The sequence below is a fragment of the Wyeomyia smithii genome, chromosome 3 (genome assembly GCF_029784165.1).
Source record: "Wyeomyia smithii strain HCP4-BCI-WySm-NY-G18 chromosome 3, ASM2978416v1, whole genome shotgun sequence".
In the NCBI taxonomy this organism is placed as follows: domain Eukaryota; kingdom Metazoa; phylum Arthropoda; class Insecta; order Diptera; family Culicidae; genus Wyeomyia; species Wyeomyia smithii.
This window is the reverse complement of record NC_073696.1, coordinates 234,712,871-235,194,724: the sequence shown is the minus strand read 5'-3', so window position 1 is coordinate 235,194,724 and position 481,854 is coordinate 234,712,871. Positions and strand designations below refer to the sequence as shown.

The 481,854-nt window shown below is 37.0% G+C and overlaps 2 protein-coding genes across 4 annotated transcripts; both read left to right on the top strand.

The window, feature by feature from the left end:
* Window positions 1-9,335: 9,335 nt before the first annotated feature.
* Window positions 9,336-266,538, top strand: LOC129731322 (uncharacterized). Of its 3 annotated transcripts, none has more exons than XM_055691201.1 (10): window positions 9,336-9,946; window positions 68,084-68,178; window positions 152,784-152,806; window positions 224,927-225,764; window positions 238,020-238,179; window positions 252,474-252,535; window positions 261,733-262,664; window positions 262,722-263,103; window positions 263,166-263,320; window positions 263,537-266,538. In XM_055691201.1, the coding sequence occupies exons 4-10, from the start codon at window positions 225,720-225,722 to the stop codon at window positions 265,248-265,250; spliced, it is 3,450 nt and encodes a 1,149-aa protein (XP_055547176.1). In that variant the 5' UTR covers window positions 9,336-9,946; window positions 68,084-68,178; window positions 152,784-152,806; window positions 224,927-225,719; the 3' UTR covers window positions 265,251-266,538. The 3 variants fall into 3 exon arrangements, with proteins under 3 accessions (XP_055547176.1, XP_055547177.1, XP_055547178.1); XM_055691202.1 differs by having other exon boundaries at window positions 9,336-9,997; XM_055691203.1 differs by lacking the exons at window positions 9,336-9,946; window positions 68,084-68,178; window positions 152,784-152,806 and adding an exon at window positions 115,739-115,755 and having other exon boundaries at window positions 225,664-225,764.
* Window positions 266,539-297,969: 31,431 nt separating this feature from the next.
* LOC129730103 (nuclear pore complex protein DDB_G0274915-like) lies at window positions 297,970-472,952 on the top strand. The gene is made up of 4 exons (XM_055689155.1): window positions 297,970-299,323; window positions 445,638-445,890; window positions 453,695-454,085; window positions 469,294-472,952. The coding sequence occupies exons 1-4, from the start codon at window positions 298,999-299,001 to the stop codon at window positions 469,378-469,380; spliced, it is 1,056 nt and encodes a 351-aa protein (XP_055545130.1). The 5' UTR covers window positions 297,970-298,998; the 3' UTR covers window positions 469,381-472,952.
* Window positions 472,953-481,854: the final 8,902 nt, after the last annotated feature.

The window sequence follows — 481,854 nt, the reverse complement described above, 5'->3', positions numbered from 1 at the left end:
CCATGTAAAATAAGTTGAAGTTTTCTGGTGCTCGCTTAATAGGTTACCACTCTGGCGCGAAAAGCTAGGAAAAGACGAAAATCCCAGTGAAAAAAGACCAGAAATTAGGTTTCACACCAGGCAACTCATAGCTATCAAGATTATTCAGTCATACCTTTCAACAAATTCTTATCGTATTGCCGTCGTTCTAAAACACTTCAACAAGCTTCCAGAGAAGGCTCAAGAATATGTGGATTGATTCTGCATTTCTACTATTATCAACTCTGCAAAGAAGATGGAGTATCTGATCAGCTTTATCAAGAAAATTCTTATTCAATCGTATAGAAACGCAACTTCGGAACGCGATTTTCCGTGAACAAAAATCGTCCAGTTAATAGCAAAATGGAGGAACTATGTCTCAACGCATAGTATTTTACGCTATGACTTGGTAAAGCACGCACCGCACTAGGAGCGGAACGCAAATTGAGCTCTTGCTTGCTAGGTAACACGCACTCGAGCTAGCTGCTTCGGTCGCCGACTCGGCTTGTGAAGAAAAAGAGAATAGCACCAAACAGGTGATACCGTGGTGGACCGAAACCCGTACAGTATCGAAATCCGTACACCTTGATGTTTTTCTTCAGTTTTAAGCATTATAAAAATGAAAATTCATATGATAGTTACATGCACATATTTGTTGAGCTGTTGGCCTTCTGTTAAATCAAACTATGCGCCAGTAGGCCATGAAATAAAAATATTAAAAATGAAAAATCAATCGTGTATCGGTTTCAGTTGTCATTTCGTTGTATCGTTAGAGAATTCACTAAGGAAACGTTCTTCAGATAAAAACGATTTTCAAGTGAATATAAGTGTTTTACTTTGTGAATCTTTTTGAAATTGATGGAAAAGGTAAGTCTTTGTCATTTTCGAGCTGTATATTGTCTGGTAAATAGTGTAAATAGTATTTATTCAACAAAAACTGTGCCGTACGGATTTTGATTCTTGTTAATTGCTTGAATCGAAATCCGTACAGCGTGTGTATCATGCATATATTGTTGAACTTTCTTCTTCTTTGCTGCATATTTTGGAAGAAAACAAGTATAAATATACGGCAATCAATTTCGAAGAAGCTGTGACTGAAATGCGCAAGAGAAAGTCGTACCGGGAAGCTTAGAGAGGTTCCGGCGTTCCTGCTACTACGATAAGGGGTGCCACAACGAAACGCTACAAAAATTGCACCATTTCAGCTGATATAAAAAATTAAAAAACCGTGTGAAACTTTAGGAACCAATTGATCCTCAAAACATATTTATTCGTAAATTTAAAGATAAATTATGATTAAGAGATGTTCATTTTTGTACTCCTATATCTATACGGATTTCGATTTATTGTTGTATGGACTTTGATCCAGTTCATATCGCGTGTGTGCGGATTCCGATTCAAATGTGTACGGGTTTTGATTCAGAATAAAAACTGTGTACGGATTTCGATTCAAAACATGTTCTGTTTAAACATGATTCTTCCGAGTTTCGGACTGATTTTGATCATTTTGCTTGAAAATAGTGATAAAATATAAGTAGACCTCTAATTAAACATGTCAGTTTGAAGCAATATGTGATTTATTGATTTTATATTGACCGTCGAAGATTATCATGTGCTTAGGTGTACGGATTTCGATCCAGCACGGTATCTCTTCGTTGGTGTTTTTATAAAGTTACATGGAGCGCGCGGTGTAGCCCCGATCCATTTTTGCTTGCTTTTTTGCTTTGTGGCATCTTCGCCTCCTTGTACTCTGATTCTCCTTGCTATGTATATTACACGTTGAGCTAGCGCACAGTGAGCGCTAACGACGTTTGCGGGTGAATGGGTGACTATATATTTGTGTTGTTTTTAAAATTAAATGTCTTGAATTTAACGAAATGAAATTTAACGAAATTCAATGAAATGAAGCAGCAAAATAATGCTCTGTTTAACAACACCGGTGTAGCCAAGGATACAAAAAGGGTTCAAGTGATAACTGATCAGTAGTCTAAACTGATTTTCTATTTCTTTTTATAGTTTTAAAAGAACATGCGGTGAAATTTTTTTATTGCAACAGTTGAAATTACTTGGCTTTGTTTGTTTCGTTCTCACATTTGATATTTTTTCACACGTGTACTGTCCACACGCGCAAACCAGGAGACTAACTTACTTCTTTTGGAAAAATGAAGCAAGAATAAAAGTAAAGTGTTCTACGAGGTGTTGCTCTTTAAATATAGAAATCTTGATTAAGAACCAAAGCGCATTACACAGTTTTAAAGAAACCATACGTTTCGGTGAATATTTCCTCTAATATGAAGTTTAAATTGTTTTATATTTCTAAGCCTTCAGCCAAAGAATACAGTAGAGAATGATCAAGACACTATTTTGATACTTTCCGTCGTTTCAGGAAGCATAATCATCAATTATCAATTCACAACACTAGTTCATATTTCAAAAAATATTACAAAATTCCTATTCGAACTTGGTAAAGCCCGCACAGCATCTCGAGCAAAGCTTGATTGTAGCTCTGCTTCATAACTCACACGCACTCGGTCTAGGTGCTTTAATTTTCACCTGTTAGTTATTAAATTATTGAATGAACCTTCTACATATCAGGTTCATATCGATTTCCAACTATTTTTAGTACTTAAATCAAAATGTTCGAATGTACAACAATCGCAAATAAAAACAAAATAATAAGGAGCGCATTTTATTACTTTTTATTTCATTTACAAGTTGAATATGCTGCTTATGTTGAACAGAAGGATGGTTTACGTAAAACAAATGCAAATATGTCCTGTATTTTCGAAGAAATAAAGTTATTTAAATACATTTGAGGGACATAACAAATTCGTTAGTTATTTTGCCACCCACGGATTTTTCGAAAAACCTTATAAGAAATTTTAAACCCAAGGTACATACGCATATTGCAATACAGATCGGACTCGATTATCTGGAGGCACAGTCATCCGGAGGCTCGATTATCCGGGAGTCGATTATGCGGAGAGAATGGCTTGATTATCTCGAGTTGTTATTTTTCTCCGATTTCGGATTTGTTGACTATTCTACCTAGAAATACCAACTTTGATTCAGTATTTTGCGTTATATGCTGCGTAGTCAATTTAATGATGCAAAAAGGGGAGGAGCAAGATTGATTTTGGTTAAACTTATTATTATTGTATTTCCACTATTTTGACGGTCACAGTACCCGTCGAATGGATGGGTTACTTCTGAATAAATCTTAGTCGCTTTCTCTGATCCGCAGCCTATCTAGTCGCAACGCTTATATATTTACCAATAAGAGACATATAAAAAGGGTATCAAGGTGTTTTAGCGGCTTCATGTTTCCTTCATAATTATTCTGGAACTTATTTCGGAATCTGGTGACCGATTACGATAAAGTTTATTAGAATATGAAGGCAGCTATACCTTCAAAACTAAATATGTTGCGTATAAATCCGTTCAGACATCTCCGAGATAAATGAACTTAAATAAACTGAAAGTGGTTTATATGATAAACATCGACATCGACCATTAGACCATTTCTAAATATTTATGTCGGCACATTTACACTTATTTTTATTAGCAATCTAGCTGTTCTTGACGAGCGAAAATAGAAAAAAAATCAAAATAAATAAACGGTTCTATTATCCGGAGAATTCGGTTATCCGGAGTGAAACATTATTCAATGTTCCGGGTAATTGAGTCCGACCAGTACATATTCAGAGTTGCGATTTATCATCAATCCAGCTACTCATATGTTAATTCTGATTGAAAAAGCGAGACATAATAAGATATATTTTATTTGAATTAATCTCCATTAATGAATATTCTTTGATATGATAAAATTTTTTCATACTAATCAAATTATAATAATATTCACCCTGGGCTCGGTAACGAAAATTAATTGAAGGCTTAAACGGAAGAGAAAAGTGCTTCCAAACTTGCAGTTGCACTACTTGCACATAAGCTAATAGCCGAATTGAAAATCACATGTTTGCCATCACAATGTTACCGGCTCAGTCAATGTAAAGCAAATAAAAAAAAACAACGCTAATCTACTTATATCGCTAAAACGATTAATTTATCAAATCTCAAATATCATCAAATTGACTAACGTTTATAACAACAGCTTTTTGATTTATGGAAGCATAATCTTGATTACAAATAGCATAGACGAAATGCAGTAAGCTCACGATCCGTAACGAAGGTAAACGATATCACTCATATCGCATTCATTGTTATAAATCATTAGATTTATTTTTTCATGCGAGTAAATATCACGCTGTTGAAATGATAATATTATTTTGGATAAATCAGTGTCGGTACTGTAAGCAGTCGTATACTTGTTTACTAAAAAGTACAAACCACGCATCATCCAAGTTGGCGGACTGCAAGAGCAAACCATGTTGACTTATTAGAAGCCACATCAAATTAGAATTACATCAAAACGAATAACGGCAATGCAAAATCATGTTCAACTACGCAAGCAAACACTCAGCCATCATCCCTCCCTTCTCATCAATCCATAGCAGCACTGCAGCAGAGTAAACATCGAATACCGTGCGCGAGCGGCCTCAGTCCAGCCAACCTGACGCACTGGCGGTTCAAAACAGAACGAAAAAGATGAACGTTCAATGTGTATGTGCCTCCCGGTGACAAACGAAAGGTTACGGTACTGCATTCGTAGCTCATTAGCTCTTGCGCCGAGCTGGGGCTTGCTGCGAATGTCGCATGAAAAGATAATACGCTCGTGGTGATGGGTGCCTAGAATTTGGCGATGTCACCGAGCGGCTCGGAGCGGTGCTTTAACCAAGTCTGTATCAGCGTCGCGGGACGCATATTGAAGGTACATGTGAATAAAAATGTGCTGCAGTATACTTGATTCATGCTAGATATACAGCATTGAAACGGCAGATTGACAGCGAGGAAGGGCAGAAAAGAGCAAGGAAGCTTAAGAAGGCGGAAATTGTCAACGGTTTGGAGATAAAAACGGCAAAAATTGTGCAGGAATCGATAAAGGAACCTGCTGAAGTCGATGAACAGCCATTTTCATTAAACTTTTGCATGAATGCGATGTTGATGTTGGAACCGTTTCATCTACATTGTCTGTGTTTGGGAAATGATTAAATCATAATAAAAATGTAACAGTATAATCGTCTTTCTAAATAAACAAATTCTGCATTGAAACCTGGTCAAAATCAATTTTGTTTTTAATGTGAACGCCGCGCAATGGAACCAAACTGAAAAAAGATGAATTAAAGTCTTTTTCGACGTTTTAGCATATATGATCGTTGTATACACTAGAAGTGTGAAAAAAACATGGCCGGGTATGATCGGGGATAATGGTTTTCTCAGCATTCTTTTTAATCACACCAATCACATTTCTTATGACATCATGTTGATTTAACGCGCCTCATAATAGGTTGATAGGATACCAAACAGCCGTGCTTGCTGTATAGTGAGTATAAATTATCTGACAGGTTATGTTACCTAAAAATAAATGCTAGGAAAAGATTCATTCGACGCCCGGCTATAAGAATCTGGTACTTCAAGTGTAACGAGGATGCATCATATTCGCGATTATATTTTGAAACAGGAAGAAAGTTTTGCAAATAATGAAACCATATAGTTTAGAAACGATATGTCAAGGTTGTGTTCAGAGTTCAATAGTCGGTGGAACAGACCAAGTCGAATCTTAAAACGATCGCTGGCTGAATTGTTATCTTGATGCATTTTCTTGTAATAGTGTGCAACTTGAAAGTTCTTTAAAACCATTCTCGACACTTAGTCAATATCATAAAAAGCATAGGACCAATGCGTTGAGGCAGCAGCAATGAATGCTCAAAGTATGGGATGCAATGACGCTGCGAAACCTATTCAAGAGTTACAGGTGAGAGCAGTTTATTTAAATTAGCTCACAATTTTGGTCCTGAACAACAATAACTACCTAAAAAATAACTCATTTTGTTATAATGTAACATGTTTTTGAACAGCGTCTTGGTTCTTTAAAAATTCTATTTAATAATTGCAAACTAAGTGTTTAGTGCTAAATAATTGTGGCATTTATTTAATATGTTTTTACCAAGTGACACGTACTTCCGCAGGAAAATTCGCCAGGCATGGAAAACCGAAAGCATTCTACAAAAATATCGTGTGTTGATTAGTGATGAGGACTTGGAATTTTCATTGATGGCGATTTTAGTTATAAAGATCAATGGATATTGCTTCGAAAGACGTCGATGAATTCCAACGTATTGCGAAGAGATTGTAGAAGTAAGACGCAGACGCCTGTCCGATAGTAGTCATATAAACAGTTCAGCGCGTACTGGTTCTAAAGATGGATAGTACAAAAGATTTGGCAGTAATATAATCTTGAGATATTACTGAAATAGGTATTCGATGGCTCATCGGATCAATCGAACTATAAACCAAAGTTTGAAGATGACCAGGAGGATAAAAGCTCAATTGTTATAACTTCAATGGCTTTACTGATGCGTCTTCGAGATATTCCAGTCAGTTATGTGGAAGAATCGAATGCCTTCCTCTACCAAATTATGTCGCACGATACCAGTGCAGCTCAATAATAAAACTTCCAGATTATCGCCTAAGGAAAAAATACATAGGTTTACAAATTGAAAACTTGATTCCCAATATGGTTTCGAATTATAGAATACATCACACGAAGATTTTCAGTATGATTGACGAAAAATTTTGCAGTGCTTTAACCAGAATATCTTCTCTAAACTGTTGCGTGTGTGAAGTCTCGCAAGTAAAGCAATTTAATAACATTGAAGCTATGCTTTCAAGGCCAGTCAACAAATCAACTTGAGTTAGGCTTGTCTCCACTACATAAGGTCAAAAAATTCATGGAAAATTTACAACATGGAAAAAAGATATTCGGAACGAACTTGATTTTTAAATGTTCCTAAACAATTTCCAGGCACTAGTAATGACGGGAACACCCATATCTCGAGTTCCCTAAAGAAACTGATATTACAGTTTGGATTCAGAAATAAAAAAAAAATGCTGTGATAATAAGTGTATTAGCATGTGAAAAAATAGCGTTGCGGGTTTCAGAGCACACTGCCCTGGAGAATGTTCGGCTGCATGGTTCTAGTTCATGGTGCAGACATAATGAACGCTACAAATCTGCCGATCGATTACCTTTCTCACATACCTCAAGAGTGCCGAAATAAGGACATGAATACTGTTGTGGCATTACTGCCTATCGTACTGGAGAAAGTACCAGTTTACATTATTTTCCGAAGAAACTGACAATTTGAAACAATAGATGAAATTTTGTTGAAATAGATACGAAGGACCTTATTGCATGCTAACATTTCCAGCTGTATGATTTTGAAAATATATATCGGGATGATGCTCGACGAAAATTACTAAAAACTGGTACGTATCAGCAAAATGTGGAAGAGTACCGCCTGTTAAAAAATTCTAGCCGTCCCATCTATTCGGATATCGCCGCGCGAAAAACTATCTGTACGAGAAATTCGCTACAAGCAAAAGATTAAAAAACAGCTTGTGAGGGAACTACTAAAAATGCACGAACAAGAAATGCCAAGTAAAATAATCGGTTGGCAATGTCCAAAAGGTTACGTGTAGAGACCAAAAGAATGAAAATATAAGTACTGAGCTTCGTGCAACTATCGCTAATCTTCAAGGTAATATTCGTGAATTGAGTGCAAAGGTAAGTACAAAAAAATGCTAAAATTTTTTCTTCAGTTAACACTTATTCAGCTTTTTACGCACCATAATGGCGGCTGCTATAATGCACGTTCGTAATTTGTAAACTTCTCTGCTTACGTCAGCTTCATGATTTCTGCAGTTTTGGCAACATTATGTTGCCAGATTAATTGTTTTTCTTGCGAGACACATGAAGAGTCAAACTGACGTAAGCAGAGTTGTCAAAAGAGTATGTAACATATTACGAATTTTTCATAGTAGCGTCCGCCATTATGGCGCGTAGAAAGCTGGATAGCTCTGCAGCTTTGTGAAAATGATGCTTACATCTATTCGATAACATTGGACTATCACAACTGTGAACTTCAGAAAAACAAACAAATCAACGACCTGAATCAAGCTTTAGATGATCCTCGAAAAGCCTATGAAAAATAATTACATTACCGGAAGATCGAATCATATGGCATTTGCGTTAAAAATTACACTGAAAATTGAACCAAATTGATTTCAGGTGAACAGAAATAGGTTGTCTGAATTTTGAGTTGCGATGGAATTTTCACTTAGGTAAATTTTTGATTTGAAATTGGCAAGTTGTCATTTTTACTCTGACATGATGCAAAACATTGATCTGGATTTGTTTTTGGTTCATGTCAAAAATAGTTCACCAACTTTGGAGATTTTTGATTTTCTTAAGATCGTTGGAAAGCAAACAGGCGCACGGGAGCCAATAGTTGTATTAGGATACGATGGAATGTCTGTTGTCCGGTAGCGGTACTGCGGAATATGGTAAAAGAAACAACTCAGTCGTCGGGCCTTATAAGGAACTTAAGGTTGTTGTAGCACGTGGACGATTTTCGCCATGGAACCAAGCGGTGTATGCAGATTTCGACTGTAATATTATAAAATCCATTTTTGAAGACATCATCATGCGATTTTACGATATAAATTTCACGGTTGTGGCTAACGTTCACGACTGCGGTGAAGGCAACATAAACGCATGGAAAGAAGTGTTTGTAATTGAAACGAAGCAATATTGAAAATTTCAATATCACCCAAAAAACAAGATATTTTTGCATAAAAACCAAAGCTTCAACGTTTATTTCACCACTATGAATAAAGCTCACTTTCCAGTAAAAGGCTTTCGTGGTGAACAACTTGTCGAAGCTTTACATATAATCCCAACCAAGCTTGTGTCTTTACTCCGAATGAACGCCTGCCACGTGAATGGGTTAAGCAGCAGAGAGCACAAAAACACACACACACACAATCAGCTGGCAGGCACTCTGTGTAACACGTGTGCATCCACCGGTTTATCCCACAAACCGTGGACTGGATTCGCCGATCTGGCATCGTCAATAGTCTATGTTTACAAAACATTAAGCAATTCTCTCGCGCTTCACGGATGAAGCTGAATTCATTCGGAAGAAAAATTGCGCGCTGCTGCCATTCGGCCGATTGCGTTCATCTTCGGTGGATGCTGGCATTGCATCAAGTTTCTGCTGATTTGTATCTCACCTTATGCCTCATGGTGGTGAATGGCGTGAACCTGTCCGGGTGGGTGGGTTGTCATTCATGACAACTTTGCGGTGGCTGGCTCACCCCGCGGGGAGCAGCCTAGGCAGTGTGTCCAGGGAACGCGAAGGCAGACCAGCGAAACTGCTGGATGTGTGGATGGAATGTTAGTTGACTTGCAGCATTCATGTGTAACGGTTGTGCGGCGTGAAGTTGTGGTGAGCAAAACAGTTTGTGGAGTCGTTTTGAGAGTTTTCATCTGCCGATGCGGATGTGTTTTTTCGCTGATTCTTTGGTGCAACTCTTTCGCTACCTCGGGAACGGGATGTTGATGTTGATGTGAAGCTGGACTCCGTTTGCGAAGAGGGAAGTGTGGCCGGAGTTCGGTATTATTTGGTTGCAGTTGTTGTAGCAAGAGCGGGTTCGCCTCGTGGTGCCGCACGAAGGTTCGCTGACGTACGGAGGGTGTAAATTATATACGATCGTTCGCTAAAATATCAAAGGCCGAAGTGAAAGAAACGGTTTTCGTTGTGACCAAGTGTAGTCGAGTGCGGTGATCGCGACTCCCGGGACTCGAGCCGGGCCGAAGAGGGAAGAGACGACAGAGAAGAGAGTGGAGTGTGTGTGTTTGTGCGCCTGGAGTCAGAAAGTTTCACCTTATTCTGATAACTGGATGTCCTAAAAAGAGTTCAACAGGTTATATCGGATTAAAGCGAAGATCGCTGGGCACTCGAAAGAAGTAAGTGGAAGCGATAAGATTTAGCGTCGTGGCAGTCAATGCGAAAAAAAGGTAAACAGAAACCAGTTTGCCTTCGTGCTTGTCGAAGATTTGGAAGCTGGCTTCAGTTTGGGAAGAGAATGTAAATTGGCAATCAAAGAGGTTTTAAATGTTGAAAAAATGAGCGATACGGTGTAGTACTAAACCGGGGAAGAATGTATTTTTTCTTCATTCGTGGCACTTGCAACAAAAACAAGTATCGCAATACAACATGAAAACATTGGGATGTGATGTGTTTTGACGTGCAATCGTGACTGAAGGAAGACTGTTTCTTGATGCCAGCGTGGTCTGGAAATAACAGTTTTATTTTCCAATGTGGTGCTTTAGGGCCGTCGTGTTACTGTGCACTTGAACAAATCTTACATTAAAGCAATAAAAAAACCTTCAGCTAAATCATGTACAAACGGCCTAAATTTTCGATCAACTGAAGTTTCGATTGCATCGTTTTCGCTGTCTGGCGATAGAACCAGGTGTGAATTAAAATTGCGCCGGCGACTGGCAAAAATGTTCGGACTAGCGTTTGATCGCAAAGACTGCGGTCACGGTGCGGATTTGTAACACCCCGAAAAAGCAGCGTTCTGATTTTTTCCCAATTTTAGACCTCGGTTGCGAAACGTGAGCTCAAAGCAGACCGCCCTTGAAATCGTGATCTGTTAAGTAAAGTAGCGTCTTCAGTGGTGGAACATTTGTCCATGAAAGATTAGCAGCTGTGTGCTAGTAGCAATGTGATTTGAAATCACCTACTGACTTAGAGTTTTGAAAAAGTATAACAGGTCTCAAATTATTCCCAAATCCTTTGTTGATCTTTACATATTATTATGAATATAAATCCAGTTCTAATTTCTAATTTCAAGGTTTTTTTATGTAAGATTGTGAGTAATTGAGTTCTCGTTGGATCGTTCATTAATCATTGCAATTTACTGGCAAAAGTGTTCCCAAACTTCCTACTGTGTACGAGGAAAGTAAACTTTTAAAGATAGGCTAACCAACCGAATTTGTAATGAGTTTAACTAATTATCTGCAAAGTACATTGATTGGCCAAAATGCTCATACGGGATTGCAATTACTGCATTTTTTATTTAGATTGAAAACTCAGGTAAATTTTTTTATGTTTTTGTGAAACTTGATGAAAGATATCGAAAAACTGTCAGATCTGTTTTAAAATAGTCTAATTCGTAATTATGGTATTATTTTCTTCGCAGGAAGTTTGTCCGAAATTAGACCAACATTTGTGCGAATCAGAAGAGGACGATAATTAAGGCTCGAACTTTCTCATACAGCTGAAGACAAATTTTAACACAGCTCACACCTTCGAAGATGTTCTGCGAATAAAATTGATTATTTTTTTTTGCTAGTTTGTCTGACATAAAAACACAAGTGGTAAGCAAATTGTCAGAGTGGATTCGATATATTTGTTTACCCTTCCTACCGAAGCAAAATTATCATATGACAATTTCAGTGCGTCTTGAGCTGCCCGACAGGTCAGACCTATTTTCGGTTGCTTGTGGACTGGTCTTTGACTGCCTATAGCTTCAAAGTTTGTGTTTTGTCAGTGTGTCTTTTAAAGATTACCTGGAAGTTAACTTACATCAGTCTTTCTCAAGACTACCTATTTCTTTCTTTCTCAATACTTGCAATTTGATATTATTTTTGAACTTTTTTCGTATCACCTGAAATGGCAGGACGAAAAAAGAAACCACGCATCGCTACGGGGAGGAAAAGAGAGGCATCTCTTTCTGAAACTAGCTTATGCAGTGAAAATTTATATGATATTCTGCCTGAGCAAGAAGCCGGCGAAATTGAAATGTTCGAAAGTAAAACTATTCAAAGTGAAATTTCTGTAAAAAAGGAGAAAGTTCCACCTATTGTGGTAACTATTGCTTCTGAATTTAATATTTTTAAAAGAGAACTTTCTACGTTTCTCTCCGACGTCAAAGTTACTTATCAAATTGGCCGAAGAGGCGAATGCCGTTTACTGGCCCAAACATTGAAAGATTGGAATCGTCTTATTCAGTATTTAACTGAAAAGATGTATAAATTTTTTACATATGATACGAAGAGCGCCAAGCCGTTCAAGGTCGTACTGAAAGGTCTCACCAAGATCAAACCGTTGATGAGATCAAAATTACTTTGACAGAATTACTTGGTATAGCCCCTACCCAAGTAATTCTGATGAAACAAAAATCACGAGGCGAAAACAGTCAGCGAACTGGAATTTCCCTTGTAAATTATTTAATTCATTTTAACCGCAGTGAGGTTAATAACTTAAAATTTTTTGAAAAAGCACATGCTTTATATAACGTGCGTGTAAAATGGAAGTTATATCGAAAGTTTGGCGGAGGTGAAAAGCATATCACCCAATGCCGTGTTTGCCAACGTTATGGTTCAAAGTTTTGTAACATGGACCAAAAATGCCTCATTTGTGGAGACTCTTCTCACCAAAAGGACACATGTCCTGTGAAAGAGAGTAAAAATTTTCGCTGTGCGAATTGTAACGGCAACCATATGTCGAATTTTTATCAATGCCCAGCCCGTTTAGCAATTGTTAAGGCAAGGCAAGGTAAACAAAATTCAAAACAAAATTTTCCAAGCGTACCAGTGACGCATAGTTTACCTACTCCTTTGCATACCCGTTTAACTTATGCACAGGTTACAGGTAGTTCGAACATTATACCGCCTAGTGTTGGTAGTTCGAAAATGACCGTTAATATGGGTAAGCAAAACACGCTAGAAAATAATTGTACACCTATTACTCCAGCTAATATTGCTGCCGAAAATATTTTTTCTAATGTCAACTGCCTGGGGCCTATTACGGCAGGTAAACTTTCTTTTTTGCAACAGGCAATGTTCGATCTTATGAACGCCATGTTGCAGGCAAAATCAATGTATGAAGCCATTCAAATAGGCACAAATTTTACTATTAAAATTGTTTCTAATTTAAAATTTAGCAATGATTTTAAATAAAACAATTAAAATATTAAATTGGAATGCTCGTTCATTGAAGGCCAATGAGAATGAGTTTTTTAATTTTTTAACAGTTAATAATGTGCATATTGCAATTATTACTGAAACATTTTTGAAACCTAACATAAAATTAAAATATGATCCCAATTACGTGGTTCATAGATATGATAGGATTCAGGGTTCCGGAGGTGGAGTTGCAATTGTTATCCAACGCCGAATCAAACATCGTGCTCTTCCCCATCTTGAGACGAAAGTTATTGAAACTTTGGGAATTGAAGTTCAAACTAAACTTGGGATTTTATTTATTGCCGCAGCATATTTACCATTTCAATGCACACGCGAGCACAAAAATGATTTTAAAGGTGATTTACAAAAACTCACCAGAAATCGTTCGAAATTTTTTATAATTGGCGATTTTAACGCTAAACATCGTTCATGGAATAATTCTCAAAGTAATTCCAATGGCAAAATTTTATTCAATGATTGTTCTTCAGGATACTATTCTATTTTATCTCCGAATAGTCCTACATGCTTTTCTTCTGTAAGAAACCCTTCAACAATTGATTTGGTGCTTACAGATCAAAGTCATGTATGTAGTGATTTGATCACACATGCTGACTTTGATTCTGACCATCTTCCAATAACTTTTTCTTTATCACATGAATCAGTTTTAAACCCTATGAGCTCTGTTTTTAATTATAACAAGGCTAATTGGGAAAGATACAAAACTCATACTGAGAGAAATTTCAATAATGAGCTTGATTTGCAAAACGAAGTGAATATTGATTTCGCTTTGGAAGCATTATAATGTGCAATTGTTGATGCCAGGAATTATTCTGTTCCAAAGGCTCAAGTGAAATTTGATTCACCAATAATTGACGAAAATCTTCAACTTCTAATTCGTTTGAAAAATGTTCTCGTGACCCTGTTTTTAAAACTATTTATAAAATTTACAGGAAGAGATTAAACATAGATTTTCTCTTCTGAGAAATCAAAATTTTGAAACTAAAGTTGAAAAATTGAAACCATATTCAAAACCCTTTTGGAAGTTGTCGAAGATTCTTAAGAAACCTTCAAAGCCTATTCCAGTTTTAAAAGATGGTGATCGTTTTCTTGTATCCAATGAACAAAAGGCTCAAAGACTTGCTCAGCAGTTTGAGAGTGCTCATAACTCAAATTTGAATTTTGTGAGTCCAATTGAAAATGAAGTCACACGTCAATTTGATTTAATTTCTTCCCGGAATTTTTTACCTGCAGAAATAATTGAAACTAACTTGAATGAGATTAAATCAATTATTAAAAATTCCAAAAATATGAAAGCACCTGGTGACGATGGAATCTTTAATATACTAATCAAACATCTCCCTGAGAGCACAATGAAATTTTTAGTGAAAATTTTCAATTGCTGCTTCAAAATTGCATATTTTCCCAAATTATGGAAAAGTGCAAAAATTACTCCCATTTTAAAACCGGATAAGAACCCAGCAGAAGTTTCAAGTTATCGACCAATCAGTTTGTTTTCTTCAATAAGTAAACTGTCTGAGAGAATTATTCTTAACAGAATGATGTCACACATCAACGAAAATTCAATTTTTGCAAATGAACAGTTTGGATTTCGCCATGGGCATTCTACAACTCATCAATTGCTCAGAGTTACTAATATGTTACGAGCTAACAAATCTGAATGTTATTCCACTGGAGCTGCTCTTTTAGACATAGAAAAAGCATTCGACAGTGTTTGGCATAAAGGTTTGATTGCGAAATTGCAAACTTTTAATTTTCCAATTTTCCTAATCAAAATTTTAAAAAATTATCTCACTGATCGAACTCTGCAGGTTGTCTATCAGAATTCAAAATCTGATAGATTTCCTGTCAGAGCAGGTGTACCTCAAGGTTCAGTCTTGGGTCCAGTCCTGTACAACACATTCACTTCAGATCTTCCTGATTTGCCTCCAGGATGCACAAAGTCATTGTTCTGCGATTACACAAGCATTTCCGTAAAAGGAAAAAGTCTTCGTGTCATATGCAGTCGATTGCAGAAAAGTTTAGGTATTTTTTCTTCCTACTTGCAAAAGTGGAAAATCTCTCCCCATGCTTCTAAAACTCAAATGATAATTTTTCCGCATAAGCCTAGGGCTTCTTTCCTCTAAGCCAAACAATAACCACGTTGTCAAGACGAATGGAGTTATTTTAAGTTGGTCCGACAAGGTTAAGTACTTGAGACTAATTTATGATAAAAAACTTATTTTCAAAGAGCACATTGAGAGTATACAAGCCAAGTGCATCAAATATACGAGATGTTTATATCCTCTCATTAACAGGAATTCTAAACTTTGTTTCAAGAACAAACTTTTGATTTACAAACAAATTTTTAGACCAGCAATGCTTTATGCTGTACCGATCTGGTCCAGTTGCTGTTCAACAAGGAAGAAAACGCTCCAAACGATTCCGAATAAAATTCTGAAAATGATTTTGAAGCGTCCTCCTTGGTTTGGTACACTCGAATTACATAGACTTACTGGTGTTGAACCATTAGAAGCTATGTCAAATAAAATTATTAACAATTTTCGACAAAAATCGTTGCAATCCTCATTTGCTACGATAAGCTCTCTTTATAGCCAATAAGTTAGCAATTAAGTTAGTTGTAAGTTTACTTCCCCTTTTCTGACAAGTAGGTTTAAATCCCTACGAATGATAAGTCCTAATTGCGAAAGCAAACAAATCCTAACAATTAAAATTACAAATTTCTAACAGTGTTGAGAAGTCACCATTTGTGATTGGACACACATACTCATTATTTACTAATATTTATCATAAATTCTTGAGCTACTAACAAATCCCCCTTTAAAAAAAAAATCATATGACAATTTTTTTTATTTCATATTCAAGTAAAATGCGGTTTTGGTAAAATGCAAACTATGAGAACATCGGCAGCCGCCAGAGTGGCTGCACAAACAGAGATGAAATGATTAATATTTATGAACTTGCAGCGAAAGTTTTTTCTCCATACTTATTTTGGCTCTGGCATTATGACAAGGAAGACTAAAATTAGTGGGATTGTTTCGTAAACATTACGTACTGCCTTCAAATAATGAAACAATCACTAAAGAAGCAACCGTCAAGCAATTGCTGTACAACAATGTATAAACTTATTTACCTACTTTTTCCTCCCAAAAGGTCATTTTGTTTCAGCTCATTCTGTTTCCTCTGCTTCGTCTAACGAAGCTCGTTGCACCAGCAACACCATCCTCGCCTTTAATCCATTATGCAGTGGATCAATATTATTTTTATTATCAACATCGCATTCGAAAATTGAAAACCACTCACTGCTGCTGTCAGTTCCGCCGGTCGGAAGTTTCAGCATCGTTTTTTTTTCTTTACTTTTCTTCCTTTGTGCAGACAGCATTGAACATCGACGCTTCTGTTGTTCTAGTAAATATTGTTCTCTTTTAAGTTGCCCGCCTTTAAGTGGTCACATTTTGGGTGCACCTGTGCAAAATGGACCAATTTTCACCTTCAGCGAATTCGCGGATGCTATACATTGCTAGGATAATTCCACCTAATTGCTTACCTAAATGTTTTTAAATGTCCGATACAATCGAAGATCAGTCAGTTCCGAAATATTGACACATTGTTTCTGACCAAATTATTGCACCTTCAACGCCTTGGACCGAACAGGAAGTAGTATTTGGGTATGAATATGACCGCCAGCTGTACTCGTGTTGAGCTACGGGAAGTTCATCGGAAGGTTAAAAGAATTATTTTAACACTCTGTCAGTCCAGGTTTAACCAGAATAATTGAAGAATAAGAACTGTAGTTGTGTCTAGATTATGTTTTAAATGCATTTTCGGGATAAGGATAAGGAGAGAAAACAGATATATAAGTGATGATAAATTAATATTTCTAATGCATCTAAAATTACAAACACACTCGAAAACGGTTGCATTTAAAGAATTTATGAACAGTTAAGTTAGTTCAAGAAGGGTGAAAAATATTATTTTAAAAATTCTTTATATGCTAGTTGACTCAATTTTTTTTAAATAAGTTTTAATAATTTTTAGTATTAATTAAAAACATTGAAGAAATTGAATTTAAGATCCTGCATTAAAAAAATATAATTTTAAAACCAAAAAGTGATTTTCAAAATATCGGTTAACTCAGATTTTTTCAAACGAAGTTTATTAGATAGACAATTTAGCTGCCCACTCTTTAGAAAAAAGTTCAGTGAGCATTTTAAAGAGGAAAAGTTTTTCTAACGAAAAGTTTTTCGTGTACTATGCACCCAGCAACAACAGCAATGCCTTGGTGCTACATTCCGATTCGGAACTCGACCTTCTGTTTTATTTACACAGACTTCGCAGCCATTTGTTTTAGTGTACAGGACAATTGCGGGACTAGCGCTACGGTCCTACTGACACTAACAGTCTCCCCCGATCCGGGACTCAAACCTACGACGACTGGCTTGCGTACCTCAAAACCAGCTGGAAGACACCCAACATCAAAAGATATAAAAAACATACTCAAATAATTCATATCTCGACGGTGCTCTGACGGATTTTCGATCTCTGGGTACCAATGAACTTGGAATGAATTCTAGTTTATTGGCAACTTATGAACCCAAAAGAAACAAAATGTCAGAAAAAGTTTTACGCAGTGCAAAACTGAACATTTTGACACACACTCCTAAAATCCGAAACATTTTCGGTGTAGGTCATCATTTCAAGTAATACTAGGAAATTTGGATAGTTTACCAGTAAAATGAAACCAGTTTCATCAAAATTGATTCATTTTTCGTGAAGTTCTGCTTGATGAAAAACTTTTTCTTTTATTTTTTTCTGACGTAGGACTACGTCTTCTGAGGGAGGGGGGTATAGGTTTGAATCTCTCCAGAACCTTTGATGATTTTTTTTTCAAGATCAGAGTTCTGCATTCCCCGGCTCAACGATAAAATGAATAAAATAAAAGTTCTTCGAATTTCGTTTAGCGTAGCGTAGGACTCAAATGTCTATTCTTCTTGAAAAAGTCTCCATGCAAAATTTCAGCTCAATCAGACTTCGGGATGTGGAGCCCCAAAGCGGTCAACGCTTCAATTTTATATTGATAAAAAAATAAACCGAAAATAATTTGATTTCGGAAATTCGATCCTTTTACTATTTTCATTTGTCAAAACACGTGGAAAATTGGCCGCTTTAGGCACGGCTCCCGGAAGTCCAATGGCAAAAGCCAAGTTAATCTTTGAAGCCATTACCAGGAACTTGTAATACATATGTCCCCGTACGTGAGGTGAAAAAAGCGACCGCCCGGAACCGGAATACTTGATTCCTAGATTGATTTTGTTAAACAAATTTCAATCTGATTGCAACCTCGGAGAGAAACAATTTTTTTCGATTTCTTCTTTGTCCTTTTCTAGTTTTTTGATTCTTGATTTTGTCACTGTAACCTATAGTTAATTTGAAAGGAAAACTTTATTACAACTCTTTTTTATTGCTTGGGAAAAAACGGTGTCTAGTAGCAGAAGTTGATTCCGGCGGGACAATATCGGGAAAATATACTATTTAAGACTATGCAACGGAAGGATGCATCGAATGTCGGAAAAAGAGGCCGCTGCACGATTGCACTGGAATTTTTTGGATTTATATTGGCGCCCCATTGTTTATGCCATGCGCTAAATAACAATTCGAATCTTGTTCTCGAGTTAACAACTGAACGAACTACGCAACTGTTTTTTTTCACAGCATGTGCGTTGAACGGTAAACGGTATCTCTTAGGATGGCAGGAAAACACTTATTCTCTCTTCTTCAATAACCAGAACTATTCTCTTACTCCAATAACCAGAACCAAAACTAGGATTTCACAATGATGCTTCTGGGAAATTTACAAATGAACCGTATTTATCAAGACGATTGAATACTAAATGTTTTTTTTTTTAAACAAATTTTGTATTCTCGGTAGTATACGCCAATCTCGATTAAAGTTAGATTTAAATTTCATGTATAACACTACTCATACTGTACCCACGTAAATCATCATTTTCGCGCATGTAGTGGATGATTCAAACGACAATTTCAGTTTGGTAAAAAATCGAATTATTCAACATCTTCTTAATATATGCATGACACTTGATATGAAGCTCTTGAAAAAGGCCGTTTAACGCAATCATCAATATAGTTTCAGTTGACGCATAAATCTGCCATGGTCAGAAGGTGTGAGGCATTCGAATTATTTTATGCACATATTGTATAGGTTTCCACCGTTTTTGAAATTACGACGATACAAATTTTGAGTTCTACAAAAATTAGAATGTCACGGTGTTCGTGGCATGGCAAAAAACATCACAAACTATTTAACAAACAGGCAATAATTCGTAGCTTTTGAGGAGTCTTGAAGTTCATTGAGTTCGGTTGATATTGGTGTTCCCCAAGGTAGTAATATTGGCCCACTTTTAATTTTTATTCACATCAACGATCTAGGAAGCCTGCCTCTTATGGAGATACCTGCTGATGCTGCGGCAATTGTCTACCCAAACAAAGATGTTTCAGGTGTTATCTCAAGTAAAAATCATGATTTAACAGCACTTAGGAACCATCCATTATTGATGTCACGAGCACCTAGGGGGGAGGGAGTTTAGATTACTGTAACATTTTGTGACATATGGGGGAGGGGGGTTTAGCTTGAGTGTGACATCACATTTCAACTCAAAAAAAAAAAAATAAATAAATAAATAAGACACAGCTACACCACAATACAATATCGAAAACGAATTCTCTCAACTTATCTAGTTCATCGAGACCGCTATTAGCCCTCCAGCCTAGCGCTGAAAATAAAATACGTTCAAAAAGTATAATATTCGTTAGTTCTTTCACAGACTAACAGACGTGCCTCTTCGAAGAAAAATCCTGAAAAATTTTCATTCTTTTTCGAAACGTTACACTCGTGCGCCACCATGTGAGCTTATTGCCTACTAACTAATTTTTGTAAAACGGTTTTTGTCTTTGATAATGAATGTGCACGCTTGCTTATAGCGACACTAGCAGCATTGTTGCCCAGGGAGCAAAATTTCGATAAAATCGTCATCGAGTGGCACGTCTGTGGTTCTATTTTGCCGTGCATGTTTGTTTATAAATTTCATACATTTTTAGTCTCTTTTAATCCTACAAAGATTGTGACAAAACGTGAATAAGGATGCTTGACCATTGTAACATGAGAAAAAGATTTGGATTGCGAATTTATTGGAGAAGAGGAACTAAATATGGATGGTCTTTCAGAAATCAGCAATGATGCTGCGGTTACTGCCTCGGCTTTCTACGTCGTCGAGTTGCGACTCCATCAACAAAATCCTTGGACTGAGGATAATTGAATGCTTTTTCTAGTTATCTTCTATAAACTTCCTTTCCTCTCATTTTCAGTTTTCACGGTGCTCCCACAGACCGTTAGTATAAAAAAAATGCACCAAACAATCCGAGTACACCATTCGATTCGTAATGAAGTCCAGAATGTCTGGTCAAAATTTCAAAATCATCGTACGGTACATTTTTGAGTTATGCCCTTTCAAAGGTCGTAAAGTACAAGAAAGTTATATAAAAACGACGATATACTTATTGTAAAGCACGTTTTTCAACCACCATTTTGTGAAATAGCTTCCAAAATAGTTTCTATACATTCCAAGGGTTATATTTCCAGACATTAACAATTGGTGGAAAGATTTATTTGAAAATTCCACAGTGCACAGTGGTCTAAACTCGAAAAATCGTGATCGTCCTAGATTTGACTATGAAAAATTGATTTTATGTACTCAATGTCTTCAGCAAAATTGTTCCATAGAATAAGGCCTTACTTTTGGCGTTTTTAGTTTTTCGATCAATCCACCTAACAGTTAGATAAAATAAATATTTCTTTCTAATTTTCAATACACCAGATTGCTTTCTTCAGCAAAGTTGTGGAAAATTTTAAAAGAAAAACAATTGCTGAACACTGCGATGTCCTATCTGTACGTTGGACACGACAAAATAGAGTTTTTTTTTGTGGAACACCCCTCCTTAAAATCAGTTTTTTGTCTATAACTTTTTCTATGATTATCAGAACAATAAATTTAGTAGAGTATAACGGAAACCGATAACTATTTCTTTGATTGAATAAATTTTATAAGGTCTTGAGAGAATCTTAGTTGAATGAATAAAATCTTAGAACATTTTGCATTGTTTTGACCATTACAGACAAAATCATAGACAAAAAACTGACTGTATGCATTTTTTACAAATTTCTCAATTTTTAGTCAATTATAACTAAAGAAGAGGGAGGGAGGTATAAAAAGGTAACTCAATGGGACACCGCCGCTAAGTTTTGCTAATAAATCACACCAGTGAGCGCAACTTTTTGTGTATTGCCATCTATTAAAAATTACTGAAACTATCGGTTTTATCATTCACACCAGAACTAGATGTTGCTTGGCTAAGAGTATTAAAGCGGTTCATCATCAGATGGAAATGTTAAAACTTGATAGCAAAGATCCAGAACAAAATTTTATTGCTTCCATTTGAGCCCTCAAAAATCCTAAACTTATCGGAAGTCAATTACTGGTGACTCCGCTTATCGTATTGCGTTTTAAATTTGTATGATGATTTCTAAGAGATAACTTGCTTTTTGCAACCTTGAACCACTCTAATAAGTATTGTGCGCATCCGCTTTCAACCACACGGCTCTCGCCCTAATTTTGATCTGTTGTCAAAATCAACACAACGGGCTCATGGACGAATTGTAGTAAGACTCAATGGAGTTAAATAGGAAAAACATGTGTTTTGATAAAAATAGATTGCGTTTAGTGAAAGTAAGTACCAGAAACATAGAGTAAAATGTATAGAAGACATTTGATAGCTGTATTCTCGGTCAATGAGCAAAATACTCGGAGAAATTTCGATTTTACTACCACTGAAAAAGCGCCATCTCTTGCCATTGGACATGTTTTCAGGTGTCCTATTAAGGGGGTGGGGTCAAGGCAGTTGTGACAGTTTGTGACAAGGGGGAGGGGAAGAGTTAGTTTTTTCCAAATTTTGCGTGACATCATTAATGGATGGTCCCTTATGAGATATTCCGATTTCAATCATCTATCTCTGAATTTGCAGAAAAACTTTATATGTATATGTTACTTCATTCCTCAAGAAAAATAATCATACAACAGGCAAATTTGTTTGCAGGGCTGACGAGTATTGAAAAAGTTTCAAAGTACAGGTACTCGGGTTTAATATAAGCCTTCACATTGCTTGGAATGATCACATGCAAAGTTTCTCGTCAAAATATAAATAACACCAAGGGAAAAAATCCTATTAAAAACAAATTTATTTGTCTGCTACGTTGTATGTATTTTATTACAAATGAATGTTGGAAAACAACACATTATTATATGATAAATAAACCGTTTTTATCAAGACGAAATAAATGTTGGACGAAGTTAAATATACGCCAGGTTGGATACAAATTTCACGTATAATACTGCCGTTGTTATTCGCAGTACCTATCGACTTTTCATGAAATCATAATTTCAATTTGCGTAGCCCTAAAACAATAATACGGTCGTGTCTCAGTTACAACCGCTTACTATTTAATTAGTTTGAGAAATAACAAAATTACCATTAGTAATTAAAAAACTATATTCTCTATTCTAGCATTAAGACCAACAATGTGTCAGGTGCTGTAAAAAGAGAAAAAAATACTTTTTCTGGGGCTGGTAACAAGTCATTTCCTAGTCACTGGAAAGGTGCTATATTCAAGGCAATTTGACTAACGTAATTTTTTCTTTCGTTTAATCACTACTTTCAACTATTTTAATGATAAATGAAAACGAGGAACGAAATGTCTCCGAACTGAAACTTATTTCTAATGTTGTTACTTTCATAGAAACTGATTTTATCCTGAAAAAATTCCATCTACATATCGTTGTGGCAATGTGAGTTCAATATGCATTGTACAAGATGCAAAGACGAAGAGATATGCGGAGAGAATGTTGTGAGCCAAACGAACAAAAAAGTTACAATAAAGGATATGTTTATTTTCACACGTTTTTCATGTTCTATTGCAAAACAATGAGTTAAGAATGCTCCAAAAAAATTTTTATCACAGTGATTTTCAGGTGGGTTTCCATTATCACCACCGGTTATACAAGTTGAATGAGAAATTTGTCAACATTACGCTTTGAGAAGAGATCTGGCACCTCTGACATGTGAAACCTAGTGTCGGTTTTTTCATCGCTTATCTCTCTCTGAGTATCTCTATTTTCGATATCGTTGACTGCAACCAGCACTACTTTATTGACATTGAATCCGACAAAAATTTGGACGCCCTGCTAATTTAAAACCAGAGAAGGCACATAAACCCAGGGGGCTCTTGTGGCTGTCAAACTCCATACATTTTCCATCTACCACTCATTGACTCTGGTACCAGCGTTTCTGGTACCCACTTTTTGGTTGGTTTGCCCTAAAACAAGTGAAATAGAGTAAACGTCCCATTTTTTCGGTAGACTTATTCTCGAGTAAATGTCGTTTTAGATGGAAAAAAATAAGAGCTCAACATTTATTTTTAGTACAATGTGCACTTTCAACGAATAAGATAAGTTTTGTAGGTATTTGAAATGAAATTTACCGCCATAATGAATTTATAATTGGTAGGCAAAATGTTGACGCTCATAGGCCCCTGCATAAACCCTACTAACAGTGCAGCACACTTGAGTTGGATTTGAGTGTGTATCTTCAAATACATCGTGCACTACATGCATTAGAAACAGCTGCAGAATTTAAACTCAATCGATCAGAGTGTGCCGTGCAACTAAAACTCCAGTTCAAGCTGTTTCTTCACAAGCAGATTCAAGTTAAACTCAAGCCTAAAAATGGTTACTCAGTTCAACTTTGCATGAGTTTTTGCCAACACTGTTTAAAGCCAATCTTCGAGCTTCTCAATTTTTGTCAATACCTACACCTTTTAGATGAGTTTTGTTGACATTACTTTTCAGCAGTGAAGAAATATAATTCTTGACTTACTGGAATGATACTTAATGACATTAAGAAAACGTTGATATAAAAAAACGAAATCTTCACAATGTCCTTGGGCTTTGACAAAACCCCTCCATCTGTTCCCCTCTAAAGACTAACCCTCCAACAACAGCACGTTTACCGTGAAACCTGAGAACCATCGCAACACTTATCCCCTCCTCTTGAACTAAGTCAATCCAGAAAGTTTATACTTTGCTGGACGTCCTCCTAGAGTCCGAGATAGGATTCCAACGGAGCAGCGCGGTCACAGCTAAAAAAAGACTTCAATCGTGAATATTTTCGTTTTTGGTCTTCTTGTTGCTCATGGTAAAGGTGGCAGGCAGGTGACTTGCCATCGGAAAGAATTGACAGCCAAAGCCGTACAGTGGGTTTTTCGGTGGGTACAATTATGAGTATTAAGATGTACCTAGTCTTAATAATTTGCAAAGAAGTATTTCGAAAATTGAACATTCGGAGGATAGGATATTTAGGGCAAAGAGCACCGATAGGCCCACCGTGCAGCGTCGTCAACCGCAAGTGTCAAGTGTGAGAATGCTCAAAGAGTCGGAATGAAATATCAAAATTCGGAACCGGTTTCGCTATCATCGTCTGGCGTCGTACGATCGAGCAGCAGCGAAGGAATGTTTGAATACGTATGTAAATTAGTTGTTGGATATATATTTTTTGGGGATATCATTCGGATCCCCAGGTATGGCGTTAAGTAGGACTCGAGGTGTGCCTCGAACCAATATAAATTCTTCGGCCAGATCTGTGATGATTTTTTTTCTTCCGTCTTTTACCTCTACCTTATCCACGCTGTTGTCGGTTTTGTGTTGGTTTCAAGTGCGTACTGGTGCTAGCTGAGGCAAGAGAGGGTACTAAACCTTACTGCCGTGTTTGCAATGGCTGGTTAAAATGATGTCACTCTGAGGAATTTTGCGATTCGCATCGCAATCGGACGGAGAAGTTATGGACCAAACAAATTATCATTCCTTTGAACTTTTTCTAGACAATTATGCTGAGTTTATTGGACTTTCTGCACGAGCAAGCACTATTTAAAAACATTAAAAATAAAGTGCCATTACAAATTTAGATTCCAATTCTCTAAACGCAAAACGTAAACGTTTGAAATACAGAACAAATTGTATAACAAATATCTTCATTGCCGGTTCTTCACGTTGCAATTGCAAAACCACGAAGAACAAATCCGGTTTCTTTTCGTCCACATAGCATTTATCAGATAAATGTCAAACACGTAGATAAATAAATTACGATGAAACTCAACCAGTAAACAAATCGGTAACCTGTCAGTTCGCTTCTTCACTGAAGTCCGAGATAGGATTCTGAGACGGAGAGACGGAGAGACAGAAATAAAAAGAAAATCGAGCTGCGATCGCATGCAGATACCACCTACCAACGCCCTTACGACTAACCCGTTTGCGGTTTGATTTGATGATAACACCGCTGCTGCACCGTGATTGGAACCAATCAGTAAGGGAATATTAATGAATTTTTAACCTCCGCTGCATCCGGGTTTCGGTTAGGCCGGAGCAGCGTTTGCCTTCCGTAGAATGCCCCTTTCGGTTAGTTGGCCCTTTCCGCCCCATTTGCGGTTGATGTTGTTTGTCTGTTGTGGCAGGGCTCGTTAATATGACATTCATATTATTTAATTAATGTGTTGCAACCTTTTTGGAAATGTAAAATCGAAGATAACCAACGGCTGTCATGCAACAATCTAATTATGTAGGGTGGACAAAATAATGAAATCGATGAAACTCACCACTCTGAGACTTCTGCGTAACGAAATATACGGATGTTCCCTTGCATGCTTTCAGGTATACTCAGCTTCAATGACATTTTCGTTTAAGCTTTTAGTTTTGAGTTTCATTTTACCAAGAGATATTTTGGACATAATTTTCAGCAGCAAAGCTTTGTTTTTATTTTGGTTTTCGTAATGGCGTTAGAAAAAACAATCTGTAATAAGAGCCTAAGCGTTCTCATGAACCCCCCTTCGCCGCTTAGAGGAGCAGCCCCAAGGTTAAAAAATCCGGGTTTGAATCTTGGTAACTTATATTTGTATTGTAGTATTGTACTCACAGACCAACTATCAATGACAATAGGCCAGAGTTTCGTTCTGAACGTCGTACTTTTTTCGCATTACTCATCATTTTGTACAGAAAACGCTAATTAGCGAATTGACGGAACGGTGTCCACTACTGTTTCAGTATTCCCAACGAGAAATATGAGTTGTTTTTTTCGGAAACAGAGAGAAAATCCTGTTGGCATTTCCCGTGTCGTGCAGTCGCAGTGAGAGTTTCTGTTGTTTGTGAAACCTTAAAGCAAAAAAAAACTAACGTTCGTTTCATTCCTTATTCATTAACCAGTGACTCGGTATGAATGTCAGCCTAATGCACCGATCCTCGCCGGGTGCCGTTTTGCATTGAAAATAATAATAAAATCCGTTTTGCAGTCATTGCACGGACCACGACCACCACGGATGCTGTCTTATTATAATTGATTCAATTAGGGAAAAAGTGCCTTACCTTGACGTTCATATCATGTTCATTATTATCGCTCAGCTGTCAGTGCCGACAACTGTCGTCGTGCTTACCTGCAGACCTCCGGATGACAGCTTCTGTAAGTTAAAATCACGAACGACGAAAGATGGAGGCCTGAACCTTTTTTTTTGTTCGTTGTGCCTCTCTCACTTTCAGCACTTGCTAGCGCGCCTAGGCACTGTCACTTTTCGCTGGGAAAGTTTTCGCTTTTAAACTCCCCGGTAAAACTATTTATGTAGGTACAGTACACTGCACAGACGGATAGCTATTTGCAATTGACACAAGTTATTGAGACATGCAGAGACACCGTTGCGGCAAGTATCTCTTAGGCTAGACAGCGTTTTGTACAAAAGACGTTTCTCAATCGATGGTACAGCTTTTCTTTTTATAATCCCTACAACAGACACGGTGATTTCCCACCGAAGAAGCTCCATCCACAATACTCAGGGTTTGATGTGTGAAAAAAAATTATCGTAAAATAAATTTATTTTTCTTTCACTCTTCTCTACTGGCACTTCAAACTATTCTACTTCTCCAAAAGGACGACTGCTGTAGCTGTCTTTTTCCACTTATCTTTCGATTGTTTCTGCACACACCGGGCTTTGTTTAGTTTTAATTTCCTTTCTTCACTTTTTATTAGTTTTCCGTAGCAGCTTGCACTTCGCGACGGAAGACGCCTTTTCAGTTACACTTTTTTTAGTTTTCTCACTCGTCCCAATCGATCCCGTCCACCGGCGGATAGACCGGTAGTAGCACCAGACAACCGGTGTGCGGATTTATTCGATTTTGATTGTTCAGTCGGTCCGTCAGTCGGGCACGTCCCAAGTAACAGAGCACAAACGCTTCGTTAAAAACTTTGCCTTCTTACCCAAGCTACTGGCGGAGCAACAAAAAAAAAAAGAGCTCAGTCATACAGTGTAAGAATCTCCCGCCACGAGAAACCTTGGCGTGGTAAAGCTGTTCTTGTTCCGGTCAATAGCGGGAAAAAATGAAGCACAAAAAATAAATAAATATAGGACGAGATAACGTATAAAAATGGGGAAATTAAGTTTCGGCTTTTTTTTGGTGCTTCGTGGGAGGCGAAATCCTTCCTATCCTGTCAAGTGGTGAAGCAGCAAAATTAAAAGGTTTGTTGTTCCGGTGTAAACAGAGTCGCGAGTCTGGTCTACTTGCGAAGGGACAGCACGGTTCTGTTTTCCGAAGCGCCAATTCCAGAAAAGGCTGTTTCTTCTAAGAATGTGGCGCAGCACAGGATTATTAGCTTTGTCTAGCGGAGAGTTAATTTAGTCTTCAAAAAAAAATCGAGAGTCTATCTTAGACCTTTTCGTTTACTCTTAAATTTCATTTACACAAGCGATGAGCCTATTCGACTAACCTCTTGAAACGCAAAACACTTTTTGAGCGAAGCTTCGGTAAAGTCTAACAATAAATTTTGATTGTTTCGTAACAATTTTTAACATTTTTTGATAATATTTTGGCTTTATTTTATAAAAACCAAGTGTAAAAATCAGGAATTCAATGGTTCGAAATGAACCAACATTTCGTAACATATTTGTATTTACTCAGGAACAAAAAAATAGCAGCCATTTTTATAACATTGATTACTATAAGCATTTTTTTAACCTGATCTTTTTGTAGTTTTCATAAAAAATGACTTTTTTTCAAAAGTGAGACTTTTGATACTTTTATCCCATAAGAACAACTGTGCAAAGTTTCAGCCAAATTAAAATCGACAAACAAAAAATGAGACACGAACTCAAGGTAACAAAGAATTACGGTAGCCTGCCTTATGTTTATCTTGCAATAGGCTAGGGAATACATTTAATTGAGGTTAATTAATTCGATGATCTGAAGCGGTAAATTTCAGTAATAATTTTCTTTCAGGTTATTTTCCAGAAACTGGAAGTCACCATCCTGAACTTCAGAAGTCTGGAGTTGATTTCCGGTCTCATGATTCTTGAAATACCCATATGAGACGGTTCCCGACCAGTCAAAAATATCAGGATTATAACAAATCTTGATATTTTGTTTCGAACTTTTTGTATTAACTTGTGTTCTAAACTTGATCCCGTTAATAGTTAAAATATCAAAATTATGTACTGGTTATTACGAATTATAGCAATTTTTGTAAGGTTTTTGTCAGAAAAAGATTATTAGAATTAGTTAGAATGTTACATACTTAAAAAACTCTTAAACATTCAAGTGTTCGATAACAGAATTTGATATAATCCTGTACTTTTTGTTATTCTGGCGTATCAAGAATATTAGGATTATCCTGTACTTTTTGTTATTCTGACATATCAAGAATATAGGATTTTTTTTTTGACGTGGGACTACGTCTTTGTTTTCTATACTGGTATGCATTCGGTAAAATTGGAAATGAAACTGGCAAATGTTGCGTCAGATTTCAAACGATAATAACAACATAACCACATGATCGATAACAATAACCAATATTTACTCCACGAACTAATTTCATTTTTGTCCTATGACTTACATTTTATGTTTAGTAAAGCGGACAATGTATGTAGTTTGCGAGAATCCGAAAAATGAACGGGAATAGAAGGTGTGATTTTAGGCTTAGAAAAAAGTTCCCTCGTTCAGACGAAATTCGAACCCGTAAATTCCGTTGTCTCCGGCAAGGTGTTTTAGCCAATTAAACTGGGAAAGGTATAACTCACCCTAAACCAAAGTCGAATCACCCTCTACTATTGTGTTCCCGTGTCTCAGCACGCCACGATGAACTGCACACACAGCCATGTGGCTAAAAGTGGCTAAAACACCTTGCTGGAGACAACGGATATTGCGGGTTCGAGTCCCGTCTGGACGAGAGAATTTTTTTCCAAGCCCAAGGACACACCTTCTATTCCCGTTCATTTTTCGAATTCTCGCAAACTACATACATTATCCGCTTTACTAAAATTAAAATAATCAATATGTTGGTGGATAAATAAAATGTTGAACAATTTTGTAATACGCTAGTTATCATTATTGTTTCATTGCAAAGCGGTAAAAATCGATAAAAAGTGTCAATGACAAATTTACGCGAACTATGAACCAATCACATGCGAACATTCCTAGCACAGACGACATGAATAGACACCAACCATTCCCTGTGATATTCTCTGTATCAATATCCAAAAAAAAAATTAACAGAGTCTCCCCGTCCCAATAGGTCAATAGGAAGCTAACATGATTACTTTCCATGGAAAATTTATCGAACTCAATTAGCTGTCTTAGTTAGGATTTCTTTATCACCAACCGAAAAAAGTTGATTTCTTTAACGCAGAAGTTATTGTGCATAAAGTTTTGAATATTTTGAACATCATTAATCTCGTGCACGCCACCAGATAAGGGCTTCTGGTTGTTATACAGTTTAGTATGAAATTTAACCACCACGTTCCGTGCTTGTGCTTTGGCGTATTTTGAACTAAGTTTATCTCGTGAACTCAACCTCTTAGAAAGCTGCGGTATTCAGAAAACTTGTTCAGAAGGTCTATGGGAAGTTTGGTTGTAAATAAAACCGCTACGTCAAGCAGACTAAGAATTGCGGGCACTCTAGCGCCATATAACGATGGAATTCCGTACTCAACATCCCACTATCCAGAAGCCCTTGGTTTTCTGAACAACTTTGCTGAAGACCGTAACTTTTCAAGTCGTTGGGAAGACGAGATATCTGACTATTGCTGGTGATGCCAAACTTTTTGAGGGTGCTTCAGTATTCAAACTTGTTGTTGCAATACTCAATAAAGCGATTCCAAATTTATGGCGAGTAGTGTAATTCATGGTTGGAAAACTGAACTTATTCGAATAGTATTTGCTGTGTTTTGATTAAATTGACATTGCAACGCAATTGATTGGTGGCCCTGCTAAGAACCGTTTTTCACGTAGAATTTCGTCTTACGGCAACACACTGACAGAGGGTGTAAATTGGAAATCAAAACACTGAGAGCGCCACGAAAATTGTCCAATTTCAAATGCTTCAAACTCAGTCAGTTTTCAACGAATTTTCTTCATGCTGACAGCAATCAGTTGGGAAATTACCTACGCATCTACTATGATTTGAGATTGTGATTTTATCTATTGTACCATTAAAAAATGCAGAGCCTTGTTTTAGACGAAAATTTTCATCGATCAGAACAACGAGGCTAAACACCCGATCAAACGATTATGACACATGGGTAACATAAATATATCTGAACTTGATAGAAATAACAAAGCCATTGCATCATTGTATCATTGCGGACATGTGATTGGTTGAGTTTTACTCAAATTGACAATGAATTTTCAACACTTTATTTGGAAAAATGTTACAAAAAATGATTTTTTAAACTAGAGTAATTTGTTCTCTTTCCAACGAGATATCAATGACAAAAATACGTTCAGTGGTAACAAACTAAAAAGCGTTTGAAATTTTTTAATCTGTCGTTATACTCAATTCTCGATTTTTTCACATATCACCTTACTAAAGTATGATGTAATCCTACGTCAAAAATACGTAGAATGTAGGAAATGATTTCATATTTTTTACGTCTAATGACCCACTAATTGTATAGCCGCAGAGAAGTCGAGGATCCAGGTCTGTCATTCCTTGGATCCTTAAAAAGGGGGATATTTTATATGAAGAACGCGTTTTGTATCGGAAATGGCATTTTTCAAAGACTCGGTACTGCATGATTTCCGTTGAAGGGCTCCGATGAACGTTTCTGTTTAAAAAATAAGCTGATAAGGTGTTTGAAATCGTGAAAATCACAATCTGATGGAATCTAAGTGATCCATAATTGGAAAAATCTACCTTGTTCCTGTCCCTGTTATAGAAAACAATATGTTGTTTACGCTAATTGAATAAAAATGGCTGACATTTTGACAGGTTCTCGATGACAACATTGTACGCTCATAAAAATGCATCATTCTCTGGATAAAAAGGATGTGTTTTCGTGTTGACATGGCATATTTGATCACAAAAACGTTACATACCTTCAAACAGTTTGTCTGACTAAACATAGCTAGGGTAAAAGCACCGATTTTGTCCATAGTATGTTATTAATGAAAGATAATTGGCCTGCTTCCTCCGAAAAATATGTAATTGAATCAGTTCAACGTTGAAATCGGAAGAATTCACCTATATTTTCACTAACATTGAGTTTAAATAATAAAATTATGTTATTTTGTTTACATGTTTTCCAGCCAAAAAACTTTCTAGGCTCTTATTTTCGCCATAGCATTTCCTAATTGGCCACTCGGGGCTCCTATTTTGTCCAATTCGCGAAAAAGTTGAATTCAAACGAATTTATTTTATAATTTGACTTTACCATGTACATATATTTTATCAGCAGAAAATCCTCGTTATTTAACTAACTAGAAGGCCAGTATATCTATTAATCAAACTAAATAATAATATTATAGTCTAGAAGCTGGAATTTTATTTAAATTGAGTAGGATATTTAATAACACTGACACCACATCATTGATCTACGTTAATTTTTCTTCTGTCGTTTATCTTTATTAATAAGCTTCCGCTCTTTGCTTTTTCACATAGAAACATATTCGTATTATTTACCAACTATAGTTTAAAGTCCGAAGCGTTAGTTTCGGTAGATACAACCGAAGTTACAGTTTTGTACATAGTCTGAACAAATAGAGAACGGATATATTATATCAAAAAGCGGTGCTGTAGTAATTCAATCTTTCTTATCCGAAACCAGTTTTGTGTTTTCACGAATCTTATGCGATACCTTATGACAGCCCGAAAAACTTCGTACTTTTCATGTTTTGCATCAATGTTATTACGTTACCATGGGTTTGTTTACATATGGCCAATATCAGGATTATGAATTATGGAATTGCTCTGATATGTGGCCAAAAATGGATCATTGATCGTTTTTGGAAGCTTCTGTTATTTTTGATATTGCAGAGAAAAATTATACCATAATGCCTATTTTTTATCCATGTGCAGTAATATGTTGTGCCTGATGCTGGTAACAAAATTTGCTATAGAAATGTACAAACTTAAACATCTTGCTCTATCAAAAATAGTTTGCCAATTACCTAAACGTGCTATGGCCAAAACCGGTGCTTCTACCCTACTAATAGGAAAAAAAACTCTACAACGAAATGAAAAATAACATAAAGAAAATAGTGAAATGTAAAAGTGTAATGTTAAATGACAATAAAATTTAAAATACGTTGGAGAAGATACTCACTTTTGGAAAGTGTTTTTGTGAGACATCAGTATCGCAAAAGCAGTAGGTAACTATAATCATAGTTTCGCACTTGATAATGAAAGTATAAATGTTGTACTATTGAAATACTCAAACTATTTAACCAATATAATAATGTAGACTTACATCGTAAAATTTCCTGAATAAAGTGAAAATGACAATGTGAAGAGTTTACAGTTTAGAAAACCTGAACTGAACAGGTCGAGAAATAGAATAACAAAGTTTGCTTGGCTTTAATGACGAAAAAAAACACAAAGTGTAACAATAAGAGTAGAACAGTAAACCATGGAATTTGTTGGTAACTAATCATCGATTTTCCCTGTCAGTGCTAATTGAATGTCGATACAACAATAACAAGCAATCTGCACGTCACTTTTTCACGTACAAATACACCCGTATCATATTGTTATTTAGGCTCATTATCACGGTCAATCATTCTTGCTTCAGTCGCTTGCCACTTCACGCTGAGGGTTCTTAACTTCTCGTTTCGTCACCTTCCAGGACGGGTCCACCTGCAATCGCAGTCAAGTGGCTATACAACACTACCACAACCATCACCCTTTTCAATACCTTGCCTCTCTTGAGACGACGAGATCTGGCACCGGAAATAGACAGAATCCGCACACGCTCCCACTCCCGACGGTGCAGCAACGCCCTCAGGGTTGTAAACAATCTCCGCCCGCAGCCGGTAGCCGAGTTTTCCGAATATTTTCCTCTTAATTGGCCCGTATCTATGGTTTCAATCAGCTTTCACGCCAGCTGCTGTCGGGTTCGAATGAACATCGTCTAGCGCAGGCAGATTTGCCGAGCAGTACAATTTCCGGCAGAGCAGCCGCTTTCTGGGTAGAAGACAGGTAAACCAATTGCCAAATCCATCGTTGCCGAGCTCCGTATTATTAAGCAAGTTCGTTTCTAATGACGTTTTCTTTCGCACGTGCTTGCTCGACATGGTGTGGCGTTCCAGTATCGTGGGTGGAGTAATTTAATCTGGCAACATCATCGTCACGAGTCAGGATGAATCTTGCATCCTGGCTTGATAATTTCATAAAGTATGAATTGATTTATTTAAAAAAAGACTGATTTTAGAAAGTTTTTGTTTAATCACTGTCTGGGGAAAAAATCCCTGACCGCAGTTTCTTTGCACCAAAGCAAACAGGTCTGTGGTCAACACAACACGACAAAAGAACTCACAAAAGCGGAAAAACATATACAATTACAAAGGCAATAAAAAATGTACAGCCTCTGGCTGCGCCCCCCTTCTCTGTGGAAGGAAATAAAGATTCTTCTGTAATGACAATTTAGCAAGAAATTTATGGAGGGTAAATATTCCTGCAACGGCGTGCGGTTTGGTTTGTGTTGCCACCGTTGGCACCGCAAGGACAGTGCGGACTTTCTCACATTCCCATTTGCCCACGAGGGCTTATCACTATCTACGCTACGGGTCGTCGGTCCAAACTTGCTTATCGTCTTCTCTGTATGGACGTGTGGCACACTTCCGGTATCGAAATCAGTACCGTCATGTTGTCGCCTCTTGTCGGAACAGAGACAACGAGACACAACACAAAATTAGTGGCTAATAGGGGAAAAACGAAACCGTTGAAGGTACATACATTACGTACACTAAATTTCTGAAATAATTGTTTCCTCTACCCGACAGTCGTTTCATGTGGGTTCCACAGCCAGCGAACTTCTTGTGATTAAATTTCTCGAGTTGTTTCTTTTAAAAATGGTCAAGAGTCGGTATAACGTGGCCCCTCCCAGTCCCGCCATCGTTCCCGCAGCTGCCAGCGAATGCGTAGCAGTGCTCAACACAATTCAAGGTTGTTATGCTAATTAGTTATGTTTTCGGAAGAAATTTGTTCCACTTGGGGAGTGCGCCTGTGTTTCGGAGATTGTTAGCGATGATGTTAAGTTTTCTTTCCCGCTGCAGTTATTGTTATGATTGTGTACATCAAACGAAGTGCTCGTTGAACAGCACGACGGGAAAAAATAAAAATAATAAAAATGGTATTCTGGACCCGGTGAGTGGAAAATTTGCGAGTTCAAGAGGGCGACCAACGCTAGTTCGACTTCTAGTTTGGCCTGTGCTGTAACGACCTGTATAAGCAGTTTATGAGTGGGTGCTTGATGGTAATTTACCCAACTCAGTGTTTTTGAGTTAAATAGTACCACATGCTTTTTTCGGCAAGTTTGAAGAGTTCAAAAATTATCAAAATGGATTTCTTTGAGATTCGAATCTGATGTGAAATATTTTAAAACTTGATTACAACTAACAAATTAGAGCCGCTGCCTTACGCAAGATTCCCGTTTGAATGGTCAGTCTAAGTTTTTTTGTGGTAAAAAAATGGAATGGAATGAGTTGTATCAAATTATAAAAAACTCTACCATCTCAGCTTACGTTCTAACTTTATTAGGCACGAGTGCTGAAATGCATTCTATCAAACCTAATACCTACATATTAGAACTTGTGACGCCTCAATAAACTATGCATAGTTCATATTGAAGTAATCATGGCCTAAACTGCGAGATTGTTTACTATTAAAAGCATGAAAAACGGTTTATCTTTCGAAGGTAATGTTCGTACCCCTAAACCCTCCTACCTACTTTAATGAGTGCCAATATGCTTCGTAACCAGTTTGCACTCTGGTCCTGAATTCAAGATGCGACTCACTGAAAACTATAATTTAGGTCCAACCTTCTCGGCATCCGAATCGATCGTCTACCATGCGGACATTCCCTGTTGGCCCGTGGTTAAGTTCTTTCGTGCGTATGTTCGAGCGCATGCAAGAAAAAAAAAACAGAAATAAGCCGGCTCAACTTGGCTCGCAACATTTAAACCGATTCGATGACCTCGGCATTCCTGGCTGTCCGTGCGCCGGCTTCCGAACGCAGCAGCGGTTCGGTGTTGATGATCGTTTTACCACTCTATATGTACTACTGTGCAGTGCAGTCAGCGCGCTCGTTTTTGCCTTTAAACGGTGCCAATTTTCCAATTTTCCATTTCGTGCGATACGGCGCTGGTTGGACATTTTTGGACACGTAAACGTTTCTTGTGCTCGCCATCATTGCGGTTGTTGTTGTTACTGCTGCTGGTTTTCATCGAAGTAAAAGGCGAGTGCAATAGCCTTTGTCGGCGTAAGCTGACAACTGGCACAGAAATACCCTCAAATCATTGCCTAAAGAGAAAAAAAAGTTCTATTTAGGTGCACAAAAAGGCGAGGCTTTGCAATTCGTAAAAGCGCATTTCACAAAGCAGTTAAGTATTGCAACTACTTGAAGCGTCGTCGTACGGCCAGCCAGCAGCGCCATCAAGGACAGCTGATTGAATGCTGCGTTACAGGGTATAATTTCAATCGGCTGCTAAAATTAAGATATTTGCCACGACGGGCGGTCTGTCCGCTTCTTCGTTATTAAATTTAAAAACCCGCCCATGACCCACATTGTAAATATCCGACGGAAGGCATGGACTGTCAGAATAACATGGCTTTTAACGGACTGTAGATATATGATTACTATTTGTTCGAAAAATTGAAAGTGTTAACTAAGATCTCTCGTAATTATAAGCTTATGAAATTATATTGAAATCCTGTGAGCCGGGACAAAAAACAACAATAATGACGTAATTGTTGTCCCATGACCCTACATAATCAAGACATAAAGCAGGTTTCAATCTTTGCTTGAAGCCTCTCCAATATCCTATTCGACGGATGCCGATTTTGACAACTAGAAAAAAAAACCATCCACATTGCAAACGTAACACCAATCGAAATCGACCGGAGCGGCACCTGTGGAAAAAAAAGGCCTGAGGCAACCAATTTGTTTATTTTGGCTGCGGATGGGGGGTTTTTTCCGTCGCGTACAATAATGTTGTTGTGCCTTCGGGCCTCACGATTCATGTAATATTCGTGTCATAAGAAAACCACAGAAAAAATGTATTGGTACCTATAACGTAAATCAAATGAACGGTGGCTTAATGTCGTTGATACCTTGGAGATACAGGTAGTGATCTAAAAACTATGTTGTTTTTGGGGTGATTTTAATATGTCTTATCGTTGTTTTGGCAACGAGCAATTCAATTATCGGCTGCCAAAAACGACAGCGCGGTGAAAGTAAAAAGATACAAAATAAAAAAATATAGAAGTTGGCTCTTCATCTCGCTAGAAGTTTTACGGTCGAGTAGTTAACAATTTGAATTTACTACTGCGCGATGCAAAAAAAAACTTGCTTAAAATTAGGCGATCAATGTAAGCTGACGGTAAAAAAAGTGAGTATAATCATAAAAAAATATTGAAAACGTATTGTTCATCTAGCAAACTGTATGGCATTCGATAAAATACGATAACTGTAGAAGAATATATTTTAATGCTTTTAAATGAAGTCCGGAATTTCTGTGTTTTGTTAACACTGTTTTCGGGTTTTGGGAGCAGATGCAAATACCTCAACAGAACTTGAGCATTTTACGATGTATTTCGATATATATAGTAGGGTGGTGAAAAATGATCGATTTTCCAGAACCAAGCTATTTTGGTTCCTTTTGGGCCCCAAACAACCCTAAACTTACCGGAAGTCAATAGGCTTTGTCTCCGCTTGGCGCATTGCATTTCAAATTTGTATGGAAATTTATATGGGAAAACCTACTTTTTTGCATTAACCTTTCTAGAGAGCTCAATAATACTCTAATAATGCACTACCACGGTGCTCCCACAGACCGTTATTATAAAAAAAATGCAAAATAAAATCAGTTTTTTGTCTATAATTTCGTCTGTAATGGTCAAAACAATGCAAAATGTTCTAAGAATTTATGCATTCAACTAAGATTTCCTCTAGACTTTGTAAGATTTATTGTTTTGACAATCACAGAAAAAAATATAGACAAAGAACTGATTTTTAAGGAGGGGTGTTCCACAAAAAACTCTATTTTATCATGTTTAACGTACAGATAGAACATCGCAGTATTCAGCAATTGTTTTTCTTTTACAGTTTTCCACAACGTTGCTGAAGGAAGCAATCCGGTATATTGAAAATTAGAAAAAATATTTTTTCATCTAACTGTTAGGTGGATTGATCGAAAAACCAAAAATGCCAAAAGTAAGGCCTTGTTCTATAAAACAATTTTGCTGAAGGCATTGAGTACATAAAATCAATTTTTCATAGTCAAATCTAGAACTATCACGATTTTTCGCATTCAGACCACTGTGCACTATTGGATTTTCAAATAAATCTTTCCACCGATTGTAAATGTCTTGAAATATAATACTTGGAACGTGTAGAAACTATTTTGGAAGTTTTTTCATAAAATTCTGGCTGAAAAAACGTGCTTTACATTGAGTATTTCGTCGTTTTTATATCACTTTTTGTACTTTACGACCTTCAAAAGGGCATTACTCAAAAATGTACCGTACGATGATTTTGAAATTTTGACCAGAGATTCTGGACGTCATAATGAATCGAAAGGTGTACTCAGATTCTTTGGTGCATTTTTTTTATAATAACGGTCTGTGGGAGCACCGTGCTACATTATGTTGAAGTACAGTATTTTAGATGCCAAATAACTTTGCCGAAGACACTGAAGAGCTAGGATGTCTATAAGAAGAGCTATAGCTGTTCAAAGTTGAGTATGTCGATTTAAATGCAGAAAATCTTGTTTTCTGCCAACATTACCAATGTACCGGTGTCAGCAGGATTCCCATCAGAAGTAACCTGTCGTAACGACTTTATACACTCAGCTGGATCAAGCAAACAAATTTAGGTCAACATTCTAGGCGAAGGTAGAATCTACAACGTGTTTCTGAGGTCTTTTCTGATGGAAATCTGACTGACGCCGGTATACTGGCAGTGTTGGCAGAAAAAATAATTTGCAACATAAATTTCGACCTGCTCAACTTTGAACAGCCCCAGGTTTTTTTTTGGGACTCCCTAGCTCTTTAGTGTCTTCGGCCAAGTTGTTAGGCATCAAAAAACCTACCATTTTAAACCTTTGGTTTGAGTCATTTTGAGCTCTTTAGAATAGAAAATGCAAAAGAGTTGGTTTTTTCATACAAATCTCCATATAAATTTGAAATACAATGTGCAAGCGGAGACAAAACCAATCGACTTCCGATAAATTTGGGATTGTGAGGGGCCCCAAAAAGAACAAAAAAAAACTTGGTTCTGGCCTTCTGCTATCAAGTTCGGTTTTTCTATATAACGATTCCCCACACTGATATATAGACACGTATTCGCGTATTCTGTTATCGTTTATTTTTCCACCTGGAATACTGTAGATCAGTGTCCCATGGGGAAATTTTTTTTTGACTCTTCGACCTGTGAATCCCGTTCCCGAGAAATCTCGACTACTTTGTGATAAGGTCGTATGTCTTAACGTCAACAAAACGAGTGAGAGTTATATTCCTTGTACTTCACAATCACAAATCATCTCTCACTCGTTTTGTTTACATTTAGACATACGACCTTATCACAAAGTAGTCGAGAAACCGACTATTCAAAAACCGTCTGTATCAAAGCAAAGTGCACACCTTGTTTCATTTTTACCCAATCCTCGTTACATTTTATTTATTTTAAAATCTTTCAGTATTTATAGGTTCCTCTAGTCGTCTGCAAAACCAATAACTTCAAAGCCTTTTTCAATTAGGTTATGAAGAAGGTCATCTACAAGTTATGACCACAACCAGGGGTGGTAAAATCCCGCCTTAACGGAATCCTTGAGTGATTTCTTCGGGAATGTGCCACCGAGTTGAGCAGGTTTTTCGAAATCAACCAGCATGGCATGAATCGACTTTTTTGTGTTTCCATCCACGTCGTGCCTTTTCATGGCTATTTGCATTATGTTGTGAGAAGCGTTATCAAATGCTCTCTCAATTACAAGAAAAGCTACCAGTGAAGTTTCCTTGGACTGAGGAGATTTTTTAATTTTTCAAACCAAGATGTGTAATGCGTCTGTAGTTGATTTGTTGTTTTAAAACCAAATTAAAATTTACCATCAGTATCAGCGGTGGCAACACTTCCGACACTTCCTCAAAAACTGTCGTCCGTCAAATTTTCAGTGTGAAAACTGCTCTCCACTGTGTTATCAGATGAGTACCTGAAAAAGAAACACCTGTCGGGAATAGCTCAGTGATGCGATGAAACAAACAATTTATTGTCCTTCTGAGGACAAATGAAAACTTAGTTGAAAATTCAATATTTTCCCGTTAATTCATCACTCTTCATCCAAAATGTTAGAGCGTATTGGCGAAGACGGTTGTGAATCCGACCTCATCTTCATGTCCCAGTACGAACTGAGTGAGGCGTCTTCTGTTATCTGCCCCATACGACATTGAAACGCATAGTCAAGCCTTGAAAATTGTCCAGCTTCAATTATGCAAACACTGTACTTTTGAAAAGGTCAAGCTTTGTTGAAACTATCAAACTCAAAACAATCAGTTTACTAGAGGATGGCCACTAGGATGGTCCTAACTAGGTAGCAGTAGCAGCAGTACAAAGCGGCAGCTGAAAGCAGCAGCAGTATATCTGCTCATTGCGGCTGATTCACTGCGAACTGGATCGACCAGCAACAAGAGCTGCAGCACCTTCCATAGCCCTAGACTTGGATTTCCGTTCTGCATGAAAAGCACCTCAGTTTTGAGAGAACTTAAATCAACCGTTCTTTTGAGGACGAACTCATATACTTGATCGAAGTTGTAAAAATGAGCTTTCCACATCTGAGCACTACAGTGATCGTGAGTTTACTATCAAGGAACTCAATGCTATTTATTTCTGAGAACTGTAAGCGTCATAGTAAAAAAATATAGCACTCGTGATTGGTTCGCAGTGATTTATAAAAACGGATAGCCGAATAACGAATAAACTGTCACAAAATTGGCATATCGTCGTCTTCGCTCCAAATTTACACAACTCAGAATTCATAGTTTCGAGAAAAACGGGTTAGAAAGCTGGAAACTTTCATTCTCATTGCATTTTTTTGGGTCTATTAATATTTAAAATCGAGTTCTACCACTATCCGCAATGTTTTGACGAGTGTCAGAAAAATTTTACCAACTGTACTCATATTAAAATAAGTTTGGGGCGCTGAGAAACTAATTTCTCCTCAGTGCAGATTATCATTTGCATAACGTGTGAGAAGACTCCCGTTCTGTTGTTACCTCGGTAGCATTTTCTACCATTTTCAGAACTCTATCAGCTACAAAGTTGTCCACAACAGCCAGCAGATAGATAGCAGAATATAACAATAAGCGCAAATGGTAGAAAAAACTTAACTATTTCACAATCAAATGATTTCACAATATTTAAAACAATTTTTATTCGTTTTTTTTTCAACAAGGTCATTGCATTCTTGAATCTATTGCAAGGAATACATTAACATAAGACAGGCTTAATTGGTCGGCGTGCGACCAGACCGAACCAAGCACCACTTTTTTAAAAATTGAATTTTTAACGCCAGGGGATGTCAAAATTGATAATCTTCATGATAAAAATGAAATCATTTGAACAGTTTATAATGGTATTATAACATAAACTCTCTGCAGCAGCTTGCAGGAAACATACGGGGTGGTTAAATTTTGATCGCCGATTACTCGAAATAATGTTTTTGGCGCTTGGTTCGGTCTGGTCGCACGCCGACCAATTTATAGTTTATAGTGTCATTTTATTATTCTTATTGTTATTATTCTTATTCTTTTTTTTTTTTGTTATTTCTACATTTATTTATACTCGGGTAGATTTTTGTTTTAAGGAAACTCTCTACACGCAAAACTTTTCCTTATTACTTTAGAAGCAATAGCGCCAAATTACCTTTTAGGTAACAAATCCATTACTTAAAAAGCAATAAAATTCTTCCCCAGTCAAGTAACAACACATACTGTCATATATTTAGCACGTGTTATGAGAGTACGACTATCTAATAATGGTCGTTTCCACCACATGCAACGTTTTTTCTGTCGAAAAATGCTCCCTTTCCACCTCAAGTCAAAAAAAATCACACACCGTCGCATAAGTTGCACATGTTACAAGTTTTTTCAATCTCCAATTCATCCGGTGGGCGTGTATTAGTTCGCTCGTTGTATGCATACGGAGTAACGAAAAAATATGACAAGAGCTGCCAAGCAACATTTTCCCCGTCATAAAGTATGCAATCTTTGATGATTTCAATGACTTGAAATGGGCCTTAAAATGACATCACGATCTGTAAACTGCGTTAGAGAAAAATAAAAACATTCGCTTTCTTGCAAGCTATTTACAGCACATAATCATTGGTTCATGGAAACTCATTTGGACCTGTTTGAATATACAAAACTCGTGCCCATCCAGAACAATATTCGCAACTTCGGCAACTCTGGTCAGACAGTATTACATATTTCCATTTCAAGTAAACACTGGGGGACGAAACGAAAGTGTTTCTAATTCGACATTTGAGGTTGACGGTTGAGATTCTGATTGTGTGTGGATGAAGGGAGACAAAAATGAACCAGATCGTTGCATCAATACAAATGCAGCGAGTGAAGTCTTGCCAACACATGCATTTCGGTGCTTGGCTGTATGTTCTCCTGCAGAAACACATACAAGCGTGTGGCCGTCATAATTTTTATTACTTTTTGTTTGTTACTATTTGTGTATAATGCGCAGTCATAAGACAAAAAAAGTAATAAAAAATTGTCCGAAAGTAATAAAATATTCCCCGTTTGCGTTGGGTGTATATTTATATGTAAATGTTTCAATCTATTTTCGTATTTTTGGTAAAATACTTTTTTTTCGATTACTTTGATTATTTTGTATTTTTCATTTTTGCCTTTCTCCTAGAAAGGTATAGCAATCACTTGCAAAACCGAAGATATAAAAGTGCTCCAAAGGGTCGAATGGCATATATCACTCGACTCAGCTCGACGAGCTGAGCATTTTCTGTATGTGTGTGTGTGTGTGTATGTGTGTGTGTGTGTGTATGTGCAGATTTTTATTCTCACTCACTTTTCTCAGAGATGGCTGGACCGATTTTCATGAAATTAATTGCAAATGAAAGGTCTTGTTGCCCCATAACACACTATTGAATTTTATTGAAATCGGATTTTTAGTTTAGAGGTTATGTATCAAAATGTAAAAATCATGTAACATCATTATCTCTAAAACCACACAACCGATTTGAACAAAATTGGTTTCAAATGAACGGGCTACCTAAAAAACCCTTAACTTTTGAATTTTATAAAGATTGAACTTGTGGTTCAAAAGTTACGAAAAGAAACGTGTTCTGAAGACTGTTTAATCTCACTCATGTTTCTCAGAGATGGCTGAACCGATTTTCATAAAATTAGTGTCAAATGAGAGGTCTAGGTGCCCCAGAAGACTCTTTTGATTTGTTTTGCAATCGGACTATTACTTTGACTGTTATGTTTAAAAATGTGAAATCCAGCTATGAAAAGGAACATATTCCGAAGACTACTTAGACTCACTCACTTTTCTCAGAGATGGCTGACCCGATTTCCACAAAATTAGTGTCAATTGATAAGTCCAGCTGCCTCATAACACCCTATTGAATTTTACTGTAATTGAACTGTAACTTCGTCTGTAATGTACCGAAATGTGAATATCACGAAACTTCATTATCTCTGAATTTTCACAACTGAATTGATCAATATCATTATCAGATGAGCGGACTAGTTTTTTTTTTTTTTTGTAAGATTTGGACTACTGCGACTATTGTTTTGATCTTTTGTGGTAAGAGGACTAGTTAAGCGTTAACTGATGAATTATGATTGAACACGCGATTTCAAAGTTTGGCTGCCCTATACGTTTCCATTTCATTTGATTATAATCGAATTTAAGCAACCGTTATGTATCAAATTGTTAATAAAACAACGAAAGTCTATTATCTCAAGGATTACATAACTTATTTGAACATAACTAGTGTCATACGAACGAGTCATCTCTCATACTTACAAATAAAAAACTTCATAACAATTTGATATGTGGCACAAAAGTTATGGAAAGAAAAGAAATTCAAAGACTATTTGAACCTATACTCACTTTGATCAATATATGTAGCCTCAACATAATTTAAATGTGGTGTCGTACTATTTGAACGTTCCAAATTCATTGATTCCTTGCGACGTGTTTAAAGTCTGCAATTGCACGACGAATCGATCAAAGTCAAATAACAAATCGTTTGAAATGATTGGTTTTATCGAAATGACAACATCCTCGACTTTTGGCTTTTGTACATCGCCTTAATTCTGAATATATTCATATTGGGAGGTGTTCGGTCATTTTCAGCAGATTTGGCATCAAATTGGCACCGGAAATACTCATTTTGGGAGGTATTTAGTTATTTTGGTTGTTTTCCAGAAACTGAAAGTGGTCGTCTTTAAATTCAAAATGGTGTCCAGGGTCAATGTTTGGTTTCTATGCATCATCTCGATATCCATATTGAGTATTATTCGGTCATTTTCGACTGTTTCCTAGAAGTTGCCATTAAGCAATTCAAAATGGTGCCTGATTGGTTATTTTAGGCTGTTTTTCACAAACCAGAAGTCACCGTCTTGGATTTCAAAATGGTATTTAAGATAATTTCTGGCCTCTGAGCGTCATTCTGATTGAAGAAGCACCCATATAGGGTGTTATTCGATCATTTTTTGGCTGTTTCCCAGGAACCGAAAGTCGCCAACCTAGAATCCAAAATGGGGTCTGTGGTCGATTTCAGTTGCTGTGTATCATTCTAGTTCCGGATATACTCAGCTTAGGCGGAAATCGGCCATTTTTGGCTGTTCTCCAGAAACCGGATGTTGCCATCTTATAATCAAAAATGTTGCCTGATTATGGAACATATTTGTTACCACTAAAAACTTTCAACTACCAAATATGGTTCCATTTAGTTGATTAGTTCGCGAGATGTGCAGAAATTTGTACAGAAGCATGTGCTTCCAGAAGAGGGAGGGGAGTCGAACCATTATGGACATATCTGTTACCTCTAAAAACATTCTCATACCAAATTTGGTTGTATTTTCTTGATTAGTTCTTGAGCTGTGCGAAATTTGTGTTTCATTTGTATGGAACCCCTTCCTCATAGAAAAGGGAGGGGTGTCAAACCATTATGCACATATTTGTTACCTCTAAAAATATTTTCTGCCAAATTTTGTTCCATTCAGTTGGTTAGTTCTCAGAATGTGCAGAAATTTGTGTTTTATTTGTATGGCACCCCTCCCTTCCAAAAGAAGGAGGGGTGTCAAAATATTATGGACATAATTTTTACCACTAAAATCATTTACCTGCCAAATTTGATTCCATTTGGTTGATTATTTCTCGAGAGGTGCAGAAATTTGTGTTTCATTTGTATGGGACCCCTTCCTTCCAGAAGAAGGAGGGGTCTCAAACTATCATAGGAACCTTTATCGGAATCAAAAACCCCTACATACAAATTTTCACGTCGATCGGCTCGGTAGTTTTCGAGCCTATATGGATCAGACAGACAGACAGACCGGACTGCATTTTTATATGTATAGATTACAACATCAACTTTTAAGAACCTTAAGAATGAATATACATTTATTGGATTGAAGCGTTCATGTAAATCTATTTTTACAAATAATAAGTTTGAATGAGAAAGGCTGGGTCTGACCGCTAGGTGGATTAATTTAGGTTTTTATTTATACACACTGGGGTCTTTTTTTACGGGGTTGGTTGTACCGCGGTAGAGGAAATGCTTCGCCAACCCGAGCGTCTGTTCACCGAGATGGTGCGGCTCAAAACAGCGTCTGATCTCCATGTTAGGAGCGGCTGATCAAAGTCCTGGTGGCAGCGTGGGACTCTAAACAGAGCTGACACGATGGTCCCCCGGCGAGACAGGGGGTTGGGGAAGGCTCAACGAGCCGCCCCGGAAAACAACATGTTACAAACAACGTAAGAGATAATACGGATCGGAACAATCGGCATGGACCTAGGCAACGAAATAAGGACTACGATTGGAAACTTGGGACATGGAACTGCAAATCGCTCTGATTTCCAGGATGCGACAGGATAATATATGACGAGCTACATCCACGCAACTTCGAAGTCGTAGCGCTGCAGGAACAGGAAAGAAGGTATGGAAAAGCGGGCACCGGGCGGCTACTTTCTACCAGAGTTGTGGTACCACCAGCGAGCTGGGAACCGGCTTCATAGTACTGGGTAAGATGCGCCAACGCGTGATAGGGTGGCAGCCGATCAACGCAAGGATGTGCAAGTTGAGGATAAAGGGGCGGTTCTTCAACTACAGCATCATCTACGTGCACTGCCCACAAGAAGGAAGACCCGACGACGAGAAGGGAGCGTTCTACGCGCAGCTGGAGCAGGTCTACGATAGCTGCCCGCGACGGGACGTGAAGATCGTTATTGGGGATTTGAATGCTAAGGTAGGACGGGAGGCAATGTACAGACCGGTAATCGGACCAGATAGCCTGCATGCCGTGTCTAATGATAACGGCCATCGGTGCGTAAACTTTGTGGCCTCCCGTGGTATGGTATTCCGAAGTACCTTCTTCCCCCGCAAAGGTATCCACAAATGCACTTGGAGATCACCCGACCAACAGACAGAGAACCAAATCGACCACGTTTTAATCGACGGCAGGTTTTTCTCCGACATCATCAACGTTCGCACCTACCGCAGTGCGAATATAGATTCGGACCACTACGACGGTGTATAACACACGCCGAAGTCGAACGCCGCGACCAAATATTGAGCAACTGCGGGACGCTGAGGCTGCACAGGAATACGCGCAGCAGCTGGAGGCAGTGCTACCTACGGAAGAGCAGCTTGGCGCAGCTACCCTTGAAGATGGCTGGAAAAGCATCCGATCCGCCATAGGTAGCACTGCAGTAGCGCTACTAGGTACAAGGGCCCCGAATCATAGAAATGACTGGTTTGACGGCGAATGCAAACGGTTAGTCGAGAAGAAGAATGCAGCACGGGCGAGAATGCTGCAACACCGCACGAGAGCGAACGTGGAACGATACCGACAGGCACGGAACAGCCAAAACTCAGTCCTCCGAAGGAAGAAGCGCCAGTAAGAGGACCGCGATCGCGTAGCGATGGAAGAGCTGTACCAAGCTAACAACACTCGGAAGTTCTACGAGAAGCTGAACAGCTCCCGCAAAGGCTTTGTGCCGCAAGCCGATATGTGCAGGAGCTTGGACGGCAACCTCCTAACAGACAAGTGTGAGGTGATCGAAAGGTGGAGGCAGCACTTCGACGAGCATCTAAACGGCGATGCAGTAGAGCGCGAGGACGGTATGGCAAATGATCTTGGTGCACGAGCAGAAGACATCAGAATTCCAGCCCCCGATCTTCTGGAGGTGGAGGAGGAGATTGATCGGCTGAAAAACAATAAAGCTGCTGGAGTGGACCAACTTCCCAGCGAGCTATTGAAATACGGTGGAGAAACACTGGCTAGAGCCGTGCACTGGGTCATTGTCAAGGTTTGGGAGGAAGAACGAGTACCGGAGGAGTGGATGGAGGGTATTGTGTGTCCCATCTACAAAAAGGGCGACAAACTGGAGTGCTGCAATTACCGGGCAATCACCGTGTTGAACACCGCCTACAAGGTACTCTCCCGAATACTTTGCCGTTGACTATCACCATTTGCGAAGCAGTTCGTGGGGCACTACCAGGCGGGATTTATGGGTGCCCGCGCCACCACGGATCAGATATTCGCTGTTCGGCAGGTTATGCAGAAATGCCGCGAATATAACGTGCCCACACATCATTTGATCATCAATTTTAAATCGGCGTACGACACAATCGATCGGGACAAGCTACGGCAAATTATGCACGACTACGAATTTCCGGACAAACTGACGCGGTTTGTCAAAGCGACGATTTATCGAGTGATGTGTGTAGTTCGAGTTTCGGGGGCACTCTCGAGCCCCTTCGGAATCCGAAGAGGTCTAAGGCAAGGTGATGGTCTCTCGTGCCTACTGTTTAACATTGCCGTGGAAGGTGTCATTAGAAGAGCGGGGATTAACACGAGTGGCACGATATTCCAAAAGTCGGTTCAACTGTTTGGTTTCGCCGACGATATTGACATTGTGGCTCGGACCTTTGTGAAGATGACGGATACATCGGACTAAAGGCTGAAGCCAAACGGATTGGACTGGCTTAAATGCATCGAAGACGAAGTACATGAAAGGAAGGGGTTCACGAGAGGTCAGTGCTAACCTCCCACCTCGAGTTCAAATTGGTGGTGATGAAATCGAGGTGGTTGATGAGTTCGTGTATTTGGGCTCACTGGTAACTGCCGACAACGATACCAGCAGAGAAATTCAACGGCGCATTATGGCAGGATATCGTCCATACTTTGGTCTCCGGAGGACGCTCCGATCGAGTAGAATTCGTCGTCGCACCAAGTTAACCATCTACAAGACGGTGATCAGACCGGTAGTCCTCTACGGGCATGAGACATGGACTATGCTTGTGGAGGACCAACGCGCCCTTGCGGTCTTCGAGCGGAAGGTGTTGCGTACCATCTTCGGTGGACTGCAGATGGAAAACGGAGTGTGGAGAAGGCGAATGAACCACGAACCGCAGGAGCTGCTTGGGGAGCCATCTATCGTCCACACCGCTAAGATAGGCAGGTTGCGGTGGGCTGGGCATGTTGTAAAAGGATGTCAGACGACAGCCCGGTAAAGATGGTTCTTGAAACCAATCTGTCAGGGACGAGACGGAGAGGTGCACTGCGGGCAAGGTGGATCGATCAGGTGGAAGACGACCTGCGGACCCTACGCAGACTGCAGAGCTGGCGAACTGCAGTCATGGACCGAGTGGAATGGAGACGACTCTTACGTACAGCAAAGGCCACACCACGGCTTGGGATTGTTTGGTAACGTAAGTTGTACCGCGTTGAAAAAATCCACGTGTAAAAAAACCGCGTAATTTAAAAAAATCGCGTAAAAAACTTAAAAAGATCGAATTAAAAATAACAGCACGTAAATAAATAAAAACTTGAAAAATAACATAAAAATGGTAACAAAACACACAGAAAGAGTTTTTAGTGCTTCAAAATTAAAAATTTATTGAAGAACAAGACAATCCCTTTTTATAATGATTTTGCCATGTTTTTAAACTTTCGTTCCTTAATCGGAAGTTAATCTCAACGACCCTGACTCGTATCGTTATACAATTATTAATGTACTTTTGTTCCTTTTTTCCCGAATCAGCGGAAACTGCCTATTATTTGATAATAATATAATGTAACAGCAAATATATTATATTATAATATAACAGCAAATATATTATATTATGCATTATTTAGATTGATAAAACAGAATTATTATTTGTCATGAATCATACGATTGATTTTTACTTTTCTAGATTTACTTATACTAAACTTATTTCATATCGCGTAAAAAGAATCAGCGTTATTAAAAAAATCGCGTAAAATAATCCGCGTTATTGTGAAAAACCGTGTAAAAAGTCACGTATAAAAAACCGCAAAAAAATAACCCGCGTGAAAAGACCCCAGTGTAATATTATTTTTTTAACTTATCCCTGTTATTGCTGTTTTACCTGCCATTTCTGTTTTTTTCTTCGCCAGTTTGTCATTTCATTTGAATTTGAGTTGAGTTCACTCTCCTTATCTTCATTTTTATCGCCTTCGAAAACTGTAAAAATAAACATCTTATTTTATTATTTGTTTTTTTTTTTTTATATATAGTTCTCTGTGTGTTTTGTGCCTTGTTTTTTTTCGTTTTTATTTCTATACTTCATATTTTTAATTTTTTGTTTGTTCATAAACATCCGATTTTCTTGTATACTTCGTGTTGATTGAAATTGTCGAGTTTTCAGATAATTTATTTTATCTCATGTTCATTTTGCTTGCTCTTAGTCTTTGATTTCCTTTTTTTTTTGGAATTTTATCCATATGTTATGCACGACTATTCGAATCTTTTAATTCAATTTATTATATTATTATTTTCATCACAAATATTGTGTGCTTGTTCAGTGTTATTTGTTTGGCTGTTTTTGTTTTTTCTTCTATCAGATTTGTATTCTATGCTCTATGCTCTATGTCAAAGATAATATTTAAAATCTCACGGTTTCTCAATTGGTGCCAACTCAACAATCATGCATGTTGCGTAATAAAATAAAAAAATAATCGAACAAAAATAACACTCTCGATAGAAATGTGTATAACCTTTCGAATGCATCTAAGAACACTTGAATCGGTTTTGCCACACATTCCGAAATGAGTCAAATATGAGACAGTAATGTCCACCCCGGGGTCAAATTCAGAATTTCTCCAATAAAGACGACCCATAAAAATTCATATTGTATAGAAGCCATTAGCCTAATGTTCCAGTAAGATTCAGCTGTATATGTTATAGATGATTAGGTTTATCTGGATATGAAATACCGCCCAAAAGCGACCATTATAGCAGCCTAATCGCTTTTCCTATCCTTGCCGGGCTAGCTACTTAAAATACGCTTTCCTAATTGGTATATAAAGCTTTAGTTCCAATAGTTCGGAGTTTGCTACTATGAACTAACTGCTAATTTTATTTTATTTTATAGGTCTATGTAATATACCTAGTGGTCCCCGTGGTTCTGTGGTTAGCGATGTCGGTCGGCTAGCTCTCCCACACGGTTGTGATATATCGGGTTCGATTCCCGATCAGGTCGAGGATCTTTTCGAGCTGGAAATTTTCTCGACTCAGCACTGGGGCACGGTGTACCGTTGTACTTATCCTACACATGCAAAATGTGCCAAAAACAATATCGCTTACGAATTCTCTCAACTAATCTAGTTGATCGAGACCGCATAAGCCCCCCAGGCTTTCGTGCGATAAAAAAAAATGTAATATACCAAAAAAATTAATCCATTAAACCCTCAAAAGAGATTCGTGTTATTCAAACTCACACATCATCCGAATGTTTTCCAGCGGGATATTCCCCAACTCACACAATCCCGTCAATTCCATCATCCCCAAAAAAACATACCCACAGTCCCCGAAAATTCAATCACACTCAGCTCAGCCCCACTTATCTGCCAGCTGCCAGCTGGCAATCGCCAATCGGCCATGCATGTTTTCTTAATTTACAACCCCTGTAGCGGAAGTCGACAGCAGCGTCCCGGACTTCGGTTTCTGTGCCAAAAATAAATGTCTTCAAGCGTCATTTAGTTTTGTCTCCTACAGTTTATAGTTAGCTTTTGCCTAATGCCTCCTGAATGCTATCTGCGAATCTATCTCCTCTGCAGCAGCAGCAGCAGTAGTGTCCCCGTCGGCCTGCCTGCCTGCCTGCCTGCCCTACAGTTGTGTGACTGGCAGGAAAAATGATTCGAGTTTCGTACATCGCAATCCTAGGCCACTTTTGTATAGGCTTGGAGCGTTTTATCTACAGCAGCTCTGGTAGCTCGTATCTCGTCGTGAAGGACAATTTGTCGCTGCGTACAGAATATACGGTTGTAACGATGCGAGTCATGTCTCTCCGTAGTGGCCCCCAAAGTGCACATTTTTTATCAGCAACTGTTCTGTGCCGAGGGGGGACTTTGGATGTTTGTTTTTGACGTACAGCTAATCGGGAAATCGATCTGAGCCACCCTGTGATACGGCGGTCGGCCTCTGGAAGCAGTTGGAAAATGTTTCGGCAGAAGGACTCTTGAGGGAGCTACCGATGTTTACCACATGCTTGCGTTTGATTTGCCGGAATAGCAATGAAGCTCAGTGAGCAAAAAATCGCCACCGCCGGTTTGTCAGTTTACCCACCTCGGGATGTTGTGTTGCAAGTTTTTCGGTTTGCTTGTGTTGTGTGTGCTCCAAAGTCAGTGTGTAACATGTGTAACACGTATTGGACCTTAACGAGCGGAAAGGTTGCACTCTTGTGAAACCCTATCCAGGCGCCCGGTGGTCTGTTTACATTGATTGAGTCCTTTAACCGCCGGTTGATTACTGCCTATTTGAGGTTTACTGCCAGGGCGGAGTGTGTCAAACATCGAACAGGCGCAACCCTTAATCCAGACCCGACCGACCGAACGTCGGTCGGTCGGGTCTGGATGAAGGATAATTGGCCAGCAGATGAAATGTTGTTGAATAAGTTGCTACCGTCTTTCTAGGTCCGTTCGGGACTGTGCTGAAGATATTCTGGGAAAAGATGCGGTCAGATTGTTTAAGTAATTCGATTGCTAGGGAACCTTTTCCATTCACCATAACGCAAAGCTATTAGAGTTGAAGACAACAATCTCGATCCCACACTTGGCAGAAGTAACAATTTATATAAATTGTGAGCGGTTTCAGGTTTTGCCCTTCGATAAATACAAAATAGACCTGATGTTGTGTCTAAGACGGCCTAAGCTGCTGCTGGGTCGGAATATCTTACTTTCGCATAATTTAGTGGTCTCGGCATCATTCCCATAGCGGCACGCACTCTGCGCCTTCGGTGGTTCATAAATTTTCTGCCCCGAAGTAACTCCCCGATTAGATAAACTGTGAGTCGAGATGAGACGACGGAAAAAAAAGAAAGTTTTCTTTAGTGATTTGCATAAATGAACGAATTTATTTTGTCAGACAGACAGCGAACCAGTTTGATGGTAGACTTTATTGTCGTTATTCAAATGAATTTTTAGATCTTTAAAATCACCTGATAAATGCAAATGGTTTCCTTTACGGCACTGTACCGGCTGATTAGAAAAATGAATATTTTTTCGCTGTTCATCAATAATAGTGGACTTCTCATCCTGCCGGAGATGACGCAAGTAAAGGCGTCGTACACAAATTACGTAACGCTAAAAATCTAGATTTCAGACCCCCTTCCCCCTATGTAACGATAGGTAACGTTCGATATGCCCCCCCCTTAAATTACGTAACGCTGAACAGCCTGACCCCCCTCAGAAATTTTCAATTTCGAGCAAACATCACAGTTACGTAACTGTCTCTACTATCCCCCCCCCCCCTCCCCCCTACGTAATAATAAGTAACGAATACTCAACCCCCCCCCCCCCCCTTCAAGCGTTACGTAATTCTTGTACGACGCTCAATTTGTATTGCTCAGAGAATCTGGTGGACTTATTGAAATTATTTTATTTTTTGACTAAGTAACTTATTTTAGACTTGTTCTAGATTTATTTTTCTTATGGCGTGGCGGTTAGCTCCTAATACCTAATCAAGCTGTTGCTGCATTTGGCATCGATCCTCATCGAGCAAGCTTCTTCGAAGGTCGCCAACATCAAATTTACTATCTTGAAAGCGACGCACAGTGGTCCAATAAGGCAAAAAGTGGAACTTAATTCCATAGCGCCTTTTACCTTCATCCTAGTTTAAAAGTGTCTTCGGAACAATTGTTTGTATGGATGACCCGCATAATCGCAAATTGTCAAAAAGTATGAAAAGTTTACTAAACTAAAAATAAAAAAAATAACTTTTTTGTGTTAAGAGATAGAAGAATAGTTTGTTCGTCAAGAATGTAGAAGCTTCAAAAACATAGAACTTTGTTGAATAAATGAAAATCCTATTTTCTTTCGGTACAAAGTAATAAAGTATATTATATGGAACTTACTTAAAAGTTAAAAGTTTTGTGTACTCAACTTTTGTTAGTTGCATTTTACACGAAAGTATTGTTCAGAGGAATTGTTAGGGCACACAAAACACACATTTTTGCCAAAGGTCATATATCTCCAGGACTTTTCCTTACAAAGTTATATCATATTTTAGCTTATTTTTTCGATAACTTTAAGAACATATAGGTTAAAAAGAGGGAAGTGGAATCATGATGTTAATACTTTTCTTTGAAGTTAAGCTGAAGTACTATAAACTTCTTTAGGTTCCATTTGTCCCAATCCACCCATTTCAGAGTACGGCAACCATATGTCACAGTAGGTTAACTTTTGTTAGCTACATTTTACAAGAAAACGTAGTTCTAAAGAAACATTTGGGCATACAAAACACACGTTTTTGTTGAAGACCACTCATCTCCAGAACTTTTACTTACAAAGTTATAGTACATTTCAGCATATTTTTGCGATAACTTTAACAACGTATAGAATAAAGATTAGGTGGATTGGGACGGATGGAACTTATAACAGTTCTAAGCACTCGAGCTAAGCTTCGAGAAAAAGTATCAATATCATAATTCTACTTGACCTTTTTTACTTTATACGTGCCTAAAGTTATCGAAAAATTAAGCTAAAACATGCTATAACTTTGTAAGGAAAAGTCCTGGAGATGTGTGGTCTTCAACAAAAACGTGTGTTTTGCATGTCCAAATGTTTCTTTAGAACTACGTTTTCTTGTAAAATGTAGCTAACAAAAGTTAAGTGCAGAAAATTAACTTTTAAGTGACTTTTACAGAAAATACTCTGTAACTCTGTACCCAATGAATATAGGAATTTTGTTTGTTCAGCAAAGATTCATATTTTTGCAAGTTCTAAAACTTTGCCGAATTAACCATTCCTCTATCTCTTAATACAAAAAAGTTAGTATTTTGGATATATAAAAACCTACTGTAACATATGCTCGCCGTATGGGTTGATTGGGACAAATGGAACCTAAAGGAGTTTTTAGTACTTCAGCTTAGTTTTAAGGAAAAGTGTTGACATCATGATTCTACTTGCCCTTTTTCAACCTATACGTTCTTGAAGTTATCGAAAAAATAAGCTAAAATATGATATAACTTTGTAAGGAAAAGTCCTGGAGATATATGACCTTTGGCAAAAATGTGTGTTTTGTGTGCCCCAACAATTCCTCCCAACAATACTTTCGTGTTAAATGCAACTAACAAAAGTTAAGTACAAAAAACTAACTTTAAAGTAAGTTCCATGAAATATACTTTATAACTTTGTACCGAAAGAAAAAAGGATTTTTATTTATTCAACAAAGTTCCATATTTTTGAATCTTCTACAACTTTGCTAAACAAACTATTCTTCTATTTATCAACACAAAAAAGTTGATTTTTCTATTTTTAGTATGTTCAACTTCTCATATATTTTGACAATTTGCGATTATGCGGGTCAACAATTGTTCCGAAGACACTTTTGAGCTAGGATGAAGGTGAAAGGCGCTATGGAATTAAGTTCCACTTTTTGCCATATTGGACCACTGTGCGACGGAATAATCGGGGCGCGTTGTTTCATTCAAAGCATAATTTTCGTATTTTTTCAACCCTCGATACACTTCAGCCGCTGTTTTCTTCGAATTAAATGAGAAAAGTACACTACCCACATTGGCAGAAATCAGACATTTTCACACAACAAAGTCGTTTCAAGTCACAATCAACCATCACTTACTGCTGGCGCCATCTATTGACTAACAGCGAGCGATTAGATGCGCACCTAACAGAATGTTCCATATGGCTCTGTTCAGACAGCCATTTAAAATTGAAATTTTAAGATATAACATTTAAAATTGAAAATGGATTTTTAGTTTAAAACTCAGTGAGTTAAGTAAAAAAAAGTTTAAAATTGTTACTTCCGATTAATAATGTAGGGTAGAGCGGGGCTAGTTGGTTACGGGGTAAGTTTGTCAATGAGAATACCTTCGAAAATCGGGTTATAAGGGTGATACGTAGTAGATAACCAAAGAAACTAAATGACAAAATGAAGTATAGTTTTAATTAAAACGTATAATAAATACAGGTTGGTGCCAAATTGCCCATCAATTCTACTCGGTTTTCAAGTTGAAACTTTTTGTCTAAACAAAGTTAGCCAAGCTCAACGTGTTATGTAAGTTATTTCCGTTAGTTTTTAAGTTGTGTAAAGCAAACTTTCGCAAAAATTTTATTTTCATATATTTCAAGTAATTTTCATTTTTAATACGTGAGGGGCTAGTTGGTCACATACTAGCGGGGCTGGTTGGTCATATGAACATCATAAATGAATTCAAGTAACCAAGTAAATGCACTTTCAGGAACAGTGCTTTCGTGATGCAAATTTAATCCAAGCAAAAACAGCATTTTTTATTGTTTAGTAAAACCATTTATTTGAATTTATATATTTGGTAAAAGAAATCTCCATTGCATTGTTATTTTGATGAATATTTTATTGCACACTATGAATGCTGAGTCATTGATATAAAATAACTATAACGTACACTAATGCATCGACAAATGCTTTCTACCTGATGAAAATATCGGCGAAAGCAAGCTTTCAACAAAAAAAAAAAGAAAAAAAAAACTTCTGTAGCTATAGTTTTGTGCTTGAGATTGCAGATGCGAATCTAGAATTTGACTCCGGTTCTCAATTCAATCTGTATTGTCTTTGATTTAGTTTACAACCAAACTATTAGAGAGATTCAAACATATACTTCTCGTCAGGTATGAAAGAGTAACACGATTTTTCCATGCAACTATGAGTTACTTTTTTCATTGTTTGGGATTTCGGAAAGCAAATGTAAAAACAAAAAACCGGGTGCGGTTTGGCCTCCGCTGAGACCCCACAGGCTGCCGCAAATACAGCGAGGAAGGAATTGTCCTTCCGAAATATAAATGGCCAATTTACCCCACACCCTAACCAACTTACCCCAGCTGAGGGGCTAGTTGGCCAATTCGACATCCACTCAAAAACATAGAATATCCGCAGAATCATAAACTATTCTTCACAGTTTATATTTTTCCTAGATGCTATAGACTTAACACAACATCTCCATGGAATGAGTTTTTGCCATAATATTTCCCACAAAAAGTTACAGAACATTTTGCCCAAAAATGACCAACTAGCCCCGCTGTACCCTATCAATACACATACCCAATAAATTTTTTTTTAACTTTCTTAAGTTACCGCCGCAACGAGTTTATCGAAATGGATACCTCAATGTAAATTACGATACAAATATTTTTTTTCGGGTTTTTTATAAATTCATAAGGTGTTTACTTAACTCAATAAAATAGATGTTCGAGAATAAATTAGGATACTTTTATCTGTGAAACTTCTGGAAGCGTTATGAGCGCTATTGTAAACGTTCACAGTAGGTGAGGGGATTTCGATGAAAGACTTCCGATAGTTGAATGTCATCAGGATTTATGCCTGTTGTTCTCGATAAACTGCTCTCGTGTGGCTCTAGTGCATTACGACTGGATATTACGTTTTTTCATCGTTGATTTTGAAGAATGATGTTGGGTCTGCTGGTAGATACAGTTTTTTTTATTTCTTTATTCATTATATTTGTTTACATCAAATCAAATCAAATCTGTTAATCATGACCTTCGAATAGACCTTGATCTACCATCCTCTAGATCAGATAGACCGTCACAAAATCTGAGCCCCTCGCAGTCAAGTTGACTTTCATTCAAACTCAATCTTATCTCACCGTCTTCGTTATTTTTTTGTTCAATTAAGGTTCGAAACATTTTTGGGCCAATGATTACACCTTACCTGTAAACTGTCCGATCCTCCTCCTATTACATACGTCGCGTAATTACCATCGATGCGTGCCGATGAAATCATCCACAAATTTCTTCCGGCTTGCCTCACCACCGGTCCTTTCCACGCGTGTACCCCACCTTTCGAAGGCTTCTAGCTCTTCGTTCCGCGATCGTTCGTTACACCACCCGACACCTCACCAAATCTCATCTGTTATGCACACTTTAGGCACGGATGGCACGCTGCAAAAGTAGAAGTGGAAACCTCGTGCTGCCTCGGAAGGTCGAACGAAAGTCTCCGGCTACGGGCAAGGGCTCGGAAGTTTCCACTTGACAAGTTTGTGCGCGGAATGGCTTTTCAATCGCAGTGGCTTTCTAATTAGTTATGACAGTCTCGGCTCTGCGGCGGGCGAGAAAATCATAGCCTTCATTTCTGGAGGGAATAACATTCATTTTAGATGCATGCCGTTAATTGGATTCGGTCCAAATGGGCGCCGATCGTTATTCCTGTTTCCTTCGGGCAGCGGGCACTCATAAAACCGCGAAGTAGTGCATTCCACCAGCAGGAAGGGGGACATCACTAATCGCCCTAATGAAGGTCGAATAGGTTAATTGTTGGAATGCGATTATTAGCGTTGCCATTCATGTGCTGGAATGCGATAACCTGTTTAAGTTAAACTTTATGATTGCAGGTTGCCTTTGGCAATAAAAAATGAATTGGATGTGTTGCTGATTTTTACTCTGGATGCGAGCGCGAGCAGTATAATCAATCATGCGTTGACAATTCACTTTCAAAACTATAATTTCAATCTCGGATCGGAAGAGTTTAACAACACCATCATGGAATCTGTTACTAGTTCATTGTTTGAGTACCCCCAGGGAGTATGGGAGCAGATTTTTTGCACCCCGCATTGAGCCTAAGGATAGAATAGTGCGCAGAGACGGAAATCCATTAGTTTGTCAACGAAAGACAAAAAACTCCTACGTGTTGTTGTAACAACCGGAACGAGATAACATCAATCATTTCTGGCAGAGCAGGGATTTGAAGCAACAGGTTACTGTTCGAAACCCGGAAGATAAATCCGTTGAAAAAAGTTGTACTCATTGGCCTAGGGCAGAACTTCGTAGTAAATTTCAACGTGATGTTTGAAACAGCGTTCATCTAAGACACTGAGTTGTGTGATTACACAACTAGCTATAAAAATTTAATGTCAAATCAGGAACATTCGATTATGTAAATACGATTGGACATCATTGATTTGTCATCAATTTCTCTCGTCGGTTATAAAAGTCTTTTTTCGGCTTGTCACGCTGGTCTATAAAAAAATAAGTTGTTTTGATCATTTTCGTTTTTGTTTGGAGATCACAAGCAAAGTACGATTTATAGTTGGTTTCAGAGGCGTAGGGAGACACCCGGGCCGAAAAATTTGGCAGTCACTTCTTTCCCTCTGGGTATCATCCCCACCAGGTTGCAGTGAAATCAGCTTGTTATCAATAATTGTGACAGTTAGCATGATCGTTTTCTATTGCACTCTTAGAAGCAAAAGATATGATTTTCTAGGGTTTCACCTCGACCTTCACCTAATTGACAATTATTCTCACGGATGTCACTCTTTTAAAGGTGACATGAAAATTTTCCTAGTATCACTCCAAAAACAACTGCTCTCACACTGGTGGTGTCTGAAGAGAGCAGCGAATCGTGTGTATCTGAGTAGCGTGCAGAAAAACACTACGGCGAAATCTGAAATACTGTATTTATCCAGAGAGATAGTAAACTGATGTTGGCTTTCTCTCATTACTCACAATAACTACACAACAGAGCTGACTGCAGTGTTTTCAATGTGCGTCTCTTGAGCGCATATAAAACTAGTGGAGCATCTAGGTAGGAAAGTAGATTGCGTTGCTTGCTTTGCATCTCGAAACTGGAAAAAAAATCCAGCCGTTCGTTACCCATGTTTGCTCTTCGAATGGTCGAATCGAATTTATCTCAGCAGTGTGCACCGTGGCGTAAATCTGTTTATTCTCACTAGAGTGATTCACCACTCTTGTTTTGCTCAGCAGTGGTGTGAGCAGCAAGTGAATTTTTTTGCTAGCGGCAGAAACACAGCACAAAGGAGAAGAAGTTGAGCAAAAAAATGCTACACGCAACGTTCATGGAGTGAGTGGTGAATAATTACTCTGCTCTTTCCACATATAGAGGAGAATGACAAGCCTGGAAAACTTTGCTCAATAACGGTTAGATTCGGTTTCGGTTCGAAGCTTAGTTGAAAATGTATGTATTTAATATACTTTTTATCAGTAATCTCTCACAGATGTATCAGAAATTAAGTTTAAAGGTTATATACATACCAAAACTTTACAGCTATATCTCGGAAGTTGCAAGTCTGAAAGAAAAAAACTGCAATTAAAGCTGAAACTTGTTGCTTTAGATCAAGTAACATAAAAAAAGCAAAGCCTTGGTGCTACATTCCGATTCGGAACTTGATCTTCTGTTTTATTATACACAGACTTCGCAACCAACTGTGTACAGGACGATTGCGGGGCTAGCGTTACGATCCTATTGACACTAACAGTCTCTCCCAAGCCGAGACTCGAACCTATGACTACTGGCTTGTTAGACCAGCATCGTACCTCGAGACTAGCTGGGAAGGCAGATCAAGTAACATAAAAATCCCAAAATCTGTTTTCAATCCTTTTCCAATTCCGTTCAGAACTCCGGTGTGGGGTCTATTATGAAGAATGAATTAATAACAAGGCCTCAAGCGGGTCTTAGAAATGTCGGAGTGTATCAGAACCAGGGTTCTGAAAATGACTGTAAGACAATGACAGCCAGGGATGTCATGTAGAAAACCTCATGTAGTTTTCGACGAGTTTTCTACCTTGAATACCTCTGGTAGAATACCTAACCAAAAACGAATATTCTACGAGTATTCTACGAAAACTTGCAAAGAGATTTTTGTGGTGAGCTATATGAAGATAAACGAAATTTAAGTTCAAAATTATTATTTATTTATTAATTGTGATGATTATTTTGTGTGAATTGAGAACGAATTTGACATTTAAAATCATTGCATTTAATCTCCATCGATTGAATTCGTTTTTGATGTGTTTCATAAGTTTTCGGGTTAGAAATACCTCCCTATTTGCAAAATATTCTAGGACTTTCTAGCCAGTACAAACAACATACCCAGGTATGTTCCATTTTATCTTCGAAACTTTATATAAATTTGTAAATTAAATTAAGTAGCAATTCAGAACCCACAAAACAAGTAATTACTTAACTCAAAACTGAGTAATACTGTACCCAAAAAGGGAGTAACAATCACTCAGTTTTAAAACGCCTTGAATCTCAATTAAGCGTATTTACGGAGTTACTCAGTTTATGAGTTGTTCAACTTTTCAAGAAAATGCGTCAAAACTTACTCATTTTAGAGTTATTTTTCCCCAGGGTGTAAAGAATTATTCCTGCAACCGTTTAAAGTTGCATGGAATTTTTGGTGGGCTTTTTTTGTATATGCCAGGGGAACCATGAACCATTGAGATTTTGGGTACGCTCTAAATATATGAGATTTAAAAGCGATAGTTCTGTAGAAATCAAGCCTTAGATGCGCCTTTGCTGTTGCACTGATTTTGTATGTGACGTATATTATGCGATTTTGCTTTCATTAGCATTTTTGGATGACAACAAATATGTTGTTGAACCGTGAATTACGATTGAAATTATTGAGTAAAAACTTTGTTTGCTTTTTTGAGTTTCTTTATCATTGCTTGTTTCGCCATAATCACAAAGTAGTCCGGAAAAACACTTTCTTGCTTTTTCTGTTATATTGATTGTCTAGGTACCTAAATACGCCTAATCAGCGCAGCGCAGCATTTTATGACTCATACTGTTATAATTTTCGAGTGTTTGAGAATTTTCTACTTGCAAGAGGTTTTCTACCGTAGAAAACGAAGAATATGGTTTTCTTCGTAGATTACTTACGAGCCCCGACAGCAAATCTTAAACTACTTCGGCTCTCATTGCACTGCTCTTCCTGCTCCCCATATGTTCGGTAAACAGTCCTACAGCTGACGACAGCACACACATGCAATACCAAACGGGCTGTTATTTTTCATGTCCTTATGTCTGTTGGTTCTTCCAATCTGTCGCTAATGACAGCCTTTACAGTGCGAGATCCATCGGCACAAATTCGAGCGGGCTGTCAGGTGATTAAGATTCACGAGAGTAAGGCTGATGATACAATGCAATGGTAGTGAACAAAACTAAGCTGTCATGTCTGCACGAACAAAATACATGCGCAAGAATGAGCTGTCATGTGCAACACAAGACAGCTTCGTTGCCTGTGTAAGCTTTAGCTGTATGTAAGCTCTTATGCATAGCTTATTCATGAGGCTGTCAAAGTAGGAAAAGAGAACAGTCGTCAGTATAGTGTCACACCGCAGTCTTTTTCCGAAGCCTGATCAGGACAATAACACAAGGTATCATTAAAATTGAAGAAAATAATGGTGAAAATATAGTAAACAACACTAGTGGCCGTTTTTTGTTATCTTACAAAATTCATTTTTTTCTCAGCTAAAAATTTTAACAAAAAAAAAAAAATTCGGAAAACGTAATTAATTGTTTTTCAATCTTGGACAATGTTTGCTTCAGAAAATCATGACTCAAATTTAGTGTATGAACTAAAATCCATCGTGGAATGATCACAATAATTTGAAGAAAAATATATTTTCCGAAAACTCAGCACACAAACATTCATGGTATAGAAAACCTGGAATTGAACCTGTAAAAAACCGTAGAACGATGAAATGAATTGGCAATGCATTTATAGTTTTTAGTGGTATGAAATTTTTAGGATGGGGTTTTCTTGAGCAATACTTCAGTAATAATCGCGAACCTTTGTATGAAAAATGTTGTTTTGTTTCACGAAAAAATCAGTGACAATTGTAGTAAAACAATCCGAACAATTGTTTACTGTTTAACCTCCCTGAGAGTAGTTCTATGACTTTTAAATTTAAATTTTTTTCAACATGACAACATCAGAGATTCTTTCTTCGAAAAAATCCCTATGAATCTTTATAAACATTTTTTAAGGATTGATTGAAGCTTTTTAAAGGTGTGACTGAAGACCGTCTAAAGGCGGCACTGAGCACTAGAGGGTTAAGGTTATAGTTTTTCAAATTAGTGGGAATTCAAACCCTAATTATTTTGAAACGACTTATGGTTTTAAGTGAGAACTTGTTTTTAATATTCGGGTTCATTCATCCTGAAAACTTCTGGAGAATTTTATTGACGTAGGACTACGTATGGTTTTAGTAGGGTGGGATGCTGCGGAAAGTGTAACGAAAATATGCCCTTTTCAAATGCATATCATAGTTTTATGATTGTCATTAAACAGAGTTTTAACGTCATGTCTTGATCGGAATGCTGTTGCCCCAAACTTGTGGTATAATAATTGGCATAGGGATAGGGGTACCTAAATGTCCACGCTTGTCCACGGTATGGGGAGGCGGGGGATTTAATGATTGAGTTTGGTATATTTTGTGGTTTATAGTTGCTCTTTTAAGTTATTAGATATTAATTTGAGATAAATTTTTCAGTTGGTTTTCTTGTTTTGATGCGTTTCTCTGCTCATTCGAACAGTTTTCTATTTAATTTGGAATTCATTTCTATTGGGGCCGCTGTTTATGTTTTTAGGTATTTTGGCTGAATGTTGATCATGTAAATTTCTGACCACTCTGACTTCTAAAAGTTGGAGGTATGTTCGAGATGATTCTATTTCATTCCTTTTTGACCGCGTTTGGAGCCATATTTTTTTTGGTTTGTTCCCATGCGTGCGATACGCATATTTTGGAAATGACAATCGACTTTCATTTGTTATTTACATGTAAATTTTATTCTTCATTATTATTTTTGTTTTTGGTTTCAACTGTTTTTAAAGGTAATTTTTGTTTATTGGACTACATTCAGATATTTTTTTGTTTAGAAAAGATTCAAAAAATTATAATTGCTTTTGTTTTAAATATTTTCTTACCTTTACATTCATTTTTAGAATTTTTGTTTCGTTTCTCTTAGTGTATTTTTAATCACTTGAAGTTATATTCAGAGTTATTTTCTTCTAGACTTCTTCTGGATATCAGGGATGTTTTTCCAGTGTAAACTTTTGTATGCTTTCTAACTAGTTTTAGATTTTTTCAACGTTAATTTCTAGATTTTTAAATCAATTGCTTTTGTGGCGTTTAAAAATGTTTTCAATCATTCGCCTATTCTTTACGACCTTAATGGTCTAGGAGGTTTTGAGCTGATTTTGAAATTATTTTTTTTATTTTTTTGCCAACATTTAATCACATAACAACACAGAAAAAAAAAACATTTTTCGACTTTTCGTTATAAAAAAGGGGGGGAGGTGCTTTAGGAAATATCCACGCTTGTCCACGAAAGGGGAGGGGGATCTAATATGACGTTTTTTGTGTCCACGTAGAATGTGGACAGCCCTTTTATCAAAAAATGACTTTATATTATTATTATTGTTATTGTTTATTGGACATAGGTTACCACTTTAAAATCTAAATACAATACATGTTTGCGTCTTAAGTATATTCCTGATTTCTTGAATATAATTTTAGTGTCCTTCGAAACCCTTCTGAAGTCATATTTATAGAGATTGCGTCCTGCAGTTCGCTGAACTAGTTCAGAATCCGCTTGTGGGCTCATGGAACTTTTAAGCCATCCACTGAGTATATAGCAGAAAAACATCATATTTGCGATTTTATGCCTGCTACTAATTGTATTCTGTTAGTTCTCTATTCCATTCAAGGTGTCTTAAAGCGATTTTTACGAATTTACGCTGAACTGATTCCAGTTGTTGATTCAGTATTCCATACATTGGTCGCCAAACCACACTCGCGAAATCGAGTTTCGTTCTGACGAGGCTGATATAGGCTGCAAGAATTGCACGATGATCCGTAAACTACCGTCCGAATCGTCGAGTGAGAGCAGAGCTGGATCGATTCTCTAGGTCCCTATATGTAGTCAAAAAAGATCGTTCGAACTCTTCTGGTGTACGTTAAGGCAAAGCAATCCTCTGGGAGCAATTTACAACCTTCAGACAGTTGCCAATTCATTCACAACCATTACAAATACCAGTGGACCCAGGTGGCTACCCTGTGGGACACTTGACTGAACATCAAATGTGCTGGATGGTTTGTTAGCTACCTTGACATGTTCTGACCTGAAGATATGTCTCAATCCATGAGAACAACTTTTCATTAATACTAAAATCAATTGCGGCTCGCAAAATGTTGCCATGTATTCGAACTATTCATCCGAATTTCTTCTTCCCTTTAGAATGTTCACATGAAAACATGCATGTATTGTTCTTTCACTAAACAAATCTTGAAAACCAGTGTTTTAATAGATGAATTGGAAAAGCCGTAGGTAATCAATCATAAGCTCGCTCTTTGTTTGTGATGTTATTTGTAGACTCATGTTGTCAGTTGTGTGACCGTGCGTACGGGATCTTTGTGTTCTACTTTTCTCACCGGAAAATATCACAAGTTCCCGGTAGGGGATCTCGAGAGCCTCCTACAAAACTTTGTATCCTGATACAAAGCAAATTTTTATCGTGTCGGATGGAAGTGGAAAACAGCACCTAAAGCCATGCAACAGTATATTACGCTATTGCGTGTCGCATGCTACGGCTGCAGCTGATGGATGAAATAATTCTGTTCTGAATTATTTGTTCTAAATTGATGAACAATAGTCGTCTTATATAATCGTCCATTGTCCAATATGTTTGTTTCAATATGAATTTTCTGACACGACTCCAATATTTTACCAGACCACGATGACTTCTGACTAACATTAAACTAGTTTTGTGTATATCGCTTTTTATGATCAGTATTAAGAAGTTGTGAACATCACTACTGCGTATCTGTAGCGGGTTCGATCGCAGTTGTTATAACCTTGGAAAAAAATGTGATAGCGAGTAATGCAATTACCAATTTCGTATATTTATCTCATATATTCGTCATAGTTGAACCTTTCACGATATCCACACTGACATAATTTCATTCCTTGTCTTGTCTGTTTTATATTTTGAAAGGATTTTAATCATAATGTCATCTTGCTACACGATATTCATTTTGGATTTATGTTGTAAGTGGCCCCACTTTTTTTCAAGTTTTGTCATTACCTCCGTTCCGCAAGATACAAAGTTTCTTTGTTCTGTATGTAATGCGAGCTTACGAAAAACCAAATTTCATTTCATGTTGGCAAAAAGTGGAACCGAATTGATGGGCATTTAATTATTTTTGCTTTAAGGTCTATTTTATGTGGTATACATTCTTAATTTCTTCTAAACATAATGTGAAAAAAGTTAAACAGGGTTTAAAAGAACAGTTTTCCCTAGTTTAGACTTTTTTTTCCTAGTGGGATATAAACAAATAAATAAATTCATGGATGATCGTAAGATATTGTAAATAATAACACACTGTTCATTCTGGTGTTTCGTGTTTTGGTTTTCTTGGAAATTTTCTCATGGCATCATGCTCAGCTCGATAAGACTCCTTCCTCTTAACAAAATATAAGTACTTTTAATAAAACTGACCAGAGGTACAGCATTAAGAGCCTCTTCAGGGAATTGTGATTGTGACGCGGTGTTGGCAGGAGGAACGAGGCTTCGAGATAAGACTCCTCTTCTTGACATAATAGATCCCCCTTTGAATAAACCTGGCCAAAACATAACGTTAGGTAAAGTCTCACTCCAGGGAATTGTAATTTGGCAATATTGGTTGGATAGAAAGAGGCTCGGTATAGTAGAGCAGTAAGCTTGGAATGGAAGGGTAAGACCCAAACACACAAGCACGGATATAAATGATAAGTGTAACACTTACAGTCGAATCTCTTCATAGCGACATCGCAAGGGACTGTCGTTATAGCGAAATGTCGCAATAATTCGAAGAATGTTTGCATATGTAGAACAGAAGGTACCGTTGAGAATGTCGTTATAGATTCAGCAATGTCGTTATAGAGAGATTCGACGGTACTATTGTCGCAATAAAGAATGACAAGTATTAGTTTTGGTATGCCGTTATAGAGGTAGGTCGTGATAGCGAAATGTCGCAATAAAACGAAGAATTTTAGTATAAAATAGAAGGGACTGACTGTTGAGAATGTCGCTATAGCGAGATTTGTCACTATAAAAAGTGCCGTTATAGAGGGATTCGACTGTACTTCAATAGTGATACTGCCAATAATATGAAGTGCGGAGTAAAGAAAACTTCCGGGCAATATCACAATATATCAAATGTCTCTAGTCGCAGTGATGGGTCCACACAGAGGAAAAAAATGTAGTAAATATCTAGCTTTTATAAAAAGAATATTATGAAAATTGTTACCATTTCGAGGCTAATTGTTTACTAATTTTTACTAATATTAACTAATTTTTATTATCCTTAAATCGTTTATTCTGATTATTATTCTGCCTTTCATATTTCCGCCTCATGAAATACTCTGTGTACAAATATACAGAGTAAATTGCCTTTCTGGATTTCGCCTTCCATTACTCAGCCTTTTTAAATTTTACTTTCTGTGGCGAGCCCAACTCTCCTCTTCAAAACTGTACGGTAATGAACAAATGCCCCATTTGTGAGAGAGTGCTCTGTCTACAAAAGTGCTAATAGATGATTTTATGTCTGTGATTTCATCCGTTATCAGTTTTCACACTCGAAATCGAATTGGACTTTTCCCAATCCCGGAAGCTTTACCCGTTCCGTTACTCGCTCCGGTTCCGTTTCGAAATTAAATCAGACTTTTGTGATTCGGTTCCGATCGGGTTTCAATTGGATGTCGATCACTACTCATCAACACTCAATGACCATGTAAAATTTCTGTCATGTTTGGTAACAAATGTGGAGCTAAAAAATTATTCTTTAAAAAAGTTTCAAGGCTTTTCAGAACATACTCCACTGTTAACAAGTGAAATAACAGCCGCTTTATTTTTAACCAACCAAAGCAAACAATCCGATCAGCAAGTGATAAGTGATTGCGCAATCCTCCCGCGTGGGAGCGGCAGCATTCGGCTGATCATCCGTTGCAGGTTTCCATCCAGCCCAGCCCGCCAGTCAATTATAGTGCACCGATAATAAATTTCAACAATGTGCTGACATGAGTTCGGACATGCACCGGAATCGCAATTTCAAACAGCCAATAAATGCCGTTTCATATCCCGCGCCGCTTGTTCGGATTTCAGCGCGAAATGATACCGCCAATTAGAGATGCTTAGCAGCACCTGGCTGCTTGAACAGATAACCAAAAACTGGTAAAACGGAAACGAGCGAAATGTAAACGGATTCAGTGGCCATTAAGCTGGCAATCGGTAGCCGTTAATTTAAGCATTTCTCGCTTGTTTTCTCCCACCAGTGCAGCGGCTCAGCTGAGAAACGCACCTATTTCGGTAGTTTGGTACAATAAACCAGATAATCGGTTTATCAGAATGATTATAGTATGGCTCATTAACAATGCCGGAATGTTTGAGTTTCGTACAGAGAAACTTTCGGGTACATCGATCATCGACTCGATCGAAATTATGTATGCACCACCACCGCTAGCAACAGCAACAAACGCTAGATTATGTGATGTGCGTTTTGCTGCCTCATATCTGTAGGATTCTGCGGCTGTGTGTACTGTTTAATTTTTTTCATTCATTGTTGCCTTGTGGTGTAAATTTAAATCGAACACCTAACGCAATGCAGGTTAATTTCAGCTCTGCATAGTAATCTCTTCATTACGCTTTCACTTTTATGTGCTCTACCGAGTTCGAGGTCCGAGAGGGTGCGCGGTTGCAAATTCGATACCGATACTTGCTTGCCGGGTGAGTAACCTGCTACTTCTCTCGGATGGAATTACAGTAGTGCGCGCAGGGAGGTGGGGTGTTAGTTTTCCACTTGTGACATTGGGTGTCGTTTTGTTTTTCCCGTCACATTTCCGTCTTTAATCTCTTCTCATGTTCCTTTTTGCGTTTGTTTCGTTTACAGGTATGTGAGCTGGTGATAATCTGGTGAGTCTGTGCAGAAGACAACCGTCCTGTGGCCATTTGCTCGCAAGAGATTTGAGAAGCGAAAACATCCAGGTAATTATTGTATGTAGAAGTAATGATTATAAGCAAAAGTGTATTTAAAGATTCTATCAGCAGTTTCAGGCACCGTTTCGTGTAATCGCTAATCGGTAATTATCTACACGAATTTCCAATTAGCGATTTCGCTTATAACGTTAATTACGCCAGAGAAATGTTTTGGTGCAGTCTGGTAAGCCTCTTTAAACGAGCCGAAATACTCAATTCTAAATTGAAAGGTGAAATTGGAGATGAGTTTTTTCGATTTATTAACTTTTCTAGAAACAGAATTATATGTAGCTTTCAAGGTATGAACACACAAAAACGCTGTAAATTGTGAACAAAAGTGCCTGTTCAAGTTTTATCTAAAAGTATTCAGTGTAAATTTATTTTTTTTTTGTTCAGGATTTTTTGTTCGAATTGAGAATCAGAAACATATTAAATTTTTTTTTCATTTTTGAACTCACAACAATCGACACTTTTGCTGATCTACATGCCAAGAAATTTAAAGTTCATCTTCAAATCTCCTCAACGAAAGACTGTGAATGTATGTTTAAACGTAAATGACCCTTCTCAAATAATAAACCTTTTGTTACATTAAATTGAATTTGTTTATTGTTGAGGTAAAAATGTTCATAATATCCATTGTTAATTTTGTTTCGGATCGGACTTTTCAAATTCTGCCTGGTACGATGCTGGTTCGAATTATTTAAGAAAGGTAAATTTACAGTTAGTATTATACTAACTCTTATTCAACACATTCGGTGCACTATGCCCCCTTGCATCTCAGAACAGCTTCAGCATCCGAAAAATATTCGTAACGGTCCACAGTTGTTGGACAACAAATTCATTCAGTACGTTCCAACCAATCACTCTGAACCCATCGATAAATTCGGATTTGCATAAGCTATCATTATTCCCTTGTTGGACACAACGAAAGCATTTCCCAAAACCATAACCCCCGAACACTGATTGGTTTCGGTGGAACTTGCCTTCTGACGGGGTCTGTCTCACTCAAGCGAAGCATCGGGAATCACGCTTGGTGTCATAAATTCGGATGGATTAGATGAAATGTGACTGCCGGTGGTGCCTCTGGAAGCCCTCTGAAGTTGACATTTCTGTGGACCAGTTTGTGACTTCATCGTCGGTTGGTTTGTTGTGCAGCGCGTGCAGGCAAGCATCAAACACAGCTGAAACCACAAGAGAATTCGTAATTTCGGGCTGACGCATTCCGCATTTAGAGCCAGAGCCATGGCCGGAAACTTGAACCAGCGCGCCTGTCTAAACCATGGCCATTTTTCAGATTATTCCGATTCCTGGCAGCCGAAGTCGGTGCTCAGATTGGAAACTGATTTGCATAAACATTTGATGCGTACAGCACAACATTTTATTTACGGTCCATCGATTGGACGCTGGAATGCCGATGGGGACACGGCGCGCTGGCTTTGCTATGAAAGTTTATTTTCACAATATTGCCGTATCGACGTGTTCGGAAACTGGTAACGACAGCCGCGCGATGCTCAAGACAAGACGATGGCTCTTGCTTCAGATGTCAGAATTATGCAAGAGGTGATGACGATGGCATTGTTATGTTGATCCACCAGCGTCGGAGGCTGCTGGGTGGCTTTGGACAGTTTGGAACGAAACGTGCTGGGGAAAGAAATCGTGGAGTCAATAAAAAAGATGACGGGTAGGCCGCTTTTCCCTCTGGTGCCACGTTGTTTATTGCAATTGAAAAAATAAAAATCCCCTCATCTTGGGTAATGTTTCCAAGAATCGAGTGAATGCAGTTGTGCCTAAAGCAAACTGATGCATCCTAGAGCCATATGGTCACATGATTTGATAGATATGAATAATTCTCATCATTTCAATCATCCAATGCAAACTCACCATTTAGAGTTTCATTTTCATAAACCAATAAATCTTCGTCTCATCAAAGGAAACAACACCGTACTCGCGGAAGCTAAGTCGGAAACACAAACAATAAGCGCTAAACTAACGAAGCCTGGCGGGGAAATATATTCGGAAAACTCAAACACACAACTTCTCACAATGACGACAAGTAGAAGACTTTTTCTCTGCTCTGTTTTGACTTTTACTGTTGCAGTTGCTCGGTACAGAGGATCAACTTTTAGTGCCCCAATCCGTTGCACTCCGCCTACCCACCGCTGTGCTTTCCACCTAATTTCGGTTGTGGTTTTACCTACCTGTAGCAATATTTGACACGTTATCGAGTGCCCGAGAATGGATGACGGGTTGTTGAGTGAGCGTCGAAAAGTTCCACAGATGCAATTTGTTAACTTTGCATAACTTTATTTCGACGAGTTGTGAGCATCACACAGAGACGGGACCAGAATTTACCGCTCGGGGCTGTTAAAATTTTGCCCTGGATTGAATAACTTTTTTTTCTGCGTGCAGTCGTCGTCGTCGGTCATTTGCGAACGATAAACGAAAAGTGATATGGCAATTAGAGAGTTTCCCGAAGGGGTGGCGAACGTCACCGGTGAAAGTTGGGATTATGGTAAATTTCTTGCGTATTAACCTCGGGTGCTACAAAATAGTTGTTCTAAGGAGATTTTTGCTTTTTGACCATTCCCGTGAATTTTGGTGCCCCTCGTAAATGCAGAAGTGCGTCAAAAGGCCGCAGAGTGATTACTCGCCGGGTTCGTCGCTTTTACGTTTACTTACGGGAAAACTCATTAAGGTCCCTTAAAAAGTTATCTCTACTAGGGACACTAAAAACAAAAACGTAGCCCCACGTCCAAACACTGTTATCTCGGTAAAGTCATCTTTCTCCGGGTTAGAACGCGAAGTAATAATGCGCTTTAAGTTTAAAAAATAAACTAACCCTCTGCTGATACATTTGTTGTTTCGATCATGATTCACCCCGGTCTGATAAACGTTAATTTTTTATGACTACATATCACTTGTCAATAGTGTAAATGTGACATAAAAATCAATGTACCTTGAAAATAGTATACATTGATACGATCATGATAGATTATGATGTTACGGATGCTGAATTTTCGTTTAAAATCTTTTCACAAGTCACTTAACAACTTTGCACATTAGCTCCACTGAGAAGTCGTAAAAATAAAACTTTACACGTGACATCCTTTTGAGAGACCGAAAGTACACAAAAATGAATAAATTTCAAGGCTTCCGAACACCGGTAGCTAATTAAATCAAATCGCTGCGCATTGCAGCAGAAAGTAAACGGCTAGCAAATGGTGAAATTTTAAACTATTTTATTCGTGCGGTTTCTGGGTTCTATTGTCTGATTGCTGAAGCAGCAAGTTATAGGTGTATAGTAGTAAAAACGAATAAAAATAAACAGCTGGAAACGAAGCTGACAGTGGTCATTGAGTTTTTTAATTGTGCAATACCTTTTGATATTTTGCCTGAGCCAGAAGCTGGTGAAATGGAAGTTACCAATAATGAAACTATACAAAATATAAAATCATTAAAAAAGGAGAAAGTTCCACCTATTGTGGTAACTATTTCTTCTGAATTTAATATATTCAAAAAGGAACTTTCAACGTTTGTTTCTGACGTTAAAGTTACCTATCAAATTGGCCGTAGAGGTGAATGCCGCTTATTAGCCGACTCAGTAAAGGGTCGTGATCGTCTTGTTCAGTATTAAACTGACAAGATGTACAAATTTTTTACATATGACACCAAGAACGCCAAGTCGTTCAAGGTTGTCTTGAAAGGTCTCACCAACGATCAAACCGTTGATGAGATCAAACTTACTTTAACAGAATTACTTGGCATAGCCCCTACCCAAGTAATTCTAATGAAACAAAAATCACGAGGCGAAAACAGTCAGAGAACTGGAATTTCCCTTGTTAATTATTTAATTCATTTTAACCGCAATGAGGTTAACAACTTAAAATTTTTTGAAAAAGCACATGCTTTGTATAATGTGCGTGTAAAGTGGGAAACTTATAGGAAGTATGGCGGAGGTGAAAAGCATATCACCCAATGCCGTACTTGCCAACGTTATGGCCATGGTTCCAAATTCTGTAACATGGACCAAAAATGTCTTAATTGTGGAGACTCTTCTCACAAAAAGGACACATGTCCTGTGAAAGAGAGTAAAAATTTTCGCTGTGCGAATTGTAACGGCAACCATATGTCAAATTTTTATCAATGCCCAGTCCGTTTAGCAATTGTTAAGGCAAGGCAAGGTAAACAAAATTCAATTTCTCAATTAAAACCAACTTCAAAACAAAATTCTCCAAGCGTACCAGTGACGCATAGTTTACCTACTCCTTTGCATACCCGTTTAACTTATGCACAGGTTACAGGTAGTTCGAACATTATACCGCCTAGTGTTGGTAGTACGAAAATGACCGTTAATATGGGTAAGCAAAACACGCTAGAAAATAATTGTACACCTATCACTCCAGCTAATATTGCTACCGAAAATATTTTTTCTAATGTCAACCGCCTGGGGCCTATTACGGCAGGTAAACTTTCTTTTTTGCAACAGGCAATGTTCGATCTTATGAACGCCATGTTGCAGGCAAAATCAATGTTTGAAGCCATTCAAATAGGCACAAATTTTACTATTAAAATTGTTTCTAATTTAAAATTTAGCAATGATTTTAAATAAAACAATTAAAATATTAAATTGGAATGCTCGCTCATTGAAGGCCAATGAGAATGAGCTTTTTAATTTTTTAACAGTAAATAATGTGCATATTGCAATTATTACTGAAACATTTTTGAAACCTAACATAAAATTAAAATATGATCCCAATTACGTGGTTCATAGATATGATAGGATTCAGGGTTCCGGCGGTGGAGTTGCAGTTGTTATTCATCGCCGAATCAAACATCGTGCTCTTCCCCATCTTGAGACGAAAGTTATTGAAACTTTGGGAATTGAAGTTCAAACTCAACTTGGGATTTTATTTATTGCCGCAGCATATTTACCATTTCAATGCACACGCGAGCTCAAAAATTATTTTAAAGGTGATTTACAAAAACTCACCAGAAATCGTTCGAAATTTTTCATAATCGGCGATTTTAACGCTAAACATCGTTCATGGAATAATTCTCAAAGTAATTCCAATGGCAAAATTTTATTCAATGATTGTTCTTCAGGATACTATTCTATTTTGTCTCCGAATAGTCCTACATGCTTTTCTTCTGTAAGAAACCCTTCAACAATTGATTTGGTGCTGACAGATCAAAGTCATGTATGTAGTGATTTGATCACACATGCTGACTTTGATTCTGACCATCTTCCAATAACTTTTTCTTTATCACATGAATCAGTTTTAAACCCTATGAGCTCTGTTTTTAATTATAACAAAGCTAATTGGGAAAGATACAAAAATTATATTGAGAGAAATTTCAATAATGAGCTTGATTTGCAAAACGAAGTGAATATTGATTCCGCTTTGGAAGCATTAAAATGTGCAATTGTTGATGCCAGGAATTATTCTGTTCCAAAGGCTCAAGTGAAATTTGATTCACCAATAATTGACGAAAATCTTCAACTTCTAATTCGTTTGAAAAATGTCCGCAGACGTCAATATCAACGTTCTCGTGACCCTGTTTTTAAAACTATTTATAAAGATTTACAGAAAGAGATTAAACATAGATTTACTCTTCTGAGAAATCAAAATTTTGAGACTAAAGTTGAAAAATTTAAACCATATTCAAAACCATTTTGGAAGCTGTCGAAGATTCTTAAGAAACCTTCAAAGCCTATTCCAGTTTTAAAAGATGGTGAACGTTTTCTTGTATCCAATGAACAAAAGGCTCAAAGACTTGCTCAGCAGTTTGAGAGTGTTCATAACTCAAATTTGAATTTTGTGAGTCCAATTGAAAATGAAGTCACACGTCAATTTGATTTAATTTCTTCCCAGAATTTTTTACCTGCAGAAATAATTGAAACTAACTTGAATGAGATTAAATCAATTATTAAAAATTTCAAAAATATGAAAGCACCTGGTGACGATGGAATCTTTAATATACTAATCAAACATCTCCCTGAGAGCACAATGGATTTTTTAGTGAAAATTTTCAATCGCTGCTTCAAAATTGCATATTTTCCCAAATTATGGAAAAATGCAAAAATTACTCCCATTTTAAAACCGGATAAGAACCCAGCTGAAGTTTCAAGTTATCGACCAATCAGTTTGCTTTCTTCAATAAGTAAACTGTTTGAGAGAGTTATTCTTAACAGAATGATGTCACACATCAACGAAAATTCAATTTTTGCAAATGAACAGTTTGGATTTCGCCATGGGCATTCCACAACTCATCAATTGCTCAGAGTTACTAATATGATACGAGCTAACAAATCTGAAGGTTATTCCACTGGAGCTGCTCTTTTAGACATAGAAAAAGCATTCGACAGTGTTTGGCATAAAGGTTTGATTGCGAAATTGCAAACTTTTAATTTTCCAATTTTCCTAATCAAAATTTTAAAAAATTATCTTACTGATCGAACTCTGCAGGTTGTCTATCAGAATTCAAAATCTGATAGATTTCCTGTCAGAGCAGGTGTGCCTCAAGGTTCAGTCTTGGGTCCAGTCCTGTACAACATATTCACTTCAGATCTTCCTGATTTGCCTCCAGGATGCACAAAGTCATTGTTCTGCGATGACACAAGCATTTCCGTAAAAGGAAAAAGTCTTCGTGTCATATGCAGTCGATTGCAGAAAAGTTTAGATATTTTTTCTTCCTACTTGCAAAAGTGGAAAATCTCTCCCAATGCTTCTAAAACTCAAATGATAATTTTTCCGCATAAGCCTAGGGCTTCTTTCCTCAAGCCAAACAATAATCACGTTGTCAAGATGAATGGGGTTATTTTAAGTTGGTCCGACAAGGTTAAGTACTTGGGACTAATTTATGATAAAAAACTTATTTTCAAAGAGCACATTGAGAGTATACAAGCCAAGTGCATCAAATATACGAGATGTTTATATCCTCTCATTAACAGGAATTCTAAACTTTGTTTAAAGAACAAACTTTTGATTTACAAACAAATTTTTAGACCAGCAATGCTTTATGCTGTACCGATCTGGTCAAGTTGCTGTTCAACAAGGAAGAAAACGCTCCAAAGGATTCAGAATAAAATTCTGAAAATGATTTTGAAGCGTCCTCCTTGGTTTGGTACACTCGAATTACATAGACTTACTGGTGTTGAACCATTAGAAGCTATGTCAAATAAAATTATTAACAATTTTCGACAAAAATCGTTGCAATCCTCAATTGCTACGATAAGCTCTCTTTATAGCCAATAAGTTAGCAATTAAGTTAGTTGTAAGTTTACTTCCCCTTTTCTGACAAGTAGGTTTAAATCCCTACGAATGATAAGTCCTAATTGCGAAAGCAAACAAATCCTAACAATTAAAATTACAAATTTCTAACAGTGTTGAGAAGTCACCATTTGTGATTGGACACACATACTCATTATTTACTAATATTTATCATAAATACTTAAGCTACTAACAAATCCCCCCTTAAAAAAAAAAAAAAATTGTGCAATAGAAATTATTTTACGGTTTGTTCAGTCTTCCCTAAAAAAAATTAAAACTCGATTACTAAGCGCATTTATTTCTTCCATGCAATGGTTCCGTTAGGCAAATAACAATCTGATTGTTGCAACGAAAACGAAACGAACAATGTGTCTAATTATCATAACCTCGGCGAAAAAGGGAAAATTCTCGTTTTAGCACTAAGGTCGTCGACTAAGGCAAAAGTGAACACGAATCGCTCAGGCACACTACCGACTGATGAACCAATAGCTATACTAACATCAGCAACAACAACAGCAATTCGATTTAGCCCCATTTCGTTGCACCCGCCATGCTAATCCAATAGACAATTTCGTGGAGCAGACACCCAGCGGACTACGAAAGGAGAAGCCGCTTATCCCTTTATTTGCGCTCGTGGGCATCGTGGACAGTCCAGCTGCTATCCCCAATCCCGGCACGCGCTGGAACAGCAGACTATCGAACCGACCCGAGCAGCTGGATGAGAAAATTGAATAACAATGAAAGTACGTGCGGGAATCTGAATTCAATTGACCCATAAATGGTGTTTTACGTTTAATGGTCAATTCTTTCGCGCCGGGGTTTGACCGGCCGCAGTGGTCTTTAAGTGATTCCGAAGCGAATGGAAAGTTATGGTCGTCGTTCGATGATTACACAGTGTAAGCCACATAGTATAGTAGAGTAGAGTAGAGTCCCGCTCCAAATCTGTTTACGAGGTTAGACAGCAGTGGCTCATGCATCTGGCAGCAGACATCACGTTTGGAGTTATCGCTCCGAATTTATCTGAACATATGTGGCCAGGCTACGCGTTTGAATTTCGACCGTTCGTTCGCTAAAACGCGAGCAAGGTTCGTTAAGCGTTTCCTATACAACAAATAGGCTAAAAAGTTGTCAGCAGGAGCTAACAGAAAAAAAAAACTAGTACCAATTAGTGTTTCAAGGAAGTCATTTTTTCAACAAATCACTAATCAGGCTGTCAGTTTATTAATTGTATTCCACATGTGAATGTAGAAAAAATGCAACCTATCGACATAAAGCCGTCAGTAAAGCTCGACGCTCACTCTCAAGCGCACTACTAACTGGTCATAACTCACGGAAACGAACGATTATTATAGATGCGAATTTGGCTTATGTCGAGATCACGATTTAAGAGCTGACTGTGGGCTGGAGATTTGTTGATTGGCTTCGAATTCCTAGCAAGTTGTTTTATGCTACCGACTACATAATCTGCATGTTTGCGCAATTATGGCCCCTTGCAGTTGCCAGTCCTAACCGGATTCGAAAAGGGCAACAGTTTATCCTCGGGTCCATCGGATGTGTTAATTTAAAGCATGGATTTTGAGCAAACAACCCGGCTACCACAATTAGTTTCAATTTCCTGTCTCTGGTACGAATTTTTCCCATTCATCGCTTTCTGCTGCTGGTTCACGCTTCACAAAGGACCTGGTGAGAGTTGCAGTCACAAATCGTTGCACTTGATTGCACCACCAATGCTAGTGCCAGCCGCCACCAGACCGAGCGTCACTCTGGGTTTAGCGGTCGCCCGAATCGTAGCACCAACAAACTTGGGTCCAGTGCAGTGCAACCACCAGCATTCCTGTCAGTCTAGCAGTTGGAGTTATTTACATTGCCAGCGGAGGCCTCCGGTTGGCTCTGACCAAAATCGTTGTGGTTCAACATTGCTGCCTTTGTGGGTTTCCGAGCCAAGGGACTGCACCTAGCCCCGGTGGTGTTTATATAGCAAACTATTGCGCTGCAGGACCGGTTTCGGAAGGCTGCCGCCCAGGCAATGCGATCGCAATGTTTTCTCTCCCAAACCGAACCTAAGCATGAGCTTGAGGACATACCACGAATCATGTCTAAGACCTACTGAACGCAACAGTTATTTTATTGGTTGCAATTCAATAATGCAAAACAAACCGGGGTCTGATAGGCCAGAGGGTGTCTGCTGGTGGGTGCAATAAACATCGACTGCACCATGATTGCATGAGTTTGAGGTTATTGTATGATTATTATGTTGGTGGTTAACATTTTATTGATTTGGTTATAATTGTATAGCGGACCTGACACCGTAATTATCTCTTTGGTTTAATTTCCCTTTCTTTTTCTTAATGATGAAAATGACAAAGTTTGCATTCATTATGTATAATAATCGACGTGAGGAATACAATGAAAATGTTCCAATTTCAATATTTTTTAATTATCATCTTTGATCTGGCTAAACACAGATGTTCGTTTTGTGCTATTAGTTTTTTTTTTAAAAAAGGGTTTATGTTATGCGAAAAGGGTATTGATAATTACAAATAATTTTGGAATCAAAATGGTTTGTTTGGCTAGTGTTTTTGTTTTGTTAATGGCTAGGAGGTAGGAGTACCAAAATTCATTGGAATGGTTGCATAGCAATGATCATTTTTTCCGGTTGGAGCTTATTGAATGCACTTTTTTTTTTATTTTGTCGACCAGTGTTATTTACAGCTTTACCGAGAATACTACATCGATCAAACAAACCGGTTAGGCTCTAAAAATATTTTTATCATTTTAAGGCACCCGGCTTCGGAAACACTCCTAAAGTTAGATTTTCGTTAGCACAAATAATTTAATTTTGACATATGAATCAACTTTCCTGAGCCGAGTGCTAGATAGAATAAAAGATTTTTTATTCTTTTTTTTTACAAAATTTTAATTGCTTTTCTCATTTGATCAGACAACCTACAATGGTTAGTTAACGCTCCAGACAACCTACAATGGGTAGTTTACCTTTCATTGTTTCATGGAATAAAATGGGATTTTGAAAATTTGAGCTTTTTGTGTTTTTCCTAAAAAATTCTTTTTCGCTGTGTATTTTTTGTTTTGTTTTTATTTTCGTGATTTAAAAAAAAAGTAGGTGAAGAGATTATATATAATACACGACCGCAAGGTTAACGTAGAATTACGACAACCCGTCTTATATCAATGTATTTTTTGCAACAGATTTTGGGAAAACAATCGATTGCGATGAAGCGGTATATTTTAGTGATATTTCTCTTTCAACTTTCTTTTTTTATTAATTGATTGGTAACCTTGAAGAGAAGTGTTGAATTTAAATTACCATTTACCGAGGACACGGGATGATTCTAATTCTCTTGTTATTTTCCGCTTCGCACACAGTGCAAGCAAACAAACAAGACATAACAATCATACAAGCACGGTTCCACGGTGTTAGTAGTGGCCAAATGATTGAAAGCAAATGCGACGCGACAGATCCGGACAAAATAAACAACATGTCCGGACATGTTCAGCAATGTTAGGAGTGCTGCGGTCCTCCGGTTGGTCCATCTGCTATGAAACACTGCGATCGAATGAGTCGCCTGCTCAGCCTTGCTGCGCTAAAATCAGCTGCTGCTCTACAAGTTGCGAGCCGAGCCATTAAGAGTCAATGTCTTCTTGTTGCAGTAATAGGTTATACAGTGGAATTTCGATTTTATCGCGGTCAAAAAATATCCTCCCGTGAATCCCACGAAACTGTGGACTTGGTGAAATGATAAAATTTAGTATTTTTCGTTAGATTTCACTACTATGCAACAAAAAAAAATATCCAACTTCATCATTTCCTCGAGTCCAAAGTTTCGCTAGATTTACCGGAAAGTGTTTTTTGACCGTGATAAAATCGAAATTCCACTGTACAATGAATTTCTGCAAGCTAGAGCTTTCATACGTGACTGTTGAGAGTTGATCTTCCGCCAGGCGTGTCTTAGTGGAATCGAGCAAAAAACAACAACAACAAATCGGTTATAAAGTCAAATCGTTTGAGCCTTGTTTCAGCTCTGATTGGTCGAAACGTGCGTTCAACAAGGCACTAAATTTTTCAATAATACAACAGTTAGCACAATTTTCCGCATTTTTGTGGACGCATAGATAGTTTCCCAATCGATTGCTGTAAAAATGAAGGAAAAGGACTGAAAGCGGACAATGTTTTCGGCTCTTCAATTTATACCCTTATTTATTTATGTTGTCGTAAGACGTAATTCAACGTTGAAAATACTAATAGTGCAAAATCTTACATTTAGTCAATAAATATACAGTTAAAAAATATATTAAAATTTGAACATATTTCATGGAATTACTCTTATGCCAAAGTTTCGCGAAATTATGTATGATACAGCCAGAAATGTTTGGGAATAGAACAAAGCAAATAGATAGCGTGAAGAGGAGGAAAAGAACAGAAAATAAAAGGAGAGCAATAAAAACATGGAAAATAATGAAAGTTCAGAGAATACAGACGGTAAAGAACCTAAAAGAATAAAAATAATAGTTGATTTAATAAAAAATAATTTGAAAATAAGTTCGAATATGTCAAAAATGTAAAAAATCAGGATTGGTAAAAACATAAAAAAACGACAAAAATAACGGGTGTTAAATAAAAAATGAGAATTTTTCAATACCTTTCAGTAACTCAAATACAGAGCGTAAAATTTTCTTTCTCCAAGAAAATTGCTCTTTGGGCTCCCTAGAAACAGTAGGCGTGTTTGGTTTTGCTAGTTTGAATTTAGTCAAAGCAAAGTTGGCGTCGAAACAGCACGTGCTCCGCGAACGCATTGTACGGTTCTACGAAACGCATTTCCAGCAAGGAAAAAATTTCACGGTGACACATTTTAAGGAAGAAAATGTACCTGTCAGTACGGTATATCGTATCCTGGGTTCCCTAAACGTAGAGCGGAGGGTCGGAAGTGGTCGTCCGGTGACGATAATGACGAAGCAGAGGAAGACATCGTTAAAGAAGCTGTTTGACAACAAGGACGCAACCAGCCTGCGTGACGCTGGTCGGAAATATGGCTGCTCCCACGTATTGATCCATCGGACCCTCAAGATGGAAGGAATCGTCTGCAGGAAGAAGACGATGTCGCCGGAGTACACGGAGGAGCAGATTGAGACGGTTAAAACACAGTGTCGGTGGATGACCAAAAAATACCGCGGGACGTCTTTCGTTCTGGACGACGAAAGCTATTTTCCGCTGTCCAAAACGCATGTTACAGGAAACGATAATTACTACTCCAGCGACAAGTAATCCACACCGCCTGAAGTGAAATACAAGTTCAAGCACAAGTTTGAAAAAAAGGTTATGTTGTACATCGCCATTTCCGACCGGGGCATTTCAAAGCCTTGGTTTAAGCCGAGCGGTCTGGCAATCAACCAACAAATCTATCAAGAAGAGTGCCTCGATAAAATCCTGCTGCCGTTCCTGAACGAGCATCACGCGGATGGGAAGTACGTCTTCTGACCAGACAAGGCGTCTTCCCATTACACCAAGAAGACGCTGGCGTATCTTGAGGAGTAAAAGATACCGCTCGTACCGAAAGATCGTAACCCAACAAACTTGCCCCAGTGCCGCCCAATAGAGGATTTCTTTGGCTCACTCAGTGCCCTAGTATATTAAAACAATTGGAGGGCCAAGAATACGAAGCAACTGACTACAAGAATCCGGAATTGTATCTAGAAAATGGACGTAAGTGCCGTACAACGTTCTTGTGAGAGCATCGCAACAAAGTTGCGTCGAACAGCAGACCACGGCCCTTACTTAAACATTCACTGATATTTTTTTGAAGAAAATACATTATGTTATAATAAAAAATACTGAAATCGATGAAAAAATTTTTTTTTTATATGTGATTGAAAAAATTCTCATTTTTTATTTAACACCCGTTAACAAAAATGTCTGAAATTCGCTAAAAAGCGAAGTAAATTTTTGGTGCTACATTCCGATTCGGAACTTAACCTTTTGATTGTTATATACAGACGTCGCAGCCAATTGTTTAATGTACAGAACAATTGTGGGGCTAGCGCTACTGACACTAAGGGACCGTTCAATAATAACGTAAGAAAATGGGGGGGAGGGGGAGTGTGCAATATTCTTACGCTATCTTACAGGGGAGGGAGGGGGGTGAATTGATTTTCTTACGTGAGAAAAACATTGTCAATGCAGCTGTTCAAATATCCATGTTCAACAAACAGCCAACAGCGTCAAAAATTTTAAAAATATCAACAATGTCAATGTTTCCAAACATATAAAAAGCCAAAAAATGGCATGGGAAACAAAAACCTTTACAAACAAAAAGAATATTGCAAACAAACAGAACAAATATAAAACAAATAACAAAAAAAAAAACCATGAAGAACATAGAGGCAAAAAACATAAAAACGGAACGAGAAAATTAAAGACCAAAATAACAAAAAGAACACAGAAAACGAAGAAACCAAAAATATAATAGAATTACAATCAATATTGTCACAAAAAAATGTAATGGCTAAGTTTTCAAAAACTGAAAAATGTCGATAAAATAAAAAAAGAATAAAACTGTCATAAAGAACAAAAATATCGATGAACAGAGCGAATTGGGTAATCAGAAAAAAAAACCAAGAAGTCGAAAAGAATATCACTAAAAAAGATCAAAAATCACTAAAATATATAGATAAACAAGGAAACATTGTAAACACAGGAAATATAGAAATAAAAAACAAAAGTTAAAAAAATTAAAAACAAGCTATTCCAAAATGAAGTTAAAAATGCTTAAAATTTCAATAAAGCAAAAGATGTAGAATAAGAGAAAAATGTTACAAATGTCAAAAATATTAAAAATGTAAAAGTATGTGTGTATCTGAGGAGGAGGCTCCAAAGAAACACTGCGATGCAATCTGAAATATCTGTCCAGAGAGATAATGCTTTCTCACACGAACGGACATTAAGCACAACTTTCACTGTGTATCTCTTAAGCATATATCAAATAAAGGGAGTATCTAGATAGGAAAGTTGATTGCGTTGTTTGCTTTGCATCTCAAAGCTGAAAAATATCTAGCCGCTCACGATGCATGCTTGCCTTTCGAATCCATTTATCTCAATCTCTTCAGCTGTGGTGTAAGCAGTAACTATGTTAGTTTCTCTGCAAGCGGCAGAAACACCACACAAAGCAGAAGCAAGAAGTGTGTTGTAAAAATATGGTACACGCAGCGCTCTTTTTGGACAAGAAGTGAGCGGTTTTCACATAACAAGACTGATCTAGACTAACATGTGAAATAGTCCTAAACTTTGATAGCTTTTTAAATATATCTAAGACGAGCAGTGATTTTAGAAAAAAAGTCATCACCATTTCTGAACTGATGCATAAACGGACGGTAATCTGAATCTGAATTTTCATAAATTTTCATTATTGTTAAGAAATATTTTGAAAAAAGATTTTTATATATATATAGAAAAATTTAAATTTGTTACACTGTTTAACGTTGAAAACATCTCACAATAATTTTCATTCATGCCTTATAAAATGCAAGAAACATGGAGATCTGGTGTTAAATAAAAATAAATTATTAAAAAAATCGATTCTCAGTTTAAAAATTTCTAATTTAGAGAGTTTTTTACATGAAAGAGTCAATTGTTAGAAGAACTTTTGACGTTGACTAACGTCTATATCGAAGTTAGGCCCCTGAATTTGAAAATCTAGTAATTCAACTAGGGAAAACCAGAGAAAAGTGGTCAGGTTTTGAGCGCTTATTTTGCAGTCATCTATAATCAGGTTTTCGAGGTTTTGGCGTCAATCGATCAGAAATTCTTTTACGGTTAAATTTATGTAACAGAAACAAACTATTGTTTGAGATACACTATTGAAAAATTGGTAATTAATATCGATTGTCTAAATCATACCGCGCAGCCAATCACTACCTCTCTTCCCAAGCACAGTCGACACAAACGGATACAATCGATCTGACTTTGTTGTCATTGTTGTTGTCACTTTCTGTTTCCGATGTTTATGCTGCTGCTAGCGGAAAAAACCTTGCAAATATGCATCTTTTTGTTGGTGTTAATTTTACGACAGCGGCCGGCGCCCCATCATTCTGATTCCAAAACCGCACCAGTGACATGCGGACGCTAGGTGATAGCAGCTGAAAGGAGGAAATACAAAATAGTACCGGTCATCTCGTGCCGGTTTCACCCGTAGTGCTGGTGGCTTTAGTAGTAAATGGTACTGCAAAACACTTAAATGGCTGGAATTCTGGACGGACTAACCAGGAAACTATAATCGGCAACTGGCACCTTTTGGTGCCTCGAAGTTTTGGTACAGAAGCGGCTAATTGAATTTTCTGTTTTACCAAATACTGCTGCTAGCGGAAAAAACCTTGCAAAAATGCATGTTTGTGTTGGTGTTAATATTACGACAGCGGCCGGCGCAGCTTTCAAGAAACATTTGTCTCTACCATTCCATCATCTATGTAGCCCCTCCTTCTTTCTAATTATCTGACGAAGCCTTGGTATAAAACGTATCGTTCGAACCCCATCAGTTTCATTATTAAACCGTACCGGATACATACGGACGCTCGGTGTTAGCAGCTAAAAGGAGGAAAAACAAAATAGTACCGGTCATCTCGTGCCGGTTTCACCTGTTATGCTGGTGGCTGTTAGTAATAAATAGCTACTGCAAAATACTAAAATGGCTGGAATTCTGGACGGACTACCAGTAAACGAGAATAATCGGCAACTGGTACCTTTTGGTGCCTCGCAGTTTTATAATAGAAGCGGTTAGTTGAATTTTCTGTTTTACAAAATGCTGCTGCTAGCGGAAAAAACCTTGCAAAAATGCATGTTTGTGTTGATGTTAATTTCACGACAGCGCTAGGTGTTAGCAGCTGAAAGGAGGAAAGACAAAATAGTACCGGTCATCTCGTGCCGGTTTCACCCGTTATGCTGGTGGCTGTTAGTAATAAATAGCTACTGCAAAATACTAAAATGGCTGGAATTCTGGACGGACTAACCAGTAAACGAGAATAATGGGCAACTGGTACCTTTTGGTGCCTCGAAATTTTGTTACAGAAGTTTTGTAAAAGAAGCGTTGCAATTCCCTCTACTATTTGCTTCAATGGAATATTTTTTTTTATAAGAATACGGTAGTCAACGTCATGCGGTCGTGGCTTGAATACCACCCTCCTACTTTTTTCTCCTGAAAGTGTTCGTGAATGTTTAGAACAGTTTAAGGCACCTTAGCTGTCTATTCTTCTCGTCGTTTCTCTAAATCTTTTTTTCTTTTTTAAATAAATTTGTTTCAGTTCTGATAGCCATTGAACTTCTGTGTTTTAAATATTTTTAAATGACACTTCCAGACAAAAAGCCATCCCTCAACAACTTTCCTCTAAATCTCGTCATTAATTACGTACATCGTATTACGTTACGTATAAAAGCAGACGGCATTGTTGACGTAGAACTACGTGAATCTATTCATCAAAATCTTTAATTTTTTATGTGGTGTTCAGATAAGGCCAGTTTTTATTGTTGTTGTATATGAAAATGTTATTGGTTACTTCCAAAAACTCACTATAAAAAATGCTGGCTTCGTTTCAGAAAATTCGTGCAAAATTATGCGAAAATTATGCAAAATATTGAACAGTTTTAAGAAAGACGACTATACTTCGACTTTACAGCAGCATTTCGAACTCAGAACTGAATTTTGCTTTCTCTCAGCTGCAGGGAAATAAACTGCTGCGTGGCTCAGAGTGTTGAATGCTTCTTATCTGCTTCCATCCGGCACGACAAGATTTTGATTGTCTTTTTTCCAAACCGCAACAAGATACAACATGCTATTTAATTGCATATCTATGTGCTCCATCCGTCCAATTTTACTATTTGCTAATACGAAATGAGATTCAGCTTTTGGTACATTCGTACCACAAATGGAATAAAATCTTTTTGCGTCTTGTGGAACTGGGAAAATGACAAAACTTGAAAAAAGGCGGGGCCTCTTATTTTATTTGTATATAAATGAACATTGCGGACAAAAAGCAATTTCGTGTTTGGTTAGCCGCTACTTTTTCAATTAAATTTTAGTTCCTCTTTCCACTAGTTTGCAATTGAACAGATATGCTTATTATCAATCAAGTTTTTTGTCCCATTTGGAGCCCCATACAATGCTAAATTTTTCGGAAGTCCATTGGCTTTTTCTCCGATTAGCGCATTGTATTTTGAATTCATATGGAAATTTGTATTTTTGCACTTCCCTTGCTAGAGAGCCCAGAATGGCCTAAACCATACGTTTCATTACTTCAAAATGTAGGTTTTTTGATGCCTTACAGTTTTGCCACAAACACTACAGAACTAGGGATACCTAAAAAATACCAAAACTGTTTAAGGTTGAATATGACGAATCAAATGCTGAAAATCATTTTGCTGGCAACACTGTAAGCGCGCATCACGATTTTCATGAGAAGTTCAGAAGTTCATACACTCAGCTGGATTACGCAAGGAAACGTAGCTATATATTCTAGGTGTATTCAGGATCTACAATAAAAATCCTAGTGACGCCGGTACACTGGTAGTGTTGGCAAAAAAAGTCATTTTCAGCATGTAATTCGATGTACTAAACTTGGAACAGCTATAGTATTTTTGGGGACATCCAGCTTATCTGTGTCTTCGGCAAAGTTGTTAAACATCTAAAACTCTATACTTTAACGTGCTGTAGTTAATTTTGTAAGTAGTAATGATCTCTCTAGAGAAGAAATTGCAAAAAAGTGAGTTTTCTCATCAAAGTTTCATCAAACATGAATTGCAATGCGCTAGCGGACACAAAACCAATCGACATCCGGTGGGTTTAGGATTGTTTGGGGCCTCGAATGAAACAAAAGTTCTGGAGAACCGACCTTTTTTACCCATCCTAACATATAAGCGATAACTAAATGAAATTTACAACGGCATTAATCGTTCTCTTTCAAAGTTATAATACATGTTGGAAAGGGTAGCGAAAACATGCAAAGTCCTGGAAAACCAGGGAATGCTAGAGATTTTTTTTTTTTCGTTTAGAAAAATCAAAGGATATCATGTGCTGAAAGCTGAAAAATGTCAGGGGATATAAAGTTATAATCCAGGGAATATCAGGGTAAATCAGAAAAATTAATTTATACTTGTTGATAGAGTGCATAAAAAGCGGTCTATAAAAAACCAATCCGATTTTAATCAAAAGTTCGGTGTGTTCTGCTGAAAATACTAAATTCGTTTCTAAAAATTTATCAAACTATTCAAATGTTGAAACGTCTAAACTTCGAAGGCGGTTAATTGGACTTCACAGCAGCACGTTGAAATCTGTTCTTATGTTTGCCACCGGGTAACATCAGCACGAACAGAATTTTGTTATCCCTTTGCTGCAGTCACTGGATGCAACACGCAATAGCGTGATATATTGTTGCGTAGCTCAGAGTGTTGCACTCTTGCTGTCTGCTTCCATCCAACACGAGAAGACTTTGATTTTCTTCCTCCTTCTTCCTTCTTTCCAAGATGCAACATGTCACAACACGTTAATTTATTGTGTGCTCCAATGTTTACAAACATGAAATAAACCTCATTTTTCTTTGCGTTTTGCGAATCTGGAAAATGACAAAACTTGAAAAAAGGTGGAGCCACTAGCAACATTTGTCCAAAGCAAACATCGCAAACAGAAACCTCGTGATTGGATCAGTTTTTTCAATTGATTTTTAGTTTATTTCTTCACTGGTTTGCAATTGAACAGATATTCTACATATTCTGCTTGGAAGCTTGGAATTGGTAAAATAATGTGAAACTCTACCAACAATAATTGATTTCAACTCAACTATTCATTAATTTATCATTAAAATCATGCGTAAATTATTATATCACAAGTTTTGAATAACCTTCACCTTTTGACTAATACATTAGTGGTTAAAATCGTCCAGTGGTAGTAACGTTAAATGCAATTTAGAAGAACACAAGGATTAGTCAGACCTACACAACCACAAAGTTTGATTGAATTCTGAGAGGGGCCGATCGAGTTGGCGCGAAATCCGTCTATATAGAACAGAAAACATTTTGACAGTGCATGTTTATTTTATGAATGTCGACAAATTAAATCAAGTAATATTGTATTTGAATTATTTATTCTCTCTATTCTGGCTAAATACATTTATTTATGAAGTAGAGTAAAAGTACTCACACAAATTTAACAACATAAAATTTAATGGCAATCACCTTGAACGCGTAACGAATGTCGGTAAATTTTTTATTAAAGGCTGACTGTTGATTATACATTTAAAGATAAATATGAGAAATGGAATCGTAAATATATCTGAAAAAATCAATATCTCAACAAAGCGAATATTCACCTAAATTGGTGGTTAAAATATGCGAATTCCATACGTCTATCGCTCACACCGGCGGTCACATCAGCCAACAGAGTCATTAAAGACCCACCAGATTACGATAATCATCCATTAGACGTGCCGTTGGTCAATTATCTCCGACCCGGAATTCCATGGGTTAAAACATTATCGAAGCACACAACAACACAACATCTCCGATCGACAGACACTCGACCGATTTCGAAATGACCCACCCTGTCGTCGATTGGATTCACATAATCGCGTTGTTCTGCGACAGGCTAGGCCAGGCCAGCCCGGCTAGGTCCCAAGTCTTAGCGTAGAAAAATACCCACAGCCATTTTTCCACAATCTCATCAAAACGTGGTGGCAACATAGTCGGCGAAGGAAAGGGCAAACGGCGCACGAGGTGGGTTAACTCAGTGTGAGAGAAAAGTTATCCCCATTCAAATAAATTTGCATATTCAATGGCCATTTCTATAAGATTGCCACATAAACCGGAGAAGAAATGGTAGAGACATTGCTAATAATAAGCAACGACTGGATGGCAAGGCAGCAGCAGAGTACGGCCACAGGCGCAATGGAATGGCTGTTTTATACATTCGAAGAGCCACCTGCGTGTGTAGGGAAGCACGGGCATTCGAAGGGATCAGAAGAAATCGCACAATGTGCCGAACGACGTCGAAATGGGGACAAATTTGTTAGGCCGTCAGTTTTATTAATCGTGTATCCATAAAAAATGCGTTGCTTTCGACTCGAGGACAATGAGAATGGGGATCTTTCCACCCAATTAGACTTGCTAACTCTGCCCCGGAACCTTGTCTACTGTGCGACGTCCCGTACAACCGAAAAGGAAAATTTATTCAAATTGTCGATAACGTAATACAAAGCGATAGCTAATCTCAGTGGCCCTTCGACCCGGCAGTGGAGAAATTGCTTCGGCTCGAATCCACTGTCTAAGAGTGCCAAGCTACTAATCCGTTGGGAACGATTCGGTTATTTGATCCGACGAAATGGTGCGTGAGAATGTGATTTCGTGAAATAAGCTCCGTGCTCAGAAAGGGTGGAAGTGAAGATTCTTATGAAAATAAACGACGAACCTGTTCTTGAGTGAGTGACACTTCCAACGAGGAAGCTGCTCTGTGATGATGCATGTGCAAGCAAATAAGCTCATAAACAAAGCAGTTTCATGTATGGAAGCAAAACAGTGCCCGAGTTGACAGAAAGGCCGGATAACGCAGTTAAAAAGCATCCGACTTTCTCTCTTAATTACTTAGTTAGCAACTTGTAACCTTGTCCTCGCGTGACAGTGCCGTGTTCGTCTCGTATTACCACAAGGTTGTGAATCGCTACGACGCCCTGCTCGTTACGGGCCCGTTATTCTTCTTTACATTTCCGTACAAACCCGCCGCAATGCAAACTAATTAAGTACATTGGATTTGTTCGATTTCATCTTCTTCGAGCAGCGCCTGCAGCAAAGTGAATCTCAAAGTATCACCTAAAAGGTGCTCGCATGGGGGGCTCGGGAATCGAGAAATCTCAATTAGGGTGAGGTAAATTCGACTGACATGACAAATTGCTGCGGCACGATTTATTCCTACATCGCCTTCAATGTAACTCAGTATTGATTGGGATGAGATGCGCACTGCAAGTGCTGCATTCCGGTGGGCCGGAGCATACGCGGTGTGAAAATATGCAGTGACATCAGTATGGTGTGGTGTGGTTCAATAAATTTTACTCGACGTGCAATAACTCCGCGGGTTACGGGGGAATATGATCAATTTGTATTAGAAAATGCTGACTCACTCCTTCTCACTAGGTTCGTTTTTTTTTTGATTATTCAAAATGGTTTTTTTTATAAAAATTCATAACAATTTTTTTCCTTCTTTTTACAAAAACGAAATATTGATTAAAAAATTGGCTGTGTTATTAATGTTTCATTGAATTAGAGTTGATCTTATCCAACAATTTTTACAAAAATAGCAGCTTTGCTCATCTGTTAATTATCATAAACAGCGAAACCAGCTGATTCTAAATGTCACATAAAATGTTCCGCTTTCTGTTTATTTTATCGCAACATTTCGATTAACGTAAGAGAAAATACAATGTTAATGAGTTTTTGGATTAGCGGCTCAACATATCGGTTTCTGATTAAATTCAATTTATTTGCGGTAAATTTATTATACATGATCACAAATCGCAACACAAACAACCGACATCTCACTCCACTAACCTGGCTACAAAACGATTAGCGATGCATTACCTACTGCACTACCCAAACGCGCGGTCAAACGTGATATGGCACAAACAGCAAAAATATTGATTCGATTTAAATTAATAAACATGACTCGGATCGGAAATGGCCGATAAATGCAGCCGATTGAGTGACGGACGAAAAAAAAAAAAACATTCCCGCATACATTTTGACGCGCATGAAATAATCGTTGCAGAAAAGCACTCCACTGCATCGGTAATTCATAATGCAGCAGGTTGGGAAAACTCACTAAACCACCCAGCAGTTTTGTAAACCGATGTCTCTTAAATTTGTATCATTTAAAGCACCACATAAAAACAGAAAAACATAACAAATGTAAATCGATATATTTATATTTATTCATACAGTTTCATTTTTTGTGTTAGCATAACATATGAATTTCATTCGTCTCATAATAAACAGACAATTTAAAACGGTCTGCCTAATTTGCATAGTTACAACATACGTCCTTCAGCTCCCAATTGGGGGTCAATTTTTCGGGCTTTCATATCATGAGAAAAGAAAGAAAAAATCCTACCGAGCGAAAGCCCCGACAGGGTTCGAGTTTCTCGCGTGGGTGTTCAGCGACCGAGTGTTGATAAAGGTCCAACTTTCTCCCTCCCGAACGGTGTCCGGTGCGTATATTTGGTGGACCCGGCATCCGTCGTTGGTCACATTGACCATACAGTGACAGCCTCGGATACGCCTAGCGCCGCCATTTCCGTGCCGGTTGTGGTGTGGCTCGACCCGGTTTTGGTTGAATAATATTATTGCGCTTACATGGAGGCCTACTCCACTGAAAAGTCGAGTACCGCCGTTGCTGTCGTCTTTGGTGCTGCTAAGTTTTTTTCAATTTGAATTGGGTTTCACACGAAAATAAGCTCAAGCGGTGGACTTTGTGAACATTCGTCGTTGTGGTCATGGTTTCAAGTGACCAGGAGAGGTTTTCTGTTGAATGCTAAGATCCGGTGAAGACTTTTCCGTGAACAACCACTTGACGCTTTGGATGGCTAGGAGGGAGCTATTGTAACTATTAACTTTGAAACATATTGGGCGCGTCGGCAAGTGTTCGCTGCGTGTACGAGTGGATCTGGCATTAGAAGCTTTAAACATGACGTTTGAAAGTGCGATAATGATTGTCGCTGCTTGTGACAGCAATGCTTCAAACGAATACCTCATAACATTCAGTTATTTAAAAAAGCTAAGGAGTGGTTTCATTATGACGAAAATTCAATCAATAAACGCTGATCAAATTGAGACGAACAGAGGAAAGCGTAAATGCCGAAAATATCCAATTTTATGATTGATATTTTGTTTAAACGTCGCATGATCAGAGAGAAACACGAAAAAGCGCATTCAACCCACCAAAGGCGGTGTTTTAATCTTAATTTAATTACTATCCATATAAGCATTCAGCATGAATGTGCAATTTCATTTTGATTGGACACGAATTAGCTCACCATACACATTCACCATTCCGCTGAGCTCGGTCTGTCCCAACCCACTAGAAGGCAATTGATGCCAATGACTGGGAGGCTGCCCTGTCTGATTGCCTTGCCACCGCTCTCGGCTGACGGTTGTTATGACAATTGTAACAATTTCGTTCGACCCAAACGTTAATTGCATGGCAATTTCCCTCGTGTGCTTCAAAAGGATGCCATTGCATTGATGGTGTGTGGTTTTTGTTTGCGGTGTCAAAGCTCAGTTTCGCTGACACACTTGTCGGCTATCGCTGAACCACAGGAGATAAAACTGCACTGAAATGCACATTAATCGCTTTATCTGTTTGCAGTGGCGCTGGTGTGCATTGAACAAATAGCGTTTATACATCGCTAACCATTCTCAATCGTTCAGTGAATGGAAAGTACAATTGGAAATGTTAATAGTAATTCTGTTGGAATATGCACGAAACATGCCAATTGAGCAGAAATCACTCTATTCATACAAAAACCATTGAAAGGACTTGTTGAAAAACAACGTCACTAATTGAGCATTTACAGTGTTTCAAACACAAAAAAGGATTTCTTTTCTAGGAAAAAATCACACAGAAAAAGAAAACTCAATAATATTCAATCTATACTTGCTTCTGAAGATATACATTTTCAACTGTACAGTTAATCCTGATCGAACTATTGGTAAAGAAACTATGTGGAATTTTCTATTATTGGCTTTTGGTTTATTCGGTTTCGCTAATTATTTGAGATAGCGTATTTGAACGTTTATGGCACCATGCTCATTAGGAAAAAGACTAAAAAATAAATATCTACCTGCCCTACATAATATGATTTCGCAAAACTACACAAAAATGAAAGAATAGTTGAGCTTGGAATCGACAATCTCTAATTTTTTGTAAATATTAAAGTATTAAAGACAAAACAAAATAATTCGACCTCATTCTGTTTTACGAAACGTACACTAAAGGCCCCATTTAAAAGGTTTTTAAGCACGACAACGCAGCGGGCTGACATTAGAGGACAACTTCTCAAATGTCAAATAGAACTCAAAACGATGGAAAAATGTTTCGTTTACTTTTGGGAATTTTTTAGTAAAAATAAATAAAGTTAAAACTGAGCGACATGTGAGTAAACATATTAAAATGTATTTAATTCGAACATTATTGTTTATTGAAATTCGCAACTATTCTAGCACAGTTATTAAAGAAACTCGTTTTTCGAAGGTTTCAACGCTTTTGTTGCAAAAAAGTAGTGAGCATAGAACACTACTGGATAATATTAATAATAATTAATAATATAATTAATAATAAATATAATTTGTCTTATATTTATTTTTTGAACAGTTTCCGACAAAAGATTTTGATTATATGAGAAAGCCCTTTCGAAAATGAAGACCAAATAGTGCACACCGGTTAAGTTGTTCGCATTTTATGTCGAAAAATTTGCTTTTCCAAATGTCCAAAGTTACACGTAAATAACTCCTCGTAATGTCGTCACTATCTGCCATCGCAATAGGTCCACTACGAATAGATTCGACTTGCCCCAAATCTCCGCAACTAGTGTCAATGATAAACTTGCGAAATTATCCACACAAGGAACGAACAAGATATGTTTTCCCCTGAAGATGTCACTGATCAGTGACGAAACGTCGGACAGTTAAAATAAAATCGTTCCATTTTTTGAGACTACTTAGCCAGCCGAAAATACACCCAACGTACATAACAACTTAACAGTCATGTTCTAAGCATTTCTTCGTATCCCTTTTGTCACTTGGAAGAAAAAAGTTGAGGAAAACCCATTTAGAAGCCACTGATCAGGAGACTTCTTCATAGTGGCTAAAGTTGCAAAGAAAGGCTTTTATTAGAAACTAGTTTAACGTCCCCGGCGTTGCTTGGGATCAAAGGTTTTCGTATTTCATAAGCACAACTCACTTCAGAAATATCACGCCACAAACATTCATAGTGACTGGTGTTTTGTATTTTGAGATGTTTTGCAGAAACTGAAAGTTACCATAAAATATACAAAATGGCGTCTAGGGCCAGGTTGTGGTCTCTACACGCAAAATTTTACGTTATTACCTTAAAAGTAATAACGTAGAATGACCCTTTTGGTAACAAATCTGTTACTTGAAAGGAAAAAAGGTCCTCTCCAGTCAAGTAACAACACATACTGTCATATATTTTGCACATGTTACGGAAGTACGACTATCTAATAATGGTCGTCCCTTTCCATCTCTAGTCAAGAAACAGCTCATGCTGTAGCATATGTCACACATGTCACTAGTTTCTTCCAATTCATCCGGTATGCGTGCATTAGTTTGTCCGTTGTACGCCTACGGAGTAGAGAAAAAATAGAGCTGCCAAGCAGCATTTTTCCCCGTCATACAGTATGCAAACGTTGATGATTTCCAAGACTTCATATGTGTCTTGAAATCATATCAAGATCTGTAAACTGCGTTAGAGAAAAACATAAACAAGCTATCTAAAACACATACTCATCGCTTCATTGAAACTCGTTTGGACCTGCTTGAAGATACACAACTCATGCCCATCTAGAACAACATTCGCAACTCCGGCAACTCACATCACATCACATATTTCCATTGCGAGTAAACACTGGGGATCGAAACAGTGATGTTTTCAATTAGACATTTGAGGTTGTTGGGTGAGATTCTAATTATGTGTGAATAGAGGGGAAATAAACCTGATCGTTGTTTTTTGGCCATTCTACAATCGAACACACCTCAGAATCAATAGGAATTATATCAACTGTGATACGGAATATGCTTTTATATGTAGATAAGTCTAGTTAATCGTACTGGTCGTGATTATTAAAACCTAAAACTATTCTCTAATATTCAATCAGCCATCCTTGAGTGGGTTTCCAACTCTGTAAAAATCCCAGTTCTGTAAATACTCATATTGCATGGTATTTGGCCTATATCGTAGGAACCGAATGTCGTCATCTTGAATTTCGAAATTACATCTGGGGTTCCACTTTCGAATATATTGGGGGAATTAGCCAAAAACCATTTTAAGCTATTTTCCAGAAACCTGAAGTTACCACCTGAAAAAAAATGGCAGATGGGAATTTCATGCCTCTGGGTATCATCCTTTTCTGTTCGCTAGAAGTCAGAAGTTACCATCATGGAATTTAAAATGGCGGCTAGAGTTGATTTCCGGTTTTTAAGATTCATCCCGATTCCGTAAATACCCAATATGGGGTGGCCTATTAGGGTTGTTCGCCAGACATCACAAGTCGCCATCTTTTAATTCGAAATGGTGTTTGGAATCGTCTTGGTACCGTAATTACCTATAATTGAAGGAATTAGGATTATTCTACAGTCGAATACAGGGACGGACTGTGGAGGCAAGTACCTTCGGGGTAACCCTTTACAATTAACAAAATTCCAATTAGGCGTCGTACACAAATTACGCAACGCCAAAAATCACGATTTCAGACGACCCCATCACCCCCAAATGTAACAATGAGTGACGTTCTATATGACTCCCCCACATGAAATTACGTAACGCTGAACAACCCGACCCCCTCCAAATTTTTAATTTTGAGCAAGCATTACAGTTACGTAACTGTCTCAGCTACTCCCCCACCCCCCTTAACCCCTATGTAACAATATGTAACGCAGACTCAACCTCCCTCCCCCCCCTCCCCCTTCATGCATTACGTAATACGTGTACGGCGCCTTAGGTATATACCATACAAAAATAAAAGTTGATGGAAGCTTATAGAATGATGATGATTTTAATAAAATTTTAGTTATTTAAAAGTGTCAAGAATTTATTCGGAATTTTTATTTATTATGTTTAGTCATGAGTCATAACTTTTGTGGGGGCCCTCAAAGTGCAGGCACAATGGCCTCCCTGGACCCTAAATCTAGATATGATCGTGTACAGTAAAAGCTCTTTTCTGCTCACTGTTGGTAAAAAAAAGCATAGCCTTGGTGCTACATTCCGATTCGTAACTCGACCTTCTGTTTATCAGATACAGACTTTGCAGTCAACTGTTTAATGTACAGAAAAATTGCGGGGCTAGCGCTAGGATCCTACTGACACCAACAATCTCTCACGAGCCGAGATTCGAACCTACGACGACCGGCTTGTAAGGCCAGCGTCGTACCTAAAGAACAACTGGAAGATCAGCGTTTTTTTTTTTTTTTCAAAAAAGATTTATTTATTGCCTTACAACTTTTCTTTTGATGCTTTTTAACGGAGACGTTTGCGTTAAAAAAAATGGACAAAATTTTACGATTTTTCATGGGTTTACCTTTACACACACTGACAAAAATACGCAAGCAGCATCAATCATATTAACTCATGAGTCAGCAGAAAAAATTTTACAGCTCTATCAGTCGAACTCTAACCGTGATGGCGAAAACAGTGAAGCTACTTCGTTCAGAAGTGTGCGCGTTCAAAGAACGGACACCGAATATGCTCGTTTCGGCATCTAAAACATGTTGGCACTATTGGACAACAATTAGAGCATTGAAAAAAAGCCCGGTTCCGGACGGCCGAAAACCCTGAGCGACAAGAAGCTTCAAAGGATGCTGAAGAGGAAGACCGAGGGAAAAGTGGCTACATCGCTGCATGCAACCGGCCAAACAGTGAAAAAGTACCTGGCGAACATGGACACACATGTCAGAAAGCAGCAGTTACGCAACGCCAAAAATCACGATTTCAGACGACCCCATCACCCCCCAATGTAACAATAAGTGACGTTCTATATGACTCCCCCACATAAAATTACGTAACGCTGAACAACCCGACCCCCTCCAAATTTTTAATTTTGAGCAAGTATTACAGTTACGTAACTGTCTCAGCTACTCCCCCACCCCCCTTAACCACTATGTAACAATATGTCCCGTCCACTAGTCTCGGAGCTGCAGGCAATGACGCAAAGGCAGTACCTGAATAAGATGGTCAAGTCGATTTTCCCGGAAAATCATGAAGTGGCAGTAGTGATGGACGGCGAAACCTGTCTTACTCTGGATGGCAACGACTGGCAGGGCACTTCGTATTTTACCTCCCCCACGAAGAAAGTAAGCACCGAGGTGAAGTTTATTTCACATACCAAGTTCAGTACCAATCAGCGAGAAATGGATGTCACAGTTGCTCTTCTCTAGCTCCGGACTGGCCGTGAACGGGGAAATTTATAGTACGAAATGTCTACCGGAAGTTGCATCGTTCATCAAGAAATAGCTTTGGCCAGATCTGGCGTAGGCCCACTACTCGAAGCGATCGTTGGAGGAGATGAAGCGGCTGAATATCGATGTGGTACCCAAGTTGGCGAACCCGCTCAACGTCCCCAAGATGCGTCCCATCGAGGATTTCTGGCCAAGTCTGAAACGTAAGATCTACTCCAACAATTTTGTCGCGAAAACTGAGGTGGAATTGATAAATAAAACGATGAAAGAATTAGAAAACATGCCTACACGCACACTTATTTTTTTTTTTTCAAGTTGATTATATTTATTTATATCTCCATTCTTGTTATCTCTTTCCAGGTAAGATCCAGCGTATAATCATGAAAATACTGATTTCAAATATTTCAACAACACCTGGCGAGTGAGTAATTGTTTATTACACAGTGAATTATCGAGTAATTTTTCGAATTTCCTTATAGAGTAATTTTTCGAATTTCCTTATAGAGTAGTAGAGAAACCGGTCAATTCATTTTATTTGATAACAATAAGGCCACTAAGCTCTCAATCACCACCACTATAGTTATTAGTTATTTTGTTTCCAACTTAATCAGGCGTGATCAATATTCGAAATACGCATGAAATAAAATAAACGAAAAACAGCCGCAAACCAAAATCCTTCACCTGGTTCTATTTTTCGGTCGATATATTCTTCAAATAAATTTCGTTTTTTAAAATGAATTCGTTTCTTTATATGAGTTCTTGGCTATTCGAATTTCCATGAAGAAAACTCGCTTGAAGATTGTTTCGCAAAAAAATTACAATTTGACGAAAAAGAAACAAACGGCAGATTTACCATGACTAAGAACACTGTTTTTTTTTAATCTTTCTCTTTAGCCTTAAATATTTAATGTATAAGGGTCATTCCATTTCAAGTGTGCAAAAAAGTGACAAACGTGCCACCGACCTCCTCAGATTTGGCTCAAATTTTGTGGAATAGTTGATTCAAGGTCATTATGCAAAAATTCCAATTTTGGTGCCAATCGGTTCACCCTCGCACACTGTTTCCAAAGCTGCAAAAACGTGATCGAAATTCTTTTGACCCAAAAAACTAGATTTTAGAGCCATAGTGCCTCCAGGAAAGTTGATCCATTAATTATTCTCCAGTTTATAGAAGTTGCAATTTTGTGATTAATCCACTTAACAGTGAGAAGCGACTTTTACTTTTTTTCATTTTTGCATATATAAATTCACTTTGTTCGGCAAAGTTGTTGCACATTTTATAAGAAACAACTTTCTTAAAGGTACCAAACTTCTATCTGCCTTTTTAAATGGACTTTTTGGAGGTTCCTACAGATGACCACTAAAAATCATTTTTTCAATATAACATTTAGTGGTGATTTTCTACAATTTTCCAATGTTCTACATTGTTGTTTACTATCACAAAACACACAATTTCATCCCAAAAAGTTTATTTTTATCTCTTATATTTAATCGGTTATTGATGATTTTTATAGAAACAATGTACTAATTTACTCTTGCTGTCTCCTGTGCAGATATTTGTAAATAAATAAGTGCATTATTTTAATAAAAATCTTTAATAACTAAATAAACTTGAGAGATAAAAATAAACTTTTTTCGGTGAACTTGTGTGTTTTATTGTAGTTAACAACATCGTAGAACATTAAAAATGTTTAGAAAATACTGTAAAAAGTTATATTAAGAAAATGATTTTGGGAGCATTCTAGAGAAAACTTCACAATAGTTCATTTAAATGACAATATACAAGTATAGTGTCTACGACAAAGTAGTTTCTTACGAAATGTGCTAGAACTTTACTCAGCAAAGTGGATTTTTATATGGAAAAATGAGAAAAATAAAACTCATTTCTCACTTTTAGGTAGATTAATCACAAAATTCTAACTTCTACAAAATAGAGAATGATTAAAAGAACAACTTTATTGAAGACACTATTACTCCAAAATCACTATTTTTGAGTTAAGAGTAATTAGTGTAAATTAGCGCATTATTCTAGTAACAATCGTCAACAACCAAAAATATATATGAGATGAAAATAAACTTTTTTCGGAGATATTATTTGTTCTGTTGCATTTTGTAGAACATTTGAAAATTGTAGAAAATCACTATAAAAAGTTAAATAGCGACAAAAGATTTTTAATAGCAATCTATAGAAAACTCCTCAAAAGTCCATTTTAATAAATAGATAAAAGTATGATGTCCTTAACAAAGTTGTTTCTTTTAAAATTTACTACAACTTTGCTGAACAAAGTGGATTTTTATATTCCAAAATGAAAAAAGTAAAACTCGTTTCTCACTGTTGAGTGGATTATTCATGGAAGTGTAACTTCTATAACATGGAGAATAATTAATTTAACAACTTTGCTGAAGACGTTACGGTTCTAAAATCAATGTTTTTGGGCCAAAATAATTTCGATCACGTTTTTGCAGCTTTAGAAACAGTGTACCCCGCCCCGTGAGACCCACCCCTTTTTTTTTTGAAAAAAGTGCAATTTTTCGTCACAAAGTCTTGTTTTATTTTAATTATAGCTCATTTTTGAGCTGCAGTGTTGCCAGATGTACTTTTTTTGCATTTGAAAAATGAAATTGCATTTTTCGGCAAATGAGTATATTTTGATTTCAAATTAAGCAATCCCATCGTGTTTCTGAGAAAATTTTACATGTTAACATTTATCACCCGAAGGTATTATGAGCGAAACTCGAGTTATTGCATTTCTTATTTTTATTGTGCTAATAGTTTTTCTTATAACACCTCTACGTAATAGGTGTTTTTAGGGTAAAATTTTCTCAGCAATACGATGCAATTGTCGAATTTCAAATCAAAATATACTTATTGGCCGAAAAATGCAATTTCATTTTTCAAATGGAAAAACAACATATCTGGCAACACTGCAGCTCAAAATTGATATTTTTTTGACATCCTCAACTAATTTTCTTCAAAATTCCTGTATCAATTTATTTCAAACTAGACTTTTTGACCAAAAATTACACTTTTTTTCAAAAAAGGGGAGGGTCTCACGGGGCTAGGAGTGAACCAATAGCACCAAAATTGGGATTTTTGCCGCTTATGAAAGAATTTTTCTGTTACGAAATAACAAGTGTTTGCAGAATTCCGAGACCCTGCAGTAAATTGTGAGTATTAGACATTTAGCAACATGTTAAGATTTTTAGTCAAAGGTACAGGTCGGACTCGATTATCCGGAAACTCGATTATCCGGAATTCGATTATCCGGAATTTTATTTTTTTGGTGTCCGTTTTCAATTTTTATTCCGAAATTTTGTCTTTACCATCCCTTCTGGCATATTTGTTACCATTTAAGTCACTTTCAGCATGTTTGGGACAAGTTCGAATTGAGTGAAAATAATCAATGTCCAATTTATTTTTTTCGCTTCTTAAGATGTTACCCCCTTTCGCCTCAGAAGTAACTTCTGGGTACGCCACTGCATCATACAAGTAAAAAAAAGAAAATAAATATTTATTTTATGTTCGTTAGTCGCAAAATTTCAGTATTTTTTGTGTGATTCGATTATCCGGTAAACTCGATTATCCGGAATGAAAATTTTTTTGATGTTCCGGATAATCGAGTCCGACCTGTATTGCAAAAAATGTCGAAGCTTCGAAGCAATACGCTTTAAATCGTTTTGAGATAGTTAAATTGGTTGATAGAAGCAAATAAAATGTTGCTCTAAAGCTCAAAATAGTTCCCTCAAAAAGATTATAGTTTTTAACATTATTTTCATTATTAAACATCATTGGCATTTAAAAAAAATATATTTTCTTAATCATGTGTTAGAAAAGTTTCTAATTGTGACGTGTGATATAGTACAAAATGGGTAACAAATTAATAAAATAATTTATAGAAAAGTATTCGAATCCGATCAAACACCAACGCAGCATTGATTTGTTATTATTACAAGCTAAGAAATTCAGTAGGTGAAAGGGAATGTTTCCCGTCATGATTAATTGTGCCGTTGAAACATTTCAAACCACACATTCCAATAGCAGCAGCCGCATCTAAATATTCCAACAACGACACAATCTCCCGAGACCAATTCCGATTACCAAATGGGCCTGAAATTGCGAAATATGTTCCAACGCGGCTACTATCTGGTCTAACCGGCTCTGTCACAGCTGCAGACCCCAGCCAGCAGTAGCAGAGCGTCCAGCGAGTCCAATGAACTGCGCCAGTGCCGTCGAAAATGGCCAGAGCGGAAGAAATCCACACGCATGACATGGTATTCCGGCATGGCGGGGCAGACCGGCGGCGGTCACGGCCATGGTATGTGCGGCGCGCATCGGCAGGGTAAGAAGAAAAATCACTCTCTTCCGCCCGACGATGTCGACGACGACTGCAGTGACGACGATGGGTTGGTGTGAAGATTCGACGCCTCCCACTGCTGAGCTAACGGGGACTGGAGTCGGGAGACGCAAGGTAGTCTACCGACGGCTACCACTAGCTGACGGTTGCCTTAGGTAGGTCGTTATTAAGTTAACCGAAAGAGAAAGTAGTTGAATATTACCGCATAGAGACAAGCGGTTAAACCGGTCCCGATGGAACCGAAATTCCGGCTCCGCACCGCCGAAGCTGCACCGAGTTTTATCTGTTCCGAAAGGTGCAAGTTAAAATGATTTGCAGTTATTAACGAGTAAAACCCTGCTGATGTCATTTTCGGGAAGATGTTCGTTGCTTGGAGTAAAAGGGCTTCAATCGAGATGCGCTTCAGTGTTTTCACCATGCTATCGTGTTGGCTTTCGAAGAAAAGTAAAAGACAAGGAAGCTGGGTAATTGGTAATATTCTACGGTAGCTCACGATTTCCGTTTACAAGCAGTGGCAATTTGTGGCAGGGTGAAATTCGCTCGCTTAGACTAATTTGTTGCTGGTCAAATTTCGTACAGCGAAACTGTCTAAACGTTAGCTATAAACATGCACTGCTTAGCCTAGGAAACGGTTAGCCATATGGCGCTTCCTTTGAAATTCGATTATTAAACCTCCGGGCAAACCAATTCGAAGACATTCACGCATTCGTGCAGAAAAAAACGGTTCGTGTAACTGGAACCCATTAACTCAACCCCGGTTTCGGCGGGTACCCAATCAACTAAATGGTTTCTTTACTACTGTTCACAACAGCAAAGAAAATAATCCCAAGCTATGCGTGTCGGAGGGGGTTTTCTTTGATTATCCCATACAAAAGCAAACTTATGACGCGTCGAAACGAATATGTTTCCATTTTGGCCGGAAGGACAAAACTTCTCTCCATCTTTCTGCAATCGATGTGGAATTGAACGTATTTCACCGCACGAAAAGCTGCCACTACAAGATAAGCTTCTGAGGCAGAAGCCGGCTAGAGAATTAGAGGAAAAATGTGGGTAATAATCAACAATGTGCCGTTCAGTTCAGAGTGTTAACAAAGCACCTACCTTGCGTGGGTCGACGGCAAAAAGTTCGTAGTATAGCTAATCTATGAAGAGAAAAGTTTTGCGTAGTCACAAGCTGTCTGGAGAACAATGGTTTAAGTGCTTCTATTTCGGTGCTGGTATTATGTCTGTGATTTTGTTCTAAAGTTCATTTTTGTGAAACTTTATATGTAACAAACATAAATTTGTACATGAGTCATTTTTTTTAACGAAAATTGATGATTATATCACATCAAAACCTTATGAATTAAGAATGCGCTGCTTACACTATTTGAGAGAAATGTATCAATCTCGGGGTGAAAATAATTTTTTTTTTTGCGTTTGAAGCACGCTCACATATTTTGTTGCAAAAATGGTCAATGCCTAAAACCTTTGGTTGAATTGAGTTATTCAACACGAAACACCGAAGTGATCCCTTATTGTGAGGGGTATCATTGGTATGATTGAAATTTATATTATATCTATTTGAAAATCAACCAACAATCATTGAGTGTTTAGGATAAACGATCCCCTACAGCATAGTAAATAAGTTCACACAGTTCGTACATTCTTTTCAGATTGCGCCACACAGTGTCATCCAGCAAAACATCGACCCTGATGTGATGTGATGTTTGCCGTATCTGCTTTAGCTACGCTAACCGTTGTGTACGTAAACCATTATCGAAGACTTCAATCCTTGAAGCGATCAGGTCTCCACACTCACACAGACACTCGAACCTTCCTACAGTTTAAGTCCGTCAAGCAGTTGGTGGTACCTACTTGAACAAGCGCCCAATCGAACCTGGCATATTCAAGTGCATGACAGACCATTTTGAACGAAGTGAATTCTGCGCACGGCTTACCGGTAACTGCACCTCAAACGGCTAAACATGTGCGGCACCTTAATCCGTTTGTCCAGCACAGCATTCCTTCCTGATCTTTATGACCCGGCTCTATGGGTCTTAGTTGTGTTCTAAGAAAATTACTCCATACGGCCATTTGACGGTCATATGTTCATTCGAATCATAGAAGGTTTATAGAATCCTAATAAAACGACAAGTATTGTAATTTTTCATCTCAATCTTCAAAACTAACGGTTCATTCGACCAATAGAAAACATAACCGACGATCTGTAATTGCGTCTTATTTTGATCATTTAACGTAGAACTTTCAAACCGGTGTGCGAAACAAACTAAACAACTTGCGGACGCAAACAAATCCGAACGATATTTGATCGTCCCTCTGGTGGTTTGACTCGTACCCAAACGCTTAGATAGATTTATCTCGCACATATTGTCTGGGTCTGTAGCAGAGCAGCACACAACCCCGCAGGTTTGAATGTTTGAGTATAATTAGCCCCACTGAATATGCCGCCAGGCCGCCGTGTGCAGTGAGCATGTTGTTCGAGAAAAGTGAAAGGATTTTATTAAACTTCAGGAATAGCTGGCTGCCCTCGGCTGTCGTTTGTCGAGTGCCTCCCCAGCGTCGCAATTTTACGGCCCCCTTTCAGAAGACAAAGCACGTATGAGCTGTAATTTCAAGATTCCGTACGAGCGATGTCGTTCCAGGGGCAGGCGGCTGCTGGCTCCCGCAAAACTATACACAGTGTTTGCGTGATAAACAGTCGATGTCTGGCCTGGCCGTAATTACCGATGCCATAAGCTAGTACGTACCGAAGGGTTCGTTCAACGTAAAGTCTGTAACATGGCGAGGATAATTTCTTTCGTTGAAGCTTGTTACAAACAATGTTTGTGCATCTTTTAAACTACCCTGTTCATATTGCAGTGTTCCACGTATAAAATCTGCAGTCTAATGATGCGAACACCTGTAAGAGCGCTTGAAGGTAATCCTCTCCCAGTTTATGTTTATCCGATTACCGATGATACAGGTGTCGAATTGAATGCTGCATGGCAGCAAAAACCAGCTCGAGAACCCTGACATGGATAGTAAACTGGATCAGTGGAAATGTGGTGCAAACGGGGTTTCACATGATCAGCCGCGTGTTTGATGATGGGACTAATTTCAAATTAACAGTGGTGGGCACCATTCCGTTAATTCGCTAATTCGCTAATTAGCGACGCTAAAATTCAGTTAGCGATTTAGCGATTTCGCTAATTTTTGAGCTGGTTAGCGAAACTGTTAGCGTCGCTGAAATTTTGGCTTTCGAAACGCTAATCGCTAATTCGCTAAATTTTGTAGAGAAGCGACGATAGAAATATTTAGAAAAACTGTGAATTGCTGATGGCGTACGTAAATTGCTTCGAAAGATGAACATACTTTACTGCGAAAGTTACTTTTGTCCGTTTTTTTTACCTAGAATGGAGTTCCAGTTATCGTACAAGCCACAGGAGCATTTTGAAGAACAAGCACAAGGTCTCGATTGAATTTTCGGCACCCCAAGAACTTTGGTAAATTGCAATGCGCTTGAAATTATGGCAAGTTTGGTTCTACTTTTCCGATTCAGATAATAATTGAATTTTTATGAAAACATTCCTAAGAGTATCAATTTTCAATGCAAGCTAAATAACTTTTGTTATTCTTGTTTTTACAAAATCAAATATGAATACCGTTTCGTGAACCTCTTAGGGTAAAAGCACCGGTGTTGGCCATAGTATGTTATTAATGAGAGATATTTGGCCTGCTTCCTTCGAAAAATATGTCAATAAATCAGTTCAACGTGGAAATCAGATAAACTCGCCTTCATTTTTCACTAACATTGAGTTTAAATAGTAAAATTAGGTTATTTTGTTGATATATTTTTCAACTAAAAAACTTCTCTAGGCTCTTATTTTGGCCATAGCATTTCTTAGTTGGCCACTCGCGTCTCCTATTTTGGCCAATTCGCGAAATAGTTTAATTCATACGGATTTATTTTATAATTTGACTTTACCATGTAGATATATTTTATCAGCAGAAAATCCTCGTTATGTAACTAACGAAAAGGCCAGTATATCTATCAATCAAAATCAATAATAATATTATATTCACACATAGCTAGCAGTGCAAAGTACCTCGAGCTAGAATTTTATTTAAATTGAGTAGGATATTTAATAACACTAACATCACATCATTGATCTATGTCAATTTTTCTTTTGCCATTATTCTTTATTAACAAGCTTCCGCTCCTTGCTTTTTTTTCACATAGAAACTTATTCGTATCATTTACCAAATATAGTCAATAGTCCGAAGCTTTAGTTTCGGTAGATACAACCGAGGTTACAATTTTGTAAATAATCTGAACAAATAGAGAACGGATATGTTATACGGAACGGATATATTATATCAAGTAGCGGTGCTGTAGCAATACAATCTTTCTTATCCAAAACCAGTTTTGTGTTTCCACGAATCTCATGTAATATCTTATGACAGCCCGAAAAACTTCGTACTTTTCATGTTTTGCATCAATGTTTATACGTTACCATGGATTTGTTCACATATGGCCAATAACAGGATTATGAATTATGGAATTGTTTTGATATGTGGCCAAGAATGGATCATCGATCGTTTTTGGAAGCTTTTGTTATTTTTGATATTGCAGAGAAAAATCATATCATAATGCCTATTTTTTTATCCATGTGCTGTAATAAGTTGTGCCTGATGCTGGTAATAAATTTTGCTATAGAAATGTACAAACTTAAACAAGATTATGCTCTATCAAAAATAGCTTGCAAATTACCTAAACGTTAGACTGTACAGTGAACCTGGGAGAGTATAATCAGTTACTTTATTAAAAGTAAAATACGCATATTTGTTTGCTAAAGTTAGTAATGTATTTGTCGAATAACATCAGCAGTTTCAATAGAAGACTTCGAAATAGGAGTAATTCAAGATACTTCTTCACAATTATCAATTTTATTCTATCATGGCCAAAACTGGTGCTATGGCCAAAACCGGTGCTATGGCCAAAACCGGTGCTTCTACCCTACTGCAAATAGCTTCAAAAAGTAATTGTTTTCGTCTGTTTAACCAAAACAGATCAAAGTGGTCCAAATCTTACAAAACACGAGCTATAAATATACCCAAGTAACACACGTTGGTATAGAATAGTTGACGTTACCTATTCTATGACATCAATATCACCAGAAAAGCGCAAAACATGAAGACTAGTAGAACAAGTACCGATAACTGCATGAAAGCAAGCCAACTTGATATAATTAAGTGGCAAAATACATCTCGAGTACTAATACGGCAATGCGCAAATCTGTTGCTATGACAACTGTGTTGTGTCTGCGCAGTGCAACTAGATCGGCAGTTTCTTTTATCAGTGGCAGTTTTAATTGATTAGAAATGATGACAAAAAGTAATATTCAACCTTTCAAAAAGAGTTCTTTCTTTCGCTTGAGTATTGAAATTGTTTTCGCATAGTTTCAACGTTATCTGGATATAAAATCTAAAACTAGAAAACGTTGTTAGATATACAATAACAAAAATCTGAAGTGATATTGGTTACACTGCAAGCGTTGTGTTTATCTTTTGATGGCGCGTTTTGACCCGCTTCGAATAAATATAGAAATCGTTCGTATAATTTAAATAATAATTTGATCAAGTAATTTAAAGTTGGGTGTTGAATGCTACGACTATTGTACTTAGGAAAAGCATTTTACAGGTACGTAGTGTTGTTTTTAGATGGTGTAATGTCTTACGAAAAGACCAAGTGATAGTGATTGTCATTCTTGAACTCATGTTATTAAAAACATCTCCAAAACCAGAAGAAACAAGCTTGTTTTCGAAATGCGGTTGTATTGCTGATGAAAAACAACTTCAAACACAATATAATAACACAACATTTCAATTGCGCTTGTAGTACACTTATATGACTACTTTTGTTGTTACTTGATTTCTATCATGTTTTGTGTGTTACTTGGGTAGCGATATGACTATTTACATATTAAAAATTTAGTGATTAGCGATTAGCGAAAGTTCCGTTAATGTGTATTTAGCGTTCAGCGTTTAGCGATTATCGTGCTAAATTTTCCGGTTAGCGACTTAGCTAAATTTTCGATTAGCGGTGCCCACCACTGCAAATTAAGTATTCATATATTCTTGAAATGTAACACAGATTTGTTCCAGCAGTTTATTAATAGCTCAACGTTTGGGTGCCGGACACGATCTTCATATAGAAATACTTTATATTGAAATTTTAAATAGCGATCGTTGTTCGCGTAGCAAGTTTCTAAATATAGCATTCCAATACTCATGATTTTGTTTCTAGAATGTGGTTTGATGAATTAAATACGCCACTAATACTTACGATGCATTTTTTGATTTAGGAGAGGTTTGTTTGAAACTCCCCGTGGTCCCCGTGGTTTTGTGGTTAGCGATGTCGGTCGGCTAGCTCTCCCACACGGTTGTGATATCGGGTTCGATTTCCGATCAGGTCGAGGAACTTTTCGAGTTGGAAATTTTCTCGACTCAGTACAGGGGCACGGTGTATCGTTGTACTTATCCTACAACATGCAAAATGTGCCGAAAACAATATCGATAACGAATTTTCTCAACTAATCTAGTTGATCGAGACCGCATTAGCTCCCAGGCTAGCGTGCGATATTGTATTGTTGTTGTTTGAAACTTAAGGATTTTAAGGATCGCAAATGGTGATTATTCAGCACTATAAAATATGTGTAAAGGGAGTTGTCAAGTTTGTTTGCCTTCCCAATTGAAGATTATCATTCCTAGGGAATCCTACAGCTACTGCAATGTATGAGGACTATAAAAATGTTAGTTGTTGTAATTCGAAAGTACCAAAGCAAGGAGGGCGTCCTTCGTTTTCTTTCTAAAAAAATATTGCTTGTTTACAAATTTGTTTGCAATACAATCGAACAGAAAGCGTTATCAAAATGAAACGCCAAAATGGATTCAAGAGCGGAATTGCCGGGCCTGCTCTCTTTCGAAGTAGAGTTTTTCTCATTTATTACTAGTACAGTGCACACACCGAATTCATACCACTAAGAGAGTGGTATCCAAGACACGACCGTATGACTTTGGACTACGGTGCTTCCATATTCCATCAAAACAAATAGTATTAATTTGTATTGAGCCGTGTCAAATAAATGTTGTGAAAAAAAAAACAAATAGTAGACGGAATTTCATACATATTCGAATCAGGAAAGTTTTTGTTTGGAAAAATTTTCATTTCTCAGCAAACAGCAAACTAAACAAAACTATTTGAAATTGGGGACCAAAACAGTTCAAGCGAAAATTCTCAGATTGGAAACTTTTGACATTAAATGGATAAAACTTATGCTAGGTTAACACTATCCCAGTATTTAACGTCATGTATTCAAAAAAATACGATAATTTCAATAACTTCAAAAAAGAAAAGCAAGAACTGAATTATACGCTTATTGCGTAGTTGTTATTGCTATCAAGGTTTTGGTGAGTGGTATGAAATTATATTACCTTCTTCAATTATGATTCAGAGCATTACAAAATACTTTGGTATTTCTCACAGTACAAATTTGTTTTTATTTAGCATCCTTTTGGATTGCCATTTATCGATGACACGGGATGATTCCAGTTCACTTGTTGCTTTCCGCACACACAGCAAGCAAGCAAACATGACAGTAACGATCATACGCACAACTATTAGCAATGACCAAATCACTGAAAGCAAACGCGATACGACAGATCCGGACAAAATTACTAATATTACCGGACATGTTTGCCAATGCTGTGCAGTGCTACGGTCCGCCGGATGGTACATCTGCTGTAGAACGCTGCGGTCGAATGAATCGCTTGTCCAGCGGATCTGCTGGCTGCGGGTCGTGCCAGTTTCCAGTAAGAGTCAACCATTCTCTCGCTGCAGTAATCGGCTAGACAATGAAGACTATATTTTTTTTTCAATTCAAATTTTGAGCCAAAGCCTGTGCGTCAAGGCATAGCCCTTCCATACTAGCACTGCGTACTCCAACGTGGGATAAATAGTTTATTTGTAAATAGCCATCTCCTTTAGCACAATCAGGGATACAGTGCCATTTTTTGAATGTCTAATTGATATGTGCTTGAAAAACAAGATGACTCTCCAAGGTGAGTCCAAGATAAACCTCGTTGGACCACTCTATGATGGAGCCACCGAGCCATATCCTGCAATCTTCTGCAGGAACAAGTCTAGGCGATCTCGATAGTGGGAACAGAAAGACTTGGGTCTTAGCCGGATTGATCACAATTTTTCAGTTGGTTCAGAGCATCCATGTCTTCCTGCAGTCTGCGTGTCAGAGCTTGGATGGTGCGACCCTTACACATGATCGCGGTATCATCCGAGTATTGGTAGTACTACACACCACTCTGTTCGAGGTGTAGATGTTGTACAGGAGTGGACCCAAAATGCTACCTTGGGGCATTCTTGCGTTGATGTTGAGTTGCTCTGAACACACATTGTGCAAGAAAATTCGAGAAACTGTGTTTGAGAGGTAGTTCCTGATGGTTTTTGTCCTGTCGTCTTGGACACCGACTTATTCCATTGAATGATGTTGGTGACTGGTCCTACCCTTTCGGAACCCAAACTATTCCTCAAAGAGGACACCAATATCATCGGAAACTAAAAACAGACGGCTCTGGATCGACTTTGCAAACAGCTTAGAGAGGGTAAAGAGTAAGCTATTTGGGCGATAGCTCTGAGGAATAGAAGGAACTTTGACTGACTGACTTTAGCTAACTTCCACATTGAAGGGAAGTAGCCATGCTCACAGCACCGGTTGAAAATGCGTGCTACAAGAGCAAATAAAGCATGGCAAAAGTGATTGAGCTCGAGGTCCTGTATCTTATCGGAGCCGCGGGCTTTCATATTTCGCCTTTCGCTAGACCAATGAGCTCATCCGCCGTCACTCCTGCTTTGGATTCGTTTCCATAAAACCTTGGTCAGTCATTTTTTCCGTCATTTTCATCACTGCGTCCAATTTTTCGATATTTTGTGCCAGATTTAAATGTTGCTATCTCGGGATAACGTATCACTAATGGAAGTGGTCATTATAATATGACCAATAGCATTAGTCTAGTCCGATATTACACTTCGTATGAAAGCACTCTTTTCAGCTTTTAATCGTATGAATTGATGTAGTGGAAACAAAAAAGTCGAGCTTCCAATGCCTCGTTACACCCGTCATTGAGAGAGTGGCTAGCCGCCTAAGTTGTCATGAGCACCTTTCTTCCTTGTTTTAGACCACCAGACCAGTGGTGCATAGGTGATTCTGGGTCTCATAATAACCGACAAAATATAATCGATCATTTTCGGTTCAAGTCCCTACTGTTTACCAGAAGTTTTATTGCATATCCATAGAGTATTTACAGCTTTTTTATAACCTGCTCTGGATGTGTATTCAAGCTAGGTTTTTTGTCAAGAGCTACTCCAAGGTATTTGACGTGATCTCCGAGTTTTAGGAGCAGGGCCGGATTTGGGTGCCGGGGGCCACGGGGCAGATATTTTCGTGGGGCCCTCTTTTGTTTAAAAAAATTAGAGATAATCTTGAAATGACTTAAGAAAAGGTCTCCTCTCTGTCTTCACGTCTGACCCAGAAATAGGGGGGCCCCTCGTCTCGGAAGGCCCGGGTCATTTGCCCCCTTTGCCCACCCCCTAGGAGCTTACCTCTTAGCCCAACATCATTAAGCATGACTTTTTTTCTACATGTCAATGGCTACCGAGGCTTGCTGATATTCCTCTTTTTGATAATATCTCGTTAAGCCAATGAATAATGCAGTTGTCGAAACCACGTTTTTTCATTGCAGCAGTCATTGAGTCATGATATGAGTTATCAAATGCTCCTTCAATATCAAGGAACGCAGCAAGTGAAATTTCTTTTGCTGCAAACTGCAAAAAGATTCTTTATTTTTTTAACAATAGTATGAAGTGCAAATTTGTGACTATAGTATGGAATGCAAATCGATATTTGATAAGTGGAGCTTTGATAAGATATGACGACTTCATGTGCTCACCGATTATTTTTTTCATTGTTTTGAGAAAGACTGATGATTAGCTGATTGGCCTAAAGGATTTTGGCAGAGATTTGTTCCTTTCATTGGCCTGAGGGATAGAAATAACCCGTACTTGTCGCCCAGCTCCCAGAATTTAATCTAGAATTAAACTGGATTGAAAGAGTTGTGTTAGGATGGGTATTAGAACTGCATTACCCTTCTGTAGTAGTACAAGATAGATTCCGTCCCTAGCAAGTGACTCAAAGGGTTCAAAGGAGTCTATTGCCAATTGGTCGGCGTGCGACCAGTCCGAGCCAAGCGCCAAACACATTGTTTTGAGTAATTAGCATTTGAAGTTTGACCACCCATAAATTAATCGTGTTTGAACTTTAACGATAAATGTAAACATGTGATGAACAGGGCTTAATGAATGTCTTTCTATCATAAATACACGAAAAATAGCAATAATTGATAAAATATTTGGTTTTTATTCTTGACACCTATGCACTCAGTTCACTCTGGTCGAACAAAAATTTCAACAGTTGGTCTTCAGTTCGGTCTGGTTAAACGTATTTACTACAACATATCAACTTTTCTATTAAACTAGCTTATTTTTCACACTAGGCAAACGAAATACATATATATCAACGCTGCTTTATCTCTCAGTCCAATCTGTATCAGAAATTATACGGCTGATAGACAAGCAAAGCTTTATTTCTGTTGCTCTATTTCCTGGTGCCAAAGCGCACCAAGTACTAAGTGTTAAGATAGTATCAATATGAAATGCTGTGGTATTTTGAAGCGGGTATTGTCTAATTTTATTGATTTAACGTATATTGACCCAGTCCTGACGTTTGTTACAAGAAAAAATTTAATATTATTTGAAAAATATCAAATGGAAATAAAATTCACTTGGTTCGGTATGGCTCAACAAGATCTTGAAAAAAAAAGTGATGTGCCATTGCAACGAAATTCGGCTCTACGAAAACCACCTGGCTGTTTATTTATCTTATTTTGATGACAGTCGTATTAACGAGCTGTCCGAAGCGGAGAAATCAATTACTGATTAAAATAAATCGCAAAGTTAGCTTTTAAATCACAAACAATCACGTTATTTAGATACCAAGTCTGTGTTTATGGTTCACTCTGGTCGAACGCAATTTCGTTCTTTTTACAAAGTGCAAGAGAGATTTTTTACTATAACGCGCCTATGAACTGTTCAAATGATTACATTCTTTAATGGAACATAGATCATCAGTTTGCACATCCACTGGTGCTTATAACTCAATTTTTAGGAAAATGGCGCTTGGCTCGGTCTGGTCGCACGCCGACCAATTAAACTTTACTAAAAATCAGATTGGCCCCAGTATTTGCATCATCCCTAGTTCTATCTGGCCCAGTCAACGTATTCTCTGTTTCGTGAATTTCGTTCCGGGTTACAAGAATTCCAGCACTTGATGCAGATGTACTTTGGTCCTCACTTGAGTTAATCATCGACCCGGGAAATTAACTCTAATAGTTCGCTAGCAGAGTCAGTACAAGAACCATCTTCTATTCTTAGATTAATCAACTCAATTGAGTGATCTTTCTCAAGGATTTTTTGCAGCCTGGCGGTTGCAGGAGTATTTTCGATGTTTGCACATAAGCCTTGGTGCTACATTCCGATTCGGAACTCGACCTTCTGTTTATTATACGCAGACTTCGCAGCCAACTGTTAAGTGTACAGGATGATTGCGAGGCTAGCGCTACGATCCTACTGACACAAACAGTCTCTCCCGAGCCGAGACTCGAACCTACGACGACTGGTTTGTTAGGCCAGCATCGTACCTCGAGACCATCTGGGAGACGATGTTTGCACATATATGCCTCAAATGTTTCCTTTTTGATCTTCTCCTTTCTTTATTTTAGACGGTGAGAGATTATTTGTATTCGTCCCATTGTTGAGTTCGTACAAGGTATCTCTCTTCTTGTAGAGTGTATCTTTGTAAGGCAGCAATCGAAGATCAAATTCGGTAGTTGTTTTTATTCCAGCTATCTGTATGATTTGGAAAATCCTTCAAAGCTGTTCAAAGCAATTGTTAGCTTCGAATTATACTGCTCCCAATTCGTTTTCCAGGGATCTCTTATGAACTAAGTGCGTTCTTGATTAGCTTCGGAATCAAATAATATTTGCTTGTGGCCAGATAAATTCTTTATCTGATACGTGCCAATTTTTTATTCCACCAGAGATCACCGGACTACATAGGGTTGAGTCAAGAACTTTTTGTCTTTATACATTCACAAAAACTTGGTTTATCCCCCTTATTACATATTTCTATCCCTTGTGATAATATACAGCCTAAAAGGTACTCACCTCTGTTGTTGATATCTGTGCTGACCAAAACCGTGTGATGAGCGTTTACATCACATCCAATTATAAAAGCTTTGTTTTGTTCCTCACAATGGGAAACCAATCTTGCGGCCTCTGGTGGATGAGCTTCTCCTACGACTCACTGGAAAGTATGCTGATGCAATACGAATTTCAGTTTTGCGGCGAGGGCTGACAATCGTCGTAAATTTGGTTACATACATTTGAAGAAAATCGTTGTATTCTAGTTTTATATATCCATGGCCCCTGAATTAACGCAACATCCAGTTTGCTCTCCGTGAATCCCTTCAAAAGTACGGCTCAGCATCGCCAGTTTCCTTGTGGCTTTTTATGATAATGGAACCGCTCGTGAGGTCTGAGCTCCTACTAGTTGGATTGTTTTGCTCATTTGATTCAGTTGTTTCCACTTGAACTTGTTTCTCGGGCCTTCGCCTAATTTTGCAGATCCAAATTTATAATCCAGCACAAATTTGGATTTTTTGATGGAGTTCATAGAAGCCTCATCGACCGAGAGCACAAGTTCCACGTGCTGCTTGATAGCGGGTCGTTGGAGTATTCTCCACGCATTTACTACCAGGCCATCGTCTTGGCTCCTAAGTAGCACAAGAATCCTATCCGTATAGTCTGCTGCACTTAGTGGAAAGAACCCAATCAGTATTTCTGGACGAACGATGTCTTTTTCGTCGACCGCAAACAGATCTGTCCCTGGCCAGTGTTTTATGAATGACGCAACGGACTTTAACCATCCTGCTGTTTCCTGGTTTTGGGTAGCCGACTGGAAGGATACCAAGCTTAACACCAGCAGCGACATCTTTGTGGGGAGAGTGTACTCCTTGAGCCTTAATCGCCTCAATACGCAGGTAAACGGAACTAGTTACCGTGGACTGAGCATACCCCATCTGACGTGGCAGTTTTGGGGGTCACGGATTTCCACTGCTATTCGACCCATTCAGGTCCGAGTTCCTAGGCAGTTTGGAGAGGTCTAATGTACTCTGCGTAATTCAAGCCAACTAGTGTGCTTCCTGTCGGCTATACTCACTCTCTCTCTCTCAATTTTGTTGAAGCGCTCCGCTGAGCTCCCCTTGCCCTTTCGTTTTATTTCCTTTTGACGGAGTTTTGGGTTGCTCCGTACTGGTCGGTGGGAGCTGATATTATAGACCTTAATATTACGATAGACAATTTTGTATGAATATGTTTTTGACAAAACCTTTTATCTAACTCTGATAAAGTAACTCTCTAAAAAAATATGGTGGCCCCAAAAAGATTCAAAATGACATCTGGGATCAATTTTTGGCTCCTATGCATCATCTTGATTACGGGAATAGCCATTTTGGGAGATATTCAGTCATTTTAGGTTGTTTTCCAGAAACAGGTAGTCGTCATTTTGGATTTCAGAATGGCTTGGTGCAGTTGATTTCTGACCTCTGGGTATCATTGTGATTTCCAAATATCGGAAGTCGCCATCTTAGAATTCAAATTGGGGTCGATTTTTGGCTTATGTGTATCTGATCACCTCAATCATCTTAAGCTGATTTCTAAAAACTTGGTTGAAATAATTGTTTCATTTGTGTGGAACCCACCCCTGTCATCAAGAGCAAGGAGGATTGTCAAATCAGCATAGAAACATTTCTAGTAATTCAAATCCTTACATTCCAAATTTGGTTCCATTTGCTCGATTAGCTGCATACTGCCGGTACTCGCATAACTGTCCCATACTGATTTTTGTCACTTTCGAGTTATCATGGGAAATCGCCCTAATTGTTATCATATTTTCCGAAAAAAATCTAAAATTGATACTTTAGTATGGAAAAACTTTGAAAAAATACCAAGATGTGTTTGTCCCATATTGAAAGTACCCGTATTACAGTCCCACTGCATAGTGGTACAAACTGCAAACATCTAATTTTGCTTCAGATTAGTGTACATCGGATAATTTTAGGCATGAAGAAATATGTCATTCAATTGACTAAACAAATTTGTTTTTCTGTAGAACAATTTACGTAGCCGGTGATACTGCCGGTTGCTGGTTGAATTTATATGTGATGGGACAAAATATGCGAGTACTTTTGAAAATTACCCGCATATTTTGTCCCATATTGTTTTTTTTTTCAAGTCATATAACGTAAAACCAATTCCACCTATGGTTTTTTTATCGTTAAACTTGTGGTGCCATGAAACTTTTCTAGTCGTTGGTTTTGGATGTAATTGCTTAAAATAGCTGGAAATCAGAAAATTTACGGATAATATTCAATCGCCGTTTTCACAACATGCTGTTTTTCGTTATGGGACAGTTATCCAGGTACCGGCAGTATAGTTATGTAGAAATTCGTGTTTCATTTGTATTGAAGTCCTCTTCTTCAGGAAAGGAGGAGGGGAGAGTGTCGAACCATCATAAAAACATGTCTTGCCCCTATAACATTTTCATGGCAAACTTGGTTCCTTTTGAGTGACTAGTCCTCGAGTTTATAAAAATTTGTGTTTCATTTTTACGGGAGTTCACTCCTTCCAAATAAGGGAGGAGTCTCCAACCACAATAGAAACATATTTACTACTTTCAAAAACTTCCACGTGCCAAAGTTGGTTCCATTAGTTATTGAGTTATGCAGACATTTAAGCCTTATTTGTATGGGACCTCTGCTTTCCAGAGGTAGGAGGGGTGTTAAACTACCATAGAAATATTCGTTGTTACTAAACACTTTTACATTCCAAATTTAGTTTCGTTTTCTTGATTAGTTCTTGAGTTATGTAGAAATTTGTATTTACTTTGTTTGAGACCCCCCCCCCTTCCCTTCAAAGATGGAAGGGGTCTCAAACTAGCATAGAAACCTGCCTGGGCCCCAAAAACCAGTATATACACATTTTCACGATGACCCGCTGGTCCATTCTCTAGTTAAATTGTGTCATACGGACAGCGACTTATTTTTATTAATATAGAAGATAGCAGAAGATAGAAGAAGATAGAAGATAGATAAACGGCAATCATGTAACAACATCACTGAACTTATTTTTCGCATTCTGAAATTGTTTTGTGTCGTGGGAAACAAATATGCTCATCGTCATCACACGTGGCAATTTAATCAAGTTTCGTTTTACATCGGTGAGGTATAAATGTAAAATTCATCATGAGAACAAACTTTCCTCACGTTTGGATTTTAGAACCTAGTACGCGAATTAATGATCCGGCAATGCGATAGACAATTAGGCAACAGACTCCTGTTTTTTTTTTTCTACAAACCAATTTCGGGAATTATCCTAATTAAAAGCAATTCCACAATCCAATGAAACCCGCTAGCAACAGGGGGACCAAAAATAACAACCGATAATCGCCGATGAACGTTTTGCTGCGCACCGTACGGCACCAGAGCAAAAATAATTCATCCATCGCCACCGGTGCGAAGTCATTGCGGTAAATTAGAAGGTGCGGTATCGTACTTACCGAAGCGATTTATTCATTCCGATTCGATCCGATGCCAGCCAGCCAGCAGCACAAGGTGATGCGACCGTCTCAGCGGTGTGGTCTTGTCACGGTGTAGGGCTAAGCCGGTGCCGAGGTGAAACGTCCACGACCGAAGCTCTGAACTTGTTGTTCCACCTGGCGGGTATATGACGGCGTTTGTTCGGCCGCCAAGAAAGTCTCGCACCGGTTAAAGGTAGCCCACCTTCGGTCGATGTCGACGCTTGGCAGCAGGAAAATAATAATTTCTCGCCAGTGAGCGTAATTGGACACATTATTCTACGATAAATGAGCTCCGAGCTTCGAACCCGAGGTAGTTAGGAAACAGGGAGAGGATAAATTCATATCATCTTAACCTGCGGGTTCCACTTGCTTCTTCCACGTTTTATGGGTCAGAAACTTTTGGAAGATAGCAACCCGGTTCGTGATAGCGTTGGCATCTATATGGCCGCAAACTTCAGGTAGCTTTAGAACCAAAACGCTATGAATTATAAATTAAATGGTTTTAGCAACTGGCTCTGCGTCTTTCTAACTATCGCGTTGTTAAATTAAGTAATTAGCACTCACGGGGGTCTGGCGTATTTCTGCTGCGTACAAAATTTGCACTTGGCTGCAATTAGTGCTTTACTCTGGGCGTAAAATTTATTATCGAATCGCCAACTGAAGGTCGAACGCAAGCATCGGAATTCCTTTAGAAATTTGTTTGCTAGAGGTGCTAATTAGCGTACGAAATTAGCAAACCCCAAAGTGACTAGCATCATCATCATCATCTTGAACGCTCGCGTGAGCTCAATGTGTCTATTAGCATGATGACAAAAGTTTATGCAATCACGTCAACTTACTCTATAAGTAAGTAAACATCGGCGCACTTGTCAGCAGTTGAGTTGTGCGGGTGTTCGGTTTGAAGATGAAGTGCAACACCTCTCTCTCCCTCTTCGGTGAGGCATTGAGGCGAACGTCATGCAAAGTCGCTAGGTGTGGCGAAGCTAATAACTGCACCGACAGACAGCTGCGGTTTTCGCGAGGGTGTTGTACGCCTTCAACTGAGCAGCAGCAGCATCAACAACAATATCACATCATGCAAACCGTCACGGCACCTTGCGGAACCCGTGTAAACTCGTCAAACATAGTAATCAAATTAAACTACCGACGAGTCTCGGTTTTTGCCGTTTTGCCTGTCTTCGCGGTTCATGACAGCGATTCTGAAGTGCGTTCACTCTCTGCTCGCTTGATGTCAAGTGCTTTTGCTAGCTTTGCGAAAGTGGAGAAGCAGTTTACCTAAGTGAACTTTTGCAGCTGGATTTATATTTACATATGAATTTGATACGTATGTTTAATGTACGACAGATGAAATATGCTCTATGGTTTTTAATCCAGCAAAACTGGATATATGACCTTTAATTGTATAAATTAACATTGTTAATTGATTCTACCGGCCAACGCGTTTAATACGACATTTGGTCATAAATTTCCAGACAATCTTACACATTCGAAACCTTTAAACATTTTAAAGTAAATGATATGTGAGGAATTTCACGAAAAGTCATCTATAAAATTGGCTCGATATTAGAGATTTTTTTTGAGTTAATAGGTAATTTAAGCGGCCCTCAAACATAGAATTTCGAAAAAAGAAAAAAAAATACTCAAACTACCGATGTCTTTGAACTTCTAAAGTTTCACTAAAATCTGCCAACAGTGAATTGAATTCGCGTGAAATCCCTCCTCCTTTGCCATCCCAGCGATGCCCACGCACCCTTTTTGCCACCTCAACCGAGCTTCGCCCCATCCAGCATTCCATCGGCCCACCAGCTGTGAGAACAATTTAATATTCATTGCTCATTTGAATAGGTATCATTCCGAAGATAAACCAAACAAATCGTTGTAATATAGGAACAGCGCACCTGTCCTAAGGCTTACCTGCTCCCTACAACCGGCACAATGATCCGGATCAGAAAACCTTCAAATTCCTCGTGAAACACCCAGCCAGTCAGCCGGGCGTACCGGTAATTTGATCCGTACGTAATCCACGCTGGCAAAAATGTACCTCCTTCGGATCCAGGCTGCGGCAGCGGCGGGGTTTCACGGGGCTGCGCACTGATGAAGGATGTAATCCAATACAGTATGCAAATACCCTCTGAGGCAGGCCAGAGCTGTGGCCAGTTTGCCTTGAAATGCTTTGGCCTCTGCAATCGTAAATAACTGCGACGCTTTCCGTCCCGCGGCACGGTAAGATGACGGATTCTAGCTTTGCGTGTCCACACGACGCACCCAGCCCAGGGCGAGCAACGACCGATTTGCACGGGTTTATGTTAGCTCTCTATTCTTGTTTAGTTTTTTTTTCGTGTCAGTAAGTGTGTTATTTGGTAGAAAGATGCCATATAATGCGAGATGGTGGAAATTGGCTTCAGTTGTTTTTTTTGTCATACTGGCCAAAATTGGAGGGTTGTTTATAATTGATTCCATGGAAAGTGTTGGTTTGTTTGATTGCACAGTAGTACGAGAGATTAAAATCATGAACTTTTTTAATTTACTTTCCAAATACTGAAAATAAAAGAAATTTAGTTTAAAAACTCCATAAGTCTCCATACTCCATAAGTATAAGTTTTAGTTTGAAACTACGCCGCTGCAAAATCTAACTTCTCAGTCTCACACTTTAGAGAAATTCAGCAAAGTTGTAGATAATGCTGTCACAAAAGCTTTGATGAAGACAGTTTTTTTTTTATTTTTCTTGTTTCGGAGATACAACGTTTTAAATGGAACTAGTCCTTGAAATTAAATTTTTCAAATACACTTGAGTCTTTTTTTACGTGAGGGATACGTAGCGCGTGTAAAAAGCAATGGGATAAAGCGTAATTTCCGAAATCCGCGTAAAAACCTTAGTGTATTTCAAAATCTGTAGTATGTGAAAGCAACAATGTTAAGCATATATTTGTAAAACAATATCGCACGCAAGCCTGGGGGGCTTATGCGGTCTCGATCAACTAGATTAGTTGAGAGAATTCGTTATCGATATTGTTTCTTGGCACATTTGCATGTGTAGGATAAGTACAACGATACACCGTGCCCCAGAGCTGAGTCGAGAAAATTTCCAGCTCGAAAAGATTCTCGACCTGATCGGGAATCGAACCCGATGTCACAACCGTGTGGGAGAGCTAGCCGACCGACATCGCTAACCACAGAACCAATATAAATATATTGAAAAACTAGTCCCTTCCAGTATCTTCAGCGCCTGATATACAATTTAAAGAGTTATATTTTCTTATATTTTTTGGCATTAACACGGTCTGTGTAGATACTATCTTTATTGTGCCGTTTACAAAGTTGTGTGTTTAGATGATATACAAATAAATGTTGAATATTGTTGCCTTACAAATGCTACAGATTTTATGATTTTTGAAAAAATCTAATTTCAAGGATCAACCTAACATGAAACGTTATTCATCCAAAACATGAAAGGTTCGAAGAAAAGGGGCTTATTGTCAAAGTTTTTTGTACAACTTTGCTGAAGACAAAATTTCTCTGAAGTTCAAGACTAAAAAGTTATATTTTGCAGCGCCACTAGCGGTGGACTTTTGATCTAATACTTGCTCTCGTTTTTTGAGGCTTTCTGTAAACTAAATATATTTTGAAGATAGTATGTCAATTAGCCAGTATTAGGCAAAGTTGAGAATTCCAATAAAGACATACACTGAAAACAAATGGTAAGCAGGAAAGAAAAAAAAACAATATTTAATTTTGAATTGAAGAATCGTTTTTTTCTTCTATTTTTCCTGTAGGAGCCGATGACCACTGCTATCATTAGTTAGATATATTGTGGTATACTTCGTGTTAATTTTTATGCACTGTCAGTTCATTCCATCACTATGGGTATCAGTGATAGTCGCACCCAGACTTTGCATTTCACCCCAAGAAGGTATGACTTCTTTGATGGAGTTTCTTACCTTCATAAGTTCAGCAGACCATATCTCATTAGGCGTGAGGATACCTTTTCCAAGAATACGCAGTCTTTACTGAATTAATGCGCTGCATTGGCACAGTAAGTGTTCCGAGGTTTCTACTTCAGAATTACAGAAACGACATAAGTCATCTGTCAGTTTACCTAATTTTTTATGGTGATACTTACTCGGAAAGTGCCCAGTAGGTAGGCCAGTTAACGTACTCAGATCAGCTTTATTCATACTGAATAGGTTCCGTGTGATTTTTTTACATGGTGTAATGAATAGTTTAGATTGCCTTGCTTTGGAGTAAGCCTTCCAGTTGGCATCAATCATCATTGATTCCAAGCCTCTTAGCTCAGATTTCAAACAGGATGAAGATACCCCACAGAATGGCTCCGGCCCGACGAATGCAGTTGAAGAACCAATTCTTGCTAAGAGATCGGCTTTTTCATTCCCTTGAATACAATCCCAAACCAACTTCGACTGACATGTATATGCTTTTAATGCATTGAGAGCTGCTTGACTATCTGAGAAAATGCAGATATTGGCATACCTATATTTCCTAGCCAAGCAAATTCTTGTGCAAGTTAGAGTAGCATTTATTTCTGCTTGAAAAACTGTGGGCCACTGCCCCATTGGAATTGATATACTAATTCCTGGTCCAGTGACCCCAGCGCCTGTAGACTCGCCCATCTGTATAAAATATGACTGATCCAGGACGAACTTTGGGACCTCCTTCTTCCCATTCACTGCGATTGGTTTCAATCACTTTGAAAGGAACATTGAAGTTAGTTCCAGCGTCCATCCAATCCACATTCATGGTTATTAACGTGTTCAGTTGGAAATCTTTGAGGATTCGTAGATGTCGCTTTAGATCCCCGTCCTGAAAAGTTTTAACACGTTTTAGCCTAAGAGCACCTTTTTCGGCTTCAAGTTGTACATACTGATGTAAGGGTAGAAGATATAAAAGAGCTTCTAAGGCTTTGGATGGTGCACTGGCTATTGCTTCTGTTGTTGATAAGTATTCCAGACGTTGTAGTTTATCTAACTTCTTCTGAGCTGATAATTGTGAAGTTTTAGGCCACCACACTAGCGAAGCATAAGTTACTCTGGGTCTCGCTATTGCCGAGTATATCCAGTGAATCATCCTCGGTTTGAGTCCCCATTTTTTGGCTGCAAGCCCAAAGAGCGTCGTTTGCTTTTGAGATTGCATACTTTAGATGGTCGTTCCAGTTGAACTTATGGTCAAGCATAACACCTAGGTACTTAGTTCGCTTGGATAGCACCAACTGTGTGTCTCCCAACTTAAGAGTTGCATTGTTATACTTTCTATTTCTTGTAAATGGGATTATGACTGTTTAAAAGGATTGACGCTTAGTCCTTCCAGCTTGCACCATTTGAGTGTGTAGTTTAAAGCGTATTGCATTCTATTGGAAATAGTAGATCCGCATTTACCCCTAACTAAAATAGTAATGTCATCAGCGAATCCGATGATTCCGTATCCTAGGTTCGTTAAGTTGTTAAGAAGATCATCGACAACAATAGACCACAATAAGGGAGATAAAACCCCTCCTTGTGGGCATCCCCTTGTTGGTTTTGTCGTTGAAGTTGATCTTCCTAAATTGGCTGTTATCAACCGGTTTGATAACATAGCGATAGTCCAATTCAAGATGCACATGTCAAACCCGCGTTTTTTCAAAGCATTTTTTATAGATTCGTGAGAAGCATTGTCAAATGCTCCCTCAATATCAAGAAAGGCTGTCAGTTTAGCCTCAAAATAATTCTCTAGTTTTGAAACCAGCGTGTGGAGTGCTGTTTCAGTTGATTTACCAGTTTGATAGGCAAACTGAAATTTGTTTAATGGTCTACTTTTTAAGTATGATAATTTGATAGGTAGATCAATGATTTTTTCCATCATTTTCAAAATGACAGAAGTTAGACTGATTGGTCTATATGCTTTGGGACTCGTCATATCACGTTTTCCAGCCTTAGGAATAAATATGACGCGGACTATTTGCCATTCACTCGGAATGTGGCTTAGTGTCATGCTAGCCATGAACATCTCCACCAGACAGGGGACTATAATATCCTTGCTTTTTTTGTAAAAGCACTGGATAAATCCCATCTGGCCCCGGCGATTTAAAGGGCTTTCAGGAATCCACTGCCCATTCAACTCTTGACGTCGTGAATATTACAATGGCTAATTCTTGAGCTTTAACCTTGTCATGAATTGAGCTAGGTTGAGCCATATAGAAGTCCTGTGCATTTTCGGAAGTCAATTGAGTCGAGCCTGGGAAGTGTGTATCCATCATGACACTAAGTGTTTCCTGAGAGTCCGTTGTGAACTGACCGTTTTCGTTCTTTAAGCGGCCAAGCCCATTTGTGTGATCTGTAGAGAGGGCTTTATGGAGTCTAGCTATAACTGGCAAGTGAATTTCGTGTCCTCTTGTAAGAACTGTTTTTTTTTTGCTTTAGTGTGGGTTCAATTCAATTCAAAATCAACTCTTGTTAGTATTTAAATATATCGATCTAAGAAAAAATCAGTCCATTCCATATTTTAGTATAGCTAAATTAAAAAAAAAAAAGAAATATGCAATGTTGCTTAGAGTAGTAAGGCCTACACATCCACAAAGTTTTATTGAATTCTGAGAGGGTGATTCCAGTACCTCAGTCGAGTTGGCGCGGAATCCTTCAACTACGCCTTTTTAGTACGTTATTCGTGGTTCTCCTGCATCATTGAAATGTATGATCAATATCACACAATTGATCGATTTCACGCCTGTTGGTAGTAGCCTCTCATATTTCAATATAACTTTATGTGTATGTGTTTTTTTTTTTCAGAATTCTTTCTGCACCAACATTTGAAAAGAGCTTTATTTTTCCATATAAATCGATATATCTGAATATTTTCATTTTTATACTAAATAAGCTATTAAGCCAGACATTTTGTTTGTTTCGAACTCTTATAAATAAATTAAGATGGGCTCTTTTGGAGAAAAGAACTTTTTTAAAAAAATATTTCTGAATTTTTCACACTTTTGCCTTCTAACGCCGTTGCGTCACCTGGACAAACGGTATGGACAAGAGTTAGAGAAAATTTGTTGTCTTACATTTATTTGAAAATAAAAAAAATGATATCCTTCACTGAAAAACACTAATTTTAAAAAAAATGTGTTTTTCATAAAATCGGTCATCCCCGATTTTTTTAAATAAATTTTGTAGTTGCCTTAAGCTTGACTCAACAAATTAAGGTAGGCAATTCAAAGTTTTTCTGAAAAAAAAATTTTTTTGCGTCTAACACTGTCCCACGTTAAAAATATTTTTTGTTAGACAAACGTTTTGTTAGAAAAGGAGTTTCAGGCAAACACATATTACATATAAGTTACTTAAATAGAAAGAAATCTCAGATGATCGTCTTATTTTCAAATTGCTTTTGATTTTTAAATAGAATTTTTTTAATACTTTCAAATAAAAGTTCAGGCAATTCCCTAGAAGTCAGCACTAACAACTTTTCTCTATCTCTTGTCATTATTCAGACATTTTGATTCATAAGGTATAGTTGATAGGGTTACGGCCGTAAGGTTAACGTAGAATTACGGCAGGATGTATCTCAATTTATTTGAGCGGTTCCATAAAAAATGTCCAAGCTTAGTACATTTTTTAATTTCAATTTTTGATTTGGCTGAAACTTTGCAGACTTTTTGTCCTCCCAAAAACATATACCCTGTAAAAAAATTAGAAAAAAAAATTTGTTCCAAGAAGGTATAACTCTTTTTTATTTCTCCATGATCGGACAGTCATCAAAGTTCAGCTAATATTTGATTTTTTTTATTTAAAAAAGACCCATTTTAGATAATTAGATTTATATTTCTTTTTTTCTTTTAACTTTTTAAAAAGAAATGTTTTTGGAGTTAAAAAGACAAAATTATCGTTTACAACTTTACTGAAGACTTCACACCGATCAAGCAAATCGTTTTAGCTCTAAAAATTTTTAACCATGTTGAGAGCATTTGTAGTGCTTCTCGAAAACGAGTCGTAATTAAAAAAAAAATAGCACAAAATGGCATCTATTGCCCATAAACTAAAAATGCTCGATAAAATTGGTTGTGGAATAGCATTTTTCTCGCAATAACTGATAAAGTACTGATGTGATGATAGAAATTGATGTCGACATCACTTGCTAATGGAAATCTGCAATGACGACATAATCAACAAAATTGCCAATATCATTCAATTATGAATTAGTTGAAACTTTTCTGCCACTCGCTGAAACACTGCGGAAAATCAATTTTATACACATCCCTAAAAAAAGAAATTTCTTTGTATATACTGGAATTTAATCTAATTTATATCTACTTCTAACATAATTCATGGTTTACCTTTAACTTATCTTCAAAAGTTTTGATGTTCAAAAGGCCCAAATATGGGATTAAAAAGTTTTAAATTTTCGTGTAAATATAAACTGGCAATTTCCAATTTGTGCCAATTTTGTGACAGTTTGTTTATTTTGTAAAATGACCACAAACCAATCATATGTGATATATATTCCTATTCTGATGCTAACAGTCCCTAGGGAAAAATAGTAGCCCGTCGCTTTTGTTTGTTTGTTTTTTTTTTTTTTCACAAAGCTGGAGGCATATCTGTGTGACGGTGCTTTCCATACAGACGGGAGATCCAAAATTATCCAAAAGTTTCTCCCGAGCCGGGACCCAAACATACAACAACTGGCTTGTTAGGCCAACATCGTACCTCTAGACCTGCTGGGAGAACTAATCCAACATAATAACTTTAATTATTTATGTTAGCAAATAAAAAATGGTATGAAAACAACAACTAGAAATCCAATTATTTTTCATGTGATTTAATGACAATCACCCTTAACACATAAGGATTACGAAACCTGTTTCACTCACTAGCAGCAAAAGCAAAATCCTCAGATCGTAAAACTGCTATCAAGTGAATGTTGTTCCTTTCTAATCCAAACAAACAGCGCATCAATTGCTCAATTTATCACAGCACAATGACGTGATGAATGTACTGTCATCGCCTTCAATTAGCCAAACTGCGGATGACAATCATCTTCGGTTGATTGTTAAAAATTGTGTTTCCGAATCGCAAATCGATCTCAAACAGCGCAGCCGGCAAGTGAAGGGTTGCTTTCAAAAAGGTGCAAAATATAGATAGTCTATCGTAATATTCGCAATTCTTGGCTAAGCAATATTTTACCCAAACCATCCCAACTCCGTTTCTGTATAGAATGGCAACAGTCATCCGGTAGCGGACGGATTAAAAAGTAATATATACCTTTGTACCTGGACTTCGTACCACGCGAAAAAAAAGTCCGGCAGCTGCCAGGCAACTTTTCAAAAGAAACAGGAAAAGAAGGAACAAACATCTACCGGGTCGAGGGGAAAAAACCGCACGATGCGCGGAAAATTTTCACCTTTTGCGAACAAGCGCGCGAATGACGACAACGGAGGTTGGTTGGGAGTGAAATGTTTCCGTGGGACTGCCACCGAGGATGACACCAGCAAGTGGGAGCCAATCAACGCTCCGATATCTGCATACGTTGCGTTGCTCGGGTGGTCTGCTGCTGGCTTTATCTACGGTGTCAGCGTAATTTTGGAGAATTTGTTTCACTGTCTCGCGAACCGCTGACCGCGATGACAGGGTGATTGATGTCAAAATTATTGACCCGGTATGAAAGCATCCCGCTTCGCGGGATAGTTACGATGATAGTTTTTGCCAAATTTTTATTATTATTTCAGTGTCACAATTGTCACTTTTCAATGTTTTTTTTTCTGAACACCCTGTGAAACGGCACGAGGATACCTAGGTGCTCCTAGGTAACAGGTCACAGGGGGGAAAAGGGCACGATCGCCTCAACCGAACGCTTCGGTCCGGGATTGTGTAATCCAATTTATGCGCTTTTGCGGGAAATTCAATTTCATATTATCGTGTGTTATTTCGCTGAGCTTGTTTCTACTTGCAACGTGAAAACTGCCGACACAGGTGGACCTTTGCTGGGCCTGTGGAGTGCTTCACAATCATATCAATTTGCTCTAAATCGGCTTTGTGTTCATTTCAAATTGAAGTCGGATAGCGTTGGGTTCGCGGTGACTTTCATTCCATCAGAGTTCAGCTTTAATTACGCGATTTTTATCGGTAAGTATTTTTGAAATTAATTCGCAATGCAATGCGCATCGGACATAAAACTTGACTGAAATGCTTCAAGGATGCAGCATAAAGCAGCTTAGCCGTCTTACGTAACGAGCTTTCCCTGATTGAAACAGTATAATTGTTGATGTGCACATACAGGAACAGTAAGCCAATTATTTTTCTCAGCACAATTCGCGCTGAAAGCCTTGCAGTCACAGGCACGAGCTGTCATTTGGTGTCATTTGGTGTCGGCTAGGACCAACATTCCATCGAACTGTGCTTCTCATAAAGTGATGAACCACCTAACACGCTTTAATGTCCCTATTAAAAGCGAATAATAGCTGGATCACCTGAAGTGCAATTAGAGCAGAAATTGAAGTCCTGTTGGGTTAACAACATGGTACACTACACAAGTGAAATGCACCACAAACGCGGTTGTAGCATTACGTCATTATCTCGAAGTTATCACGGTACTAAAACCGGACTCAGTCAAATAGAGTTTGATGTGACTTGAAATTAAGGATTTACGGCTGAGCATCAAGATTTATTTTTTTTTTCAATTCAGTCTAGTGCGTTTCTTTTGTTATATTCGATTGATTATACTAATTTGTTTATCCAGTATGAATTGCTATTATTTTTTTCTGTTTTTCGTTACAAAAATTACCTTTCTCATTCTCTACTTTTCCACTTGCTTTTTCTTACTCTGTTCTCTTTCATTCATTCTGATCACCAAGTTCCATTTTTTGTACTATTATATGCATATATGTGCTAATCTTTTTTGCAGATTTATGTCTAACAAAATGTTTTCAGTTGTCGTTCGAGTTTTTCCATTCATCAATTATTTTTGTTACTGCATTTTTTCGTTGATTTATTGTTTGTTTTGTTTTGAACCGGAATTTTTCTCTTTATAGTGAATTATGTAAATCTAGCTACTGCCTTCAATTCCATATTTGTTTAAATTCTTGTTTTTTAGTTTAATGTTTTTCAGTTTTACATCGTTTTTTGTTTTCAAAATTTAATTTTTTTATTATATTTAATCCTATTTTTTTTTAATCACAAAATTTAGTTATTTCTTACAGCCTCTATACCGTTTTCTATTTTGTTTGTCATGTGTCATTTTCCTGATTCTTCTTTTCGTAACTGTTTAATGTTCTGTTTATTGTACAATAAATCCTTCATAACCCTATTTTCCTGTCTCTTGCTTTTTAATATCTTGGCTTCCACATTATTATTCGTAATTCATTTTGCATTATATTTTATCTGAATATATATTTCTATTCTCTTGTTCTTGTTATTCGGTTTGCTTCCTGAGATTTCTAAGCAAAAATTAATGTTTTTTTGAAGGTATGTACTTCCTTTTGACGTTGCGCTACGTCTTACAAAAATAGAGTAGGATTGGCTCAATTATATGCATATATTGTTTGTTTGTTAATGCATCCGTTCAGTTTTGAAATTGTCAATGAGATTCAAATCGAGATAAGAGAAAATCAGCAAACTGTTCGCCAAAGGATTTCGTTCACTCACATGCAAAACTGTGGGTTATCGTATCAGAACTTGGGAAATTTGAAGATCATACATCATTCAACCATCTCAGGGGTCCTTCAAAGGTTCCAGGAATGTGTTGCAGTAGACCACAAGTCAGGAGCTGGACGAAAACCAGGAAAATGCGCCAAGAATGAGAAAGCTCTAATTGTTTCTTTCAAGCGGAATCCGAGTACGTCGACGTGGGACTTGGTCAAACAATTTGATGTTTCACGAAGTTTCATCCAGAGGGTGATAAAACGATCTGAACTGAAAACGAACAAAGTGCATAATATTCCAGAACGCGACGAAAGCCAGTAAAATGTTGCTAAAATAAGTGCCTATAAACTTTTCTGAGCTTCTTCCGATCAGGCAATACACAAACTTGGAATGACCAAAAGAAGGAGAGAATGACTATAGCCGATTTACCAATCAGTCTAAAGTGTCGTAATAATTATCAACTCAACACATGACACCAAGGTCTACGTAGAACTAGGGCAGCCTGTCTTATGTCAATGTATTGCTGGCAATAAAAAAGATAAAAAGAAATTGTGAATTCGATCAGGAGAGCATAAATAAAGAATAACAAAATTCTACTAATACGAGATACGAATAACACGATTTATAAGATTCATATTTTCTCATATGATTTTTATAACAAAATTGAGTCTGAGTGTTAGTCCAGTTGGTCTCGAGATACGATGGTGGCCTAACAACCCAGTCGTCGTAGGTTCAAGTCCCGGCTCGGGAGAGACTGTTAGTGTCAGTAGGATCGCAGCGCTAGCCCTGCAATTGTCCTGTACATCAAACAGTTGGCTGCGAAGTCTTTTTAGAATAAACAGAAGGTCTAGTTCCGAATCGGAATGTAGCACCAAGGCTTTGCTTTGATATATAATTGACCAAAATCATCTCAAATGTCTTGGAAATACACTGGATTGTCTTTTTACGCGATTGATGCGAGCGCGCAAAAAAAATCGCGTTATTTTGAACAAGTCGCTTAATTTGGAGCAAATCGCGTGAAAAAATATCGCGAGGTTACAAAATCTTTCGCTATGTGATAAGTGTGTGTGTATGTGTGTATGTATGTGTATGTGTGTGTATGTTTGTGAGTGTGTTACAGCAATATTTCCCATGTCACATATCGCGTAATTTCGAGAAAATCGCGAAAAAAATCATAAAAAAAGTCGCGTAAAAACAGAATTCAGAGTACGCAAAAATTTAATCGACCACTTTTTATTTATCAGAAATCACCCCTACAATGCCGTAGGACACTTGGAAAATTGAGCATTTTTCACAGATGGAGAGATTTTGTTTTATTTAAAGCATTGTAACTCAGTAACCTTTGGTTGTATAGATAAACTATCTGAGAATGAGATGTAGAGAATAAAAAATGCATCAAATTTTTTTTTTTATTTTAAATTAATTTTTTTCAAAGAAACGAAATTATTACGCAACTTTTAAAAAAGTACAGGATGGATAAATAAGAATATTTTTTTTTATGGAATTTTGAATTTCAAAAAAAATCAAATTTTCAAAATTTTTGTTTTTAATAATTTTTAAATATTCAGACAGTAAATTAAAATCAGAAAGCTCTTGTTATTCAATATTCTTAATGTATCGGTTTTCACGTTATTTTGAATTTAAGCTCGAAACATTTTTAATATTCAGGAAAATACACGTTTTTCTTAACACGTCCAGCGGGACCTGCCAGAAATTAACCCCAGTGTCATGGAATGAAAATGATGGTAAAATTTCTGCATGCTACCTCTTATATCAAGGTTTCGTCAGAAACTTTGAATGAGGGTTCAAGTTCGAAAGACTAGTACATGGCAAGGAAAGTACATTCTCAAAAGCTGCACCGGCCGTACTCGCGAAATGAGCATAATAAAGCAAAGTAAGAATTCAATTCACTACCATTAATGTTTTGGCGAGAAGCAGAAAAAAAATCATGTTCGATTACATGATTTGAGGCACTTAAAAGAAATGGTTTATACTGCTGGACAAAACTTCGGGACTCGGTGCCTCTCGAAAAATTACTGCAAGGTTGAGCTCCTATCTAAGCGGTAGAGTACTGCGCGTAAAAATTGAAACTTGCTGTTTATCTTGAAGAATGATTCCGGTGGTGTCCCACAGGGAAGCAGTATGAGCTCTCTACTTTTTACATTTGTTTTTAAATGACGTGATCTTGCTGTTAGGAGTTGGTGTGAAACTGTTTTCTGCTGAAAACCTGAATTAACACTCGATAATGCGTACTGCTGATGACTGCCACCGTATGCAAAAACTTTTGGACATATTTGGATGCTGGTGCCGTAGAAACTGATGATCTCTGAGTGTCTCCAAATGCACCATTCTAACTTTTCGTCGTATTGTAATCCGATAGTGACTATCGTACAGATGATCAGGAACTTGTGGGAGTAGATCACATTAATGACCTTGGAGTTTTATTGGAATTGAAACTTATACACAAATACAAGTTTGATTTACTTATCGTCCGTCTGCTGTGAAAGGCTGCAATCGAATGGAATAAATACCGTGCAAATGTTTTTGTATTCGTCGCCTGCTCAGTTCTGCTGCGCTTAAAACTGCCGCTTGCTGCGGTGCGAGTCAGAAGAATTTTCAGTAAGTGTACACCATTTTCTTGCTGCAATAATCGGTTATACAATGAAGACTAAATTTCTGCATGCTAGCTTTTATACGTGACTACTGAGAGTTCCGGTGGGCATGTCGTTGTGACTCGAGCGAGCAAGGCTCTACATATTTTGATAGTACAATTTTTAGCGTGACATAAACACAATTTTCCGCATTGTGGTAGACGCATAGCTGTTTATCCAATCGATTGCTATGAGGATGAAAAAAATTTCGTTGGAAACTGACTGAGCTTCAAGCATTTGAAAGTGTCCAATTTTGTGACCCTCTGGATGTTTTTTTTTTATTTGTACCCATATGTTGCCGCAGGACGTATTTTTCGTTGAAATTGAACTAAAAATCAATTGAAAATGCCAATCACGACCCACTTTCTGCTCATGATGTTAATTTTAAACCCACGTTGTGGATGGCCCCAACTTTTTTCAAGCTATGACATTTTCCCAGTTTCGCGAGATGCAGTTATTTCGTTCCGCATATGACAGGTTCTGCCCTAGAGCTCAAACTGAAAAAAATGATAGCTTTTTAACCATTCCTGAAGTTTAAGTGCCCCTAGCAAGGATAACTTTTTCAGAGACTTCAATGAGTTTACCCGTAAGCCAACATAGAAGCGACGAACCCGACGAGCAATTATTCTGCGGCCTTTTGACGTATTTCTGCATTTACTAGGGGCACTGAGATTCACAAGAATGTATAATCTGGGAAACAGTGGAACCGGCTTCATGGAGCTCTCAGCCACGCAACAAAACAACACTTGTTTCACGTTACGGCTTAGAAGGATTACAATCAAATTTTTTTCGTTACAGATAGAAGCAGATAGCAAAAATGTACGACTTTCAGCTACGTAACAGTATATCACACTGTGGTTGCAGCTGAGAGATAACAAAATTCTGTTCTGTGACATTTTTCGAATATATATCGCGCAGTTATTTCGATTCGAACAGTTTCATTTTGCATGGAGTTTTGTAAAAAATCCCCCCGTTTCCGACGGCGCTCATAGTCATTTTCAGTTGACAATCGTCAGGTGATAGTGACGCTGTTAATCTCCGCTTTCAATTGAAAATCATTTCTTTCTTCTCCAAGTCTGTCAGCTGTCAAAATCAAAGTAAAAGTATTCGAGTAGTTTTTATTTGATGCATGAAGTGCTCGAAAATGAAACAAATGTTTTCCAATTGAAAGCGACGGCTCACAGCACAGTGTCACCATAATCTGATAATTGTCAATTTAAAATGACTTTGTCAGGTTCTGGTGCTGAAGTTAGGATTCTATTCTGAGTTCGAGATACTACAGTGAAATCGAGCTATAACCGTCTTTCTTAAGACGTTTCAATATGTTGAATGAAATGTAATGAATTTTCTATCTTATAACTGATAAAATTATTCTTATTAAGTTTACTGATAAAAACTGTAAACTGACCTGATTTTAATGCCATAAACCTAGGATTGTTCATAACGGAGGCTCTGGCAGCACGGCTGAAGTTGTGCGCCTGTGAATTGTCTGCTTAGTATTAAACTTTTACTAAGCAGTCAATTCACGGGCGCAAAACTTCAGCCGTGCTGCTAGGGCCTCCGTTATGTACAATCCTAGGTTTATTGCATTAAAATCAGGTTAGTTTACAGTTTTTATCAATAAACTAAATAAGAATAATTTCCTCATTAATTTATCTGTAGTGTTTTTTACCAGTTTTATTTGTTGAAAATAGTGCGTGTGAATAGATACTGATGGAGGTGGAGGCACTCGAATATGCAACGAATTCAATGGATTTATTAAGATAAGTGCAAGTTATTATTTCACATTGGTGGTGTGTTGTCACTCAAGCACATACCCAATAATAATATTCGACGCCTCATCTCACGTCGACAGAAGGGTAAATTTCGCACATGTGGATTGCATTATCGGGAGTTTTTCTGCCTTTTTTTTATTATGAGCTTAGTAAATTCTCGTTCTTAGTATAGAGGACTCTATTATTTCTTGTATTTTATTCATTGATTTTACTTTACGATTTTAAAGCAACAAAAAACCGGGTATCGCGTGACTGCTAGTTCAGAAAAAAACTATACGTGAGCAAAATCATTCAAATCGCCTGGAAATACGCGAAAATTTTATCGACCATTTTTGATTTGAATGAAACTTTGCACACGTATTTGGCTTAGCAAACTGAACATTTTTCACAGGGGGAGAGATTTTTACACCCGTGAGTTACATTCTAAAAGGGCGTATGCCTTTTGGCATAGGTTTTATTCGAAGCATTGTAGCCCAGAAACCGTTGGTTGTATAGAAAAACTGTCTGAGATTGAGTTGTAGTGAATCGAAAATGCATCACAAAAAAATATACACTGTACAAAAAAATTTTTTTTGACCAAAAAAAATTTAAAATAAACATTAAATTTCAATTTAAAAAAAAAGAGTTGAATTTTTTTTTAATTTTTTTTTTTTTTGAAGAAACATGACGTTAAAACGCATTTTTTAAAAAAAAGTCCAGGATGGAGAAATGAAAAATATTTTTTTTATGATAGATTAATTTTTTTATGAAAATTCTAATTCAAACATTTTTCAAAATTTATGTATTCTGATGATTTTAAAAGATACAGAAAGTCATTTTGAATCAAGAAGCTTGTGGTAGTAAACATTCTAAAGGCATGGGTTTTCGAGTTATTTCTAATTTAAGCTCAAAAAATTATAATTATTTAGGAAAATACACGTTTTTCTTAATTTGTCCATTGTTCTCCAGCAAAAACCATACGTTCATTGAAATGCTTGATCAAAAATATACAATTCATTCTTTGACAACAAAACGATTGGGCGAACGGTTCTCAAGAAAAGAGTTAAATGTTCTAAGTGATATAAATATATATAAGAATCAAATATTTATTTTCGAGTTTTATTATCTTAGGTACATATTTTTTTATGACATAGATACTTTACAGAGCTAGTTTCACCTTATATTTTATATACATCATAAGTAAATGATTCGTCATCTTTTGAAAACAGCTTCGTTTGTATCTTATTTTCTGAAATCGGAACAAAAGAGTAATACTATTGTGTGGCAGCTATTATTATAGATTTTTTTGAAAATATTGCTCCATTCTGTTACTCCTTGTTCATATTCTTCATATGATACCCAACTAAATGACAGTTTTGATGAATTTTTATTACAATAATACAATTCTTTTGCGCTTGTAATGGGATGTTCATGTTCTTTAGCTAAACTTGCATTTCCTGCCATTCGTTTTAATATGCCACCAATTGCATCGCATGGGCCTTTAACATGAAAGGTCGCAAAAAAATGCCACTCTGCATCGACGTTATATTTTGTTTTTAACTTGCAAAGACTTGCAAAGTTTTTTCTATTTTTATATTGTGAGGCAGCTCCATCAGACATTAATATCGCTTTTTTCAACTCTATTGTTATTTTCAAAAAACTCAGTAATTTGGCAATGAACACCTGAACCGCAACCGTATCATTATGGAGTACTTCCGATATTATGATGAAGCTGATATTCTTGAGTGTTCCAGATTCTGAATAGTGAACAACGAAGGGATGAATGGTGACTTGACTATCATTCCAATAACTACACGAATCACAAATTGATAAAGACGTATCAAAATGAGCTTGACTGTTCAATATTTTTAATTTTGCAATAACGTTTCCGTTTAATTTGCGTAAGCTTGATAAGCACCGAGATCAGGAAAGGGTTTACAGCATTTGGGCTTGGTGTATTCCATTTTCACTTTATTTACTCACACATCTGTAGTAGTGCAATCGTATTTATATACGAAAACAAATATTATAGGTAATCCAGTAGTTATTGGTTGCGTACTTTACAAACAGTTACTATTAGTAAACAAGTAGGTAGTCTTGCACGGCAAACATATTTTTTTATAAAACATTCGGCAATGGGGAACGTGTAGGTAGGATAAGGTACAGCGCTCAAGTTATTTATCCAATCGTTTTGTTGTCAAAGAATGAAATGTATTTTTTTGATCAAGCATTCCAAAAAACGTGTATTTTCATAAATAATTTAATAATTTTTCGAGCTTAAATTGAAAATAACTCGAAAACCGATGCCTTTAGAATGTTTACTACCAAGAGCTTCTTGATTCAAAATGACTTTCTGCATCTTTTAAAATCATCAGAATACAAATATTTTGAAAATTGCTTGAATTAGAATTTTTATAAAAAAATTAATCTACCATAAAAAAAATATATTTCATTTCTCCATCCTGGACTTTTTTCAAAAAGTTGCGTATTAACGTCAAGTTTCTTAAAAAAAATAAAAAAAAAATTAAACTCTTTTTTTTAAATTGAAATTTAATGTTTATTTGTAATTTTTTTGGTCAAAAAATTTTTTTTGTACAGTGTATATTTTTTTATGGTGCATTTTTAATTCCCTGCAACTCATTCTCAGACAGTTTTTCTATACAACCAACGGTTTCTGGGCTACAATGCTTCGAATAAAACCTGTGCCAAAAGGCATACGCCCTTTTAGAATGTAACTCATGGGTGTAAAAAATCTCTCCACCTGTGAAAAATGCTCAGTTTGCTGAGCCAAATACGTGTGCAAAGTTTCATTCAAATCAAAAATGGTCGAAATTCGACCATCGGTCATTTCGCGCGATTTGTCTCTAAACTGACCTGATTTTAATGCAATAAACCTAGGATTGTTAATAACGGAGACTCTGGCAGCATGGCTGAAGTTATGCGCCATTGAATTATCTGCTTAGTAAAAGTTTATATTTGTAGTGTTTTTTACTAGTTTTATTTGTTGAAACTAGTGCGTTTCGTGTAAATAGATACTAATGGAGGTGGGGGCACTCGAATATGCAACGAATTCAATGGATTTATTAAGATAAGTGCAGGTTATTGTTTCACATTTGTGGTGTGTTGTCACTCAAGCACATACCCAATAAAAATATTCTTTTATTGGCTAGAGAAAAATCGTTGTAATCGGTGAGCTTGGTGAATTCTCGCTCTTAGTATTAGAGGTCTTTATTAATTCTTGTATTTTATTTATTGATTCTACTTTACGATTTTGAAGCAACAAAGAAACCGAGTATCGCGTGACTGCTAGTTCAGAAAAAATACTATACGTACTTTTACTCAAAATAAGATATAATTTGACTACCACTTTAAGGTATTAGCGAATTACCATTAATGCTCAAAAATAATCGATATTATTTTGCTTTGTGAAAAATATACTGAAACTATGCCAAACCCGGTTTCGTAGAATCAGTTTTTGTCCGATTTAAGATCTGTTTTTTTCAAAAGATGGGTAAAAAGATGCTAATATGTGGACAAAATCTTAGAATTTTGATATTTGGGCTCAAAACAAAATGGCGTCGAAAAAACCACAAAAATTACCGGTTTCTCAAAAATTCGAAATGGCGCCATTGTTGCCCTTAAGTTGAAATATGTTCAAACTCGGGGAAATTCAGTTTTGCATAAAAATACACAAAAAATCATATATAGAAGCCAAGGCAGAAAAAAAGTCAATTTTTGTTGCACTGTGTAATATAATAATAAGGTATAAAGTATAAGTTAATATTAATTATTTTAATACTTTAAGTAATATATTCCAAGTAACCCACCTGCAAGTGATATATGACATTTCTTATAATAAAATTTGAACTCAGTTTTAGTTGGCTCAAAATTCATCTAAAACTTAAACTTAAGAATTTATCATGAAATGACTTTTCAGTAAACTTCTCAATCGTTTGACAATTTTTTTTAAATAACCAAGGCTACAACTATTCAAGAAGCGAAAAATAAGGATTTCATGATTATTTTCACAGAGCGTTAAAGCACGAAACCGGAAGCATCCGCAAGGTTTTTCTTCACCACTATAACCCCTGGATATTGGGAGAGACAACCTTACATGTTTAAAACTCATTTCTGTTCGATTAACCTCCTTAAAAATCTCCATCGTTGTTTTTTTTAACTCACTTGTTTATCTTCGAAACGTTATGTTTTAGCTCACGGTATCAAAGCGTCACTATCATCCAAAAAAACTTTTGAATTGCGGTCGGTTCAAACCTCTCGTTAGGACCGTAAACATAACTTTTGGATGTTGACAAGCTGTCAAAATGATACACTACAATTAAAAATTTACTTACCTTGAGTTTTTCACTTTTGTGAGGTTTGCATATTATTTACTCCTATGTGCAATGGAAGATTTTTCGAATTCAGCTTACAGCTTACATTGAGATATTATTTGTGTACTAGATTAGGACATATTCGATGGCATTGCTTATCACGATTAATCCTGATCAGACTGTTAAGCTATGTATGCATGGGTCTTTGCTAGTTTATATATTCAGTATCTCCAAATTTGGCCGAGTGTCTTAAAATATCGATAAAAATATTTCGTGCATCACTTATTGCTTGCAAGTTAGTTTGGCTCTATAGATTTTTAGACCACAGAAAAGGTTTTGTGATATTTAAATTTTACTTTCGCGCAATATATAGTATCATTTCCCATCCCCTATATCAACCATGCGGTCGTGTCTTGGACACCACCCTTCTACTTTTTCTTTAATTCACAATTAAATTGCTTTCACTATTTAACATGTTTTTTTTTTGTACATGTTTGTGTGTACATGTTTTACATTTATAAAACAATGTTTGGTTCGTTTTCTTGTATTTTCTATATACATTTTACAGCAATTATTTTCTTCCTATTAGTTATAAGTTAGTATTTTATTTATCTGTTCGAAGTATTTTTGTATCTTTTATATAATTTTATGTACCTTTGTTCTGTAAATAGCTTTCGTTAAAGGTTTTATTTTTTGTTTTCAAATAATCCAGCTTCTGCAGTTTTGGATTTTGACCTCTTAATTGGATAAGAAGCACAATATTATAACTTTTATATAAGATGGTTGGAACTAACCGTAGGTCTGTACAAAAAAGTGAATGCAAAATCATAAGTAAAAGCGCACCACGATGCTGTTATGACTTTTCAAATTTATTTTTTCAAAACGCAAAAACACCTGACTGAATAACCCTCCGAAACCATAAAGTTCGTTATAGTTCGCCAATTTTTCGAAAGTGAATTTCATGGTCATGCTTTTCGCACCGACACCCAAAAGCAATCAAACTTTAGGCAGAAAAAAGAACGATTACTAAATCCGGCTGTCGGAAACAGTGCAACATTGGGTCCGGCTTCGGCATGCAAAATAAGACCCGTCACCACGTTAATCCAATATAGCCAGCCACCCGCGTCGTGGCGGCGGCAAGAGGCCGAGCGCACCACAACCGCAACTAAAATGTCGTCAAACTAATCTAATTAAACCGAAACCGGTCACAGATAGCGATCCGATTGTCGGTATTGATTTACGGTGGATTAGATACCTTTTAAGCGGGCCTTTCTAAATTGGACAAAAGCGGCGAATCGGCCAATGTCGGAAGGTCGCTACGTGAGACAGCACGAACATTGACCCTCAGCGAAGCGATGATGAAATGGCGCCGAAGAGGAACTGTACCGGAGTTGTGCTGCCCTTCGCCATGGGAACGGTAAGCCGCTCTGGATCAGGAAAAATGAAAGTGAATATATGATGAATTTCTTTAATACTACATCTTACTCTCTAATCTTGTTGAGGATAGGGTCCAGTGGGCAGACCTTGTGGGGAAAGAAACACGTGCTGCAAGCGGCATCTGGTTCGGCCCACACGTCACGGCGCTGCAGGAATGAGCGTTGGTGATGCATGATGTGCGGTGCAGGCAGACCGTGTGGATTGCTTGCCAATAACGCTGTAAGCGTTCGGGTCAATGAATTAGAGCTTTTGCACTAGCCGTCGACAGGTGAGGTGTTGACAGCCATGACATCTAAGGAAAATAGCAGGGGATAAAAGAAGATGGTGGAGAAATTGACTGGAAGATATAATCGCTGCACAAGGTGATGGATTTGCCGGCAAAGGCCGATGGGAAAGTAATGCAACAGGCTGGCGTCTAATCTACATTGCTTTTGAATTACGAATGTGAAATTCGAAAAACTGAGCTAGAATTTTGTTTTGATTCCTATGGCGGCGTGGAATCCCTCCAGTATAGCGTTTCGTTCATATTCGTGGTTCGATCAATCAAATCACAAAACAGCAAAAAATGTGGTTAGGTAAAACAAACTTAAATTTCAAGCTCGACGGCTTTATTCGCTCGAGCTTATCTCCGATCGCAAAGAAACGAATATTACATGTTCGATAGTATCGTCAATCTAGTTTTATTAATATTGTCATGTACACTTATTGCCACTACCATGTATCGCAATAACTAATTTAGATAAACATGCACGGGTCTGAATATCTGATATCCGAACCAGCGGCAGCCTCAATTAACTAGGAAAGTCGATTAGCTACAAGGGTAGCAACTGCAGCATCGCTGTAGCTACAAGTTCGTGTATTCCGTGTTGAACCAAGTGCTTTAAACCTGTTTGGCCACACCTACGGACAGGATGCCCCTCAGGCAAGCCGCACATGACGGCGATTGGCGATTACCTGTGCTACATAAAATTGCGTAAAATCGAAAGTGCGTGTAATCCTGAACCTTTACAGACAAGCTCTCATCGCTAGTAATGATAGATGAAGGTGGTAAATTCCGCCTCGGGGATACTAAATAATGAACCGTGACGTATCAGGTGTGCAATGTAGAGGTTTTTACACTTTTCTACTTGCGTAACATCTAATTAGCATTCGTGCGGTTATGAAAGTGACAAGATAATTTTCAAGTTGCAAATCACTTGAAAATTTGAGCTGAAAACCACAGCCAAACCGCAGTCTGTTTGTAAAAACACTAATCTCTTCCCTCTGTTCAAAACAAATCATAAATCTTTGGTTCCTTGAACATAATTCAAAATCAAAACACCAAAGCAGGAAGCTATTCTTTTGCTTCGCTTCTCAACCATTCGATTTTTTTTCCAATCAGACCAAAGGAAAACCCAACCAAACCCTAATCGAAACAAACTCAACAATGGGCTTCTAAAAGGAAAACTTTCCCAACAGCTTGGCGATCCCCGCCTATTGAGTCGATTCAGTGGTGTGTGAACTTCGGTTTCGACGATTGTCCTCGCCTCCGATGTGGGTGGGCAGACCGGCAGCAGCAGCAGCACCATCATCGGTTCATTTCGAGAGGAAAACTTTTGATTGGAGTCCAGCCGGGAAAATGTGGCATTGCAAACACGATATGGTGCCGGTTTGTCTGAACTTCGTTAACCACCACAGCTGCCACCTTCGAGGAACTTCCCCGGCCTGCCACCAACTCCGATGCTGTTCGACACAAGTAAACTAAATTTGGCTTCGGTTCGGTGCGGGTGACAAACAGACGCTTGTCGCAAGCTGTCGTCTGTGGAAAATCAAAACCTTCGAGTTTATCGTCTGCGCGATACATTGAAACATCTCACACGTTGTTATTGGTTGAGGTTTTTCGGGCGAATCTTGCATGCTGGGTTCCAATCAGACACCTATTGTTTCCCACCAAGAATTTTCGACGGAAAGATGGGAGACGAATTTCTGATTCTGCTTGGGTGGCCAAAACGAATAGTGAGTGTTGTTTGTGCGGGTGGTCGTTGCCATTTTGGCCAATTCCGGAGCTAAACTTCTTCAATCAAAATGGTAGCAAAAATCAATAAGCAATTATGTCATTGTTGCAGACTGGCAGTTCTGGTCTGGCCAGTATGGAGAGGCGGGAAAAGTTTTTCCTCTTGTTCGATAACGCCGATTGTGTGCCGTCGTCTATACGAGCATGTCATTCCCTCGTTTCGATAGTGTATTAGCAGCTTAAAACCAATCCAATTAAACATTCGATCGTATAGGCGATTCGAGAATGTGTTTGCTTGGGTCATAAATTTGATAGCAGCAGGTACGTGGAAAGGAATTTTGAGTCTCGAAAATCGCTTAAAATAAAGTCAAAATAGGTCCACAAAGTCACACCTAAAATGAATAGAGAACGAAATAAAAAGTAATCAAGGTTAAAATTGAAAAAACACATAAAAATAATTAGAAAGGAGGAAACTTAATAAATGTTGAAAAAGAACACGATCTCCAATTGAGCTCAAAGTCGCCGAAAAACATTTCGAAAAGTCAGAAAAGGCGAATAAAGAATCTCAAGCTCTGAATCACTGAGAAACCGCTGAAGCAAACAAGAACTTGTATCGAAATCAACTCAGAAACGTTAAATTAAAAAAAAGTTCTTTATTAATGAAGCAAAGAACAACACCAAAATGCAGATGTTGTGTAAAATAAAATGAAAATCAGACACAAAACAAACAAAAATCGTAAAAACAAAGAGAAAACCAAAACAGCTATACTAACAAAAAACGAGAATATGAAAAAATTTAAACACATAAAATACAAAACTATAACTTAAAAAAAACGTGCAGCGAAAAATATGACCGAAAATTAACAGAAACACCACAAAAATAAAACCAAAAGTTATCGATGAAATAAAAATGAATAATATGAATAAATATGAATAAAAGTATAAAAAAAGGCTACGAGCACAAAATAATAAGAGGTAAAACAACAGAAAAACATAAAAATAAAATAAATTTAAAACGAAACGTTCTATACGATAGTAAATCTGAGAATGGAAGATCAACAAAAACACATGAAAAAATGTAAGAAATTAAAATCTGCAAACGACAAATTTAAAACAAATTAAGGATACGAGTACAAAATCAGGAAAAGATGAATAAAGAAAGAATAGATATTGTTATCCACTAATATATCAATAAAAGTTATAGGACATAAAAGTGGAATTTATATTGTTTTAATGAAAAATGAAAAAATATTGAAAAAGATAAAAAAGGAAACAAAATTTAGTACTCGAAAAAATAAAATCAGAAGTACTGCAACAAATCGAAACAAAATAAAAGAAATTGAATATACAAACAGTGAGGCAAAACAATAAAGAGAAAAAAATATAAGCAAAAAGGAACAGAAAAACTACAAATGAAACCAAAAATTATCGATAAAATAAGTAGAAATAAATATAGAAAAATGAAAATGGAGAACATATCAAACACGTGAAAAAATAATAAGAAAGACAAATTGCAAACTGCAAACGAAAGTCCATAAACGAAATCTTCACAAATGATCAAAGTTAAAATGAAGAAAAAAGAAAAGAAGAAAAAAAATAAAAGAATGGAAACAACATCAAAACAATCACATAAATGAAAGATGCAAACAGAACAGAAAAGGAAAACATGGAAAAACAAAAAATCCGAAACGAAACATATAGAAAACGAAAATAAATGTAAACACAGGTATTGAAAAAAAGTAATGGAAGCACAACAAAAATTAAATTAGAAGTCATCGATTGAATAACTGATAATAAACAAGTATAAAGAAAAGATAAACATAGCACATAACAAAATAACGAGAATAAGTATGTCAACAAAAGTAAATGGGCATAAAAGCGAAGTTTATATTATTTTAATGATGAATAAAGAAATATTGTAACAGACAAAAGAGGAAACAAAATTTGGTATTCTAGAAAAGATACCACATTCAAAAGGCAATGAAAAAAATAGATTAACAACTTTTAATAAAGCACAGTAATAAAAAATGTATAGTAAAACATAATAAAAACAACCTTGTTATATCGAATAAACCTAAATGTGGAAACGAAAAAAAAACGCAAAGTAAATTAATTTGAACAAAGAAATCAGGAAGAGAAAGAAGGGAGGATGGAACAAATCCCAAAAAAAAAACTCTAAAATGAACTATAAAAGCTACAAAAAATAAAAGCATATGAATATATGGATATAAATATACGCTTCAAGTCGATACAAAAACCAAAACTTGAGAAAATGAAACCAGAAGCTTTGAAACAAATCGAAACAAAATAATAGAAATTGAAAATATAATAACTACATCAAAACCAGGAAGATGAAAATGAAATGAACGAAAAGGAACAGAAACACAACAAAAATAAAACCAAAAGCCATCGTTAAAATAGAAAATAAATAAATATAGAGTAAACGAAATGGAGATCAACAAAACCACGTGAAGGAATAGTAAGAAAGTAAAACTACAAACGGCAAACGACAAAGATCAACAAAAAATCTTTGAAAATTATTACAGTGAAAATAAAGAAAAAGGATTTGAACACAAAATCAGGAGAAGATAAAACAAAAATGAATGAGAAAAAAATTCAAGCAATGATATAAATTAAAGAACTACTAGAGATGCAAACACAACAGAAAACAAAATAAGTCCGAAACGAAATGTATTGAAAACAAAATAAAAAATGACAACAGGTATTGTTGTTGTTAGATTTTATTTTGTTTCTATACAAAAAGAACAGAAACACAAAAATTAAACAAAATGTTATTAATTGAATAAATTGAAAAAAAAATGAACATACGGAAAACAGAAACACAGGTTAACAAAAACACATGGAAAAATGAAAAAAATCATAAACTATCAATGGAAAAGTTCATACAATAAGAAATGATAAAAGTGATCGTAAAGGAAAAGGAAACGAGCACAAAACAAGGAGAAGATAAAATAAAAATAAATGGATATTGTTATCCATACAAAAGAAGGGCATAAATAAAAGAGATACACACACAGTGAAAACATCGAAACGAAAGAGGAGAACGCAAAATAAATAAACAACAACAAAGATCGCATTTAATTGAAGGAAACGGAATAAATGCAAAAAAAAAACAAAAACTATGGGAAAAAAGTAAAACAGAATGAACATAGGTGTATTAATATTAGGAAAAAAAGGTAATCTGTAAACGAAAGCTATTAGAAAGAAAAGCGGAGTTGATATAACATTCATAATTTTTAAAAATTATTGGAAAGAATGAACGAGAAAATTCAAGAGGTAACGAGAAAATTTTTTCAAAACTTGTAGTTAATCAAAGCAATGAAATAAATTGAAAACAACTCCAGTACAGAATATCCCCTAACGAAGGAGAACACAAAACGAGAACGAGAAATGAGAAACATGAAACGAGAAACAAGAAACAAGTAACAAGAAACAAGAAACAAGAAACAAGAAACAAGAAACAAGAAACAAGAAACAAGAAACAAGAAACAAGAAACAAGAAACAAGAAACAAGAAACAAGAAACAAGAAACAAGAAACAAGAAACAAGAAACAAGAAACAAGAAACAAGAAACAAGAAACAAGAAACAAGAAACAAGAAACAAGAAACAAGAAACAAGAAACAAGAAACAAGAAACAAGAAACAAGAAACAAGAAACAAGAAACAAGAAACAAGAAACAAGAAACAAGAAACAAGAAACAAGAAACAAGAAACAAGAAACAAGAAACAAGATACAAGAAACAAGAAACAAGAAACAAGAAACAAGAAACAAGAAACAAGATACAAGAAACAAGAAAAAAGAAACAAGAAACAAGAAACAAGAAACAAGAAACAAGAAACAAGAAACAAGAAACAAGAAACAAGAAACAAGAAACAAGAAACAAGATACAGTCATACCTCGATATAAGGCAACCTCAATATAACGTAACTTTTACCTCGATGTAACGTAACTTTTTAAGATGTATTGAAATTTGAACTAAATTAATCAGCAACTGTTTTTGGGGTATTAATTGCTTCAAAACAATATTTGTAGTAAGTTTTGAAACCAACGGAACCAATGCGGAAATTGTCCTAAATGTGTATAAGAAAGGTTTTAGAAAACTAATTAGTTTTGGGAAAAAGGTTTTCACGCATCCTTCAGTAACAATTCAAGTCTTGTATTAATTAAAATTGAAAAAAATAATTTCTTGTTGAAATTTTCTCTAAATGGGCAATAGAAAGATTTAAAAATACTGATAGGTGATGGGGAATAGGCTTTCGCGCATCTTTGAGTAACCATCAACAGTCTTGCATCAGTTAAATTTTTTTGGTTGTTAAAAATTGTCCTAAATGGGCATAAGAATGGTTTCAAAATACTGATAGGTGATGGGAAACAGGTTTTCACGCATCTTTGAGTAACCATTAACATTCTTGCATAAATTAAAAAAAATTAAATTAAAGCTTTTATTACACTAGTAATTTTGCTGGAAATAGATTGAATAGAATATCATATCTCTGGCCTGTGTTATCAATGCAATAATTAAATAGCAACTTTATTTGTATGGTTGCATGCAAATTGAAATATGTACCTTAAAAACGCAAGCAACGCGTCTTCCAAAATTTCAGAAAGTGAAATTTGTTTTATGAAGACTTTTTATAAAAAAATCATGATGATGATGATGATGATGATGATGATGATGATGATGATGATGATGATGATGATGGTCCCGCCACATACCCCTACAAAGGTTTGAGCTGGACGATTTATCTATAGATAATTAATGTGATCACATTTTAATCAGTTATACAAAACTAAAAAAAAACGCACTGATTTTACCTCCAGATATAAACTTCTTCAAAAACTGTATACTTGATTCATAGAGCACACAAAACTAGTACAGGGTTTTCATGACCTTCAGCCAGACCAACCACAACTATTTCATGATTTTCTCTAAGCATTCAAATAACAATTTTAATTTGCTAAAAGAGTCATTTATATCTGAAAACCGCGCGCGAGGCTCAAGCTTTTGTAGTCTCTTTCTATTTTTTTTAAAGCTACAAACACAGTAGTTTTGTTGTTATAAACTTAGAAAAGTCCAATTTAATATAAACATACAAATAAAATTTTACAACACAATCAGATCCGTTCGTATAAAACTTCGTCATTTACAAGCTTCAATAAAACAATCAATATATGAATAGAAACCAAAACAAATAGTTCATCTAAAATAAATCCGTTTGTTAAAACTTCGTCATTTAAGATCCGTTTGTTCAAACTTCGTCAGGTAAACTCTACATCATTTTGAAAAACTTAGTATCGTTCTATACAATAGAAACTTTCAGAACTGAAATACATTGTCTCTTGAACTCCACAAGTGTTGGTCCACGTTTAACATGTCTTGGCATCGAATTGAAAAAATGTTTACCTTTATAAAACAATGAATTTTGTGAAGCTCTCGTTAGAAAGAAAGGTGTTCTTATTTCATCCGCGTTTTTGGTGTTATATCTATGAAAATCTCTTCCTCTTTCAATTCGATCACTCAAATATTGAGGTAGCGAACCATTAATTATTTTAAAAATGAACACCATAGACAAATAAACAATTCGCTGCTTCACAGATAGCCATTGCAAAGCGTCCAACATGAAAACAGAGGAAGTTAATCTATCACAATTTAAAATCAAACGCATTATTCTATTCTGCAAACGCTGTAACCTCAATAGTTGTGTGTTATTGGCTAAGTATAAAAAAGTAGGGCAAAAATCCAAATGTGGAGAGATGATTGACTTGTATAGCTGTATTTTACTACTAATCGTTAATTCGTTTTTCAGACGGCATAGAATTCCATACTTTTTGGCAATTTTCTTGATGACATTGTCAATGTGAGCGTTGAACTTAAGATTGTCATCAATAATCACGCCAAGATATTTAATCTCCCGAACACTACCAATTGCCTCATCATCAATCAAAACAGAGACATCATCATTTACAACGGTGCGCGAGAAAATCATAAATTTAGTTTTATCAATATTCAATTTCAATTGCTTATACTTCAACCATCTGCTTAGAGAACGTAAATCTTCGTTCAAGTGTGAAACGGCTTCTTCTACATTCTTAGCTGCAATGAATAATACGGTGTCATCGGCAAAAAGATTTTTATCACAAAAACGTAAAACTCGTCGCATGTCATTTATATACATAATGAACAAAAGGGGCCCTAATACACTTCCCTGTGGAACTCCAAGATCATTCTCCACGGGACTAGAAACAGAATCATTAAAAACAGTCCGTTGAGTTCTGTCAGACAAGTAGCTTTCAAACCATCTGAATGCAGTACTCAAAATTCCAAAGCGCTTGATTGTGTTCAACAATAAGGGCCTAGAAATTGTCTCAAAAGCGCGTTTCAGATCCAAAAAACAGCAAATATTGTGTCTCTATTTTCTAAGTTATCTTTCCATTTTGCTAGTACTGAGTTTAACGCGGTTTCACATGAGTGGCCTTCCCGGTAGCCTGATTGTTCCGGAATTAGCAACGAGTTACTATTTAAATATTCTAGAAGCTGGCCTTTAACAACTAGTCCTAATATCTTTTCTAATGTGTGTAACATGTTGATGGGACTCTTCGGCTTTAATCGTTCCAGCAACCTTTTGAATCGGAACAACCAACGATTCTTTCCACACCAAAGGCACGTGCCCTGTTTGCAACGATTCATTAATGAGGTCCAGCAAAGTGTGACCAATGACATTGAAGCAATCTTGAATTACTCTAGTATTCACATTATCTACTCCAGCCGTTTTACCTAATGAAAAACAAATTTTCCTCAGTTCATCTAACGTGATTGGGTGAAAACCATCAAATGTACAACTACTGTTAATCGGCTGTTTTATTTCGTCGGGTTCCTCGACCAATTCAATGGATTGATTGATCAATGAATAATTTGTTCTGAATGTTCTAATGTGCCTTCAAAAGTTATGGACCGCGGTTTACAATTACTAGGTTTCAACAAAGATTTCAAAATTTTCCATAACTCTTTGCTGTTATTTTGATGTTGAACAATCTTTCTCTGGATATATTCACAACGCTTCTTTTTAATCGCTTGTGAATATTTATTACGCGCGAACGTGTACTCAATCCAATGATTCTGATTGTTTCATCTACAAAACTTTTTGTACAGTTTATCTCTCATGCGCTTTAGGCGCAAAAGATCCAAACTATACCAGCTGTTCGAGTTTTCAGCGAAACAAATTTATGTTCAACTAATTGATTCGTACACGTCTTCAAAATGTTAGTAAGAACAGCTGCAGATTCATCTAAACTACCGGTCGCGATTGGAAAACCCAAGCTTCTCTCAACAAGGTTCGAAACAGCCTGTTTCGAATATTTTCTGCAGCATTTCAATTTTATTGAATCATTATTATTATTCAAGTTTTCTAGAACATCAATAACTAATGTCTCATGATCGGTTATTTTCATATCAGAATTCGTAACTGAACGAATCGAATCAAAATTGCAATAAACATGGTCAATCAAAGTTCTACTCCGCTGGGAAATACGCGTATATTCATCTACACTTTGCTTCAAATTGAAAGACTCAACTAAACGCTTCAAATGATTCGAATTTGCATCATCTCGCCAGTTAATATTAAAATCGCCTGTCACTATATTTATTTTACTCAAATCAAGAAATTCATCAAGCCAGTTTTCCAATATTTCAAGAAAACGGCGATCACTAGCATTAGGAGAATGATACAAAACACCATAATTGCCCACGACAAAGCTGGAATTGAACTGATTCTCTGACATAAATAGCAACACCGCCAGTTTGCCTAGAATGTGATAAACAAGCAGCAACACTGTATCCCGGAATACTATATTGTTCAAATGCTTCATCATCGACAATGTGAGTCTCTGATAAAAACACCAAAAGTGGACGTTTATCTTCAACAATCTGACGTAATGCAACGTAGTTTGTTGTCAACCCCGCAATATTAAAATACAAAAAATCAAACTTATTCACATTCTCGTTGGAACTTGTTTGCTATTTATTGAAACGCAGGCTGCTTTTCTTTTGCTCGAATAGTCTTCTATAAATTAAACACTCTGAACTAAAAGCGGCATGGTTGACGTCCAAATTAGTTTTACGATCTTTATTCGTTTTTACACAATTGACGCATTTCAATACAGTAGATGTACACTCAGATGTCTTATGGTTCTGGCTACACCTAGAGCATGCATCACAGTTTTTGCAATTCATGCTCTTGTGTCCAAATTCTCCACATTTGAAGCATCTTAGCACATTTATCGCGGACAATACTAAGCACCGATCAAACTCTACATTTACTTGCTTAGCAGATAACAAACTATTATACGTTTCTAAATCAACTTCAATTACCGCGCTATACTTGTTATAGGTGAAGCGTGGATTTTCGTACATATTAACTACCTTCACCTCATTGATTGTGATGCAATCATTTTGACTCTTTAAATAGTCAATGAAAACATCAGGAGAAAGATTCTCACTCATGCCCACTACTTTCAATCTAGGCACCGACGTGGGAACAACAGCACTGTATTTTTCACCCAGATTGCTTTGAATGCCATTTTTCACTAAATCAATATTTTCGCCAACGGCGCATTCGACAATAATGGAACCATCTTTACCATTCCTGAAATTACTAACTTTGTGTGTTTTAGGATCTAAGTTAGTTTTTAAAAACTTCCGAGTTTCCTCGCAAGGTTGTTTGGACTCTTTCGGTTCAATCACAATAACCGGACGAGTCTTAGGTTTAACCGGTTTAAATCCGATATTAGTATTACTTTTGTTACTTGAGTTAGATTTATTGTTTTTACCGCGACTTTTAACAACTTGCGCAAAAGTTGCACCGTCGTCAAAAACATCGTCATTATATTCGTATTCGATTCTACGCTTTTTGCCGATTTGGTCCGATTCAGAAGGAATCGTCCCAATCCGCGCGCGAGCATTACTAATAGCAGCTATATTCTGATTCGTATTTAATTGCAAAACCGAATGATTCAATTTTTCAAATTTCTCACATAATAATTTTTCAAGAGACTCCTTTACATTTGATCTCAACTGTTCCATACCGATATTTATCGCGCTGTTTATCTGGGTCGCAATTTGATCCCGCATTTGAATGACTGAGTCAGAGAGAGAGAAGATAATTTCTGCATCTCTTGTTAGATACGCTTCATGTCCGGAGTCAAATGTTGCCCACCACAACACTGGTTTGATAAACACTCATCACACTTGAAGCAAAGATTATCGTTGTCTGTAATCATCTTTGCCGTCGCCTTGGTGAGCCCGGTGCACTTGTAGTGAAACAAACGTGCACAGTTAAAGCCCACACATTTCAACGGCAAATCTGATAATACAATTGCCGAACTACAGCCGGAGCAAATCATGAATACAGGTTAAACGCGGGACGCTACACCAACAAGCATGCAGAGAAGAGAGACAGAGGCAAGGAAAAAAATGATCGCCACCACCGCTGCTGTGAAAGCGCCGGGGGGGATTTATTTTATCAAACTTTAACGCGAACTTGCTGTTTAATGCAACTGTTCTTGTACTAGCCTTGTGTAGATTCACTACCGAAACACGTTAGAATATATCTATCGTGAATCACTTCACTATTTCACACGCAAATTAACAATTTTATATCACCACACAATAACACAACTACTGTGTTCGCCATCAAAAGCGATGAATCATGGTTTTGCATATACTTTTATTAGAGCTTAGATAACTTATTCACAAAATTGTGTATTTTTCCAGATTTGGTGTATTAAATTTATTTCTGTAAACTAAGCAACTAAGCTCACGCTGTTTGTCAATAGACGGTGCCAGCAGTGGGTGCTGGTCGATTTAAATATATCTAAATTGTGGCGTTATTCACTTTTAGTTGTGTGAAAATGTCTGATTCGAGCCATATTATCATAATTTAGGGGAAGTTTTATTTTTCTTATTTCATTCAAAGAAAATGGTGGTTGAAGCGCATCGAGAGTTAGAGAAAAGTGTACGGAAATGCTGCTATAAGTTCAACAATGTGCCGTGTTTAGTCACTTTATGGTGAAACTAACTAAATTAACAGCGCTCAAATTGTCTAGGCATGGGCCGGCGGTGTAAGCAATCGATCAACGTTTAATGCAGGTAGTCTTTATAATTCAAGAGAAAATTTACTTGCAGAATTCGATGTGACCGCCACCACACAAGTTTCACCTAGAAGACGAAACCTGATTTGGAAAAAGTTTGCTCCTTGAGGATCCGTGCTAAGCGCAGGAACAGCTTGCTTCGATATTAGGTGTTAGTCGCCAAGCCATTTCTAAGCGATTGCATGTTTTGGGAATGATTTGAGAACAGAGAACCTGAGTTCCTGACGATTTCAAATCAGGAGATGTCGAGCATTGTTTTTCCACCTATGAATAGTTGCTTCAATGGCAAAAATAGGAGGGTTTTCCACATCGCGCCCCGAAGGGACAGAAAAATGGATTCATTACAGTATGCCAAAAACAAAATATAAGGACTGCCCGTTCAAGCTTTGACGTCCTCGCTTAGTTGCTCGGCTGCGACGGTCGTGTATTTTAAACCTAACGAAACCTTCAAAAACGGCTATAAGTAGAGACTTGAAACACGACAAAATTTATTAGCTCCAACTATAATGAAAACCAGGTCAAAATAAGGAAACCACATGATGTAAATACAAATTGTCAAAATTTTGTCAAAAAGCGAATTCAAAACTATTAAAAACTGACACAAAATGTCCAATTGTTGGTTTTTCCATATTTACGTGACTGTCAAAAAATACCAATTTGAGTCAAGCTATTATTTCAAGAGTCTGTTCGAAGATTTCATATTATTGTGTATTAGGGCGGGGAAAAGTGATCGATTTTCCAGAACCAAGTTTTTTTGGTTCCTTTTAGGGTCCCAAACAACCCCCAACTTACCTGAAGTCGATTGGTTTTGTATCCGCTTGGCGCATTGCATTTCAAATTTGTATGAAAATTGATATGGGAAAACCTACTTTTTTGTATTTACCTTTCTATAGAGCTAAATAATGCTCTAATAATATACTACATTATGTTAAAGTATAGTATTTTAAATACCCAACAACTTTGCAGAAGACACCAAAGAGCTAGAATGTTCCTAAGAAGAGCTATAGTTGTTCAAAGTTGAGTATGTCAAATTAAATGCAGAAAATCCTTTTTTTGCCAACATTAGCAATGTACCGGCGTCAGTGGGATTTCCATCAGGAGAACCCTGTCGTAACGAGTTTATACACTCAGCTGGATCAAGCAAACAAATTAAGGTCAATATTCTAGGCGTAGGTAGAATCTACAACGTGTTTCAGAGGTTATTTCTGATGGAAATCTGACTGACGCCGGTACACTGGCAGTGTTGGCAAAAAAATGATTTGCAACATAAATTTCAACATACTCAACTTTGAACAGCTCTAGCATTTTTTCGGCACACTCTAGCTCTTTAGTGTCTTCGACCAAGTTGTTAGGCATCAAAAAACCTACCATTTGAAGTTATGAAACCTATGGTTTGAGCCATTTTTAACTCTTTAGAATGGAAAATGCAAAAAAGTTGTTTTTTCCATACAAATCTCCATATAAATTTAAAATGCAATGCGCCAAGCGGAGACAAAACCAATCGACTTCCAATAAATTCAGGATTGTTTGGGGCCCCAAATGGAACAAAAAAAAATCTTGGTTCTGGCTTTCTGCTATCAAGTTTCGTTTTTTCCATATAATGATTCACCACCCTATTATGTATAGTAGTCAGTTTTAGGAAACGAATACGTAAAAGTTCTTAAACATAAGATAATTCGCCATTGGAATACCCCCTTCGCAACGCCACTGCTACATTGAACCGGGAAATAAAGGCAAAACTTTAATCGGTTTGTGGTTTTCAGCTGTATTTCTAAGCGGGACGGGAAAGCGCCAATCGATAGTTGGCAATAGTTCCTGCTGCAGCGTTATTCGAAAATTGTTAGTCGAAAGTTATGGCGGTTTGGATAATTTTCCTACCGCTTGTTAGACTGCACCGTAGCGGTGCAGCGGTGCAAATGATACTCGCTCGAATCTGTGATGAATTATTCTATAAAGTTAAAAATTTCCGCTGACTCATATCTGATTTTTATGTTTTACTTTCAGATTTCATCGCTTAACATAGAAAGGTAAGCAACAAATAAACTCACAATAGGTTTAAATCTCCGAGTCCCGACAGGGGGGATTCTGTCTCTTCGTAAAATCGAAACCACAAGCTATTATTTTTCCACCGACAGAAGCTTAGACACACGTTCACCACGTCACATGAGAATTGAGGCATACATATTTCACGAACAAGGGCACATGTTTCCACCTGATAAAATCCTTCCAGCTTCCGCTGATGCATGCAAAAGCGGCGGACGAAGCGTCTAACGCTGGCCAAGAAGCGTTTTAATGCAAGTGGTCTTTCTGCTCATGATATGATGGGGTGGAAACCCACATGCTGAGGGAGTTTAAAGTGTCCTTTGAATTGAAATACGTACCGTACCGAACGATATAAATGAGTTCGGTTCCCTATGAGATGAGGATACACGATGGACAGGAGCCGTGACACGTGCAATTAAAAGCGACAAGCTTTTCAAGTCCCAAATGTAAAATATTTAAATTGGATTTCTCTGACAAACAATTTTAGATCGCGGTATGAGTGTATGTAGATTTGTTTTTTAAATGTTTAATGAACAGTTTTAATGAGTTGTCATGTTTGTTTGTTAGCTGAATATAATTCAGAGTCGCTCATAGAGAAAAAAGAATCGGTATTTGAACAATAAGTCCCAATAGAGTGTCTGATCTTATCGTCGCGCAATTATGCTGTCGAATTTTCGGACGCGTACAAACGACTGTTTCGAAATTCAACCGACCGTACGGAATTCCTGCATATAATCTAACCCTAATTGCTGGATTCAAGAAACGTTACAGCCATCACTCAATCGTACAAGAATGCTGCCAGAAGGCCAACACACCGGTTTTCCTTCCCATTCGACCCAGTCAGTCAGTCCTTTTTTATTAACGGTGATGGATGCCGCACCTTTTTCTCGCAAGCTCATTTGTCTCAGGCAAGAACGCTGACGTTGGTCTATTTCTCTAGGTTGCTACACTGAGACCTCTGCGTCTCATTTCATTAGGCGTTATTACTAAATCGACAACTACGCGTGAGCGCGCCTGCACATTAATTTCGACATTCGCAGCTTCGCACCGGTAAACACGCGGACTGTCACACCTTTTTCGCAACATTCTTGCGCGGCAATAACTCTCGTTCACGTACACCTCGCTGGTAGGCCCTTGGCTTATTAATGGAGCGCAAATGAACGACCCCCGAGTCCCGGCCCGGCAGCTAATCATCCGCGGTTGTTTCACGTGCCAGATTCTGTTTGTCACTATCAATTTTCCAGATCAGCGTTTTCTTTCACGCCCTCGAGTGAGTGAGCGAGCTAGCAAGCTGCCAATTGAAGGGCGATTCAATCAAGTTGTTCACTCGCTGATGACCGACCGGTCGGTTGACTGGTTTTGCCTTGTCCACCGGAGAAGGATGACAGAAAACAAAAATCAAAAACCAACCGTTGCGATGATTTATGCGATTTTAAATACAATCGCATCAATTAAGATGACGTTTGTGATGGGCCGACCTTCGATGGACAGATTACACCGTCGTCGTCGTTGTCGCTTCAGTCACGCCCAACGGACACAGAATGTAATCGAATTTTTATGAGCGGCAAATAAAACGTTTAATTATCGTTACGGAGAGTGAGATTTTGTAATTCTAATTGCTAATTTACACGAGTTTTGAGCTATCTGATAAGGCTGATAATATATCCAATAAATACATTCATGAGCTAAGCGTTTACATGACAGCGACATGATAACTTTTAGTTCTTAGAAAAAGTTTATTCCACCAAATTGAAAGCTCCCTATGCGATTTAGGTTATCTGGTAATTCAGAATTGAATCAAAAATAGAGGTTCGATTTACAGAATTCAAAATAAAAAAACCATGATTATCATAATTATAGCCCAGATTAGAACTCGATTCTGATCTGAATTGGGATTGGAATTTGAAGTGGAATAAGAATTTAGGTTTGAATGGTTATTGTCTCGGAATGGGATCCTTATTGGAAATATTGCTATGATTGTAACTGGGATTGAAATATGTATATATGTGCAAAGAGGATGGAGTTGATGATTGTGTTAATATTTAATTTGTAATTGGAATTACCAACGGTAATGAAATCATAGCTAAACCAATGATTGTAGTTGTAGTTGTATTTGAGTGAGATTATTTTTGGGATTGATATTGCGATTGCAATTCAAATTAAGAATTAAGATATTGCGACTAAGGTTGGAATTGTGATTAAAATTCAAATTAAGATTGGGTTTTTGAAATTTAAGAAAAAAAAATGATTTTTTGGCTTAGATTGTAATTACCATTAAAAATGGGATAACGTCTGAAAATCTCAATAAAAGTGGAATTGAGCTTGGAATTCACAGTGGGATTATGAGTGGATTTCGAACTAGGATTAGGTTTTGGATTGGATTTGACCTATTGAAATTAAGCTTTGAATTAGGAATAATTTTTTGGGATACAATTGTAGTTGAAACTGCTATGGCATTTGATTGTCATTCTTATTGAGATTGTGAAAATCATAAGAAGTGAATTTTCGTCTATTTTTATTTCTTTTTAGGGGAACGAAAAATTCCAACCAAAATGTAAATGAGTCTAGGAAGTCTTTCACTCTCATAAATAGTTTTTTTCCCTAATATTTTTCGAAAATTACCATTTTTTCGGTTTTAATGTTAGTCTTTATAGTTTTTTTTTGTTTTTTTTCTTCATTTTCTAAAAAAAAGCTATTCTTTAGGTTAGTCTGAATTTTAAGTTTTATTTTTGCTTATCATATCTTCCTCCGTTGTTTTGGTATTCGAGCAAGATCGCGCCAAATCACCGATTGTCGAATATCGACCATTTTTGATTTGAATGAAATTTTGCACACGTATTTGGCTTAGCAAACTGAGCATTTTCCACAGATGGAGCGATTTTTCACACCCATGAGTTACATTCTAAAAAGGCGTATGCCTTTTGGCATAGGTTTTATTCGAAGCATTGTAGCCCAGAAACCGTTGGTTGTATAGAAAAACTGTCTGAGAATGAGTTGTAGGGAATTAAAAATGCACCATAAAAAAATATACACTGTACAATAAAATTTTTTTCGACCAAAATAAATTAAAAATAAACATTATATTTCAATTAAAAAAAAAGAGTTGATTTTTTTTTTAATTTTTTTTAAAGAAACTTGACGTTAATACGCAACTTTCAAAAAAAAGTCCAGGATGGAGAAATGAAATATAATTTTTTTATGGTAGATTAATTTTTTTATAAAAATTCTAATTTAAACATTTTTCAAAATATGTGTATTCTGATGAACTTAAAAGATGCAGAGAGTCATTTTGAATCAAAAAGCTTTTGGTAGTAAACATTGTAAAGGCATCGGTTTTCGAGTTATTTCTAATTTAAGCTCGAAAAATCATAATTATTTAGGAAAATACACGTTTCTCTTAATTTGTCCATGGTTCTCCAGCAAAAACCTTACGTTCATTGGAATGCTTGATCAAAAATATATAATTCTTTCTTTGACAACAAAACGATTGGGCGAACGGTTCTCAAGAAAAGAGTTAAATGTTCTAAGTGATATAAATATATATAAGAATCAAATATTTATTTTCGAGTTAATTATGTTAGGAACACCTTATATTTTATATACATCATAAGTAAATGATTCGTCATCCTTTGAAAACAGCTTAAAAAAAAATAAATAAATAAAAGCTGTTAAAAAACAGCTTAAAACAGTACTTTACAAACAGTTATTACCAATGCCTTTACAATGTTTACTACCAAAAGCTTTTTGATTCAAAATGACTCTCTGCATCTTTTAAGATCATCAGAATACACATATTTTGAAAAATGTTTAAATTAGAATTTTAATAAAAAAATTAATCTACCATAAAAAAATATTTTTCATTTCTCCATCCTGGACTTTTTTTTAAAAGTTGCGTATTAACGTCAAGTTTCTTAAAAAAAAAATTTAAAAAAATTCAACTCTTTTTTTTTTTAAATTGAAATTTAATGTTTATTTTTAAATTTTTTGTGGTCAAAAAAAATTTTTTTTGTACAGTGTATATTTTTTTTATGGTGCATTCTTAATTCCCAACAACTCATTCTCAGACAGTTTTTCTATACAACCAACGGTTTCTGGGCTACAATGCTTCGAATAAAACCTATGCCAAAAGGCATACGCCCTTTTAGAATGTAACTCATGGGTGTAAAAAATTTCTCCACCTGTGAAAAATGCTCAGTTTGCTTAGCCAAATACGTGTGCAAAGTTTCATTCAAATCAAAAATGGTCGATTAAATTTTCGGGTATTTCCAGGCGATTTGAAATGATTTTGCTCATTCGCAATTTTATATACATTCATTTTTTATTGTCTTTCATAATCATTTGATTCAGGTTTCCTGATTCTTCTTTTACGTTTTTTTTTGCTTTTTTTGCTGAAAACAACTTTGTTTAACTTCCTGTTTTCCTGACAGCTTATTGTGAATTTTATTTTGTTATTTTTATTTGTGTTTTGGCTGTTTGTTCTTATTTTGCTGATTGTCATTACGTTATTACGTTTTTTCTGTTTTTAACTTTTTTTTTTAACTTCCATGTTGTTAAATTGATTAATTTTTTTCTTACTTCCGTTCTAACTCTTTTTCTTTTGTTGTGTTTATGTTTTCCTGTAATTTTTCTCATTTTTTCCCTTCTGAAATTTTTGTTTTTTTTTAGTTTGACTGATTGATTAGTTTTGCTTTTGCTGCATCCTTTTTTCATTTATATTTTTTAATTCGTTTTGTGTTAAACGTTTTTTTATACTTTTCTATTTTCAATTATTTTGTTTCACTTAGAAAACATAAATTCCCTTTTTTTTCGTTCTCTCTCTATTTCCCTCGTATTGTTTTCATTGTCTCCAAAATTTTGAATTCCAGAATTTTATATTTTTTTTTATTTTTAAATTTATTTTACTATCATGTCTCTTCTACTAATTTATTTTATTTCCCGTTTTCATAGTATTCATAAAATTCTGTATATTTTCGTATAATTTTTTTATTTTTGTTTCGATCATAGTTTTGGATCTTGTTTAGCTTGCTTGTTTGCTTTTTCCTTTATTACTTTTCCTTTGTTTCCTTCAGTCTGAATCTTGTGTGCACTTTTTTCCAATGTTGTGTTGTTATTTTTTTAATTTGGGTTTTCCTATTTTATATAATTTTTTTTTCTTGAAATTTTCCGTTGTCCTATTCATCAGTTCCAACTTTTTGTAGAAGTTCCGTTTTTACCCTTGTTATTCAGTTTTTTATTGTAGTTTACGATATTTAACATTTATTTTGATACCTGTCGATTTGCTTAACCTTCTTGTTGGCATTACTTTTCTCACTTTCTCTGTGTTTCTTTTTGTCTCAATTTTGATTAAACCTTGCTTATAATTTTAGGTGGTTTTCTTTTGATTCTATTTTTTTTTTCATTTTTCAATTTGCATTTTTCTATTCTTTTAGACTGTTTACCTATTCATTTATTCCAACTTGTTTATTCAAGTTTCGTTTCACTCTTGTTTTCAGATTCCTTCATTCTTTTTCGCGACGGTTTATCGTGAATTTCATTTTGTTATTTTAGCTTTTTTTCTATTCGTGCTTATTGCTATTATTATTTCCGTTCTTTAGCAGTTTTTTTTATTCTGGGTTCAAAATTGGTCTAACTGATTAAATTTCATCTTACTTCCGTTTCAATTATTTTTCTTTTGTTCTATTCTAGCTTTCGTCAATTTTTTAAGTTTTTGTTGCTTTGTTTTTACTTTGATAAAGTTTTCACTCATATTTTCTTTCAATTATTTCATCGCTTTTCTTTACTTATTTCATTGTTTCTTTTGTTTCTATTATTTCCTAAATGAATAGGATTATTTCCGTAAATTTTTTCTTTATATGCCTTCTAAATATTATCTTAATATTCTTTTACCTTTCTTCTCGTTTTACTTGCTTCCGATAATTTGTTTTGAATTATTCTCCGCAAGACAGAAAACATACATATCCATTTGGTCTGTGCATGTTTTGTTCTCTCTTCATTTTTCTCGTGTTGTTTTCACCATCTTTACAAGTTCCAGTTTGTTAATTTTGCTTTCTAATCACTCTTTTATTATTTTACTTCAATTTTTCATTCACAAAATTATTTATTTTTCTGTAATCGTAGTTTTCGATTTTTGTTATACATTTTGGTATTTTTTGTATTTTTTTTTCTTCTTGGTTTTGATTATAGTTTTGGCCTTTGTTCAACTTTTTTGGTTGCATTTCTTCTCTAACTTTCCTTTTTTTCTCTTGGTATGAAATTTGTTTTAGCTTATCACATTTTTCTGCATTTTTTTCTGGCTTTCTTAATATCATGTGTTTATATATTGATGTTTCATTTCCTTTTATATATCTCTTTTTATTTTTTTTTCATAATGTTTTTGTCCTATTCATTTATTCAAACTTGTTTCTTAATTTTCGGTTTTACACATGTTTTCAGTTTTTTACCATTTTTTCTGACGGTTCAATGTGAACCGCAGCCTGCTATTTTTCTTTTTTTTCTTTTCGTTCTGTTTTAGCTAATTGTTATAGTTATTTTTTGTTCTCATGTACTCTTCTTCCTTTTTTTTCTCTGGTAGTAGTTTGTTTCCAAATTGTGCTAATTGATTCATTTTTATCTTATTTTTGTTTCAACTTTTTTCTTTCGTTTTGTTTTCGCTTCGGCCAGTTCTGGAGTCTTTTGTTGCTGTTGTATGCTTTTTCCTTACGTTCTGTTTGCTTAAAAAACATAAATTTCCGTTTTGCAAGATTCGTTTTAGCTATCTCTCTCACTTTTCTCCATCTTTCTTTATTTTTCTCTTGTTGTTTCCACTATCTTATAATTTCCACTTCTTTAATTTTGTTTTTTGCTTTTTCACTTTCATTTTTCTTATACTGATTTATTTTATTTTCAGCTATCGTAATTATAGATTTTTGTTCAACTTTCTTGTTTTCATTTTTTACTTACCTTCTCTTAGTTGCTTTAAGTTTGAATTTTGTTTTTACTTATCATATTTTTTGGCATTCCCAATTTTGTGTGTTTTTCTTTTGATTCTTTATTTTCTTTTATGTTCTTGAAATTTTTGTTTCCCTATTTCGTTTTTGTTTTTCTTAGTTTTGAATCTCTTTCGTCCTTTTAATTTATTCCACTTGTTGCTTAGTTTTCGGTCTAACATTTGTTGTCAGTTTTTGTTAACTTTCTTTTTCTGACGTTTGTTGTGAATTGAATTTTGTTAACTAAACTAAAACCAAGGTGTAACGTTGGAATGAAAGATTTCAATCGGTGATATTGATGTAACCACATGACGGATCATAATAATCAATATGCCGTTGGAATGATAAAATGATGGACAATTTTGTGATTCCTCATATATCATGGTCACTTGGTTGTTAAACAGTGAAAATTGATGAAAAGTTTCAAGGTCGTATTTTCACGAACAATGTACCAATCACATGCGAGCACGCCTGGCACAGACTTCATGAGTGGATACCAACTGCCTGCTATGACAACCTCTACATCAGTGGCAAAAAAAAATTTTGACAGAATCTCCTCGTCCCAACAGGTCAACTAATATTTGCTTCTATGAACCTAGACTACTTTGATGTCTTGAAAGTGAAGCTTTTTCGGAAAGTTCGTAACAAGCTCCTTTGTCAGACAATTAAACGATCTGCTGTGAGAATGTTATTAAAACTGATGTCTTGAAGGAAAACACGCTGGCACAGGCAACAGTACTGCACCGAGCCATGTATGAGAAGACGGTCGCTCGTCGTCAGTGCAGTATCACTCGATTGCCATTTGTGTGCAGTCAAGCCAAGTGGAAACAATGTAGCTGCTGTCGACGTACAGTGGTGCGTGTTCGTAGTGTGCGCTGTGCGGCCGGGGATAAAATAATTCTGTACGCAAGAGTATATCACGATGTTGGATGTTGCATCCAATATGTGCTTACAACTGGACGGATTTTGACCACCAATGCTCTGATCGAACGACGAAGGTCGCCAAAGCTTGTGATACAATAATTGGCATATTATTGAATAGTAGATTAGTAAAAAGTTCAGTTGAAATTCACTTTTTCTAGTTCAGTTTTGCAGATGTTTTCTCATCGTTTTAAAGTGGTTATTGTATTACTACCCCTGAACAGATATCGAACACCGATGTCCTAATCGACAAGTAGAATATTGCGAAAGATTGTAATAGTATAATAATTAAAATATCTTTTCAACAAAAGTTGGGTTAAAAATCGAGTAGATGGCATTTGAACTGCAACCGTAGTGATTTTCATGTCCATGCTTAATAACTTCTTTCAAATTCCTAAAATTTAAAGTTGCATTGGGTTGCTGTCTTTTTTGAATTTTACACTCTGGTTTTTCTCAGATAAATTCGAATGGCCAATAGGCTATTTAAAAGACAATAGAAAACCAATATGCTTCGTTAAGATTTTTAAACAGATAGTCCAGATAGCTCGTTTAAGCTGTACTGATAGTTATATTTTTCCAAATAAATAAATTTAATTAAATATGACAATCCTAGTTGCATTTCCCGGTTGTTGTATAGAGAAAAACCAAGTTATATACATCTTGACGTTAGGTTTTAAACATTCATATTCATATTTTCCAATTACAAAAGTATTACATCAGCATCTGCAAGAAACTATTTAGATACTGAAAATATAAACACAACCTTTCATTGCCGGACTTGTAATTGAACAACATTATGCAAACATCAGTTGGAGAGGTAAATGTTGTTCATCAAACCGAGCTAGGTTTATTTTTGAAGGAAACCGATGACTTTCAAATATGGCATTTTGTTGTTTGTTTTTTTTTTCTAATTGGTATCTTAAAACTGATTTTTTTTTGGTTCTGCTTAATGAATAAACGTTTCAATTGGCCTAAAATGAAAAAAAAGAATGTTAACATGTTCATAAATTTCAATGTCAATTTCAAAATTTTTGTAAATCTAGATTTTCCACTTAAAATTGCAACTCTTTATCGTTACTATTCCAACTAACTTGTAAATACAGGATTGTTTTATGTGACATCTTTGCTAAACAGTTGTAAGAAACTGACAATGATGCTGCTTTGGAATCGGTGAGTGAGCTATCTTTCACAAGCGCAATTGAAGATGAAAGGAAATTTACTTCCTACTAAATCGTTCTTAATTAAGACCTATATAGAAAATTGCCTTTTCGCGTGTTGAAGAAAATTGACTGCATTAGTATGAAAGGTATTCATTAATGTTAAAAACAGTATTTTTTTTTCTTCTCAAATAGAGGTCTGCAAATAAATAATCAGCATTTTCTCAGTTGTCAAAATCTAACCATGTTAAAAATAAACGCTTTTCTTTTTATGACTTTCTGGTGGCATACGACCTTAACAATATATGGCCACCAATGAACTAGTTTTAGAATTGTAAATCGTAAGAGGTGTCGCTTGATGGATTTAGGCTCAAAATCTGAAAGTATCCGGAACGCAAAATCTGGAAGTATGCGGGGACAGGTCCGCATGAAGCCTTTAACGACCTAGACACTTGATATGACCCTTCCGAGTAATTGGAGGTATAGCACGGTACTAAGTACTGCTTTGATCATGTCTATTATATTACCGGAACTTGTTCCGGTCATATCTCCAGAACCGTCTTACTGGTTCCGGTATTCCGTTTCGGCAACATAATGGACAAAATGCCTTTCTTTTGGTGGTTGTTGAGCTTGAATTGGTTAAAAGCAAAACAAGAAAACTATAAATTATGATTAAACATAACCGCTCGTTTTTGGCTTATGTGTGCCAAAGTCGAACCGTACCAAAATTGAACCGTGCCGAACAGAGTCTTAATTCTCAAAATGAAATATAAAACTATCGTAGTCCTACGTCAAACATGCGGTCGTGTCTTGGATACCACCCTCGTACTATCTTTTTATTTCGATTATATATTTGGTATTCGTTTAACTATATTACTTTACATGTTTTGTTTTTTATTTTTGTTATTTTCGAATCACAGTGTTTCCATATTCTCAGCGTTTTGTTTTGTTTTTAATTTGTTTCGATGTCGCTATCATCATATTTAATTTTTTTACTTTTGTTCGTTGTTAACCTGTTTTTTTGTTTGTGTTGGTTATGATTATTCTCTAATATTACTTTATTTCCTTTCTTTCTTTTTTTTAAGTTTTTTTTCTTAGGTTTCTTTTCATTCTTTCTATTACTTACTACTCATATATACATGTAATTTCAAATAAAATACACAGGCCTAACCCATTTCCGGCGGGTAAAGCCATATTGCATCACCTGACATTAAAACTTTGATTAAATTTTAACAATATGATGCTATATAATGCTTGAAACGATGAAACAATCCAATACAGTTCGAGAGAAAATTGATCAATACAGGCAATACAGTTTGTGCAAAATGGGCATGTAGTTGCTGAGCAATAAGAGATGGAAGGTCTTTTTTTAGGAACTGAATTCTCTTCGTGGGGAGAGGGCTAATAGTTTGTTTGAAATTTTGGGAATATAAGAACAAAATTAACAACGTCCAGTAATATTCTTCCAGATCTCTTTTCTTAAATTTATTTTTGATGGGACCTGTAGTGTAGCAATTCGCAAACTCAAACTTGAGAATGTTTTGAAATCTGTCAAAGTAAGTAACAGTAAGGAAAAGATTATAAACCACTGTAGTGCAAACTAGTGATGTCTCCAAAATATATATAAACTGATTAATAAAACTAGTAGATAATTAATTATTAATAATAAATAATTTTTCAAACTGTCTTGCAGAATTATCCAGTCATTATACCTGCTAAGGTCATCCATTTCCTACCTCGGCAGGCACATAACTTTTTATGCAGCTACTCTGTCGAAATCCAACCCAACCTGGACAGCTTCAGTGCCTTAGCAGGTTGTAATCAATAATATTGGTCATACATCGAAGCAAGAAAAAAAACAACAACAAGAATTCCAACCAAGAAATGGACCAAACCAGACTCCACTCAAACGGTACCCACCAGCTGACTGGCGTATATGGCCAACCTGCCGAAGGGACGGCCCAACCAGTCCAAACTTGAATATACGAAGAAATCACCCGCGTTTGCTAACCTACAAAAACTCTTTTCTCGCGCTGTTGTTTTTTTTTTGCCACCCGTTCCACCCGTTCTTCGAATCAACTTGGACGCGGAACGGAGACAGGGGGATGTATGTCGTGAACCAAATGGGGCTTGTCGTAAAAATTTCAATTTCATTAAATTTATGCTCGGCCCTTGCTTGCTGCCACAGTGCGCTGATTTTCGTTTTTCAATTTCAGCATTTCGTGGCCACGAGCATCGCGGTTCTGTTTGCGGTCCGGTCCGTTGAGCAAAAAGGTTGCAGAAGTAGAAGAGGGCAAATAATGAGACACAGCAAGACAAATTACATAACTGCACATAATTCACGCTGGCAACTGGGTGGTTATGCTAGGAATGCTGTTTTGCTTTCTATGGCATAAAGTTTGCCCCAGTTAGACAAGATCAAAAAACGAGTGTACAAATAACTTTCGCCCAAGTGAATTTTTCTTTTTCGTGTTGGAACATGAAAAAGTGTAAAAAAAGTTCACCGCCATCTATTCGGATTCGGATGATTCATCTTCCAATTGCATACAGTCCACTAGGTCCACATATGCGCCAGGTGTTCAGCTCTACTCAAAACGCCGGGCCAGGGTTCTTGAACCTTACCGAGCGGGCTTGACATTTTTCTCACGATTCATAATAAAGGCCCCTACCCGTACATAAAATTTGTTCACGACCGGACAAAATGGCACAAACCTTGCTTCCACACGCGAAGTGGAACGGAATGGTGAAAATATGACGACAATCGATCATATTTTCATCGCTGATGCTTATCATTCTTAATTGTCCAGTCGAGCATCCATCGGGTGTCCGATTCAGCACCGGGAAAAAATTGGTTATGAAAAGATATTCTTCCGTTGGTAGAAAATTACCCAACCAACGGAGAATTTCAAAGACTAATCAAAGAGATAATCATTTACAACTTGCCCATTAATCGTCAGCCAAAAAAGTCAAACACCAATTTGCAGCCGGATAGATTCTGGCCTTTCCTCTGAGCATCTAATTATGCGCCAAAGATACCTGTACCTGTTTCACACCTGTACCGGTCTAGGTCCGTGTCAGGTAGCCACGCTCGGTACATCGCCCAAAGCACCTTCAATTAAGCAGGCAACGAAACGCGAAACTGTTTTGCATAAATTTTCACGCGAACACAGCCATCCGACGTCGGGTGGCGCTATCGCCACCCATCCGCCACTAATCGGATCGGTACCCGAAAAGACGGTCACGGAATACCGGGTCGTAAAACAGAACCGTGTAACGTGCGCGGGCGCGGGTGGACCGGTTGCTGGTTTCTACAGCCAACTTAGGTAAGCAGCCAACCATGTGACAGGGTGCCGGCTCCCTCAAAAATTACACTAATTTTGTAAATTGTGGTCTTAGATCCCCTCTCTCTGCTGGTTTTGTACCAGCTTGCGATAGGCTGTTGCATGCTATCTTAATTCAAGATTTATGCAATTTGCTACCGAAATTAGAACCGACCTTTTTTCCTTCTGGTGTTTGCTTGGTCTATTTTAAATACCGGTGATAGACGAAAGCAATGGCGTTAGAGTAACAAGTGAAGGTTTTTTTTGCAAAACTTGTAACTAAGCAAATTTGTTTGTTTCCTAGCTAGGCAAAACATCTGCCTAACGATAGTAGAATGAATATCCTGATTAAATTAACATTCGGAACAAATTTTGACGAATCAGGAATTTAGTAAGAATTGCTTTTAATTATTAAAAATTGCGGGAAATGGCATCTAAAAGCCAAAAAGTGTGAACATGGAAAACCCAAATTTACCACAAATTCTTCGAAAACAGCTTATTAAAAGGAAAATGCTTTCACAAACCATTCTGAATAAGTTTTATTAAATTACTCTTAGAATCTCCAGAAAACAATGAGATGATATAGTCAAAACGACGAAAAAGTCGCTTTCCCTAAGCTTTTGATACCTACTAGCTGACTCGGAAAACTTCATCTAGCCCATTTCGATCTCCTTATCTGATTATTTTGAATATTGAAAGTATGTGAATTCATGTATATACATAGATATAGATAGACTCAAATAAAAACTTGTTTGATTTGGAATCGTTTAAAAACTAAGAGTAATTCAATATAAATGTCCCAATTTTGATACATATTTTAAACTGAGCAATTCCACAAAAAACGGGCCACCAATTCAATCGACCATTTTTGATTAGGCCTAAGCTTTGCAAAAAATATTTTATACAGTTTTTTTTTGAAGCTCGGAATTAATATCTGCAACTTTGCTGAAAAGACTTTGTTGATTAAACAAACCGTGTTGGCTCCAAAAATATTTTTATTTTTACAAGGCACTCGGCTGATAGATAGAAGAGGTACATTTACAATGGAATTCAGCGTGAGCATGGGCAAACAATGTGTGGGCCACATACACACGCCCATATTCATTGTTTTGTGCAATTCCCTTTGAACATTTTCCAGATTTTCTGGGTGAGTTTCCTACCATGAACGGCTTAGAAGAGAGCGTCTATGAATTACGTAACGTTTTTTTTTTCTTCGACCCTCTCTTCGCTATGTCACTATTTTTCGGACCTTGAAATTTTTTGTATGGGTTATCAAAGTTTTTAAAACTCTTTTTTCGGGCGTAACGTAATAATTGAACTTTTCCTTACATGTTTATTTGCAAATTTAAAAAAATCTTGCTTCGATTTTACACACATTTCAAAAACGAGAATGTGCGTAAAATCGAGGTATAGCTGTAATCATTTCAAATGCATGGCGAATCGGATATTAGGTACATTCAAACACAAAAGGTACATCGTTTAAAACAATTGGTTTTATCGAAATAAGAACATCCTCGCCATTGAATTGTCCTTTAAGTATCGTTGTTTGTAATACATTGGTTTTCAAAGACTTTGATTGCTTCCTACGCATGATTTGTTGGATAGTTAGTAGGGTGGGGAGTCGTTATATGGGAAAAACGAAACTTGATAGCAGTAAGCCAGAACCAAGCTTTTTATGTTCTATTTGTAGCCCCAAACATTCCTAAATTTATCGGAAGTCGATTGGTTTAGTCTTCGCTTGGTGCATTGCAAAGCACTGATTTATGTTGCAAATCATTTTTTCTGCCAGCACTGCCAGTGTACCGGCGTTAGTCAGATTTTCATCAGAATTTACCTCTGAAACATGTTGTAGATTCTACCTACGCCTAGAATATTGACTTGAATTTGTTTGTTTGATCCAGCTGAGTGTATAAACTCGTTATGACAGGTTATTTCTGATGGGAACCCTATTGGCGCCAGTACGTTGTTAATGTTGGCAGAAAACAAGATTTTCTGCATTTAAATCGACATACCCAACTTTGAACAGCTATAGCTCTTCTTGGGGACATCTTAGCTTCTCAGTGCCTTTTGCAAAGTTGTTAGGCATCTAAAATACTATACTTTTACATAATGTAGTCCTGGTTAAATCATTATTGAGCTCTCTAGAAAGATAAATGCAAAAAAGTAGGTTTTCCCATATAAATTTTCATACAAATTTGAAATGCAATGCGCCAAGCGAAGACAAAACCAATCGACTTCCAGTAAGTTTAGGGTTGTTTGGGGCCCCAAAAGATAACAAAAAAACTTGGTTCTGGCAAATCGACCACTTTTCCCCACCCTAATAGTTAGTAACTTCTTCGTGATTATTCATAAAATCTACGGATTTATTCAAACAATCTATTGATTTTTCAAGGATTGAGTTTTGAATGATAAAAACCGAATAGCATCTTTGTTTTTCACTGCAAAGATTGCACCTGCACTCAGTTCTGGGCACTGAACTGAATTCTGAATGATGTTCGGAAACACATTTGTAATGAGTTTCTCTTTCGTCGATAATGAGCAATCAAAAAAATTACGGGGAAGAAATTATTCAAACGACAACCTCAACTGGTACTTCTCCACTGGCAATCGTTAACTATGGTTTTAGCAAAATTATTGTATCAATTACGAATGAATAAGAAGATTGTGTGCATGTTGAGTGGGACCACGGTATGATACTGCGTCTCTGGGCTGGCACTTGCATCGAGTTTCCCTATTAAAGTCGTGTGACAGCGGCTTGAAACGGCGGGTTGGTAGCCGATGCAGAAGTCTCTTTCCCGTAAAACCTGACAGGACATCCAATACGTTCCGCGTTCATTGCCTGGGGGGAATCAAACAGGAGAATCAGATGGTGGGAATCAGTCTTAGGACCAGATTCCCTTTCCTGACTAACGCTGGTCGGGGACGTCATAGTTGCTCATAAGGCGCTTTGGGCGAATAACCCTAGTCATGGCCTTACTGCTTTACCATAGACCACCATGGGACCGCGTAGGCGACTGCTCTACCATGCACATGAAAGCGGTGGTAAGGGGAGCTATTATGAATAGGTACTGCAAAAAAACAAGTGAACAAGTGACAGGTGATGAAGGACTACCAAATCCCTTCACGCGGTCTCCGCAGAAAAAGACGGAAACGGATGCGGTGAAACCCGGTGCCGGAAAGGCTAAAACACTAGCTTCCCCACTGAACATAACGGTCAATGGTTCCTTGCTAGTCAAGGCCATCGAAAAGAGTAGGGATAAGGTGGGGGTACATAGGCAAGGTCGAGGACTGGATGCGCTCCAGGAAACTGGAGCTTGCGCATCATAAGACGGAGATCACGGTTGTGAACAACCGTAAATCGGAGCGACAGATGGTGGTCAGAGTCGGAGACTGCATCATCACCTCGCAGCGATCTTTGAAGCTCTTGGGGATTAAGCTAGACGATAAGCTCACGTTCGGGAGTCACGTCGACTATGCCTGTAAAAGGGCCTCGTCGGCTATTGCAGCACAATCTCGTGTGATGTCTAATAGCTCACCGGTATATGCCAGCAAGCGAAGACTTCTTGCCAGCGTGGTTTCGCCCATAGTATGGTGGACCAATGTAGTCCAGAGCGTTAGCTGTTAACAGTAACCGCTGTAAACTGGAAAGTACCTGCAGGCTTATGTGCCTGAGAGTTGCGAATGCGTATCGTATGGTGTCATACGGATCAATCTGTGTCTTGTCCGGTATGATGACCATCAGCATCGCCATCACGGAAGATAGAGAGTGTTTCCACCAACGTAACACAAGGGGCATACGAAGTACCAGCAGGTCATTCTCGATGCTCCGCTGGCAGCGGGAATGGTTTGACTCAACGAAGGGCAGATGGACGCACCGACTTATACCGGAGATATCCGGTTGGGTCGGAAGGCGCCATGGTGAAGTGAACTTCCACATGACACAGATCCTGTCAGGCCATGGTTGCTTCAGGCAATATCTGCACAGGTTCAGACACGCGAGGTTCCCCATGTGTCCCGAGTGCGTGGAGGAGGAGGAGACTGCTGAGCATGTCTTCTTCGTATGCCCCCGTTTCGTAAGAACGAGAAGCGACATGATGGCTGTGAGCGAACCTGGCACTACTCCGGACAATCTGGTCCGAGGGATGTGCGACAATCCGGACATCTGGAGCACCTGTGTGGCCGCCCCCCAGATTGTCCTGAAGCTGCAACCTGTGTGGCGGGTGAACCACCAACACGCCAGTGGTAGCTAACTACCAGTCTCCAGGTAGGTCGAGACAGGCGGAACTAAGTACCCTGATGTCTTGAAAAAAAAAGGAGTGAAACTCAGCTCAAGGATTTATGTGCGGACCATCTGTCGATCTCGCACCGGCGAGATGATTCTTGAGCTCCGAAAGAATGCGAAGAATAAAGACGCTACCTACAAGACAGTAGCCCATAGGACCTGTCCTAGGAAAAGAAGTGCAAGTACAGGCACTCACCCCGGAGGTAACGCTCCAGCTCAAAAATCTGGACGAAATTACCGAGAGGTGCAACGTTGCACAAGCTTCCAAGCCTCCGAAAGATCCAGTGGGGACCCAGGTGGCCACCTTCTGACTAGCGTCGGCGGATGCGAACCTGGCACCGAACTCACCCTTTGGGTATTGAGGGAGGACATAAGTCCTGGATCTTCAAGGGGCCCTATAGGAACTAGTTTTGCAGGTGTTGCGGTGGAGCAGGCCATAAAGGACCCAGGTGTCCAGCCGGCGAAACCACGAGCTTAAGGATGATGCAATAAAACCTGAACCACCACTGCTACATGGCATACCAAGAAGCCACTGAGTCGTTGTCGGACATCGTCATCGTATCGCACCCTTACCGCATCCTTCTCAACCGGTAATTGGGTTGCTGTTATCCATGGAGCTAACGGGCCCAACGCCATTGGTGGTGGCGGGCGACTTCAACGCTTATTACGAACCAAAGAAGTCAGATCTTATTGAAGGCAAAGTTCAATCTAGATCTGGCCAACGTTGAGACTGTACATACAGCAGAAATGGTGCAGAGTCGATTATCGACGTGAAGTTCTCCATCATAGGACTAATCACGAAGTGGAGGGTAGACGATGGCCACACCAACAGCGACCACCAGTCGGTTGACTATGGTGTAGACAGCAACGCGAAGCGGCAAGTGACGGGTAGAGCCGACACTTCGACCGTTCGCGGGTTAAAGACATCGCATTTCGATTTCGATGTATTCGAAGAGGCAATGAAAAGAGAGCGCGATGCGGGCAGTTGGCTCTGTTCGACTACTGACCAACTAATTGCCATACTACCGTGAGCGTGCGACGCCACCATGTCTACCCGGGCAGGAGAGCATAACAAAATCATAACTCACCAATAACATATTTAGCTATGAGGACTTATCGTGTTATTCGAATGATATTCACGTTTCAAACATGCATATGAAAACATCATAAAATTTTGATATCATATTTCGCTATGCCTTCAATGAGATATTTGAGTTGATTTTAACATATCTCATAGTCTTGGAGAAACAATATTTTGGTATTATTTTTTGTTATTTTACCAACTATGTAAACCTTATTAAGATCAAAATGAGGTGTATTTCCGTTATCTGGTTGTGATATTATAATGATATTTTCTCCTGCTCGGGTAGGACTCGCCAGCCTAGAAATGGGAAGTCACTAACTGCATTTTGTATTTTTGGCTTTCTCATTTTATATGTCTAATGAGAAGTCTGTAGATGGTCGAAACAATAAGTAAACCGAAACGTCAACAAATTGAGTGACAAAAATTGAGGGAATACTTATTAAAAGCTCACGGAAAGTCAATATGAATCCTATGAAAAAGTGCTGTACAAAAACAAGTTACAGTGCAAGGACTCTGAATGGTTCCAGAAGCCGAAACAGGCTAAAAGGGAAAATAATTATAAATTAATGCAGAAAAATCTAAAAGAGAAAATTAATGTTAATTCATTTTGAAATCGCCGAGAAAACAAAAAAATTTGACTGCTACTACACGTCACGAAAGGTAAAAAAAATATCCAGGATTAAGCAAAAAAAAAAGATTGTGTATGAGACACAACCGTAAGATTAATGTAGTATTACAACGGCTTGTACTATGTCAATGTATTCATTGTAATCAATGTGATGCATATTTCATTAATATTAGGGTTTGCAATCCCGGGAACGATTTCCAGGGAATTATCTTTTCCCGGGATTCCCGGTTCCCGAGAATAGTAATCTTGATTCCCGGAATCCCGGGATTCTCGAGCCTCTCGAAAAATTCCCCATACAAAATTGCAATGAAACTAAACATCGTATCGAAACTTATGTCGTAAAAGTATAAAGCAGCTTAAAAGTGTGCATTATACAAAGCAAATATTTGCTTGAAATGACAATCAATATTTGCTTGCCGTGTAGGATCAAATTATTTGCTTAAAATATTTGTCAAAAATATATGCTGTCTTTTTCAGTAAACGAAAAATTGAGCAAATATTTGCTTCGTCTAATGTCTTTTTTTGCTAGTTAGGTCACTTCTAAGTGGATAGTTGCTTGATTTTTTTTTATTGACGTAGGACTACGTCTAACCGCACACTACCGAGATACATTCCGCGAAAACTAAAACCAAGATGTAACGACGGAATGAAAGATTTCAAACGGTAATACTGATGTAACCACATGATGGACCACAATAATCGATATGTCGTTGGATTGATAAAATGATGGACAATTTTGTGATTCTTCAATTTTCATTATCACTTCATTGTTAAACAGTGAAAATTGAATAAAAGTTTCAAGGTCGAATGTTCACCAACAATTTACCAATCATATGCGAGCACGCCTAGCACAGACTTCATGAATAGACACCAACTGCCTGCAGTGATATCCTGTATAGCAGTGGCAAAAAAAATTTGACAGAATCTCCCCGTCCCAATAGGTCAACTAATGTTAGCTTCCATCAGCCTAGACTAAATTGATGTCTTGAAGGTAAAGCTTTTTCGGAAAGTTCGTAACCACCTCCACTACCAGACAGTTTAACGTTCTGCTGTTAACAAATATGTTAATGTTAATGAAACTGATGTCTTGAAGGATAAAATGATGGCACAGGCAACAGTACTGCACCGAGCAATGTATGAACAGAGCGCTGGTTACTCGTCGTCTATCAGTGCAGAAAAACTCGATATTAATTTGTGTGCAGTCAAGCCAAGTGAAAACTACATTGCCGCTGTTGACTCGCAGTGAGGCGTTGCCGTTTGAATTGTCTTTTTCTTCTTGTTTCGTATAGCAGCAAATATCAGAATTCAATATGATTTTTCGGATGTCGCAAAATAGGCTGCGCCGCCGGGGACAACAAAATGCGTTGTTTATTTTTGAACTCTACACTCTGCCTTTTTTTAATTTTATTTAAATAACTAAATATAAGGTATTTAAAAGACAATAGAAAACCAAAATGCTCCGTACAAATTTTTGAATATGTAGTTAAACGAGCTGTACTGATGATTATATTTTACTAGCTAAATGAATTTAGTCCAATATGACAATACTAGTTGCATCACGCGGTGGCGGTTTAGAGAAAAACCAAATTCATTTCATCTTTATATTAGAGTTCCGACGTTAGTGTTTGTATTTTTCAATTGAAATTTTTTTGAATTAGCATTTGCAAGAAAATATTACTCATAACAACGCTATGCAAACATTAATTGCTGAGGCTGATGTTGTGCATCACTCTAGCCCAGTTTATTTTCGAAGATAACGGACATATAACTTTCAAATATGCTATCTTCGTTGTTCTTTGGTATCTTGAAACCGATCAAATTTTTTTCTGATTGATCCTGTATACTGATAAAATGTTTAAGTTGACCTGAATTGAGTGTTAACATGTTCATAAAATTCTATGTCAATTTCAAATTTTCTGTGAATATACATTTTCTACTAAAACTGTAATTCGTTATCGATATTTTTTCCACGAGCTTGTAATTACAGGAAAAAAATTTATGTGTCATCTTTGCCGCTTTGTGATCGGTGAGTGAGCCAACTTCAACAAGACAAATAGATATAGAAGGAAGTTTAATTTCTACTAAATCGTACTCAATTAAATATTTTATAGAAGGTTGCCTTTTCGCGCATTAAAGAAAATTCGCTGTATTAGAATGAAAGGTATTCATCAATGGTCCAGAAACCAAATTTAGGGGAAAATCAAGTATCTAACTTTTTTACTTTTGTAGATAGAAAACCCTGTTTTACAATTTTATAGCTCCAATAATTTTAAGTAACTTTGTAAAATAAAGTTTTTTTCTAAAACATTGCTATAGAGCTCTAGACCCAAATTTTCTCCTAAATTTGGTTTCTGGACCATTGTGAATGTTAAAGAGAATATTTTTTCTTCTTAGATAGAGTGCTGCAAAGAAATAATCAAAATACAGACCCCGTTCGATTTTGGCAACACCTCAGATTTTTTTCTGTTGCCAAAATCGAACCATGCCAATAATGAACGGTTTTTTTCATGACTTTTTTGACTTTTTAAATGGCCAAAGACGACCTTAAAAGTAGAAATGGCCACCAATGAACTAGTTTAGTTTCAAGTCGTTTGAGGTGTCGCTTGATGAATTTGGGCTGACGACCTAGATACTTGATATTACCACCGGAACCAAAACACCTTCCTTTTGGAAGATGTTGAGCTTAAATTGGTTAAAACAAATCAAGCAAACTACAAAAGTAAAACGAGCTCAAATCAAACATAGCTTCTAAATAAAATTATAAAATTATTGTGGTCCTACGTCAACTATGCGGTCGTGTCTTGGTTACCACCCTTCTACTATTTTAGACAACAATTTTTGAGCGACTTGAACAACGGAAAACTAAGAAGAAATAAATGTGAATTGATTCCAAAAATTCCTGAAACATGTTGAAAAAGGACAGAAAATAATTTAAAATGATCATTGAAACCACTGAAAATGCAAAACATATCATTGGATAATGAATCTAAGAAAATCGGAAAATGCAAACAATTCCAAAAATAAACTCAAAATCAACCCAATTGCCTATAAATGAAATACAATTACCAATCCCAAATTAAGCTCAAAATCGTTAAAAAATATTTCCGTGAAAATAGACCTGAAGGCCTGAACTAAGAGCCAAATTATTCCAAATTCAGCCAATTAATCAACAATGTTTGAAAATGATACTGAATCTTAAATGTTTACTAAAATAACGGAAAGTCACTGTAAATGGCAGAGAAAAAAAATTCTTGTTGGAATTTCTGGAAACAAATCGTTTCTAAAGGCCAGAAATAGTCAAATATATTATCTAAATTATTTAGAAAGTTTGAATCGAAATTGAAACGAAATTGGTTCAGAATTTCTTTAAAAAGATGACGATTATTAATTGAGTCTTAATCTAAAAAAATTGCACGAAAGCTTAACCAAAACTCAAACAAAACTAAGACAAAGTCAAAAAACAACATTCTCAAACTTTACCTCAAAGTCCATCTCACATCTCGATTGAAACTTTCGTTATGCTTCGCTTAGCCATCTTTTCACAAATTCCTAGTCATGCAAGCTAAAAAGCTGCTTCCATTAATTACACTCATTGTCTAGGTGTCTCCCGAGCATTCGAGTACTGCAACCCGAGTATCTTTCCTTCCCGAAGGAATCAGAAAAAAATAGCTGTATCACGCCTTTCGCTAGTCACTAAATATAAAAATTATTTAACCAACACAAAAGTCCGTTAAAGGAGGGATTATCCTTCCGCTTCGTTTACAGCTTTTCCCCAGTACAATGATCTAGCGAAATGAGTTGCATAACCAGGATGTTTTGATACCGCTTTTTTTGTGCTCCTGCTTCTGTTAAAAAATCATCCACCAGGAAAACTCCGCACACTACTTTAGTACAGCCACATGAACGAGCAACCATTCTTCCATTACAAATCTTCGCGCTTCGTTAAACAGTACTCATACCGAGCAATTAGCTTCAGTCATTCAAGGCACATCAAGGTGGGGAGGATAGAATCTGACTTCCGGTGGTCGTAATTGTTTTATTTCATACTCCCACCCCTGTTTTGCTAGCTGGCCGCATTCATTAGGAGGACGGCAGACTGCCGGAAGTAACCGACATCTGTTTGTGCGTTAATCCCGATGGTTTGAGGCAAAACTTTTCCTGCTGGTTTGTTATTTTGCCAACAGCTGACGTTGACGTTGCTGGTTTGGGGAAGGAAAGAAAGCAATATCTAACACCAAGTTGAGCCATTTTCTACGCATTGATTGGTCGTTTCGAATGGTTTACGGCACCCTGCCGGTATTAGTATGCGGCATAAATGACAGCAGCAATTATCGTAACTTCCTAGAACATTGATTTCATGACTTCACAACACGCCGCTGGGTGTGTGTTTTTACGAGCTTTGCAAAACTGCACTAATTATCATTTCAAGCCAATATCCGATCCAGTTTATCACATTCTTGAAAATAATGTATATATCACTTTAAATGCAAGAACGCCTCGTATCCGTTTAAACGCTTTCCAGCATATCCTTTCCCCTAGGATTTCACTGTCTCGTGCACACCATTATCCGCGCTCCAACTTTCCCGTGGTGGCTCACAACTTGCTCCAACCGATTACACCTAGCGGAACGAGATTCTGCGTAAATACTCCTTTGAATAGCGAGCCAGAACCAGTGATGCAAATCTGGAAGTCTTTTCAACCCCTTTTTTCGATGGCACAACCTAGATATAGCAGTAAGAGACTTCACCGCCAATCGACCCACTCTGTTCTGCTTGCGAAGTGATCCCCCTCCACTAAGATGATGACTTTCGAGTGTGGGCTTTGAGCTTCCGCTTAAAAAGTGTGAATTGCTAACCTTTACTCTTTCGGGAGGTTCCATTCTGAACAGCCGACATAAATTACGGTGTAATGGTAGATGTTTTATTAGCTTTGCTTAATGGAATCTGTAGAGTGGGACGTAATTTATGCCAAACCTGGGACCTGGGAGGATTGTTGCACGGCGTAACGTAACATAAGTTGAATGGCTTATTTTTGGCGACAAAGCAATTGCCTAGCTTAGGCTGGTTTAGATGGTTTCAAGGCAAGTTTTGGCTTTTGTACATTCGACGAATTTTGATAAATTAAACAGGCGGAAAGGGGTTATCTGATCACTGCGAAGACGATGTCATAATATTCTTTTCGTGAATCATCAATAAATCTTAACTTGCCTCAAGAGATTTTCGTCAGAGACTATAAAAGCACTGTTAATTTTATGGGAAATTAACACCGTTTTTTCATGAATATTTATTTCTTTGATTTCTATAGAATTGTATGTTCCGACATTTAATAACTTTTAAATTTTTAAACTCACTGACTTTTTGCCGTTTGGTTTTTCGAAAAAAATTCTGATTTTTGAATTTCTGACTAAAAAGTTTCAAACTTCTAATTTTTTTTGCCTCTGCAAATTCAACTTTTATGTACTACTATGTACTTTATCTTTATGACTCATTGTTTTTTATGGTTATATTGTTTTTTATGGTTATGACATTTTAAATCTTTTTAACTTTTTAACTTTAAACTTTTCGACATTTAACTTTAAACTTTTCGATGTTTTGGCTTTTCTGAGTTTTGAACTTTTCGACATTTAACTTTATGTCTTTTAAACATTCCTTTATGCATGAACTTTTTGAGTTATTGACTTTTTGTCTATTTTAGCTTTGGATTTTCTGACTTTCGATTTTTAAATTTTGGAATTTCCAAGTCCTCTTTTTGACTCACTAACTCTTGGAAGTAATCATTTTTTGTTGTTTTAATGAACCAACGTTTAGAATTTTCTAATTTTTGGTTTTGTAACATCTTAATATTTTGTCTTTTTGACTTTTTCGCTTTTTGGTATTTCATTTTCTGAATATTTAACTTCCTCCTTTGAACTATTTGACTCTTGGACATCTTCACTCTCTGACTTATCGACTTGAGGGGTTTTTTGACTTTTGTACCCCCTCGATTTTGTAACTTTTGAACTTTTTATCTTTTAACTTCTATTGTCTTTTTACTTTTTATTTTAAAACTTTTTATTTCTCTAACTGAATTGACAAAATAAATATTTCTATTACTAAATGAATTTTTTTCCCTTTTCTTTTGGATTTAAAGACTTCTTAACTCTCTGACTTTGAGATTTGATGGCTTTCTAGACTTTTTAGCTTTCTTGTGTTTTTCTAGGTTTTTGATTGTTTGATTTTTGACGTGGGACTACGTCTTTGTTTTTTATACTGGTAAGCATTCTGTGGAATTGGAAATGGAACTGCCAAATTTTGCGTCAGATTTCAAACGATAATAACAGCATAACCACATAAAGGATAATAATAACCAACATGTTGTTGGATAGATAAAATGCTTAACAAATTTGTATTACTCAAATTATCATTATTTTTTCATTGCAAAGCGGTAAAAATCGATAAAAAGTATCAAGGACAAATTTATGCGAACAATGAACCAATCGCATGCGAGCATTCCTAGCACAGATGACATGAATAGACACCAACCATTCCCTGTGATATTTTCTGTATCAACATCAAAAAAAAATTTACAGAGTCTCCCCGTCCCAATAGGTCAATTAATGTTTGCTTTCATGAACCTAGACTAATTGAAGTCTCGAAGTAAAAGGTTTTTCAAAAAGTTTGAAACAACCCCTTTTCTTGAACAATATCTTAACCAGCTGTTAGAGCGTAATAGAAACTGATGTCTTGAAAGAAAACATACTGATAAAAGCAACAGTACCGTAGAGTTTATGTGGAGCAGAGCGCCGCTAGTTTCTCGTCGTCTATCATTGCAGCGGGCACGACTTCTATTCGCGTGCAATAAAAACTGCAATGCTGCTACTGATGGTTGCAACGGTTATAAGTTATTTTTATTTATTTTTCTATCTTCGATATTCACTAAATAATCGTGACTGACATAATATCGAACGAGTAAGTTCCTAAAAATATTAATTCATAGAAGAGTAAAGGCAGGCGAGTGCTTATGAATTTTTTGTCCAGTCCTAAGATCTATTTAGAATCTTTTTTTACATTTCAACAATGTTAAATATTTTTTTATTTTTTACTTTACAAATAAAATAATATACCGTTAACACCGTTTTGATCTAAGTTCTTGTCCGATTCAAGATCTGTTTTTTTAAGATATGTAAGAAAATGTTAATTTGTGGATAAACTCTTAGAATTTCAATAATTGGTTTAAAACAAAACGGCGCACACTGTTTCCAAAGCTGCAAAAACGTGATCGAAATTATTTTGACCCAAAAACATTGATTTTAGAGCTGTAACGTCTTCAGCAAAGTTGTTCCATTAATTATTCTCCATATTATAGAAGTTGCAATTCCATAATTAATCTACTCAACAGTGAGAAACGAATTTTACTTTTCTTATTTTGGAATATAAAAATCCACTTTGTTCTGCAAAATTGTAGCAAATTTTAAAAGAAACAACTTTGTGGAAGACATCATACTTCTATCTATCTATTCAAATGAATTTTTATGGTGTTTTCTATAGATTACTACTCAAAATCTTATTTTGGTATTTAACTTTTTATAGAGATTTTCTACAATTTTTGAATGTTCCATAAAATTGTTTGCTACAATGAAACAAACAATATCTCCGAAGAAAGTTTAATTCTATCTCACATATATTTTTGGTTGTTGACGATTTTCACTAGAAAAATGCGCTAATTTACACTAATTACTCTTAACTCAAAAAATAGCGATTTTGGAGTCGCAGTGTCTTCAGTAAAGTTGTTCTATTAATTATTCTTCATTTTCGAGAAGTTAGAATTTTGTGATTAATCTACCTAAAAGTAAGAAATGAGTTTTATTTTTGTCATTTTTGCATATAAAAATCCACTTTGCTGAGTAAAGTTTTAGCACATTTTGTAAGAAACAATTTTGTCGAAGACACTATACTTGTATCTGCTAGTTTAAATGAACTATTGTAAAGTTTTCTCTAGAATGCATTTTAAAATATTTTTTTTAAATAACTTTATATAGTGATTTTCTAAAATTTTTCAATGTGTTACAATGTTGTTAACACACAAGTTCACCGAAGAAAGTTTATTTTTATCTCTTAAGTTTATTTAGTTTTTGAAGATTTTTATTAAAATGATGCACTTATTTATTTACATTTACATTTACCATCTGCACAGGAGACAGCGAGAGACAAATGCCTATATCTGGATTGAATGATGTTTTAATCATACTTAAATATAGAAATGGTTTAGTCTGCAGATATTTGCAGATTTTAAAGATAACTGTTATTACCCATGAAATATGAGAGATAAAAATAAACTTTCTTCGATGAAAATGTTTATTTTGTGATAGCAAACAACAATGCAGAACATTGAAAAACTGTAGAAAATCACTTCTTAATGTTATATTAAAAAAATTGATTTTTAGTTGCAATCTGTAGAAAACTCCACAAAAGTCCATTTAAAAAGGCAGATAGATGTATAGTACCCTTGACAAAGTTGTTTCTTTCAAAATTGGGAACAATTATGCCGAACAAAGTGAATTTTTCTATGCAAAAATGAAAAAAAGTGATATTGGATTCTCACTGTTAAGCGGAATAATCACAAAATTTCAACTTCTATAAAATGGAGAATAATTAATGGATCACCTTTCCTTAAGGCACTATGGCGCTAAAATCTGTTTTTTTTTTGGGTCAAATTAATTTCGATCTCGTTTTTGCAGCTTTGGAAACAGTGTGCGGCGTCGAAGAAACATCGAAAGTTGTCGATTTCTCAAAAATTCAAAATGGTGCCTTTGTTGCCCATTAGACTGAAATGGGTCCAAACTCAGGAAAATTTGTTTTTTCATCAAAATGCATCAAAAAATCATACATGAAAGCCACGGCAAAATAATTGTTGTACTGTGTTATCAGACTTTCGATGGTTAGATTCTCTGATTCTTTGGCTCAGATTATTGAAATTTTAGATTTTGTGACTCTAGACGTTTAACCCTCTTGATCTTTTGATTCCTTAGCTTTTGGAGTTTTCATTTTGTTTACAATTTTGGCTCTGATTTTTCGATTTGTTTATTTTTGTCTCTTCAACTTTTCAGACTTTTTTTCCTTACAAAATTTTAACAGTTTTATTTTTTATCTCCCCAGGTTCAATCAGGTATGTATCGAACTTACATTTTATTCTTAATTTTTTTTGCTGTGTGTATTTTTAGGAAGACATTTTCACATGGGCCTTTCTCAAAAATTAATCGTGATAAAAAAAATACTGATAGCACAAAATGACAGCCCAGCCTATGCAATGTTTCATTCAAAAAATGGTTGATTAAACTGATTGCCCTATTTTTTATAGATGTGAACTTTGCCCCTTTGAATTTTCGACTTTTCCTTGAACTTCTAGCCTTCAAACTTTTCGAATGTCTGACTTTTTAACTTTTTATCCGCTAACTTTTGAACTCCTGATTTTTATTTTTTTTTTGCTATTTGCCTAATTAACACATTGATTTTCTGTTTTCTACGTTTATTTTAATTCTCATTTGAAGGCCTTTTAACCGTTTAACACTTTTTTTCTTTGAATTTGACTTTGACTTTTGAACCTCTTAGACTTTCATTGACTTTTCTGCTTTTCTATTATCCTGTAACTTTTTAACTTTTCGTTCCCTGGCTTTTCCACTTTTTATTTTCAATTTGTCAAATTTTTGACTCTTTGCTTTTGAACTTTCTCCCTGGTGTTTTATTTTCCTTGCTTCTAGATTTTTTATGTCTTGAATCCTAGATCTTTTGACATTTAAACGGTTTTGACATTTTGAATTTCGAACCTTCCAACTTTTGAAATTTTGACTCTTTTACTTTTTTGTTTTTAACATTTGAGTTTCTCGACTTTTAGACTTTTGATTGTTTGATTTTTTACCTCTCTGATTTTTTGACTTTCTAATTTTTCAAGTTTTTGTTTCAAATCGTACATTTTTAAACTCCATGAATTTCAGACTACTATTGGATTTAAAACTCTTTGACTTATGATTTTTTGACTTTTGGGGTTTTAGTGTTTTTGACTTCTTAACTCTTCAACCTTTTGACTTTTTGGTTGTGCGGTGCTGTTTCGATTTTGTCACGGTCAAAAAAACATTTTCCGTTGAATCTAGCGACACTGTGGATTTGGTGAAACGATGGTATTTTTTGTTGAATAACATTGAAATCTAATTAAAAATATTGATTTTAATCGTTTCTCAAAATCCAAACCTCTGCATCTCTACGACTGCGTCGGAAAGGAAGAGTTATGTCACCGTGGTAAGTGACTGATTCGGCCAGTATTGCGCGCGAAGTTGACTCATTATGACGACGAACGATTAGTATCTTTTTGCCGAGCCCCGTGGGTCTATGTGAGCGGCGCCAAATACCATTTGCCATGCACTTCAGTAGGCATGAATCTCTACAAGATTTGTATTGCGTAGTCATCATACGTAATTCGCCAAAGGGCTCACTGATCCCGTTTTCATTGAATTAGTCACGATATTTATCGACCGAAGGCAATTCTCGACTAAACGGTCACCGTGAGACATGAACTAATATTTGGGTATGTTTTGTGAAACCACCACATTCCGAAAATAATCTCATCCGGACAGGAGATGCACCAGAGCATTATGCACGACCGCTCTATTTCCTTCTACCACACCGATTCTCTAACTTGTTAACGCGAGTTTTGCCTATTAACCCTGGAAAGATAGTCTGCGTCAATTCAACTCCTCGCTTTCAACAATATTGCGCTCTTTCCTTCTAACAGTGTGTCAGTTTTTGGACGATTTTCCTTATCAATGAAGAAATGTTAAAAACTAAATTCTGGTTTCTGTTATTCATCGATGTGTTAACATCGTAATGACCAATGATCGATCATTTATAAAGAAAAAGTATTTTTATTCATTTGAAAGTCGGGAGTCAATTTGACGCATGATTATCCTTTTACGCACATTAAAATATGATTAACTTTTCAGGGTTATTCAAAAAATAATGGTAATTGCATTCAAAGCCCTAAAAATTAAAAAAAATGCAGATCTACATATTTGTCTAATATAGTCCTAAGCTTGTTGACAAAATACTGAAGACACAACACAACATTCCCAATCTACCCTCAAAATGCAAAGCAATCATTATTGGTTCTATCTTTTCGGACTGGTGCCATGGCGAATTTCCTTGAGTTCAAAGCCTAAAAATTCCAGAAAATGTCTAAACAATTACGTTTCACCGATTTTCCCCTCCACTATTCAAGAAGAACTTGAACTTTGAGATTCCACTAGATATTTCCAGGGCCTCCACCGCAAACTTTAACGGATTTTGACGATTTAATTTAAACTAATCGCATTCTTTGGCAATGGTTTTCTTCGATTTTGTGTGCTTCTAGTTTCTTATTACATTTACATTTTTCATTTTCATAGTCTTCAAAATTTCATAAAGATCCGAGCACTGAAGTCATGTTGTTGTAGAGTATTCTTGGTCTAACAAGTCCTCGATTTCTTTCCAGTTCGTTCGTCACGCAGTAAATTCACAAAAGGCGGCTACTACAAAATGTGCTAGTAAACGGGGAACATCAGCGTCGGGCCCTTCTCTTACTTACGACAATCGCTTTTGAAACGCGGTGCGTCTATAGCAGCTGGCTAATGTCAAGAGGTAAACCAGCCAAAACCGCAGATCCTTTTCCAGAAGCTTCCGCTTTCCACTTTTTTTAAAAATTTGTTCCGCGGCGAGCAGTAGATGTCATGCCCAACTCCACCTATAACCAAAACAAAAATTTTTTCATTGTCTACATAAGTGTCGCTAGTGAAGTACACATGATTATATTTTTAGAATTTTTCTTCGCAAAATGACAACGGTTTGAAAAAAAAAGTTCTGTTTCGACAAAAAAAAAATCGACTTTGATTGTTTATAACTTTAGTTGTTGTTAATCAATCGCTTAAATCGTGTGTACTTCACTAGATAATCTAATAAAGAAGCTACAGTTAAAATTTCAAGTCAATCGGATGTAAACTTTTTCAGTTCTACTGCTCGCCGATTTTGAGACCATGGTTTTGAGAAAAACGCGTTTAAAGTTTCAAAATGCTATAAATCTCAAGAATCGCAATAACAAAGCCCCTAATAATTTTTTTACCTTCAGTCAGCTATCCCTGCGCCGTAAAATTGTCCTTCCTGGGTTTTGTTTTCCACTTCTTCCGTTTTGTCATCTGATGTATGGCTGCGCCTAGCCTCTTTCGCGATGTCGGACATGCAATGCTTAGCGACTTTGGCACAGTTGGCGCCCGATCCCACGCAAAACTCAAACTTGTCACTCATATTGAGGTACTTTTGAATATAACTCACAGTTAAAAAGTATAGAAAGACTCATACAAAGAATGTACACAACGAGAACGGCTGATCGACTAAACAAAGGGAAATTGTGAGTAAACACGTTCTGTAGAGAAGCTATAACGGTCGAAATTTGATGCAAAGACCTCTATACTTCAAATTTGAAACACGATAACGATCGTAGGTAACTTCGGCTAGTTTACAAAGCCTCGAAATAAAAAGAAAAACGAGCATCGCCAAATTAAAAGAAAAATGTGATTTTGGAGTATAAACGTTGTTCGGTAAAAATGGTTTTAAACGAACTTTGAGCTTAGATCTGTACTTGGGCGATGTAGATTTTGATTCTTGGATAGTTTTAGCATGATTTAGGCCAATAAAAATAAATGGCAAAAAAAAATTTTTTTTGGTAGATATAACCCCTTCAGAATTTTATGGTTGAACCAATTTAACGAACAAACATTGCACGATCTTGAAGTTATTACGATTCAACATTTAGATGCAAAGGAATTTCTTCGTCAATCGGCGGCTCGTCCCATCCAGATAGCATAAAGTGATGCCAATTGATGGCAAATATGCATATCGAAAGACGGTTCACATAAAGTGTACCGACACGTGAGCTGACTCGCAAACAGATCAATCGTCAAAGCCATTGCAAAATCGATTTGTATTTGCGATGAAGCATGACTTGCTCATCGCTCGCTACATAATCAACATCAATATCGCAATTTACTGCTTGATTCCGATTCTTATCGGCGGGCACACATGCAGATCGATTTTATATAACCTTACATCTCCGTCCCTTTTGTACACAACGAAACAGGATTATGAATTTCTTCTTTTGAACTATGAATCCGTAGACGATTGCTCTCGCAAACCTGTATCCCGCTTCAAAGCCTTATAGACGGCCATGGCCAGACTTTCGAAGCGTTGCAATTGGGAGGCAGCCAGCCAGGGGATGTTATCAGTATGCCCGTACCGTGCTATTTACCATGACAACCATTTTGCATCAATCAATACTGCTTGCCGCTAGGTTGTCAACATTTTCGCGGAAAGTCGTAAATTTATTTATTTTACATTTTTACGACTTCCTTCTTGGCAACACAGAAGCGGATATCGCGAGTGTGTGTGCATGTGTGGGTGCTATTTATTTTAGGTTATAAACTAAATTGGCTACAAGCCAAACGTCAAGACATAAATTCAAGATGTATCGCATCTTCGCATTAGCATCGATTATTGGCTGCTTGAGCAAACAAACAAGTTTACCTACTACGCCCTGCAATCCGACATTAGTCATCATCGGTTTATTGTAGTTGAGTTGGCAGTCTCATCGAAAATGATTTTAGTTTATATATTTTAGTTTAGAAATTTCTAAGCGACAAAAGTAGAACTAGTGAAATCGATGCACGTACCTCGATTATAACAATGCAAAACATTTACTTACTTGGCCTGCTGAAATGCCGTTACCGATTCTGCCAAACACACCAATCAAAATTACCGTTCTCATCAAAGCTCTCCAGGCCAGTGAAATTGGCCTAATCTGGTTGGAGAATCAAATTCTATCTGCATCACTACAGTTTCCACCGTGAGCTGTGCATAATATGCCACCGGCTGGTATCCTGAGCATCCTAAATACAGACTTCGAACAAAGTTTGTCGCTCTGGTTGGCGCAAGGTTGAGTGCCACATAGTATATCTAACTAGCACCTAGCTTTGTGCCCTCTATTGTATCCGTGTCTCACCGATTCGACGGTGCTGGCATTCAACAATTACCCGCTAAACTCCAATCGTTTCAACATTTCCCTCTCGCCAACCGGCATCAACGAAGAAAGTAGCTCGAAAATTTCCACTGTGTCTGCTACGAACTGTTGTACGTCGGTTTCAGTTCTTGGGATAATATGAACCACGTTTGCCCGTTTTCCCACCGAAGGCTCGTTTTGATTGAGGTTACACTGTACAGCCAACTTTACCGAGGCCAATTCCACTACCTCCCCCCGCCGTCACCCGATCCTGACAGAACTATCGCAAAAGTTGATAACGACATGGCGACTCCCGGGGGGAACGGCGTTGAAAACGGGCGAACAAGAGCAGCATAGAAATTGCACCAGCCAGCGCAGCAAATGTTTTCTTAACATATCCACTTGATTCAGCCTCTCCACTAACGTCATTTCGGGGGCACGTCCTTGCGTCGGAAGTTTCAGTAGGTAGAGGCATATCTACCCAGACAGGAATTGATTGTGGCAACCGAAAGAGAACAGAGACGTGGGAGTGGGAATGCCTCTGCGATAAGAATTTTCGCAAATTCTTTCAACGCTCAGCGCGCCACGGTTATGCTTTGAAGCGAAATGCATTTCTCGCCCCGGGTTTCCAACGACGAAACAATTATTCTCCACCGGTAGGTAACCAGTCAGCCAAGCCAGCCAGTCAGTGGAAGTGAGGGTGGTTTGCCAGAGGCAGTACCGAAAAAGCTGTTCTACCATTTACGTTACCACAGAGGATGTGGCAGGGAGATTCAAATATTTGGCAGATGCTTCTTTTATTTCTCTTTTGTTGGCTGAATTTAATTTAGCGAATGTTGGTGGGTGATTATTTCTCCGGAAATAATATTTAAATAATCTACGATTTCGACCAGACAGCTCGAATGACTTCTTGAAGCGGTTATAACATGATAACCTTGAACTAAATAATAGTTCTTTTCGCACATCGCCTTCAATGAAAAGTTTAAACTCAGATACCAAGTTGGATGATAAAAGGCTCAACAAAACAAAAATCATTTAACTGTGCGTGAAACTGAGATCGGACAAAAGAGAATTGCAATTGCAAAATGAAAATGAATGATGGGTTTTCTTCGGTTTGTGAGCCGGCACCTAGTCTTGTTGGCCAACCCAATCCCTGGTACAATGTGTCAACGGCTCGACGATTTTCTATAGAACTATTTCCCGATACGTAATTTGGTTGATCTTCACTTCTTCAGGGACAAAAATCAGCGGAGTCCGGCTATCACGAGTGATTACGGGACTCAAACCATCACCAATGCTGGTTTCACATGGACGCTGGTAGACATGGATTCAGGATTTCTTTGGCAACAAAACTTTGTCGCTCTGCTTATTCAAGAACTGTTGTACGGAGAAGAGTTACTCGTCAGTAAACACGGTATTCTTCAACCTTTTTTCTGTGGGCCTCTTTTCATCTATTTTAATCTTCGCCTCAACGAAAAGTTTTGAAACTTGTAGAGTCTGTGAGGCTTGGTCTGAGATCTATTTTTCAGGATCCGACAAAGACTTCGATCAGATTCGTTGAAATCCACCGCCAATTTAGTGGCACTACTTCGAAGATTCCACTTAAGGCGCCCCTTGACGATCATCGCCATGCAGTAGCACGACGTTTCCGCCATACCGTTTTTTGGTACTTCCGGTTTCCAAGTTTTTTTTTGACTGTGTGAAACAAAACTTCTGCATACACGTGAATCGAACAATTCATGAACTATGCCCTTTTGCCGATTTCCAGCTCATAACAACCACAGCACTACGTTTCTGTTCGAGATCCATTTTTCCGGAAAACACTTATTTACACAAGTAACACACATATCCACTGACGGCTAGATTGTGTGTTAATGTAATGTGACAGTTCGATTGCCGCATTCTGTAGTATTACAAATTGCAATTATAGATCTACAGAAAAGCTTAATATGGCTTGGTTTATTTAATAATCAAATTATCAATCGAACTCAGAAGGCTCGCAAAGTACAGAGCCAACGAAATAATCTAACTTATTCGGAAATTATTTGAGTATTTGTGATTAACTAATTTCTTCTCCTGTTTCAACCACGAATTCAATAATATTTTACGTAAAATTAAATTTTATCAAAAATGTACCTCAACAATATTTTTTTTTTAAATGGGGGATTTGTTAGTAGCTTTAGTATTTATGATAAATATTAGTAAATAATGAGTATGTGTGTCCAATCACAAATGGTGACTTCTCAACACTGTTAGAAATTTGTAATTTTAATTGTTAGGACTTGTTTGCTTTCGCAATTAGGACTTATCATTCGTAGGGATTTAAACCTACTTGTCAAAAAGGAGAAGTAAACTTACAACTAACTCATTTGCTAACTTATTGGCTATAAAGAGAGCTTATCGTAGCAATTGAGGATTGCAACGATTTTTGTCGAAAATTGTTAATAATTTTATTTGACATAGCTTCTAATGGTTCAACACCAGTAAGTCTATGTAATTCGAGTGTACCAAACCAAGGAGGACGCTTCAAAATCATTTCCAGAATTTTATTCTGAATCCTTTGGAGCGTTTTCTTCCTTTTTGAACAGCAACTTGACCAGATCGGTACAGCATAAAGCATTGCTGGTCTAAAAATTTGTTTGTAAATCAGAAGTTTGTTCTTTAAACAAAGTTTAGAATTCCTGTTAATGAGAGGATATAAACATCTCGTATATTTGATGCACTTGGCTTGTATACTCTCAATGTGCTCTTTGAAAATAAGTTTTTTATCATAAATTAGTCCCAAGTACTTAACCTTGTCAGACCAACTTAAAATAACCCCATTCATCTTGACAACGTGATTATTGTTTGGCTTGAGGAAAGAAGCCCTAGGCTTATGCGGAAAAGATATCATTTGAGTTTTAGAAGCATTGGGAGAGATTTTCCACTTTTGCAAGTAGGAAGAAAAAATATCTAAACTTTTCTGCAATCGACTGCATATGACACGAAGACTTTTTCCTTTTACGGAAATGCTTGTGTCATCGCAGAACAATGACTTTGTGCATCACGGAGGCAAATCAGGAAGATCTGAAGTGAATATGTTGTACAGGACTGGACCCAAGACTGAACCTTGAGGTACACCTGCTCTGACAGGAAATCTATCAGATTTTGAATTCTGATAGACAACCTGCAGAGTTCGATCAGTAAGATAATTTTTTTAAAATTTTGATTAGGAAAATTGGAAAATTAAAAGTTTGCAATTTCGCAATCAAACCTTCATGCCAAACACTGTCGAATGCTTTTTCTATGTCTAAAAGAGCAGCTCCAGTGGAATAACCTTCAGATTTGTTAGCTCGTATCATATTAGTAACTCTGAGCAATTGATGAGTTGTGGAATGCCCATGGCGAAATCCAAACTGTTCATTTGCAAAAATTGAATTTTCGTTGATGTGTGACATCATTCTGTTAAGAATAATTCTCTCAAACAGTTTACTTATTGAAGAAAGCAAACTGATTGGTCGATAACTTGAAACTTCAGCTGGAATCTTATCCGGTTTTAAAATTGGAGTAATTTTAGCATTTTTCCATAATTTGGGAAAATATGCAATTTTGAAGCAGCAATTGAAAATTTTCACTAAAAATTCCATTGTGCTCTCAGGGAGATGTTTGATTAGTATATTAAAGATTCCATCGTCACCAGGTGCTTTCATATTTTTGAAATTTTTAGTAATTGATTTAATCTCATTCAAGTTAGTTTCAATTATTTGTGCAGGTAAAAAAATCTGGGAAGAAATTAAATCAAATTGACGTGTGACTTCATTTTCAATTGGACTCACAAAATTCAAATATGAGTTATGAACACTCTCAAACTGCTGGGCAAGTCTTTGAGCCTTTTGTTCATTGGATACAAGAAAACGTTCACCATCTTTTAAAACTGGAATAGGCTTTGAAGGTTTCTTAAGAATCTTCGACAGCTTCCAAAAAGGTTTTGAATATGGTTTCAATTTTTCAACTTTAGTCTCAAAATTTTGATTTCTCAGAAGAGTAAATCTATGTTTAATCTCTTTCTGTAAATCTTTATAAATAGTTTTAAAAACAGGGTCACGAGAACGTTGATATTGACGTCTGCGGACATTTTTCAAACGAATTAGAAGTTAAAGATTTTCGTCAATTATTGGTGAATCAAATTTCACTCGAGCCTTTGGAACAGAATAATTCCTGGCATCAACAATTGCACATTTTAATGCTTCCAAAGCGGAATCAATATTCACTTCGTTTTGCAAATCAAGCTCATTATTGAAATTTCTCTCAATATGAGTTTTGTATCTTTTCCAATTAGCCTTGTTATAATTAAAAACAGAGCTCATAGGGTTTAAAACTGATTCATGTGATAAAGAAAAAGTTATTGGAAGATGGTCAGAATCAAAGTCAGCATGTGTGATCAAATCACTACATACATGACTTTGATCTGTAAGCACCAAATCAATTGTTGAAGGGTTTCTTACAGAAGAAAAGCATGTAGGACTATTCGGAGACAAAATAGAATAGTATCCTGAAGAACAATCATTGAATAAAATTTTGCCATTGGAATTACTTTGAGAATTATTCCATGAACGATGTTTAGTGTTAAAATCGCCGATTATAAAAAATTTCGAACGATTTCTGGTGAGTTTTTGTAAATCACCTTTAAAATAATTTTTGTGCTCGCGTGTGCATTGAAATGGTAAATATGCTGCGGCAATAAATAAAATCCCAAGTTCAGTTTGAACTTCAATTCCCACAGTTTCAATAACTTTCGTCTCAAGATGGGGAAAAGCACGATGTTTGATTCGGCGATGAATAACAATTGCAACTCCACCGCCGGAACCCTGAATCCTATCATATCTATGAACCACGTAATTGGGATCATATTTTAATTTTATGTTAGGTTTTAAAAATGTTTCAGTAATAATTGCAATATGCACAATATTTACTGTTAAAAAATTAAAAAGCTCATTCTCATTGGCCTTCAATGAGCGAGCGTTCCAATTTAATATTTTAATTGTTTTATTTAAAATCATTGCTAAATTTTAATTCGGAAACAATTTTAATAGTAAAATTTGTGCCTATTTGAATGGCTTCAAACATTGATTTTGCCTGCAACATGGCGTTCATAAGATCGAATATTGCCTGTTGCAAAAAAGAAAGTTTACCTGCCGTAATAGGCCCCAGGCAGTTGACATTAGAAAAAATATTTTCGGCAGCAATATTAGCTGGAGTAATAGGTGTACAATTATTTTCTAGCGTGTTTTGCTTACCCATATTAACGGTCATTTTCGAACTCCCAACACTAGACGGTATAATGTTCGAACTACCTGAAACCTGTGCATAAGTTAAACGGGTATGCAAAGGAGTAGGTAAACTATGCGTCACTGGTACAACATTTTTTACTCTCTTTCACAGGACATGTGTCCTTTTTGGGAGAAGAGTCTCCACAAATGAGGCATTTTTGGTCCATGTTACAAAACTTTGAACCATGGCCATAACGTTGGCAAACACGGCATTGGGTGATATGCTTTTCACCTCCGCCAAACTTTCGATATAATTCCTATTTTACACGCACGTTATATATAAATAATTTACAAGGGAAATTCCAGTACGCTGACTGTTTTCGCCTCGTGATTTTTGTTTCATCAGAATTACTTGGGTAGGGGCTATACCAAGTAATTCTGTCAAAGTAATTTTGATCTCATCAACGGTTTGATCGTTGGTGAGACCTTTCAATACGACCTTGAACGGCTTGGCGCTCTTCGTATCATATGTAAAAAATTTATACATCTTTTCAGTTAAATACTGAATAAGACGATTCCAATCTTTCAATGTTTGAGCCAGTAAACGGCATTCGCCTCTTCGGCCAATTTGATAAGTAACTTTGACGTCGGAGAGAAACGTAGAAAGTTCTCTTTTAAAAATATTGAATTCAGAAGCAATAGTTACCATAATAGGTGGAACTTTCTCCTTTTTTACAGAAATTTCACTTTGAATAGTTTCACTTTCGAACATTTTAATGTCGCCGGCTTCTTGCTCAGGCAGAATATCATATAAATTTTCACTGCATAAGCTAGTTTCAGAAAGAGATGCCTCTCTTTTCCTCCCCGTAGCGTACGTGGTTTCTTTTTTCGTTCTGCCATTTCAGGTGATACGAAAAAAGTTCAAAAATAATATCAAATTGCAAGTATTGAGAAAGAAAGAAAAAGGTAGTCTTGAGAAAGACTGATGTAAGTTAACTTCCAGGTAATCTTTAAAAGACACACTGACAAAACACAAACTTTGAAGCTATAGGCAGTCGAAGACCAGTCCACAAGCAACCGAAAATACGTCTGATCTGTCGGGCAGCTCAAGACGCACTGATCATCAATAAATAAATTATTAGGCCATTTATCTCCTTTAGGTACCAATTTTAAAACAATAAGGATACTGAAAGAAACTTAAATAAATTTGATAAAAATATTTAAAAAAATATTTTTCGTTAAATGGACGTAGCAAACGAACTGACCGATTGACACCACATATTTTTTGTTCCATGGTATCATTTGGAAAAAAAAAGTATAAAGTGACAAATATTTTGCCTGTTTATTGGCATGAGTGTTTGACTAACTGAATGTGTCCCTTTCCAAGTATGAAGCTTTGGTTTTCGTGTTCGTTTTGATGCGTTTGTTTCCAAAACCATAAAAAATACATCAAAAACTCACCTCTTTTCTCTGATGTGCGTGCTTCAAAACCAGAATTAAATCGGAAAAAACCGGTTAGGTTTGTAAAAATTCATTCCATCTGCAAATTTGTATGCATTAGTGTCCAAATAATCAAAACTATTCCAAGTTATGCACGGAAACTATGAAACTTTCTTAAAAATTTGTTGAAGCTATACACGAACTCTGAAAACCTTATGAAATCTGGTTTTAATATATAAGAATAAAATTTTATCATGATTGCATTGGACTTCGTAAAAATGTTGTACAGTTTTGTTTTATTCTTCAATTTGATAACAATAACTAACTTACTACTTTTCCCAACGTATTTTGAACTCGTCACTGGAAATGCAACAAAACTGAATTCAGATATTCTCAATAGCCAAACAGCTAATAGCCATCGTTAGAAAAGAGGTGATTGAACTTTGTATGTACCTAGAACACTGGAAAATATCGCTTCACTTTAAATTAATACCTTGCCTTGAATAAGGATTTGGTACAAATGGAGTGTCAGTTTGTTTGCACCACCTCTTTTAGGTATCATTTTCTAGCATCTATGTGTCACCTTGCAAATAAAAATTCAAAATGGTGGTCCCACGAATTTGTTGGAATTTGGGCATACTTGTCCTACACAACTGGAAGTAAAATGCCAACTGGACGTGGTTTATTCGGATTTGAAAGCCACATTCGACAGAATCGATCATCGTATACTATTGCGCAAAATTAACCTTCTTGGTGCCTCTGGCAGCTTAGTTGAATGGCTTTTTTTCTGTATGGTTTTCATCACTGCGACCAGAATCGTTGATCTATTGTAAGATATGCCCGGGTGTCTGCTGTATCCCGCACTTCTATTATTAGCAATACCGCTATTGAGAAGTGGCATGCTTATTATTATTTTATCAGTGCTTGTGTGTAAGTGGTTTTCCTTTCCTTTTACACGCTTACTGATCGACTATACCGTGCCTCGTTTCTCCTGCCAAATATCACCAATTACAATTCCCTGGAGAAGTTTCGTCGTGCGTCCTTTTGGCCAGTTTTATTAATAAGAGGGATTTATTTTTAAAAAAAGAGGAAGTCATGCAAAGGTATCATAAATTTAAGCGTAAAGGAAGGGTAAGCGGACCATGTAACCTTGCGACTACGCAGCTCTCCTTCTCTCCTACTCATTGAAATTGGGAGCGTGTATTTCAACTCCTTCGTTAACTTGAGTGGTGTACCTCAAGGATACAACTTGGGGCCGTTGCTTATTACAATATTTTGCAATGACGTCGGTATTTTGTTTCATGATGAATGTAAACTTATATACGCGGATGACCTAAAACTATATTTCTTGAAGTGTATAGAAAATTGTCACCTTTTGCAGCAGTAACTAGATATATTTGTAGAATGGTGCTATTGTAATAAGCGGATTGTCAAGATTCCCCAATGCTCTGTTTTAACATTTTTTCAGAATGTTCAACTACCACATCGATGGATTCGTGCTTAACAGGGTGTAGAGAATCTTCTTCGCCAGTCATCGATTCGCCGTCATTGCTAAGGCTAATCTGCAGTTGGGTTTTATGACCGTGGCGTGACCCACATACGGCGATCGATGCAAGCTTATCAGTCTTGACACCCTTGTTCGTCGACGGAAGATTCACCAGGCAATACTTGTCGCTAAGCTTCTGAACAATGAATTTAACTGTCCCAGGCTGCTATCTTTACTAGATATTCGTTTTCCATTGCGTTCTCTGAAGACTTCTGCTTTCCACACAAACATGGTTTTATCGCGTTTGGAATTAATGAGCCGATGTTGCTATGATACGTGCATTTAGGGAACATCCATAAATGACGTAGCTTTTTTTTAGGTTTTTTGAACCCCCCTCTCCCCCACCGTAGCATTTCGTCACAAAATCAGACCCCCCTCTAGATATTTGCGTATCTTTATAACAACCCCTCCCCCTTTGACAATATTTTTTGCAAATTTCACTATCGAAAACATACCTTGTATCATAAATGAACAAAAAAAGACAAGAAAGTAATTCAAATGACCCTAAACAGACAAAACAATGATAAAAATCATAAGAAAAAATCCATTTTTTTTCTTTGTTTCATATTTCCTACGTAGCTTGGCTCGTCACATTCCGTCACAAAACTGCAAACCCCCATCCCCCGCCCTTTCCCCTTGAATGCTACGTCATTCATCATTGTTCCCTTACTTCTGCTGAAGATTTCTCAAATTTGATGAGCGTTCCAGTTGTTTCTCAAGTAGCAAGATTCATTTGTTTTAAATTATGATGAAACGATAATAATATATTCATATTCACTAATACTTAATATTCGATGGATAAAATAAACTAAATACTAATAACAAAAAGCAAAACATCTATTTGTTGTTCATTGGTGTCATGTCAGTTGCGGAAGCAATAATAGTTTTTTGCTCAATTTTACCCAGCGTTCTAAAACGGAATTCTTCATCTTGGATTTCCGTGGATTCCTTGGATTTATATCGATTGAAATTTATAGACTGATTCCGGACATAAGCAGGCTTGTCATTCTCCTCAATATGTGAAAAAAGTAGAGTGAATATTCACCGCTCACTTCTTGCTCAGCATAAGTGCTGCATATACCAATTTTTCGCACTATACTATTTGCTTCTGCTTTGTGCTGTGTTTCTGCTGTTTGTAGAAAAATTAGTACAGATGTTCACCACAGCTGACTTAAAACAAGAGTGGTGAATCACTCTAGTGAGAATACTCAAAGGTACACCACGGTGTACACTGCTGAGATAAATTCGGTAGCATTCGAGAAGCAAACATGCGTGACGAGGGGTTGGGATTATATGTTTCCCAGTTTCGAGATAAAAAGTAAACAAGGCAATCTACTTTCCTACCTGGATGCTTAGAGGCACACAGTAAAAGCACTGCAGTGAGCTCTGTTGTGTAAGTATTGAGTGTAATACCGAGAAAGCTCACACCAGTTTATTATCTTTCTAGAGAGATATTTCAGATTTCACCTTGGTGTTTCTTTGTATGCTCCTCAGATACACACATTAGCTGCTCTCTTCAAGCAAGTGCGTTGCTTTGCCCACTAGTGTGAGAGAAATTGTTTTCGCAGTGAAAGATATTCTCTTACACGCTAGTGATTTTCTGTGGAAAAACGTCAAGCCTGGACATAAGGTTGAGATGCCTTAATCATCAATCCTCACATTTCTCTACAAGTTTTAAAGAACTTCTAATGTAGAAAACCAACCACGACCTGGTTAAAGTTTTGGATACCAGTTTTTGGTATTAAGGCGTCATCCCGGTTCTGGAAATACTAATAACTAGGAGTATGTGAATATTATCTTAAGCTTTTCACAGCTTTTAAGAAACCACAAGTCCTATCGGTCTCAAAATGACTTCCCACACCGGTTTTCTGTTTCTGAACAAAATCCGGGTAGTAGAATTGTCAATATAAAGAAGTGTTCAAACCTTTTCGGTTAGTTTTACATCGAACTTTCTCAAAAAAGGACACCTATTTACGGTTTTCGGGATTGGTACTGGTTTCGGGAAGACCCCATCTTGAAATTTAAAATGTAGTCGGATACCGATTTTCAATTTGTAAGCGTCAACCTTACTCCGGAAATTCCAATATTGGAGGGTTTGCGAGCTTTTCGTACTTTCGTTTTCGTTGGATTTTGAAATGACATCGAACATCATGTTCCAATCTTTAGATCTCATCTTTCGGCGTCCAGAAATGACCGAGGAACTGATAACAATCGAATTCAATAAGTATATTCCCATAATGTACGAGATATCTTAGCTTCTTTGCCAATTAAGACAGAGGAGTTTCTAGACACGGCCGGGTACGATGCGCCATAATCACCGTGGTTTTTCTTCATGTTTCCTTATATAAATGATAGTTTTGATTTTAAAGTTGTATGCTTATGTCAACGATGTTTCGATTAGACAGCAACTACAACTTAAAAACAAACTGTTTTCAACATTTTTTGCCGTATTAGCACCCGAGGTGTATTTCGTAACTTCAGTAGTATAGTAATGCTTCTTATATACCTTCATAAAAACTTGTTATACTTTTTCTAGCAGGTATTAATTTTTGCACTTTTCTGGTGATAGTGATGTCAAGATGCAGGTAATGTACACTGTATAGATTTATCACATCGAAATAACTGAAAAAATTTAAACATAAATAAATTAAACTTAAACATGAACAAATAAATTAAGGATAACGGATAACGAAAAAAAATTCTCATAGTATTGATTGCAGGAAGATTGGAAGAACAATCTTATCAAGATATCTTTGAATTGATATGATGTATAAAAAACAGGGAATGTACATGCAAAAATTCAAGCTTACATCGTCCTCTCAAAACGCACATTGAATGCTCTGCTGGCTATGCACAAAAAATGATTACATTGACAGAGATCAAAATCAGAATATGTATAATATACACAAAATCGTGGTGTTTCGGTAGACTTCAGTCGTTTGGGGCAAACGATCAGTTTTGGGGCGTTCAAAAAACCGCTGGTTACTTTCGCGAGTCGGTGCGTATCACAGGCTCGTGCATCTCTAATCACAGTCAGCAACCGCAACAGCCAATAGCGAGCCTTGTTGCAACAAAATTTACTGACGCTGGTACCAGTAACGTGGAACCGAATGCTTATAAATAAAACCAGAGTCGTTGTTAAATGCAAAATGTTTTAAACAAATCCATTTTTTTTTAATGTTATTGATTCGATGATGTTTTTGAATGACCGGATTCATGATAGTGAATCGATCAGTTCATATTTGCATTAACCTAGTCAGTACCAAAATCATCAGTATTGATTACTGCTTGCACTGCTTTAATGATAGCAGCATCCTGAAAAATATTACCAATACCAGTACGAATCATCATGGCAATACTAGCACCGGTTAATACTTCAAAAGTGTTTTGATTTTGAGCCGTGCAATACATTGAACGTTCGCTAGAGCACCAAATGCGTTATGAATGACACACATTCGTTGTACTGGTTCCGAAACAGTACAAAAGACGCTCTAGAAAGACGCAATATTGATGTGGTACGAACAGTCCAACTTTTGCGTGTATGTTTAAAATTGCAACTAAAGTTATTTGCGAGTTTAATTGTTGTTTAACGCAAGGGGTTTAGTATTTCGGCTTGCAGTCTAATAGAACGTGTTGACTGATTTTTGTCCTTATTTAAATCCACTTGTAACATAAATATATTGTAGGCCCCAATGATCCAATAAGAAGACCGGAACATCGGTGTTGAGCGAATAGCAATCAACGCATTTCATTAGACTGCAAGTCTAGTCAAACTCCTTGTAACTATGTTGGAAGGTTTCTATTAAACCAATCGCTTTGGAGACATAACCAAGCTAATTTTTTTATTTACTGATAGTACTGATGCTTCCAATTTGAACATTTCCGGGAAGCGTACAATTCGTAAAACATGAGGGTTTTTTATAGGTCAACAACAAATCGAATTTTAATTATTCACGCGATTATAAAATACATTTCAAATAGAAACAGAATGGTGAATTTTATAAGAAGACTACAACTGAATTGTTAGATATTTTCTTTATCATAATGCCCAGATACATTCTCGAATCTGAAACTCGAAAACCTAGTTTTTATCGTCTAAAAAGAGTTCTATAAAAAGTTACGTTTGAATCTTCTTTTCAGCAGCCAACATGATGCAACCACAAAACTCACTTTCAAAAGATGCTATAAAGCTAATGAAAATATAGGCAAGCAAGACACAACAAAGCAGATGCACAAGTCCGACGAGCTGTGCGCAAAACTAAGCAGACCTTCCTGCACTGCAGTAGTAGTATATAAAACTTGCTAGAAATTGCCCTGTTTATTGGGGTATTATGAGGGCCCTTAACTCACCAAAAAAGAACCGAAAATCTTTATGAATCTTCTGTCCCATAGTCCCTCCGAATGCCCTCGATTACCAAATTGGGGTTTATGCAAGAAACATAGAAGATTAATCACTTCATTTGTGTTTCTCTCCTGCAGTAGTGGTGCAATGTTTATGTTGCTGAGAATAGTCTATAAAATTTATGTTCGACGTAATAACAGCATGAAATAATTGGTATAATAAAGCGATTTCTTCCGAATTGTTTCGAAGTAAATTAATTCAAAATAAAATTGTCGTATTATAATTGGAATTTAAAGGTAATGATTATAAATCAAACAAAAAGGTCTCACCAATTAAAGTGACCCAATTGAACTGCACGACACACTTGCAGTTCACAGCGGGTACTCCAACACAAGTAGGTTATTCGGTAATTATATGGCTAGGTTTCACACTGTCTTGCGACCGACCATACGAATGACCTTTTTTTTTTTTTTTTTTTTTTTAAAGGTGGCGGGGAAATCTGCAAACAGACACCTGAGAAGAGAACTCAGGGTGTGGGGATGAGACTAGGGGAGAGATGCTGGGGTAGTTACACTCCCCCAGACACCTACTTATCCCTGTCCCGACCCACTAAAACCCCTCCAGTCTCCAGCCCTGGTCTTCCCGGAACGACTGTTAAGTATTACGTCGGGAAGTGGCTTTTGTGCGTGATGCACCCTCTTTACTCTTATAACCTCCTAGCTAACTACCTGGAGACTGGTAATTAGCTACCACTGGCGTGTTGGTGGTTGACCCGCCACACACGTTGCAGCTCCAGAACAATCTGAGAGGCGGCCGCACAGACCGCGTTCCAGATGTCCGGGTCGTCGCACATCCTCCGGACTAGATTGTCCGGAGTAGTGCCAGGCCCGCTCACAGCCATCATGTTGCTCCGCGCTCTTACGAAACGGGGGCATACGAAGAAGACGTGCTCAGCAGTCTCCTCCTCCTCCACGCACTTGGGACACATGGGGGACACCGCGTGTCCGAACCTGTGCAGATATTGCCTGAAACAACCATGGCCTGACAGGATTTGTGTCAGGTGGAAGTTCACTTCGCCATGTCGTCTCCCGACCCAGCCGGATATCTCCGGTATGAGTCGGTGCGTCCATCTGCCCTTTGTGGAATTAGACCATTCCCTCTGCCAACGGAGCATCGAGAATGACCTTCTGGTACCTCGTATGCCCCTTGTGTCACGTTGGTCGAAACACTCTCTGTCCTCCTTGATGGCGATGCTGATAGGCATCATGCCGGACAAGACACATATTGCATCGTATGACACCGTACGATACGCACTCGCAACTCTCAGGCACATGAGCCTGTAGGTACTTTCCAGTTTGCCACGGTAACTGTTAGTACCTAGCGCTCTGGACCACACTGGCCCACCATACCTAAGTATGGACGAAACCACGCTGGCAAGAAGTCTTCGCTTGCTGCCATAAACCGCTGAGCTATTGGACATCATACGAGATAGTGCTGCAATAGCCGATGAGGCCCTCTTACAGGCATAGTCGACGTGACTCCCGAACGTGAGCTTGTCGTCCACCATAACCCCCAAGAGCTTCAGGGATCGCTTCGAGGTGATGGTGCAGTCTCCGACTCTGACCACCGCCTGTTGCTCCGATTTACGGTTGTTCACAACCATGACCTCCGTCTTATGATGCGCGAGCTCCAGTTTCCTGGAGCGCATCCAGTCCTCGACCTTGCGTATACAGTGCGCGGCCGTCAACTCGACCTCCTCGATAGACTCGCCGTAAACCTCCAGCGTTATGTCGTCTGCAAAGCCGACGATCACAACCCCTACAGGGAACTTGAGTTTTAACACTCCGTCATACATGACATTCCACAACACCGGGCCCAGGATAGAACCTTGCGGAACTCCTGCGGTAATTGGGACGCACTTCTGACCCTCCTCTGTGTCGTAAACAAGTACTCGATTCTGGAAATAATTTTCCAGAATCTTGTACAGCGACACCGGTACATGGATGCTCCTGAGCGCGAGCGCTATGGAGTCCCAACTGGCACTATTGAACGCATTCTTCACGTCGAGCGTGACGATTGCGCAGTAGCGTATTCCCCTTCTCTTGCGCTGGATTGCTACCTCCGCCGTCTTGATGACGGAAGAGATTGCGTCCAGCGTGGACCTGCCCTTCCGGAAGCCGAACTGGTTACTTGCCAGACCGTGTACACCCTCCGTGTACCTCACCAGTCTGTTGAGGATGATCCTCTCAAGCACCTTGCCCGCGGTGTCCAGCAGGCAGATAGGCCTATATGCCGATGGGTCCCCTGGCGGTTTCCCAGCCTTCGGCAATAAGACCAGTCTCTGCCGCTTCCACCTGTCCGGAAAGAGACAGTCATCCAGGCACCTCTGCATGACTGCCCTGAACAGCCCGGGGGCCGTTTTTATCGCCAGCCTGATCGCCAGGTTAGGGATACCATCCGGTCCCGGTGCGTTGCTCACCTTTAGGGATTTGGCGATCACGATGAGTTCCTCATTCGTAACCCTTGCCTCCTCCCCTGCCTCGACACGGCTGTCGTCGCTCACGGATTGGATGCTCGGCAGGTTGGCCGACCATCTCTGGTCTATGTCTGAGATACTGGAACGTCGGACGTGAGACTCGACCGCCGGAGGCCAAGGACTTGGCTCGTGGCGTGGAAAGAGTCCCTCGATGATACGCTCCAGCATCGCTGGTGATCGCTCTGCAGGCGCCAGCGCGCCTTTAGTCTTGGCCATTACGATCCTGTAGGCGTCACCCCACGGATTTGTATTGGCACTCGCACATAGCCTATCGAAGCAGGCCCTCTTGCTGGCCTTTATCGCACTCTTTAGCATCGATCTTGCCGAACTGAATGCTGCGCGGCGCTCTGTCCTCTCTTCTTCGTTTCGCGCACGCTGCATCCTCCGTCTTGCACGGAGGCACGCACTGCGAAGGTTGGCTATCGCGTCCGTCCACCAGTAAACCGGTGGCTTTCCATTCCTAGGTTGGCGAGTCCTAGGCATGGTGGCGTCGCACGCCCGCGATAGCATAGCAACTAGTTGGTCAGCAGTCGGGCGAAGCCAACTGCCCCCCTCGCGCTCCCTTCTCATTGCCTCTTCGAATACCTCGGCATCAAAGTGCGATGTCTTCCACCCGCGAACGGTCGGAGTGTTGGCTCTACCCGTCGCTTGCCCCCTCTCGTTGTTGTCTACACTAAAACAGACCGCCTGGTGGTCGCTATTAGTGTAGCCATCGTCTACCCTCCAGTTCTTGATCAGTCCTGGGCTGGAGAACGTCACGTCGATGATCGACTCCGCACCATTTCTGCTAAATGTACTTTTGTTCCCAACGTTGGCCAGATCTAGGTTGAGCTTTGCAAAAGCCTCCAACAGGATCTGGCCCCTCTGGTTCGTGAAGCAACTTCCCCACTCAACAGCCCAAGCGTTGAAGTCGCCCGCCACCACCAACGGCGTTAGGCCCGTTAGCTCCATGGATAGGAGGTCGACCATCTGGATGAACCTTTCGGTAGACCAACGTGGCGGAGCATAGCAACTGCAGTAGAACACTCCGTTCACCTTAGCAACTACGTACCCTTCTTCTGAGGTTGAGACAACCTCCTGAACCGGGAACTTGCTCGTCGTACATATGGCCGCCAATCTGGACTTATCCGCAACCCAGTTACCGTTTCCGGGAGGGATGCGGTAGGGGTCCGATATGACGGCGATGTCCGACAACGACTCAGTGGCTGCTTGGTGTAGCAGCTGCTGAGCCGCGAAGCAATGGTTCAGGTTCAGTTGCGTCACCCTTACGCCCGTGGTTTCGCAGCCGGCTTACCGGCTGGGCACCTGGGGCCTCCCATAAAGTGTTTGGCGTCCCGTTTCCCGGAACATACCATGCACTTGGGAGACTCCCCACAGTCCTTTGCTTTATGGCCTGCACCTCCACATCGCCTGCACAGCTGGCTCCTATCGGGCCCCTTGCAGGTCCAGGACTTATGTCCGCCCTCGAAGCACCGGAAGCAAATGTCTGGTTGCTGTAGTATGCCCAGAGGACATACCGACCAGCCGACCTTCAACTTGCCCTCTTTCAGGGCCAGGTTAGCGTCCGCCGACGGTAGTCGGAAGGTAGCTACCTGGGTCCCCGCCGGACCTTTGCGGAGGCGGATTGACTCCTTAGCCACCTCCACCCCGCACTTCGCTTTAAGGGCTTGTGCAATGTCGCACCCCTCAGTGATTTCGTCCAGGTTTTTAAGCTGGAGAGTCACTTCTGAGGTGAGTGCCCGCACTTGCACCTCCTTCCCTAGGACCTTTTCGGCTACCGTTTTGTAGGTAGCCCCCTTGTTCTTGGCGTCCTTCCGGAGCTCAAGTATCATCTCGCCAGTGCGAGATCGGCGGATACTCCGCACATCCGCCCCCAGATCCTTGAGCTGGGTTTCCCCCCTCATCTTCTTCAAGACTTCTGAGTACTTCGACCCATCTGTCTTGAGTATGAGGGCATCACCCCTACTCCGCGCCTTTTTGACCTTTTTTGGTCCTCTGGCTGCTCCGCCATCCTGACGCGTCGCACCTTCCCGACGCTTCCTACCCTCTACGGTAGTCCAAGGATTGCCCGTAGCCTCCACCTGTGCCTTTTCCGCGGTGGACCTTGAACCGGTTGGCGTGTGTTCCCGTGGGAGTAGCACGACCAATCGTTTCTTGGTGTTCCCGGGGGCCGTTTCCCCCGGGGACTGCCTCGTTCGCTTAGCGACCTGCCCCGTGGAGCAGACCGACGCGAACGAGGGGGCGTCTGTCTGCACCTCTTTAGATGCAGTCGCCCTCCCGGTCCTGGCCGCTTTCTCGGCCGCCTTCACCCGAGCTACGAGTTCTTCGTGCTCCTTTCTGGCTTCATCAATGGTGCTCCGAAGCAGGAGGAGGCTCTGCTTCAGGTCGCCAGCGATGTTTCGCCTGTTCGCCGAGAACTCGATTATGGCATCGAGTTGTTCAGACAGCGCCGCCACTCTTGGCCGCGTGTCCATGCACCTTTCGACGGCCTTGACTAGCAAGGGACCGTCCACCGAGATGTCTGGTGTGGACACCGACGGATTCGCCGTTTTTCCACCTCCAGACTTCGCCGCATCCGTCTCCGCCTTCTTCTGCGGAGACCGCTGGATGCCACCTCGTGCGAAGGGATTTGGTAACCCCTCCGCACCCGTCTCTTTTTGGTTCTTCGAGCTCATTTTTGTTAATTGGGTCCCCCTTCCAGCCGCTATCCTTGTCCATAGATGAGAAGTCGCTTGTATGGTCCCATGGTAATCTATGCCGAAGCAGTGAGGCCATGGGTAAGGGGGGTCGCCATAGTACCTTATGAGCACTATGACGCCCCCGCCCGCGTAAGTCAGGAAAGGGGCATCTTGTCCTAGGACTAGTTCCCCCCCATCTGATCCTTCTCTGCCTGATTCCCACCAGGCAATGGACGCGGAACGTACTGGAAGGCCTGCCAGGTTTTACGGGACGGAGACCCCTGCACCGGGTACCATCTCGCCGTTTCAAGCCGCTGTCACGCGACTTTACTAAGGGAGCTCGATGCAGGTGCCAGCCCTTGGTCGTGGTTCCTTAGCGTATCCGACTCGAATCCGTTTCGTTCGCTGCCAGTTGCCATAATTGGGACCTTACTGGTGTCGGCCCCAATGGACGGGGGAGTGCATTTGGTTGATGGGAGCGGCACTACTCGCTCCGTCAGAGATGCTTCCGGGTAATTGTGGCATTTACGAGGAGTCGACGGCCCAGTGTCCGACCCTCACCACCCCTAAGCAATCTCCCGCTGCTGGTCCAGGGCTGTTAGGTACTGTCAGCGGTCGCCCTCATATAACGTGACCTCGGCGGTCGCCACGCGCCGACCCGTGGTGGCATGCAGCTCTGCCAATACGAATGACCTAGATCTGCTCGAGTGACGTAGCTTGTTTCAGTTTTTGTCGATACTCAGAAGAAATAAAACTCACGTGGAGTTCACAATAATGCAACAGGAAATTATTCTAGCTCACGTATGCATGCGGTTTATAGTCGTTAAACGGCGTGGTTTCAATAAACATAAATAGCATATAGGAAACTATTGCGCATCCAGTACGTACACGATCACGAATTTGCTCGAGTAATTGTTCAATCAAATTTGAAACTCATTAGTCGAAAATTACAGACTAGATTGCGCTCATCGAGTATAGGCCTGGTCTGGTCTAGCATATCGCAGATGAAAGGTGAAGCGAATGTAACTGATTTTACGATTCGCTATCGGTCGTGTATCGATCTGAAGTCATTATGTGGAACAATGCGCTGCTAAACTTCTAACCATAACCATGCCTACCGGCAAGGGTAGTGTAGATAAGGCACCGGTTTAGTCGTATAAATTGGGTTAAGTGCAGACCCGAGATTACTCTCTTTTTCTATTTTCAAAATCAGTTAACAACCGAGCGGTGTTTGGCTCGGCTTAATGGTTGTGTTTTACCGACGCTGTTGAAATTGCTCACTATACAAGTGAAGGCAAGCGCGCTATGTGGAGAGCATATGAATTGAGTTTACGGTGGTAATTGAAAATTGGTAGCTTTTCGTTGAACGATAAAAAATGCGGGCTAACATTGAGTTTATTTTTAATTGAACGTGGAAAAAGTTCCGGATCTCACGCCCTTCTTCCCACAAGGATATGAAATCAAAATGTCCTTAGTTAGAAGTAGCCTAAATCGACAATCAGTATAACAATAACAGTAACTGACAGATGACTGATATGAAAGTTTTTATTTGAGTAATGTCATTTTGAACAAAAAAGTCACAAAAAAATTCGCTTCACACAAAAAAAGAGCTGTAACCTAGTTTCAGTTTGATAGATTCCAGAGCTCTATTCATTTGGTTTTTTTATTCGTCGAAAAAAGCTTTACCATGTTAGGTTCGTTGGTTACATCAAAGATTCATTCGATTCTACCTAGGAATCGTTTATCCTCATAACATTTCCCCAAAACTCTGCAGAAGAATCTCTCCCGAAATCTCCCGCCGCTACACAGAAACCGGAAATCCGGAGTATGTTAATGACCATCATCGGCAAAGTTGTCCAGTACTGAAGTGCGTACATTCATCGTAAACCTACTTTTTACCCAAAGACCACGTTGCATTCCGCTGGACCGAACGAACGAAAACGACGGGGAAAGTTCATCGCCAGAACTAATATTTGTCCTGCTGATTTGTGGCCTCTTTCGGTCCCTCATCGCAGACGGGGTCCCACTATTTGCCCATTCAATTATGCTCTTTGAATACGATGTGGCCGAGCTGTTGGATGGCAAAGCCTAAGCATACACTGTTCACTGTTTGAGTTTGTAGAGTGGTTCATGTTCCGGTAAATGACGTTAACCCGAAATGTGTTCCACCTATGAGTTTTGAATTGTCCCATTTTAATTTGTAACATTGACGAAAAATAATGAAAATGCTTCCACGATTCATGATTCTACCTATGCAATAACAAACATGTAAGACTCCATCGTTCTCTCTCGCCCATTCGAGATCGATGATGATGGACTACCTGAAACATTATTAGCTGTTCAATCAAAAATCAATTAGTATAGATTCGGTGTTGCTTCGTTGCGCATTTACTCTCATGGTAGGATATTTCGGGGCACACACGAAGCTTGTGGTGCTGCTGACGGTGGTGGACTTATGATTGAAACATGCTCCACTGCAGATGAACCCAATCAATATCGAATCTGATTACCGCATCGAGGCCTGCGGCGCTTTTGGAATGGATCTGATTGTATAATGAGAAAAGAAAGATAGAGAGAGAGATGGGCTTTGATTGGACGGCTGCTGCTGCGGATGATACTAACCGATTATGATTACATGGTTAAGTGCTTGCAATCACCGCCCTTGATAATATTTTGAAAGACGTTGAACAATTAATAGAAATTAGGCCAATAAGATGGTCAAGTTTCATAGAAAACTACAATATAATTTGCAATCTCGAGACCGCTTTTTGCTGCAAATGGTTCGAGGAAAACGTTATCGTTCTGCTGTTTTATTTTATGTTCTTTTTAACGAGGTAGATGTCTTATGCAGGTGAAAAAAAACAGATTGCTCACAAGTAAAACTTTCTACGGTGAGAAAAATTGATCAAGATAAGAAGACAACTAAATAAAGTTTTTTGATTATTTTAATTATAATTTTTTCTTAATCACTGTGAACATACTGAGAGCTTGGACATTGTAGCAACAATAACACTTAAGCAGGTTCATCGAGATTAAATTCATACCCGGAGGCATAACATAGCCGCCAGCTCTTCGCTGCCAAAATTGCTGATTTGGTAAGTGCCCAGAGTGGAGACTGTTTTTTTTCAGCCTCTTTTCATGGAATATTCCTCAAAAACAGTTCACACGAGTTTGCGAAAACAACCCACGTCTAGTGTTTACTGTATCTTATTTTACCTAATTTTGTTTCGCTGGAAAGGTGACAGGTAAACTGTTAGCTTTTACGTAACGCGGTCTTTCTATAAACGCGTGTGAATTTAAGACTGCTATACTATTTTATGTTGCAGTAACAAAAAGTTAAGTTTGCTTAACTAAGATAAATAATAAAATAAACAGTCTAGGAATATGTCAACTATTGATTTCTCTTCCTTGAATTTAAAAAATGCTGTTTTTACACTATTTTCAACCTCGTTATGGTTTTCAGTTTTCTTTGATGACTAGCTATTACTATTATGAAAATTTCACTGCAACAAGTTTTTATAGGTTAAACACGCTATTTGACAACTTTGATTTTAAAATCATGTTGAAGCATATTTTGAAGTTATTTTATTTTTATTTTCATTAAATTTTATAAGTTTTCGACAATTTCAACCATTTGAGTAGATCATGTATGTCTGGCCTTTTGCTATAAATTTAATAATTTCCGCGAATTTTGATTGCTCTACATAGTTTTTAATGATTACTAAGTAAATCAAAATGCAACTGTATTTAAAAAAAATCATTCAAAATATTACCCATCGCCAGCAAAAACTTTGTCCCTTCTTTCCAGCAAAACTCAAATACTTTTGTGCCATCAATAGAAACAGGTAATGATCAGACGGGGGTAATATGGCGGGCTGGGTAGGACTTTCCATTTGAGTGTTTCTTTGTAATCTTTAACACCATTGGCAGTTTGAGGCCGAGCGTTTCCATGCAGAAATATCACTTTTTCGTACCTCTGCTCGAATTGTGGCCGTTTTCATTCCATCAATGAATACCGTTCTCCAGTGATGGCTTCGTTCGGTTAGCCCAGCAAACCAGAAATCGTATAGGGATGTTAATTCTAATTCGCTCAACTGTCCATATCAAGTTGAAATTACGTAAGATGCAACATTGAATTTGTTTATACCGTATAAAATTTAAATTCTATAAAACGCAATATTAGGTTATATATGATGCAGTGGAACGTGTCATATAAAATTGTAAAATGCGTCATTTCTCTAAGCCGTATAGAATGCAAATTAAAATTTAAAATGAGGCCATTTAACATAGCCTGCGAAGTTATACAAAATCGTAGCCAATTTTTTTACAAAGTACGTATATGGTCTCCAAAAGGTGACCTCATAGGCACACTTCATTCATTTTATATGGTCGTTTTTCACCAAATAAGGGTTCACTAAACAGAGTTGGGCGCGAGTTATATGAACTAATTCGTTTGCTGGAAGGTTTTTTTATCACCCGTCACGATGTGATAGAGAAAATCCTCCCTTCTTTGCCTCTGGAGCAATTGTTCATGGTCGAAAAAACGACACATAACGTCCACTGACTTCAGATCATAAGGAACCCAAGGTTCTTGTTTTAAAATAATTTCTAATGCATTTACCTAATCGCTTGGAAATGGTTTGACCTGAGAGGTTTGACGGGTAACTCTTAACATCAAAGCAAGCTGTTCCTATGTTTAGCACAGAACCTCATCGAACAATTCATCAAATTCTACGTCTTTCCTCACACGGAAAATCGGCAACAACGAAATAACCGTTTCTAAAGTGACGGTACGAATTACGGCATGTTGTTTTACTTTTTCTATTTAAACTGAATTTCTATTAGTTTTTTTATCCATGAATTTGAATTTATCTGCTGATGAACTTCACCGGTCTTCATTTAATTTTATTTAGGTAGTTATTTTCATACTTTTTAAATTTCTTCCTCTTGGCTCTGTGCTTACTTTCAAATATCTGATTATTCAGATATTTTCGCGATGTGATTGAAGGTTTCTTATATTGTTTTCAAAAACTCACTAAAATGTCGGCCTTTATCTCTGCTCAGCGTTTTTGTTTTTGATTTGATTTGATAACACTGGTCGACAAAAGCAAAAAGATAAGCTGCTCTAAAGCCCCACTGGAAAACATTAAAGGTTATAGCTTTTTAACCATTCCTACGAGTTCTGGTGTTCCTAGTGTATGCAGAAGTGCCTGAAAAGGTCGCAGAGTAATTGTTTACAGGATTCGTCACTTTTACGTTTGTTTACGGAAAAACTCATTCTAGTCTCTGAGAAGCTTATCTTCACCAGGGTCAATAAAATTCACAGGAATGGTTGAAAAGTTTTAATTTTTCTTTTTTCCCCTTTGAGCTCTTGAACGAAACCTGTGTTTACGGTGTAATCTAAAGTATATAATTTAATTAAGACTGTTCATATTTTGATGTGGTGATAATACAATTTAAATACATCTAAACTAACTTTATGATGATTTTTTACAATACTTGGAGTTTTCTATGCTTCAATGATCTTTCAGTGGCATTTTAAACATATTTTATATTATTGCTATTTTAAAAAAGGCAAATTATATCGACTTTTTAAGACTAATCATAAATTTTTATTCATTGCAATGAGATTGCTTGCCATTTTCAAAACGATATCGTTATTCAAATCATTTTGTTTCAAAAACATGTTGCTGAACTTTTTCGTGCTTAAAATGGTGTTGAGTTCATTGGGTTGTGTAGCTATATCAGTTTTTTATGTCATCTGAAAGAGCTGCATTTTGTAGCAAAACGTGATTTTCAAAAAATTTCTATAGTTGTCATTCTATTTTTAAATCACGAATTAAAACTGCTCGAAATCGCTACAATGACAGTTCGCCCATATACCAACTGACATTGTAACGATTTGAAGCGATTTTCATTCTTCATTTAAAAATTGAAAATTTAAAAAAAAACACGTTTTGCTCAGAAATTTATACTCTTTTACCTGATATATGAAAATTAGAAATCCGTGAGTAACTAAACAACACAATTGCTTAAAAAACAAGGTTAACCTTCATCATCAAACTGTTTATAGCAACAGAGCGCGGGGAGAAGGTTGGTGGGTGTCGAAGGAAGGGGATTCGATTTTTTTACCCCATAACCTTTTGGCAGGGTATCCGGGTACCAACGCAAATGAAATGCTTCTAAGTTTTTCAATTCAGGACCGGTTTTGGATCCTGGCCCGTCAAAAGATTGGAAAATTTGTCTATTTTTACATGCGGGACTGACAGGAACTTGCAACAATATCTGGTTCCAGTAAATCCGAATCTTTGGGACCATGTTCCGGTGAGACAAATTGGCCCACAGCGCAACATTTTTTTTTGCCTTGGCTTTTATATATGATTTTTTGATGTATTTTGAAGCAAAAACAAATTTTCCCGAGTTTGGACCTATTTCAGAGGCAACAATGACGCCATTTTGAATTTTTCAAAAATCAAATATTTCCAATGTTTTTTTGAAGCCAGTTATCAAAATTCAATGAGTTTGTCCACAGAAGAGCATTTTCTTACCTGTCTTTAAAAAAAAAAAACAGATCAAAAATCCAAACAAAACTGACTTCAAAACGGTGATTTTACGAAAACTGTTTTGGCATGATCTTAATATATTTCACAGAACAAAATATTATCACATTTGTTGAGCGTTAATGGATCAGCTAATATCTAAAAAAATGGCATCGAAAAAATATCGAAAATTTTCGATTCCTCAGAAATAAAAAATGGCGCGTGTGAAATATGTCTAAACTTGGGGAAATTAATTTTTGCGTCAAAATAAATCAAAGATCATATATAAAACCAAGGCAGAAAAAAAGTAAATTTTTGTTGCACTGTGTTATCAATAAAACCAAACAGCACTGGTATCAGATCTCATGAAATCACTTCGGGAGTTGATTTCCATTAATTTTGAGTCCATCTGATGAGTTGTCTCCAAAATAGCCAGTCCGGAGCAGATTCCGTGGGGCCCTATATGGCCATTAACAAAATTGAGAGCACCCCTAGAAACCCTAGCAACATGTATACCACAATTCATGAAATCACTTCAGTAGTTGATTTACATCCAGTTTGAATCCTTCTGGAAAGTTGTCCCCAGAATGGCCACTCCGAAATAGACTCAAAATGGATAAAAATCAACTTCTTGCTTTCCTGAATTTTATGAATTTGATATACATATTACTAGGGTTTCTATCCAAACATGTTTATGGCCATAAAAAACTCGTCGAATAGACTCAACATAGATGTGAATAACTTCTGGATGAATTTCACGATTAATCTACATTAATATTGCCGAGGTTTTTACAAAACATGTTTGTGTTCCAGAGTAGCCATTCTGGGATCAACTCGTTAGCAGAGCTCAACATGAAAAATTCTCATAACCTGATGAATTTTGACATAAATCTTGCCGTGGTTCAAGTAAAATATTTTTGTGGCCATGAAAGGCCCAACGGTAGCCTGATTCGAAGGGGCCATTCCGAGGCCAATCGTAAGATGGGCTCAACATGGATGAAAATCAACTCTTGCAGTGATATCATGAATTTTGACATACATATTGCTGTAGATTTCATAAAACATGTTTGTGGTCACATAAGACCCCACTGTAACCTGCCACAAAGCAGCCATTCCAAAGACAACTCCGCAGATGGACTCAGAATGGATCAAAGTCAACTTCTGGAGTGATTTCATGAATTTTGATACCAGTATTGTTCGGTTTTATTGCCAAATGCTATAACTTGCTTTGGATTTTGAATATGGTCCCGGAGATCCGGTTTTACGGGACTCATATGGGAACCAACGACTCCTAAGGTCCCGTATGCTTTTTTCCTATCTTTTGACAGATCAATATACAAAATCAATAGTTTTAAAAGTTAGAAGCATTTCATTTTGATATGTACCCGGGACTACGTATGATTTTTAAAAATATGGTTGAAGTCTAATTTTTCAACGCACGAGAAAAGAAAAAAACTAAAACATTCACAATTTTTCATTCAATGAGTGAAATTTTTCTTAGCGCTAAAAAATCATGAGTTGTTTTATGTTGAAAACCAGATGAAATTTCGGTTTCCATAAGGGCCTAAAATGACCACCCAATAAGGGTAATTCAGTAATCGAGATGATGCCTAGAGGACAAAAATCAACTCCAGACGCCATTTTGAAATCTAACATGGCGACCAAGTTTGTTATCCTTTTCAATATGTGAAAAGAGCGAAGCTTAAATTCACCGTGCATTTCTTCTAAGCATGAGCGCTGCATGTAGCATTTTTTGCACCAAACGGTTTTCTTCTGCTTTGTACTGTGCTTCTGTCGCTCTTAGAAAAATTAATTCACTACTTGTGTAACCACAGCCGAGCAAATCAAGAGTGGTGAATCACTGTAGAGAGAATACAACAGAAACAACTTGAGTTTTCTCCTGCAGTATGTCATGGATTTTTTTCCAGCATCGAGATGCGAAGTAAACGCAATCTACTTTCCTACATGCTCCCCTTATTTGATATATGCTCAAGAGACTCACTGTGAAAGCACTGCAGAGCTCGGTTGTGTAGTTATTGTGCGTAGTTGCCTGGGAAATCTTCAGGCCTGCTAGGGTTAAATAGGCTCCAAGTTCCTTTCAACCTTACAAATCTCCTGAAAAGGACAAAATCTTTCCAGTATTACCTTTTTAGTTTTCTTTCGAACAATCGAGTTTTTTTGCATTATCTTAAAGCACAACATTTGAAAACATTTTTACAAATTTTCATGAAGATCTGAGCAATAGGGAGCAAGTTAGAGTGATTTGCAGCGCACCTCGTCACGGCCGCATAAGCTAAACTTTTAACTTTATACGGGTTTATCTCGGAATGGTGTTTCTCAAAAAATGACTTTACCGTGATTACGATTGCGGTTGAACTGCTGAACTGATTTAAATGTTCGTTGTTAAATTGGCCGGTCGTTGAACAATCGATTTTTGAAATACGAACTTTATCTTTACCGAAAAAAAAACAATTTTATTGCAACTATTAGCACTCAAAACTTGTTTTTCCCGTTTGCACTGAAAATGAAATACTCATTAAATGATCGCTCATATACCCGGCACACTTCTAAACTAATGAAATATGTATTTTTTGATTTCAGTTGATTTGCTATGTCGCTATCGTAAAACAAACCTCTGCTAAAAAAGCATTTCGGGGAAATGGTAATTACTCCCCAGATAACTGATATTTCTTATGAATAAACGTGTTTTGTTGTTGTCAAATAACTGAACTTTCAAAAAGTAACTACTTTTATGCAATAAAAAGGTGCTACACGCTTAAAAACAATTCAAAACTGTGCTCTTCTTCCTCGAGCGAAAAGATATACAACCCCTTAATCAGTTGACTGAGTGCTTCTGAGCCAGTGTTACCAACATACCAAAAACCTGGAGACAGGTTCGAGTTGTCTTTATTCCAAAAGAGGGCAATGACTCTCGAAACCTTTCAAGACTTTTGAAAAAGTTTTGGACGAGTTTATCAAGTCAACAAGTTTGGTGAAGTTTTCATTGAGTAAAAACCAATTTGATTACCAATCAGGTGAATCTACAATAGCGATGCTACAATCGCTAGTTAATAAAATCGAGAAATCGCTTCAAGCCAAAGTAATAACTTTGGTTGCTTTTGTTGAAATTGAAGAAGCATTCGATAATGCATCCTATAGCTCAATGCGATCCGCGATGGAAACAAGGGACCTGGATATCTGCAATATTGAATGGACAAAGGGGATGTCCTCAAGAAAGAGTGCATTTGGCCTTATTGTGGTCCTCAGTTGTAGACAAACTTATTAAAAGGTTTGCAGAAGGTATTAGAAGATTGGCTACGTAGACGATGTAGCCATAATAATTCGTTGGAAGTTTGATGACACGATTTCTAATCGGTTACGAACTTCGTTCAAGGTAACTTTGAAATAATGTAGAGAAGAGGGTTTAAAAGTAAATCCTTCTTATACTGTTCAGTACTTTATGCCATTATTATTCAAATAAAACCGGTCTAGCCAAGGTTACCACTACGTAAAATTTTAAGAATCGATTTAATAGAATAGATTTGAAACTACTAAAACTGCTAAACATATACTCTGCAATTGTGGAGCATTGTTCAACCAAAGGAAGTCAATGTACGAGTAAGGGCTACAAAAATCAAAATATTAGACTTCATAAAACGAGTCGATCCTGACTGGGATGTATGCACTATGTCTACCAATGTCAAACCCAGTGATGGAAATGAGACGCATATGATGCAATCGTCGTTTGATCTCAATCTGCACAACTCATGACGTGCAACAGACTGCGACTTAACCTGAATCATCTCAACCCATAAAAAATGATGATTTGGTGTTTAGGTTTTTGAGAGAGAACAGACACCTGATTAGACTATATCAGCCCTGAGAAGCGATTCGCTCGTTGTTTTTGTCTCTTTATCCGCCAGTCGTTAGGAGAAGGAAAAATAGGAGGACTGAGTAGCAGTAGAGGTGTGGTGCAGTGAGAGGGAAAGTGTGGAGAAAGGGACAACTTCAGCACCGGTTGAGATGAGCAAGAATAGGAGAGCATACACTGTCATTTACTTTCTCTTTTTTTTAACAAAAAATATATTCATTAGGGTGGGGAATCGTTATATGGAAAAAGAACCTTGATAACAGAAAGCCAGAACCAAGTTTTTTTTTGTTCTATTCGGGGCCCCAAACAATCCTAAATATATCGGAAGACGATTGGTTTTGTCTTCGCTTGGCGCATTGCATTTCAAATTTATATGATGATTTGTATGGAAAAACAAACTTTTTTGCATTTTCCATTTTAAAGAGCTCAAAATGGCCCAAACCATAGGTTTCATGACTTCAGATGGTAGGTTTTTTGATGCCTAACAACTTGGCCGAAGACACTAAAGAGCTAGGGTATTCCAAAAAAATACTAGAGCTGTTCAAAGTTGATTATGTCGAAATTTATGTTGCAAATCATTTTTTCTGCCAACACTGCCAGTGTACCGGCGTCAGTCAGATTTTTATCTGGAGTAACCTCTGAAACACGTTGTAGACTCTACCTACGCCTAGAATATTGACCTAAATTTGTTTGCGTGATCCAGTTGAGTGTATAAACTCGTTACGACAGGTTACTTCTGATGAGAATCTCACTGACACCGGTGCATTGGTAATGTTGGCAGAAAACAAGATTTTCTGCTTTAAATCGACATACTCAACTTTGAACAGCTATAGCTCTTGTTAGGGACATCCTAGCTCTTCAGTGTCTTCTGCAAAGTTGTTCGGCATCTAAAATACTATACTTTCACATAATGTAGTGCATTATTAGACCATTATTGAGCTTTCTAGAAAGGTAAATGCTAAGAAGTGGGTTTTCCCATATAAATTTTCATACAAATTTGAAATGCAATGCGCCAAGCGGAGACAAAACCAATCGACTCCCGGTAAGTTTAGGGTTGTGTGGGGCCCCAAAAGGAACCAAAAAAACTTTGTTCTGGAAAATCGATCATTTTTCCCCACCCTAATATTCATTATTCAAATGAGTACGAATATAACACGAGCTATTCGCTTTGTGTAACACACGTGCACATTGAGAACCACGTGTTGTGATATACACTAATGACAAGAGAAATATCGTAAAAAGGAAAGCAAAGAGAGTGCACCAACACCGGTACTTTGCTATTCGCATACTGACGACCAGAGTTGCCAATGTGCCAGTTTAAACTGAATTATTCCAGTTTTTTTGTCAAGTAGACCAGTCAAATAGTTGAATCCTGAAATCTTTCAGTTTTTTTATGTATTTGCCACTTTTGTTCAGATTCTTCATTCACTCAGTCTTCGATAGGTTTTTAGAATGTAAATTTTGAAGATTGATAAATCATTATAACAATTCATAACAGCATATTCAGAATTTTAAATTTTAAGATAAATTGATTGCGCAATTTTAAATTGTGCTGCTCCTCAGATACACATGATACGCTGCTTTCTTCAAGCACGTGCGTCAATTTACTCACCATGATTGGCCCGTTTAAATTATGGTTCTAATACATTCCAATATGTTTCTACATTAGGTCCATCCAATGCCGAAGAAATACATATAACGTCCGACCGTTAGTAAATAATTTTTGTTAACGAAAAACGGCGGGCAAGAACGTTAGTTTAGAATTTTGTGTTGTAGGCTAGTACTTGTATTAATGTTCAATTTAAATTATAGTACCCTTTGAAGAAGCCAAAAACCAAAATCGAAACGTCGTAATAAACAAAATTTAGCCGTTTAATTCCCTACATTTTTTTATGCTACACTAAAGTCAAGAAGTGATGTGAAGTAAAATGAAAAATGCGCGTAAATTCCAAAATCCACGTGAAAAAAACAATTTTAATTCGAAATGCGTGTAAAAGATATCACTTTCAAAATGTTTTTTTATGATGTGCTGAGAATAGCTTATCCCAAAATAATAATATGGAAAAAATAAAAGGCCTGGCAAAATCATGGAACGCGAGAGTTTTTTTATTTTCAAATTATCTAAGAAAAATATTGAAAACATATTATTTAATGATATAAGAAACCAACTAATATTAATTTGTGAATTATGCAGTAAGAGTTTGAAGGTAATTTTTCGAGGTAAAAACTAATTTCTTTCCGCGAAGAGAGGGTTAATCGGGGAAGACTTTTCGCACCATTTGCAATCATCTGTTAGGTTTTCTTCGAAACCATTGGTAGATAAACAGTTTTTGTGTGGTTTATTGATTATTTTTGTCCATTAGGAAAACATTTGAAATTTTTAATTCCTTTATAAGTCATATTGTTTGATGATTACTCAATTTTGTATCATCGTAAGTGTATTTTGTGTTGTAAATTCCAATTCTTCGTTGTCCTAAATCAATAATGCGGCTTTATGTGAAACACAAACTTTTTCTGCTATAAAAAATATAACGTATTGCTGCTGTTCCAAAAAAAAAAACGATGTTTCAATTTCTTACTGCAGCGCAAAGAGTATTACAAAGCCGCAAAAAGCCTGTATTACGCCGTACTTCATGTGCCAACATGGTTAATCTGATTACTCCAACCCAAAACAAACAAAAAATAATATCACACCTAACATTAAATGCCAAACAACCTGCCACCACAGCTGAAGGCGAACATAATATAAGCCCATCGTCAGTCGGCACGAATTCGCGCATCAGTACGATAACCGCAAACGCGCCCACACAAATCAATCTAATGATAGCACGTTATTTGCTCTCGCATATGTGGTACATAGTTTGTTTATTACCCCATTGTTAGAGTCGCCTCGGCAGCACGGTTGTTTGGTGAGCAGCATCACCGCGCGCGAAGTAATAACATTATCGCAGAGGCGCAGCAGCAGCAACAACAGCAGCGGCAGTGTCAAAGGTGGCGAAAATGGTGCGAAAAGCAATTTATTCGCACTGCCGGCGGCGACAACAGCAGCAGCAGCAGCATACTCTCTTCTGAATGGTATCAGTAAAGGTGTGATCACCGGGAAAAGTCACGTATAACGTGTCACTTTGTTGGATTGTCGCCGGGAAATTATCGTTTTTTTCTGAGCGCCTGTGTTGAACAAATGGAGTCGTTAATTTTTTTATGATAAAAAAAATAAAATATTATAGTAGATTATCAAAGAAAGTAACCACAGAAAAGTGTCAAGATGGTTTATCCGTTGTGTACAATAACACAATATTTGAACAAGTTGTGCTTTAATTAGGTGAATTTTATTCAGTGACCTCTTACAGCAATCATCTTCTCATTTGTGGTCTGTTGTTTGCCAGGAAATGTTAATGACCATCTCCTAACTGGGTCGAACAGCAAACTTGTAGCCCGATGTCAACCGTTTTGGTACTAAAAGACAGTACCGCAGTCACATCGAATGAACATTTACGACTTTACGATGTTGTTTCCCCGCCATCTATTCGAGAAGCCCGTTGAGTGTGTGGCCTTTAAAGGGCCGCCAATTTGCTTCATAACGCAATTGTCGGTAGGTACGTAAGGCACGTGAGCAAAAGCCGCGGCCGGCTGAAAACGTGCAGAAAATTTAATGTGCCACAGCCTCCCCACTCACAGTGGCGGGTTTCGCAGCTGCGAGGCCAGCAAAAAGCTACTCTCTGACAAGTGTTTAATTGTACACTTGGTGTACACTTAAAAAGCACTAAGCGACTGCGAGCCGTGGCATGGAATCGGATAATTTTTGATTGTGGAATTTTTATGAGCTTTGCATGGATAACATTTCTTTGTGATTTTGGCAGTAATTTCAAGGATAGAATATTGGCATTGATAGCAGTACATAGCTCATGTTGATTACCATTGAAAATTGAACACAAAAGTTATCTGAATGTATTTCTATCTGTTCCCATCGACACCAATGAAAAGACAGGTGCTTGAATCATTCCTAAACATTCTCCACCGGCATTTAAATGATATTTCAATACATTCCAAAGTGTAATTCGTCGTTCGCTCTACGATCATAATTTGATCATACGCGAGGGTGCACTCGTCGTGAAAAATAATGCTGTCGGTTCGAAACCATTCATTGGCTCCGCACAGCTCTCTGCTCCTGCTCTGTGTTCAAGGGTAAACATTGGCACTGTAAATTAACGCCTCGGGATACTTCGGCTGAAGGAATGCGCACCCAGTCGCACCGTGTTGACCATGACTGTAATTACTATAGATATGCTCAAGGATTTCATGGCTTTGAACGGTTGAATTGACTGGAAGACTGGCTGCTGCAGGGCTTTTTGAGAAATCTTTTCATTCGATTGGAAAATTTTTTTGTTGCAAGTGAATTCAACTACGAAACAGGCAGATTTCATCATTTTAACATATTTAATGATCTTGACATTTTTTACATTGTTGATATTTTGACAGATAGGATATATATGTCAGTTTTTGATATTTATTTCTTTCTTACCTTCTTCAAAATTATTGACGTTTTTTGTATCAATTTTCAGTTTATGCTGATACTGCTATCTGTACCTATTATAGATTTTTTTATTTATTTGATTCAATTTTATGGTTTGGTCTTCTGTTTTAACTTAATATCCACTAATGATTACAATTTAGGTATTCTTAATTCTTTTTTTGTGAATGTTTTTTTGGTTTACTTCTAATCCTTCATTTTTATTAATTGCTTGTGTATTCACTAATTAGTTTTGTCGCTGTATACTGCAATTTTCGCCATATCCATATAGCATTAAGCCTATATTGATTTTGGTTCGTTTTAAAACCAGTACATATCACCAAAATAAATTTCGAAAAAGATTCAACTATAAATTGTCATTCTATAATTGTAAATCAAAGCACCATTGAAAGTGAAAAACAAAATGATGAGAAACATGTTTTTCATCGACAATTTTTAAGCATTAAGCTCCATCTGATTGGTACTTGAAAACAGCCTATCGAAAATTCGATTTAATTCTCCCAACAATCATTCTCACCAGTGCAGTGGCGAAACATGGTTCCACCCGCGCCTGCCCTGACGGACATTTTTGGACTTATTTGCACTCATACCAGACCAGACCGGCAGCGCCGGAATTACAAATATTTGCGATGTGTTTAAAATTCTCATGCTACGCTTGCTGCACTCATTTCCAGTTGGAGTTTTCCAACGATTTTATTTGCTCTCGTCATTTAGCAACTCGCAAAAAAAAGCTTTGTTGAAGTAAGCACTATAAACCCGTCTGCCGGCAGACGGAACTTAGACTGCATAATGATTACAGGCTGCGGAGCGTGGCTCCGGGGGATGGACATACACCAGCACTCCAGCAACAGATCCTGGTTGGTTTAATACACGGCGTCATTTCTCTAATGGGTGAAATAGTTGCTGCACTCTGTGTGTCTGTGCGCGATTTCATCCGTAATTTAATTTAATTAAAAGCAAAAGATGAAATAGGGTTCCCGACGCTGTGCACATAATGGAAAAAAACTAACATAAGACGAATTGAAATGCATACTTTGTGCAGGTCATTTTTATGAATGAATTCTAAGAAAAGCGGTTATGAATACTGCAGTTTGAACCAAGAGAAAACCAAAACCACTGTGGCGTCCTTATTCAATTTCAGTTAATGGTATGCTACTAGAGAAGACTTTGCATCGGTGTTCGCATTTCTATTCATTCAAATTAACTCACCATCACCACTCCGGGGGAGGGTTGCATCCTCAGTTACGCATCAGCTAACCGATATTTATTCAATTAGTCCTGTCCGTGTGTTGCAGCAGTCCAGCCAGACTAGTCTAGTGCTAGACGTAGTTTTGTTAGGCTCGCAGTTTGCCGCTGACATTGACTCTAATTGAGTTGGACTTTCGATGGCGCCCATTAACCGTGCCTCGGAAATCGATGAGGAAAGATTCGAATTAGACGCATCCAACCGAAATGCACATTTTTCCACAAAAGGATACTTTGGTGAGGGAAAATTCTCTCCCACGGGACGACTAATTATGGATCGAAAGGCACAGCCCGTCTGTTTGTTTGCTCATTTGTATGTGGCATTTCACCCGACATTCCTGTCGGCTTTCGATACGCACTGCAATTCTGTGGCACATGTAGCATTGCTAAAAGTACACGCAGTTTCAATTTTTCAACTGCGTTCTGTGTTGCAGTGATAACATAGTTGAATTATTTTTTTTGTTTCTCTTTTAAAATACAGGATGCCTTTGCTTTTGGCTAATCTCTTGCCCTTGTAATTATTTTGACTGATAATTGGCATTCAAAGCTATAATTGAATAATTAAATTAAGTGGAGTGAAACTGTCCAAATTGATTGAGTTTGATTTGTTCATTTCTGTGATTGTGTTCGACAACGAAAGCATAATAGGTGAATTAAACGAGATATTGCGAACAGAGGTAACAGCGTGAACTGAGGTGAATCCATCTGACTGAAATCAGAAATGTATTTCGTTAGCATTGATGTGTAACAATTTTGGAAAAAGTATACCTGGTATTTTCTGGAATAATACAATACAATAAACTATAAACCCAGAGATGATTTTCCTCGTACATTTTTGTTTTTTTTTCGCTGCTTATGAATGTATTCTGCTTACATAAAGTTATTACATTCTTTACCTTCACAACCTAACTTTCTCCTTGATTTAATTAGTAAGATTCGATTAGGTTACACTAGTATGGATAGTATCACTATATATTTGGGATTTATTTATTTATAACCTGTCTTAAATGTTTTTTTTAACTTATTCCAATGTACACACAAGGCAGTTTATGAATGATTTCTGATTTTTTAAGTGACATTAGAGATTGAAAGAGATGCAACCTTCAAAATAAACAAAAAATATATCTCTGTCATAATATGATGTTTTTTTTGTAGAATTTCCTGTGGAATCCAAAAAATTATCAAACGATAGGGTCTTCAAAGTCTTGAACCTACCAAACGACAAAATACGGTTTGCATTATGATTTTCACATAGTTATTGCTATTTTAAGTACAGTCTATACTTCTCTTCCAAAGACTCATCACATTTCAGTTGACGCTAATAAATTCAAAATCGGTTTAACAGCTCACAAGTTACAATTTTTTTTTTCAATGTTTCAAAAAAGGCGATTTTTTTAGTCATTCTTTTTCAGAGCGTGTCTCCCTAATAAGGACCAAACGAAAACAAATCAGTTCTAAATTTTCTCGATAAAGAGCGACTATAGAGACTTCGAGCATGATCGGAGCAAAAATATTTCCCTATAGACTTAGGACGTCATTTTGTGCTTACTGACTTACTTCAGCAGCCTAAAGCCGTGGTGGCTCGCATTGTATAAAAAGATTTCCCTCACTCTCCTCGCTCCTGGCCTACTCGTCGCAATTTCCTAGGTGTCTGGACACTCGCAGATCCATTGCTACCTAGTCAAGCAGTAGGTATTTAGTTTGTTTTTCTTCACCGGTCGTAGCTGGCTATGGGACTGATTTGCTATCATTCTGACTACATACCGTAAAAGTAATCGCATGTGAGTCCCAGCTTATGATTTTCAACAAATTTTAATCAAGTTTCGGTGTTTATGCAAGTTTTATGATGCAAAAGTGTTAGATTGTCATTGCAGTACTAAATTCTGTGGATGGTCTTGATTGAAAAAGCATTTGAGTGCAAAATTTCACCTAAAGCGTTACGGTTTTTAATTGCTATTTTCTCATCAGCACCAAAACGCAAATGGGACGGACTTGCTATGAGCGGCAGAATAGGCTTTGCTGAATGCCGGTGTTTGCAACATGACCATAATTGTTTTCGGAGGTCTTTCAAAACTGACGTCCGGTAGTATGAAGACCCCTCAGAAATAATTATTAGTACTAGGAAACAGTTTGTTATTGGATGAACAGTGTCTTAAACAAAAGTAAGCGTTTAGTATCTATGCCAAATGGAAAAACTATACAAAGGCAACTACAAACTTCCAATAATTCATTTCATGATGACTCGGAAATTCGAATATATATCTGAAATTGAAACATGTACTTAACATGTATTTAAGTCCCAGCTATGATTCATTACTGAAATTTTGGGTTTATGAATAATGAAAATAACTTTATCTCGTTAACGGTCCGTCCCACAGTTGTAATATGTTCGACAACTTTATGCCAATTGATGATATAAACAACTTTCCCGAAGAAACAAAATAGCTAGCACCATTTATCCAGAAGATAGATGCCAGCGCCATATGTAGAAAAAAAATTAAAGCTGCCTGAATACATTTTTCAAAAATATGTTTTTATGGTGAACGACATTGCCGAAGACATGAACACTATGGAAACAACTGTTAAGAAGCTATGAGGTTTTGTCGCGCCAACGGACCAATTTGCCCTACTGTGCCACGGTCAAACTTTGTAAGCAGATTACAGTTTTCCGGACCACCGCTTTACCGAGGTATTTTGTTCGAAATCTGGGTTCGCCACCTTCCCCGTCTTAATCGTCGACAACCCGGCTCGTTTCTTGGCCCGCTGCACATAAGTATGGGAGACAATGAGCTTGCCAGTGACGTACCTGATGGAAAGGTTAGGATTCCGCATAGAATTGGCTGCCACCTTCTCCATCGTCGCTACCACGCCTGAATTACGATTGCCGCCGCTTCCAGGCTTCCTGGTGGTCGACGAACGCTCCCCGAAAACTTTTGAAATATATGTTACGGTCGATTTGGTCACATCCAACAATTTTGCCAATTTGATTGAGGTGCGAGAACGTCGATTCTCTTGCTGCTCGAGCAAAATTTTGACACGCTGTTCCTCTTGCAGGGACGCCATTTTGAAAACTGGAGAGTAACCGATGAAAACTCATTTTAGCAACCATTGCATATACGCTCAACTTTCAAATGCAACATTTCATGGTTTTTTAAGGCATTTTTAACAGAAATACACTGATGGCATCTCTATGGTATCCCTGACAGTGGGAACACGGTATTGTTCTGATAACTAGCAAAGCTGTTTCCACACTGAAAAATTGATGGCCCACTGATTTGGATTGCCAACTTCCCAAAACGTTTGTGTATTGTCAAAATACGGCAGAATTCCCCCTTTTGCTGGTCGGTTTCCTTGAAGCCAAAAACGACAAACCTGTTCATTTTCTTCTTCAGTAAAGCCACAAAAATGAATTGTGAATCGTCATAAAAAATCTTTGTTTTGTTTATTTCCCAACACTCGCAAAACGCTTATATGGAAATAGTTGAAAAAGAGGTATTCAATTGAAATATGACATTTTACCAACCTATTGGTAGCGTACAAAGGGTTTTAAAACGATCCATTTTTTGTTCCAAAAAGTGACAAAAATAGACCAAAACATATACCAGTTTCAATTTTTTTCAATTTAGATCTGGTATAAAACAAAATTTACACCACCGGTGCAAAAGTGAATTTGAGTTTGTTAAAAAAAAAATAGAACAAAACAACGATTTGAACCACCGCTGAAGATACCCTAAAATTAAATTCGATGCTTGCAGTCGTATATCGATAATAAGAGTTCAAAAAAAATATCGAAATGTTGAAGTAAAAATTCAAAAATTTAAAATCATGGATCCAACTCAGCAACCGGAAAGCAAATTCTAAATGCTAAAAAGAAAAAGATTGAATAAGAAACAAGAAAATAATACTTTGTGTTTAAAATACTGATAGTAAAGAAATTGGCAATCAAACGGAATCCGTAAGAATGTAAAATTTGAAAACAGCGCAATTTCGTAAAATTTTCATTCAAAATTCCAAAATTTGAACCAAGCATTCGAATATCAAGAGATGTTAAATTTTGTAATCATACAAAGTATACAATATGTCGATAGGATAATGAATGAATGATTCGGATAGTCTTGTAATTAGAGAAGAAGAAACAGTTGCAATGCAAAAAAGCGAAAATTAAATAAGTCAAAGAAGTAAAAAATTCAACAGTTTATGGCCAAAATGTTAACATGATGAATGATCAAAAAGTTAAGGGAAAAAACATTCAAATTTAATTGAAAAAAATCATATTTATTCTGGGATTCACAATTAAAATTCTAAAAACTAATGCTTTGAAAGAGGAGAGTCGTAAACCAAAAATCTGCAATCGGAAGTTGAATACGGAATGTAGACAAAAAATTATCAAATCGTATTGGAAAACCTTTTGAACAACATTTGACACAAAATTATCTTTATCCGTTTTTCTTTATTTGTTACAATTAGGTTTGTTTAAAATTATGCACTTGTCAATGTTCCACTTCTCCACTTCCACTTTTGAAAATGATCGAATGCAGCAGGCTGACAGGTCGTTATTTCCGAAATTAGTACGGTGAGGTTGTAGCAATCCAGTTGAGCCAAGAAGACGTTGTGACGCCCGGATATTCAATTTTGAAAGGAATTTCGGTTACTCGATTTCGGAGTTTAGAACTTTTGCTACGAACACCTCTTGTTGAACTTCTCTGTGCCGTTGCAATGTGACAATCCCAAGTAGACGACATCGGTCGGGATATGGATGGAGGTTAATCGGGTCACGGCACGGAAGTTTTCTTAACGCTATCCGCAAGAATCTTTTCTTCACTCGCTCAAGTTACAGATTCCAGACTAGTTGTGGGGGGCACCAAACCAAGCTAGCATTTCCGAAGAGTGGGCGAACGAGAGCACAATACAACGCCTTCAAGCAAGGGGGATCCAAAAAGTCGCGAGTAATTTCCGAAATAAAGCCAAGTTGTTTTGTGGCTATAGCGATTATGTTAGTACGATGTAGATTGAACGTATGTTTAGTATCCATCAAAACTGCAGGGTCACTAACGTCGTCAACTCTTGTTAGGTCTTGATGATCAATTCGATTGTTGAATACAATTGGATTTATTTTGCGATGAGAGGTCATCACTTGACACTGACACTAATGCTAACCGTCAACCAGTTTTTACGGCACCAATAAACAAACTTATGCAAAACCCCTTTTAGGCGCCGACAGACGTCGATAGAACGTATCATCAAATACAACTTAAGGTCGTCTGCGTATACTAGTTTACAGCCAACATCCAGCAGTAATGAAACGTCATTGAAGAACAGCGTAAACAGCAAAGGTTCTAAGTTGCTACCTCGTGGAACCCCAGGGGTGATCAGAAAACTGTGACGAACAGTAGGCATTAATGTATGATGCACCAAGCCGTGAGATTTTTTAAATAATGGTCAATCCGGTCAAACGTTGACCTAAAATCTGTATAGGTTGTGTATCATGATTACGGAAATAAGCAAATTGGATGGTTTTTGGTCATTTTCGGCAACCAGAAGTCAATATTTTCAGTTTTGAAAAATTGTCTCGTGCATATCGGGTTTCAGGTAATGCAAATTAAAGCAAACATTGTTTAACCATATAAAACAATATATCACTATTAACACAACTTTTTAGCATGCAACAGCAATTAATTTAATTTTATTATTGCATTTTTCCTCTCTCTCTCCCTTCAGGAACTTCATCCTTATCTGCAACGTCCGCAGCAATCTGTCACGGTATCCCCGGCACAACCCGGAGCATAAATCTTTAGCATGAATTCCCCCCGCCAAACGGTGCGCCAAGGGACCATAAAAGCCAATATCAGCAACACCAACGTCAGTGCCACCAGCAGTAGTAGCACCGTTGATTCAAGTGTCATAATTTACCACCAGTACAACAACACTTACATTGTTTGAAAGCGGGCAAACAAAACATAACAAAAACAAACAAACAACCCCACCTGTAAGCCCCAAGGCTGAACGAAAAAGAGAAGAGAAGAAGCTCCAACCGTAAGTGATTGTGATTTACAATTTCGAGCCAAAACGAGTGTAAATAGTGAAACAAGAAGAAAAAGCAAGGGCTGAAACGAAAAAAAAACGACGAGTTTTGTGAATGAGTGTGTTTGTTATCGTTGTTGATATTGTTGTTGTAGATCTTTTGTATTATTGTTGATCGGTAGCAACCGTAATAAATAGATCAGTTCTTCAAAAGAGTGATTTTTTTGCCGGTTTGCCTCTTTGTTCACCGGCTTGTGCGACCAGTTTGGGTAGGGAGGAAAAAAATAATCAATGAAAAGCTGCTGAACCGTGGACGGCAGACGGGGACGTGAAAGAAAACATCGAATAAACGAAACGTTGTGAGAAAAAAAAAAAGATTTTTCGTCATACTTGTGTCTGGTGAAAACGCGGGAAAAAGCGAGCGAGGAGGGTGTTGACATCAGCTGTTGTTCGTATTTACTGACACTAAACGCACTTCACCGGTAGAACGATGGAGACCGAGGAGATTATCAAGCTTGTGGATGGGATTTATAAGGTATGTATTAAAAATATAAATTTAGTAACATTTGTTAAAATTATTCAGAACATTTATCCGCCCGAACTTACAAAAATCCTATGCACGGTTATGGTTTTGCTGGATAACTTAGCTAGAACCGCCAATATATCAACACGTCTAACCCAGACGGAATTTTCCGAATGCCGCACCCATATCTGTCGGTTACGGAAAGGGAGTTTTTTCCTCCTGTAGTGATACCCACGAAGCACGCTGCGGAAATGAATGAAACATTTTGTCGTACTTACTGTCTTAGTCACGTCAGGCGTGTAAATCCCTACCACGCTTTCTGGAAGAACTATTGCGCCATGTGCCCCGGTTGTGGAGGAGAAAACTTTCTGCCCGAACGGAGCGAAGAAGACATTTGCGGGTGCAAACCTGTCGAAAGTAAGCACGTAAATTATGAGTGCAAATTTTTCCTCCCTACGGCAAGCCTGCCGTTGTCAGTGATGCCAATTCGGTTGAACTAACGAAGCAAATTGCCCTCATATAATTTTATTACTTGATTTATACAAGCAGAGCTCACTTTCTAATAGCTATGAAACTCTTGAAAAAAAAAATTCCTCTCTCACAAATGACAGCAAACAAGTGGTAGATATAAATCTATCATTAAGCTAATTACCTTTGTGGGATAGCACTCAAATCACGACCAGCGATGCTCAATTCTTCTTGTTTATTATGATTAATCAATCCGAATTCCAGCCTCAAAGTAACTCTTTGCAATTTCAAAGCTCAGAAAGGTGGAACAAAATGCCAACGCTGGCCTGGAGGTAGCGTGAATTCTTTCACCCTTCTGGATTTGACGGCAAACAGAAAACCCTATCAGCATCAGTAGCAGCAGGTGATGCCAATGTGTCAAACCCTTGCTCCACAGCCACACACCGGTGCATGCCAACCAAACTGTTTTTACATTGTTTCAACCTGCCATCCCTGGGACTTGGGCGATGGGTGGCGTTGGCATCCGTGGAGAAGATGAATTGGGTGGAACATCTCTTTACGGAGGAATTCGGTATGTTCGCAACGCACGTCTCAATGGGCTACGCTTTTCACTCAGTCAGCAGAGGCGAGGGGAGAGGAAATAAATGAAGATGCTATAATTTATGTGCCTTAGCTGTTGGGTTGGGGTTCCAGTTTGCGTTAGCGGGGGGATGTGTGTCACGTACGGAATGACAGGTGGTAACACTCGTGGAGTGAGTCGGAATTCCTTTCCAGTCTTCTATACTTTTCAGAATAATAGCACTGTTGCACGGTTCAGCGGAGCTTTCTAGCACTGAAAACTGCACCGGCAGTGGGCAGTAGACGGCAAATATCCACTCGCCGAACAAAGTCGAGCGCAATGAAGAAGGATTGCTGTCATTTGTCATCCTGATGACATTAAGTCGTTGCCGAAGATGACACGGGGCCACTGTTCAACTGGCTTAGCCGTGGAGTGTGAAGTAGTACTTCGTCTCGGTGTCTGCTCTAGTGCACCGATAAGATTTGAAACAGACTAGAGAAAAAAAAGCTTCATTGTTGTGAGTAATGTTTTCTTAGTCGGATTCGGAGCCCAATTTTCTCTGCTTTTCGGCTTAAGTGTGGGATTTGACGATTCGTAACAGAAAAAAGTGCAGAACGAAGGTTTATCCTTAGCAAAACTGTGAGAATTGCGATTGGCATTTTCATTATTTTTCTTATTCCGCTTGTCTCAGTGCATATGTCATATTTTAGAGATTTATTTCCTACATTTAGAATGGCAATGGACACCGCAGTCGGGCATGAATTATTTGGAATATGGCTATTAGTAGACATTGGGTTTCTTATGTCATCATTATCTCGCCGATAGAAATTCCGCCCCGTTTTCTACGTGCGCAACGCAACGAGATTGTTCATTAAAATATTTAAAGCCAATTATTATTTTTTTATGTTTTACTTCCATCTCTGTTCCTATTTACTATTATCTATGACCATGTTACATTCACCATTTATTGCACATTATACTGATACATTATTATCACCACTTATGCAGCTGTTTATACTTTCTAGTAGATTTCAAATTACAAAGCGTATTCGCGCTAAAACACTCAGGAGGTGAAAATCAAATGTTTAAGATAAAAGTATGAGCGATACACTTGTTTTGTGAATGAGGTAGTGATAATGAAAAATGACTTTTGCATAATAATTGTAATGATTATTGCCATTGCTCAAGCTACAACTGTTAGTCAATCATTTTCAGCACCTTTCCACATCCAATTTATATTCCCTCCCATCCTCGGTTTATTTTAATGACACTGCACATTGAGCCAGAAAAATTATCTAGCTTGGAAAAATATCAGAGCTCTTAGAGTTTCGGTTAAAGGCCTTCTAAAAAGAGTCTTGATATAGTTGGGGCTTTCATTTGGATTGGAACCTAATTCGCAATTTGGCCGCAAAGCTGCGATATCCTTTTTTTCTCTTACACACCAAAGCTTTGTGGTTTTCGTCAACGTCGTCGTAACAGTCGTTGTTGTCAGAGACCGAGTTTACCTCTGCATCTCCACGACTGCGACGGAAAGGAAGAGTTATGTCACCGTGGTCAGTGACGAAATCGAACAATATTGCACGCGGAAGAAGAACCAGGCGCGACCCGAAGCATCCCAAGTATTTTAATAGTTGTCTGTAACCAATCCCGAGTAGCATCGAGAAAGCACTTCGGCATCGCGTAGTTATTAGATTAATCACTACATTTATCGATCGAACGAAACCTACTCCGGTTTGCGACGTGCTTATATTGAAGTAGAGTGGGCAGTCTCCGGCTAAACGGCCACCGTAAGACATGAACAAATGTCTGGGTACACCCCGCAAACGCGCAGCAAAAGCGTTTTGCACCTATTCTCTCTTACCTGTCATATGAAGAAACTAGGATACCTACTGAGTATAAAAACAGGTAAAATAAAACTCTACCGTTCACTCACTTAGAAAAATGCAAATGTGCATATGTGCACGAAGTTCAAAGTTTGTTTACAACATGTCAAAAAAAATCAAAATTTAGTTGTCATGGACTATTGTCCTCCTAGACTAGACTAACATGATTTTCTAAATTATTTGAATAAAATTTGTTTAAAGGGTGTCCACAATGTAATTGCCACACACAAAATTGATTCGCAAAATTCGAGTTTTCATCCGATTGCCATCGAATTTTCAGGGATTGAAAAATAACTATTAAACTTCATTTTACCATTTTACTCGCATTTTATTTACAGTCCATACGCAAATGCCCGCACCTTGGCCCTAACCCCGGCCATAAGATTGTGCACAACCTGTGAATCAACCGTTTTTTGCATGTAAACCCATACTTTCTTCAGTTCCTCGACTGTCTTCACTACCTTAGGTTGTTTAAGAAGGTGCTGCTTCATAATCGCCCAGTACTTTTCGATGGGGCGGAGCTCCGGAGCGTTAGGAGGGTTGAACATTTTCGGCACGAAATTGACCTTATTGTCCGCATACCACTTCAGCACGTCCTTGGAGTAGTGGCATGAGGCCAAATCCGACCAGAAGATTGTTGGGACGTTGTGGGCCTTCAGGAGAGGAAGCAGCCGCTTCTGGAGGCACTCTTTCCTGTACACCTGTCCTGTGCATCGTCCAAAAGCTAGGAATATCATAAAATAAAAGCGTTACATCGAGTAAAATGTCCGATATTAATCATTTCACGTACGAATGTTAATTTCAAGCTGAGCGGAATATTAAGTTTATAGGTTTCGGCCTTTTTTGTCTTGTGAAAGTTAACGGGCTCCAAGATTTATTGTCTCCTACTTATTTGGGAAAACAGTACAGTTCTTTCAATACGATTCTTCAAAATAACGCAATATAAATCACCAGACAACCAACTACTGTAAGCTATCTGAGAAAGTAAATTACTTTGGAATGCGGTTATACGATCGGTAAAAAATGTCGGATCATGTCGCAATAAACCCATACTTTCCTACTGGCAGCGACCTACTGCACCAGATAATTCGATACCACAAAAAAAAAAAACAAACATGGAATGCACTTGACAAATCATTGCTGTACCATCAGACAAATCATATGATTGCAAAGAGAAAGTGAAACAGAAATAGAAGGTAACTCAAGCTCTCGATTATTTTCTGGCTTGTGTCCCTCAATTCTCAGCCCGCACTATACATCTGAAAGCGGATAAGCAAGAGAATTTTAAAACAGGCCTCCTAAGCTGCGGTCACAAGCAGGGATGCCCCATATGTAGACTTATCTGTAAAATATCGACTTTTGAACAAAATTGTCATACAGATATCTGTACATCCATATTACAGCTCTTTGCTCCAGAAAAAGTTTTTTTTAAATTCAAAAGACAACTTGAAATGAGGTATCCATGATTACAGGAACAAAAGAAATTGTCAAAAGGTAGAGAGAATGAAAAAGTTTTCTTTCGGCCGATTTTCAAGTCACTTCAAAACAAACAAACAATGTACAAGGTTATAGGTGACATATAACCGCATTATTGACGTATGATAACGAAGAGCTATCATTTTTTTAACACACAACACAGTGAACAGGAGGACAGAAAACATAAATTACCACGTCCTTAATTGTTACTTGCCAAAGTTATTGGTTTCAATTTCATCACCGCTCTAATATTATTTGGTCTCATTACAATGGCATATTCAGCACATAACTTCCCCCTACGTCCATGTTTCGTTATGTCATAAATTAAGTTCCATCCAGTTTTCTTGACAAGTAGGTTTACAATTTTCCTACAATTATGTTCACTTAACTGCGGAAGCAAGTACAATTTTTTAATGAAATAAAATTTTAAAAAATACATTTAATAGTGTTGCTATGTCACCATTTGTGGCAGAACACACAATATAAATTCTGAATGAATATTAGTAAATAATTAATTCATCACAAAACATCCCCCTATTAAAAAAAAAGTTCCATCCAGTATATGGAGGACATACAGTGTGCCAACACTGTAGCTATCACCATATATTAGAGCACTTTTTCTCAAGCTTGAGAGCATTTCTGCATTTTGGCTATTACGGCATAGAGAATAGAAAAAAATCAACTCTTCGATCCTATTTGTACTGTAGATGACAGTGTGCCAGTGTTCGAGCTGCTACCACTACAAAAGAAAGAATATTTCTTCAAGAAAGAATATTTCTTCGAGCAAGAGTCAAGTTGGTCTATACTAGTGGTTGGTATACACCAAAAGTGTATAACCAAAAGATATAACTCATTAACTTTTCAAATGAAGATTTGTTCGTCATGAGAAGGACAGTGTTTGTACTGAAACGATTGGCCCCAATCATTGAGCAAACCGGTTAATAATTTTTCTGCTGGTTTCACAGCAGCCCTTCATCCACTAGGTCTTTTCTACAGTCGGAGACTGTTTTCTGCCTCCAAGAATTGAACCGAAAAACAAGTCAGGCACAATTCGATCCGGTTCCCTATTGCTTCTCCCGCTATCTGCTTCCACCATTTGCACCTTGGTCCGTGTGCGAGCTGTTTTGTACCGCCCAGTTCCCCGGTCTCCTGCTTTCAACGTCCACGTTGCTGCTGCTTTATGTTACTTTCCATTCTCTGATGCTGCTGCTGCTTTTGCTAGAGAGAAAATGAACGCGCGCCGCATGTCTGAACTGCTTTTATTCATGAACAGAGTCTTCAGACTATGTTCCCCCACCAACATCAGGGCCGGCAGTTCATGTGGGTAGTGTGGGTAGTAGTACCCATTCGAAAAATATCTCTGTGGGTACTTACCCACACGTAATTATCCCCCTCCATTGCTTACTGCCCACTCGGGAAAATAATGTGACGCCGGCCCTGACCAACATTGCAATTGAAATCTGACGCTCACTTTTATTATTCACCTTCCGCTATTATTAAACATCTTCCGAGTGATGACACATATGAAGCACATAAAACTATACAGCTTTTGCAAGTTCCATCATTCTCGTTTCTACGTTCACGAAGGAGGTCGTTTTCGTTGCCTTATAGAAAAAACAACCAGCTTCGTGAACGTAGAAGCGAGAATGACGGAACTTGCAAAAGTTCTCTAGTTGTACGTGCTGCATATGCAGCATCTCTCGGGAGATATTTGAGAACTGGTGCTTTTGCTTCTGTTTCAGAAGCCAGATTGTAAATACCGATTCAAAATTATTTTGTATAAAGTCTATTTAATACATCACGTTTGATCGTCCCTGCTAAGCAATGTAAAAGTTTATACTATGGGGGAAGGGGTGGTGATAGAGGAATGGCTGATTTAACTTAGATTTTACGCAACGATTACTTATATTCTTTTCCGACCCACCAAAGCGGTTGGTCTGCCAGGACACAAACTGCATATACACTAAAGTCGCTTTTTATGCGGGGGATACGTGCCGCGTAAAAAACCGCGTAAATTCCGGAATCCGCGTATATCCCGGAATCCGCGTAAAAAAACCGCGTAAATTCCGGAATCCGCGTAAAAAAACCGCGTAAATTCCGGAATCCGCGTAAAAAAAACAGCCTTAATTCTGCATTCCGAGTGAAGGGAAACCGAAATCCGCGCAAAAGAAATACCGCATAAATTCCGGAATCCGCGTAAATAAAAACCGCGTAAATTCCGGGATCCGTGTGAAAAAAGCCGCCTTAAAAAAACCCGCGTAAAAAAACTCGCGCCAAAAAAACCGCGTAAAAAGCGACCTTAGTGTAATTTGAAACTACTGCGACCTTCCCGTCCTGCGTGATTGCTTTCGCGTCTTTTAATATGCCCCAAGTACAGAATTCTTTACATCTTTTACTTTTTTCCCGATAAGGCGGTTCATCGGCTCTTTGGTAGATTGTACTTCCGTAGATCCACAAGCGCTGTGCCATTCTTGCACGATTTGAAAAGGGCGTAACTCCTTTATTTCAATATAAATCGTATTGGTGAGAGGTCACTCACATAAACTACAAACGGTAAATAGATAGATCCTTTTCAAATCAATTTTTCGGTTGCAGGACTCGACCGCTTGTACCGAAGATAAGGTTGAAATAAAACCGTTACCCAAAAATATTACATTTAACTACGGCACTGTGATACTGCCAAATTATTTTCACGGGAATTCACCTCGAATTTGAGAATACACGTTTACCAATTGGCATAACGATCGAGTTTGATAGTTTGAAGTTTACAAAGAATAAATTCAAATGTAAAGAATTAAATAATCAAATTATTTAAAATTTAGAAAATCTATACCGAGCGTCTTAGCAGAGTGATTGAGAAATCAAAGAAATAGTTATCGGTTTCCGTTATACTCTACTAGAAAATTTTTTGGAAATAAATATTGAAATTCAGTCCGCGCAAATATATATATTTCGACTGTGACTTACAGTCTTCCTCAGTGCTTATGTGGACTGATCAAATAAAATATATATTTGCGCGGACTGAATTTCAATATTTATTTCTAAAAAATTTTCTAGTAGAGTATAACGGAAACCGATAACTATTCCTTTGATTTTTTACTCAAATTATTGATTAATAAATGATGACATTACTCATACTCCCCTCCTACTACTACTTTAGTAGGACGCCACTGAGATATAGCAAAGTTTCAGATTATAAAGTAATGTAGTGAAACCCCGCCTCATACCCAAAAACCTTTGTATGTAAAATTTGCACGGCTATCGTGGAGGACGTTTTAAAGTTTACAGAGTACAAACTTTTGACCTCTAGATTATATAAGTTTTGCTGGATTATATAACCAAAAAACAACCCCAAGCTCTTCCATACTTAGGCTTGTTTTTTGGTTATGCAACTTGCTTATAGAAGGGCATAATATGTATACCTACAAAGTACCATTGAAATCTGAGAGACTAAAACCAAGAACTGGACCAGTTTGTATGAATTTCCTAAGAATATCGGCCATTTCAACATAAAACGGAAATAACTTAAAAATGCTACCAACGATTTTTTCAAAAATTTACCCAAAGATGAAGGACATTATAACGAACAAACTGTGGGAGCACCGTGTTACTGCTAGTTCTGATTTATTCGGGTGAATGGTAAGACCCACTTCCAACTGCTTTAAAGCTGCCGTGATTTGGCTCAGCAATCCAACGTCCTTACGAATCATTAGGATATCATCTGTGTAGGCGAGGATCGTTGGGAATTTAATAGAGTGTCCGATTCCCAAGGTAATTATACTGTTATGTCTTTCAGTGTATTAAAAAAGTTGTATGTGTTTCTGCGGAGCGATATACGTCAATTGCGAGGAAATTGCGTAATTGTACAGATTTGTCGTAAACTCGAAAGCCTCAAATTCTACTTTGGCAACATTCTTCAAACTACTGCTGAGAACTTTTGCTATATTTTGCTCAATTTCTGAGTTGGTAAAGTCTCGGCAACTAGAGATAAATCGTCAAAATTGATTGCTGTTTTCCTCTACGTTTTGTACTTATGGTGGGTTGAAGGTAATTTTGTTCGCCCAGAGAAACTTTGCGTTTGTGCGTAGACCAATTTGCTCCCCATGCCCAGAGATTTCGGCAACCTCAATTATCAAACAGTATAAATGAGTCTTTTTCGCCATCCACATGATAAGTTTTAGGGCAATATAAATCTAGAGTAGGAAAAAAATTAATATGTACGGAACTTCAAATCCGTTTGGGTTTCATAAAGCGATAAGTCTGTGTTTCCAACATGGCTTGCTTTCGTTTGCAAGAAAGCAATTATTTGAGTTTTTCTCTAACGCATAGAGTATACAGATAACTGTACAGAATTTTCGATTAAAATAACCATTGCTAGTAAACACATTCGTTCAGAAAAATCATCACGCGAGGTGAGAAACGCTTGATGTCTCAGAAGCAAAATCAAAAGCAATGCAACAAACCCTAAGTTGTCAAACAATCTTCTGCAGTGCATTCCTAATCGTTTTTAAGTAAAAGTTGATGAAAGTTAGGAAAATACATTGAAACATTCATGGTATAATAAATTTCGAAGGTGCGAGCTAGTGGAACTACAGTTTTTATATTATTTACAGGTCAGTTGACCATTAAAGCTTATATAAAATTTATGAACAATTACATGTTGAATAGAGTCACAGACAATTTTACAGTTTTCCAAGTATTTTCGTCATTATGGCTCACTTTCTCATATCAGAACTGCAGAAAAGCTAAGCAGGGTTTATATGAGAAAGACGAGGAAATTGATCTTTAAAGCCACATGTGTGAGTATTTTAGGGAAATAATATCATGGAGACCATCTTACCCCGCTGATGCGTTCTGTACGGTTCTCTCTATCGTTGTTACTTGACTGGAGCTGAATGTTATTACTGTTTGAGTAACAAATTTGTTACAAAAAGGAGAATTTTTCGTTATGCTTTTAAAGTACAAATGAAAGTTTTGCGTGTTGAGTGAGTAGTTTTATTGGTAAATTTTCTAAATAAGCTCCTTTCGTATCGTCTTTTTTTCCTAAATGTACATAATGATAAAAAACCAAAAAGTTTGCTAGTTTGCAAATAAAGTAAGTTTTGTGATGTTTTGTGAAAAAAGTATCTTTAAAAAAAATTATTCATAATTTGTGAGGTTCAACTTTGCGGCTCAAATGGCGTTTCTTGTTCATCCATATACGCATGCGACTGTTCCTAATATCAATCAAAATTTGATCAAATTGAGCATTTGGAAAATAAATCAAAATTCATTGAAAAATTAGTTTCCTGGATTTTTTCTTCGTGAGCATATCGCTCACAAAACAATCCATCTTTTACAGCAGAGCTTGTATTTTGATGAAGACTTTGCTTGTATTTTGATGAAGAACATGGTTTCGAGAAAAACGCTATAATGATGGTTTATTTCGACAAATCCGAATGTCTCCGATTTGAAAAACTTTGCCCATTTCATGCATTTAGAAAGTTTATCACTGAAAGTTTTTCGATAACTAGCATCGTTTAACATCATTGGAATACAATTATTTTTGAGTAGGCCGAACTGAAAAAAACTTTGAAAACTAAACCTTCAACAAAGAATTTGTTGAACTACATATTAAAAGTTAAAAGTTTGAAAGTTTGAACTACAAATTAAAAGTGATGTCAGAACATCATGTATAGGCCAAACTAAAAAAAATTTTATGGATCTTAGTTGGTTTTGATTTTTTCCACATACAACTTCCAACACCTAGTTTTACGCTGAAACATTTACCAACTTTGCCTAAGAATTCCTAATCTGGGTTGATGTAATCCAGAATCAAAGTTTGTTCAGAATGAACATTTTGTCATCTACTGTCCTGTATCTCGTAACTGCATAGAGCCCTTAGAAGTCCCTGACAAGCGAGTGGACAAAGAAAGGAAAAAACCCGCTCGAAATCCTGTTAAAAACATAGTTGCATTACAATATTAACATTTTCTTGATACCGAGTGTGTGTATGTACGATAATGCTGGTGCTGCAATATGTAAGTAACAAGTGTACCGGCAGACAAAAATCACTTCTCCAGCGCAGCCGTTATTCGTCTCAACGTGATTCACTTCGGAAGAATGAGCCGCACTCGTGCATCACTCCTCTAGGAAACCATACGAATGCAATCAGCCGGGTTTGAGGATAGTGCATTGTAGTGGCTTCTTCCTCGCCAGTTTTTGGTTTGTTGAAGTGTGACTATGTCTATTTCCACCCAACGACGACGTCGACGGCGTCGATGTAACAGGATTATTTCAGGTGAAAATCTATTTACGTACTTTGCTCTTTTGTACCTCTGCATTTCTAGTACCACTATCGTCGTTGACATCGATGATGACACCGTTGCCGTATTGAGTTACAGAGCGAAAGATGGAAAAGTTCTTCTTCCATACACGAGGAATCAACAAGAACAGTTACCGAAGTTATGCAATCAGTTTACATTCAATAGAAGGCTGAAACTGACGTTACCGTCAAGCTTGCGTGATTGAGAAACTTGAATCCGACAACGGGTTGAATAATTGCAAAAGTTTGTTATTTTTTTCCATACATGTACGTACACATAACACAAAAGCACCGCCAGGTGTAACCGATCTTTTTTGAGCCAAGGATTAAGGTTGGATTTATACACCTCGCATGCCGGATGAAGGGATCGTCCCTTCGGCTGGCGTGATAATTTTTTTTTTGTTCATACACTATTTGGCACGTATCGCTGCACTTGGTCAGCCTGAAGCTCGGATGTGCTCACTCACTGCCCGAGGATTATTTTTATGAGCTACGATAGATTTAATGTGCATGCTATGAAGTGGTACGATAGATACATGCTAACAGGCTTTTTGCTGGTCAGATAGTGTTGGATGGTCTGAAACATAACATAAAAATTTCAAACTGCCAGGTGTACAGCCCTTAGGTTGTAGGTTGAAAATTTTTTGGAGTTTCTCTCCTCTCTTCATAGGCGAAAATAGTACTTCTCATGAGAAAGTTAGCGAAAATCAAATCAAGTGCTAATTGAACTATAATAATTATATTATATTCATTAAAAAAGTTCTGATAAATCTACAAATTTCGAGTGTTGAGAAAATTGTTTAGGTCAGTTGATATGTAAAACGGGCAATTATAAACAGATTCGCATACATTTAGTTCTGTAGATCTAAAATTCTATTTAAATAACCATTCTCACCTCAATATCTGAAAACCGATATGGTGGCTATAAAGGATCACCAAATCATCAGTTATTATTATGATATGTTAAAACCAAAATAATAACACAATTCATCAATATCACATGAAATCGAATTAGCAAACCATCAAATGCTGGTTTATGAATAAACAAGAATATCGTTGACCGGATCCATAACCCGTATTTAAGTAAAATCAATTATTAACAAATTTCATAAACATCACCGCACCTGTTGATTCAATCAAACGGTGCCACCGCATCTTCACAATGAGCCAACACGGGATGATGATTACGATGGTAATGATACTCGCGAATGCGCTGTTACTCTTTCCACTTTCTGCATGATTCATGCTAAATCATCATCCTCATTACTACTCAACATATCGTCGCTGTTGTTCAGCTTTTTCCCAGCGCATTTCGAACAAAAATCCTTACTACATTCCTCTGGTCGAAACAGTGAGCAGAGCGACGACTGTAACTGCACACGGGCGCGGCAAATTATTACCATAATGATTGTTACTCGATCCTGAAAAAACACTAAACCCCGTGCTGCTGGCGATTCTGCATATCGGGCCGTGTTTTTGCATAATCATAATTCTTGCCAAGCGTTCTCGAATTAATTAACCATGTTAAAACAAACCATCATTTCCCCTGACTAATGTTCCGCCTCTCAATCCCACAGAACATCCTGGACAAGTTCAACCCCGGCGCGAGGCAGCTGATCGGGGCCGGCAAGGCATACCTAAAAGCGCTGCACGGAGCATCCGCTGCGTCCGTTCTGTTCAACGAAGCTTTGGCCAAAATCGCAGTCAACGCGCAGCAAGGTGGAACCATCGATATCGGTGAGTATGCGGATTAGGGTTAAACGTGTGTCCTGCTGGTGGCAATAACACCGCTTTGATTGGGCCTGTAATATGAAGATCGGAGGGCAGTTTGCTAAATCGACGGTTTTTCATCGTTTAAAGCCATGCAACGAAGCGAAACTGTTCCCTGGCTTCGAAGTCGCCATCGCTGCTAACCAGTGCGGAACGAGGCACCCCTGCTGGTAGGACTGTGATTTTCCCGAAGTAATTTTGTTTCGTTTTTTTTCTGCTACGCTTTCAACCACCAACAGAGCTAACCTATAGATTGTGGTGCGCCCTTGGGGGCTAAAAGTTTTTCTAGTTATTATGGTTCACAGCGGCCAAGAGTATTCCGGCTTACGATAGACTTTAATTACCATTTGAACAACATATAGGTACGGTAATAGATTGCTACAAGAGAAAGCAACTCGAGATGGAGTTGCTTAGTGACTCAACTAGTGTTTTACGAGGAAATCCATTCAAGATGTTTTAGCGCCAACATAAGTGATCCTAACTTGTTGTAAGATGCCAAACTTTTGATATTGTCTTTTTAATTGGTAAAAAATGTAAAAAGGGAAAAAGGCAAAGGCCCTTTGCTGAGTGCATTGCCTATTTGGTATAGTAACTTTGGTATTTGACTTTTGCATTATATTTACTTGTAATTTGATTTTCATCACTAGAAAGATTTCAAAGCCCACACTGCAATTAATATTTTAAAGCAGTTAAAAACAATGCAAAAACAGAACGTGAAACGTCATTCTTTGTGCTCCGCACTCAACAAACAGGGTGGAAGCGTTGTTTATTAATCTTCTCTCTTCGTCATAGATGTTTACTTCACATACTTTATGGTGCTGCAATTCTCGTTCAATACGAATATTTAACCGTGGTCAAATTAACCAATTGAATAGTTTGAACGAATCTTTAGCCAACAAGGCCCCTTGAGTTTATCGTGAGTCGAAATTGTCGATACATATTTAAAATTCAAGCAAAAAATATAAAAGTATCAGAGCATGTCACTTTAAAAATCAAGGAAGTTCCAAAATGCAATAAAATGTATTACCAGTGCGTCTTGAGGTGCCCGACAGGTCAGACGTGTTTTCGGTTGCTTGTGGACTGGTCTTTGACTGCCTATAGCTTCAAAGTTTGTGTTTTTTTAGTGCGTCTTTTAAAGAAAACCTGAAAGATTAACTTACATCAATCTTTCATAAGACTACTAATTTGCAATTTAATATTATTTTTCAACTTTTTTCGTATCACCTGAAATGGCAGGACGAAAAAAGTAACCACGCATCGCTACGGGGAGGAAAAGAGAGGCATCTTTTTCTGACACTAGCTTATGCAGTGAAAATTTATTTGATATGCTGCCTGAGCCAGAAGCCGGCGAATCTGAAATGGTTGAAAGTAAAACTATTCAAACTGAAATTTCTGCAAAAAAGGAGAAAGTTCCACCTATTGTGGTAACTATTGCTTCTGAATTTAACATTTTTAAAAGAGAACTTTCAACGTTTCTCTCCGACGTCAAAGTTACTTATCAAATTGGCAAAAACGTTGAAAGATTGGAATCGTCTTATTCAGTATTTAACTAAAAGATGTAAACTTTTTACATATGACACTAGAGGCGCCAAGCCTTTCAAGGTCGTGTTTAAAGGTCTCACCAACGATCAAACCGTTGATGAGATCAAACTTACTTTAACAGAATTACTTGGCATAGCCCCTACCCAAGTAATTCTAATGAAACAAAAATCACGAGGCGAAAACAGTCAGAGAACTGGAATTTCCCTTGTAAATTATTGAATTCATTTTAACCGCACTGAGGTTAACAATTTGAAATTTTTTGACAATGCACATGCTATTTGTAATGTGCGAGTGAGACGGGAATTATATCGAAAGTTTGGCGGAGGTGGAAAGCATATCACCCAATGCCGCATTTGCGAACGTTATTCGCGATTACGAAGTTGAAAGAGATTTTAAAGGCTGTTCGCACCTAGGCGAACTCTCATATGCAATTGTCAAAACGTGTGTGATGACAAAAGCAAAAATATTTCCTTCCTTCTTTTTCTCATGCAAAAACCAAACAAATATCAGCACCTTCGTAGTCGCGAATGGCCATGGTTCAAAATTCTGTAACATCGAGCAAAACTGCCTCATTTGTGGAGACCCTTCTCACAAAAAAGACACATGTCCTGTGAAAGAGAGTGAAAATTTTCGCTGTGCGAATTGTAACAGCAACCATATGTCAAATTTTTATCAACGCCTAGTCCGTTTAGCAATTGTAAACAAAATTCAATTTCCCAATCAAAACATACTTTAAAACAAAATTCCCCAAGCTGTACCGCTGTACTGTCCATTTTTTCTATGCCTTTGCGTACTTGTTCAAAATGGAACAAATTTTACACTTAAAATCGTTTCTAATTTAAAATTTAACAATGATTGTAAATAAATCAATCAAAATTTAAAATTGAAATGCTCATTCAAATCATTAAAAGACAATGAGAATGAGCTTTTTAATTTTTTTACAGGAAATAATGTGCACATTGCAATTATTACTGAAACAATTTTGAAGCCTAACATCCAATTGAAATATGATGCCAATTACGTGGTTCATAGATATGCTAGGATTCCGGGTTCCAGCGGTGGAGTTGCAATGTTAATCCACCGCCGAATCCGAATACTGATTCCGCTTCAGAAGCCCTAAAATGTGCAATTATTCATGCCAGAAATTATTCTGTTCCAAAGGCTCAAGTGAAATTTGATTCACCAATAATTGACGAAAATCTTCAACTTCTAATTCATTTGAAAAATGTCCGCATACCTCAATATCAACGTTCTCGTGACACTGATTTTAAAACTATTTATAAAGATTTACAGAAAGAGATTAAACACAGATTTACTCTTCTGAGAAATCAAAATTTTGTTGAAAAATTGAAACCATATTCAAAACCGTTTTGGAAGCTGTCGAAGATTCTTAAAAAACCTTCAAAGCCCATTTCAGTTTTAAACGATGGTGAACGTTTCCAATTGAAAATGAAGCCACATGTCAATTTGGTATAATTTCTTCCCAGAATTTTTACCTACGGAAATAATTGAAACTAACATGAATGAAATTAAATCAATTATAAAAAACTTCAAAAATATAAAAGCACATGGTGACGATAGAATCTTTAACATATTAATCAAACATCTCCTTGAGAGCACAATGGAATTTTGAGTAAAATTTTTGAATAGCTGCAACAAAATGGCATATTTTCCCAAATTATGGAAAATTGCAAGAATATCTCCAATTTTAAAGCCGGATAAGATTCCAGCTGAGGTTTCAAGTTATCGACCAATCAGTTTGCTTTCTTCAATAGGTAAACTGTTTGAGAGAATTATTCTTAACAGGATGATGTCACACATCAATGAAAATAAATTTTTTGCAGTTGAACAGTTTGGATTTCGCAATGGGCATTCCACTACCCATCAATTGCTCAGTTATTCCACTGGAGCTGAACATGAAGTTTTGACTGCAAAATAGCAAAATTTTATTTTTCCATTTTCCTATTCAAAATTTTAAAAAATAATCTTACTGATCTAACTCTGCAGATTGTCATCAGAATTCAAAATCTGATAGATTTTCTGTCAGAGCAGGTGTGCCTCAATGTTCAGTCTTGGGTCCAGTCCTGTACAACATATTCACTTCAGATCTTCCTGATTTGCTTCCGGGATGGACAAAGTCATTGTTCTGCGACGACACAAGCATTTCCGTAAAAGGAAAAAGTCTTCGTGTTATATGCAGTCGATTGCAGAAAAGTTTAGATATTTTTTCTTCTTACTTGCAAAAGTGGAAAATCTCTCCCAATGCTTCTATAACTCAAATGATAATTTTTCCCAATAAGACTAGGGCTTCTTTCCTCAAGCCAAACAATAATCACGTTGTCAAGATGGATGGGGTTATTTTAAGTTGGTCTGACAAGGTTAAGTACTTGGGACTAATTTACGATAAAAAACTTATTTTCAAAGAGCACATTGAGAGTATACAAGCCAAGTGCATCAAATATACGAGATGTTTGTATCCTCTCATTAACAGGAACTCTAAACTTTGTTTAAAAAACAAACTTTCGATTTTCAAACAAATTTTTAGAACAGCAATGCTTTATGCTGTACCGATCTGGTCAAATTGCTGTTCAACAAGAAAGAAAACGCTCCAAAGGATTCAGAATAAAATTCTGAAAATGATTTTGAAGCGTCCTTCTTGGTTTGGTACACTCGAATTACATAGACTTACTGGTGTTATCATTATTGATTATTTTATCCGACAATAGTCTTGTGTTGAAACATTAAGGCATTGATTTTCGACAAAAATCGTTGCAATCCTCAGTTGCTACGATAAGCTCTCTTTATAGCCAATAAGTTAGCAATTAAGTTAGTTGTGAGTTTACTTCCTTTTTTGACAAGTACATAGGATTGAACGCCTACGAATGATAAGTCCTAATTGCGAAAGCAAACAAATCCTAACAATTAAAATTACAATTTTTCTAACAGTGTGATTTGACACACATACTCATTATTTACTAATATTTATCACAAATACTTAATCTAGTAACAACCCCCCTTATTTAAAAAAAAATGTATTAAAAAATGCTTATTTGCACGTTTCAAAACTCGTGATCCTGCAACATGTGCAAATTATAAGACAGTAAGGGTTGTTACTCAACAGAAGAAGAATTTTATTACTTGTAAAGTAATAGATTTGTTACACGAAGGACAATATTTTTAATTATTCTTAAGTAATAAGTTAAAGTTCATTAAGCAGACAATGTGTGCAGTAGGGAAAGCGAAAAATAAGCGAACTGGAAATATGACACAGATTTGGAGAAATTTGCGGATTTGCGGGTTCAAGTTGGGAGATTGTGGGTTCAAGTCCCGTCGGGACGCAGTATATTTTTCCAAATCTGTATCATATTCCCAGTTCGCTTATTTTTCGCTTTCCTTACTGCACACATTGTCTCCTTAAAGAACTTGAATGTTAACGGGTAAAAACCGTTGCTAAAAATAGAAAGTTAGATCGAATAATAAGTTAAACTTTTGCGTGTAGTTATAGCGGCTATTTGGCTGGGAAATAATATAGGTAGGTATGATAGCATGGCAGGTATAATCGATTAAATAGTTAGTTATACGACAAAAACAGCGCGTTGGATTTGTATCATGCTCTTAGCGATAATTTATAACAACAACAGAAAAAAATCCTCAAAAATAAGTTCTAAGTGAAAATGATAAAATATTCGAACGTTCATAACTATTTTGTTTTTTCATTTTATCATCACCAAATTATGACAGATAATTATACATATTGTCGTCTTCAATGCATAGAAAAAATAGATTCTTAAAAAAGGTACTTTTTAAGATATATTAGATTTTGTGACAATTTGGAATGTTTGGTCCAGTAAAAAAATATTTTTACGGTGTATATATATAATTTTAGAATCGCAATTTTATAACCTACAACTTTGCTGAAGACACCATTTTAATCAAACTAGTCGGTTTTCTGATACAAAATATTTCATTCATCAGTCACATTTTTGGATAGGCCCTTCTGAAACAGCAGTCGTGAGTCTACATGAAGAACTTATAGTGTAGAATGGCCTCTTTATCAACTGGGAGCAACTGTGCAGTTTCAGCGAAATCGAAAAGGACATCCTAAAAAAATTTATTTATAGTTAGACGATAGACGATAGTTGAACCTGGGCGTGATCCTTTACGGCCTTCCTGAGTCATCCCTTTTATTGGTCAGTTTTCTTGATGGAGTCTTCTGTTATTTTCAGCCAGAAACGAAAAACTGTTCATTTTCTTCTTCGGAAAAGCCACAAAATTAATTGTGGTACTGATGATTCTTCACATGTTTGTTTTATTCGTCCTACGCTCATTCAAATATATTTAAAAAGGAGGTATTTAATAAAAATAAGACATTTTATCCACCAATTGGTAGCGTGCAAAGTGTTTTAGAACGATCTCTTTCCTGTTTTATAAAGTGATACAAAGAGATCAAAACGTATACCATTTTTTTCACTTTAGATCTGGTATAAAACAAAATTTACAACACCGCACAGTGGTCTAAACTCGAAAAATCGTGATCGTTTTAGATTTGACTGCGAAATAGTGATTTTATGTACTTAGTGTCTTCAGCAAGTTTACTCTATGTAACAAGGCCTTTCTTTTGGCGTCTTCGGTTTTTTGATCAATCCCCCTAGTAGATAGATAAAAAAAATATTTTTTCTAATTTTCAAAATACCTGATTGCTTTCTTCAGCAAAGTTGTAGGAAAATCTATAAGAAAAAGAATTGCTGAACACTGTAATCTTCCATTTGTACGTCTGATATGACGGAATAGAGTTTTACGAGGAACAGTCCTCAAAATGAGTTTTTTGTCCATAACTTTTTCTGTAATCGTCGAAACAATTCAAGATGTTCTAAGATTTCGTTCATTCTGCTAAACCTCGCATTTTTGTAGAATATATTGGTTTGATATTTTCATTTGTTCAAAAGATATTGCTAGTTTTTTGCTGAAAATAGCCATATTTCGAGTCCATATTTCTCCGAAGGTTGCAGATAGTAGCAAACCAGACTATATGCATTTGGAAGTTTGTCGAAAGAATTGCATTACTCAAACGAGTTCCACTGTTTCTAGTTGTATCCAACCGAGTACAGAATGAAAGAAAACACCCCTCGTAACAGTCAGATTCAACAGTTATGACGTATAAAGTTGGAGCATTTAGTAAAAAAAAACTATTTTATACTTTATGTTTTCAGTTTTTAATGATATACTCTACGTCAGATGATTCCGATGATTCCAAATCTTCTTCTGTTTTAGTTAAATCTAACAAACATAAAGCATCAGTTGATAAACTTTGCTCAGATTTACAAATGATGCTACGTTTGCTGGAAATAAGTGGATCCGATAGCTCCAGCGAGCGGTGAAGAATATCGGTGTTTGTAGCCACCCGCGAAATTTTACGGGAACGATGTTCACGTGTTTCCCGTATAATTTTGTTCAATGCTTCCTGTGATTCTTCCAAGAGCTGTCCTATCGGAACCAGAAAGTGGTCAGCAATCTGTGCACCGTGAATCAGTATTTTGTGTACTGACGCAGGTAGATAGTACCATGGATATAACTCCACTAATTTTCGCGCCGTGTCGATGCAATATTTATCGAATTTTTCAGTGTTCAACTTACTACCAGAAGCCACAGCTTGAAGGATGGCTCCACAACACTTCAGTACATTTATATCAAGTCCTGTGGAAAAAATACATGATTATAAATGCAAGCAAAAAATTCACAATCTACGAAGAAATATGGGCTCGAAATATGGCTATTTTCAGCAAAAAACTAGCAATATCTTTACAACAAATGAAAATATCAAACCAATATATTCTACAAAAATACGAGGTTTAGCTAAATGAACAAAATCTTAGAACATCTTGAATTGTTTCGACGATTACAGAAAAAGTTATGGACAAAAAACTCATTTTGAGGGGTGTTTTCCTTTCATTCAGTACTCGGTTGGATACAACTGGAAACAGTTGAACTCTTATAAGTAATGCAGTTCTTTTGATAAACTTTCAAATGCATGCAGTCTGGTTTGCTACTATCTGCAACTTTCGGAGAAATATGGACTCAAAATATGGATATTTTCAGAAAAAAACTAGAAATATCTTTAGAACAAATGAAAATATCAAACCAATATATTCTACAAAAATGCGAGGTTTAGCAGACTAAACGAAATCTTAGAACATCTTGAACTGTTTCGACGATTACAGAAAAAGTTATGGACAAAAAACTCATTTTGAGGACTGTTCCTCGTAAAACTCTATTTCGTCATATCAGACGTACAAATGGAAGATTACAGTGTTCAGCAATTCTTTTTCTTATAGATTTTCCTACAACTTTGCTGAAGAAAGCATTCGGGTATTTTGAAAATTAGAAAAAATAATTTTTTTATCTAATTGGGGATTGATCAAAAAACCGAAAACGCCAAAAGAAAGGCCTTGTTACATAGAGTAAACTTGCTGAAGACACTGGGTACATAAAATCAATGTTTCACAGTCAAATCTAAAACGATCACGATTTTTCGAGTTTAGACCACTGTGCCCCGGTACAACAAACAATACCGTACTCCAGACTAGAGCTAAAAGCGATCTCGATCAACTAGATTAGTTAAGATAACTCGTTATCGATACTGTTTTTGACACAAAAGATAAGGGCAGGGCACCGCTGGGGGAAATTGAGAATATTGAAAAGTTCCCGAAAATTGTAATTTCCGTAATCAAAGATCATGATGAAACCGCGACTTCTTGTTTCAAAAACAAAATCCGAGGAAATTGATCATATATCTTCAATACGGGTATTTTCGGATGACATGACGTCCAGAAGACATCAATGTTTGAGTCTTTGACGCCTGTTTTCTAGATGGCTATCTATTGAAAAAAAAAACGCTGAAATACTTCAAAAGTAACCGCAAATTGAAGTCTGACACCACCTTGAAATTTAATTTGTGAATTCACGTTTCTGTACACTTTTGTAAAACTAAGAAAAATATTAGAATACTCTCGAATACTGTTAATGTGGGACCGGTGCCCAGAAACTGAACTGAAGTTCTTTTTTTGCGATCCTTAAGTCCTAATGGACGTCATTGGTTGTCGCATAAGTTAATCGGAACCTCATTTTTTGTAGAAATTTGTAGAAATTTGTATGAAAAAATTAATAAAGTTGGTTTTTTCAGTAACCTCTGTATCAATTGAAAAAAAAATTTATTGCTTCTGAAAATATTTCTAAATGGGCATAAGAAAGGTTTAAAAATACTGATAGGTGATGGAAAATGGGTTTTCGCGCATATATGAGTAACCATTAACATTCTTGCATAAATTAAAAAAAATTATTTTGCTTCGATATAACGTAACTTGATATAACGTAACTCGATATAACGTAACGAAAAATGAAAATAAAGTTGCTTTATATCGAGGTATGACTGGAGTAAGATTGCTGAAAACCAGAGAAAATTTATTATTTTTTATTCTCTCTCTCTCACTTTCTCTCTCTCACTCTCTCTCTCTTTCCTTCATTTTTATCTCTCTCTTTCTCTTTATTTTTCTCTCTCTCTCTTTTTCTCTCTTTCTTTCTCTCTCTTTCTCTCTCTCTCTCTCTCTCTTTCCTTCTATTTTTATCTCTCTCTTTCTCTTTATTTTTATCTCTCTCTTTCTCTCGCTTTCTTTATCTCTCTCTCTCTCTTTCTCTCTCTCACACACACACTCTGCGAGAACATTCCTAGTCAGGGGGTACAATTGAATTGGAAAATATCGCCGGGGAGTACGCGGACGAAAAAAGGTTAAGACCCGCTGCTCTAGATGATAAGCGCTTTTCGTGTTAAATTTTTTCAGGATCACGTGGAAAATTGACGATTTCACGAGTAACACGATTGAAACCATAATGTATTCATTTGCTGCAAAAAGCAAAAAAAAAAATAAATACGTATCTGGTAGCACTGCCATTTGAATTTGAAATTTATTTTACGATTCTTTGACTAATTTTCTTATTTAATAATGTAATGTAAAGATTATTTCTAGATGTCACGCTTTTATTGTCTATAGTAGAAAAAAAGGAGTTTTGACGTAAAATATCACTTTTATCAAAAAAAGGGGTGATTCCCACGGAAAAAAGGTTGTCCAATCGGTACCAAAGTTGGGAAATTTCCACCCTATAAGACCCTATTTGAACAATATCTCGAGTTGTCGTTTCTGAAACGACTAGACAACTCAGATTCGTCGTTTAAAATGAAATTGAATAAATCTTCGTACCAACATATCCTTCTGAGAAACATACGTTTAGAACTCTGTAATCAGCTCGTATACAAACTACAAAACAAGTTCAAAGAAGATCTGTAAATTCTGCAAATTCTATAGAATCTTTACAACTTTGCAAACTCACAACGGATTTATGTATAAATCTGTATAAATATGAATAATAATTTGTGCTGCCTAACAACAACTTCAAAAGTAACTAGAAGCTTGATCAAACGCTTGGACATCAATGATAGCAGCTTCTTATATATGCTAAACGATTGTTCATAGAATAAAAATACTGCGACTCGTTCCTGTATCCAGATGAAGCGAATCTACCAAAGTGGTTTTTCCCACAAACCTTGAGTTTTTTTCCTATTTTTACGCTGATAACAGATTTTTTCGTACACTTTGAACTCCTGAATACAAACGTTCGAGGAGTGTTATTTTGTATTATTTTCCCAGGCTATCCCATCCAGATCCAGCCAGTGCCCACCATATCGAGGATGCTCTACTTTGCTATTAAACCTTCAACCACGTACACTGTAATCTCTGTCTCTCTCTCTCTCTATCAGAATTATCCTGCTCCTTCCAGAGCACAGGCAGCACGAAAACAAAAATATGAAATGGAATGTAAATATTCATTTTATGCATGATGCGTGATCTCGGCTTTGAAAGTTTAAAAATATATGCTGAGTGGAAGCTTTTACACATTACACGATGCACTCCAAAGCAGGGAACAGCAGGAAATGGGTTCGAGAATGGATGGGGAAAACATCGATTCCCACTCGTTCTGCTGCTGCAACAAAAAACCATGGTAAACAAGGCGGAGTGGAGTTTGCTTGTTAGTGGTTGTAAAGTTTGATCGGATTCTATTGTATTGTGAATGGCTGTCTTTTTCTTATTATGAATGAAGAGTTTCAACGCAATATAGTTTATGCAAAGTGTGATATTTTAAAATGCTTCAAGTTAAAGCAATAGACTTAACCTTGCCTAACTCTTGGAAATTCGTGAAAGATTGCTGACAAATCAAGAGACTTAAGCAACAAGACAGTAACAAATTTAATTTTAACTGCAATTTGAACTTCGTCCGCGTTGGTAATCATCTAGTTCAAAGCGAAGACGCAACGGAATGCATTTTAAATGTATTCATGCACCATACGAAAAGAATCTGCTGGTGAGTTTCCTTCGTCTGGCGTGTTTTGCATTTCGCGCGGTACTACTTTGCAACATCTCGAGAAGTTGAATAGCAAACCGGATGGTGAAAACGATGTTGCATTTGTTGAATTAAGTTGTATTAAATGATTTTAGTATAATATTTCAAATGAAATTCGGAGTATGAGAATTACAAAATTACTAAATAATTTGTATCATTTTTGACTGGAAAACATAAATCATAAAATTATTTGAATTTTTTCCATAAAATCAAACTCCGTTCCACCCCGTACACGGTAACGGGTATGCTGCTCAACATAGAAAAAGATTGGTGTCTGCTTCCGGAAATGTTGGCTCTCAACTTCAATCAACAATCCAATAAACTATCATTTGATGATTATACTTATAACTTTTAGGAAGCAGCAAGAAGCAAAAAGTTTTTCTTTCGTTTTTGTTTGTTCCTGGCCAGACTGCTTCCAACTAGCCTAGCAAACAGATGACGCGTTTCTTTTGGGTTTTGAGCAGAAAAACAGTTGCAGAAAATCTGAAGATAATTCATAAATATTTGAATAAATAAATTAAATTCAAAATGTATCAAATTACAAGGCAAAGACTAAACAATCTTACTAAAATGAAAAATACCAAAAATGTTAAGACGTTAAAAACAAAATAAAATCTCGGGTCTAAAGTCCAAAACTTTCATTCTAAAATCTAAAGTTGAAAGTATAAAATTTAGAGGTGAAGTAAGATATAAATGCAAAAAGTAAAAAGTAGGAAGTGAGAAGTAAGTAGTAAGAAGTAAGAAGTAAGAAGTAAAGAGTAAAAAGTAAAAATTAGAAAGTAAAAAGTAAAAAGTAAAAAGTAAAAAGTAAAGAGTAAAAAGTAAAAAGTAAAAAGTAAAAAGTAAAAAGTAAAAAGTAAAAAGTAAAAAGTAAAAAGTAAAAAGTAAAAAGTAAAAAGTAAAAAGTAAAAAGTAAAAAGTGAAAAGTAAAAAGTAAAAAGTAAAAAGTAAAAAGTAAGAAGTAAAAAGTAAAAAGTAAAAAGTAAAAAGTAAAAAGTAAAAAGTAAAAAGTAAAAAGTAAAAAGTAAAAAGTAAAAAGTAAAAAGTAAAAAGTAAAAAGTAAAAAGTAAAAAGTAAAAAGTAAAAAGGAAAAAGTAAAAAGTAAACAGTAAAAAGTAAACAGTAAAAAGTAAAAAGTAAAAAGTAAAGAGTAAAAAGTAAAAAGTAAAAAGTAAAAAGTAAAAAGTAAAAAGTAAAAAGTAAAAAGTAAAAAGTAAAAAGTAAAAAGTAAAAAGTAAAAAGTAAAAAGTAAAAAGTAAAAAGTAAAAAGTAAAAAGTAACAAGTAAAAAGTAAAAAGTAAAAAGTAAAAACTAAAAAGTAAAAAGTAAAAAGTAAAAAGTAAAAAGTAAAAAGTAAAAAGTAGAAAGTAGAAAGTAAAAAGTAAAAAGTAAAAAGTAAAACGTAAAGAGTAAAAAGTAAAAAGTGAAAAGTAAGAACTAAGAAGTAAGAACTAAGAAGTAAGAAGTAAGAAGTAAGAAGTAAGAAGTAAGAAGTAAGAAGTAAGAAGTACGAAGTAAGAAGTAAGAAGTAAGAAGTAAGAAGTAAGAAGTAAGAAGTAAGAAGTAAGAAGTAAGAAGTAAGAAGTAAGAAGTAAGAAGTAAGAAGTAAGAAGTAAGAAGTAAGAAGTAAGAAGTAAGAAGTAAGAAGTAAGAAGTAAGAAGTAAGAAGTAAGAAGTAAGAAGTAAGAAGTAAGAAGTAAGAAGTAAGAAGTAAGAAGTAAGAAGTAAGAAGTAAGAAGTAAGAAGTAAGAAGTAAGAAGTAAGAAGTAAGAAGTAAGAAGTAAGAAGTAAGAAGTAAGAAGTAAGAAGTAAGAAGTAAGAAGTAAGAAGTAAGAAGTAAGAAGTAAGAAGTAAGAAGTAAGAAGGTAAGAAGTAAGAAGTAAGAAGTAAGAAGTAAGAAGTAAGAAGTAAGAAGTAAGAAGTAAGAAGTTTGGAAGTAAGAAGTAAGAGTTGGAAGTAAGAAGTAAGTAGTAAAGTAAGTAGTAGAAGTTAGTAGTAAGAAGTAATAAGTAAGAAGTAAGTAAGAAGTTGGAAGTAAGTTAGAAGTAGAAGTTGGAAGTAAGATGTAAGAAGAAGTTGTTGTAAGTTGTGATGTAAGTTGTTGTTGTAGTTTTTAAGAAGTAAGAAGTAAGAAGTAAGAAGTAGTAGAAGTAGAAGTAGTTGTTAGTGTGTTGGTTTGTTTTTGGAAGTGAGGAAAGTAAGAAGTAAGTAAGTTAGATTTAAGAAGTAAGAAGTAAGAGTAAAGTAAAAGTGAGTTTGTTAGAGGTTTTGTAAGTAAGTTTGTTTTTTGTTTAAAGTATTAGAAGTAAAAGTTAGATTTAACTGTATTAATGAATAGCTTTAACGTAGAATGTGATGTATAACCACTCGCTTTGATCTTAGTCCAAGCCTTCGATGGCAGTTTAAGTTTTCAATATTCAATTTTTTTTTTCCAGCTCGCACAGCCACACTTCCCGCAATTGAAGACTATTTGGACATTCGAGTTTCAATAACCTTACAGCCAAGTGGTCAGCGAAGTGGGTTGATATTAAAACTCGTTTTCCGCCACAACGAACGGACAAACTTAGCCTAGCCAGTGGTTGCTGACAGTAAGAGAGAAAAAAGCAAACTGCTGGACTATTGCAGAAGCAGAATCCAATAAACCAGCCACGCGAGATGAAAATTATGACAGAACGAGCGAGCACAGTGTCGATAAAGCCAATTTTTTCCCCGTTCACTTAGGGCGCGAGGAGTCACTCCCGGCTGGCTGGTAGCAGCTCACCTCGTTGGTGGTTAAGTCATGTGGATATTAAAATCCATCATGCACACTGCAAACAGGTCCTCGCCGCCCCGAACGAATGTGCGTGTTTATTGATATTATTATTTATGAACCGTTGGGGATAAAAATAAATAATGCAGGTCATAACTCAGCAAAAAAACGGCGAATTCAGCCAAGCGACGAGAGAAAAACTCCGGAAAGGATCAGTTATTTATATTGCCATTTGAGCCGACGATTGATGGCTGTTTTTTCGACTATTATTCATAAGGGAGATTTGGTGGAAGCACTTTCTATCTAGTGTGTTTTGCTGCGGTGTAGCAGATGAATATGAATTTTGCGGAAACAATTAACCTATCATTCGACGCGGGGCGAAATGGGGCTACTTGCAGTTTTAGGGAATATGAATAATAGTGTATAAATAACAATATGTTGTATAACCTAGATAGTAACTGATCAACCAATTTTTTTATTAATTACTTCTCTTCCCATTTCTCTAATCTACTCCCCACAGGTTCTGCCCTGATGAACATCGTCGGAGTGTACAAAGAGATCCAGGACCAGCACATGAACATTGTAAGATTTATGCACTTATCGCAAAACACAGTCCGCAAATACCCACTACCCCTTGCAGTCCTACCATGATTAATCCTATGATTTGTGTTTCTATGCTGATTGTTTGTACATTTTGCCAGCTGGTGGTGTGTCCAGTTGGCGCTGTTGGCCCCTATTTTCGCGACTAAAATCGTGATTGTGTGTATACTTATCGAACTGTGGCCATTATTTCTCAAAGTCAGACCACGGCGCATTTTCTTTTACCACTGATGAAATTATTGGCCTTTTGGCGAAGGTAGGCAGTTGTTTGCCCCAGCAAACGCAAGTTAATGCTGCGCGCACGTTCGATTTATGCACTGGTCATAAAATCATAAATTACTATAGAACTTAGGAATGGCAGAGTCGTTGGTGGCTTATTCCAATCACTTCAAGCAGGTGAACGTTATTGCAAATTATATGGTCGGAAATGTATAGAAATGGATTTTGGTGAGCGTGGAGCTCTGGAAAGTTCACCATTGCGATGGTTGAAGTGGGGAAACTACAAACTACTTTCCAAATACACGATCAAAATGCAAGATGTTTTGGTTTTTTGTGTGCTACGACATTATTGTTTTAATTGATGGCAGGCTGTTGGCCACAAATATATAACACAAATACTTTTTTTATATCTACCATTTTTATGTTAATGATAAACAATGGAAATACTAGTTATCAAAACCTTAATCCCTTAATTTTTCACAATAGCTAGAGAAAATGTGTCAGGGTATGGCTTTTAGGAATTTGAAAATATTTAGGAAAATTGAATTTCATCCTGCTGTGAGGCTTAAATTGAAAAATATTTACCACCTAAAGGTACCTATTCTGAAATGTTCAGAATAGTTTTGAGCATAAAAATTGTTTAGTAAAAAAATTCTCAAATGAAAATTCCCTAAAAAACAATTCTTGACAACTATTTTCTAACTCTCATCATGTTGAATGTCAAACATGGAAAAAATGTTGCCAATTTTTTTTCAAGAGCTCAAAAAAGTTTTAAGGAACTTAATTATCTGTATAAAAAACTTCAGTTCAAATAGGTCTGAAAAGGGCTAGTTTAAATAATTCGTATTATTGAAATCAGTTTTTCAGTGTAGGATCGCAAATTCATTTTGTTGAATGCTTTTAGATGAAAGTTTGGACAATTATTTCGATAACGATTTAAAGGAAACAGTTTTGAAAAATTCAGTCCTTTCAACTGTTTATCTAGATAATTTGTCGAAAAAATAGGCAAAATTTCTTCAAAGATCCAAAAAGATTAATTGAGTTTTCTAAGAGTTCTGTCAACACCTGGTGGCGAGTTGATGAGCATTAAAATGACAAAAACTTCAGAATTGTAAAAAAAAATCAAAATCTGCAAAAAGCCAAGATGGAAAAAAATCCAAATCCGTGCCAAATTATTCATCGTATATTTAATTGAATGAAACGCTGCCATGAATTCAACTTAGCAAACTAAATATTTTTTGCTGGGTCCCAAATTTAATTTGAAAATTTAGTATTTTAATGATTTTAAAAGATGCCATTTTTTCGAGAAATTTAAAGTTGAAGAAAATAAAATAAAGTCAAAATACCTTGAAAAAGTAGCAAAGCATTTTTGCTGAAGACACTATATCAATCAAATTAACCGGTACTCGACTCAAGAAAACCTCCCAAAATTAGATCTCCCGTTAGCATAAAAAACTTTGTGCTGACATATATAGATGTACAACAATGGAGACTAAGCGATTTTGGTTTTCTGTTGTATACCGGTGCGGTTCAAAAGGTCTCGATATAACAAAATAAAGTTTTCAGAGAGCCAAATGAATCTACCGTGGGAGAAAAAAGTTACAGCCTATTTAGTGCATGAATTTTAGGGGTTTAGCGCTTTCAATGAAAAACCTAAACAAATCGATCAGTAAATCAATCCTTGAACTGAGACACAAATGCAATACATCAGTAAATTCAGCTTGAAGAGATACGAACTGATGTCGTGTGTTCATGTGTAAACATGTGCGAACCTGTTTTAACATGAGAACCAAATAATAAAACAGAATAAGCGTACGTGAATGTGTACGTGACATGTGTGCTATGCTTCGTGTGCGTACGTACGTACGTACGTACTACGTGTGTGTAAGTAGTGTATGTCAGGGATTGGGGTGCCAATTAATTCCATATGTCTCCATTATTTCCCAGGTTTTAATGCATATAGGAGAGAAAGAGGCAAACCGGTGCACATCATCAAATACTTTTTTCAAAGCTTAGACCTTGTACTATTAGCTAGTTAAATTTTGATACTTGACAATTCATAAATGAATGAGTAGAGTGATGTTTTAGGCGCGTATGTTTCTGGGGTTTTCTATACAAAAATGTATCAACTACCTGATTAATGAACGATGATTTGTTAACACTTCTTAGATATATTTAGTTGTTGATAGGCGCATCCATCTTTCATTCGACGTGAGTGAATTGAACACATAACAGCAAAGTTTATTGTTAATTATTTATTTCATCTTAATCTGTTTCGTTTTCACTCTCTGTGAAAATTAATATAAACTTAGCATCTTTTGAAAATTCTTAATCCTTTATTTGTGGTTTGACCCGCAAGCCGGCAATAACTGGATCTTAAGAAACCAATAAACGACGTATAAGATCACCGTTGGTAATAGTTCGTGAAATTTTTCGCGTGTGATCTAGCCTGAACCCTTTATCACTTTGTTCAGCGACTCTTGCGCTTCTTCAGATAATTGGCCTATTGGAATATTGAAATGGTTAATAATGTCCGCACCGTGAAATAATATTTTTTGGCAAGTAAAACCAAGGATATATGGACACCAACAAACGAGCAGTTTCCAAACAATAGTGTTTGAATTTTTATTTTTTGATTTGCGTTAATTTCCAGGCCAGATGAAATGACCTGCAGTATTGTAGCGCAACGTGTAATTGCATGCAGGTCATTTGTTTGTGTCCATATATCCTTGATTTTACTTGCTAGCTACAGTCCATATGTTATGTGTTCAATTTACTCACGTCGAATGACTGATGGATCCGTCATGGATGCACCTATTAACAACTAAATATACCTAAGAAGTCTCGCTAAACATGTGAAAAGGGCCCATGTGCCATGCGTAAACAAGCCACAATTTCACGTTTTTCAATGAATACAAGCTTAATCTACTCGTACAAATAAGATTTTTTGATAAAAAGTGAATTCTTTTATCAATAAATCTCATTGGTAAGAGCAGATTTCGCTTGTATTGATCAAAAAACGAGAAAATTTGGCTTGTTTACATATGGCACATGGGCCATTTCCACATGTTTGGCGAGATGTGTTCTCACTAATTATGAAAATATTGCGAGTTATCTGTTTCATAAATTCACAAATCGTCGTTCATTAGTCAGGTAGTTGATACATTTTTGTATAGAGAACCTCAGAAACATACATACCTTAAACCTGACTCTTCTCATTCATTTATGAATTGTCAAGTATCAAAGTTTAACTGGCTTATAGTACAAGGTCTAAGCTTTAAAAAAAGTATTTGATGATTTGCACCGGTTTGGCTCTTTCTCCCCTATATGCATTTAAATCTGGGAAATAATTGAATTAAAAAACGCTCTTTCTTAGTATAGAACGATTGTAGCAACATGCTGCCTTCGAAAGAAACCTGTGTTTTTATGTTGGTCATATTTGTCTAGAACATTATGTTCTTGAAAAAACAATGTTTTCAAAGTTATGCTAGAAAAAATAAATTTGAAGGGGTTGACAGCGAAAATGCTTTGTATTTTGATAAATAGACGTCAGAGGAATTTAATATCTTCTGCAAAGTTTCACACTTTGAAAAGTTCTACAACTTTGCTGGAGAAACTATTTATGTGTCTTCGCTGTATCAAAAGTTAGATTTTTTATTTTTATGATTGTAGGCCATGTTAAAAAAATCCTAATCAACAGTTCCGTTATATTTTTGTGAACAATTCTTTTGAACATTGTCTTTGGCTAACATCAACCGTTTAAGCACAAATGAATTAAGTTCGTCAAATTGCCTTTTCCGACCACTGTACAGTGGGACGACTTCATACAAATGCTGGCCAAACAAAAAAATCTTTTCAAATCATAGAAAATACATGGTTTTTATATAGTTTTGGGACGCTGAGTCCGAATTTGATGTTATTTTTGCATGAAAATGTGTATTTTTGACGCCAGGGGAATTTTTATGTTTTGTATATATATATATATATATATATATATATATATATATATATATATATATATATATATATATATATATATATATATATATATATATATATATATATATATATATATATATATATTATATGAGGAAAATTTTACGTCGGTTTCAATTTTTTGGAGAACAAAATGCATGATGCTTGAAAGACTTTCATATACCATAGAAAACATAAAAATATTATTCAGTTATTAAGAAATTAAAAAAAAAAGAAAAATATGCTTCGTGAAGGAAATTACTTCTGACTTGGTTTTTTTCGAAGTGACTATATTAAATTGCGTCTTTTTATCGCATTCTTCTTTTTGTTCACTTCCACTTTCATCTTCATCTTTGTGTTCATTTTTAATACAGTTTCGATATCTTCAATGAGAGTTTTCAAAATGCAGTTTCTAACGTCAAAATAATAATTCACTATTTGTTCTGTAGAAATTAGCAGGAGATTTATTATGTCATGGTTCGTGTTCACACGATAGTTTTTACATGTGACTGGTATGATACAAACTTAAAACATGATTTTGGTACTCAGTGCTGATAATCCGAAACATGAACAATGATTAGTTTTTGATACTGCGTTAAATATCGGAATATTGATGAGTTAAACTTGTAAATATGAAAATAGTGTGAATAATCACACTGAACATGTTTGAAAACGTTGTTATTATCAGACAAAGACGAGCCATTTGTTTTTCTGTTGACGGTTTGCAGTGTTCAATTTAAATTAACAACTTTAAAATCCGATGTGTGCCGAACACTCGTTGTTCCTCTTCGAAAGAAGGGTACTCTGCGCAGGATCGGACTAGATACATTCAAAAGCATTTTCTCCAAGCTATCTCCTAAAACTAGTGCCAATAGTGCCAAACCCTGTCGTCTAAACTTTAAACGCGGTTTTATGCTAAAATTACGTAATTATTTGATTCCGCTAATTTTTTTATAGTATTTCAATGAAATTATATATGATCCAATGACGAGAATTTATTCTCAACTATTTTACCGACAGCTTTTCCCTAAATGTCATCAAGAATCAAGTTTCCATTGAGCCTCCAGCAAATTTCGCAACATTCCATTTTTTTTTTTCAAGAAAAACGCTAACTCAGTACACTTTAAAAAATCATAGAAAAATTCAAATTTTGCCTTAACGCTCTAAAAATTTGGATGCTGACACTTCAATAGTATACAACTTTAGGAAAAATATATGGTAGGGAACATATTCTAAGCAGCTTTAGGAATCGCCTGTGTATTCAGACGAAATACTCGAAATGTGTTGGGTGAAATACGAACAGTAGTATATCAGTATGTTCTCTATCGTTTTCTCTGTCACAATTTGTTTTCAAATTGTGAAACTAAGTTAGCAAACTTTAACAATAATCAGTCAAAGTTACCAATCGAGGGACACTTTTCCAATCACCGAGAACCTATTTTAAGCAGTTTCCATCTGTTTTGCAGGCGTTTTTTTTAGCACCCGAAGTGGCTCCTGAATGGCTGCAATATAGGTCGATTTGTTTCTAATGATCATTGTTCACAGATTTCTTCGTGATTAACGGTATTTCTTATATTCGTAAGACAGCAAGACAATCAAAGTTTTCGTTTCCATCATTGAAATTGTCGATATTGATCAAAATGCAAGAGTTTTGGGCCTGTTTTTTTCGACTGATTAAAATAGGCGCTACTGCTTAAGCCGTTCCTTACCCTGATTGAAATGAAATTCGCATTTTGAATTTTGAGTCGATGGCCAGCGATTCCCCACTGTGCACTGGTCCACCGATCTTCCCTTGGTTGCTCGTATCCCACTTGGTTTTCCAAATCTGTATCATATTTTCAGTTCGCTCATTTTTCGCTTCCCCTGCTGCACTTATTGGCTGCCTTAATGAACTTGAATGTTAACGGGTAGAAGCCGTTGTTAAAAATAGAAATTAGTTATGAAAAAAGTTTATTTAATTTTTTGTTGAAAATGAACATTATTTAAAAATTTCTGGTGAATCTTTTTGATGAAGAAATGAAATAAATAAATAAATAAAATAGAAACACTCATTTTTACCTAAACGTTATGTTTAACCCTCTAGTGCCCAATGCCGCCATTTGGCGGGCTTCAGTCATACCTCTAAAAAGCTTCAACAAATACTTAAAAAGTGTTTATAATGCTTCATAGTGATTTTACTGAAGCCCGTCTAGAAATTACCTTGGGCACTATAGGGTTAAAGATTTTATTTATTTCATCTAACTATTTGAGAATAATCAAGTTCCACACCATAAAGCTCTAAATCACTAACTTGCTATATGCATCGGTTTTTGAAATATTTCAAAATTATGTTAACACGAAGAACTTTGCTGGCTTAAAAAACAAATTTACTGAGCCAAGTGCCTATTAAGGATAAAAATATTTTTAGAAGTAGGACGGTTTGTTTGATCGGTATAGTTTTTTCGGCCAAACTGTAGATAACAATTTTGTCCAGCGAAGAAAAAAATGTATATATTCTACAGGTTGAAAAAATAGTTTTTGGAAAGTTTCATTCCGTTTTTTTCAAATAATTTTTTTTTCAATTCTTTTGGAAAGACGAAATAACTGTCTACAGCTTTGCTGTAGACGTCACACCGGCGGAACAAACCGTTTTGGTTCTAAAAATATTTACAATCATCAACATCATTTTTTTATAAGCCCTTTTCAAAAACGATTTGTGGTGCAAGAAAATCTGTACAAAATTTCCAACACATTAAGAATGATCGATAGTCGAATGGTTATCCGTTTAGTATGGAATTGCACTATGTTATTTAAGGTTCTACAAGAAACAAGCATGGATTCGTAGAAATGTATAATCTGTATAAGATAATTCATTTTTTACAACAAAAAGTTTGATTGAATAATTTAATCTCAAATGTTAAAATATAGAAATGACAAATTTCAAATTTTACAATTAACAAGTATAAAATATATCGAAAATGACGAAAATATCAAAAATGTGTCTAAAATCATAAAAATGTGAACAAATTCCAAAAATGTCTAATACCGTCAATCGTCATGCGGGGCTACTTTGGACACTTCAATTTTATTATGTTTTTTTTTTTTGTTTTTGGTGACAACACATTTACAAGTTATACATTATCTTCTACATGTTGATAAAACAATGTATTTTTGCACCATATACCATATATATAAACTGTTCTCAAAAATCACTCGTTCGTGGTTGTCAGAACTTGACAAATCTTTAACAGCCGTGAGGAAGAATATGTAGTTGCTGAAAATTTTATCCAAAATCGATGATTTTGCTGACCATCAATTTTGATAAACCGATAACTTTATTAATTAACTATTCCTTTTTCATATTTGACTATCAGTTTTATTAGATTCCAGTTAAAAATTTTTTGTCAGTCATTTTGTAGGATTATGTTTGTGTTTGTATGGTACAAACCTTCCGAAAGGCTGGTAATTTCCGGAAATATAATACAATGTATGCCTGATACATAATCAGGCATACCTTCAAGGGCCATCTTTTGAAAAGAAAATTCGCGGAATTGTCTCAAAAAAACTAAAATCGAAGACATGTCTGTCGCGGCGCTGTAAGACAGCTTGAATGCAGTCGGCAAACTATTTACAATCAACTCTCTGATTCATACCAAAGAAAACCAATAAATTTGGCATAAAATTGGTAACTTTTAAAAAAAATATAGGGTAGGGAACGGCTTAAGCAGTAGCGCCTATTCTAATCAGTCGAAGAAAACAGGCCTCAAACTCCTGCATTTTGATCAATATCGACAATTTCAATGATGGAAACGAAAACTTTGAGCTGTCTTACGAATATAAGAAATACCGTTAATCACAAAGAAATCAGCGAACAATTGCAATTGAAACAAATCGACCTATATTGCAGCCATTCAGGAGCCACTTCGGGTGCTGGAAAAAAACGCCTGCAAAACAGATGGAAACTGCTTCAAATAGGTTCGGGGTGATTGGAATAGTGTCCCTCGTCCAACACATTTCGAGTATTTCGTCTGAATACACAGGCGGTTCCTAAAGCTGCTTAGGATATGTTCCCTACCCTAATTCAGTTAAAAAACTGTATTTTTTATAGTGCCCTATCGATTTCATAAATTGTCCAAAGTAGCCCCCAGTCGGAAGCAGCAAACAACATTTTAATACTATATGAAGCTTTTTTTGTTTCTCAACGAATTCAAATGTAACAATCCGTGACTTTTGCATACATATCCGCGTTAAATATAAGTAAAAATAGTTGAACTCCATTCACTATAAGGGGAGTTACAATTACTTAAAGTTGGAAAACTTGGAAAAACTGTCAAAGCCCCGCCCGACGGTATACTAAAAATATCCGAAATGTGAAAAATATTTAAAATGTCCAAACCCTCGGAAAAGTAAAAGAGCCAAAAAAGTTTAAATTCTCACTTATATTATTGTTTTCAAAATTTTCAAAAGTACAAAAAAAATGTACCAACGTGAATTAACCTTCTTGTGCCCAAGTTAATTTCTAGACGGGCTTCGGTAAAACCACCATGAATCATTATAGGCACTTTTTAAGTATTTATTAAAGCTTATTAGAGGTTCCACTGGCGCCCGCCAAATGGCGGTATTGGGCACTAGAGGGTTAAATTATATGTTCGGAAAATAAAATATTTTAAAAAAACTCTAGGTATGAGATTGAAATGTATTCATATCAGAGAACATGGGAACCGAATAATTTAAAATATCAGAATTATGAACTAATTTCATCAACTGTGGTATTGTTACTGAATTCAATTTCCATTTCAAAGAAATGAAAAAAAATATATCGGAGAGGTTACACATGTAAACGAAGTTTTCGTTATCAGTAATTGCAAGGCAGATTTTTTAGAAGCTTCTTTCTATGGATGAGAAATTGAATAATGACATAAATGAATGCATGATTTACCTTTTGATATGGATAATTAAAACTTATTTATTTTGTTTTTCATCTTCCTGCAACCTCTCCTCGACAGCTGAAGGCATTCTACGTAGACTTGCTGGTACCGCTGGAAACCAACCTGGAGAAGGACACCAAGGTGGTGCAGTTCGAGCAAAAACGATTCCTGCAGCAGCACAAACTGCGCTCGGATAGCTACAGCAAGGCAGCGGCCACCATGAAAAAGTATCGCAAGAAAAGCACCTCTAAGAGCTCACCGAAAGATGCCGAGAAGGAGATCAAGAGCATCCAAACGTTCGAGGAAGAGAAACATAAGCTGGATCAGTTTTGCGAGATGAGTTTGAAGAATGCCATGACCCAGGAACGCCGCCGGTATGGATTTGTACTGGAGCGGCAGTGTTCACTCGCCAAACACTGGATGGCCTATCATCACTCGGGACATTTGATTATCGAAAAATCGCTGGATAATTGGAACGATATTGCTGCCACACGTGAGTTTCTGCCGTCGAACGTCGAAAACATGTTTATCTCGAAACAGCTCAAGGACATTGAGGACGACGATGATGACGCGCATTCGATTGCCTCTCAGTTGCGCAAAACCCGTTCCATCGATGCTTCGTGTTTGGATATGCGCTCGCTGGGTGACGTCGTGAACAGTTCGATGATGCAAATGCCACGGGCCAAGTCGGAGTTTAATTTGAACAACAGCAGCAGCACCAGTGTTAGCACCCTGGTCGGTACGATGAGTAATTCCGTCGGCCCGGGGGGACACGTGATGAGCTCGACCATGAAAAGTGCCGACGGAACGCAATGGGAAAGACCAACCGTGAAGGCACTGTATGCATATCTGTCTTCCGGAGAGAATCAGCTTAGCTTCCTGGAGGGCGACCGAATCGCGCTGGTTGGTGACCGCGCCAAGGGATGGCAGTTTGGGGAAAATTTACGCACCCAAAAGTTTGGCTGGTTCCCGATTGCGTATGCGGAAAATGAGAGAGAAGAAAAGGAAAGGTTTGTTGTTTTAATGTTAGTGTTGAAGTGCTCGATTTAATGATGAATATTTTTTAGCATCAACGAATGGGTCAAAGCCCCACCGAGCGAGATCGAGGTGGACAACACGCCAGATTCGTCGTTGGATGGTACTCTTGTTGATGACCATATGTCGAAGGGCAACAACAATTCGTACCACGAGGACGCTTCCCCAACCCGAATGTTCGGAGACACCATCCAGTATCGACAATCGAAACAATTCCGTCGCCTTTCGCGTGGTGAGAAACCACCGAAACCCGGTCCTCCTCCGCAACTGCCGGCACCGGTTCCAACGCCAGTCGTGCCTAACTACAGTAAGCCACCGGGCGTCCCACAGTCGAACAGCTTCTCTTCATCTGGAGGAGCTCCGCAGATTGAGAAACGCAAGACGCCTTCAGCTACGATGAATTTCAACAAATCGGTAAGTTGAAAAGCGTGTCTTGAGTTGAAGTGTCTCTAAAGTTTAACTTATAATTCTTGCAGCAACCATCGAACAAACCGAAGCAAACGAACCGGAATGGAATTGCCAGTGCCTCACTACACAGCAGTAATGATAGTGGATTTTCGAACGAACCTCAGCCACAACCGGAGCCGGATCTATATTCCGACGAGGAAGCGGTCAATCGGATTCCGATTCGGTAAGTGACGAATGTTTGGAAATCATTACGAAAAGGTTCTTTTGTATAATATTAGAAGTGATTTATCAGAGTTAAAAGCTATGAACATACTAACAACAATGCACGCCAGTCAGTGTCACACCAGAGAGAGTACTAACAAAATGGTAATGGATTATTTAAGTATACCTGAAGGGTCATTCCATTAATCATCCATTTTTCCCGCTGATTTCATTCAAGCTCTTCGCGCTCGGAGAAGAATCTTTCGTCACCGCACTCGATGGAGCGAGAATTAAACGATCAACGATCGCCTCATCGTCGCTATATGGGACCGGGTGGAGACAACGACGATGACGACATCTACGGTACGATCGTCCCAATCCGTCGCCAGAACCCGAACATGCGACTGGCCAACAGCTTTGGCAACATTGCCGACAGCAACAGCGGTACACTGGAGTACGCTTACCGCTCGCGTACACGAATGTCCGAAGGAAACAACACCAACCAGAGTGATTCACAGAAGATCAAGCGAACGAAATCGTTCTGGAAGTTTTCAAAATCGCAGGATCATATCCTAGAGGGAATGGCCATGTGGAAGCACAACGACATTATTCCGACGGGCAAAGAAAAGAGGGAGATGGAGAAAAAGGAAGCAACGCTGAAGCGTAACATGCGCAAAAAGGAACAAATGGAAAAGCAGAAACAAAAGGAGATGATCGCGGCCAAGGAAATAGAAGAAGCTAGAAAGCAGGAGAATGCGAGAAATGTCGACAGCAGCACTCTGATGAGAAACCGTGAACGAACCCGAGAACGGGAGCGTGAACGAGATCGCGATCGGGAACAGGAAATCGAACGGCAGCAACGTGAGCGAGACCAACGTGACAGAATGAGAGACCAGCAGCAACGGCCGCACAGTATTGCCGTCGTGTCAGAACAGGAAAAGTTTCCTATTACCAAGTCGGACATCGACAAACGGATTTCCAAGCTGGACGAAATGAATCAGCAACAGCAATCGAAAAAGGCAAGTCAGTCCAGACAGGAACGTCAGGAACGCCAGGAACGCCAAGAGCACCGACAGGAACGTCAAGATCGGCATGAACGAGAGCGTCGCCATGAGGAATCCGATCGTAAACCCTCTAAAGCGAATAAGAATGACCCGAACAACAATCGCAACAACTATAGTAACCGACTGGAACAGGAAGAACAGATTTACGGCGACTCAATGCAGGTTATGTCGAAAAGTAAGGACAAGTATAGAACCAACGAGCGAGAAAGCAGCAAAAATCGAAACAATAATGCCTTGAATAAGTACTACCAAGATCAACACTTTGATGATTTCGCCATAATTCCCGGAGATTCGATAATGATTCAGGACGCTAGCTTCTACGATGACGATGGCATGATGGACGATATGATGCTAATGAAGACGGTTCGCCGAAAGGAAATCCTGAAGCAATACTACTCCAGTGGAACCGATACGGAGCGGAACTCTTCCAGTTCCGATCCGTACGATTGCATCGTGGTTGACGATCATCTTGTTTCAGCAGCAGACATGATGATGAGGAAAAATCGGGGCGAGAAGGTTCGGGACAACCGCAAGAGCAATGGCGACTCGAACCGCATGATGGACTCCAAAAAGCAGGAGGAAAAAATGACCTTCTCTACCTTCCGCGGCACGGCTGTCGATGAGGACGAAGCTATGATGATGATCGAGGATGAAATGATGGAAGAACCGCGGGAACGTAGATCGAAACTATCGAAGGCGAACAGCGCTGGCCCGATCATGGATTCGATGAAATACGAGTCGGAGCAGGAATCGAGAATCAGTGCGAAGGTGAACAGCAATGGAAACCAGAAGCGGAAATCGACGAAATCAACAGTCTCCGACGGAAAGGCGTACGGTCCTTGGTACGACCTTTGGGGATCGGAATCAGCAATGCAGAGTCAAAAATAGAACAAAACATCCAGTCTAAATCTTGAAACACAAGAGCCAATCCCACACGACACCAATCCAAATAGTCACAACTCACACATACATACACATACATTAAAGTTCATACAATTGCTTTACAATACCGAGGTTAGACAATCTTTATCGCTGGCGTAAAGATTGAGGTTAATCCCTGAACACACGCACACAAACTAACAAGAGCCTAAATTTAACCGTTTTGCATTCCGGAAACTTTTCATCGCAGTCGCAAAAGCAGAAAGGTGCAAAAACCGTACAAAACGCCAACCTACAAATGCCGCCAATCAGTCTAAAACAGTCGTATGTGTACCTTTTTTCACACCTCAACGCAGACCTACCGAAAAGTGAAACTCCGAAATCCAAAAAAAAAATTACCCGGAAGAACAAACTCCAACAGCGCTCAATTTTTCTACTTCATTATTCTAGGTTAAGACAACATACATATCCCTTACTTAAAATTTAGTCGTTAGCCTTATTGTTATTCAATGTTAAGTTTAGAAACAGATTTTTATCGTTTGTTTCATTTATTTTTTTGTTTTGATTTTGTTTGCAGTCTAATCCAATTAGGAGATAGCCATCGATCGGTTCGAAATCGATTAGCATGAAGTTTTGGTGCTTAGTTCTGTAAGAAATAAAAAAACCAACAAACATCAAGTTTTAATCTAAAATACAGTACGTTACGTAACTTTTTCGGTTGAGGTGTTTATTTGATCGTTGAAAAAAAATTTATTTCTCTTATATTGTTACTTAATCCCTCGTCAGTTAGTCAGTACCGTTAAACAACAACGTCGGAACGGGTTGCTTCCCAAAAAATATATGCGAAAATAATCTAGTTTAACAATTACCATTAGGATAATTAGAGTTAGATTTACGGAAACTTTAGATCAGTTGTTAACGAGACACTGAGAGAGAAAAAATAGCCCGAAAGTGCCAATCGAAAACATCGAATCAAAAAAAAAATCACCTAGCGTGAATGGAACCGACCCGAACGCCTGTGGGTAGACAACACGATTGTCGTACATCTGATCGTATTTGCAGGCGCGCACAGCAGATGAAAGATTTCACAGTCGACGCCGCGAGTTCACGCTTTGTTCTGGATGTTATTTTTTAGCAGTTCTGTTGAGGAACAATGTACATTTTTCCCAGTTCTTCACAACGAATAGGTTTTAGATTTCTTGTTTGAGTTTTTGTCGTATAATTTATGCCCTGTTTGTACGTAAGAAAACTTACTGTAATTATGATTAGGTGGAAATAAAGTTATTTTACTCAACTATTGTCGGCTTTGGATTTAGTGATTAAAAAATCAACTGTTGCAATAATAAATTCAAAACAAAACTTTTGAAAGTTGGTAATATATTCGTTTGTTTACTATTGTTTCATTAGATACTTTTTAACAGCTTTTGAAAGCTTTTGAAAGTCATGTAAATGTGCTGCTCTAAACCAACTATTTATTTATTTTAAAAATTAAATAAGAAAAAAAATGATGAAATTAATCAACGTACAAAGTTTAATAAAAAGTTTTATCAGAGAAACTATTTTCCCCACAATTTGGAAACTATTTCGAGAAATCAATTGGATGATTTTCGACTTATAAAATATTGAAATTGATACTAGTAAGAAGCCATTTGAGATGTTTTGGATACATGATCACATCTTCACAATATCCAGTTGTTTGGTGGGAATTACTACTATGTATCATAATTATATTTTAGAAATCATAAGCACAATCGAGTAAATCTGATAAAACATCTAATTCAAGTTAAAGGGCGTATTAGCTCTCGAATTTGCGTAGAAAATAGACGACGTCATTTTGTGAAGCGTGATTCGAAATCGCTTTGGAAATATTTCTTGATTCATATTTCATAGAGTAAACATTTCACGATTCTGTGGATCATGTTTATAAACGAAGGTAGTGATCTATTTGGTGAATTGGGTCCTAAAGCTGTACCAGTTTTTATATATCATTTGAAAAAGCCGCATTTTCTGAGCAAAACGTGATTTTTAAAAAAACGTTTCTCGTTTTCCCTTGATTTTTAAATGAAGAATAAAAAAACTGCTCGAAAGGTCTGAAATGACATTTCGCCCATGTACGGTATATGGGCGAACTGTCATTTGAGGCATTTCGAGCAGTTTTTCATTTTTCATTTAAAAATCGAAGGAAAACGATAAACATTTTTCACAAATCACGTTTTGCGCAGAAAATTGCAGGAACACCTTTAACATGGGCTATTGAACTTTTTGAACATTGTTGAACCTTTCTATTCGAAATGCTCTCTTTTTCTTCCTTTCTCTTTCTCTCTCCCTCTCTTTCTCTCTCTCTCTCTCTTTCTCTCTCTCTTTTTCTCTGCATGTTAATTTTATCTTCCATCCCTCTCTTGTTTTGACTCCTGTTTTATCTGCCTCTTTCTTCAATTTTTTCTCTTTCTTCCTCTCTTTCATTCCCTTTCTATTTCTTCTTCTTTTTTTCTTTCGCTTACTGTTCCTCGATTTCTATTTTTACTTTATGTTCTTCTTTAGTTATAATAGTCATCAAGTAAATTATTCACATCCATACACAATTACATTTAGAGGTTATAAAATTTTTCAATTATCAAATGACTTAATGCTTCGCTGGAAGTTGACGAGCAAAAATAAAGTGGAGGCAGCAACCCCGAAAGTTTGGTGAAGTATTCACTTTCGATATTATTATTTTTATTATTTTCTTTACGGTTGTCTTTTTTTGTATTTAAATGATCTTGTTTTGGAAAATTGTTTTTTTTTATTTAATAACCAATAATTTGACACCCTATCTTGTCCTGGTATTTTTTTTTTATTTTGTTTATTTTTAGTTAGTTTGCGGTAGAGCAAATTGCTCCCGCCAATTCGAATAAAATGGATATGCAGATGGAATCATTCCTGGATATCGAAACAAACGGGGAAGAGATTGAAATTTCTCCCATCAATACCCCTGTACCTTCACATATATCCTCCCCTTTACCTAGCCCTGTACCAAGGGTACCAGAAGTACGGGTAAAAGCTTACCCAGATAACTCGAAAGGTCCCTACGTTGTCTTCTTCAGGCCAATAAAAAAGCCTTTGAACATCATTCAAATTGGCAAAGACCTGGCAAAAAAGTTTTCGGACGTAACCGAAATTACAAAGGTTAGGCCGAACAAACTGCGAGTTATCGTGAATAGCTTGAAGCAAGCAAACGCGATCGCTGGCTGCGAGCTCTTCACGAGAAAGTATCGCGTGTACATCCCTGCCAAGGATGTAGAGATCGACGGTGTGGTTACCGAGGGGAATCTCACTGTCGATGACATTTTGCGTCACGGAGTGGGCTGTTTTAAGAACTCCGTGATGCAAAGTGTAAAGATACTAGATTGTAAGCAATTACATTCAGTATCCATAGAAGAGGGCATGATCTTTCGGCGTGTCCCGCGTACAAACAGCGCGAGGAGGATAAAAAATAAAGCGTTCCCTCAAGGAACGATCAAAGCGCTCTTTCGCAGAAATGCTGAAGAGAGCAGAGCCACCGTCGACAGGAAACAACTTTTCCTTTTTGCCCACTGATGAGGGTATATCTGACGATCCCGTCGAAGGGTGTTCTTATGCTTTGCCCGAAGGATCTAGGAAGGGGAGAATTATTAACTCTCCTAATCTTTCTCGCAAAGGTCGTAAGATAACCCCTAGCGGAATGATAAATAAAACAACACGTAAGGGGAGCGGTGTGGAAAAACCGAAGCAGGTACCCCCCGGTTTTAATTTCAATTCAAGCCAGGAGTACCCACCGCTTCCCGGGTCACCAAAAACCCCTTGTGCACCAATTTCCCGACCAGAGAATAAAAAAGAAACAGGGTTTATAAAGTTCTCTGATATTGTAGACTGGATATTTAAAACATTCAATATACCAGATCCTCTCCCAAATATTCTTCTTGCCCTTCTCCCTGCAGTGAAAACCTTTTTGAAGCAACTTGGCCCCTCATTTTAGCTATCATATCTTTCGATGACTAATACGTCGAAAGAGTTTAGGAATTTTATCACTGTGTTACAGTGGAATTGCAGAAGTATCATCCCCAAATTCGATCTCTTTTCACATTTGATAATCACATACAATTGTGATGCGTTTGCGCTTTGTGAAACTTTTCTCAATTCAAATGATCAACTCAATTTCCACGATTTCAAAATAATTCGTCGAGATCGAGATTCCCACGGTGGAGGGGGGGATTAGGGATCAAAAAGTGCTATTCTTTTTTTAGAATCGATCTCCCCTCGCTCTCGAATATTGAACTTACTAATACAGCAGAGTTACTTCCTGCGCCTTTTTTGATATTGGGAGATTTTAATTATCACTGTTCGCTATGGGGGTCGCTGTACGACGACAACCGATCTCCTTCAATCTGTAACTTGATCGACGACTTCAATATGACACTTTTGAATACTGGGGAAGCACGTGTACCTAATCCTCCAGCACGTGAGAGCGTGCTTGACCTATCTCTTTGCTCGACATCACTAGCGTTAGATTACCGGTGGAAAGTAATCAATGATCCCTACGGTAGTGATCACCTACCAATCGTTATCTCAATTGCTAATGGGTCAACTCCAACGGATCCAGTCAATATTGCGTATGACCTCACACGTAATATTGATTGGAAGTCTTATGAGACGATTATTGTGAAATCCATCGAGTCCTACGAGGAACTTCCTCCGGAGGAAGAATACGCGCTCCTTTCTGGCTTGATCATCGACGCCGCGACTCAAGTTCAGACGAAACCGATACCCGGGGTAACGATAAGACGGCGTCCTCCTACCAAGTGGTGGAACAAAGAGTGCTCTGAGCTGTACGCGCGAAGGTCCTCGGCGTACAAGGACTACCGAAAGTACGGCTCTGTTAAGCTGCTTCGAAGGTACGAGGTGCTGGGCAGGCAGATGAAGAGCTTAATGAAAGCGAAAAAACGCGGGTACTGGCGGCGGTTTGTAAACGCGTTGTCGAGGGAAACAGCGATGAGCACTCTTTGGGATACCGCCAGGCGCATGCGGAATGGTGACGTTTCGAATGAGAGTGAGGAGTATTCAGACCGCAGGATACTTGATTTCGCCAAGAAGGTCTGTCCGGATTCTGTACCAGAACTGAAGACCTTTCGCGACGCGTTTTTAGTAACTACGGAATAGCCTCCATTTTCGATGTTGGAATTTTCAATGGATCTCCTCTCGTGCAACAATAAGGCTCCAGGGTTGGATAGAATCAAATTCAACCTGTTGAAGAATCTACCCGACTCTGCGGAAAGACGCTTATTGAATTTGTTCAACAAGTTTCTTGAGCTAAATATTGTTCCGCAAGACTGGAGGGAATCAATGAAGAAAATGATCCTCTCACGGTTAGACAAATGGGTCGTTGCTTTCTACTGAAATTCAACTCGCCTTTGCTCGAAAAGAGCAAATGGCTTCTGCATTCTTGGACATTAAAAGGGCTTTTGACTCTGTCTCTGTAGAAGTTTTAAGCGCGAAACTTCATTCGCAGGGACTTTCACCAAATTTGACTAATTTTTTGCTCAATTTGTTGTCAGAAAAGCATATGTATTTCTCACAGGGTGGTTCGACAACTTCCCGAATTAGTTACATGGGTCTTCCCCAGGGCTCATGTTTAAGCCCTCTCTTGTATAGTTTTTACGTCAATGACATCGATGAATGTCTTGCAAATTCATGCACGCTAAGGCAACTTGCAGACGATAGCGTTGTATCCATTACTGGAAGCGAGACTAACGATCTGCAAGGACCATTGCAAGATACCTTAGACAATTTGTTTGCATGGGCTCTTAAGCTGGGTATCGAATTCTCCCCGGAGAAAACTGAGTTGGTCGTTTTTTCTAGGAAGCATAACCCAGCTCAGCTGCAGCTCCTACTTTCGGGTAAAACGATCACTCAGGTTTTAGTCGCTAAATATCTCGGGGTCTGGTTCGACTCTAAATGCACCTGGGCTTGCCATATTAGGTATCTGACACGAAAATGCCAACAGAGGATTAATTTGCTTCGTACGATTACCGGAACTTGGTGGGGTGCTCACCCAGGAGACCTTCTAAGGTTATACCAAACAACGATATTGTCAGTTCTTGAGTACGGCTGTTTCTGCTTTCGCTCCGCCGCGAACACGCACATTATAAAATCAGAGAGAATACAATATCGTTGTTTGCGTATTGCCTTGGGCTGCATGCAGTCGACCCATACGATGAGTCTTGAAGTGTAAACATCGTTTTTGGAATCTCTCTTACCGGTTGCTAATTCGATGCACAGTTATGAACCCATTAGTAATTGAAAATTTCGAGAGGTTGGTCGACCTTCAATCTCAATCCAGATTTATGACTTTATATTTTGACTATATGGCTCAAGATATTAATCCTTCTTCATACGATTCCTCCAATGTCGCACTTTTAGATACTTCTAATAATGCTATATTCTTCGACACCACCATGAAACAAGACATTTCTGGTATCCCGGATCAATTGCGACCCCAAGAGATCCCTAAGATTTTTTCCAATAAGTTTAAACATGTTAGTTATGATAGAAGGTTTTACACTGACCGATCTAATCTAGATGAGTCCACTGGCTTCGGTGTTTTCCACGAAAATTTTACCGCCTCCTACAAACTCGATGCTCCTGCTTCCGTGTACACCGCAGAACTTGCTGCTATTCAGTACTCCCTTGGGATCATCGAAACCCTACCCTCATCTTCACAGACAGTCTCAGTGCCATTGAGGCTCTGCGATCGATGAAAACTGTGAAGCACACCCCGTATTTCATGGGGAAAATACGATGGTTTTTAAGTGCTTTAACAAATAAAAATTACCGGGTTACCTTAGCGTGGGTCCCTTCTCATTGCTCGATTCCGGACAATGGAAAGGCTGACTCTTTAGCTAAGGTGAGTGCTATTGATGGCGATATTTATGAAAGACCTATTGCTTATGATGAATTTTATAGTATTTTGCGTCAGAGAACACTCAACAGTTGGCAATTATCATGGAATTCAGATGAACTGGGACGTTGCACATAAGACGGTCCCTACATAAAAGAGTGGCCAAAATTACCAAAATGCGAATTTCATATTCAGGATGTTTTGAGCACATGATTTTGTAGTATTTTATCTATATTTTCATAATTTTTGAATGAAATCTTGATACAAAAAACGGTTCATGTTGAAAAATGCCTTCAAAGTTACCTATTTCAGAAACGGAGAAAAATAGTTTTTCTGAATATTTTGGAATATATAAAAACCTACTAAAGCTGTCATGATATGTTCACATATGATTGAAAGCTTATTAAATTAGTTTCCTAAAACAAGATGGGTAATGGATTTCAACCCTACAGAGTCAGTCGCAGGCCACATTGAAAATAAGCGTAATTTTCCTAATTTTGACCATCAAAAACATTAAATGTAAGCACGTGTAAGCACAGCACCTGAAAGTGCGTATGAGAGCCCTACTTGTGCCCTTCGAGAATATGTGTTAAAAGTTTGCGGAAAATTTGCGTTTTGGTAGAAAAAGATGATTAAAAATTTTCCGTTTTTTTGCAATCTTTTAATTTTTGGGTGATTTATCAACAAAGTTTTTCGTATATTATAGCAATTTGATTCAAAACACACTAGAAAAACCTGAAATTATTAGATTAATTTGTTTATTAGAATATACGCTGTTTAAAACATATGTTAAAAGTTTGAGTAAAATTTGCGTTTTTGTAGAGAAAGGTAATTTAAAATTTTTAATTTTTATGTAACTTTTTGGAGTTTTATGAAGACTTATCAACATATGTCATAGCAATTAGGTTCAAAAATATACTGGAAAAACTTAAAATTAGTGTGATTATTCAGTTGTACACACTTAAGTAAAAAAAAATATTTTTTTCATTTTGTTTGAAAAAAAATGGTTAATATAAGCAATAAATTGGTTTTCGCGTGTATCGATGTTATTACCAACCCAAAGTTTTTTTCTGAAATTTATTTTGTTAACCCATTACAACATCGCTAAGAGACTTAGCGATTATTCATGTAAAATCATACTTAATCGAATGAAAAAATGAGTTATTATCCCAAAAATGATTCCCAGTGTTTGTTTTATGAAAACACGGCCATGAAACACCACACGCAAACTTCTCTCACCAAACACAAATATCACTGCCAGAGTTAAACAAATGGTTCGAGCTTGCATTTGGGCATTTACTCGCCAGTTACAGCCGAAGTGAAAGCTGTGTACCGAATATGTCGGCATACAGCATAAACAAATGGAGGTTCTCATGGTCGAGCTTTCCAACACTGCAGTCAGGTGTTTCATACACAAAATTGCATTGAATTAACCGCCAATCTCACAACTACTCCCACGCATAAACCCGCAATCTCACACATATTGTTATACTCTTGAATCATGCGGCTCATATGTCTTTTATGGCTGACTGATTCTAGTTCATTCCTTTGAGTCGGTCTGATTGCTTGTGTATGTGAAGGAAACAAAGTTTTATGTGTGCTTTACAGTTCTGAAGTTTTATTCAAGTTCATAAGATCGATTTAGTGAGTTTGTTCATAAAACCTAGAACAGAAAATGTTATAAATGATTGCATTGAATTGATCAAGCACCGTTTTAAAACAGTTTTTTACAAACAAGACCATAGAAAACTGTATCAACATTTGTTGGCTCTACAATCGAGATTTGCTAAATCGCTTCGTCTCAGTAGTTTTGTTTGAATTGAATAGCTTTACAACTTTGTTGAAGAAACCATATCTCTTGAATGCTCCTATCAAAAGTTGGATTCGTGCGCCATCTCTGCGGACAAATCGCCAACTAACTCTCAAAGCCATAAGAAGCGTTTTACTATCATGTGCATCTTTGCTGAATACAGTAATCGTTTATCTCGTTCCATTAACGAGTTATTTACGTTTATTCGAAAACACAAGACATTTGCCTCAGTTTACGTGGTTTATAGACAGCCCCTTGTCAGTACAAAATTTTTCTTATATGTCATAATCATCTGCAGTGGAAAACCTACAATTTGGCACTAAAAAAGTGAATTTTGGCCGGAAATTTAAATTTTCCGACCATTGTGCGGTGGCTACATTCCATTCCTCCTAAGGTATCGACGAAAGCATGGTTCAAGGGGTTGAATGTAGGTCGGGACTTCATTCGCGTGATGTCAAGACTTATGTCCAATCACTACACGTTTAACACGCATCTCTTTCGTATAGGGCTTGTAGACAGTAATCACTGCGTTTGTGGCGATGGCTACCATGACATCGAGCATGTTGTTTGGTCGTGTACCGAACTCTTTGGTGCTAGGAGAAAGTCAATATGTTTACTTTCATTATGTGATTTCACATTTTTATGACCAACGGACAAAATTACAATCCGATTACAATGAAATTCAATAGCAACCTATGGGGCAACTAGACCTTTCATTTGACACTAATTTTGTGGAAATCGGTTCAGTCATCTCTGAGAAAAATGAGTGAGTTTAACCAACCTCAGGATAACTTTACTTCACATAACTTTTGAACCATATGTTCAATCATAACGAAATTCAAACGTTAAGGGTTTTGGAAACAGCCCGATTGCAACCAGTTTTATTGAAATCGGTTGTGTGGTTTCTGAGATATTGATGTTTCGTGATTTTTACATTTTGATACATAACCTCTAAACTAAAAATCCGATTACAATGAAATTCAATAGCAACCTATGGCGCAACTAGACCTTTCATTTGCAATACATTTTATAAAAATCGGTCCAGCCATCTCTGAGAAAAGTGAGTGAGAAAAAAAGTTGCATATACACACACACACATACACACATGCACACATACATACATACATACAGAAAATGCTCAGTTCGTCAACATGGGTCGAGTGGTATATGACATTCGGCCATTGGGACCACTTTTATAGCTTTGCTTTTTTCCAGTGATTGCTATACCTTTCTAGGAGAAAGGCAAAAATGTGAAATCCAGCTATGAAAAGCAACATATCCCGAAGACTACTTGAACTCACTCACTTTTCTCAGAGATGTCTGACTCGATATCCACAGAATTAATGTAAAATGAAAAGTCCAACCGCCTCATAGCACCCTATTGAATTTTATTGTAGCCGGACTGTAACTTCGTCTGTAATGTATCGAAATGTGAAAATCACGAAACTTTATTATCTCCGAAACTACACAACCTGATTTAAATAATATTGATATCAAATGAACGGGCTAGTTAGGGATTGACTGATGAATTATGATTGGACGCGTGGTTTTAAAGTTTAACTGCCCTATACGTTCTATTTTCTATTTGATTATAATCGAACTTATGCAACCGTTATGTATTAAATTGTTAAAACAACAAAATTATTTCAAAAATTACACGACTTATTTGAACATAACTAGTGTTATACGAACGAGTCATTTCTCAAACTTACAGATAAAAAACTTCATAACAATTTGATATGTGGTTCAAAAGTTGGAAAGAAAAGAAATTCAAGGACTATTTATAACTGAACCTGCTTTTATCAATATATGTGGCTTCAAAATAATTTAAATGTGGTCTCGTACTATTTAAACGTTCACTGGACCGATCGTGATTAAATTGTTCGAAATTAAGAGTCATTTCTTCTATTTCACTATTTCTCAAGCACTATTAGCACATTATGTAAAATTCTATATTTCATATACCTATTTTTACAAATAATAAGTTTTAATGAGGAAGGCTGGGTCTGACCGCCAGGTGGATTAATTTAGGTTTTTTTTTTGTTTAGGAAAGGTTAAAAAATTATAATTGCATTTCTTTTCGAATTGTTTTTCTTACTTTCACATACGTTTTATAAAATTTTTGTTTTGTTTCCCTTTACGTGTTATGAGTCACTTGAAATTATATTCAGGATTATTTTCTTCTCGAATTCTGGATATCAGGGATATTTTTCCAGTGTACTTTTGTATGCTTTCTTACTACTTTTAGTGACGTTTTTGAGTTTTGGACGTTAATTTCTGGATAGATATTTGATAGTCTTTTTTTTCCCTGTAGGAGCCTATGACCACTGCTACCATTAGTTAGATATATTGTGGTAATTTGATAGTCTCATACTTTTTCCTGTCGTAGATAAATTTCTAAGATTACCTTTTTTCCTGGAATTAAAATTAAATATTCTTTATTATTTTTTTTTTTGGTTGAAATGTTTTCAATCAGTATGCAGCATTTTTTTCCACTCTCCTATCTTGTAGATTTTATCCTTAAGATTTTACCTTTCCAGCTTCTACAGAAGTTTTATGCCATATTGAATTCGTTTTGGTTTTTTTTCCGAGCAGTTTAGTAATAATTTGTGATTATATTTCTTTCGGTTTCTTCTGGGCGTTTGTTTCACTTTTCTGTTTTTTTTAGTGCATTTCTCACAAGCTGAATTTTGATGGGATTCTTTTCATTCATGGCTTTAATGGTCCAGGTGGTTTTGAGCCGATTTTGAAATTGTTGTTGTTATTCTTTTGTTAACATTTTCATGCTAATCCCAGAAATAAATATTTTCCGACTTCCCGTTGTAAAAAAATGTCCACGTGAACAAAAAGAAAGGAGGGGGGGGGGTGTTTATTGTCCACGATTGTATACGAGGGGGGGGGGGACGGGGGGATTTAAGATTACGGTTTTTGTGTACAAGGAAGGCCCCCATTGAGAAGTGATCACTGAATACAAATGTTCTTAATTATTTTAAATTGTAAATAGATTTGTACTGAGCCTCTTTGTAGAACGGAATTAAATATTGAAAACTGGCGAAGTCTTCATTGAATTCTGCTGTAGACCATATAGAGACTGGTGATGGTTTTAAATCGGTTTTTTCTGCAGTTGAGTTCAGTGAAAACCTGGCCTATTTTACATATTTATTCAAAATAGATTATGCATTATAAATTTCAAAAAAAATGTCAAAACGAGAGCAAACCATAATTTTTCGGCAGTTTTTAAACAAAATATTCGTGCCACATTTGCACAATTTTTCATATGAAACATTCAACTTTTAAGACACTATTGTAGCCTACCATAACACAAACACCTTCCTTTCTTTTTCTTTTTCTCTCATTCTGATTTAAATCTCATTTGTTTTTTTGTTGTTGTCCCTCTATCTTTTTCTCCCTTCTTCTAACTTTTTGTTGTTTTCTCTTAATGTGTGTGACGAACAAATAAAAGTTTCTCGTTTACGCCTGAACCAAAACGGATGCTATTGGTTTCGATTGGAAAGTGTCATAACTTAGCGATTTATTATATCTATAGTTATAAAAATAATTGAATTGTGAAAAATTGTTACTCACTTCCAGAAAAAAATGAAAAAGATGAGAGCCTGGTACTCTTCGATTTCTTGTAATACACACTTTTCTATTTCAGAGCAGTCCGACGATTTCATCAAACTCAAAACTAATTAGAAGTTTTTGTCAATTCCACATATCTTGGAACTTTCGTGACACTGCATTTTCTAGGCAAAACGTGATTTTCAAAAACTTTCTATCGTTGTCCTTCAATTTTTAAATCACAAATTAAACCTGCTCAAAATCGCTACAATGACAGCTCGCTCTTATAACAACTGTCATTGAAGCGCTTTGAAGCGATTTTTGTTCTATATTTGAAAATCGGAGGACAATGATACAAAAATTTTTAAAAATCACGTTTTACTAAGAAAATAACATTCTTTTAGCAGATATATAAAAATCAGAAATTCGTGATTAGCTGAACAAGCTAATTGCGAATTATGAATTGTTTCTATTTCGCAAATTTATGTAAATGTTTAATGATTATGATGGACAACTCTGAAAAACAAATTGCTTAATATTATCCGCACAACTTTTAATTGAAAAACTCTATGGCCGATTAGAAAATAATTCAATTGCATTCGCCCTTAGTTATGCAACTGTATTTCGTACTGTTCCACAAGCAGAACCTACTTCTCAGCACTGATATCAATAGATTTGAATGTCTCTTAACATCAATTAATGGAGTAACACTTGTTTGCTCCACCTTCGTTCAGAGAAGGTCAGATGATAATCAACCAAAGAAGGAAGTACACAATTAAATCTCGATTCAATTTCTTGCTTTCCCCAGCATAGGGGAAGAACTAACAGCATCCTCTATCCTGTGAACGAAAGTCATACATTTGAACTGATTTAATTATAGCCACAATCTTCTTCCGCAGGGCTTCCCAATTCGCAACGGTCAAGCTGAGAACCACGAAAACCAACGACCGCTCGGCACCGATTATAAGATAATTAAAAGCCACTGGAGAGTTTCCATCTCCAGTACCGATTCCACGTCCTCCAACGACACCCACTGACCACACCCATCCGCTCCCGTCGACGATGGCACAGAAGCTGCTGGCATCCGGTGCGGTTCCAGCGCTCGTACCATCGGCCGGGGTTGCAACCATATTCGAGGAACATCAACAGCAGTCGTCAAACTAACCAAGACAAGCAGCACCATCAGCATCTGCCCGTTCCGTAGAGAGACACCCGTGTGTAGACGCCATCAATTTACTTATCGATGGAACTTTCAAGTATACTTGTAATCGTAACCTGAAAATAAGTGGTTTAACAGAAATTCGAAGATTTGGACCAAAATTATTCCAAAAAGGCAGGATGACTGAATTCATTCATAAACACAAAATGAAATTGTTAACAAAATTGAAAACCTGATAGGAACCCTTTCCTTCTATTTCCACCTATTCGGAACATAATCATGTAGTAATTGTATATTAATTCTCCCCATTCCGCAAATGGGAAGTAAGATTATCTGTCTCGCCACCAGCGACAATTGCGTGGCGTAAATCCAGCAACAATCCAGTATCAAGTCGCTATCTAACTAAAGAGCATTGTTATTATACACGTAGATAGACGATAGCTACCTAGGTGTCTGGCGAAATGATAGGGCTGCGCTGTGAATGCTCAGTTAGCACGTGGAATCGCATACAAAATCAATATTTACTCCTGGCGATGAAGATGGTACTGAACGATAGAGATGATAACAACGTTCTAGAGTAGAAGATGAGAAGACATTGTGTCAATACTAACACGACTATTGGAGCTGTTGTTCGTGAGAACGAATTAATTTCGAACTGATTGGTAGGAATGTTTTGATACAACACTAAATTGCATCATGTCTTTTTTTATTAAATGAACCCAAAATATTGTGCAACATATGCAACGAAAGTGCGTATATATTGAAAATGTTAAGTAAAATGATATTGAAAATATGTCTACTTGATTTCACAATTACTCGACCTTTACGTTGAAGAAAACCCTAATATAAATATTCAAATTTGAAAAAAAAACATATATGTTTGAAATTTCAAAATAATCAGTTTCAATTTAAAGTAGATCTAATTTTTTTACTGCAAATGTGGTCTAACGGTGCCAAAAATAAGTAGTTCCCAGAAGGTAGCATGAACAATTATTTTGAACAATAAACGAATCATCAAAAGTTGACCAGTTTTCCTAATGCCGAATAGATCAGATCTCCCAGCCTATTATCCAGAAACAAAGCATTCTCCAAAACATCCAAAAATCACGGAATCCTAATCAAGCAAACTATCCCGATGAGACGTAATGAAGCATAATTGCTAAAAGACGTGACGTTTCAAATCGCGACAGTTGAATAAGTACTCCGCCAGTTTTCGGGAATAACAATGCCATTTCTTCTTCTCCATTATGATAATTATGGGAACACGAATCACCCGAAAAACACTCTCCTGCCTGTTGCGTTTCTCCGCTGATGTCGGAATCGGACGGCCTCAGAACGATCGACTGACGATTAACTGCGACAATCGCCATCACGTGTCTTGGTGGGTGAGACGCGTCAATCGGAAACCACGTGCTCTAGTAGCTGACAGCTCCACTGCCATTCTTTCACTTTCCTGCACTGCCTTCGCACAACACCGTGCAGAGGATAATGCGAAGTTTCTCACGCTATAGAAAAAATACAACTGTCCGATTATTAAATGTAGACGCTGTAAACAAAACAAATGATAAGCCGGCTAGGAGATGCGACTAGGCGCAACGCAGAACTCGGCGTAAGAAGTTTATATAATTCTGATGCCTGATACCAACGCCGGCAGAAGGGTCTATAAATAAAGAACATTACAATAACGCGTTCAAGATGCAATGCATTTTTACTGCCACGAAGTGATGATGATGCAGTCGAATCATCAAGCTGGCAATTGTTGGTGGAGGAAAAGATTTTTTTCATACGATTGCGATGTTCAATAAATACGATTTCAATGTAAGAAGATTGATTAGCATTGAGTTTCGAACGTAGTAAATAAACTATTACACTTACAAGCATTTAATTGTACAGAAAGGAAGTGGTTTAACCTTCGGAATTCGATCGAGTACGTGTTGGTTTTCCCTATCAGATTCGAACAACTGAAAAACCGATTCAATTGTACATGTAATTGTACTCGAAAACTGCTTCAAGTGGGGTGTGACGACGTCTCCCCGCGCCCTGGTTGTTTTAGTGCTGCTGACCCAAATAGATTTTGTCCTACCGCCGCCGCCACGCGGTTGCTCCACTGAACAGCTGACACTCGGTAAGCTATTTTTTGTGGTTTTTGTTTTTGGATCGGCACTCGACCGACACGATAAAACGATCCGATTTATGTTTGTATGTTTTTTTTTCGTTCTCTTTAAAGGAACGATGGTCTCCGACGGCAATTACGCTTAGTTAGTGGACGACACGCAAATTACCCTCGACTGTGGCGATAAGAATTTTTGCGGTCACAAATCTGTGTCATTTGGATTAATTGTGATGTGGGTAATCTGACCAGACGTAGTTTTTGTTTTCCTTTTTCTAACCGCTGTCGATTGATGATGTAACGGAAGTGGTTGACGGTTAATCGCTAATTAAGTGATGAATAACAATTTGCTTAAAGCGCTTTTGCGAAGCCAATTTGTTTTTGCTTTGGTTTACTGGTCCATACAGAAATGGCTAATTTGTATCAAACTAAAAAAAAATATGACTTTCACTTTTTGCCTTATTGGACCACTGTGCGTTTGTGTTTCAATAATATTCTTTTTTAACTCACTTGTTTTTCGTAATATGTTACTTATGTTATTTTATTTTATTAACTCACTTTAATCTTAATGTAGACTATTTAGTTTGTTAAAACTTAGACATGGTCGTGTTTTCAAATATTAATTGGCAGTTTTACCTTCTCTGCCCCGTCAATAACCTTTAGTTTTCTTCAAAAAAAAAAATTTTTAGACATAGTACGATTTAGACAAATTGCAAACAACGTCTTAGTGTGAATGACATATCAGAAATTTTAGGTAAAAATCCCAAACCGTCATAAGATTGCTTCACTGACATAGTAAACCATAGTTAACCAAAAGATTCACCATCATGATTATTCCAGTTGTTACCAGTAGGTATATAGAAGAATATTAACCTTCATTGAACCCTTGTGTGGAAAACCACACAAATGAATTTTGTTTTAATTTTTTTTCGAAAACTTCTCGATCGATTTTGATGAAATTTCTTGACAATTCCTAAATCATCAATCTTACACAAAATACATTTTCTCCAAGGGAAAAATATTTTTGGTTGATGAGATATTTAAAAACTTACTTTGTTTACCCTGGTGTGTGGTTTTCCACACATACAACATTCGAATTTATTTTGGACAAGAAATAACTAAACTTTGCCCCAAACATATTTTTTTCATTAAGTGCCTTCATACATGAAGCCATAGGTACCAATTAATCCTGTTTCTAAAATCGAATAGATGTGTATGTGTGCGGAAGTATGTGTATGTGTGTTTATTTTCATTCTGACGACCAATATATCTCGATTTTCTCAGAATCGGCTGAACCGATTCGATTGTCCTTAGTCGCGTTTGGAAGAGCTCAAAGTCTAGTTAGTTGATGGAAAATATCGTTTCGATCCGAAGGTTCAGTCAAAAATGACGTAATAAAAGGTGATCAATTTACATGGGAACTGATAAACTAATTGATTTTTTTAACGGTTTGACTGATTTTAGAAATGTTTAAAGGTGCATTCTTGTAATTCGCATTAAAATCAAATCAATCAAAAGGCTACGTGGGACATGTGTAAAAGTATGTGTTTATTTGTTTCAGTGTGAGAATTTTCACACATATGGGTTACGAATACGCTAATGCTAAAAGTACCTATTTAGTGTTTGCACAGCCTGGTTGAGCAGTGTTCAACATTTACACAGTTTTATGTCTACTGCAAGACAAGTATACTCGCACTTTAAGGTATATTGCAATAAATTTAGAATGGATCTCCCGAGATGGTCTAACAAGTCAGTCGTCGTGGGATCGAGTCTCGGCTCGGGAGAAACTATTAGTGTTAGTAGGATCGTAGCGCTAGCCCCGCAATTGTCCTTTACAATAAACATTTGACTGCGAAGTTTGTGTATAATGAACGAATAGGAATGTAGCACCAAGGTTTTGCTTACTTTGCTTAGCATAGATTTCAGAATATTCTTACGAACATTCCTAGCACGAAATTGCTTCATTTGGTCAAACCGATGCTAGGATTTTTTTTTTGTTCAATTGCTATCATAGCAGGTTCAATTGGTCTCATATCATGTAAACACGTTTTTGCCTTTCTCCTAGAAAGGTATAGCAATCACTGGAAAAACCAAAGGTATAAAAGTGGTCCCAATGGCCGAATGTCATATACCACTCGACCCTTTTCGACGAGCTGAGCATTTTCTGTATGTATGTATGTATGTGTGTATGTGTGTGTGTGTGTGTGTGTGTGTGTGTGTATGTGTATGTGCAACTTTTTTTCTCACTCACTTTTCTCAGAGATGGCTGTACCGATTTTCATAAAATTAATTGCAAATGAAAGGTCTAGTTGTGCCATAGGTTGCTATTGTATATATTATACATTTCATTGTAATCGGATTTTTAGTTTAGAGGTTATGTATCAAAATGTTAAAATCACGAAACATCAATATCTCAGAAACCACATAACCGATTTCAATAAAACTAGTTTCAAATGATTGGGCTGTCTCCAAAACCCTTAATTTTTAAATTTCGTTATGATTGAACATATGGTTCAAAAGTTATGTAAAGAAAAGTAATCCTGAGGTTGTTTAAACTCACTCATTTTTCTCAGAGATGGCTGAACCGATTTTCACAAAATTAGTGTCAAATGAAAGGTCTAGCTGCCCCATAGGTTGCTATTGAATTTCATTGTATTCGGATAGTAACTTTGTCCGTTGTTCAAAAAAATGTGAAATCACATAATAAAAGTAAACATATTGACTTTCTCCTAACGATCACTGGCTAATTAAAAGGTAGAAAAGTGATCCAAATGGTCGAATGCCATATGCTACTCGACTCAGTTCGACGAAACGAGCATTTTCTTCACGTGTGCATGTATTGGTGTATATGTTTGTGTGCGGGTGTGGATGTTTTCCAGAAACCGAAAGCTGTAAAATCGGGTTTCAAAGTGAAATATGGAGTTTACTCCCGGATTTCGAGCCCGGGATAATGTTCCTGAAAAAGTTAAAGGGTATGTGCTCGAGTTCCCAAACGTAGGCTCGACGTGGGACTATTGTGGGTGTAAAGATTTAATTCTGCCATAGCCATAGTATATGATACATATGATACCATGAACAAAAAAAATACACACACACACACGCTTCTCACACACACACACACACACACAAACACACACACACACACGATTCTCACACACACACGATTCTCACACACACACACGATACTCACACACACACGATACTCACACACACACAATACTCACACACACACAATACTCACACACACACAATACTCACACACACACATGATACTCTCACACACACACACACGCTACTCACACACACACATACACACACACGCTACTCACACACACGCTACTCACACACACACACACGCTACTCTCACACACACACACACACGCTACTCTCACACACACACACACACGCTACTCTCTCACACACACACACACACGCTACTCTCTCACACACACACACACGCTACTCTCTCTCACACACACACACACACACGCTACTCTCTCTCACACACACATACACACACACACATTCACACACACATTCACACACACACACACGCTACTCACACACACACACACACGCTACTCACACACACCCACGCTACTCACACACACACACGCTACTCACACACACACGCTACTCACACACACCCACGCTACTCACACACACCCACGCTACTCACACACACACGCTACTCAAACACACACATACACACGCTAACGCTACTCAGACACACACACACTTGGTATACGACACACTATACCTACACAAATTACTATCGGCAGCATCCAAACGGCTTCCAAGTCTTCCAATGGTCCCTTCCAACGGCTTTCAATAATTCCCAGTGCCGATCACGTCCAGTTTCGGGCTGTATTCCAACAACGATATCTGAATTAGATTACCACTGGTGGGGTCCAACTCAGATCGAAGGGAAGCCGAACTGTTCGCTTTGACGGTCGACCAGGGAATGAGCTTCTCTCAACACGGAATGTCCTTTTATAGCGTCACTCAGTGTGGGAAACTTGGGTGATTGGGGGAAGAACCAATCACGTGGAAGCATCTCTGCTTTCTTTCTTCGTCGCTTACGTTGGGTGATGAATGCGATGCCATTTGGCTGGCAATGCCTGAATGCGTGAAATCATTTCGTGTATGTTTTTGAAGTCTGCGTTAGGGAAATATACCAATCGTATGAAAAATGTATGTGGATATTCGACCTTCAAACTTTCCCGCAATTTTCACGGAGTAATAAGAAAATGGTAACTAAAATTATCATGTTATACAAATCTTGTATGTTTTAGCTTTCCAACGGTATATTAACTATTGAAATCGGAACAGTTGTTTGAGCGCAATTAGCATCTAAAATCTTCCATTCCGCCAACCAAAAACGTTACATGCTCAATCCAGTTTTTCCAGAAGGTACCTCAGTATAGTGAAGAAAGACGTAGTCCCACGTCAAAACATTGGTAATGTTTGTCCCTTTAAGGTTGTTTTCCAGAAATCGGAAGCTACTAAGTATCTAGAAATTTAAAATGGCGTCCTAAGTTGATTTCTGGCCTTTGGGTGTACCGCTTCCGCAATACTCATAATGGATGAAGTCAGCATCTTCGCCATCGAAATACCCGGATTAGGCAAAATTTAGCCATTTTAGGATGTATTCCGGTAACCAGAACTAGTCATCTGGATTTTTGCGTGATGTATTCGAAACATATTTATTTCATCATATTTGCATTGTTTAATGTATGCTTATATATGTATGAATGTTAGGTTTTTAATTTTAATTTAATAATGGTATAGTATTTAATAATGGTATAGTTGTGCTGAAACCAGCAGAAATTTTCAAGGAGTATTTTTTCTCTAATAAGTTTGAATGAGAAAGGCTGGGTCTGACCGCTAGGTGGATTAATTTAGGTTTTATTTTGTAACTTTTGCATGAACCATCGGATCAAACAAATGTCCGATGATGACCTAATGGCCTTCAAGCCCTTCCAATTGCAGCCAAGGAAATCAAATCAATACATCCATTGTTGAGATAATCCAAATGTATTTTTCAAGATTGTTTTTGTACACTACGCATAATATCATTCAATTGGTTACCTCCAAACTACTGCAATGTACTAGGCGTTTCCACAAGTTTTGTTTTGTTTTTTTTTTTTTATATATTTTTGAATATAAATCTACCCTCCAAATCCTAACAAACGCATCTACCACCAAAAGGACTCAAATCAGTCAAACCGCTGAAAGAAAAAATCGGTTAGTTTATCAGTTCCTATATAAGCTGATCACATTTCGTTACGTCATTTCTGAATGAACCTTCGGATCAAAACGATATTTTTCGTCAAATAACTAGACTTTTAGCACTTTCAAACGCGAGTGAGAACAATCGAATCGGTTCAGCCGATGCTGAGAAAATCGAGATATAATGGTCGTAAGAATGAAAATATACACACATACACATACTTCCGCGCACATACATACCTTATTCGATTCTCGAAACAGGATTATTTGGTACCTATAGCTTCAAGTGTGTATGCACTCAATGAAAAAAATAAGTTTGGGGCAAAATTAAGTTGTTTCTGTTTCAAAACAAATTAAAATTTTGTATGTGTGGAAAACCACACACCAGGGTAAACAACGTAAGTTTTTTTTAGGATGCAATGAAGGTTAATGGCAAAGTAAACTTAATGCTCACCCAATTTTTTAAATGTATCTTAAAGCATTTTTTCTCAACTTTCCAATGGTGATGTCAAATTTAAAATCGGTGGTTGCGAACTTGCTCAAAAACATGCTTTTCTGATGAAATCTAAGATGGCGGCGAGATCCGAGATGGTGGCCAATTTTTTTCTACTTCAAATGAAAGCTCTATCTTTCCTCTTTGAAACGACGTGTTGGTTACAGGGAGTTCAATGACAAATTCAAGAGAAATAGATCAATAAAAAGATCGATCAATAAAACCGTTTAACCGATTTGTGCCCGAGGGGTCCATTAATATGCACTAACCAAAGTGGTTTTCTCATTTTTTCACTACTTTCAATCATTTAGACACAAAAATATCCTTTTTTAAAGACCTCATGTCGGTGGGACGGTTTCAGCGAGAATTGCTCCAATGTTATGCGAAAGAAAAAACATACGATACGCGGTTTCGTAGTGCGAATGTTGGCAGCTGGCATCTTCTCTTCAATTTAGTCAGTTGTGAATTGCAAATAGCAGAGATTTTTTGATGAATGTGAAGTGTAGCTGCTTAGTAGTGTTTCATCACAAACAACCAGTGCAAAACCCACCGGAACGAATTGATCTATTTCAGCACTCTTGATCAGGCTTCTTCCGTTCTCTTGGTTTATTGCCCAAATTTCCTTTTCTACCTGCCAAACCCCTTGGAGAACTAGACTTTCTCTCACACAGAGTGAGTAATTATCCACATTTAGGCGTAGATTATTTCAGTCGCAGAGTTCCTTTTCACTCTTTATCATCACGTGTTAGGGATAAACATTTGCTCTCTCAGTTTAAGAGGGAGTAGTTTTCGTTAGCTTCTCCTTTACTAGAAGAGAAGTTGGCCAAATATCGAAACATTTAGGTTCACATTGAAGCCACATCCCAACCGTTTTCGAATTAATATTATAGGAAGATTCACAACTCACCATGGGTGCGTATTCTGCAGAAAGTTCGATTTTATACTGTTTTTGCCGCACACCAGAGCGATGAGAACGGTAACGCAATGCTCAGTTGGTCGCCGAGCGATTTGTTTCATTTTTCCTGCGTGCGCGAATGCTCTGTCAAATTAGGAGCGTTTTTTCGTCAGAGAAACTATTACTCTGCGCTCTCTCTACAGCAGATGGTGTGATGCACATTGAATGTAAGCTCGTAGTTGTTAAGAGGGAAGAAAACTCTTTCTCTTTAAGATGAAGATGAGCAAAACAAAGCCTGCTCTTAATGTACGGCACCAAACCCTTCACAACTCAACTATTTTATGTTGGTCCAAAAGTTTTCAACTTGTTGATTAACTGACACGAAACCTTTTCATGATGCCTGTATAAGAGCAGTGTACGGCCTTCACGTCGGTTTTTCGAATGCATTATTTAACTCTACCAATCAACTGTTTGCAGTTTATTACTCTTCAGTTGTTTTTGTATATAAGGAATACTACATTCCAACGAAATCTATAATTGAGCGACACTGAGGCAGATTCGTTAGGTGGCGTTTTTTGGGTACAAACGGAGTCAAGTGGTTGTTCAGCCTCTTTTGTGTTTTTAACGCAATGTGATGATGCTCTATCTTGCCAAAACACATACCTACTATCAGCATGGTGTTTTTGCAAAAAAAAAATTCATTACTTTGATCGGTCTTCCACTGTCAATTATTGTTTAGGTTTGCAGGATAGCTTACGCATTCGAAACTGAAACATTTTCCTTTTGAAATGGTTTTATTACTTTACCGAAAAATTTTGGGAGTGAGGAAAATGAGAAGTACAAAATGTAGAGGAGGTAGTTAAAAATACGGAGATAAAATACAAGTAATGATGAATATTGGAAGTACACCCAAAAGTTCAAACTTACATCAACCGATGTGTACTCTCAAAACGCACATCAAATGCATTCGTTGTACTGGTTCCAAAACAGTACAAAAGATACTCTGAAAAGACGCAATAAAGATATGGTTACGCACAGTCCTACTTTTGCGTGTAGAAATTAAAGGAAGTGAAAAATATAAGAGGCAAACAGTAGGATAAGAAATATTGGAAGTGACAAATTAGGAATGGCACCGAAACTGCAGTGTTGACAAAATGCGCGTTAACGACCTTTGTTGTCGATCATTCTCGAACCACATAATAAATCAGTTCAGTTTGGGCCTTCAGCTTACCAACATGTAGCTTTTTTTTAATTCATAGACATACTGAATACGGATTTAAAAGCTGTATTCGATCGTATCGACCACGGAATATTATGCGCTAAATGTGATAAACTAGGTGCTTCAACTGAGATGGTTGCATGGAGTAGTTCGTATCTTCGTGGTCGCAAAACTGCTATTGAACTGGGTACGTTGCAATCTAACTGGTTCTGTAGCGACTCCGGAGTACCCCAAAGCAGTAGTCTCGGACCTCTGCTATTTTCCTTATCGCCGATCTTCTCGCCGATTGGTGTCGCCTTAATCATATGTCGATTAGTATCTCTAACAGGTTTAGGTAACATTATGTCTCGTTTATCAATGAAGCCAACCGACAATTTGGCCTAGTTATGAGAATTGGCAAAGATGATCCTGGTATCATGAGAATTTGTGTTCACTGGTACGTTCCATACTGGAGTTTGCCTGCGCCACGTGGGACCCATTTTACGTGTTTTGGGTCCAGTGTATTGAACGTGTGTGAAAGTTTTCTGTCCGATTCGCTGCACCCTGTCATGAATAAACTCCGATATGCTGCCGCCCTATAAGGATCTCTGTTTGCTGGTTGGTATAGCACCATTTGAAAGACTGGCATCTATTATTGCAAACATATCCTGTCTGCATATCCTGTCAACTGCACTGCCCCTCTCGCCCTCAGCGACATCAGCGACTCCTACAGCTACCTCCACAACGTACTAATTATGGTCTGCATGAGCCCATCCGGCATCTCGCATAGGATTACGATTTGAAAGGACAAAATTTAATTTTGAGCTCTTGACAACTTTGAATTGTTTGTTTGTATTAAGTTATTTGTAGAAAAGTGTGTTCCTGTTATCAAGGTGCTGGGTTTTCATGCCGCTCTAAAACCGCTACATGCTTATTCTAGACGGATTTTCACCGCCATTAACTCATTAAGACCGTGTGTCAGATGAATTCCTGGAAATAAATACCTAGTAATAAATAATTACTTTGAAAAAATTCTGCGGCAGTTAATCGTATCGTTTTTTTAATTTTTTCTTAGTTCATTCATTAAATAATCTTCAAGTTTTCGCGACAAAATTGTTGGAGTAGATTTTACGTTTCAGATTTGCCCAGAAATTTTTGATAGGATGAAATTGTGGGATGTTGGGTGGGTTCGCGGACTGGTACCACATCGATATTTAGCCGCTCCATCTCCTCCAACGACCGTTTCGAGTAGTGAGCCGATGCCAGATTCGGTCAGAACATCGCGTCTTCGCCCTCATGGTATTTCGTGATGAACGACGCAACTTCCGGCTGTACGTACTGTAAGTTTTCCCGTTCACATCCAGTCCGGATCAAAAGAAGAACGGCTTAGACATCCTCTTCTCACTGATTGTCCGCTACAACAGCATCTTCTTGGGGAACTTGGTGTGAGAAATTAACTTCACCTCGGAGCTCATTTTCTTCATGAACCCTTACTAACACGCAGAGAATCCTGAGTAAGAATCCTCGGGATACCTATTAACTCGGTGACGGAATCGTGAAAGGAATCGCAAAAACGATCCGGAGAATTTCCACTCACGATTCTTATTCAAGAATCCTAGAGTCATATACAGGGCATTCCTGAGGATTCTTTTTTCAGGATTCCTTTTCAAGGACGCTCACGAATCCAATGTGAGGAATCCTAGAGAATCTATGCGAATCGTATGTGTTCGTTCGTATTTCAAAAAATTGATTTCTAGGGGAGGCTAAAAATAAAAATACGTACAGTCGCTGAGCAAACACTTTGATTCTGTCTGCAGACTCTGTATATTTTGTAACAAAAAATCCCCTAATTACAGTGTTTAATCCCACGTCACCATTTCATACAACCCTAAGGCTGTATTACCGTGAGATGACTAAGTGACGTAAAGGCCATTTTTTCGCATACGAGTTTTTCATGCCAAGTTGTTTATTATTCGGAGACCTATCTTTTTGTATCTTCCTTTTCGTTGTTACTTATTCGTACGTTGTATAAAATCAAAGAAACAAAGTGACGTAGGCACCCATTTCAATACAAAAGTGGTGAGAAATTCATTCGTTTTTGTGTTTTACTGAAAAACTGGTCACTTGGATCCACACCACAATGTAATATCACGGCAGTGTATGCCTTATAGTATTTTTCAGACGTATAAACTGATGGAGGCAGCAAATAAAAGAAGAGCATCGACTGAGCATTGACTTTTTGGTTAGTGTTCAGTCGGGCTCTTCTTTAATCCTCAAAACAACATCGCAAATGGAGGAAGAGGATAACTCCATTAGTAAGAAAAAGGAGCGACAATTGAGCAGTGACTCTTCAGTTAGTGCCCAGCTGTGCTTGTCAGATGTGTCTTGCATTTCTGTAACGCACAACAGAACAGAGCAATTCGAGAAGTAAAGGGTGATTTTTTAAGAATTTGTTTTTTTTTTTGAAAAAAAAAACGCATAAAAATTTCAAAACTGTAGAAAATCTTTATTTGAGCCGATAAATTGGTTTATGCCATTTGCTTTTTAAAGATAATTTCATTCAAAGTTGGGCACGGCTACGTTTTAAATGGTCCATACGAAAAGTCCAATTTTGGGTCACTTTTTCGAGCATTTCGGCTGGTATCTCGCGAATAACGCGTGTAATGTTGTCTTCCAAGGCTGGAATTGTTGTTGGCTTATCCGCATAGACGAGAGACTTAACGTAGCCCCACAAAAAATAATCTAGCGGTGTTAAATCGCATGATCTAGGCGGCCAATTCACCTGTCCATTTCGTGAGATTAATTGCTCACCGAACACATTCCGCAATATGTCCATTGATTCGCGCGATGTGTGGCACTTTGCTCCGTCTTGCTGAAACCACATGTCAACAAGACTCAGCTCTTGCATTTCCGGCAAAAAATAATCAGAAATCATCGCGCGATAGCGAGCGCCATTGATCGTAACGTGGCGATTTTGATCATCTTTGAAGAAGTACGGACCAATGATGCCTCCAGCGTGTAAACCGCACCAAACCGTGCATTTTTCTGGGTGCATTGGCGATTCTTTTATTGCCTCTGGTTGCTCTTCGATCTAAATGCGGCAATTTTGCTTATTAACATACCCATTTAACCAGAAATGAGCTTCGTCACTGAACACAACTTTTCGGTAAAAAAGTGGATTTTCGGCAAGTTGTTCTAAGGCCCATTCACCAAAAATTCGACGCTGCGGCAAGTCGTTCGGCTTCAATTCTTGTACGAGCTGTATTTTGTAAGGCTTTACACCAAGATCCTTTCGTAAAATCTTCCATGTAGTCGAATAACACAAGCCCAATTGCTGCGAACGGCGTCGAATTGACATTTCACGGTCTTTCACTACACTGGCGATACGGCAGCGATATTTTCTTCTGTACGCACTCTATGTATACGTGTTGGTGGGTCTATGTCCAACAGAGTAAAACTGGTTTGAAATTTCGTCACAATAGCTTGAATAGCTTGCTCAGTAGGTCGATTATGACGACCATAAAATGGTCGTAATGCGCGAAAAATATTTTTCACAGAGGACGAATTTTGGTAATAAAATTCGATAATTTGTAAGCGTTGTTCAGGCGTAAGTCTGTTCATGATGAAATGGCAAACCAAACTGAGTACATTAAACTTTGACAGCTTTTAGAATTCCCGCGTGAACTGTCAAATCTGAATACACGAAAAACCAAATAGCAAAAAAATCACCCTTTATTTCTCAAAAAAATACGGAGCGAAATGGTTCGAACTGGATTATAAAGTTGATCCTGAAACTTATACCATGTTGGGTATCAAAAACAACCGTAAAAATCGGTTGATGGTATACAACAGGGCTGTCCAACGTACGGCCCGCGATAAGTTTTGAAACGCGTTTCACATTTGGCTCACGTGTTGATGTACTCGGATTGGGATTTGTTATGATACAAACTATCTTTGTATAATTTAACCTTATTTAACGTTGAAACTTTTAATCCGTATCGACATTTCAAAAATGAAGAACGACTTCAATAGAGTGGAGGTAGAAAAAAGTAGTTGTCGTTCATCTTTATCAGACGAGAATTTAGAATCGTGTTTGCGGACTTTGGTATCAGATTTCGATATCAATATGGCACGTGTTCTGGAAAAAAGCCAATGGTTTCAAGTTTCTCATTGATTCTCCAAGCTCATGTAATTTTAAAATCTTACAACAGTCCTGTTTTACCATGAGAAAAATTTCAAAAAATCATTGTTTGTTTTCCATATTTGTTATGGCTGTGGCTTGTAAGTTTACTTTTATCATAGTAAGCTTCAACTGGTATCCTCCTTGGCTTTTCTATCTAGAACGGACTACTTTTAAATCAAAATCAAAGTTAACCAGCATGATATTTTAACATATATTTGTACATAATCTAAAAATTAGCTGGAATTTGAAAGTTTTCAAAATTTTGGCCCGACAGCTGTTGTGGATTGTGAAATTTGGCGCGCGTGTCAAAAAGGTTGGACAGGCCTGGTATACAAAATGATGAAAAAAGTGATAGCAAGAAAATCTGCATCCACCAATGTAGAAAAATGCACAAAAATATATGAACAAATTGGTACCAAAAATGTTTTCATTGAAGGAGAGAAAGAGCCAAGTAATCATTCACTGCTTAGTGTGCATTCGGGCTCTTCTTCAATTCCAACCAATTTGCAAGAGCAGTTTGCAAAACATTTTTCCTCCAAATATGCGCGAAATGGCTCCAACGTAATTATTGAATAGATCCTAAAGCATATTCCGTGCTAGGATTAGAAAACAATCGGAAAAACCGAACGAAAATTTTTAATCTTGTGAACAAGATTAAAAAAAATAGTTCAATATTGAATGTTGAGGCAACCAGTGAAAATGTCTCGGTTATTGAACAAGAAATATCAATCACCCCTGCTCAAATGCAGGAGGCAAATATCAGTACAGCTCTTCGCTAGAAAAGGAGCAGTTCAAAAGCCCAATAAATTGCGATGTCAAACAAGACGGCGGGAATTTCGATAACCGATTGCTTTGATAATTTTGATCTGAAAAAAAATTTCTCTGAAATACAAGACGATAATCGAAAAACTAGTTATCAAATGGGACATTTTTATGATTCTGGAGAACGAATAGTCGTGACTCGAGAACAATTCGGATCAATAATAGATAAAAAAAAACGCAAAAATTAATAAGATACGACGAAGGACATAAGCAAAGAAACTGCTGTCCAGATTTGAATCATCAAATCAAGTATACAACGTATCATGACCTACTACGTCATCCAAACAAGACGTGTGTGGCAACTTTTGAAGGTGTTCGAGATGAAGTTCCAATCTCGAAACAAATAAGAACAATAAAAGTTTTGCTCATTGCATGTTTCATACATGCAAAAATTTCATCTTCATAGCGACATTTAGGAAGGTGTTCAATGATGATATTGGATTTAAAATTCTTCATAATAAGGAAGGATTCCTTCACACAGAAAAGCTTGCACCTTATATGAAAGGTAAGAAGCGAGCAGAAGTTAAGCAGCAAATGCTTGACACAGTGCGTCGGTTGTTTATGCAACAAGTACAGCAAACAATCCGGCAGCACATGAGTTTTTGACGAATTGCTTCAGAGGCCAACAATCACCACTGCTTTTGAAACCTAATAAAAATTGATGTCTTGAAAGAAAACATGCTGGTAAAAGCAACAGTACCAGTGGGGTAAAGAACCGCAGGTCTCTCGTCGTCTATGATTGCAACGGTACTATTCTATTCGTACATTTCAGCGGTACTATTCGTACTGCAGCGGTACACTTTTGCTCGTGCATTTATATTCGTGTACAATCGAGGAAAAACTGCAATGCTACTGTTGATGGTGATTGAAAGTTTATCTCAGAAATATGATTACCATAAATTACTCAACAACAATTGTAAATTTTTGCCACGGATATTTATTTATTTTATCTTCGATATTCACTAAACAATCGTGACCGGATAGTAGAGTAAATTCCCAAATATACACATTTATAGAAGAGTAAGAGCCTGCGGATGCTTGTGAATTTTTGGTTTATTTACTAAGATTCATTCAGAATCTCTTTTTACATTTCAAAATTGTTAGATGATACACTGGATTCTTTTTGTACGCGTAAAAAAAGAATCTCGTAAAAGAAGTCGCGTAATTTTCGTGTTAAAAAAAGATCACGTCGTTTTGATAAAATTACCCGCCACGTGTAAAAAAAATCGTTTAGAATAAAATTACGTAAAACAACCGTGTAAAAAAAGAATTCAGTGTATATTACTATTCTAAGCTTTACCGTATAAACGTATAATCGTATATTAGCTGTCTTCGTAACACAGCGAATGTAGTTGTAGGCAAATGAAAAAAATTGTCAAGCAAAAAACATTGATTGCTACGATCTTATGCTTGAACTAATTAATAATTTTGTTTAACATATCTTCTTATGTTTGCCAATTAATGAATTTTCGTAAGGGCTTCCATATTATTTTAACCCTTTCCCGCTCATGGGTGACTCTAAATCACCAAGAATTATAATCATCATATCTTGACATAAAATAGTTTGTTGTGCTTACGATTGTTCCATAAACTTTTATATGCTGCCTCAGAGCATCACTGGGCATTTTCTTCAAAATTCTACAGTTGACAGTAAATTTAGTTAGTCTACAAAGTGTTCAGCTTGAATTTTCTTGTGAAGCTATAAATTTTAATGATAAACCTTGTGGGCGGAAGAGGGTTAAAAGTATGATCCATATTATGGAATTGATCATAGTTAAATAAGATAAAACTATTCATTATGATAACGTAAGTATTATTGGATTTGGTTTTTGAGGATATAGAGGTAATTCTGACTTTGACGCATTACGAGGAATTCTTGGTGCTTCTTTAACAAGCACATTATGCTTGTGCCTTGTCAAATACATGTTGTTTGCACGAAAAAATACTACAGGCGTAATATCGCCAAATATAAACGATATTCTTTTGAGTGTTTGGTTAATATATTCCAAAAATTGATTTCCAGGAGAGGCTGGAAAAAAAAGTACAGTCGCTGAGCAAACACATTGATTCTGTCTGCAGACTCTGTATATTTCGTAACAAAAAATCCCCTGTTTAGCCCTTGACAGAGCAGCAAGCTCGACAGATAGAAGAAGAGAAAGATTGTTCGCTTTTTTGCAAAAGCGCTGAAAAATATCCACGCTGGGTTTGACTGCCTATGGATTTAACAAACCCAATTTGTAAGTACTATCTGAAAATCAAAATTTTCAGAAATTCTGAATGCATCAAACTAAAGAAAATATTTTTCTGTTGTATGAAAATCATATATTATTTTTTTATTCTGCGATATCATCTAACGAACGCAATCCAATGAGATTGATATCCAAATACTGCAGATGATGGAAGAACCCTTTATGTACTGATTTGGCAACTTCTTTTTCAACAGGCCTGTAGATATTGAGCGATTTTATCAAATCAAGGTTATTGTTTGCAGACATCCTTCTTATGCTTCTATTTATACTTCTTCGCGATGTCGAATAGGCCCTTCAGTGAATCAGAGAAATCTTATCTCATTTCTGTTTCACTCACATTCTTACCTTTTTTTTTGTAAGCTTTACCAAATGTTGAAATATTTGTAGTTCCATGATGCCATGATGATCACGAAATTACAAATTTTGAGAATTCTTCGAGAAAAAAGCATAATTTGTTAGAATCATGCCTGCTTGTGGACTTTGTGTTTATTGAAATTGGTAATTACAGCTTAGAGAAAGCTCACTAAACTGTGTTGTTTATTTTTTGAACTGGTTAATTATGGAGAAAGAATTCATTTAAATGCTGCCTACTTTTAAAACAATCCAACATCACACAAAAAGTATCGAGCTGTAGAGACAATAATTAATTTTCATCTTTTATATGATACATAATTTACGCTAAACAAAGAAAGTCCTTTGACAAACTCAACCCAAAAAAAACGTTCTCTCTAATTCAATGCATCAACCAACTACTGCGAGCTCTCTTTGTTCGTGAACGCTCAGGATATCGTCGCTCCGAACCCATTTGTATAGAATGAAAGAGCTAAAATGAAAAGATTGAATAAATGATGATCGGTACATAGGTACAGGTTTATTCTACCTCGCTCGGCACAAAACTGGTCAGCGGCCACTCACGCATACACTCGTAACATCCCTGTTTTTGCATGGAAATTGTATGAAGTTGCATCATTCTGAAACATGTTATCTAACGATTTAAATTTCATCAAAATTAACATAATTTTTAGGTAATTAAAACCTATTTATTATAACGACAAATAGCTGAAAATCGGTTATCAATTTTGAACTTTTTAATTCATTGAATCAACTGGCTTAGCAGTTGTAAGTGCCTCACTAGCGTTTTTTTCTTTCCTTTTTTTTTCTATCCTTTGTGCACCCAGTATAGGCACGACAGCATGCAAGTGGTATCATACTTCCACCTTCTTCCATATACTCCTACTCTTTCCCCTGCTTTGTGTTGTATTTTCTGCCTTGCCCAGTCGGTGCTGTGCTAGTGAGTGAGTAAAGTGTACGTATTGATCCTCGCAATCGCAACACTTCCTTCTTTGCTGATCACTGTGTGAGAAGGAGGCACTCACTGCTGATAGTGCACTGTTTACACGATCACCGCTGCTTGCCTGGCTGCCTGCCGCTGGCAGTGATGCTGGAGTTTAGGTTGTTCTTGAATTAAAAGCTTTCAACAATATTTCATTCAAAAAATTTACCATTTTCGAACAGTTATTCCATTAGTTCGATATTTTTGTGAGTCGTTAGTCCCTTAGATACTGACTGTACGGTCAAAGAAATATTAACTTAATTTTTCTAATCCTGAAGACATTATTCTATCTGTTACCTGTCCGAAAAAATCAAATAGGATTTTTACGATCAGACTCCATACCGGACTCTACCCGTTTCGATATCGATTGCCCAAATTGAATTGATAATCAACTGAATTAAATTGGTTCATCTTAACAACATAAAAACCTCACAGAATTACAAAAGATCTAAATTTCATCTAATTTCTGCCCGCACTGCCTTGATCGGTAGCCCTTGGAACAGCTAGATCCTGAACTGATCACCAACACATTTATCAGCACATCAGGTTCGGTTTGTTGGCTCAACTGCTCACACTTAACCTATCAGCAAGCGTAGCGCAACGTCGTCGCCACTCACCTCGCATCGAGTGTCTTGTTGTTTACATCGCTCACGCTCTGCGTCTTCTAGCTCAGCGCTCGAACGACGATGACGACGGTCAGCAGCAGTAAGCGAGAGCGAATCAAGCTGCACTGCTTTGATCGCATGTGGACCGTATGATGCACAACACATCGTTATACGTACGTAGCGTGTGTTCCTGCTAGCGGTAGGTGCAGGAGAATACGAAAGAACAAACCAAAACACACGCTTGTTGCTGTTGCTGCTGCTGCTGCTGCTTCTATATGTGCACTCGAGAAGGCGCGATCCGATACGGCAACTGCGGCTCGCAGCTCAGCCAACCAGCTCAGTCAGTGGTGCTTTAACTGTGCGACGATTTAGACGTGATTTAGAATTTTTCCTACTCGCGGCCTCTAGCAAGCCGATCATCGGACTGAAAGGGAAACAAAACGCCGTTTGTTTTGTGCCGTTGTGTGTTCTTGATCGTCCCGTCGAACTTACTGCCACCGGTGTTTCGGTGTTCTAGTGGCTTCCTCCTCAGGGCCAGAGAAGCCAAAGTTAAGAGTAGTGACGAAAGCGAGGATCGACTCATGGTTACTTTCTATGGTGGATTCAGATCGCGATTGGAAAAAGCTAAAGTCACGTTTGAAGCCTTCCTACTGGAAGAACGATCGGTGTTAGATTTGTTTTGGCGCGCGTGTACACGTGTGAGCAGTGATAGTTGTAAGCCCCCGGGGCAACAGTAGAAGTTGTGCTCTATTCTGTGTGCCGGGATTGGAAGCTTACGCGCCGGACACACGGCGTACGATCAAAATAGAAAAGAAAGCGTAGCCCCTTTTGGATATACACCGCCGTAGTGTGACGGTGAATGCAATTGGTTCATTGAGATCAATTGAGATCAACCGCGCCAGTGACTGACTGGAAGGGCTCTGAAGAAGTGCAATTGTGCAAAACGAAAAAAAAGAACAAAACAAAACGAGAGCAATAACAATTGAGTGCAATTGGTTGGGGTGCGTAGTGAAGTTTACATGAAAATGAATTTTCATCAATTTATGAAAAGTCCCGATTGAGATTACGCAAGCCAATCTGTCCACTCAGGAAGGTACTCGTACTGTGATCTACGAATACACTGTTTTTGTTCCCACGGGAAGACCTTTGTTTCGAAGTGTGATAGTGGTTGCAAACTCGCTCAACCCGACCAAGATGGCGATACCGTTTCTGCAACCCGAAGAGGACGAAAGTGCCCGGCAGCATGGCAGTGCCGGAGTGCCACCGGCCAGTACCGGAAGTACCGTTGGTGGTGGTGCCGGCACTAGTAGTGCCGGTATTGCTATACCAAGTGCCAACGTGAACGCACCGGTTCCCATGGTAGCCACCGGTTCGCCCCCGGTGGGACCGATACTGGTGCCGGGGTCACCGTCCCCCAGTGGGACAACGACCGCCGTGCAGACGCCGCTGTTTGGTCCGATGAACGGCGATCATCTAGTGCAGCTTTTCTACGAGGCGCTCTACCGCTACTCACGAGGAGGTAAGTCGAACAGATAAATAATTTGCTCGATGATGATGCCGCTGCGCGGTGGGTTCTGATTTGTCATTGCGTTTAATTTGGTTCTGTCTTTTGCGCCAGGATTTATTAGGAAATTGTGAATCGTTATTGTGTTTAACAGATATAATAGGCGAAGCAATGCTCTCCACATTGCATTGGCTATGTCTTAAGAAAATGGGAAAGTATAATGGTGCGAAATGGTTTAAAATATGGATCGTACATTCAGATCATAAAAGACTAAAAGAAAAATATGGAAAAAAATGTTGAATAGGAATTTTATGTAAACCATCCAAACACAACTGTTCCTAAGAAGCTTTCAGCCTGATGTTTGCTCTATGTATCAAAAATAATGTGCGTATCGATTTAATGTCGATAACACGATAACTTTTCTTTCAGAGTAAACAGAGTGAGATCGAGTCTAGAAAAGCAAATATGCTCCGTCAAATTAAGATCCCTTATTTGTCATTAAATAGCATCCAAATTATAAATTCAAGCTTAATCCAGTGTTAAATTAAAAAATTCTCTAGGCTAAACATGCCAAACAATCTGAAATTACGCAAAATTTATTGCATTTTTTTATTTCAATGAAACTCAACACACATATTTGACTGAGCAAACGGAGTTATTTTCTATCGTTTCCAACTAAGATTCGAAATAGCTTGAAAACGGGTGCATGTAAAAGTTAACCATTAGATTATTTTTGATTGGAAATGTCTATTCAAGTTTTTGAAAACCATTTGAATATGTATTATTATTTTGAAAAATGTTGAAATTGATTTTTTTTTAATTTAATCTTCAATAAAAATCTAATCTTTCATTTCTTCAAAAAGATTCGGTATAGCTACAGGTTTCATTAAAAAAGCATTAGAAATAAATTCAACTCATATTCTTGGAAAATTCATTATGGTTGTTTTCCTACACAGTGAAAAAAAAAATTTCTTCAGCAAAATCAATTATAAATAGGGTATCGTATCATAAAAATGTACCATGCTTGGGACAATTTTTCATATGCGAGATTTTATACTATTTTACTAAAAGTTGTTTCAAATATCTACCGGTACAGGTCGGACTCGATGATATATAGTCTCCGACACTAATCGAATTTTATATAAAATCGAATCAGAGAAAAAAAAATGTTTTATATTTATTTTTCATAAATGATTTGTTGTTTTTGAATGAATAAGAATTTTATTTTTGATTCATCCCCCTAAAAGTCAGAAAACACATTTCTTACAAAAAAAATACATATCTTGTTATTCCTGACGTGAATGCAGTCAAATGTAAAGAAAAATTATTTGAAAAAAAAATTAAAAAAGTATATGGGTCATTCCATACGAAGTGTACACCCACTTGGACACGACCATCACAGATTTTGCTCAAACTTGGGGGAATTTTTCATCTACTGTCTCTTTGGAAAAATCCCAATTTTGGTGTCGATTGGGATTCTCCCCGCTCTTTAGGACCCCCCTCTTTATTGGAAAGTCAAGCAATTTTTGTCAAAAATCTCTTTTTTCTTTTTCTTACAATCCATAGACGTCAGATGTCCGAAAAATACTGATTGATGATTTTTGAAAAAAGTAAACGTTACGTAAAATTTGCCGAGAAATACGATGAAACCATCGAATTAAAAAAAATAGCTGCATTTGCCGAAAAATGCAAATTTAGCTTTAAACTACAAAAATAATCTATCTGGCAAAACTTCCGGTCAAAAATTATATTTTTTCTGGATTCCTTGGTTTTTTTTTCTTTAAAGTTCATCCATCAGTATTTTTCGGACATCTAAAGTCTATAAATTGTAAGAAAAAAAAGGTTTTTTCAACAAAAATTGTGTAACTTAGCAATAAAGAGGGGGTCCTACAGAGCGGGGGGTATTCCAATCGACAACAAATTTGGGATTTTTCAAAGTGACAGTAGATGAATGATTCACCCAACTTTGAGCAAAATCTGTAATGGTCGTGTCCAAGTTTGTGCTTTTTCGTGGTCACTTCGTATGGAATGACCCAAATGTAGATTTGTCAACTTGTTTGTATTTAATTTCTCAAATTTTTAAAAATCAAACTTGAATTTTTTTTATTTTTGAAATTATTTTTATTCAGGTATCATCAAATAACTTTTCCAGAGGATGTTCAGAAAATTATCTATTAGTAAAAAAGTTTTAAAAAATGATCTATTTTCAAACACAATTCGCCCTTACGATTGCTACCAAGCCTTGTTTTCAGGTACAGGTCGGACTCGATTATATAGTGACTCCATTATTTATTGACTCAATTATATATGATTCGATTATATATAATTTTAGACTCGATTAAAAAAATTTTTTCTTTAATTTCAAATATGACTTATCTCGAGCTAATATATCGTAAGAGAATATCTACAAAAAACGTAACGCTTGAAAAAAATATATTGAGGTTTGGCCTTTAGATTGTTCGCTATCGTAGTCAAAAAATGTCCAAACATTCAAGAACTGCCCTTTCCTTATTAACTCAGAAAAATTTTTACGCAGTCGAATACTAATTTGGTACGCAAACTTCGCATAATGAAAATCTTAGTGTATATTTTTCCGAAAGACAAAATCATTATCTACAACTTTGCCGATTACATTACACTGATCAAACAAACCGCTCTGGCTGTAAATAAATTGGTAATACCAAATACCATTTTTAAATAGACTTTTTTCAGAAATACTCAAAGCACAAAACGACATTTGTGTTTCAGTCAAATCAAAAAAGACAAAATAAATATTGAAATTGGCACATTTGTTAAAAGTTAACTCTATTTGCAGTAAACAGAAATAAAAATTAAAAAGTACTAATTTTATATTAAAGCTTTCATAATCATTTTTAATATTTTTTTTAAAGAATTACCTCCTCAGTAAATATTTTTCTCCACATCTGCGATCTATTTTACTGTTTAAAACTTTGCCGAAAGCACATTTTCAACCTAACGCACCATTTTTGAACACTGGCTCCAGCACATTACGAGAAGGCAGTTTTTATCTGAATCAATAAAATAAATCAGTTCCGTATCGGAAAAATTCGAAAACAAAGACAAAAAATTAAATGATAGCTAGAAAGACGCGGAGAAATATCGAATTAACATAATGTGAACCTATCATTGAAATAACAACGGTTTAATAACCAATGAGGATAAAAGCTATGTTTGTTACAAAGCAAAAATTGAATCCCAGATCTCTGGTGGTACTAAATCTTTGAAAATACTTAAAAAATCTATCTAAATGTATCTCTCATACAACCCTGCAAAACACGATTTGTATGATGACGCTGCATTTCAGTTACTTTTTCAATGGAGACGCATGGTAGTTCTGGTGGTCTTTGAAGATTAAAAAAATTCTATCTCCAAAATAAAAATATGCCTCTGTGTAAATTTGATATTACATGCAAAATTTGCTGAAGAATAAAAAAAATCAAACGATAGAGTCTCCTGGGTCTCAAACCCATCAAACCAGAAGAAACGGTTTGTTTATCAATTTTGTGTTTTGCGTCTCTTGCTTCGATCACTGCAGGCAGCAAATCCTTTGCTTGGATAACCTTGAAGTTTCCGATCAAGTTGAAAGTTCCTCCGCCAACCACGCTGGTGGCCTGGGTTCGAGCCACCAACACTGAGGCGAAAAATCTCTGGGATCACGCCTTCCATCGCATGAGGAAGTAAAGCCGTTGGCGCCGGTCCGTTATTCAACGGGTCGTAGGTTAGGGTCCTGGATGGAGTCGCCTCCCCGGGTGTCGGTGTTTGGCACAACAACAGTGGCGTAACTAGACCGACGGCAAATAAGCGAGAATAAAAAAAAGTTGAAATTTCATGGTTAAGCTCAACCAATTTTGTAATCTTTCGAAGCTGTCGATTTTTAGTTTACTAACCTTTGAAACGACCTAGTTGCCATCTTAGAGATCGAGTGTTTCTTGAAGGATATTTGCGGGGTTTCTTCAAGTTTTTCCTCCAGAAACAGAAACTTCTTATCAATCGGATGTTCAGAGCATTGCTCAAATAACATCAACATAGTCATATTGAATCATATTGATTACGCGGGTTATTTTTGGGCGATTATTTTCACACGGTATCAACGGTTCAGTATTTATGTATTTATAATATTTATTACTGAACTAAAGACAACTGTCTTTTGTGTTCTCGTTCTGAAACTAGCAGTAGGAAGGAGTACAAAAGAAACGAACATTCCATCAATTCAAAGCTTTACAATAAATTATTAAAATAATAAATTATTGAATTATTAAATTATTAAAATACTCTACACATTCCCTCTTAAAACCTATTTTTAAGCTGGTAGTTTGTAAATTATTTGGAATAGAATTCCATAATATTATTCCTCTTACAAAAATGGAGCTACTACAGTAGGAAGTTCTACAGCGTTGGACATTAAACTTTCTACCCCTTTGAGTACTTGGAATATTGAATTTTGACTGAAGGTAAAATGGAGTTTTGTTAAATACAATATTACGAAGCAGTACATGAGTCCGGTACTTTTCAAAATTCAAAAAAGAACAACCGAGCAGCGCAGACTGGTAACGTGACACATGTGAGAATCGGCTTAGGTGATAGATAAATCTGATACAGCAATTTAAAGCAACCTTCAAACGATTTAGACAATGTGCAGTGGCTTGCGTGAAAATAAAATCACAAAAAACAAAATGCGGGCCCTCTAGTGCCCAAGTTAATTTTCAGATGGACTTCGAAAAAATCACAATGAATCTTTATAAACATTTTTTAGGTGTTGATTGAAGCTTTTTAGAGGTGTAACTGAAAACAGTCTGAAGGCGGCACTGGGTACTAGAGGGTTGAACTTTTGAACAAAATTAATTTCGTCTCGGGGTTCAGAAAATACGTCTTAAAACGGAGTGATCTCAACGAGGTGTACACTTTTCCGCACTGCTTAGAGATGTTTTCTTGTATCGTTACTATTAAGCACTGTTACACTTCTCAAGTAATCAATCTCACACACCCATCTAGAAAAATTTGTGGTTTTGAAACATTGCGTTTCGAACGGGAAATGAAAATTATTTGCGTTTTGTTAACGTTTAAAACAAGTGAATTATTTTTTGCCCAAATTGTGACATCAGATAAGTTTTATTTATTAATTCAGCTATTGGAAGATTCTCGGAACCTGAGCATTCAAAATAGAGTTGGACGTCTATGGGTAACCAGTGGTAGATCGTCAATATAAAGCGAAAATAATAAGGGACCAAGCACTGAACCTTGTGGTACTCCTGAACAGATTGCCAAAGGCTCAGAAAGAATATCATTTACATATACTCTCTGGTATCTCTATTGCAAATAAGAACGAATAAGCTCCATTGCGTTTTGAGAAAAGCCAAAAGTGTTCATCAGCTTATTGCACAGGTTTTTATGAGATATTGTATCAAACGCTTAGGAAAATCCAACAAAACCAGAACAGTAGCAGAACTCTTATCGAGAATGAACCCAATGTCTTCACAAACCTTAAGCATCGTCGTTTTGGTACTGTGGCCTGATCGATAGCCTGACTGACATGGATGCAATAGATTTTCGTCATTAGTGTATACTAGAGTGGGGAAAAATGATCGATTTTCCAGAACCAAGTTTTTTTAATTCCTTTTGAGGTCCCAAACAATCCTAAACTTACCTGAACTTGATTGGTTTTGTCTCCGCTTGGCGCATTGCATTTCAAATTTGTATGAAAATTCATATGGGAAAACTTACTTTTTTGCATTTACCTTTCTTTAGAGCTCAATAATGATCTAATAATGCACTACATTATGTTAAAGTATAGTATTTTAGATGCCTAACAACTTTGCAGAAGACACTGTAGAGCTAGAATGTCCCTAAGAAGAGCAATAGCTGTTCAAAGTTGAGTGAGTCGATTTAAATGCAGAAAATCTTGTTTTCTGCCAACATTACCAACGTACCGGCGCCAGTAGGATTCCCATCAGAAATGACCTGCCGTAACGAGTTTATACACTCAGCTGGATCAAACAAACAAATTCAGGTCAATATTCCAGGCATAGGTAGAATCTACAACGTGTTTCAGAGGTTACTTCTGATGGAAATCTGACTAACGCCGGTACACTGGCAGTGTTTGCAGAAAAAATGATTTGCAACATAAATTTTGACATACTCAACTTTGAACAGCTCCAGTATTTTTTTGGGACACCCTAGCTCTTTGATGTCTTCGGCCAAGTTGTTGGGCATCAGAAAACCTACCATTTGAAGTCATGAAACCTATGGTTTGAGCCACTTTGACCTCTTTAGAATGGAAAATGTAAAATTGTTGGCTTCTTCATACAAATCTCCATATAAATTTTAAATGCAATGCGCCAAGCGGAGACTAAACCAATCGACTTCCGATAAATTTAGGATTGTTTGGGGCTCTAAATAGAACAAAAAAACTTGGTTCTGGCTTTCTGCTATCAATTTTCGTTTTTTCCATATAACGATTCTCCACCCTAGTGTATACAGTATGTAACTTGGTTTTTCAAAATTCTCTCAAATGCCTTAGACAACTCACATAGAATAATAGCTGGTCGCATGTTTCTTTACTCGTAGATTTTTTCTCAATCGGTACCACTTTAGAAACTTTCCACTGACTAGGGTATGAATTACTTATAATAATTTGGTTGAATAAATTGCATATTGGTTTTAATAATACTGGTATAATTGCTTTTATAAATTTGACAGGTATATTGTCAAGACCAACTGCGTTGGAGTTTACCTCGTAAATTGCATTTAAAATGTGGTATTCTGAAACGGGGCTAAACTTGAATCTATCTAATAAAGTACTGAAGGGTATCGGGCTTATATGATCTGTATCAGAGAAACAACTTACTAATCGTCATTTTGATTGATTTCATCCGGCGTTGAGTAAGTGTTTTGAATGTCATTCTTCATTTTTATCCCAAGTGAATCAAATTGCTTCTAGATGTCACTTGAATCTAGCTCACTCCACAATCAAATAAGTAACCCTATTGCGCAAGCGTTTGAAAATTCCATGTAGGCTTTCTAGTTTAAACGTTTTTCATTTTTGGTACGCTATGTTTCTATCTACAATTGCTTTGGAAATTTCAGGATTGTACCAAGGATTATATCTTGACCTTCTTTTAAACGTTTTCAGGCGAACGCTTTGATTATAAAGTTGTCTAATGTTATGTTATTGAAAGAAATCTACAAGAATTGTGGAATCTATAAGTAAATCTAATAAGAAGTAAAGTAGGTGAAATTAACTAAAAATTAATCATGAAAACAAGCTTTTGTGTATCCAACCAATGAATATTTTTAATTTATTTGTTCCAAAATTTCTGTTATTTACAATTAATAGGCGACCTTTGTTGAAAAAGGAACAGAAAAACATTCAGAATTGTATACCGATACGAGTCAAGCTCGCTGTGATTAAATTTCTATTGAGAAACTAATGCTAAAGCTCAAAAATATAGCAAAATCATTACAAAAAAAGTATTTTACTAATTTTCAATGAATTTATATTTTGAATGCACGCATAAACGCATTTCATATGTTTTGGTTTTATATAATTTTTCACATATAATTTTCCATATATGCATATATTTACTTACGTATTATTATTTTTAATCGTATCTATTTATTGAATGGAGTTTTTTAACGCTATTTTTTCAAATTACGTGGTTTTTTATACGCGTATTTTTTCAACGCTGTAAAATTAACCGCGTAAAAATACCCCTGTGTATATTTATATTTTAAGATTTGAAAATCCCAAAAATTTCACTGAGAAATAGCAACGTATTTTTTCAACTGTGGAAAATGTTTTTTTTTCTGAAATCGCGTATGATACTGAGTATAAATAAGTATTTTCGAGTCAAACATGCATAAGAAAATTCACCTGTTCGTTTTTCTATCAACTTGGAATTTCAATACCAGACGAGTTCGCTCGAAAAATGGTGTTTAAGTATAAAGACAATTCTCGTTCTAAGTCAGCTCTGTGTGTGAAACTGTGTAGTGTATTTGAACTGCTTCCTGAAGACGTCTTTATCGATATTTTTGTTGCGTGAATGAAGAATATTTCTTGCATGGTTTTTAAGGTCGTGTCTTCAGACACCACCAGAAACTAAATTGCTTCCAGAAATTGAACATTATTGGAAAAAGAGTTTAAACTGGATATAATTGTAATCAAAATCGATGTATTGATATAACACTTTCTGATTAACAAAAGTTCACTTCAACCGGAAAATTAGATAAAGATAGATAGATAAAAACCAAAACAGAAACCTTTTTTCAAGCACCACTCATCTTTTTTTTACGTTTAAACGATGATTATGTTTATGAAAATGTAAACACTCTCTTCGAGTAGGCACTCAATGATGTTTTACGAACCCAATCCTGTGACCCAAACATCAGCAAAGCCGCACCTTTGCATACATATCTCACAAGTAGGAACCAGATTTATTGTGGCAAAGTCCCGCTATCACGGGCTCGAAACCAAAATGTCAACAACAGCGGTAGGTACTTGATTATCATACCCTTCTCGTGGATTCTACGTTTTTTCAGACCCGAACACAGTATCATCACCGTTCGCGTAGTTTACTCTCTCGCTGTTTGCAAGTTAATTTATTCGATATACGAGGTTCACTCTCCGGTGCAGTTGGCTTCCTCTTTTCCAGCGTGACTTTCGTTCCGTAAATATTTACAATCGGCTATCAAACAGTTGCTAGCGCGACTAATAATAAACACGGCTGGGAGCGGCTGGACATCATCGTTGATTTTTCGCACTTCAATTCTAGGACAATCAATGCGGTGGTTATGTGGCAATTCGATAACTGCGAAGCACAGTTCAGTAGGTATAATACCCCTTCCGATCCAGCGTTTTACAACTCAAGTCTTCGAAGTTTTCAATTATCCTTCGAAATGGTAATAAACCAAGAAGAATAGTTTCCTTTATAGCATCTCAACTATACAACTGTTTGTTTAAAAACTTTTATCGCAGATAAAAGTTAGAGCCAGTTGAAGCATTTCTTTTGGTTTGATGGTTTTCGCTTTCGTGCTTTTGAGCAGCGAATCTCGGGGTAAAATATTTGCACAAGAGCAAGTGTCACTATTTTTATTTCCTCCGATTAAGTACGAAAAAAATGGTGACAAAAATGTCGCAATCACTGCTGGCAGGGCCACTGCACCGTTTAACAAACATCACACTAGCGCTAAGCTAGCCGGGGCTCATTTGTTATGGCAGAGTGCACCGAACAACGAAGAACTTGCAATAACGATGGAGGCTGATGATTGCGCGCGTGAAAAATGATGCCTCGCGAGCCCGACCCACCGAGTTTAGCACGCCGGCAATGGGTTGTGGGGTGAAAAGTAACTCGACGGTGCGAGGGGAAACTAGAGAAAATAAAGAACTATTTGTCGTACGTATGGTGAAGTGCGACTTTCGATCGCTCATTATTACCGCACTCGGGACGGGGGTTGCAATAACTTATGACAGTTTATAATAGGGTTTAGTAGTATACCAAGCCGTAGTCGTCGTCGCCGTCACCAGCCAGTAGTATGAGCGAACACAAAAGACAGAGCACTGACTCCGTGTCGATTGGTGCACCACCAGTAGCAGCAGCAAAGCCAGCCTGCCTGGGCCCACCCGAACAGGCGTTAGAATAAGGGAACGGGGCGGGAACGACGGCACGGGCGGTGCCTTGTGGTGTATATTAAGTTTGCGAAGCTGAAAACTATTCGCGGTTTCTGATGGCGTTGACGACCGGTTGACTGGTTTGAAGTGCACTGTGAATCTAGAGTCAAGTTGAACTTCAAGGGCAAACGGGTATCGTAATGGTGTGTAGTTTTCCGCCTGAGGGCGCCCTTAGTAGCCAGAGTAGCGGCAGCAGGGTGTCGGACGAGGGGATTGATTCAAGTGCCTTAATTGATGGTTGGATTTGAAAAGGTTTCGACCGATGAAATTGCTAAGTAAGGGCTTTTTTTTGTTAGAACAAACAAAATTATGCTTGAGATTGGTCAATTGACCTAGCACCTAATCCTGAGAGCTGCGCTCTGGATTGTGTTCTTAGTATGATTTTTTTATTTGAAAGGCTTGGAACACAAAGGAGCTGCATAATGGAAATTAAACCAGACGGCAATAAACTTTTACTGTTGTACTTAATTTTGTTAAATTATTCTGTATATTCTATCAGGTGGTGATTCTATTCGTTGGAATGGCGTAACACTAATTGAATGCACACTTTTATCGATCATTATGGACACTTCAAATGAGTAAAACATAAAAAGGTGACTGTATTGAATCATTCTGTTGTCCCGTTTTGATGTATTTTGTAATTTTTTTTGGTCAATTTTTTTACGTCACTGTTGTTGCTATCGTCGTGCGTCGTGCCTCAGAAGTTTTTCAGTATTAAGCAATATATTGTATAAGGAGCAATTCAGATTTTTTGAAGCCTTTAAGTAAATTTTAATTGCAGAATTAACATTCTTATTACGTTTAGACTATTACTGATTGCGCAAACATGGTCAAATGATCAATTATCCTGAATGATGATGCTCATAATATTACATTACATTAGATACATTCGATCGAAACGTAGGACAGTGAGCATAGTTCTATTCCATTTCTAAGTCAGAATTTATCAAATTATTATATACTAAATTGTAGATGAGTATTCGCTTTTTTACTCTAGATTCCATTTCGTCTTCGGTCATGTAGCAGATTTGATTGCTTAAACTCTAAAATCTCTCCCAGAGCAGAATAATCTGAAAATACACAAAAAATGAATCAATCATTATTTATTCGCATGTAACCAATAATTATTCGTATGTAAATTTTCACACGTATTTGACTCAGCAAACTGAGTATTTTTCGCGGGTGGATACATTTTTCAAACTCAAGAGTAATTCTCTAAAAGGGCGTAAAAATTTTGCCATAGGTTCTACTCAAAGCATTGCAGGTCAATAACCTATATTTCAGTTTACAATAAACAGAGTTGAATTTTTTCCTAATTTTTTTTCAAGGAAATCTGAAGTTATTACAATACAGTTGATAAAAAGTCCAAGATGTAAAAATGAAAGAACATTCTTTTATAGAAAAACTTCAGTTTCGGCATTTTTCGAAATATTTGAACTGCAATGATTTTTTAAGATTTGGGGGGAGAGGGGGTCTGAAATCTATGTTTTTAGCGTAATGTAATTTGTGTACGGCGCCTAAGCTATAAATTATATCTAAAAAAGGGTGAATTTTCTCTTCAAATTTATTTGTTCTTGATTATTTTTGGCTTACACTTGAACAAAAAAGTTGTCTGGAAGGGCAACACTGCCTTCAAAGGTGCAGAGTCAATCCTGCATCGGCTCGTAAAAAACTAACTTTAGTGGTGTGGGATTACGGAATCACGTGTGATAGTGGAAGTGAACACTAAAACGATGCTGCTAAAGATAAGTACATATAGTGCACATGCGGGGGGTAATTTAAAAGTGATCTTTTTGTTACTTCCAAAATTGAACTTCATGCATAGAAAGTGACAATCAAAAAGAGCGTCATTTGCTTTCCAGATGAAGGCTTGCATGAAAGCTTATGTGCAGGTCCAAGTGGACAGGCAGTGCTGCCTTTTCCACCGTGAATGGAGCAAATGCATTACAAATAAATGCCTTTTTTTTCTTTTTTTTGTTCATATTTTTTAATTTATCATTAATATTTTTATTTTTTTTTAAAGGGGGGATTTGTTAGTGGCTCAAGTATTTATGATAAATATTAGTAAATAATGAGTATGTGTGTCCAATTACAAATGGTGACTTCTCAACACTGTTAGAAATTTGTAATTTTAATTGTTAGGATTTGTTTGCTTTCGCAATTAGGACTTATCATTCGTAGGAATTTAAACCTACTTGTCAGAAAAGGGGTAGTAAACTTACAACTAACTTATTGGCTATAAAGAGAGCTTATCGTAGCAATTGAGGATTGCAACGATTTTTGTCGAAAATTGTTAATAATTTTATTTGACATAGCTTCTAATGGTTCAACACCAGTAAGTCTATGTAATTCGAGTGTACCAAACCAAGGAGGACGCTTCAAAATCATTTTCAGAATTTTATTCTGGATCCTTTGGAGCGTTTTCTTTCTTGTTGAACAGCAACTTGACCAGATCGGTACAGCATAAAGCATTGCTGGTCTAAAAATTTGTTTGTTAATCAAAAGTTTGTTCTTTAAACAAAGTTTAGAATTCCTGTTAATGAGAGGATATAAACATCTCTTATATTTGATGCACTTGGCTTGTATACTCTCAATGTGCTCTTTGAAAATAAGTTTTTAATCGTAAATTTGTCCCAAGTACTTAACCTTGTCAGACCAACTTAAAATAACCCCATTCATCTTGACAACGTAATTATTGTTTGGCTTGAGGAAAGAAGCCCTAGGCTTATGCGGAAAAATTATCATTTGAGTTTTAGAAGCATTGGGAGAGATTTTCCACTTTTGCAAGTAAGAAGAAAAAATATCTAAAATTTTCTGCAATCGACTGCATATGACACGAAGACTTTTTCCTTTTGCGGAAATGCCATCGCAGAACAATGACTTTGTGCATCACGCAGGCAAATCAGGAAGATCTGAAGTGAATATGTTGTACAGGACTGGACCCAAGACTGAACCTTGAGGTACACCTGCTCTGACAGGAAATCTATCAGATTTTGAATTCTGATAGACAACATGCAGAGTTCGATCAGTAAGATAATTTTTTAAAATTTTGATTAGGAAAATTGGAAAATTAAAATTTTGTAATTTCGCAATCAAACCTTTATGCCAAACACTGTCGAATGCTTTTTCTATGTCTAAAAGAGCAGCTCCAGTGGAATAATCTTCAGATTTGTTAGCTCGTATCATATTAGTAACTCTGAGCAATTGATGAGTTGTGGAATGCCCATGGCGAAATCCAAACTGTTCATTTGCAAAAATTGAATTTTCGTTGATGTGTGACATCATTCTGTTAAGAATAATTCTCTCAAACAGTTTACTTATTGAAGAAAGCAAACTGATTGGTCGATAACTTGAAACTTCAGCTGGGTTCTTATCCGGTTTTAAAATTGGAGTAATTTTTGCATTTTTCCATAATTTGGGAAAATATGCAATTTTGAAGCAGCAATTAAAATTTTCACCAAAATCATTAATATCTTTAGTTTATTTTTGCCTTTCTCCTAGAGAGGTATAGCAATCACTTGCAAAACCCGGTCGCAAAACTTGGCCGAATGGCATAAATCACTCGACTCATCTCGACGAGCTGAGCATTTTCTGTATTTGTGTGTGTGTGTGTGTGTGTGTGTGTGTGTGTATGTGTGTGTGTGTGTGTGTGTGTGTGTGTGTGTGTGTGTATGTGCAGATTTTTATTCTCACTCACTTTTCTCAGAGATGGCTGGACCGATTTTCATGAAAATCATTGCAAATGAAAGGTCTTGTTGTCCCATAAGACCCTATTAAATTTTATCGTAATCGGATTTTTAGTTAAGAGGTTATGTATCAAAATGTGAAAATCACGAAACATCATTATCTCGAAAACTCCACAACCGATTTGAATAAAATTGATTTCAAATGCACGAGATACCTTAAAAACCCTTAACTTTTGAATTTTATGATGATTGAACTTGTGGTTCAAAAGTAATGAAAAGAAACGTGTTCTGAAGACTGTTTAATCTCACTCATGTTTCTCAGAGATGGCTGGACGGAAGGTCTAGTTGCCCCATAAGACCCTATTGATTTGTTTTGCAATCGGACTATTACTTTGCCTGTTATGTTTAAAAATGTGAAATCCAGCTATGAAAAGGAACATATTCCAAAGACTACTTGAACTCACTCACTTTTCTCAGAGATGGCTGACCCGATTTCCACAAAATTAGTGTCAATTAATAAGTCTAGCTGCCTCGTAACACCCTATTGAATTTTATTGTAAGCGGACTATAACTTCGTCTGTAATGTATCGAAATGTGAAAATCACGAAACTTCATTATCTCAGAAACTCAACCGATTTGAACAATATCGATATGAAATGAACGAGCTAGTTAAGGGGTAACTGATGAATTATGATTGAACACGTGGTTTAAAAGTTCGGCTGCCCTATACGTTCCCATTTCATTTAATTATAATCGAACTTAAGCAACCGTTATGTATTAAATTGTTAATAAAACAACGGAAGTCTATTATCTCAAAGATTACATGATTTATTTGAACATAACTAATGTCATACGAACGAGTCATCTCTCGAACTCACAAACAACAAACTTCATAACAATTTGATATGTGGCTCAAAAGTTATGAAAAGCTAAGAAATTCAAAGTCTATTTAAAACTATACCTGCTTTGATCGATATATGTGGCCTCAACATAATTTAAATGTGGTATCGTACTATTTGAACGTTCCAATTTAATTGATTCCTTGCGATGTGTTAAAAGTCTGCAAATGCACGACGAATCGGCCATAGGATAAGATCAAAGTCAAATAACAAATCGTTTGAAATGATTGGGTTTATCAAAATGACAATATCCTCGACTTTTGGCTTCTGTACATCGCCTTAAGTCTGAATATATTCATATTGGGTGGTATTCGGTCATTTTTAGCAGATTTTATGGCATCAATCTGACACCGGAAATACCCGTATTGGGAGGTATTTAGTTATTTTGGTTGTTTTCCAGAAACTAAAAGTGGTCATCTTTAAATTCAGAATGGTGTCCAGGGTCAATGTTTGGTTTCAATGCATCATCTCGATTACAGAAATATTGATATTAAGTATTATTCGGTCATTTTCGACTGTTTCCTAAAAGTTGCCATTTAGCAATTCGAAATGGTGCCTGAGGTCAATTGTTGGCTCATTGCATCATTCTAGTTCCAGATATACTCATATTGGATGGTATTTGGTTATTTTAGGCTGTTTTTCACAAACCGGAAGTCGTCATCTTGGATTTCAAAATGGTATTTGAGATAATTTCTAGCCTCTGAGCGTCATTCTGGTTGAAGAAACACCCATATTGGGTGTTATTCGATCATTTTCGGCTGTTTCCCAGGAACCGGAAGTCGCCAACCTAGAATCCAAAATGGGATGTGTGGTCGATTTCAACTGCTGTGTATCATTCTAGATCCGGAGATACTCATGTCAGACGGAAATCGGCCATGTTTGGCTGTTTTCCAGAAACCAGAAGTTGCCATCCTACAATTCATAGTGGTGTTCTTGCAACATTCTGGCTCCGGAGATACTCATATTTGGTGGTCACTTTGGGCTGTTTTTCAGGAACCAAAAGTCGTCATTTTGAACTTTAAAATTGCCTGTGAAATCAATTTCTGTCATCTGGGCGTAATTCTGGGTTTCCTACGAAAGGCAGAAAATCAAAAGGCAGAATCACGAAAGGCAGAATCACGAAAAGCAGAATTACGAAAGGCAGAATATTTCATAAGGCAAAATAACGAATGGCAGAATCAAAAAAAAAAGGTGGTCCCCGTGGCTCTGTGGTTAGCGATGTCGGTCGGTTAGCTCTCCCACACGGTTGTGATATCGGGCTCGATTCCTGATCGAGTCGAGGATCTTTTCGAGCTGGAAATTTTCTCGACTCAGCACTGGGGCACGGTGTATCGTCTTACTTATCCTATAATGCAAAATGTGCTAAAAACAATATCGATAACGAATTCTCTCCACTAATCTAGTTGATCGAGACCGCTATTAGCCCCAAGGCGTGCGATATTGTTTAGAATCAAAAAAAGCACGAATGGCAGAATCAAAAAATGGTCTATTTTTTTTTAACAACACACACTCGCGGCCTTTGGCCGACTCTATTGTCCAAGTGTATGCTGTCCTTACTCGCTACCGCTCGTTCGAACTTAACTAAGGGAAAGAAAACCTGTTTGAATAATCCTAGAAAACCAGTAGATCAGTTGTTTGAATGCAAGAGGCCGCCGCTTCCGACGGCGGGTCGGCGGCCGGCTCGGACCGCGGAAAGCACGGCGGCTTTGTGCCGCCTCGGTTCCTTGCCCTTGATTATGCGTCTTCGCCGCAGTAGCAGCTTTGATACCGTGACCAGGATTCGCACCAATTTGTCATTACGCACTTGGCTATCGTGAGTCAGGTTTTGCTACCAGTGATTCTGCCTTTCGTGCTCTTCGAAATTCTGCCTTTTGAAATATTCTGCCTTGTGTGTACGGTCATAGAGTTCTGCCTTCAGCTAGAACGATCACGATTTTTCGAGCTTAGACCACTGTGCACTGTCGGATTTTCAAATAAATGTTTTGGAAGTTATTTCATGAAATGGTGGTTGAAAAACGTGCTTTTCCATAAATATTTAGTTGTTTTTATATCACTTTTTTGTACTTTACGACCTTCAAAAGGGCATTACTCAAAAATGTACCGTACGAAGATTTTGAAATTTTGACCAGAGATTCTGGATGTCATAACGAATCGAATGATGTACTTAGATTCTTTGGTTCATTTTTTTAAATAACGGTCTGTGAGAGCACCGTGTTCAGGTTTCTCAAAAAAATTGAACAAAATCAACTCTTTGTAAATATAAATTAAGTGTATATTCATAGTTTGTTTTGTATTTTTTTTATTTTTTTCCTGTACTATATATTTTTTTGTGAAGCACCATCAGTTCCTTGCAAATCATTCCCAGACAGTTTTCTGTGCAACCAAAGGTCTCAGAGCTACAATACTGTAAACAAAAACTATGTTAAAACGTTTACGCTCTTTTTGAATATTACTCTTAAAATTTAAATTTTCTACCTGCAGTCTTTTGTTTCTAGTTGAGCGTAGATTTTTGCAATGAAGGCGGAGCGACGCAGACTCGAGAATGAGAATGAGAAACGGAACAAAACACCTTCGATACTACTAAGTGATTTTCATGAGCTTTCCTGATGCGAAAATCACCCTGGTTATAGATTAACTAATTTGCGTTATCGATATTGCACTGATAACGGTGTTCGACTGGATACAAAGAAAAATTGAACTGGAAAATCACTCAATTTTGCAGTGGAAATTTGTAAAATAAGGGTTATATCTTACTGCGACAAACTGTTTATAGGTAACACTGCCGATTTCCTTTGGTGCCCCGTCGTTATTGTAAAAATGATTATTTAGAAATACATGAAAATTTTACACTAGTAGTAGTTACGAAAATTCTCTCTCCAACCATCCAGAAAAGAACCGATTACATAATTTACATCTAGAAATGCGTGCTATGGTACGCTCATGATTGCACCACCGCCCGGTAGCATTGAACATTTTCCTTGGCCGCACATAACCAACTTGCCCTCTGGTAGCTGTGTCAGCAAAATATCCTGCAGCATACGATGGTACCTCTTAAGATGTTCCGCAGTGCCTGATAGTTGACTCGTAGTGAGCGTTTTTCTCCTGATGTCGCGTGCCTCTAACAGATATACTAAGGTAGCAATGCTTGTATCAAAAAAAATTCATCATCGAATTTCAAAAACCGACCATGTACATTTTGTTCATTGGCCTAAAAAAATGATCTGTGCAAAATTTCAGCTCAATCGGACATGATTTAGGAGTGCCTCAAAGCGTCAAAAGTTGTGATTTTTCGACCTTCGAAAAACAACCAAGGGGGGAGTACAGGAAGTTGGGAAAATCGAATATTTATTCGATGGCAAATGTCTTAGAAATGCATGAAACCTCGAGATCTAGTGTTATCTCGAAAAAAAAAAATTTGACCGAAAATCGACCTTCTAGGACTTAGCCGTTTTCTGAGCAACCGAAGGCTTAATATGGAATATATTAAAACGGGCTTCTAAAATGACTCACAACTCATTCCAAACCAGATGTAAATTGTTTTAATGTATAGAAAATAAAGACGTAGTCCTACGTCGAAAACGTTTGACAACTTTTGAGTTTTTAGAATGTTAATCTTCATAAATTTTCGAAAAAAAATTATGCAAAGATGCCTTGTTTAGTAAGGTCCATAAAGTTTTAGTTCTAAAAGGGTGCTGCAAACATCTGCTCGAGTAGGCACGAAATTCCTCATATTGTTTTCTTGAAATCTAGAAGTTTCGTTTTTTCCGAAGCCTAGGCTAGTTATATTGTTACACGAATAGCTCATAGGTAGGCTTAGAATCTTTGATCTAAACTTAAAAAGATTCTTTGAAATCTGAGAATTAACCCAATTACTGGTCGAGTTTGTATGAATTTCCGAAGGATAACGGCCATTTTTAATATAAAATGAACATAACTTAAAAAAGCTATTCACGTCTTTTTTTTTTAATTTATCAAGAGATGCAGACCATCATAACGTACAAACTGGCGATTACCGTTTTGATGGTATATTTTTTTTTATAATAACGGTATATGGAGCACCTTGAGAAATGCTTGAGTTGAGGAATTTCATTAAGCGGTCTTCTTGAGAAAGGTCCCCATGCAAAATTTCAGCACAGGACTTCGGTATGTAGAGCCTCAAAGTTTCACTTTTTTCTCGATTTTTTCTCTTGTTTTAAACCAAATGTCATAGAAAGCCTCTCCAGCTGGTTTCGAGGTACGTGCGGAGGAAATAACAACTACCCGGAATCAAGCCTGTTGTTAGATTGATTTTGTTAAACAAATTACACTTAATTCCTACCTACTGAAAAACCGCACAGAAATATTTCTTTTCTCCGATTTTTCTCCCCCAGCTGATTAATTCTTGGTTTTGTCTCTGCCACTTATTGTTACCAAGATAGAAAAACGCTATCGCTACTCATTTTACTTTGTTACATATTTATTTCGTTGCCAGACGGCTACCGTTTTATTCCATGGGAAACAAGGTGTTTACTATCAATACTTTATTTCGGCAAAGGAATGTCGGCAAAATATCTTATTTCAGACGAAAGAGTGCATTGAATTCCTGTCTATCTGTGGGAATGAAATTCTGGTTGGCTAAACCAACTTCTATGAAAGAAGCTCCTGTACTATTGATTTACAATGTTGCATAGAAACTTTTTTCGAGAGGATGAAACTTCTGAGCCCTACCGCTAAACACAAATCAAAAAGTCGATTTTCATTGGCTTTTTACTGTTTATGTCATGTGATAAACAACTATTCGATTGTTGTTATCGAATTAACCATTACCTGTACTACGCAACGGCTTATTCAAACAGCACGTGCGTTGCACAGTAAGTGGTATCGCTAATGGTAGCAGGAAAACACTTCATATTTTACGTAGTTCTCTCCTATTCTTCCTCTTCTATATTCTCTCGCACTCATATCCTCACTTCAACCTAGCTCGTACTGAGAGTGACTGGTGTGGGTGCGCCAAAACCATTGCTTTTCTATTCTAATTCTGCTACATGATAGTCGTTTTGGGCCCTATTACAGAAGACGGGGCGAGCGAAATGTTGTATTACGGAACGCGAGTGAAACTTGGCTGATGACAGCTGAGTCACGAACGAGTCGAGCAGTTTCGCCAAAAAGGTACTGGCACAAAATCCAGCCGGTAATACTAAAATTCCTCAGTTTTGTCGTTTTGTAATAGGCCCCACTGATTTAGGCTGCTCTCTCTCTTTCTATTTCAGCCTGCATCTTCTTTCAATATTCTCAAAATTCTTTTCTTTTTTCAACATTTTAATCAAATCATTAATTATATTTTAACCTGCTACGAAAGTATTCAGCTTTCTCGAAAACGAAAGTCATTGTTTTGGATTTGAAAAAGGCGTCCTGTCAACATATTCATAGATTTCATGCATAAAATTCTTATGACGTATGAAAAACCTTGACTTTCCTATCAATTCAGACTCCGTTTCCTTTCATCCCTACTTCCAAAATATTTTAACACCACCTTTCCCGTATAAAAAACACATACAAATATTGACGTTTATATGTATAATTTAACCGGAAATGCATCTGACCGAAGGTAAGAAGTTGTGGGTTCGAGTCCCACCTGCTGGACTATATTTTTCGTAAATTTAAAATTAACTATTTCCCCAGTTAGTACATTTTTCAATCATCATCTCTACATTTACTGCTTGAAATAGAAATATAGATTTGAAAGTTTTCAACACTAATTTATTGAAATTGCTTATTGAAGCTTAGTTGTTAGAACCTCTAAATAACCACTACAGCATTGCTCTCTCAACCAAATAAACCGCTCTTGTAAAGATTTTTAGAACATTTTCAGGGACATCTATACTTCTGATTCAAAACTATCACAAAGTCGATAAGTGTTTCTCATAACCTCTTGAAGAGTAATAACCACCATGCATATTAACATTAAAACATAATTAACTTTCAGGGCTAGTAAGCTAATGAAAGTTAATTATCTCTAATGAAAGTTAGCTTCCCTGTGTTAGTTAAATTATTATTTATTGTTTATTACCCTTCAGAAAATAAATAAAACATTTTATTTTTAATCACATATTTGTTTATATAACGACTGAAACGGTTAATTTAACGGGTTTATCGGCTTAAGCAGTCCGTGTATACTAGCAAAAACGATTTGTTTTTTCTTATTCCGACAGTTTCGGTGACTTTATTTCACCTTTTTCAAGGAGTAGAAAGGATTATCGTTCTATTGTTAAGTGTGTTGGTGTCCAACATCGGTTGTCACCGGAACTGTCGGAATAAGAGAAAACAAATCGTTTTTGTTAGTATACACGGACTGATTAAGCCGATAAACCCGTTAAATTTAATCACATATTTCCGTTTTTCTCCTACTTTCAGGTACGTCTATCATTTAGCACAGTGTTTACCTATTCAGTTCTTGAGAGTGTAACTTCATAACCTTGATATTTCAGGTTCATTTTCAGTGCTGAAAGTTAGTAGAATCAAGCCTCAGTTGCTTTAATCAACCCTCCTACAAATATCCCATATACTGATTTCTATATTCCCGTGACAAAACAATTTCAGTATTGTGTAATGAGGATTCAGGAATCTTTTAGGCTGTAAATATACATCGTTTTTCATCCAAGCGTTAAAAAAAATATCAATATGAATACAGTCTTACCTCGATATAAGGCAAGTTTTTTTTTCTTTACGTTATATCGAGTTACGTCATATCGGAGCACGAAAAAAATTTTTTTTCGTTGATGCTAAATTCTGGATGGTTACTCAAAGGTGCGCAAAAACTTACTTCCCTTCACCTAGCAGTGTATATAAACCTGTCTTATGCCCCTTCAAGACAATTTTCGTAAACAAACATAACCAGTCACAAACATTGGAAAAAAAATTTCAATTTTACCCTACTTTACGGTACTTATTAGTTCTAAAACTTACTAGAAACATTTTTTCGGGACATTATACACCACAAAAATAATGGTTGTACTTTCATTTTAAGATATTTGAAAAAGTAACGTTATATCGAGGTAAAAGTTACGTTATATCGAGTTACGTTACATCGAGGTTGCCTTATATCGAGGTTTGATTGTGGTCGAGCCTTCCGGATTTCGGATATTTTGTGCCGAACTTTCAATTCGATTGAACCGAGATTTAAGAGAAAATCTGACAGTTGTCATTTTTCTTACCGAGCACTCAGCAAACCTATCATCGGGTATAACCTTCCACGGATCCCACGGTGACGCCTGATGCGCAATAATTCGTGCACCCGTCGGTCGAATGCAACCGAATGACAGTTGATTTCGCACCGGCATTATACCAGTTAAGTTGCGTTAAATGAGCCCATTTTTAACCCTCCTGAATCATTCTTAACTCGGAACATGCTGATAATGCTAATACCTGCTAATGGAACCAATTATCAGTGGATAACTGCACCGGACCGTGCGCAATTCTAGCCACAATCCGTGCTACGGTGGTCGGTGTTTTCGTCAAAAGTTCAAACGGCGGTCGACGGCGGCGTTATTGGTGCATGATAATCTGAACTTCATTTGTTGCTGTGCATCTAGAAAGCATCCCAGAAGCAAATCAGTAGGAAAACGAACAAAAAAAATAATCAAGTGCAGATAAATATCCGATTTCATGAACCCCAAAACTAGCTGTCTCATGTTCATCCCGCAGGATTGATTTCCATATCTTGCAGGGCGGTGTGGAGGGTTTTTATTCTGGACTGCGCCCGGCAAGGCGGGGCGCTTGAAACCGCAACGCAACACCAGAGGCTCAGTTTCAAAGTCTTTGCTTTCCATACGCGATGCGGTCGGTTTTTTCGTGTCTATAGCGTGCAAAATCTTGTTTGCCCCTTCCCTTAGGAGGGCGGCAGGATGGCACCGGGCACCGAGGAATGGGTAACATAATCGCTTCTGGCTCTGGAGAGTGGAGCGCACACTGCAGACAACGGGTGTGGGGAGACGTTTGGATCCTGACCGAATGCTGGTACGGTACCTATTGGCTTGTATTGTGAGCCCGTACGCGTGTTCGACGTCGTTAGTATCAATAGCCATGAAATTGAGTTCTCGGGAAAACTTTTCGCCGTGGTTTGACTACCAACCCAGTACCCAACCGAGCATCTGGAAGCAAAATGGTGCTATGTTGCCCCGGCCGTACCTTATCTTATCGACATCATCGACATCGCACAGGTAATCTAAGAAAATCTTTGCCTATTCGTGTTAGCAGCTCGTGTATGCCTTGATCGACTTCCCGGTGGTTTGCGTTTAGTTCGGTAGCTAAGCAGAGTAATTTTGTTTACGGTGAACGCCCTTCCCGTATTCGGTCGTACTTAAAGGCAGTATTGCATGTCGATACACGTAATTATCGATGAATCATCATCGAGGCGGTTGGACGAACGATAAACGGAACAGAAGATTGATTCCTTAAAATAGCCACTCGGTTGCCTACCGTTTTAATTTGGCGGAAAAATTCGATGGCTATCAAAGGGTTTTATGGATCATTTAAGTGGTTTGCTAGAGTTCGATTGCAACACGTTTCAAAATTGCCTTCAGCATTGAAAATTAGGGCCGGTGCTGCTCAATTATTGTTACCAGGAATAAGAAACTGATAAAATCCCGTAAATAATCACTTAATAACAACTAGTTCAATTTCAAGTTTAATGGCAATTTTTCAAGTTTAATTAGCTGAGATATTATAATTCCAACACAGTTGAAATTTATTGATCATTCTGCTGGAATAAGTAAAAAAACAACAATTAAACAGTCCCTTTCACATGAAACACGAATTAGATAATCTCGCATGTCAACTGCCTTCAATTAAAAAGAGATAACGTCGTCTTGACTGCGTTTTGCCTGGTGCGCAAAAAAGCCACTCTAAATGACTTAATTGTTATTAATTTTCCATACGGCCATCTGCGCAGACGTGAGCTGCAGCGTATTTTCTGCTTTCCCCAGTGCGCGTGGTGCAGTCTTATTGTGTATCGGATTTCTCACCACAAGCCACAGAACAAAAAAAAGTATAAATAAGCAAAGCAAAACAAATACATACCGGCAAAGGGTAGCAGCGCAGTGGTACTTCGAGTCTGCATGTCCGATGCCATCTTCTATCCTGTGTGACTTTGTTCCGTTGCCCGAGAGATACGGATCGTTCATTTGGCGAACAACAGCAAACCAGCAGAGGATAGAAACTGCCTCAACTCTGTGATTACTTCATTTATCATGTGCAGTATTTATTACGCGCTCGGGTCAGGTCTCCCGTACCGGAAGGCCAACAACCTATGCGTGGGCATGCAGCAGGACAACGCTCAAGTGGAAGCTAAACACGAAGGGCTTATCTCTCTGCCAACGTTTCGCCATTGTTCAGTTATCCGGTGGTTCCGCGAATAATTACATCTAGGGATCTGTTTTTCTGTACAGTTAAATGAATTTAATTCTCAATACGTTATATACAGCCTCAATGTTACTCAACAATTTTTACAAGAGGTTTCTTTTTTTTTTGTTTCGTCTTCATCTGTAACACTAAAAATTCAACTGAATGGTAACCGCTCTTTTATTACTTTTACTAAATAATAAATAACTGAACCTGCTGCTCTCACTTTCGTCGAGGCTCGTAATTGTCATGTCACGAGTTCTGGATTGGATTTAGAAAAAGTAGAGCGCAGAATATGAACCAATCTATCAATCAATCAATAAAGATTCATTAAATTCAACTAGAAACCCGTGAAATGAAGTTTCATATTTTTTATAGAATTTTGCTGACATACCTTTGAAGAATTTTTTTTCAAAATCAAATTCGTCGCCAATGCTTTTAGGTCGGACCAATCAAAACGTTTTTCAAGTAATATATTTTCAGCAGGTAATTAGCTTTTGAATACATCGTATTTTTAAAAGTTCGAAAGCTAACAGTTTACCCACCACTTAGTGTAAGCAGGTTTGAAATTGTTTGTGATCGTAAATTGTGAATGATTTTTATTTGTATTTTTTGCCATTATGTAGTCTATGTTACTGTTATTGACCACCAAACCTATCAATGACCTCTAGTTTAGTAAACAAACCACTTGACCGAGTTCGACCAAAATTATTGTAAGTGTGACTTCTTTTATTGTCTATTCGATGTGAATTTCTAAATAAAATTCTTTAACCAGTTTCCCCTGAAAAAGCCGCAAATCTAGCGTCGAAACGTCGGGACGAATTAAAACAGTGTCGTTTTGAACAATTTGATGACTGCTAAGCCGTAATAACTTCATATTACTTCATGTTTTACATGGGCTATATATGTTTGTCCTGAGCGGGGGCCTAGTGTGGTTGGTAACGTCTCCGCCAACCACGCTCGACGCCTGGGTTCTAATCCCACCACCGACATAGGTGTTGATGGTTGTGAGGTGGCGTGATCCACTCACAACCAACCCAACTGGTCTAGATTCAATCCTAGCCGACACCGGGAGATTCTCTGAGGCGAAAAATCTCTGGGATCACGCCTTCCATCGCATGAGGAAGTAGGAAGCGCCGGTCCGTTTATAAACGGGTCGTGAGTTAGGGTTCTGGGTGTGGAGTCGCCTCCCTGGGCGTCGGTGATTGGCCACAACAGTGGCGGAACTAGACCGACGGAAAATAAGCGAGAATAAAAAAAAAATATATGTTTGTCCTAACATAGAGGTGGCGTTGCTAATCAAAAATGGTATTGTATTGTCTCCTGAATCCACAGATGGTGAAAGATTTTTTCTAGCATGCACAGATTTGGAGAAAATCAAGTTTTCATAAGAACTCTTACTTAAGTGAATTCAAACTCGTTTTTCTCTAAATCTGTGCATGCTAGAATAAATCTTTCAGCATTCTTGGTTTCAGAAGACGTTACTCTAGAAATATAGAGCTTGAAAATTGGAGAGCCAAGTTGAAACCTACCGTGGGAGACTGAGAAAATCAGGTTTCCATGAAAATACGTACTTTGGTGAATTTAAACTCGTTTTTCTCAAAATATTTGCATGCTAAAAACAATGTTTTTTCGCGTATGGCTTCAGGAGACCTTACCGCAAAAATGTAGAGCTTAAAATTTGAAGAACGATTTTGTTATACGAATTTTAACGAAAATACGTAGTTTTGTGATTTTGTACTGAAATAATTTAGCAACTCCAAAATTCACACATACCATATTCCATCTACCTGACATAATTTGATACTTAGAGCAATTGATACGTATGAAAATTCCTAGTGTTTGCTCAATCTGTTTGAAAAATTAGAAAAAAAACACAGATATATTTGCGTCTCGCGAAAACGGGGAGGGGTCCAGAGTGGTGGCAGCTTTACCAAAACTTAGAGCAACTATTCCCTATGAATAAAATTCCAAGTTTTCCCAAATCGGCCGTTCCAGTGTTGAGAACGAGCATTTTCAAAAAACAAGTTTCGTCCTGGGTCTTTACGGGTTAAAGCTTTTTAGAGGTGTGACTGAAGACCGTCTAAAGGCGGCACTGGGCACTAGAGGGTTGAATTAAGATTTTTCTTAAATATCAGGAATACTGTAGCATTTGGAAGGCAACAATGTTTAGCATATATTTGTTCATCATCCATACACATAACTTTGTAGAAGACACAATAAAGACGACTTCAACACAGATCTTGTTGTATTGCCAAAAAATAGAAAAAGATATTTGTTTTTAATTTTCATTAAGAACATTTAAAAACACACCTTGATGATTTCTGCTGGATTTGTTATTCATCCTAAACAACAAGTTTTTGGTAGCCAACAGCATGACTATACCGAACATTTAAAATATAACATTCTTACACATATGAACATATATTAACACATATACATGCAAATAACATTCAATTCTTTCAAATATATGATACGATTTAGTTTTGATTGTGAAAATCGATTTGTACTCATATAAAAAAGGAAAGCCTTTGTGCTACATTCCGATTCGGAACTTGACTACCTGTTTATTTATGCACAGACTTCGCAGCCTACTGTTTAGTATACAGGATAATTGCGGGGCTAGCGCTACGATCCTACTGATACTAACAGTCTCTCCCGAGGCGAGACTCGAACCTACGACGACTGGCTTGTTAGGCCAGTTTCGTACTTCGAGACCATCTGAGAGATTGTACTTTATATTTAGATTGTTTATGTCAACTTTAGTCAGTAGATTTCAAATAATGTATAATTGAATGTTGTTCCTTATACATTAATTTGAATGATCTTATCAGTTAAAATAAAATTCTTTAACGCAGTTGATATTACTGATCGTTTATGAGGGGCATCCAATGAATGGGTGAATACCAATCAATATGGGTTCTTGAGACCTGGATTATACCCAGTGGGCAGAATCCGACCTCAAACCCCATTTTTAATCCAGATGACCACTTCTGGTTGCCTGATAATTATATAATCATAAATCCATCATAAAATTGCCGAACTGCCTAATCTGAGTATTTCGATGGGGAAGATGGCGACAGTTTCCGATCAACAGCCTAAAGTGACAAATATTATCCAATACGATTTGGGGTATGATAACCGGAGGCCAGAAATCATTTTCAGACGCCATTTAAAATTACTAGACAGTAGCTTCAGGTTCCTGGAAACCAGTCTATAAGGGACAAACATTACGCAATGTGAATTTTTTAGTCCCTGGGATGATGCTCAGGGGCCAGGAATCAACTCCATACTTCATCTTGAAATCCGAATTTGCGACTTCCGGTTCTAGAAATCATCCTTCAATTGCCAAATTGGGTTATAAAGGTATCTTTGGATTTGATAACAGGTCAAACTAAGAAAAAATGAAAAAGTAAAGTTTTCTGAACACGTTTCTTTTCATACCCTTCGAACTACATGTTCAATCATCATAAAATTCGTTATTTGGGGGTTTTGAAGACAGTCCTATTTTGTTCAAATCGGTTGTGTATTTTCTGAGATAATGGAGTTTCATAACTTTCAATTTTTGATACATAACAGACAATGTTACAGTCCGATCATCATAAATTCAATAGGGTCTTATTAGGCAACTAGACCTTTCTATTGCAACTTATTTCATGAAAATCGGTCCATCCGTCTCTGAGAAAAGTGAGTGAGTTTAAACAGTTTTTGAAACACGTTTCTTTACATAACTTTTGAACTACATATCCAATCATTATAAAATTATTTTACAAATGGTTCAAAAAACAAGCCCGTTCTATTGATACCAATTTTGTTCAAATCGATTGTGTAGTTTCTGAGATAATGAAGTTTTGTTATTTTCACATTTTGATACATAATCTCAAAACTAAAAATCCGATTACAATAAAATTCAATAGGGTCTTATGAGGCAACTCATTTGCAATTAATTTCATGAAAATCGGTCTAGCTATCTTTGAGAAAATCGAGTGAGATTGGAAGACCGTTACATACATACACACACACACATACAAAAAATGCTAAGCTCGTCGAACTTAGTCGATTGATATACGAGATTCGACCCTTTGGAGCACTTTCATTCCTTTGGTTTTTTCAGTGATTGCTATACCTTTCTAGGAGAAAGGCAAAACGGGCGACCAATTTTATCAACCATTTCTGATTTGCCTGAAACTTTGCATAGATGTTTCTATAGACAAAGATGCTATAGATTTAATTTTTTTAGAACACGACCCAATTTTTAAATGCTATTGAAAATGATATTTTGGGAAGACATTGATGATTACGAATATTTTCGGGGCCAAAACGGTTTGTTTGATGGGTGTGGCGTCTTCAGCAAAGTTGTAGATAATAATTTTGTCCTTTCGAAAAAAATATACATTCTAAAACATTTTTTTTAAATGAAGTTAAAAGAAAGAATAAAAATTAATTATTTAAAAAAGCTCATTTTTTTAAATCTATTGTTTATAAAAACAAAAGATTAGCTCAACAATGCAAACAGGTCGATCATATAGAGATCAAGAAAAAAATGTTATGATATTTTGAAAAAAAAAAAATGCTTTTAATTTTATTTTTCGAGGGGTACTTTTAGAAGGACAAAATTGTTATCAACAACTTTGTCGAAGACACTATGCCAATCATTCAAACCGTTTTCGCTGTAGAAATATTTTTATTTTGAAATTTTTCGAAAAATCATTACTTTTTTTTCTGTTTACTCCATGATCGGACCGGTTGCGTTGTTTAGGTAGTCTTTTGTAGTTAAAATAAAACTTCAAACTTTTTTCTTAAAACATTTTTTTCTAGAGTGTATATTTTTTTCGAAAAGACAAAAATATTATCTACAACTTTGTCGAAAAAATCACACCGATTAAACAAACCGGTTTGGCCCTAAAAACATTTGTAATCATCAATACTTTCCCAAAATAGCATTTTTAACAGCTTCTCAAAAATCAGTCGTATTCCAAAAATAAACCAATAGCACAAATTAGCATCTTTTGCCTATAAAACGTTTATGCAATGTTTCAGCCAAATCAAAAATGACAGCTTAAAAAAAAATAAAACTGGGACATTTCTTATGAATCTGCTCAACAGTTAATATTACGTTTTTATTTATTATTGATAAAATCGTTTCTTAAAAGCTACTCGTCTAGTCAGCAGTTTTTTTCTAAACAACATAATGCAAGTATTCTCAAACATCATTCCCTTTTTTAGAAAAAAATGACGATTTATCACGGACTTTCAAATAATTCTCACGATTTTTTTTTTCTAATATTACAAACCGGACGATATCCCATTTTCAAGTGAATGGTTCCAAACATGAATGTCATAAATCGTTAAGAAATATGTAAAACTGACAAAGCAATAATAGTCTGAATTTAAAACTGTTAAGAAAATTTTTAAAAATGCTAATAATTAGAAGTACTCTGTGGTTAGCGATGTCGATCGGCAAGCTCTCCCACACGGTTGTAATATCGCACATTTCGTAATCGCTCCTTGTAATAGATCTGAATTAGTGAAGGTACACACCTCTGCATTTCCACGACTGTGACGGAAACGGAAGGTTTGTGTCACCATGGTAAAAGACGGGAAACGCTGTGCGCGAAGTTAAGGCATTACGAAGATCAAACACCGTGAACCCACGCGTTAGGCACGTGCTAGGACCACAAGCATTAAAGTGAACAAAATCTGCTCCAATCTGCAACTTTTTTATATAGGAGCACCGCACGAGTAGTCTCCGGATGAACGGTCACCGTGTGACATGAAGATTGCTATTTTTTTTGAAATCAATAGACTGAAAAACTACAAACAAATTTCAATAAGTGGAAACGAAACCCAAAAACAAAACTCTAATCTTCAAAAATTGAAAAAAAGAAGATATTTTAATAGCCACGCTACTGAGCAAAAAACGGGCAACCAATTTAATCGACCATTTTGATTAGGCTGAAACTTTGTGTAGATGTTTCTATGGGCAAAAGATGCCGTTGTGTGCTATTTGTTTGCATTTTTTGAATACGACTCATTTTTAGAAGCTATTGAAAAATGCTATTTTGGGAAGGTATTGATGATCACAAATAGTTTTAGAGCCAAAACGGTTTGTTTGATCGGTATGATGTCTTCGGTAAAGTTGAAGATAACAATTTTGTCTTTCCGAAAAAAAATACACACTCTAAAAAAAATTGTTTTTGTGAAAAAAAGTTGAAATAAAAATTAAAATTTAATTATCTAGAAAGCTCATTTTTTAAAATCTAATTTTTTTCTATGAAAACTGTAAAAGATTACCTACACAAATAAAACGGATCATGGATAAATCAGGAAAAAAAGTTATGATTTCAATTTTTTTTCGAGGGTCATTTTTTTTAAGGACAAAATTATTATCTACAAGCTTGCCGAAGCCATTGTGTCAATTAAACAAACCGTTTCGGCTGTAAAAATATTTTCAATTTCTCATAGAGCACTATATGGGGAATTAACAATGTTTTTACAGTCAAAACGGTTTGTTTGATTGGCATAGTGTTTTTGACAAAGTTGTTGCTTACAATTTTGTCCTTCCATAAAAATTCTGTAAAAATAAAATATTAAAAAAAAATTCAAAAAAATTTTCCCTTTTGTTCCTGATTTCTCTATAATCGGACCGGTTTCATTGTTTAGGTAATCTTTTGTCGTTTTTATAAAAAAGTTAGAATTTTAAAAAATTAGCTTTTTTAGATAATTGATTTTTAATTTTTCACTTGTTTTTCACAAAAAAAAAAATAAAACTGGGACACTTTTTGTGGAACTGCTCTGCTACATTCTGATTCGGAACTCGACCTTCTGTTTATTATAATACACAGACTTCACAGCCTACTGTTTAGTGTACAGGTCAATTGCGGGGCTAGCGTTATGATCCTATTGACACCAACAGTCTCTCCCGAATCGGGTCTCGAACCCCTGACGACTGGTTTGTTAGGCCACCATTGTATCTCAAGGCCAACAGGGAGAGTTAAAGGTTTCAACAACCAGTGATCAACAAAAATTAAGGCATTGAAACTAGCGTAACATCTCCAATGCTGGAACTGAGAACGCTCAATTAATTTAACGACATAAATACATAAGACTAAAAAATAGAATTCTGTGATAATGTGAATTAGTCATTCATAAAATTTGGGCTCAAGTAACAGTGAGATTTTTGCATATTTTATAAAAATAACACAACAGTTTTTTTTCTCAATTTCCAACATTCAAACGTTTAAACGTTTCACGTTTAGGAAATTTCATCACAACGTGAATTCGATAGTATGTAGTGAAGAGTAATGCCAGGAAGGACTTTTTGCCTAAATTCTTGTGCAGTTCAGTTAGAATTGTAGAATGCGCTTGCGCAGCGCTTCCTGTTTCGACGCCATTTTGAACAGAACTGTACTTGCATAAACAAAATAAAAAATACTGGCATGAATAAAAGAGAGAGAAAGCTTTTATATTAATATTCTCATTTCTCTCTGAGCGTGTTTGTTGTTGAATATGAATATGATTCCAACTTTTTAGTTGACGCGGAAAACCTCGATTTTTTTGTTAGTGCTTATTTATTTTATAAACTATATTAATCTTATAATCTTATTTAATCTAATAATCTTTTAAAGTTGTTTTACGTTTTCTGGTCATAGAAAACAAATTGTACACAATACTTTAAACTAGCAACTTATTGAACGTATCAGTAAGGTTTTGATAATTCTTTATTTCCAGATATAATTATGCGGCTTTCAATAAAATTTATATGTGTGAATTTGGAGATATCGAAGTACAAATTATTCGACAATCAAATAAACAGATTCAAAAATAAATCACTTTATAACCCACCCATAAACCCATTCCATACTTTAGCACAAACTGTAGTCACAATACTGCCTCTCTGTACATATTAAACCTGGTTCTCCACGGAGAGCTCTTCTCAGCGTACAACAATATGTTCTTACGATATTTGCTATTCTTCGCGTGTGCCATCCCGGTGTTCACCAACCAAATAGAATTTGTAAACCGGTGTCAGTCAGTAGAGCTACTCAGTCTGGCGACAAAACGCTTGAATGTGCTTACATGTGCCGATATATGTTACATTCACCACGAACGTGACAAAAATTCGAAAAAATAAAAACTGCATTCACCGTAACGGCGTGTCGTTCAATGTTTTCCATACGGCATCACATCCGCCGAAGTTGGATAGTTTCTATCTGATAAAAAAACAGCGAACGTAAGATCTTTTCATTTCCATCTTTTCCTTTTCGTCCCGTGCGGTTCGCCCTAAAGCAAGGTGCTACTTTACAGTTTTTTTTTCGTTTTTTTTTCTTCTTCTAAAATTGCACCGCAATAATGGTTCCAAAATGAAACGCTATCTACGGATGGTTCCGCCCGGTGCCGGAACACAAAATCGCGTACTTTGCGATGGCACTTGCTTGATGGGTCGATTTTTTCCCCGTTCGCAGCATGTGGCAAAGTGGAAGTTCAAATACAAAAAAAAAATATGCCCTTGTCTCTGTTTCAGCTTTTTAGTCATACAGTTCCCAATCCGTCCGCGTCGCTACAACTGCAGATGCCTTGACACTAACTGTCGAAGCTGAAACGTTTCGGTTGACTCACTGTTTTTCTCTCCGGGCACTCCAGGGACCGGGCTGACATCCCACACTTTCGTCAATATCGATTCCGCTCATAAAACGTCACAGCAGAACAAACGCTTTATTTTTCCACATGTCAAAAATTGCATCCGACCGTGCTTATTTTAACTGGGCGTTTAATTGTATGTTTTTTGTTGTTGGTGTTTTTCCTAGGCAAGTCAAATTGACCTGACACCGAGCAACGGCAGACATATGTGCAATAACAGTCGCCCCGGAAGCCCCGAGCGATGATTGTTTACTCTGGCCATCAGCGATGATTATTTCCAGAACCGAATGCAGTTGCAAATTCGGTCGAGGAACAAGCTATGGTGGGTTTCACTGGATGGACCATAGTCGTGATTAAGGGGAGGCTAAACGTTGTGCTTAGCATAATCTGACAGTTTGACTGTTTCAGAAAACTGATCAAAAATAGAATTTGTAGTCAATAAAGTAAGTTTTCGGCGAAAAAAGTACACAGATGGATATAATGGATATAAAAAAATCGAAGTGGACAGTAAAGCAGAAGCGAAGAGAAAGGATCTTTTATCAGTAGTTTTTACGCGTCAATTAACACGTACTGTGATTGCTAAATCGTCGAACATCAACACATCAGCACAGGACGACAAACTAGTTCGCGCAATTGCGATCGAACACAGCTGGGGTAATGAGCGAATTAGATACGTATTGCAATGGTCAGTTCGTGCTAATTTTTCGATGCCACAGTGATAGCCATCTGCAGACCTCGTAGCAAACTGGAAAGAACAGTGTCGAGTAATTTATGTGACTCGTTTGAGCCCAGCGTAAAATTACTCTGTAAGCAGGTTTAATCTGATTTACAGATTAGTATAACGATTATTTACCGCGATGGAAACTTACCTGCGGTATTATGTGATTAAACTATTTAATGTCAATTTTAACAACCAACAGTTGGTTCTGGAATATTGAAAAAAAAATATTTTAAGCTTACAAAACCCCCATATCTAAGCTACTGCTATTTCCCGGTTGCGATTTGTCATGAATAAATGCAACATTCTAAGCGCAAAATACTCACTTCCCAATCACGATTGAAATCAGCAACAGCAGCGGCAAGCACATTGCACTGCAGCACTGATTGATAGGCAACCAAAATAGGAATCACTTGCTTCTGTTGTCTTCAAGCCCTCGGTCGGCCACACTGTCTCGTGTTGTGATGACGACGGTTCGCGTTGGGAGATTTCAAACAAACGCGCGTGTGAACTATTGCCGCCTATCAGACGGACAGCCCTCATAGGTAGAGCAGAGCAGTGCAGTGCAGCGGCGTTCGTTCATTCAGCCGGAAATATTTGCTTTGCGCTACACCACACTCGCTAACTCGCTTCGCTTGCCTCACTTGTGAGCTGAACGACGAGCGGCGACGCGGCTTACAATCGCCACAGACCTGGTGGCGCGTCGTCGCTTTACTCATCGCCGGTTCGCCGCTTGATAATTGGAAGTAATTAAGCGCAGATCAGGGAACGCGGGTGGCCCTTCCTAAATGTGTGATTCAGTGAGGATTTTCAGCGGGGCAGGTTGCTTCGAACGTCACACAACAATTCAGTGAACGATTAGTGCGTGTCTAGCTCAGAACAAAAGACAGCAGCACTTCCGCAAGCTTTAAAAGGACTAGTTTAAGCTGCTTAAAAATTCTGCTGAATGCGAATGCGATTTCCCGATTCTTGTATGGTCATTTGACAAAGGTATTGAAGGAAACGAATCCCGTTAGGCGTTAATTAGCGGAACGCAAGTCCCTGCTCTGCTAGAACAAAGAAAGCACCGTCATCCACCTGAGAAGAGGTTCGGTGAGATCCGATGGAGCCCATAAATCTCTGTCAACACTAACCGAACGAAGATGCTTCCTCGCAAGTTGGAACGCATTCGAAACGGTGTAAACAGTAAAGATGATTCACTGCTTTGAGGGGTAGGAAAATCTGTCTGCTTAAGCCAATTTCACGCATGATTGAAAACATGCAGTGCACCGGTGCTCAGCGGTCCAGTTCTTCCTAGGATGTTGGCTCTTTATTCCGCGCCCGATGATGCTTTTGTGTACCACCGTTGCACCTGCACGCGATTTGATCGCAGCTCCGAATTACAAACTACCTTAACGGGGTTTGATGATTCACCACCACCGTGCCCGTTCGTAGCAGCGTGTGTTGTTCTGTTTTCTCATTTTCTCGTCCAAGATATGACGTGTCACAATTCTCGCTTGATGTCGTGTCATGCTACGATGACCCAGCGGTGCATTATACACCGCAGAGCTTGATCACAAATCGTCCACAATCCAGCGGTGGTTGTTTTGATTGAAATCTAGCCTCTAGCCTAGCACGGACACTGACGCTTGGGAAAGTTTGAACGACACTCTATTGATGCAGATTCATAGAATTTGTTTATTTGCGCGAGTTGTCCCGCGATAAGTGCGCAGCAATCAAAGGTGGGTTGAAATCAAACTCAGTTCATTGAATCGAAATCTGCAGCGAGGCGAGCAAATTCAATGACTAATGGTATGGATATTATGGTTCTAATAATTTTATTAAAAAAAACATCGCAAAGCTGTTGTTTTTTATGAACAACAGGAAATTTCGAATCTGTAGCAAAGGATAGTACAAAAGCAAATCGTTAATCGAAGGAAATACTGAGAAGTGATTCAATAAAGTCACGCGATTCTCCTGTTACTGTTCTGCATTGCCAGCCTTTGCATATAGATAAATTTATTGCACACGAGCCACTAATGGTTGTTTACAACAAATGCGAAATTTCACGCACCTTGATTTCTAGCGAACTCGTGAAGCTACTGGAATTCATCAATTCCTAATAAAACCCGACACATTCCGACCGGGTAGCGAAAGAGTAAACAACGGATTGCTTCACTTTCAGTGGGGTTTTCATGAACTATATCTATTATTCTCTAATAAAATACATTTACAATATATAAGCTTGGTGATGATTGAGGCAAATATCAATTGATGATGATGCTATAGAATATTGTTCTTGATAACGATACAAAAAACTTTCCACTAACTATGGAAAGCTTTCTCTTAAGCATCAAGTGCCAAGTTGGCTATATTGTTTATAGACCCGTCGAAATGAGTTGCATCTTCCAGTTGAGACTTACAAGTGTGACAATATGTTATCAAGATGGCGTCATCCGAATTGAAAACGATCAGCACAATAACAATAATATTTTATTTTAATTCAATTGCATAGAGAATATAATATTTGATTAGCCAAATATGAAATGGAAATAAACTCAACCTGCTTGATTCTCCTCAAATTTCAAGATAAATTGTTAGGCGGAAGAGTTATTAGCAATACGAAAAACGAAATTAAATAAATGATTTTTTCTATATCATGCAGTAAGGATGTTAGAGATATGCTAATTCGCATCCGCATTATGCATCACGGGATATTTTGGGGATGTTGAAAAAAATACCACTTTGTTTGTAGCAAAATCGTCGCGAACGCGGAACATCCCTATGAAAATTGAACTTCGCATCCGCATCCGTATATGAACTCACATATCCGAGTCGCATCCGCATCTGAAGATGTCCAAAAAATCATAGCCGTAACATCCCTGTTTTGCAGTGTAGAGGTCGAAAACAGTTTATTTTCCCCGAAATGTAATAATTATCATTATGAAAAGCATAAAAAAAGAAATAAAGTCCGTTGCTTATTATGAAATACATGTTTTGTACAATTCGTTGTCCTACCTGTACATATAATACTACAAGGTATACAGTAGGGCGCCAATCATTGTATGGATAAAAAGCGACCAAAAAATTAAAAAAAAAACCCTATACAAAATGTTCACCTGCTCGAAAAAACACCCTGTGCGAAATTTCAGCTCAATCGGACTTAAAATGGGGTGGCCTAAAGCGAATGATGTTTAGCCTTTTTGAAAACCGAAAAATCACCCAAGGGGGGGGGGGGGGGCGGTGATTACGTGAAATTTCGGTTCTCGAAAAATTTTTTTTTGATGCCAAATGACTTGAAAACGCATGAAACGTCGAGAATTGGTGTCATCTGAAAAAATTATTTTTTTGCAAAAATCTACTCTCTGGGACTTAGTCGTTTTTTCAATCGTGGAAGGCGGAGTTCAAAATTTTTAGAATTTATCATTTGAAATTGATCACTAGTCTCTTGAAACAGCTTGTATAATGATATACACTATAACTAGCATTGAATACATTATGTTTCATTAGAGTGGTTAATTTATTCGACATAGGGTGGTTCATAATATTGTATAAAAATGAGTATAAAATGAAAATAATCACTTTTCACTGAATACCAATAGAAAAATTCCTGAAAATATAATATTTGTTATATCATTGTCGTTAGGGTGGCAATTCTGAATTGGAAAAATTATATGTAAAATGGCAAGATATTACAAAACAAATTTACAAAATGTATCAAAAAACTACTCTGTGCAAAAAAAATTATCTCAACCAAAATAAAGATTGTGTCTCGCGGAAAATGTTGAATGCTTTCATGTCATTTGCAAAATCACACACGGGGGTACATGGAATTCGAATATTTGAAAATTGTTCTACATTCAAGTGTCTTAAAAGTACATGAAACGGTGGAAACTGATGAAATATGTTTTGTTTTATTTTGTTTGAAAAATCTACTCTCTAAGACACTTGTACTTTTGTTCTTTCGAATGTTGTATCAGACAATTTATTCGTTTTATTTACCACAATAATGTCCTTTGCCAACACTTGATTAAACACACAGTTCTCTGGCTTATATAATCGGACAAAAGACTATATCGATGTACGCAACACAATTGACTCGTTGTTTCTGGGTTTGCGTCGTTTTGACCATATATTTTCTGTCAAGTTTACATCATCAAAAAGTGAACGTGCTCATTGGCTGAAACTATTCATAAACGTTTTTATAGGCAAAAGCTGCCATGCTGTGCTATTGGTTTAATATTTTGAAACAGCTCATTTTTGAAAAGCTATTGAAAATGCTATTTCGGATAGGTATTGATGATTACAAATATTTTTAGAGCCAACACGGTTCGTTTGCGCGGTGTGACGCATTCGGCAAAGTTGTAGATAATATTTTTGTTTTTCATAAAAAATACACTCTAAAAACAAATCATTAATTTTTTGAAAAAAAATAAAAGAAAGTTATTAATTAATTATCCAAAACAGCCCATTTAAAAAAACTGATTTTTGTATAAAAACTACGAAAGTTTACCTGAACAACGGAACCGGCCATGGAGAAATCAGAAAAAAAAGTTATAATATTTTTTTAATTTAATTTTTTTCACAGGATACATTTTTTTTTGGAAGAACAAAGTTATTATTCACAACTTTGCCAGATACACTATGCCAATCAAATAAACCGTTTTGACTGTAGAAACATCCTTAATTCCTCATAGAGTGCTCTATTGGAAATTAAAAATATGTCTACAGTCGAAACGGCATAGTATCTACGGCAAAGTTGTGAATAATATTTTGTCCTTCCAAAAAAAAAAGGCATTTAAAAAAAATTGAAAACATATTTATTTTTTTCAAAATATATTACATTTTTTCAAAAAAAAATTTTTTTTTCAAAAAATGATAACTTATTTTTCTTGCTTTCTAAATAATCGGCCTGGTTTCATTGTTTTTGTAATCTTTTGTAGGTTTTATTGAAAAAATCAAGTTTTGAAAAATTGAGCCCTTTTGAATAATTAATTGTTAATTTTTCTTAAATTAAATAATCAAATAATTTTTTAAGTGTAATTTTTTTGGAAAGAGGGAATTATTATCTACAACTTTGTCGAAGACGTCACACCAATAAAACGAACCGAAGTGCTTTATTTTATTTTATACTCATTTTTCACAATATTATGAACCACCCTATGCCGAATTAATGAACCACCCTAACGAAACATAATATAGTGTATATCATTATACAAGCTGTTTCGAGAGACTAGTGATCAATTTCAAATGATAAATTCTAATCTTTTTGAACTCCGCCTTCCACAATTGAAAAAACGACTAAGCCCCAGAGAGTAGATTTTTGCAAAAAAAATTTTTTCAGATGACACCGATTCTCGACGTTTCATGCATTTTTAAGTCATTTGGCATCAAAAAAAAAAAATCGAAAACCGAAATTTCACGTACAACCCCCCCCCCCCCCCCCACTTGGGTGATTTTTCGGTTTTCAAAAAAGGCAAACTTCAATCGCTTTGCGCCACGCCATTTTAAGTCCAATTGAGCTGAAATTTTGGGGTGTTTTTTTCGAGCAGGTGAACAATTTGTATAGGGGTTTTTTTTTTTGAAATTCGAGATGACCATTTTGGCTGGCACCCTAGTATACAGCTCTAGGGGATGTATGAAATGGTGACGAAGGACAAATATAAATATTAATTTAAACTTTTGTTTAACATATTTCATTACCGTCCTACGTCAAAAATAGAGTTCTGTTTGTCTGTCTGATCCATATAGACATGAAAATAACTGAACCGATCAGCATGAAACTTTGTATGTAAGAGTTTTTGGGGGGCGGGGAAAGTTCTTATCATAATTTGAGATCCCTTCCTTTTCTGGAAAGGGCACCCATACAAATAGAACACAAATTTCTGCATAACTTGAGCCAATGCCAATGAAACTAAACTTGGCATGTGCATGTTTTAGGAAACAAGAAATATATGTTTCTATGGTAGTTTGGCACCCCTCTCTGCTCTGGAAGGAGGGAGGGTATATTGATGCCTAGAGGGCAGAAATTTTGAATTCTAAGATGGCAGCTTCCACTCTCGAAAAACATTACAAAACGACCGATTACTACCCCAACACAAACGGGGAATATTTTGTGTTACTTTGGTGCACATTTTTATTACTTATTGTGTATTAGACCGCGCATTATACACAAAAAGTGACAAAAATTATGTCGGTCATACGCTTGTATGTGTTTCTGCAGGAGAACATACAGCCAAGAACCGCAATGCATGTATTAGCAAAACTTCACTCGTTGCATTCGTATTGATGCAACGATCATGTTCATTTCTGTCCTCTTATTCACACATAATAAGAATCTCACCCGTCAACCTCAAATGTCTAATTAGAAACACCACTTTTCGTTTCCCAGTGTTTACTTTAAATGTATACTCATAATATTTTTACGTTATAACTACCGGAAAAATTATGTGAATATTTTCCACTGTCATTTTCATGTAGATTTTACGTGATTGTCATTTGAGTTCATCATGAAATGGTGAGATGATTCATCCTGTGAAGATTATTCAGTAGACATATGCATTTCATGTGAGTTTCACGTAGAATTTAACTACCGGTAAAGTGAAAAGCATTTGATTGTCTGATAGGTTCTACGTTTTATACAACGTATAATTTTCAATTGTGGTTTCCCAAATTCATTAGAGACTAGGGATAGTTTTCAGAAATTATCCGAATATGTTGCTTGATAAGTAGCACGGGCATGCAAAATCGCCAATTCATAAATAAATTAAACGACATACGAAATGGCAAAATGATATTGCGACGTTCGTTGGCGATCATCACTGTTAGCTGCAACTGTTTATGTTCAGGAAATTCCTCGCAATTTAAACTTAATCTGTGTGAAATCTCGTTGCCGGATTCTTATGGTTTTTCCTAAGGCTTGCTTATTGGGAAATCATCGAGGAACTCCTTTCATGTTCAATTACTGAATCAGACAACAGCTTCACCATTTTGATTTCTGTGTATTTTAGCACGGAGAGTTCACGCGATACTTCATTCTATTTGACGTTGCCAAGTTGTCGTAGATGCTACGTGATAAAACATAGTATGCATGTGATTTTCACGTAGATGTTATGTTTGTCACATAAATCATGCAAAATGACAGAAAATGAATAAGTACAGGAAATTTCACGTAAGAATAACGTGAAAAATATTTTGAGTGTAAATATACAATACCGTGAGCCCAGAGTTGCGAATGTTCTTCAGGATGGGCACGGGTTTTGTATCTTCAAACAGGTCCAAATTAGTTTCTATGAAGCACACTCATTGCGTGTTTTAGATAGCTTGCATAAAGGCAAATGTTTGTGTTTTTCTCTGACGCCGTTTACAAATCGCGATGTGATTCCAAGACGCATTTGAAGTCTTTGAAATCATCAACGTTTGCATACCGTATGACGGGAAAAAATGCTGCTTGGCAACTCTTGTCATATTATTTCTTTATTCCGTATGCGTACAACAAACTAATACACACACACCAGATGAATTGGAGATAGAAGGAACGGCTTGAGTTGCGATGATGGTTTCTCTTGTCATGAGTTAATGTACAGCTCTAGGTAGTGCTGTACATTAATCTGCGGCAGGGGAGTCGTCCTCGCAGCGCATGTACAACATATGCGACGGTGTTGTTTCTTGACTGGAGATGGAAAGCTTTTTTCGATAGAGAAAATTTTGCATGTGGTTGAAACGCCCATTATTAGATAGTCGTTCTCCCGTAACACGTGCTAAATATGTGACAGTATGTGTTGTTACTCGACTGGAGATGAACTTTATTGCTTTTTAAGTAACAGATTTGTTTCCTAAAGAGTCATTTCACTTTATTGCTGTTATTGGGGATACGTGCCGCGTAAAAAAAACCGCGTAGATTCCGGAATCCGCGTAAAAAAACCGCGTAAATTCCGGAATCCGCGTAAAAAAAAACCGCGTGTACCAAATACGGGTTGTTTCAGAAATATGATCCACTGAAGCTTAAAATTGACCCCGAACATCATTTTAAATATTGAAATGGTGACTTCTGGTTTCTGGAAAACAGCCAAAAATGACTGGAAGAATTTCTGTAATTGCACAAAACTTAAAAAATACCCCCAGATCAATCTAACCAACCATAATTAGATGAAGAGTAAAGCATCTAAGAATTAATGTATTACAAGCAACGATACTTTAAGACAAATTTCTTGACCAATCACTCTGTCTCGTGTAGGAATCATAAATATTTTTATCAATTATCTGTAAATTTCCTTCCTCGTTTTTTTTTTTTTTTGTTTTTCAATTATTTATGTTATTTTCCACCAACACGACCTCATTAATAGTTTATTTTTCGGTAATGTTAGATTTTTTCATTAGCGAATGCATTTTCGTAACATTTTGAGCCTGCTTTAATTATAAAAACCCGTATACAAATGTTTGTCATTTTTTTGAAATAAAAAAAACTCGAGTTTGTCTTTTGATTTTTTTTATATTGTCCCTCTTGCACTTAATTTCAATCAATGTTTGAAATAATTTTTTAAACGGCGTACTTTAAGACTGTGTTCTATCGCTTTGTAAATCGAATTCCATCAATTTCTCGTAAGCTCATTTTAATAGTTTTCAATCAAGTAATTTTCGTTATTTTTTTCTGAGATTGTTTTCTCAATAAACTGCTCTCACATACACAGTAGAGTAGTGGTTGAAAAATTTTAGGAAATGTTGTTAAGAGGAAGAACGAAAAAACAAGGAGATCAAGAAACAGGTAGATTGAAAGATACAATACAGAGTAGACATAGAAAGAGAGAGAGAGAAGAGAGAAAGAATGAGAGCAAGAAAAAGAAAGAGTTAGAGAAAGAAGAGAAAGAGAGAAAAAAAGAATTAGTAAGAGAGTGATAGAGAGAGATCGAAGAAGAAAAAAAAGCGAAAGAGAAAGAAAAACAGAGGACTAGAGAGGAAAAAACAGAAAGAAAGAGAGAGAGATAGAAAAAGAAGAGAAAAAGGGTGAGAAAATGTAACGAAATAACAAAAATAAGAGATAAGAGAACATTTTGAAAGTAGATATATAACATTTGTACAAGGTTTTAGACAAATTCGAAAGCATTATTCAAAAGTAAAAAAAAAAACGGAGAAGAAACATGATACAAGCAAAATTGAACAAAAGTGGTGCACATATATTTTGAAAGATGACTAGAATGTGTGAATAAGAGATAATGTAACAAGAAAAAATGGAAACTGAAATTACGAGAAATAAAACATAGAAAATCGCAGAAGAAAGCAACATTGATGAACAAAAAAAAAAGAAAAAAAATGTGAGAAAGGATTTAAAGGAGCCAAACTGAATATAAGTAAAGCAAAGCCAAAGAAGGAAAATTTTGCAAACAATAAACAAAAAACAATATCAAGTAGATAGGACCAGGCAATATGGAAAAGTGTAAATCAATATCGCACGCTAGCCTGGGGGCTAATGCGGTCTCGATCAGCTAGATTAGTTGAGAGAATTCGTTATCGATATTGTTTTCGGCACATGTTGTAGGATAAATACAACGATACACCGTGCCCCAGTGCTGAGTTGAGAAAATTTCCAGCTCGAAAAGTTCCTCGACCCGATCGGGACTCGAACCTGATATCACAACCGTGTGGGAGAGCTAGCCGACCGAATTAATATACTAAGCTCCTTTTTACGCAGGGGATACGGACCACGTAAAAGAAGGCTTTTTGAGTTGTAAATACAACAAAGAAAACCAACCTGAAGTGTTTAAACCTTGTTTGAATGATAAAGTGGTCAACCTAAAGACCACATAAAAATGAGAGATTAAAACTTTTTTTCATTCCTGTGATGCCCCTAGAACAGATAATTTAAAGAGACTTAAATGAGTTTTCTCGTAGCCATAATGTTGAAGCGACAAACCCGGAGAGTATTACACTCTGACGCACTTCTGCATACACTAGGGGCTCCGAAATTCACAGTAATGGTTTTTGAGCTTGGAGGCCGCAGATGGCTACTCTTTTGTTGATCAGTGCCATATATATATTTTCTGCAATAAGCTTGGGAATCAATCAATTTAATGGTGTGATATAAATTTCAGTGATGATTCTCTTCCAACTCTTCTTATTTATTAATTGTTTGGTAACCGTGAAAAGAAGCGTTGATTTGAATAACCTTTTACCGATGGTACGGGATGATTCTAATTCCCTTGTTTATCTACGCTCCGCATACACTGCAAGCAAGCAAACATAACGATCATAGACACATGCCACCGGCACACTCACAGCTATTAGTGGTGGCCAAATGGCTGAAAACAAACCGCGAGAGATCCGGGCAAAATCACCAACTTGTCCGGATATGTTTAGCAATGCTGTGCAGCCTACCGATCGGTCCGTCTGCTGTAGAACGCGGCAATCGAAAGAGTTGCCTGCTCAGCTCTGGAATCTCTGGTCGAGCCTGTACCCAGTAAGAGTTAATCATCCTCTTGCTGCAGTAATCGACTGTACAATGAAGACTAAATATCTGCCTGCTAGCTTTTATACGTGACTTCTGAGAGTTAAACTTCCGGTAGGCGTGTTTTTGTGGACTAGACTAGAGGTAGGCGTGTCTTTGTGGAATTTGTGGACTAGAGCGATCATAAAATCATATCGTTTGTATACGTTAGCGTCAACTGTGCTAGAGGAGTCCTTGTTTCAGCTCTGATTGATCGAAGCTTTCAACAAGGCTTTACATTTTTAATAGCACAATAGTTAGCTTTCTAAAATCATAACTCTGCGCATTTTGGTAAACGCATAACTAATTTTTCAAAAAATATTTATAGTGTTTCCAAATATGAGTATGGCCACATAGTTTGCTCGGAAAAGTTTCAAAATATTCAAAAATGCATATTTTGATGTAGTAAATGTTCAATCAATCTACCAAAGAGAAAGATAAAAAATTTACTTTCAAATAGGATTGGGATAGACGTATAGTGTCTCCAACAAAGTTGTAAGTAATAGAAACGAGAAACTGTGCTGAAGACACCATGTTTTTCTGTTCAGGTTCACAGAGTAACGACTTATTTGCAATCTGGCACAGTGTAAGTTTCCTGAAGAATAAAGAAGATAAAAGGTGACTACATATGGGAACTCTGGTTTCAAGCAACCATCACAATGAAAATTGTAAAAGCAGCTTGAAAATGTTTTTTTTTTATCATTTTTACTATGATCTATCCATTATTGAAACAATAACTAGCACCTAGCAAAAACTTTCCACACATTTTCGGAACCATCGATTTTCTTTCTTCTACCGACTCAGTCATAATACCCCGGCAGGCTATCAACGCTTTGGGGCAAATTACCCAAAGCCAATCAGTTGTGGAACAACGACCATCAGCCGGCTGGTAGTATCCACCTGAAAACTACAGTTTTTATTCTTTGTTTGGTCTCAAAACGACATACACGTTCACCCCGCGCAACGACGTCTCTTCCAAGTGCAATGTTAATATGCAAATAACAATTTATCGGATATGAAAAAAGGTGCACTGCAAGGCAAAACGATAAGTCCTAGGGTATCGCGTTTCATTGCTCCAACGGCAGACAACGGGTTCCAAAGTGCAACGACAAAAAAGAGTGCATTCATCAAGTGGAGGAACTCCTGCGAACACGAAAGCGCCGGTGGCGGTTAAGGCGGCGGGTGGAATCTGCGTTCGCTGTGCCTCCTCTACAATTACAACAACTGACAACGGACCGGCAATTTTGATTCCGACAGAAACCAAATCGGCCTGGCGCTTTACACACTCACTCGGTGGGCGAATGACATGACGAATATGAACGACTGAGGACAGACTTCACTTGTCGCTATATAGCGATTCTTCAACGACTCTCGAGTCTGGTGCGCTTATTGCTACCGTTATCCGTTGTTTACAGGAGCAGCTCGCCACGTGGAAGGGTGCCTCTCGAATGAGTATCAGTAGCAATAGTACAATTCGAGTGGTACGATATTGGGATTTTTGTTACCGGAAGTGATGTCAGACGAGTGGCTGGTGATGACATCAAGTGTCGTGCAAGTGTAGTATGTATACCTATCTGACCCTGACACAATGACGGTCTTGTGTTGAAATATTTCGCAGGACACAACCGGCAATAAAAAGGAATCGAACAGTAGACCGACCACCCTAGCACTCGTTATGCTCTTGCTGTTGTGCTCATGCAACATGCAGATTGCATTCGCTTTCCGCGGCCAGCGGTGCGGGGTTAGTACAAATTATTATTTTATTTGTGTCAAACACATTAAATTATAATAAAATTGTAAAATCAACCTCAACGCCTTCGTTTTCCGCTGCATGCAACTCCTAGGGATACGGTGCTGGATTCACTATTTCTGTCAGTGTTTTGTTTCTATTTCACTAAACATTTTTTTCTTCTAAGCCTAGGCAGAAACAGTACGAAACAGCTGCATCTCAGTGCAGTAGCTCGCAAACCAATTGTTGCTATTAGTGTACGTGTGTGTGTGTGCATGGCTGAAAGTGAATTGTAAACGCTTTGGTTTAGAAAATCGGGTGACGGCGTATGTCCCAGAGCTGCTGCAAGAAATCATTAAAAGTGGTGGCGATTTATTTAATTGGCAGCAAATGTGCTCTGATAAATGGGAAATTTCACTCAGATAGAAAGGAGTAATCATTTCGTCATGATTACCACCTCCGAGGCTTGATATAAACTTCAAACGCTTTTCTAGGGTGCTGGTTTCGTGAGGGTTTTTTGCTGGACAATAGTCATAAGCAGAACCAATTATAACAAGTGGATAGAGTGTTTCATAGGATAGCTAACAGATTAGGCGGGTCGGCCGGTTTTGTTGGATTTACGAGCGATGCTTTCATTTTGCTTAGAAATTGCATATGATCTCCCTTCATCCTACAGTTTTTCCGTGTCTATTGTTTTCCGTACAAAAAGCATCCCAACTCATTTGAATTCCCGAGAAAACTGTCGCTAAAAACTTACGATGTGTAATCACCATTTTTTGTTGAAAAATATACAATTGTCTACCTATAGATTTCGCTAATTGTGTCATCCTGAAGGTTGTCAATGATTTCAAACACTCGTTATCGAAATAGTTCCAGATATATTGGCAAAATAGGAACTATAGCCTCTGCACAGTGCGGTGACTTCATACAAAGTCTGGACAAGCAAAAATAGTGTCGATAAACGCGCCAACACTAAGCTGACATCATTTTTTATTTGAGGCCATCAATGAAACATGTGATTCAATTTTTAATGATTTTTTTGGCACACCTCTCCTTTCGTCCACCCCAATGAAAAAAGATTATGGACGATTCCTAAAATCAAACAAATTTTGCTCAAATTTGTTGGTTCGATGCAGCGACTTTTTCATGGCTATTTCACGTATTTTTCGTTAATAACATAAGCACTACCCGCCATAAGCTTGGAATCTCTTCACTGAGTATTGTAGCTTCCAGTTTGAATATTGCAGCACTCCGAAAAGTTCAGCTTCACCTAAAATGGGCAGATTTATATAACTCTGTTTCGGATACCGACAACCTAGAGAGTTATGGTGTTCAGAAAAGTTGTTTAAAAGGCTTTTATTTGGTGCAATGATTGTTTCGAATTTCGACCACAACGCGGTGCAAGTGTGCATGTAGTTTTGAGTATTTTGAACCTTATTCATCTCGTGAATCTGATCATTTAAAAACTTATCGTCTTCAGCAAAGTTGTTCAAAAGGTCATGTGAAAAACTTTGCTGAAGACCACAGTTTTCTAGAAGGATGGAATCGTAGTATAACTAAATGAAAGCCGAAATACGAAGAATTGCGTGCACACTAGCACCACATAGTGATGGAACTCCGTACTTAACTTTTCACCATACAGAAGATTTTGTCCTTCTGAGCAACTTGGCTGAAGACCGCAGCTTTCTGGAGAGTAAGAATCACGGGATAAGTTAAGGTCAAAATATGAAAAATTGCGTTCACACTAACGCCACGTAGCGACAAAAAACACTTGACCTTCTGAACAAATTTGCTGAAGTCTGTAACTCCCAAAGTTATCGGAAGCACAAGGTGTCTAACTATTCCAAGTGATGCTAAAGATTTATAAAATGGGCTAGGTTTTAGATAAAACAGACGAAATTCAACGTGACTCAATATTTAGTTTGTCGAAAAATAGATACAATTTTAAATTGTGATTGTGAAAATTTAACCCGTAAAGACCCGGGACGGAATTTTTTTTTGAAAATGCTGAGAACGAGCACTGGAACGGCCGATTTTGGAAAACTTGGAATTTTATTCAAGGGGAATGGTAGCTCTAAGTTTTGGTAAAGGTGCCACTCCTCTGGACCCCTCCCCGTTTTCATGAGACGCAAATATGTCTGTGTTTTTTTCTAATTTTTCAAACAGATTGAGCAAACACTGGGAATTTTCATACGTATCAATTGCTCCATGTATCCAATCATGTCAGGTTGATGAAATATGGTATGTAAGAGTGAATTTTGGAGTTTCTAAATTATTTTAGTACAAAATCACAAAACTACGTACTTTTCTAAAAATTCAAACAACAAAACCGTTTTTCGAATTTTGAGCTTTACATTTTCCCACGGTAGGTTTCAACTTAGCTCTTCAATTTTCAAGCTCTATATTTCTAGAGTAAAGTCTTCTGAATCCAAAGATGCTGAAAGATTAATTCTAGCATGCACAGATTTAGAAAAAAACGAGTTTGAATTCACTAAAGTACGAGTTCTTATGAAAACTTGATTTTCTCCAAATTCGTGTATGCTAGAAAAAATCTTTCACCATCTTTGAATTCAGAAGACGTCACTCTAATATAGAGCTTGAAAATTGAAGAGCTAAGTTGAAACTTACCGTGAGAGACTGAGAAAATCAGGTTTCCATGAAAATACGTACTTTGGTGAATTTAAACTGGTTTTTCTCAAAATGTTTGCATGCTAAAATAAATATTTCATCACGTATGGATTCAGGAGACCTTACCGCAAAAATGTAGAGCCTCAAATTTGAAAAACGGTTTTGTTGTTTGAATTTTTATAAAAGTACGTAGTTTTGTGATTTTGTACTGAAATAATTTAGAAACTCCAAAATTCACTCTTACATACCATATTTCATCTACCTGACAGATTTCATACATGGAGAAATTGATACGTATGAAAATTCCCAGTGTTTGCTCAATCTTTTTGAAAAATTAGAAAAAAACACGAACATATTTGCGTCTCATGAAAACGGGGAGGGGTCCAGAGGGGTGGCACCTTTACCAAAACTTAGAGCTACCATTCCCCTTGAATAAAATTCCAAGTTTTCCAAAATCGGCCGTTCCAGTGCTGAGAACGAGCATTTTCAAAAAAAAAGTTCCGTCCCGGGTCTTTACGGGTTAAATTCTAAGTAAGTCGAAAATCCTGCACTTCACTGTGTGGACCCAAACTTCGCTAACCACAAAACTATGCTGCACGAAATACTACTAGTACTAATTTTATCACTTGCAACAAAGTTTATAGAACATAACTATAAACAGAACTCAGTTTAATAATTCTGAATTTCGTGGTAATTACTTTTCAACACCTCTGAATATGCAATGCGATAAAAGGCAATAAAAGATCTATTCGCCGTTTCAAGTTTACTCGATCCATCAGCAGCGCCGCTGGAAGTGCAATTCTACGACGCAATTTCTCGCACCAATCTTCCGAGGTGACTCCGCATCCCTCTTCGCCCTCTTCGCCGCCATCGTCATCGCAGCTTGCTTATTGCTGCACGCTGCAAGCTGCACTTCATGCTACACCAACGCCCCGGCCCCGGTACCCGCACCACGCGCTGCAACATCCCGACTTCGCAGGTTGCTTAAGGACAGCTCTGCTATCAACTCGTTTCTCGTAGCCCAGTGGAACCTTTCGTAAATGAGTTGAGGCACACCGGGCAAAATGTACTACGGCATTATTATTATTATTATTAAATAAAGATATGACAACATTAGTTTGCGTGCATCGATGCGCTTTCCGTGTGGTTCGGCATTTTACCGGCGTCCTCCCGAATCCTTGTGTGGATAAAACGTGGGTGGTGGGATGCTGGGAGGTAGCGAAGCCCGCCACCAACAGTGTGTCAATATGCATTTCATAAATTATTCCCGCTATAAACATACGATTATTTTAAGCTTTTATCTATTTGCTCGCGTACATGTGTTTACTTGTGGACGACTAGGAAAAACGTTGTAGCAGTATGGGTTCTCTACTTTATGGGCTACTTAAGTTGCAACGGTGGACGGCTTCGCGTCGCCCCGTCGAATCACTCCCAACTGGAAGCCGAATCTCGGACCTCGCGTAGAACGAACGTTCGACCGTTTGGTTCGACAAGACCCGAGCGGAGATAATAATTGGCTCGATGACGTTTTGAAGTCTGCGCTTGGTGGGAGAGCTAAAACTAATAGTTCTAACTAATTGGATCTAGCTTTTTTATGATGGAAGGTGAAGGGGCAGGGTCGCCGGGTCCGAGATTTGGCAACACTGGCTGGCTGGCTGGCGGAACGCTGTCGTTAACTCTAATGACGGGGTGTTATTTTTCCTAATTTTGATGATTATGATTGCCACTTGCGTGGCAGCGGGGATTATGCCTATGGATGGAGATTTACTGAAACTGTATATGCTAGGCAACACAACGCTTAGCAGTTTAATGTGTACTTCTGGTACTGTAATTTGTGAGTAAAATTATGGAAAGTTTGCTAGAAGCCAGAACGAATTACGTCTGGGTTTTACTAGAACAATAAATAAATATGTAAAATAGAACGCATCGAGCCTGTTCTGGTCGTTAATAAACATTTCGATCGTACGGCTAGCAAAATGTCCTGAGCGGTGATAATTTAACCTATTATAAACCGTTTATAACGAGAGAGATATCATATACGAGTTTTTAATTTTCTTGATCCATGTCACCCGCGTTTCCAGCTTTTTACGGTTTTATTCTTTCGTCTCCGCTAGACCACGTCTCGGCGACTCCGCTAACCAACCCCCTATCCATCTATTCATCCATCCACTATCTCCGTAGGTAATTTGAATCTCTGCTACTTCTTACATTTAGTTATTCATACCCAAGCCAAAGCCTGATCTCGAACAAACTCCAGTGACGCACGATCGGCTTCGAACCTGTTGCACAACTTTGCCCCGGTAGCCCTTTGGCAGCCTCTGGAAACCTCGAATGTGGGCACCGTCTCAGGAAGGTGGTTGCTCCCTATTAAAACACCATTCGCAGTGCCACAAACCGTGCCCGTTTCGATCAATTAGGCGCTCTGATCCGGGAAAGAGCACGAAGAAGAGCACCAAGAAGCGGTCGGGTAACATTTGAATATCTCTACGCACAAGAGCGACCGTAAAAGCGTTGCACCGGATCGACGCGATATAAAGCCCAGATGCGATAAAAGGTTCGGTCTTTCTGCTGCCTTAGCTACCGTTATAATTTCGAATCAATTAAGTGTCTTGGACGCTTCAACAGGCTTTCATAGAAGCAAGCCACCGAAGTCTTTTAAAAGAACATTATACCATAATGATAGCTGACTGGTTTCGAACGCCCATCAAATAGTGATAAATGTTCGATCAGTTCGTTATAAAAGTCTGCCCGTATATGCAAATTGGCAAACATATTTGCAGTCATTAAAAGGCTCAACCATTCAACCGGAAAAAAATCGACTTTTTAACTGGTTATTAGGTTAGAGTAATTCCACTCATTATACTTATGAACTATAGTAAACAGAACAAGCCAATATTTCAGATTGTTCCAGCAAACACAATACGCCCTAATGCAGTAAATCAATGATCAGTTTCTTTCACTTTGTTTGAAGTTCAAACTAAGAGTCTCGTGTATTAGTCATAAAAAATACGAATCCAATTAATTATTAGACGGGATAATTTATTATTAATTTTAACGTCTTTATAGACGCTAGATCGAATGTTGCTTAAAGAAAATTGACATACACTACAAGTCTTTTTCACGTGGGGGATACATAGCGCGTTTAGAAATCGCGTACATTCTGAAATCCGCGTAAAATTCATTGGTTAAGATTTCTAATCATTTGTGCTAAACACTTTGGAAAAAGAATCAATAGCGTTTATGAGCTGTCCATAAACTTCGTTAAAATCACTTCGGTGTTTGCCTCGTAGCCATTATTTTAATAGTTTAGACGCTCTATCGCTTCAAGCGTAGATATTGCATCTTTCCAAAAAGTCAGCACAAAACTCAACTCTGGGGATTTTCAGTGCAAGAATGTAAGTTATGATTAGAGAAACTATTTTCATCAGTGACGTAGGTATTTTACAAAATCGTAAATGTGTGTCATATAACATAATGTGTCAAACACACTAAAATTTTTTCCTCGATTTTGCTGGTTGAACAAATTGACAATTTATCTAACATTTATGTTTAAAACAAGTTTCGAATATGCCCCAAACTTCAAAATATTCAAGAATCCATGAAAAAAAAACTGAAATGTTTTTTAACTTTTTTACTTCCGCAACATTTCCTTGATCTATTTCATACTAATGAAGACTTTCAACATCCTCCTGAATAAAAAAATCCAATTGTGGCAATGTTATATTTTTAAAAGCTTGTGCGAACTTTCGCTTGTATCTGAGAAGCTCTCAAAAAACCCGGGGGTCCTATAAAATATCTCTCCTGAGAGGTAAGTATGCGAGTTGAGCTGTCTCACATGGAAGGACAACACGCACAATTACTACACAACAGAGCCCATTACAATGCTTTTACATAGAGTCTCTTGAGTATGTATCAAATAAGGGGAGCATCCGAGTGGGAAAATAGATTGTGTTTGCTTAGCATTTCTAAACTAAAATAAAAATCCAGGCGCCACTCTGCATCACATTCTTTGACAAGAAAGTTGTCAAGAAAGTCTCAAGTTGTCTCTGTTGTATTATCTCAGCAGCACTTCTTTGTATTCTCACTAGAGTGATTTACCACTGTTGCTTTGCTCGGATGTGGTGTTAATAACAAGTGAGGTAATTTTTTCTGCAAGCGGCAGAAGCCCAGCACAAAACAGAAAATGAAGAGAAGTGTGGTGCAAAAATTTGCTACAGGCAACGCCCAAAACGTATCACACAGAAACACCTATCACCCCGATGCATTATGAGCTAACCTCGAGTAACAACATTTTAAAACAAAAAAAAGGTAAATTTACTTTGATTTGTGTATTATTTGCCCTGTATATCCATAGAAACAATTTTTTTCTAATAATTTGGAATTTTTAAGGTCTAATTTCTCCAACAATAGATTGTTGTTTCTGAAACAAATATTTTTTTACATTGAATCACAGATTGTACTAAAATATTGTATAGAAGATTAATATATATTTATATATTTATTCTCTATGATTTATCTGACCAAAGTCTTGATAAATATAACAAAGTAGGAGTGTCAAAATTTTGCACGAATTTTTTCAAAGAGTCTAGTGTCCTATATAAAAAATGCGAAAGTTTTTAATACTCGTTTTTGGGTAGCTTTAAACATTATTTTCACAGTTTGAATGCGTGTTTGTAATCATCTGACTGTATAGTCTGAGGCGATGTAAAAAAAACAGTGGTTCGCGAGTAACAAAGTTGAGAAAAATGTTCGTAAGCGAAGTTGTGACTAGTTTGCTGCTAGCCCAAGAGCCCCTAAAACAAATTGCAAAGATTGTGGGATGCCACCTGGCCACCGTTTACCGTTTTCAAAGTTCACTCATTGATGGGCCACGACCACGGAAGCCGAGAAGTGACTCGCACATCGAATATCATCAGATAGTGAGAGACAAAGTGAGGCGAAATCCTATCAGATCGATCCGGAAATTGGCTTAGGAAGTCGATATTTCAAAAAGTACCATGCAACGGCTGGTCAAAGATGACTTGAAATGTTCGTCCAGGGCAAGAATAAACCGCCACCTTGTAACGGACTAACTATGGCTGGAGCGCCCGAAAGGTTTGGGGTCTGCATTAAAAAAGAAGCATACCATTATCGTATTCTTCGATGAGAAAATGTTCACCATCGATCCCGTATCTAACACACGTACAAACAGGTTTATTTCGCCAAAGAAGATTGAGGATATTCCAAAGATCGTAACATTCAAGTTTACAACCAAACATCCGGCCGGAGTCATGGTTTTCTGAGCAGTTGCGTCCAATGGCTTGAAAATGCGTCCAGTATTTATTAAAGCTGGAGTTAAAGTTAATACCGAGGTTGTCATGAACATTTTGAAGGACTACGTGGATGAAAGCCAACTTTGGAGCACACCAACACGTCATTTTCCAACAGGACGGAGCACTTCAAAAAGGAGTGAAGCGTGGCTGAATAAAACGTTGGAATTTTGGCCGAAGGATATTTGGCCTCCTAGTAGCCCGGACTTGAATCCTTCGGATTACTCAATATAGGCGTATCAGCAGAAAAAGGCCTGTGAACGTTCTCATCCTAGGGTTGGCGCACTGACAGCTTCCATTACAAAGACATGGAACTCGATATCATACATTGAGAAGACATGCTCTCGATTCCTTCCCCGTTTGGAGAAGGTGATCGTAAAAAATGGTGTACATATTGAGTAACGTAAGTGTAAGACCTTCCCGTTGGTCTCTAGGTACGATGCTGACCTAACAAGCCAGTCGTCGTAGGTTCGAGTCGAGAATGTAGCACCAAGGCCTTGCTTTTACTATATTGAGTAATGTAATCATGAAAGGCTTAATAAACGATTTCCAAATAAAATAATGATTTTTTTATTGTCTTCTATGAAAAAAACTTATTTGAAACTGAAGTATGGATTTTCGCATTTTTATGGGACAAACTGTAGAACACCATGATTGACCCTCTTCAGTTCAAAACCGTCGATGAATACGATGGAATGTTATAACTACGCATTTAGAAATACTAACCACGAGCCAATTCTTTCTGCACCCGTCGGTAAACACATTTAAAAATTCTTGTAGACGACGACAATCGTTGGTTGTCTGAACTTTCAAAAATAACTTCATATCATCTCCATATCCCAGCTTGCAACCATCATGTAGAAGCAGTGTCACGTCATTGAGAAAGAGTACAAATAACAAGAGCTCCATGTTGCTTCCTCGGGGAACTCCTGACTTGTTAGTGAATTGATATTATATACATGCATCTAAGCATAGTGTCAACCAAATAAAAAATGGTCGAATAAAATGGTTACCCATAGTTTTGTGGAATTGCTTAAATGACAAAAATTTGAAATAATACTACAAGGTATACAGCCCTAGGGTTGTATAAAATGGTGACGTGAGACTAAACACTGTAATTATGGGATTTTTTGTTATAAAATATACAGAGTCTGCTGACAGAAAATGTGTTTGCTCAGCGACTGTACGTATTTTCATTTTCAGCCGTTGATATTTGGCGATATTATGCCTGTAGTACTTTTTTGTGCAAAAAACATGTATTTCACAAGACACAAGCATATCGTGCTTGTTGAACAAGCACCAAGATTTTCTCGTCATGCGTCAAAGTCAGAACTAACTCTATATCCTCAAAAACCAAATCCAATAATACTTACGTTGTCATAATGAATGGTTTTGTCTTATTTAGCTCTGATTAAATCAAATCTATGGATCTTACTTTCAAAATCACATGCAAGCCCGTAAAAAGGCTTATTAATTGGCAAACATAAGAAGATATTTTAAACAAAATTATTGACAAGTTCCAGCAAAAAATCGTAGCAATCAACAATTCCACTTCTGTTTTTTGCTTGACAATTTTTTTCATTTGCCTACAACTACATTCGCTGTATAACGAAGACAGCCAATATACGTTTATTATAATAAAGCTTAGAATAATAATATATCATAACAATTTTGAAATGTAAAAAGAGATTCTGAATATATCTTAGTGAATGATCCAAAAATTTACAAGCATTCTCAGACTCTTACTCTTCTATAAATGTGTATATTTGGGAATTCACTCTTTTGATACTATCCGGTCACGATTATTTAGTGAATATCGAAGATAAAATTAAATGAATATCCGTTGCAAAAATGTACAATTCTTGTTGAGTGATTTATGGTAATCATAGTCATGAGATAAAGTTTCAATCACCATCAACAGCAGCATTGCAGTATTTCCTCGATTGTACCGATGCAGTACGAATAGAAGTGTACCGCTAATATTTACGAATAGAAGAGTACCGCTGCAATCAGAGACGACAAGAGACCTGCGGTTCTTTACTCCACTGGTACTGTTGCTTTTACCGGCATGTTTTCTTTCAAGACATCAGTTTTTATTAGGTTCTGAAAGCAGGTTTAGAAATTGTTCAAGAATGGGAATTGTTTCAAACTTTTCGGAAAACTTTTACCTTCGGGACATCATGTAGTCTATGCTCATGGAAGCAAAAGTAAATTGACCTGTTGGGACGGGGAGACTCAGTCAATTTTTATTTCGATATTGATACAGAGAATATCACAGGGAACGGATGGTGTCCATTTACGTCGTCTTTGCTAGGAATGCTCGCATGTAATTGGTTATTATTCGCGTAAACTTGACATTGAAACTTTTTATCAATTTTACCGCTTAGCAATGAAATTAGAGTGGAAACTAGCATATTACAAAATTGCTCCACATTTTATCTATTCAACAACATATTGGTTATTGTTATCCATCATGTGTTTATGCTGTTATTAACGTTTGAAATCTGACGCAACATTTGCCAGTTTCACTTACAATTTAACAGAATGTATCTCAGTATAGTAAACAAAGACAGTCCCACGTAAAAAAAATAACATGAAATGTCAAAAATCAAAAATGTAATACCATTGACAAATGACCAGAATAACATTTTAAAACAAATAGGCAATAATTTTAATCGTCAATTTTTGATCTGGCTGAAATTTTGCACAGATGTTTCTTCTAGATGAAGGAGTCGTTTTGTGCTGTTAGTATATTGTTTATCACGACTAATTTTCGAAAAAGGTTCATGTAAAATTGGTATTAAGAATGACATTTTTTCTGGATTCAGAATGGTTTGTTTGCTCGGTGTGACATCTTCGGCAAAGTTGTAGAAAATAAAGTTATCTTTTCGAAACAAAATACATCGTAAAAAAAATGTTTCCAACAAAATGAAAAAAATGGTTTGATTGGTATGTACGATGTTTTTGAAATAGTTGTTGACGAAGTATTTCGCACTAACTCGACTAAGGGTCTGGCAGCACTCTTTCAAAATTCAATGAAACTTTATTGAACAACTTTGCATTTTTAATAGAAAATTTACCTATTTATAATTTATAGGATCTCAAATGCAATTTTTTCAAAATTTTATAATGTATGTTTATGCTATGCACTAGAAGTAATCCCTTGACAACTTTTCGCTAACCCTTGTCATTACCGTACTTCAAAAAAAAAACACAAAAAAGATTTTTTTAGAAACTTTTTTTCTGTGGAGATCCCACAAATAAAATTGTTTAAAAAAAATCAGGCAGCTACATTGTACCTGCATCCAAAAAATCATTTCAAAAAAGAATTTAAGATAACCAATTTTTTTAGAAATCATCTTTTGGTTTCAAAATAAATTTCAGAGTAAGATCTCACATTGCACAATAGTCCAGAAACTGAGTTTAAATTTAGATCTTGGGCTCGAAAGCAACGTTTTAGGGTAAATCTTCTTCTACAAAGTTGTTAAATTAAAAGCGCCTACTGCAAAATTGTCAAAAATCAGAGTGACCCAAATTTTCGATAAAAACAGATATCTAACTTTTTTATCTCAATAGACAGAAGAAAAAGTTTTTCTAAAATGTTATGGCTCCGTTAATTTTAAGCAACTTTGTATAAACAATTTTTTCTCTATCTTTGAAAATAACTAATTTTGAGCTTTAGCCTGAGAGTGAATTACTAATTTAGATTGAGAAAACCTATTTTTTGCTTTATTTTTATCACAATTTTCACATTAAAACTGTCTTTGAACGAATTTTAAGGCTTTTTAAGAGAAACAATTTGCAGTGCTGACATGTGAATATCTCAATTCTACTTAAAGTTATTGATGTTTATCATCAAAAAATATTTCTTTTTCATTTGTTTGTCGTTCTTTATGGGGCAAACATAAAAATTGCCTCTTGGTTTCAATTTGAAGGGCGAATTCCACTCTATATATGGAAAAAGATTTTAAATTATGTTATTTTTTATATTTGAGTAAATTGAATTTGAAAGCATGACCAAAATTGTAATAATTCTTTATATTTTGCATGCAAAAGCACACGCATTAATTTTTTGGTATTTTTTTTTTCTTTAAAACTAGAAATAATTTCCTTTTAAAAAAGATCAAAAACCGATCAACTGGTTTAAAAGTTATGAATTTTTGAAAAAAAAATACATCGAATAATGTCGTTTCTTATAGTCTGAGTGAGGTATGAAAATTCTCTCTAGGGAATTGTAATTAGGCGATATTGGTAGGATGGAAAGAGGCTCGATATAGTAGAGCAATAAGATTGAAACGGAAGGGCAAAACTCACACCCAAGCACGGATGTAAACGATAAGCGTATCACTTACTTCAACAGTGATACTGCCAATAATAGGAAGTGCGGAGTACAGAAAACATCTGAGCTATATCACATTAGATCAAGTTATGAGTCGCAGTTATGAGTCTACACAAAAAAAAGTTTCAAATTCAACTTTGTCAATATTTTTCTATAAATGTGTAAAAGTCATCCCCTAACAACTCTGCTCTATCTCTTGTCATGATTTAGATATATCGATTAATCTGGAAACTTCAGCTCTTTTCAAATATAAGTACAAATAAATTTTCAAAAAAAATGAAAAGTTGCTTATGGTAGTAAGGCCTACACTCCCACAAAGCTTCATTGAACTCTGACAGGGTGCTGCCAACATCTGATCGAGTACCTAGGCGCGAAATTCTTCAAACATTAATTTTGTCCTTTTAGGAAAAATACACACCGCAAGACAAAAAAAAAATATAAGAAAATACATTATCAATGTTGTTATAATTTGAACATTTCAAAAAATGTTAGAAATGTAAAATTTTTCCCAGATTTTTTTTTTCAAAGTTTTCAATCAAACGTACATTTTTTGGAAGGACAAAATTATTATCTACAACTTTACCGAAGACATTATACCGATCTAACAAACGGTTTTGAATCTAGAAATATTTTATCCTTCATAAGCACTCGACTTAGTAAGTTTTTTTTTTGTTAGACCAAGTTTTCTTTGTACTAACTTTAGGAGTATTTTTTCAACCGAGTGCATAATTATGATAGAAATATTTTTAGAGCCATAACGATTTGTTTGATCGGTATAGTGTATTCGGCAAAGTTTAAGATAATTATTTTATTTTTAAAAAAAATATACACTATAGGAACAAAGCTGAAAATATTAATCTTTTTTTTATTTCTCGAAATTTTTCCTGTCAATGTTTAGTTGACATTGAGTGGTTTTTGCAAGAATGAAATAAAGATATAAAAAAAGGATTTTTGAGATGTTTGTTCTATAAAAATATTTTTGTGGTTTTTCTTGAAGTTTTTTTCTGAAAGAACAAAATTACTGTCTAAAACTTTGCTCAAGACAGTACATACCAATCAAACATACCGTTCAAATTTTAAAATGTTAATTTCGATCAATTTTTTCTTCTTAATTAATTTGCTACGATTTTGCTTGGGTTGTGCTATGATTTGGTAATATTTGTTTATATATGGTGAATGATTATGTTTTTCTTACCTGGTGGACAAATAATAAAAACTGGAACTAATCGTAAAAGTGTAATCCACAGGTTTTTACAAACTTCGCTAGTTCACTATATGTGTTGCCCTAACTGCAGATTACTAGATTTTTCATAAAGTTCGAGAACCAATCCGTAATGCCAACTTTTCCAATATCCTGTCTTTGAGACTAGCAAAAATAAACGCTCAAGCAAACGAAAGATAGTTAATTCAAATAGTAAAACTAATTTTGTCATTTGAATTCGGCCCAGTTCTTCGGATAGCTACGAGCAGCGTTATGGCATACATCCGAGCAGAGCGTTGAACACTAATAAAGAGTTCTGTTCAAGTAAACATAATCGAGTTTATTGCCCCCTCACCACCAAAGCCTTTTCACCAGAACTCATTTCAAGCTCAAACGTCCGATGAAACATAGAAATGGGAAGAAAAGGCCCCAGTAGTAGCGGCAGTAGCAGCATCATCATCATCACGTGTGCACATATGTTATGTTCCATTATAAACACATCTCCCCACACGCTCCGATAGTTTGCGAGAACAGCAATATAAGTTGCTTCTCTTGGTGTTGCTCATTGAACGGTGTTAAAGTGCAGAACCCCTTTCGGTGCTCCCAGTTCCCAGCGAGAGGCCACAGTAGCATTGAGAATGGCCAACAACTTGACCTATGCGCCGAATGCAGTTGCCTGCCACCATTCAAGTGGATGCTGCTGCTGTTTCTTTCAATAATTCCGACCGAGCTAACTATGTTCACAACCTAATATGCTACTGTGTAGAGATAGAGAAAGAGGAAAATCATAAAACCAAGTCGACACCAACCGAGAGGAACCTTATTTGAGTCAGAAAGCAGAAACCGGGTGACTTTACAAATTTGCCGGTGACGAAATTGCTGAACTGTCCTGATTCGCGTGCTAGCTAGTGCACTAGGGTTACCAGCGATCCGACCTTCGATGCAGGTAGGATGCCAGCGTTGGATGCAGCATATGTGCAACAACCGCACAAATGGCAACCGGCGCGCGTAAAACCAGTAGATAATAAATCATCTAGTCATTGCGAACCATTCCGGGGTGGTTCGGGGTTTGGGGTTTGGAGTTCAAAGGGGGGAGGGGACATAGTGTCCTCCGAAGAATCGCTCGTCTTCACTTGATTGTTTTGTTCACACCGAACGGAGAGGGAACAGCGCTGCACCCGGAGCGCGCTAGGACGGAAGAGGTCGTGTGCTGAAAATTAGTTGCGAAATAAATCACATAATCGCACAAAATATTGCGGCTTTGCACATGTTCATGAAACGCCGTGAATTACGCTCTCTTTATTTTTAACTCGAGAATCAATGAAAAATCGTGGGGAGGGCGACATCATCATATAAGGGGGCCACTTTGGAAGCAGTGCACTTTTCGAGGCGAGGTTTGGTTTTTGCTCTTTGTTTAGGATTCGGTGACGAAAAGTGACAATAAAAAGTAATGCTAATCTTGCAAGGATTAGTGAATCCTTTTTATGCTCAGTGATACAATGGGAATGTTTGTATTTTTATCGAACCTCAACAAACAATATACATTAATGGCCTTTTTGTAATCTAATTATTGGGTAATAATTACTTGTCTGTGATGCTTGTGATGATCATATCTTTTTAATTTGTATTACCCTAATTTTTGAATAAAATAATATACTTTTTGTCTATCATAACCAATCCAACGGCATTATCTTTGATGTGTAGAGTTTATAATGTACTATGACAAAAAATTGGTATTTGGTATTAGTAATATAATTTTTGAATTTTGTTCAAATGACTAGACTTATGATAGAATTTGGGCTCAACTAAAACTGATATGAAAATTAAAATGCAAACTAACTTCAACAAAAAAATTATCATCTTAGAACATACATCGTCTAGTAAAGAAGGAACTGATCGCACCTGCAAGGTTTCCTCTCTCCCTGTAGACCCGCCTAGGATTGGAGGTCATCCACATTACCGCAGATGACCCATTGCTTTGGTCCATTGCAATGCACTGCCCAAGAGCACTAAGGACCGGTTTCACTGTGCACCATTTTTTCCGCTTTTTTGTTGTTGTTCCCCATGTGCTGCCTAGTGCATCTCGTTACATGGGGTCCAAACTGATTGGTCAAAGCAGTGTCAAGGCGATACCTGCCTGCCTGCTTAATAATGAAAAGCGCCGTGTTTTCCTCGACTTGTTTGTTTTTTTTTTTTTCATCTCTCTCCAAGTGTTTTCTGGGGCAGAATGGTTCGCGGACGCGGTGGCGGTTTGCTTGTGCTATTGGTAATCGTGTTGCTGTTGTAGCTAGTGTTCCACCATTTTTCTGTCCTTCTCGCGCACAAACATGTGATTAATGACACCGCGTGACAAGTTGGATTTTTTTCTTCTTCTCAGCACCACGCGTCTTATTAGGTTATTGGGAGGGTATCAGCTGGGCTGCATTTCAGTTTAATGCTGATCGTATGAACAGCAGAGCAGAGTGGTAAAATGTGCAAGGCATAGATCAATCTGTCAGTCGGGTTTATTTTTTTTCTCTCTCGGAACACATATCAGCTAGTATTTGTGTACTATTATGTACAAGCAGTTAAATGCAACACATGCGGTAGGATTAATTATCCACCTCTGCTCGAAGGTGCTGCTGTTACTGCTGCCGCTGTTTGATGCTTCATGGAAGCTGAAAAAAAATACTCTGATTAGGGATTTACAAATTACCAACAACCTCTAATATGAATGTAGAACTGCTATGCCACGATGTTGCGGCTGATTTGCGTGATTGTCGGCGGTGACATATTGCGACTTGATGCAGTTTTATTGCAACTAAAGCTATGCCTCGGCTCGTACGCTCCATACCGTGGTTGAATAATTTATGCTAAACGATCAGCGGCATAGCAATTGTGAAATAAAACGGCTTTTCATTGCGCTTTTACCGGCCAATATAAAACGATTACCGATTGGATTTTGACAGGAGAGATTAGATTTCATTAGCAGCTTGATAGAGCCAACTAGGTGTAACCAAACAGCACTGACCATACCTACAAGTGCAGGGGGATATCGTAAAAAGTTATAATTAACTTCTAACTTTAAGCACAAACAGCAAGCAAAAAACAGCATTCTTATGAATTTTTCTTCCATTTTCTACTAAATATAAAGTAATATTTCAAAATGATTTAGCACAGCGAACAAAACTAGCGCGCTCCGTTCGGAATTGTACGTAAATTACGTAAGCCACCGCATAAATTTGAGTGTCACAAGATCTAAGAAGTCTCTCCCGGCGCACAGATGATTAACGACACCGTTTCCAGCGATCCGCAAGTTGCAAATCCTGGGGCTAAGCCGAGCGAAACGTTCCTTGTTTTTCAGTGTTGTTCGGTTCGGTTCCATTCCGAGGCGCGGTGGCAATCCCCAGCAAAAAGTTAGAAAGCGAGCGTTGACAAACAAACAGGAGGAAATGAAAATGCTGCGCGGAAAAATAATGCGAGTTTATTTTCGGTCCTGCCGCGTTTCAAGAATGAAACAACGCTGCCAGGGGGGAAATCACAACAGGAAATTTGTCATTGAAGGCATTGCCATTTGAATGAAATGAGGTGCTGAAAGCTGGAGCAGGGAAACTTTACGATTTAAGGTAGTCATGGGATGAACATGATGTGAGAGGTCATTAGGTCTAATGTTTGCTAATTCATAATCTAAAGCAAAGCCATAATCCATGCTTTAAATTTATTGTACAGATTTAGATGTATCCAAGAACTAGTAACTGAAAGACAATCAAAATCGACACTAAACAAATAAAACTTTAGAAGATTTTATCACAAAACAATAATATGGTTTAAGAAAATAAAAATTACTTCGATCGTAAATCAATTCAAAATACTACAAGGTATACAGCCCTAGGGGTTGTATGAAATGGTGACGTAGGACTAAATGTATATATTATATTTATATTTGATGGTCGTTATTGTAAAACTAACGATGCATGAATACATAAAAATTTTACACTAGTAGCAGTTACGAAAATTTTAATAACTCTTATCTTCGAGCATCTATAGTTCTGAAAAGAATCGATTCCATAATATTCAGTTAGAAATTTGTGCTACAGGACGCTGATGATCGCATCATCGGTAGCATTGAATATTTTGCTTGACCGCGCATAATAAAGTTTGCTCTCCGCTGTGCCCTCCAGTAGCTGTGCCAGCAAAGTATCCTGCAGCGTACGATGGTAACTGTTGCTGCCGTATGCAAAATAAAGGTAATGTGTTCCGTAGGGCCTGGAAGTTGACTCGTATTCAGCTCTCGTTTCTCAATGTCGCGTACCTCTAACAGCTATATTCCACTCGCTATTGTATGACAAACTAGACTGAAGAAGAATTTTCTACACGCAGTCTTTCGTATCAAGTTCAGCGTAGATTTTTGCCGTGAGGGCGTGGCCATGCAGCTTAGAGAAAGACGAACGGAACAAAACACTTCGTTGAGTCAGAATATGTAGGCAGTGGAATTTATTCCGTCCATGTTATTGTTTTCCGTGCTTGGGAAGCAAGCTAATAGCGAGGGAAATGTATGAGAAAGCTTGACTTTGGAACTTTTCACCTTTTTTCACCATTAAGCAGTAAAGCAACAATGTTGAACATTATGTCAAAAAATTGTTACACATTTTATCTATTCACCGACACATAAATGACTAAGATGCATTGAGTCGTTCGCTCGCTATAATCGTTTGAAATCTGACGCAATATTCGCCAGTTTCATTTTCAATTTCACAAAGTGTAATCTAGTATAGAAAACAAAGACGTAGTCCTACGTCAAAAGAAACAAAAATGAGACCAGAGGAAAAATTTCAACAAGGCAAAGAGGAAATTAAAGCATTAGTTGAGCAGAATAAAAAAACAAATCAGCAAAAAAGAAAATTTAAACCTGAAAATATATAATAGATTAAAACAACAAAAAGCCAAAAGGAAGCTTGAAAAACTGAAGAAGAATGGAATACAAAGAACTTTAAAAGAACTTGAAATACATAATAGAAAGAGCATGAAAAACAGGAATAAATAGGAAAACTAAGAACAACACAGCAAAAAGCGACAAATTTAAACCGCAAAACAATAAACAAGCAACCAGAAATACATAAAAATCAAGAATTGAAAAACAGATCTATATTGTAATTCAATCTTATTGCTTTAAAGATGAACATATAAACACATAAACAGAAAGCCAACGAAAAATAGAAAAAAAAACAGTACGTAAGGAAAAATAATATGCAAGGATAAATAACAACACAAAAAAACTAAAATTTATAAACAAAAAAAAAATAAAAGACATCTCAAAACATACAAACAAAAAAATAAAAAAATAGAGAAACAAAAAAAAACAACAGTTGGAAACCGACATAGGAGATGTACAAAAACGCATTAATAAACTAAAGCATAAAAGATCGTAAAATGGATGAGAACCAAAGAAATTTAAAAAAATTAAGAAGAAAAAAACAGTATTCAAGGAAAAATTAAAATCCATGAAACATACATGCATAAACAAGGAAACATCACAATGCAGATAACCTGAGAAATCTAAAACAGAAAATCAAAAAATAAACAGATAAAAACCCACATAGAAGGTGAATGAAATATAAGTAAACTGAAGTACAAAAGAACGGAAAATAATAAAAAACCAGGAAAAGTCGGATCGAATTAAAATAAAGAAACATTATTCAAACTAAAAAACCAAAAACACGAAAAATTTAAAAACACAAAAATATGAAAAATTTAAAATCAGTTCAGCATTAAGATTCAAAAGATATAAAAATACAAAAATAAAATCACACAAAGAGGAAAACAAAACATTAAAAGAGCAAAGTAGAATATTGACAAGCAAAACAACCACACTATGTAACAGTGAAAAAATACAGGAAATTCAAGCAAGAAGGGTGAAGTAAAAACAAAAGAACCTGGCAGTAAGAGTAGAAAAAGAACATAAAAAAAGAAAAGAGCAGCAGGGAAACAAAACATTACGTTAATTGAAAAACAAAAACCAGAAAAATCAAAAACAATTGAAGAAACGTGACCAACAATCAAACAGAAGAGAAAACCAAAAAACAGGAAAATAGATATTGTGCAAAACAGACAACTAGAACAAAAAAATTCACGAAAATAAAAAAATCATAAAACACATCATAGCTCAAAACTAGAATAAAAAAAACCGTCAAAATAAAACAACAGAAGCAAGGAATATAAAGAAACATAAGAAAATACAAACAAAAAATATGAAAAATTTAGAACAGGAAGAATCAAATTGGATAACGAATGAAACAGAAAATCAAGAAAACCAAATTCAAGAGAATATAAAGCAATATAACAATAACAAAATATTAGAGCAAAAAAAACCTGAGAATCAACTTAAAATTAAAATATACAAAAATAAAACCAACAGAAAAAAAAACAACTAAACAGGAACATCAGAAGGGTAGAGTTATCAGTAGGCAAAAAAATCCACACCATAAAACAGAAAACAGATATAAGCAGAAAAGCATGAAAAGTAAAATAAAGACAAAAGGACAAAAAAAACAAGAAAATGGCGCAGAGAGTAAAACGTAATGAGAAAATTAGAGCAATTGAAAACCATAAAACTAAAACAAAACAATTAGAATAAAATGACTAAAAATCGAAAAAGAGGCCAACAAAACAAAAAAAAACCAATTTCATTCAAAACAGAAAAATAGAAAAAACAAGTTAAAAAATTCATAGAATACATCATAGCTCTAAAAGAAAAGAAACAACGTGTATTGCCGTGTAAACAACAAAAATACATAATATAGAAAAACATAAAAAATACTAACAAAAAATAAGAAAAATAAAAAAACAAGAATACTAGCCAAAATAAAAGATATTCAAAAATCATAAATGAACAACCAAAACAGACAATCCGAAAAATAAAATATGAAAACAAAACAATGAATAAGAAAAACGTAGAGAATCACAATTGACAATTGAAAAACATATTTGATGAAACACCAACAAACAAGAATAACCAAGTGTATTCATTATAGAAGGAAAGATCAATGAAAATCAGAAACAAGACAACAGCAGAATAGAAATCCAGAAATGTTCATTAACATGGAAAACATTAACAATCTAATACCTCATGAGGCTTGATAATTATTTCAGAATAATATTGCAAGCAATGGGATACGAAAATATGAGAAATATATAAAAATACTACTGATTTACGATGGCAAATATAAAATAAAATATTAACAAAAAAATGTGAAATCAAGGAAATAAAAGCACAATTAAAAGAGAAGTAATACACAGAACTCAGTGTTGAGAAGTCACCTTTTGTGATTGGACACACATACTCATTATTTACTAATATTTATCATAAATACTTAAGCTACCAACAAATTCCCCCCTTGAAAAAAACACAGGATTTTAAAAAAAAAGGACAAAATAAAACATAAAAAATAGAAAAAAATATTAGAGCAGATACAAATTTTGAAACGAAAGGAACAGGAAATCAAAAAATGGCAAATTCAAGAGAGTAAAGAGATAAAAAAATCAAAAATCTAAGAATTAAAGCAAAAAAACTGAAAATTAACTCAATTTCTAATATTAAAAGATATTGAAAAATTAAACAAATAGAAAAATAGAGCATCAGATTGAGTAGAGTGCAGTAATTAGTGAACAGAAACAATCCAGATCATGAAACAGAGAAACATGAAATAAAAAACTAGAAGAACGTGGCAAGTAGGAGTAGAAAAAGAAGAAACAAAAAAAAACAAAAAATTAGAACAACTTAAACACAAAAACCAAAAAAAAAACTTTTTTTCGCTTATTTTCCGTCGGTCTAGTTCCGCCACTGTTGTGGCCAATCACCGACGCCCAGGGAGGCGATTCCACACCCAGGACCCTAACTCACGACCCGTTTATTAACGGACCGGCGCCAACGGCATTACTTCCTCATGCGATGAAGGGCGTGATCCCAGAGATTTTTCGCCTCAGAAAATCTCCCGGTGTCGGCTAGGATTGAATCTAGACCAGTTAGGTTGGTTGTGAGTGGATCACGCCACCTCACAACCATCGACACCTATGTCGGCGGTGGGATTCGAACCCAGGCGTCGAGCGTGGTTGGCGGAGACGTTACCAACCACACTAGGCCCCCGCTCAAAAAAAATCTATTGAAAAAACAAAACAAAAATTAAAGAAAAACAACAATAAAAAAACCTGAAATGACAAATATTGTTCAAATCAGATAAACAGAAAAAAAACAGATATTCCAAAATAAGCAAACCATAAAATATATCATAACTTAAAAACAACAGAACAACAGGAACACAGAATATAAGGAAACATAAGAAAAAACATTCAAAAAATATGGAAAATATATTAAAAAAACCAGGGGCCAGAATTAAAATAAATATACAAAAAACATGAACGAACAAAAAATCTGAAAACCATATAGACAGAATATCTAAACGAAACCTAAAAAAAAACACAATTGGCAATGAGGAAATAAAATCAGAAATTTTAAACAAAAGAACAGAAAATCAGAAAAATAACCAATACAAAAAAGTGAAAAGAACATACCAAAAAAAATAAAAAATTAAAGCAAAAAAACCTGAAAATCAACTCAAGAATAAATATTAAACGAAAAAAAAAACAAATAGAAAAATAGAGCATAAGACGAGTAAAGTTCAGTAATCAGTAAACAAAAACAATCCACATCATTAAACAGAGAAACGTGAAATAAAAAGAAAGAGAACGTGGCAGTAGCAGCAGCAAGAAAAGAAACAAAAGAACAGAAAATTAGAACAACTAAAAAACAAAAACCAAAAAAAAAACTTTACCAAAAAACAAAAGTGAATTTAAAAAAAAACAACAATAAAGAAAGAAACGGGAATAATAAATATTGTTTAAATAGAAAAACAAAACACAAGCAAACCATAAAATATATCTAAACTCAAAACAACAGGAACACAGAATATAAAGAAACATAAAAAAGACATTCCTAAAACATGGAAAATATTAGAAAAAACACATAGGCCAGAATAAAAATATACAAAAAACATAAACAGACAAAAAAAGAAAACCATAGAGAAATAATGTCAAAATGAAACATAAAAAAGGACAGAAACGCAATTGGCAATAAAAAAAGAAAACAAAACAAAAACTGAGCACCAGCAAATAAGACTAAACAGATATTTTAATGATAAAAGTACAAGATAACACATATAACATTGAATCCGAAAACGAAAAGCAAGACAACAGCAGAATAGAAATCCAGGAATATTTATTAACATGGGAAAAACTAACCATCTCCAAACTCACGCAGCTTGAAAAATATTTTAGAAGAAAAAATACAATTCGAAAATACAGCAAATACAAAAAAACTTACAGAAAATTAGAACTAAAATACATAAACCAAAAAAAAAATCTAAAATAATCAGAAAACCACAAGAATGAAAATAAAGAAAACACAATTAAAAAAGAAGGCAAAAGCCAGGAACAGATAAATACTAATCAAAACATATAACTATAAAAAAACTTATATAAAAAATTATCAAAAACATCATCACCCAAAAATAAACGGAAGAATCAAAAAAAGCAAAACAGAAAAAGAAACATAGAGTAGTAGGGAACTTCAAGTGAGACAAGCAAAAAATATGAAAAATACAGAAAAAAATGACATAAGCCAGAATAGAACAAAATGGTTCAAAAACATGAACGAACAATAAAAACTGAAAAATAAAATGTCAAAACGAAACAGAAAAAAAAAGAGAACGTACAGAACGATAATTGACAATTGAAAACCACATTTAAGAAAGAACAGAAAAACTGAGCACTAACAAATAATAATAACCAGATGTAAACATGACACCACATATAATATAAAATCAGAAACAAGTCAACAGCAAATTACAAATACAGAAATGTGTATTAACATGAAAATCAACAACTAAAAATCTTAAAAATAATGAGACCTTAAAAGAATTAAAAATAAATTGCAACCAATGTGATTTGGAAATATGAGAAATACAAAAGACTTTTTGCATGATAATTTGCAATAGCAAAAATGGAATATAATATTGAAAAAAAAATTGAAACAGAAAAAATTAAAACACAAAAACATACAGCATGTTAGGGAGCTCACTTAAAGCCTTTGATGGGTGATAGAGCATCCTATTTGATAAAAAAAAATCCTTCTACACATATGATCGAAATTTAACTACTGGAGAGTTGTTCACTATTTTTAGTTTTCGATTATGTTTGTCTTTAACGAGGTTTAGCACAAGTAGTAACTCAATCTTGTTGGTTTCATTGGAAAACTAAGAAAATTTCGTAATCAATAATTTCTTAAAAACGTCGAATTACAGAGAATAAGAAGCACTTAGAAACGTACAAATGTGAAATCAAATGCTTTTTGGGAACTAAAATGCAATGTTCTATCCGAAATGTGTGATAAACATGGGTTTCGTTGTTAACCAAACTAAACATTGAAGTCTACTCTACAAGTTGTTCTTTGACATCAAGTATCTAACTCTTTTACTCTAGCTGCAATTACACTTTAAAAGCGTTGTAAGACTCACAATTTTCTGCTCCACTGTGTTAACGTAGACGCGTCGTTGATGTCTTGTACACAGCATGCACTGCATACTAGATCAAGGCCTAAACGTAACAAATAGCTATGGAGTCTAAAAAAATCCATTGGCGGAAAATATGTGCGCAAAACTTAATTTAAAAAATGGTAGATTAAATTTTTGCATATTTCAGATCATTTGGCATAGTTTCGCTTTAAAGGATATTATGAAATAATAATTGATAAAAATAACAGAAAGTTTTAGGCATTGAAGATGAAAGTTTAAATTTGATCTCGACGAAAGTTTTTAAAGTAGGCAAACTAGATATGAAAAAGATACAGCATCTAGAAATGGATAACTGACAATCAACAATATCTACACAAAGTTAAATTTCATTAGAAGGTGAACTTGAATTATAATCAAAACAAACGAGCCAAAATCAAGAACAGAAATTCAAAAGCATAGAACTCAACACTAGAAAGGTCGAGAGCATCAAATAGAGAAACCAACATAAAAATCTAGAGAAACCTTTTGATATTGAATACTTTAGAACAACCTCATATAGAACTGAAAAATAGATTGAAATGGCAGGATCAATAAAATTTTACAATAACTTCAAAAGATTAAACTCAAAATGTTAAATTTGAAAGTATAAGGCATAAAAACAAAAAAGAAATTAGTTGATTACATAGAGGAAATCATATTAAAAGTAAACTATATAAAGTAAAGGTACATAAATTATACATAAAAGAAAAAAGTTGACACTCGAAATTTCAATATCAATCAAACCTAAAGCCTAATCAAAAAACTAAAACTGCAGGGAGTGAAATATATAAACAGTAACCTGTAAAAGCAAAAAGTTGCTAATTAACAGTGAAATATTGATAAATAATTAAATATCTAAAGATGAAAGTCAGAAGCAAAACCAAAATAGATGATTGTTCCTCGTAAGGCGTCGTACACAAATTACGTAACGCTAAAAACCTAGACTTCAGACCCCTTCCCCCCTATGTAACGATAAGTAACGTTCGAAATGACTCCCCCCCCCAAAATTACGTAACGCTGGACAACCTGTCCCCCTCCGAATTTGCAATTTTGAGCAAACATCACAGTTACGTAACGATCTTAACTACCCCCCCCCCTTAGTAACAATAAGTAACGCAGACTTAACCCCCCTCCCCCCCCTTCATGTGTTGCGTAATTTGTGTACGACGCATAAGTAGAAAAAATAGCTAAAACAACGGAATATCAAAACTAGGCGTTTTTATATTGCATGCATAAATCACAAAATATAAAAAATTGGTCGCAGTGGCGAAAGTACCAAACACGAGAAAAAATTGTATGCAGCAGTTCTCAGTCTATTTATTAAAAATCTCATAACGTCTAACTACTTCCCCTCAGTTGCATTAGTTTTTGAAAACATATAATATTTTCCAAAGCCCACGTCTACCGCAGTAGAAAAACTCCCCGTCGCGACAACAAATTGACCCACAAATGTCGAACTTTACTCGATTTGACACCCCATCACCCAGCAAAACACAAAGTAAGGCCAATCCGTTCTCTTATTCTGTTCCAATTCTAGACGCATAAACTCCTAAACCCATTCTCATTTTACGCTATTCGATCGGATCCAATCTTGACAGTTCACCACTTGCTAGTCGGTAGGTATGTGCTGGCTGGCAGGTTGCTGCTACTTCAGATGTTGAGAACGGGAACGGTAAGCGTAAGCCACTAACCTACTCGAAACGATCCGAAGAAACCTGAGCCGTTAATGCACTTGAATTACATACACACATGCATACACAACATCCTCGATGCTTCCTTTCACGGTTCGAGTTAGAGTGTGTGTTGCAATTTACGACCTGTTCAAATTTAGTTTTGGCTCAAATACGACGGGTGCAATGGTCACATGCACTGATAGCCTTTCTCTCGCTTGCGACTGGATGCTGGCTGGATGAAGTAGAATGATAAACCGCAATTCGTCGTCGTCGTCGTCCTTGTAGTTGTAGCTGTTGTAAATTAGGCGAACGATTTTCACCGATTCTCATCCTCGAATGCACATGTCCGGGTTTCGGAATAGGAACATAAAACATACGAGCAGTTCCCTGCCTCTTTTTGGCATCCTTTTTTTCGCTCTGCTGAAGGCTGCTGATGGTTTTGGTTGTTTTTTGTATGTTTATGTTTTTTTTGTATTCGTTATTAGCTGTCGACCGATGCTGTTACGGAGAGAGTGGAATATGCTACCATCAATCCGTAATAAAAGAAGTGAGGACGGTAAAAAGATTTAGGTTTTGTTTTCGTTCTGCTTTGGTATGTGAGTATGTGAGGATCATCCTTTGTTGGGTATGCACCTGTTGGAGCGTACAAAGCGTAATGTGAAGCTCTGCCGTCGCGTGAGTAATGCTGGGATGATGCCGGTGATTTATGAACCCACAGTGAGTTTAGTTTTGCTAATTATTGACAGTTCTTTGGTTTATAATCTCTAGCACGAAATGAAATAAAAATCTGGTAATAAATTATAACCTAGTAAGGCAAACACAACTTTAGCTATAATCAACAGGTCCAATTTTGACATAGATCAAGTAAACAAACCCTCGTTTAGCAATCCAATCCTATCTAATTTCCTATAAGTACTCAATCTGCAAACCACCAGCCTTGGGGTGATAAACTTCGGTATACCCAGAAACCCAGTAGCACGGACCAACAAAACTGACACTGGCACATGAGCGAGCACCCTTCCCGTTCGGCCAGTTTTTATAGGCACCGGCATGGCTTACACGAAGAACCGTTGGGCATCCCAAGTCATTGGCGTCACTCTGTCGAGTTCGGTTTCAACTTTTCCGTCACTCCGCTTGCCGCCTCCAACTCCTCGTACAAGCCAGATCTTGTACACATGAACGCCTCGAGCTCTAATAGTAAACAAAAATTATTTTAATTTCTCGTGCGCACCCACCGCAAACCGTGTCTCTCCTCCGAGGATTTGTTGCTACTAACAGAAGACCAAACAAATCTGTTAGACGCGCGTGTCCACTTGAGCACCGTGACGGCCAGTTAGGCTACAGCATGTCTTCGGGTGCGATTGTGTACAGCGAAACACGCTTACCGGAGCCACCCTATCTACTAGCGCTAACTACTTGTCTTCGTGTAGAGTGAGAACGAACACTGCGCTAGTGCTGCTGCGATGGTGGTTTCATAATTTTGTTTTTAATAATATTAATTATCATCAATTGGCTTTCGCCCAAGTGGCAATCTGATTGCGTTATTGTTGTGCTGCTGCCCGTGTAGATCGCATCTGTAAGGACCTTTTTTCATTCTGCGGCGCAAAATAAGCTCGCGCTAATCAGCTGTTGCGATCTGGTCTATTGGCAGATAGTGGTGTGGATGTTTATGTTTCAATACAACATTATTAATAGTGACCTGTCCCAGTTGCGAGTTAGCGCAATCGAATGTGTACAAATAGAAGGCTTTGAATTGATCATCAAATCAAGTTCCAAGCGATAAGTTATACTAATTCTAGCGTTGGTGGTCGGATAGTTGTCAAAACAAGTTTTTAAATGCATAATGATGACTGATCGGGTTGTGTGACGCAAAACTAGAGCCGGAATCCTAATCTAATTTTGTCTCAATTAGATTAGTTTTTTTTTCTCTATATCAACTAACAATTTCTTTCCCTCGTTGTATTTCTGTCTTGTTTTTTTGACCCCATATCTGCATTGGTTATTCATAATTCCTCAACACATATTTATTATTTAGTCTTTGTTCAAAATCTTTCTCTTGAAGTATAGTCAGGCCCGTAGGTACCTAATGGGCTAGATGGGCTTAGCCCCCCAACGGGGTTTGTATTGCCCCTAACGAAATTTTCCTAATTCGTATAAATAAAGCGAATTCACCAACTATTCACATATTCTAGATTAGCTTTTGTATCTTTAGGCTAAATGTATTATTTTTAAATAACTTCTTCAACAAAGAAACGTCAGTGAAATTTCTAAGCCCCACTTCGCAAAACAGAGTAACTACGGTTCTTAGTATAGTTCTTGCAACGTTTTCTTCTAGTTCAGTCATATTGATCATTCATTATTTACCAACTATGAACAATCAACTTTTTGGAGTGCAAATATAACGAAGAAAACCGCCCTAAAATTTTTTAACCTCATTTGAATATCATAGTTGTCAATCCAGAAACGAAAATACAATATTTTAAATTTCGAGTACTCACACTACGAATTGCGATTCTTTTTTAAACTGATACAGGTCGGACTCGATTATCCGTAACATCGAAAAAAATTCATTCCGGATAATCAAGTTTTCCGGATAACCGAATCACAGAAAAAATTTCAAATTCGGGATTAACGAACATGAAATAAATATAGGGTAGGGAACATATTCTAAGCAGCTTTAGGAACCGCCTGTGTATTCAGACGAAATACTCGAAATGCGTTGGGTGAAACTCAAACAGTAGTATATCAATTTGTTCGCTATCGTTTTCTCTGTCAGAAATTGTTTTCAGATTGTAAAACTAAGTTAGCAAACTGTAACAATCATCAATCAAAGGTACCAATCGAGGGACACTATTCCAATCACCCCGAACCTATTTTAAGCAGTTTCCATCTGTTTTGCAGGCGTTTTTTTTTTTGCAGCACCCGAAGTGGCTCCTGAATGGCTGCAATATAGGTCGATTTACTTCAATTGCAATTGTTAACAGATTTCTTTGTGATTAACGGTATTTCTCATATTCGTAAGACAGCTCAACAATCAAAGTTTTCGTTTCCATCATTGAAATTGTCGATATTGATCAAAACGCTGGAGTTTGAGGCCTGTTTTCTTCGACTGCTTAGAATAGGCGCTACTGCTTAAGCCGTTCCCTACCCTAGGTATCCTTTTTTTTATTTTACAAGTATGATGCAGTGGCGTAAACAGATATTATTTCTAAGACAAAAAGTGGTAAAAACTTGAGAAGCAAAAAAAAATGAACATTAGTTTTTCTCACTTAATTTGAACATGTCCCAAACATGCCGAAAGTGACATAAATGGTAACAAATATGTTAGAAGGGATGGTAAAGGTAAAAAAGCATCAATTATCATTAATATTTTACTTGTATTTCTCATATTACCGAATCGCATTGGACGCAATTTTCAGTTTTCTTTATATTGTTAGCCTAATATTTTTCATGTTTTGAGATTATTAGATTTTTCATGTTGGGATACATTTTTGGACTTATGTCAAAACAAATATGTCAGAAGGGATGATAAAGGTAAAATTTTGGAATAAAAATTAATAACAAACACCAAAATAATAAAATTTCGGATAATCGAGTCTAAAATTCCAGATAATCGAGTTCTTGATAATCAAGTCTCCAAATACTCGAGTCTCCGAAGTCCGGATAATCAAGTCCGACCTGTATATGTAGCTTAAAACGGAAAACGTGAAAATCTGGTCGATTTCTTGTACCGTTTTTGAGTAATGAAGGAAAGCAACCCGCGTAAAAAAAGACCCTACTGTAATCGATCATCAATCACTAAATACTAACAAGTTTTCTACAACTTTTGTACTTTCATTCGATTGGAATATGTTTGTTTATATCGTCTTTTTCTATGTTCATTGTTCTTGTTGCTATTGTGTATCTTATTTTCTGGTTTTGGGTTTTATATTGTTTTTTACTTTCCATATTTTCACGTTCTCTTTTTCCAATCTATATACAGTTGAATCCCTTTCTAGCGACATCTCAAGGGACTGTCGTTATAGTGAAATGTCGCAATAATACGAAGAATGTTAACATATGTACAACAGAAGGTACCGTTGAAAATGTCGTTATAGATTCAGCAATGTCGTTATAGAGAGATTCGACTGTACTATACCGTTATAGATTTGTCACTATAAAAAGTGTCGTTATAGAGGGATTCGACTGTATTTCCTAATTGCCAGTTCTTTATTCGATTGATTATTATAGATTGTTTTTCTATATTTTAAGTTGTTGAATATTTTTCATGTGTATTTTTTTTTATTTTGCTTGTTATTCGTTTCGCTGTTTATCTTATTTTATTTTCATGGTTTTACTGTGTTTTCAGTGCTCCTCTTTTCTGTTTTTCATGCGATTTTGTTTCTGTAACGTTTTACCGTTTGTTTTTGTTTGATTTTTTTTGTTTGAGATCTATTTTTCGTTTGTTATACAGGTCGGACTCGATTATCCGGAGTTTTGAAAAATATTTCGCTCCGGATAATCGAATCCTCCGGATAATCGAGCCATATTTTTTTAAAATTTTAAATATCTCTCATCTAAAATAGTGAGTTTTCTATTGTAATATATTGTACACAATACATGTGCTGACGAGAAAAATATCTTTAGACTGTTTGTCGGCGTTTGTTATACATATAAACGTAATAATAAATTATGTTATATTGATTATCTCGAAGATGTAAAAATAGAATAAAACCCACCATAAATTCAATAAACAAAGTCAATCATTATGAGATGAATAGACCATTAGAAAGACAGTTTTTGCTTCGAGAGATTAGTGGAAATATTTTCCAGAAAATATCAAATAAAATACGATTTGATTTATCTATTTATCTGTTTTTATTTTCTTAAATAATCAAAAGAATTGAGGTATTATATATACAGACCCTGTTCGATTTTGACAACACTGATTTTTTTCTATTTTTTGAGTGACCTATAACGATCTAGATGCTCGATATCGTCACTAATGGGCTACTTTGCGAATTTCAAGTCGTTATTGATTTCGCTTGATGAGTTTAGGTTCAATAATATGGGAATATCCGGAACTCAACCGGGACAGGCCTGCTTGTAGTTCTAAGTACTGCATTGATCATGGCGATTATATTACAGGTATATCCGGCCATAAATCCGAAACCGATTGACCAATAGTGGTTGTCTTCATTGGCAACAAAAAAACCATAATACCTTGCTTTTGTAGATTTTTGAGTAAGACTTGGTTGAAGGAATGATAAGAAAACTGCTAAAAACGAACCGCCTAAACAGAACGAGGCTTACAATTTCGAACAACCCCGAACCTCCCAATGACCCAGAAGACAAAAGTACGTAAATCCAGAATACAGAAAAAAATTTTACGGATAATCGAACCATTTTCTCCGGATAATCGAGTCCGACCTGTATTGCATTGTTATCCTATGTTTTTTTAATTTAATTTTTCTGGTAGATTTATTATTATTTTCTGCTTTTTATTCTCTTGAATTTTTTTCCTTGAATATCTATTTCTTTTGTTATACAGTTTGTTTCTTTTCTATTTTTTCTATGTTTTCTATGTTTATTTTGTTCATTCCGGTTTTTGATTTTTGGTTTATTTAAATTTCATTCCTATGTTTTTCAATTGTTTTGGATTTTTTTTCGCCAGTTGTTCTAATTTTCTGGTGTTCTCTTTGCTATATTTTTGTTGTTTTTTCTAGTTTTTTTTTTCTACTCCCACTGCCAAGTTCTTCTGTTTTTATTTCGCTTTTCTCTAGTTTATGGTGTGCTTTTTAAGCTAACTAATTACTCTACTTTATTGTTCCGATGTTCTATTTTCCTTTTTTTCAGTTTTATATCTTTTATATTTTATTTTGAGTTGATTCTCAGTTTTTATGCACTCTTTTTTTTTTTGTTTTCTGCTTTTCATTCTAATTTGGTTTTCTTGTTTTCAGGACCTTGCTTTATCCAATTTGTTTCTTCTCTTATTTGTTTATACACTTCTTCTATGTTTTATTCTGTTCCGTTTTTTTTTCTTGTTATGTTTCCTTGTGTTTTTAATTTTGTTCTTCTATTTTTCTGTTGCGTTTTTATTTCTCTGGTTTCACATTTTTTGCCCATAATCTATTCTTATTTGCCATCGTAAATCATCGAGCTTCAATTATCATTAAGATTTTATTTGTATTTCTCATATCAACGAATCGCATTGGACGCAATTTTCAATTTTCTTCGTTTTGTTAGCAAAATATTTTTCAAGTTTTGGGATTACAGGCAAACTTCGATATAACGTACATTTCGATTTATAAGTTGTACTTTATATCGAATTGTACCTTATATCGAATCATGACACAATTTCAACAATTCAGGGCTTACTTCATTTTGTTGTCATTTGTCTACATAAAGTTTATAAAGTTTATAAGTTTTAAGTACAATTTGAAGCACATAGTTTTTTCGACTTATCAGGAGACCTTTAGCCGCGTGTGATAGTTTATTTCCAAAAAGTATATCATCTAGAAAAAAAGAAAATTTTTTTTTCAACATTTATTTACATTCATACAGACTTTTTATTGAAACTGCTTCTTATTTTCTTCTTCTCGTTGCTATTTATTTTTTGGTCCGCTTTATAAGAACCATATCTGCTTACAGGTTGACAACTTTTTCAATAATTACCTCGTCCTCCAGGATTTCGGAATCTGCTTTTCTTCAATGCACTTAAAATTGACCGTTTCAACTCACTTTTCTTTACACATAAGGGTGGCCTAAAGTTGCACTTTGCACACTGGTTTAAAACGTGAAAAACGTGATCGTCAACCTTTTGAGTGTGAAAATGCTATTTAAATGCTATAGTGTATTCAACAACGTTTTTGTTTATCTTAAGGGGAAACTTTTGATGCAAATAGCTTTTTGAATAATCTGCCTAAAAGTGCAATGAATTTAATTTTTTAATAACTTATCAAATCAAAGTTAAATCTTTAGCAAAGTTGTATGTAATATCATGAAGAAAATTTTTGCTGAAGACGCTTTGATTCTATCTCTTGAATATTGATCAACTACACACATTCCTTAAATGTTTGAAAGTCAAAAAATATCAATCAACTTTTTTGGGTGTGATTTCAGAGGCCTAAAATATTCTGAACATTTTTACATATTTGAGAAATAAATCATTCTGCCGAAAATACCTTAAGCATATTTGCAACTTTTTCATTAGTTTTATGATGTTTTTGATAAAAAAATGCACATTTTTTAAACATTTCTAGCAATCCGAGTTCTAATAAAATTTTGTCTTTTAAAATTTCAAACACATTCTCCAGGGATCAAACTTCAAGTTAACTTTTTTTATTAGCTCCTCCGTTCCCATCCATGTTAAACCACACTATATCATGTTTTTTCAGCAACATTAATCTTTTCGGACGGGTTTTCAAACTTCCGCTGAGTGTGGAGTATTTTATGGACACTCCCCAAATGATCAATAGTAACCAGAGACGTTGACAAGATAACCAATATATTGTTTATAGAAGTTCCCATACCAATTTCGGAGTTATTTGTAACATAATAAAAATATGTACCTTATATCGAGGTAAAATGTACCTTATATCGAGTGACGCTATATCGAAGGTACTTTATAACGAGGTACTTAATAACCTTATATCGAAGTTCGCCTGTATTAGTTTTTTCATGCTGTTTAATTTTTGGACTCCAGCTATTGTTTTGTTTTTTATTTTCTGATTCAATGCTTTATGTGTTATACTTGTCTTTTAATATGTATTTATTGTTTGTTGGTGTTCAATTTATATGTTCTTCATTAAATGTGGTTTTCAACTGTCAATTGTGCTTCTGTACATCCCTTTTTATTTCATTTTTTGTTTTAATATTCAATTTTTCGTGTTTTCAGCTTTTTAGTTCATTTATGATTTTTGTTTATCTTTCATTCTGGCTTGTATTTTTTTTCATAATTTTTTTATATATTTTGTTTCTTTTTTCTTTTGTTTCCTTATAGTCTGTGTTTCCGTTGTTCTGTTTTGCCGTTGTTTCTTTTACTTTACTTTTGAGTTATGATATGTTTTATGATTTGTTCCATTTCACATGTTTTTTAAATTTATTTGTTTTGAACAATAATCATTTTTTCTGTTTTTTTTGGCTTCATTTCCTTTTTTCATTTTTTTTTTAAATATCATTTCTATATTCTTCTGATTGCTTTTGAGTTTTTGGTTACTGGTTTTTGTTTTCCAAATGTTCTAACTATCTGTTTTCTTTTTTCCTATGTTTTGTTTTTTTTTTCAATTTGATTCTTCTATTTCTGCTGTTTTTAGTTTCACTCTTCTTACTTTTCTGCTTATATCTTCTTTCTGTTATCCGGGAGAGTTTTTTTCACTTACTCTACTCAACTCCTCTAATATTTTATTTTCCAATTTGTTTATTTTTGTTTGTTATTGTCATGTCTTTCATTATTTAAATTTGAGTTGATTCTGGGTTGGTTTGCTTATTTTATGGTTTTCTTATTTTAGGATGTTTTTTTCTTTATATCTGTTCTGGATAATGCTAATTTTCGCTGTTTTTTGGCTTCTTTTTAGGTTGTGGGTCAGGTTTTTCTATTTGTTTTTGATTTTTTTTTGGTTCCTTCGTTTTTTCCAGTTGTTCTTGCTTTATGTTTTTCCTTTTCACCTTTTTTCTTGTTTCAGTTTTACCTTTTTACCTTTTTTTCTTGTTTTTTTTTCTGTTTCATTTCTTCTCTTATTACAAGGTTCATTTATGTTTTATTTATTTCCCTTGCTTTTTTACTTATAGTTTTTCTTTCTTATATGGTGTGGATTTTTTGCTTATCGATAATCTACTCCACTCTTCTAATGTTTTATTTTTCTATTTGTATGGTTTTTATTCATTGTTATTTTCATATCATTTATATTTTAATTTGATACTCTTATTTTTTGTATCTCTTATTTTTTGTATCTTTGAATTTTAACTCTTATATTTTGTATCTTTGAATTTTCCGTGTTTTTTTTTTAATTTGAATCATTTTGATTTGATTTATATTAGTCCTGGTTTTCATCTATTTTGCGTCCTTTTGTACTTTAGTTTTCTTATATTTACTTGCATTCTGTGTTTTTATTGTTCTGTTTTGTGGTTTTTTCTTTTGTTTTGTTTTCGAATTATGATGTGTTTAATGACTTTCTTATTTTAAAATGATTTTTTTTCTATTTATTTGATTTGAACTATATAATATAATATAATTAAATTAAATAAATATAATTTTTGATTATTTTGTTCGCCAGTTGCCAAGTTTTTTTGTTTTTATTTCACTTTTCTCTATTTTATGGTGTGTTTTTTTTTGCTTACTAATTACTTTACTTTGTTAGTTTTTATATCTTCTATATTTTATTTTGAATTGATTCTCAGTTTTTTATGCTATTATTTTTTAATTTTTTGTTTCATGCTCTTTATTTGAATTTGGTTTTCTTGATTTCCTGTTCTTTTCGTTATCAAATTTGTTGCTTCTCTAATAATTTTTATACATTCCTTCTATAATGTGTTATTTTGTTCTTTTTCTATTTTTGTTCTTTTTTTTTTCCTTGTTATGTTTTCTTGTTTTTTTTTTATGTTTTGTTCTTCTATTTTTCTGCTGTGTAAAATTTTTTCCCATGTTTTATTTCATATTTGCCATCGTAAATCAAGCATCAATTATTGTTGAGATTTTATTTGTATTTCTCATGCTACCGAACCCCATTGGATGCAATTTTCCCTTTTTGTTAATAACGCTAGCCAAATATTTTTCAAGCCTTATGAGTGTTGAGATTATTCATTCCCAGTTTTTCAGTTCATTTTTGATTTTTGTATATCTTTCATTCTGGCTTGTATTCTTCTTTATATTTTTTTATAACTTTTGTTTTTCTTATCTTATATTTTCTTACACATATTCTGTGTTTCAGCTGTTCTGTTTCGCCGTTGTTTCTTTTATTTTGTCTTTAAGTTATGATGTACTTTATGATTTGTTTATTTGGACAAGTGTTTTCCTATTTATTTGTTCTGAATAATAATTATTTTTTCTTTTTTTTTGGCTTCTTTTCTGATTATTTTTTTTTAATATCATTTTTATATTTTTCTAATAATTTTCAATTTTTTGGTTTGTTTGTGTTCTAATTGTCTATTTTCCTCTATCCTATTTTCTGTTTTATTTTTTCGATTTCTTTCTTCTCTTACTGCCTTCTTCTGTTCATATTTCACTCTTCTTGATTTTCTGCTTATATCTTTTTTCTGTTAAACGGTGTGGATTTTTTGCTTTTCAATTACTCTTGTCAACTCTTCTAGTGTTTTATTTTTCTATTTGTCTGGTTCTTTTGTTATTTTCATATCTCTCATTATTGAAATTTGAGTTGATTCTGAGTTGTTTTGCTTTTTTTTATAATTTTTTGAATAATGTTTATTCCCTGTTGTTTGGCTTCTTGTTGGGTTGTGGCCAGTTAATCTGTTTTCTCTTGATATTTTTCGTTTCTGCGTTTTGTTATCCAGTTTTCTTACTCTCTGATGTTCTTTTTGCTATTTTACGTTTTGTTTTGTTTTATTTCTACTCTTACTAGCAGGTTCATCTGTTTTTTTTTTGTTTTTCTGGTTCTATATTTTCTTTGTTACATGGTGTGTATTTTTTGCCTATCGATTATCTACTCGACTCTGCTAATGTTTAATTTTTCTATTCGTATAATTTTTATTTATTGTTATTTTCTTATGATTTAAATTTTAATACTCAGATACTCGGATGTTTTGCTCTTATTTTAATGTTGGTAATTTTTTTGTGTTTTTTTTTGTTTTGTGTTTTTTTACAATTTTTTTTTGTGTTTTTTCAATTTTTTTTTGTTCAAGATAATTGTTTTTTTCTACTCAAAACATTGTTTTTATTTCCTCATTCAATTCCTGGTTAATCGATCTCAGAATGTCATATGTTTGATATAGTTACTTCGGTGTTTTTTTTTTGTTTGTTACTTTACTTCTGTACTATCTCCAATTTTTTGGCTTTTTTTCAAACAGTTGCAATCAATTTCAATAGTTATATACTAAATATTTCCCTTATGACTTGTGTTCTAAAGATTTTTGTTACCTAAGTTTTCGTTTCCAAATTGTTTTATTTTTATTTCAACTCCGCTACATTTATTTTTATAGTTCTTTTACTTATTATCTATTACTTATTTCATTTTAGTTTTGCATTAGCAATCATTTCTGCTTTTTTCCATTTCGGTATCTTCTAATTTTGACCTTATTTTAATATACTTTTCAGTTTTCATTTTTCTTCATAAATGATCACATGAAATAATTGTCTGCCAACGGAACTGAATGTAATAATGTGTAATGTATTTCCAGTTTTTTTTTTTGTTTACTTTCAAGTGATCAGTTTTTCTTGTACGGGAGATGATTTCTATAGAATTAAAGAAGATTCCATAACATGACATAAAAAACTTACAACTCTCCAAAAATTGCCTTGAAATTTCGACGATTATCCCAGAACCAAGCATCTTAATCGCACTGAAAACATATTTTATGCAAGCATTCACCTCGCCCAATCAATTCTACTTCATGTAAATTAACAATGTCATTTTCTATCTCTCCTTTCAGGTAAGTGTGCCCCGCAGTGGCTCCCCACTATTCGTGCTTCGCTCGGTCGGACACAGCAAGTTTTCGGTTTGCTCCTGCAGTTAGAAGCGAAAAAAAAATGAAACCATAACGGAACAGGTTATGTGCTCTCGAGCCTTAGAACGCACACACCCCGCCCGCACGTCCCGGCAGCCTTCCAGATTAGCGTTCGCTCTTGCGCAATATTAATTAACATCTTGCCTACGCAGCCAACAATCGGGGTGCCTGCAATCTGGCCTGGGCCCAAGAGTAAGCTGTCATCCTGGGGCTTAAGCTCCCTTCCCTTTTGCATCCCCTCCATTCTCGTGCCGTTTCTTAAAAACTGGTCTTTCGGGTCTGTCCGCCTCGGATAAGTGAAGTGTTAGCAATAAATCCAGAAGCATTCAGCTATTGGTCGCTGCGTTCCACTAGGTAAACAAAATCACCATCGGGTACCCTCGTTGTGGTCAACTTCAACAGCAGTGTGCAATGGCAGGCCATTAAACCCTTGACTTTTTGCGCTCCGGCTTGTGCGCTGTTTACCAAGGCGCGTGGGTTGACATGTAGAACTTTTCTTAAATTTTTACCTGCGACTGCACCGTCCAAATATAAAATTGAATAAATAATTCTCTTACCAATTGCCGAGTTACTCGAACACCGTTTCCATCAGCTGAGACGGTCAAAGGTACGGACAAGAACCCGCACAGTCCTTCGAGGCTCGTAAAACTTGTGTCAAAAACCAGTTTTCCAGAAGGCCCCCATCTGATGCTGCGATCCAGTCGTAAGAACTGCACAAAGCTTGCATCAAGCCCACTAACCCGTCAATCTGTGTACGTGTGTATGGGTCTTTATCCCCCACGACCCTCCCCCGTTCGTTTAGAATCCACCGAACGGAATCACGATCATTATGGTGCGGATTTTGCGCGTTTAGTCTGCACCATAGAGCGCTTGCATGCAGGACTTAAGGGAGGCTCTTTGTTTGCTGCAGCAACGCCTGTTTTTACAACATCTCGAAGCACACCACCGCCACCGGGTATGACAATGGGCTCGTAGATTGATACGGAACGTGCCCCATGGTGGACTCCAGGATTTGTTGTGTCGTGCGGTAAATATCCTAAACACCCGAGAGTTATGGATCTCCTCCATGCGCACTTCCACCCACCGTTGCAAATATCCGAGCGCGCGCGCGACACATGGCGTACAATGTTTGTAAACAAAGTTTCCGTCCCTTTTACTGCAAGCGGGAAGCGCACAGCGCGAATAAAAAAATCTATTGCATATCTGTCAGAACCGGTTCTGAGATCGTTTGGGTCGTGTTCGGATGCAACTAGCTAGCTGTTCGCTCGGGCTGTAAACCGTTTACGATCGATTGCTGCAGGGGGTTTTTCTGCAGGGACACACGATCGACACGCGCGGGGACATGGCAGATTCAATGTCAAGTAGGTTGCGCACCACGGCGATGGCGTGGGAGCCCCAGCTGGTTTGCACGCCACCCCTAGGTTTTATGAGTGGTGGAGCCTTGGAGTCAAAATAAGTTGTTGCCTTTTTTTTTCGGGAGGAGGATTATCTAATATGGAAGTTTCACGGTTACGGTGGCCCATGGCTGATTGGCCGTTAACGACAAGCGATAAATCTTGCATTTAGCGCGATGATGCATGATGCGCTGTGCAACAGGATAGTTATGAATAAAAAAATAAAGTTAAATGTTTCTGAATGACGGAATAATTGTTGAGTTTATATTCCAGCACAGTAGCTTCCAAAATGATTGACAACTCCGAACCAAACTGCGCATGTATCGAACGTACATAATTTGCGAAATGGAAGGATTTAGTTTGGCGAACAACACGTTTTTACAATTTTTGTGACGTTTCTTATGTTTCTTTCTCGACAAAGACTAAAAAGATTCGCAAAACAAAACATTACGATTGTACACCGTTACTTTATGCGCCAAGTTTCGATGCAAAGTAAGGGGCTAAGCTGCTATTAAAATAAATGCTTATGTGTACTGTGCGTTTGCTTGATTCGTGATCCGAAGTAGACGCACGGTGTTACACATCGTGCGGACAGATTGAAAAAAAGGTAGTGTGTTCATGTAAATGTACAAATCACATATTGATGAATTATGCACACTTCAAATCATTTGTTTTTTTAATTATAAAACAGTAATCCAGCATTAAAACCAAATTAAAAAAGTAGATTCCATACTCTTATATGTGCAACTACTATTTAACTAGTAGGTTGTTTAAAGCCTTTCTTAAATATTTCAGAGGTACTGAAATAATTAGTGAACCAAAAAACCATATTCAAAATTGAATATTGAAATTGAATATAAATTTGAATCAATAATTTACTAACTACTGAATACAAAACTTTCTATCCCGGGATGCTTCCTATTTTGTGAGCTACTGCTATATAAATTAGGGTCCATCCACATACCACGTGGACAGCTTTGGGGGGGGGGGGTTAATGTCCACGGTCCATACAATTTTTTAGAATTTATATGGACAGTTGTCCATGAAGGGGGAAGGGGGGGGGGGGTCAAAATCGTTAAAAATCTGTCCACGTGGTATGTGAATGGCCCCTTAGGCAAGCAACAAATATAGCCTAATTGAATTTACAATAAATATATAATATATTATTGTAATAAACAAACCAAACAGTTCTTGCAGCTTGAAAAGTAAATGAAAAATCGCGTGAAATACTGGCTTCCCATTTTAAACGTTTGACTATTCCTGTTACTCGCGTCAACCTCCTCTTCCGGTTCTCCACAAGCTGCATTCGCTCATAGCCAACTCTCGATCATTCGCGCAAAAGTAAGCCCCAAGTGCTTCTAATTCTAATGCAGGCAGAAGGAAGAGGCAGCAGAAAAAAAAGTCTTGTCACGAATGTGCTGATGAGGAAGATGTAATCATCGTGTCTGTCAGCTCAGCAGATGTCAACTTCGACCGAAGTTTTCCTGTTTGACGACAATCCCTTCTGGTGCCCCCCCTCCTCGTCATCTCCAGCACATGAAATGGTTTATGGTCACTCGAGAACAGGGGGAATGTGAGGGTCGTGATCAAGGCTCTGGTTGCCGGTGCGACAGGTCAGCTCCCGGTGGATTAGGTCATGATCGGATACGCTCGCAGTGGTGGTGGCTTTGCAGCTAGAACAGAAACCATACTACTGCCGCTTCGGAACGTCGTGATTCGCTTGGTTATTCTGACGACACGCTTCTCCATTCCCTTCGATTACCCTGCAGTGTTAGATAATCTTCGGCTTCTAGGAGAGTTGTAGGTATTTACTATCAATCGGAGTGCCGTGTACATATTATCACGAACGTAATGTAGCGACGACGCTGATGGGGTGGCAACCCGTCTTTAATTATAATAATGCAATATTTACTCATATGCATGCAGCTGTTATGTAACTCCGCGCAGAGTCGGAACAAATCTCGCGGCAGCTCCCGTCTTGCGTTACACCGATCCGTATGGGCACACATTACGCGTCTCTCTACGCTCTGTTTTGAAGCAAGCGACGTCGTCTCTATCATCGGCTCAAACTCGGAAGGGGGCACATAAATTACACCATCCAGTTCCTTCGAATCTGCTATGTACTAGTACTAGCCACCCTTTCCTCCTCATCCTCACATTAGTACCGCTGGCCAGCATCCAAATGCGTGTACGGAGCTCCTCAAAATTATTAGTGATACGGCTAAACTAAGCACGATGGTGGTCTAAACCGAGGACCGTCGTTCCTCCCGTGTCACCGCCTTCGATCTGCCCTTCGATCCATCGCCGACCACGACCCGGTTGATGCTTTGTCCCGGCGAACATGGAAAATATGTATGCAATCGCATTCGGGCGATCTTGCCCACTTCTGCCACGGGCAAGTGCAAGTTCGAAGCGCGCCAGTGCACAACCCGTGGCGGTTTCGTTTGCTTGAGAAGTCAGCCAGAGCGCGTATCATGAATCTGCGACTTTATAGCCTCACGCACTCGAGAAGAGTTTCGAATGACAGCCAGCGGACGCCGATCGAGCGGCAGGCAGAGCACACAGTGGTTCGACACGTGTAGCGCCTAGCTGTTATCGGCTGATTTAGGAGCTGTTTTACAATAAACGGCCGTAATTGGTTTGCACTAATCTTGTAGAAGGTTCTAAAGTATCAAACTTTATGCGATACTCTTGATTGGTTTGTTATCTCTAGTGGTTGGCTGCTGGGTTGGAGTGCGCGGAGTGAACTAAATGCTGATAAAAGTGATTGAATGGCTCGTATATTGTCTTTCATTTGCTAAAAAGTCAACCTATGAAAATATAAATTAGCATAGACAATTGTGGATTTCGGAAGTAATTAGCATATGTTCCCTTAGCTCTAGATAGCCTTTAGTGTTGATTTTTTGTATTTTCTGTGTGAATACTTGAACATGCAAATACCTAGATGTAAAACATGAAAATCTTATTTAAAAAGATGAGAAATTTTATTATCAAATATTAAACTTTAGTGTGTTTCTCGAAATATTAAATTCATTTAATATAAAGTTTAAAAATAAACTTATGTTGATAATACAACTTGCATTAATTATTTCAAATCATAATGCTCACAGTGTTCACCATATTTATGTAAAAAAAATTGAAAATTTCAACTAGGTATTTCTACCAAATGTATATTAATATTACAGAATATATTAATATTCTGCATTTCATTTCCTAGTATCAAAACGATCAGTAAAATGGTTCAATCAAATCGAATAACATGTCTTACATTGTCATTCCGATTTTTACAAATTTCATTGTCGGTTTTTCAACATATATTTTATGAGGATGAGGACTAGATTAAAGAACTACTTCATATTTAAATTTGAAATTGTAAGAGTCGGTTTTTCAATGTTTTCATGTTGTAAATTGTTTCATTATCAGTTCTTCGGTTATTTGATTTCGCAAAACTGACTGTATTTTTTTAACTTGGATTATCTTTAACATCCCGGCGTCAAATTTTTTTACCGCACGCTTCAAAAAATCCTGGTCACCTTCCCCGTCGAAACGAAAAACGTTCTTTCAACCGTTGTAATATTTAAATAATTTATTCTAAGATAGTTTTCCTACTAAAGCTAAGCGCTAAATATGATAATTCAATGTTTCTGTGCTCTAGAAAATTCGGATTGAATGATTTCTGGATAATATAATGATACGGGTTTTGGATAGTTGGGATTATCGTAGCCTGTCAGTCGATTGATACCGAAATTAATATCCGTGAATTTTTGTTTGTTATTTAATAGTCGATACGAGTCACAAATTGATTAGGTGCATCAAGCCCAATTCCACAGTCCACAGTTCTAAATTTTTAGATTCAACACACGTTTAACATACAACATTTGATATTGTATTTTCGAATTAGTCTTTATTAATTGTCCTCCAAAAAAATATACACAGTTAAAAAATATTAACTTTTTTTTAACTTTTAATTTAAAGAGTAAATGTAGTAATGAAGATAGAAAATTAAACTAACTGAAAATATGATTGTAGAAACTACGAAAAATATAGTTCAGCAGGTGGGACTCGAACCCACAACTTTTTTTTAACTAATTATATTGTTTAATTTTTTGTTTCTTCAAGTTCAGAAAACTACACACTAAACTTTTTTTGCTGAATATCAGTGTACTTTCACTGAATTTTGCCACGCAACTTTTTACTGAACGTTTCAGCAATGTGAAATGTCGTTCTGTTTGACGGGACTTTATTGAATTTTCAGCAATATGAAATGTCATCAATGTTTGACAGACTTTCACTGAATTTCCAGCATTATTCAAAGCGTTACCAAACATTCAGCAATGTCGGCCGCCGCATATTTTGACAGTACTTTGCTGATTAAATTCAGCAAAGGTCCGTCAGATTACTGAAACATCAGTTGAGTGGGAATTCTTTATATGGGTTTGAAAACAAGTTTAAAATTGATTTTCTCTCAATGTTTATTTCATCTTACCCTTATTGTACAAATATGAGCATTTTCATCATAAAATGTGCCGCCGAAGTCCATCCGGTGGCCAACATATGCCAATGCCCTCTACCGTATAGCGAACTTAAAATACAAGAATAATTAACTATTCTACTCATCAAGCAGATTCTCCACGACGCAAAGGTCGATTTTTAGGTTCTAGAGCACTTCCACGAGCTCATGACCCATTTTTCAAATTAATTTCTTCCCGACAAATCTACGCGCATTAAACAAATTGACAACAAACTATTTTTTTCTTAACTTTGACAGCTGCAGTACGAAGCAGTAGATTACAGATACCGAATATTTGGCAATTGAAGTAAAGATTGCTGAATGTCAGTAAAGCATAAGGAGTTGCTGAATTTTCAGGACACTGTTAGATTGCTGAATTTTCAGTATATGGTTTTTATTGTTGAATTTCAGTAAAGAATACTGGAATTGGCTTTCGGGAATTTGGTGTGTATTGCTGGTTAGCTTGTGTAGTTTTTGTGAAAAAAAGAAAAAAAAACAGAGTCAAAATAAGTGCGTTTAACGAGGTATTTAATTTATACTAATATTTTTGTGTTTTTTCCTAAAATCAATCTTTTTGTTTTTTCTGAAAGGACAAATTTACTGTTTGTAACTTTGCTAAAGACGAAATACTAAAAAAACAAACGTTCTGATTTCATTTTTTTTTCTTTTTTCTGGAAAATTTTAGCTTTTATGTTTCTCATTTCTCCATGATTGGATAGCCATCAAAGTTTAGCTAATCTTCTACAGTTTTTATGAAAAGAAAAAGATTTTTAAGAAATAAGCTTTTACAAATATTCAATGTTTAATATTTTGTAACTTTTTTTCTCAAAGCCATTTTTGTTTTCAGAATGTATAATCTTTTCAAAAAGACAAAATGATTATCTACAACTTTGCTCAAGACGTCAAATCGATAAAAAACAAACCGTTTTGACTCTAAATATATTTGTATTCATCAATACTTTTTCTATAACTTACTTGAATAATTTCTATAACTTACTTGAATAACTTGAAAAAAGCATTCGAAATAATAATGCGTGTTTTGAATACTCACATTTGAAATATCTCGGTACTTGCATTTAGAGAGACTGTTACCATGAGCTTAATGACTTAAAATAATCATTAATATCACATTGCATAATTGAAATACACCAAAGTCGCTTTTTACGCGGGAGATACATGCCGCGTAAAAAAACCGCGTAAATTCACGAATCCGCGTAAAAAAATCGCGTAAATTCCGGAATCCGCGTAAAAAAAGCCGCGTAAAAAGAAACCCGCGTAAAAAAACGCGTAAAAAGCGACCTTAGTGTACTTATATCTATTAAAACAGTTGAAACTGAAGTTCTGTCAAAAAGTTGAAATGAAAAATTAATGGAAACCTACCTTTCAAGTAGAAATTTGTTAGTTTTTGCTTCACCTTAACCTTTCACGGGAATACTTGTTATTATTTCAAATTTTCGCATGAATAAAATAAAAAATAATTTGGGTTTAACCTTTGTTTTATTTTGGTTTTTACATTTTTAGTGTTTATATAAAAACCTTTTTGTTCACAGCTTTTTTGTGCGTGTAATACTTTCTTGCACAAAACATAATTAGTTAACCCAAGTAACACACGTTGTTATAGAACAGTTAAGATAACTTCTACAACACAACCTTCGGTTATAGATTTCAGTTGACATTACCTTTTCCATGACATCTCTATCACCAGAAAAGCGCAGAAATCGAAGGCTACTAGAACAAGTACTGGTGTTATATGAAGTATTATATAACTTCATGAAAGCAAGCCAACTTGCTAGACTGAAGCTGCAAAATACATCTCGAGTACCAATGCGGTGAAAAACATGGAAAACAAGTAATAACTTGTTTGAAAATATTCAAGTTGTAATTGCTAACTAATAAAAACATCGTTGACGCAAGCATAAAACTTCAAAATAGAAATATTGTAGAATAACGCCGCTTTGTATTAGAAACTACAAAGGAAAAATAGTGATTATAGCGTATCGAATATTCACCAAAAATAAACAATAATATTAGACCAACTATTTGACGCTTTTAATACAAAGTTCAACGTGCGCGTCAAATTTCATGGTGGAACATTGCATTTTACTTCTGAAAAAATTATGCGCCATTCATTGGATACGGTTTTCTATTTATCCATCTGTGGAAAATAGATTATTCATGTCACAGAATGGTTGCTGATTCATTTAATAGCGAAGAGTCTCAATTTAATCCAACACCGCATGAGCTTAGTTCGTGAACAACTTTCTGGCATCTCTTTTTTACTTGCCTAGTAAATCGCAATGTCGTTTCTTTTTTCCAGAATTCGCCACACCAGTGCGCATGCGCAAATGTATTGCTATGACAACATTTACCCAGCGCATGCGCAAATGTATTGTTACGCGCAGTGCAGCTTGATCGAAAATTGTGTTCGTCAGCGGCATTTTTAATTAATTATAAATTGATGATAAAAAACAATGTTCCACCTTTCAAAATGAACTGTTTCTGTCGCTTGAATATTTAAATTGTTTTCGCATAATTTTAACGTCATCTAGACATTAAATATAACAAAACTAGAAAATGTTGTTAGATATACGGTAACAAAAATTGGCGTGACATTGGTTGCACTGCAAGCGTTTTGTTTACATTTTCATGGCGCATATTGACCCAACTCAAAAAGTTTGATTGAAATCGTTTAAATAATTTTAATAACAATATGACCAAGCATTTGGCTGCTGCATACTAAGACCAATCAAAGGAAAAGCTTTTTACAGGTACGTAGATTATTATTGGGCGTGTAATATTGAACTGGTGCGGCTGCCCCGGCTGGACATTTTTACACAGTTGTTATAGTAGGGAAAACATCCGGAAGACATCTTGAAGACAAGTGCCTTTTATGTCATTGTTTTTGTTTGCTGAACTCATGTTATTGAAAAACATCTCCAAAACCAGAAAAACGAGCTTGTTTTCGAAGTGTGGTTGAATTACTGATGAAGAACAACTTCTCACAAATGTTCTATTTCAAATTGTTTTCTGTACTGTTTTGATAACATCATGAACACAACTTAAAGACAAGCAAAGGCAGTTTATATTTATTAATCTATGAAATACAGTCATGATAAAAAATAATATCTCCAGAGCAAGAAAATAACAACACAAGTTTTCTAATGCGCTTATAGTACTCTTATATGACTACTGTCATTGTGAATTATTTTCTAACATGTTTTGTGTGTTACTTGGGAATCAATCACAAAACAAAACATAATTAGGAAATCAATCGATTTTCGAACATATTTTCGAAAACATGCCATCAATTTTTTCAATTCTAATATAAACATCTTTGTTCCGCAGGGAAGCAATGTAGGAAAATGTTTTACAGCTAAATTTTGTGTGCCAGATGTTTCAGCCAAATGTTCTGATATTATGGCTGGTATTGTAGGTAGATTTCCATTTAGCGAAGATCGTAGACTCAAGGTTACAAGCGATTGGTTATAAGTTCGAAATATTATTATTATCCGATTTCTCACTTCCCAGTATATTGCTGGAATATTTCACCTACCCCAAGCTGTCTTTAATGACCAAACCGAAACCAGTCTACTAGCAGAGATTATTACCGGAAATATAGCACACCTTCAAGATGCCACATCTACCTCAACTCCTCAGCCAAATCGTGGTACTTCGCAATCTTGGTCATGAAAGTTTATTGTTTGTTATTGATTGGATGATGTTTTAAATGACCGGACTCATGAAAGGGAAACAATCAGTTAATATTTCCATCAACTCATTCATGACCAACATCATCAGTGTTTGTTGTTGGTTGCACGATAGCAGCCTTCTAAAAACATTACCAATACCAGTACAAATCATCATGACGATACCAACACCGGTTGAAACTTTTGAAGTATAGTTATTGAAGGTGCTAGATACATTCAAAATACGCATCAATTGCGTTATGCCCACCACACATTTGTTGTATTGGTTCCAAACTCAATCAGTAAATGCGCTTATTTCGCTCATAAATGATCTGGTTACGCACATTCCAACTTTTGCGTGTAGCAACAACGATTATAACACTTTTTTTCCTTCTCTAACCAACCATAAGGACGTAACCGTTCGTTGCTTTGAAAGGACTTAAGCATGGGTTTATTCCCAGGCTCTTCATAACAAACCGTTTCTTTAAACTGAATTCTACAGTACCCTTGCTGACTTTCTCATAACAAAAATGAGTCCCTATTTGATAAAACGGATATGGGTAAAGTATAATAGTTTTCTTCGGGGAATTGTAATTATGGCGCGATAGTGGCTGGCGGAACGGAGTTTCAAGAATACTCTTTTCTGTTGACAAAGTACAAGTCCTACTTATAACAAAACAAATCAGAAATATTACATTAAGAGCCTATTCAGGGAATTGTGATTATGACGCGGTGTTGGCAGGAGGAACGAGGTTTCGACAAGACTCTTTCCTCTTGACAAAATAAGTCCCTCTTAGAATAAACCTCTCCCAGCTGGTCTCGAGGTACGATGCTGGCCTAACAAGCCAGTCGTCGTAGGTTCGAGTCTCGGCTCGGGAGAGACTGTTAGTGTCAGTAGGATCGTAGCGCCTAGCCCCGCAATTGTCCTATACATTTAACAGTTGGCTGCGAAGTCTGTGTATAATAAACAGAGGTCGAGTTCCGATACGGAATGCAGCACCAAGGCTTTGCTTTGCTTTAGAATAAACCTGGCCAGAGAAGAACATTAGGTGAAGTCTCTCTCCAGGCAATTGTAATTTGGCGATAATGATAGGACTTAAAGAGGCTCGGTATAGTGGAGCAGTAAACTTGAAACGGAAGGGTAATAGCTCTCACACAAGCACGGATATTAATGATATGCGTATCACTTACTTCAAAGAAAACACCCGGGCAAAATCAAAATAGATCAAATGTCTCCAAAGGTTCACGAAAATGCTGGTCTAAGTGAAACAACGTGGTTTCGTCCGTGTAATAATTGGTTCAGAACTCAAACCGCGGCACCAATTTCGAAACCCCATAAATTTTGAATAAAAAATATCACCAACTCGAAATTCAGATTTTTCAGTGCCCTAGAACATAGTTTTTCAAGATATTGTTTTAAATAGTTACTATTGAAAAAATATATTTTTGTCCAGAAAAAATGTTTTCAGAAACTACAACTTGGGATGCATCTGCTGAGAAAATTTCATTGAAATCGATGCAACATTCGCAAAGATATGTTTATTTAAAAATACTACAAGGTATACAGCCCTAGGGTTGTATGAAATGGTGACGTGGGACTAAACACTGTAATTAGGGGATTTTTTGTTACAAAATATACAGAGTCTGCAGACAGAATCAATGTGTTTATTTTCAGCCTCCCCGGAAATCAATTTTTGGAATATATTCAACAACACTCGAAGAAATATCATTTATATTTGGCGATATTATGCCTTTAGTATTTTTTTTTTGTGCAAAAAAATATGTATTTAACAAGGCACAAGCATATCGTGCTTGTTGAAGAAGCACCAAGAATTTCTCATGATGCGTCAAAGTCAAAATCATCTCTATATCCTCAAAAACAAAATCCAATAATGCTTACGTTATCATAATGAATGGTTTTGTCTTATTTAACTCTAACTAAATCAAATCTATAGTATGGATATAACTTTCAAAATAATATGGAAGCCCTTACAAAGGTTCATCAATTGGAAAACATAAGAAAATATTTTGAACAAAATTTCTAACAAGTTCCAGCAAAAAATCGTAGAAATCCACAATTACATTTTTATTTTTTGCTTGACAATTTTTTCATTTGCCTGCAACTACATTCGCTGTATTACGAAGACAGGAAATATACGTTTATTATGGTAAAGCTTAGAATAATAATATATCATCTAACAATTTTGAAATATAAAAAGAGATTCTGTACGAATCTTACTAAATAAACTAAAAAATCACAAGCATTCGCAGGTTCTTACTCCTCTATAAATGTATATATTTAGGAATTTACTCTTTCGATACTATCCGGTCACGATTATTTAGTGAATATCGAAGATAAAATTTAAAAAATATCCGTTGCAAAAATTTACAATTCTTGTTGAGTAATTCATGGCAATCATATTTATGAAATAAACTTTCAATCACCATCAACAGCAGCATTGTAGTTTTTCCTCAATTGCATACGAATAGAAATGTACGAACAAAAGTGTACCACTGCAATACGAATAGTACTGCTGCAGTACGAATAGAAGAGTGCCGATGCGATCATAGACGACGAGAGACCTGCGGTTCTATACTCCACTGGTACTGTTGCTTTTACTGGCATGTTTTCTTTCAAGACATCAGTTTTTATTAGGTTCTACAGTACCTAACACGCAGGTTTAGAGATTGTTCAAGGATGGGTATTGTTTCAAACTTTTAGGAAAACTTTTACCTTCCGAGACATCATATTAGTCTAAGCTCATGGAAGCAAAAATAAATTGACCTATTGGGACGGGGAGACTCTGTCAATTTTTATTTCGAAATTGATACAGGGAATATCACAGGGAACGGATGGTGTCCATTCACGTCGTCTGTGCTAGGAATGCTCGCATGTAATTGGTTCATTATTCGCGTAAATTTGTTATTGAAACTTTTTATCAATTTTACCGCTTAGCAATGAAATTAGAGTGATAATCAACACATTACAAAATTGTTATACATTTTATCTATCCAACAACATATTGGTTATTGTTATCCATCATGTGGTTATGCTGTTATTAGCGTTTGAAATCTGACGCAACATTTGCCCGTTTCATTTCCAATTTTACAGAATGCATCCCAGTATAGTAAACAAAGACGTGTCCCACGTCAAAAATATTAACCCAAATTTCAAATTGAAAACTTACTCAAATTCAGTAAAAATTGGAAAATCAACTCCTCGAGTGAAGCTCTTGAAGTTTTTAATATTTATTTGGAAAAATTAGACATCGTGATTTTTAGTGATCCGGTTCACGAATTCTGACCCAAATGCAATTACTACTACAAACGCTTGATTACATTCTCAAACTTGTATCAGTAAACCGAAGCTCTAAAAGTGGTTCACAACGTCGAATGTCATATACCACTCGACTTATTTCGACGAACTGAGCACTGTCTGTATGTGTGTATCTAAGTGTCGTACGTGTGTGCAGGCTAGTCGTTTCTCTTCAGAGAACCACTAACGCGTGGGAAAATATCTTTCACTGCGAAAACAGCTGCTCTCACCACGGTGGGCAAAGCGACGCACTTGCTTGAAGCAGCGATACGTGTGTATCTGGGGAGCATGCAAAAAACATCGCGGTGGAATCTAAAATATCTCTCCACGGAGATATGAAACTGGTGTGAGTTTTTTCACACGAAAGGACATCACGCTCAATAACTACACAACTGAGGTCACTGCAGTGATTTTACTGTGTCTCATTAAGCATGTATCAAATGATGGGATCATCTAGGTGGAAAAGTAGATACACGCAAAACTTTTCCTTATTACTTTAGAAGCAATAACGCAAAATTACCTTTTGGGTAACAAACCTATTACTTAAATGGTAATAAAATTCTTCCCCAGGCAAGTAACAACACATACTGCCATATATTTAGCACGTGTTACGGGAGTACGACTATCTTATAATGGTCGTTTCAACCACATGCAAGATTTTTTCTGTCGAAAACTGCTCCCTTTCCATCTCAAGCAAAAAAAAATTCACACACCGTCGCATATGTTGCACATGTTACAAGTTTCTTCAATCTACAATTCATCCGGTGTGCGTGTATTAGTTCGCATACGGAGTAGAGAAAAAATATGACAAGAGCTGCCAACAGCATTTTCCCCGTCATAAAGTATGCAAACGTTGACGATTTCAAAGACTTGAAATGCGTCTTGAAATAACATCACGATCTGTAAACTGCGTTAGAGAAAAACAAAAACATTCGCTTTCCTGCAAGATATCTAAAACACATACTCATTGGTTCATGGAAACTCATTTGCACCTGTTTGAAAATCGTGCCTATCCAGACAATATTCGCAACTTCGGCAACTCTGGTCAGACAGTATTACATATTTCCATTTCAAGTAAACACTGGGGGACGAAACGAAAGTGTTTCTAATTAGACATTTGAGGTTGACGGTTGAGGTTCTGATTATGTGTGGATGAAGGGGATAAAAATGAACCTGATCGTTGCATCAATACAAATGCAGCGAGTGAAGTCTTGCTAACACATGCATTGCGGTGCTTGGCTGTATGTTCTCCTCCAGAAACACATACAAGCGTGTGGCCGTCATAATTTTTATTACTTTTTGTTTGTTACTCTTTGTGTATAATGCGCGGTCATAAGACACAATAAGTAATAAAAAATTGCCCTAAAGTAATAAAATGTTCCCCGTTTGCGTTGGGTGTAGCGTTGCTCGATTTGCATCCCAAACCTAAAAAAAACTAGACTGTCACGCATTTTTGCTTTTCGAATGCTGTCGGTTTTGTTTCAGTAGTGCACACCGCGGTGCACCTTTGTGTATTCTCATTAGAGTGATTCACCACTCTTGTTGCGCTTAGCTGTGGTGTAAGCAGCAAGTGTATAAATGTTTCTGCGAGCAGTAGAAACACAGCAAAAAGCAGAGGCAAACAGTGTGGTGCATGAAATTGCTACACGCAACGCTCATGCTGTACAAGAAGTGAGCGGTGAATATTCACTCTGTTTTTCCTCATATTGAGGAGGATAACTAGCCTGTGTGGATATTTGACGCTTGCCATCTTACTTATTATTTTGTTACTTGGCTTCCATTTTGATTACTTTTCCCCATCCTTCAACACTAAATTTCTGACCGTTAGCTCTTCCGTAAACTGTTATATGTATTTGATTCTCAGATATTTTTTTCGAAGATTTTTTCAACGTTTCGCTAGTTTTTTGGCTTTGAATAATTACAACCCTGTTTATGCTATCTTTATTTGAGCATTACCAGTCAAAGAAATGTAAAATGAAATACGCACAATTTCAATTGAACTAGAAAACATTGAATTTTTCACGGGAGAAGAAATTTTTGAACTCAAGAGTAATATTTTGCAAGAGCGTATGCATTCCAGCATACAGTTCATTTCAAGCATTGTTTTTTTTTTTAACCAACAAAAATTCAAAATCAGATCAGATTTTTGATTTTTTAATAACACAAAAACATATTGGTTTTTTTCCTCAACCTTTGTGTGGAAACCCAACTTTTCAAAATTCCAGTATATCAGTGCTATAAACGACGAGCTATAAATTCGTTGAATAGTAAAAATAATTATGAAGTGCTGTTCAGTTTCACCACAAAGTTCACTAAATAATCATTAACTCATTTTATTAGGCGGAAGACCCCAATGGCCCCTCCTTGCAGCGATTGTATCCTTCGATGCCTAATTCATCTGTGTATACGAAGGATTCTATCTCTGTCCTACAGTGGAATTGTAGAAGTATTTTACCAAAAATGGATTCATTTAAAGTTTTAATAAATAGAAACAAATGCGATGCATTTTCCCTTTGTGAAACTTGGCTTACTTCAAATATTGATCTCAACTTCCATGATTTTAATATTATTCGCCTTGATCGAGACACCCCATATGGAGGAGTACTTTTAGGGATTAAAAAGTGCTATTCTTTCTATCGTATTAACCTCCCCTCGATTCTAGGCATCGAAGTTGTCGCATGTCAAATGACAATACAAGGTAAAGAGCTTTGTATTGCCTCAATATATATTCCTCCCAGAGCACAGGTTGGGCAACGGTTGCTTTTTGATTTAATAGAACTTCTTCCCTCGCCACGTTTGATTTTGGGAGACTTCAACTCTCATGGTGTGGCTTGGGGTTCCCCCTACAATGATAACCGCTCCTCTTTAATCTATAACCTTTGCGATGACTTCGACATGACTATTTTGAACAACGGTGAAATGACACGTATCCCGAAACCTCCAGCGCGCCCAAGCGCTTTGGATCTATCCTTATGTTCGACGTCGCTACGGTTGGATTGCACATGGAAGGTAATCCTCGATCCTCACGGTAGCGACCATCTGCCTATTCTTATTTCAATTACTAACGGTTCAACTCGCATGCGACCAATTGACATTCCGTATGACCTCACACGGAATGTCGATTGGAAGTTATACGAGGAAATGATTTCAAAAGCGGTCGAGTCGATTCAACATCACTCACCACTTGAAGAATACAACCTCCTCGCGGGCTTAATCCTCGACGCCGCGTTGCAAGCCCAAACGAAGAAATATCCCGGCGTAACGATCAAAGAGCGGCCTCAAACTCCGTGGTGGGACAAAGAGTGCTCCGATGTCTACACGCAAAGATCCGACGCGTTTTTGGCCTTCCAGAAGGGAGGTATACCCGACGACTATATACGGTATTCGGAGCTTAATACCAAGCTTAAAAGCCTGGCTAAAGCAAAGAAACGCGGATATTGGCGTCGGTTCGTGAACGAGACGTCGAGGGAGACATCGATGAGCACTCTTTGGAACACAGCCCAAGGAATGCGGAATCGCGTAACGGTCAACGAAAGCGAGGAGTCTTCAAGTCGGTGGATATTTGATTTTGCCAGGAAAGTATGTCCGGACTCTGTTCCTGAGCAAAACATTGTTCGCGATGCGTCTCCGGGCCACGACGCGATAGAATCACCTTTTACGATGGCAGAATTTTCAGTTGCCCTCCTGTCCTGTAACAATAACGCACCTGGGTTAGATAGAATCAAATTCAACTTGTTGAAGAATCTACCCGGCAATGCCAAGAGGCGCTTGTTGAACTTGTTCAATAAGTTCCTGGAGCAAAACATTGTACCGCAGGATTGGAGGCAAGTGAAGGTGATCGCCATCCAAAAACCAGGGAAACCAGCTTCTAATCACAGCTCCTATAGGCCAATTGCAATGCTATCCTGTATCCGGAAATTGATGGAAAAAATGATACTCCGTCGTATAGACCACTGGGTCGAATCAAATGGTCTACTATCAGATAATTTGGCTTCCGCCGTGCCAAAGGGACGAATGATTGTCTTGCGTTGCTTTCAACAGATATTCAGCTGGCCGTATGCTCGCAAAGAACAAATGGCGTCTGCGTTCTTGGACATTAAGGGGGCTTTTGATTCCGTTTCTATTGACATTCTTTCGGGTAAACTTCACCGACAAGGATTTTCTCCAATTTTGAACAATTTTTTGCACAATTTGTTGTCCGAAAAGCACATGCATTTTACGCACGGCGATTTGGCAACTTTTCGCATTAGCTACATGGGTCTTCCCCGGGGCTCATGTTTAAGCCCCCTTCTTTACAACTTTTATGTAAATGACATCGACGAATGTCTGGCAAATTCATGCACGATAAGACAACTTGCAGACGACAGTGTAATCTCTGTTACAGGAGCCAAAGCTGCCGATTTGCAAGGACCATTGCAAGATACCTTGGACAATTTGTCTGCTTGGGCTTTACAGCTAGGTATCGAATTCTCTCCGGAGAAGACTGAGATAGTAGTTTTTTCTAGGAAGCATGAACCTGCTCAGCTTCAAACACAATTAATGGGTAAAACGATTTCTCAGGTTTTGGTACACAAATATCTTGGTGTCTGGTTCGACTCTAAAGGCACCTGGGGTTGTCACGTTAGGTATCTGATGAAAAAATGTCAACAAAGAGTGAATTTTCTTCGTACAATAACCGGACAATGGTGGGGAGCCCACCCAGGAGACCTTATAAGGCTTTACCAAACAACGATATTGTCTGTCATTGAGTACGGGTGTTTCTGCTTCCGCTCCGCAGCAAACACACATTTGATCAAACTGGAGCGAATACAATATCGTTGTTTGCGTATCGCCTTGGGTTGCATGCAGTCGACCCATACGATGAGTTTGGAGGTCTTAGCTGGAGTACTACCATTGAAACACCGCTTCTGGAGCCTGTCTTCTCGCATTCTTATCAAATGTGAGGTCTTGAACCGTCCTGTGATTGAAAATTTTGAAAGGTTAATCGAACTTAATTCTCAAACCCGTTTTATGACATTGTATTTCAATCACATGTCCCATAATATTAACCCTTCTTCGAATATTCCAAATCGTGTCGACTTATCAAATACTTCTGATTCTACTGTGTTTTTCGATACATCCATGATAGAAGAAACTCGTGGAATCCCGGATCATTTACGCGTGCAGCAGATCCCCAAAATTTTTTCCAATAAATATCGAAACATCAACTGCGACAATATGTTCTACACTGACGGATCACTTCTTGATGGGTCCACTGGCTTCGGTATTTTCAATAACAATTTAACCGTCTCCCATAAGCTCGATAATCCTGCTTCTGTTTACGTCGCAGAATTAGCTGCAATTCAGTACACCCTAGGGATTATCGAAAAAATGCCCACGGACCATTATTTCATCTTTACGGACAGTCTCAGTTCCATTGAGGCTCTCCGATCGATGAAAGATGTTAAGCACTCTCCGTATTTCCTGGGGAAAATACGGGAACATCTGAGTGCTTTATCCGGAAAATCGTTTCAGATTACCTTAGCGTGGGTCCCTTCACTGCTCGATACCGGGTAATGAGAAAGCGGACTCTTTGGCTAAGGTGGGCGCAACAAACGGTGGAATTTATGAAAGATACGATCATCAGTTGGCAAAATGCTTGGACCAGAGGGGAACTGGGAAGGTGGTTACATTCCATAATCCCCAAGGTGTCGACGAACCCGTGGTTCAAAGGGTTGGATGTAGGTCGGGATTTCATTTGCGTGATGTCCCGGCTTATGTCCAATCACTATAGATTTGACGCGCGTCTCCGTCGTGTTGGGCTCGGGGAGAGTGGTTTCTGTGCCTGTGGTGAAGGTTATCACGACAAAGAGCACGTTGTTTGGTCATGCCCTGTACACCGTGACGCCAGGCCCAAATTAATAGCTTCCCTGCAGGCCGAAGGTAGGCAGTCGGCTGTTCCTGTTCGTGATGTCTTGGCGAGCCGTGACCTATCCTACATGTCCCTTATATACGCTTTCCTGAAATCCATCCACGCCCCAGTTTAGTCCTACCCCCTTCCGCCTGCATCCAGCCTAACGACAAGAACACGTTAAGACCCCGGATCCGGAAACAGCAATCAGACCCGCACGATACTCTCAAGGCCCGAGGGAGACAACCCAATATGCCAGTCCGTAATATCTTGGCCCAGCAGCGGAACATGTGCTTACCTATGGCAATGAAAACCATCATACAGTACCAGTGCTTTTAATGCAAAATATTATAGCTTTAAGTTACATTTAGTTTCAGCTCGTAGTCGGCAGCGAGGATAAAAAATTTGCTTTTAGTTATTAAGATACTTTAGAAAGTAAGCTACCAGATATAATTGGCGCCGTTAAACATTAAATTGTATTTGTGCCGTGTCAAATAAATTATAGATGAACAAAAAAAAATTAGGCGGAAGATGAATGTTAGTTACAAATACGTGAAATATAGAACGTCATTCCAAGAACAACTTTCATTCCGTCCACTCATTAACCAAATCGCAAAAAACCTAATCCGCGCTTCCTGTGGAAGGTCAAAACGATTATCTCCGCTCGCGTCTACCATGTAAATTCACCCAACAGCAACCACCAAAGCTCAACGTTGTGCCGCGAAGAAGGTGTCTCCAGGAGCACGTGCGGACCATGTCGTATTTTTTATCCCTTCTACCCCAGGCCGCTGTATCCTATAACATTGTGTCCTGCCTGACTCAGGTCGCGCGGCCTGCGCGGGTCTGCATTTACACGTTACTAGGTACAGCCACACGCCTGATCTGCAACAGATTAATATCGTGCCATTAAAGACAGTTCTCGCTAGCAGCCCTCCCTGTTGACCCTTCTACCGGGGCTGGTTCCTGTGCCACGGCAGAATCATGCTCGGCCGAACTAAAAGTGTTCATTTCCTGAACCGAAGTGGCTTTACTAGCTATTATTAAGCTAAAAGATCGCCATTTCAAGACAAGAAGCAAACTTTGCAAATTGGACTGCCTGAACCCCCCAGCCAGCCAAGATGTTGACCGCCTGGCCTGGCCTCTGGTGCAGCAGCAGCCGCAGCAGCAGAACTGTTGTTGTGAATAAAATCGGCTTCGGCAGTGGAAAACTCTCCCATCAGTGCTAGTGACAGCCCGTTTTCTTGATTAATTAATTAACTTTTGCGAAGCTAGGTTTTGCGCAGGGCAATTGTACCGAGGTCTATCGTGCCAGTGCAATTAATCTAATTGTCGGTTTAATTTATAAAGCGCAATTACTCCCGCACTTATGCATGGTAGCGGTTATGTTGGATTGACACTCCGACTTTAACTGTGCTTACAATTTAATCGTGGATAGTAGTTTGGTTTTAGCCAACTCCCTAATTCTGACAAAGCATACGGCAATTACTCACCATCGAGAGGTTCAACCGCCGATACTGACCCCTGGTTTCGTTCTAGCTCGCTGTGGCCCCCGTGGGCGTATTTTCCGTGCAGGTGTTCACTTAGAACTGGATTGGACAAGTCCAGAAAGCTCCGCAGCAAGGCTTAGAACGACGGATAATGGCCCGGCCGACACGTCTGGAACACGGGAGAGGCATTGAAATGCATGAAAACAAAAACAAAAAGAAAAAACAGTCTGGAAGAAATCGAAAAAAGTAAACGGTTGCGAGGTGCAAAGAATCGCTGTGCTGACTGTATTTTCTACGTCGGGTTCCCTCCGCGAGTGACTATCATTAGTCTTCCAGGGTGATGCAACCAAACGGAGTAACAAAAAATTAACCCAACCAGCCATGGATGCACAGTCACCGCGTAATCGGTCGGGAAAGGATTTGGGAATGAGCGAGTGGACGAACCGTCTCCTCCGGAAAGGGCCGCGCAAAGAAAGGCGAAATTCAAGAAAAAGCGACAGCCGGGTAATTCGAGAAGCGAGCTACCGTTTTGTGCGATCGGACGGTTTTTGCTTCTGCTGAAAAATGAATCCCAATTTGTTTCTCTTTGCTCGATTTTCAGATAGGATTTACCCACACAACATGGTGCATGTAATCAGCTTGGGAGGAGAAGAGGTAGGAGGGAGTGCTTTTTGCTGGTTGTCGAAAAACGTAAACTGATTGATGAATTAGAGATAACTTTAGGTTTTTGCTGAAGTTTTGTGTTTTTAACAGAAATTAAAGCGACTAGGTTGATGATGGACTTTTGGAGAACGTGTCTAAAGTTATACCCGTCCTCTCTCTGTGTAGAATTTTGTTATCAACCCACCTCATCAGAATATTCATTTGATAATTATTATTGTATAATTAATTATATCTAAATATTTGATAGAATATTGAACATGAGAGGTATCGGCTTCAAGCATACTGAAAATCAAATCATAATTAAGATATTGTATAATATTGACTGAGAAAACCTAGAAATCTGTGATGGGTAGATTAGATAGCTTCTATAAACAATTAAGCTTGCTATGAAAATAAATTAAATTAGAACAGTCTGAAAACGGTTGCACTCTGCATGGAACGCAGATCCACTCATCGTCACAATATTTTTGGGATTTAAATATTTGATTTAATGGAATTTATTAATATTTTACCAAAATTTCAATATTTGTTTTTACAAAAAATGACCAATTGAGGATGATTGATGTGATCAAAACGACATTTTATGTTTTTAAATCAAATTGTTAATTTACACTTAACTGAGAATGGTTAGAACTAAGAATAAATAACAACAACAACCCGTATATGCATTATGCTTTATTTTTATTCTATTGTACTAGAAATTACAATCAAGAATAAATCGTACAAACTTGTTTTTGTATCATGCTGCTTCCTATCTGCGCTGAATTCACAATCCTGTCTGAATAGGCCTTGAATCCCATTTTACATTCAAACCAACAATATTTCCAAGCTCTATCAGTAAAAAAGCAACCGATCCAACCTGTCGTATCAATATAATTTACCTCAATATTTGCCATTGATCCTTAATTAACTCTACTAGATGCGAAGTCACCGTGCGAACCGTGCTCGGCAGCGCACAGTAGCAGCACTGCTAGCAGCGATTCTTGGGCCATCTTGCGAGGCAGCGAGCTTGACATTAGCCGGGCTAACAAGTGCATACCTCGGAAACTCCATCATAAAATTATATGTGCATTCATTGTTATTTATCCGGCCGTACATGATGCGGTTAACCCTTACTTGTCGCCACCTGCCAGCAGCGGATGAATCGCCAGCATGCGAATCAAGCCAATGCGATTCTCGATGAAATGATGCAACATCATGTTTATTTAATGGCACAAGTATAAGGACGATCGCGCGCTTCTAGCGAAGAGTGCTAAATAGTATCAAGCTTAAAGAGGTAGAATGGAAAAAATCCCTCCTTCTACATGGCTCTCGCATAGATTCTGCACTCACAGTGTAGTATTAATATTAGCAATAATAACAGTAATAGTATCGCTGATCGGAACGACATCAAACAAGATTACTAGCCATCGTGGTACCATACAGAGCCTAAGCTCATGTCCTCCGTATTCTAGTGTGATACCCACCTGGCTACTGTCTGTAGCCCGATCATCGCGTCGCTGCAGTCCGATTATGATTGTCCTCCACCATCGGCGAGTGTCATTAGATCGGTAACAAATCGCGGGACGGCCGTCGATCCATCAACTCAAATGAGCCACGGCACAGCAATTGACCAACTGTGAAGCCTGCTGGCTAAATTCCTCCTCAAGCGTACAACCAAGGTGGCCACAGCAAGTGCATTCGATCTTTTATTCTATCTTTCACGCACCACTCGGTAAATAAAATAATTTGACGTATTTTCAAAGCGCAATGCAAGATAAAGAACAATAATAGCAAACAAAAATGTTAAAAAGACACATCATTTTTTACCAGAATGTTGAAACTTTGTCTTGTGTCACAATCAGGGCTTATGAAAATTATTTTCACTACCGGAATTCTATTAAAATTACAGCCAATCTGTTTCAATTTCACTTTCAAATAACTCAGCGCCCTTTCAAACACACTTGAATTTCAATCTTGAAACGAGCTGTCACATTCCGATAAAATAATTCACGCGCATCGTTCACGGTCACGCAATGAAATCTCCTGAAAATCCAAACAAATGATACTCACCGTTCCTTCGGTAAAACGAAAATGACATTATTAACGTGACGATTGCTGACGTTATCATAATCACTAGTCGCATAATGCTACTCTACAGTACACAAACCGAATCTACAACATTACAGTTCACAAAATGAAACTCAAAATAATTAATTTTCAGAAAATTCATAACAGTGAGTATCAAACGAACACCCTTTAATTTTTTACGAATACTGAAAAAAACGGAGGAAGAGAAAATTAATATTGCACGAAAGCGGAATAGAAAAAAGCACTGAAGTTATGATGGCTTTTTCCACTTTCATGCAAAAGCGCTGAAACTATTTAGCCCTCACAATATCCAGTGTTTTGCTATAAGAGAAAAATCTTACAACTCAACTCCTTTATCACTTCCTGCCTTTACAGTGTTGATTTTGATATCTCTCAATTTAAAAAAAAAATGGTCGCCAATATCCTTAGTTTCTTTTTAAATAAGAGGGTTTGTTAGTTGCTTAAGTATTTATATTAAATATTAGTAAATAATGAGTTTTTGTGGCCAATCACAAATAGTGACTTCTCAACACTGTTAGAAATATCCCTTGAAAATCGGTGGTTTAAATAACCATTAATTATGCAGTATCCCGAGACTGAGTAATTCTTTTGTGACAGGTTCGGTTTGTTAAGTGTTTGGCCAGTGCCCCATTGAAAAATATTCATTTGACGCCCCCCACCGTAGGGTTTTTCTTCTTCCCATGTATCCAAATTTTGCTCATATCCAGCCAGTCTTCTCACTAATTTTCTAGTATTTTACATGGTCCTCTTGGAAGTTTTTGTGACGAAAATTTTCAAATCGAGCAAATTTTCGTCTAACAAGAATCATCGTCAGTGAAACCGGTCCCTTTAAATCCTTTCTCAATCACGGTTTTCGGAAGATTGTCAATAACTAATCTCCAAAACATAACAGTTCACTTGTTCTTCTCATTTGGTACGTACCATACCCCCAAACTGAGAGAAAATTTCCGAAATTAAAAGCATAAGTTATAATTTATCAATGTTGTATTTATTCATACACTTTCGCTTTAAGTGGCGAGAGAGAGAGGACTTTATTCAAAGCTTCTTCAATGTTAAGAAAATTGACTAATACCATTTCTTTTGCTCTCGGTTTTATTTATACCGTAGATTCGTTGTTTTGATAAACTGAATTGAAGTTTGCTTAATTGAATAAGTAAACATCTTTCCCACGATTTCCGACCGTATGGAAGTTAAGCCAATTAACAAATAGTTAACGATTTTTTGAAGCATTTTATCGTCAACTTATAGGCACAAGATTCTCTACGCCGTAAGAAGAGCTGTACATCCAACCACGGCAACGAAAATCGCTTCGGGACGCTATTCGCGCTTACTATATCATCGGCCTTAGTCTTAGACTCGCGCGACAAGTTTCAATAATGAGTGGAATAATCAGCAGTTTACTCTTTGGGATTCTTGGCTGTATTCCCTTCATCCCCACGGATCTGAAGAAACTCAGACGAATTTTTTTTTGTATGTTTCCTTCTAAAGGTCAATAAATTTGTTGCAAAATGATATCTCAAGATTTTTTCTACGTTTTTTTTTGACGAAGATATGTCCAATTTTGTGCATCCAACATCATATCATATTTTAAAACATAATCGCGTTATAACTTGTTCTAATGCTTCCCGATCAAGTACTTGTTCGCAGCGACAGGAGTTATCAAATATTAGATCACAGATGGTATTACACGGTGCCTAATTTGAACAATTAGAAAGTGTTTTTCAAACGAAAAAAAATTCAAAAGATCAAAACAATAATTTCGTACTACAGAGCCGAGTAAGCGAAAATAATTATTTCATGCACCTTCACAATTTTTAATAAAATACCGCCAAATTGCAAGCTATATATGATGCCACCGATGGGATCACCCAAATGCCAGTAAGAAGAAATTATGCAGACTACAAAACATTTTACAAAGTTTTAGGTACCAAACCGTTTCTTTATTACAATACACAGACATAAGATGTCTGGAAAGTACTGATAGATGATTCTTTGAGAAAATAAACCAAAGAATCCAGAAAAAATATAATTTTTGATCGGAAGTGCTGCCGTGATTTTTTTTTTTGAAGTGCTGCCAGATATTTTCGTGTTTCAAAAAGAAATTTACATATTGATGACAATGCTCTGCCTATAATCGCATACCAGTCCCACCTGCATTTTTATCGTTCTTCTTGAGAAGTTATGGTAAATGTCTATCTCATTATATTATATCGAAAATTCGGCAATAAACCACGCTCAACAGCTGAAATAATTTAAGGAAGAAAAATACTTTTACGCGCTGTTTTGTCAACTTGATGAAAATTAAGCTGGGACTGATATGCGATTATGGGTAGTGCAGTCATTGCGTTACGTAATTAATAGACGCTCTCTAATAGGCCGTATATTACAGGGAACTCAGCCAGAACATCTGGGAAATGCTTGAAAGGAACTACTCAAAACAATGAATATCTTATAGTCTAGTGTGTGTATGTGTGTGTGTGACCCAAATATTCTTTTTGCCCATACTAACGCAACAGCAGACGTTTTATATAGAAGTGTTATTAAATTACAATGAAATTAAAAGTGTTACTTATGTAATGTTCCCTTTTTTTCTCTCATTTGATTTCCAACAATTAATTTTTTTAATTAAAAGTTTCAGGTTTATCTCTCTTCCTTTTCTTTTTTCCCTCCTTTCCTATCTTCATTTCACTTTTGTCTCTTTTTTTTTTTTTTTGTTGTTTAGTATTGTTTCATTCTACGGATATATCAAATTTAAAATAATATTATAGGAATTTCCTCGCCATCATGGAATGAAAAACCTAAATTAATCCACCTAGCGGTCAGACTCAGCCTTTCTCATTCAAACTTATTATTTGTAAAAATAGATTTACATGAATGCTTAAATCCAATAAAGGTATATTCACTCTTTGGGTTCTAAAATATTGATGTTGTTATTAAAGTATAAAATATGAAATTTAACGTTATGTTAGTGCTGAAGAAATAGCAAAATAAAAGAAATGGCTCTTATTTCGAACAATTTAATCACGAGCGATACCGGGAACGTTCAGATAGTACGATACCATATTTAAATCAGGTTGAGGCCATATTGATCAAAGCAGGTATATTGTTGAATAGTCTTCATCATTCATAATTCACTTAACCCCTAACTAGCCCGTTCATCTGAAATCAATATTGTTCAAATCGGTTGTGTAGTTTCTAAGATAATGAAGTTTCGTGATTCTCACATTTCGATACATTACAGACGAAGTTACAGTCCGATTACAGCTAAATCCAAAGGGGGTTATGAGGCAGCTAGACCTTTCATTTGATACAAATTTTGTGGAAATCGGGTCAACCATCTCTGAGAAAAATTAGTGAGTCCAAGTAGTTTTCGGAATATGTTTCTTTTCATAGGTGGATTTCACATTTTTAAACACTGATTTTATGAAAATCGGTTCAGCCATCTCTGAGAAACATGAGTGAGAATGAATAGTCTCCAGAACACGTTTCTTTCCATAACCTCTGAACCACAAGTTCAATCTTCATAAAATTCAAAAGTTAAGGGTTTTTAGGTCGCCCGTTCATTTGAAACCAATTTTGTTCGAATCGGTTGTGTAGTTTCTGAAATATTGATGTTTCGTGATTTTTACATTTTGATACATAACCTCTAGAAATCAGATTACAATAAAATTGAAGAGGGTCTTATAGGGCAACTAGACCTTTCATTTGCAATTCATTTCATTGAAATAGCCATCTCTGAGAAAATCGAGTGAGATTGGGAGAGCGTCACACACACACATACACATACACACTAGACTGGGACACGGTTATATGGGAAAAAAGCGATGGTGTTATTTTTTCGCTCCCATGCACTTTTCGTGTTCCTTATGGATCCTATAACAACTGTGTAACTTTTCTGATCGATCGGTGAAACACCCGATTTGCGCCCGATTTTTAAAGTTTCCATACGATTTTATATGGGAAAATTCACTTTTTTAAAACTTATTCTCTATAAATTCCCAGTTGCGTCCTAAAAATATATCGATACATGATATTTGTAGGAAATTTCCTGAGAAAAACTCTTCTGAAGACCGTAAGGCGCTACGATGCTTGTAGAAATAGCTATTCACCCCAAACTGATTGAATGTCAGACGGACGGCTCACCATTGAATTTTACTAGCAATACTGCTGCAGCATGCTGCTGTTGCAAATTCAACCATGTGATGAGAAATGATATCGCTTAAATTTATCTTGGAGGCTTCCCCAAAGATACTATGAGCAAAAATCACACTTTGAAAATTAATTCCACGCGAAATTATTTCTCATACTTAAGCAAGTCTGCAATGACAGCATGCTGTAGCAGTGTTGCTGGAAAAATTCAATTGTGAGCCGTCCGTCAGACATTCAATCAGTTTGGGGTGAATAGCTGTTTCTACAAGCATCGTAGCGCCTTACGGTCTTCAGAAGAGTTTTTCCCAGGAAAATTTCCTACAAATATCATGTATCGATATATTTTTAGGACCCAACTGGGAATTTCTAGAGAATAAGTTTTGAAAAAGTGAATTTTTTCAAATAAAATCGTATGGAAACTTTAAAAATCGGGCGTTTCACCGATCGATCTGAAAAGTTACACAGTTGTAATGGGACCCATAAGGAACACGAAAAGTGTATGGGAGCTAACATTTATTTTTTGTCCCACCCTAATGCACACACATGCAGAAAATTACAGCTCGTCGAACTGAGTCGAATGATTTACGACATTCGGCCCTTTTGAGCACTTTTATACCTTTAATTTTTGCAGTGATTGCTATATCTTTCTAGGAGAAAGGTAAAAAGTGAAACGATAGATATGACTTTTAATTTCAACTTCAATCCCGAGCAAGGCCGTAAACATTAAAATAGTACAATATCAAATTTAAATTATATTGAGGCCACATATTTTGATCGTAGCTATAGTTTTAAACAGCCTGCGGGTTACGTTTCTTTCTATAACTTTCAAACCACATGTTTGAACATTATGAAATTCATTGTTTAAGGGTTTAAAAGCCCATTATTTTTAATTCAACTATGTTCATAGCTTCTGAGATATAAGAGCGTTTTTCGCATTCTGACGCAGCGCCAAAACTAAAAGTTTGATTACAATGAAATTCAATAGCAACCTAAGCGGCAAATAGATCTTTAATTTGACACCAAGATAGAAAGAATCGGTCAGACCATCTCTGAGAAAAGTGAGTGCGAAAAAAGGTGCACATACACACGTACACACCCACACACAAACATATACACTTATACATGCATATATGCAGAAAATGCTCGATTCGTCGAACTGAGTCGAGTAGCATATGACATTCGGCCATTCGGATACCTTTTCTACCTTTTAATTAGCCAGTGATCGTTAGGAGATAGTCAATATTTTTACTTTCATTTTGTGATTTCACATTTTTATGAACAACGGACAAAGTTACAATCCGATTGCCATGAAATTCAATAGCAACCTATGGGGAAACTAGACCTTTCATTTGACACTAATTTTTTGAGAATCGGTTCAGCCATCTCTGGGAAAAATGAGTGAGTTCTTTACATAACTTTTGAACCATATGTTCAATCATAACAAAATTTAAAAGTTAAGGGTCCTGGAGACAGCCCGATCATTTGAAACCCGTTTTATTGAAATCGGTTATGTGGTTTCTGAGATATTGATGTTTCGTGATTTTTACATTTTGATACATTACCTTTAAGCTAAAAATCCGATTACAATGAAATTCAATAGCAACCTATGCTGCCGGTAACCGCAAGTCAGTCCCATCTCGGATTTTGTCAATTTTGAGTTAGCATCGGATTTTGGCCTATCATTGAGTGTATTCTCAGATGTACCGATAAAAAATAATGATTTGTTCAACAAAAGTGAAAATCAATACCAAGTCGAATTGTCTCATTATGAAAAGTAACCGCAAGTCAGTCCCAGAGGAAAACTAATCGAATATCAGTCCCAATTAAACAAAATAAAATGGGTGGGGATTGGGGAGTGGAGGAGAGAAGTTCGATATGACCGTTAAAAAATAATCATTTGGGTTATTTTTTAGTTTGAAATGGTGATGAATTTATGTGCAGCAATTTCCTGCTAATATGAGTTCAAGTCCATTTTTTTTCTTGGTTCGCTTCTTAATGGATCTTCCCGGAAAATTTTCAGTATCGAAAAAAGCATCCCTCAGAATCTAGGAAATTGTTCCAAGATATCGCCACAGGTGATGCTCGAACCTCAAATGGATTTTGATCATTTTGACATTGTCGGATAAATTAACTGCTAACCGATGAAAGCTCATCCGAATCCTCACCGTATGAGCTTTCATCGGTTCCGTACATCATGAGATTTTCCAACATCGACATTTTTGGAACTGTTCACATGAACATACACTCCCGAACTGCGAAGGATTGACGGATTTCTACGAAAACGAATAACAACACGTCGACAAGCACTATAGCATCAACATGGCAATGTGAACGACTTGCGGTTACTTTTCTCTTCGATGAAGAATGTAACGGCAAGTCAGTCACACTCGAGGTTTTTATCATTAAATCAATGATTTCAGTGGTTTTTGCAACGTAATAAGTGCAGGCTAGTATGCAAACTATATTTTAGCATGAATATTGTCAAATGATTTCGTGTTGAATGAGTGATAACTGAGCGTGAATAAAACATCTTTCGAAGCTGTTTTCTCGATTTCATATTCTTACAGATGGGACTGACTTGCGGTTAACGGCAGTATGGCGCAACTAGACCTTTCATTTGCAATTAATTGTATGAAAATCGGTCCAGCCATCTCTGAGAAAAGTGAGTGAGAAAAAAAAGTTGCACATACACACACACATACACACATACACACATACACACATACATACATACATACAGAAAATGCTCAGTTCGTCGAAAGGGGTCGAGTGGTATATGCCATTCGGCCATTGGGACCACTTTTGTACCTTTGGTTTTTACAGTGTTTGCTATACCTTGCTATTTTTGTAAAGTCTAAATATCATAAATTGAATTATTTGGCAGGTGGAAAAAGCTGGCCACACTGCTGCAAAAAAATATTTTTGAATTCTTTCTCAACCCGAAAAATCTTAAAAATCATTTGTGTTTTGTTGCTCAGACACTTTCCAATAAATATAATTAAATATGATACGGAGAAAATCAAAACTGGTTCCATAAAAATGATTTATCTCGAGTTAGACTCATATTACCTCGAGGTGATAGTTGATTCTTACGTTGTATTTCCAAAGAAACACGGTTCAAAATAAAAATGGCTGCATTTGCCGAAAAACGTTTATTTTTGTTTAAAAAAAATATATCTGCCAACACTTCCGGTCAAAAATTATATCTTTTTTTCAATTTCTTGGTTTTAAATCACCTTTCAGTATTTTTGGACATCTTATGTTTATGAAATGGGGTTTTGAAGAAAAAATGCGTTATTTTACAACAAAAAGAGAGGTCCCACATAGCAGGGGACTATCAAACCGAAACCAAACTTGGAACTTTTTCGAAGTGAACCTGGATGAATAATTCTCCCAACTTTGAACCAAATTCGTGATGGTCCAAGTGGTAGAGTAATTTAACCTATAGTGAACCACTCTCCTTCATTAACCTATAGTGGATCACCAGTCAGATAAACTCAATGTTTCTCAACATAAATCGGAATTCATAAGTGTTTATGATATAGATTGGCGAAAAAGATGTTTCCCGATGCAAAATTTTTCAAAATCCCTCGAATAATTGAATTTTTCTAGCGAGTTGTGCACTGTGGGGAAGGGTTCCACTATTGGTAAATTTACCCTATAAACACTTTATATGGAACGACTCACTTATTGTTGTCTATCGGATAACGCCGTGTCGCTTTTACATTTTGATCCTTTATAAACTACACTACTTTACAAAAGTGAATGAAAAGTTGCTCTAAAGCTCGCAAAAACCTTGCCATTGTAGGTTTTAACCATTTCTTTGAATTTTTGGTGTCCCTAAAAATGCAAAAGTGCGTCAAAAGGCCACATTTTGCTCACGGGATACCTTATTTAAGTCTCTGAAAAAGTTATCTCTGCTAGGAGCACCAAAAAGCTATAACCTTTCATTTTTTCCAGTTTGAGCTGTAGGACAAAATCTGTGTTTATCATTGTTATCCTTTTGCAAATCATTTTCTGAATTGGGAATAGGATCAATATTGGATTTGGAATTGGCATTGGGATGTAGATTGTGATTAAAATTGGGATTAAAATCCGAAATACAATTCGTATTAAGATTGGATTTGGGAATAGGCATGGGCGCAACTACGGGGGGCTAGGGGGGGGCTGAAGCCCCCCTAGAAATTGTTTGGTTTGTACTCTACCTGTTTGTTTGGTTTGTACTCTACCTTAGATAGTCCATAGTACCTTCCGTTCGAAAACACCAAGAGGACTTCCGTAGAGGACTACCGGTTATATCAGGGTTTTGCAGTTTTTTGTATTGAGGTGGTCATGTCCGATCATCACCGTGATTGGTGCGTACGTTTGTAATGTCTTAGAAGTAGGGGCCGTCGATGAGAACGTGGTCAATTTGTTTTGCTGTACGTTGGTCGAGGAAAGAAGGGACTTTGGACTGCCAATCCGCGGGAAGCTGCGAAGTTGGTGCATAGCTGGCCGTTGTCGTTCGTCACGGTGTGCAGGCTGTGCCAGCCGATAACCGGCTTATACAAGTCTTTCCTTCCGTTCATGTTCCCAATGACGATCTTGATGTCTCTTCGCGAGCAGCTATGGTAGAGTTTCTCCAGCTGTGCGGGATAGTGTAGTTGTGGCCGGCCTTTCATTCTCAACAAACACAACCTGTCGCTGATTGTCCAGCAGAATCCGGTCGACATCCGGGGCGTTAAGCGATCTACTGTTACATATACCGAGCTTCTAATCGTCGTCCTTATTTCGTCGGGAGGGTCATTACCGATTGTTCCGGTTCGTTTTGAATTCTTGACTCTCCGCAGTATGTTTATTTTAGTATGCTGCCTTACCAGGGCTGCGATGCCTAGTCTCGCGACGGAGCTGCCGCCAGAGATGTAGCTGGCGAGACACCACATTTCAACTGTCCGGTCCGGATCAGTCGCTGTTTGAGCCGCCCCTAGCCTGTGGTGTAGACGCTCAGACAAGCTGCTCTCTAAGGAGAACAACTACCCCTTCCTGTCAGCGTACGACCAAGTTCCCACCGGTTCACCGGTTTTCCCTTGGTTGCTCGTATCCCAATCGGTTCCACGTGGAGATAGGAATAGAGCATTATGCCTTAAACAACACTGGGGTCTATTCTATTCCAACTAGTACGGGTGTTCTGTTAAAAAGCACTGCCCAGCCGTTTACCAAACCTAGTTCTCCTCAATATCGAATCAATGTTGCTGAAAGAGGTTGACGTTGACGCTGTGTTCAAGATATTCAGCACATCTTCGGAGATTCTATCCCGAAGTGATTTTTTCTGCTTTTACGATACTATTTTAGGCTTTATTAAATAAGCATATTTAAACTCTTTAATTTCTTTTTTAAAATGACATAGATGAAAACCAGCCCCCCCTAGAAATCTTGCTTAGTTGCGCCCATGGGAATAGGATCTAGGTTGAGGTTGGGATTGGAATTAGGAAATTCAGATTCGGATCAAGTTGAACTTGAATTTCGGCAATAAAAGTCTGTTATACGAAAAATTCTTGTATGAATCTCTGGTATAAAAGCTTCAGGAAATCCATGATAAATAAACGCCACATCTTGAAACTCTACCGATTTACAAATAAACTGGTTTACAACGTGAAATAAATGAAAAAAAAACTGAATAATTGATGATTATACCGAACGGATTACTTATTAGTTGTTAGATGCAAATGCTATTAATTTATAAGTTCCTTCTCAACTTTCATGTTTAGAAAATATTATTAAAAATGTTTTAATGCTGCTACAAAACATGAACTTTGCCTAAAAAAATAAAAATTTGAGACAAGAGAACAAAGCAATCTTTTGTGTACGAAAAATAATTATTTTTAGGATTTTTAAATATTCAAAAATGTGATCAACTATTAATTTTTTTTCGCATTCAGAGGATTTTTTTGTTAAGGAAAATTATTAAAATTTATTTTAACAGCAAAAAAAACAGGAAAAACTCATAATTTTGCAGTATAAAATGTATGGGTTCTCTAGGAATACCTCCAAAACTAACAGTGCGTCATGTATCTTTACTTACTTTACTACTTAAAGTGACCTTTCTGTGTTTTCACAAAAGTTAACTCCACATGACTCATGACTAAACACAATAAAAATGAAACACAAAAAAAAATCACATATTAACGTCAGTAGACGTGTCTGCAAAATGCTTTGGAAAAATTTGCTTCACTACTGCACCTTATTTCACATAAACTTATTCTTTTATTGTTTTTTAGTAATATTTTTCAGTGATATATACCTTTATTGAAATTTTAACAACTGAAGAGGGGTGCTCACAATCCTCAATCAAATTGCTATGATATTTTTTTTAATCAACTTTCTGCAGTCAACCTCTGCGTTAATCTGCCTACATCACGAGCGAAACGTCACGTTAGATTACAATGTCGTCACAAAAAGTTGACCGCCTTTCCACCCATCAACTTTCTGTCATTCTCTTCCACAGTTCTGCTCAATCTTTATCGAGTTTACTTAATGCCTACCTCGCAGCCCGTGCCACCGCCGGGGTGCTGCACTAAATTGCGTTCTAGATAGAGTCTTCGCACATAAAAGCCTACATTCTGCAGGCGAAGGTTAATTCCGAACACACGTGTTTGTATGCAAAACCGCTTCACCGCAGGCAGGCAATATTTCATCCGAAGTCTGTACTGACATGACTTCAAATAATGTTGCAAGTAATTCTTTGGTATAACTTAGTGGCGCGGGACAACCCATCCACCACTCTCCAGCTAGGCGCATCCCGTACTTCTCCTCCATAGCCCCGTACATACACAGACACCTGATTCAGTCAGCTCTTATATAATCAGATTATCGATCCCTTAGCATACACTGAGGGAACCTTCAACCAGGTTCCTCCTTCCACGGGTGGTTATTATTGTTCTAACGCTTTAAAATCACCATCATTTGCATATCGGAGAAGGAAGTGGAGGTAGAGCACAGAGGCAGTGGCTGAACGCCAATTGCCTGCAAATCGTCACTTGCAGTACAGTATAAGGCTCTCTTTCTTCAATCGACTCCACTCTTACGGCTGCAACAACAGTCAGTCGATCGCATAAGACTAACTAATGAGTTGGAGTGAATAATTGCAGTTTTTTTTCTCTCTAGTAGCTAGTTTCGCGATCTCGTACACACTTGTTCGTACAGCATATGGGTTTAAATGCCAAGAAGGTGCAGAGTTGAGCGGCTCAGAAGATGACGACTCCATCACCGGTTGAGTTGAGTGGCTGGACTGGTGCAACAGCAATTGAGCGACTCTTTATTCGTTACATGCGCTAGGAATAATTCATTTAAACTTATGCATAAACCATCCGTCCCTAGAGTCCTATGCGGGTTGAGCGCGAACTGCGGGTCTGTGGAGGAGTGGAGTAGCGAGCCCGGGACAGCCTAGAACGAGACTCGTGCGTCGATCGAATGTGGCTTTTTATTGCGCAGAAACAAAACGACGCTAAGTAATAACTCCACTTGTTGCACTGGCTTGTTTTATTTTACTTTTCAAATCAAACGATCAATTCAGAATTGACGGCGAGAACCCCCCAGCTTGCCCAACGGTTTACGTGTGTTATGCAATCTATGCTCGGTGGCAATCAATGTTCAAGGTTATCAATCTTGGCAGCCGAGGCGGCAATTCCGATTTCGCAGCAATAGCAGCAGCAGCATTTGTTGGTAATTTGTGAAAACTGTGATTGCCGAGAAGTTTGTATCCCGCAGCACTACTTATCACTACCCTCCTGGCAGTGCGGTGCGCTGCGGTCCTACGGTTTACTAAGTGTGTACGTGTGGTACTTACACGGCTTCGTAACCACAATGACTGCAAGTGGTTCACCGTTTTTCCGCGTCAGAGCGCCGCAACCCGCCAGCCCCAGGTACCGGCACGGGTAGTGGAGCTGGCAGGAGAGTTTTACAATTAATTAATTTTATCACCGGCCCCACAAAAGGCCTCTCGCTCCGCTTGTTCTGGAGGCTTCTCGCGATTGCTTGTTATAATGTGAACCACATTTTTCTATTCTGCTTGCTCGAAAGTGAAGAAAATTTGCGCTTCTAATGACGTAAATAGTTTTATAGTTCTAATTGACATTTTATGTTTGAAAGATAGTAGCAAAAGTAATGGTATATACAACGGGTTTTCGAATTTTATGATTTTTTTTTATAACCTGCTTTTGGAACTTATGAACCTATAAACAAAAATATGCTTAGAAAAGCTGAATCAGAACTTTTCCCTAAAACCATACTTGAAAGCTTTGTAAAAGCTAGTCAAACGAAACAACAATTTACACGTGCTGCTGATTTACACGTGGCCAAACCTCAAACTTGATGATTTAGAGCTTGTTGTCTGAATACTCTTATGGTTTGCTGCTTTATTGAAACGTGATTGACAAAATCACTAATTCTCTAACAGAAATTTAAGTATTCTATATTGGCTACTTAACTAGTGAAACTAGTGAGCTAGTGGAAAATTTAACGTTTTTAACCTATGTCTCAGAAATTTTGATCCAAATTTTTTCATGGTTGAAAAATTGGTGAATAACATGGATTGTCTAAATCATATCGAACCGCACAGCCAATACTAAAATGAACAACCGTTTTAACTTTATAAACGATTTGTTGTTGTTGTTGTGGTTGTTTTACACGCTCTAGTACACACGCCACGCCTACCGGAAATTTAACTCTCAGTAGTCTCGTATAAAACCTTTGGCTTGCAGAAATTTAGTCTTCATTGTATTACCGATTACTGCAGTGAGAAAACGGTTGCTCTTACTGGAAACTGAACTTACTGGACAAAACATGGGTAATCTAAATAAAATTTCCAGCTCAAACGTGCAGCAATCTCTTTTCCAGAACCAGGTATGGTCACAAAATTCCATTCACACAGACACAAAAAACATTCAATGCAACCTTCCGTTATATTCCTTCGCCAGAATAAAGTGCTGATACTAGATAGCTTGTTTCCCATGGGAGAAACGATTAAGTTTCCTTTTCATGATAACTAATGGCGACAGGGACAAATCCAAGAATTAACCTTTTCCCGCTCATGAGAACCAAGAATTGTAATGACCATATCTTGACAAAAAGTAGTTTTTTTGACTACTTTTTTCTAAAAATTGTTGCCTTTTTCATACACTTTTGAGTTGTCATGTCTAATGACAGCTTGAATCCAAAAATTATAACGCGTATCTGCTATAATTATCCGTTATGATGAAATGACATATTGGCAAGCATTTGGAGACACACAGAGATTTTTCCAATGTAATCATCGTGATCACCTCACGCACTTTAGGTGCTAGGAGTATGCGAAAAGGAACATTTCACTTGATGTAGAGAAATTATTTTTCCATAATCCATCGGACGAAATTCATCAAATGCTCATAAACTTAATTTTTTTTCGAAAAATATCTTTTTTCCTTTTTAATAATTTCAAATAAATACATTTAACTATTTAAATATTGGGAGTACAAATTATTTTTTGTGTTGAAAAAAAAATCCTTGCTGCTCTGGAGCACCACTTTTTTCTTCAAATTGCAATATTTAACACTAACTTCAATTAGTCTACAAAGTATTCAGCCCAAATTTGAAATCATGAAAAACCTCGTGAACGGGAATGGACTAGAACTGTAGAAACAAGTTTCGCTCCGGAAGCTTAGTAGGTTGGGTCTGGATAGGATTTATTTAATAAAATCAATCTAGCATCAGACTTGATTCGTTATTTTCTCCTCTCCTCCTAAAGTTCCAGGCGAAAGTCGAAGAGATTAACTTTGCCTTTACAAACGGACTACCGGAATTCGTATTTGAAAGCGGCAAAAGTTAAACTTTTTTAACCGGTGAAAAACAAGCATGAATTCTTCGACACCGAGAAGAAATTTTTTTCATGCCAAATGTCTTAGAAAGGATTTAATCGTCAAAATCTGGTGTTGTCTTTATTTTTTTTTAATCTATTGTCTGGTAGACAGAAGGATTTAGAGTTGAAAAACTCTCGCGAAAAGTCTATTTAAAAAAAAATCAAGCATCACCAGGTTTTGAAGTTATATATAGATATTATTAAGACATTTGGTTTCAAAAATAATTCGACTTCCCCTCAGCTACGCCACTGATTTATGATTTTGTGCCCAATGCCATGCGGTCGTGTCTTGGATACCAACCTCCTACTTTTTCCAGTTGTAAATATCATGGAATATCATAATTGTAGAAAACTTTTTTTCTAAAACAACTTCACAGTGTTAATTGTTCGAATGGAGACGCTAGGTGGTTTATGGTAGATTTCTGATATATTTAGTGACATAGAAGGCTCAAAAGCCTTTATCTCCAAAATGAAAAAAATATGTCTCCTTCAGAATTTTATGTGTCATGTAAACACTTCTAAGAAATCCAAAAGGAACCAAACGATAAGGTCTAAGTCTTTGAAAGGCAATATATGATTTTTATAAAGATTTTCACACAGCTATTGTCGTTTAAAGTACAATTGGGTATTTTTCCTTGAAAAGCCCATTCCAAAGCCCACCTTTGATTTGACAGTAAAATCAGTAAAATGATTCAAAAGTAGCAATTTGTTGAAAAATTTTTAAAATTTTGAAAAAGTCGGTTTTTTGCACTTAATTTTGGACAGTATCAGCCTAAAAGTCGAACCAAAACATAGGGGTCTAGAACTTTTCGAAAAAAAAACAACTGTATCAATTTCGAGCAAGATCGGAGCAAAACCATGTTCGAATAGAACTTTTCTGCATAAAATCGCTGTATTTTTCATACCTTATTGTGTTTCTTTATACATTTATCTATTTATTCATACATTTATACATTTTGCCCAGAAAGGTGTGAGAAGACGAGCTGAGCATTTTCTGTATGTATGTATGTGTGTGTGTATGTGCAACTTTTTTTTCTCATTCACTTTTCTCAGAGAAAGCTGAACCGATTTTCATGAAATTAATTGCAGATGAAAGGTCTTCATTGTAATCGGATTTTTAGTTTAGTTTTGTCAAAATGTAAAAATCACGAAACATCAATATCTCAAAAACCATACAACCGATTTTAATAAAACCAGTGTCAAATGAACGGGCCGTTTCTAAAACCCTTAACTTATAAATTCCGTAATGATTGAATATATGGTTCAAAAGCTAGGTAAAGAAATGTTATCCAGAGGCTGTTTAAACTCACTTATTTTTCTCAGAGATAGCTGAACCGATTTTACAAAATTAGTGTCAAATGAGAGGTCTAGACGCCTTATAGGTTGCTGTTGAGTTTTATTGTAATCAGACTATAACCTTGTCCGTTATTTATAAACATGTGAAACCACGTTAAAAAAAGAAATATATTTCAAAGACTGCTTAAACTCACTCACTTTTCTCAGAGATGGGTAAGCCGTTTTTCACGAAATCAGTCGCAAAAGAAATATCTGGAGGCCCCATAGGATGTTATTGTATTTCATTGCCATCGTGCTTTTAATTTAGACACTATGTTTCAAAATGTGAAAATCACAAAACTTCAATATCTCCTAAACTACGCAATCAATTTTTACAAACTTGGTGTCAAATAAAAAGACTTTCTTGAAAATCCTTCACTAATGATTTTTATAATGATTGATTATGTGGTTCATAAGATATTGAAAGAAACGTGTTCCGGAGGCTGTTGAAACTCACCCATTTTTCGTAAAGACGACTGGACCGATTTTCACAAAATTAGTATTGTATGGAAGGTATAGTTACCCCATAAGACCCGATTAAGTTTTATTGTAATCAGACTGTAACTTTGTCCGTTATGCATAAAAATGTGAAATCGCGTGCTGATAAGAAACATATTCCAAAGACTGCTTAAAGTCACTAATTTTTCTCAGAGATGGTTAGATCGATTTTCACAAAATTAGTGTCAAATGAAAGGTCCAGCTACCCTAGAACACACTATTCAATTAAACTGTAATTAGACTGTAACTTTATCGGTATGTTCCAAAATGAACGGGCTACCTTCGAAAACCTTAAGCAATTAATTTCACAATAATTGGACATGTGGTGCAAAAGATATGAAAGGTAGTTTACTCCGAAGACATTTCAAATTCACTCACTTTCCCCGGAGTTGGCTAAATCGATTTCGGCGTTCTTAGAGTCAAATAGAAGGTCTAGTTGCCCCATAGATTCTAAATTATTTTATTACATTCAGACTTTGACTTTCACCATTATGTATCAAATTGTAAAAAGAACTGAAGACTCTTATCTCGAAGATTATATAACTTATTTGATCAAAACAGGTGTCATACGAGCGGGTTGTCTCAAACAAGTAATTTATTTCATATTAATTTATTATGTAATTAAAAAAATTGGAAAGAAACGTAACCCAATGACTGTTCAAAATGAACTGCTTGGAATAAAATATGTGGTCTCAACATTATATTTATTCAAGTTAAATATTCTCGGCGTCGCTAGGAATTAAATTGTTCGAAATTGTGAACCTTTAGCACAACTCATTTCAAAAATATTATGTAAAATTTCATACATTATACTTTTATCATTATGATCACTTTTATCATTAATTCGTTTACATAAAATACAACATCGCTATTCTTGAAACACAAAGAGTGGAAATACCTTCATTGGATCGCATTTGGCAATCCTAGGATGTAATGTGCTGTGAGCTATTTAATTTATCAAGATGTAATTTTTTTCGAAAATTCGAAGTTTTTTGGCAAATTTGTTTCAACTAATAATAAAGTGCGAATGAGAAAGGCTAGTTCTCACCGCTAGGTGGATTAATTCGTGTTTTTCATTTATATATCAGTTTGTTAATTTTTTCCATAATTTGTTATTCATAAAACACTTTTAATAAAATTTCACGGATTTTGGAATTTACGAAATTTCAAACGGATTTTTAAAATTTATTCAAGCTATTTTACTATTGAACATTGTTAAGCCTTGTTGAAAAGCCAAATTCGACCTCTGATAGGGCGCTTAATGCTTGCTTTCCCTAGCACGGTCGACAGAATGTTACATTTTATTAGCCAGAAATGTTTTATTTCGACTATAAAAAAGCCTGCTTCTGCTCAAACCAATCAGTTTACTTGTAGATGGCCACTAGCACAGTCCTCACTAAGTAGCAGCGGGTACCAGCATTAGCGGTAGGTGCAGCGGCACTACTTCCTCTAGTAAAATACTGCCTTTGTGCGGTGTAGCGGCAGTGGCCAACTGCACAAAATTGTATTTTTAATATTCGAACTATTGTATTATTGAAAACTATCAAGCCATGTTCTAACTCCCCAATTTAAGTTAGTTATATACCATTAATGTCCCTTTTGGCCCAGTTAACCATTAATGCCCTTTTTGGCCTGCTTCTGCTCAAATCAATCATTTTACTAATAGATGGTAGAAGGAACGGTCCCAACTGAGTAGCAGCTGACAGCAGCGCCCGGGTAGCAATATCGGTAACGGCGACGGTATATCCGATCACTGTTGCAAGAGAATGATTTACTGGGAACTGGATTTTGAATATCTCGCTGCCTCTCACAATGGAGGGACCAACAGAGTAAATAGCACCCGCCACAGCACTAGATTTCGGATCATCCTACTGTGTGAAAAGCACCGTCGACATAAATCTATTTAATCTATTATTTTGAACCGAATTGTAAGAAGATCGATTTGCGAATCAGAAAACAACCAGGGCCGGCGGTTGATGTGGGTAGTATGGGTAGTGGTACCCACTCGGAAAATATTCCTGTGAGTCAAATTTGAAAAATCTATACTGAGCGTCTTAGCAGAGTCATTTGAGAAATTCAAGTATTTACCCACACGGAATCGGACGAACCAAAAAATGTAATGTTTTTTATGTTTGAAACTTAAAAATGCCGTGCAACTGTGCGAGTAATCGCTTTTTAATGGATATCGTTGAGCGAGTTGGAGACCTTTTTCGAGGAGACAAAACTGTTGAGTCTTAACGTTTGTATTAAAAAAATGCACAAAAATTGTCGATTTTCCATGGGTTTATCTTTACACGTACTAACGTACAACCCATGCAGCATCAACCATAGCAACCCATGAATCAGCAGAAAAAATTTAACTCGAACTCTAACCGTGATGGCAAAAATAGTGAAACTGCTTCATTCAGAAGGGCGAGTTCAAAGAACGGTGCCCTGCCGCATCAAAAACGGATGTCGTGCGACACCTTGTGGACGCCGGATACGCCCGTTTCGGTATCAATAACATGGATTGTCTAAATCATATCGAACCGCACAGCCAATACTAAAATGAACAACCGTTTTAACTTTATAAACGATTTGTTGTTGTTGTTGTGGTTGTTTTACACGCTCTAGTACACACGCCACGCCTACCGGAAATTTAACTCTCAGTAGTCTCGTATAAAACCTTTGGCTTGCAGAAATTTAGTCTTCATTGTATTACCGATTACTGCAGTGAGAAAACGGTTGCTCTTACTGGAAACTGAACTTACTGGACAAAACATGGGTAATCTAAATAAAATTTCCAGCTCAAACGTGCAGCAATCTCTTTTCCAGAACCAGGTATGGTCACAAAATTCCATTCACACAGACACAAAAAACATTCAATGCAACCTTCCGTTATATTCCTTCGCCAGAATAAAGTGCTGATACTAGATAGCTTGTTTCCCATGGGAGAAACGATTAAGTTTCCTTTTCATGATAACTAATGGCGACAGGGACAAATCCAAGAATTAACCTTTTCCCGCTCATGAGAACCAAGAATTGTAATGACCATATCTTAACAAAAAGTAGTTTTTTTGACTACTTTTTTCTAAAAATTGTTGCCTTTTTCATACACTTTTGAGTTGTCATGTCTAATGACAGCTTGAATCCAAAAATTATAACGCGTATCTGCTATAATTATCCGTTATGATGAAATGACATATTGGCAAGCATTTGGAGACACACAGAGATTTTTCCAATGTAATCATCGTGATCACCTCACGCACTTTAGGTGCTAGGAGTATGCGAAAAGGAACATTTCACTTGATGTAGAGAAATTATTTTTCCATAATCCATCGGACGAAATTCATCAAATGCTCATAAACTTAATTTTTTTTCGAAAAATATCTTTTTTCCTTTTTAATAATTTCAAATAAATACATTTAACTATTTAAATATTGGGAGTACAAATTATTTTTTGTGTTGAAAAAAAAATCCTTGCTGCTCTGGAGCACCACTTTTTTCTTCAAATTGCAATATTTAACACTAACTTCAATTAGTCTACAAAGTATTCAGCCCAAATTTGAAATCATGAAAAACCTCGTGAACGGGAATGGACTAGAACTGTAGAAACAAGTTTCGCTCCGGAAGCTTAGTAGGTTGGGTCTGGATAGGATTTATTTAATAAAATCAATCTAGCATCAGACTTGATTCGTTATTTTCTCCTCTCCTCCTAAAGTTCCAGGCGAAAGTCGAAGAGATTAACTTTGCCTTTACAAACGGACTACCGGAATTCGTATTTGAAAGCGGCAAAAGTTAAACTTTTTTAACCGGTGAAAAACAAGCATGAATTCTTCGACACCGAGAAGAAATTTTTTTCATGCCAAATGTCTTAGAAAGGATTTAATCGTCAAAATCTGGTGTTGTCTTTATTTTTTTTTAATCTATTGTCTGGTAGACAGAAGGATTTAGAGTTGAAAAACTCTCGCGAAAAGTCTATTTAAAAAAAAATCAAGCATCACCAGGTTTTGAAGTTATATATAGATATTATTAAGACATTTGGTTTCAAAAAAAATTCGACTTCCCCTTAGCTACGCCACTGATTTATGATTTTGTGCCCAATGCCATGCGGTCGTGTCTTGGATACCAACCTCCTACTTTTTCCAGTTGTAAATATCATGGAATATCATAATTGTAGAAAACTTTTTTTCTAAAACAACTTCACAGTGTTAATTGTTCGAATGGAGACGCTAGGTGGTTTATGGTAGATTTCTGATATATTTAGTGACATAGAAGGCTCAAAAGCCTTTATCTCCAAAATGAAAAAAATATGTCTCCTTCAGAATTTTATGTGTCATGTAAACACTTCTAAGAAATCCAAAAGGAACCAAACGATAAGGTCTAAGTCTTTGAAAGGCAATATATGATTTTTATAAAGATTTTCACACAGCTATTGTCGTTTAAAGTACAATTGGGTATTTTTCCTTGAAAAGCCCATTCCAAAGCCCACCTTTGATTTGACAGTAAAATCAGTAAAATGATTCAAAAGTAGCAATTTGTTGAAAAATTTTTAAAATTTTGAAAAAGTCGGTTTTTTGCACTTAATTTTGGACAGTATCAGCCTAAAAGTCGAACCAAAACATAGGGGTCTAGAACTTTTCGAAAAAAAAACAACTGTATCAATTTCGAGCAAGATCGGAGCAAAACCATGTTCGAATAGAACTTTTCTGCATAAAATCGCTGTATTTTTCATACCTTATTGTGTTTCTTTATACATTTATCTATTTATTCATACATTTATACATTTTGCCCAGAAAGGTGTGAGAAGACGAGCTGAGCATTTTCTGTATGTATGTATGTGTGTGTGTATGTGCAACTTTTTTTTCTCATTCACTTTTCTCAGAGAAAGCTGAACCGATTTTCATGAAATTAATTGCAGATGAAAGGTCTTCATTGTAATCGGATTTTTAGTTTAGTTTTGTCAAAATGTAAAAATCACGAAACATCAATATCTCAAAAACCATACAACCGATTTTAATAAAACCAGTGTCAAATGAACGGGCCGTTTCTAAAACCCTTAACTTATAAATTCCGTAATGATTGAATATATGGTTCAAAAGCTAGGTAAAGAAATGTTATCCAGAGGCTGTTTAAACTCACTTATTTTTCTCAGAGATAGCTGAACCGATTTTACAAAATTAGTGTCAAATGAGAGGTCTAGACGCCTTATAGGTTGCTGTTGAGTTTTATTGTAATCAGACTATAACCTTGTCCGTTATTTATAAACATGTGAAACCACGTTAAAAAAAGAAATATATTTCAAAGACTGCTTAAACTCACTCACTTTTCTCAGAGATGGGTAAGCCGTTTTTCACGAAATCAGTCGCAAAAGAAATATCTGGAGGCCCCATAGGATGTTATTGTATTTCATTGCCATCGTGCTTTTAATTTAGACACTATGTTTCAAAATGTGAAAATCACAAAACTTCAATATCTCCTAAACTACGCAATCAATTTTTACAAACTTGGTGTCAAATAAAAAGACTTTCTTGAAAATCCTTCACTAATGATTTTTATAATGATTGATTATGTGGTTCATAAGATATTGAAAGAAACGTGTTCCGGAGGCTGTTGAAACTCACCCATTTTTCGTAAAGACGACTGGACCGATTTTCACAAAATTAGTATTGTATGGAAGGTATAGTTACCCCATAAGACCCGATTAAGTTTTATTGTAATCAGACTGTAACTTTGTCCGTTATGCATAAAAATGTGAAATCGCGTGCTGATAAGAAACATATTCCAAAGACTGCTTAAAGTCACTAATTTTTCTCAGAGATGGTTAGATCGATTTTCACAAAATTAGTGTCAAATGAAAGGTCCAGCTACCCTAGAACACACTATTCAATTAAACTGTAATTAGACTGTAACTTTATCGGTATGTTCCAAAATGAACGGGCTACCTTCGAAAACCTTAAGCAATTAATTTCACAATAATTGGACATGTGGTGCAAAAGATATGAAAGGTAGTTTACTCCGAAGACATTTCAAATTCACTCACTTTCCCCGGAGTTGGCTAAATCGATTTCGGCGTTCTTAGAGTCAAATAGAAGGTCTAGTTGCCCCATAGATTCTAAATTATTTTATTACATTCAGACTTTGACTTTCACCATTATGTATCAAATTGTAAAAAGAACTGAAGACTCTTATCTCGAAGATTATATAACTTATTTGATCAAAACAGGTGTCATACGAGCGGGTTGTCTCAAACAAGTAATTTATTTCATATTAATTTATTATGTAATTAAAAAAATTGGAAAGAAACGTAACCCAATGACTGTTCAAAATGAACTGCTTGGAATAAAATATGTGGTCTCAACATTATATTTATTCAAGTTAAATATTCTCGGCGTCGCTAGGAATTAAATTGTTCGAAATTGTGAACCTTTAGCACAACTCATTTCAAAAATATTATGTAAAATTTCATACATTATACTTTTATCATTATGATCACTTTTATCATTAATTCGTTTACATAAAATACAACATCGCTATTCTTGAAACACAAAGAGTGGAAATACCTTCATTGGATCGCATTTGGCAATCCTAGGATGTAATGTGCTGTGAGCTATTTAATTTATCAAGATGTAATTTTTTTCGAAAATTCGAAGTTTTTTGGCAAATTTGTTTCAACTAATAATAAAGTGCGAATGAGAAAGGCTAGTTCTCACCGCTAGGTGGATTAATTCGTGTTTTTCATTTATATATCAGTTTGTTAATTTTTTCCATAATTTGTTATTCATAAAACACTTTTAATAAAATTTCACGGATTTTGGAATTTACGAAATTTCAAACGGATTTTTAAAATTTATTCAAGCTATTTTACTATTGAACATTGTTAAGCCTTGTTGAAAAGCCAAATTCGACCTCTGATAGGGCGCTTAATGCTTGCTTTCCCTAGCACGGTCGACAGAATGTTACATTTTATTAGCCAGAAATGTTTTATTTCGACTATAAAAAAGCCTGCTTCTGCTCAAACCAATCAGTTTACTTGTAGATGGCCACTAGCACAGTCCTCACTAAGTAGCAGCGGGTACCAGCATTAGCGGTAGGTGCAGCGGCACTACTTCCTCTAGTAAAATACTGCCTTTGTGCGGTGTAGCGGCAGTGGCCAACTGCACAAAATTGTATTTTTAATATTCGAACTATTGTATTATTGAAAACTATCAAGCCATGTTCTAACTCCCCAATTTAAGTTAGTTATATACCATTAATGTCCCTTTTGGCCCAGTTAACCATTAATGCCCTTTTTGGCCTGCTTCTGCTCAAATCAATCATTTTACTAATAGATGGTAGAAGGAACGGTCCCAACTGAGTAGCAGCTGACAGCAGCGCCCGGGTAGCAATATCGGTAACGGCGACGGTATATCCGATCACTGTTGCAAGAGAATGATTTACTGGGAACTGGATTTTGAATATCTCGCTGCCTCTCACAATGGAGGGACCAACAGAGTAAATAGCACCCGCCACAGCACTAGATTTCGGATCATCCTACTGTGTGAAAAGCACCGTCGACATAAATCTATTTAATCTATTATTTTGAACCGAATTGTAAGAAGATCGATTTGCGAATCAGAAAACAACCAGGGCCGGCGGTTGATGTGGGTAGTATGGGTAGTGGTACCCACTCGGAAAATATTCCTGTGAGTCAAATTTGAAAAATCTATACTGAGCGTCTTAGCAGAGTCATTTGAGAAATTCAAGTATTTACCCACACGGAATCGGACGAACCAAAAAATGTAATGTTTTTTATGTTTGAAACTTAAAAATGCCGTGCAACTGTGCGAGTAATCGCTTTTTAATGGATATCGTTGAGCGAGTTGGAGACCTTTTTCGAGGAGACAAAACTGTTGAGTCTTAACGTTTGTATTAAAAAAATGCACAAAAATTGTCGATTTTCCATGGGTTTATCTTTACACGTACTAACGTACAACCCATGCAGCATCAACCATAGCAACCCATGAATCAGCAGAAAAAATTTAACTCGAACTCTAACCGTGATGGCAAAAATAGTGAAACTGCTTCATTCAGAAGGGCGAGTTCAAAGAACGGTGCCCTGCCGCATCAAAAACGGATGTCGTGCGACACCTTGTGGACGCCGGATACGCCCGTTTCGGTATCTACAATATCTTGGCACTATTGGACAAGAATCAAAACCTCGAAAGAAAACCCAGTTCCGAACGGCCAACGACCCTGAGCGATAAGAAGCTCCGAAGGATGCTGAAGCTGAAGAGGAAGACGGAGGAGAAAGTGGCTACATCCCTGCGTGCTCTTGATCGAGGGGTTGGTGCCACCAGCCAAACTGTGAAAATTGCCTGGCGAACATGAATGGCAACGACTGGCAATGCACTTTGTATTTTACTTCCTCCACGAGAAACTGAGTTCCGAGGTGAGTTTCATTTTTCATTTTACACACCAAGTTATCCAAGGAGGTGCTGCTGTGGCTGACAATCAGCGAGAAGGGGATGTCAAAACCGCTGTTCTTTCACTCCGTAATGGGCGTGAAAGGGGAAATTTATAGTACGAAGTGCCTGCCGGAAGTTGCGTCGTTCAGAAACACCATGAGGGCGAAAACGCGGTGTACTGGCTGGATCTGCCCACTACTCGAAGCAACCGTTGGACGAGATGGAACGTCCCCTAGCTCCCCTATCTCCATCAAAAGTTTCTTGGCAAAACTGAAGCGTAAAATCTACTCCAACAATTTTGACGCGAAAATTGATAAATAAACGAAGAAAATACTCAAAAACATGCCTACATGCATGATTTCGTTCGTCATGGTGGTTGTTCCGGTTACCTGCCGGAAGACCACCCACGAACCTTCCGTATTCCTTGCTACCCACTCGGGAAAATAATGCCGGCCCTGAAGACAACCTTTGGTTTAGCCTCCTGTAACCATTTTCTTAGGTGAAGAAACACTTGAGCCAAGTTTGGTACTAGTTTGGATCCAACTATTTCGGAATGACACGACATGATCGAAGACCTGAAAATTACCCAGTTCATTCAAAAAGTTCCCACAATGCTAGGAAAATTTTGCCCCTCTTATAAATCAAGATTCCCTTTTTCTTTGGGGATTATCTCACCTTTCTTTCGATATTTCTATGACCTTCCTTCCTAAATAGAACACGTATGCCCAGTGTAGTGCAAATCGATTCAAGCATTTAAAAGTTATGTAGCAACATACATGAACACAAACCTTGACTTCTCTGCAAATTGATTTAACCCTCTAGTGTCCAAATTATTTTCTAAACGGACTTCGATAAAACCACTATAAACCATTATAAACACTCTTAAGTATTTATTGAAGCTTTTCGGAACTTCGACTGAAGCCCGCCAAATGGCGGTATTGGGCACTAGAGGGTTAAAGAGTTATCCCAGATCTGAACTTGATCAATTTTAAGATAGAGGGACTGTTATCCCAATCTTGACTTTACTGCAAATTGGTTTATAGTTTTATTCCGGATCTGAACTTGAGATGCATTAATTTTTCTTCAAGTTTTTAATCACTTTCAATGGAGAAAAGCAACCACAACCTAGTTAAACTTTCGGATAGCAATTTTTGGTTTTAAGGTGTCATCTCACTTTTGGAAATAAACGTGCAAATTCCTTCAGTTTTCCACAGTTTCCAACCTGGAACCGCTGTCTTGGATTTTAAAATAGCATCGCAGACCGGTATTTAGTTTCTGGATATCAAACATTTTTCTAAGTTTTACAATAATACATCATCCCGATTCCGGAAATCTTCACAGTCGAACACCGGTTTCTACGCGAGACTTTGGTTTCGAAAATGCCAATAGCAGAATGTTTGAATATTTTCTTTAACTTGAATGAAAAAAAAATTTCGAACGTCGATTTTTGATCTTTGAATGTCATTTCGATTTCCAAATTACTCATTTTGCAGGTTATGATGTCGCCGGACACCATTCTCTAGTTCCTAAGCATCGGCCTGGTTTTAGAAATACAAATTTTAGGGGGTTTTCTAAAAGTTTTTAGAAATCGGCAGCCACCACCTTGGATTTGAAAATATTGTCGAACATTCTTTGGATATCAACCTCCGGCCTCGAGACCTGACACGAGGACTTGAAAATCTTCGAACTTAATCATATTACGATGGTGCATGAAATATCTTGATTTCTTCATCAATTGACACAAAAGGGTTACCCTTCTTCTATTCAGTTCGTCTATGACAACCTCCTTTGTAAAAGAAATTCGTCTGCCAAGTTTGATAAAAATCGGTTCGGGCGGATTTCAAAATATGCACGGTCTCCAACATAAGAAGCGACTTTAGTGTTAATAAAGAAGTGGAAGCACTTAACAAAAATGTTTATTTAAACATTTATTTATTTATTTTATTTTTTTTTTGTCTGTTTAAAAATTTTCTTATCCTTTTTCTGTTGAATATTTTTGAATCCGAATTCCGATTACTTAACCATTGAAATATTTCTGTTACTTCTTTCTTTTTAAATGTTGCTTGTTTATTTTATTAAATCTATTTATTTTTAATTATTATATTTATTCGATTCACAAAGAATGATGCCTTCATAAATGACTTTTTGTTTGTCGAACTCTCAACCAATCGTTAGTATTAATATCAGATATACATATTCTCCAATTGAAGCAAATCCAAATTGTGTGTTCAATATTAACTTGGTGGTTCTTTTTAATATGATAATCGCCAATATTTTTTTTTAATCATATTCACGTATAACACGTATAAACCTTTTTTTTTCTTTTTATTGCTAAAGTTCACCTTCATTACTTTTCATTATACCTAATTTGATTATTCGGAGTAAAAGTATTCCAATTCTTGAATATTAACTCTTGTTTAAAATAAATAGAGCTGCTATTACGGGGAAAGAAAACAACTCTAAGTACTTTTATTGTTAGAGTGATTTTTAAACCGAGAAAAATCGAAGACTTGTACGACACCATTATCATTTCCAAGCCACTTTTATTGAAGTCTCTATCACTAAACCTCAACATAAGAAAATTTCTTTCTCCTCTACAGTCAAATGATTTTGCTTTCACTTCAATCCCCCCATGATAGAATGTTGCCTTTCTTCTGCAGTTGAACAGGTAGTTAATGCCTCTTTTATTGCAGATCTAACGTTAACATCCCAAATAAGCAATGTATTAACTTTTCTCTATGATACGACGCTACTAATGACTTCTGTGTGATATCACGGAAGTCGAAAGTTTATGATTGCCAACTAGCATTATGATACTGCAATGAAAGAATGTTGTAAATGTTGTTTTTTCATCTTCTGCGCAGTCCAGTACATAAACACTTCAATCAGCTTCGAACAGTGACCATCAATTCCCTATCAGGTTTTTAAAATAGTATTGCGTAGTAAGCAATACATAAAATGGCTCGTCAGGTGGGTTTTACATTAGATCATTTCTGCCGTTGATAATGCATTAAATAATTTTCTCATTGTTCGAAACTATCAAACACACAGATGGCCAATTGATCTTATTGTGCGTCGTCGTTCGGAAAATAAACACGCGAATGTTTCCTAGTTGTAAAAGTTAGTTTAGCTTACGCTTCCGATTATTTCACTCAAAGAGACTAGACGTATCGACTCTACAAAGAGGTCGGGAACAAAATTCGCGTTGCTCGTTAAGGTTTATGTCCTAAAATTGCTAACAATACAGCGTAAATTTTGTTTACTATCTTCCACACTTTGATTAATCTAAACAACTCCACCATCGTTCCCAACCCCAATCCCAATCATTGTTTTTTTTTCAACTTAATTAAGCACATCAATAGGGTCAGCAAGTGGTAATCAATACTCGGGCTACGATGTCGTTTCGCAAAGTGACACATCAGCGCTAACAAAAGCCCACGCTTAACTGCGACGAAATTAAACAACAAGAAAATAAAACGAACCCCAACATAAACCACGAACCACTTGCGGACGTTCCAAAAATAAAGTTTAAAGCCCTCCGAAAGTCAAAGTATACAAAGCAGCCCAAAACCTGTTTCAATTGCCCCACTTTTGGAGGGGCAGAATGATGTCCCGTTTAATAAAACTGGAGTCGCGCTGTTGAGCCGGCAGCTGAGCTAAAAGAACTCTGTAAAACTGATTCTGTCCGGCAAAGGTAGTACTGTCATCGTTTGCTCGATACATCTCAAGTCCTCTGTCTCAGCAAACATCGGTCCATCTTATTACGCAGCATCTGAAATGAGCTTCGCTTTCCCGCCAAAAACTAATATCTTCTTACCCTTCCTACGGATTCATGGGATTTGAAGAAAGTCACTTCTGTCGATTTCAATACGAAAAAGGCAACCGATTCAATAGTGGCCGTTGTGGGATATTGACATCCGAGGTGAGGTTCTCTTACTTGTCCGAATGAATGCCACGTCTAGACTTCTAATTTACGAACTTGTTAGGCTGCAGCAAAACGTAAATTATCGCAGTGTGTACTTATAGTACACTTGCAAACACCCGAAGGACCATGATGAATCGATCGACCCTTCGATCGACCTGAAGGTACACAATACCTCGTGATGTACGCGTTAAGGTTCGTTGTACTTTTTACGTCGCTCCTGTCGTTCCAGAGTTAAAGTTCTTACAAAAGAAGCACAGCTTCCAGTAACCAGCGAAACATCCCAGGGGCACATGGCGGGTGTGGAGAAAAACTTGTTTTCCAAAGCAAAGCCCATCCCGTAGAACTGCGCCTCTCCCGGCTGGTATCAGTCCGAGTGAAACGGAGAAGATGCTCGAAAAAGAAGTCACCGAGAAAAGAGGAGAGAACCAGCCAGTCATAGTTTGAGACACACTTGTGTTCCTTTCGTGCACCAGGCATCACGCGATCGCTGCTGCCTCATCACTATACAGGCAGCATCGGTCAGCCGAGCCAAACAACCGCGCAGAATAGAAGACACAAATCGGGTGGAGACGAAGGCGAAGTGAAAATCAGGAAAACCCAAAGAGAAAGAAAGAAGTCTTTTATGCGAGTTATTGTAGACTTTTAAAATGAAAAAAAAAATACACTTCTCGCAGGGCAGAACATTGTGCCCTCAGTTGTTCTGGGCTCAGTGCTTAGACGAAAACACAGAGCAAAACAAAAATGTGCATTCAGTCCTACCGGCGTCGGACGAGGAGAGCGTATAATTATAGAGTTTACTCCGTAAACAAAAAGAATCAAGCACTTGAACTTTGAAGAACCTCATCACGTTGCAAACTGTTCCGATGAATACGAAGCTGAAGTTCTCTTTGCGATCATTATTGATTTTGTTTCGTCTGTTCTTTGCTGTGCTGTTTGTCTGTAAAATTTGGTTATTTTTCCCTGTTCTAGACCATTTTCGCAATACATGCGATTTGCTATAAAAGGCACCATCAAATTATTCCAAAAATGGAGATTTGCGTTCTTTACTTAAATTACCTCAATTTTAGCACTAATTAGAAGTTCCAACAGTAAAGAAACCGATTTTAATGGACACTGCCGTGATTATCCCGTCGAAAGCAAAAGTGCTACAAAGAAATAACATGGTAATTACTCATAGTTTATGTGCTGCAATTGCTGGCGGATTCCGCGAAATGACGCTAGGGAACAGTCATTCGAGCTCAGCACATACAGCGTTAGAGTAGTAGCGCTCCTAGACTGCATGGCACCCATTTGCTACCTAACACTGGCTGGAATTCTACAGCCGTGACACTCAGGAGTTTGCCATATTTGTGTGCAGATCAGCCGCAAAGGTAACTGGACAGCACGAGAAAAAAACTTTCCGTTTGCCTCGAATGACGTCACTGTCTATTAACACGTTGCATCCATTGCATCATAATCGCTCTTTTTCCTGCTATTATCACTTTAAAGATCCAGCTGATAGTAATACGAAGGAGTGTGAAAAAATTACAAATAAAAGTTATATAACAGCAGAAAAAAATAATAAAACAAGTATAATGTTAACTGAACAGCTTAAAATGATACCTTGAAATAACTCGACACAAAGGGGCCTTACTGATGGTTACAGTAATTCTCCGATTTGAATAACATTCCCTCTACAATTATGGATAAGTCTACGTGTTGTCTGAATGTTTAAAAATAAATTTAAAATCGGAGTAGTTATCAACTACCAATCTTTCACTATCTATCTCTGTGTTCTGATGTTTACTTTCGATCAACAATTAGTTTCACTGCAGTTTATGTGTGCAAATCGGCTGAGAAAAAAATATCACTTACATAGCAGCAGAAACAATTATGGGTCACTTTTGACGTTCAGAATCATTTAGTCTATAAATCGTCAAAATACATCACAAAAGTTTTTTAATGTTGTAAAAGCTTGATAATAAGTTATTTTGGGCTATCATGCAAAAGTAATAAAAATAGCCAAAATATGAACTGAGTTACAACGTGCACCGTAAAATGTCACATTATTTCAATTACGGGAATTAAAAGAAATACCATGGCTAAAGAAAAGTAAATCAGTTTCGTGAGAATAGACGTATTACCGAAAAAGTTACCCATAATTGTGGAGGGACTAAACAATAGCCTATTTGCTTATTACCAATAGTATGCCAACGAGACAAATGTGAGAGCAAAAACACATGAACGAAAATCTACTTTCCTGAGGGAAAAGCAGAACTTGAACTAGAACACAAACTTGGACTTGAAATTAGGTTTGGATTTGGACTTGATCTTGGAGATTTGAGAACTTGGGGAAATGTAGACAGGGGAACTTGGAGGCTTGCATTTGGTGACTTGGTAACTTGAGGACTTGAAGTCTTTTGAAAAGATCTCATTAGGATTCGAGGACTTGGTATGGGTTTTTTACTTGAATTTCGACTTGGACTTGGACTTGGACTTGGACTTGGACTTGGACTTGGACTTGGACTTGGACTTGGACTTGGACTTGGACTTGGACTTGGACTTGGACTTGGACTTGGACTTGGACTTGGACTTGGACTTGGACTTGGACTTGGACTTGGACTTGGACTTGGACTTGGACTTGGACTTGGACTTGGACTTGGACTTGGACTTGGACTTGGACTTGGACTTGGACTTGGACTTGGACTTGGACTTGGACTTGGACTTGGACTTGGACTTGGACTTGGACTTGGACTTGGACTTGGACTTGGACTTGGACTTGGACTTGGACTTGGACTTGGACTTGGACTTGGACTTGGACTTGGACTTGGACTCGGACTTGGACTTGGACTTGGACTTGGACTTGGACTTGGACTTGGACTTGGACTTGGACTTGGACTTGGACTTGGACTTGGACTTGGACTTGGACTTGGACTTGGACTTGGACTTGGACTTGGACTTGGACTTGGACTTGGACTTGGACTTGGACTTGGACTTGGACTTGGACTTGGACTTGGACTTGGACTTTGATTTTGACTTTGATTTTGACTTTGACATTGATTTGGACTAAGACTTGCACTTGAACGTTTGGACTTGAAGACATGGACTTAGAGAAATGGACTTTGGAACCTGGACTTGAGAACTTTGGGACTTTGCAACCTTGGGACGCGGGGACTTGAAGATCTTAGGACTTGAAAACCCGACTTGAGAACTTGTAGATTTGTGGACTTAAGGACTTGAGGACGCGAGGTCTTGGGCTTGGTTTTGGATTTGAAGACTTGGACCTGGGAACTTAAACTTGAACATGGATATTTTAACTTGGACACTTGAAAATTTGAACATCAAAACTTGGACTTAGAGACTTGCAATTGAAGATTTGAACTTGCAGACTTGTACTTGAATCTCGACTTAAACAATCGCTTGGGCTTGGACTTGGGGACCTGAACTTGGGGACTTAAACACGAGAACCTGGACTTGGGGACTTGGATTTGGAGCCTTGGACTTGAGACTTGAACTTGGAAACTTGAAAACTTGAACTTGGATTTGGACTTAGGGTACTTGAAGATTTATACTTGAGGACGTTGAGACTTTAGGACTTTAGGACTTTAGGACTGGGAGACTTGAAGACTCGACATCTCAAGTCCTGCAAGTAGTTGAGGATTCGATAACTTGGTTTTGGTCTTGAGCTTGAACTTAGACTTGGACTTGGACTATGGCTTGAACTTGTTGACTTGGAATCTTAGACTTGGGAACTTGGACTTGTGGACTTGGACTTGAGGACTTTGAAACTTGGGAACCATGGGCCTCGGGCATTTGGACTTGAGAACTTGAAGACTTGAAGACTTGAGGGCTTGAAAACATGAAGACTCGAGGACTTGAACTTGGTCTTAGACTTGAACTTGGACTTGGGGACTTGGACTTGGGAACTTAGACCCGGGAACTTGAACTTGGAGACTTGGATATGGAGATTTTAGTTTGGACATTTGGACTTGAAAACTTAAACTTGGAAACCTGGACTTGGAGATTTGGACATTAAGATTTAACTTTGGAGACTTAGACTTGAAAACTTAACTCTTACGTGGACTTAAACATAGACTTGGACTTGAGGACCTGAACTTAGTAACTTGGACTTGGATACTTGGATATGAGGACTTGGATTCGAAAACTCGGACTTGGAAATTCGAGCTTGGAGACTTGGACTTAGAGAATTGGATTTTGATACTTGACTTGAACTTGGACTTAAACTTAGAATTGGATTTGGACTTAGGGACTTGAACTTGAAAACTTGGACTTAGACTTGAACTTGGAGACTTGGACATGGAACTAGGACTTTGGACTTGGATTTGAAAATTGGACTTGGAGATTCGGAGACTTGGAGAATTGGACTAGGAGATTTGAATGTGGAGACTTGGACTTGGACTTAAACTTATACTTCGATTTGGACTTGGGAACTTCAACTTGAAAGCTTGAAATTGAAAACTTTGATTTGAAGACTTAGACTTGGAAACTTGTACTTGAACTTGGACTTAAATAATGACTTGGACTTGGAAATGACATTTTGAACGTGGGGACTTAAACATGAGTACTTGGACTCGGATTTGGAAACTTGGACTTGGAGCCTTGGACTTGAAGACTTGGATTTGAAAACTAGGGGTTGAATTTGGACTTAAACTTAGACTTAGACTTGGACTTGGAGACTTAGGATTTATACTTGGGACTTTGGGACCTGGAAACTTGGGAACTTTAAGACTGTGGGACTTGAAGACTCGAAGTCTCGAGGACTTCAGAACTCAGGACATAAGGAATTGAGGACTTAAAGTCTCGAGAACTTGGTCTTGGTCTTGGGCTTGAACTTAAACTTGAACTTGGACTATAACTTGTTCCTGCTGACTTGGACTTGGGATCTTAGATTTGGAAACTGAAACTTGGAGACTGGGACTCGGGGATTTTTGGACTTGGAGACTGAAGACTGGGACTCAGGGACTTGAGGACTCGAGGACTTGATGACTTTAAATCTTGAGGACCTGAGGACTTGACAACTTGAGGACTTAAGGACTCGTGGACTTGGTCTTGGACTTGAACTTAGACTTGCAAACTTTGACCTGGGGACTTTGACAAGGGGATTTTGGAACTTGGGGACTTGGCAGCTTTGGGTCTTGGGGACTAGATTACTCGAGAACTTGAAAATTCGAGAACTTGGGGGTTTTGGAAGTTAAGGACTTGAGGACTCGAGGACTTCTTGGTCTCGATCTTGGAATCTTGGAATTGAATTTGGACTTGGACTGACTTGGACTTGGTGATTTGAACTTAGGGAGTAAAGGACTTGGGAACCTGGCCTTGGTCTTGGCCTTAGTCATAGTTTTGATCTTGGTCTTTGCCTTGGACTTGATCTTGATGTAGATTTTGCCCTTGGCCTTGATTTTGATCATAAACTCGGTCTTGATGTAGATCTTGCGGTCCAAATTTCGCTATTCAGTTAAATCCGTTTCGTCAAAATAAAAAAAAATACGGGGAAAGCGTGAAAATGTAATATGCAAATTAATAAAGTTCATAGCCGCCTAAAATTTAAAAAAAAATCCAAAAGGCAATAGAAAAAATCTTCAATAGTGAACATACCGACACAAAAAAAAACAAGTTAAATTCAAACATCAATCAATCAACATAGTTAGAATGAAACAGAAAAGGCTCAAAATCAAATAATATATGAAATGACCTTGAACAAAATTATTGGTGGAAAGCTAAATTTAAAAACTAACCGAAAATATACACAAAATGGTCACAAAAATTCATAAAGCATTTAAAAATTTTAAACTGGTAGAGAGACCTACAAGAGCAAACATCTAAACTGCTTACAAAAAGCAATATAAAAATTAGACCGCAAAAATTATAGAAGTAAGCCCGAAGCAATAAGATTAGCATTAATTTTAGTATAATCGACATGCTACGATGTTGATTAGTACAAAGTAACAAAAAACTAAGATTAAAATGGCTGTAATAATTGGACAGTGATGTAAAATAATTATGAAAAGAAGCTTGGAACAGAATTGTATGGTTTCAATAAAACAAAAAAAATCGATATCAATGCAGTGTGTGGTTTAAACTAAACTTACTGAGTAAATTAAAACAGCCAATGTTTGGAAACCGAAACAAAATATGACTCAATATTTCAAAGCAATAAACGCTCAATAAATGGCAAATGAGCAATTATTTTTCTTCTCAAAATTAAAAAAAAATTCTTCCTTTTTGCCTTATCATACAAAACCAAAGGAAAAGAGAAAAGTAATAGTTAAGATTTTTTGAAAACTTTTCGCAGACAGATTTGTTAAAATTAGTTTCGTTTCCGAATATTTTTCCAAAAACCGAATTTTAAAATAGATTCAAAACATATTAAAAACTGTGATGATTACACTGGTCAATACAGGTGCACTTCAAAAGCCGGTTCGACTGGTAAAAAAATTAAAGATTATAGCTATTCGTCCATTCCTGTTTGGTGTCCCTAGCCAATGACTTTTTTCAGAGACTTAAATGAATTTTCTCAAAAACATTACATTGAAGTGACGAACCCGGCGAGCAATTACTATGCGAACTCTTACGTATTTTTTTTTTTTAAGGGGGGATTTGTTAGTAGCTTAAGTAAATATTAGTAAATAATGAGTATGTGTGTCCAATCACAAATGGTGACTTCTCAACACTGTTAGAAATTTGTAATTCTAATTGTTAGGATTTGTTTGCTTTCGCAATTAGGACTTATCATTCGTAGGGATTTAAACCTACTTGTCAGAAAAGGGGAAGTAAACTTACAACTAACTTAATTGCTAACTTATTGGCTATAAAGAGAGCTTATCGTAGCAATTGAGGATTGCAACGATTTTTGTCGAAAATTGTTAATAATTTTATTTGACATAGTTTCTAATGGTTCAACACCAGTAAGTCTATGTAATTCGAGTGTACCAAACCAAGGAGGACGCTTCAAAATCATTTTCAGAATTTTATTCTGAATCCTTTGGAGCGTTTTCTTCCTTGTTGAACAGCAACTTGACCAGATCGGTACAGCATAGAGCATTGCTGGTCTAAAAATTTGTTTGTAAATCAAAAGTTTGTTCTTTAAACAAAGTTTAGAATTCCTGTTAATGAGAGGATATAAACATCTCGTATATTTGATGCACTTGGCTTGTATACTCTCAATGTGCTCTTTGAAAATAAGTTTTTTATCATAAATTAGTCCCAAGTACTTAACCTTGTCGGACCAACTTAAAATAACCCCATTCATCTTGACAACGTGATTATTGTTTGGCTTGAGGAAAGAAGCCCTAGGCTTATGCGGAAAAATTATCATTTGAGTTTTAGAAGCATTGGGAGAGATTTTCCACTTTTGCAAGTAGGAAGAAAAAATATCTAAACTTTTCTGCAAACGACTGCATATGACACGAAGACTTTTTCCTTTTGCGGAAATGCTTGTTTCATCGCAGAACAATGACTTTGTGCATCCCGGAGGCAAATCAGGAAGATCTGAAGTGAATATGTTGTACAGGACTGGACCCAATACTGAACCTTGAGGTACACCTGCTCTGACAGGAAATCTATCAGATTTTGAATTCTGATAGACAACCTGCAGAGTTCGATCAGTAAGATAATTTTTTAAAATTTTGATTAGGAAAATTGGAAAATTAAAAGTTTGCAATTTCGCAATCAAACCTTTATGCCAAACACTGTCGAATGCTTTTTCTATGTCTAAAAGAGCAGCTCCAGTGGAATAACCTTCAGATTTGTTAGCTCGTATCATATTAGTAACTCTGAGCGATTGATGAGTTGTGGAATGCCCATGGCGAAATCCAAACTGTTCATTTGCAAAAATTGAATTTTCGTTGATGTGTGACATCATTCTGTTAAGAATAATTCTCTCAAACAGTTTACTTATTGAAGAAAGCAAACTGATTGGTCGATAACTTGAAACTTCAGCTGGGTTCTTATCCGGTTTTAAAATGGGAGTAATTTTTGCATTTTTCCATAATTTGGGAAAATATGCAATTTTGAAGCAGCAATTGAAAATTTTCACTAAAAATTCCATTGTGCTCTCAGGGAGATGTTTGGTTAGTATATTAAAGATTCCATCGTCACCAGGTGCTTTCATATTTTTGAAATTTTTAATAATTGATTTAATCTCATTCAAGTTAGTTTCAATTATTTCTGCAGGTAAAAAATTCTGGGAAGAAATTAAATCAAATTGACCAGTGACTTCATTTTCAATTGGACTCACAAAATTCAAATTTGAGTTATGAACATTCTCAAACTGCTGAGCAAGTCTTTGAGCCTTTTGTTCATTGGATACAAGAAAACGTTCACCATCTTTCAAAACTGGAATAGGCTTTGAAGGTTTCTTAAGAATCTTCGACAGCTTCCAAAATGGTTTTGAATATGGTTTCAATTTTTCAACTTTAGTCTCAAAATTTTGATTTCTCAGAAGAGTAAATCTATGTTTAATCTCTTTCTGTAATTCTTTATAAATAGTTTTAAAAACAGGGTCACGAGAACGTTGATATTGACGTCTGCGGACATTTTTCAAACGAATTGGAAGTTGAAGATTTTCGTCAATTATTGGTGAATCAAATTTCACTTGAGCCTTTGGAACAGAATAATTCCTGGCATCAACAATTGCACATTTTAATGCTTCCAAAGCGGAATCAATATTCACTTCGTTTTGCAAATCAAGCTCATTATTGAAATTTCTCTCAATATGAGTTTTGTATCTTTCCCAATTAGCCTTGTTATAATTAAAAACAGAGCTCATAGGGTTTAAAACTGATTCATGCGATAAAGAAAAAGTTATTGGAAGATGGTCAGAATCAAAGTCAGCATGTGTGATCAAATTACTACATACATGACTTTGATCTGTGAGCACCAAATCAATAGTTGAAGGGTTTCTTACAGAAGAAAAGCATGTAGGACTATTCGGAGACAAAATAGAATAGTATCCTGAAGAACAATCATTGAATAAAATTTTGCCATTGGAATTACTTTGAGAATTATTCCATGAACGATGTTTAGCGTTAAAATCGCCGATTATGAAAAATTTCGAACGATTTCTAGTGAGTTTTTGTAAATCACCTTTAAAATAATTTTTGAGCTCGCGTGTGCATTGAAATGGTAAATATGCTGCGGCAATAAATAAAATCCCAAGTTCAGTCGAACTTCAATTCCCAAAGTTTCAATAACTTTCGTCTCAAGATGGGGAAGAGCACGATGTTTGATTCGGCGATGAATAACAATTGCAACTCCACCGCCGGAACCCTGAATCCTATCAAATCTATGAACCACGTAATTGGGATCATATTTTAATTTAATGTTAGGTTTCAAAAATGTTTCAGTAATAATTGCAATATGCACATTATTTACTGTTAAAAAATTAAAAAGCTCATTCTCATTGGCCTTCAATGAGCGAGCATTCCAATTTAATATTTTATTTGTTTTATTTAAAATCATTGCTAAATTTTAAATTCGAAACAATTTTAATAGTAAAATTTGTGCCTATTTGAATGGCTTCAAACATTGATTTTGCCTGCAACATGGCGTTCATAAGATCGAACATTGCCTGTTGCAAAAAAGAAAGTTTACCTGCCGTAATGGGCCCCAGGCAGTTGACATTAGAAAAAATATTTTCGGCAGCAATATTAGCTGGAGGTGTACAATTATTTTCTAGCCTGTTTTGCTTACCCATATAAACGGTCATTTTCGAACTACCAACACTAGGCGGTATAATGTTCGAACTACCTGTAACCTGTGCATAAGTTAAACGGGTATGCAAAGGAGTAGGTAAACTATGCGTCACTGGTACGCTTGGAGAATTTTGTTTTGAAGTTGGTTTTAATTGAGAAATTGAATTTTGTTTACCTTGCCTTGCCTTAACAATTGCTAACGGACTGGGCATTGATAAAAATTTGACATATGGTTGCCGTTACAATTCGCACAGCGAAAATTTTTACTCTCTTTCACAGGACATGTGTCCTTTTTGTGAGAAGAGTCTCCACAATTAAGACATTTTTGGTCCATGTTACAGAATTTGGAACCATGGCCATAACGTTGGCAAGTACGGCATTGGGTGATATGCTTTTCACCTCCGCCATACTTCCTATAAATTTCCCACTTTACACGCACATTATACAAAGCATGTGCTTTTTCAAAAAATTTTAAGTTGTTAACCTCATTGCGGTTAAAATGAATTAAATAATTAACAAGGGAAATTCCAGCTCTCTGACTGTTTTCGCCTCGTGATTTTTGTTTCATTAGAATTACTTGGGTAGGGGCTATGCCAAGTAATTCTGTTAAAGTAAGTTTGATCTCATCAACGGTTTGATCGTTGGTGAGACCTTTCAAGACAACCTTGAACGGCTTGGCGTTCTTGGTGTCGTATGTAAAAAATTTGTACATCTTGTCAGTTAAATACTGAACAAGACGATCACGACCCTTTACTGAGTCGGCTAATAAGCGGCATTCACCTCTACGGCCAATCTGATAGGTAACTTTAAGGTCAGAAACAAACGTTGATAGTTCCTTTTTGAATATATTAAATTCAGAAGAAATAGTTACCACAATAGGTGGAACTTTCTCCTTTTTTAAAGATTTTATATTTTGTATAGTTTCAATATTAATAACTTCCATTCCACCAGCTTCTTGCTCAGGCAAAATATCAAAAGGATTGTCACTACAGACACTCGATGTGTCAGAAAGAGATGCCTCTCTTTTCCTCCCCGCAGCGATGCGAGGTTTCTTTTTCCGTCCAGCCATTTCAGGTGATACGAAAAAAGTTAAAACAAATGTTAAATTCAAAAGTAGGTAGTCTTGAGAAAGACTGATGGGAAATAACTTTCAGGTAGTCTTTAAAAGACACACTGACAAAACACAAACTTTGAAGCTATAGGCAGTCAAAGACCAGTCCACAAGCAACCGAAAAAACGTCTGATCTGTAGGACAGTTCAAGACGCACTGTGACGAACTCTTACGTAAGTTTTCGCGTTTTGGTAATGGCTGTGGGTAGGTACCAAAATTCATAGGAATGGTTGAATAGCTATAATCTTTCATTATTTCCGGTTAATGAAAAGACTTTCAATTCGTCAAAATATACTTGAACAGTAGCCACTAAACACCAACTCAATTGTCAGCGCAATGACGTCTGCCTGCCGGAATCTCTTTATTCGTAACGCTCGTCAAGGGACACATCATTCAGAGAACCGGTCGGCGGCATTCAGCGACTGCCGATGATGCAAAAATGCTACGCTCGATGACATGGTAGAAGTATTCCCTTACGGGATTGATAGATGAGAATTTTAATTGTATCTGCCATTAGCATTAGCCACAGCTCCGTAATTTAATGACGCACTGCTTGGAATGGGACAACGCCGGATGAAAGATCGACCAGTGGGTTGGGATACTAATCGATTAGGACTGATTATATTTCGTTATCATCGTAGAAAGAGTAACTCGGTTCCCAATGAGATTTGCGTCCTTTTGTTAGCATAAGCCATAACTATCTTCTAAATGCCGCACATTCCGCAGTGTTTGATGTTCATTGCCTGCCACTTTAATACAAATAATCAAAGCCTGATTGACCACTAATGAGGTGCAATTTGCTGTTTCCCACCCATCATCGCGTGTGAAAAACGTGAAACCAAATTTATCATTGGCAGGAGGATGCAAGTCATGTGCTGGACAACGCAACCCGAGTGTGCGGGAATCGTACGCTTCAAGGATATTTGTTTTAAGCGAATAAGCCCAACAAGTGCCAGGTCAGGGAGTGAGTAAAGCCGTTGACTGACTCCCTCCCGAGAATAAGTGAGCGAACATACGTGCACACGATAATTAGTGTGGCCGGCGAAGAAAATCCTCAGCCGCAAGCTGACACTTGCACTGTTATTACAAACAATCTCCAGCTTGGAACGTGAGTTGGGACGAGGACACGCGGCTCATTATGAATGAATGGACCGAGTGTTGATTCAAACACTTCTCGCTGTCGGGTTTATTGATTAGCCACGGTTGCCTGTGGAATCAAGCTAATCGACAATGGAGACCGATTTCCACGGCATGAATTATGCTTAGCGAACCATGAAACTGATATTTTATCTTATTTTTGATGCACTTTAAGTGCCAATGATATTGTTGCTAGGAAAAGGCGCAGCTGAGCAGAATATTGAAGGCTTTTTCTACCGAAAGCACGTTCAGTGCGTAACATTTGAAAAATAATGAACTATTCGGTTTCCCGGTAGAATTTCAGCCGGAATGTCAGAAATTTCCTTTTCCATTCATCGTTCGTTACCATTACCATTATCACCCGGTCCGGACCGGCTCGTTATAGGATGCTTGGAATGTCGCAGTTATTAACAAAGTCAAGCGTGAAATGCACATGTTCACAGGGTGACTCACAGTCGCACTGAAAACCGCTTGCTACCCTATATTGCAATATCGGATGAAGATCTCCAGCAAACGCTAACCTTTTGTTCTATATGTATTTTATTCCCCTTCTCTCATTGCAGATACCCCCTCGACACCGATCTCACAGTCACCGCAGAGTACGTCCTGCAGTCCGTTCACCACCGGCTACTACAGCGGCCAGGTGTTCTTCCCGCAGACCCCGAACGCGGTGCACCGGACCCCGCCGGGTGGCATTGGCGGACGGGGCGGGGTGTTCTTCGGACTGCCGACACCGAGTCCCAGTGGAAGCAGTAGCCATAGCAGCCAGCACAGTGCCAATAGCCCGGATACGCCATCCTGTTCGTCGGCAATTTTGTGAGTATTATTTTTTTGTTTATTACTGTTATTTTTAAGTAATTCCAAGCATTATAAAGAAAATTCAATGTTGCTTCATTTATCACTCCCTATTTTGATTGATCTTTATACATTTTTTCGGTTTTGATAGAGATGTCATTTCAAGACGTTATTCCGTTATTAAAAATGATGGTGACTTTCCCGAGAGTTGCTATTGGTACTAATAAACAAAGTATAATATGTTGGGAAGAAAAGTTGTAAAGGGTGAAAAAATGAAAAAAAAACATAATTATAAGAAGTCCATATCTTAAAAAGTGCCTCTTATTTTTTTTCTGATTTGCAACATTTGCCAGAAATTCATAATTTTATAACAAAAACACGAATAAATTCATCTAACAGTTTAAAATTGGTCTCTCTCATACGGGATTTATTATCTGTTGAAATAAATTAGAACACACTACAACATCAACTCGGAAATCTAATGGCCTGATTAATTCTGCGTCATTTATTTCTAGCTTTGAATAATCTTTAAAATCAAATGGAGGAATTACGCAGCAGTTCTATGTTGAACTTGAATATACTTAACTTTGAATTATTTTCGACGAGAACATCTAATTATGATAGTTTTGGTTATATTGGAATTTTTCCGTTTGCTTTTCAAATTATAACTGACAGTGTACTGCCACTTTTAGAATAATATATATACAGTAATTACCCAATCATATCACTCCCCGATTTTGTTTGCCCCCGATTTTATCACTTCTTTCATCGATATTATCATCATATAACATTTCATTAAAAAAAGAGACAGGGTTAACTGATTTTCCATTCAAATCCAATACTTTAGTAGGGGAAAGTAGGTAAAGACAGACACTGCGGGTAAGATGGACACTTTTAATATTTCACAAACTAGAATGTATTATGATAGTTGAGTGATGCGAATACCTTCTCTATAGTGTGTTAATGCTTTTGAGTTGCGTTATCGGTTTTCAGCAAGCAAACTGTCAAATTTGTAAGTAAAACAAAGAATATTTTCGTGAACGCGCAATTTGATGTAATTTTTATTCCACGGAAAATAGTGAAAAACTCGTGAAACTTACGTGTTTTCATTTGTTCACAATAGTAAAGTGATTAATTAGTCTTTCCTCGGTTTTCTAGTGAAAATCCAGCAGATTTTCGATGTTCGGTTGAAGAGCTACGATCGTTTGAAAAATTTACAACCAGGTCGGGCAAGACGGACACACTAAGGTAGGGAAAGATGGACACACGGATTTTCCAAGAATTTTCACATGTAGCATCTGTTGTGTACTACAGATGTTCACAAAGTACACCCGCGAAAGAAACCAGCAGATATTAATCTTTTAGCAGTTAGAACAGTCCATATAGGCGGAGAATTTTCGCTTTCATCGAAACCCATCCTCTCAAACTGTTCACGTGATGTATAGATGGACTCTAATAACGTAGAGTAATGTATGGCCAACACTTAACACATAAATCAAAAGAATACTTAACGTACTACATCTATTATGTGAGTGTCCACCTTTACCTTCGTAGTGTCCATCTTACCCACCCCAAGTGTCCGTCTTTCCCAACCATGTCAAAAAACAGCAATTTGTAGTCTTATTTTTGAAGACCCAAAACACATAAAACTTGGAGGAAGTTCACTCATACCAAAAATGATTATGAAAACACATGACCTTAAGTTTTAATTTGTATGACTACTGCGATCTAAATAGCAATGCCTAAGTAATTATTTAGATTAAACCTTAGGGTGTCCGTCTTTACCTACTTTCCCCTACTTTTGCACAGTTTTGTGTAGAATAACATCATTCTGGATATAGTTTACACTGAAAACTCAACCATTTGCACAGTGTTTTATTTTGGCGTTTTCGTTCGATTAATTAATTAGTGATTCAAATATTAACTATAGCCATTACGTATATTCATAAAATTTGTAAGCATCCTTCCCGTTAGCTTGTATTTTCAGCATTATTTATTATTATTCAGCAAAAACTCGTATAGGTATTTCTGAAATTTGAAAAGACAGAAATTTTGTGTCTTATACGGAGTTACATGAAATTTTATGATCTAAAACTATATCGAAAACTGCAAAGCTTTAACGTGTAAGAATAAAAAGTTGGTGTCGAAGCGCCATCTCTGCGGCCAAATCGCGTACTAAACTAAACGTCAAATTGAAGCTCTTATTACACGGAGAAACTTTGCTGAAAACTGCATATCGATTGGATCGAGTATCAGAGTACTGGACTATGTATTCCATGCAATAAATACATGGCAATTGTATTTTTATATTAAACCTAAGGTTATACTCAAAATAGAATATCACAAAAACACAAAAAAAAACATCTCCCAAAATTTCAGAAAACAAAGATTTTTGACGCACTCTATTTCTATCGAGAAAAAATTTGTAAGAAATTAATTTGAGCGAACTCATAAAATTACGACAATAAAATTATGGCAATATGATTTTTTGTAAAAACATGAGAAATTTAAAACTATTTTCGTGAAAATGTGAGACTCATATTACCTGTGAGATTGACTCATATTTCCTCAGAGTGATAAGTGTTTTCAACGTAAAAATTTCTAGGGAACACGATAAAACTATCAAATTTGAAATAGAATTGACTGTATTTGCCGCAAAATGCAAATTTAGTTTTAAAATGCAAAAGTAATCTATCTGGTAACACTTCCGGTCAAAAATGATATTTTTTCTGGATTCTTTGGTTTATTTCCTTCAAAAATCACCAATCAAAATTTTCAAACACCTCACGTCTATAAATTGTAAGAAAAGGGTGAGAGAGGTTTCAAGCAAAAGTTTGTTATTTTTCAACATCACCAACACCAAAATTGGGATTTTCCAAAGTGACACTAGCTTAATAATTCCCTCAACTTTGAGCAATATATGTGGAGGTCATGTCCAATTGGTATGCAGGTTTGTCATTTCTCCTCAGATAATCGCTAGCGTGTAGGAGAATATCTTTCACTGCGAAAATAACTGCTCTCACACTGGTGAGCAAATCGACGCACCGGGTTCGCCACAGAAGGCAGAATCACGAAAGGCAGAAGCACGAAAGGCAGAATCATGAAAGGCAGAACTCTATGACCGTACACATATGGCAGAATATTTCAAAAAGCAGAATTTTGAAGGGCACGAAAGGCAGAATCACTGGTAGCAAAACCTGACTCACGAAGGCCAAAAGCGTGATGGCGAATTGGTGCAAATCCTGGTCAAGGTATCAAAGCTGCTACTCTACATTTATTATTTAATATTATTTGGTAACCAGACATAATAACTGGTCACACAGAAATGACCAGTTTTGATAGGAGGTGCAAATCAAGCCTAATTATTAGATCCGAAACGCGCAAACTGGTTTGGCTCAGGTCCTTAAGTCTCTCACGGCATCGCGGAGAGTAATTTTTCGATGTTAGGTATAACTTACACTAGTCTCAACGGCTTGTTGGTTATAATTAACATAAAACAATTCATGCGGCGAAGACGCATAATCGAGGGCAAGGAACCGAGGCGGCACAAAGCCGCCGTGGTTTCCGCGGTCCAAGCCGGCCGCCAACCCGCCGTCGGAAGCGTCGGCCCCTCGCATACAAACAACTGATCTACTGGTTTTCTAGGATTATTCAAACAGGTTTTCTTTCCCTTAGTTAAGTCCGAACGAGCGGAGCGAGTAAGGACAGTATACACTTGGACAATAGAGTCGTCCAAAGGCCGCGAGTGTGTGTTGTTAAAAAGAAAATAAACCATTTTTTAATTCTGCCATTCGTGCTCTTTGTGATTCCGCCATTCGTTATTCTGCCTTATGAAATATTCTGCCTTTCGTAATTCTGCTTTTCGTGATTCTGCCTTTTGATTTTCTGCCTTTCGTAGGAGACCCGACGCACGTGCTTGAAGAGAGCAGCGAATTGTGTGTATCTGAGGAGCTTGCAAAAAAAACACCGTGGCGGAATCTGAAATATCTCTCCGGAGAGATAATAAATTACTGTGACCTTTCTCACAAGAAAGGACACTACGCTCGATAAGTTCACAACAGAGCTCACTGCAACGCTTTCACTGCGTGTTTCCTAAGTATATATCAAATAAGGGGAGCATGTAGGTAGGAAAGTCGATTGCGTTATTTGCTTCGTATCTCGAAATTGAAAAAAAGATTCAGTTTTCTTTCCAGTCACGCATGTCTGCATGCTATTGAATTTATCTCAGCATTGCGCACCGCCGTGTACTTCTGTGTATTTTTATTACAGTGATTCACCACTAAGCAGAAACTGTATTATTTTTCTGCGAGCGGCAGAAATACAGCACAAAGCAGAAGGAAGAAGTTTGGTGCAAAAAATTGCTATACGCAGCGCACATGCTGGACAAGAAATAAGCGGTGCATATTCACACTGCTCTCTCCACATATTGAGGTGTATAACAAGCCAGCTGGTATGTAAAGCAGAAATGAAATTACCAATATTCAAAATTGAATTCTTGGTTTATTGCATTCGCACCGTTCGTCGTTTTATGGATTGCATAATAATCAGAATCGAATCTAAGAGCATCAGACATATCTCGAATATTCAAATTCTTATATTTTTTTGGTTCTTAAACTAAGGTAAGGAACGGCATAAGCAGTAGCGCCTATTTTAATCAGTCGAAGAAAACAGGCCTCAAACTCCTGAATTTTGATCAATATCGACAATTTCAATGATGGTAACGAAAACTTTGATTGTCTAGCTGTCTTACGAGTATTAGTATGTTGGAATTTTATTTTGAATGGATTTATGTTTAGAGTAGAGAGAAACCAATTGTACCTGCATTACCTGCAAGGTGGACTGTCACTGATTGATCCAGAAGCTAAAATGAAAGCACTGTTTATTAAAAACGGCCAAAGATGGAATTTTTAGATAGGAGAATTACCTTCTGGATTTTCGCGTTCCACAACCACTAACGAAAAATGCTCGGGAATGGATGACGATAGCTTTAGATTTGAAGAGTAGGTTACACTTAAATTCAACGAAACTGTTGTACGACTATTTTGTCGATTTGAACAATTGTGTACCAAAAATAGAAGAAGAAATTGGTTCTGATTGGATTACAGTATGGGAGAACATTAGTCATAATTTACTAACAATGGAAGATCGATCAATACTGTTTTGCTTTATAAACAATTTAATTCCAACTGGTCAGAAACTCCTAGCTTACAACATTCGAAAGACATCACAGCCATGTGTTACATGTGGTGCAATAGACAATCTAGACCACAGACTTAAAAAGTGTCACGGAGCAAGTAAAATTTGGAACTGGGGCTGTCAGGTCATCAGGACAAGAATTGGTGTGTTAGTTAACGACATTGGAGATATAATCTCCCACAAAGTATGTTTGAAATCTAAACAGCAGAAAGCTGCTTTGTGGTTGACAATACGTGTTATCGCATTTAACCTAAAGAATCCAGATTCTAATTTATTTGTATTTAAACGACAGTTAAGAGAATTACGGTGGAATAATCGGCAAATGTTCACAAAAGAATCCGGAACAGTTGATCACGAGGATAGGATTAACCAATCAAGTACCTTTATAAAAATTATTAAATGTAATTATAAATAATAAAAAATATATAAAAAATACCGTTAATCACAAAGCATTCTGTGAACAATCACCATTTGAAACAAGTCGACCTATATTGCAGCCATTCAGGAGCTACTTCGGGTGCTGAAATAAAACGCCTGCAAAACATATGGAAACTGCTTAAAATAGGTTAGAGGGGAATGGAATAGTGTCCCTCGATTGGTAACTTTTATTGTTTATTGTTAAAGTTTGCTAACTTAGTTTTACAACCTGAAAACAAGTTTTAACACAGAAAAAGATAGAGAACAGATTGATTTACTTCTGTTTGAATTTCACCCAACATATTTCGAGTATCTCGTCTCAATACACAGGCGGTTCCTAAAGCTGCTTAGAATATTTTCCCTACCCTATTATAAGTTTCGATTTCTGCATTCGCAACATCTTCGCACGTTGCTACTTCCAAAAGATCTAGTCAATTTTGAATTCTTGATACCTTGATTTCGTTTTTTTAGGATCTTTCAGCTAGTTCTGTAAAACATTTGTTATTTGAATTTTCAAAGATTTTCGTATTTTCGCGTTTTTGAATTCGAATATTTTAGGAATCTTAAATTTGAAGGTTTCTGAATTTGTCTAGACTTATTTTTTCCTCACGATTATTCAGATTTTTTGAGCTAATGCGTTCAGCCTTGTAACATTTTTCTAATTCAATTTAATTGGATATTCACTGACAAGGTTGGTTTTTTTCTATTTTTTCCTGATTTTTATCTCGATTCGCAGGTGGAAATAATACTGCCCTTGAGTCTTTTCAAAAGTATTTGGCAGACATAATTAAAATTTTTTACAAGAGAGGTTTTTTTGCGCAGATTGAAATGAAATTTACGTGTTTGATGGAAAAATGCGCATTTTGAGAATATTGAGGAGAGAGGCAGGTTGAGAGAGAGCAACCCTAATCAATGACTATCCTGTAACAAAACGAAATTAGAAACTCTAAAAACGAGTTGTGTTGTAGTAGAGATATGCAGTGCAGAAGAATCTAAAGAGAGAATAGGAGAGAACATTTTGAAAGACTAAGTGTTTTCCTGCGATCATGCGATATCGCTTACCGTGCAACGCACGTGCTGTTTAAATTAACCGTTGCGTAGTCAATGGTCAACTCGAAAATGTTATTTAGGTCAATGGAAATCGACTTTTCGAATTTCTTTTAGCAGTAGGTTTCAAAAGTTTTGTATTCTCGAAAAAAGGTCCCCATCCAAGAGTCCAGCTCAGTCGTGCAATAGCTTCTTTCCCTCAGACCTTTGCAATCGGACTGATGAAAGTCATGCCCCAAAGCGATCAAAGTTTAAATTTTTTGACCGATGAGAATAAATATAACATGTTTAAAATCGAATTTTTTTTTTGAAAGAATGTTAATGTACTTTCTGGAAATCAGATAGTTTTCAAGCTGGAAGACAGAAAGTCGATTTTTGGAAAAAGACAGAAAATTGAGACAACACCAAATATCGAAGGTTTCAACAATTTCTAGGCATTTCTTCATTAGTCATGAAAGTGAAACTTTGATCTGAGACTTCACATCTGGACGTCCGATGAAACTGAAATTTCATGTGTGCATTTTTCGAGAAGACAAAGCTTTTGAACCTGGTGAGTCGAACCCCAAATCCCTTCATCTTTGGCTACATCTTTGTTACGTTTTTTACATCATTGTTTAGTTCTTGAATTTTGTGAATTCTTCCATCTTTTGTTCTCTAATTGCCGATCAATTTCCGTCTATTGTTGTATAACTTGAACAATTTTCAACCGACCATTTTCCTGCCATTTCGCAGGTATTGTTTGAAATTCAATAATTTAATAAGTTTATCGATTTAAACGTAAAAGACGGTTCGAAGCTGGTTGTGTTCAAAACATATTATTGTAACATCAATTAGTGAACACAAAAGTCAGTCCGAGCGTATGGCTCAATGCAGCTGATGTCCATGTAAAACTTTCCGTCGGAAATCGTGTCGATCTTTTGACACTGACTATAACAGTTGCAAGATTCCATTGAAAATCAGTTCGACGCTCAACACTTGTGTCTGAAATCATCTGTACCAATGGCACTCAAACGCTGGAGAATTCATTAGATTGCTGCTGCGAGTCGGAAGTCAAGTGAAAAATTGGCATCGATATTAATCTCTCATTGTTAGGCATAATGTTCCACAAAAAAGTTGTTATAATTTTCTTAACAAGCTAATTTTTACCCTCCTCTCGTCCGTACAGCCATCAGTTCCCGACGAGCTTCTCGACGCCCAGTAGTGGAACCAGTCCTGCCATTGTTGCCGCGTCCACCTCATCCTCCTCTTCCACCGCATGGAACGACGAGGGAGATGAATCGAGTGAGTCCGACTCGTCTCAGCCTTCGTCCGGATGTAGTTCGCACTGCTTGGGCCTTCCGGCACTACACGGTCATCCGCACCATGATGGGAGTGGCAGCAGCAGCAGCAGTAGCGTCAGTGGCGGAACAATGGGCCTAATGGCCCCAAACAACAACGCTGGGTTTATTCCACCCCATCTGGACTACATGGCAGGTCGTGAACAGCTGCAGGAGTTTGCCGGCAAAATCCCGCAGCGCAAGAAGAAGTCCAAGGCAAACAAGTCCAGGAAATCGAGAGTAAGTATCTTAGGGTACCGGGAAAGTCTGTCCGCGCGAATCGGCAGAGATAAGAGATAATTATTTCATAATTGCCACGAGACACGAATCTCGATGGATGTATGAATGCGAGAAGCTGTTTCGCATGTGGAACTGCGCGCCGCTCTGTACGTCACGGTTCGATTCGGTTCTTGCGACCACAGATGCACGGATTGCAGTTGAAGGGTCGTACTTGGTCGTGCAGTGTGAAATAATCTGTGTGCTACATATAAAAAAAGCACTTTTCAAAAGTATAACATCACTTGGACAAATCAAGCAATTTTGTTTTCGATTTAGTGCAAACTTTTTAACGGTTAGATGATAGCTAATATAAAAACTTTCACTGCTAGTATAACTAATTATCTTCGATGGAGTTCCTTCCTACTTTCTTCACAGAGTTTGATTCACAATTTGTGGTGTAAGGGCACGGTGCAGGTGTTATAGAGTAGGAAGTGCCCTTCTATTTCAACCCTTGCATCGTAAAATGTGTGGCAGTGATGGCAGTCGTGCGTCCTCATTACTCTTTAGTGCACACACATGGCTTGACTAAACGTACATTCATGCAATTATCCTCGCTATTTCCATTCCGCTCCAGCAATCGCAGTGTCCTACCAGCTGGATGTGCTTACGTGAAACGAACGTTTCCAACAATATGTTGACAATAATGTGCTGGAAGAGATGTCAGCTCAACAAGCGGTATTTAGAAATACTTTGTGTTATGCAATTTTTCTAACAGACAATTTTATTTGGATTACACTAAGAAAACGTTTAAAAATGAGCCTCAATAATGTATAAAACATGCCTGAAAATCTCTTAAAGTACACAAATAGACTAAGGGTACTGCATTGTCCATTCTGTACAGAGAAAAACTAACGAATAATATATATGGGTCATTCCATATGAAGTGTACATGCCACTTGGACACGACCATCACAGATTTTGCTCAAAGTTGGGGAAATTATTCATCTACTGTCTACTTGGATAAATACCAATTTTGGTAACGCTTGGAATACCCCCCGCTCTCTAGGACCCCCCTCTTTATTGCAAAGTCACGCAATTTTTGTCAAAAATCTCTTTTTTTCTTTTTCTTACAATTCATAGACGTAAAATGTCCGAAAAATACTGATAGATGATTTTTGAAGAAAATAAACACAGGAATCCAGAAAAAAAATATAAGTTTTGACCAGATAAATTATTTTTGTATTTGAAAACTAAATTTACATTTTTCGGCAAATGCAGCCATTTTTATTTTAAATTTGATAATTTCATCGTGTTCCTTGGAAAATTTCATATAAAAAACAACTATCATCCCGAGGAAATATGAGCCAATCTCGAGATATAACATTTTACGAAAAAAGTTGTAAACTTCGTAATTATTCTATTTTATAATTTATAGACGTAAGACACGCGAAAAATAGTGGTGGTGAATTATGAACAGAAGTGTTGCCAGATAGATTATTTTTGTATCTTAAAATTAAATTTGCATTTTTCGGCCAATGCAGCTAATTTTATTCTAAATTTGATGGTTTCATCGTATTTCTCGGAAAATAGAGTACCGTCTGCCGGGGTGAGATTGTGCCAAAGAAGGATACGTTTTTGTTCCTTAGCTTGTAATGCACTCATTTATGGCAATGATTTTCATCCAAATCACGCCAATGCACACTTAAATGTCTAGTTAACGACTGCCGCAAATATGGTTAAGTTACAATAAACTATAATTTTGCTAAAATTAAATGAACTTTGGCCTAATCTCATTATAGCTTGGCACAATCTCACCCCAAAACGGCTCGAATAGTGTACAGTTTGGAAAAACATTATTTCCTGAGGCAACACCGATTCAATGCATAATATTTTATCAAATATGACTGAAACAACACCTTCTCTCTCTTTGAACGTCCAATTCATCGTTTATCGCTCATAACGCTAGTGCCAACATCGCAGCTGCTAAAAAAAAATCGAAGCAAGCAAGTATATTTATATAAAAATTGTTTTGATATAGATATTGTTTCCCGTCACTTTTTTTTCTCGTTCGAAAAGGGATATGACCTCAGTAGCCCATAACAATTAAAATCCGTCCACAGGATTTTAATATTTAGAGCTAATTGCCTATATTATAACTTTTGAATAACAAGTAAAATAAAAAACAGTAATAGAATATTATTATAACACTTTTGTTTTGTAAAATAACTAAATTCATAAAACCAGTCATGAGCCCCCCCTCCCCCCCCGTCAAAAATCTGTCCACGTGGAATGTGGTGGCCCCTGACAGAAACTTTAAAATTAGTCCTAGTTATCTGGGTCCCCATTAGGCGGGGAAGAGGGGGGTTGAGTCAGTTACGTAACTGAAATGTATTTTAATTCTCCGCACTTCATATTAATGGCGGTATCACTACTGAAGTCAGTGATACGCTTATCATTCATATCCGTGCTTGTGTGTAAGTTTTACCTTTCTGTTTCAAGCTTACTACTCTACTATACCGAGCCTCTGTCCCTCCTACCAATATCGCCTAATTACAATTCCCTGGAGAGAACTTTACGTCATTTGTGTACGACACCTTAGTAGTATTATGCCAGGTGTTATTGCTTTCGAAATTTTTGTTGGGATTGGATTCGTCATCGGTATCACAAAATTCCCTCCGCAGTTCCATTTCTTGTCTATAAGACCCAATAAAAACACAGTTTATACATTTTCGATGAACAAAACAGTAATTAAAAAGTAGACTTTAGAATTCAAAAATACTGTCATCAGCGTCTGTTTTCCAGCTTTCCCAGCAACTTTACGTTAATGACCAACCGACGTTAATGACCAATCAACGGGTTCTGTTCTCTAATAGAAGTTTATTAGTTTCTCTGAATTTCACATTAAATAAACTTCTACACAAAAAACTACAATGAATACACCCGCCACCAGTTTTTGTTGTTGTTTGCCTACACTTAGAAATTAAAAATTAATGGTGTCAACTAATTTTGAGTTATGAGATCGAATAAGCAAAAAAAAAAAAGATTATTCATGATTTATAATGATTTTGGTGAAGCTTACAATATTACGGGTTATGAAGGATAAACTGCAACGCAAGGTTTTGAAAACAATTTTTTTTAAAAAACCTACATGGCTGTAATTCTAACAAATTACAGTGAATAAAGCAAGGAAAAATTGTTATACAACATCTCGTGGTGAGGACCGATAAAAGTTCATAAATGACGGTTGTAGTAGTTTTTTCTGCGAAGATCTTTCAATATTGATTAGTTAATTACGGGCAAACAAATGAAAACCCTGTTTCAATCCACAGTAGAAAACAACACTACCACTTTCCGGCAACCTAGTTCACAACGAGGAGGGAACCCCTGCCCGGAGGGATTCTGCGACGCTAAGCGTCGTCGTCGCATCTGACGACTGAATTAGGTCAATAGTCCTCCTTTATAATTACCGTGGTGTGGCAGAACTCGGCTCCTGCTGGTCATCGATGCTAGCACAGTTACCTAATTATCTGCATATGAACCTTAACAATAATGATGATAATTCAAAACGGTGTGCAAGAAGTACATCAATCGAAGCTACTGGGCACCCAGGATAAGGTACGAGAGTACGAGCAAAATCGGTTTTCTATGCAACGGAAGCGCGCTGATTGAGTCGATGATGAAGCATATCCCCTACAGCATGGGTTAGCTTATCGGTCGTGGTACGTGGAGTATCGGCCCCGGTATCGCTGATTAAATGTGGATAATAAAAGAAGTCCGAGAGAGCATACGATGACTTTTAGCTCGAGAGTTAAAGTTCTGCGATGCACTTATCACTTAGAGATAAGTTTTATAGCAGAAATAATTATTAGATGCCGAGCGGTTAAGAGTACCGATGCATACACGATTAATTATGTAGAGTCATGATGGCGTTGCGGTGATAGCGATTATGGACTGACCGCAATTGTCCGATTGCACAGGAATCGGTACAACTGCCGCAGGATAGAGATATAAACTAGTTGTTTTGAGCTGCTATGAACTAGGGCACAATACCTTTACAGTTTATGCTTTGAAATGAATCGTCAATCTCGAGAAGATCGATATCGATTGTAGCAAAGAACAAAACACCAAATAACATGCGCCTGCAGTAGTACCATTTGCATTGATTTATTACCACCACCTTTCATCGCTGGATCACGCATTTTTATAATGGTGCGTGTATATTTAAATGTGAAAAGTACTGGTAAACAAACCTCCCACAGGCAATGACAGTACCTCATCTCTTGTGGAGCAAATGTGATCCGAACGGCGAGCCAGCCGGTATTGCGCGTACAAATAAACAAGAACTTTTCTTTTCAATTTCGATCGCAATGCTCCATCCAAATTGTCGGTTTTATGATTAGGTATTGTGATGCACACGATGGGTACGCATAAACACGAGCTCCCAGCCTCCCCTTCGATCGAAAGTATCACAGATTGGTTTTTTTTTCTATATTGCTGAGCATTTATGATCGCTGCTAGCACTAGTGCTAGCGAATGATTTGTTTGTGATACCCTCAAATGATGCTGGTTCAACAAATAATAAAAACAATCTCGCCTTTTTATGTCGGAAAGGTACGGTAGCTTGACACGCGTGATTTTTGTTCTCGGGGTACAGCAGAACAGCACAATTGCAAGAAGAAAGGCGTTTATTGATGGGTGATAAAATCAAAATAAAAATAAAAAGATTACAGCGCTTGTTTCTGTGCTTATCGTACGAGCAGAAAATTGAAGAGGTAGTGTGTTTCGGAGAAAATCTTGAGGCTGTCAATGAGCTGAGAAAATAATAGTCAACACATTTCGATCGGAATGGCGAAATGAGGGAAATAAACTATTTTACCTTTCTCTTATAGACACTTATCGCACCGCACTGTTAAACCTAGATGGAACAATCAAGAAACTATTTTCAGCGCTCCGTGTCACCTGTTAGCGAAGTGTGATTAGACTCATAACGCGACTCACCTTTCTCTGAAATGACTAAACTACTTTGAAATTAATAACCTTGATTCACCTAAACGACGAATGCAAATTCAATAAAAAAAGCATATGCTGCTAAAATTTTATAATCTGCCTACCTTTACCTCTACCCGGTAAGGAAAGCAAATTATTCTATCGGATTTCTCCGGTTGTGAGAGTTCAAACTAGCTTGACTAATTTTAAATATTTATTTTGAATTTAAATTTATTTTAAATAAAATTTAGTTTTGTAGATTTATCGGCTTAATCAGTCCGTGTATAGAAGCAAAAACGATTTTTCGTTTCTTAATCCGACAGTTTCGGTTACTGTCGGATTAAGAAACAAAAAAATCGTTTTTGTTTCTATACACGGACTGATTAAGCCGATAAATCTACAAAATTAACCGCTACAGTCGACAAACAAACAAATAAAATTTAGGATAGCTGCAATTTTGAAGGAACATACCCTGAAATCTATTGTTTGACCGCAAGCTTGCCGCGGGTGTCAATTATCGCTTTTATTACTATCATTTAGAGTCGTTTTCGCGACAAAGTGCACATCTCATGCTGCGCGTTAATTTATTGGTAGTAGTAAAACACAATATATTCCGGTAATGACCGCAGGTTACTAGCTGACTAGTTAACGAACAATTTTAGCTAATTATGTTTTATTTAAATCGTTTGTAAAATTTCGCATCAAATGCATTCAATGATTCTGATGCTAGGATGGACAGTTTATGAACAATAATCACAGCGGAAAATTGATCCCCTTTTTGTTAACATACATATTATTTAAAAAAAAAAAGAAAACCTTTATATGTAAAACCAAATTTTTTATTACAGTCGAAGTTTTTTATAGCGACATTGCAAGGGACTGTCGTTATAGCGAAATGTCGCAATAATACGAAGATTTTTTGTATATGTATAACAGAAAGTACCATTGAGAATGTCGTTATAGATTTAGCTAGGGTATCGAACGTCTTTGTCAGTGGTTTTCTTCGGCCCCCTTTTGCATAAGATTACTGCAGAAAAACTGACGAAGACGTTCTATTATCGCAATAAAGAACGATAAATAGGGTAGCAAACGGCTTCGACAGTGCTTTTATTCGACAGGTATTCTGCAGCAATCCTGTGCAGAAATCTGCCGAAGAAAATCACTGCCTAAGCCATTCACTACCCTATGAGTTTTGGTATGCCGTTCTAGAGGAAGGTCGTAATAGCGAAATATCGCAATAAAACTAAGAATTTTAGTATAAAACTGAGGAGCCTTTAAGAATGTCGCTATAGCGAAATTTTTCGTTAAAAATTTGTCGGCATTCAACTTTAATTGAAAAACATCATACATCAAGACATTACTGAATCATACTTTTGCAGTTAGTATTAACCCATTCCCGGCGGAGAGAAATCAGATTTTACGTCGAAAAATGATCTTCGAATTCATTTTACCTACATGCACAATTGACACAAATTGTACTGCATATTGTAGACAGATCTTTTCTCTAAACGTAAAACTGCAAGTATCATTGTTAAGTTCATTAAGCAGACAATATGTGTAGTAGGGAAACCGAAAAATAAGCGAATTGGAAACATGGGGGATGCGATATATTTTTCCAAATCTGTATCATATTTCCAATTTGCTTATTTTTCGCTTTCCCTGCTGCACACATTGTCTGCTTAATGAACTTGAATGTTAACGGGTAAAATCTGTTGTTAAAAATAGAAATTTAGTTTGAAAAATCATTGTTAAGCTACAATCAAAGTAGCTTAACAATGATTTTTTAAACTAACTTTCTATTTTTAACAACGGCTTTTACCCGTCTGACATTGTCAGGTGATGCCATATGGCCGAGAATGGGTTAATTTGCTGTAAAATATTATCTGCAATCAGAGATTAGAATCCGATGTTAACCGCACTTATGAAAATTCAAAAATTACTTCAATTTTAACATTTTCTCGTTTTTTGTTCTAAAATATGGTTGACTGTTAGCTTGACTTGATTGTTCTGAAAAACCCAGCTTGAAAATTTGGTTTATTATTCCTGATTGTTAACGCTATCTTGACAAAGAAAAGCTCAGGCACTAACATTTCGTTTTCGAACTAAATCTTCTATTTTTTTGGTTATTGGTATGCAGAATAATTTAGGGGCTAGTGCTACTATCCTGTTAGTACCAACAGTCTTTCCTGAGCCGAGAATTGACCATACAACGATTGGCTTGCTAGGCCAGTATCGTACCTCGGGACTAGCTAGGAGGTTACATCAGTATACACCCTTACAATTTTTTGCCGGGTCTCGGTAATTTATTGCCGAGAACGGCACCACTGAATGCTCGGGTAAAAATAAATGACAGCTGTCACATTTTTTTGTAAATCAACCTAACTGAAATTTCAGCACAAAATATTACCGAGCTATCACTACCTAGATTTCGGATATTTTGTGCTGAAATTTCATTCGGGTGAACCGAGGTTTACAAAAAAATTTGACAGCTGTCATCATTTTTTTAATCGAGTACTCAGTGGTGCCGTTCTCGGCACTAAATTACCGAGACCCAGCAAAAAAATTTAAATATGTACATTAATTCCAACTATGTTTAATCTATCCACCACGTCTGGATCACATTGGGATAAAAAAAAATGATAGAAAAAACTAAAGTTTACACAATCAGTAATACCTGGCTGTAACAAGTCAAAAACTTCATACCGGACTTCCACACGCTTTTCTCAAAAAAGTTGTAGCCTAGCCTTTGTATTTTTCTGCTTCCAATAATTATTGTGCCTTAACTCGCTCGTTGAGGGTGTCGAGTGAGTGTTCAAAATAAAATTCTCGAATATTCACATATTTTCTCTGACGTGTTTCCCTGTGTTTTTTCTTGATTTATACATGGTTTTCAGCCACAGGCTGGTTCGCCACCGCTGAGAGACTTTTTCAAAAATGTTTAGCAGACATAATGAACTTCATCCTAATCGGTTTCGGGTTCCAAAACAAGTTCCGGATACAAGATAATGGGAACATGTAGCTACTACGGGGTGATCAAAAAGTTCGAATCGAATACACTTCAAAAATGTGTTAAAAAGTTGAAAATCCAAGATTTTTTTCCTGAGTCAATTTTTCTTGAATCAATGTTTATTGATGTTTCCGCTTGAGCTTGGCGACCGCACATTTCGTAGTTGCTCCTCCGTTATCGATCTGAGCTAGTGAAGTTGCACAAGAAATAACGTACCTATATGGCTACTTGGGATTAGTTCGTGTACAACAATTCAGTAGCTGCCGCTTTGTATGGATCGATATTGGCGCCGGCTACGTCGTTATGATTGTTGGGGTAAGGAAAGATGTTGTAAGGAAGGAGCTGTAAAAGTTGTTGTTGTCAGAAACCGAGTTTACCTCTGCATCTCCACGTCTACGACGGAAAGGGAATGGTAATGTAACCGTGGTAAGTGACAGAGTCGGCCAGTGTTGCGCGCGAAGTTAACTCATTGCGAAGACTAACGTTCAGTACATTTCTTGTCAGACCCCGTGGGCCTATACGAGCAGCGCGCGAATGAAATTCACCACCAGAAGCATCGAGGTGATGAAATATTTATTTATTACTATTCCCGACTATCTTCGAGAAATCCACTTCGGCAGGCGCGAATTTTGACAATTATAGGGGAATTGTGGGTAAAATTAACAGGGGTGGTAAAATGGACACCCGTTTAAATCTCGACTATTACGTTGAAAAATAGTACAAACTTCTTTGGTACCTTATCTTAGAGGCACTAGAAGCTATTTGAGACAAAGTATGCGACATGGTACAGTCAAACAGTCAAAATAATAAACAAAAACAAAAAACACGTGTACATCCGTGGTGGTGATGTTATTTTTGGCCTACAAAAAATAAGGTTTTTTTCAGTGTAAACAGTATTTTATAACGATATTTCTGCAAATATCTGTACTCAGACAACTAACCAGCAGAAATCATCAAAGATTAGTAATTGTTTAAATGATTTTCTCGATATATTTAGGTATTTTCAATAATATGTATGTGCGGGTAAAATGGACAGCCCATGGTGATGGGGAAAAAATTGTGTTAATTTCCATTGATAAATCTAGATGCTTCGTGTTTATATCAGAAAAACGCAAAGGTAAACTCGGACCGATGAACAGATGACCGCGGCTAAACGTACCGTTGAATGCGGAATGTCCGTAAAAAACCTTCCGCCATTTCTCAGTTTCTTGCGGATAAGGTCATATATTGTTACTAATTCCACGACAAACGGTGAAAATTGAACTGTTGGTGAATGCATAAGTGTATTACGTGCTATGGAACAACATTTTACTATCTGTGAAGGGATAATTAATGTTCACGCCCAAGGTGTCCATATTACCACCTCCATATGTTCATTTTACCCACACGTGTCCATTTTACCCCCAAAAAACTGCTTTCGAAAATGCTCATGAAAACTACGAAAAATACTATAATTGTGTACTTCTTCTTATTTTTTATATTAACCATTAGTGGCTTAGTTAATGTGCGCTATCGACTCATAGTTGTAGTGTTAAACTGTGGAGGAAATTGGGAAATGGCTTAGGGTGTCCATTTTATCACCCCTTCCCCTACGCGCAATTATAGTAGCAGCGGGGGCGATATACGACCAAACGGTCAAACCGAGTTTATCTCGTAGCGGTTCCACAAAAAATGTGCCAGTTTTTATTTTGCTTTGTCATTTTAGATTTGGCTGAAACTTTGCATAGACGTTTCTATAGGCAAAAGATGCTATTTTGTGTTATTGGTTTAGTTTTTTGGAAAAAAAATTAAAAATCTGTTTTTTTACGAAAACTACAAAAAATTATCTATACATTGCAGACGATCCGATCATATTGAAATAAAAAAAAAGTTGAAATTTTTTGAAAAAAAAAATTTTTTTTTCATATGTATTTTTTTTCTTGAAAGAAAAAAACGGCTACCCACAATTTTGCCAAAGCCACTATGCCAATCAAGCAAACCGTTTTGGCTGTACAAAATATTTTTAGGCACCAATACTCTATTGGCGCTTAAACATATTTTTACAGTCAGAGTAGTTTTTTAGTCGTTACGACACATTTTTTGCATATGGAGAACTGTAGGAAAGGAGCAACTCTCGCTGAGATCAGTTCTTTAGGTGCACAAGGTCTTTCGAATTTGATGTAAGTGCACATAGTTGTTAAAAATAGAGAAAAATTGATAATGCCATTTTTGTTTGATCGAATTTGTTGACCCCTCGGGGGTGAAATAGTTTCTAGAGAAGTTGAAGTTTTAGCAATTTTTGATATATTTTTTGAGCTATATCTCTGAAATTCGTTATGGAACCTACTACAAGTAGCACATTTCTGTAATGAGGATTTGGTCATTTTAGCTTATTTTTCCGATAATTCAAAAAACGTATAAGGTAAAAAGGGGCAAGTGATGTCAATACATTTTCTCAAAGTCTAATTCATGTATTCAAAACTGTTATAAGTTTCATCCGTCCCAATCCACCCAATCTTTTATCTAGAGTTGTCAAAGTTACCGAAAAAATAAGCTAAAATATGCCATAACTTTGTGAGGAAAAGTCCCAGTGATTCTTCAACAACAACGTGTATTTTATATGCCCAAATGCTTCTTTAGAACAACACTTTCGTGTAAAATGCAACTATAAAATGCAAAAGTTAAGCATAGCATATTTGATCGCCCGTGTGTTGCCCGCGATTGACCAGAATCAGCTGAAATTGCACAAAGAACCGTCAAAATGGTGCCTAGGAGTAGCAAGTCATTTTCAGTGTACAATTCCTGGTGATTTTTCTTTTCACTGGTCAATAACGTAGCTGGCCACGCCCAATGCAGATCAATAGAGGAAGGGATATCGGGAGTGTTAGTTTAATACTTGTTGCTACTAGAGACCGAGGAATCCTCTGCATCATCCACAAGTATCAAAGGAAGGAATTAGTGTTAGTCGAAAGGAATTGATCTGGATCCATCGAGGTTGATGGTGCGATCTTTTCTACACAAATTCGCGCCCGATATGGATATTTCTCGGTCTCTGCGCAACCGGCCATCAGAAGACGATATGAATAGAACCGCATCACGATCGCTGTATCGGCATATAGGAGAATCGAAGTTTCTACCAATCGTTATTATCAGCAACCAATCGTTAACAGTCTGTATCACACCAAACTTCGCGTTTCATCCTGTGAACTATTAAAATTTACCTCGAAACGAATGAATTTCGTAAAACGCACCACACGCCGAATGCAAACTACTGGTACCAGCTCAAAGAACCGATAGAGCGAGTAAAAAAACCCACAAGGCACACCCGAGCATTATACGATGTAATGGTCATTGAACTCCGAAACCGCTGTATTAAGATAGTTACACTGAGCGCTGTCAAAATAACGTGCGCGAAACTGAGCTGACCTCCCCGAAGCAAACTATAGCGTGCCCACTACACTCCGGAAACCCTTAGATAAACAAAACTCACCCGGGCCGATGATGCGTTTCACCGGGGCATTATGCACGACCGCTCCATTTTCTCCTACCGACGCATACGCGACACGACCTTTCGCACCAAAGACACCTACTGAGTATAAAAACTGACAAAGTTCCATGCATTCATAGCCCAAAAACTTAAAAAAATGCAAAAAAGCATATTAAACAAAACAGAGTTCCAAATTTATTATTAAAATGCCAACATAATTGCAATCAAAGTTCAGTTGTCGTGAACTATTTTCACGCCCAAAACGATTTCAACATAATTAAATAAAAGTTACTTATGTATATCAACATTTGTCCAAAAGCTAGGAAAATCATAAAACAAGAACATAGACCTGAATAAAATGTCACCGCCCTGCCAGGACTCACAATTGTAGACGATGCATCAATCGCATGCCGCATTGTCATGCTCGAATGATAAATTTTGAAACTATATTGTAAAACTGCCAATTTTGACCTGTGAGAGTGCATCGCACAATCTGGTTTGTAAATATAAAAAAAAACTCTACCCGCAACCGAAAAGCTACCACACTTTGTGCACCCAACAGATGACACATTTACGCTTCTGACAAAGTCCATAACCCGCTGAAAACCACCACATACAGAGCCTATGCATTCTTAAAATGTTTGATACAAAAACTTATACTCATCTGTTTTATTTTGGTTATGCCTATGCCAGCGAAACAAACGCCGACAAGCACAGCGCAACACTACTCTCTTCGCTCTCTCTCCAGATATTATCGTTCTCTTCGCTCACACTGCCATGCATTCCATTTTCGCATGTTAATAACGAACCGCTAGTTAGCGCGACGCACAAAGTAGGCACTCACACTCACGCAACTTAGCTGGCCTTACAATTTTCAATTGCAATTCGAGGAAAAATTATTACTTTCACGCAAGGAACACTGTGTTTTTCACAAAACCTTCACTTTTCTCACTTAGACAAAGCATCACAGATCACAACTTGACACTTTTTAACAAGTTTGGCCACTTAATTCACCCATAAATTAATAACTTAAACGGATAGCTTTCGGGGCACGTATTATTAGTTAGCCGTGATGCCAGCCTCGATACCGCTTTGAATTCAGAATCCACTATAAAATGCAAAAGTTAAGCACAAAAAACTAAATTTTAAGTATGTTTCATACAATATACTTTATAACTTTGTATCTAATGAAGAAAGGATTTTCATTTGTTCAACAAAGTTTCCTTTTTTTGAATCTTCTATAACTTTCCTGAATAAACCATTCCTCTAGCTCTTAACACAGAAAAGTTAGTTTTTTTTAATATGGTAAACTTTTCATAATTTTTGACAATTTGCGATCATGCGGGTAATTCACGCAAACAATTTTTCCGAAGATACTATGAGGCTAGGATGAAGGCGAAAGTTTACTTTGCACATATTATTTTTTCCACTTAAAAGATTGGTCAAAGAGAGTTTTTTTCCGCTCACGAACAAAATACCATGAATTTTGATAGATAGCATTTTTCTATTCATTGCCCATAATGTGAGCAATCTCAAACAGATATTACGTTCTAATATGCTTCATACATGTTAGGGTAAAATTCAGATGAATCTATAAGCAACGCTCCTATTAATTTTTCCACCACTGTACATAACACAACAGAGCTCACTGCAGTGCTTTTGTTTTGTGCCTTTCAAACATATATCAAATGAGGAAAGCATCTAGGTAGGAAAGTAGGCTGTGTTGTTTGCTTTGCATCTGAAATTAGGTTGTTTAGCTATTTACGGATTTTTGATTTTCATATATCAGTTAAAAGAGTGTAATTTTCTGAGCAAACGTATTTTAAAAAAAATTCATATCGTTGCCCTTCGATTTTCAAATGAAGAATAAAAATCGCTCTAAATCGCTACAATGACAGTTGGTACATGGGCGAACTGTCATTGTAGCGATTTCGAGCAGATTTCGAGCAGTTTTGATTTGTGATTTAAAAACCGAAGGGCAACGATAGAAATTTTTATAAATCACATTTTGCTTAAAAATGCAGCTCTTTCAGATGATATAAAAACTGATATAGTGGCTAAGAGACCATCCATTAATGATGTCACGCAAAATTTGGAAACAAACTCCCCCCTTCTCCCTCTTGTCACAAACTGTCAAAACTTCCTTGTCCCCCCTCCCTCCCACTTAATTACGTTCCCCTCCCCCGTTTTTGGTTTTAAGTGACTGAAAATTGAGTTTTTTTTCAATTTTTTTATTATCAGACAAATTATTATCTGAGTTATTATCAGACTAATACGAGCCATTTGTTATTCTGTTGAGGATTAGTAGTGTGTAATTTAAATTTACATTTTTAAAATCCGATATGTGCCGAACATACATGGCTTCTCTTCGAGAGAAGGGTACTTTGCGCAAAATCGGACTAGATGCATTTGAAAGCATTTTTCCAAGCTATCTTTAAAAACTAGTGCCAATAGTGCCAAACCCTGCCGTCTAATTTTCAAATGCTGTTTTATGCCGAAAATACGTAATTTTTTGACTCCGCCTAATTTTTTCTGAGTATTAAAATGATATTATACATTATCCAATGATGAGGATTTATTCTCCACTATTTTACAGAATGCTTTTTCTTAGACGTCATCAAGATTTAAGTTACCCTTGAGGCTCCAGCAAATTTCGCAACATGGCATTTTTTCAAGAAAAACGCTAAAAAACGCTGACTCCGTACACTTTGAAAAACCATAGAAAATTCAAATTTTGTCGTAATGCTCTAAAAATTTGGATTCCGACTCTTCAATAGTATAGGGAAAATATAATTAAAATGGTATTCGCATTTTCAATTTTGGTTCGATGGCCAACGGTTCCCCACTGTACACTGCCATTAGCGATTGCCAATGTTCGTATTTTGACATTACGTTTGAAGTACCGCAAGGAAATCACTTAGGACCACTCATTCACCTGTTGCATTTTAATAACGTGAACCTGGTTATCTGTTGTCTTAAGCTGATGACCTCAAACTTTATCTTCCGGTTCGCGATATTGAAGACTGTCACTTCCTTTAATGCAGCCAGATATTTTTCTGATAAAAGCCATCAGAACCGTATGGATAATAATTCATCTAAATGCTCATTTATTTCATTTTTGCGGAAAAACAGATAATTTTGCAGAGATGTTTAAACAGACTTCTTCGGTGGAGGCATTGGCAGCCGAATTTACATCTCTTATTAGCTTAATTTTCAGAAACAGCTGGTGAAGTTTTCATAAAATCATCAAAGATCAAGTTTTGCATAGTGCGAACCAAAATCAATCACCCTTAATATCAACATATTACAAATCTGAAACAATAAGTCGCACTTACTTCTTATGGAAACCAATAACTTTCAGTAACTCCCCACACGACACAAACCACATCAGTGTTCAAGAAAAGACATCAGTGGAAATATAACTCTTCATTTTAGTAAAAAGAAATTAAAATAACCTCTAACTTCTAATGTCCTACTTTATAGAAGAACCTCGTCTACTTTTCATTTGATCGAACACCTCATCGAACTACAGAAAGCTCAGCTAATGCATCAGTAATCATATCCCCCTCCTGTAGTACCCTATATACTCTGCAAAACCGAGACAAATCGATAAAAACAGCTCCCGCTGTAATTACAGTCACCCCGAAGGGATTCAATAGTAATTTCAATCACTTTGCCAATAAACGATGGCACGATGTTTTCACTTAACCTTAACAACTGTTTTTGTACTCATCTGACTTTTCTATTTTTCTTCTTACTCTTACCTGCAGTTTCTGGAGCAGACCTTGGTGTGGCCGACGTTGGCCGTGACCGCAACGCTGATCGCTCTCGGATGTGGTCTTCTTGCCTCCAGGTGAACTGGAGCAACCTGTCGTCAGTGCCAGCAGAAAAACAGAAAGCAAAAAAAAAGAATCACACCACCCCAAGTGCCTAACCCGTTGACTGTTTTGAGGTGTTAAGCGTGTCCCTTGATTTATTTTCTTTTTCTTCGATGACGTTTTGTAACACACGCACGCGGAAACAGCCGACGGGATTATCAATCTAGTATCAATATCTCCGGTGTGAATTCTTTTGCAAAAACATTACTCCGTCATCTGTCTCCACGACAGCCGCAGGGTCACCGGCCATACAAGGACTAGTTCATCTGTGACGAATGTGAAACGTGCAAGCAGCACCCGTGCAGTTATAGGCGGATCCCACGTTTAGAAAATATATAATACCATGAAATGAATAACGAAATAGAACAGCATAAATAGATACTTTACAGTTACGAATCATTAGGATAATTGGGTCACCGGGACCGGTTAGGATGTAAGAAGAAAATTTTCTACTCTTAGTTAAGAACTGCATGCACTTTTAATCCATTTGACGGATTGTGATCTCCAGTTTTTCAACCCCCCCTTTCCCCTGCTCCCCATTGATTGTCGTTTAATGAAATACAATATTTTCGCCGAGAAAAAATAATCGTTAGCAAATTCGAAGCACAGGGTAGGGTCGTAGCGAAAAGTCTCTAGCAGAGCAACAGTTAAGCAAAGCAGATGGAAATGTGAAACCCAAAGCGATTGTGATCGATTTTTTTTTTGTTTGAATACCGACTTCAAAAGATATTTAGATTTTATCTTTGTTCAGCTGCCTCTCCTTATCGGATCGGTTCGGAGTTTTTCCGAACTTTTTTTCTAGAATATAACTTAAACGCCAAGTGAAGAAAATAATGTTTAGAAGGCGTGTTTAATTTTTCTTCCATTTTTAAAATAGCGAAAATAGTGGTTATCATGTAATAGTTATCCGTAGGCCAATAAAGATTTCATTATTTTTAGTAAGCAAATTGAAACTTTAGTGAAATTACGTAACGCAACAGAGCCATGTCGATTCCATATCGAAGTAGAGATAAGTAAATTTAATTTTTTAGGCTTGTTCTGTAGGGCGAGGATTAAATCTTCAAAAGATTAGCCTCGAATGACGATAAATGAGCGATTAAATGATTTCACAGTGACAGTAGCAATAAGTTAGACAGCGCATTTCCAGTATCACCGTGATTGGGGCGGAACCGTTTTGAGGGGGGTCACAGTATTAATCATTATTTGTCCATTAATTCTTGTGAAGGAGTCTTGAAATTGCGGGATTGGCTTGGCGAACAGTGATGTAATGGGGAAATTGATAGATATATTGGCCAAAAATATTTCATTTACAACTCGACCTAAAGTAAAAAATTGCATTTTTCTGAAAAATTATATACACTGAGAAAAAAAATTTTTCGAGAAGAAAGATCAAATTTCTTTTGTTTTTCTGTAAATATTAATTTTTTTTCTCATTTGATGGTTGAGCTAACTATATACATTTTTTTTATTTTTTTTTCTTCAAAATGAGCTTTTTAAGAAACTTGTTTTTAATTTTTTGCTGTTGAAAAACAAAAATTTGACTGTGCATACTGAACTTTTTCATGAATTAGGTTTGTTGTAGTAAAAGTTGAAAAGTTGTTCCCCGAACTCGATTCACTGTTCATCAAAACCAACCGTAAATCCACAGATAAACATACGTGCCCTTCGTAAAAAATACCAAAAGATTTTCGTCCTAGCTTGAAACGTTACACTTACGCGCCACCATGTGAGATTACTGCCTACTAAGAAATTTTCGTAAAAACAGTTCTTGTCTTTGCTTAAAGCGACACCAGCGGCATTACTGACGGTTCTTGTCTTTGATAATAAGTGTGCACGCTTGCTTACTAAACAAAATTTCAAAATACTCGTTATTTTTCTGAACGAAGAAATCTTCATCGAGTGGCACGTCTGTTTCTCTGTGGTAAATCTACTCAATGCTGTCAGTTTTGACCATAAAAATGACCCGCAAAATAAATCTAGAAAATATTTCTTACCTCGGAAATTTTTTACTTAATCGATTCAACTTTTGGTAAATTAAATAAAATTTGTGTGGTTGAATGAAAATTATTTTCAAAGTCAATTGGTGTGATTATGCAATTTAATTTAATCTGAATTCAAAACCAGAAAATTAATTGGTTGTCAGAATAACATTTCGATTATTTTGCAATTATCTTTTGAATCCACTATTTAACGTTCGATAGAGCTAAAATGTTGCTTAGACGCATTAGAAAGGTATCAAATATTTTTTACATTTTCGTTACTCCAAAATATACATTTCCGATTTTCTACCGACCCCTTTCTCGATGATATCAAGCCCAATCAATTATCATGTTAGATTAGAGTAACGACTTCCCAGGTTTTATATGAGTTTGAAAATAAAAATAAATAAAATAGTAGCAGAAAAGGAAGAAGAAGAAGAAGCGAAAAACGGCGCAACAAACAACCATCGGAGCAGAGAAGAGATAAGCTAGGAAAGGATTCTTTCGAATCTTGCTGTGCAAAATTCCCAAAGAATATACAACAAATATGACCAATACGAATTCGAACGCAATGATCTCAAATCCAAACGCGGGGGTCTTTTTGTTTTTTTGACTTTTATTTTTTTGCTTGTTTTACACATTATTCTATTTGATCTTTGTAAACTTTTGTTTATCGCGAGTAAATAATCTTATTTTGTTTCGTTCTCATCGTTAGCCGGAAGCTAGCTGCCGAATTTTTAATGTTGTTCTCCAAACGTGTGTTCGTTTGCTTCTATGTAGGGTAGAGCAATTCCCAACTTATTTTATCTCTTGTTTTTATATATATTAGCATAGATTTACAGATTATATAGTTGCATTTTTGTATACAAGCAGTGAATTTACTCCTCTCAGATGATTTTAACCTTAATCAGTAGACAGTAGACAGGATATCGATCCTTAATTAGCGGACAGACAGGCAATGGGAAAAAAACTTTAAGTTTTAGGAACGATTTAGGATAAGCTGGATTATTTTTCTGTAGCTGTAGACTAGTCGTAGTGCGAGATTGAGGATGATTTCCCACCTGTGACACACGGCGACATTTTGGATACGATTGGTGCTGTGGGAAACCTGTGATGTACATTTTTGATCTCATTTTGAACTGTTTCATCTCAATGTACCATAGAACGAGCGAGCGAACGAGCGAGAGAAAGAATTTGAAAAAAAGGCAATGGAGCTCTAAACAAGTGATGGTTTATTTGTTGTATTCAGTAGAAAAATTGTATTAATTCTATATGATCATTTATTAGTTCATAGATTAATCGGAAAAAGGTGGGAGCAATAGGCAGGATAAGTTTTTTTTATCTCTAAGATTATTCAATGATCTAAACCAGATTTCTTATTTTATGAACGATATTTTTTTACTGTGTAAACTCTTCCATGAACTATGAGTTTAGCTTGTAAGGGTGAACATTCTAGAAGCGGTCTCATACGAAATCGACGCCTTTAGCGGTTTGCCATTGTTATAAGAAGCAAAATGCTTGTTTGCAGGAAAATTCTCAATAAAGCTGTGAAAACTCTGGTTGGAGAGTTGGTATGAATTATGTTATCACAAGCCCCACTATCCCAAAGGGAGGGTTGAAAATCTTCCACAAAATCAAGAGACACTGACACTTAAACGGCTTGTAAAAGTTACTAACTGAAATTATCACATTTAGAACCAGTTAATGTGTTTTTAAAACGGATGAAAATCAGGGCCACACAATTCAATTAAAATGAGGCAAAAATTAACAACCGCCATAAAAATAACAAACTACATATAACAGTGACAATAATATCAATAAACAAATTTTTTGAAGGAACGAGAATGTAGAAAACTATAACACAATAGATAACACAAAGATAATCACTAAATAAGCAATAAGAAACAAAATCAAGTATTGGTATACAATGCCAAGATAAGACAATTCGAGACAATGCAATATAAAGTTACTTGAAATGGTTATTCAAAATATAAAGCAACAATATATATTTTTCAATCAAGATAAAAAGATCAGAAAATGATGTAAAACAGATAAGAATCAGAGAAAAACATGAAGAAATCGTGAGAAAACGGTGAGAAGCGTGAAAAGACACCAAAATTCCCTGGGTTAATGATTGCAAATGCCGTAAAAGATGAAAAAATAAAAATGAAAAACATAAAGTAGAAAATAAATCACAATAAGATAATGCATTATGATATCTCCACAGACTAATAGACATAACACTTCGAACAAATTATCAATCAATCTATCGTTCGTATGGTAACAGTAGTTTACGTAAGATACACTAGCACCACCTGTTGCCGTGTTCGCGCTGCGTTCTGTATTCCGGCAACAGCGCTAGCGTACGTGCATGTGTCAAATTGATAACTACGAAAAATATGTTACGAGATGGCATGGCAGCGCCTCAGACGGCGTTGTCGCGCGACAACTGCTATTTGAATGACAATTTGAAATGTTCGTTTTAGCCACTTACTCTGTCTTGGGCTGCAATTCCCCAGTCGCCTCTAATATCTATTTCGAGAGCATCCTCGTCGACAACACACATCCAACAAGTGCGGGGTCTACCCCGAACTCGATGGCCTCTATTGGGATTCCTACCAAATACAGTTTTTGCTGATCGTTCCTCCAGTATTTTAGCTACATGCCCAGCACACTGTAGCCTGCCGTGTTTTATCGGCTAGACTATATCCGACGAATTGTATGGCTGGTATACTTCATGGTTCATGCATCTGCATCAAACCCCAATTTCCATTTTGCCGCAAAATTCTTCAGCTCTTTAACTACTCTCTTCACCTCGTACATGTTTGGTGGATACACAGCGTGCCCATCAACCTCAAAGTCAACCCTGCTTCTTTTGACGCCTCTGTCTACCTTACCGTCCAACAGCGCACAAAAATGTTGATCCCAACGCCCGGCTCCCTCAAATTTATCGATAATCAAGCTCCCTTTCCTGTGGTTTTTATGATAGGGCGTTTCGATTCCTGATCCCCAAAATATTTTTGTAGAAGCTTCTCGCATCGTGCCCGGAAAAGCAGCCCTCCGCCTCCGAGACAGCACGCTCTTAATGCTGACGATTTTCCCGGCGATGGAGTCTCTTTTATGCAGCTCTGGCTGCTCGATAACCGCTGGTCGTTCAAGCCTGTCTTCCTCGTTGTCTTTGATTTCAATCCGTTGGATAAGTACACCTGGATGCACCCCATTTGGGTGCATCCAGGTGTACTTATGAATATTTCGGCGTGTAAAATAAGTGCTATAGATAGCCTTGCCTCTGGCTGTAGCGAAATTGATAAGCCTAAGGTCATTATCGTTCGAAGTAGAGTGAAAGCTGACCTGCGCATTCGCATCTCCGCTGACGATCATGATGTTATGTCCATGACACTCACTGTAAGTCTTCTCAAGGAGATCATAGAATTCCTCCTTCTCGCCATCGAGTTTATCATTAATCGGCGCGTACACATTGTTGAGACTGTAACTGCGCCTCATCTGTTTCCCAAATGAAACCGGCTCCTCTTTCCGCTTTCACAGCGCAGCTGTAGTAGGTGTGATACTTAAATAGTGTCCGCAATAGGATCCACTGCCCTGAACTCACGTCTTCCGTTTTTGGCCACCGCACCTCCTGGTTAGCTGCGACCTTCACATTAACCTCACGTAGCACTCTAGCTAGGATACCTGTGTGTACCGGTTCGAGTAGAATCTTTACATTCCAAGTATCGAGTTTCCAATAATCGTTACTCGATTTCCGCTAAGGTGATTCGTATCCCGGTCGGCACTTTCATTCCTCTTCTATTGGCTGGAATATCACGAAGATATGTTACATACCCACCAATGATATGCTTGTTCGAAATAGTCTTCAATATAAACAATTTTTCATCTGAAAATATATGTTGTAATCAGCATGCGCTTTAGTAGCTATCAATAACTGGCAACCTTGTCGGCAATAATTCTGCGCGATATTTTTGATTATTTTATCCATAGTGTTATGACTCATGTTCACTTCGCGAACCATTCTTCTTGCCGACAGGGCTGGATTTCGCCGGATACGCTTCTAATCTGTTCAAATTCAGATGTGACAGCTTCCTCTTGATCTGTATGTTGCTCATTACAGCAAGATACAAAATCTTGATTGGTTCTCTACTTGAATCCTTTGCAAAGTCTGTTTGTCCCATCGATGATTTTCTATACATTTGTAAGATTGTTTTGATATTTTGTGGTATTTTCTATACATATCTGTCCCACTAGATTTGTTCTATCCTAATCAGTCTTGTCCACTTACTCATCTTTGTGCATTTTTCAACACATAAATTGCTTCACATCAGTTTGTTAGTAGGCATTGTGATGAGCGGTGCCTTTGCGCGTAGAGAGTGTGGAATATAACTACACATATGAGTAGGCGAGCCAAAGCTGCGTGCTGTTGAGAAAATTAACTGTGTCTGGGCTAAATTTATCATAGACCTGCACCGTAATAGTAAAAAAACTCAGTGAGCATAACATAGTGAGCATAGCGCAGAGCCTTACGTAGACGCTACAGAACAGGTTATTAAGGAAACAGCCAGAAAAGTTTTCAACCAGCTAAAATTTTTATCATAGTGCCCTTATCAATGAGCAATATATGTGCGCTATCTTAATTTTATCAGTTGTAATCGAGAAAGTCTCTCTGCGAGACTCTTTATGCGCTTGCTCTTCACAATACAAGCTTTCTGATGTTGCGTGTTTGGCTTTCTTCACACAGTGTGCATTTGCTTCCAGCGCACGAAAAAAATAATCAACTCATCCGTTTTTTTCAACATGCTTCTGTGTTCTGTGCAAAGTATATGTGCCTCTTTGTTACACACGATGAGTATGCCAAGACTGATTCTAATTCATCCCACTATCCACTAATTCCCATATTCACAATTTTGAAGCACTAGAGCAATTCTCGCTGAAATAGGCTACTAGGTGCACAAGGTCTTTCAAATTCGATATAAATGCACATAGTTATTAGAAATAGAGAAAAAATGATAATGCTATTTTTGTTTGATCGAAACAGTTTTCAGAAAAGCTGAAATTTTAGTAATTCTTGATGTATTATTTGAGCTATATCTCTAAAATTTGTTATGTGAAGTACTACAAGCAGCATTTTTCTGTAAAGAGGAATGATAGGGCTTTCATTTGAAGTAATCAAAATTCAGGCCGCCATCTTGAATTTGCCCGCCATCTTGGATTATATCAGAAAAATGCAATGTTGACCGTGTTCGCAACTACCGATTTTCGATCTGAGACCAGCATTGGGAAGCTGAGAAAAAATGCTATAAGATACAAGAAAAAAATTAGGTGAGCATCAATTGAACCTATTTTCCAAGCTGAGTTTCAAAATATTCAACGTACACCGTGCGATCAACGTAGTAACCTGTCTACTGAGACCAAGTGGATGCACACGTTATAACCCTACTAGCTCCTTATATCATAATCGATTGATGCTACACCTAGCAGGTACGACACTACTGTTTTATGAAGTTTAGTGGGAATAATGAATACAACACTAGCATGTTTGGTACTAACAAAGCAATAGGTTTTTTATCACTGAGCAGTTCCACAAAAAATATCCCAATTTGAATATTTTATTTAAATTACCATTTTTAATTTGGCTGAAACTTAGCGAAGATATTTCTATATGCAAAAGATTTTATTTTGTAATATTGGTTTAATTTTTTAGAGCACGACTCATTTTTTAAAAAGCTATTGAAAATGCTTTTTTTTGGGAAGGTAATGATGATTACAAATATTTTTAGGGCCAGAACGGTTTGTTTGATCGGTATAACATCTTCGATAAAGTTGTAGATAATAATTTTGTCTTTTCGAAAACAAAATACACTCTATAACTCTTTCTTTGGTTGTATTGTTTAAATAATCTTTTGCAGTGTTTATAAAAAATAGATTTTTTTAAAATCAGCTTTTTAGATAGGTATTGGCTTTATTATCGTCAGGTTTTACCTATTATCGTCCGGGAGGTAAATGATGTCCTAGAACGTTAATTTTTTGCATGATGGTTCTTCATAATGCAGAGCATCTTCCTGCAAAAGATTAGTTCTCTATGTCTTCATTAACCCCCCGGATGATAATAGGTAAAACCTGACGATAATTTAACATTTTCCTTTTACCTTTTTTCAAAAAAAAAAATACATTTAATTTTTCATCGGAGAGACAAAAATATTATCTACGACTTTATAGAAGACGCCATATCGATCAGCCAAATTAAAAATGACACTTTAAATAAAATTTTGAAACTGAGACATTCTTGTGGAACTGCTCAGTAATACAAAACCTATCGCTTTGTTAGTATCAAACATGCTAGTGTTGAATTCATTCTTCCCACTAAACTAAAAAAAACAGTAGTGGCGTACTAGTTGTAGCATAAATCGATTACGATATGTGGAGCTAGTAGGGTTATAACATGTGGATTAGGGTGTCCCAAAAAAAAATCAATGTTGAAAAAGTCAAGGTGCTCAGCCCTAAATTGAAAGATAATGTTATTTATAGCATTTTTGTAGAACATTTCGACTTTCTAAAATATCGTTTTCAGGTTTCCCAAACGTGATTTATGAAACAATGACTTTTTTAAGCTACAAACCCACTCTTTTGCACTTTTTTCAATTCTGTTCGATTCCTAAATTTTTCCATATATTTTTTTATTTTTGTTGGGTTGTTTTTGTATATTTTGCATCGTTCAGTTCAGCATTGCATTCAGTTTTGTTAAACATTAAACATCACAAAAAAAAAATTTTCCTCATAATTTTAAGATAAAACCCTTCAAAACACATATAAAAAAAATTTTGATCAAGAACTGAAATTTTCATTGCAAAGCGGGACTTATGACGAAAATTTACATGAAAAAAGATACTTGATATCTTATCGGGGAGCAGAGATATTGGCATTTTTCTATGTGTTTTATTCTAGGAGATAAAATATAACAATGTTCAGAAAACAAATGCATTTTTGGATGGCTGATAACTTAGTAGAAGGTTTAAAATTTCGGAAAAATCTGCGAAAAAAATTAGAACGGAAATTGTGATTTTTAGTCCCTTCTAATAGAAAACTCAATGTTACTCGTAATATGTAAGAGGTAGAAACATGGTGTCTTCGGTAGAGTTTCTTGTTTTAATATAATCTAAAACTTTGTTGAAGACACCTTGCATCTATCTTATTCTGATTAAAAAGTAAATTTTTTATCTCACTCATAAGTGGATTGATCACCCATCTTTCTACATTAAAAGATGCATTTTTGAATATCCTGAAACTACTCCGAACATACCTTATGGCTATAACCAACATTTGAATCACTATTTAGGAAATTATTCGCACAAACGGCAAAATAAAACACTGTGCAATGGAGATATTGAGCTTTAATGGCATTTTTTACGAAATGCATAGTTTTTCATCACATGTAAAAACGCCACTATCTCAGCCCCCCGATAAGATAACAAGGATCTTTTTTCATGTAAATTTTTGTCTTGAATCCTGCTTTGCAGTAAAAATTGCAGTTCTGGATCTCAAAAAATTTTTATATGTGTTTTGAAGGATTTTATCTTAAAATGATGAGAAAAATTCACTTTTTTTGTGATGTTCAACGGGCTCTGTGAATCAAATAATTGAATGCGAAGCTGAACCAAACCATGCAAAATATTCAAAAACAACCGCACAAAAATAAAAAAATATTTGGAAAAATTTAGGGATCGATAGATTTGAAAAAAATGCAAAAGAGTGGTTTTGTAGCTTGAAAAAGTCATTTTTTCATAAATCACGTTTGGGCAACCTGAAAACGATTTTTTAGAAAGTCGAAATGTTCTACAAAAATGCTATAAATAACATTATCTTTCAATTTAGGGCTGAGCACCTTGACTTTTTCAACATCGATTTTTTTTGGGACAGCCTAGTGTGGATCCACTTTGTCTCATTAGACAGGTTACTGCGTTGATCGCGCGGTGTACGTTGAATATTTTAAAACTCAGCTTGGAAAATAAGTTCAATTGATGGGTTAACACTATTTATTGCATCTTATAGCATTTTTTTTCAGCTTTCCAATGCTGGTCTCAGATCGAAAATCGGTAGTTGCGAACACGGTCAAAATTGAATTTTTCTGATATAATCCAAGATGGCGGCATAATTTCAAGATGGCGGCCTGAATTTTGATTACTTCAAATGAAAGCCCTATCATTCCTCTTTACAGAAAAGTGCTACTTGTAGTACTTTACATAACGAATTTTAGAGATATAGCTCATATAATACATCTAGAATTGCTGAAATTTCAACTTTTCTGAAAACTGTTTCGCCCCTTGGTGACCAAGGGGTCAATAAATTCGATTAGACAAAAATGGCATTATCATTTTTCTCTATTTCTAATAACTATGTGCATTTATATCAAATTTGAAAGACCTTGTGCACCTAGTGGCCTAGTTTCAGCGAGAATTGCTCACTAAAGACTTCTCCTCACAATATTTGACTACATGACGGATTTCATAATTTTGTACCGAAAATCACTTTGTTTGAACATTTTAATGCGGTATTTTGTTATAATTGAAAGGAAAATTTAAACCTTGTGGGCTGGTTTGTCATCTGAACGCATTACGCATTTTGAGCTTCCTATGCTCGCACGCGATTCATACGATTTGTACCTTTGTAATGGTAAGTCTTTTAACTAAACTTTCATCTCGACTATCGCCATTTGCGTATGAAGACAACTGTGCTTATGATGAGAGTCACTTCACGGTGAAATCACAGTTACGTAAATGCCATTTTGAACGGTGAAATGATTTTATGAGGAAGGTGAAAAGGTTTAAAAATCTATTGATTTGTGATCTAATGATAGTATATATCGGATTTATTTTCCAGTAACAACTCTAGAATTTGAAAAGTTTTGAGCTGCGGCCAGTGGAACGTGAGGGAAAAAATTGATCTTCGAATTTCGTTCAGCAGTAGGGCGCAGAAGTTTCGTCTTCTCGAAGAATGTCCTCATACACAATTTCAGCTCAATCGACTTTCTGAGACTTAGAAATTTTTGAGCTGGGAGCTTCCCTCATTCCACTTGTCCTATTCTCATTTTCACTTCACTGTCAACCTCGCTTTACGGAGGTAATTTTTGTCACCTCACTTTGAGTGGAATCGAGAATAGGTCTAAAAATGTGGAGTGAGCTTGAGAGTGAAATTTATTTCACTGTGATCATTTTCCTGAAAAATTGAAGATCCTTGTATCCCCAGTTCGAACTTTGTATTGGAAAACATCGAATGCACGTAGTGGGACTAATATGCGTAGAAATTACCTACTGCAGGCCTGTTTAACCTTTATGCTGCGCGGGCCAAATATTACGATTCAAAACAGCAGTCGGGCCAAAACTTGGAAAACTTCCAAATTTCAGCTGATTTTAAGATTTTTTGTAATATATGTAAATATCATGCTGGTTTAGCTTTTGGTGTAGAAGCAGTCCGTTTTAAATTTAATAACCAAGGGTGATATCAGTTGAAGCTTACCATAATAAAAGTAAGCTTACAAGTCACAGTTATAACAAATAACGAAAACAAACAATGAATTTTTGAAATTTTTCCTTTGGTAAAACAGAAAGTATATTTATTGCTGTCAGGTTTTAAAACAACATGAGTTTGGCGAGTTGATGAGAAACTAGAAACTATTGATTTTTTTCCAAAACATGTGCCATATTGATATCAAAATCTGATACCGAAATCCGCAATGATTCTAAATTTTCGTCAGATAAAGATGAATAACGACTATTTTTTACTGCCTTCATTCTTTTGAAATCGTTCTTCATTTTTGAAATGTCGAAACGGATTGATAGTTTCAACACACCAAAAATAGGATGGCGTTACTCGTGTAATTTAAAATTATGCAAAGATTTTTTTATCACAAATTCCATTCCAAATACATAAACACATGGGCCAGATGTGAAATGTGTTCCAAAACTTAACGCGTGCCACGAGAAATGAAGTAGAGGGTCGGATGTGGCCCGCAGGCCGTACGTTGGACAGCCCTGACCTACTGGATGGCAATTTTTTAGGCATTATTGTCCCAGGGGATATTTATAGGGAAAAGATTGTTTAATCGAAAAAATCGAAAACAGTCTACTGCATAGTAAAACTGGCTAGAAATTCATAACTGCATTTGTCACATTGACGCACTGCGTAAAAGTATTGTAAAACTTTAAAATCGTTCTTCTCATTTGCTTGATTTGGAACACGGGACAAATATGCGTAGAACGGCAGTTTATCACTTACAAGGGAATTATCAACATGTGTCATAAACAAAATCAAACACCGCTGATTAACAGAGCAGACCTCCTGGTGCAAAAAGAGGCACTCTAATGTGTGTATCACTGTTACGGTGACACCCTGTATATATCAAAATCGATGTGTATATTTCAAAATTTCTTTTCCGTTTTAACAATAGTTATTACCCAAAGATGTTTTG

What these genes read in the sequence shown, in the direction of transcription:
- LOC129731322 (XM_055691201.1), top strand. Translation starts at nt 225,720, where the DNA reads ATGGAGACCGAGGAGATTATCAAGCTTGTGGATGGGATTTATAAG. An exon ending in AGGACCAGCACATGAACATT is followed by an intron (nt 252,536 to 261,732) that starts GTAAGATTTATG and finishes TCTCCTCGACAG; the next exon opens with CTGAAGGCATTCTACGTAGA. An exon ending in GTCAATCGGATTCCGATTCG is followed by an intron (nt 263,321 to 263,536) that starts GTAAGTGACGAA and finishes ATTTCATTCAAG; the next exon opens with CTCTTCGCGCTCGGAGAAGA.
- LOC129730103 (XM_055689155.1), top strand. Translation starts at nt 298,999, where the DNA reads ATGGCGATACCGTTTCTGCAACCCGAAGAGGACGAAAGTGCCCGGCAG. An exon ending in TCCTGTTCGTCGGCAATTTT is followed by an intron (nt 445,891 to 453,694) that starts GTGAGTATTATT and finishes TCGTCCGTACAG; the next exon opens with CCATCAGTTCCCGACGAGCT. An exon ending in ACAAGTCCAGGAAATCGAGA is followed by an intron (nt 454,086 to 469,293) that starts GTAAGTATCTTA and finishes TCTTACCTGCAG; the next exon opens with TTTCTGGAGCAGACCTTGGT.